The sequence below is a fragment of the Meleagris gallopavo genome, chromosome 30 (assembly GCF_905368555.1).
Source record: "Meleagris gallopavo chromosome 30, MGAL_WU_HG_1.1, whole genome shotgun sequence".
Lineage (NCBI taxonomy): Eukaryota > Metazoa > Chordata > Aves > Galliformes > Phasianidae > Meleagris > Meleagris gallopavo.
Genome location: NC_139433.1, coordinates 4,423,769 through 4,989,178, shown reverse-complemented (window position 1 = coordinate 4,989,178; position 565,410 = coordinate 4,423,769). Strand labels below are relative to the sequence as shown.

Genomic DNA, 565,410 nt, shown 5'->3' with positions numbered 1-565,410 from the left:
AGGGAATAGAAGTGTGGTGGGGTGGGCAGGAGCATGGTTGGGAAGTGGAGGAGTTCCCAGCTCAAGCCCTCCCTTCTGCACGCTTGCTCCACACTGCCCCATGCATTATTGAGGTGTGTTTACATTCCTGCATCAAATATTCATCCCGCTGCCATGAGAGCTGCTGTGGGGCTGCCAGGAGTGCAGCGGGGCCATGTGGTGAAGTGCTGTGGACACCTGGTGATTGGCAGTCGGATCGACACCAGTGTGGGGTGAGTGTGGGGTGTGAGACTGGGACTCCCCTGGCCCCAGTAATGGGGTTTTTGTTCCCTCTGTGGATGAGAATTTCATCCCCCAGACCAGAGGGTGTCCTCCTTCCTCCACCCCACTTCTGCACCTCCTGCTCCTATATCTGCAGGTCTCTTTCTGCTCCTGCAGCTGAGCAGCTTTCAGTGCTTAACCAAAGCCCTGAGCTGAAACAAGGATCTCGCATGTGCCCAGCCTGGCAGGAACCCATTGCCGTGCTTTGGGGTATGTTGGAGCATCACCTTCACAGCTCCCACAGGATGTCCGGGCATAGAACCCAGTGCAGATGTTGCAGCCTTCAGCTGAGCCCCATGGTGTGCCCCATGGTGCCATGCCTTCGAGTCCTGCTGGAGTCTGCAAAGCTCCCAGGACGCTCTGCTTTTCTCAGTTGGGTTCAGATTCCTGCAAAACAGGTGGAAAAAAGCCCAAAGATATGACAGTGGCTGTGTGCAAAGCCACTATTCATTGCCAGGGCCACGCTGCACTGTGCTCTTCCAGAGCAGGGCTCAGCGCACAGCATTGCTGCTCTTTCAGTAGAAAACCCTAGGTTTCAAGGGCGCTATCATTAAAAAGAAGAAGGAAAAAAACAAGCCCAGCACAGGGCTGCAGACTTGAGTGACAGGAAGGAAATCTGGTGGTTTATTTCAGTCTGCAGGCTGCTCGGTGGGGCAAAGCAGACTCTTCCGCACACTGATAGTGGCGACAGCCCCTCTGCCAACAATGGGACCAGGGGTCAGTGGGACCCTTCCCAGCAGGAAAAAGCCCATAAAATTTCCCGCTGGGAGCTGATTGAATTCTTTGGGTGTGGAAGCTTCCCCCCAGGACCAAGGCAGAAGCAAAGTCCATGACTCCAGTTGAGTGTTTTGGAGTAGTGGGCGCTTCCTATTTTTTCATGACTCCGTGGGTGGAGTTTGCTTTTGCTCATTGCCTGTGGTTGCCCAACAAAGAGCTCAGGTGTGGGAAATCTCTATTTATACAGGCACTGCTCCTACTCAGCATCCTGTAGCACTGGGAGCATTCAGAGCACAAAGCTCATTGCCAATGGGGGGTGCTCATGGCCTGGGATTGCGGCTGGGGCCATTTGTGAGCCCAGGATGTGGGCTCAGCTCCGGCAGTACCATGTATATGGGGCAGTTGGCGCTCAGTAAGTTCTGTGAAAGCAGCTTCTGCTTTGTTACTTCTGTCTCAGTTTGACGCCCGTGCTGGCAAAAATCAATGTTTTTGCATTGAAAGAAATACCTACAAAGCACCACATTTTTCCTATGGGCTGTACCTACCACTGTATGTGGCATCTGACTCCAGTACTGCTTGCTTGCTTCGTGTGCTTCCAGCCCTAGTTGTATGCAGGGGCAGAGAGGTGCCAGGAGCTGGGCTCAGCCCATGGGGTGATCACCACAAGCTTTGAGCAGAAACCATTCCTCTGCGTATCCACTTTATTCTCACTCTAGCAGTATCCTTTAGCTTTGATATTTCTTTCCCCTCCACGATGAAGAGGACCAATGGTGATGTATTTATAGAGCAATCCCTTCCCTGCTCTCTTTTTACCATTCTGACTGTGCTGCATGCAGATAATTGCATAAGCAACCTGCATCTCCCACCCACCCATCCTCGCACTGGAGCAGCTGTCACCACACAGGGCTGCGCGTGGCTAAATGGGTGACTCAGCTCCACCTGTCTCAACCTTCAGGAAATGAGTCAGGTTGTAAGGAAGCAGTGAACAGTGCAGCGGCAATCTTGGGAGGTAGAAGAGTGAAGACCTCATGGGGATTGTGCTGCAGTTTTATCCCAGCAACTAGGGGAAGAGAGTCAGGAACATCCCATAAGTCATCCCCAAACCAAAGCTGGGATGTGAGCTCCCCTCCTCTGGCACCCAGAGCCTCGTGAGGAAGAGCTGCTCCTAGTCTTACCTTTAGTGTGAGGTGTGCGGGGAGGAGGGGATGTAGGGGCAGTTCCAGGGTGTGGGCTGAACCATGTGTGCCTCTTTTTCCCTGCAGAGATGGACTCCTTCAGCACCAAGAGCTTGGCCCTGCAGGCCCAGAAGAAGCTCTTGAGTAAAATGGCTTCCAAGACCATGGCCAATGTCTTCATTGATGACACAAGCAGCGAGATCTTGGACGAGCTCTATCGAGCCACGAAGGAGTACACCCACAATCGCAAAGAGGCCCAGAAGATCATCAAAAACCTCATCAAGATTGTGATGAAGCTGGGCGTGCTGTACCGCAATGGGCAGTTCAGCCCTGAGGAGCTGTTGGTGATGGAGCGCTTCCGCAAGAAGGTGCACACCTTGGCCATGACAGCAGTCAGCTTCCACCAGATAGACTTCACCTTTGACCGCAGGGTCATGTCAAGTGTGCTGATGGAGTGCCGGGACCTCCTGCACCAGGCTGTCAGCAGCCACCTGACGGCCAAGTCACACTCTCGCATCAACCATGTCTTCAACCACTTTGCAGACTACGAGTTCCTCTCAGCCCTCTACGGGCCAGCCGAGCCCTACCGCACGCACCTGAAGAGAATCTGCGAAGGTGTCAACAAGATGCTGGAGGAGGACAACATATGAAGCTATTGGTGGCAACATGACTCAGCATCCCATTACCTATGAGCCTGAAGACAGGACACACGGCCATTTTGGTGATGACAGGGCTTTGTCTTCTTCTCTGTGATGCTAACTCTCTCCTCTTTATGTAAAAGACTGAACCTCCTGACTTTGTCCATCCCTTGCCCAGGATCTGCAAACCTTGCTCCTGGCTGAGTTCTTTGCAGGTGCTCCAGGGCTTCTGGCTCCCTGGGCTCCTGCTGTACGTTCTTGGTTTTCCTTTGCCCATAAAGTGCTCTTAGCTCCGAGTCCAAGGAACAGGCTACAACTGGATTCTCCGCTTTGAAGTTGACTGTAATCCTTCTATAGAAAACAAACGAAAGACTGGCAGTGTGCAACACCAATCCAAGCAGATGGGCAGCTGCTTGGTGAGCAGGTGTGATAGCATTATCATGGCTCTATTTTGGCAAGGTCCCAGTACCTCCATGACACAGTGGGAGCAAGCCATGCTCCAGGCTTACACTGCCCAACTTAGGAGAGTACTTCTGTGCCTTGCAGGCTGGAAGGGGTTTTGGTCTCCCAAGGACAAGTCCTGGTGACCAGAAAGATCCCCAACTGCATGGGTGAGCAGTGGTCCCTCAGGGCTGGAAGCATCCTGGTGGCCCTGTGTTCTTCATCCTGGGCTCAGCTGGGATCCCCCAACAGCCTCCTGTGGACGGTATCACTATGATCACTCAGGTGCCTTCCTTTGTTATTGTCCCAAGTATTTCACACATTTGACATGTCCTCGAGTGAGTTCTAATTGTTATTTTTTACAAAACTCTGTAGCCCTTATGAGTTATTTAAATAAACTCAACTGGTTTGGCTTGGTGCTCCGTGTGGTTCATACAAAGTTGGTGATGGTCACCAAACAAGTGCAATGGGCACTAGCTTGCTTGATTTGTCCTTTGCATGAAGATTGCTCGCTGTGCCTGAGGCTTCTGCTTTCCCTTTTCCTGGCATGACAACAAAGATCCTCCCCCTCAAACCGCTGCTCCCTGGCACAACTGTGTTGCATAGCCAACTCTTGAGGTGGTGGGAAAAAACATGGTGCAAAATCAGCACCAAAGGTATGGGGTCCTGTACATGCACCCACACGCTTCCCTGCATCAGTCCCTGTACTGCACAGCAGGAACAAAAAAAGCACTACCTCAGTGACAAAAGGGAAAGGGCAGCCCTACAGTGCGCTGTGTTCTCAGCATAGATGCACCAGCCTTGGCCCATTTCAAACACTGATCTTTGCTTTGAAAATATAAAATAGCTTTTTTAGGAGACAAGTCACTGCGCAATATCAGCTGGCCTTATCTTGGTGACTTTCTTGTTCCTTGTGCTCTGTGGGATGTCTCCAGTGCTCACAGGTACAACCCGGCCACTCGCATCCACTGCTCCCTTCCTGCTGCCAGCTCAAGGCAGTGGTAAGTTTCAGCCTTTAATATTAAAAGAAATAAAGCCTCTACCTCTGTCATTTCGTAAGCATGGCTCTAAATATCACAGCTAATTTAATTGTGCAAAGCAAGCTCAGGATGTGGAGTAAGGTGCATATACAGGCGCATGCACAGGAGAATGCAGCCAAAAGTCATAGAGCTTGGTGGAGTATCAATAGATGCAGAGAACCCAAAGTGGAATGGAGCTGATGGATGCTGCTGCACTGGCAGCCAAAAATGCTTCACTGTTCCGTTCTCGATGTGCACGTCAGCACCAGCTGCATCATGTTCCTTAACTGTATGAAGCATCTCTGCTCAGAGAAGTCCCTACTGAATCACAGCTGTTTTCTTTGTCCCCAGGGGTTCTTACTCCCCTGTGTGAGAGAGAGGACCAAGGTCAACTCACGAAGTGCCTGGCACCAGCTTTCCCTCACTTACAGATCTCTAATCTGAATGTTCTTCCCTGCTCCCCACAGCAAACACCTATCTCATCCTCAAACCCACTTTCCCATCCTGGTGAAACCATGGAGAACTCACCCTCTGCTAGCAGAGCCACCTCACAACCTAAATTTCTAGTCCCAACACTGGCCATCTGAGTCTGGGAAATAAGTCCCTTTGATTCTGTTTTGCTGACTCCCTCTAAGCAGCTGGTTTAACAGGGAAAGAGATCACTCCTGGGACCTGCAGGTTATCTGCAATTCCAGGAGCTACTCAATGGAGAAAGAAGCATCCAGGAACACTCTGGAAAACAAAGCCTGTAAAATTCCCAATGCAAAGTACTCTCAAAGACGAGGAAATTCCCACAGAACAGAAAAGGTAGCTACAATGACCACAGTTGACACCAGGTATCACCTCTGGGCAAAGCATCTATCATGACAGCACTGCGTTACAGGTTCTTGTGGGCTGCTGGATACCTCTTGGATGGGCAGAACCCCCATAAATCTTCTGCAGTCTCCAACCTCCTGCAGGACATCTCAGCAACTCCTGGCTAAGCAAGCACTGAACTGGATTGCTAGGTATCCAGTTGGAGGACAGGAATCATAGACCAAAGCAAACCCAGGTGAGAGCATGATGCTTTATTTGTGTATTTACGCAGAATAGGAATTCCACATTCCCTCGCTGTTAATATTTTAGATAAGAAAAAAAATGCTTCTGTACATAGAAAATAGTCCTGCACTGGTACTGAGACATGAAAGTGTTGCTTGGATTGATTCCTGGGTTGTGCCAGAATAAGAAACTCTGCCTTCCCCATGCCAAGTTATCCCAATCTGCAATCTGCACTAGGACAGGAACAGAACATCCTCTCCAATTAAGCCAGTGATGGTTTTCCATAGTGGCACTTAAGAAGTCAGGTGGCTTTGAACGACCCTATCCCTTCCTTCCCCCTCCTATCCAATTTGTTTCTTCTGTAATGCTTCCAGAGAAAGAAACCCTGTTACCACCTTCCAGAGACTCCAGGGTTTACAACTTTCATTTAGGAGATCTTGCTTAAATCTAGCTGCTGCATTGCTCCTCCTAGCAAGGAAGACAAAGTGCTGTTTGAGAGGGCAGCTTTACCATATTCAGCAGATCACTGAAGTAGAAAGCAGGCAGCAGAATGGCTGGCTCTAGATCAGGATTTTCAGAGGATGTTTCCAGCTGCAAAGCACACCGTTACTCTGACACAAGACAGAATGCATTTTTCTCAACACCTCAATGCCCCACTTGTCTTGGACCCTAGTGCACCTCAATACGGAAAACATGAAAGGTTTGGCCAACTGAAATAACTCCCAATAACAAGTACTCTCCACTGTCTGCCACAGACTCATGGCCGAAACACTGCCCAACAGCATCTTCAGAGTCACAGCTCATCATGGGGAGTTTTTGCTACAATCATGAGCTTCGACAGTTCAAAACGGAACTTGCCTTCCCTGTGAGACACTAGAAAGAGAGAAAACAAGTATAGGATAAACAAATGGTAAGGTATAAATAAAACAACCCTGCTTGTTCCCTTTCAGGATGATAAAAAGCCAGCAAGTTGGACACTGAAGTTCTTTACATGCACAGTACAAGCACACTGTGATAAACCCATTCTTCCCCTATGCCAATTAACACTTAAACTGGAAGGAGACCTGCAAAATCTTGCTGCCAACTACGGATCACAAACACTACACTGCCGACTCCATAATGTGCAGTGTCTGCCTCTATGCTGTCACCTATTGGCTTAACTGCTCATCTCCTGGTAGACAACCAGGCTTGTCTCCCATACCAGGCCCTTTTTCACGTAGTTTTCTCACTCACAGACCTGTCGTTTCAGTGATTTCGAATTCTTCCTGTTTTAATGGGATGTCACTCAGTGCACCTGCTGCAGCTTGAGACTGAAACAGGAAGGAAAAAAAGCTTATGCAATTGAGGTAATCCAAGAAGCTAGTGCATTTAAAGCAAATAAACAAAAGCACATTTTGAAAATGAACATTCCGTCTTTTAATAATGTGGAGTGAAAGAACTACATCTGCAAAGGAAATCTGAAGGAAAATTCCTGGCTAGGTTTCCATTTCCTTTTAAATCACAAACTTGCAACCTTCAGATGACTGAAAGGCAAAGAAGTGGAAGAATGAATTTGCTGAGACATATCAAGGTGCTCCTTGTCCTGTGCACCTTGGCAGGATAGTGTCTTTTGGAGCCAATGACATCTGCAAAGCCAGCAGCTAACACACAGCATACAAGGAGCAGAAATTAAATAGTGCAGGAGGGTGTTTCTGCAGACACTCGGTCCTGACTGCCACCACTCTCTAATTAAGGGCATGGTGGAGTACATTTTACTGGACAGATGTCTCATGAATGTTTACAATGTCCAACCCATGTTTTACAGCAGCTTCCCACATGCCTATATCCGAGTCATCAGTTTGGACTTACATAAGCCATGGCGTATTCTATCTTGGCTCCTTTCACTTCCGATTTAAACTGAGTGAAGAAGAGGTAAGACTTCCCTTGGGGCCTAAAATAAGAACACAGCCTTTGGCATCTAAAGCAGAGAAAGGTTATATGGGAGGTGAGATCATAGGGAAGGGTCAGGCACAGGGGCTAACTCTGGTTCTTGGCCCTCTAGGCCACAAGCATTAGAGACCATCCTGCTCTGACTTTCCAGTGAAGGGGCAAATCAGGCAGCTTCTTCTAATCCCTGCTGTTGGTAGAGAGGGTGGAGATGTAGAGGAGTGGCAGGATACACGGCTCCCTCCCTCCACAGCCACCTCTAGGTCTCTGGTAGCTTCAACTAGTATAGTGAGGAGATCGGGGAAGAAACACCAGCTGGCTTGAGAGACCTCCCAAAGTCACAGCGTCTCTTGGGAGAGGAAAGCCAGGAAGCACCATCTCTGCTGCACAGGGAAGAACCCTGGCCAAGCCCCCACCTGGCTTGTTGTTGCTTTTCAGGTTAAACCACACACCTCCAGACAGAGCAGGAGAAGAGCAGGTTGTCTTCACTGACTCCAATGTTCATCTGCCATTGCTGCAGAGGGGAAAGGCCTCAACAGTTAATCTTGGGAAACATCTCCCATTTTCCAACTCATTCCCACCTCCCAGCCACAGAAGCACCACTGTGAAATTGCAAAACATAATTACAGAACAGCTGTTGATGGCCCCTTCTATTTTGTTTGCACAAAGCAGGAGGCCTGGTCACCCTTTCTCTTTTCCCCACAGTTTCATCAATGCAGTTATAGGAAAGAGTACAAGTCTTTTACCCTTTTACAATAAAATAAAAGGACATGGTTCTATGCAGAATTTCCTAAAAACTAAGGAGTTACTCCTCTAAGGCCCTTCCTACCAACAGGGGCACAAAATGATAGCTTTGTCCTCCACTGAAAGCATTTGGCCCCAAGATTCATTAAAACTTACAAATGTCATGGCCTTGTGTGCTATAGCATTGCTGCAACACGCAGAGGACGCTTCCATTAAAGGAGCAAATCCAACAAAGCTATTTTTGCTAACACGTGGCGTTGGAAATGGTGCCACCACCCTCCCTCAGCTCCTGGGCCCTGGAATCAGCTGATCACAAAGGAAACCACTTCCTCCTTGTAGAAAAAGAAGTTTCTTGTCCTGGCCACGACTAAACCTAGGGGACAAAATAATGACTGACCGACCGAGGCAGCCTTTTATTTCTGAGGCACATCAGTCCTTCCCAGTTACTACTGCTGTCAGCACTGATAACAACAGAATCCTGTTCTGTGCAGCCAGACTGAGCGCAAAGTAAGCATCCAAATTGCCCAACTCACCTCGTTCGTTCCTCCCTGAGCAGAGTATGTGAAAGTGCAGGTGTAATCTCCCTGGAAAAAGAGAAGATCAGCGGCCTGGCCATGGAGTGACAAACTGTGTGAATCTACCTGCTCAACATCAGTAACTTCTCACCAACATGAGACATGGGAACACCTGAGAAGGCCATGGGGGCTGTGGGCACTGAGCATCCCCCACTGGTCTAACCCCAGGAAGAGCCCCAATATCAGTGGGGGCTGCAAGGCCCTCATCCAGGGGGTGCAGTGGGGGTCTCAACAGAACCCTGAGGATCTGGGCCAGGGAGTGGGCAGGAACCTGCAGCTCCCGTCCCACCAGGTCCCCTCAGCACACCTCTTTCCCCACAGACTCATCCTTCCCTGGGAGTCCCTCACTTTCCCTTGGAGCATCTCCTTCCACTGGACCCCCCCCTCTCGACCCGGCCTAGGGAGTTCTTGGCCACAGAGATCATCCCATCTTGGTGGCGACACATCTCCTTCAGCTGGGGGCCCTTCTTTGGCGCTCCCGACCCCCTTCTCTTTGGGAATCCGTACCCGGAAGAAAGGTTCCTTCTTTTCTGGAGATCTCATTCCTTTGTAGACCCCCCCCACACTTGGGGGCCCCTTTCCCTGGGCACCGCTCCCACGGCAACCGGCCCAGACCCCCACCCCGCCATCTACCACTCGTCCCGCCTTCCCTCGCTGTCAGCCAATCCCCGTGCCAGGAGCGAGGAACGACGTGCGTTCCCACCAGTCAGCGAGAGGCGCGTACACTCTCCTCTCCCCATCCCTCCTCTCCCCTCACCAGGCTCCGGGAGAAGGAGTGAACCTCTCCGCCGGGCCTCACATCGAACTCAGCCGTGCTTGCCTCCTCCGCGGCCCGAACCGCTAAGCACAGCACGGCAGCTGGCACCACCGCGGCCCACAGCCACCGACTGCTCCGACCGCAGGGCGCCGCCATCTTGGAAAGGAAGTCCGCGCTACGGCGGGCGGGAGGGGTCAGTGTGGGCGGTGGGCCGTTAGCGGGCGCCATGGCGGCCATCTTGAGTGCGGGCAGGGAGCCTGGGCAGGGAGGCGGCGGAATGAGGGCAGGGACCGCGGGGACTCTTCACCACTGGGACAAAGTGACAGCATCTACCTGGACAGCGCCCCTGGGGCCATCCCCAGTCCCTGAGGTGTCCATTTCAGTGCAGTGTTCCCCCTTATTAGGGCCTTGTGTTTGCCCTCATAGGGAGTGAATCCCCACAGTATTTGATGGACACAGAAATAAGCAGTGGGAGGTGAAGGAAGTTACGAGGTTTTTTTTCATCTTGTCATGCAGATTTGCTTTGATAAGTAGTTATTTTATAAAGAGCTGGGCTAGGAGGGATAATGTTTGGGTTAGAGAGCTGCAGTTGTGGCCAAAAATCTCAGAGCTCTAGCATTTGAGATTCAGCTGGAAGGAAAAGCACCTGATTGGGCTGTAGGCATCCCTGTTCATTGCAGAGCAGTAGAAGATGGCTTTTATAGGTCCCTCTCAACACAAACCATTCTGCGGTTCTATGAAAGGGGCAGAGAAAGCTCCTTTCACCAACCATTGTGGAGAGGAAGCTCTGCTGTGCCTGGCAAGGAAAAAAATGAACCTGCTACATTAGCCATGCCTTAGCCCCCCTTTGCAGGCACAGAGTGATTAGCTATGCCATTTTTAATTGTTTCTCATACACACAAAAGCCCCTTCCTGAAGGAAGCATTCTTATCCTCACAGCAAGGCAGGGGAACAATCCTAGTGAGTGCCGTCTTCCTTCCAGCGCAGGAGCTCACAGCAGAGGGAAGCTGGCTTGGTTGGCCACCCCACAGTGGTTGCTGGCTCCCTTCAGCAGGCGGATGTAGCCCTGCTCACCCCACACCTCCGACCAGCTGCAGGAAGAGATGGAGAATGAGCATACCTGCATTCCCAGAGCACAGGGAGACCCATTTCATGGGATGAGTATACTGCTGCTGCATCTTTGACCTCACAGAGGAGCAGTGGACAGGCTGAAAGTGATGGCAGATCTAGGGTCACCTCTACCTATTCTTTAAGATCCAGTAGCTCATGTTCTTCCTGCCCTCCTGGCTGGTGCCATAGCCCACAGCCAACATCCCATGGTTCACTGTCTGGCTGCAAAACATACTGCTGAAGATGCCTGGAAAGAACAGAACTGAGTTGTTCAGGCTCTGGCCCCAATCAATTCATCTCCTGGAAAAAGGAGAGTGGCTGATCCTATTCCCCTGGGCTGGATGCCCTGTGGGCTCTGCTAGGGCTTGGCTGCCCAGCCCCAGAGCAAGGCACCCGTCTCAGTCTACCTAACCGTGCCTCTCCAGGTGCAGGAGTTGATACCTGATTTGTAGAAGTGAAAGAAGAAGCTGCTGGCATCCACTGCCACAGACACAGGGCCCACAGTTGCCACTGCCTGCTCCAACGCTGCCTCACTGCCCTGGGCCACCAGCCAGACTGAGGAGCAGTTGGCCGCCCTGTCCCCAGGGTTGTATCGGCAGCTAGAGGTGTCCTGAGAGCAGGGAGAAAGCAGTGCCAGGGCTGGGACCCACGAGCACAGCTCTATCCCTGCTTGCCCACCTTCCTGCTGCCCCTTACTGTGGCCTGGTAGGGGTAGACGTGCTCGGAGTTCATGCCACCATTGTCATGCACATACTGGAAGGCACGGGTCATGTAGCCGCCTTGGCAACCGTTGTTGCCCAGCTTCCGGGAGCAGTCAATGAGGTTCTGCTCACTCAGCACTGCCAGCTTCCTCGTCCAATTGAAGACAAGTCCCTCCAGGGCCCCTGTGGCACTGAATGCCCAGCATGACCCACAGTGCCCCTGGGTGAGAGGGAAATGATGGGGGGATCACAACATCACTCCAAAACTTGATGGAGGGGGATGCTGTGACCCCATAGTGTTGCTTTCCAGCTCCTCATCTGGAAAACTACAAGAAACTGCAACAGACAAAACTATAGGAGCTGCTTCTCTGAGTTTCACAGAATTCTGGCACTTTGGAGGATGCAGTCTCTAGCTTCTGCTGCTGGCACCCATCCCACAGCCCTGGACAGAGCCCCCCGTGTGCCCACCTGGTTCTTCACAGGTGTCACGTAGCCTCTCACCCGCCAGTCCACTTCTGCTGGGGTCTTCTGAGCTGCCGATGCCTGGAAGGTCAGTGCTGGCTCCTCATGCTGCACTGGGGTGAAGCCATTCAGGAGTTGGTTGAATTCCTCGTCCATCTGTAGGTGCACATGTATGTGTGGAAGGCCACCTGCACTGCAGCTCCGCATGGGCAGGTTGCACCCCAGGGAGCACCATCACTCCAAGCAGAGTAGGCTGGGTGCACCCAGCCCTCAGACCAGACTTGGAGGAGGTGCACCAGCAAGTACCAGGTCCCCATAATGGTTCATGCCCAGACGGAACGTATGCTGCCCCTGCGACTCCTCCCAGTTGTGCTGCTCAATGCGCCGCAGGTTCTTCTCCCAGACCTCCCTGCGGATGACCTCAGCCTCCTGTCAAAGGGGCAGAGCAGCCCTAGGGTCAGGAACAGCCTCCAGGAGCATCAGAGTGGACTTGCCAGGTATGGACCCTTTTGAAGCTGACACCAGGCTGTCAGGCCCAAGGGGAGCTGAGCATGGCCAGTCCTTGCACAGCTGGTGCAGACCTACCCCGGGGTACTCCTTGGCATATAGGCTCTTCCACCCTTCCCAGGCCTCCTCCAGTCCAGGGTCCAGTGCCGTGATGTAGCCCAACAGGGCCAGCAGCAGCCCCACTGGCACAGTCATGGCTCTGAACTGAGGGGAAAAGAAAAAGGAGGGATGGTTACTCTACAGCCACTGGATTGGGCAGGATAAGTCCTTCCAAGTCTGGATTAAAGATGAGGGGAAGGCAGAAAAAGGCAAGAGGCACATTTGTTCCTTCAGCTGGATCAACTTTTGTATGGACATGCGGCTGTTTTGACAAAAGCTTTAGAAGGTCTTAGCTGTCTGTCCTTTTCGTGGTGTTTAACCATCCTTTTTAGGAGAGGAATGAATGGCTTCACAAGAAACTGGAGCCCCATCCTGTTCACTAAGTGGCAGAACAAAGCAAATGCAGACAAAAGGGCAAAGAGAGAAGCAGGTACAGCAGCACCCAGTGCTGCTCTGGGGCCAGGCTGGACACATCCCATCTGCCACCATGCAGCAAAAGCCCCTTCACCCACCTGCAAACCTGCCCCGACCACATTACAGCGTTTGTCCTCAGTTGTGCTTGGTAGCAGCTCAAGCGCCATGTCCCCCACCATGGGTCACCCAGGAGGCTCACAGGCTGCAGATGGTGGAAGCTGCTGGCTGCAGACGCATCATCCCCACTCCTGTCTGTTAGCTTGGGTGGCTCTGGGACACCTTAATTTGTCCGCCCTTCCTGCCTTTCTATGCTCCCTACAGTCTCTCCACAATTTTTATTTGCAAAATCCCTTACTCAGGGCTGCTGCATTTCTCTGCTGTCACACTGCCTCATGCTTCTCACCCCCTTCCTATAGCAGCAGCCACCTCATGCATTCCTGTTAACTGCACCGCTACCACTGAGACTACATGTTGGCATCTCCAGAGCAAGGTTTGCCTAGCGGCCTGAGAGCTGCAGCCAGCCCTGAGAGCAGCACCAGGATCAGGGATAAAGATATCCGCAATGCTTTCTGGAAAAAAAGGGGGGAAAATGCAGAGACCTTTCCCCAGGTTGTGCCTTCTGTTGGCTCTGCACAACCCTGGCTGAAGCACAGATGCACGAGGGAAGGTCAGAGGGGAAGAAAAAGGACTGGCATGAGGCTGGGGGCCAGGGGGGATGCCTATGGCTCAGCCTTGGCATCCCAGTTCAGAGCAGCTTTGGGACTTGAGGCAGAACACAGAGCCCAACACAGCAAGAGCCACAGGTGCTGGGCTGGGACAATGCTGTTCTCACTTGAAAGCCAAGGGGAAGCTACAACAGCTTCTGAGCAAGGAGCTTGAGATAAAACCAGAGAAAAGAAGTTTCTCTCGACACAAGGAGGAGGGCAGTGCTGCAGTGAGGATTCCATGGGCCTTCGAGCAAAGCATTGCATCTGTCCCAGCTCAGAGGCAGTGTGCTGGGAGCGGGTGTGTGCATGCTTCTCCAAAAGTCCTCGGTGAGGACACGCCAAGATCAGTTTACACTTTGCATTTTGCAGTCAGACACATGTAACCCTCCCCCAATCCCTCACCATTGCAGCCATTTGTCTTCCTCATATTGCTGCTGCACAACCCATGCCTCCTTTGATGGAATCTGAAGAAACTTATTTTGCAGCAAACTCAGCCATCCCACAGGCATTGTTCTGCAGAGCAGCAACAGTAAGAGAACAGCACCCAGGACTGTGCCCTGAGCAGAGCTTCCACTACTGCAGCTTTGAGATAGAGAGAGCCATCACCACACCTTTAATTCCCCATGCTTTAGGAATGGAGATGCTGGAAGTTTTCCACTTGACCATCTTTCAGAGTGACAGCAGCTTTCTGAGCTAGTTCTGTAGCTCAAGGAGCAGTTCAAAATGACTTATTTTTGAAACAAAACATCTGTTCTCCTCCACATCCTACATCTAAAAATAAAGCTTCACATATTGGAGCTTCATGGGAGAAGTGCCTCTCAACAAACTCAAGCTTAGTACTGAGGAAGAGCACCTTCTGCCCAGCCTCCCCAGCATCCATCACAATGCCCTCCACTTCCTGCAGCCGTTACCACTCACCCTCTCAGGAAGTTAACTCAGTGTTACACTGCAGCTGCAAATTCTCTATCCAAAAGAGCTACTTTGCTGCTTCATACTCCAATTCCCTGTCTCTCAGTACAGCTAGGTGGAAGCCTCCTACATCATTTGTATTTCAATCTTGTTACATATGGAAAAATCACCACAAACCCAAGCTTTTCTAAGTTAATGCCTCTCAGGATTTCAATACCCAACAGAAGAAAACTTTTTTTTTTTGGCACCAACTAATCCTACAGCTTCAGAAGCAAGCTTGGAGGATCAAAGCAGCTGGCAGATAAACTGTTCATCTAGAAGAGTTTAAGAGTGCATTGCAGACATTTTAAGAATACTTGTTCTTTTGGCACAGGAAGAAAACACGAGATTAAGACTTAAAATAAGCAAACCCCACAAAATAAAGCTTCTTACCATGTACCGGCACCCACCCAGCTGTGAAGGGAGTGACTTTTCTCTGGGTGAGGAAAAGCACATTCTTCTCTCAAGGAAGCTTCAGAAATGTGCAACTTCCTCCATTACCTCCCCTTCCGCTGCTCCTCAGACCTCAAAGCTACACCAGAAGGTACTCAGCAGGGTGCATGACAGAAGCTAAAGCATGACCAAGAGAGCCAGGCGAATTCCTGGGCAAGAAATATGCTCACAGCCATATTGAGAAAACAAAATCCTCCAGCTGTGAGATGCTTTGCATTTAAAATGAAAGTCTCTAGCTTACATCCTCAAGGCATTTAATAGCAGTTTAATTAATGCTCAACTCTAATACAGAAAGAAAAGCAGCAAAGCCAGGTACTGTAGGCTTTAAGTGCCACAAAAAGCAAACATGGGCGAGTATTGGGATACTTGCAAAAAGCAGCTCTATGCCTGGCACCCACGTGTCCTCCCTGCGTGGGATCAGAGTTGCCAGTGCTTGAAGACGAGCCGCCAGGCTGCTACCTGTGCCACAAAGCTACAAACCCAAGTCAGAGGGAGCTGGGATGCTGGGTGAGGTTCCTGTCTCCACGGCTGAGGCTATTCGCAAACACAGGGAGCCTCACTCCAGTGCCTGAATGGCAGAGTGAAGAACAATCCAGGATTCCCAGCTCTCTACCCTTCGGCATCTTCAATTGCTGGATTGTGCTTCCTTTGAGGAAGCATCAGGGCTTTAACATTCTCTCCACTGGCTGACATAGAAACCAAACAAAGCACTTTGCTTTTTACCACAGAAGCAGCTTTACCCATTGTGAGCCAGATGGTGCTTCCTCCCAAGCCCTCTCCCATACTCCAAAAAATACAAATGCCAACCTGTGTATCTCTTTCCAATATTTTAATGAGTTGCTACATCTTACACTCATAATTATAAAAGAATAAGAATCCATAAAAATATTTTCTTTTCATAATACGCACTTAAAATACTCCAGGGCAAGTCAATGTGGTTCATTTGGGTGTTGTTTTTTTCTTCTTCTCTTTTCATCCCTGGCAGAACCCTTGGCTTGAGGGGGGGGGTATGTGCTCCCCTGAGGTGCAATTACTCAATCCCCCCTCCCCAGAACTGCAGTTCCTGTTGACCAGGAAAATAAAAACCAAAAGAAAGCATACGCTGAGTAGATGGGTAAAGGGGAACAGTCACTGACCTGCAGAGAACTGAAGCACAGCCAATTTCAGTGCACATCTGAAAGCTCAAGGTTTCAGGGAAGGAGAAGGTGGGATCGGGAGGCAGCATAAAGAATGGAGGGAGGAAGGATTTGCATAAATATTATCCATCTTATGTAGCAAAAAAAAAAAAAAAAAAAAAAGCTGCTGTTATCTCCAGAGAGATGATGTCTAGTTGTAGCCAGCTGCTTCAGCTGCCATGCTACTTTTGGCACAACTCTCGTGAGCGGCCATTAGAGAAAGGCATGTGAGGGCATTGTTACCAACCCCAGCCACTTCCTCCATCTGCTCTGCAAAATAAAACTGAGAAATAGAAATGACTAGTGTTGCATGCTTCTGTAGAGCTCTTCACATCCCAGGGCTCCACGCTGCTGCAGCAGGGCCAGGACACAGCACCAGCAATCAGCTGCCCTGGGGCTTTAACAATACGTTCTTCTCTCTTCCCTCCCATTCCTGGCTTAAGGCAGCTTGCTTATTCAGCTCTTCTATTTCCAACACAGGCACCGAGTTCTTACAGGTAAGAGTACATGAACTGCAGATGTGCAGTGGAAGGGAAAAGGATGGGGAACAGAGAGAGATGGATGCAAACCTCAGTCTTAAGAGACAGACCACTGTCCATCAATCCCCAGGATAGAGGGAGTAGCAGCAAAAAAACAAAAACAAAAAAGAAAAAAAAACAACACATTAACAGCTGGGCTGGAAGAGAGAAATAGGATGAGCAGCTGAGCAGAGGCAGACTTCCAGCTTGGAAAATGAAAGAAGGTGGCACTGTCCAAAGGGAAAGTACCTTCCATCCTCCTCCCTTATTCAGGGCAAGACACCCCGACATGGGTACTCAGCCATTTGTGCTCTGGGTTAGATGGCTGTCAAGGGAGGTGGTAGTGGCTGGGCACAGGAAGGGCGAAGTGAGCTGTCAGCATCCAGTTTGCAGAGGCATGTGCTCTCAGAGGTATTCTTGTAGAAAGTGCAGCAGCGTGATTTCATAGTGCTCTCCTGACTCAGGGCACCGAATACTGTGTCTCTCGTTGGGGTAGATCTGTGCAGAAGCAGAGATGAGACAATTAATCAGGAGCTGCTCATTCAACAAGTCTCCCTCACCTTGTGCCCAGTTTCCATCAGGACAAAAGAGTGCCAGGAGATGTGTAGAGCACCCAGCCTGCCTCTCACTTCACTGGAGTGATGTGCACTGCCACTCTGCTCAGCAAAGCAGCCACCTCTACTGCCCACAGCCATGTGAGACAGCAACAGCTCCAGGGGAGAAGGAAAGTTCCAGACTTGAGGGCAGGAGCCCTATTTGCAAATGCTTTTAGACACAGGCCACATCAACTAGCAATGAAGCAGTCACAGTGCCACCTTCCGGTCACCCATTGAAGTCAAATAAGGCATTTACTATCAGCTGTATTGCAACAAGAGCAACACGTGGAAGCATCTGCATCTACCTTCTCCCATACTCAAGGCAGGAAGCAGAAAACTATCTTGCTACATTTAACTAACCTTCCCACTTCACTCTTGTTCGCCCTACCTGAAGCTGGTAAGGTTTTCCAGCCCGGATTAACTGTGATACCAGGAAGTTTGTGTGAAAAAAGTGCACGTTTTCATCCAAAAAGCCATGGAGGATCAGCAAACGATTTGGCCTGAAGATGAGAGAGAATATGAGAATCCAAACAAAAAGCTCTGTGAGTCTGAGCAAAGAGCTGCCATTCAGCAAACTAAAAACTGAACAATGACCAGGCAGCAGTCAAAATAATGCCAGAGACGTGATCTTCAACCCCTCCACCACTGGCAAAGGAGACTGGAGATACGATGCCCCAGACTGCTGCAAAAAGCAGCAACCAGCCTCATGAGTTAAAATAAAACCACCTCAGAATTCATCCATTCTTTTGGTATTCACCAGAAGTGCAGCTGATGGCACCACACAGCATCTGGGAGCAGGTTTTTAGCAGATTACAGCCCCACAGTACTCACTCATTGGGAAGCTTTTCTACATGTAATGCCACAGAGCCAGCCTCATAACCTTGCTGGTTGTTTTCTGGGATATCCATGTACCGCTCAGTATACCCGGTGTCATATGCCATCCAAACTGTGACAGGAGCACCTGCTATAGCAATCTGTCAAACAAATAGGTGGCAGGAGACAACTTCAATTATCAAGTGCTATAGAGCTCAAGTATTCTCTGCTTCCTTGGTGAGGGAGGGAAAAAAAAAGCTCTGGACAATTCTGTTACTCAGACCAGGATTCTTCCACAACAAAACCCACATAAAACCCAGATTCCAACTCATGCTGTTTCTCTTGTAACCAAAATCAGGCAGATTCTATCCTAACAGCACTAAAGGCTTTCCCTTTCAAGGAAAACAAGTGGAATAGATCCAGAAACCTGCGAAGACTTGGAAAGGGCATTAGGAATAGTGTATCAATCATCTCATTTGATAGTATGTCAAGTCTTCCACCAGTAGCCTCAGGGGTGTGACTCCATTCCAGAGAGTCCATCCTCTTTATGTCTCAGAAAGTACAACCTGCAAGCAGAATGCAGGGCTGTATGCTAGAGCTGCAGGCGGGCAGGACTGAGGGACATTTTCGCCTGGCTTTTTTGTTTGATGTTTCTGATGGACAGCTCCAGATACCAAGAGCTACAGAAGCTGAGAAAGCTATGAGTCCCAAGATAATGCTCCACCACGTCTGGACTTACCTTGAAGACATTGGGTTTACAGATGAGACCCATGAGGGAGAGAAAACCCCCATATGACCAACCATGTATGGCTACTCGACTCAAGTCAATAAACCCGTATTTTTCTGCTACATAATGTAAACCTTCCACTTGGTCCTCTATCTCCACCTGACCCTAAAGAGCAATTAAAAAAAAAAAAAGCTGAAGTTAGTGGCTTTATAAGCCTGAAAACTTAAGGAACCAATAAGGCATAAGTAATGCTCATGCAGGCATACGTTCAGCCATGTAGCCTTTGAAAAAGGAACAGATTAATCAAAAAAATACATTACCATTTGGTTTTTCAGGGCTCCTTCAAATCTGAGTCCTCGCTGGCATGAACCTCTTCCATCAATCACTACCACAGCATAACCTAGGGATGCTAGTGTGTTTAGCCGTAAGTATTTGATTCCTTTGAAGGAATTATTCACCAGCTGCACCTGCAGAAGGTAGAGAAGTTTCAGAACCAAGCAGCTGTCTTCCACTATCTTCCTCTGTTTGACTCGCTACCCAGGATGGTGAGCAAGACAGCAGCCACTAGATGAACTACTAGAGACAGACAAATCAGTCTAAATGCTTAAAAAAAAAAAAATCATTTCAGGTTTGAGGTAGAGGTCAGAACAGAGGTTCAGTTTAAGTCCTGACACATGACTGAGCTACACAGAACTTTGCTCTGGACAGCAATCCCATGGCCATTACCAGCAATCAACCATCTGAACTATTACCTGAGGGCCTCCATACACAAAGAGCACTGTGGGATGCTTCTTCCCAGGCTGGACATCATGAGGTTTGTAGACCATTCCGTAGAGCTCAACATCTGACTGAGTACGGAAGTGAAAGATCTCAGGTGGGATGTAATCTGGGGGACAACCTGCAGAAGCAAGTTCACACAATAGCAATGTAATAACTAAAGCAGACTCTGTCTCCTACCCAGTCTGAAAAACCTCATCCTCTTAGCCAGGGCTCTTTCAATACCCAAACCATAACAAGACTTATCACTGCCTTTCAGAGAAACCTCCCACTCAGAAACAACCAACCTCCACCTGCCTACATAGGTCAATAGGCCATATATACACAGAATGGATCATCCATGAACACACATTCAGCTGAGAATCTTCAAATAAGGGCATGTTGTGCTGTAACTGTAAGACTTGACAGGTTAAGAACAGACATGGGTCAAATAACCCAGCAGTGACACACTGTGCAGGACTTACTGGCTGCCTCCATCATGCTAGCCCAAAACTTGGGTTGCTTATGTAGCGGATCATCATCGGAGCCACTGAGCTTGTAGACATGCACGCAAGGTGGAGTGCTCACACTGCTGTAGTGGCTGATGAACATGTCAAAATTCTACAGGTGGAAGAGGAAGAGTTAGGGGAATCGAGGTCTTTCATTTCCCACAACCAGCCTCCTCCACACTGTTCTTAGATTAGAGCTCCCACATCTCAAGCAACCAATACAAAACCCCCTGGTAATCACTGCATGACTCACTACCATTCCCTGTCAGACAGGAGACAAGTGCATCTTGTGTCTAAACAGAATCACAGAATGGCCAGGGTTGGAAGGGACCTCAAGGATTATGAATCTCCAGCTCCCCCTGCCAAATGTAGGGCTACCAACCTCCCCATTTCATAGCAGACCAGGCTGACCAGGACCCCATCCAATCTGGCCTTGAACACCTCTAGGGACGAGACATCCACAACCTCTCTGGGCAGCACCTGTTCTAGCACCTCACCACTTTCTCCATGAAGAACTTCTTTGTATCTTCTGCAAAGAACTTTTTGTAAACAAGATACAAGAATAACAAACCTGGCTCATAGAACAGCTGTGGGAGAAGCCTGGTATGGTAAGTCGCACGATTTCTCCAGGACACTCATAGCTGACTACATAGAGATGGTGCTCCAACGGGGTATCCTTGGTGCCTTGGAAATACACCAGCTTCGTAGCCTCATTGACCCAGATCTATATGAAGAAGAGAGGGCTTGCTGACAGAAGGATGACATCAACTGCTTCTTTTTTCATTCAGTCTGTCCCAAGGCTTAAAAACACCAATAGACTATGACAGACTACTTACAGCACTAGGGACATACACAACATCCATTTATATGACAAGCTGGAATACACACACGTAGCACTTATGGAGAACCATATGTAATCCAATGAAGTAATAAAAAGAAACCAAAGTGGTAGTGTTCTGTTTTTCACTTTTTTTTTTTTTTTTGAGAAACTCGAAGCATTTGCTTATTAAGGAGCTTAAAAAAAACCCTGAGCTCTCTTTGATGTTTAAACTGAAAGATTCTGTGCTTAACTATGGTGTCCTCCCACATTATGAGTGGCATTTTAAGGGTATATATGTATTTTTCCCCGTCAATTGTGATAATGAATTCCCATCTGTGGAAGGAACAGTTCAGTGGCCTTAGCAATAGCAAACTTCAAGTCATGTTAACATAACTTCTTAACGTCCACATACATCAGTTTCTAAAATCCACCTGGGTCAGCCAGGAATAGAGGCAACAGCTTTTAAATACTGCATTGATCCAGCAACAGAAACTGAACTGTTTCTACCTTACAGTTCCCAAATGCTGAAGCCCAAGTGCTCTTTCTAGCTAACATAGTTTGAAGAGAACTGCAGACAGTACAGGGAAGCAATATCCAACCCAATTGACCAGGAAAACAGGTAGAGCCCTGTGGAGCAACAATTGCATCAAAATACTTGCTACTAACACAATTTTAGACACAGCACATGCAGGGAAGAGCTGTGACCAAAATCAACAGCATGTACAGTGAGAATCCACATGGGGAGATACAACAGGTTAATTGAAGATTGAAAGAAAAAAAACAGCAGAAACCAAATACACAAAGCTGTAGGCTTTTTTTTTTTTTTTTGTGAAAGTGTGAAGTGGAAATCTAGATTAATTGGGAATGAACAGACAAGGCCTTCATTTTGACAGAAATCACCTGGGAGCATTAAAGATCAGACTCAGAGTTAATTCTTGAAGCAAAATGGAACAAGGCTCTACAAGATAAAACAGATACAGAGTTCCTTCATATTCTAAATTGCTTTATATTCCCCAGCTGCCTTCTTCCTGAAAGGATCAGCTATAGACCAAGAGTTCATTCTAAGCACTAGGACATATTCCCAATTCACAAGTACTCATTGAGGTTAAAATGCTTCAGCAAAGACAGTAAGCCCAAGCTTCTCCACAGAAAGTTCTTTGTTAATGTTGAACATCAGACTCGTGTCCATTTCTATGGCTTGCCTCACTCATGGGACTGACCTAAAGAGCAATCTGGAGTCTGATTAAAAACACAATCAATTCAATGTGCACTGGACTACAGCACTTCTGGGGAAAGCACAGGCAGCAATAAGTTTTAAAAATAATAATAAAAACACAAAATCAAACTTAAGTAGTTCTACTTGGTTCTAAGTGTAACAGAGGGCATAAGCCAGGACTGTGGGCAGATAAAGCAGAACTGTAATACTGCAAGAGAAAATAACCACTACCTTTGATCCATGTCTTGCCAGCACCTCCCATTCTCCACCAGTCAGGGCAACCTCCTCTTTGATAGGACATTTGAAATCATCTAGAAGAAAAGACATGAAAATAAATAATCTTCCCCAAAAGATAAAACAAGCAAAGTGAGCCCACAAAGCTGATGCAATGTCAACACACAGATCTTACCCTCGCTGTGGACGTACGGCTGTACCCAGTCATAGCTGCCTTGCTTTAGGACCACTGTGACTCTGTACAGGTGACAGAAACCTGTCTTGCATTCATTGGCTCGGATAAAGCACAGTTCTTCCTCCTCTCCTTCCAGTTGGATGAAAGGATAGAAGATATCATGAACCTGTCACATGAGACAAGAGATCCCTGAGTGATTTCTATTGACAGAACAACGCATAGCCAGCCAAAAGATATACTGATAAATTACTGTGCTATCAAATGAAAAGAGCTGGGCAGGGACAAATATCTCAGACAAGCTGCTAGTGATAAAAAGCAATTCTATACTTCCCAATTACCACAAAATGTTTGTGCCTGTGCAGAAGAACGTGTTCTCTGAGCTCTTCATGACTATCAGTAAAGCAGCACCCACCAGTCATGCCTCTGAGCAAGACAAGCTAAGTGTGTCCCATATGGCAGTTGCTGTTCTGACACTGTGGGAATGCCACAGTTTGAACTTCAGGTCCCTTTGCCACTTCAGCACTAAGGTGCTAATGTTAAAAGCTCAAATTTATTTCCTGTCCTGTGTTCATCACTTATCTAAATATATTTAAATTCCACAGATTAGAGTTGCTTGTAACCCAAGAAGCCATTTAATCTTCTAATAAATCACCCCTAAGAGAACTGCAGTGTTACATACAAAAATATTGGTGTCCTAAGTGCCTGTCTTCACTGAGAATGCTAGCCAGGATTAGGTAGGATTCTCTTATGTTTCAATGCTGAGTGCATGGAAGTCCTTCTCAGAGCTTTATCAGACCTCCTGAACTAACACCAAACCTGGCAATACTAAGTAGCAAAGCAGTCTGCTGGAACGTGGACTAAGCTGGACACACAGCCAACACAAAAATAGTTAAGCGCAGGGGAGGAAGGGACAAGCCAGTGCCCTCCTCCCAGCCCTGAGCTGCTTACGTTTATCCACACATCAGTGATTTCTTCATAGATAACAAACGGTTGAACATTTTCTGGCACAATTTTGGCAAATTCAGCACGCTGCTCCTCACTTTCTGGGATTGGAATAAAGAGCGCTGGAGGCAAAAGGACAAGCTGCAGCCGCTGCTGAGGTCTGTCTAGAAACATAGCCCAAGCACTGGGGAAAGAAGTTGGAAGTAAAGGTCAGTACCACAAAATAGATGTCACTTTATAATACTCAGAACATGCAATCCTTTTTTTCCCACTGGCAGAAGGGATTTAAACATCTGAATGCAAAGCTTTTCTCACAATTGCTTCTTTCTAATCTCCTGGAAGCTTTGGCAACAAGTATGTTTTGCCAGACATCTCTGGTGTTTCATGGGGGTATCCTTCAGACCAGATGTCTGACACACTGGGCAGAGTGTCTATCCCAAGAGACCAGGTAACATGTCTCCAGAATGCAACATCTCCTTGGTCAACCCTTCCATCAAGAAGCACTGTTTATCTTCTAGTGAGCTTCTGAGATCAAGAGAAACTAAAGTGATTCATTTGTAGCTTCTCTATTGTACACTGCACTAGCAGGGAAAGGCACAGACCTAAGACAACTGCCAAGTGAAGGAGTCGCTTCAGTCTCAGCCTTGTTCCTCTCCGAGGAGAGTCATGTGAAGTGGTGCTGCACTGCAGGCCTCTCAACATGACAGATGTCAAGCCACTGCTGCACAGTGTAGCTACCCCAAGGCCTGGAAGTGCATCAAGGGAAGTTCCATCATTAACACAGACTTTCAAAAGAGCCAGTTACCCCCTGCACAGAGTCTGCAGATTTCATGAACTGATATATTCAGCACATTCTGACAAGCTCTAGTGCAGAATATAGGAGTCACTGATGTGATTACTTTCTGTAAAACTGTATGAATTCAGTTTCCAAAGCAAACAGTTATTAATTACAAATTACAGCGGTCACAGAGTAATTCTTCCCCACTGCACAACATGAAAACTGCCCATGTTCCCATTATATATTTGCACTGATCGCAAATAGGACCAATGGACAACAATAAAACTGCTTACAGTACATCCTCATTTTCAAGGATGAATGTAGTATGAGTACCGTACACCTTAAACCCAAAAGAATTCCCTAGGACTGTCTACTTGACTGTCATTTAACTTCGCAGTTGTAGCTCTGCGTTAAAACCCACAGCTTGTCATCTGAGTCTACATCTGATTATTTCCTACCAGTAGGATGTTAAAACAATGAAGAAGTCAAATAGTCTTGTGCCATCTGTGACACTCACAACTTTAAAAACTGATGAAGGCAACATTATAAACCTGGCTTCAATATAGCACAGTCTATTATATGGCTACAACACCACATAGTCTTGAAGGTCTGTGAGAGTTTAGCCTGGGAAGCCCTTGCCAGCATTAGTTTGGAGGAAAAAAGAAAAAGAAAAAAAACAACTTATGTACTATTTGCCATCTCGAGTCCATCCAGCACGGGCAATGTATTCCACAGTTGGGAATAATGCAGCAAATGGTTGCACCAGCTCCTTGTCTTGAGCACACACGATCTGCAACAAAAGGAAGGTCCAATACCAAATCAGTCTGTTACCAGGCCTTCTCCTATGGAAGCTCAGAGAAACGGGAGAATAAGGAAGTTGTAACTACTGACTGGCCTCATCAAGGGGAAGCAAACCATTCTTCAAAATTGCAAGAATAGAAAGGAAAAACAAGTTTCAAAGCACCATGATTTTGGCATCCAGCCACAGAAAGGATATAACTGTGGAATGAAGTCCACGATTAGATCCAGTTTTAACCCTGCAAGCTCTGCCATTGATGCTGTGGTATGTCAGGCTAGCCCTGCTTCTCACCTCCCTCCCCTCTCCCAGCTGTTTTTTGAGCAGCATAATACTTTTCAGCCTTTTAAAAGTTTTTCTTTTTCTAGCTACCCACATGCAAGAATTAGGTGCTACAAGAGGAAAGAAAAGAAAGAGAAAAGAAAACCTATCACGGATTCTTAAGTGGCCTCTTAACTCTAAGCAACTTCAGAAGCAGTCAACCCTTCAGAGCAATAATACACTCTGTGACTTACCTTACCCTTGCTGTCTGTTTTCAATTCTGCCAGTTTTAACGTAATCTTGGGGTTTTTGCTGCCTGCACAGGAGTGACAGAATACCAAGATGACAAGCCTGAACACCCCCAGGATTATAGTTGCTACAGCTTCTGGACAGGAACCAACTCTGGTCCTGCTAAAATGGCTGGAAGCCAATACACAAATAAGAAATTATGAATGCAAACAATACTGTGTTCAAACAAGGCATTTTGGGTATTGGAAAAGTTTGCTTTTGCCTTGCCTGGATAGATGCACACATTCACAGGAAGAAGTGATTAAAAATATATTCCAGAACATGCCATCAGATATATTTCATTTTCTCAGCAATCCTTTCATTTAAGGTGAACTTTAAATCCTGTTCCCTTTTGTAGAAAGGGAGTGGGCTCGGAGAGTCAATTAAGGCTTCAACATTTACAACCAGCTTCTACATCCTAGTAAGAACCTATATTAATCATGAGATGTTTATAGCACAAATTCCACTGCTTCAGTTAGCAGGAGCCAAAAGTTGCATTAGCAGCCCCATGATACTTCACTTACCTGTCCTGGGGTACCGATAGGAATCTGTTTTTCTCTCCTCCAGAGCAGGTGAAGGAACGTGAATTATCTCCACTTCTGACTCATCCACTTCCTCATACAAGATTCGCAGTGTTTTTAAATTCTCTGAACCTAGGAACAGATAGTAGGCATGCATGCTACAGTGTTTTCCAAGCGTTTTCAGCTTGCCTGGAGCACTACAGAAGTCCACTCTGGTGCAAAATGTCCTGTATAATTACATCTTCTAGTAACCATGCGTAAATACTCCTCTGAGCATAATTATATTCCCTCAACATTATGTTCCTTCTGGTGGCCTCCACAGGAAAAGATCAAACCCGGACCAAAATAAAACCATGCTCAAAATATCATTCACAGTAGAGGCCAGCAGTAGTAATAGTGTCAGAATTTGATATGCAGAACACTGACCTTCTGTGGAAGACGTGGGACACCACCAATAGCCTGTGAACCGATCAAATTCCTCCTGAATGACAAAAGTGGCTACACCAGCAGACTTAGGGTCATCAAGAACATTGGATAAGCCTGGAAAGGAGCAAAGAAAGAGGGCACATACATCTTCTTGAAAACAACTAATTCAGAAGAAAAGTGCATTTGTGAGAAATAAGCCATAAAGACAGTAGCCCTTTCATCCACAACTTTAATCAAAACTTTCTTTTAAATATGTTAAAAACCATCAGTTACCTTTATGGCAATATGTCATTCGCTTCTCCTCTCCTGTCTCTATATTTGCTACCCACAAATCATTGTTATTAATGAATGAAAAGAAGGCAGGGTCTGCAGGGCAAATCTTGGGATCCATTCGTGGCCCTGTACACTGAGTCTTGATCTCCAGAGGCTTCATTGGAGACACCTACAGCAACAGAAACACAAACACCTGTGTACCAAATCAACAACCAGCTTCACACTTAAAGACCTACAGCCCACAGAATGAGGGCACAGTCCTAAGAGGACACAAGAGAAGTGACCATAACCAAACACATGGACAAGTGCAGCTGCTACCAACCAAAAACACTTCAGATGTCATTCATAGCTCTGTTAGCAAACTCACCATGAAACCATTCTTGCCTCCATCTCGGCAATGAAAGAGGCTGTTGCTGGCCTGGAAGAGGAACAGGCCACTTTCACTGTGGAAATCATAAGATGTTATACCAAAGACACCAAGCCTCTTGCGCTCTCTTAAGAGTTCTTCTTCTCTAGAATACATCCCATGATGAGGGGTTGCCTAGCATTGAAATAAAAGAAAATCCAAGAAAATCTGCAATGAGAGAAACTTCCGCAGAGCAGAAATGCTTTTGAACCGGCAACAGGTAGTGCCAGTTGCTGAAAATACAATTCACCAGCCCCAAGCAGTCAGTAGTCTTACCATACAGGTTCTTCCACAACTACTGTATTTCAGGCTACAAGTGTGGCCCACAGGACTAATCTAACTGCAAGCCCCAAAGTTCTCTTTACGTAAGAGATGAAGTGCCAATCTACAGTTTCTGCAGTTGACTTCAGTATTAACTGAGGACAGATGCACTTGTGCTGCTTATGCAAATCAGATGTAACCAATTAACTTAACGACACTATCTACAGCCTTTCACAAACAGTTTCCATGTCAGATACTGCATACAAAACCTCTTCCAGGGATCTTGAATTACCCTGAAGGGGACTAGCAATCCAAATGGGGTCAAGACAGCTGAATTCTCTTCCAACAGGAAGCTTTCCAGAAAGGAAGATAGGCCAGTGCCCTGCACCCATTGCTCCTTAATACTTATTGACAAAAGACACAAAGATAGAGGAAAGGGAGACTTCACCCCCTTTTCCAGTTCTCTTGCAACAGAGCATAGGACAGAAGCAGCTGTTTAATAGTTTTCCCAGTTTCCTTAAAAGCAGAAAAGATAGTAGGTATTATAACAAGCCTGTTAACAAGCATCTGAAGAGCCCAGACAAGGCACAGAGGAAAGGTGCACTGTCCTGATAGCTTTTAGTTTGCAGTGGATCACATGCTAGTTTACAGACTTCTTTACTAGATCACCCCTTTGCTTGCCACATCACCTGCTGTTTCATACTCACTAGCAGGAGCACACATAGGCGCCTATCTCATATTATGAAATGAAGCTATCATCAACACAACATCCCTACCGCTACCATTCCATGCCGCACAGCATGGTAACACTCACCATACCAATACCCCATAACATCAACCAATTCTCCCAAGAATTATCAACTCAGGGTCTTCACACTTCTGCTTACCTGAAAGTGATCCAGCATCTGTTTCCATGACAAGAGTAATAAGGCCTCCTTCCGTACCTTTTTGGGAATCTCTGAGTAAAGAAGTGAATTTTCCCTGCTACCATATGGCATTCCTATTAAGAGGACAAAAGCATCATTCTGTTTAAGATTATTTACTGGACAAAGATGACTCAGCCTTTAGTAAGACAACTTTATTGCAGCCTCCCATTACCTAAAGGGGACCTACAGGAAAGAGCAGTTGGGACTCTTCATCAGAGACTGTAGTGATAGGACAAGGGGTAATAGATTAAAACTAAAAGACACTATGTTTATATTAGATAATAGGAAGAAATTCTTCACTTTGAGGGTGGTGACATACAGAAACATTTTCCAGAGAAACTGTTGATGCCTCATCCCTGGAAGTATTCAAGCTCAGGCTGATGGTTGCTTTGGGCAATCTGATCTAGCAAAGGTACTCCTGCTCATGGCTGAGAGGCTGGACTAGATCTTCCATTGAATAGTTTCAACTGGAAGGCACCATTACTCTGTAATAGAGAGCTTAGGTGTGTTCAGGGGCTTTATCAGCTCTCATTCCCAAGCAGCTCTCAGCTCAAATATACAATACTATCTAACTACATTAGCTGTAAACACATATTTCCCCAGGCAATATTTAACACTAACCAACCTTTTCAGAGTTCAGACTTTCCTCTCTCTGGACTGTTCAACCCACACCCTAAATCCACTCTAAAAGAGCCACGGCCTGATTGAGAGACTCAACGTTATTCTCCACATTTATCAGCCAAAAATTCATTGTAGGACCTAGTTCAGATCAGTGCATTAGCCTACAAGAGAGAAAGAAAAAACCTGGAAGCTCTAGAGAGTCCGTTCAAATGGAAAACATTATTTAGCCAAGACATCTTGTCATCTTACATAAGCTTTTGATTATGGCCAAATCGTATAAAGCTATTGGCTTTCATCCAATTTCCAAGCCAACCAAGAAAATGTAGAATATCCATGACAATGATTTTGGCAGTTTCAGCAGAATCAAAGACCATAAACTTGCCCTCTACATTTGCTTAAGTGATGCCCTGGGTCAGAATTTAACACAGAAAACATGCCCCAATACTGTTTACTCTGTAGGTGTTCAGGGAGAATAAAATTTCTGAGCTGTTAACCTAGCAGTACAGTTACTCAAAACTGAAATAGTACCAAGTGCCTAGGAAGCAAAGCAACATGTGTGAGCATATAGTCCTCAGAAATACAGAAACGCCAAAGAGCTGAGTATGTGGTGTTTAATATAAGCAGCATCTGCCATGGTTCAACACAGAAGTATATGGGGACAGCTCAGGAATGATTTGAGATGTCCAAACAGAACAAATTGCAGATAGGAACCACTGACTATACATAGATATTTGGCACTTATGTGACTGTGACCTGGTCTTCATTTCTGCTTATTACATTAGTACTTTATACAACAGCCTCAAGACTACAATCAATCAGCATTTACAAAGAAGATATTGCCTTCAACCCCAAATACATTATACTGTACTCTCAAGTGAAGAATAGCATTCAACCCCTACATTAAAACTCTTCAAAAGTCTTCATCCTACTCCTTGGCATACAGTCAGTAACAGTGTTCACATAAAATTTTGGAAATGCTACTCAGCATTGAGACAGTAATAGTAGGACGATGTTAAACATGAACCCATGAAATGGGTTCCATTTAACACACTGTACACAGCATGCAATTTAAAAGGTGCTTATTATGGCAATAAAAAGAATAATCATTTCCATTTCATAAGAAATGCATGAGAAGAGGTAACTCAGCATTACCCACTAGGTAACAATCTTATGTTATGAGTCAACCTGCAGTATGCCCAGCCCATTTTCAGGCAACACTGAAAAGACACTGATGTATCTTCATTACTAGTTCTGGCTCCTGTAATAATTACACCTGTGCAGAAAATCTACAGCAACTGGCTGCTCTCGTTGCCATATCATACAACGGAAGAAAATAAAAAATACTGCAAATTAGCCACACATAATGTTAATTCTTTAGTCATCTAACCTGTATCAAAGTCAATTTGGCTTTGAAAAGCATTTAGTTTTAAATTAAGTCTCACTATTCAAACTCAACAAGAAAAGTATGTTAACTCAGGAAACTGCCATTTATAATAGCACTTGTGTAATAAGAATGTACAAAGGACTGCAGCAAATCATCATGGACATACAGGAGCTGCTCAGTCAAATCCAGCATTCTACACTGACCCAGACTCAAGTCAAGAAAAAGAAGGAACAACAATAACAAAAATCAGAGTCACTTTAGGAAAGCAGCCAGCTATATCTAGTTGCACACTAGGAAATTTCTGTACTGGTCCAGTAAAGACCAGCTCACACCCCAGAGTGTAACAAACTCTTTACAGTCTATAAAGCTTCCCAAGTTACTAACCACACAATTATCCAGTTACTAAAATCCAGCCACTCTGCCACTAATTACATCATAGTTCCAACTATGAGTGCCCCAATCAGCACAGTATTCTGCTGTCCTTCAATCCTACTGTACAGAAGGAGATTTCTCTACAAATACCAACAATAGTTAAATTCCTCTCAAATCTTTTTCCATTCCCTATTCTCCAAAGCATCATACCTATGTGCTGCTTAATAAAGCAGGGAGAAAATAAGCTGCTGTTGTGTGCACCTCCAAAACATCTTGTAACTTGTAACATATAGTTAGTAATTACTAATGGTGACTTGGAAAGTCAGCCTAGTTAATCTATCAGGTAAATCCCACTTCTAAGCTCTGGAAGCACAGGACAATCCTGAGTTTGAAAAGCATCCCTTCTCTTAACCCATCCCCCGTACTGACCTGAGTTACCAAGCGAACACTGCAGTCATACTTCTGCCACTAGGTAGATCTGACTAGGTAGCACTTTTCTTTTTTTTTTTTTTTTTCTTTTGCTAAGTAGTCTGACTCTATGAAAGCCTGTGCTTGTCTGAGACTGGAGAGGTCTCTGCTCAGTTCCAGGCTTTGCTATAGATTTGAGTGTCTGTTCTTCTTGAGCAGCGTTACCTAATCTCAGTTCCCCTGTATCAAACAGAAATATTTTCCATCCTTTTCCTTGTCTGTTTAAATTGGAAGCTCTCCCATAACATTTTCACACCCAGTATCTGTCATGTCAGCTTACCCAGGTAATAAAGACGATGAGAGTGAGGGCTGGACTCTTCGGTTTTCCGGACAAACTGGAAATCATGGGGAGCTTTGTTCACTATCATGCCCGAATACTTCCTGCTGCTGTGAATAATGTCACGCAGCCCATCCCAAGAATGCTTTTGCACCTGGAATTCGGAAGGCACATCCTCCATCTCGACCACTTCAGAGCTGTCTGATAGCGTGTCCACTGCAGTCATTGTCTCTTCCTCAGAACTAGACAAAAAACTGAGGGAAGAGTTGAGGGGGAGAGTTAAGCCTTAAAATCGAGCAGCCCATCTCCCATTCCATATCGAGTCCTGTAAGCAAAGATATTAAGCCAAAATATTGATTACCAGGACTAGTTCTAGAAATAAGCTGTTAAACACAATCCATGTGGTAGATTCTGGCACAAAAAAAAGAAATCAGCATGACTCAAAGGAAAACAACCCCAGGAATTTGGACAAAAAGTCATCAAAGCTATGACCTATGGGCATATAAACTTATGACCTATGGGCATATAAACTTAAATCCTGGAACACTGCACAAGTGGAAGTCCCCTTCCTGCCCTGAAGGAAAGCTGGCACAACACTTTATGATCATCTAGGTTTAAACGCAACAGCTCACTTACCTGAATAGCTACTGCAGCCAGGAACGATGACAAAACAGGAAGAAACAGTGCAATTGACTTTGTTGACCAGAAAGAAGACAGCAGTAAGAGACCCTTGTCATATCCTGCAAAACGTGGTACACGCATTTCCAAGCTAGCAGTTATTGAATGAGAGTCTACAAAAAGCACCTCCATGAGCAACTACAGCAAACATTGATTTGAGGAGATGTGAACTAACCGACTTGCTCACAGTCAACGATGTAATCTACCACAAAGCAGGAATGAGCCTAGGACTAGGGAAACCAGTTTACATCACCTCATTAGAGAAGTTGGATTTCCCTGCACAAGGACATTTTAGTAATTTTGGGCTGACCAGCCTATATCAGGGTGCATCTGGAAGAATGTTACAGATAATTTCAAAATAACTTTGGTTTACCAGAAAAAAAAAAATACTAGGGCTAGAGGATTTTGCTCCATGGAGACAGAATTGCTACCTTTGATTTCGGCATCAAGATGGCAAACCAATGACTAAGGATTAAACCAGAAAAGGCCTTGTTCTCTGCAGCCCCAAGATGTACATTTTCAAATCAGGTTTTTCCTCAAATGCCACTTGTCACTGGGAATGGTCACCTGCATTCTGAACAGAGAATTGCTTCTGAGATGTAGCTGTCATGCCTATGTATTAAGCAGGAATTAAACAAACAATCTTGAAGGCCTCAGCCTCAAGAAGATGCACAGCGAGTTCTTTCCCAGTGAGTAGAACCAAGGGAAAGGAAATAATATCAGCACAAGAAAACATTAACTCCTGTCCATTTTCTACCATGAGTATTCTTCAAGAGAACCTTGGGCATTCCTAGAGAATTCTCCATCAGCTTAAATCACCACCAAGAAAAAGCTCCAAAAACACATCTGTAGGTTCTCCTACAAACAACCAACACCTAAATCCACAGCTTGAACACGAATAAAGAGTATTTTCCAATAAAAGCCAGGCATGAAGCCCAAAGCCACAAGAGAAAACGTGACGGGGTGTTCTAAGATTGCAAGAGTGTCTTATGGCCTCAAGTCTATCTATCAACTGTATTCAGGGCCTCCATTACAGCAATAAAAAAAAAAATAAAAAAAAAATCACATCTTAAGGGGAAAGCACTCCCTATCAAAAAAACATAACAGAGACACCATTCAGAACTGTTAGCTGAGTACAATTCTCTCAACCCAATTGTAGTGCAAGTCAAGTCGGTTGATCAAAACAATCTGGCTTTGGCTCAAGATACTTGACCCCTAGGCTACTTTCTCCTAGCCAGTAACACTTTCTCACTCACTTGACTACTCACAAGGGAAAGTTGCACTTTTAAGGGCTCAAAACAGTCCACTCACACCCACTACACAAATGTAATACCGATAACTGCCCCAACCTGAACAGGACTCCCTTCCAAACTACATTTCCATGAATTTAGGACTCACCAGGTAACTGAAAGGCACAACTTTTAGCTTGGTATTATTATAACCTTGGTGACTTTGACACTAGAACAGAGTAGAGTAGTGGGCTAAGAGAAGTATCCATCCTCACTCTTGATCTGTAGCCAAAATTACATGAAAGTGTTGGAAAGTAGCTAAAATGTTATGGAGCCTCATATAACTTAGGTTCTGACACAATACACAGTAAAAGGAAGATCCATTTGCTCTGTCTATCACTACAGTCAGAAAAAAACATAACTAGAACTTGGTAGTACCACACATGCAGTAGAACTAGTATAAGGAGTAACTTAACTAATTGAAGTCAGAAAGTGAATTTGGGGATGAAATTGTTCAAAGAGGATTCTGACCAATACATCAATTTTAACAACCTTATTCTTAAACACTCTCAAAGCTTCCTCATCAATAAATCTTGTATGTGCTATACAGCTCACTAGAGACAGACTCTCCTTCACAGTCCTTAGATGACTCCATTTCCCAAAGCACTTAACTGTCCCTTGAGTGTCTCCAAGCTCATTCAGTGTGCTTATTCTGCCTAGCCAGGTTAGACACATCAGACATATATCCACTAAGCTCTTTTTCAGAAGAAACACATTAGTCTGAAGACAGCAAGGAACATCAGTATGGGAAAAAATTGTTAAGCTTGGAATTGGAAGCCAGTGAAATAAATCAACCTCCTGAGTCACTTCCTGACCCACAGATCCTGACACAGAGCTCCCCAGGCAGAAAGACAGGCTCGGGATTTTTCAAAAACCTCATTCACTTGAAAAGGTGTTTATTGCTATGTTCCAGAGAGCATGGGGTGAATAAAGGCCCTGGGAGTACTTGGGAAACATACCTTCTCCAACTTCCTGCAGTCTCGTTTTCCAGACGAACCCTCTTTATCTTCTGCATTAACTACTCAGCAAGCTGGGCAGGACAGGAAACTAGGAAGATGAAAAAAGCAAATTTCATATAGCTGCAGTTTCCCTTGGCACCTGGGCACAGGTCACATATGCCACCCAGTGCAGAGGCACAACCAAAACTCTTGGTTTGTGCTTTGCAATCCAAATCTGTTCTACCCACATATGCTGGATACTAACAACCCAGACAAAACACAGAATTCTTTTTCTCAACAGTGGAAATGTATGGCCTATCTCCTCTTACAAAAATTCTTAAAATCTGAGAACCCTCAACAGAAGCTCTTTCTTTCTCTTTTCTTTCTTTCTCTCCCCTCTCTGAATCCCAAAATTCAGTATTAAGAAGAGAGAAACACAAGTCTGATCAACACACTCACAAGAGTCAAACAAAGGGCACTGTAAGGATCCAGACAGAGAGTCAGCAGCCCTGCTACTGACAACATCATGGCCCCACACAGGACATAAAAAAAAAACAAAACAGATTTGTTTTCCAAGCCAGTGCATTTGCCTCAGCATCAGCCTGATGCCACAGAACAAGCCTGACTCGCTGCACAAACCCATTTTCTAGGAGCATCCAAAGGCACAATGATCACTACCTCTCCACTCATGTACCTTAGAGCACAATGATCCTTGTCTCCTCTTCTGGCTCTGAATCACAAACACACCCCAGACCTGTCACTATCTGCTGCTGAGGCCCCAGTCTGCCCAGACAGCCATCTCTGCACCTCAACCACACTCACAGAGAATTCAGAGAAACAAAGTGTCACAGAGAAGCCCAGCGCAGGGAAGTTCCTCCTGCAGAGAACAAAGAGAGACTAAAGAGCAGCATCCAGTAACTTAAGGGCAATCTTCAATGCAAGCACAAAGGGCAACAGGAGCAATGCTCAGGAATGCTGAGTAACCTGGTCTGATCTCACAGCTGGCCTTGCTGCAAGCAGGGCTTTGACAGGGGACTTCCTAAGGTCCCTTTTAATCTCAACTATTCTGTGATTTTTATGATTCAGAGACATAGCTCATCCTCACCCCCTTCCTCAGGAACAATGACATCCTCCAATGCAAAACCCACAGAAAAGAGACAGAACCAAACAGACATGAGAGTTCAGAAAACTGAGGAGCCTGCAGGTGCCTTTGAGAAGACCCAAAGAACCACAGCCACTCCTCAAACACTATAAATGCGTCCCTGTCACAGATTAACGTAAGCTTGAGTAGCTTCTCCAAAAATAAGAGTGAGTGAGAGTGGAATAAAGTAGTGGGAACTTCCACGCAGAAGACTCAGCTTTGTTAAAGGCTGCAAGTGACCAGAGCCAGGCCCGGGCAGGCAGCCCCACTACACTGCTGCCCTTGCTGGGGGGGAAGGCTGCAGCATTCCCCAAAGCCTGGGAGATCCTTGCTCTCCCCAACTCGCGAGCCACCCCCAACCCTCCCGGGCACGGCACGCGCTCCAGGAGGAGACTTAACCGGATAACGCACCCCTCCTCCAGCTGCCCAGTCCTGGGGGGCTGCACCCCCCACCATCCCCCCAGAGAAACCTTCCCCACTTCGCTTGTGGGGGCGGGGGAAGGGGCGAGCCCCGTCCTCGGCGTGGTGGCCTCAGGAATCTGTGGGGGTGGACGAGTCACGGGAGACCGACAGAGGCCCGCCCGGCTCCCGGGCCCCTCCGCGCGCCCTGGACGCAGCCTCCCCGCCCCGGGGTCGCCCCTCACCCCGTCCCCCCCCGCTCTCCTCACTCACCGCAGGACACAGCGACCTCCCCCCTCAACGGGCGTTGAGCAGGGGGGACGGCGGCTCTTCTGCGGGGCGGGGAGGGGGGGGAAAGGAGGCAACTCCGTCACTCCCACTCCATGCCGCGGACACCAGGCAGCCCCGGAAGCGGGGTGGGGAACAGGGAGGAGGGAGACTGGACGGGGCAGCGGCCTGCCCTGCGCGGCCTTTCACCCGGCTCCGGAAGTGAGGCGCGCGCGCGTGCGAAGTGGGTTGGCGGGAGCGCGCGAGGGGCGGTACCAAGAGCGCAGTGCGGGTGGGGGATGGAGCCGTAGCGTGGGAGGGGGAAGTTACTAGAGAGGGTACGGAGGGAGTTGGGGGTAAAAACACACAAAACGATTATCTTTCTCTTCTTAACACCCGAGATAAATCCCGAATGCATCTTTAAACGCCCTCGTGGGGCAGCATTGCTACGTACTTCATCTCAGTTTTCAGCCCCTTCTAGGGAAAAATGGTTGGGTCCATGTGGTTGTGCTTAGTAGAGAAAGCGGGCTCATCTTCGTCGTAGTGCGTTGGTGGTATAGTGGTTAGCATAGCTGCCTTCCAAGCAGTTGACCCGGGTTCGATTCCCGGCCAACGCAGTGAGTTTTCCTATATTTTCTTTTTCTTTCTTTTCTGCTTGGCAGATTCCGAAACTCCTCCAAAACGCAGTTTTCTCCACCTGGGTGCTGGCGGTCACCAGTACTGCAGGTGGAATGTATACGCTTTGAGAGCGCAGTGCTGTCCTTTCGGCCCCAACTCTCACCGAGAGGAGGTGCGGAGCGTCGAAGAGTTGGGAGGAGGTAAATAAAACCGTATGAGAGATAAGGAAAAGAATAAAGAAAAGTTAAAAAGAAAGTGGGGGAAAAAAAAAAAAAAAAAAATGTTTCCGCCCGGGATCGAACCGGGGACCTTTCGCGTGTGAGGCGAACGTGATAACCGCTACACTACGGAAACACGACTTGCTTGGACTTTTCAGCAGTGTGTACTCTGCATAGCACGCACGTCACTGGTGTGGGGACATCCCTGTATGCTACTAAGAAACCCTACACCGAGTACCAGCAAACTTTGCGTGGAGTTCTAAGCAACTAGCCTTAATAATGAGTGCCGACTGTCTCTTCATTATTGTCTCTAGAGGCCTGCTGGCTGACGAAGAGGTGGGTGTCCCACACCACTGCGTGTGAGGGCATTCTGCTGGTGTTCCTTTCAGAAAGGTGAACAGCCCAGCAAGAAGCAGAAGGAGCATTCCTCACACATGGCACAATGCCCACAGCACAACGAGGCCTCGCGCCCAGCTCCTCATGGCACTGCTGGAGGCCTCAGGCCTGCTGCATGCCCTCTTGGCAGCGTGCACCCCTCAGCCCATGCCCACTCCTCAGCCCTGTGGCTCAGGCCGAAGCCAGGTGTGCAGGCTGTATGCAGGCCATGAGGACAAGATGTGGTGCTTTTAGGCCACATGTGAAGAAGTAGCAGCTCCTCTCCCTGAGGCAGCTGCCACCAGATGTCGGTATAACAGTGGCAGCAGGGAGTGGGGCTCCCTGCAGAGCTGCTCAGAGTGAATCTGGCCTCAGGACAGGAGCTGGTGGATGACTGGTCATGGGTATCTAAGATTTGGTGCTGCTTCTCCCTTCCTTCCCTGCAAGTAAACCTTCCTAATGCAAAATACGCTCACTGTGTCTCTCCAAGACAGTCTGTGCTGTATGATGACACCGGCAATTGCCATGTAGTGAGTCTCTCATCACTGAGATTTTGGGTAAAGTCCCTGGTCCCAGTTCTGTGTGGTTCTAGGAATACGCCATATCCTTATTATTATCTTAGTGCAGTGTTAGCAATGCACGTGCTCCTATAGCACTACTTTGTCTTCTTTTTTTTTTCATAAATCTTCAGCCCTTGGGATAAGGTGGTAATATGATAATTCATTTTTCTCATTTTATTTTGTTATTTGAAGTGTGTTTTATGCTCTGCTGGCTGCAGAGAAAAAGTTAGATGAGATAAATGAACCATAAACCTATAAGAAAGAAACCTATAAGAAAAAAACCTCATGGTTACATTTAATTTTATGTTCTAGTGGCTAATCTCTTGATTTGGAGCCAAAAGGAATAGAGAGAAGGTTGTCACATGCCTTTAAACTCTGACTTGCTCATGTTTTCTCTAATTTGACTGGCAGTGAGGTTTAGAATATCACATTAAAGTCTATAACAAATCTTGAGCCTTGGGACTTCTTTGCTTCACACCACTGTTTAATATGGTGGTGTTACACTCTTTTTGCCTGCAACTGGCGGAGCCTGCAGGAGGGGACTCTGGTAGCAACCTTTGCATTGTGTTATCACCTAAGTGTGATGGGGGAAAATCTTATCAATGTAAGGGTAAAGTCCTCTCCCTAGTGCAGAAGAAATTGAATATGCAATGAACCAAGATCATCAATGAAAAGACTCAAATGCTTGAGGTTTTTCTTCCACAGGTCTCTTTCAGTCAAGTGATCAGTGGCAAAAGGAGATGAACAGACCAAACAGCCCCAGGGAGGAAGTTCCTGGGAGGTACCTATGAGAGGCAGAAAGCAGAAAAAAAGATATTGTGTGTCTGGTATTAACTCCCAAACTTACTCAAAAAATACTGCAGTCATCCCTCAGTCAGTCAGTGGTGGACCCTGGGACACTGTGTAGATGGGTCCTGGGCCCTGCCACTTGCTGGAATAGCTCCCAGGGATGTTGCTTACTTTGCTTACAAAGGTTGGTTGGTGGTGACTGCTCGGAGTTTGCTCAGGAGGTGAAGAAACTGGCAACATTTCAGTCTCCCCTCCAGCCTCTGACCCATTCTCTGCGCCCAAGATTTACAAACCCTGTGGCGCAGCTCACATATGAAAGCTGCCTATGCCTCACCTCCCCTCCCCGAGGGCAATCTCTAGAGTTTGAAGAAAGACTGTCACATAAATACACAAGAAAAAGAAAGCAGGGGGGTGGTTTGGAGGTGGAGGATGGATATTCTCTACTATTATCACCAGCACCTGCCCTTTCTGAAGAAGGAAACCCTCCCCAAGCTAGCCTTTTCACCAGCGTGCTGAACGTGGCTGTGCCGTGCTTTGTTTGACATGCTGCAATGACTGCAGAGTTCCTTTCTCCCCTTTTTCTCCCTCTGCTCTCAAAACAGCCTGCATGGCTGCTAAAAGAGAGGGGAGCTTGGAGCACCATCAAACAGGAGAGCTGACAGTCAGGGCTTGGAGACAACACTGCCTGCACAATACTCCCCCAATTAGCCATTCATTTGTGCTACCTCCGAAAGGGAGCGCAGCCCTTGTGCTGGGAGATAAAACAAGGACAGCTTCAATAGGACTGATTTAAATTAGGTCAGGCTAGCTTTTGTGTGACAGGGACCACACAATAGCAGTCACACGACTGTGGAGGGGAGCAGCATAAAGGAAAAGAGGCCAAGTAAGTGGCACAGATGCTGGGAGTTGGTGGATACTGGGAGATGAGAGGTGGATGTACGTGAGTGATAGCGAAGGGGGAGACACTACAACCAGCGCATCATGCTAATATATAAAAGGATCACGTGGTCAGCAGGGAAGAGAGAGGTCAAATACTGGCTCTGCAAAAAGAAAATATTAGCTATTTCTGCCAGACCAAGGAGCGTGTGAGCACAATCATATGTGTCCTTTGAAAACCAGTCTTTCATTACAGCTAGTTATAGGGCACAGTGGTGACAATGATGTTCAACCACAGCATCCTCCCTAAGCACCAGTGCAAGTCCTGTCCATCAAACAGAGTGTAAGGGGGACACTGGTCTTCTCCAGGGCCTTTTTTTCTAAGAGGCATATTCTTATACCTCAGGCCCAGACATACTGCTCTTCCTCTGTCAAAAATGCAATGAGATGATAATTTTTCTGGAGCATGCAGCAAGTCAGAGGCATAGGTACAATGGAGCCTCAGAGTCCTGGGCTGCCATTTACAGCAATTTATTTCTCATGTAAGTTCATTGAAAGGCCACACAACTGGAACACTTGATGTGCTTTGAAATCCTACACTCAGTTTTTTAACTGTTGGTGGGTTTGGGGAAAAATCAGCAGCAATTGCTTCAAAATGATTTCTTAACCCAGGCTCTCAAAGACATCTGAGAGAGATCCTGAAGATGGTTGACCAGGAGAATGTGAGCACTGGGAACTAGACCTAGATCTCACTCCAGTATCATTAATATTAGCATTGCTGTTATTACAATAGCTATGCAGATGTTCACATTTATTTGGCAGTGGGAGAAGATGAGAGCAGCATGCATTCTGTAGTGATAACAGTGTCCTCAGAGCTATCAATAAGAGCCTGATCTTTTCAGGCCGGTCTGAGCAAGCTGTTGTCATGATCTAATGAGTTTAACCGTGTAGGTCCATATGCTAAAGAAGGTCAGCTAAGTTTTAGAGTAAGAGTAAGCTCTCAAGCCCTGTGAGTCTCCCACGACAGAAACTTCACTTGCTGATTTGTCTGTTGTGACCCAGGTTAGACTTACACAGGTAACACTTCACTATGCTTGGCCAAGGAAATGCTGATAGGAGAAAATACTTGTGTGGAAAAATTGAAAAGCATAATCAGCTGTTTAATGTGGCATTCTTTGGCCTTTTTGAATCAAAAGAAAGTATTTCTTAGCAGTTGGAAGAAAATGTTGTAAACAAAGACAAAATTTATGTAAGCAAAATGTATGTTGTATAACAAAGTCATAATTTTCTTGATAGAATTACAAGCATTTTAATTTCAACTGATAATGAAAAAGAGCCAAAGAACAGACTATGTCTGCCAGTCAGTGCAAAATAGGGAGCACTAGGTTAACTTTTGAATTAGCAGTTATTTCCATTGTTTATTCACCTATTAATGACTTATTTTTAAAAAACAGAGTTGTTGTGTGAGCCATCCTCTGACCCTTAATCTCTTATGCAGTTAACAGGTTGATTTAAGCATACAGCTCCCTGCATGCATACACAGACAGCCAAAGACTCCATATCCAGAAGCTGATACTGGAAAGATACAGACTGAAAACAAGCTGTCCTTTTTCAACTTTAAGTGTAATTAAACATTGAAATAGTGCCTGTTGTAGGGAGGTGGCTGTGGAGGCATCAAGCCAAAATGAGACATGTTGCTGAAAGGTACACTCACATTCAGCCAGATGGCCAGAGCTTGATGTGTGAAGCACCAAGTGAAATTATCTATCCAGTTTATGTGGGAAGCCAGCCTGGAGCAACTGTAATAGCCCTAATTTCTCGCAGTACATAAATATATGGGTGCTAGTTTTCAGTGCTTTGCTGTTATGCTGTTTGACGTATTTTTAGCCTTTTGGTTATGAGTACATATCAAAGTCCCACTTTGTTTTTCATTCTGTGTTACTTTAGAAATCCTATCCACACTGAGTGAAGGTGCCCAGATACCAAAAGCAGTTTAACTGGTAGCATGAAAATCTATTAGCTGACTAATTCAGCTATCTTACCTTGCCTATTTGCTTGCTACCTCTCCATGTGCATTGTGAAATACAGACACAGAAGAGTCTCAGCAAATTAACAGTTGTGATCCCTGTGGGTTTCAAACAAGAGTCCATAAAAATTCTATATACTCATTGTAACAGTACATACATCCCTATATATAAATAACTCAGATGTACACTTTTAGATACGTATAGCTAGAGACCATTATTCTCAAGCAATTGGCATGATCTATCGTGTTTGTGAGTTGTGATTTTATAACTCATGGCATTACTGAGATGGATTCTGTAACCTGAAATCCTCATTTGAGTCATTCAACTCTCCTGCAACCCAAAAGCCACTGCAGCAACAAATATGTTTTATCAAAGATTGGTTTATTCCCTGAGTATTTATTTGCTGTTTTGGGTTGGGGTGTTTTTTAAAAATGTGTTTTGTTTATTTCTTCTCCTTCTATCAGCTCCAGCTGAGACAGAAGAGGGGGGGAGGAGGGTTTTGTTCTTCTGGAGATAACAGGAGTCTGTGTCTGTGCAGCCATGGTGACGAGATCCAGGGTGCCTTCTGGCTTCCAAGCAATTTGCTCCCCATCCCTGGCTCCCAAGTAAAAGTGGGGCACAGAGAGAGAGGGGAGCTTTTGTTTCTCAAGTACTTCAGCTATTGCTACTAATTAAGCAAATAGCTCTTAGCATCTTTCACCTCCCAGGCTTAAGGAGGGTCTAGCTGGGGTGAGAGGAGAGTCAAGAGTTGCAGCAGCAGCAGCTGCTGCTGCTGCTGAGCACCCTGCTTTTGCTATATGGCTTTTTTTCATCTTTGTTCTGCCTTATTGGATGACCTTTGGCCAACTCTATGACTAACATTCCCTGGCTGTGGCAGGGAAGAGATGAGAGAGACCAAGCTCAGCACTAGGCCAGATGGAAACTACCATCCTGTTGTTCAAGGTGTTATTATCAGTTTAATGCAATATGTTCCCAGCTTCTCAGACATACCGACTAGCAGCAGATTGCTCTTTCCTTCTCCAGACTTTCCTGGATACTGTTCTCCTCTCTCTCTGAGATGCCAGCAGCTTCTCCAAGCTCTAACAGCATTACCAAAACCTTCCCAGTGTTCCTCTTCATAATGCCCTCCAGTGTTGCCAGGATGTACTGCAGGAACCAGATGAACAGTCAAAAATGAAGTATCAAGCAAATGGCCTTTGTATGGGGTAGTTGCACTTTTTTGGACAAGGAGAGCAGGATGTGTAAGGGCAGTTAGTGGCAGCTGTTAAAGCTGCAGGAAACTTACGCAGCCTCTGCCCAGTTCCACGACAAGGAACACATTGCATAAATGTGAGAAGGATTGCCGAAAAGAGGGTGGAGATGTGGAGAAAGAAGAAATTTTGGGGAATAGGAGATATCCAATGGCTCATAGAATTGAGGACCTAGCCATGACTTGTTTCTGCAAGATGCCCAGTCATCAAGGACTGAAGTAGGAATCAAGGTCATGGCTGCATTCTGGTGCCTCTTATCCCATTGAACTTACTTGGGTATCTTCAGCCCAGGATCTCTCAGGGAGGAATTAAAGCCCTTACTCAGGAACAGATGGTCTCCCTCTTGGGCCCCATCTGCCAGGCAACACTTGAGCAGTTGTTCTCTGCAATGCTGAGCAGAATCTTGTTTACTTTCCTCTTGAGACAGCAAGGTGAGATGTAGAAAAACTGAGCCCGGCTGGAACTTGCACTGGACTCTTCTATCAACTACTTTCAAAGACAAGGTAGGTAAGCAGAAGTTTGGAATGATGGACCATTTATCCACCCCAACCTAGGGCACAACAGGATTCATCCACCAAGGCTGTGGAGATGTGTCTCTAGACAGCATTAAGCATAACAAAAATAGCAAGCGAGACCAGCTCCCCCTTCAGCAGTACCAATCAAGATTGTTGCAGCATGGCTGGTGAAGGGACTTTGCTTATTCCCATACTGAAGCCCAGTATCAAGGACTGGTGAGAATGTTACGCATCTGTGCACTAGCGCATGTTTCCCAGAGACCTTGGTCCCTGAAGTCAGGCTGGTCAGGTCCTGCTCTCTTAGATAGTCAGCTTAGGCAGTCAGTACTCTAACAGTGGTTGATGAGCAGAGGGCATGGAGCATCACTTTATCCTTTCCTCTGAGGGTTCCCATCCATAGAGGCTCCAGCGCAGGATGCTGCCTTTGTCAGCTCTACAGTAATCAGCCCAGAGGCAGGAAGTGGAAACTTTTTGGTTGCAGCCACTTAATTTCATTAGAAGCATCAAAAAAGAAAACAGGCCTCGAGTGGGGCAATGAGAGGCAGAGATATGCAAAGAGTGGGTGAGGGAGAGATTTGCCCATCTGTTTTACGTGTCAGTTAGCAGGTAAACCTCAGCTAACATTTGGAGAAAAGAGGCAGGAAAGAGGGGCAGAGGCAGTCTCTGAATCTAGGAGTCGTTCACTAGTAGCGTTCCAAGTGCCATCAGGAGATCATTCAGTTCTATAAAACCTGATCTAAGTGTTTGGTTGTTTTTTTTTCACAAGAAAGAAATCAGGCTGAGCAGATATCCCATCCTGCTGCCCTAAGGCTCTCCTTCCCCGCCCTACATCTACTCTACTCTGGAAGAGATTTGTTTTAATTTCCTTTCCAAAACCTTGTACATTGGAAATGTTATCCTTTTCCTAGTGCTCTGTCCCAGTACTTGAGTATCTGTATCATAAAAAAGAATTTCCCTCAGACTAAGTCTCCCTTGTTTAACACAGACATGATGCTGTTCAGTGGTAGAATATTAAGGGCTGGAGTCACTACCATAATAATGTATTGATTTCAGTGAGGCAGTGCTCAGTGGAGAGGAGTTCATCCGGCCTTGCTCCATCCCCCGTGTGCCCCAATAGAACGTTTTGTGTTAGAATAAATGCCTCTGTAAGAACCTCCCACTGCTGCGCTCATTTTGAGCCATTCTGTGTAGACACATTGAAGCAGGCAGGGCGCAGGATCTGGCCTGGGGGAGTGCTTCGTGTGTGGGACAGCTGTGCACATCTGGTAGGCAGATTGTGGTTGCTCACTGACCAGAAGCAGCAACTAGGGTCTTGAATCAGAGAAGATCCATCATTTCATTACTTCCTCTTGCAGTTATTTCTGCCCTACAACATCTGCAGAGCGGAATCCTTCATCTTGCTCCCTTTCCTCTCTGGCTACCAGCATCTTTATCCTTCCTTCAGCTGGGAAAGGAATCTCTTTGACAAGAAGAGGAGTGTAGATGTTGACAAGATGCCATGGATCCTCAAGACCAATATTTGCATCACTAATTCTCACCAGCCAGACTATCTCACCTCTATATTTTCTTTTTTCCTATAGGAAACCAGAGAAGAGTAGCTTTTTTTTTCATAGACAAAGCAGTACAAAGTGAGCCAAGAGGTCTCAGAGGAACAGATCCCAGATTCCTGAATTCCATGCATGAAAAAATGTTACCTCTTGTTTCTGTCTGTGCCAGTTTTGTGGACACAGATATTCTTTCGTTTTCACATGGATTAGCAATTGTTTTTAAGTAAGCTCCTATCCACAAGCCTTGCATCTTCCTGTAAGCAGGAGGCTTTGTTTGCTAGTTTTAGAGATTTGGCAGAAATAATCATGTTTGGACCACACCTTCATCATTCTCCAGTGAGCTCTGCTCGAGGCTGAGAAGTTGGACAGGGAGCTCAGTCATCCAGGAGGTGGAGCAACTTGCCTCCTCAGCACGGTGCTGAGAAGGGAAAGAAAGCCTGTGCCGTTAGCAGAGTTCTTCTGTTTTATGAAGCAGTTGTAGATTTATTTACTTATTTATTTATTAATCCCATGACCACCGTGTTTCAGGTGTGGGTCTGGGAAACTTTTCTTTGAGGGCTCTCAAGAAACATCTCATTGTAGCTGGTCAGAGTAAATTCTGCCAGTCCCCTGTGCGATCACAGGCTGGAGTTCAGAGATGCCTTCCATTTCTTTTCTTCTGCCTGGGAAAATTGATGTTCTGGGACGGAACTGCAGCATTCCACAGAGCTCATATCACCACCTGGGAACTGATTCTGATGCAGGATCCTCCAGGAAACAGATACTCCAAGTCTCCCTGCAGCAGCTGCTGGCTGGCAGCTTTGCTTGTTACCCAACATACAGCCCTGTCCCCCTATTTTCCCCATTGTCAGAAAGTGCTGTTCTTTGTAGGGTTACCTTGGAGCTGCTGGCACAACAAATTTGTTTCGTTTTTAGCTGAGCACTCAGCATCTGTGCTCTGGTGTGGTCGATGCCTTTTATTTATTTATTTGTTTGTTTATTTTCAAGAATGAAAACAGTAGATTAATGAACTGCTTGTGGGTAATGTGGAGGGTTTCTCAGAACAAGTGCTATTAGAGCCCAGTGTCATGTAGGAGGTAAATGGCAGCACATGGTGAATAAAGCAGTGGTATAATAGATTTAAGTAGTCCATTTCCCTTTGGAGTGTTACTGATAACATGCCCAAATGCATACAAGATCATTACCTTAATGAATAAGACTGCTCTCTAGCAGAGCACATACTGCAGCTCATCACAAGAGGTTTATTTTCCATCATTTTCATCCAAAAAAAGCTTTTGGTGTTTGGATTGGAATGATGTGGAGGGACAGTAGAATAGAGACAGAAGAAGGAAAGAGCAGAAGAGAACAGATGTGGATGAGAGTAAAAGAGAAAGAAGTGAAGAAGGAACATGAATAATAAGTGCACAGCAAGCGTGTTATGATTTGGACCAATATGGTCTTCAGGAAGCACCAGAAGAGGAATCTGTACATGCATGCACAAAGGACAATGCTCAGACATTTGATTTTGCTTATTGGAAGGGACACATCTTTCTCTGGAAGCATTATTGTCCTCTGCAAGAAGTGAAATACTACAAAACATACAGACTTGATGGACCAGTACTCACTGTTCTGTCTTAGATATGCAGTGGCCAAGGATTGCCATTTGCCTCTGGTATTTGCAGTCAGCTCAAAATTAGTATCAATTTGTGATAATTCCACCTACGTCTGTGGGTTTCTTAGGACTTAGTCTCTGTAGGTCAGCACCATGAAATCCTAGTTCTCACTAATTGCCAGCAAATTCTGTGCTAGTTAAGAAGCTGTCAGATATTTGTAGATACTCCACACTGATTCCACAGCATATGAGAGCAGAATTTACCTCTACACCTTTCCTCACACGAGTTTACTTTTCTCCTGGAAAAAGCATGTAGAGCAGCCCTGCCTGAAAAAATCTATTGTAAGCACAATGACTACATTGTTTTCTGACTTTGCTTCCAGTTAATATAGTGGGATCTGAATTAAACTGCCTTGCTACACAGTAATATACACTTTTGAGCCAACTGAAGCCTAATTTTCTCTACCTTCTGGAATTTCTCTTCAAAAGAGACACCATGTTCAAATCTGGTATCAAATGATGCTGAATTAACTGTTTAGAATTCACCATACGAGGTGAGTTTCACAGAGGTGTAATAATAATAAACAAGAGGAGACTCCTGAAGGACCAGGCTTCTCAAATGATTTACTATTAAGATCCCTCTGAAAGCCTAAAACAACATCTCACAACAACGCTTAGGAATATAAACATGGGCTGACTGATACACAGCAGAGGTGGCCCTGTCCCAGAGAACTGGTTCTGGCAGTAACTGTAGGGAGATGCGTAGGACAGTCTGCAAAGAAAAGGCGTTTAAAGAACAAGGCTTCTCCAAGCTGTAGCTTTGTAGCTTCCAGCAATCTGTGAGGACTGCCTGGACGTTGCATCCAGATGATTAAGTTTAATCACCATTGATAGACCGAACCTCCATAAACTCGTCTAAAACCTTTTGGACGTATTTATACTTTCAGCCTACACAATATCCTGTGGCAAATGAGCTTCAAAATTTAATTACGTGCTGTGTGAAAAAGAACTTCTTTTTGTCTGTTTTAAACTCCCTGCCTGCTAATTTCTTTAGGGCACTAACTTCTCATATTGTGAAAAACAGCATCCAGAATATGTAAGGGACATAGGCTTGTGTGTAGGCAACAGTCCAGCAGTGTGCAGAGAGAGAGCCTGGGGAGGGAGGGGAGATGGGGTTGCAAGGGAGCTCTGCAGTGCAGGCAAGTCAGCTCCATGTGCAGCTTGCTAGGGGATGGGATCTCTGTCCAGAAAGAACTTTGTCATATAAGAGTTCTTAAACGCAACTTGGGAAAGGGGTGTTAGATGTGCTGCTGAATATCCCTCCGTTCAGGGCAGGTGCTCCCTGCTTGGGGTGCTCCTTGCACTTTGCTGCTCCCCAGTGCTGCTGGCTGGGTGTCGGGCCCTCTGGCTGCGGCTCTCCCAGAGCAGCTCTGGCAGGAAGAGGAGTGGTTCCCTTGGAAACCTCTGGATGCCCAGCAACAAGTCTCTGTGGCCGCCATGTGACCAGGTGCATTAATCAGATCAGTTGTACCAAGCAGGTCGGCTGGGGCCAAAGTCCAGATCGCTCCCCCTTCACTTCATTGCTAATTACCAAGCCCTGAGGGCTGCTCTGAGTAGGGGGTGGAAAACAACTCAAAATAATTAAATAAAATGGTGACCTTTCCCACTGTGGCTTCTAAGTTCATCCCAGACTTTCTCTACGAGAAAAATCTGTCCAACCCTCTCTCTTACTGAAATAAACATAGTGTGCAGATGGAGGAGTTGCAGAACCTCACAAGATGGAAAAGACCAGAGAGACTGAATCTCACAGACACAGTGAGCTACCAGGTCTCTTTTTGAAATAAAGCCAACATTTCAAGCACATTGTTTGAAAGAGAAGTATCTATCTTGGGCTGAAGATAGCTTGAGCCTGATTCAGTAGCACTCATGTTCAGATCTCAGATCTCTTTGAAAATCAAGTTTCTGAAATCACAGCTGGGTTGAAATTGCTGCCCAAAATTACAGTGGGGCAGCACAGCAAGGACTTCAGTCCTGTACTATATGTCTAAAGGAAGAGGCTGCTGCTCTCAGGAAAACAGGCAATGTCTGGACACTTCTTGGCCCCTGTGGAATCACCACAGCAGCAAAAAAGCTGCTGTTCACAGATGGGCACCTGGCAGGTTTGTTCTTCATCATTCCTGGTGGCCTATTTCTTTGCCCCATAGAGTCTTTCTCCATTTTACACAGGAACAGAAGGCTCAAAGGCAAAAGCTGGAGGAAAATGAAAGATGTTTTTACAGGTGCAGCTTGGGGCCAGGAGATGGCAGCAGTTGGCACACTAAGACTGAACAGAGAGACTTGATGAGTCCTGGTGAGCAAAGGAGGAATTGGGAAAAATAAGGGAAGATTTAAGAGAGACAGCAAGGGTAGTAACAGCCATAAGCACCAGTCTCAGGCCCTTACAATGGATTTCCTGCCCAGTAGGATCTTGTAGGGGAATAAAGTAGCTATGTCTTAGTATCCTTTTGATATATCTTTTGGAATGATTTAAGTACCCCTCAGCACTGTTCACAAAATGCCATTCCCAATTTCTGCTCCCATCCTTTTCACTTTTCACCAGAATTCTGCTTACTTTGCCTGTATAAAGCCAGAGCAGAGACTTTCAGATTTGGTTCTTGAATGATAGTCTCTCACAGATTCATGTTCAAGGCTGAGCACTGTAATGTTTTCTTTTGCCCATATGCCAGTGTACATTCTTCATTCTGTGACTAATGCATAGCAAGGTCATTGGGTACTGCTCAGTCTCCATCTCTTACTTCAAGGGGTCTGCGTTTCAGGCTGCCAGGTTATTTACTGATTCACTCCAAACAGAGGTATATTCTGCTCAAAGCCGTTTTTTACCTTAAGCAACAACAAAAATGTCACAGTGGCTGGTCAGGTCCTTGGCAGTGGGCCAGCCAAAGGAGTTAGCCCACAATTCACTAAAGGCTAGGAAAAAAGAAAAAAAAAGAAAAAGAAAAGAAAAAAGTTGGAAACTGTGAAGTTAACTACATTCTAGTCATACTGTAACTTGAATAGCAACAAATGCCATTTAAAAATGACTCCCTTTCTATCATCTGCTTTTACATCCAGAACTTAAGACTATAGTATTTGCCCACAGGAGATTTTTTCCATCACTTCATAGCAGGCAGCAATTTCTCAACATCAGATCTGAATGTGACTCTCAAGTGTTACACAGACCAAGCCTTTATACTTGGACCATTTTGATTTCTAGCTAATAAATGTTATAATCATTTTTTTTTTCCATTGTCATAATGTGATAATGTATCTTGTGCACAGGATATACCAGGAGGCAAAGCTTTACCTCAGTGTACTGACTATGACAATCCAGGGCAACCTTGAAGAATTAGTGCCTGCAACCTGTGTGTTTGCCATCTAAGAAGCACAACACGAATCCATGTCAGCTGACACTCTCCAGTCAGAGTCAGAAATGTGTGCTCCTGGTTTAAGGGCTAGGGAACAAATTTCTTCTCACTGCTGAGTGATTTGTCCTTTGGCACACTCAAGGGAATGACTGTCTGACTGCCTTGCAGTAGGAACACGAAAGAATCAAATGGATTCTAGATACTCAGATCTGAGTTTGCAGTTGAGCTCTGTGTCTCAGGGAAGAAGTAGAGGACTGGTTATTAGTGTAAGCTCTGAAAACAGGATAGTAAAGGCAGACAGGCTAAGGGTGAAACCTGGCTAGTCCAATGGGATGGAAAATCAGAGGGTACTTGCAACACAAGCTGAGGGACACTATGGTAAGATGGAAAGGACAGAGCTGTTTTGAGATTGGTCCTGGACAATACTGAGCAACTTACGTTCACAGCACAAAATGTATAGGTCAGACTGAAGCATGAGAGAACACTAATTGGCTCTCCTGGCAGGTTCTGCCTGTGCATATGCAAAGCATGTCTTGCATGGGGACAGCTTGTTAACACACCTCCCTGTCACTGCCCTATTTCCAAGGGACCAGGCATCTCTTCCCTACTGGGTAGACCTGTTGCTGTATGTCGTCTCTCCTCTGACCGCCCTTTACACGAGGAAGAGACTTTTACACTGAAGTGCAGGCAGCTCTCCATGATGTAATCTGTGCAATCCGTGCATTTGCAAGGAAAAGCAGCCTCCCGTTGGCCAAAGCGAAGAATCCCCGCCTGGGCGCTCCTCCCGCCGCCCAACCCCCCCCCTCTCCGGTGGCTCATAAAATCCCCGAGGCAGAGGCAGGGCAGCTTTCCCAGCCCCCGAGCTCGCAAAGGTGACCCAGGGACAGGTGAGCTCTGGCAAGGGCGCGGAGAGAGGCTGGGCCGAGGGCGAAGAGAGCTGAGCTAAACCGGGGATGCTACAGGCGCTGGGAGGAGGCGAGGGGCACTCCGGCCACCTGTGGAGTCGGACCAATCTCTGTCAGCGAGCCGGGCAGCTCCGCCAGAGGCCGGTTCGGCACAGGGATCTTGGCTAGTGATCTGGGGACTACAGAGGGATGGGTGCTCAGGAGAAGGGCAGTCGTGGAGTTGGGATCCCTCGGTCCTCGCCCTGGGGGCAGCTGGGGACGAGCGGCGGGAGGAGCAGGGCTGGGCTGCCCGGCGTGCCCTCCCTGGCGGAGCCGCGCATCAGCACCACGGACAGGGCCTGCGCTGAGGGCTGTGCGCCGCGGGCTCCGGGCGCAACGCGGCCCGGCCGGTCGGGGTGGAGAAACACCGGGGCCGGGGTGAGTGCAGTCCCGCAGGGGACGATAGAAAGGGGCTCGGGAGGGACAAGCGATGCAGGCTGAGGGCCTTTCGCCCCGCGATGCCCCAGGCTGGAGACCGTGCCCGTTCCCGGACTGGGTGCCATCCGGGCGGTACACACAAATGCTCGAAGCCCGCCCAAGTGCACCGAGAAGGGGCGTGTGGGATGCAAGCTACGGTCTTCAAAGTTGGGATTTGGCTGGGAACAGAGGGCTATATGAGAAGGGTGGGAAATTGGAAGGGACATGTAAGCAGCTTCAGGTTTGGGGTTGGGAAGGGGCTGAAATAATTCAGGAAGCTGAGAATGACCCTAAGGATATAAATGTAATCTCCACTTTACATTACAGCAGATGTTTTTCATAAAGTTTTTAACTTGCTCACCTCCCCATCAAAACAAAACAAAACAAAACAACTGGGATCGAATTTAGGGAAGTTTTTGTTTTTAAATTTTGACAGAATTTAGATTACCCTTTAAACTGCTAAAATATGTTACTCTGGCTTGGCACAGTAATTGGAACAAAGCTGAAATAAAGCATTTTTTCTTGATTAGTTTTACAAAATCACAGGTGTCATTTAGAAGGTAAAGAAGATACAAATGTTAGAAATAAGTGCTTGAGCACTTTGGAAACAAAAAATTGAATATTATTATGGTCAAATGAAGCATTTACTTTATCTCCATTTTTGGAAACAGAGACTATTCACTAAATGAATCCCTTCTCAAAATACTCACACTGCTCTCATAAAGAAATTTAAATATTTTGCTAAATGGTCTCAGTAAGACAAAATAATTCAGGCTCAGACTGTTCCTACTCTTTACACCTATATTTTTCATACGTTTCTGAGAGGAAAAGTAAACAAGCTGTTCTCCATTTATGGAAATGTCTATTTACCATTTCTGAAATAAATAGTTGGGAAAAAAAGGAAAAACAGATGAAAAGAAAGTTGATGATTCAGTTAGGGCCTTGAGTACACGCACAGCCTTCAGAGATATGCATTATATGTTTTGAACAAACCAATGGTGTAAAAGCCTATTAAATTAGAATGGAGAAATATTTTTCTGTTATGTCAACTTTTTAGCATCTTCTATCAGTCTTGTATCTGCAAAGTGACTCAATTTATGATCTTTCTTTGATGCAACATAATACTGAGGTTGGGTTTCATCATATCCTGTCTCTCTTATGGTGTCCATAGAACATCTTTTTCCTTTAAAGTTCAGCTGTAAAATAATGGCAAGAAATCATTTCCTTTATCTCCTGCCTCAATAGAGGCATGCAAAAAAACCTGAGTAGAAGCCAGAAAATTATATTGCATCAAACACAATTCTTGCTTTTTGTGTTTATCTCTGAAATTCTAGAAAATTGCCTAACTAGTTGTAATATTACGAAAATGTTAGGATAGATGGCATAATGTCCTCAAAGTTAACAAATTTTCACATCGTGCAGTGTTTTGCTTAATCAAAGTCTCAGTTCAGCTTGTTTAGGTTGTATTTTGTAACCTTTCTTTCCTAGTGATTTTCTGTAGATCTCAAAACAAATACATCTCAGATAAAAACCTATCTGTTTTGGGGGAGATCCTATCTCACAGCGGTCATTGAAGAACAAGAAATTCAGGGTGAAATCTGAACTTCATTTTAATTTGTTAAAATATTTAGCAAAATTTGGAATGCAGAAATCAATCCGGTATGACATTATACCACTGTCTGCTAGAAAGGAAACCCTTTAAGTTTTACTATAAATAAACACTGTACAGTTGCTTTCAGATTATTATACTTTTTAATTTAGTTTTGCTACAGGCAATGTCCTCCTTCCCCTTTCCTCCTTCCATCAAAAAAGACAGTGTGTTCCAGTCTCTGGGATCTGTATGCACTGCACAAATATTTGTCTGTGTATCGCCTGCCACTCCAGTAATGAGCTGCTTTTTCACTGCAGTCATAGCATCTGGTAGGGTTTCAAGCTGTGTGGAGCTTGGAGAATGGGAGGTGCTTGGGAATCTCAGCAGGAAAAATGCAGTGGGTTTCAGATGCAAGATTTGCAACAGCTTTTGTGCTTGGATAAACATTTCTAGGAGCGTCTCTCTTTGGTAGAGATTTGTTCAGCCGCAGACACTTGAACTTGGCATGCAGACCTGGGCACTGTGCCTGCTCCAGACGCCTGCACTTACGTGCAATTTTACATTCACTCTCTTTCAACCACCCGCATTCATGTGTACCAGGTGTCTGTGTGTCAGTGTGCATCATGGTCCACTACTGCACTGCAACACAAGCATGATTCTAACTAAGCTGGTGCTCTCCACTGAACAGTGTGAGACAAGAGTTTGGCTCGACCGAGCATTCAAGCACACGCTTCTCTTAAGCACCCACATCCACCCCAGTTCAGCAAACACTTCAGCAGGACTGAGGTACGCCACTGAGCCAAGACTGAATGAGAGCTTAAGGCAGAACTCCGAGCACAGAATTTTGCTTTTCTGCACATTGAAATCAACTGGGAGATTTATCTGTTAAAACATGAAATTCAGATCACCCCAAAGCAATCCATTACTAGGGAAGCAAATGAAATACACCACTTAAGGCACTACTCTAAGATCATAATAAGAACTCAAAGCACAAAAGAGATGATAAGCAGGTGATTGAATTGATGTATGTGTTTTTACAGGCAAGTCTTCCCTTGAATAGTGCTGTGATTGTTGTATGTCCTCTAAGTGTGCCATTGTTTAGCTCCTCTTTAAAACTGAATGTATTTACAGCTGACTGAGTCCCACTGGGATTTGTAAAATAAGTCTGGCAAAATCCTCACTTGAAAATAAGTAGGAGTGGGATTCCAAATTCACTGGGAAATTCTAAGAAGTTCATTTGTCTATAGATACTAAAATCTTTTACTAAATCTTGTCCTTCAGTAAAACAGATGCTGGGATTTTTGTTTATAAAATTACTTAAATTTAAGCATGGAGACAATATAAGAATGGGGAATAGTTAATATGATGTTCAATATTGATATTTGTGTTTGAATACTCTAAGGCTTCTCTGGATATCTGGAGCCTTCAGCATCCACTGAGACTAAAAGCAGTTGCCCTCTGAGAGGCTTTGAACCTCCTGGCCACAACTCAGTGCTGACAGATCAGGACTGAGCACACATTATCTTGGCTGCTGTATGATGAGAGAGCATCCAGCCCATGGATTAAAAGAAGCTCAGTTATAGGTTTGACCTTGCAAACAGAAAAAATTCCAAACAAAATTGAAAAAAAACCACTTTCTTTGACTCAGCAGAGCCTGAAGCACTGTGGTAGTTTGTTATACTACTTGCATGAATAGGGCCATTCACATTCTACAATCATCACACGCACACTGACTCCAGTAGCCCTTATTTGCAGAGGCCACATGGTTCCTGACTTTTGATTGTGAGATGTGGCCCCTTCCCGGTGTATGGTAAGTACAGAGATTTTAAGTTTACCCTGTTTATAAACAGCTATCCATAGCAGCAGTGAAATTAAGGGTCAATAATAGGATTTTAGCTCCAGCCACCTCTGAACTTGGAGGGGAAGCTCTAACAAGCTCTAACAAGCAAGGTTTGTTAAACTTGTTGCTGATTAACAAAGGGAGAGGCTGGGTGGGGTTTGTTTGTGTGATTGTTTGCATGGTTGCAGCCACGTGGAATTTTGCATTAATTCAAGCCTTACAGATACATCACCATAGTGAGCTGCATGGCTCCATGGGACTGTTATCTCTTTGGGATATGAACATTTTGTTCTATGCTTTTTCTGCACATAACATGGTCTTTAATTTTTGCTTTGTGTTGCTTACAAAGTGCAAAGAATGGTATTTTGTGGTACAGTCTGTGGCTCTGCATATGAACGTAAGAACAAGCAACGCTTTGTGTGTTCCATGCAGCGTCATGCTTCAGTATAGGGGGGAGAATTTTGCCTTTTGTTTTAATTTGGAGACGGATGCAGGAATTCTCATAAAATAAACCTACCGTAACTTATACAGTATTGGGACCCACTTCAGGAAAATACAAACGCACTTGCAGAAACTTCAGATATAACTCCTGCAGGAATCAAATAAATGCCTAAAGTTACGTGCCTGGCTGAGCGAAGTATCCAAAGATACTCCTGTTATGCATGTAGAGATCTTTTTATTCTGTGTTACTTAGGCCCATATAGCCTTCCCAAGTCATGTTCAGAAACAGAACACCACCTTACAATTTTCAAAAGCATTTAATGTTTTCAGGTGCCCAGCATGACATATCCTAATCAGTGTTGCTAAGCACCTGCCTCTCAGGCAATTGGTCCGCTTTCAAAGTGTCTCAAGCACAAATACAAGGTATTAAGGATTGAGAACTTCTTTTGAAAATCTAGAGCCATGATGAACAGCCCATCCAAACAATCCAGCCCAGATGGAAACTGCATGGATTTCATCCCCCCAGATCAGAAGCAACAGTCAGTAGCTGCTATGTAAGATGACAATATACTCCACATTTAAAGTAGACAGTTTCTCATAAGAAGAAGTAGAAAACTGAAGTTTCTAGGGAGAAAAATGGCAAATCTTTTCAGTAAAACACATGAAATTATTAATGTTGTAGTCTGCAATTCTGTCCTACCAAATCTGCTGTTGGTCTGTGTTGCTGGTACAATGTACCTGGAGAAATCAATGGCACAAAGTGATAGAAAACTTTACGTAGGTCCTTCCCACTCAGTTAAGACATTACTATCTGGAAAATAAAGTGTACCAAAAAAACCCTAATGCTCTCCAGGCTGCACTCAGAATCTAACAGAGGCAATGGGATTTTCTCCTGAGCAAGAAAAGAAAAGGACAGTTCAGACAAACCTCTGAATTCAGGGTGTGCTGTCAGCACGCTAAATGTCTAAAGAGCTTAAGAGTTGTTCATACAGGTTGTTCTGATTTGCTTGGAAATAAGATCTAATTCAATGAAAGAGAAGTTTGGCTTATTTTTGCAAAGTTAATTTTAAACTGATTTGTAAAGTAAAATACATTGCCTCCTTCATCTGTAAAAATGAACATTGTGATACTCATTTCACAGGTGTGCCTAAAGACCAAATTAAGAGACATCCATAAAGCTCTGGAGATCCAGGAGCAAATGGAACTAGAAAAAAAGGGAAAGATTATTATCTTGTCAGGCTTGGCCTGAGAGGAACATTATCCATATGTCTTGCCAGACTTACTTATTGTCTTATTTTCTCCTAGTTTATCTTTTATCATCTTTCCAATCTGCTCCATCAAATCCAGCCAACGTTTTATTTTAGCACAGCTCTCGCTACTGCTGATGAGGCTGTGTTTGGTAAGAGGGGTATCTGCAGCTTTTATGAAACCTGATAAAGCAGAACACAGGTAGATAGAACAGTAGGTAACAATTAATGAATACTTAAAAATATATATTTGCTTTTTTTTTTTTTTTAAACAAAATATGTGGTATTGGTATATTTATTCTTCTGCTTGTCTGGGAATGGGTTTGACAGAACTCCCTTTCCTGCATTTCGACAGAATGGACTCCATTCTGCATAAAATACCCTGATCTAAATAATACATGTGTGTTTAATTTACTGTGATGTGGATTTGAGAAAAAAAAAAAGTTATATGTAAGTGGATGTAATGCATGAAATAAGTTCCTATAATGGGAAGTACTGCATCATTTCAGTCATGAAGGATTCTATGATAAATTCTAGGTGGACTGTGTTTTTCAATTATTGCTTATGATTTGGCTATACTAACTCAGAGAAAACAATAGAGTTCAGGGGCTTCCAGTCCCTTACAGGGTTCAACAAGCAAAGCACAGCATGCTGGAAATGCTTCTGAATACCAAAGCCCTTTCATTTTCCCTTGTCATCAAACAGCACTTCTCCCCCCTTGTCGCTAGTGAATGCATTAGGGTATAAACTTTATAATCTCCAGAGCTGTTTCCTGGAACAGATGCGAATGGAGAACTTGGTTAGGGACAGCCAGAGGCTGGGAGAGATGATTACCTTCAGGCAGTCTCAGTAGAACTTCCCAGGGTTCCTATGGATGCAGCCTAATGCAGAACTTACAATGCTGAACAGATTTCCATTATGGGGGCTGGTGATGTTGATGTACATCTTCACACAGACAGCTCCTAGTTAAAATGCAAACCAGTGGCTCCAAAATACAGCAGCTCGGTTGGAGTTCATTAACAGCAAAATCATTCCAAAGGACATTGTCTCTGAGTGGAAATAATTTCATTTTTTTTCAGGATTGGTTTATAGTTGCATATAGCCTGGAGATTTTGCTAAGGATGGTGTTGATTCTGTGATTCTGTGATTCTGTGAAAGTGGAGGTAGAGATTGGACCTTGGTTGTACAGCCGTGTTGCAGGCTTCGGTAAGATTAACTCCAGATGTGCATGTGGCAATTACCATGGTGAGACTCGCGTTTAAACAGGGTGTGTTAAAATGAATTTATTTTAAAGAGATATCTTTAAAGCATGTGTGTGCTATGGGAATCCAGAGCTGGCTATATGTCATAGACTCTACCCTGCTAATGCAGGATCTCTACCCACAACGGTGATGGGGGAGAAGTGTGCTTTGTTCTGCTCTCAGCATCCCTTTTCAGCAGGCACATAAGCAAATGCTCCAGACCTGTATGGCTTTTAAGACAGCGAGGGGTTGCTGTGGTGGGAAATCTTAGTCCATTTTAATCAGCAGGTATTACATAAACAAAGGAATGACCATTAATAAATACAAAGGGATTGCCACACAGCTTGAGTTTCAACTTTCTCTTACTTGTTTGCCAGGGACCACGTACTGGAACACACGAGACAACAATTGATGATTTAGCAATTCACTGCAAATAAGCACCTAATTACCAGGTCTAAAAAGGGAAGGAATAAAAAGCAACTAGGGAGGTTATTGGTCATCTTAGCTTTGATTTCTTATATGGAGTCTTGCACGAAACATGCTGGTAACTCTCATCTTACATACATGTCACTGTTACTCAAGGATAAGTCTGGTGCCTGTTCATTGAAAGCTCAGCTTTATTTTTAAGATCTACTCACTCTGAAAGTGAAAAACAACAACAAAAACACAACAAAAAATTGTACAGCAAAAGGGACAAATTGCTCCTCAACAAAGGCTCCTATCAGCAGCCTGTAAATAATGTGCCAACGGCCAGAAACTGCTTTTCAAAGAGGCTCTGCAGCCTCAATGTGTACTTTGAGAGCAATTGAGGGACATGAGCAACATGATAATTATCTCATGGGTGACATTTTCATTGGCTCTTTGGGAAAAGGAGAGATGGGTTTGAGATGGCTGTGATCAATATTCATCCCAACATCACATAAGTGGCATGGTAACATGTGGGAAATAGTCCTAGAAAGCAAAATGAACAAGGAAAGAAGGTAGGGAGGGGAGAGATGGTGAAGACAGGGATTTTAAATCCTCGAAGCTGAAAGAGCAAGCTACAGTAGAAAGCAGAAGGACATAACTTGAGATAATCAGAGCAAACTGGGAATTGGAACAGGCATCAGAAAGTCTGGCAGAGCTCCACGAGCCAAGAAATGCAGGAATAAGAGTCAGAAGGACTGCAGGATTCCTGATGGAGAAGAAGGTAATGGATCCCCCCGGGTGAGAAAGAATTCTATACCAGATGGTGTTCACATGTACTTGCACAGGGAAAATTCCCCTGTAAGACCATCGCCATTAATTCCTCTTCCTTTTACCATCACCAACCAACTATCAGTTGGCAGCACTGTCCCAGACAGTCCATCGTGTCACAACTTTATTAGGTCATAGTTGCACTCAAAGCATAAGGAAGGAGGAACAAAACATTACCAGACAGAGAATAAACTGTTGACACGATGTGCAAACAATTTCAAGCAGATCTGACAGACATAAGTGTCTGCTCTGCATTCTCCAGTATAGTCTTTTGAAGGAGATCTCAATGGCAGAAATAATGTTTGTGGGTTTTTTTTTCCCTAGATAAATATTCATAATAATTCTCCATCATAGACAAACTGTGCTGAAGACAGAAATCAACGGGCATATTCAGTATGAAGGAATGTCCCAAGGTACCAGTAGAATGAATTAACAATGTATTTCTCCAACAAGAGGTGATGGGAAGAGCATGGAGCAAAAAGGTAAGGCAGTTAAAAACTTGTATTTTTAGATCCCAGGCTCCCGCAGAAACCTTTGGAGATGCTGAGCTCTGTACTTGTGAAAAATAGGCCTTTTATTTGCACAAAAACAATGTTTTAGAAGTCCAGCTTGAACTTCTGTTACTTAAAACTGTGCATAATATTTTTCTCCGGACCAATTTGCTGTCCTGATAATTAACGTGGCTAATGGCTGCTTTCTTTTCCCTTATCTGCAGGTTTGTTTGTTTGTTTGCTTTGGTTTGTGGTTTGTTTTGTTGTTGTTGTTGGTTTTTGTGTGTGGGTTTTTTTTTTTTTTTTTTTTTTGGTAACACAAGCAGAGAGAAGCAGAGAGATGAAGAAATAATCTCTCGAAGGATGCAGTAACACTACTATCTAACTAAAAAGAATTCAGACATACACATAATCCTCAGGAAAATCAACTCCGCCCTCCCAACAGACTGGTGAGAGCCCTTGAAGTGGTAATTAAAGTCTATTGAGTGGCAACTGCACCTGTTTAGAAAGGCTAGTATGGGTAAGAGGTGCACAAAGGGAGCAGCAGAGACGGAGTGTGAGAGGAGCAGCTGGAAGTGGAGAAGGGAAGTGGAAAGAGGAGAAAACGTATTTGTTGAAGTCAATCCAGTAAGATGTGCATTTCCCATTCTTCCATTTATTAGCTTTCTGCCTGCTCTCCTGCACCCCTTCACACATGCAGCTCTCACACCCACTGATGGAAACTCCAGGGGGCTTTCCCCAGTTAGCCTGAGTGCTCCACCAGCTGCTCATCTAGTGTAAATCAACAGAGTCCCACTGAAGTCCTTGTGGATTTACAATCAGCTCATTTACACCAGCTGAAGATCTGTTCCAGTGACACTCATTAACAGTCACTGGGCTCTACAGACTGGTGGCAGCTGGGACATGCTAGTTCTTGTCTGCTGGGTTGTCTTTTTCTCTAGAACAGAGCATGTCCCTTTGTGTCAGCTTTGTCACCCAAGTGTAAATCCTATAGCATCTGAGATGAATAAATCAGTAATGTTTCTAGATTCAGCAGATGTGTCTGAGAGCAAGAGTCTAGGCAGAAACTGACTGAAATAGAGGAAACCAGGGCAGTGCTTACAGGCAGGCCATTCTGTGCGTATTGGTAAGATTGCTATTTTTGCACATGTAGCTCCCAGATGTTCTGAACTGTTATCAAACTCAGATGGTCCTAGGTACTATCTGTGAAGCCATGCAAAATGAACTTACTCTTAAATACTGCTGGTAATAGTGGATTTTTTCGTGACCTTGCAGACTACCACTGGTCCAAGGACTACTGGTGTAGAACCACTGTTTTGTCCAGTGAATTTACACTTCATACCACACTTGAGGGCCAAAATCTGTGATGTGTAGTGATATAATGTGGAAGTTCTGCCAGTTTATTGAAAGTCAGCACAGAGCAGTGCTGACTCGTGTCACCAAATAACTGCATATTGGCTTGCTAATGGCACAAATCAGCAGGTCAGGTAATAATACAGTGGAGAAAAGATGAGCACAAAAGGTGGCAGAGAGAAATCCTCCAGTGTTTGAGTAGAAGAGTAAGGAAAAGAGGTCATTCTTTAGTACAGAAATCTGGACTGCCCTAGCAATCAAGGAACCAAAGATTAGAGCTGCATAGCGATATAGATGCATGGTCCAAGAGCTTTGCCATCCTGAAACCTGTGGATTGATAACAAATCCTAGTTCCTTTGCCATAATCTCAACTTCATATTTGATACCATTAAACAGGGTTTCATCCTGTTTCCCCTGCAGGGCATTTCAGATGAAGCTACAAAGACATAGCACATCTACTCTGTATAATTAATCAAAGGCTCTGACAGTAGAATTATTTCTCACACTCAACCTATGCACACGCACTATTGAAACCTCCTAATGTAATTCCCTTTATCTAAAGAAGTCTTTCTGTGTTATTATGCATTTGCAAGGGGCTACACTAATAAGAACTATCCCTTTTCACTGCAATTCTATATGTGCCCCAGCAATAAAATGCACTAAACTAGAATTTCTGGGGTGAAAGCAACCTGTTTTTGAGCTGAGAAAAATGATTCAGGCAGAATAATTTGACTGGTGCTTGCAAAATTTTCTCTCTTGCTGGACTTGATGGCAAATAGTTCCTTGTGAATAGAAACTTCATTCTGTTCAGGCTGGCTGGGATGATTGAAATAAGCCACAGAACTTTCTTCCTAATCCCCAATTGCCAGAGCACATACACATCAATGCTGGTGCAAAGTTGTTGCATCTGCTTTCTACAAATATTAGTGATGTCTCTGTAGCGTGTTGTCCTGGTGGGTGGACCAAGAACTGCATCCTTGTGAATGAAGACAGAAAGAAATGTGCACTCAGCAAAAGCCAATTCCTCTGTCTGTTAAGTATGAGATTTATAATTAATTGGAAATATGATCCAACCAACTCACTGAAGCTCAGCTACAGTTAACAGAGACTGACAGATATGCCTGAACAAGAAAGCAGCCTACCAAGCATTGTCTTAGGGTGAGATTAATTTTTGCACCGGTTGCAAAGGAAACCTACGTAACTCAACACTGGATGCCTAACTGCTAGTTGGTTACAGTTATGTGAGAAGAATCATACGCCAAATCCCTCTCCTAAATTCTAGTCTACAAAATCATCAGATAGGTGAATATCATGTGATATACTGCCTTATTTCCATACTTTTGCTCCTGAATACTCATCTCTCTTTTTTTTCTTCCTTACAGCCCTCCTGTTCCTCAGCCTTTTTCTTTTTCTGCCTTCCCTCTCATTGCTGAGTAGCCTTTTGACTTTTCCATCAATAAGTCTAAAGAGCATTTGAACGATTCTGTTCCCCCCTTCTCTACTCCCTCCAGTTGCAAGTCAGGCAAGCACATCGATCAGAAGAGCTCAGGAAATATCTGGTGTTTTGTTGTCAGGATGATAATAACATTGCAGTTGTGAATGGGCTGCTGCAGGTCTGATCATGGACACCTGCAGGGTTTGTTTAATTGCATTTAATGACAAATCCTATACAGAGGAGCATTGCCAGAGAGATTTATTATCCACCAAAGAGGCAAAGCACAACAGCTCAAAATATAATTTGCACTGAGCATTTTTCCCCTGCCTCTCTTTAAACCACTGTAATAAATAACAAATCGGCTAAAGTGGGAAACGCTAGTCTGAGAAAGAGGTGAGGGGCAGAGGACAGAGTCTGAAACCAAAGGAAATAACAGCAATAAGGCCATGCTGTTCTTTCTACCATCCCTGTGGTTGGGTATATAGAAAATACTGTTTGTTTAATTTACGGCCTGGAAGTGCAGCTGGGGATCTCTCTGTGATAAGCCAGCTCTTCTCAGATAGCTGGAGGCTAAGCTCTCGACTCCCTATTCTTTCTAATCAGGCTTTTTTTCACCATGTTTGGTAGCTAAGTTTAGACCTTATCTATATAAACAATTACAAAGAAACTACAGTGGCTTCTCAGCACTATGGCTTTTACCTGCTGCAATTACAAGGAGGCATAAGTTTCCATATTGTTGAAATCTCTGGGACAAACTACAAGTGGCAGGTCCCATTCTGAAAAAATATCACATTGAGAAATATGGCCCTACAGAGACAGCTCCTCTATCAGAAGTCTAGACAAAAGTCTCACACACCTCTGAGTCTGGACCGAATTTATGTGTTCTACTAAATACCGTGCTCCTAAGAGGGAACGCATACCTGTAAAATCAACAGAGGACCTCATTCCCTTGCTCAAGCCAATTACTTCTCTTGCTTATTATGTGATTGTCTAGTGAAAACTTGTGGCAAATCCCTTTGCCAACCTGGTATATCACTGCTAGGCAGAGCGCAGTTCCAGAGCAATTGTAAAGAGTTGTCACTTGAAATGGGGCAGTTGTACTAAATGACCTTTGAAGGTTCCTTCCAACCAAACTATTAAAGCCTAGCCTATTCTACTCTACTCTAATTGCAATCTAAGTTAGCACTTTCCAAACCATTTTCTCTCTCACAAGTTCATAAGTGATCTTCATGATTCTCACTCTCTCTTCTAATTACTCTTGGCAGAATATTGAATTGTCCTGGACAATTTATGTCTAAAAATTGTCTTGCCCCACTGAAGTGTTTTTTTCTGTTTGTTTGTTTTGTTTTGTTGTTGTTGCTGTTTGTTTTTTTTTGGTGGGGGTACGCTCTGTAGCATGGCAGAGAAGATATGCTGCCCTTTAGAGAAAATGCCTTAATTTAGGAAATTCAATCACAGGCCAAAAGAGGCAGGTAGCAGAGTAAAGTTGTATTCAGAATAAGCAAAGGGTGCATGCTCACTAATGTTCTACTTCATATTCAGATTAAATTTTTCACTTTAAATGATGTGCACCAGGAAGTTTGTGGATAATGGCAATCTTGTTCCAAAAAAATATCAGTGTCCCCAGGAGTGTCCCTTCTGCAGTGTTTAGTCTCTGTTTTAATAGAGGTAGAAATTGGCAGTTGGCAGTCATTACACAAACATGGTGTAGGGTAACACCTGGACTTCAGATTTATCTGATTTCCTGGACAATAGCAGTATCGCTAATACCCCCTGTTAAATAAGACCACCTGGACATCTCCCGGTATCAGCTCAACCTATTACAAACATGCTTACTACCTAGGCTAGCACAATGGATTGTTATCTCCTGAGCAGCACAAATCCCCAGATTGAAACAAGCCATCTGGAATCTGATTAAAGTGTCCATAGAAAGCACATATGTTTAAAATGGAGAGAGAGGGAGAGAGTGGAAAGGCTGGCCCTTGCTCAGTGGGGCACAGTTTCTGCCAGAATTCTTCGTTCACTGAAAATTCTTTCTCCTTCTATGAAAGAAGCCTTTCACCAAAGCGCTCTGCAGAGGTGAGACTGCTGGAGGATACTGTTCTTTGTTTTTCCTTTTTACAACTGCTGACAGAAGTATGTTCAAGAGTCTTGGTTTGACAACAGGAAGGATACCATCCCTTGTCTGATTCCACTGGCTGAGAGAAGTATGCCCCAATCAGACAATGGCGGTCAAAAGGAATAAAGCAAGATCCTTTCCTTGGGTGTGAGCCAGCATTGTCCTTTCATGCATTATTCATGAAATATGCAAGGTATTAACAGCAAAAGCTGGGGAGTGAGAGCAAAACTAAACCTGGGGTGAAATGAAGATCGCTCTTCAACAAAATCAGAAAAAAGGTAACAGAAAAAAAGATTTTATTTTTCTTGCTTAAGTCAGTCTCTCAGTAGGATTCCAGGAAACTCAGTGCTATCATTTTCTTATCTTTTTCTTTGCTGCTTGATTCATTTTCTCTAGCATTTCCAAGTATATATTAAATTTACTTATTTTAGTCAGACTAAACTACAACAGAGAGATAGGCAGACTGACAGAGCACTCCAGGAGAAGTTTATCACTGGGTATGGAAGAAAGAGATCCTGCTGAGTTCTGATATCCCTGAAAAAAAAAAAAAAAAAAAAAAACATGACCCAAATTTTTATAAGTATATACAGTCTCCTGGGTGAGAAAATGGAGCAAAAGGTCATAGATAGTCACCAAATTGGATAGAAGATTATAGTGAGATTTCACATGATCTCACAGAGAACACTATGGTTTTTTTTTGTTTGTTTGTTTTTGCACCATCTAATATGTCTGGCAGGCATCTCTGAAATGAGACGCAAGTGTTGAAGGAATGAGAACAAGTGAAGAAGGATAACAGAAGAAGAAACGAAGGAGGATATCCCTGACAAGGAGGTGCTGCTCTCAGTGGTCTGGCTCTGCATGGAAGACTAGTGATTTTGTTGTTCTGATTTATAAAGGTGACAACAAATCATAGCCTGCCATACAGCACAGATCTTCACCCTTGCTGGTAGGAAGAGATTGCTGACTGGACAGGCTTGGACTCTGCGTGAAGCTACAGGAGGACTGTCCATGAAGAACCAGGCTGTGGGGCTCATCCTGCAGCCTTGAGTATTTCTCACCAAGCACAGCAATCACCTGCTTTAACTTCAAAGCAATTTCACATCAAGATCAACTATCATTGTCTTCATACTGTGGATTGAGGAATCTTAAGTGTCTAACTTAATAGAATTCACAATATTTCTGTGGCAGAGTTGGGGTTTGAACCTCAGCTGCTGAAGGTCTGCTGAGCACTCAGAGCTCCTGCTTGTTTTGAAGTTCCAGCTTGTTGCTTCCAACAGGGTTTTAAAAACCAAAACAAGTAAACTTTCATTACCAGCCAGAGGCTCTATTCTCAGAGATGTTTAAGTGTGAAAATGGAATCCCAGAATCCTGCTGAGGCCAGAGGGGAAAGTAAGTACTGAAATGTCTCTAATAATTTGGGTTGGTGGAGCTGTATTTTCTTTGTCTGCTCAGCATTGCACACTTGTCGTTGTTATTATCTGAAGGGAGAGTGAGAGAGGACTGAGCCATGCCCTTTTCAGTGGTCCCAAGACAGAGGGGAAAAATGAAAGGCCGGAGGTTCTGTCTGAAAGCATCAGGAAGCATTTCTCTGCTTTGAGGGTGACCAAGCCCTAGAGCAGGCAGCTCAGAGAAGTTGAAGAGCCCTCCTCCATTCTTGAAGATACTAAAAAGCCATTGCTGATGAAGATAGCCACTGACCTCCAAAACAATCTGTTTTGTAGTTTACAAACATATTTTACAGTCCTTGTATCCAGATTCTTTGTGGGTCCTCATCCTCTGTGTTCAATTGATACTGAACAGCTCCTAGGTTCTGTTTCCTAAATATTTGTTGATCTGCTGCAACATCTTATTCCAGTCTCTTCCTTATTTGTTACCTTGTAAAAGGAAATAGCAATTCTCACCTCTTAGGAAGATGGCTAAGAGTTCTCTATCTGTCTAGAAGACTGCATGTTCCTCATGGCTTTTGTCCTACCAGGGAGCCACATGTTGCAAAGGAGAATGATAGCATGCGATTGAGGAGGGGATAATTTACTAAACCACTCCCAAGGAAACTGATTGTACAATAAAAGCAAGTTGAACCTAATTCTTAGGTGCAAATCTGATGCTTTGCTACCTTGCCATCTGCCTCAAAGCTAGTTTTTTCTCCTTTAAGTTTGGAAGAGAAAGGGTCCAAATCCCAAGATACTATTATAATCATCTCAGATAATCTGTGAAGTAGGAGCAGAGCAATTATTTTCTCAGGAAATTTACTGCTAAAGGAATTTAACAACTGTACAGATTGCTGCCTATTGATGATATATGAAAGAAAAGATCATGTTTCATAAGATGAATGACATACTTTCCCTTTCTTCTACCCTTCTACTGATATATTAAAGTTACAAAAAATCAGAGGGCAGTAGTGCAACCACTAATGCTGAAGTTGCTAGGCTGGTGCCTAATGTAAATGGAACTTTGATGATTTAGTGTTACTCAACATATCTTTCCTCCTTGTTCACTTCATGCAGTCTGATAAAAATCCTTCCTTCCAGGTAGCAATGGCCTCATGCCCTGTATAAGCACAGAAAATAATGTCATCACAAGCCTTAATGATGAAGGTAGTTACAGGACAAAGGCCCCTGCAGCAAGTTGGGTATTGGGTCATTGTTCCAGCTAATGTCATGGTGCCATTTCTCACTATTTTTAGAATTGTTCTCTTTGTACAGCAAATTTCTCATGTAGTTACTTAAAAATACAGCAGATCTTGTCTTCTCTGGACTTAGTAGCAAAAGATTATCTTCCTCTGACTTCTGCAAATTAGACAATCCCCTAAAAGCTGCAGAGATTGATAAAAACTTAAATTTAAAACCTAAATTTAAGCTTAGAAAAAATGAGGATCTCAACCCAAAGTGCTGTTAGCTCTCAGTGTAATGACAGACTAAGTACAAAGACCTTACAGAAAATTTTGCAGGAATCCAAGTCATCCATTCACAGTTCTAGAAGTAATTCAGGGATTCAGTAAGTCAGCACAAACCTAGTTCCTAAGTTGCTTATATGTTAGCACAGATCCAAATTTCTCAACATTTTGAGAAAAGAGATGTTAAACACTGGATGAGGAACATTCCATCCTTTCATGCTAAAACTGTGTTCCATGTCATATAGCCAAGCTCTTTTATTATTATCTACTTTGTATATTATGGTTGCCGCAGATACCTTATCAAGAATTGAAACTGATTTTGGTTGCCCTATAAGCACAGAAAATGCAACCTTTAAACTCAGAGTTTAAGGATTTAGAAAGCAAGACAGATAGAGAACAGTTCTCATTCCCATGTTACAAGCACGGAAATAGGACATAGGAAGATTAAATGACTAGCCCATGGTCAGAAAAAGAGCTTCTAGCAAAGGTAGGGTCTCAGCCTATATTTCCAAAGCCTCTGCCCAACACTTTGCTGATCCATTCACTTACTTTTTTTTTTTTTTTTTTTTTTTTTTTTTTTTTAAGTACTGTGTCATTATTTATGTGAAAAAAATTATGCAACTCTTTCAGCAGCCAGTACTATATAATTCATCTTGTCTGAAAGGGAATATGAAATGGTAGCTTCAAAAAAAAAAAAAAAAAAAAAAAAAAAAAATTAACCCTCCTGCCACACAATTCTGGCAGCCCTGTCAAAATATCTCATGTTTTATCTTCTTTTCCTCTGATGGGTATTTAAGTTCCCTCTATATTCTTAGAACACTGGCTGGAGCTTTATCTGCATTACTCTACAAAGTCAAAATCATGGAGCCTCCAGGGCCATGTGGAGGACATATTCTGTAGATGAGAGATGTGATACCTTCCAGTCCTTTACTTCAGTGCCAGGAAGCCTGTGAAGGTTTCCTGGCAGATGCTGTGACAAGGAGGAGTAGTGACTGTTCCTCATGAGGATGCAGGAACCACCCCATGCAACAGACCTGCTCACCCAGATGCACAACTGGATCACTGTGTTAGATGGGACATTATATGCAGATCTCTTCTATTCTTCAGTGTTGTATCAGTGGGAGCTGCACTTATGATGCCAGTCTGATTCAGGAGACAGTATCCATCTCTGGGTGATATCTCCAGGCATCCTGGGAAGGACCCTGATTTGAGATTGTTTTGGTGGTGACTTCTGTAAAAGAAGTCAAACGAAACAGGAAAACCAATGTGACAAGGGAAATTGATCAGAATGCCTCTGGTTTCTGCCTCTCTCCCAGCCCAATCCTGCCCCAGTGTAGCACATCAGTACAAGACAAGTTGATGTAACACAGCCACCAACATGTACTGTGACCTCTCAGACCAGATAATCCACTCACAGCTGGGTCAAGGGTGTACATGGCTCATCTATTTCATATCCGTGCTTCTGGTCTTTACTGAGCATTTTCTTTATTCATGGGGAAAAAACAAAAAACAAAAAACAAAAAAAAAAAAAAAAAAACCCACCAAAACCACAACACATTTTAATCAGCCGTACTTCTGTGTTGTGATGTTTCTGACAGCTCATCCAGGAACTGGAGGAAGGCTCAGATGTACATTTGGGAGCTAAAAAGCTTCTTATTGTTACAGTGAATTTCATATGCATTGTAAGGAGGGAAAATGAATAGGAAGCTTTAGTTAATAGATACCTCAGATAAAAGTGTGAGTGCATCTGATCACCATAGCAACACAAAGAGATTGCAGGGAGAGGAAGTGTCACACCGCCTGTGTCTGTGCCTTGACCTGCCACAAAAACAGCAGCTTTCACACACACATGCTCGCCAGCAGGGATACAGACCTGTGTACATGTCGCAGCCAAGCACGTACATGTTCTGTTCACATTTTCAGCTGTTCAGTTGCACATAGTGCAATTGAAGGGGAGGGAGTGTTGATCTGCTGGAGGGGAGAAAGGAACTACAGAGGGACCTGGATAGACTGGATCAATGGGCCAAGGTAAATTGTATGAGTTTCAATAGGGCCAACTGTCGGGTCCTGCAGTTTGGCCACAACAACCCCAGGCAACCCTACAGGCTTGGGAATGAGTGGCTGAAAGCTGCCTGGTGGAAAGGCACCTTGGTGTACTGATGGACAGTCAGCTGAATATGAGCCAGCAATGTGCTCATGTGGCCAAGAAGGCCAATGGCATCCTGACTTGTATCAGGAATGGCGTGGTGAGCAGGAGCATCCTGCCGCTGTACTCGGCACTGGTGAGACCTCACCTCGAGTAATGTGTTCAGTTTTGGGCACCTCAATCCAGAAATGACATTCAGGTGCTGGAGCAGGTCCAAAGAAGGGTACAAAGCCTGTGAAGGGGTTGAAGAATATGCCCTGGGGCTATTTAGTCTGGGGAAGAAGAGGCTGAGAGGAGATCTTATTGCTCTCTTCCAACACCTGAAAGGTAATTACAGCAAGAGCAAGGCTGGTTTCTTCTCACTAGCGACAGGTGACAAGACAAGGGGAAATGGCCTCAAATTGCACCAGGGAAGGTTTAGGTTGGATATCAGGAAAAACTTCTTTACAGAAAGGGTTGTTAAGCACTGGAATAGGCTTTCCAGGGAGGTGGTTGAGTCACCATCCCTGAACATGTTTAAAAACGTGGTGCTCAGGGACATGGTTTAGCAGAGGGTTGTTAGAGTTAGGGGAGTATGGTTAGGTTGCAGTTGGACTTGATGATCTTTAAGGTCTTTTCCAACTTGAGCAATTCTATGGTTCTACGATTCTATAGTCAGCTAGTGCATGCACACACACAAAGCCCCATTAAAATGGACCACCTGTGTCCAAACTCACTGCTGACAACTATTTACATAGGCAAACACAATTTTTAGCGTGTGAACACAGGTGTGGATTTGCAGAGGGAACATTAGGATAGTCACACAGCAGTACACACAGTGCACACAGCCACTTCTCCTGTCCTCACACAGCACTTGCACAGCATGCACATCCAAGGTGCTCAGAAAATTTGGCTTGTTTTCTTTTCAGCGTGAAGCTGCTCTGTCCCCAAGCACACTGCTCATGCAAAGGACACACACGCATGCAGCCCAACTTTGTGTGGGAATTCTGTCATAGACACTTTGGCTTTGGCTGTCAGGAGTGCTGAGCACCTGCTGCTCCAGAGACTTTAACAGCTGCTTAAGTGAAAATTAGGCCCACGCTGTCTGTTCTGCAAAAGCAGTTTCTAAGCAACAAAAATGATATTCTGTGTGCAGGCAACATGCGTTAGCAGGATAATACTAGGTAATTCCAGACAAGACCTAAGCGGGTGGAAGAATGGATGGACTGAACAATAACAATGATAGACCAAGTAATGGTAATAGAAATAATGAGGCTGATCTTATTTACCAGGAAAGGAGAGGAATGCTATAAATAAAACACAACAGTGACAATTCCCTATATAAAGATTTGAGCAACTTAAATTTGGCTTGCGCCCTAAAAATAGCCTCCGGTAACCCAAGCTTTACTAACTTCAACCAGGGTGTCTATGGCCTTAAATATTTGTGCTTCGCTTCGCGTCACCATTCGGGCACAGATAAAGCTGACGTTGTGTCCTGCGCTCTGTGAGCGCTGCTCTGACAGCGCCGTGCCGCGGGCAGATCCTGTCCATCCACAGCACTGCCAACCCCAAGCAGTTCACAACGCAGAGCCTGACGCCGTGCAGCTCTGGCCTTTTGGAGTTCAATCACTTCAAGTAACTAAGCAGAAATTAAACCTCCAATGAAATTTGTACATGTAAGGTTACAGAAGGGTTTTGGAAGCCAAGAGCCTATCGGCTCTACACAGAAGCTGAGGCCTCAGGCCGCGCTGGGGGCTCTCACTGCATCTCGGCACAGAGCGACCTTTTTTTTTTTTTTCCCCCCGCCTTTTGACCAACTCAGAGCCGGGCCCACCTCCCGCCAGCCGCTCTCCTCTCCCTGGGAGAGCTGCGGCCCTCACCGCAAGACCCCGCCTACTCCGCGCTGTGGAACGGAGACCACGGCGCTCACTGCAGCCGCCCCGTAGCCCCCGCCCCACACGCACCACCCCCAGCGCCGCTTCCCACCCTCCTCCTCCCCCAGAAGCCCCTGCGCTGCCGGAGCGCGGGGTGCGCTGGGTAACGCGGCCTCGGCACTCCCGGAATCCGCGGGGAGGGGTTGCGTTCTGTGCCTCGCTCGGACTGCATTTCACACGGTGTCCTGCACGTAGTCTCGGCGCAGGTTGTGGTGGCCCCTTTCCCCCTGCATGCCGGGAGACGGAGTCCCTACGAAGCAGCCCTCGCGTTGCCTTCCGGGCGCGAGACTACATTTCCCATCATCTCCCTCCAGCTCCGTCCCCGGAGCCGTCCGGGCGCCATTTTGTTTTGCGTTCCAACCTAAGATGGCGGCCGGGCGAAGAGAGTGAAGGTTGCCGCCGCCGGGTAAGGGCCGTCTCGCCGAATGCCTCCGCTCCCGTAGGGCTCCTCTCCGCCGGGGGCCGCCCTCGCCCGTCCCCCGTCCCGGGGCCGATTTGGGTCCGCGGAGGCGGAACCGGTCCATGGCCAGGAGGTGGCCGACGCGTTCGTCGCGGCCCCCGTCGCCATGGACCTGCGTACGGCCGTGTACAACGCGGCCCGCGATGGGAAGCTAAAGCTGCTACAGAAGCTGCTGGGCAGCCGCAGCCGAGAGGAGCTGGAAGCGCTGACAGCAGGGCCCGGTGGAGGTGACGGCCCCGGGGGTGGGAGCACTCCGCTGCTGATCGCTGCCCGCCACGGACACCTGGAGGTGGTGGAGTACCTCCTGGATCACTGTGGGGCCCGCGTGGAAGAGGGTGGATCTGTCAACTTCGATGGAGAAACCATTGAGGGGGCCCCGCCGTTGTGGGCCGCGTCCGCCGCTGGGCACCTGGGGGTGGTGCGCAGCCTCTTGGATCACGGTGCCTCAGTGAACCAGACCACGCTGACCAACTCCACACCACTGAGGGCTGCCTGCTTCGACGGGCACCTGGAGATTGTGCGCTACTTGGTTGGAGAGCGGGGGGCTGACTTGGAGGTAGCGAACCGGCATGGACACACTTGTTTGATGATTTCTTGCTACAAAGGGCACCGGGAGATTGCACGTTACTTGCTGGAAAAAGGGGCTGATGTCAACCGCCGGAGCGTGAAGGGGAACACGGCCCTGCATGACTGTGCAGAGTCAGGCAGCCTGGAGATCCTGCAGTTACTGCTCCGCTCCAAAGCCCGCATGGAGAAGGATGGCTATGGCATGACTCCTCTTCTGGCTGCCAGTGTCACCGGGCATACCAATATTGTAGAATATCTCATCCAAGGAGGGCTGCAGCAGGAGGAAGAGGATGTTGCAGGGAACCAAAATGAGACCTGTGCTTTGGGTGGGAGCCATCAGAGGTGCTGCAGTTCTGGTCGGAAAACTTCTGAGGGCTGTGACAAAGAGCAGCATGAGAGATGTTGTGCGTCAGCTTCCAGTCGGGATGACCAGCAGGTTCCTAATGTGTTCTGCACTCGAGAGGCTGCTGTGGAAGCACTGGAGTTGCTAGGTGCTACATTTGTGGATAAGAAACGTGACCTTTTGGGAGCCCACAAGTATTGGCGAAGGGCAATGGAGCTTCGATACGAGGGTGGGCAGTACCTGCCTAAACCTGAACCACGGCAGCTTGTGCTGGCATACGACTACTCACGAGAAGTAAGTTCGCTGGAGGAGCTAGAAGCCTTGATTACTGATCCAGATGAGATGCGCATGCAGGCACTACTCATTAGAGAGCGCATCTTGGGTCCTTCGCACCCAGACACTTCCTATTACATCCGCTATCGAGGGGCTGTCTATGCTGACTCGGGCAATTTTGAACGCTGTATTAACTTGTGGAAGTATGCTCTTGACATGCAGCAAGGCAATCTGGAGCCTCTCAGCCCTATGACTGCCAGTAGTTTCCTTTCCTTTGCTGAGCTTTTCTCTTATGTGCTTCAGGACCGCTCCAAAGGCACTTTAGCTACCCAGCTAGGTTTCTCTGATCTCATGGGAGTACTGAGCAAAGGTGTCCGGGAGGTAGAGAGAGCACTTATGCATGGCAAGGATCCTGTAGTTGACTCGGCACAGTTCACCAAGACACTGGCCATTATTCTCCACCTGGTCTTCCTGCTGGAAAAGGTAGAGTGCACCCCAGAGCAGGAGCACCAGAAGCGCCAAACTATCTACCGCCTGCTGAAGTGCAGCCCTCGAGCCAAGAATGGCTTCACCCCTTTGCATATGGCTGTGGACAAAGATACCACGACAGTGGGACGCTACCCAGTGGGCAAGTTCCCATCACTCCATGTTGTTAACTTGCTTTTGGAGTGTGGGGCTGACCCAGACAGCCGTGACTATGACAACAATACCCCGCTGCATGTTGCTGCTCGCAATAACTGCCCACTGATCATGAGTGCACTGATGGAGGCTGGAGCCCATATGGATGCCACCAATGCCTTCAAGCAGACTGCTTACGAGCTGCTGGATGAGAAGCTGCTCTCCAAGAGCATGATGCAGCCCTTCAATTACATCACCCTCCAGTGCCTTGCTGCTCGTGTCCTGGACAAGCACAAGATTCCCTACAAGGGCTTCATCCCTGAGGAGCTGGAAGCCTTCATTGAACTACACTAGAGTGCGAGAGCTGAACTCCCAAGCCTTTCCTGGCACTTACTTCGCCCCCAGGAAGTAGCACAGCCCAAAACTTAAGGCCATCTTTGTCTAGGTGTCAAAGGCCGTTGTTGTGTTGATGGGCTGCAAGCTTTGTCCTTACTTGTCACCATCAAGCTGGCGTGTGCAGGGGTAGGGGAGGAGAAGGGTCAAGATCTCATGGCTATCCTTCATTGCCACCTTCAGGTACTAGATATCTCTCTCCATAGAGCACTGTATCCAGAGAAGGCTGCAGCCCCTGCCCTTTTCCATACAAACCATCTTATCATGAGGAGGAAAGAAAATGAAGATCCCTGGGACCTGCTGCCTTTCCCATTAGTGCAGAATTAACACAGCATTAAGCTTTGGAGCAGCTACATGTCACATATGCGGTCTATCCCTTTTCATCCCAAATATTGAACAGTTAGGAATGCAAGAGGGGAATAAAGTATTTTCCAACTAGTTCTTTCCCTGCCCCCTCCTCAGACTAGATACAGTACTGGTCTGATGGCAAAGTGGCTTATTCTCTGTTGAGGTAGTTGCTTTGCATGACAGTCGGGCTGGGTATGCTGATTATTTTTTTTGTTTTCATTTTTCCTTGGTTGGCCATGTAGGAATTGATGTTGAAGATTTCAATGATTGTGCATAAATATGGGTTATTTTTTCTCTTTTAGAGCCAGGCCCTATCTATGCTGCAAGACTACTTCAATCCAAGTAAGATATAGTAAGGTCAGTTCTGGTTACAGTTTCATCGGTAGATATTGATAGGAATGGGGAAGAAAACCTGTGACCTCAGAAACAAAATGCTAATGTGGAATTCAAGCTTTTGCCTTGACCATTCTGCACACATTAATTCTCTTTCCCAAATGGGGTCCTTCAGCTCCAGAGCTCAGCAGGTGATCACACTGAGCTGTACAGAATGAATATAGCCAAGTTTCAGAGCTCAGCCTATGCACTTTTAACCATCTCTGAGGATGTATTCTGGCAAACCCTTTTACGAATGGGAAGTACTTAAAGTGTGAGTGTGGGTAGTGCTTAGGATTTTTGAATTGAGACAGTGAGTGTGGCATGTTTGTATGAAAGAAGAAAGAAGAAAGAGATGTAAGTTAAAAGCGCCTTCTGAGATTACTGATGTCAACCCAGGGGGCTCTGTTAGTATCCCATTTTGAAGACCTACATGAAGTGGATTGTTAATATCTGTTTTTGGCTTCTGATTCCATATATTTACTGAGGGTGGCGGTGCTACATCAGGAATAGAATTTGAAATCTCATTTGGCTACTGTTAGGCAAGCTCATTTCTCTAATTAGAATCTGCATGCAACCTTTTTTTTCTCTTTGAATTTGTAGTCTTGGGGTAGGTATTTGCCTCCATGAGCAGAACCCGTGTTGGTGTAAACATGGTGCTGTTCAAGCAGTTTATCTTCTCGCAGGAGGAGGGACTTTGGCGCCCTCTGGCTCCTTTTTTGGTCAGGGCAGAATGAAAAGCGCAGTTGAGGGTGAAGCAGCTGCCTCAGCTTTGAGAAATGTCAAGATTGGGAGTACAGAACCCTGGTAAATAGCCATGCACTATATGCTTCTGAAGCTTCTCTATGTGTATTTATAAGGCAGCATATTCATAAGCCTCAATAATCCAATACTCTCTGCCCCTTAAAGATACTAGAGATCTGCCATTACATTTTTGCAGTGTTAACTATAACTTCTATTTATAAAGTAAGGAGTTCTAACTTTTACTGAGATGTTCAGATGTAGTTTTGCTGCATTTTTTTCCCCCTCATTTTGGCTGACACTTGATCTAAAATGCAGGAATGGAATTTGTTAATTTGTGAGCTGCTGAGTGCTCTTAACTTTAAATAATAAAACAAAAAAATGGCTGCTAGAATGTAAGTGCCTTGGACTTCTTGCTGATAAGCCTCTATTTTCAACTCCTTGTTTCATAGCAATGATATGCTTGTGGATATGGTAATTCTGTTTCATTTCATCTGAATTTACTTGTGGGAAGAGTTAATCTACACTGCAGATGCAAACATTTCCCCTGGAAAAGGATAACACTGATACTTGAATGACATATCTTTATATACTTTGCTTTGTCTTTTGATGTAAATGAAGTAGGAAGGGATGATAATCTTTTGACTCAGATATTACCTGCCTTATACAGAGTCAGGACAGACAGGAAGAAGGGTGCAGTGTGGCTGTCATCAATTTGTTTTTAAGCCCCAGAGCTATCAGTGGGAGATGAAAAGCAAAACAAAAGAATTGAAGTTACTGGAGCTAGTTTCACAACAAGGATTCGGATTTCAAAAATAGCCTTCCCTGGGCAGGAAAGGAAAACATGGATAAAACATTTGAAAGTTTTTTCCTTCACTGATTGTTCCTCAAAAATAATTTGCAACATCTTGGTCATTGTTGAGCATTTCTCAGCTTCACAGGGAAACTGGGGAAAAATCAGAGGGTCACAAGCACATGCATGTTCTCTTGGTGAAAACAAAGAGTGACAGGCTTCCTTTCCATGATGAGCAAGAGCAAAGACAGCCCTGAAAATGTGGAGTGAGTGAACCTGGTGCTGCAGTTGAAATAGGGCTTTGCCTGTTGTGTGGCAGTCACTCCTTTTGAGTCACTTGGAAATCAGTGCACAATAAGCTTAAAAAAAACACCCTGCAGAGTGTTTTACTGCCTGCTGCTGTGTCTTTCTCTGTTTCTCCACTCCAAGCAAACTTGTTGTGACTGTTAAGGTTGTTTACAAACTAGAGCAGCTTTCAGCTGACCAGGTTTGCATAGTGTTTATTTATAGAAAGCATAATAAGTGGAGCAAGAATGATGTATATGCTTTCTCCAGACGGGAGGTGCTGCCCTGGTGGCTGCACAACTGCAATGTGACAGTGTTGCTGTAATACAGTGCCTATTCTAACAAAGGTGATGTGGAGAAGAGAAAATAGCATCATCTTTAGAAAGAATGCATGCAACCACCAGGAGAATTCCAGCAGGCTCTGTAAAGCATAAATGAGTTAATCCTTTATTATTGAGTCAGTGTGAGAAATAGAAGCCAAACTGTTTCAGAGCTGGAAGCCAGCAACTGATGGCAGCTCTTAAGCAGGACAGAAAGGGCTTTGGTTTGTGCAAGTCCCTTTGTCTTGCACTAGGTCTTAGCCAAGGAGGCCCAGGAGGAGCTAAGCCTCCCTTCAGGTCAAGGAAGGGAGACAGAGACATTCTATGAACAGACTCATGACTCTTCTGTCACCCTCTAGGCATACTGCTTGGATAGTACGTAATCGCCTGTAGTAGTCCTGCTTGTTGGCTTCCAGACAACGCTGGCTTCTCTTGATTTGAAACATACCAGGGCAAGTATTCGGAGTGACATGAGCACACAAATATCAGCAGAAATACCAGGAATGGGAGTCACCTGCTGTGTATCAATTGCACTGGCCCTGAAGGCTGTCTTTAATGAGCACTTGGTAGTTCTCTGGCTCTTCCAAGGGTGAGGAGTAGGTTGAGCTCTCCTACAGCTTGCACAGACCCTGAAGCAGTGCCAGTAGGCTCTGGAGTCTGCTGCTGTTACTTTGGGCCTTTTTGGCAGAGGAGTTTCTAGATGCCTGGTGGCCTTGGTCTGACCTCTGCTGACAGAACAAGCAAATGGCCATGGCAACATCCATCAGGCTGAGCAAGCAGGTTGGCGTTGTGCTTCAGATGCCATCCTTGCGCTAAAAGCCTAGTAGAGGTCTGTCTCATAGAGCCATTGCCCAGATCCTGCAGAATATCTCCCATGTCACTGGCCTTCCTCCACTCTCTGCTCAGCACTTCTGGTTTTGAGTCAAACTTTTCCCTCAAAGGTGGTAACATAAAAAGAAAGAATAATCTCAGTAGAGCATATTTCTATGTGTAACAGCCAGTCTGGCAGGGCCTAATCCCATCTCTGAACTTTTAAAAACAGTTAAAGGAGAACCCACAGCTTCTGCTTTCTCAGACTTTCTCCAAATTTTGCCCCTTTGCATTCTACCTTTGGTAGTTTTTTGTTGTTGTTGTTTTGTTTTGTTTTTTCCCCAAAGTACAGCTTTACTGTAACGTTCTTGTTCAGCCTCATACCTGGTGTATAATCTTGGTCCTTTGAGTTTAACAGAGTTTTCTTAAGAACAAAAATATTTTTCTTAAACCATGCCTCTAGGGGCATGTGGGAATTCTGTCTCACAAACACAAAGCTCGTCTCTTTGCAGTTGCAGGAGAGAACTGAGAATAGTGATCTCCTGATGCCTCAGGCTATAGGCCTACAGCCTCTCAGAAGTTTTTGAAGCAAGTTTCATGAAGTTTTCCAGGTCTGATGTGAGGCTGGGGGAAATGATGCTGCACAGCAGCAAGGGGAGCGTGCCATGCACACAAAGTAGGCACTTATATGAACAGGCCACATTGCAACCATGAGCAAAGAGGGCAGCCAAATGAAAACAGTGTGGCCTTGCAGTGCAGAGCACCTTCACAGGAGGCCACAGTGACTCCCCAAAGAATTCTCAGAAGATTTTCCCTCAAATGACTTGGTCAGCAGCGGATTATGAAACATATTCCAGATGTGCCATCTCCCAGTCCTGTCCGCTTAAGAGCTACAGACATACAGAGATATCCCCAGCTGTCCCTTTTCTGATTTTACAGGAAACAACTGGAGAAATGCAAATATAAATTAATTAAAATTTATTTATCAAACCTTTCAGTTAATCCTCAGAAAATCAAGAAAATTGTTTTCTTGGTTAAAGGAAAATAAGCAAATGGATAGTAGTCTTAGGAAATGACAACCTCTTTGTAAAAGAAGGCATTTTTCTCCTGTGCTCCAAGAAATCAGAATAGTCCCTTTTCCAGCAGAATCTCTCTAGTCTAGGGTTTGAAATGAAGAGTGGGTGGCTCTGGCTGATCTTCATCTCTGATTAAGCATTCTCCCTGGATTCTTCCCCACTGTCCTGTGGACCTGGTGCAGCAGTTTCCACATGCATTGTGTTGTGGTTCCCAATCTGAACCATTTGAGCATGTTGAACGATGATGGGATGGGCACCTCCTGGATGTGCAGTCCTGTAGTGCTGACCTGATGGGAGATCAAGTGGTTGGGAAGGAGAGGGACCCAGCTGAGCAGATGTGGGATAACCAGCCCGAAGAAGTGGGTGTGTGGCAGCAGAGACAGATGATGGGGGATGGCACTGTTGGGATAACTGGAGAGGCAGGAGCTGTTCCAGCAGCTGCTCTAGGCTTGACTGATTCAGCTGCACTGCTGATGGAGACATCTGGGGAAGGGAGCCACGGGTCCGAACACCTAAGTTTTGCAGTGTTTGGCAGTGATCCTGATATAGCTCTCGTTTCCTTTTCTGCTCTTGGACTTGCTGTATTTGGCACCACATGGCCTTCCTTTCATTGATTTTCTCGGGGGTAAAGGTGTTCTGCACTGTCCTGGCAAACACAGGAGAGTTCTCATCCAAAGCCACCAGCACACTGAGCATGCTGGGAATCTGACTCCGCTCCAATGGATTCTCCTTAGGTACAAAAGGAATGACAGAGTTGTGCTTGGAAGGTCGCTGGATGGACTGCATCAGAGCTGAGTTTGTTTGAAACATACACTGGTGGCACAGGAAGTTCTTGGTCAGCAGAAGGATAAGGAAAGCAGAGTTTTCCATAGCATCCTGAAAGCAAGTCAGCTGGTTGTGTCCTGCAACAAGGAAGTCCTCGCAGAATGTGGCACCATCGGGAACCCCCATGTTCTCCAGCAGGTCCTTGATGCGACAGGCAATATGCTCATCTTCCCAAGCATGTAGAACAACAAAAGTGAAGAACTTTTTCTTTTCACCTTTGGGCTCTGGTGCCAATGCTGCTTTCACAGTTTTTAAAGGAGGAGGGCCAGTTGGAGAGGGGGATGAGTGGAGGCGAGTGGGAAATGGTACGTTGTAAGGAATGCTCTGAAGAGGAGGGGGAATGGTTGAAGAAAAATAGGTTTGAGGAGGAAAGGAACAAACTGAAGTGGAAGCAGCTGCAGAGTTGGAAGTGCCTGCTGGAATGTAGGAGTCTTCTATGGGTATGCAAGCAGGACCAGTATTTATTGTCGTTCTTGAATAGGGAAGACTTGTAGATAATTTTTGCTTTTGGTCTCTGCTTTTTTTTGGTACCTGAGGTTCTGCTATCACTGTGCTGGAAATATCATTACTCTCAACAGGTTGGCCCACAGCACCCAGTGTGGGCAGCTGTGTTTCAACAATAGGGAGAAATGAACTGGAACTGATCTGCAGTGTCTTCCCCAGATGGGGGACTTGGGGATTTGTGTCCTGAGTGGAATGACTTCTGGGGCTGCCTGTTTCCTGCAGGCTGTGGCTCTGTCTCTCTCCATCAGGCTGTCCAGTATCACTGGTGCTCTCTTCACACAGCTGACTGGACTCACAGGAAGGAGTCGGCATGCAAAAAATAGCTGTTGGCGATTGACTGATCAGGAGATTGGTGAAGGAATTGGAGATCCCTGAGGATTGCAAGGTCTGTGGGCCTGAAGGGTCTGAGGTGTTTCTAATCTTCATTGGGGAACTTTTCACCATGCTGTTTGGGCTGGTCATATGGAGAAATCCTGTGCTCACATCAGATCTCAGTGTCCGAAACTCACTATCTGAATCCGCAGTGCTGATAGCTGAGCCACATCGTTCCTGATCTACAACCGGGATGTTATTGACTGTGTCCCCCTGAGCATCCCTGTTAATATTAAAAATGTCCTCAAAGCTTGGCTGGACCTCAGCACTATGTGCCATCTCATCAGCTGGTGGCCAAGATGATGGACTGGAGCAGCATGAATGGAAAAAGCATATTACAGCATTTGGGTTCAAGGTTTATTTCCCTGCAGTGCTCTGCAATGTCCTGGTTGTACTTCCTGTGCCGTGCAAGCAATAGCTTTTTGCAGCTCAGTGATTCGTCTCAGAAGTGAGATGTCACTGTCCTGAAGAGCAGAGCAAATGAACCTATGAGAAGAACATGGGACAACACACTGAGAAACAATGGGGCAGAGGGCTCCCAGGACTCAGAGCTCTGTTTGTTTTTTTTTCCCCATGTTTACTGCTTACAAATATGCCAGTGCACGTGACATGCTACACACATAATTCCAACTCTGTTATTAAGCAAAGAGTAAGTTCTTCACATTCATTTCACATTATAAACAACTGTTTTAAAGTCACTGCTAAATTGATCATGTATTTGGGTAAAAGCTAAGCATTCGTCTCCTCCAGGGCCCCTCCAGCTTCTTTTGCTCTTTGCAGTGGCAAGCTGGGAAATAAAGCCCTTTCAAACCCCAGGAAGGCCAAGAACACCCACACATCTGCTCTTGGGCTGTCTCACGTCACTGTGGACATTGGTGTGATCTCCTTCCATATCTAATCCCTGGGCTCTCCTAAACTGCAGCACTCACCGATGCTGGCTGAGCTGGGTTAGATTGAATAGCAGACCTGCAGCTCCACAAAGAGCCCGGTGGAACAGTTTTCTGCATATAAAGGAAACTGGAGTGTTTACAAATAGCTCTCAACTGGGGAAAGTCTAAAATTTAAATTTGTTTTTCTCATTCAGAAAAATTCTCGAATTGCCTAATGAATGAGCTCAAGCTGAACCTGAGGAAGTTAGTGGCTCTTTAAACGAAAACCGATTCAGTGAAACAGTCGGTGGGAGGAAGGAAGGAATAAAAGGCCAGGCATCGAAAGAGCAGAGCAGGACATTTGTAGCTCGTTGATACCCTTCCGCCTTGTGACTCAGCGAAACGCCCCAAACGGCTCGCGGCTCTCACTGCGCCCCTCCGGCCGCCGCTCTCCGCCCCGACGCGCAGCGCTCCCGCGGAGCCGCGCCACGAGCACCGCTTCCCCGTCACACCGCCGCCTGTGCGGCCCTACCTGCGTCACTCCCACTCCGGCCGCCCCGGAGCCCTCGGCCCTGCCCCCAGACCGCCACGAACCGCCTTCCCGCACGAGCAGCGCCCTCAGGTGCCCGGCCTGGGGTCGCGGATGAGGCCTGAAGCGGGACGCTCCACGCCGCCCCGGGCTCGCTGCTGCCCGGGCGGGGCCTCCCGGCACACGAGGAAGCGGAGGAACCCGGCACGGCGGGGCGGAGCGGGGCTCGGCCGCAGGGCTGGGGCGGAGCGGGCTCAGTGGAGCCAGGACAGGAACGGCGCTTGCGGACCCAGGGCAGGAAGCCCGGCCTCCCCCCCGACCCGCCCAGCGTCGGGCCGCCCGCTGCGCTCGCCCCGGCAGAGGTGAACCACAGCGCCCTGTGCTGTCACCCTCTGCAACAGCTGCTAGAGAATTTAACGCAAGGTGACACGAGCACATGCGCTGTAGGAATTACATTTTCTTAGAGCGAAAGGCTTTTGGCATCACTCCTCCGAGCGTCAGGGGCCAGAGGTACGATGGGGGAAGTGATGCGTGTGCAGCGTCCACTGAATGCATTTATTATGCAAGAAGTGATTGGCCCAACACAAACTTCCAACCTGCTCTGGCTAAAGGAAAGAACAAGTTTTATTTTCAAGTCTTTGCCATTACTCCAACCCTAGCAGTGGTGCCATGCCAGTACAAAATAAGTGACACCAGGAACAGCTTCCAAGCAAACACTGTTTTGTAGAAGTGAACAGTACCTATTTCCCTGTTTTGTTTACAGCACAGTCCTATGAACACAGCAGAGCAACTCCTGGCAAAAGCCACAAAATATTTCACTTGTAGAATTAATTTAAACACAAGCAGATAATCCCTGAAGTCCTTTTTACAGTCAGGAAAGACAGTCCCACTGCAGATTGACATGCTTACAAGAAAATCCCTCTACAGAAGAGCAAGTTCTCAGCTGATAAAAAGAAGTCACTTCCGAGAAGCAGCCTCTGGGCTGCTGCAGGGTTCAGCCTCTCAGGAAGCTGAAGTCAGAAAGGAAGTAGTGTCTGTAACAGAGTTTTAAAACTTCAGGAGGGAAACACGATCAAAGGTCAAGTGCATAATCCTTAAGATCTCTGCAGCTTGGATGAAGTTATTAACATAATTCAACATTAAAAGTAACTTGAGACTTCTCACCCACAGCTTGTCTCAGAAAGAACTGCCATTCACACATACAGCTGTGCTGACTTAATTAAAAAAGTCAAAGTACAGACCCTCTACCTTCCTTTTTTGGATTAATATGCTTGAAGAAAAAAAAAATACATCAAGATCTGGAACCACCCCACCTTGGTCATCAAGCCTCCTTGCAAACTACATCTTACTGTAAGCTCATCCTGGGACAGTGAGAGCAGGAGGAACACCCAGCATGACTGACAGTTGGGTATGTGATTAAAAGACTAAGGGACATTCTTAGGGGCCTCAGCCAGATGAGCTGAACTTCTCAGGGATCTTCCTTCAGCGCATTAGTTATTATCTCCTTTGCAGCCAACACCTCTTCTGCACCTATCTTCTCTTCTAGCTTCTCTAGCTCACATGCTTCCCCCAGATTTGTTTTCGCTCCTTTTGGTTCTTCAGGCCTCTTAGTCACCTTTGATGAAGCAGCCTTTTCTATGGCAAATGATTTTATATTACTTTTACCTTTTTTCCCCTTTCTGCTATCCCGTGACACTTTAGCTGTTGCCTTGAAGGGACCCACAAGCCAGTTTAGAGGGGTGTTCTGGGTTACATACTCAAACAGGACATCGAGAGACCTTTGGGCTTCAGCCACACGGTTCCGGCTGTTGGTCAGAGTTGTACTGGAGAGATCCTGAAAAGAATTAGCACAGGCAAAAGAAGCATGGAGCTTCTTGATATTTTGAGTTGCGTGATGCACAGCTTCTTGGATGTTCCAGGGGAGGCCATGGATGCCGACTTTCAGATTCTCATAAATAGGTTGTAGCTGCTGAGTGATGATATGCAGCATAGCTAGAGTCTGTGATTCTATCTGCTGGGAAAGAAATATAGCTCAGCTGCTGTAGCAGATGAGATGCACACCATTCACAAGAGGTCCGATTACATACACCCACATATACCTCCATTTGGGAAGCTGTTTTAACTTGGTGTCCCTTGGGTTGAGTCAGACACCAGCTCACCCACAGCTGATGGAGTTTCTCTTGCCCATCCAGAAGCTTCTGGCCAACCTCCTTTTTCACAGATTCAATCTGATAGGAAAAATGAGAGGCATAGTTGCATTGAATGTACATACAATTAGCTAAGCAAAAGCGGTTCTGTCAGCACTTCTGACAGGCAGGGACACAGCTGGGTGCAGGATGGAAAAGCACCTACAACTGATTCCTAAAGCAGAAAGGTTACAGATGGAAGGGGAAAAAAAACCAACATGTTTGTACCAGATTTATTGCCAGCTGTAGTTGTGAGAGTGTGTTCTGAGTGCTTTGTTTAACGTGCTGCAGCTTGTTCAGGGAGAGCTGATAGGCTCGGTGGCGGACTTTGCTAGAGAGGGAACCCAGTCGAACAAAGTAATTCTGCTGCTGTTTCTGCTCCTCCACAGAAGCCATACCAAATCCCTCAACAGCAGTGGCAAGTTCACCTGAAGGAAACAAGAACAGAGGTGTAGCTGTGCTCCATACCCCTAGCTGTAAGGAATGGCAGGGAGTAGTAAAATCCCACACTGGAAAAATAGAAGACTGAAGTTGCTGTATAAGCAGCAAAGGTTTGCAGATGCTCAGGTATTAAAGGTGGGCTAGTCCCCAAACAGAGTGTTCTCTTCAGATAAGCAGGCTTGACAGACAGGTTGAAGCAGGCACCCACATGTTTGTCTCGAGGCTGTAGGACAAGGAGTAGCTAGCAAATTCTTGAAGTCTGTCCCACAGCAAGCAGCAAGGCAGTGTTGACAGAAAGCCATCCTGGTGATACATTCAGAGCTACGTGTCTATTTAGATGACTCTTTCATCATCAGGTGCTCTCTAGCCATGTGAGAAAGGCTTTGCATTTACAACCGCCAGCTCAGCATTTTCTCACCTAGTTCCTCTTCAGTCATGGGGAGGTAATGATCCACCAGATCTTCTGATATACCCAGGACAGATTCAACACCACCTGCCACTGCTTGTCCCACTGCCTTGGCTTTGCTCGCACTGTTGGACACCACTGAGTTAGTTATCTCCACACCCTCTTGGATGGCTTCTCTGCTCTGCTCAAGGGCTGTATTTATTTTGCTAGCTATGGTGCTGTATGCAGCATCCAGAGCTGAACTGACTGTTGAAGCAACTGCTGATTTGGTCTTCTCCATACCATCCTGAACAGCCACTTTTGTTAGATCTACTGCCTCTATCACCTTGTTAGTCACAAGGTCCTTGGCACCCTGGGCAACCTCCACAGCACTGACAATAGTATTTGCTACTGCGGACTTGGTCAGTTCCACGCTGTCCTCCACAACATGCTTACTGAGGTCCACAGCTTCTGTCATCTTGTTACTCACAAGATCTTTGGTACCCTGGGCAGCTTCCACAGCACTGACAATAGTGGAAGTAACCGCAGACTTGGTCAGTCCCACGCTGTCCTCCACAATGTGTTTAGTGAGGTCTACTGCTTCAGACACCTTGTTAGTGACAAGGTCCCTGGCACCCTGAGCAGCCTCCACAGCACTGACAATAGTATTGGCAACTGCAGACTTGGTCATCCCAATACTGTCATCCACAATGTGCTTAGTGAGGTCTACTGCTTCAGTCACTTTATTAGTTACAAGGTCCTTTGCACCTTGAGCAGCCTCCACAGCGTTGTTAACACTGGAAGTGACCATTGATCTGGTCAGCTTAACACCATCCCCAACAGCATTTTTAGTGAGATCCATAGCTTCAGTCATTTTATCAGCCATCGCTTCTTTTGCCTCACAGGCAGCATCCATAGCAGATGTCACTTTGGTGGAAACCAACTGTTTGGTGTCTGAGAATACCTATGACAAGAAGGGGATAAAGATTATTTTTTTCCTGAAATAGGTTTTCCTTCCCCAAAGTAGTTCTTCCATGTGGATAACTGTTTGCACTCTGGCAGTAGAGCAGAGAAAGTACACCATCACTTTTGTTTCCACATGCTGAAGGCATATCTCCAACTTTCATCAGCTAGCTATGAGTCCTTTAGCCCATACCAGGGCCTGACCTGACAAAGCACTGTTGCCAAATTTTATTTCTCCAAGTTCCTCTGTGCCCATAACAGCTCCATCAAGAGATCAAGCCGTGACTCCCCCAGAAAAAGCTTTTACCTTTTCTGCCGGCTGTTGAAGAAAAGGCAAGTTCTCCTCCAGTTGATCCAATCTTTTACAGGCATATTCATTTACAAGTGCAACTAGAAAAAAAATTACAGTACCAGTTTAGTCTTCAGTTTGCAGAGGGGTTTTGACTCTACAGTGACCAACAAAGAGTACTCACAAAAGCAAACAAACAAAAATACTGTTTTGGGATGAGATGCATGTGGTGGGTGTAGCAGAAATGCTAAGTCATGGCTTGAAGCAGTGATTGAGCATCTGGTGGGAAGGCAGGGCCAACCCAGGGGAGATTAAGTGCTTGCAATGCCTCTGAATGACTGGAGGGAGTGAAGCCAGGATCCACCTTCTGCCTAGACCTCATTTAAGGGTTGACAGTAGAGGCAAGGGAATCTTGTTGGAGGTTTACTGTGTACCTAAGGCCTTCCAAAGGTAAGCCAGTTTTCTTCCTTCATTTCTGCATCCACAGCTACTGCATTTGGGCTTGTCCTCATTTACTGCAGCCAAAGACTTTACCACCCTGCTATTACTGCTATACTTTCCACCCCATTATAACATTATGGGGGAGTCAAGAGGCCAGACTTCACATACTCTAGTAACAATATCACACCCAGCAAATTCAGTGAAATTATTGAGCTGCTGAAAACAAACGAGCAGGGTACTGAGTGCTACCATTAACTAAAATGTACTCTTAAAAAAAAAAAAAAGATGTCACTGAATGAGTCCATGAAACTCCCCTCCTTTTCTACTCCTTCTGTATAGGAAGGGCCCCCTTGCTTACTTTGTGAATCCAGTTGGTTCAGTATGGGCTGTGCCCCACCAACCACACTGCCTACTGCAACTGCAGCCACAGTCTCAGCCACATTGCAGACACCACTGAGGCAAGGATGCATTTCCTTAGTAGAACTGTAGGCAGATGAGACCAGGTTGAATGCAGAATTAAGCAAAGGCAGGTTGGTTAACCGGTTGACAGCACTCTAAAATCAGAGAGAAATGTGTGAAGTCAGAGACCCAGCCTCAACCTGGTGTGTGAATACAAGCCATCAAAGATTCTAAGGCATTCAGTCTATTTCATCATCTTTTTTTAGGCTCAGAGTTGAAGAAACTTGCCCAAAAGACAAGTCTTTGTCAGTAGCAAGCCAGGAATAGAAGCTGGAGCTCCAGGCTTGTCACAACTGACTCACACTTTGTTTTAGCACCATCAGGCTCAAATGTAGAAGTAGGAACTATAACAGCTAATGTTTCAGAATTATTTGCATTCCTGAGCCAGCCATGGAATATTTCCTGGAGCAAACTGGCTTCTGTATGAATTTAGACTTAAGCACAACTTCATTTAGTGATTCTTTCTGCTACCCCCAGCCCGTTTCTGAGATGCTGGCAGAAGTTGCTAACCACTACATGTCAACAGGTAGTTTAATTGCCACATGATAGAGTACCTACCTCCTGCTGCTGTTCCTCAGCCTCCCAGTCTTTTTTTGGGATCTGCTTTGATGCCATAGTGAAGTCAACTGCAGCTGAAAGGTTAAAAAAGGACATAGATGTACAATTTAAGATTCTGCCAGTGAACCATAGTTATAGTAATACCTGGGAGAAGTAGAGGGCAACAAAGTTAGGATCCAGAGCAGCAGTCTAAAAACTTAGCAGAATCCTTCTCGTAGGAATGTGAAGGTATTTGAGAGGCTGCGTGACTTACGGTGTACAAGTATATGCACAGAACGAGATAGTGCTCCATCACCTCCCTCAATCCCCAAACAGCCAAATACTTTAAACAAAGCAACTCTCTTATTTTATTGCTGGTAGCATTTGACTAACTTCAAAGAAGGAAGTTAGAAATGGGTGAGAGCTACTTTTTAATCTCAGTTGTGCATTTTCTGTGAGATGTGCACTCCTGGTTCAGCTTCCCACTGCCCAAGGACTTGCATGAAGAAAAACTATGTCTGCAGAAATAGGGCTAGTGGTGTGAATTACAGGCAGGTGTTACTGCTGTACTAAGAAGCCCAGCTGAAATGTAACTACCCTAAGTTACATAATTGCTCAACAACCCTCAATTTAATATTATAGAGTAGTTCTACTATGCCCCTTTTTTGTGCGGAAAACTTTAGCATTGCTACCAACTTCAACAACACTGGAAGTGTCACAGCTTTGGGAAGAATATGAAGATGTTCCAGAGCTTACCTACAACAGCAGGCTGTTTTCCTGCTGTAGCATTCTGATTATCTACTTAAAGATTTGTTCTCATCCTACTGGAGAGAGAAATTCACCTCCTATGATACTAGGTCTCAGAAGCATTCTTACTTTGTAATGGGATTTAAGAAGTTCAAGTATAAAAGTGATACAGTAGCTTGAATGTGTATTGTCTCACTAGCCTAGATCAAGGTTGGCATCTGGACACACCAGAATAATGACAGATCTAAGATTGCATCTTGCCTCAGTCAGGCATAGCAGAGATTTCAGCATACTTGTTGTTCCCTGCAGTATCTATCCGCTTCCCTGTCTTGCCAGCTAGTCTCTCTTCTTAGAATTCATACAGCATTTTTCTAGTGGAAAACCCTCAAACCAGAATTCCTTACAAACAGGATTCCCAAGCCAAGAACTAGACTCCCTGGCAGACTATCCGAAATGCCTGCCATCTGATAAGCAGCAGAGACTGCTGTCTCTTTTTCTTGTCAACACTGACCTGTTTAATTCTTACATTTTACTGTGGAAACAGGAACAGAGAGTTGGGACAGAAACAGTGCAAAGTCATTTGTTTGCTCAGAACTGATGATGGACAGAGCTTGGAGAGACTTCTCAGTAATCAATGCCACAGTGTTTGACAGCCTGGCAAGTTATGTATGCAATTAATTGGCACTGTGGTGAGAACAAGGCAGTCAGAGATGCAGAGTACATGCCTATAGCAGGAGTTGTCACAAACTGGGACACTCTCCTTTCCCTCCCTCTGGAGGGCCAGCTGACATAACATCACATCAAAGATACAGTTTAAATTTCAGCAGCCTGGGAAAACTTCTAGAAAAATTGCTCCAAGTAAAAGCAAGGCTTGAATGCAAGTCTCAGGCCCAAAGTCCATATGGCTTGCACAGTCAGTAGTTACTCCTCTCTCAAACAAGTTTGTTTTTCGAAGCTCAGAAGCATAGCTATTTCAACACCATTACAAACAACTCCTTTGCTGAGTTGCTTCACTTCTCAACAAGTAAGAAACACTCATACTATAGTGTCTCACTGGCTGGTGTCAGGGTTAGCACACAGAACAAAGTACAGCCAGAAGTAGTGCTCTAGCTGCAAGCGTAAGTCAGGAGTAATTCCTGATTAAAAAAAAACAAAAACAAAAACAAATACAACCTCTGAAGTACTAAGAACTCTCCTAAGTTATGGAGGCAGCAGTTAGTGACTATCCTCACAGCACAGTCATGTTAGAACATAGTTTGCTGTCCTCCGGAGGAGGAATCAGGGTGTGTTGCAACTCCAGTGCTTGTAGCATGGATGTGTCTTTGTGAATCATGCAGAGAGTGTAGCTTTGTTTTCTCTTTCTATGCTCTCACCTCCAGGGGTGGGGAGCAGATTTTATGTGGTTCCAGATCACAGGGAAGCACTGTACTCAGCAGCTCCACATTAGTTGTTTCGTGCTCTGTTGGGAGACATGACTCTAAACTGGGGTAACTGCAAGTAGAAATCCCACAGTCCCCTCTACCAGCAGGCAGCCTCTCAAGGAGGACAGCGGAAGCAGCATCACTACTTGCTCTAGTTGCATTAAGCAAACCAATTCTCCCTTAGCAGGTCAGCTTTGTCTTGCAGATGACTTCGTATTACTACAGCAGAGATACGAGGTCACTGCTGGTAAACATTCTCAGAATAGTTTCAGAAAAAAATGAACATCTCTTAGTACATCTCTCTAGTGTGACACAGTCGCATAGCCACTGGTTATTGCCAAATTTGGCACAACTTGGAATTCAGCAAAACAAAGGGCTAAGGCACCAAAACTCCAGAGCTGCTGCCTGCCTGTTTTCTTTACCTCAGTCTAACACAGCTGTTGCAACAGGGTATCCTGGCACAAAAGTGCTTTCTTGCCGGGTGAGCAACTCCCCTCATTTCTGTCTCTCTGTCAATCAGCATACATACATTAAAAAAAAAACAACACTAATTTTAAGCTTGCACGGGGCTTTTCTTTTTCTCTGGAAACAAGTTCTGCCCCAGGAAGCTGATACATCATCCTGTGGATGGAGAGGTAGGATCTCAATGAGGAATCTTTTCTCCCCTCAGTGTTTTATCTATGGAACGCTGCTTGAGTCATAGCTAATATGCCTAGTTCAATAGCTTACCTGGCAGTTCTTTAATGAACATTAACAAATGAGGCTAAATTTAACAATTTAGATATGAGCAGGGAGGACTATCCAGGACAGAAGTATTAATCTTTGTCTGAAGCACTTATTTGCATTTTTTTTTTCAGATTTGTCATTGATACCCTAGTTACCATAAATGTAGTTGGGATAACGTGGTCAAGAGAATTTCTGCTACAGGGGGGAATGGTAGTGCCCACAACCAATCACGGTGTTTGCAAACATTCAGGGTAGAGCAAGATCTGGAAATGGGATTAGGGGATTTGGGCCTTGGAACAGCGGATACAGAGTTGCTGGCAGAAGTGCATACCTGCAGCCCTTCTAGAAAGGCTATCACTTTTAGGAAGCCTCAAAGGCTAAAACCACTCTGCAGTGGGAGTCAAGGATTGCTCCCTCCCAGAATCCCAAGGGAAAACAAGCACCACAGCTAGTGGCCATTACTAAGTACTTTCTTGGGGCAGTAAGTGTACAAGCTAGCTGAGCTCCTAGAATTTGGAGATAATTAAATCATTTCTTCTACTCTAAAGAGAAGCAGCTTCTGGACTTTCCAGTATTTTCTGTTCACTGATTATAACGCAAGCACAGAACTCCCAGAGCTCTGGACTGCACCTAGAACTTGCAGAGCAAGAAACATGCTTTGCTGACTACTGAACAGGAATTTTAATCTGTCAGTTTCAATAGAACCAACTTTGATTGGAAGTTTTTCACAGACACAGTTTCAGGTAGCCACAACCACATGCAGAATCCTGTCAGTCTTGAGAAACACCACACTGGTTTGCCAAGTGCTCCTTCAAGCAGCCAGGCAAGGCTATAAGTATAGCTGCAGCCTCTGTCTGCCCACGAACAAGAAGTTACCTTGTCACTAACCCCTTCGTTAACACTATTATCATGCCTTCACCAGGTGATCATTACAGGGAAATAGCTATAGGCAGTAGTGTCAACAGGAAGGGCATCCCCACCTGATCACAGGTCAGCAGCAGACACATCACGCACAGCCATGTCCTGCAGACCCCCTGTCCCACCTCTTCCCTCTAGCTAAGGAAGAACTCTTGGACCTGCAGCTGCCCAAACACAGCTCAGACCCACAGGGTTGCCAAGAACTTACTGGAGGCTTCTTCCTAGCCTCGAAATCTTTTTCCTGTGACATACCAGGTACAGCACTGCCACCAAGATGTCACTTGGTTTCTCTAGTAGCCCATCCCAAGGCATCTTTTGTGCCTAGAGATAGGGGAAAGTAGCAAACAACATTGGGACTGCAGCTGCTCCTACGGAAGCTGATAGGGGAGAAACACAACCCAAGTAGGAGAAGGATTTTAGCCTTAATGCTCCCCAGAAGCAAGAGCCAGCCTCTGCCCTCCATCTCTGGGAGGGCTGCAAAGCAAGAGCCAGCCTCAGGAGCCTCACTGTATGGGAACAAGCCAGATGCCCAACCCACAACATCCTCCCCACCAGCCCTGCCTCACTTACCTCGCCTGCGTCTTCGGCTCCAACAACAATAATAGGGATCCGGCTTCGCCTCGCTTAAATACCCCGCGGGCCTGATGAGCAGCCCAGATAGCCAATGGAGGCACGACACGCGCTGCCCAGGCCAATGGAAAGAAAGAGGCGGGAGGTGTGAGGAGACTCCTCTGAGGGGTCGGAGCTGAGCCGCCGGAATAGAGATAAAACTGCTGGGGGCCTCACAGGGGACCGCGTTGGAGGGAATCCGTTCCTGTTGTGCTCCCTGCCCGGCAGGGAGCACTGCAGTAGGACCGGGGGCTGGAGGTGCTGCCATGGGGCCTGTGTTTGGCCCTCGGCCTGCAGGTGCTGCTCCGTGCTGGAGATCACAGAATGTTAGGGATTGGAAGGCATCTTAAAACATCATCTAGTCCATTCCCCTGCTGGAGCAGGAGATCACAGAATCACGGAACTGTAGGGGCTGGAAGGGACCTCTAGAGATCATCAAGTCCAATGCCCTGCAAAGCTGCCCCCCTACAGCAGGGTACACAGGTAGAGATGGGTGATGAACTTGTGCCAAGCATGCTGTCCAGACAGAGATTGAGAGCTATTTCTGCAAACCTTCCAACAAAGAACTGCTGCAGAGCTGTCTGTGCTCTTGGGGATTCACGTCTGGGCCTTGCACACCACCCACAGTGCAGGATCACGAATCACAGCTCACATTCAGCTGCAGTTTGGGAACAGGAGCTCAGCCCATTTCTCAGGTCAGGACTTAGCCCCTGCCAGCAGGCAGCTCACACTTGGCTTTTGCCAAAGCTGTGTTAGCAGCCAGCAACATGGTTGGCAAGTGCTTGAGTTGGGCAGCTCAGCATGCTTCGCTGGCACTAGGCATTGCCCAGAAGTCTCAAAGGAGTAAGGCAGACGGTCAGTGGTTCAGCCATGGTGTTTGCTTTGCAGATCTCCCCTGCAGCATGAGTGCTGAAATTACCGAAGATGGCAGGCACTCTTGCCCCTAGCCCGCGCCTGGGAACAGCAAATACATGATGAGGAAAGGTGCTGCTTCTCCAGTTTGCTGTGATTTTCAAGGTAGAAGTTGTCTTTCATTTTTATACTCGCAGAGTGCCCAGCAAAACAGGACTCTGAGCCTGGCTAGAAGAGATATGGGCTCTTTAATAGATACAGTAAATAATGAATGTTTTAGTTAGTGTTTTGCTTTTCTTTTGTGTTGCTTCATGTTCAGTTCTCAAAAACTAGTTTGAAAGTATTAAGTAAGCTTCCTGTTGTCTGTTTTCCAGATCTGAGAGAGAGGAAACTGAGGCACAGGTAAGAATTATCTGAAGTCTTCAAAAGCTATTCAGCTGATTGAGTCACTTTGTTTTTGGCCCATGCATGCAGGATCTCATTTCTGTGTTGCCTATGGTAAGCCATGAAGGAGATGGGGAGCATCAGTGTGTTTTGAAAGCATGTTGTTAAGCTAACAAAAACATTGAAAATTATCACTTTGCAGCTTTGAGGTTAAAAGGAATCCCCCTCCTTACCTGAGTCAGACTTATCACCAACTTGTTGCCTGAAGAATTCTGGAGATCTCAATATGGTGGCTTTTGTATGTTGTGATGTGCACAGGGGAAAGGATGGATGTTCTTGTCTGTCCTTGGAGATCTGAGGAAACATTTTTCTTTCAGGAACCCAGGAATCAAGAAGTTAGTCCTGTGTTTTTGTAAATGTTTGGGGTATATATGGAGGTGGGCTTTGTATTCAAGTAAGCTGGTCCAGGGGTGTGAAGAGCCTGAGCAGACTAGGTCTGGTGATGATGGTGAAAGTCCCATAAGGCAGCCTAAATTGCATTGTTTAAATGGGTAAAACAGCACTTGCAATCTGCACGACACATCTTCATGTGACTTGTAGCACAGAGGAATGTGTGTAGAAGTGAGAATTCCCATGTTCTTTTGTAACTGGCAGGTGATTTGCATGAGTTAACACCAGAAATTATAATTAATGAGACAATGTTTGATATCTAAAGTGTAACTTCGGTGACCCAGGACAAAAATACTAATGCTTGGAGCTCCTGCTCAGTGATAGACCTGCCAGTACTGTCAGAACTTGGAAATTTTGGAGATTGGTTTGCGTGCTCATTTCTGTGATTCTTGTTACTGTATATACACCATATAACTAAAACAAAGATAAAATCAGTTCAGAAGTTTGGTGGGTGTGGGAAGGGTGTAGGAGGAAGCAGAGAAACATGCTTGGGGAAGAGAAAGAGAGTCATGTTGCCTGGAGCAAACAAACCCTGTGGCACTGGACAGAGTTATTCTGCAGCCTCTGTGCATGTGCTACAACATCAAGACATAGTGCAAGTGTGGAGGATTTGAAGGATCAGGCCATTACAATGCTTTCCCTGTGTTAGTCCCTGTTCCTCTCCCTTCTCTGTGGCGTGTCACAGCTCAGCATCATCTCTTCGGGGACCAGAGGACATGCATGACATCCCATCTGCCAGTGCACATCTGCTGCAGTGGAAACAGTCTTGTTCATCTTCACTAATGGCCTTTATTCCATTAGTAATGTGCCAAGATGCTGTGGTCACCTTCCCCATGATAGACTCAGGCACGAGAAGAGATGATTCATGGATGAGGCATGTGTTGCTTTGATTTCTGTTCCTTGTTTAAGACAAGCAAAGCCCTCAGGCTTCCATCAAACTCCTCGACAAGCTCTGCTCTGTTTAGCTCAGGTGTCTCTCTTTTCAGAGCTGCAGCACAGAGTTGTTTGGAGCCCACTGAAGGGACAAGTCAGCCTGTGGTCTTTGCTATTTGTTTCTTTGCAAGGTCCACAGGATGATGTGCTGATAGCCCCATGTACCTCCACTGCCTGGAACCTCTGCTCTCATATTCCTGTCTTCATATCCTCCACCACTTCCCTTTGATGGGAGTGGATCCTTTGGGTAGCAGTGCAAAAATAGTTTCAGCTGGTAATGTCAACTCAAAGCACTTAACCCTTCATCCTCCAGCTTCCTGTCTGCTGCAGCAGTAGTTGTTGCTCCTCACAACAGCCTTGTCCAAGACCACAGTGTGAACAAACATAGGATGTCCTTGTGCTAGTCCTGCAGTTCTGGCTGTCTGGATCTAGAGCAGAGTGATGGAGGCAGGACTGTGGCAAGAGACTCCTTGCTGGAACTTGTCTTATTCTACCCAGCTGTTAGTATTACTCATTGGTCTTTGCATGATGATCTCTTAAAGGCAACGGCCATCAAAGTGCCATGGCCTTTCGAAAACAATTTGCTAGTGAAGTACCAAAAGCTTTACCCTAACTTTTACCTCCCAAACCTGTTCTCCCTAAACCTTCAAAGCATTTTCCTTGTCCAAGGCATGCTGCAGCTCTCTACTGCCAGTTCTGTTTTGCAAGCTATGAAACATGCTGTTACCATGAAGCTTTTAAGCTCTTAGAGTGTTCAGATCTCTTGTTGTGAGTTTCTTTTAGTTTTCTAGGATGAGACGCCCTGCTATTTCTCCCCAAATTCCTTATGTCTTCAGATACTAAACAGAAAGTGCTGTAAAGGCATAGATTATGGATAATAACTATTATGGGTAGATTTCCTGCCCACACAAGGGCAAATCTTGGAGCTGGTATAACCAGCTATCAATTCTTCTTTATCCAACACTTTAAAAATCATGTTTATCAGTTGGTAATTCCTTATGTGCATGCCTGTTCAAATATATATTCCCTGTGCATCAAGTTAATGTGACACAGTATTCAAGGAAAGGGTCAGGTCTGGATCTTAAAGTGTCTTTTTTGAACTTCTTCCACTCTTATAGAGGTGTAAGGAATGCTGAAAAAACTCTGAAAGAGGGCATTAAATTGTATGTTGTTAAACTGTCTGGAAGTTGTGAGAGATGTGTGTTCTTCTAAAAATGGGATGTGGGTGACAACACATGGATCCAGGTACGCTACGACTTGAGACTTCAACCCAGAAGGCCCAAACATGAGGTACTTTAGATGTGTGAACTATCCTTATAAGGGTGAAAACTGTTCTCCTTTCTTCCTGCTCCCTGCCAGCTCTGAAATATCTGACAACCCCTTCAGATTGCGGAGTGTGCTGCTACAGTGGGTCAAGGTTAAGAGTCCAGTTCATTTCCAGGGGGGAAAATGACTTTCTTGCAAGGCAAAGCCTTCAGATCTGGGAGGAAATGAAGCCTGACTGCTGCAGGTCATAGGTCACATCCAAGGCTTTTATGCACTGATACATGCCTAACCTTTGGTACTAACCTAATCTAGGCCAATGCCTTTCAACTTGTGATCTGCGTCTTATCTCTGGGATCCCCAGCAGATCCTAAGGATGAGAGCAGGGGGGTAAGGGAGGGACGCATACTGCTCTTTTGCTGTATGCATTCACTACAGCAGTCTGCAAATCGGGGGTGTGTTGGGTGCTCCATCCCACGGATTTTGTGTTTTTTAACATGCACGTGAGAGATTGGCTCTGCGCCTGCAGGTGCAGGGGACATAGCAAGGGAAGTTCTGCTTTGCATTGAGCTCCAGAGCACCTCCTGCTCTCTTTGTCTGGAAGGACCAGATAGCACCTCTGCCAGGCTCAGGCAGATGGCGGAGCTGCTGAAGCTGCTTCTCTTGGAGCCACCCGCCTGCAGTGACCACACTCCCAGCCGAGCACCTCTTCCCCACCTTCTTTCCAAGCCGCCTCATTTTCTCAGAAACCTCTTGGTAATCCCCAGATTACAGTTTGCTCCACCTGACACCCAGACTCAGCAAACTTTATCCTTTTTTGTTTCCTTCCTTGTTGGAGGATGACTACCCAGAGCAGCCCCACTCACGGCACACAGGCCACGTTTCTGAGGGGCCCCATACTGCAGCACTGCTGCCCACCCCGGGGACTCTGCCGCTCAGAGCTGAGGGGCTTGGAGCTGCAGGTCCCTGGAAGCCTCTCCCCACCACGATGGTCCCTCAAGCTGCCCAGAAGCTTGTGCTACGTGGTGGGCACTGGGTGGTGATGGCGTGGCTTGGGGTTATGGCGGCTAGAGGGGAATGAAGAGGTGAGACTGGCTTTGTGGACCTGTCAGCGGGACAGTCGTGCTCCCAGTTTTACATTACGGGACAGTCAATGTTACCTGCGCCCTGGGATGCCGCGGGCCTGCCTGTTGTGCGGCTTAACGACTCGGCGCTCTCCGGCCCTTCGCCCCCCGGCAGTGCCGCTTTCCCGCCCGGACCCCCCTGCGGCTCCGCGCTCCCGGGAGGCAATGGCGGCTCCACCCCTCCCACTCGTTCCCGCCAGCGGCGACCAATGGGCGGGCGCCCGCCGCGCACGGGGCTTTTCCGCGCCAAACTCCAAAGCTCGGGGAGAGAGCGGGCGGCGGCCGCGGGGCGCAGCGCGGTAGTAGCCTTCTGCACCGCGGAGCTACGCCGGTGAGTCCCGCTGGCCCAGGCCTGCCAATAGGGCTGCGGCCGCACTGGGAGGGGGATGGCGGTGGCGGCGGGAATTCACCCTCGCGCTATGCCCGTTGCGAGCCGCGGCTCCACGTTGGTGACAGCTGCCGGGAACTCGCAGCGCCCGTCACCGCGGGGCACGGTGCTGGGGGGCGACTCTGGTCCGGGGCGACTCTGGTCCCGGGCGCCGTGCGTAGCGCGGAGCTCTGGGGCTGCGGCCCCTGCCCTCGGGACGGGGCTGTGCGGCGGGGGTAGCGGGGTGGGCGGAGGACCGGTGTCGGCTCTCAGGGCTGCCGGCAGCCGCGGGTTGGGGCGGTGGGGACCGCTGAGCGCTCCGTTATTTTTTTTTTCCGGGGGAGGATCGGCAGCGGCGCCCCCCGAGGGTGGTCGTGGGAAGAACGTTACCGCTGCTGTCCGCGGGGAGCGCCGCCGTCCCTGGCAGTAGGGCCGCGGCGGCCGCTTTAAGAACTTAGCCCCCCCGCACCCAAGCCCGTGCTCCACTCTCATTTGCATAGTCCCGCGATATTTGGGGGAGGCCTCCGCGAGAGCTGAGAGAGTGTTTCAATTGTGGCGCGAGATACAGTTGGCGCGCGGCGCCCGCCCGCAAGGCGTAGTGAGGCCCGGGCGCGAGCCGGGCCGTTAGGCGCGGCGGGGGAGGGGGCGGGCCTAAGGCACTGGCAGCCAATCCGAGCCGGAACCGGCCGGGCCGGCGGCCAATGGCGCGGGGGCAGCGGGAGGGCGGGCCGGCCGAGGCCGGGCTGGCGGCGGACTGAGCGCGGCCTCAGCGGTCGGGGGCTGCCGCGCCGGGCTCTGGCGCCGTCCTGTGACGCCGCGCTGCTCCCGTAAGGGCCGACGCCATGTGGATCCAGGTGCGCACCATGGACGGGAGGGAGACCCACCGCGTGGACTCGCTCTCCAAGCTCACCAAGGTGGAGGGGCTGCGCCTGCGGATCCATGAGGTGTTCGGCATCGAGCCCCACCGGCAGCGCCTCTTCTACCGCGGCAAACAGGTACGGGGCGCGGGGCGGCCGCGGGGCCCTGTTGGCGCGGGGGCGGTGGGGCTGTGCCGCCCTGAGGGCGGTGACACGGTGACACCGCGCGGCCCCGCGCAGCGTTCTCCGCCCCCGCGGTGCGGACGGGCGCGACGCCGGGAGCGCCGCGAGGTTGGGGAGGTGGAGCCGGGGCGGCCCCGGGCTTTGTGTGCTACCCCCCTCCCCCCAGTTCCCTCCAATCTGGGGTGTGAGGAACCAAGGGTGTCCGCGGTCGCGGGGGCGGGAGCCCCTGGCCGCGCCGGGGGGTTTCTGTGGGGTTGCGGGGCGCTGACAGCCGCGGTGCTGCTCGGCGATGCGCGCCGAAGCGGCACCAAGCGCTGGGAGCAGGCGCGGTCTGCCGCTTCACTAAGTTTGCTGGTGCGCTCTTGCACCCTCCGTTCTGCGCGCGCGTTTGGGCTTTTTGTCAGTTCGTTGCAGACAGAACCGTTTGCATTGTGCAGTCCAACCTCCTTCAATCTTCCTTCTCCGTTGCGCCCATCAGCGCTTTGTCTGCTTTGGAATCGTTAGAAATGGTGACGTTTGAAGAAGTCAGGAGAACGCTCGTTAATTTAAAAAAGTGCACCCGTTGCTGGAGGTGCACACACATCTGCTGCCACCTCCACCAGGAGTGCCTTGAATGCTGTGGTTTGGCACCCCGGTGCGGTTCTCTGCTCTCTGTGCCCTGCACCTGCTGCCACATGGCTGTGAGCACAGCGCCGCGCTGTTGCTCTTTAGAAGAAGCGGCGCGCTTTTGGTTCATTCTTGTGCATCGCAGTGAGTCTTTGTCTCTCAACGAGATCCAGCCCCCAGAGCACTTCCTGCATGCTCCGATTTCCAGGGATTGTCCTGTAACCATTCAGTGCCATAAATCAGAATCGAGTTATCATAGCGATTCCTGTAAAGTGTGAATTTTTGTGGCTTTGCTCTGTTTCCCGCTGATAGAGAACAAAGCTCTTGAATTGCAGCTTCTGGTGGTTTGGGCTGGAGGGGATGATCATTTCCTGTATAATTTTTTAGTCAGACCTTAACTATGCGGCAAAGCTTTTGTCTCAGCTTCTGACTGTGCCGTGGCCTCAAGTGCAGTGTTCTGATGGCAGTGAGAGCCCTACCTGCCCTCTGTGCCCCTCTTTTTCCAGGAGCGAGATATTTATTTGACTCCATATAATGCCACACTTGCAAAACAGTCCTTAAAATTGTGGAGGGTGTGAAACTAAGACATGCCCTGCTATGCTAAGAAGTGGATGGACAGTTCCAAGTTGAAGTGAATCCTTGACTGTGCTTCCAATGGAAAAGCAGCTTGTATGGAAGAAAGAACCTTCCTTGGTCTGTACTTGATGCTGCATTTCAGAGCGAGTTTCTAGCAATAATCTGGAGCACGCAGAATGTAAGGACCATTTTGTATTAATATTTGTATGATGGGATGTGTCTGAATTAAGGAACTTGCATCAGAGTTCCTAGGTAATGTGGAATAATCTTCAAGTTTTGATAGGAAGTAGTGAATCTGTGGTTCTTTTAAGTTCTTCTCAGAGTTGCATTTCTAAGGAGCGTAGCAGTAACTTTTCCAGATCTCATAGAAAACAGCAGTTTAATGTGGGTAAAAGTCCACTGCATGTGGAAACTTTGTTTTTTGGTCTGTGGAGCCTGTTGGAGAAAAAGGAATGTTTTAAAATAGAATAACAATATGTGACTATTGTGCAACTGAAGAACTGCCAGGTCCCCAGTTGTTAGTGGTCTTTGAGAAACGTGGTTGGTTTTGATGCATGGAGACAGTTGTAGCACGATGGATGGTTTTGAATTGGAAAATCTCCATTGAATTCAATAACCAGATGATTTTGATGCTTTCCCTGCAGATGGAGGATGGTCACTCCCTTTTTGATTACAGCGTTGGACTGAATGATATTGTTCAGCTCTTGGTTAGACAAAGCCCAGCAGTGCTTCCTGCTGTAAGTAAGGAGAAGGATTCAGAGCTCTCTGACACAGACTCTGGCTGTGGCTCAGGTCAAAGTGAATCTGACAAAAGCTCTCACAGTGGAGAAAGTGTCATGGACCTGGAGGGGCAGCCCAGCACGGCAGCACAGTCTGACTGGGCTGACCCAGGATTTGGCCTATATAAGGTGAGTTAGTGAAGAACGGGCGTTGCTTAGCGCTGTGCTTTGGGAGGGAAAGTGTTTTTCTGTAGTTGAGAACTTTGGAAAATCTTTCGTGATACAAGTATGGGTTTTTTTTTTGTTTGTTTGCTTGTTTGTTTGTTTTTAATTTTTTGAACTTTGCAACAGCAAACAAACAAACAAAAAAACAATCAACCCACAAACTAATTAAATGCGACATGTTCTGGGTTAAAATAATTATTTTTCATTTTCCCCTTTTAATTAGAATTACAATATGTGTTTAAAAAAAAGAAAAAGAAACATTACAAGTGCTTGCATTTGTCAAGGCTGAAGCTTCCCTGAATGAACAAAAAGAAATCCTCAACCAGCTGTTCAGAATCATTTTACTTCCGTTTCAGTGGTTTTTATTACAGATCTAGTGTTCTCTTTGTCAGATTGAGCAAGATGATTCTGAAAGCCTGTTGTAGGTTAATTAATGGTTTGTACTAGATAACAAGGCTATTTATACACATGCTGGTGTATAATGGATTTTTAGCCTGATGGGATCAATTGGAGGAGACCTGGGGGGATGCATGTTGGGAACAGGAAAGCAAAGGAGATCTTAAAGTTGATTGGTTAAATATCTTGACAGTAGTTAGCTAGAGATGGTTAAATTAAGTAGATTGGAAAATAAATGCTTACTTTGAAAATGCATTTTGGTGAGCTGTATACTTTGCTTTATGTAGATCAATGACTTGGTCGATGCTCGTGATATGAATATGGGAGCATGGTTTGAAGCCCAGGTTGTAAATGTAACCAGAAGAAAAGCTGCAAATGAGAGTTGTGCAGTTGCTGATCAGCGGACAACCATTCCTGAAGAAGATGTAATATATCATGTGAAATATGAAGAGTGAGTTTTGTTGACTTCTTGGCTAATAAATTCATTTGGATTGTGATGTCAGTGGGGAATTTGATTGTAGAGATCCCTGAGGTAAAACAGAACTGGGCTAACACAGTAATTGTATGACTTAACCATATTAACCATAAGACAAAACGCGTGGACTAGAATAATGTTTTTAGAGATATGAAATGCTATTACCCAAGTTTTGAATGGGTTGCAATATTAATTAAGTTAGGCTGCTGTTTTTAGCTGTGACTGTATGGGAGGAAATTTTATTCTTTCCAGTATGCTATGTGGTGTCAGTTCTTAAATCAACTTGTCTAAATAAAATATACTGTGAATAAATTGTGATAATGAATCTCACTTTTCTTCCCTGACCTTCTATGTCTACCTTCTGCCTCAAGTTATCCAGAGAATGGAGTTGTGGAACTGAGTTCAAATGATGTACGGTCTCGTGCACGGACTATCTTGAAATGGCATCAGCTAGAAGTAGGACAGGTGGTGATGGTCAACTACAATCCTGATGAACCAACAGAGAGAGGCTTTTGGTATGATGCTGAGATCCTGCAGAAAAGGGAAACAAAACTGATCAAGGAGATAAATGCGAAGATACTACTTGGGTAAGCAATTCAGAATAGAAATGTGGGATAAATGGAACTCTCCAGCTCTACTTAGCTTTCATGAGGTCTAAGTGACTGCAAAAAAAACCAATGCAAACACATCCTGGAAACAAACAAACAAACGAAAAAAACAGCAAACTGAAGTGCTGAGGAGAGATGGAAAACTGAACTGTCTTTTGGGGTGATTGAGTTAAACTGGAGGAATTGAGCACTGCAGGGAATCACAGGACATACTGATCTGTGGATTCTCATACTGCTGGGAGAAAAAGCCCCATATTTGCTAGGAGGTGAAGAATTTTCTGTTTACTGTATTAACTGTAGTGGTTTAACAAAAACTTCAGGGTAATGTTTTGTGTTACATATGAAAATTTAGCATAAGCCTTCACTTTGTAAGGATTGTAATCTTCCATTCCTTTCTAATGCGTACATATGAAGGACTCTCAGTTTATGTTTTATATGACAAAAGTAGATTTTCAGAGAGTTGCCAGAACATTCCTTCTTCCTCTCGCCATAGTTATTTTGACTTTATAAAGGAGTAGAGGATTTAGTCTGGTTGTTATCAACAAAAAATATTTCACTGATAATTTGAACTCTGTGAATACCTAAATTTTCAGCGAAGTAAAAGAAGCACACTTCAATTACATGGAAGGTATTCCATGGTGATGCTGTCGTACTACTGTCGTAGATCACATGATGCTACAACAGGTTTCTTGAGATACAGGACTAATGTCGGATCAGCGTACATTACCGATGTATGCGCAGCTGTGAATTCATGCTGTATGATACTTTCTGATCTTTGACTTTTATCAACTTCCTATAGGGAGGCTGGTGATTCTTTGAATGACTGCAGAATTATATTTGTGGATGACATTTATAAAATTGAAGAACCAGGCAGTGTTTGTCCAATTAGTGCTAGACCATTGAAACGTGAGTATTGCATTTTTCTTGCATGTACTGTTGTCTTATCTTGTGATGTTCTGCTAATAACATTTGAGCATCAGAATTCTAAAACACGTGCAGCTGTGATTCCTCTGACCATTCGTAATGTATCTTTGCACTTCCTGGAGTGTTGTTTCTTTTTGCTGACAGGACAAAGTGGACCCGTGTGTAAAGCTTGTAAGGACAACCCAAACAAAACCTGCAGGATCTGTGCTTGCCATATCTGTGGGGGTAAACAAGATCCTGATAAACAGCTCATGTGTGATGAGTGTGATATGGCTTTCCACATCTACTGCCTCAACCCTCCCCTTAGTAGTATACCAGATGACGAGGACTGGTAAGTTCTAATAATGCTGTGTGGTGTCATTGCTGCCACCTAGACCGAGCAGTGAGTAAGGGCCAGGGCTTCCTGTTAGTTGGCAAGCGACTGTGCGAGGTGAAGAGGGGTGCTACTGTTACGGGTGTTTTGAGTATGCTGGGCTTTTGATTTTGTTTTTGTTAGGAAACTTTATAGCTTCTCTTGAAAATCAGTTCAGTGAGAGTGTTTTGTGTGTGTTTTTTTTTTAATTTTTTTAAGGACAGTAAGCCAGTGGCTTTCAAACTTTTTTTTCCTAGCTTTGGGACATATGTTTCCTCAGAGAAAAATGGAAATAACTCATAAAGTAATGCTTCCTATTTATTTCCATGGAAATTGCAACAACTTCTAAAAGCACAGCAACACTACTTGATAGAGAAAGTTCTAGGCCACAAAAAACTGTTTCACAACCCAGTCACCACCATTTGCTGTGCATTTTTGTTCGTTCAGCACACACTGATGATTATCAATGGATGCAATATTTTCTGCACAGAGAAATTTAGTTCAAACCTTTTTCTTCATTTGCACTTCCATGTCAGACACCATTTTGTCACGCTGCTCCTCTGCTGCCATCTGTCGCGTGGCAACAAAATGTAATGTGATATTGGTGGGAAGGTTCCACCTCTACTGCCATCCTACTGACTTCTACCTCTTAAGTTGTGGGCCAACGTAAAGTAAGATAGGAGGAGTTACTTTGGAGCAGCCCTCATATGGGAAAATATATGGTTTTATTTCATGTACAAATGCTGAAACGGGACGCAATAATTTTTATGACACAGATGATTTCTTGACATGTGCAGTGGTTTAGAAAATGGTGCAAGGCCACTAGCTAACACAGATCCAATTTGTGTATGGGTAGTTGCTTCAGTGTCCTGTCTGTGTTCATATGCGGAAACTGTAACATTATAACTCTATTTTTGAGAATCTTCTCTTTTGAAATTTAAGCTTTGCTGCTTGTTAATTTTCTTTGTTTTATGACTTCAGGTATTGCCCTGAATGTCGAAATGATGCAAGTGAGGTGGTTCTGGCAGGAGAGAAATTAAAAGAAAGTAAAAAGAAACAAAAGATGGCATCTGCTAATTCATCATCACGGAGAGACTGGGGCAAGGTCAGGTTTTATTTTTGAAGAATAGTGTTGGTGTGTGTTTCCTTGTAATTCTTGGCTAACTGGTCTCCCTTTTGAAATAGGGTATGGCATGTGTTGGTCGCACAAAGGAATGTACCATTGTACCCTCTAACCACTATGGACCAATTCCTGGTATTCCAGTTGGCACCATGTGGAAGTTCAGAGTTCAGGTATGAAATGGAATCCTGGTCTCTTCCACTGTAGAGAAAAGTGGGAATGATCTAGCTCTTACATGTAAAACCTGAAATGGATATTATTAAAACTGTATGTTCCTGGATATGTAAATGCAGAAAGGAAAGAATTCTGGTTTTGTATCGAGTGTTCTACAGCTAATGTTGCATTGTCCAGGCCTTTCAGGTGTGGGTCTTTTTTGATGACTTAAAATCCAAACCAAATGTATGTACTTCCAGATTTTTGCCCTAGAGGTGTGTAGTATCTCCCCCTTCTTCTGATGTTAAGTTTCTCTTGAGAATCTGGATGTATTAAGCAGCTTTGTTGTCCTCTTATAAAGGGTAGAAAGAAAGCCATGAGCTACTCAGACTTTGTTTTTCAAGCAGGATGTGAATTCTGCCATTGCAAATCTTCAAAGACTATTACCCTCACGTTGTTGTAGTACCTACGTTACTGTAAAATTCCTGGAGTTTTCAATAAGCAATCTACGTTGGAAAAATCAACATTTCTAAATTCACATAATGAAATGTATCCTTGTGCTCAATTCACTGGAATACTCCACTGCTTCATTTTTGAAAACATTTTTCTTTTATCTGGACATTTTGGGAGGGTGGTGGTAAAGAGAGTTTCTCTCTGGAATATATGCAAAGCAAATGTGAAGTAATACTACTATTTTAGTTCCAAGACAAGTAAGTGATTGTGTTGTTTGTGGTTTGTTGATAGCAGTTGCCTATCAAACTTATGGATTGTGGGTTTTTTTTTTTTTTTAAACTTAATTTAACTTTCCTCCTCCAGGTGAGCGAATCTGGTGTTCACAGGCCGCATGTGGCTGGGATACATGGCAGAAGTAATGATGGTGCTTATTCCTTAGTTCTGGCAGGAGGCTATGAAGATGATATAGTAAGTGAATCTTTATTGTTTATGTCTGACAATCAAACTAACTTGCAGCTATGGCCATAATTACACCCTACGTTCTCTCTCAGATGTCTCTCCATCCTCATGATAGTTAGAATAAAATTGGTGAAGGAAGGCTCCAATCCAGGAAGATTGCCTGAATTAAGTTTAACATCCATATGTCAGCTTTTAATCCAAGAGTTCTTAGTTGCGTTTTCTGGGTCTAATCAGGCTCTCTGTATGTGCTGCAAGATCTAGAACAAAACCAAGGACAGAAGTGCTACTGCTGAATATGTCTGTTCAGCTAGCCAAATGTAATCCTTGTCAGGCTTTCCCAGCCTGTAATGCTCGTTCTTACTGTTCATCAGTATAGTACTACTCCCTGACTCCTTCCCCCCAATGCCCCTCTAAACCTCTCGCAAAACACCTATGAATGCAGAATGTATCTCATTTGCTCTTTTGAATCTTAATTCATGTAACAGTGTAGGTACCAATACCCAAGTTAAACAATCTTTTATCTAGAACATGCCATGCGCTTCCACACAGGTTCTATGCAAGTGGTGTGCTGCTCTCTTGGCAGAGGCCTCTTTGCACTTCTCAGGTGTGTGATGAGACAGGAGTTGCAACCCTGATTTTTAAGAGGGAACCACACTTATATGGAGGAATTATCTTCCCCCCCCCCCCCCCCTTTTTTTTTTTTTCTTTCCAGAATGCAATGTTATAGCTACTTGATTAAAAGACTTTTCCTTCTTTTATTGAATTACTCTTGTGAATATGTTGAAACAATCCATATGCGTTTCAGGATCACGGGAATTCCTTCACATATACAGGGAGTGGAGGTCGTGATCTTTCTGGAAACAAACGTACAGCAGAACAGTCTTGTGATCAAAAACTCACCAATATGAACAGGTTGGCAACACTTGCATTCAATTTGTAACCTAGAAGCTGGCAATCTGGCAACTTGAGTGTTTATACTATTTGTAATCAAAAGAAACTGGCTAAGTGCAAAAACTACTTTTGTAGGCTGCAGATCAGCTGTGCAGTGGAAATGTTTTTTATAGTATATTATATGGTTGGACTAGATGATCTTGCAGGTTGTTTCCAACCCTGCGATTCAATGATTCTATAAATGAAATACAATTAAAAATGATAGTTGTTTCGCATTCAATATTGGCTCAAACATAAGAACAGAGCAGTAAAATAGCATAAACGTTTTCTTGGTAAGCCAAGCTAAGGTTCAGAACAGTGGCAGTGCACTGCTACTGTTTGTAGTAATGGCACCTGACTCTATCAATGCAGTGTTGAGTAAAACAGTGTAGTTGAACTCTGTAGTAGTTAGATTACATGTAAGTTCTGCTTTGCTTTATCCTCCCTTTTTTATTCTGAAGAGTTATACCTGGTAAATACGCTAACTTGAATGGACTTTCTCTTACAGAGCTTTGGCTCTAAACTGCAGTGCTCCCATCAATGACAAAAATGGAGCTGAAGCTAAGGACTGGAGAGCTGGAAAGCCAGTCCGAGTGGTGAGGAATGTAAAAGGAGGCAAACACAGCAAATATGCTCCTGTAGAAGGGAACAGATATGATGGTATATATAAGGTAAGTAGGATTTGAATCTACTGTTTAAGAAAAGAGAATTTGCTTATGGCAAATAAGTTTTTATAATGTTTGGTGGACTTGAATGTGGCTTTTTTCTTTTTTTTTTAAGGTCGTGAAATACTGGCCTGAGACGGGAAAATCTGGATTTCTAGTGTGGCGTTACTTGCTTAGGAGAGATGATGAAGAACCTGCTCCTTGGACCAGAGAAGGAAAGGACAGGATGAAGAAGCTTGGCCTAACAATGCAGGTATGCTTCTGGAACATCACTGTTCTTCCCTTAGAGAATGAACTTGATGGATAGCAGGGCTTTTTCTATTATACATTGAGGATAATCTGCTTTGCATTGTGTAAGAATCTAAGAATCAAGACGGCCCACTTTAGACTGAGGGGATAGAAGTGCTTTCAGTCCTGTGGGTTGTTTTCCTTCTTACATCAGCAGGTTAAATGGACAAAACTAATCTTCTTTTACTGAATTTTTGCAGCCTAGCGCTTTGGAAGAACAGTGACCCATTATTATGAGGGTTGCTCCAGGAATTACCTTTCCAACCTGTAATAGTCTGTAAGTCTATGAATTGGCATATTTACATTGGATGCTTTTTGGTTTTGTTTTCCTACAGTATCCTGAGGGGTATTTGGAAGCTGTTGCAAACAAAGATAAAGAAAATAATGGAGATGATGAGTTTGATACTCCAGGGAAAGGAAAGAGGAAAAGAAAATCAGCAGGTTTGTGAAGTAGGCAAGTGGAAATAGAAAGCCTTGTAGATCTTTGTGCATTTTATTAATCTTTTTTGTTTGATTTTTGTTTGTTTTGTTTTTGTTTTGTTTAAAGTCATTCTGTTTTCTTTCAGGAGCGGAGGAAAAGGTCCTTAACTCTCCTTCAGGGACTCCAAAGAAAACAAAAGTTGAGCCATACAAATTGACATCTCAGCAAAAATCTCTTATAAGAAATGATGAAGCCAATGAAAAACTGTGGAATGAAGTACTAGATGCTCTCAAAGATGGACCGGTAAATCATGCTTGTCATTCCTGAAATAAAGTGATAATTAACTTATCCCTAGATATAAACTTCTTGGCTATGCAAGGAAGTAGCTTCAGATTGCTAGTATTTTTTTCATTGTGGGCATAACTTTAAAGGACTGGTTCTTACTGGTATTTAAGACCAGTAGAAAGGATAGGAACTTGCTAATTTTTTGTAGAAAAATTGTTTATGTTTAAAGTAATTCTCTGCGTTAATTTTTTTTTTTTTGCTTGTATCTTTCATAATATAATAAATAGTTCAAATGTTTTCTTTACAGAAATTTCTAAATAAAGTTGAAGAGGCTTTCTTGTGTATTTGCTGTCAAGAGGTTGTGTTTCGGCCAGTCACAACTGTATGCCAACATAATGTGTGCAAGGTGAGCAGTTGGTGCAACTCTCCTGTTAAGTAGTTGAGCCAACAAACCTTGAACTGATTCGTTTATGGTGAGATTTTGTTTTGACTCAATCTTTTAGCAGGATTCAGGTATATATGTGAAAACTTGATTTGATAATAGTTCTTTGGCACAGAAAAGTTGATGCTTTAAGGAAAACTCCACTACTGTATTGCTACTATCAGATTATTTTAAAAGAGGGTAATGAGAGCTTATCTGTGGATTGAGTAATACTGCTAAGTGACACTGGACTCAACAGTGCTACAAAGCATATGAGTTGTTAGTCTGTTTCTCCTTTGAGGAATGATGTGAACTGTTCTTATGGAAACAACAGTAGTCTTTAACATTTCTACCATGCGCTTAAACACTGTGTCCATGATGAATGCGCTCTGAAGAACATGGACTACTGGTTGCAATGAAGGAAGCTTTCTTTCCTATGACCTAGCAGCACTTTGGGCTTTCTCAGCTCTTGTCAGGTACCTAGGTGGACTAGGATATAGAAGGAATCTCAATTTCCAATAGGGGCTGTGTAGAACAAGCTGAACTGCAAGCCTTCTTAACCAATTTCTTTATTCATCCTTCACCAGGATTGTTTGGATAGATCCTTCAAAGCTGATGTGTACAGTTGTCCAGCCTGCCGCTATGACCTTGGCAAAACCTATACCATGCAAGTGAATGAAACACTGCAGACCATCCTAACTCAGCTCTTTCCTGGATATGGCAACGGACGGTGATTCCGTAAAGCACTTCTAATTTTCTTTTGTTCAAACTTATTAATGGATTTTACATGGGCTTAATTTAAGAAAAGAAAAAAAAGTAGTTGGTGTTCTCCCAGACCCTTAAAAACAAAAATCCCAACATATTTCTTAAAAAACAAACAAAAAACAAACAAACAAACAAACAAAAACAAAAAAAAACCCAAACAACCATATGTCCATGGTGTTTTTGTTCTAAATGCTGAACTTTGTACAAGTATTCGCCCCTCAAAACTGCCATCCATCAGCACAGTTTCTTATATATATATTTTTTTTTAATGGGGATTTACAAAGTGCTTCTGGTAAGGCTGCTGACAATTGTGGAAGTTTTTCTACTTTTTCTGTCCCTTCTCCCCACCTTTTTGTTTTTGTTTTATTAAAAAAAAAAATGGCTTGGTTGCTAGAACAATCTTCAACATTTGGGATTTGGGCATACAGGTAGATTTGTGCATCACTTTGGCAGCATTTTGGTGTGTAAGATGGTTCCAGGCTTATGACTTCTGTTTTTCTAACACAAGTGGGTATTTGTTATTGTTTCCATAACTGTTTTTATACATTTGACAAACTTATCAAAACCATTTCCTGCTAATCTTGTATGTCCAAACAAACAAACTGCTGGCTTATAGTCAAGTAGTTAGAGCAATATGAAGTACTACCTCAGTTGGACTTCTTATTAGGGAACTATTTGTTCAGCCAGGTGCTGTCTTCTGTCCTGAAATGCCATTATGAAATATACTAAAGCCATTCTTAAGTGCCTTTTTTTTTTTTTTTTAATACTGGGCCCAGAATCACCATATATATATATATATATTTTTTTTTTTCATAAGCACTGAATTGTTTAAACCTGCCAACCGGATTTTGTTCTTTGAGTAAAATATAACACTGTAGCTGTATATGATTAGCATGGATTTGCAAACTTTCAGGTTTCCTCCTAATGCTAGGTGTGTGATGGTAACGTGAATTTATATATATATATTATTTTTTTTCCCCACTGCATTTCTACCTAGAAATGGAGAATAATTAATTTAGACTTTTGGAAACATTTTGGTTATTGTATATGAACCAAGGAGACTTGCTTTCGTGAATGGATTGTCTTTTTCTAACATAACCAAAGTTTGCAGTTTAATACCTCAACGAGACAGAGATGTTTTTAATCACATTTGACTGCAGACAGACTGGAACAAACGTGCCTGGTTTTGTTTTTCTTAACTCTTACTCTTTTAAAATTATAATGTTAATATGTTAGGGAAAAATGTTTTATAGGCTTTTTGCTGAATTTGTTAATTTTTGTACAATGTGCAAGTTGAAGTTCTCAAAATAAATATCTTTTCAGATGAAAGTGTTGGCTGTTCTCCTTTTGGTCTCTGAAGCAGGTTTACAGACCTAATTGCTTGTGCAGGACTTCTGTATTCATCTTTCATTACTCTAAGCCTATTTTAATTTTAAAATTTTTAATACCTGCTATTTTTCACTATAGAGAAATAATGAAAAAATTACTTTGATATTCTTGTACTCAAAGTATTTCATAGTCGGCACTAGAAAAAAGTATATGGTATATTCAATTAAAATACAAAAAACAAGATTCTCAGCATCCCTTCAACTTTCAGGGGGTTAACTTTCATTAGATTTCCACACTACTAAAACCCTAATGTAAAAGACAGGTTTTTTTCCTACTCAAATGCAGCTAAAATAAATGGAAAAAAATATAGGTATTTAAGATGTTGCATAATTTCACAGCTTTGGTTTTCAAAAATGTTGTTTAGTTGCCCTCTTTAAGTTTATTTTAAGGTTAGTGTTAACACTTAAGCATTTCAGTTTCAGGTCCTTAGTTTCTACTGAAAACGAAACATAATTCTACTTTTTAGTCTATATTGTGTTGAGAAGAATTGATGGGTGGGAAAAATTCAGGAAATACGTATATTTAAGTGGAATCTGTTGCAATTGACTCCCTTAGTAGTATATTGTTTCTTATAATTTGGATTTTAAAAAACAGTTTGTTCTTCCATATAAGTTTCAATTGTACTGTTCTGAGTTTTTGTTTATTTAACATCGTTAGGATAATTCAATTGCAAATTAGATGCTTTGTAACTTAGGCTTGCAGATCTCAAAACAGAGCTCCACTAGCAAAATTACTGTGCTATAAGATGAGATGGTGTGTGGCTGTAGATGATATTTGCCTTGGTTGTGTGTGTTTTTTTTTTTTTGTTTTTTTTTTAAGTGTTAGTAGAACGGTGCTTCATTTCTTGTACAGATTTGTGTGTATTGGTGCTCTGAAATCCTAGAGTAAAAATCTAGTATGTGATTTGGTAAAGTAACTGTTTTACAGATAAAGAACCAGGATGCAAGAAAAGCGGTGTTGAAAGAACAGCATAAGGATCTTTTATTTTGTGAATTCGCATCCCTTCCCAGTAAGTGTACGAAGTCTGTAGTTTGCATGGCTTAATTGAGCATGAATTAAAAAATGGCTGATACTTCATCCTGGTAGAGGCCTGTGATGCTGTATCTGCTGCCAGTTGGGGAAGAGTTCTGTGTGATGGTGACTGCGGGAGGCGCTCATCCCAGCCTGTAGCATCTCAGATGGGCAAAAGTGCAGTTTGGATGGGCTCCTTCCAGTGGCTAAACTTCACTGTGTGGCACTGGTGGATGCGTGGGAAAGTGGAATTGTTGGTAAAGCACAAGGGTGTGAGGAATAAACTAACTGGGAAGAGGTACGGTGTGAGTAGTTATGGTTAAGTGCTTTCTGGAAGTCTAGCTTATGTGGGATGGGGAACCTAACGCCTGTGATGGGCTCCTGCTGGTCTCACTGCATCCTTTCCCTTCCCCAGGTTTGAGCCCTCTGGGGTTCTGCCTTTCAGCTTAGGTGAGAGGTGTGGAGCGTAGCCACGGCTGTTTTCAAGCACCTCCTTTGTGGCCCAACGGGCGTGCGCAGGTGAGTGCCCAGAGCCTTTTATGGCAAGGTGGCTACCTTGAAATGCAATGTATGCTATTTTTAACACCTCTACTACAGCGGTATTACTACTGACGATTTCTTCTGATGGGCACCACAGGGAGGAGCTTGAAAGGAGAGCGCACAAGGGCCTCAGCTGTACCTCACGGTGAGACCACCCCCGAGAGTACAGTGCCCGGGGCAGAGGACCCCTCACGGCCCGCTTCGGGCCTGAGGCAGCGCGGCCCGCCGGGGGGGGGGGGGGGGGGGAGGGGAGCGGGAGGGCGGCCCCTCCCCGTCCTCCATTGGCGCAGGTCGACCGCAGCGCCCCCCCTCTCCGCGCGCTGCTGTGCGGCTCCTCACGTACTCGCCGCCCCTCGCCCCCGCCGGAGCGCAGGCCAGCGACGTACTGACCGGCAGCCCGTTCCGCCTATTGACGGCTGCCGTAGCCCTCTTTCGCCCAATAGCAGCTGAGGGTCTTCCCGTTGCTGCTTCCTATTGGCGGGAAGCCGCTGAGTGACGGGAAAGCCACGGGCTGATCAGCCTGCTGGCGGGCGGGCCGTCCGTCGGAGCTGTCCTCCAATCGCTGCTCACGTTCCCCTTGTTGTTCGCTGTCCGGTAACTCCACGGGCCGTAGGCGCCGTCGTTCACCGGCGCCTCGCCCAATCGGGGTGAAGGTGGAGCCGGCTTCAGCCAATGCGCGTGGCGAGGAGGCGGGCGGCAGGTGCTGGCCCAGAGCAAAGCGCTCTTTTGCCGCCCCCCTTCCGCTCTGCCCGTCGCCGGGCCGCTCGGGCTCTGCGCTGACGGCAGCTGGGGGCCGCCGCCTTCGAGGGGACCGCCCGCGGCTCAGGTACCGCCGCCCGCCGCGCGGGGCCTTCTTCTGCCGCCGCCGCCGCCTACGGCTCCGCCCCCGGGCCCGCGGCGCTCGGAGCCCCCTGCGCCTCAGCGCTGCCCCTCGGGGCGCCGCGCTCCGGCCCTCTGCCCTTCTCCTCCGTTCCCGGTCCCTTCCCCGCGTGCAGCCCCTCCCCTGCTCGTCGCGGGCCCAGCTCTGCCTTTCGCTTCCGGGCGGCGGCGTGCCGCGCCTCCTCGTCGTCGTCGTCCTCCTCCTCCTCCTCCTCCTCCTCTCGGCCCGGCCCCGCGGGATGCGGCCCTGGGCCTGGCCCACGCCTCCCGGCCCGCTGCTTTGTCCCCGCGGGGCTCAGGCCGCAGCCCGGCCCGGCGCTGCCGATGGCTGCGCGCCGCGATGGTGGGGCGGTGCGTGCGGAGCCCGGCGGGCAGCGGAGAGCTGCGGCGCGACGCCGCGTGTTTTATTTTTATCTTTCCAATAATTCATTTAACTTCTAGAGACTGTCAAATTCTGGGGCCGAAAGCGGGCTTTCCTCCCCTCTCGGTGTAAATACGCCCGTGTTGATGCGCGGCCATCCCCGCCGGCATCGCTGCGCTCCGTTCCTCCTCCCTCTCGCGCAGCGGCACGAAGCAGCGCCATGGGCCGCTCTGCTGCTGTCACACTGCTGACCTCCCCCGGCCCTTGGCTGCATGGCTGCCGTATGTTTAATTTTCTCTTTAAGAAATAGATAGAACCTGGGTGAGGTGTGAGGTTCTGTTCTTTTGTGATGTATGCAGTGAAAGGTGAAACCGTTCAGGAAATTATCTGAAGGTGGCACTGAGGTTTTCCTTCTATACTGCCTTTGGTTCTGTAAGATGGGACTGATGGCTGTGTTGGAGCTGGATATATTGTAGCAAAACTCCTTTAAACTGATTTGTTTTGCAGGGTTAAATTCCAGCTCAGGTCTACTTTTATGTATGCTCTCTAACTTCCCTACCTCTTTAGGAAAGCTGAGGTAGGGAATGGGTGCTTCTCAGGGATACCAAGTGTTCTTGCATTCCTGAGACCAAAAATACTGGGTTTTGGTGTGTGACCAGGTTCTTTTTGGCTGGGCAACATAAGTAACCCATTGTGTTACAGCAAGTTAGACCTTTCTATAGTTACTTTCCTTTAACCAGAAGAAGTGAGTTTTCAGGAACTCTGTCCCTTGGAAACCTAACAATGATTTCTTTTTTTTCTCTCTTCACACATAGTAAATCACTTCTTTCTTAGGGACATCTCTGTTTTTGAGGTTTATGCTTATTTCCTTGTATTTCTACTGTTCTGTTAGAAGCACTGCAATCACTGGGGCTCTTAGGATTAGAGTTTAAAACTTACAGTTATCTTTCAGCAATTACATGAAACGACTGCTGGAGTACGTGTGGGTAATTGGTTCTGTGACAGTAAGATCCTAGTTCTCCACTTCCCCTGTAATAAATAGAGAAGGTTGAGACAGGGAGACAGGGCTCTTACAGAGCCGGAAGAGATCTGTTATTTTCATCTTAGAAGTGGTGGGAGTTGCTCCTGTGCGCAGTGTATGTAGGTGGTACCGCTTGCTTCTTTGCTGCAGGGCAACTGTTTGTGGATGATACACTGAAACTTCCATTGCCAGGAATGTCTTGTCCAGTCCTCAGTAATGAGTTGTTAATTCTTCTTTTTAGTTCCCTGAAAGGAGATAGTTCACATAACCAACCTAGTGAGAGCAGCATGGGCATGGTCTTGTATGCCAGAAATTAGTTGCAGCAGATTAGAACATGCGGGTGAAATAAAAGAGCTTTTGTGCAGATCTGCTGTTCCAAGTTTGACATATGTTTAAGTATTAACTGTATTAAGTAGCATATATTTATACTTAAAGACTTCACATGTGTAAGAAGTTTCATCAGCTTTTGGTGAGAAGTTGATAACAAAAGACTCTTTCAGGGAAAATAGCACTTATTTGCTGTAGACAGCGCTGATTGTTGGTCTCAGGCAGACAATTACCCCAAACTGCTCCTTGGTGTTTGGAACTTGGCTACTGTTAGAGCAAAACGTACTGACAACTACTTCCAGTGATACAATTGGCCTTGCCATTTATAAGATGAAGCAGAAGGATTTGCTTTACAGATCTGCAGACAGTGGACTTTGTAAATTCTCAAATGTGGGCAACTTGGAGTTGGTTTTATGTAACAGGAATCAAGAAATTTTATATGGGTTGGGAAAACCAGTTTGTCCGGCCCCACTGGGTGAGCATGTTGGCTGTATATTTCTTTGTATGCTTATCAAGTGATGTATTTTTGTTTTCTTTCGGAGTGCCCAGCTCTAATACAATAAACAGTCTGTTGTCATTCAATAAGTATAGTTAATGTTCAGAATTTACATCTTGTTTTGATGAGCAGGAAAGTTCGTGCTTAGAAATAACAGCACTGACTTGTTGCTTACCTAGATATCGCATAACACATCGTGAAAATCTCTTTGCAGTTAGGCAAATTAAAAACTTTTAATTTCTTCCAGGCAACATAGAGAAGTACATACTAGAGATTTCTCATTCCTTCTGACTCACTTTATGATATTTTGTGCTGTTGAAATGGATGTGCAGGGCCTGTGACTGGCCGTGCACTGTGCTGTATGCAGTGTTACTTGCCATACAGCATCTGTTAACTTCAAAGATGGATGATGGTAGAATATGTCACTGCCAGCAAGGGATCTGTGGATTTGGATGCCGTCAGCATACTCCGTGACTGTGCAAGGCGCTGCTTGAAATGATTGTTTGTCATCTGTGTAGGAATCAAAGGTTGGTTTGTCGCTGATGGCACGCTGAAACCTCTGGCTATTGGAGAATATTGGCAATAGTGTTGTCATTGTATGGAGGTATTGTTTGGCAATATGAACATTGTGATGGTATTATCTGTATGAAGTCATTGTGGCATGAGGGTTATTTTTTCCCTTTTCTATGTTTTTCAGTAAATAGATCACTACTTAGCAATATTTTTAGCTTTCTTTTGGACTGAGTATGTCCTTGTCATAGGTTATGGGTATAGTCACTAACTACCATGGCTTAATTATTAAAGTATTTCTGTTTCATTCAGCGAACTGTTTTCTTTCATACCTTAAGAGTTCCTCCATTACATTCTTACTGAATGGCTGCTGGCACAGGAGAATGGATTTGTGCTACTTGTGCATTACTTTCTGTTATTTTGTATAAGATCTTTAGTCTTTGTATGCCTCAACCAGGGCAGAAATGGCTTGCAGTCTTCATTTACTTTTTCATGCTTAGCTTCCTTTCTGTTTCAAAAGAATTTCTTGAAATGCATAAGATTGTTCGGTTGTTTCCTAAGCCATTTGGCAAAAATACTGTATTTGAAATCCAGCCTGAGAAGAGGACGTTGGAAGTTGGGGTGTTCAGGTGCTTTCCTGAGGAATTCTGATGTTCCTTTACAGTTTCTGATGAGTGTTCAGAGCAGTGGGGAAGGTTTTGGTGGACCTCTGTGGTTTGCTGTTGTGGATAAGCGGTTTATGTGATTGAAGTTTGCCACATTTGTTTCCAGTTCTGTGTTGGCAAAACGAGCAGTGCTGCTTTGGCTATGGTGTGAGTTAAGGTTTGGATTTGCAGCTTTGAGAGGGGAGAACTGAGCTTGAGCTAGGACAGATTGAATTGTCGAACACTGCCTTAAAGTACCTTTTTTTCTTCCCAGCTCTGCTCAAATTTAGGTTCTAAACTTTCACTCCTTTGAGTCACAATTTCAAAATAGATGTGAAGTGTGTGCTTGGAGTCTATTTCTTTTTTTCCCTTCTCTGTGTGAAAATGACCATGTAAAGTTACTTACAGTGCAGCTGAGGATGGGTGTTCTTGTTGAAGTGCTGCTGCTCAGCTGCTTTCCTACTCTGCCTTCTGCTCCATCTCTTCCTGGAGATCAGTTCCTGGTGGTGCAGCTGCTCCTAAGCTCAGAATCTGGGTCAGTGTGTCACACTCACTCCATGCTGAACCTATTAGCACCTTGTGCCAAAAAAAAAAAGCAACCAAGTTTTTGATTGTATGTTGGCAAAATAGAAACATATTAATTAGAGCAGTATTCTAAGCAGCTAATTTGTTGAAATTCTGCCTTACCCAGAGAAGACATTGAGCAAGCTGCTGAGATATATATATATGTGTGTGTGTGTGTGTTTTTTATTTTTTTCCCCCCTCAATATCTGGAACTTTTCCTGCCTTGTTTTGGAGTGTTTATCTTAGATGGTTTCCTACAAGGCTGCATAATTCCCTGCTCTTACATAGTGTACTGAGTTGTAGAACTTCTCAGCTGGTAACAGCAGATTTACTGGTACTACAAGTGTACCAAAGTTTGTTGTCTGCACTGATTAGGTTGAGAATCAGTAGGTTCAGCGTTCTGTAATAAAAGAGCAATTTGGCTGCAGAACTCCAGTCACCCTCAGTTTGTTTTGGGGCATGTACAAACTCCAGCTTATGCAGGTGATAACAGCTCTGCTGTTTGGGAATAGGGACTGTGTTCTAGGAGGGGAACTTGTTATAACTGTGCCTTCTGAAGAAGTTTTATCACTTAAGTTTTTTTTCTTAAGTGGTTCAGAGGATTGAAATGCTTTTTTTGTCTCCTGATGGGACTGTGGCTCAGTGAGGTGGCTTTGCCTTGCTGCCGTAGGAGTCCTACCCTTGTCACTGCGCTGCGTCAACTCCCCCTCATCGCGTTCTGTGGTACCACGGCATTTGGCAGAGGAGAAGAACAAATGGCCACTGATGGGGGCTTGGTGGCTATCCAGGTTGGTACTGCTGCGAAACTTCCTCTCTCTTCTAGCCATGCCCAGCCACCTTGTTTGTTCAGCTTAATTTTGATGGTTGTGGTTCTTTTTCCTGCGGCAGGGTGTGATGCTGCTGCCAGAGCATTGCCCGTTGCAGCACGTGTTTTGTGCTCTCTGTTGGCACTCAGTTCTTTATTTATTTATTTATTTCCCCCTTTTTTCTGTTCCTGACTGTGGGTAACACTGCAAATACTGAAAGGCATCCATGAAGCAGATGGCATTGGCGCAGGTTCTGCTCAGGAAGGAGCTTGGGTTTTTCTCTCTGGGCCAGACACACCGGCCCGGCTGCGCCAGTGCCTGTGGCACTTCTGCTCCTGCTTTAAAAATAGCAGAAGTGTTTTCAGTGCGACTGCATTTGAACACAGATTTGGGGATGGCATCTCTACATGTCCCACGTCTCCAGTGCTCACTTTTCTTCTGTATTTCCTTGTGGACAGTGCTTTCTTCAATAACGCACAATTAATTATGGCTGCCCTGAGCTGGGTGCCAGTTGACCAAGAGGCCTTCCATCAGGGATAGGAGGTGCTGGTTCCTATTTTTATGTTTCTGTAAAACACTTGTGTACTAAATTGCTTGTGCACAAATGCATTAGATGTTTCTTTTTCTAAAATATAGACCACAAAGTGTAGCAAAATCCTTTCTGTATGGCAGGATTGGGAATTTCTTCAGGCAGGGCTGCACTGAAGATGGAAGTGATTGGTAGAGCTTGCCCCTCTACTCTGTGCTGGTGAGGCCTCACCTGGAGTACTGCATCCAGATATGGAGTTCTCACTACAGGAAAGATGTGGAGCTGTTAGAGCGTGTCCAGAAGAGGGCCACAAAAATGATCCATGGAATGGAACACCTGTCCTTGAGGTCAGGCTGAGAGCTGGAGTTGTTCAGTCTGGAGAAGAGAAGGCTCTGAGGTGACCTGATAGTGGCTTTTCAGTATCTAAAGGGGAGCTACAGGAAAGAATAGGACTGACTCTTTAACAGGGTCTGTGGTGATAGAAGAAGGGGAAATAGCTTCAAGCTCAAGGAGTGTAGATTCAGCTTAGATATAAGGAAAAAAAGTCTTACACAGCGAGGGTGGTGAGGTGCTAGAATGGATTGCCTAGTGGTGTGGATGGTACCCCATCCCTGGAGGCTTTCAAGGTGAGGCTGGGTCAGGCCCTGGGCAACCTGATGGAGCTGTGGTGTTCCTGTTCATTGCAGGGGAGTTGGACTAGGTGGCCTTCAGAATTCCCTTCCAACTCTAAGGATTCTATGATTCAAGGGAACAGAGGACTGTGATTTCTGCTAGAAATGTGGTTGTTCCTGGCTCTTGAGGTGAGGAGTGAAGGGTTTTGCCTAGAAAGGTTTTGATTCCAACCCCTGCAGAACTGTAGTGGTCAGGAAGGGGACTCTGGAGCCCCTCAAAGCAGTTCCCTACAGCAGCTGCACAGAAGAGCACCCAGGGCGATCAGAACATCTCCAGGAAGGAGACCCCACCTCCCTGTGCCACCCTCACAGCACAGAAGTTCTTCCTCACGCCCACATGGAACTCCCCGGGCTCCAGTCTGTGCGCGGTGCCCCTCGTCCCGGCGCTGAGCAGCACAGAGCAGAGCCCGGCCCCATCCTCCTGACCCCCGCCCTTCACATATTGATCAGCACTGATCGGATCCCTCCCACCTTCCCTTCCCCGGGTGAACAGCCCCAGGGCTCTCAGCCCGTCCCCATCAGGAGGTGCTTCAGGCCCCCACCGTCTCTGCAGCCGTTCCCTGTCTGCCTGGATCTGGGCAGCCCAGCGCTGGGTCCGTGCTCCAGCTGCCCTTCCCCGGAGCAGAGGGGAGGAGAAGCTCCCTGCCTGCTGGCTCCCTCTGTGCAATGTGCTACAGGGAGCCATTGGCTGCCTTGGCCACAAGGCACGCTGCTGGCTCATGATCGCCCCATTGCCTACCAAGACAAATGGGTTCATTTGGCTCTGAAAGGAAAAGTGTTTTACCCCATTAGAATCGTAAAGGAAACCTTAGTGTCTCTGGAGAGCTGGGTGCTGTGTCTGTGCTGTTTTTGGTAATTGCGGGATGAGCTCTGGAGAAATAGATGTGTTCCCTGCTCACTGATTTAAAGCCACGATATGGCAGCCCGTCTCTCTTTTTGCTAACACAAAGAGTACTTTTAGTAGGATCTGGAATACTTTTTCATTAGGTCGAAGTCGATTTAAATTCAACCCCACTTGTGATGCTGGCAGTTGATTTTGAGTGTGGCTGCTCCTGGGGAAAGCCCCGCCGTGCCCCCCTGCTGCGCTGGATCCACTCCGACTGGAGCTGCTGCAACTGAACTGCCACTGAAACTTACTGTTTGCATTCTAAGTTTCTAGGATAGCCCTATGAAAACCTGTTTTCAGAATGGTGATTTCATCCTGAGTTGCTTCGGGTTCTTTTTTTCAATTTTGAAGTAATTGAACAATTTGGCTTTTCATATTGAAAGGCACTTTGAAGTTACACTTTTTTTTTTTTAATGAATTGCCTGGCACTTAATTTTCTTTGTGTAAATGCAAACAACGTGTAATGACATCACATTTTAAAAAAGATCCTGTTGTAATGTTTTATGTAGCCTAGCATGGGGAAAAAAAAACAACAGAGGAAATAGTGGATAATACATTTTCCAGAGCTTGTGAGTTATTTTTTTTATTTTTGTTGAATCTAAATATAGAAGTGTTCAGATGGGAAGCTTTGAGGGACAGCTAGTTCCATGCGTGCACTGACATATGCTGAAGGTAGGGAGGAGTTTGTTGTTCTTGTCTGCTGTTCTGGTGAGGCACAGTTTCAGATGATGAATGGAAGGGGTCAGCGTTAAGTCTATGAGATATATTTAGGCAGTAGTTGAACTCTCAAGTGATACTGGTGTTCCTGTCGTATTCCTAACGCAGTCATTTCCTCTGGTCTGCTCAAGTGTAGGTTTGGTTACACAATTATAAATACACTCACATTAGTGTGGCATTCTCCTGTATGGAAGTGAGAAGTCAGCACTGTGATGGCAGCTGTTTTAGAAATGAGTTCTGTCACATATTGCAGCTTTGAATGCCTAGACAGAAAACAGTAGTGAAATGCGAGAAAACCTTGTGAAGTTTGCTGATACTTCACTCTTCTTAGATCCCTGCAAACAAATAGACATATTGGGTTTTTGATCAGAAATCCTTCATATGCATGTTAGAGTTTTCTGCTTATAAATACTTACTTGGAGAGTGGGAGGAGAGAGAAATCCCAAATATTGCTACCTTTCTATGAAATTCATTAAAGCATGTAGAAAGAAAATAATGATTAATTATTCTTTTTTTTTCCTCCTGTTTTGTTTTCACTGCTTAGGTACTGCCATCCTCCTGAAAATATGGGGTCTGAAAACCCAAGTCCACAGAACCCTGGCTGTAAGATTATGACCTTTCGTCCCACTCTTGAGGAGTTTCGGGACTTTGGGAAATACGTTGCTTACATTGAATCACAAGGAGCTCACCGAGCAGGGCTTGCCAAGGTGAGTTCACCCAGTTCTGGGAGTTAAAAGCTTTCTGAAGAATGCCTTCCTGAGGCTCTTTTGCCAAGGCACCTGAGCAGTGGTGTCACTCAGACGTAGTGTTCTTTTGTGTAGTCAAGTTTTTTAAAGTTGTATTTCCAATCTCTGCATTTTGATTTATCAATAAAATAGAGGCAAAGATGTTATGGGCTTTTCACAAGAGTGGAATAAGTGTTTAGTTAAAGTATGTATATTTCTGACCCCCATTGGGGAAACAAAAACATTCTCAGAGATGGGTTAAGGGTACTGCTGTGTCCCAAGTCTATTGCTGAAAATACCGACGATGGTGGCCAAGGTCCTCAAGGAGCTGTGAGGTTTTTAGCTTCCTCAGATTGTTGGGTAAAAGATAGGTTTTTTTTGTTTTTTTGTTTTTTTTCAGGTCTGCTTAGGAGTGGATAGGGAAGGGGGTCTGAAGTCACATCTATATGTATAGGTGCAGACTTCTCACTATTAGCTTTTTTTATGCCCTAAGCAACTACCTTGTGCTAACTTGAATCTAGACCTGTAAATGTGTCACGTAGGTGTGTGTTCCCCAAAAGCGCCTGAAAACCTTGCAGCAAGCTCTGAAACCTCTTTCCAGCCTTCCTTCCTATCCATGTCTTTACATTGAAGCCGATGAAACGTTATGAGAACACTTCATGTGATACTTTAAAATCTCAGTACGTGACATATGAAGCATATGACATGCTGCTTGGGAAAGAAAAACAGCTAACTGTCTAGAAGGATTGTTTCTGTGGTAGTGTCATGTTGCTCCATAGCTGAGAGAGCATTTGTTCTGACAAAGTAGTTGTTAAACGTGGTATTTAGCAGAATGTAATAAAGCACAACAGAGAAGTAAAGCTTTTAGGTGTGAAATAATAGTGATTTCTTTTAAAAAAGGTCAATTACTGTTTTTATTTCAGTCATAAGTAGAGCAAAGTATTGATAAAAGGCTGTCTGTGAAATGTTTCCTTGTCCACTCAAGTGTACTGGCAATTATGTTTCGTGGATTGGCTGAGGTATTTTAATAAAAGTTGTTGGTGTTATAGAGAAATGACTTCCCGTAGGAGTAAATCTCAGCATTTCAAGTTAATTTCTGTGTTGAATTTATTGCAGCTACCAATTAGAGCCATGTTATAGCAGTAAAGCTCATCATATCCTAAAGGAGCCATGGCTTCAAAAATCACTGACTTCACATTCCCATAATGTTTTGGGTGGGTTTTTTGTGTTTTTGTTTTTGGTAAATTCTTCCACCAAATTAGACTGTAGATTTTATTTTTTATTTTAATATATATATATTTTCATGTCTATATAATATATAATATAATCTATATTATATATATTCATTTCACTTGCACACTGGATGTTCACAGATGTGTCTCTGTAATCCAGAAACACCCACAGGAATAATGGAACAGGATCTAGTAGAAGGTATCCCTGCACATGACATGCTTTGGGACTGGTGGTCTTTCAGGTTCCCTTCCAATCCAAACCTTGCCATGATTCTATGATATAATTTGTGATTGTGAGCCTTCCTAGTTTAAAAAACAAACAAAGCAAAAACAACATCCTCCCCCTTTAATGTTTCTGGTCTTCTAGATGGAGTAGTAATGTAGACTGATGTGGAAGAATTTGTTGGTTATTTGAGATGCTGCTGTTATCAGGTAACATATAGCAGCGGGATGAAATACCTTCTGTTTAAACTTGTTTAACTCAGTGGGAATTGTTTGCCTTTTTTGAAGATCTTGGTGTTTTTATTTCCAGGTGATTCCTCCCAAGGAGTGGAAGCCCCGAAAAACCTATGATGACATAGATGATATGGTTATCCCAGCTCCCATTCAGCAGGTGGTTACTGGCCAGTCAGGATTATTCACCCAGTACAATATACAGAAGAAACCCATGACTGTGGGAGAGTACCGGCGTCTGGCTAATAGTGAGAAGTATGTCAGTGTTAAGTGTGCTTACATTGTGAGAGGAAGAGTAGTGCAGTAAGTCTGTCCTTCTGACAATAAGCTGGAAAGAAAATACAACCAGCCATGTTAAATAGGAAGCATTTTGAAGGAAACAACGTTTTCTTGATAATTGACCTCCAGAATTTCAAACCAGTAGATAACTTCATGGCTTTTGGTGTGCATCTTTGATCCTTTTCTCAAAGTTGGTATAGAAAGATTCTTTGAAGTCAGCATCTGACTAAGGCTATGCCTGAAAACAATGGCTTAAGACTCCAAGGAGAGCTCCCAGTCTGTTAATTGTTATTCTGGAAAATATGTTTCAGTGCTCAGGTACAAACATGAGTGTCTGAATGTCTTCTGAAGAGCCTGGGAATGTTGCAAACCACTTCAGTTAACTGGGACAAGCTGACCGATACAAGCTGCGGTTGCATCATTCTTCTAGAGTCATTTTCCCAGAGTCTGGAATATTTCAAGTTTTAACTCAAGCGTTACTGACAACATGCAGTCAACTTTGAAATATTTGAAATATTGCTAACACAGCCTATAAGAGTGCTTTACCTGTGTTCAGCAAACTAATAACTTCATCTCATGCGTTGCTAGGATGAGGATTTGATGCTTCACATAAGTGCTCATCCTGTTTGTCAGTATGCACTAAGAGGTTTTGTAGAAAGATTTAAAAGGCAGTAAATGTGATGAATTTGAATGGAATTAAAAATGTAATACATCTTCAGCAACCTCTTGAGTGTGTCTGCTTTGAATGTTAACTTATCTTCATGGGCAATAGGAGATGAAGAGAGAAGAGGTTTAAAAGCATAGGTTGCAGGACTGGAAACAAAAACGCTTGTGTTTTGTGCTTTGCTGTACATGCATTGCAACATAATTTTAATCCGATTTATTTTTTTCTTTGCCTTTTTTTTCTTACTGAATTTTTTACACTTTCATACAATGTAAGTGTAAATCAGTAAATTAGATAATTTGCTGATTATTTGTACATTGCCTTGAGATAATGAAGTGGAAGATACGATAAAAGCATGTACAATTTTACTGATTGCTGTATATAATCTGCTGCCTAAACTATAGTTTCTTCTGATGCTGACTAGTAGGAGTGTTAGCAGGTGTCCACAGTGCTGAGAAATGCACTCTTCTTGTCAGCCATTTGTCTGTCTGCAGTGAGAGTGCTGTAGGGCTTCTTGCAGCCTTACCTCTTCTGTGTTCTTCTCAGATATTGTACACCACGCCATCAAGATTTTGAAGACTTGGAGCGCAAGTACTGGAAGAATCTCACTTTTGTCTCACCAATTTATGGGGCTGATATCAGTGGCTCTCTGTATGACACAGTAAGTGAGACTCCTCATTAATGCTTTTGCTGAACCTATTAGGGAACAGTGATTTAGAATTTGCTTCGAAGGCACTCTGCACTTCTTTTCATCTCCATTTACAGCTGCTACCTTTCTTCAGTTCTTTCTCTCCTGCCTGTTTTTTTTGTTTTGTTTGTTTTGTTTTGTTTTTAGTTTGATATAGAAAGTTTAAAGATCAAGCAGTTTGTTTCGCTTTCTAGCAGTTACTCCAGAAAGCAGCATGGAGCTGGGATTGCTTGCATACATATTAGCTACTTACCTGCATGTTAAGCACACCAGAGAAGGGATATGAAAGGAGGTGGTTTGCTTTTGGAGATAGTAATACTCTGTAGACAATTGCAAGGTTAAAGACTTTTATCAGTTTTTTTTCTATTCTTTATTGAAGTAGAGAAAGCCAATAGCCAGTTTTAGAACACTTCCTATTATTGCTTTTTTTTTTTTTCTTTCTGATAAATACTGGTAATTACTAAACCAGCTTCCCTATTCTTTATCTGAAGCACTGAGCTCATGTAGAGGCCTCTGCCCCATAGGCCACATTTCAGTCTAGTGGTTCTGATCTGCTTATACATACTCATCAGGTGAAGAACATCGGAATGGAATGTCACTGAGAGAAGCATATTTTACCCTTAGTTTATCTCATATTTATTAATAGATCAGTTAATGAATGGTAGAGTACCACAGAGTTAAAGTGCCTCTTCAGAGAACACAGTTAGTGAGAAGCTAGTAATCAACCCCTTTACCAAAAGTAATAGTAATGCATCCTTTTCGTGATTATTGATGAAAGTTAATGGTAAAGCTTCTGGAAAAAGGTAGAATTAAATTAATGCAAATAAATGGACCTTCAGAATAGCACTAGGATATCCACATGGTAAGGCACCAAAAGGAAGCTGTAGGCTGTTGCTGTGCTGTACCAAGTCCTGATGTGCTCTAGTACAAAACATTTACTTTGAATTATAGGATGTGGAAGAATGGAATATTGGCAATCTGAACACCCTGTTAGACATGGTGGAACATGAGTGTGGTATTATTATAGAAGGTGTAAACACTCCCTACCTCTATTTTGGGATGTGGAAGACAACGTTTGCTTGGCATACAGAAGACATGGATCTCTACAGTATCAACTACTTGCATTTTGGAGAGCCAAAATCCTGGTAAGTGATATCCTGATAGGCAGTAGCTGCATACCATTGCCTTGTTGTACTTAGAGACCATGTAAAGTCCTTTTTTTCACACCTAATTCCATCAGGCCTACCAAATCTCTCACTCATTTCCCCCCCCCCCCCCCCCCCCCCCCCCCTTCTCTACATTTGAAAACAATTTTACTTTCTTTCTGGCTGATTTGCTTGGCAACCTAACAGCAGAATTAGGAAGGCTTGTTGACATTATGATTAAAAACAGATTTTAACATTTGACACATTTTTGGAAGCTAATGCACAGGAGAGCAAATGATGATAGGAATATGTGGATGCTTTTGAAATAATTCAGTAGTGTTGTTCTTGCGTTGTTTTGTTGGTAGGGGATTTCAGTTACTTTAAAAGTTCCATTTTTTTTAAGTTTATAAATATACTTTCAGCACCAGAGACAAGGTAGGTCGAAGTATTTTGTGGTCAATTCTTAGAATGATGATAAGCATTTTTCAACACTGCTGATACATAAACTGGTTGGAAATAACTTTCCATAAAAGCAATTAATAGATAAGGATGAAATTAAGAAGCAAGCAGATCTGGAGCAAGTTAGCAAGAACCAGTTTTTTTTTTTTTTTTTTCTAAAGCCTCTTGTTTAAAAATATAACCAGAGAGACTTAGTTAACACAGAAGAGCTTTGCTGAAGATCTTGATGTGACTAATAAATATTGACATTTAAGCTCTAATTTGCACACAAATGTCAGTGTGAAACTGCTGTCATTATGCTCTGGCGCTGGCAGACAAGATTCTCACAGCTCTCTGTAATATGAGTCCCCAGTGTCACTGTGTATCTCCAGGTTGTTAGTGCCTGCAGGCATATAAAAGCTACCAACAATGAAGATCCTGTGATAAATGGATATAATGTTCTTCTACAGTCTTGAAAAAGGGTGGAAAAAGGGGCTGGACTTGAAGCATTCAGCTATAAATGTGCCCTTTAAAAATCTTTTCCAACATGTCAGAAAATTTGTTTTGCCAGCATTTGTGATTCTTAGTCTCCTTTGTTCAGGCAGTTAGATGTACAAGGATTTTGCAGAATCACTTATGTTACCTCTGTTAAGCAAGTTGGATGTCAAGAAACTTGGATTTTGAATGAAATGGAGCATGCTTTCATCTTAGATTTTCAATTTTTTAGTACATCTTTCAGAAGCAGTTAGATCAGAGTTTGATACTCATCTCCAGTAGGTGGTGCCACGAGCACACAAGAACCACTTTTCTTTGCCCAGGCACTGCAGTGACCATCAGCAAGGTGCACCACTTTGCAGTGTCTGTTTCAGCACTCAAGAGTTAACTGCTCTGAGAGTTGTACAAGCAGCTGGCCTGAGGTTTGCATGAGTATGGTGTGGTCATATCTGCCTCTAGCCACTCCTTCCATGCCTGTGTGTTATGAGATCTGCCTGGCCTGTCTTCTGCTCACTTTTTGTTCGATCCTGCAATAGAGGGTTCTCTCTTTCAAGAAGCAGAAATAAGAACAGGTTACTTTGAAAAGAAAAGCTCTCTCCAACATGAAACTAATGCCTTTACAGCTTAGTAAACAGCTTAGTAACAAATAAACGCTCACACTTTGAGCAAAATTTAGAAAACAGATACTCAGTGTATATTTCATTTAGCATTTGTGGCCTGAACTAAAACTGTATAAAACTTAGGAACTTCACGTCATAGAATTGAATTCCTCAGATTAGAAAAGACCTTAAAGATCATCAAGTCCAACTGCAACCTAACCATATTACCTTAACTCTCACAGCCCACTGCTAAATCATGTCCCTAAGCACCACATCCAAATGGTTTTTAAACACATTCAGGGATTATGACTCAACCACCTCCCTGGGCAGCCTATTCCAGTGCTTAACAACCCTTTCTGTGTTCTATGTCATTATTGTTGGTGTTTGTTTTGAGTAATGTGAACAACATTTGGGTGCCAACATATTGTGTCTATCATAAGGATGATAAACTTACTATATGAAGCTGTTCTAAACAGTGGCTTTTCCTTATGTTCTTATGTATGTTCATTTTCTTTCTTGTGGAAAATACAGATTGCATGACAGAAAAACAAAGAAACCCTTCAAAAAGGAAATCCCCAAACACCTGCGTGTAGCATGGTGTATATGAAGAGAGTAAGAATAAGAAAGAACTAAAAACTGTAGATGGAAAATTGTGTCTGACAAATACCAGATCTTAAAAGTTCTCAGTAGCTTTTATTTCTATCTAATCCTGTTAAGGAATTTGGGGACACGCTAGGGGAACACCTGATTGTTCCTCTAAGAAGATTTTCAGCTGTTGAAGAATTCAGCTGCAAATACTTACAAATGGAGAAGATAGATCGTACAGTCTACTTGAAAGGAGCTCAGGTCTTTCTGGTTAGAAGTCAAAGCAAGAATATGCTCTGAACCTGGTTTAGGAGAATAATAAAAAGGAAAAGATATTTTTACCATGCTTGAAAGGGAATGAGGGGGACCTAAGCAGTTGTTCTGTAGTTGTATAGGTCTTTTTCTGGTAACTTACTGTGTAAACCTTATGCAGTAGGGAAGAAATGAGGATTTTGAGGTTTGACCATGTTTCCTGTTCAAGTGAGCTTCTTATCTATGTAACTGCGTAATGCAAAAATAGATGTATTGTGGCAGGATGCCACTGCTGGTTTGGAAGGCCTTTATCTTGTTCCCTTAAGCGTGAGGCAAGAGTATGCCACTTGCCCAAGTCATTTCTTTCTTCTTCTTCACCCTGACTATTTCTGTTAATAAGTTCTTAAGCTTTTCTGTGAAGAAGTGTTGGTTTCTGAGGGGTAAATCTGAATACCTCTTTGAGCAGACATGTAACTTTGCATCCATGGAAGCAAATGCTGATTTTCTGGATATGATTGCAGTGATCCCAAAGGTCAGGTGGGGGAGCTCTTGGACTGCAGTGACTAAATGCCAGTGGTGCAGCCTGGCTTATCTCAGGGATGGTTGAAATGTTCGTGGGTTTTTTTTTTTTTTTTTTTTTTTTCCTGGCACTACTCGGTAGAAATCTTCCCAGCTTCCTTCATCTGTTTTATAGACTCTGATTCTGACAGTGATCATCTTAGAAACACCTCAGGGGATAGCAGAAGTGTGGAGAGTTATGGAGTCTACCCGTTTGGGGTTGAGCTCTATAATAAGAGACAGTTATTGTTTGGTTGTCAAAGATTTTTGCATATTGGTAGTATTTTACTCCCAAATTGCCTGTTGAAAGCATAACTCTTTCTTCATATCTCTTATAAATTATCTCAGGCTATTTTAATTCGAGCCGTGTAACCAAAACCCTACTTTGCCGAATAGTGAGCAGGAATGGTGAGAGGCCACCAGTGCTGTTTTGTTGTGTATTTCATTGTATAAGTGTAAGGTGAGAGAGGATTTGGGCCATTTGAAGGTGCTTCCCAGGCCTCATTCAAGTGAGCTTGGCAAGAATGATCACGTTTGTTTTCTATGGAAGAGGTCGAAGTGACTTATAGAGGCCTGGATACGGTCAGATCATGAGAAGCCACCACAGTGACAGAGAGAATCTGAAGGAGGAATCGCTCTATTTGTAGATCTGAGAAGATAGGTACTGAAGTGTTATTTTGCATGGATCTTTTATTTCTGTCTTTTGAATTCTAGATTATACCTCTTGCAAAACAGGAGCTTTTGGGACTGGAATCAGAATTAAGATAAATGTTTTTGTTTCAGCAACTGAAGATGGCTTCTTTGTACAACCCAAGAAGCAGCTGCATGGCCATACAATTCCTTGATTAATATGTTTCTTTCACTGCAGAGAAATCCTGCTGCCAGCACTTTCTTGCACTATTCCTGTGCCATAAACTGAGTGGAACAGACAGTAGCAAAATGAGCTCTCAGTGTTGTGTCACTAGGGATGCAGGTTAAAATAGTGTTCACCGCTAAGTGAAGCGCTTGAGTAATGAAGGGTCATCTAGTGATGGGGGAAAGCTGAGGGGGTAATGGAATAAAGCTTTTTTCCTTCTTCCAGTCTCATGAAATGATTCAGTTTGTAGATTGCATTGTATTTATTTCTTAAATTTTGCCTCCTAACAAGAGGAACAAGCTCTGTTGTCATTAACCAGTGTAACTGCTGCTGTGAAGTTGCCTATGCTGCCTCTTTTTGAAGTTGATCCTCTTCTTTGTTGCACTCCTTCGAGGGTATATGCATCTGGTCTACAGTGTAGTCACACTGCTGTTGATTTAACTAGAAAATAAGTCAGATTAGATTAAAGAGGTAATCTGGAAGTTGTGGGCACTGTCCATCAAATGTACCATAAATTTGTTGTGTAACTTCATTTTAAGTTTCTCAGGCAGGGAGCTGCCAGACTGAGTCTGTTGCTTGCATGTTCCTCAAAATATAAAGAAATGTTCCTCTCACATTAGTAGCTCAATTACAACCTTTTCATGGTCTGTTTTCTTCTGTTGTTTTTTTTTTTTCCCAAAAGTTTGAATGCATCTCATTTTGCAGCCCTGTATTAAACCTGTTGTGGTAGGAGTTTTTACTGTATCAATTATACATATTATATATAATTACCTTATACTTTCATATGCTGAGATCTAAAATTGAGCATATTGTCAAGAGATGCTAACAGAGGACTGATTTTTTTTTATAGTGACAGAAGCAACGAAACTGAATGCCAAGTCTTAATACTTCATGTTTATTACAGCATTTTACTGAGGAATGTATGCATCTCAGCCCTTGGAATTTCAAAAGCATATTTTTAAACACTGAAGTACTCTGCCATCATTTCATCTCTGTAAAATAGTGAGTGCACGTACATGCTCTCTCCTGGTATAAATTATGGTCTTGCATATCATTTATGTGGGTTCTCTTCCTGTGTTACATACAGGTTATTGTTTTACACTCCTGAATTGCTGTAGCAGTAATAATCACATTTGGAGGAACAAAATAATCTGATACTGCCAAACCAGCAGAGTCACTACTAACTCTACAGAGTGGTGAACAGTGCAGGTTCCATTGCTCAGATACTTTGTGACTAATTTTGCCATATAGCAGCAATGTTAGATATATTTTTGTAAGTATTAATGGAATGTTACTCTGTATTATTTCTTAGAAACTGCGGATGTTAAATCAGTGACACTGAGGATGGTAACTGATTCTTACAAAATGTCTCTCTTTCCTGATTGTGATGGCTGCTTAATTCTCCTTGAAAGAGGGAGCTGGGCTGAGCTTTGAGGTCGTATGGTCTTCTCTCCAAGCACTCCCCTATTGAAAACAGGTCATGCCTAATCTGCTTGCTATCAGATATCAGACTTTTGCCAGATCAACAGTTCATGAAGAATTAAGGACAAATTACCAAAGGAATTTTAAAATAATATGACAAGATAAAAGCAGTGGTCACGTACAATTACATTTTAAGGACCACTTTAAGAGTTCTGTCTTGTAGAAGTACCAACACCATTTGCTTGAAGATCTGTAGAATTACCTAAAAACTTGATTGATTAATTAATTGGTGCTTTCTTTCCTCTGGTTCTCTGGAGGGCTGCCTGTGCCGGGTAGGTCCTTCTGTTCATGGGAGGACTTGCTTATAACATCTACACTTTAGTAAATTTGGATTATGTTACTGATGCCACTGTCAGCAGGGAAACATCACATTTTCTGAGAGTGATATAATAGGGAGATGTAAAGCAAAACATGTTTGTTCCCCTGAGAGTGGATAGGAGAGGGACCTTTTTTTTCTTGGCTAACAGCATATCCTAAAGCAGCTGCAAACACGCAAGTGCTGAGGATCTTACTGCTGATTTTATTTTTCATTATTGTCTTAGGGAATGCTGCAGCTGTCTTAGTCAGAAATCTTGTCCTGTCTTTCCCCCCAGGATAAAAAAAAAAATGTTGATCCCTGGAAAACCGTCTTGGGGAAATAAAATGACCCAATACAGTCACAGAGCTTAACTCTTCAGGTTTTATCATTCCTTATTTTCAGTGCAGGATACTGGGTCCTTGTCCCCATTTTCCCTGTGTGGTATTCTGCACCATCTCTCTGCTTTAACAGACTCTCACATATGTTGCAGTTTGTTGTGAACTCAGTGTAATCTCATTTAGAGCAGCTGGATTGATACTGAGTTGTATAGCAGCAGGGGGGAAGGGCATTTGTCCCTTGCATCGTTTATTGCCTTCTCACTGTTACATTCCCCCAGGGAGCCATTGCACAAGGCAGCTGAATCACTGAATTGATAAGATGTGATTAGAAGTCTTGATTATTAGGATCTCAGTAACCCTTGCACCCTGGAGATCCTTGAGTTTCTTAAAGGTTGATTAGCAGGAATCACGTAGGGACTTTGCCCTTGAGGGAACTCAGGACTCTGAATTTGTTATGCTATGACTTTTCATTTTGCTCCATACAGAGGATAGATGCATCTCTCTCTCTGTATATAGATATCTGATTTTTATTTTTTTCAAATTCTGTGTACCATATTTTTGCAGCCTTCTTCCCCATCCGCTTGATCCCCAAGTTCTGCATCAGCTTTCCATGGGAAGTGTATGAGGCTGCCTTCTTCTGAAGCCCGTGCACATTTCCTATTTGTGTGTTCCACTCTTGACAGTAGAGATTAATAGGCTTGTTGGGGGGGGAGTAGAGGAGAAAGGAAAGGCAAGGGAAGGCCATTTGGCAGTGATGGGTTCCTTTCAGCTCACAAATTTCCTTCCAGCCTCTGCTATCCCATGTAATCTGTTTTACAGCTTTGCAGTTCTGGAGTGAAAAAGAGTAGAATTTATGGTGATGGTTGATTTATAGATTAACAACAACACCATTTACTCTCAGGCAGATTTGGCAATGTGAGTCCATTTTCTACTGAAAAAAAGGGATAGAGGAAAGAACAGTGATATTCGTTAAAAGAAATAAAATGAAAGTGAGATAAAGTATAACCAGGCAGAGCAGCTTTTCACTCTGCTATCTGTTCTACAATCATGAGGTAGAAGCTGCTTTGGAACTGGATTTCTAGAATGAGAATCTGTGTGCATGTTGATTTGCTCTGAGATTTGTGAAAGGAGTGATACGTTGAGGTGCAGAATTACATCCCCCTATGATTCACTGATAAATGAGAGCAATGCCGTGGCAAGTTATTAATACAGCCTTCCAAGCTTCATATACCGCAGTCATTAGTTAATCAATACGAGCCACACTCTGCTAGTGATTCTTAAACAAGGCTTCCTCCGGGCCTGAGAGGACTGTGTCCTGCAGGTGGTGCTCTGGCTGAAGGATGATGTAACTCATGAAAGCAGGAGTGGTGCACGTTGATAATCTACTATAAAATTTCAGGAGATTGGTGTATTGTAGGGATTGGATTGGCTTTAATGTAGTTAAGTCATCAAACCAAACTATATGAAGAATCACGAGCTCTGGCTTGTATTAAGGGGATTATCCTCCAAATCAGATGCTTGCAGTTGGAGTAGTGGAAATTTTTCTTTTTAATAGACTTGGATTTTTGTTGTGTTGTAGATTATTAAAAGGTGATTTTTCCTGATGCAAAGGAGACACACTATTCTGGGGTGGTTGGACTTGCATGTTGCCTGTCTTCACCCACTGTTATCTAACTTTGAGGAAAAAATGCCGTGAAGGTCAGGCCGGACTATTGGATCAATGGGATCAGCTGTGGAAATTGTCTGAAGAGGGACTGTTGCCCTGTAAGAATGAGTGCACTGACCTCAGCCTCGGGCTGTTTGTATGCATGGTACTTCTCCTTTCACTCAGCTCTGCAATGTTTGTTTTTTTTTTTTCCTTCTCCCTCCAACTGAAGTCCTTTGCTCTTTCCATTTGTCATCCTTATCCCTGCCTAAATCTGCTGCAGAAGACATGTTAGTATGTACACTGCCATTTTATTTTTCAATCTGTGCATTTTGTATCTGTTTCCGTTGTGTGTATTCAATTTGTTTCTTGAAATTAAACTCTTCGAGACTGGGGCAGTCCATCTGCCAGTGGTTGTAGTGAACGTAGCAAAGTGGAGATCCTTCTGATCTGTGGTTCGTCTTTATACCCTTCCATAATGATCTTGAAAGGTGACAGTGCAGATCTGTGATCTCATTCCTATCTTTGCAGCAGTGTCTTCAAGTGGGCTCCTGCTCCTCTGATGCGGCGTTCAATGTGTATGGCTGGTTTCGCCAGCACTAATAATTCATTGCAGCTCAGTAGACCCAGTCTGGATTGAGGGAAACATGCCTTTGATCCAAGAAGGCTTTTGCTGAAAGTCATTCTTGTGTTTTGAAAGAGTCTGCTCAAAGCTCAGGCCTGATTTGAAATGAAGATCACTGGAAGTCTGACTGGATCACAGATTGGTTTTAATAACTGAGCTGTTTGAGCAGTGTGCTCTGCTGCTGAGACTAGATGGGAGGGAGATGTGCTTCCATGCTTCATGTAACTCTGTCAGCCTGATCTGACTTGAGTCTTGTGGGAGACTGAGCTTGCAAATTCTGGCTTGGCATGGCCCTGAAAATGAGTTGGTTGGGTGAGGAGGAGCCAACCATGATGCTGCAGAGCTTTGTCTTTATTCACGTTCTGTTAACACATTGGCAGACATCACCAGGGATTTTTTTTCCTTTGCACAGCAGAGAAAACCGATGATGGGTGATGCCACGTACAGTACAGGTATAGTTTAAAAGAACGGAAGCCTATAGCAATGACAGCACTTAAATAGTACTCTGCATTTTTGAGGTGCTGTGTTGCTGGTAATTAGTTAATATTCGGAGTAATCTGTGCTGGGGTTCTGGACACTTCTTTTCAAAGAGGACAGTCAGTGTAACAGGGGGGATCTGGGAGAAGAAATAAAGGAAGCTTTATGAAGCATCACTGATTTTTATCAGACCTTAACTGTAGCACTTCCAATTTGATGCTGGCTAGTGCAGAGGCACTTGCTTCAGCGTGGATGTTGCTGGAGCCACAGTGTGGTTTGATGAATAGGGATCATTTTATCTTCTGAACATTTTTTCCCTCAGAAAGGAAAGCATGTATAGAGGCATTGCATCTCTGGCACAAGGGGTTTCCCCATCCAAAGATACCTGTTTCTAAAGAGCAGATTCTGTTTGGGCTGCTGTAGGAAGTTCCCCATCCTTTTCCAAAAGCAGTGAACAGCAGCAGGCAGTGCTCAGGAAGGAGGAGGCAGCTCGCACAGGCTGCTTGGTGCAAGATGAGAACATCTGTGATGTCTCTGGTTATCTTTTTTTTTTCTTTTTTTTTCTCCCTTGTTCCTTGAATTGTGTTGATATCTTTCTATAATGTAAAGTCTTTGAAGAGCATTTTTTGCTTTTCCTTTAGTATTGGATACTGTAGCAATATAAGGAACCAGTAATTAATAATGTGATTACCAGTTTTGGGAAAGAAATTTGATGTGAACAGGTTCTTCAAAACAAAGAATGGCAAGAGGATGCATATTGCAGTCATTCATTACCGTTAAGTTGTATACTAATTATCTTAACCAAAAGCAATATAAATAAGAGATTTTATCATGTTTTTTCCTAAACACTTTTTCTTAGTAAAACACTTCCCACTACCCATTCACCTCATAAGTAGCAAACTGTGGGTTTATTTTGTATGTGTGCCACTCCATTGTGATTTGTAAACGCGTGCTCTGCGCCTGCATTTGTTGCTGCGAAGCTCACTGGCCTGTTATATTGGTAGTCTTTCCAAGACCAGATGGTTGTTCATATGTAAACTTCTCTTTTGAAGTAGTATTTAAGAATTGCATTTTAGTTGTGGAAAAAAAACCTTACATTTATTGAAATCTAAGTGAGAAAAGTGATATTAGTTAATTGCCTAATGGAAAAAATTCTGTATCTCAAATGCCACTCCTAAAAATTTGTATGCATTAAAATCAGAATTTTAAAAATCTACTGCCCAGTGTGTGTTTCTTGAAAATCTGTCTCTAGCTCATGGTAGCCTGTATGATTGACACAATTTAGCTTTAACTGTTCCAACAGTTGATCCATAAGGGTTCAGTCTGAAGCACAGAATGACTATAAATATTCTGCCAAATGCTATTGGACAATAAATTTGAGAGTAATTACACGAATTTGAATTTCTTAAGGGAAGGAAGAGGTTTCCCATCTTGTGTACTGTTCTGTTAGGAGCAAACCTACTTGTCATTTTTCTGTATTGTGGTTGACAGCAGAGTTGATAATTAGACAGCAATACTGATGGAGAAGGGATCATATCATGGGAAATATGCTAGACAGACCATTTCTGAGCAGGTCTTGTCCTGATTTTCTTCCTGTGTAGGCTCCCAAAGGGTTGCATTTGAGCAGCTGTCTGCAGAGCTCATTTCTCTCTGAGCTTTAGAAGATGGGCTGATTTGGTGTGCTTGTAATCTTGTTCTGTCATTACCTACTTACTCCTTATTATGGCTTTTTGAGCAGATACTCAGAAGACTCTGTGTTTATCTTTCTTTCTATGTGTATTTCAATAAAAATGTCATTATTTGGAATCACTGACATTGCTGGTTAAAGATACTGAATTCTAGCATCTATTCTCCTGTAAAATGATCCATTAAAGATAAAACTGCAGACACTCAATAAAGGTTTTTTCCTAGGAACAAGAAGCTCTCTGATCAGTACGAGATCTTATCTCTACAGCACGTGTTTACATTCTTGATGCGAAGGAACCAGAAGAGAAGGGGATGGATGAGGGAGGCTGGAGATTTTTTTTTTCTTTCTGAATGGCGATTGCAAGAAGTGAAACTGCATGCTTAAAGCAAATTCACTGCTGGATAACCTCGCATACCAATGAGAAGAAGAAAGGGAGTTGATTGCTGTCTTTTAACAAACAGAGAGGGAGAAAGGGATGACCACAGAGGGTAGGGAGCTGACAGTGCTGTCCTCCGAAAAACAGAATCCTGAAGGTTGGAAAAGACATTCAAGATCATCCAGTCCAACCATCCAGCTCTCACCAATAGTACTCACTAAACTATTTCCTTCAACACAAACTCCGAACATTCCTTGGACACCTCCAGGGTTGGTGACTCCACCACCTCCCTGGGCAGACCATTCTGGTGCTTGACCACTCTTTCAGAAAAGTAGTGTTTCCTAACGTCCAGCCTACATCTCCCCTGGTGTAGCTTGAAACCATTCCCTCTAGTTCTACTACTAGGAGATGTCACATTGTAATTGTTGAATCGTTACGTCTTAGAACCAGGATATGGACTGCAGATGAGGGGCTCCCCAGCGTGTAGTAGTGGCTCTTAATGGCTTCTGTTGGGCGATAAGTGTACTTGACAGACTAAGAGATTTTTAATTTATTCATTGGCTTTGATAGCGCTGTTGCAGTCATGGGAACTAAAGATTTTGAGGACTAGAGCTCAGATTGTGCATTTATAGACAACTTTGTCTTACAGAGATTGGAATAATAGCTCTTTATTCTGCTCATCACCACTGGGAGTAGGTTGGCATTTGTATCTTCAAAGGGTCGATATTTTTGGCACAACTAAATCTGCTTTGAAGACAGGTAACTAACTCCCTGTATGACACATGTTCTTAGATATTTTAAATGTCCTGCTCAGTTTTTCTTTCTTTTCCTTATTTCACTAATTATAGCATGTTAAACTGTGTGAGCCCTGTTTGGCCAGACCTTGTGCAGACACTGTGAAATTAACTTTCATACCTTCTAATGTGAATCAGAGTGAAATGACATTTTTGAAGCCTTGCAGCTGAATCTCATGTCCGTGATGCCCAAGTTCTACTAGAAATTAGATGCATGAGGCTTAGTAATTTAGTAGTTGCTTAATTGTTCTGTTTTGGTGGAGGAGATGCTGGGTATGGCGTGCGAGGTGGGGACGCAAGGCATTGGAACTAACAAAATCCATGTGTGTTCACAACTGTAGCAGGTAAAGGTCTCAGAAGCTTTGAGAGACTTTTGACCTAAGGGATGGGATGCTCTGATGCTCTGCCAAAGCTAATGACAGCTCCAGGTGAGAACAGTGCTTCCTAAACCTGGGGCAGAAATGGTGGGGAGCATGTGAGTGGGTTGAGGATTGCCTGAGGCAGGAGTGCTTTGTTATAGATGAAATTTTTAATAGCTTTGAAGACAAAATTGAACATACCCTCCTGCTTTGATGAAGCAGCCTTGAGGTCAGAATCTGAGCTAGTCTGGAAGGTCCCTGAAGAAGATCTGATGCTGTAAACGGTGTCGTTGCAGTAGTGAATTCCTCACTGTGTCATCTTTTAATGGCTTCTAAACTTGCATCCTTGCGTCCTGGGATGGTCAGTGTACTCTCTTTATTTACTGACACATTCATTTAATTCTTAACTCGCAAGACATTTGCTTATTTATTTTCATTGTTCCTGATAATAATTCTAAGCCATTAGAGGGGAAAATTGTATTCAGAAATGCTGTTTCACACTTTATTTGCTTGATGATTTAGAGTGATAGAAAATAGCACATTTGCTGGCTTTTATAGTCTGATAATTATCGACATCCATCAAACCATTCCAGGGGAATAAACAAAACACCAAGAAAATTACACTATTAATGACATCCTTTATGGCAAATAGGAAAGATCCTTTGCATTAAGGGTGAAAAGGGGACTGCCCAGTTAAACTTGCTGCTTGTTAACAAAAGCAAACTACTGCTGTTTGTAAATCATAGAAACACAGAATGGTTTAGGTTGGAAGGAACCTTTAAGATCATCTATGATTATCTTACACATTTGTACTTTGGGGCATGCATCTTCTAGACCTGTGATCTCGATGTGTGGTAACTACAAGCAGAATGAGGTTTGAGGGATCTTCAAGAACACAGAATATTATGTGGAAGTGGAGGTCAGTTATGCTAGAACTTAAATTTTGTGAAACAAGTTTGGAACTTGAGAATTTTTCACGTAGAGCAGCAAAATTCCATTTTTGTAGCAGTGATATTTAATCTATTTCAGGGACCTGCTCTTGTTTTAGTAGAAAGTGTAGGAAAAGGTAATTTAGAAGAATCAGTATATTACTTCCAGATTGTTGACTTCAGGGAAGATGATATTTGAGTCATGCTGCTATAACAATTTATCGTGAGACTTTTTTCTGTTCTGTAAATCTTGTGTTCCCTGGCAAAGCAGCAAGACGTTATTCATGTTGTAATCCCACCGACTGCAGCATGGCAGTTTTCAGGTGGTTTGGCCCTTTCTTGGTTTGTTTGCAAGCTCAGTTTCTTGCAAGTTTGATATGACTTAAGACAATGGCTGCTCTAGCACTGCTTACATTGACACAGCTTTGCTGGGGGACCCTGCTGAACCAGAAGGGACAGACACTGCGTTTGAAGCATTGGCTCAAGGTCAGCATTTTTGGTACAGCTGTATATTTTGTTGGCAGTTGCAGATGTTCTCTCTGAAACAGAAGTAGTCTACAAAAAGAGAGTTATTAATAAAAGCTGTTTAAATATTTATGCTGCCACTATCAATTCCCTTTAATTTTATGAGTGTTTGGGATGACAGAAATTTCTTGCTTCATCTTTGCTGTGGTTATAAAGAAGTGTCTACTGTAGGCTGAAGAAAAGGTAGGTCTGCAGTATTCTACGTTCAGTTCCACCTGGGCAGATGGATGTCAGAAAACTGCTTCTGTCAACTGTGATGAAGCGTCGGGTAGTCGTCAGTCTGATATTCTCAAGTTGAGATTTTTACAGGACATTACAGCCTATTTTTGGCCGACTGATGCAGAAGTCTTAAGTGGCATTTTTCTTGTATTTATGTACTTTTCCTACTCTTTCCATGACTTTGTGGAGTGCCTTTATGCTACAGCCTTAATGGGACAGAGAAAGGAAGCAGTTTTACACGTGATTTTTCTTTTTCCTTCAAGTTTTTGATGGGGTGGCTTTTGGTTTTGGTGTTTATCCCGAGGAAACTTCTCTTAGTATGGGTCTGGGATACTGAAGGAAAAAGAACACTCCTATTTGCTGAAAAAATCTTGAAGTTTCCTGAATGATTCCTATAGAAGAGGAAGTCATTGGATATAGTGGAGCATAGTCTTCCCAGCTCTCTCTGGAATTAAAATGCTTTATTGATCTAAGCCCCAGCAGGAGGGTCAGTAACAAAAGGTACTGAATGTCATTGCTTCGTCAGTTCCTTCTGTGGAGGACTTTGTCCCTAATAAGTGTCTGGCCACATTTTGTAGTGAGAACACAGGATGCTGCCATGAGATCATACACAAGAGCCACCCCTTCATGTGTGCTTGCATGCTCAATTACAGTGCTCCTTTGATTGCAGCAATTTCTGATCTTTCCCTGTCACCTCCATTGTTATTCTACCTTGTAATCAATCACTTTATGTCTTGGTCGCATAAAGCTCGCTTGCTCGATCTGTGCAGAGCTTGCAGAAGGCTTCTGTTTCTATTCCTGGCTTTAAGTAGCAGCCCGAATTCTCTCTTTATTGCTTATCTTTATGTAAATCAATTGGATCCGTGAGTGTAACTTAAAATAGAATTTCACTTACTCCTAATTCACTTCTGCATTAACTTTGTGAATTCTTAAGAATAAATTTACAAGAAAGTGTAGACTCTGCTTCCTAAAAGACTTGGTCCAAACAAAAAAAAGTTAATTTATAAATGTGGAGTCAGCTATTCCCAAGAGGCTGTTCTGAGGTAGGGTATTCTGATCTGCATATTATTACATACACACCATTTTTAAAAGCTGGAAATTCCTCCTCTCTCACCGGTTCCTATCTAAGCAAGTCCTTTTTCTCTGATTCTCCATGGACTATTCTCCAAAGCTCAGCTTGGCTTTTTGCAGTCTGCAGTTGCAGATAACACAGTAACCATGTTCCAATATATTAGACTATTAACATCCTCAAGATTCAATTAATCTTATCTTTACAACTCCCAATTACAGACACTAATTAAGTGAAGGTTGCATTGTAGACTGGGGATATTACATTAATCATAGCAGCCTTGTAGCCATAAATTAGTTCTTTCCCAATCCTTCAGCGTTTTTCCCACAAGGACTGGAATGTCTCATTTCCCTGTTTTAAGGGACATTAATCCCACAAAGGAGCTTTGGATCAGGATTAGTTTTATCACGTTTATGTAAGTGATAAATTGTCTTTGTAAAATGAAAGCTCCTAGCTTTGTCCCAGACAAATGAAATTGAATTGTTTGATAATTATACAATTTAAGGCACTGTCAGACTTTGGTCAGAGTATGCTGGGAGCCTGTTGTTGTATTTATTATTTTACAAGATTAGGTACTACATAGTATTTTCCCTTAGATTTTTTTAAGCCATCAGTTTAAATCGGCTTAATGCCTAAATCTTAGGGCATCCTATGTAGGATTTCTTTCCATTGTTATCCTTTCTAACCTGCAGGGATCAGATAAGGTAAATTTTGGTAATGTGAAAAAGCAGTTTGGGATATGACTTCTATCTGTTTTTCCTTACATTGTAGATAAACTTTTGACTTGAAAATTGAGAAGCTGAACGAGAAGACTGGCAGAAAGTCCTCTAAACTCATTGTTTTTTCAGAGATCCTATCAGAAGAACAACAATACTCTTTTTGTGTTGTTGAGATCATGCAGTTACCTGCTCACAATGTCCCATTTTCAGCTTGTTGTAATGAGATGTGACAATTTTGACAATTTTATTGAAGATAACAAAAATAACTCGTTTTTTTATTATCCACATTGTACAAAAGTTACAGTTGGTAATAAATACATCTTTTTCAAAACTCTCTCTTGTTATGAAAAAAGGTATGACAGCCACATTTAATTTGATGCAATATGTAAACAACAATTTAAAAAATTCTATTCTATTATTTGTGCCATCTGTTTAAAGATGTTTGGGTATATCATGGTGTTCAGTCACATCATGACCTGAGTGAAATGTAAAATCTTAAACAGTTGATTTTTTCCTTCTGTGAATACCAAGGCAGTGTAGCTTCAAAGAAGTAACGTAACTAAGATCACCTGGGGGGAGATCACAGGAGAATATCTCAATTAGTACTGTGTGACTTTAGGCAGTTGATTGTTTTTCCTGAATTATATTCAGTACTTTGCACCAGCACAAAACAGACAAAGGAATCTCTTCTCAGTGACATTATTTTGTGCACTTTTTACTCCTGATCACAGAAAACTGTCTTTAAAAAATGTAGAAACAGTTCCCTGCATTCTTTAATGTGTTGTTCCTTTGAAGACCCCACTTCTTCCATTCACCTCTTCTAGAAAATCACCTAACAGTTTAATTCTGTTTGTTTCAAATCAGTCAACACAATCCTGCCAATACAAGGATCAGCTGCTTTGGCTGTTACGAAAAGTACTTACATTTTGAAGAAAACAAAAAAAAGATTTGCACGCTTGTCTTTGAAAAAAATCCCCACTCCCTGTAGATGTCAGTGCACACAGATCCTCCTTCACACCTTTTCAGCCCACCTGAAATTTCTTGTCTTCGTCTTTAGCACAGCCTTGTGAGTTTCTTTTGCACGCATCCTTCCTGCAGAAAACAAGACTGCTGTTCCCTATGCTGACTGATTTCCGTGGTACTGTCAGTTTGTCACTTCTGCTCTTCTTACACCTTATGAAGCTTGAAATGGTGTTGTTTAAAAAGTGGCAGGAAAGCCTCACGCATTGTGTAACGCATTTTGGGGCTTTTCTGAGATACTGAGTTTCCTCCTCCTTTTGTACTGACGTGTTACCGATGCCTTCCAGACTTTTTTGCTTACGTTTGGAGACATTATTGTAAGAGTGCTGTGCTGAAAGTTATTACTACCATTGTTTTTAGGTTTTTTTTCACTGCTTTTTCATTGTGGTGTGATTATTTTTTTCCTTCTCTGTTAACTTTGTCCTAGGTATGCCATACCTCCAGAACATGGCAAGAGATTGGAACGCTTGGCAAAAGGTGAGCTTGGCTTCTTCCTGTGTTAATGTTGTTTGGATAAATACATGGGTATGTACTTGGTGAAAAACAAAGCATTCCAGAAGAGAGTCCAACTCTTAATTTTAAAATGGATTTGTAAAGAATTTTAAGATTTATAAAGAATTGATTTTGAACTGACTGCTATAACTTACTCTTGAAAGAGCTGCTTGATAACCTACATTGGTATAATAACCTCAGAGTCAGAAACCTTGTCCTGTCAGAAGTGCTGTGAACAATTCTTCATAGTGCAACTGTTTTCTCAAAATCTGTGTTGTCGACACACCATGGCCCTAACCAAAACTAGTGGAAAAAGCTTGATTTTCAAAGCATTGAGACCATGCGTGGGAAATAGAGTTCATCTCATGCATCTCTGTAGGAGGTTTGTGGCAGTGTGGTGAGAACTCTGTTGCTCCAGTTTTGTGGTGTGCAGTCTGTGAAGTACTGGTGATGACTCCATCCCATACCCACACTGCTGGGAAAAGGTGTGCTAAAAACCATTATTTCTTCTTGTGTTATAAACGTTACTTATATAGTATTGGTAGATTACTTCAAATCTTATTTAAGTAAATTCAACAACAGCACTAATGGAGAACAGCTAGTGGAGTTCTTGCCTCCCTCTGTGACGATATACAGTGTTGTTGGCGGCATTCCTTTCCAGTGTCATCCTCCATCATCATTTCAATACAATAAAGTCCAACTCACAGAGCAGGACTAGCTTGGGCTGTTGTAATTTTTGACCTTACAAGTGCCAGCCTCAGCTGCCCAAAACCATATGTGCAGTTCTTGCCTAAGTACCTGCCAAGGTCATCCTGCAAGCATGGGCATCAGCATTCTGTCTTTGATGCTTCTGGTTTCCAATTGGTAATGGTGGCATGGTGGCAGCTTCAGGAAAGGTGATTGACTGTAGAAATAGATATGTCTTTATTTGTTGATGTTTTATTTGTGCTTTGTTGCTGTTTTTGTATATTTGCAAATGTTCTAAGTGCTGCCCAGCCAAAAAAAAAAAAAGTCAGTGTTCTGGGATAATTAAGTCAAAATCTACATATTCCATCCTCAGTGGGGTGTACTCTTAATGATTTAAATCTGTTGTTGAAGTTAATGCAACAAAAGCAGTGCTGTGGTATGAGAGGCAGGGAGATCTGGAAGGCTGTATTCTGATGCAAAGGAGTAATAATAAAAAAGTAGGTTTTCATAGGTTTGGCATTTCTTCTGACAGTCTGACATTCTGGTGACTGTTTCATACTTGTAGAAAAAAGAATAAAATTTTGAAGCACAGCAGTGGTTGACAATGTGCAAACCAGACACGTTATCCGTGATCTCATCTTTATTTTGAGCTGCTTGTTTTATTTTGCTTAGTACCTTTTGGAAGTTGGGATGAATAATGTCTAAAAACTATGATGAAGCAGCGTTACTACTTGGGCATCCTCCCTGTCCTATGCATCAGTGGACTGTACTATGAAGATGTTCTCTCTGGAAAGATGAGCATGCAATTAATATGGAAAATTAATAGCTGAGCTGTAAATGGGCTCTCTGAGAGAGTTGTGGAGTCCATGGAGAGAATGTTAATGTGTTGCCATGTTATTGGTGCTAATCACTTAAAATGTGCTTATTTATTAGTAGCTTTAATGAGAGCCACATAAACTGTGCATTAAAAAAAGGAACTGCAGAGAAGGACGACAAACTAGGCAGCAGACAGTCATCACTTTAATGTAAATGCTTTTAGTGCAAAAATATAGGAAAACCTGGAATCTGGCAATTCTTTTCACTTTCTGAAACCCATTATGTCCCATCGATTAGTTTTGTAACCTGAGCCTGCTTGCTTTTTAAATTTTCTTTCTTTCTCTAAATGACATTGATTCTTAATCCCATAAACACCATTTGTTAATTGAATCACCTGCTTGGAGTGGAACACATGGTCGTGAACACTGTGTTCTTACACTCTAGCTGATGCTTTTGGAAAGAAAGTGTTGACATCAAGAGGTTTGGTTTTACCCCAGTGTTAATATTTTTAATTATTTGTGGTTTGTTTTGACTCGGTGCGAATCTTGTAGCTATAGTCAGACTTGCACTTTGTACTGCTGAGATGCTGAATTAAATCACAGTGTCTCTGCCTCGGACCTCTGTGGCCAATGAATGAGTGTCCCTTCCGCTTCACTGTAGTGGTTATGTTTTGTTTTGTTTCTTTCTTTTTGACTCAATATTAACATCTGCATGCTTATTTCTTTCTTTTCTTTAGGCTGGTATGTAGGGCAGATCGTTCTGGAATCGTATGATAACAGTTGTGTTACTTTCCCAGGAATAATATAGCTGCCCATCAGAGAAGGTATAAAAAGGACATCTCAGTATGGAGTAGATGGTGCATGCTTGTCAATTTTTCCTTGTAATATTAAGAAAAAGATTTGTTCAGACTTTAGCCAAAACTGGAGACAGCCAGGTTCAGATTCTTAATTTGCTAGGGATTTACTGAGATTTTGGCCAAGTTGCATATGCTCAGATACGTAAGATTAGATGCTGACTCTCATTGTGAATGGAATAAACACTTATGTGCCTCAACATTCAAGTCTTTCTCACAAAATTTATGTGGCATTTGAAACAATGAGGCACGTGCTAATTACTGACATCTTTAGCAGTATGCCTGTTGCTTCGATCTACATAAAATATTTAGGCAGGTTTTCATTTTGTCATCTTGTTGCTGATTAAATAATGACTTGATATAATATTCCTGAAGTGATAGTCCTCTTTGTAATGTCTCTGCAGGATTTTTTCCTGGAAGCTCTCAGGGATGTGATGCTTTCCTCCGTCACAAGATGACCCTCATTTCACCCTCAATCTTGAAGAAGTACGGCATTCCTTTTGACCGGGTATGTACACAAGAGGCTTTGAGGAAGCTGGCAACTTGCTGTGATGCACAAACTCTGACACCCCTCTTGTAAGGCAGCAGCTGGTCAGGAGCAGTTTGATGCATGGCCTATGGCTTGTCAATAGGCAGCATACCTCTCAGGTAGCTCTTCAACACAGTCTTAAGTTTTTTTTTTTTTCTGGATCTCCTGTGAACCAAAAACTGGAGTTATACATGCAGATTCTCTGTTGTGAAAGCATTCTATCTCTACACAGAGCCAGTAAGGATCTGTCTGTTTCTTAAGTCCTTTTATTTGAAATGAGGGGCCATGTTTATTTGGTATGATCATTTTAATGTGCTTATCCTCAAAGGCTTTGGGCAAGAAGTAAATCTCCTCAGTCAAGCATGGATTTTGTGCAGATTCAATCAAGCGGTTACTGCTTCTGTATGTTGCCAGTTGTCCTGCCAGAATGGTTAAGGACAGTGTTTGTGGGCATGATACTGTCAGGGTGCAGGAAAAGGAATTGAGTTGGAGGCACTGCAGCTCTAACTCCAGTGGAAGTGTCAAAGAGTACTCGATTTAAACTGATTTAATCCTTCCTCACTTCTCTGGCATCATCAGCTCAAGATATTGTGGTCTTTTTTTTTTTTTTTTTTTTCCTAAGTAAGAACTCTTAAGCATGGTTTTGCTAGAGTTAGTCCACTGGTGATAAAGTATAGCACCTGTTTGATGGTCCTAGTGATTCTTTGAGATAGAGGTATAAGTTCTGCACTCTTTTATAGCATAAAAACTATGAATTCTTTCAATTTACTGCTCCAGAGACTGTTTCATTTTTCCTAGTGGAAGGCTGTGATGAATGAAATTTGAAGTGTGATTGTCTGGTTTGTCAGATGAGCTCACTGTGCAGCAGAGACTTGCAGAAAGCCATGTGTGGTGCTTATGGTTCAATATCAGTGGCTACATTTCGCCTAGTTTGCGCATGATAGTTGATATTAAATTGTTCTTAGGGATCAACAAACCATTTTTTCTTGTAATTCTATCTGTTAAACCTAAAGCCCAAATGTGAAAACATGATTATCTGCTACACATGGTTGAAAATAATCTGACTTTGGGATCTGATTTTTTTTTTTTTTTTTTTTTTTGGTAGGAATTTTAACTTTACAAATTTCAGGAAAGTTGATGAGTAGATTGGAGTATGGGTAGCATCTCAGTGTAATACATGGATGCCCCTATGAGAAAGGACTTGATAGAGGAGGCTGAGTAGAACCTGGGAAGGGATCACTGCTTGCTTACATATAGATCACTGCTTATCTAAAGATGCTGAAAATAATAATAAAAAATCCCAGTTGGTGCACACTAGATATTGTAAGTCAAGTTTGTTGTGCAGCCCGTTGTTGGTATCCCATCCTTCTATGAAATGGAAAAGAATAGGAAATAGAAATTAATTTCTGTCTCTTCACTGCCCAAACATGCTGCTTGAATGGCTGGGGGAAGTCAGAAGGTGAAGGAAATTCTTGTGAGACATCAAATGTTTGAATGCTGTAGGTGGGCATATTTTTCTCTGATGTGACGCTTTATGTTTGCTTTTCCATGTACCTGGAAAGTGGCGCTGATTAGTAATTATATATACTCAGTAATTTCTGATCAACAGCCAAGCAAGAGGAGCAAAAGAGTTTGTAATAGAGGAATGCTTTTCTATCGAGTTTATCCCAAGTCAGCTTTACTGAGCTGTTTGGTGATGGGCATGGGATATGAAGTACTCTGATAGGGAAGGAATTTCTAATTTGTTGCCTGGTAAAAAGTCTTTTCCCAGTTAGCTAGGCTTCCCACTGTGAATCTTGCGATTTGGGGAGGGAAGGTGTTGTGTAGGTTCATCTCTGGCGCCTCCTTCAAAGTGAGTATTAAAATGTGTGCTACCTTAATGATAAGAAACTTATTTTGTGTGCAGATTTTTGTTTGTTTCCTTTGTATGTGTTTGGCTTCTGTGTTTTTTGTTGTTTTTTTTTCGCCCCAAAAATAGAGGCCAATGCACGCAAAGAAAAACAATATTGCTGTCTAAACCAAACTTTTTTTTAAAGAAGGGGTATTGTTAACATCTCACTTAAAGAAATATAATTCCTAATCCTGTTTTATAGAATGTGGGGCACAAATGTGTTTTTTTTGTGTGTGTGTTTATATATTCTATATTTTCCATGGCACTCACTGGAAGGATGTTTTTAAATGTGAAGAGGGGGAGGAGATCTCTTCAGTCAGAGCAGTCCATATCTGAATAACTCCTATCCTGAAATAGTAGGTTTTGAAGGAGGATTGCTATTATTCAGGAACAGGGGATGTGTGCCACTTTTCTGTAGAAATAGAGATAGGATCCCTTCATCTACATTTCTGGCAGATTTCAATGAAGTGAATAAGCACGCATTTATAAATCTCTATAATGGTATTTACTTCTCGAAAGAAAAAAGGCAGATCAATACTGGAGCTTTTTAATAATTAAAAATGTGTATTTCTATAATCTCCTATTGATTTCTCCATTTATTCTGCAAGAGCTTGCATAAGTCAGTAAATTTAGGCCTTTCTCACGAATGGCAGTTTGTGCTGGCTTTTCTTCAATAGTTATTACTTTTCTGCATGGCCTATCCATCATCTCGAGTGCTTTCTAATTTATTGTAGGGATAATGTTGACAGCAGTGACATGGAGGACATATGCTGTGGGCTTGAAATGAAGACACCAGGATGTAGATGTTGTGACAGAAACATCTTCTTTCCGCTTTCTGAAGTTAGCAATCTACTGCTGTGCAGTGATGTATGGAGGGATGGGAGGGGATGTGCAGTGCGGCCGCAGGCTGTGCTGCAGCACCCCTCATCTGGAAGCTTTTGTGCTATCACATCTTGCATTTATTTTCTCGATTTGTACTCTGCTGAAGTTCACAGTGTGAACAAGTTTGGGTTCAGTCTAGTGGGGCAGGGGTTTAATTTCTGATAACATTTTCTGTTTGATTCTATTCCTGTGTTTATATGTGAAGGTTCTTTGAAGGCTCTATAGGCTCCAGACTGCTGTGTTGTGGTTTAGTGTCAGTGGGAAATAACCCAGATGTGTTACAAAAGCTTTGTCAGCACTTCTGGTTTAGAAAGACAGGGGAAGGTCAAATTTTGCCTTATTTCTGATCTGTTGCAGGGAGGAGATGCTACCCTATGCTTTGGGAAGCTAGCAGATGAGCTGGTTACGCTGCTACCAGTTGTTGTTGAGTTGCTTAACAAGTACATTCCTTCCCCAACGTTTTCTTTTTGTAGGTTTTTAAAAGGTGATTTTCTAGAGTACGGGAATCATTCAGCCTCTGATTAGAGCTGTAATCTGCAGTTTTCAATCCTTTTTACTTACTTTCATCTTAATTTTACTCAGGTGAACCAATAGCAGGCTAAGATTTTTTAGGTTGTTTGACTTACAAGTGAACAAATGAGAATGAGAGTGATAACCATATAAGTGGGGAAATAAATACAGGACACTGCAGCAGAGAGCACATGTGTAGGTGGGAAATGCAGTCTGGCCCCACTCGCATGGTGCGGGAGTGTAGGTACGAACTTAACAAGGGATGAAGTGACAGCAAGCAAAAGATTTGTGGATCTTTTGGAATGCTGCAGCTCGGGACCCTTTTAGTAACTGGGGCCTTTGTCTCAAGAGTTAAGATCTTATAGCAGGTTCTGTCCTTTGTACTGTCTGTTTTGACTAGTAGAACTACTTCAGTATTTCTACAGTCAAGAAGAAATTGCTATAGTATAGCCAAGAACTGGCAGTGACTGTTCTGCCTTCTTGCTGAGAGAGATTTAACAAGGAGGATATAACTCTGTCTTCAAAGTGCTGTTTCTGCTCATCTGATGTAGGTTGTCCTTTTATTTCTGTTTTTCAGATCACACAGGAAGCTGGAGAGTTTATGATTACATTTCCTTACGGTTACCATGCTGGCTTCAATCATGGCTTCAACTGTGCTGAGTCAACCAACTTTGCCACATTGCGTTGGATTGACTACGGAAAAATGGCAACCCAGGTAGGTATCTGTTTGGTTGAGGGGTTACTTAAAACCACGAGCTCGTAAACTAATGATTGGGTGGGGAACTTCTCTTTTTGAACAAACTGAAAATGTCCTTGTTTTGCAAATGTACTCTTTCATTGATCCATGTTATTGTTTTATTCCTGTTGATAATTCATGTCATTTTGAGGGCACACTAATGTCTTTCTTGAAAGGGGAATGTGCATACACCTTGTGGAGAGGTGGTTTTGAAGCTAGAAGGTTTGGGTTAGTTTTCTGAAGCATTTAAACTGCATTTCAGAGTGGATAAGGTGACTGATGTAACTGAATACAGTTCCTAGGGTATACACGTTGAAGGAGAAAGGATAAATTAGAGACATCTTAAACTTTCATAGGAGTATACTAATCACCTGGACATTTTTAAATTTCCCAGCAAATGCACAGTAGAAAAGGTCTCAGTCATGTCTGAAGAGGAGAATCATGGTAGAGTGACTCTGTGTGGCTATTTCATCAGGGCAAATTTCTTATTTGTTTGCATTACTTTTGACAGTTCTGAAGGCAGTGACAGTTTTCCATGACAGCGTACCTACTATGTTCTCTAGTTTTTTTTTTTTAAATCTGAAGAGCTAGCAGCTATGGGCCTTATATTTCAAACAGATTAATGTGGTTGGTTTTTTACTTTTATTTATTTATTTTTAAGTCTGCTTTAAATGGGTTTGTTTTGATGTATTGATGCTTTTGGTACATTAGACGTGGTTCAGTGAGGTATAACTGCTTCATGAGTTTTTAAATTGGGGATCAGTTTTGCAGAATCTTTGGGAAATTATAGCCATGGGGTAGGAGCTTAAAATCACCACAGATTCTCCTTTTCAGAAAGGCAGACTTAGTTTTCATTCTACAATAACATTTATATCATCTTCTGCACTTCTTTTTCTTCCATCAACTCAGCTTGACTTTACGACTTTTATAATACATCCTTATGCTTTGTTCCGGGCAAAGACAACTTTGCTGAAGATGCACTGCAAGTGCCTCTGAGCCTCAACCTGTGAAACAATGTAATGCTGCCCTGTTTTCCTTTACTAGGGTTTATATTCTAAAAAAGGTAGATGATTACTGAATGTTCTCTTTGCTTTGGGATCCTTCGGTTGTTGAGTGTGCTTTCTTGAAACCTCCATCTTCTTGCTGTAATGTCTTCAGCCATGTTTGACTAAGCTGAAACTATCTGTGCAGAATTACATTTAGAATGCTGCGTGTTAATCAGTGTGAGTGTTGCTTTCTGACTAATGCCATGCACCGCTTTCTGCTTTTAGAGGCTAGTGCTGTTTCTGGCACTGCAGACAGTAAGGAATCTGCTAGAATTGTGGGAGGAAAAAGCCCAATGCTGTTTCCTCCTAGTTTTCCTTTTTTGTAAGTAAGCATAATTAACCCAGCTAGGAAAGGAAGATGGTTGTTATGCCCATAGGAGCCTTTTTTTGAAGCTTTTCCCCTTTTTGTACTTATGTCCTGCCTCTGCAACTGCAGGCAGGCAGCCCTTGACTATAAAATGTCACAGCACTCAGTGTCTGAGAAGCTCATCACACAGAAAGTAACTTCAGCCCTTTTGGTTACTGAAAGGTGAAGTGTCTGTCTTTGCTCTTTTTAGTAATATTCAGCCCATGGTTTCATGGAGTCTGCTGTTAACAAAGAAATGTGGCTCCCTTCTTTTCTAAAATAAACACGTAGATTTTATTTCATTTCTGAAACTACGGTGGCTTAAAAGTGTCTTCTGTTACGCGTGCTATTGTTTGTGCTGTGAAGTATAAAATAATCACTGTGCCAGGCAGGTAAAACCTCTAAATTGCTAGCAATGGCAGCCAAAATGCTTCTCATAACAGAAAAATCCTCATTCTGAAAAGTCATGCTTTTGTCTTCTCTGTCCCTTACGTGTGTTCAAGTATGTGAATCCGTAGTTGGTGTTCATAATCTTTCCATCGAGGTGTTAGACCAGGCCATGTGGAGTAGCTGTAGGCTCTTAAGGCCATGTAGAGCGTGAAGAGGGAATCGTACATCTGAATTTGTTACGGAGCTACAGGGTTGGTAAGAAAAAACTAGACCTGTAAGAGGCCTCAAATCATTGTCAAGTGTCTTAGAAATGACTAGAAACACTCAGAAATGACTAAGCAAACCTGGTTTGGGGGGAAAAAAAAAAAAAGTTTGCTGTGGCCTTGTATACCAGGTTTGTCTGTAGCAAATGGTCATGGTTATACACCCTTGAAAATGGGGTTTATCATGGAAATTCTGACAGACCTTTAACTACAATAGTGCCAGCAGGCACCACTCTAATATCGAAAGCAATTTTGGGTTCAGCCATGTGTTTGCAAACAAGTGACATTTGGGAAGTGCGGTTTTAGATTGAGCCTCCATGCTTACATTGTTAAGCAGCGTAGCGTGAAATTACTGAACAAGCAGCATAGAGAGCTCTGAGCAAATCTAGAGAGAGAAAGTTGAAGTGTGGAAGGAGATGCCCAATTTATTTCCATTGCACTTGCTGACACTTGTCTATTCAAAGATTTCCATTTTGTATCACCTAAACCACACGCTGCAATGTGTTAATTAACCCTTTGATACCTTACTGTTGGGCTGCAGATGAGGTATGAATGCCTTTGCACTGAAAGGGCTAAAGGTTTATTTAAATCCCATTTTAACTTAAACAGAGACTTTAATGAAACATCAGCTGATTCTGTACACCTGATCTGCATGCACATTTAAGGAAAAAGAATTTGTGGAGAGGCATCCTGGAGTGTGTGATTTATTTATTTATTTATTTTTGTTTGTTTGTTTGTTTAACTATTGCAGGTTTCCTAAATTTTGAAAATGACTGTATTGATGTCTGTGCTGTCAGGCTCAATTAGATTACATTTGCCTACATCCAAACAGGTGTTTCTCATCTGCTTATTTTTAAAGTTCTTGGAAACTCTTGACTGGGCAGTACTTTATAGTCTGTAGCATTACTGCGCTGAAACCAGTTGGGTGTAAAATGATTCTTCTTTTTTCCTTGTCCTAGCAGAACTCGTGAGATTGGTGACAAGGTAAAGTTCAAAATTAGCCAATTGTAATGTTCTGCTGGACTTTATCCTTGGGATTAAATTTGAATTCTGTTGTTCTTAGAGTTGTGAGTAGAATGATATATATCAGTGGCATAGGGCAAAAGAAAACTCGTGTAGGAAAGCAGTGGCTTACCTTCGAGAAACATGGGCAGAACCATGCTGATTGCCTGCCAAATTGTTGAAATGTTCTGCTAACTACAGTGGAACCTGGCTTAGCTGTAAAAATATGTGAAAATTAGTGAAGTTTAAAGATCATATCCCATTTATTGCTAATGTAAATGTCTCCCATTAGTTCTTAAGGAGCCGTGTGTTGCAGCTTTCCAGTCGAGGTGACCTTAAGACCAAGTAGTTTACCTATTTTATTTAATCTGTGGCTGAATAGCACATCTGTCAGCTGCTTGTCTGTGGGGCGGGAGAGAGATCTTCAATTAATCTTGTGGTTCCTGTAGGTCATTCTGGAGTGTAGTCACTGGATCTTTCCAAGTATTTAATGGTAATTCATTTTAGCATTCTTTGCTATGTTAAATGGGAAGATCAAACTCCGGCAGGAAACACTATTTAGTGGCTCAATATCAGGAGTTGGCTCTAATTTGCACACTCTGTACTAGACCTTAACATTACTGATTAAATAATACAGTTGAATAGGGATGGTTTTGTATGCTGTATGTTAATATTTACCTGCATAAGCAGAGACTTAAAAAGTTACTGAGAAATGCTTTCCTTTGTACTCCATAGTTGGAGCTCTTCAGTCATTTGCCTTTCGTTGACTTTTGTCATGATTTTTCCTGTTTGATTGTTGAAAAAAACCTCATTAATGAAAGCATGTGAATAATAGTTTCTGTTTCCTGATGTCAGGTTATTTTATTTTTGTTTTACTATATAAGCCTGCAGTTGCTTTCTGCATTGCTGTTTTGGTTCACTTTGTTTCTCTTGGATGCAACCATCAATAGACCAAGAGAGTGGTCTTAGCTGTGTATTGACTGAAGAAGCCTTTCAGTGCTGAGTTGTTTAGTAAAGTGTCTTTCTTGAAGTTGAGGTGGCCTGTAAGTCATTGGTCTTGATATTCAAGAAGACCAATGTAAAATTTCAGGATTTTAGAAAAAATTTTAGAAGAAATTCAAGTGTACCTCGCAGGTCAACTTTTCTGTTTCTTTTGCAAACTGGACTAAAAGTAAGTGGATGAGAAGGGAACCATTTTTTGCGCTCTCCCTTATTTGAAGTTGTCTGGCATATAATTTCTGTTGTAAAATTGCAACTCACGTTTCCTTACTGTTCATATGCTCCTAGGTTTTCTGTTCAAAGATGTCCTTATTTCTCAAGAAAGAAAATTCCTGAGGTTTTTGGAGAAATTGCTTGGTCTATGAAGTAGGAGAAATAAGGGTGGTTTTTTTTTTTTTTTTTTTTTTTTTCCATAATTGTGTATGTAAATCTCCAGTGAGTCTAAGTGGACCTTATAAAATTAGAAGACTAAAAAACCCAAACATTTTAGTATGGAATGGGATTTCCATTGTTTATTCTTGTAAGACAGATTCAAAAGTTGCTCTTGTATTAAATATTTCTCTTTTTTTCTGGTGCTTTTTTTCTTGTGATGTTTGTATACGTTTGTAATACCTTACTCTCCACTGATTCTTTATAATGAAGAGGAATTTTTGCAGTTCTTTTTGTGCTGAGGTGGAAACATGACAATTTTCTGCGATTCTCTTGGACCTTCATTTCATCAGCTCTTTTCTGAGATCTTCTGAAGTATTGACTGGGAGGCTGATTGTCGTCATTTTTTGTTAATGTAGCAAGAATGGCATCAGAAAAAAAAACCCTTGCAGGTGGTCAGTATCCCAGTCCTCAGGAAGGATGTCTGCTCCACTTCCTGCCTCGTCTGGGTGCGCTGCCCATGGAAATGGTGCACTGAGCTGGGAGGGAATGATGGACTCTTCAGGACCTGATTCACAACAAAGGGAATATTTTATACCTCGGGCCAGTAGATGAGAGCAGAAAGGACTTCAGGCAGGTTGGCAGCTCTCTACTCAGCGTTTGTCCTCACCCTTATAGAGGTGCTGGCAGGGATTTGCTGTAAAAGACTAAGCCTGTTTGTGCTACTCAGCCTGATTTACACTTAGCTTAATTACTGTACAGTATAAAGCATGCCGCTCTTGACTTTTTGAATGCTGCTTGGCAATGACTTTTCTGGCTCGTGGTGACTCTCCAGGACCCTGTGGTGGAAGCTGCCCTGAACCCATGGGTACTGATGCTGCTGGGCTGACACAAGCTCCCATCCTCTCTGCCTCACTAACCCTGTGATTTATAGTGCAGAGGTGGTTGCGTGCTTTGTGGCTGCGAGTAAACAACTCTGTGAAGAATGTGCATCCTGCAGCTCATTTGCTCAGCTTCCCTGCTACATGGGAGGCCCTGGTAAAGTCTACAAGCCCCAGTCATTCATATGTCAGAGCTGGGCTTTTGGGGTCATCTGGCTTTAGGGATAGTAGTATTGCAAAGTCATCAGAAATCCCTTTTAAAAGCTGCCTTAGCATTGTGCTTTCCTGTGTGGCTTGTGTTACTCCACTGGAATTGCTTCAAGAGGGCCACAGAAGGGCTTATATAGGAACAGTCTTATGTTCCACCTAAAAATAAATAACAGGATAGCATATTCCATTTAAGAGTTGCAGATATTACAATTTTGGAAATCTGAAAGCAGTGTGAAAATGTGAAGTAGCTGTGAGTTCACATCACATGTACTCATCAGGTACCTCTTTGTTCTCCTCCTCAGTAATTTCTTTGCTGTACTGAAAGGCAGATGTGGCTAACGTTCTTGTCTCTTTGTTTTGTATAGGAAAAACATTTAAAAATGAAACCCCACTTCTTATTATCATGTGCTTAGAGCTGTGAATGTCTCTCTCTCTCTTTTTTTTAACTCCATTTTGCTCAATTATTTGTCTTTCCTGATAGCCGTGCTGCTCCTAATTTTCTTGCAGCTTGGTTTCCTGCTGACAGTCAGCAGGTTCTGCTGCTGGGTTGGCTCATAGCTGGGTGTGTTCTAATCTCAGTCATCAGGATTCAGATCTTGTATCTGTTCTCTAACTCATCACTCTCCAACTGCTTTGGAAACACTTACAGGTGGATCTGGATTATTACTGGAAAGAGATAAAAGTGTTTCATTTGGTGTGTGGTTTTCAGAGAGGTCTTGATTGCTGTTTCTTTTAGGATAGATAGACAGCCTCTCTCCTCCTTTATTTATGAACCAACCCTCCCTTGATTCTAATTTGTGTCATTTGAAGATGCAACAAATAAATTCCAGCCTCCTATCCTTTTGAAAAATGTTACAGAAGAAGACTTATCATTACAAGGGAAAATAATTTCAGTGTGCTGGAAGCAGATCATGGGTTGTCACATGAGATAACACTTCATATTCCACCAAGCAAAATTATTTATGTATTTGTAAACTGCTTGGAGATTTTCCTAGTCGAAGTGTACAAAATGGTGGATTTTACTGCTTCATCTGTTGGTTTGCTGCCATATCACAGCATTGGGCTTCCTTTATAAAGGAAGTGACTGGAAAACCAACGATCAGGCGGGAGGATGAAAGGATAACTGTACTCACTTGGCAAGGGTGACCTGGTACATCTGTCACTTCAGAACTGTAGAGCTTCGCTCAGCCGTGTCACTTCATGGTTGCTGCTTCCTGAATGCACGAATAGAGTGCTGAGCTGCTGAAATGTCACTGCTTTCTGCCAGGGAAGGCGGTCAGTTGTGGACTTCTTTCACCAACTGCAAGACTTACGATGTGGAAGAAATAATAGCTTGAGATAACCTCAAAATGATATTCACTGTAGACTTTCACCCAGTGGTTATGATTTAGTCTTATTTTATTCATCCCTTGTACTGAAATGAGTGTCAAAACAGAGGGGAGCTGGTATTTCACTGAATCGTTCTTTTTTAGCGTTACTGAGAGCACTGAACCTTTCAGCCTTATCCGTATGACACATCTATTTCTTAAGCTAGAATCCTGAGTATTTTAGTGGAGTGGGGTAAATCTAGCTCCCTGGCTAATGTCACTTGCCACTCACTCAGCTCTTCCACCCACAACATCTGCATGGAACATTCTGGCAGCGAATTAAGGAGGCAAACGAGGAAAAAGCATGCCTTGCAGCCAGGGACCAGGGGGAGTCCTTGGAAATCTTTGCCTAATTGTTTTGTTTATGAAACTCTGTGGAAGATTTCCAGTGGGTTTCCTAATGAACTGGTTTGTTGTTGAGACTTAAAGCTATGCTTGTAATTACAGTAGAAGCGGGGGGTCAGGGCTTGTCTTCCTTCCCACAAGCTCTCAACTTCCAACTATTAAGCACACAAACTGTGAATTTTAAGTTTTTCTACTTCTTCGCAATGTTTAACTCCTTACTGACTCATGGAATGCTGTCACCCATCTTTCAGTTCCTAACCTGCAATTCTGTGTTCCTTCATCACTTCTGAAAACAGGGGTATCCATGAGAGCATTGCTCTACAAGGTCTGAGTGGAAATGAGAGTTTGGATTGAATGGAAGGAAAGTAAACTGGAGCCCAGACCAGTTTTTGTGTTGTCCTGGGGGAGCATTAATTAGACATCAGGAAACACATCTGTAATTGGATAGTGAATTGGATAGCTGTTTTAGAGTATTATACTGGGAGGACTTTGTGTTCTTCCCAAAAGCTGTAGCTTTGTATCTTGTCCTGGCAATTTATAGAGAGAAGATCAGAAGTGTTCTCTATATGTATTTCCTAACTACCATTTGGATACAACCATCTTTTTTTTCTTTTTTTTTTCCCAGTAACTTGCTTTTAGACTTCATTGTTATGGAGAAACAGATACTAAAACTTAAATGCAAGACCAAAATATTTAACGATGGCATAATAGCTGAAGGAACTTCGAATGTGTTGGGTTTTCTTCTGCTTAAATTTCCATTTAGGCAAAGTGGGAGGCTAGTTGGATCTTAAACAACTGCACTTGCAACTAAATTAATTCAAATATGAGGTGTTTCTTTTTTCCCATGTGAACCAAATGTGCTGATTTAATTAGATTGTTTTTGTGACTTTCTGTGTAAGGAGAGAAGTGTTATTTTACATTAACTCTTTATATGTCATGGAACAGGTAGGGTTCAATTTAGTGTTAATAACTGGGAAGTGAGGGAAAGAATCCTTACAAAAATGCAGTTGAAGATTGAGGTTGAATGAAGTTATATTTTTCCATAGATCATTTCATTTTATTACTTTAAGGAGACAGTCTTTTTATTTGACTGTTACCTTATAGGGATTCATAAGTGTTTTTATTTAAAAACAAAACAAAACAAAAAACTAAAACCAGATAAGATCATGGTTATGCATTCCATAGTCACAAATTTCCTACCATCACTGTGAATTATGTTTGATGTCACAAAGTTCTTGGAGAGGTCGGATATATCACCAGTCTCCAACTTTGAGTAACAGATAATAAAATAATAAATAGGGGAAGAATGTTGTTTTTCTGCTTTTGAAAAGAGTTTCACATTTCCATTTCCTGAGAATATTTTTGTATGCTCTTTTTAGTTGCAAGTTGCCTTTGTATGTTCTTATCCCATATGGGCAGCAAAGTCATTAGCTTACAGGAAAAGAGAGCTGGGGCTAGCAAAAGTCTTCAGAAGATGGAACAAATAGGTTCCTGTAAGTGTGGGGAATACGGCAGCTCCTCTGGTCTTGTTGCTCTCTTGGGTCTTGGATACCCTGCAACTGAAGACAGAACTAAACATAAACCTGTGTTGGTGTGTAAGTGTACTCTGTTGTTTAGTCTGTCCCTCTGACAGCCATGGCAATCTGGCTGCCAGTGGAGAAAGGCAGAGGAGAAATGCAGAGATGTTTGATTAGATCTCTGAGTTCCTTAAATTTCTCACCTGACAGCTGGGCAGGACAAGCCTATCCTTCATGTTGCCATTTAGTCATGGCCTGTGCTTTGGGTGACCATATCACTCCTAAATCTTTCACAAGTCTAAAACTAGTTGTATTCTACTGACAAAGGAAGGAAGGAAAGCCTTGGTAGGAATTTCTGGAGTACCTGAATCAGGGCTTTGTGGCTCAGTTTTTGCTCACAATAAGAAAATGAGATTTCTTTTCTCTCCTTGGCAGTTATGTAAGCATGGTTATGTTCATTTTATGTTGTTGCTTCTACAAACATTAATAGTACTGGATATTAAGGTGCTAGAATTTGAGGGTGAAAAATGGAATAGGGAAGATACATTCCACAGAAAACCAGATAGGGAGAGAGTGTGGAGAGGAGTTGTGGGCATTATACGTCTTAGGAAACATGCATGGTTGTGTCCACAATTGCGTAATCAGAATATTTGAAAGAAATATGACTGCATATATAAGGAAAGAAGGACAGTATGTGGAAATGGCTGTCACTGACAGGGAAACACAAGCTTGCTCTTTTTGCCTTGTTCTGTTAGAATGGAGCAGGTAATTAATGGCAAAGCAATCTTCTTGCCCCTCTCTCCCCATAGTCTCCTTCTCTATCATCTCCCCCTCTCACCTCTAACATATGTGTGCACATTCCTTTTTGCAGTTTTATTGCAAGTGTCTGCTCTATTAGCAGGATCTTGTTGTGTCTGATGGAAGGGTATGAAAAAACACACTGACCATTCTGGGAATATGAATGTGGACAGAAGTGCAGCAGCTGAGGAAATGTAACTGCACGGCCCAAAAGAAGCCCCAGAAGAAAGAGGCTTTCTAAATTATACATGCTTGCTACTGTAAAAGCAATAAAATTAAATTAAAATTGAAATGTAAACATACATCATCTTAGACTTGTGTATGAAGAAAGGGATTTGGCTACGGCAGGCTCCTGGTGTTGCGGTGCACTGAAGATTGCTCCCACAGTGTCATTTCTCTGGGCAGCTCCATGAGTAGCATCCAAATAGTTCTATATGTGGTGCCTGGATAATCTGCATATACTTTACACTGTGCTGAGACTCTTAAGTAGTGGTTCTGTGGTGTTGGCAGCTGTTCTTGAGACCTTTAGATCTCCACTTGATTTGAAGGAGTTGACATCTGTGTGCTGCAGCATCTTGCTTCCAGGGTGGAACCAGAAAGTGGTCTGTTCCTCTTTTGAGCCATTTTTCATACTTAGTAAAGGCAGAAGAGGTCGATTGCTATACCTTACTGATGCTCTGTGCTGTGGGGTGACCTTCTGTATTCTTCTTTTTAGCAGTACAGAGGTGCTTTTTAAATGTCTTAAGGAAAAGTGATTGAAAATGCGCTCAATACAAATCTCTTAAGCCCAGATTGACGGAGGTGCTGGTGAGAAGCTTCTGCTGGGGCACGAATTTGGAACATGGGTACCATCTGTGCTCCTGCCACTCTTCGGCCAAATTGCATTTCCAGCCTTCTTCTCTTACGCTGTTTTTCATTAAATTAATTGAGTTTTCCTGAAAGTCTTTGCCCATAAATACTCCTTCCTACACAGTGCACTCAGGTTATTACTGCTATCCAAGTCGTAGCAGAGCAGAAGGGAACCAAAATGAAAAATAGGAGGTGGCAGGGGAGTGGGATAGTTGAGACTACAGAAGGAATTTTTCTTCTCTCTCAGTGGTTTCTCAGCTGCAGCCATAAGTCTCTTATTAATGGAAGTGTAAAGAGAAGGAAGAAGAGAGAGAAGTGAGTTTAATTTCATGCCTTTCTGCTAAGAAAAAGGACAGAATAGTTCTGAAAAGATATGGAGGAAAAGTGAAATAGCTTTAAGGAAAAAAAAAAAAACGTGCTACGAAGTCACTGTAGTTACCTCATCCTCAACTCAGAGTTGAAAGGCAGTTTAGTGCAAGTGCAATGCTTTGAACCTTAGTGCAGAACTAAAAAGGGATCTGATTCTTCCCATACAACAGCAAAGCAGTAGTTGTGGCACCCAAGCAGCCACTGATGTATTGCTGCGTCCTTGTTGATCCTGTGGCTTCTTTGCAGGTAGAAGTTCGTAAAGAGCAGATGCTCAGTCAGTCTGGTAGCGTGTACTGGATGAGAATCTCCTTGGATGAAGGACTCGGTTTGTTTATTCTGCACTTCTCCATAGGAAACAGATATCCAAGTAAAAATGTTCGTGTCTAGTCTCTGTGTAGACACGCAATAGTAAGAGCATAACTCTAGTGGCTGAATTTAATGAGCATGTGTATACTAGTTGAAATGGAAGTTGCACATTTTCTTTGGCTTAGGTGTATTCAGACTAAATGCAGAATGTTATTATTTTAGCCTTTTTTATTTCTTACTTACAAATCAACACAGTTTCTCTTACCATTTGTAAAAGTGTGCTCAGTGTGCAAGGAGCTTTCCTTAGTTGCAGTTAGAAAGGCAGTGATGGAGAGCAGCCAGGGTTCCACTGCAGTGTGGCTGTCTGCTTGCTTTCCATGCTGCACATCTGCATTTTTATTCTTCATTTTGTGTGGGTTCAGTTTCCCAACTGGCAATATTGCCAAGCAATTCTTGGCTGTTTCCTGCATCCAGTGACATCGATACATTTTTCTTCTGATTCCTTTCCCGATGTCCAGCACTCCTCTCTCCCCCCACTCCCTCTTTTTTTTTTTTTTTTTTTAACTGTAGTTTGCTAAGTAGCCAGCTAACTTTTAGTAGCTGGACACAAACAGCTGGCAGACCTTGTCCTTATGATCAAACAATCTTGCATTGTATGCAGCAAAAAGTTCTTAATTTTTGGTTTTGTAACTTACAGTCCTGTGAAGGATTTATGTGCCACGTCTTGATGTGCAGTCATGAAGTTTAACTGTCTTGGACATTAGGTTAAGCTTTTGCTCCTTAAAGGCTTTTACAGTGATGCAGTTGTACTACTAATCTCTTTTCAGCCTGAGAAACTCGAGGTGAGACTGGCAATGAGGAGAATGTAGGTCTGAGATCAAACAGACCTCTGGTCTGTATCAACCACAGTTATTACTTCCTTATAACTGTAACACCGTAGATGAGTAATATGCTGTGTATCAGGTACCAGAAAGTTCTAACTTGGTTGGTGGTCTTAGAGAAGAAAATTCTGGGGAACTGAAGCTTCAGCTACACTTGGGACAGTACAGCATCTTGTGCTTCCCTTTCTGCCAAGGGCAGGTGGACGCAATGTGTATCATTGAGTCAAAATACCCACTTATACCTTGATGCAATTCCCAGTTAACCTACTGTAGGCCTTGTGACAAAATCTGCTGTCAGTTGGCCTCTGGAAAAAGGCAAATTCAGCTGATTAGAAAAATTTCCTCTGGTCTCACATGGTGTTGATGTCTGGAAATCTCTTACAGTGTACGTGCCGCAAAGACATGGTGAAGATTTCCATGGATGTCTTTGTGAGGGTTCTGCAGCCAGAACGTTATGATTTATGGAAACAAGGAAAAGACATTGCTGTCCTGGACCATATGAAACCCACAGCTCTGACTAGCCCAGAACTAGATGCCTGGAATGAGACGAAGGCAGACTTGAAGGCCAAATTGCTTCGCAGGTAAAAACAAACACACAAAATCCCACACAACTAAAACAGCGACAAAAAAAGTTGTCTGGATACTGTATTGCTAAGCCATTAAACTCTGTAATTCTCAGCTTGGGACTGTTCAAACTCATCTTTTTATACTTGCTCCTGTAACTTTTCTTGGATGATGCAGTCCCTCATTGTTCTGTTTCTTCTGAATATTACGGAACCCCTTTATTTTTATTATTATTATTATTATTATTATTTGAAAGTAGGACACTGTGCCCTGTCACATCCCATCTTTTATCCTGGAAGACAAAAATATCTATAGTAAGCATGTATAGCTTCACTTATCAGAAAGCAAGAGGAAAAAAACTGTCAATTGCAAAAGGGATTTTATGCATGCCTTTTTCTGCTTCCTTTGATCTTTGTATTAATTTTCTGCAAGTTCATCATGTTTTTCATGTATTACAGCATGCTTGAATTGAAAATTTGGCATGCTAACCTTTTACTGTTGGAATCTTGCTTTATAGGATAGGAGATGAGGAAGAGGACAACAAACACCGGTATGTGACTTCCCTCGTCAACTTCAATGATTACAGTTTTCTTCCTATTGAGTTTCTTAAAACAGTAACTCCTAAAGTATTTTTCTGGTTCAATTAGTTGTTTCATGTCTGCTTCCTTGAGAGGGCACAGAAAATCTTGGGGTATCAAAATGACCTTCATCTTGTGCTTGTGTAGATTTCTGAGATCTTGATCTCTTTTGTCCTATTGGAGAACCTCAGCTGCCTATTCTTGCGTTCCATTCTTGAGTCCTGAAAGCAGCTGATGTCCTGAATAAACCAAAGAAAGCTAGTAATGTGATATTTTTACCAGATTAACTGATTATAGATAAAGCTGACTAGTCACCAAAGTAAGTAGGTATTAAAAAGTTGCTGCTGCCTTGGAAAGTGGAATTGGACTTGAGTGTGTTAGGAATGAGCTCCCAGTGGGAGAAATTCCTTGTCGTGCTTCTTTGGAGAGTGCTATTTTACAGGGAACTGAATTATCAGAGGGCTTTAATGTACTCAGATGTAAAGTGGGTTCTCCTCCATATGCTCCTTTACAGTTTTTTTTTTTTTTTTTTTTAAACACCATTCTGTCTGTTACCCAAAATACTTCCTCTGTACTTCTGCTCACATCTACTGTTTGTTGAATTTCTGATGTCAGAGTTGGAAATTTCTGGAAATTTAACTTCTTCATCTAAAAGTAATACTCTGCTCGTAATTTTCGTTCAGTTATAATTTCCTTGAAATCCAGAAATGAAAGCTTTAATTAGTTATTAGATTTTGGGGGCCATGTCTGATAGGCACTTTGAGTGACATTGAGTTTTAAAATTACAGACCTAATCAATTCAATTATACTGAATGCATTTGAGTTTCATGTTTAAAAAAAAAATAAAAAATACAGGAATAAGCGTGTTCCTCTTTCTCTAGCATTGGCCTTTGTTGTCCTCTGGTTTTGCTCTGTGTGGTGGTCTGTGCCTTGCCTTTTCTACATTAAAGGATTGGTCCCCTATTCTGTGAATGCTGAAAAGGAAAAGCATGTTGTCCTTTAAAGACATGCTCATAAAAATAAAGTAGATATTTTGGCAGATAACAGACCTCAGCAATAGTGCTTCACTTCAGAGGTTGTTTTCCTGAAATGTTTTCATTTCTTTTTTCTGTTGTGAATTTCAGGAAAAGCAGGGTGATCTGAGACTCAGCAGGTGTGATTTATGCTCTTTGGGCTATGACTCTCTGAACTGTGCCCCTTAGTCTTTTTCTTCCATGTCTGGAAATTTGGAGTCTATGGGAATACTTCCTATAGATTTATTTACTGTTTGCACACATAACACCAATGTTTATTTTCCCTGTTGAAAATTATTGCTTAGCAGAGAAGCTCCTCTATTTCAGCCTGAGCTACTGTAAAACATCCAGCCACTTTTTTTAATCTATTCATTGTCCCTAGATTTTTTTCAGTATTATCCTGGAGCAGGTTTCAAGCTGTTGAATCCTGCTTAGTAGAAGTTTCTCTCCTATGCTTATGTCTTGGAAGGACATCATTTGACTTGAAGGCTGACTTTTCTCAGAAGGATGGACTTTGCTGGAGGAATGGGATTCACCTTATCCCAAACATCTTCATAGTTGTACCTACTTAAAATAAGTCACTCTGTGGTCTGTACTTCAAAGAGTACATATGCTGCTTTTTTCTCTCTCTCCTGGAAACTTAAAGCTATTAAGCTCTACAAAGAGTTATGCTATTTTTATTCTAGGGTCATTCATACCTTGAAAATCTCTACTGTGTTTACTTTATGGCTTCAGCAAGAGAGTGCTTAAGTCTGGTCCACAAAAAGCCCATTTCTGGTATGCAAATTATTTCAGTTACGGAATATCTTCACTGGAAATGCACAGCTTCAGCTTGTTGTCCTGGAAGCAGTTTCTTTAAATGGATGCGTTCTTTCTTTCTTTGTTCATTTTTACACAACTTCAGAGCCAGAAGAGCACTTTAAAAACATCCTTTTTATCTACTGAGAATATAAAGGATTGTAACTCGAATTTTGCCTCGTGTTCCAACACAATGGCAATAAAACCATACGCATTTACTTAAAAGAGCATTTGACGCTGGATACTACTTCAATGCTTTTTTTTGTTTTACCAGCTATGGAAAGTTCCAGCTGTTGAGGTAAAGGCATAGAGGTCTGTCTTCTCCTCTTACCTTGACTTTCCTCCTCTGTAGAAGGTGCGCTGTACTTTGAATGTCGGTGAAGAGAAAAGTTGATCCTTCTGGGTTCAGTTGTCTGTTCTTGCTGATGAATGTCTTGCAGGTGCAAAGTTAACGTCTATACTTGGAGTGCTACCATATGGTTAGAGCCTAGCAATTATAAATTGCTGTACATATGGATCAACTTTCTTTTCTATTAATCATTCATTTCAGGTTGAATTTTTTCTTCTTTATGGTTGCCTGATTAAGGACTCTTAACTTCGCAGCACTCCAAATCTAATTAGCAGCTGAGTTTCTGGGGATGCGAAACTGAATTTCAGCTTTTCTAGATATTTAAGCTGATGGATAAGAATGAAGCATGAGAGTGTTTTAGTTTGTTACATGGTAATAGATGCAGAGGCCTAGGAACGAGGAAGCCATATGGAAGATCCAGTTTTAAGAAACAAAAAACAACTCTGCTAAGAACGCTGCAGAATTGTAGGTTTCTGAATTAGTCTCTTGGAAAAGAAAGCTTGGTAGGTTTGCGCTCAACTCTGAAGGAGCTATTTGGTAGATACTTTTAAAAGTGTGTACTGATTGATACGGAGTTAGCCCTCATGTGAGGCTGTGATCTTGGAACTGTAGCTAAAACTGTGCTGATAGCACTGATGTTTTGGTTGCTGCTGAGCAACATTAGCACAGTGTCTGGGCCTTTGTGCTCTGTATCTCTGCCAGTGAGCAGGCTGGAGTGGGCAAGAGGCTGACTGGGACAACGGCCTACACAGGCCAGAGGGATATTCCATGCCGCCTTGTGTCTGTGCGGGAGTAAAGGCTGGGGGGAGGAACAATGCGTGGGTTGGGTTTCTGAGGTGGTGTTATTCAGGGGCTGGCTGGGCACCAGTCTGCTAGTGGGAAGCAGTAAGTGATTTCCTTTTCTTTGCTTTCCTCTTCACCTTTTTTATTTTTTCATCTTTCTTTCATCCATTAAACTGACTTTGTCTGGACTTGCAAGTTTTCATGCTTTTGTTGTTCCTGTTTTGTCCCCTGTCCTGCTGAGGAAAGAGCAAGTGGCTCTGTAGGTACTTGGCTTCTGACATGGCTCCTAAGCAAAATATAGTATCCTGCCTTCTGACTTTGCATTTTTGTTTGCATTGTGACTATTGCAATCTTTTTGTTTCAGAGACACTGATTGTCACTGATTGTTACAATTAGTTTGTTAGTATTAATCTGATCACATTACTATCCTTTTGTTTTGTTTTAAGTTTAGTCTTCATAGAGCTTGAACCCTGAGAATTATACTACTGAAAAGTCTCAGTCTATTGATTATTCTATAAGAACTCATTAGATGTTGTTTTGAGAAAGTGTCAGTGGTGTGGTAGTGTTTCAGAGCTGGAAGATGCTCATGGACTTCCAGCAGTTTGCCAAAGGGAAGCAAGTACAGAATGAGAAGAGATGATAGAATGGAGACAGAAAGAAAGATTCATAACAAGTCCTCATCTATGTTTCGAAGTACAAGCAAAATAGATTTAAAATGGAAACCATTTTAACTACAGCTCACAAGCTTATATTATCAGTGGTGGAAAAAGATCTTTAAGAAACTAGAACCATTAATGGCTGGTGTGAATGGATCTTAAATGTGTTATGCGAAGTTCATCTGTTTCTTTTCAGATACCTGTTTTGCCCTGCAGCTATTGTTAGCTACCTTGTGTTTTCTTTCCAAAGAAGATCTTTTTGTTTTGTATTCAGTTTTTTTAGTTGGTGATCATTTTTTATATTGAAGGCTGTTCTTTTATGTCAAATTGCTCCTCTCTACTTCTAGGTCTCACAGAAAAAGAAGTCAACCAAGAAGACATAAAACAGAGGATCAGAAGTCTCTGGGGGATGTCATGGCTATTGAAACTGCCTTGGAAGATGTGAAAGTGAAAGAGGAACTGAAAAGAGGGCCAGACCTAGAGGAAGAAGACAGAAGCAAAGTGGTTGAGGGAGAAGGTAAGGACTCTGCTCAGCGATGGCAGATTGTCTCAGTGAAGAGCTGCTGGGGGCATGCTATTTCTCTAAAACATGTTTGTAAATTAGCTTGTTTACTGCTGTTTATTTTTGTTGAAATTTCAGTGAAAACTTACCCAGAATTAAGTCTACGCTCACTGAAACATGCTATCATTTACATCAGCAATTGATTTTTCCCTCTCTTTAAGGATTCAAACCAAATAGATTTCTTGGCAGGGCTTAGAAGTTCTGCCAAAACTATTACAGTTTTGTAAAAATATATTTTAGGGGTGGAATATTTTAAAGTATTTTATGAAGTAGCAAATAAATACATTTTGTGTCCCCCTCTGGAAAGTAAAAATTTGTTTATTCCCTTCTGCAATTAATCTTTTTTGCCATTTCCACCCTTTTCCCCACTTCTTACAGACTGAGTGTAAGGTCAGCCTTAGGTTGTATGGGATCCACAGCTGCTGCATGTTGCATCTTAGAGCCGTCCATGACATCTCCCAGTCCTTTTTGACTTCTTGCATGTAAAATCACAGGTTGCAAGCTGTTGGGGAGAAAGCAAAGAGAAATAGAAGCTGTTGCAGTGACAGGGCTGTTTTCCATGAATCCATGGCCACGTTTTTGTGCAACCTTTGGTAAGGCTGCATTAGTCTTTCCCTGCACATTCAAGTATCTGTAGAGTGTACGTATTTCATAATATTACAGTCCTCGTTAATGAAACAATGTCTCTACGATTCTTTGAGGCTATTTGTTAGAATGCACCATGACTTCTGTCACTTGGGGGAAAGTATGACTGACGGCCTGCTGCAAAGACAGAGAATTGTCTTGTGTGTAACATGTTCCTTCTGTGTGTTTAGTCCAAAAGTCTGTTCTTAGCTGGAGGTTCTTTTTGATATGTTCTTTTTTTTTTATTGCACGAGGGTAAGTGATAGGTATTTATATGTTGCACTCTCTTGTTGAGGTGCTTTCAAACATTTCATAAACATTAATGAATTCATTTTCATGTGTTGTACATCCATTGTTTATTTTGCATTTGAAGAAAACTGATGCCACGCTGCTTGTTGAATCTTGATAATTTTAAAGCATCTGTGGAAGCAGTGAGTAAAGAGTTGAGATGGTCTTTTAGTTCTGTGGTCTCTTAGCTAGACAGTGTACTTTTTTAGGAGGTAAGGAGTTTGAAAATCATTCTCGTGCACAGCAAAAGTAGCACAGTGTGAATTGTTAATCTGTGGTACTCCAGCTTGGAAGTGGCAGCAGTGTGTTAAATTGTATGCCCTTAGCTCTTATGCAGGTTTAATAGCTAATGCTTGTAATAAATGACCTGAAAATGCTGATATCCCTTGAGAGACGAGGTAAGTGACAAGGACAGATCTGAGATTCTTAGAGTAACAGAGAAACAATAAAAACTCTGTTCTAGTTGAGTAGCTTCTAAATCATTCACTTAAGCTACATGTTAAGATCTCCTTAACTATTAGCATAGGAGGGACAAATTTATTTTCATGACCATTGCAGAAAGCATTGCTGTAAGCAGACTTTGTAGCACAATTTCTGAGGAGCGTAGTGTTTGATGTTAGCAAATATACACATTTCTTAATGCAATACAGCAATTAAATACCACTGAATTCTCTAATTTTCTACATCCTACTGTCTGCATGATGTCTCACAGTTTTGTATTGAGAAGAGAATCTTTTTTGATGGCTCTATTCTTTGCAATTTAGCTTTCTGCTCTCTATCACTTCCTTTTTCTTATGCTCTGCCTTGAAATTGGTTTGATTTCCCACTTATATCAGAAGAGATGACCTTGAGAAGGAAGAAAAACGAGTTTTAGAAGTAGGTCTTAACACTTTATGTTTGTTATTTGGACTTGCTGAGTATTTATAAATTTCAAGATTTCTCACCCTGATACATTAACGTGTTTTCTTTTTGTCTTTATGACTCAGCTTTATATTCATAATTTATTACAGAGCTATTAGTGCATTTAGAATTCTTAGCAGGTTGTCTTGGGACTTGAAATTAAAAAGGAGAGTTTTTGAGCTCTGCTTATCTCTGGGTGTGCTAAGCAGTATAAATACAATCTGTGAGTCAACAGGTGTTATCAGCTGTGCTGTATGCATTAATAGTCCTGCAGATTTGGGCTACAAACTCATATATCTTAAGAGGACATCTTTCTTCCAAATTCACTTGAAAAGAAACAATGAGATGCTTCCTGTAATATAGCTGTGCGTTATTTCCTGGCGTGTTTCGTTAAATGACATTCCCATTTTAATGTTTGATAGTCTCATTGCACAAAGGTATGGTGTAACCTCCGGAGTAAGCAGTTTGATTTCCCCATCAACCACCCTTTCCCTCAAAGATATTGGATATCTGCAGCTTCAGTGAACTCATTGTCGTTATTTCAAGCTATCTACAGACAAGCAAGTTTTTCCACCATGAGAAAACCTCATCCTGCTCTTCTTTTCCACATGTATCAGCTCTGCTATTTGCATTTTTCTCCTTCAGTGGAAGACCAGCTGACAGGGACTATGCTCCTACTGATTCTCCATATTGATTTGTCTGAAGAGATCACTTTACTTTCTAGGAGTATTCATGGTAGCCAGAAAGTGCCTTTGAATTTTGTTTCACTTTGTTGTTCTGCTGATTTTATAGATTTACTTGCAAATTAGTTTGTTCATCTTAGTGCAAAAACTTTTAAACGAAGTTCTGCATGACAGCTGCTGTGCAATTACTCATTTAGAAGTCAATAAAGCTGGTGAGTGGCATTTGTTTTGCTGCTGGGTAGAGAGTTTGCTGAGTGTATAGGGAGTAAATATGATCTGGTTTTGTACAACTGGGGAAAAATCCAATTTGACTTTCATTCAATGTTGTTGTTTCTCTAAGGAAATTCAATATTCCTTTTATCTGTGATGGAACAAACCAGTTTATCTGAGAGACAGCCTGCACAAGTACTACAATAACTATTTGGACTGGACTTGTTTATCTTTTTTTTTTTTTTTTTTTTTCCAGTAGTAAAAATTAGTATAAAGTTGTCAGACCGGATTCTGGGAAATATCCAAATTCTGGTGTCCACTGGCAGATTTCAGCCAGGAATTTGGCACTTTGTCTTACTGGGGATTATTCACCTTCTACTTTCAAATCCTTCCTCTTGCAAATACCACATTACTGTGTTTGTGATGGCTCATCTGTTTACCAGGTTTGGTTGGTTGGCTTTGCTTATTCCCTAATGGAGGAGGCTGAGTAGGTTTGGATTGGTAAAGCTTTGTTATCAGGATGAATAGGCTTTCTCTGTCTTTTGTTGTCATCAGCCCTCATCCTATTAGTGGGGAAATGACCTTTTGCAGTAGAGTTGTCTAGTCATAACATCTGCAATCTCTTATGAAACAAATTTAGCACTTGCATCTGTCTGTGGAGCATCTATTTGCTCTCCTTTCAGTGAGCTGATAACATTTATTTGTTAAGGGAGGAAGGAGTTGGGTAAAGGGAACATACATCATTGTAAAGGGATGAAGGCAAGCTCTGAAGGCATCCCCAGTCCTAACCTAGAAGCACTCACTGAAGAGACACTAGGAATTTTAATTACTTCTGTAAAGTTAGGCTGTGTGGATCAGAATTAAACTGTAAAGCAAAACTGTTGAGACTTTTATATGTTGAAAAAGGGTATTTATTTTCACAGCCACGTGGGTTCTCATCCCTGGAGACCTTCAGAAGTCTCCTGGTCATGGGCTTGGGTATCCTGCTCTGGGCGGTCCTTGAACATCTTATACATCTATTGCTGCACAAATGTATATATTACAAACCATACATTAAAGTAGAAATGAAAAAAAAAAAAAAAAAGAGAAAAGAAAATAAGTACTATTTTAAATGTAGGTTTTATTTTATTTATGGTACCAAAAGTAATTTCTTCCTATACCCCAATGAAAGGTTTTGCATACCTCATTTTGGGATCACTGATACTGAAATACCAAAATAAAAAGGGCTAATATAATACACTGTATGTTTTTTAGCACTCTGTCCTGTTTCTAGGGGCCTAGATGCTTTCCCTTCAGGCAAGTCAAAATGACATGAATCTTTTATTTCTAAAGTGGGCTTCTCCAAATCAGCGATGTGGTAAGACTGAATGGACCCTCAGTCTGCCTGCTTGAAGGAAAGAACGATGTTGTAATGTAATATATTAGCCCAGCTTGAAAGGGGAAAAAAAATTAAATGCCCAGACATCTTGACATATGAAGCTAAATATTGCCTATTTCTTAAAACAGGTGACAGCAAAGTAAAGGCTCGTCCTCCAAAAGTAAAAGGTGAGAGGAAGAAGAAGCATCTTTTCCATCAGCACCAGCACCACCTGCAAACATCTCAGCCTCTGCAGCAGCAGCAGCAGCAACAGCTGCCACTGCCACCAGCAGTGCAGCAGCAGCAGGCAGAGGAGGAGGCAGCAGCAGCACCTGCAGCATCCACAGCAGACAAGAGCTTGCTGACCACCCCCCTCAACATTGTCCAGCCCTCAGAGGCACCAGTTGAGGAAGATGACTTTAAGCCTCGTCCTATCATTCCCATGCTTTATGTGGTTCCACGGACCAAAAAAGTGGTGTTTGACAAAGAGCACATGTCCTGCCAGCAGGCATTTGAGCAGTTTGCGACTCAGAAGAGTCCTGGTTGGCGGGAGCAGACAGTCTCTTTGGAAATCCCTGTAAAAGAGGAGGAGAGTGCAGAAGCAGAAAATACAGAGATTGCTACAGAGGTCAGTGATTTACAGGTATATGTGACCACGGAGGTGACTGGATTTGCTGGTTTTAAGCAATGAGATGAGAACCAGACTTGGAGTGACAAGAATCCTGAATAGTGTTGTGAAATACACAATTCATGACCTAAAATCTATTACAGGCATCTCTTTCCCCTGACAATTTCTTAGCTGGAAACAATTTTCAAAAGAGGAGAAAGGAAAATATTTGGGAATTAGCATCAGGACAGATAAATATTGGAAAGCTCTCCTTTCCTGCATGATGGCGCTGAGAGAGCCAAGGGAATGGCAAAGCACTATTAGAAATTGGGGGGAGAGGGGGGACAAGGGGAAGAAATATGCCTTTCTGATGTGACAACACACAATGAGAATTCCTTACATAATAGTGTTTCTAAGACATAATGGATGCAGACTAAAGAGGAAAAGCATTACTTAAGGTGCTGTACCTGTGATGGGCTGCCATACCTTCATCTCCATTCTCCCCAGTGTGGCATAAAATGTACGTGGATTTCATTTTTAATCCTTTAGCACTGCTGCTTGTCTTCATGTCTGTGAAAAAGGAAACAACCAAAAAACACGTGGCACTGTCTATTTCTAGTACAAAGTAGCTTACATGTGATGTTTGGTGCCTTTCACCAAAGAGGACTGTGGGCTGCTGTGATCAGTATACATGCAGTATTTACAATGTTTGATGGTGCATAGGACATTGGGTACAGTTCAATATAAATATATTTGTCATAAAATGCACTGTAATGTTTTAATAAAATGTTTCTGGTCATATATGCCCCGTGCATAGTTTCCATAATAGATTTTCCAGCTGCTTTTGGGAATGACCAGACTGCTCATGAGCCAATGGAACTGGCAAACTTGAAGCTGTTTTGAGCTGATTTTTAAGAAAATGCTGAAGTTTATCTTTACCTGACATCTTAAAATAACTTTGGCTTTACCTACTACAGTAATTGGCTTGGAAAGCTCTGTTGATTCCAGCCAAAAGAATGAAAAGTTGACTGTAAATTCAACAACTCTTTATGAAAATAATTCTGCCTTTCGTCCTAAACTCGCCTTTGCTTGCCAAGATATTTTGGGGCTCCCATCTAACTTGTTCTGGTTTGTTACAGACTGCTGCTTTCTCAAAAATGAAGATGGAGATAAAGAAAAGTCGTCGTCACCCATTAGGCAAACCGCCAACCCGCTCCCCATTGTCAGTGGTTAAACAGGAGACCTCGAGTGATGAGGGTGAGTGCAAAGGCATGGAGAATGCTTGTATGTCTTGTCTCATATGAAGAATTGCTGCAACCAGTAAACAAAGCTGGATGGCCTGAAAATTTTTGCGTTATACTGAACTGGTAGAAAATACAGCATGTTCCCGGTTTGATAACCCAGCTAGAGACAAAATACATCTTTGGGAGGTGTCCCTTCTCACCTCCCACCCTTTATTCTCTCAAGAAATATATTTTCCTGGATACAGAATGAAGTATCATTTTGGAAAAAAGGAAATAAGTGTTCACAGAAAATAACAACATAAAAGCTGCCTCTCTGCTACTGCATTACAGTGAGTTCTCTGCATCTCAGATGGAGATGGAGATTAGACCTGCTGTGTATAGGGAAGGTTAACTCTAACTTTTTGGTGGACTTTTTGAGTTATACGAATGTTAGGATCCAACATTTTGTACTCTTGCTTCTGTTGTAGCATGTAATTTGTCACTTCTGGATCTTGGCTACATTATAAAGTACTCAGAATATAGAAAACCCCATGGTAAACTTTTTCACACTGGACAGGTATGTGAAGGTGTAGTTGCCAGACCCAGCTTTCAAGGAAATTAAAACTTTACATTCAAAAGGAAATAACAGAATATATTTCCTGTTCACTTCTTGTTTTGGAGAGCATACCTGTTGATTTTAGAAGAGCTTTCTGTTTGGCAATGGCAGGGGTTGCACGTGCATCTATCCATGCCCTTTCTAGGTATGACGCATCTGATAGCCTGCATATGTGTAATGTCAAGTGAAATGAAAAAACATTTGAGGCTAGTTATCTTGTTTTGGTGTGAAGACCTTGCAACAAACTTTTGTGCTGAGGGATCCTCATTAGATGGATTCTTTTCACTGTTTTCACTTGTTGGATGGTGTATGGGGACTTTCCCGGCTGACTCAGGAGCAGCTTTCTTTGAAAGCTGGCATTTCTTGGAGACTGATTTACAGCACTACTGGGCAAAATATGATCAAACAGATTCTTCTCTTCCCTGACAGGGAGCAGCAGCAACTCTCTGCGCTCCTTGCTTTTTCTGGGCTAAGGTATAAGGGTGATCTGGAGGCTGCAGTGAGGGAAAGTGAGCATATAAATCAAAGGAACACAGTATTCTGTTCTGAGATTCATTTCAGACAAATTGTTAGCTTTTTCTCTCTGTGTGTAACTTGCTTTTGAGACACAGGAGGCATCCTGAATTCTGAGTCTCACCTAGACTCAATCCTGGGATGAGCAAAGGCAGTGATCACATGCAACAGTAATGACTGTTCTTTTTTCTCTTGCTCTGTCAGTATGGATTACGATGTTGGTTTCCAGTCAAATTTCATTGATTTAACTGGTACCATAAGTCTCCTTATGTGCTTTGATTAAAATTTGGAGAAACGTATGCTTTGGTTTTGGCTCGTGTCTCAAAAATTCCTTGAAGGTGCTTGATTTTTTTAAGAGGTGAGTGTTGAGTTGTGCTTTGAAAGTAAGGCATTGAGAGTATCAATCTGCATACCCAGGGCCACTGATCTTTTTAAGTCCATCTGCACCCTACACAAGATGTAGACTCCTAAGTGTGTTTAGCTGAAGTTACCACTGTATAGCACATCCTTGTTTATCTGTGAGGTCCAACACAGAAATAAAGTGTTTCAAGAAAGCGAGAATGTTTTAGAAAATGATCTTCACTTAAGTGTGACAAAGATGAAACTGTTCATAATCTCAGAAGAGAATTGATTGAGCACAATCCCACATTGTCTGACAAATAACTTTCAGGTTTGTTAGAGGGAGAATTCAAAATCTTGGCTGTGAACATGACTGTGTTTTCTTGAAAGTTCCTCTTTTCTAGTTGGGTAAAAGTTTGAAAATGTTATAAGGGATGTAGGAGTGGAGAGGTGAGCATTAACTGCCTCTTTCCAATAAATAATGGTGAAGCAGTAGAGAATGTGGTTTCAAGCACTGAGCTCTGAGGATAAAGCTCCACTGAGATGTTTTTGAGTCCTTCTGATCAAAGGTGTTCTTTGGGTGCTTTGCAGATTGATGATGTTTTGAGCAGTTTACATTTAGTCTTGCACTGAACGTTTCTTAAATGCTTATCGTGACTCAGAACTCCTCAGTAATGAGTGGTAAGAAACTTGGATCCTCAAACTGGCACAAATGGATTTTGTGGTGCTTTAATTGTAAAATACCAAGGGTTTTGTAAAAACAAAGAATTAGCAAACTAATTAGCACGAGCAGTGCCTATCAAAGCTCTGGCAGAAGAAAAGGTGGTGATGAATATAAATTGAAGGCTCAGTGATGTGCACTTGTTGGAATTAGCTGTCAAGCAGTTGCAGAGAAGTAAAATGAATATTTGAACTGTGTGCATCATTGGGAGCTAGCCTAACCAAGCACTGCATGCACAGCTGTCTGACACAGCTCCTCGATGTAGAAAGCAAAGGGAGATTTCCTTGCACTTGCATCATGTATTTTGAATTTGGCTTCATTAAAGGATGCTGTTGGTTTCCAGGGCTAGAACAGTGGGGAGAGTTCTGGAGGCAATAAATATTGATTGTTTCTTCTTCCTCATGGATGATTTTATGAGGTCATCAGTCTCTCTGCTCTATCTGTCCAACCATAAAGTAAAAATTATATCCATTTAAGGAAGAATTTAAGACATACCTGAAGAAGTGTGAAGAAGCATGTTCCCATTCAACTTCTTGTGTTGTTGAAATATCTACTCTAACTCTACTGTGCTATGTTTTGCCTCTACTAAAGACTGGAACTTTTTCTTTCTAGAAACATTTCCATTTTCTGGGGAGGAAGATATGAGTGACCCAGAGGCTTTGAAATCTTTACTTTCTCTCCAGTGGAAGAATAAAGCACCTAATTTCCCAGCTGAAAGAAAATTCAATGCAGCTGCTGCCCTGAGTGAGCCATACTGTGCTGTCTGTACCCTCTTTTACCCATATAACCAGGTAATTCCTGAAACTGCTCCGATGGATGGGTTGGTGCTGAGTGCTGAATGGTGATTGTGCAGGTTAGAGTGCAGATCTTCATAAGAAAGTGGCAAGTCTCATACAAGTGTTTGGATTTGGCTGAGGCAGTTAGTCAGGCCTTCCCCATTATCTCTTCTGGATTCTCTGGCTTTCTCAGCTTGCATTATTTAAATGGCACATACAGAGCTTTGCACTGCAAACACTATTTCATGCAGAGAAGCAGTGCCATATTGGGCCTGTGAGTGCTCTTGTTTAGATGCGTGCCTGGATTTTTGAATATATGCAAACAAGCAGCAAAATAAAGCTTTATTCAGTAAGCATATGGATCATTTTTTGAAACTACCAATATGCTTTGAGATGTATTATAGCAGAAAGGCAGAATTTGTCAGGTAAATTAGTTATTTGCCCAGTTGTGTATTGAGTTGTTCTTGTGTGCTATAGAGCCAAAAGGGAAGAGAGGGAGAGTGTGAGTGTGTGTGTGAGTGTGTGTTGGAGGCCTTTTTGGACAAAAGCAGAACCCTCCTCAGCCTGCAATTGAATATTGAGAATAAAGTATCTATTCAGAATTGCCGAATGTTGCTGTATAAAGATTGTAAGGAAAGCAGATATAGCTAGAATGTTTTAATTTGTTGTTTTTAATTCTGGTTTGCTACCAGAAAGCTTGAAATGTTCTCCTAGAGAAAATCTTGCAGAAAGAAAAGGGAAGAAGAATGCCAAAAGGATGGAGGGTATCATGGGGAGTGGCGGGGAGGCCTTGTTTTTACTAATTTTTGTTTTCTCCTTGGTGTGTCCAGCTGCAGTTTAGGACCTTAGATTTTTACTGAAGGAGATGGAAGGGTTCTCATTATTCTAATGTTTCCTTGATTTTTTAAACAAATTGCAAATCCCAGTTGAGGTCTAAGGAAGAGAGAGGAGTAAAAGGTGGGGGGTGGGAGCATGCATGAGAAGATACAGCTTTAGGTTCCTTATCAGTGCTGTGTGCTGTCAGGTGCTGGATGATGGGAGATGACCTTTTTGTAAGGGTATTGCTTTGACTTTAAGGTTAAAACTGTGACTAGAGAAGAGTGATGTGATTTTTCTCTTCAAGTCCTTACAGATGGATAAAGAAGCTGTCCCAGTCTCTGCAGGGGAGACCACCTCTTTTGTCCACCTTTCTAAGTGCGGACAGAAGACGAAGCCTCTGATCCCAGAGATGTGCTTTACCTCAAGTGGAGAAAACATAGAGCCTCTTCCTTCAAATTCATATATTGGAGAAGATGGAACCAGTTCCTTGATATCCTGTGCCAAATGCTGCCTGCAGGTTCATGCTAGTGAGTGTTTCCTTTGTTACCGAAGTGTTTTAGGTACTCTCAAATTTCTTTTTATGTTGTTTCTATTTGTAATCCTTGTAGGCATGCTTGCTGTTCCTGTCACTTCTACTTCTTCATTTTCTTGTACTAGTATTGGTGTATATTTGAGTCCTTCTTGGCAATAAATATTCATAAAATGTAAACAAATAGCTGATTCTTTTATGCTTCACATAAAAAAGCCTTCATTTTGTTACCTTTTATTTTTTTACAGTAAAGCCAAAATCACACAGCTCATTGTACTGTTTTTGTTTGTTCAAATAGCAGCCTAAGGTAAGGAAAGGTTGGATTGGTTCTGTTGATTTGGCTGCATTGCACAGAGGAGTTTCTGAGATATATTTTTATTACTGTCTTAGTTACTATTTGTAGGAATGGCACTTGATTACAAAAAGGAACATATGTCTGTTTGTTTCCCTGGGTTCTGTCTAAAAGAAAAACTGATTAATCCTCGTTGAGTGTACCTTTGCTGTAGATTGTATGACATCCAGTTAGCATTTGCACTTGTACTAGATGTGACAAATTACTGTTCAGCTGTTTGATCTTGACAGATGGGAAATCCTATTTGACTTGCATAGTTGGAATTACTTTTGTTGTTCCAGTTTAATAGTCCACAGGTCACCATGCAGCTCAGTCTGGCTGTCTTTTCTGGAGAACTAAAGCACAGCTTCTGTTTCCATACTGCAGCTGTGATTATGGTCACTCACTTGTGGTTAATAAGAGCAAATGATAGAGTGTGACCGTTTTTCTTTTTTTTTCCCCCCACAAACTGTGGTCTCTAGTGAGATGCTGGATCTTGTGCATCCGTATGTCTTCAATAGACTAGTCTATCAAAATGGTTTCAGTGGCCAAACTCTGATTTAGTTAGAGAGTTATGTGGTCAAAGTGATGTTAATCTGCAGTCTCAGACACTGTGTAGAGAAACTGAGCTTTCTGTTTTATCTGTGCCTTGCCCTTGGGAATAGGGCTTAACTTCTGTGCTCTAGTCTGATGTGGTTTCAAGTGTCTGCTTTGTTTCCTTGTCACTATTTGTACCACCAAACTGTGATATGCCTTTGACTTTGCTGCAGAGAATCCATTTGCTTCTATTACAGGATTGCAGTGTTCAGTTGCCGTTAGGTTTATCTGACAGCATGCTGTAAAACTAGTTGGCAGTTTGCTTGCTATTGAGAAGTGCCCTTACCCAACCCAAGCGAGAGGTTATGACAACAGCAAGGACACAGAGAAGAAAGCTTTTGCAGAGGTTTCTAGGCTTTTAAGGTGTTGGCAAATCCATGAGAAGAGCATATGTTCTTGTACCTTTGCCATCATTGTTAAAGGGAGAATCTGGGATTCAGTAGCCCTGACTATTTCTCCCCTCAGATCCTGTAGCCCAGCTCCCTGTGGATTTGAAGCAAGAAATCAGTGCTATTCTACACTCTGTTGAGCTCCAACAATATTTCAGTTAAGGGTGTCAGTTTTCTCTTGCAGCTCAGTTTCCAGGTTAGTTTTTTAAGATTCATCACCTCTGCCTGTTTTCGGGATTGAGTTGAATGTGCTTTCTTGGTTTGCCATGTGATAAAGAGAGACTTAACGTATGGGAGACAGCTGTGGATCTATATTATTGACTTTTTTGACAAACTGTTTGTCTGGTTAAGTGGATAATTTTTATAAATCCAGTTATGGTGGCAATCTCAGTGCTTTCTGAATAACTTCTTTTAGGTTTTATTCAGTAATTTGAGACTGTCCAGCTGATGTTTTATGTTCATTTCTGTTAGGAGAGCGTAAAGACCATGCGTTGAGCTTTGTGTTAGCTAGGATGCTGGCCAGCAATTTATAAATATGTTTAGTTTTCTGCTACAGAATAGCCTTTCTTTGCAAGCATGGTAGAATCACATAGATACACTTAAAAAAAAAAAAAAAAAAAAAAAAAAAAAAAGTGTCTGTGTCTTTTGCCATTATTCAGTAGCAAGCCTCAACACCTGTCACAGAGTTCTAAGGGCTTTAGTGTCTTCACTGTATCTATTGTAGTCATTATGGCACTTTCCTGTTTCGGTGCTGCTGAGAAGTACACTGGTGCTTACATAGTACAGTAATAGATGCCCTGTAAAATCAGTTGCTTCTAGTATTTTCTATAACCAGAAATTAGAAGCAGTTTAAATGCTGTTAAATGTGAAATGCATGTGTTTAATTTTGTTGTGGTATTACTGTTTCTTCTTGCTTAGAAAACCTTTAGCAGAAGTGATGTTGCTGAATTCAACAGTCTTAACTGTTTTGATGTGCAAGTGAAGTCCAGCAGTAGTAGTTTTACTGTAATTCCAGTCCTTGCTTAAAGGATCAAAGTACTCAGGGTTTTCTCCGTGTATTTTTTTAGGTTAATGTTTTGTTCTCAGACCTGTTGGTCCAAATTCTGTCCACTCCCTGAGAATGACTTTCCTTGTAGTTATTCAAATGCTGCCCCCAATTTCAAAGATGTTTGTGAACTGAACAGGCAAAAAATCAGTACTACAAAAATAGTAGCAGAACTCTGATGTGTGTAACTCCATTTCTTTCAGGCTGTTATGGAATACGTCCAGATTTGGTGAATGAAAGCTGGTCTTGCTCACGATGCTCAGCCAATGCATGGGCAGCGGTAAGCATCTACTCTTCTGGAGACAGAGTTGATGAGATGCTTCCACAGCGGTGGGTGGTGGGAGGGTATTTTCTGCCTTTACATCCCAGGCATAGTTGTTTGTTTTTTTTTCTGAAAGGTCTGGCAGACCTTTCCAGTCCTGCTCTGAAGTAGTTTTGTTACTACAGGAATGTTGCCTGTGTAATCTCAGGGGAGGAGCTCTTCAGATGACCACTGATGGGCGGTAAGTAATGTTTTTAAATGGTTTTGTTCTTCCTTATTGCATCTCATATTTGGTATTGTGAGTTTGGGTTTGATGCTCAGAGTATCAGCAATTTTGGGCACTGTGGAGGTAACTGCTCACTAAATTTGCAGGGTGAACTTTGGTAACTGCTGTCTTACAGGTGGGACCAGATTTTTCAGTTGCGGGGTTATGTGGCCCTGAACACCCTTAAATTTGGTTCCTTCTCAGTGAAAGGTTTTTTTTTTTTTTCTAGAAAACATTTAGTATCATTCAAGATCAAATGCCTAAGAAGATTGAGCCCTATTGTTCCAGAGACCTTTACCTTGGCAACAGTGATTAACAAATTAGTTAGTAATGTTGCCAAGGCTGCCAACCACCACCATAAACATTCCTTGATACTGTAGGTGAAGGAGTCAGAGAAATGTTAACTGCTCCCTGGAGTGTTTATTTCAAATAGTGGTATATTCTGTTTCCTCTTTACCTCTTTTTCCAGGTGGGTCCATATAATTTGTGCTATTGCTGTCCCTGAGGCCCGTTTTCTCAATGTCATAGAGCGTCATCCTGTGGATATCGCTGCTATTCCAGAGCAAAGATGGAAACTGGTAGGTGTCTTCTGCTGTCGGTGTTCTCACTCTTTTCCCTACAAGTCGTAGAATCACAGAATGGTTTGGGTTGGAAGAGGCCTTTAAGATCATCTAGTTCCAACGTTCCTGCTATGGGCAGGGACGCCTCCCTCTAGACCAGGTTGCTCTAAGTGCCACCCTACATGGTTTTGAATCCTTCCAGGGAAGGGGCATCCACAACCTCACTGAGAAGCCTGTTCCACTTTCTCACCACCCTCACAATAAAGAATTTCTTCCCAATATCTAGTCTAAATCTACCCTCTTCCTGTTTAAAGCTATTTCCCTTGTCACTACATGCCCTTATAAAAATGCACCAGGGAGCTGTATTATTTGGATATGTTCTTGAGCTGCTAAGTGTTTGATATATAAGCAACCATTGTGCCTTTAGTCTCTAGGAATGTGCTCTTTACCCTAGATGGAGCCTGGGATATTTCCCCACCTCACAGTGGGGGTCAAACAAAGTACTGCATGACAGGGAGTGGGCTGGGAGATGGTAACTGGAAAGAAGCTGATGTATGCTGACTAGTTCACCTTTAATTTGTTTTAACTTTCCTTAAAGTATTTCTCTTTGCTCATCAAGAAATGTACTGTAGAAATCAGTAAACATTTATTTGTGACCATGACTGTGAGACACCGCAAAGATCTTAATAAAAGTCCAGCTACAGTTTCTTATCTAGCTGCACGTAGTTTCATATGAGGGATTAGTAATGGATGATTCATTAGCTCTGAGCAATTAATCTTCATGTTAGTTAATGCTCCATCTCTATACTGTGTTATTGCAAAATAAATCATGCTTTTGCTGCTTATTTTGTACTGAATTCAGTTGGATAACAGTTGAGTGTGGTATGGGGGAAGGTGATGTTAGCAGTGATACATTGGTTAGCACTGATATATTTGTTCACTGTGCAGCTATTTAGTGCAGGCAGCCCAGACAGGCCTGGGTGAGAGATTAGGAGGAATCTGTCTGCTTCCAGAGTTATTTCTGTTGTGCAAATGGCTTCTGTACACAAATGTGAATGTAAAAAGCATTCATTATTAAAGTAGAGTGATGGAGCAGCGTGGTGTGAGAGTGATAAATCTTACAGCACTGGGTCTTTATGGATCATCTGACATTTCCAGCATGCATCCTCTTCATTACCGGCACTTGTAACGATGAACCAAAAATCCTTTTGCACAAGACTTAGTTGTACTGCTTAATGGAGCCTCACAAGAAAACATTGTCTTAATTCTTTAGTTCTTCTGTGGCTACCTTACAATCCTATAGAGCCTGGCTCCTATTAGCGAATGTAAAACTTCGCTGCTTCATTCTGCTCTGATGGCTGTTCCACCCAAAGCCTCACTGACCTCCTACATGTCTTTATGTCTGAGTTGAAGCTTTATAGTTCTGTTAATTTCTTCGGTGTTGTATTCCATTTATGCTGTAGCTGTTAGGAGGTAAGAAGGAGGCTTTTAACCTAATTACTGATTACAGAAATAATTCTGCTCTATTGGTCATACTTATGAATGCTGTTATGGAATGGAAGCATGCTCTGTCAATGTCTGTTGAAAATAGGTTGTTGGTGTTGCCACGTATTTAATGCAGCTTTCATAGTTGGATTGGAAGGGACCTCAAAGATCATCAAATTCCTCTGAGTGTCATTTGCTTTGGAAAAGAAAGCAAATTGTCTTGAGCTAAAACTTGAAATCAGTTTAGTGTTATGAACAAGGTAAAGATTAATAATAATTGAGATGTAAAGGCTTATCTAGGAAGCCATACTGAAGCTCACTGAAAGGCAGTGGTGTTAGATCTGGTTTTGTTGTTGATGTAGTGCTAGATAAAATTAGAGTTGACTTTTCTTGCTGAAGAAGTTTGAAGAATATAGAAGAAATAATGTGAAGATTAGTTGAAGTGAGTAGATAAAACTTCTATCTGTGATAATTATTGTTATTTATTGTTGTTTTAAATGCGTTAAGTTACTGTGAGAGGGCTGATGTGTCAAGGAGTTACAATGGCCTGTTTGAGGAGCATCTCCTGTTGTACAGACTAACACCAGGCCTCCCTTTTGCAGCACAGACCTACCAGTTCATTGGTGGGTATTGCATCATTTGAAGAATGCAGTTTGCTTGCTTCCTGATTAATGGTGTATTACAAGCCCGTGTGCATAAATTATTTCTGATGTGGAAATTTGGAATAATTAGCTGTCATTCCTCAGTGGAGTAAATGAATTGCAGTGTTCATCAAGCAGGAAACGGCCCATTCCTTACCTCCAGCTATGACCCAACTCTCTGATGTGCATTCATTCTGAAGATTTTTGTTCTGGGCTTTAGACCTTCTCACATCTTCTTTCCCTCAGAAAACATCTTTAATCTTGCACGTGCTGCTTCCCTGCAGTACTTAGCACTTGTGCTTTTGTACGTCCCATCTCCCACGCTTCCAGATGTTCATCGTTCTTACTCCCTCCACATCTCCTGCATTTCAGTCTCACTGTGGCTCTCATTTTCCTTTATCCTTTGATCGTATTTGCTCTCAATATTCCACTTGTGTATCTCTCTTCTCTGTCGTGAGAAATTTGTTTGCTGCTCGGGTGTCATTAAAAGCGTGCTAATCCTCTTGGAAGAGTCCTGTTTGCATCAATAAAGGGAGGTTCCTGATGCTTGAGGGTTAATACTCCCTGGAGAAGCAGTATTGAGCACACTGTATATCAGCAGTTGTCCCTGCTGGTGAGAGAATTAGGTATTGGCAGTTTAATAATGAGATCTCATTGCTATTGACTTGCTTTCAGTGCTGTGTTCCTGCTGTGCACTTTGCTGTAGTGCTTATCTGGCTTTTGAACATGGTTTACAGAATGATAAAGGCATAGCTTATTAAATAAAATAAAAAAAAGCAACCCACATTCTGGCAACAGAAAGGCCCTGACTTTGAATTTCCTGGCTTTTGTTAATGTAAGTAAAGAAGCCCGAATTAATCTTTGTTGTAAACATACTGACTTAATTTAACTCACAGGAAGTGAATTTGACTTACTTCAGATCCTCATGGGATGGGTCATGGCTGGCGAGTGGCTGGCTGGCAAGAAATAAGGAAGAAGGCATCTCCCCTTCTTTTGTGTGTTTTGCTTTGAAGGAAGAAAGAAATACTCTTTGGAAAAGGAATGGTTTTTATTTGCCTTGGCAAAGCTTTGTAGCTCTTACCTGGGTCCCGTGTACTATGAGAACACAAATATAACTCTGAAATTTGGCAATTCTTTGTTTGCATTTATTATGTAGTTTATAGTGCTTTATGACTGTTCATATTTTTGAGGATACGCTCTTTAGTTAGCTCAGATCTGGAAGCAGAGTGAATTTGTACTTCTGGGAGCTGTATAGACTGACTGTGTGAGCTCAGGCAGCTTATATTGCGTTGCTGATCCTATGGGATGCAGTCATTCATAGGGATCTTACAGCTCAGGTCATGAGTTCTGTGATGATGTGTGCTTTGAACAGTGCATTAACAGGACTGAAGTAAATGAGAGACCATGAAGATGTAACGAGGGAAAGAAAGACCACACTTAACATCAGACACTGCAGAGAGGGAAAGACTGTGATGCGTTGCATCATATGTGATTATGGGACATTTATATTCCAGTGGATGGATGGTTGAGGATGGAGGCAATCAGTCAGACAGTGGGGCAGTGGCTGAAACAAGCCCATGTAGTGTGCTTTGGAGATGGTCATCTAGAAATGGGCACCAAAAATTATTGCATTCTTCTGTTCCTCCTTGTATATGGGAATAGTTTCTCTAATAAATAAATTACTGGGATGTATAGTCAGATTCGCGGGTATATGATATCTCTCAGGATTTTATTTATTTGAAGTAGCACAAGTCATTCTAACAAGTAAAATGCATGTTCATCTCAGGCGTGATAATTTCCCTGATTTGCCTCATCTGAGAAGCCTCAGCCAAGGTAAAGAAGCTGTCATCAATCAGTGACAGACTCTCCAGGCTTAAGATCTTAAAAGCTTAAGAGTGGCATTTGCAAATAGTTGCATGGAAATATTACCAAGTGTCCAACGTAAAATCCCTTGGATTGGGACTACCAAAATCTCATCTGTATTTCTGAGGGGAACAATTTGGTGCTCCTAGGGAATGAATGAGGAGGTTCATCTTTTCCTATTGACACTTAGTACTGGCTTTCAGCAGTCATGTCTTAAATTGCTTGCCTGTTCCTCTTAGGTTCTGTCTCGTTAGATGAGCTTAATGAATAGATCTGCTTTGCAGAAGGTATTTTAAAATACTGGAAGATTTCATACTACTTTCTCCTGCAATTCTGATGTTTGGTACTATGTTTTTATTTTTTCTGTTGTCTGCCATATCTAATCTGACACAAATTCCAGTAAAGCATTTTTAGTTGATGTGTTTTTGTGTAAAAACAAAACAAAAAAAACCAATCCAGATAATATTTTGTTCCATTACAAGAAATGATATTCTGTTGGATCCAATAGATGTAACATTCCATTGAATAGAACAGAGAATTACATAGTTATCCCGTGTTCCATTCTTTCTGAAAATGAAAGCATTATTTTATTGCAGTGTAGCTCTGAAGATGCAGCTGCTGCTTGAAATTACTGCTATTGTGTATATTAAGGGAGATGAGTATTACATTGCAGCCATTCTTAGATAATACTGATGTGTGTTTGTCTGCCATATCCTCCTTTTCAGTCCTCCAGTGAACACAATCTCAAATTGGGTCTAAGTCTCCTCACTGTTAGTATGGTGCTGGAGGACTGAATTAGTGGTAGATGTCATCATTTTTGTGGGAATGACGTCGTCGGTTCCTGCTGTAGTTCCTTGGCTTATAAGTGCTTCTAGGCAAGTGGTTGTAGTTGGACGGGCAGTTCTGGTATCAGACTTGATCCCCCAGCATGAAACATCCCAAGTTTTGGTTGTGGCTTCTTTGCTGCATACACTGATGGTGTATACATTTGTACTATATACACAAATTCTGACCCTGTCGATCATCAGGGTGCCAGTACGTTGCCTTAAAGCTATGCTACTGCATGTTGCTGATTTGTTTTGCTTCTCAGAAATGTGTGTACTGTCGAAAGCGGATGAAGAAGGTGTCTGGTGCCTGCATCCAGTGCTCCTACGAGCACTGCTCCACTTCCTTCCACGTCACCTGCGCGCATGCTGCTGGCGTGCCCATGGAGCCCGATGACTGGCCCTACGTCGTGTCCATCACTTGCTTCAAACACAAAGCAGCCAACCAGAACGTGAGTTTGCTGGTTGGTTTTGTTTTTGTTTCCCTGCACCTGCACTTCTAGCACAGCTTTTCCAATTGCATATTTCTTCCTTTCCTCTGCCACGCAGATTCAATTTCGAAGGGAGGTGACCCTTGGGCAGACTGTGATCACAAAGAACCGGAATGGACTCTACTACAGATGTAAAGTGATCGGCATGACGACACAGACTTTCTATGAAGTAAACTTTGATGATGGGTCATACAGTGACAACGTTTACCCAGAAAGCATTATTGTAAGCAGCTGACTATGGAGGCTATTACAGTTTATAAATGAGTGTAACCTCATGCTGTTCTTCATCTCTGTCCTTCCTCTATGATTTATTTCATTTCATTATTTTGTTCCTTTACAAAGATGGTTTTTTTTTGTATGTGTAGGACTTAACAGAAAGCAGTGCTTGTTTTAAGTTGCATCCTGTTTGTTTTGTAGTTGAATAATCTCTAGTTTTTCAACTGACAACTGTGATTCATGGGGGAAGCAGATTGTCTGTAAGCACTTCTGGTTGAAAATAGGAAATACGCTTAATAGAAGGAATGTATAAAAAAGGCTGATTTGTCATCTCATGGTTTTTCTTCCTGATTGAGCCATTGATTCACCACATGAAACATAGCAAGTCAACCCTCATGTTTTTGTTGACATTGGTGATTTGATGATTAGGGATCTGTAATGAGAAATTTTCTAGAACTGAGTACTGTCACCAGAAGGTGCAAGTGTTTTATTTCTCTTTTTTCACAGTTTATTCGTTTGTTTGAGATTAGTTAATCACAAATCTAGTAGCTTTCTCATGCTTAATTGTAGTGTTATGTGGCAACTTCCCTGAGTAGTGACCTCTTCTACTAGTTGTTGAGCATTGTCTGTTCTGACTGTCTGACCTCTTTGTCTCTATGTCCTCAGAGCAGAGACTGCATCCAACTGGGACCCCCTCCAGAGGGTGAGATGGTTCAACTGCAGTGGACAGATGGAATCATCTATAAGGCCAAGTTTATTGCAGCCCAGATCAATCATATTTATCAGGTATGTACAGAAGAGTACCTACGTGCTTCATGTCAGTATGTCTGACTGTTGCCCTAATTGCTCCCTGGGTGCTTGGATGCTTACTCTGAAGAGAGATGTTTACTCACGAAGAGGGAATTTGCTTTATGGAGTTAATACTACTGGTAGTGTAGAGACATGTAGTGTCACAGTAAGATCAGAATAAAGGTTTTCTGTGACAGAATAGGGATGTATGAATAGATGTCTACACTGTGCTTTTAAAACATAAGCTTTTCTTACAGTGAGAAAAACACACAGCTTTTTGTTTAGAGTTGTGCACTTTCACTTGGATCTAAGGATAAAAAGAGAGTAGGTAAAACAAAAGGATTTGTTAAAGTCAATACAAGATTGTTTGGCATGAAGTAGCTTTCCTCTTGAAAGTAAATGTCTTTGCTCTTTACATGGACAAAGAGGCAACAGGTTGGTCTCCAGAAGGTGTTCCTATCCTGTGACCCATAGTAATTGTTTCCTGTCTGAGCTTTCACTATTATCAAGAAGCTTCTACACAGGAATGTGCCCACAACAGAGAGCCTGTGAAGGAAAAGCCATTCATCTCCATTGTGGGGAAAAGAGTTTAACAGCTGGTGGCTCAGCTTTGTTAGTGATAAAACAACTCAGGTCAAAGTGACCTGCTCTCAGTATTCTCTGATGGCTGTCCAATGGGTTGTGCTAATGTAGCTCATGACCTACAGTTTCCCATGAGTCAGTATTTAAATAAAACTTTCCTTGAGAATTCAAGAGAAAGTAAGAGAAATGATGGATCAGGAGACTATTTCTAGTCATGGGAAGGGACTTTGCAGAGGAGTAGCAGTGTGTAAGAATAATAGCCTTGTACACTCTCATTTTTAAGATAAGAATAGCAGGCAGTTTTTGGTCTTTGAGTCTGTTGCACAGACAGAATCTTTGTTTGTAGAAGGTTGTGATAGTGAATAAAAGAAGATTTAACCTGGTACCCAGTGTTAGTATTTCAGCAGAAGGTTTTATAAGATGCAGTATGTTCATATAACTAAATCTATTTTAAATGGTACCAAGAAGTTGAAAATAACAGTGATTCGTAAAGGAAGGTGTACTTTCTGAACATTCTTTTGAAAAATACATTCTGGAATTTGCAAAGAATTGTTATTTTAAAGAGGTTGGTGCCCCTAGACAATTGTAAAAGGCAAAGGAAGTCCCAAATCTTGCATTTGTTTGAAATTGGGTTCTGATTTCTATCCTTTCTGCACACAGAATATTTCATATCTGTGTGCCAGGAGCACAATAGCCCACCTTGTTAGTTAACAGTCTTTTTTGTGTGTGTAATGGAAGGCAGCTGCTTCAGAGAAGATGTGATCCAGGTGACCCACGTTATGAATAAGTACAATACGTTGTTCCATGAAGATCTATTTTTATGCATGCTTTCCAGTTTAATCACACTATAGGAAATTGTCACTGATTTCTTGAAAGTAAAATAATTTGAAATAGGCTATTCCACTTCGAGTGCCAGATGACAGAAAAATATGCATGAGGAGCCTGTGTTTTTCAAATCGCGCAGTTACCTATAAGTAAAGCTTCTCTCTACGGGGAAAACAGCCTGAATAGCTTTCTATATTGGCTTCCTATGCGCATATTTTTTTCAGCAGTTGCTGTGAGTCTCTATTGTCTGTTTTGGAATAGGATTGTATTTAATAACACAGTGAAACACGGTTCTGTCATGAAATTAGTGTGTTCAGATTAAGACAGAGTGGATTAGCTTTTGGATTTTAAACTTGTCCTGTTTTATTTTGCAGTGGCTTTCCAATTCGCATCTCTAAGTTTGCATTTTGTGTGCTAAGATTAGATCTGTATACTTAAATATATATATATATATATATATATATATATATATATATATGTCTGCTAGTTCAAACAATTTTTAATATACTCTAATGTGTATTCTTAAGAGGGTCTTGAGCCATATCAGTAGTTTGGAACTTTAATAAACAAAATGCAGCCATTGTGTGATAGCTGAAGATGTCATTGCCCTGTGCTGCCAATCCTCCCTTGCTGCTGAAGTTGAGCACATGCTGGAAATGGCAGTCAGGAGTCTGCCTGTAGCTGGGCTGTTAATTCTGTTCCCTAGTGATCTGTAAAACCTGAGCGTAAATGGGAGTGGTAGCATCTTAAACCAGCTCGGCAGAGCTCATCCTTCAAAGATTGTTCTCCTACCTGCTTAGTTATTACTGTTGGTGTGCATTGCTCAGCTAGGGCACCTCAGCAGCATCACAGATTTTGGGTAGCTGATGAATTATAAGACCTGGACAGCACAGGAGGAGCTCAGAGTGCAGGTGCTTGCTTCTTGCTGAACATGCCCAGTCTGAACCTGATGTCCCGCATTAACTGTTGTGTGTCTTTCTACATTATGCAGAAAAGTATAAGCCCTAAGCAAAGGAAGTGAGCATCTCTTAAAAACTTTTAATAATTTTAACAATTTTATATATGCATGTTTCCATGAATAAACGTTGCTGTAACAACTGATGCATAATTCATGACACAATCTGTGCTTAGTGCATAAGATTTAACATGAGGACTTACCACCATTTCTTGTACCTGACTGATTATTTCTGCGTAATGGAAATGTATTTTAGTAGCTGCAGTTGTTTCCTTATGACGTGTAAAAATGCTTTGTTTAAGATGAAAGAAATTCTTATTATCATATTGGTCTGAATACAGGGCTGCTTTTTATTATAAGTGAGAAGCTGTTCTTTTTTCAGGAATTCAATTAAAAAAAAAAATCAGTGGAAATTTCTAGTGCTCTGACTAGGAAGGGGATAGCAGGCGTGCTGTAGCACAACCGTTCTAATCTGCAGGAGCACTGAATGAAACTGCTTGGACCAGATAAAACGGATGCCTGAGCAGCACTGAAACCTGGCTCTTGCGTTCAGACTTCTTAGCAAAGCTCATTCTACAGCAAAGCTAGAGAGATGCAGAGCCAAGAACAGTGAATCATCCATGGAGCTGGCTTGCTGATGCTTCCCATGAAGGGACCATGCTTGGCATTATCTGGGAGTGAACTGATCATGTGTTGTAAATCTAGAAGCCAAACATTCTTATTTCATTTTCTTTGTACTGTGCAGGTTGAATTTGAAGATGGCTCCCAACTAATGGTAAAGCGTGGTGATATTTATACCTTGGAGGAGGAGCTTCCAAAGAGAGTGAAGTCTCGCTTGGTGGGTATTGAAGTAAAAGAAACACTGAAATGGCTGTGGCTAGAAGTACTCGTTCACATTTTCTTAACATATTGTTTAGACATTAGGTGAATGCATCCTTCATTTTCTGTGGCTGTAAAATTCGTGGTCACTCACAAAATATGTACAGTCATTGAAATCCTTGGTGTGTAAATGCTTGAGAAGCATTTAAATGTTTTTTTTCCTTTCTATGTTCAGACTTGATTCTTGGATTCTCTAGTTAAAAGATTATGTTGCTACCATTTTACATCATGAATTTAGTTATATGGACGGCCATTGTATCTCAGTACTGCCTTTCATCTTGAATTAGATGGATTGGTCTACAGCTAAATGCTTTCTGGAGAACTGACCTAGTGACGTTGGATCAAAGCCATTTCTTACCAAACAGGAGAGTTAAAACATGATCCTTATCTAAAAGATCACCCTGCCTTTAAATGCATGCAACTGAAATATTCAGCCTAGAAAATGAGGGATTTATTGCTGGATGTTTTCAAATCTCGTCCTTCGACCATTATTCAAACAAACACTGAGACCAGATTCTATGCCAGTGAAGAATATAGCTTTCCTTTTCATTCTAAAAGTCTGTCGTGCTAGCTACTGCATGGCAGGGACAGATCTACAGAGTTACTCTGTGATATGTTTGTGGCCGTCACTCTCTTAACAGACAAAATGATGGTCCAACCATTGCTTAAGAACACACGAACTGCTATACCAAGTTGAACCAGTGATTCTCTGAACCACTAGCAGAAGCGTGAAAGGCTCATTGTCCAAAAATACCTAGTGACAGTCATTTATGTGGAAAAAACTCACATTTTATCGCGTTTTCCTCAAGTTTGGAGGAAAACTTTGCTTACTCTCGAAGGGTTTTATCCAAGTAACTTTTGTAGAACGCTATCTGAAGCATTTGTATGGCTTCTCCATCTTCTTAGGGGCACTTCATCTCTATAAGGCCTCACGGCATAAATTTTACAGTTAAGTAATAATTTACTTTGTAACCCTCAGAAGATTTTTGGTGACAAAGAAGCATCCTGGAATTGTTTTTCAGGATACAGGATTTGGGAAACAGCATATTCTCTGCAGTGGAGACTATTGGGCTTTATATCAGTCCCAGGGAGAGGAATGTGTGCTCTAAAGTGAACAGAATGTGTCATCAAGCCTGGCTGAAAGCTCGGATTCTTCCCCTATACGTTCTGCTCCCAAAGATTTTAGATGATACTCCTCAGAAGTGATGCTCGTGGTGCATTTATAGAGACCAGCAGAACAGAGGAACAAAGCAATAGCAGAAACGCATCTCTTTTGAGAGTGTAAGAGAAGGATGAACAGAAGCAATCATTTGTACAGTCATCTTAGCTCCAAGTGCTTTCTTTGGGTCTTTCCTTTCTTTAACAGACATCAGGGAAGCCCCTGTTTCCTGTGTGCATTTTAGGAATGAACAATGTGAAGAGACAGAGGAGGGTAAGAGCAAACAGCAAACTGTCAAGGCAGGAATCGAAGTAAAAGATATTCTGATACAGAAGGAAAGCAACTCGAGGGCTTCTCCTGACAGTTTGGCTTCAGAGGCCCAGAAGTTTTTCTTTCAGCTGTGTGCTTTGCATGTTTCGGAATTTGGTTTTTCTTCAGAAATTCACTGTATCAAACTGCTTGCTGCCATGTTATGCCTGCTGCCTGGTTAAGCGGGCGCACTCAACAGTTTGTGCACGTCTACCTGTGTTTTCCTCCTGTGCTTCTAATTCTGTACTTTCATGTCTCCTGCAGTCCCTCAGCACTGGGGCCCCTCAGGAAGATGTATTTTCGGGAGATGAAATGAGAGCAGCCAAGCGTCCCCGGCTGGGGAATGCAAGGAATCCTGAAGAGTACGGACAAAACCCAGATTACTTGGCCTTTATGGAGAGCCTGTTGCAGACACAGTACCAACCTGGAACTCAGAGCAACATGTTTTAACCAGGATTAATTAAATATGAAGTTAACCCTTTTCAAGCCTGTAGAAAAATAACCGGGAAACTCCGGAATATAAGACCAGCGTTGTGCAATACCCTGCTGCGAACTCCTTTCATCATCTGGTTTGGACTGCAAGAAAATCCTGTCTGGCTGCACGCTACCTCTACTTTGCCAGACCAATAGAACTGGGAGCCTGAGAAACCTTCAGACAGCGTTTCACGTGGAGACTTTCCAGCATTTGTACTGATGGAGCTTTGTGATTAGCTCCTTTTTATAAGGCTTGGAAAGGGTTAAAATTTGACTAAGTGACTTTTTAAAATACGTCAAACTCTTTTGTCTTTAAAGGTGCTATTACATTGACTACTGAAGCAGCCTTTGGAATTGTGTTTTCTGTACATAGAAGTCACCTTTGTGAAGTTTTCTATAAATAAGCACTATTAAAAAAAAAAAAAAAGCAAAGGAAAATAGGAAAACAAAAGTTTCCACAAAACATTTTTCTAGATTATGGCTTTAAAACAGAAATAAAATCCTCCCCTCTCTCACCCCTCAATGAAATGTGACTAATATTACACTGGGGAGAGAGAAAGCAAGAACAGATGTCCTGGAAAGTTCTGGGTTCCTTTTTGTAAAGAAACACTATCTCATTTGTAATCTGGGGAAGATGGGGAAAGAAATGTTTCATAGCTGGGATGTTTCTTACTGTTAATTCTCTTAAAGAAGTGATAGATGTGTGCATTTCTGCCATGTCACCAGGAAGGGATGTAGTGAAGCAATGGCCAGGTTCTGGTCATTCTTGTCATCTTCCTTTCCCATCCTTGCCATCTAAGTTGCTTTCTAGTTAAAAAAAAAAAAAAAAAAAAAAAAAAAAAGACAAAAAAAAGGACAAAAAACCAACAAAGAGCATGGCTTTCAGTTATAATATGCCACTCGGTTTTGGCAAGTGTTCTGTTGCTGCTTCTTGTGTTAGTTCCTTTAAGAGCCATCCCCTTCCCCACTGCAGACTAGAGCATGAAGGGATTGTTCTAGCTCTCTGGTAGGCATGTCTCCCATAGGAACCTTTTTTCTTTTCTTTGACTCCATTTTTATTTTTCTGAGTTGTGCTCCTTACAGTTGTGAGAATCATTCCATGACAGAAGCCCGGGAGGTGTTTGTATGTTTTTCTTTTATCCTATTAAACAAGAAATTCCCCAAATGTCTTTGATTGTTGTGACATCCTTTACTTAAGTAAAGACTGAGCCTTTAAGATACTCCTGGGAAGAGGAATGCAAGCCCTTCATTTAATTGGACTCAGTTCACCGAGAATTGAATGAGCATTAAAGGCAAAAACAAATCCTCAGATATTGAGTAGGCAGCTCCCACTTGGACACTTGGAAATCACCTCCGATCGAAGAGCTGTTATGGAACAGTGTTTTATAAGAGCCTGAACCAAACCCTGCTGGAGTCACTGGAAAGTCCTCCGCTTTCTTTGGAGGACCTCTGTCAGAAGGAAGGATGAATGCAGCCCTGGTGCAGAGCTGGGAAGGGGATGTGGCTTCCAGAATGTCTGGGTGAGGGGGGCAGGGGTGCATCACTGCTCACCTGGATGTCCTGGCCTGGCAGAAGCTATCCTGAATGCTGCATGGCAGTCTTTTCCACTTAATTCTCTGAAATCACTGGGCAGAAAGAGACAATATTCCAATATTCTTTCTTTTTTTGTTCTTTTAAGCCCCTTTGCAAGGTGGTGGTTGTTCTGTGGAATGGTTTTTAAGCAGTGCTATAGTTGGATCTTTAAGGGAATAAGTGGGAAGGATTTGTGGACTAGCAGATGGTAGCTGAGCATCTTACAAGACTCGATAGGTATTAAACTGCCCTAGTGAAGAGTGGAGACAGTAATTTTTTTTTTAAATTTTCTTTTTGGTTTTTGTTCTCTCTTGAGAGAATTGCAGTTCCCTTTATTTCTTACTGCCTCTGCTGTGGGTTACTTTCTTTGTGTGCACACGTGCATGTTTGTAAGGAGTTTGAAATAGGGTTTTTTATTTCTGAGGTTTTGATGTTTTCAATGGAAGTCTCTGAGAATCAAACAAACTGAGACTAATAGAAGTTTTAAACATTGGCAAGGTTCTTAAAAGCCTCAGTTGTTCCTCCTACATAGCTGTCTCCTGTCAGTTAAAGCATCACTTAGTAGAAAGCTTGCTTGTATAAAAGAAAAGGAATGTTGCCAGGCCTCGGAGAAATATTTAAAGCAGCTGAGAGAATTTGAACAGCAGAGGAGTTTTTTTAGGAGGGGGAGAGGAAGGGTGGGATGAGATGAGATGAGTGGTTGTGAGTGACAGGGAATTTCCTCTGCATGTTAAGTCCTGACTGAAATAGCACCATTGCTGTGTTCATATGTAGTACTCTTTTAAATACTATTTATATTGTACAAAACAAATTGTGTTTCCTCACCCCATACACAGATGATGAGTTATGTTTAAACGTGAATCTGGATCTGTGGAATGCCCTTCCTTGTTGCAGGGGTTCTCCCTTTTTGTTCATTTTTAAATCTCTTTTTGATTTAGGAATGACTTGTGCAGATTATCTATAATGACTGTGTTGATGGCCTCTGTGCATCAAACTATTGAAAAGGAAATAGAAAACGCACAGTTCTACCCTCTCCTTCCTTCAGTGAAATATATTTGTAAGTGTCTAATGATGTGCTATAAAAATGCTGACTTTTTTTCCTAGATTAAGGATGTGATGTATTTTTTTTTTTTGCTTTTTTTTTTAAAAAAAAAACCTCTGCCTCTAGGTTCATAATGAATTAAAGGCTGTTGAGCACTTCAGAATTACAATTGTTGGGGGGTTGAAGTCTCTTCATTTCTAAGTTTAAAGTAGCTTGAGCTGCAGGAGAAGAAAGCTCTGCATCTGATTGGGTACCTGAGCCCAGACATGCTAAGACTGTTAAGCAGGAACATGGTTGCTTTTTTTTTTCTTTTTTTCCCACTTCTGCTCTGTTAATCATGCAGGAAAACAGGTTCGCACCTCTTCCTAAAATTAGGAACCAAGCTTGCAATATATTTTTGGTTCACGGTCCAGGGTTTGCTCTAGATTGATGTCTCATAAGGACAGTGGTTGCTAAATAGCCAAAGGTTATCCTAAAATCCTTTATCTTATATGGAAACACTTTGGGAGTGTTTCTCACAGCCTTCCAGTAGCCTTCCTTTTAGCCCTTAGAAGTCACACTGACATTGAACCACTTAAAATATGATCCTTCCTTTGAAGAAATTATTTCCCTTTCTGAGCCCTAATATTTTCTCCAAATTCCTCTCAAACTGTTGCAGATGCTGCAGATTACATGAAAGAAAAAGAATCTTCAGCGTTTAATCCTTCATGGGTTAATAGTTTTTCTTGAGAAAAATCAGAGCAGTCACAAGTGTGCAGAGGCTGCTGATACAAGTCCATTAGAATTTACATCTCTGCAAAGTTTACCTGTTGAGTTTAAGGTCTTCTATAGTGCTGTAATAAGAACAAATATAATTTTACAGATGTCTTCAGTACTTCCAAGTGACTGCCTGGATCAGACATCAGAAGACAATGTTCGGAACTTCTATCACAGCCTCACAGAGTAGAATAGTCACTTCTGTGCAAACATCCCTGAAGTCACTATAGGTTTCTGTTATTAGCTTACTACTGCACTAAACTATAGATGATGTGGGGTTTTAAGCAGCTGTGCTATGCTCAGAGAGTCTTCAGGAAGATGATGTGAGTGCTACAGCTGCAGTAGTGCAGAGCACTGCTTCTATGCTCTCCTCTGTCTACTATTAAATACTGTTTGGGGTTAGGTGGAAAGACTGTAAATGAGCACAACTCATTGGCCTTTTCTTCTAATCTCTGCAACTTTCCTATCCCTGGAGAAAGGGAGTTTGTATGTATCTTAAACAGCTGAGCTACCTCTCTTACCAAGGCAAGTCCCCCTTTTGCTTTTCCATCTGTGCCAACTCCATCCTTGGGAGGTGCTGCTGTCCTCTCATCCTGCCCTGCGCAGGATATTCTACATTACTGGGTGCTGCATAGTTCTCTCCTGCTTGCCTTTGATTCTGCCCTGCAGAACCATTTCCGAGGACTCAGCTGTTAGCAGACGTGGGTTGTCAAGATGGGACAAGATGCTGGTATGTGATGCTTTGTCGCACACAAAAGACTGCAATTTTTTCTTACTGCTTTGAGCAAGTCCAGCTTCTTTTGGGCTGCTTAACAGCAGAGTTTCCTCACAATAAACATGTTCTCAGATATGTAGCATAGGAGCTGATAAAACTCCAAGTCAGTATCACCAACTGTCACGTGCACAGTAAAGTAATTTTGTGATAATTGCTGGCAGCAATAAAAAGGCTGGGATCAACACACTACTGCTTCCTGCTCTGAGGCCAGCAGGGACTTTTGTCATATGGCTGGAGACTGGAAAAGTGGATGGAGAAGCCATTCATTTACTTCTTGTCTGGAGGAAGAAAGATCATTAGCTTGGTAAGAAAAAATGGAAAATATTTTTTTTCTCTTTCTTGGTAAAGGAGAAGATTAGAAGACTGTAGAAACAGCAATGTTGATTGTGCTGAGACTGTTATCTTCTGGCTGCTGCTGAGACTGAGGGGACAAACCTGACTTCCAAAACTGATGGATTCCATCCGTAACATGATGGAAAGCACAACAATGACAGCAGAGCAGCAAGATCCCAGGCTGCAGCAAATGAGGATTCACTCAAATGCAACAGCAGTGGGCACAGAAATAAGGGAAAGAAGCTGCTTACCTTCAGAAGGCCTCAGGTATGCAAGGATCCCCAGAGGGATCCCCTTGCCTCTACTGCCAACCCTTGATTGACGTTTAGGAAGGAGTGGATCCTGGCTCCATCCCTTCCAGTCACTCAGGGGCACTGCATGCACCTGAGCTCCCCTGGGTTGGCCCTGCCTTCCCACCAGGTGCTCCATCACTGTTTCAAGCCATGACTTAGCAGTTTCGCTACACCATCTCTACCACTTCGTCCTTTGCTTTCTCATTGCACTGTCTGTCTAGAATATTTCTTTTAGTACTGTTGAGGCAATTCTTGCAGACATATTGCTCCAAATCTCCAGTATGGCTTTCCCATTCCTGGCCTCACTGCTAGTCCATGTGTGGATACTGGGGCTTGCAGGTGCTCCCTCTTTGGTGTACTGGCTACTTTCCTTTCTGCTTGGCTTTTGTGACCGTTTATTTTAGGAAAAGAGCAGATGATGGAAAAACATTATCACATGCTACAGACATCTGTGCTTTGGCCAGTTCTGTGGAACTTCTATTTCTTAAGGTTAGTCTGCAGGGATTTTTCTCTGTTTCTCTTCCCTCGCTGTTCATATTAGTTCTTCATCAGTAGTTCTCCTTCAGCTTGAACAAATTGCACCAGTTTAATAAAACTGCTCATTAAACAGGTGCAATTTTCTTCTGGAAGAATGCCCTTATTTCCCTTGTTTTGGTCAGTGTGCTTTATTTGGGTAGTTTTAGTTTAAGGTAATCAGGAGCTTTGAATCTGGGAATGCTATTTTAGTTTAAAAGCAGTTTGAATTAAACTAACAGAACTTACGTGGTAGCAGGCATCTTCCATCTGAGGGCTGAAAGGAGGGAGACGACAGATCAGCACATTGCTAATATCTTTTCTCTGGCCTCAGGTTTTTTTTCAGAGCAAAAGTGAAGACTTTCTTGCAGGTCCTTTTGTTGTACTGCAGGAGGAAAATCCTTGTTACTTGTCTCATTTGGGCTTTTTTTCCTTACATCTTATCTAGCTAAGGTGCTCTAATGAGCTTCTAACGCTGTTTTTAAAATAATTTGAACAATTGTATTGTCAGAAGATCTCTTTCAGACCAAACTGCAGTCGGAGTGAGTTGGAAAGTGCAGGTTTGTAGCAGACGAAGTTTTCTTGGCACATGATTATGCTTTGATGGATTAAAGCGAGGAGAAACTGCATGGAACCTTGCAACTGCCATAGCAGTCCATCTCATGCTGTGGCAGCTGTGGTAGCACTATGTGCAGCCCTTCCTACACGTGCCTGCAGTCTGACTTATCTCTGTCACTTCCCAGGCAGCTTGCCTTTGTGTCTGTCTGTCTGTGGGACATGTGCAGGAGCTATGGGACCAGTACCACTTGGGATCCATTATGTCCTGTTCCATTGGCTTCATGTTTCCTGGGTTAGAAGGATAGTGTGTCCCTTGATCTTATCACAGATTAATGAAAAAAAACCCTGTACCTGAGTTTAACAGAAGTGGTGTTTCACTTCTGCTTCATAGTACCTAGTAGAGGTGATACCTGCTGGTGCTCCTTTGGGCATTAGTGCTATGTTGCCAACAAGAATTTTGTGTGAGAAAAGATTGAAAAGCTTCTTGAGATCCTAGCAGAAATGCTCAAAATATGTTCTTGTGGATACCCAATTTCTATTCCCGTGTTCAGGTAATCTCTCTGGATTCTCTTCCTACTGAAAACAGTGCTGGCATACACGGAAAAAAAAAAAAACCAACAACACAACAAACAACAAAACAAAACAAACAAGCTTTGGCAAAGGGCCAAGACTGAAATGAATTGGAGATGTTTAGCTGGAATTATTTGGCAGCTTTGACAGTAGAAAAAGATAACAACTTGGTTTATATGCACACCAATAGAAAATTACTGGGAGTTATTTATTCTGCAATAGAGGAGCAAAACAATTAAATGTTTTGTTTCCAAGAGGAGAAATGTAAAGGTCACTCTGCAAATACTGTTTGGAATTATTTAGTAACCACAGCTTAGCCACTTTTCCTGTGGTATAAATAAGAATTTGGCTGTGTTTCAGCACAGTTGACTTTGGCTTACCTCTATTTCCTAGTCTTGCCATTTCAGATGCCAGCTGCTAATATCCTCCAGCAAATGAGCTTGTAGCCAAACTGTCTCTGAAAGAGGAGTGATACCCTCCCCTGTGCCCCAGATCATGGTTTAAAAATAAATAAATGGACAGACCCACTGCTCATCTGCTTCATTTAACGGAGCCATCTCCTGAAAACACAGCACATTTTCTTTGATTAGGATTGAATGGTCAGTAACCCATGATGCAAGCCAAGATGCTGCTGCCATTTAGAAGAGCAGAGATTCATCTGCCTGACTAGAAAGATCAAATCTAACTTGATTGTAGGTACAGAAGGGTCAGTGGACAATTTTCTACATGGAGAAGCAATGGGGTGGAGGAAAAGGGCTGTTGTGCCAGTCTGATTTCCTTGTGTCTCCACTTAGAGTTTTTTTTCTTTTTGTTGTCTTAATAGCTTGGAGCCACAGGGGAATATGTGAGGAAGTGGTGCATCTGATTATTATGGGATTCTGCTATAATATGGAATTAGCGCTGCAATCCTATAGCTGTGTGCCCTGTGTTGGGTGATCAGTGCCAGGTTTTTGTCAGTGCGTAGTGAAAAATCTGCTCAAGAACAACTGTTTCTGAGATCCCCCTGCTCAGGGATGGTTCTGTTTTACAGAAACGATTCATCGCAAGATTTTTTTTGACTCCTTATGAGTATAGAAAATTGGCTGCTTATGAAATGCTGTTATTAATCTCATTTCTGTAACATTCTGAAAAATCAAGAACAGAGTCTGTTTTGTCCAAATCAATTTCTCTGCTATTTTCCTTAGTTATGAGAGAGATCCTCATTTTTTTTTTCCTGCCTGTTCATGCCCCAAGTGCCTCACAGCGCAAATGTACCCCCTGGCCCTTCCTATAAGTATCTCCAGATGACCTAACATGGTCCTCACAGATCTCTGCAACGAACAGTGTCACACTGACCTACTGCAGTGGCTAAATTTAAGCTCCGTTCTTTTTTTTTTCTTTTTTTTTAAATTGCCATATGTGTTCCCAATACTCGCGTGATGCTGGGAAGGGAACCCCAATGCCAATCTTCCCTTGCTCTTGGAGGAGCCTGTCTTGATTTTGGATGCCCTTTTTACACTTTTAAAAGATCTATTCTCTGAGCACAAAGACCAAACTTCACATCTGGTTATAGCACTGACAGAACCATGGCAATATTTCACTCTCAGCAGGCAGTTGACTGGAAAAAAAAACGCCTCTGACACACTGCTTTTATTCTTTTGCTGTTTCCATGCGTTCTGTCTGCTGCCTCTGGCCTTGGTCTGGGGAGCATTTTTAAGCCCTCTGCTCTTTGCACAAAGCTCATTGAGAAGGAACGTCCCCTTGGGTTCCTTTAGTTGAGACCACAGTATGCCTGGGCTCCTGCAGCCCCAATGCAGCACAACTGCAGCCTGTCACCATCCCCTCCCCCCTCAATGTGCTTCTATTTACTGCCATAATCAGCACCCCTGAAAGGCAAGGCTGAACAACTACTGTTAGATATAATTGTCGCTGTGACAGGTCCATTGTGGTGAGAAAATCTGTGCCTTTCAGAGCTGACTCTCTGCTAAGGAGCAGTGATAAAACCAGAGCTGAGCTCCTGGCCTGCATGGCGGTGGCTCTGAGGAGTGAAGGCCGCTCCCTTTATCCCGTGTGCATCGAGGAGTGTTCGGCGTTAACCCTTCTCTCCATTGCACAGGTGAGGACATGGAGGCCGATGGTTCTGCATCGCACAGAGCAGAGCCAGCAGGCAAAGGAGGAGCTCTGCCCTTTGCTCTGCCCAGCGCTGGGCTGCCCAGATCCAGGCAGACAGGGAACGGCTGCAGAGACGGTGGGGGCCTGGAGCACCTCCTGATGGGGACGGGCTGAGAGCCCTGGGGCTGTTCACCCGGGGAAGGGAAGGTGGGAGGGATCCGATCAGTGCTGATCAATATGTGAAGGGCGGGGGTCAGGAGGATGGGGCCGGGCTCTGCTCTGTGCTGCTCAGCGCCGGGACGAGGGGCACCGCGCACAGACTGGAGCCCGGGGAGTTCCATGTGGGCGTGAGGAAGAACTTCTGTGCTGTGAGGGTGGCACAGGGAGGTGGGGTCTCCTTCCTTGAGATGTTCTGATCGCCCTGGGTGCTCTTCTGTGCAGCTGCTGTAGGGAACTGCTATGGGGGAGAGGTGGTTGGACTGAGTCCAGAGGTCCAATCCTGACCCGTATGGATTTATGGTTCTGCGAACTTCCACAAAGCTCTGATCCTGCCTCAGATGGACGTCTTTGGTTGTGGCTGGTTTGTTTGCATTGAAGTATTCACTGAGAAACGGTGGGATGTGTCCTCCTCTGTGGACTTTGGCTGAGACTCTTCCCTCGAGCACAGGTACGTGGTCCCAAACAACAGTACCAAAGCTAAAGGCAAATTGTCAGTAGTGCTAATGCTGCCAGAGCACTAATTATAGCTGAGAAGACACTGTCCTTATAAGCCTCTCTTTTGAGCTCTTTATTGCTACTTCAGAAAAGTACTATGGAATTGTCTTGTGTGATCGTGGATACCAGGTTTATGTAGGAGAGAAACCTGGATGACATTCAATTTGTCTGCTGTTCTCCTCTCCCAGTTTTTGCCTGAATACAGTTGAGTATAAAAATCCCCTCAGCTGAGAAGGTTTTATAGTTGCACCAAGTTCTCTAAAGCCGTTTCTCCTAAAATATTCAGCCTTAGTCACCAGTGAGAGCGCACAGCATAGCTCTAAGGTTTGTGCAGCTACAAATGTGCAAAATGCCTACAGCACAGCACCTGGCACCTGAAGGCTGTCAGTGCGTGGAGCAACGAACGTGGAATGGGCTCCTTGGACGGATGGAGAGCTCTGTGGCAGCAGGGCTGCCTGCTGGGAGATGCCGTATCCTGCTGGAGTTTCCCAGCAGCGGTGGTGGTCCTGCTGCTGCCTCATGGCTCTTTGCTTGTCTGAGTTGGTTTCTAAATCTGTATGGTAGTGGTTATCATCCTTCCCTTCTACCATTCATTTTTTAATGTCAGTTCTCAGTAGGGAAAGTTTCTTCATTTTAACAGCTTTGCTTTCAATTTAACAACTCTCTGCTTTCCTATAGAAAATTGCAAATAGGTTCTCCCAGCTGCTTTCTTCCTACACTGGGTTAATTTCTTTCCTTGGGACTTGACTGCAGTATGTTGAGTGGGGAGAAGGATGCCTGCCATGAGCAGCTTTTGATGCTGGGAGGGACTTTGTTGGGTCTCCAAGCTCCTGGCGATTTCCCTTAGGGCTTCCTCTGAGCCAAAGCAAGGAAAAAAAATGTAAACCAAGGTGTTGGAATCCAACACAGTATTTTATCCAGTAGTGTTTTTGTGATTTATTAACTCCAGAGTAAATCAGGGAAATGTGTGGCATTACATTTATGTGTTACAGCAGCATCCTGCATGCGAGATCGGCTTAGAGGCTCTCTGGTATGGGAACAGTAAAACACAGCTACGAAAGGCATGTGCCTTGGGAGTAGTTCGCAGTCTCTGCCAGGGAGATGCTAGGACACAGTGGAAAAGGATGATGGGTGAAAATAATGTGAACATGTGCTTTCCTGTGTGTATGACAGAGTGCATAATTAGGAGCCTCCTGTATATTTTATTTTAGCGATGCAGAAGACAAAGAAATAATAAAGCATCCATGAAAACTTGAGGCAGTTTGCTAGCGTTAATGCGGTGGAGTTCTTAGAGAAGGACTTGAAGTTTCAGGATAAATTTGGGGCAGGAAAGAAAGGTATTACATGGTGTTTCTTCTACCCTTTGCAGCTGCCTCCTTGCAGAGATGTGCACTTGGCAGTGGAATGAGATTAAGAATGGGTAAAGTTATTTGGAATGCTTGCTTTATTTAACGTGATTATTTGCTTCCAAATCATATCTACTATGTTCTAAATGCGCGTGGTGCTTCCAGAGAGGTAGTTAAGCTCAGGTGAAGACAAAGCAAAACAGTGAATTTTTTTGGCATCTTAAATATTCTGTGAGTTGGATGCTGTCTCAGATGTTAGGCACTGAGGTGTGAAACCAGCTTTGGTGCAGATCCAGCATCTCCCCCAAGGAAACACAGATAGAAAAGCGTGCGAGTTACCATCACGGCTGCGTCCTGCTGCCACTGGGATTCTCTGAGAGAGAAATCATTTTAGAAGGGTTAAAAAAACCCAGACTAATAATGAAAGCTGTGAGCACCCACAGTCGTGCAGGATTCTCCTGAGGCTACGGGGGATGTGGGGAGCTGCTGCCTTCTCCTGTAAGAGAGGGAGTGGAGCAGACAAAAGCCGCCAAGATCTGATAATAAAATCTGTTTGGAACAGCTGTCCGCTGACAAGTATAATAAACTGTATTAATGGTGTCATTATTATTCCCTAATTAAAAGCTAATAACTAAGAGTTAATTGCCTTTAAAAGATGAAGCAGTGCTAAGGCAGGGATTTATCTCTGTTTTTCTTTGCTTGCCTGGCTGTGCTGATATTTTCAAGCTAATTAATTGAATGAAATCTTACTGAAAACTAATAATCTCTCTGTGTCGACTCAACCAATCGAATTAAAAGGTGTTTGCTGTGTGCTGGGCTTAAAAAAACACGTGTGTGCTCTTTCCAGCTCCTCACTGTGGGCGATGGCAGCCAGCAGTGCTGAGCGCAGCATGCGGTACTGCTTGATGGGAAATTCTTCCCCAGCCGTGGGGAAGGAAGAGGAGCATTGCAGGGCTGCTCCAGGACTCTGGGTTTTAGAGCCTTTTGCAGCTCCAAGAACACCCTGCCCTCTCCTCTCCTCATCCCAAAAGGTGCCACTTCAGCATCCCCTTCCCAACTCCTGGCAGTTACGTGATGCTAATTGAAAGGAACCAAATGTTCTCTTTGGAAGTTCACTACATCAGTGTTAATCTTCTGTGTGGAGTAATTTTATTAAAGTTCCCCAAAGAGCAAATTGTAAATTCATTAGAGCCTGTTTCAGTCTGCACTCTCCCTCATTTTGGGTGGGGAAAAGAAAAAAAAGGAAAAAGATTAGAAGTCATCTGGTCTTCGTGATAATTAAAAAGAAGATTCTCAAACATAGTTCTTAATTAAACTGTAATGAGATAAGAACTCCATAGACTGCTTTTAGTCTGTTGGAAAGATGCAGAGGTTCCCATTGTAATTATGTGATTTATGGTCTTCCACACAGAGATGTAATTAGGTTTTTTCCCTCTCTTTTAAAATTTAAACATTATTTAGATAAAAAATGATGCAGCATTTTAAATCTGCTTTTCCTGGTGGTATTGTAATTCATTTTGAAATCATTTTAGGATTCAACCTAAAAAAAGTCCTATTAACTGTCAGGCAGGCAAGAGGTGAGATCATAAAACACAGCCCTGGAGATTGTGGGATGCAATGGGGTGGCAGCAGGAGATGGATCAGACACCTGAGGTCAACACAAAAACATTTCCCACTGTATCCTGAGAAGTGATAGTGTTTGCAGGCAACACTATGGAGTGATACCGATCTGCGATGCTGTTGAGACCTACAGTTGGTTTGTTTCTGCCTGATCTTCTGAGGAAACAAAGCAAGTGCTCAGTGTGCTTCTGCACGAGAGGTTTCACCTGTGCAACAAACATCCAGGTGAGATTAATGAGACCTGTAGACCTTTGCTGCTCCCTAAGAGTAATGCTAAACTATCCTTATTAGCTGGAAAAAAAAAGATGAAAGTGTCAGACCTTGGGGCTGTAAGAAAGAAGGGAATGGACTCTGGTATGGGAACTGCTGAATCACGGCCTGAACCTCTGATTGACCACCTGAGGTGAGCAGTGACTCAGCCACGGGAGCACAGGTGAAGGCAATTCAGCTGTGATACTGGAAGGAGAGGAGCCTGGCTGTGCCCCTCCTGGACCCACGGAAGAGCTGACCACCGGTGGGAAAGGATCTCTTCTGGAGGTTGCTGCTCTGGAGTTTTGCAGTGAGCCCAGGATGCAGGTAAGCATTCTATTTACTCTCTTTTTGTTATTATAATCTGCTTTGCCAAACTCTCTTGTTTATTTCATAATTATAACATCTTTATATTCATTGATTATACAACTCTTCAGCAAGGTCTGTTGGGATAGGGCAAGGGGAAATGGTTTCAAACTAAAAGAGAGGAGATTTTAGGTTGGATATAAGGACTAAGGTTGATGAAACATTGGTACAGGTTGTCGAGAGATGTGGGTGTCCCATCCCTGGGTCAGGCTGGGCAGGACCCTGAGGACCTGATGGAGCTGTGGGTGTCCCTGTTCATTGCAGGGGAGTTGGACCAGATGGCCTTTAGGTCCCTTGCAACTGAGAAGATTCTGTGTTCAGACCCTGCTTTGCATGGCTGCTACAGAGACTTTGCTTGAGTGCCAGTGCGGGGATTGGGGCAGATGCTCTGCTTTCTGTGTGGAAACATGGAAGTTCTGCTAGAGGTCTTTCTCTGGTACAAGGAATTTCTCATCGATTGCCTAACCCCATGAATCACACCCCAGGCAGAGGCATGATGGTTGTACTTGATAATGTTAGAGGTCTTTGCCAGCTTTAATGATTCTCTGATGCAGAAGCACAGGGGTGTTCTGAGAACCTGGCTTTGTTGAGGCATGTTGGTGTAATTGTGCCATTGTAAATGGAGTTTGAAAATCATAGTCAAGTTTTATTCAGAAAGCTCCCTTTGTAGCTTGGCAGAAATGCCCCCTTCCCCCCCACTTTGGAAGTGGTGAACCCTGGAAATGTAGATCCTCAGCACGGAGCCAGCGGTTGTTCTGCTGGGGTGTCCTTGCTTTTTCCAGTCAGAAAGAGATGAGAGGAGGGTCTGGCAGAGATGGTATCTGAGTAATGTTCAGCAATTTCCTGAACAACACCTTACATGCAGCTCAGACAGAATGTTATGTGTTTGAAGACATTTTTCTAATCATTTGTGTACGTTTTTTTTAGAGGGTTTATTATCCTCAGTAAGCCTCGGATAAAATCCTTGTGTAACCTATTAATCTAGGATTGCCATCTGCAAGTACATGTGTGCTTGTGTGTATGCATCACTGTGTATGCACACAGATGGATGGAGGGCCCAGCTCTGTTAATCAGGAATCTGTCTCTTTAATGACTGGAAGGGAATCATACATGTCTGACTTTTAAGAGATAAAGGCGTGATGAGATAGCAAGGCTGGGGCTTGGTCTTTGTGCAAATTGCAAAGGGATTCAGAGTTACTGCTCCAGTGTATAGGTGGATGGGCAGATAATTAGACAGAATAGAAAAGTAGGCAGATTAAATGTGGACTGGGATGAATACATTAAATGGCTGTAGAAGGAGCACTGTTGTTAAATGGAAATGCTTCGCTATTGTTCAAACTTCAGTTACCTTCCTGGTTTTGAAACAACAATCTGCTCTTGCTGCAAGCAGTGTGAGAGTGCAAATACCAGACACAGCTGTGTGTTGGGGGAGGTTCAAAGCAATCACCTTGTTTCAAGTATGTGTGGCCAGCCTGGTGCACCTGGGTGTGCAGTCAGTCTGTTGAAGAAGGACCTGTTGCTACTGAGCACAGCCCGGTGCCATCTACTCTGCCCACCCTGGAGAACATTGAAGCCCCTTCTGCTCTGAGGGATCACAGAGTTGGGAAGGACCCATGAGGGTCACTGAGTCCAACCTCTGGCTCCGCACAGCACCACCCAAACCCTGTGTCTGAGAGCAGCGCCCAGTGCTGTGCTCAGTGCCCTGAGGAGCAGAACCTCCACCTCTCAGCGGCGGTCTTTGGAGTCCCCAGAGGTCAAGGTGCCAGGTGTGTGCTGTTGGCATGCTGGTGGCAGTAGGATGGCCGCAGGTCCCACGGTGGTGGATTTGCAGAGAGCTGCCTCTTCACTGGAGTGCAATGGACTCTGCAGGCCGAGGGGCTGCTCTGCTTTATGGGAGAGGCTCTGTGCAGCTGTGGAGGCGGGAGGGGAAGCGTGTTCGTTTGGATGCCGGCTGTGTCACTGTAATAAAAGTGATTGAATTTGGTCTGGTTTTCTTATCAGGAGATTTGGGAACAGTCTCCACATATCCCTTTCCCAGTGGATGAACTTGTTGAGATGATAAGACAATTTTCGCAGCACCTGCTTGGGTATTTACTTTTTCCATTTCAATTCTACATCTGCTCAGTTACCGACTTGGAATTTGCAACCATCTTATTTAGGAGAAGGAATTGATTTCTCATTCTGTTACTGCTTCTCTTGGCATAATTAAAGTGTATTGCAAAATGAAGAATTTCTCCTGGCCTGGGAACTGGTTTGCCTCTTGGGTAATTCTGTAAACCAAGAAAGGCTTTTCGTTTTCCTCTGGAATGTAAATTATGGTTACATCTATTTTAAAGTCTTTGTTGTGCTGCAGGGGACCAAGGGGGCTCTTGGTTTAGGGTTGTGCAGAGGCAGAGGGGCTTTTGCAAATCAGTCCCACAGTGATTTGCCAGTCCGGCCCCTGCAGATGAAGCTTGATGCGATGCACGAGGTGGTATTGCCCGGTGTGGTGCAAATGAGGACTTGGGAGGGATGGGAGGGGGGGAGAAGGAGAGAAGGATGCCCTTTGCAGCAGTAACAGTGCAGACCTAGAACCTTGCTGACAGTACTTTTCTGTAAAAATACAACCTGCAATGATTTATTTCTTCCAGCATGTACCAGCACAACTAATAAACGTGCTGTCAAAGCCACCTGTCAGCACTTATGTTAAAGAAAAAGAAGAGGGAGACTTTAAAAAAGGATCTATGAATCAATCAGAAACAAGGAACTGCCTGGCTGAAAATGGGCATTCGTGGGCTGTCACGTAGGCTTTAATTAAGCCAACTGACTGCGTGCCAGGTCTCAGACTGGCACTGCCTGAATGCAGAGCCCTGTGAGGACAAGAGGCCCCACTTCATGTGCTCCTCGCAGCATGGCTGGGCTCCGTGGAGCTGTACCGTGGCATCCTGCAACCTGTGATGATTTATGCTTAGTCACACACGAGTTTCTTCTGCTGCGTTTTGTTTTGCAAGGACTGATGTAATGGAAATCAGAAAGCAAAGACCTTAATGGAATTCTTTTCTTCTTCCTAGCAAAATAACGCTTGTGTCTTGATCTGCCAGAAGAGGAGCTGCTGAAGGACTGTGGGCTGTCAGCACTGCTGCAGTCAGCATTACTGGACTGCTGCAGCTTCTGTAAGCCTGACTCTTGTAAGTCTCATTCTGAGATTTTACTTTGGATTTGCTTCTCTATCTGCCCTCCCACTGTATTTTTTTTCATCTCAAGGGAGGGAGGAGATTTACTTACTTAGTTCTCAGCTGCTGTTCTGATTCTCTTTGTCACTCATTCCCTATGCTCCATGTGGCATTTAGTTCTGTTCAGTGAGGGGTTTGCAGCTCAACATAGGGGATAGTGGCACAGCTCAAAGAAAGGGCAGAACAAAACTGAAGAGACTGGAGAGTAGGGAACATTCAGTATCACAGAGATGAAAATGGCATTGCTGAGAGTGCAGGAGACGAGGTAGGCGCACGTCAGAGGTACGGAGGCTGATGAAAAGTGCTCAAAAGGAAAATCAGTTTTTCCTTTCTTTTTTTCAATGGTAGAACAAGAGGTATTCAAAGCCAACACACAGATTGAGGCAAGGCTTATGAAAGGTAACTGTGCTGTGTAGTATTGCAGATTTAAACGGAACTGTAGAGTTCAGTGCTTTAAATGATCCTTGAGTCCCAGGGATTGAATTTAAAAAATAAAATAAAAAAATCTTTACTATTCATGTAACCACCTGCAGATAGCCATGTACACAAGATGTGATTATAAACAGGGAGATAATTATTTTCCCTCTCCTTCTTCCTGTGCTATCACTTTGATGCTGTTTGAATCTTTACCAGTTTCATCATGTGGAGTAACAGCATTCTGAAGGTGATGTAATTCCCTGAATTCACAGCTCCCACAGTTCTGTTATTTATTTATTTATTTATTTATTTTCTTTTCCCTTTAAGTGGGTGCCAAAATGCTACTGCTGCTGCTCTGGTAGGGAGGACTGGTGCTGGCACAGCACATCTATAAAGGCAAGAGTGGGGAAACCTGATGCAGAAACACTCATCAGTCCACTGCTTCCATCTCTCAGCGGTGCTTTCCTGCTTAGCACCTGTCTGTCTGTCTTAACATGGAAGAAGTACAGTGCTCAGGCTGGACTGAGTGCACTGTGATGTCAGGGAGACCTGGGACAGGACCGTGGTTTGGTTCATAGCTGTGCATCTGGCTCAGATGGACTTAGAGTTTTGAGTGGCTCATGTTAAAATCGCACATGTATCTAAGCTCCGTGCTTCAGTGTTGCTGTGCCACTGTTGCAGGTAATGGAAGCGTGGTCACTGACCATGATGGTGGAGGAGCTGTGTCCTACTTCCTCTTCCTTGACTATTCCCCTCACTGCAGACATGGGAACCTCTGGCAGTAATGAGGGAAACCTCCATCTGCCTCATCCACATGCTTCCACTATGACCTTCAGCTTTGAGAAAGTAAGTGTGATTCTTCCCTGAAAAATACTGGCCTGGTCTGGTGGGAGGTGTCCCTGCCCATAGCAGGGGCTGGAAATGGGCTACCCTAAAGGTCCCTTCCACTCCAAACCATTCTATGATGATACCCAAACTGATGGTACGCGTATGCTGTGTCGCTGCAGCTATTTTGCTAAATGCTCTCCAAATGAGGTTGTTTCTTTCCAACTGCATATTTGGCTTGTAACAGTGGTCTGCTTTTAGAAAGAACTCACACACAGCAAAGGAAGAGCAACCTGGTACCTGTCTGTATATGCCAGCAAAAAAGGGTTTTGCAGGTGCTGCATTACACAGAGCAACTGCTTCATTCATTGCCTGCTCCTAACAACAAACAGCAGTCAGCATTTCAGACAATCTTCCTTTAATACAAAGTCAATATATCTACATACACTGTGGTATGAAAACCACTTAATGTTTCAGTTTGAAATAACAGTGTGAAAGCAACAGCACTTTGCTCTCATACAAAGAAAAAAAACCTTCCCCCACCCCACCCCAACTCTTCCAGTAAGATTTTGCTGCAATGTACTTAGAAATTTGGGCAACTTTCACACAAATAAGAAGTAAAATCTCGAAGAAGCCTTTTGTTCTTTCCTTTTCTTTTTTTTTTTTCAGTTAAAGGCGGGAAATGGATTGTTGTGGGGTTTTCTGGGTAGCACTGGATGGCAATAATTACCCCTTCTAGAAAAATAAAAAAGCCACAGGCAAGCAGCGTCCTGGGCAGTGCATCTTTTCCAACACATGCTGTCCTCTGTGCATGTCTGCAAGGAAATTCCTTGTCCTGTACCCCTGTTACACATACCATATCTTCACACCAGTGCATGGACAGAGTTAGGCTCTTAGCTCCATTACACTGCTGATGTTTAAAAGCTGTGTGCTTGCCCATGTGGGCTGTGGCTCTGAAGCTGCTTTATTTTTGTCTTCAGTCCTAAGACACTGGCATTTTTTTTTAATCTCCCAGTTCACCCCTGGCCCTGGTAGGATGGAGCAGCAGGGCCACAGCTGAAGGGGAGGAGGTTGGCACTGCCACCAGGTCTGGGCCTGCCTGCTGATCTCACACGCTTCTGAAGACGTGATATGTCTGAGATTTTAAACAAAACAAACAAAAAAATAATCCAGAAAGGACATTTTGTTCTTACATGAGCAAGTTAAACCTTTTAAATGGTAGAAAAGCAATATGTAGAAGTAGCAATTTGCACTGCATTTTTATATATCACAGCCATTACACGTAACATTTCTACAGTGAAAAAATAGACTGTCTTTGAACATAATATGAACAAATAAGCGATTTTTTTTTTTCTTTTAAATTCATTGACTGATATTCTTTGTCTTAAAAAAAAGGAAAAAATACACTATTTAAAAAAAAAGTAATGTCACTTGTTACAGTTACATCGATACTTTAAAGAAAGCCACTCACAGTATATGCCATTGAATGCATCTTACTTGATCTTTCCCAGTTATTTATACAGCTAGGGCTTGTTCGTAGCTGTGCCCATGGGCTTGGTGTGAAGTGGTACGGAGAAAGTCCTGAGGCAATCTCTGCATTGCTCCTGGAGAACCACTGCATCCAGAGGTGAAGGTTTGGCAGCAAGAAGCAGTTGGCTATAGGAAGTAAGTGTCCTAAGGGTGCTTCTCTGGCTCCTTTCAGAGAGATGCTTCTGGCCTTCTGTGGCAGGAACTGGTGGGGTGGCACAGCTGCTTGCAGCAGAAGTGGGATTGTGTGAATGTGCAAAGAGAATGGGAAAGGGGCTGCCTTTCTGTCGTGGGTGTCCCACCACTGCCTGCTCAGTGCCTCCCTGGAGCTGGATGTGCTGAAAAGGGAAGTGAACGCTGCCCAGCAGAGCTGCCACCTCCGCCTGTGTACCTGTGTCAAGGGGAGGGGGCTGTGCCACGGCCAGGTCTGGGTTTTCCTCTCTCTCTTTCTCTCTAATTTTAAATACCCTAAAAAATAAATTTTGGAATTAGAAGAAATGAGGAATGTTCTAAGTAAGTATTCAAAGCGTGAGCTATAAAACCTCTCGCATGGCAGGGGCACACAGTGAATGCTGTTTGCAAGGTGCCTGTAAGCCCAGAATTATCCCACTGTTGATACTGAGGTTATTAAGACTCCAGCTAAAAGAACTCCTGACCCTACATTTGCCTAAGTGTTGAGATTTAGTTCCTTAACGTTTACAGTACACCTTCAATTCTGCAAGTGACTTCCTTTAAAGACTGCCAACTATATTAGTAAATAAACTGAACTCTAATGATGTAACCAAAGTCGGTTTCCTTCCCTTCTCCAGCGGTAACATTTTGCAAGGTGTGTTTTAGCTTTTGGATCTCTTTGATGATGTCCATACATCCTCCACAGCGAACACCACTTGAGGTAACAAGAGCAGTTCACCACTTAAAGCAGTCCATCAGCAACCTCCTGAGCTGCCTCTTCACGGTCCAGGCTACAACATGGAGTTCCTGAAGGGGTGTTCCTTTCAATCCTTCCCCCTGCTCCCCAACGCATTGTCTGGATGAAAAGGTACTTCTTCTGATTCAGTTTTGTAAGTTCAAGCGCTCCTCCTGGGTCAAAAGAGGCCTTCCAGGACTTAAGTGGTTGACAGAGTCTGCACAACAGATGGCTTTTTATGTTGCATAGTGATCGAAACTTCCCAGATATTCCAAAGCTGCCTGGTAACAGAACTGGTATTCATCCTGCAAATGAAAAAGAGAAGCAGTGCTTCAGTTTCAGAGATTAAAAGAATTCAGGATACCTGCCCTGCTTAGCAGCTGGCATGTACCTGGTGAGCAACCACACGCAGACGTGTTTATTCTCGAAGAGTGGTGAACTTCAGGGAAGGGAAATCCCTTTATTGCTTGTGCATCTCATACATAGCAGCCATCCTGTCACCAACCCTCCTGTCCCTGCAGCCAAAGTGGGCTGTGATTAAGGGCAGGTAAATGCCCCTTACTTCAGAAGCAGGATGAGATGAGAATCAAAGCTGGCAGACTGGGATGAAATCTTCAGGAAATTTTATAAAATAAAGCCTATTGTTGACTATTTTTTTAAACTTAGTATATGTAAAGCCAGGAGTACAGCCTGGACTTGCTTACTCTTCAGTTAAATGTTTGCATGTGATTAGAAAAACAAAAAGCCTCCGCCCCTCAGCTGAGGAATTGTTCTGCAAAGGTCCATTAAGCTGAGACAGAGGAAGGGTTTGCCATTCCACCTTACCTCTGTTTGCACCATAGCAGGTCGTTGTGTTCGCAGCATCTTCACTGTCTGGAAAATATCTACAACACCCTCATAACGCATTCTTTCCAGGACGATACTCAGTGTGATAAACACTCCAGTCCTGCCCACCCCAGCACTGAGAGGAAAAAAACAAAATGATATGTTCAATCACGTTGTAACATATTTACATGTTCCTGTGTCATTGAATGGCTGGGGTTGGAAGGAACCCTAAAGACCACTTGGTTTCAAGCCCCTGTTGGGGGAGGATTGCAAATGCTGAGGTTATGGTAGGGTATCTAAGGGTGGTGAGGCTATGCCTTATGAACATAAACATATTAGAAGTGGAAAGCCTCAGTCAGTCCTCCAAGAGAACAGCATCAAAGTGTTTGAGAGACTGACAGAAATAAAACAGCAGCAGCAGCTTTGGGTAGCGGTAAACAGCATTCAGTATGAAAATTATTATTAGTATGTAACATTAGGCTTTTTGGATTAAATACTTTTCTTTTGCCCATGGGGAAGAAAGTGTAATTCTTGCTATCAGTAAACCAGACTAGCAGTGTTAGATACGGGCTAATACTGGAAATAAAATACCTAAATTTTTTCTGCAATGAAATATTGGTTAACACTGATTCCCCTGTCCTGCAGAGCATCAGCATTTCATCCCTCTCACCTGGTCAGAAAACCCTTGTGAGTGCTGCCCAGCTCTGAAGGGTTGGCCAAAGTAAAATCTTTGGCCACCCCAAAAATCTGCCTGCAAAGATGGAGGGGGAAAGGAGGGAGAAATCTGTAGCATTTTAGATCCTTCTGCTCTTTTGCATCCTCAGATTAATTATGTGTTTCTATTCATACATGCCTACCTGCAGTGCACAGAGATGGGGCCATCCTGGCCAAACTGTTCCTTGGTCTTATGTACCTGTCCAATGAAATCGATAAAACCTTCCCCTGATTTTGGCACTCCTTGTTCTGGCCAGTCAGTGAACTGGAACTGACGAACAGTTCTTGACTGACCGTCCTGGGGAAAAAAACAACAACAGGTAAAACATGCTGTATTTGTGTTATGAAATACGAAAGGCAACCTTCCCCCCATGCGCCTTACATGTTTTGCTGGTAGTTCATTAGGGGACACAAAAAGTCAAACCAACTTAGTGTTGGAATTAATATATAATGATGAAGCTGCTCATCTTGCACTTGACATTTTTGGAGTTGGCTTGTCAGTGCAGATCTATACTCCTGGCAGGTGTCCTAAATGCTCCGACCACTGCAAAGACTGCACAGATGGAGTCTTCAGCAAAGGAACATTCAAGGTGAGGTGATGGCCTCTCTATCAATCTTCAGGAAGAGTTGCCACAGTGTCAGAATTACAGCTGACAGGAAGATAAATCTTGTTCTACCACAACTGACAAAGCATCCTCCTTCTCAACCTTGCAAATAGAATTATCAGGTTCTACAATTCTGACAACCTCAATAGCAGAGGAAGCTGCTTTGAGAGCGAGGGTTACGTTTGCTAAACAAGTCTCAGAAGGCTCTGAAATGTTCCCTCGGAAGAGAAATATGACATTGAATATAAAATTGAGTGAATGTGCCCTTTGAATGTTGTAATGGTAGCTCCTCTTGAATCCAGGAGAGAAGCATACATTTTCTGTATGGCAAAGAATATCCTTTGCAAGCCCGTGTTGTTATTAGCTGTTTGAAGAGACAGTATTTTCTGCTTTTGTTTCAAATAAGCTGAAAGTGAAAACACAAACCTGGTGTATTTCTGACAGTGACTGACTACTGTGATTAGTGAGCAGTGGTTAGAAAACTACATTCAATTTTTTTAATTACAATTTATCTGTGGCTGGGTGTTGTGTCTCTCATTACAACTAATCTCTCCTCCACTGATGATAAGCCCAGAAGCATTTACACCTCAGTCTTATGGGGCCAAGCCAAACTGCTTTGCTTTCTGTAAGCCATACAGAATCACAGAATTGTTCAGGTTAGAAAAGATCTTCAAGATCATCAAGTCCAACTTCAACCTAACCATACTATCCCCAACTCCAGTCTCCTCCTGCACATGTTTGAACCACCCCAGCCTACCCCTTTCTTACTGTTACCCTTACAAGCGCAGACTGCACGTTGTGCAGCACTTACCCTGGCATCAGTGACCTTGAATTCTCGTAGGATGTACTGAGGCATGTTGTATTCAGCCATGGGATCTACTACAAAGTACTGGTACCGAGCAGAACGCTCTGCTGGCCAGTACTGATGGCACTTTTCCTGTCAGGGGAAAAGAAATATCTCTGTTAGCCCTAGTGCTGCATGCTTCTCCCTCTTACTTTCTCCTTTAGAGCACACCCACCCGCCCCATCTCGCGAAGCTTAGTCAACATCACAACAATAGTGGAGTTGTTCTCCCATAGCATCCGCCAGAAATCTTCAGTGGTCTCTGCCAGGGGCCCTTGAGTGGCAATGTATGCCTTCTGTTGTCTGAAATAGAGCACAAATCTGAGTCATGGATCAAGACTTGAACAAAACTTTTGCAGCACACATACAAAGGCTGAAAAACAGGAAAATAGAAGTGCTAGGGCAAGCTGCAGGCTACTTAAATAAGTGACAGAACAACAGAGGACCAGTGGTATGACCTAGTCCATCCCTTAGTCCTTCTGCATCCTCAGAACCACACAGAAAAATCAGTCTGCTAAGTTCACACCCTGACAGTGACGGGAGGCAGCAAGGTGCTGTTTACCTGTAGCCATCGATAAAGCTGGCATTGATGTAGTCTGACCCCTCCACTCCTCGGATGGGCTGAAGGCAGACCCGCGTTGTCTCATATGGCATGATGTTGACAAGACGATTCTTGAATTTGTTGCATGGGAGATTGGCACTGATGAACCTGGAGGTGTGGGCTTTGGAGTTGGCGAGGCGCTGAAGGCGAAAGCAGAGTCACAACCATTTACTCAATTCCTGACTGCCCCACGCTCGCCTGGGCCGCATGGCAGTCTGTCTACCTTGTCCTCCACATTCCATCATTCTGTTCCACCTTGCCAGCCCTCCATTTCTGGAGGATGGAACGTGACACCTTTCCCCCAACAAAACACTTAAAAACCCAGTCTAAGGAGGGAGTAAATTCAGTGTAGGTTCCAAATGACAAGCCTCCTGCAGCAACAGCTCATTCTCCCTGGGAATTGCAGTGGCAGAAGTCAAAAGCGTAATTACTTCTCTAACATGGAACCAAAGAGTTTCTGTCAACCTTGTAAAAGTTCCCTGCCTGCTGCATGAGTGCCAAGGGGACAAAAGCTCCCATGAGGGATGCAGAACTTTCCCCAGTCACTACTGCCCTCGTTCAAGCATCTGCCCTTACCTTAAACTCCAGCTCCATGCCTGTCACGTGCTCTCCAACTTCAATCTGTGCCAGCTTCTGGATGTACGTGTAGAGATTCCTAGCTGGGACTTCTGTGTTGCCGCACGCAACGGCCTCAAGCAAGGCATCGTGTATAAAGCTGTACTGGTCTTCTGTCTGTACCATGTAGTTCCGCTGTGACCGCATGAGGGTGACGTGCCCATAAATGTCCACTGTCTTCTCATGTTTTATCCTCTCCAGCATGGCATCAATCACAATGAAGCAGCCGGTCCGTCCAACCCCCGCACTGAAAGTAAAGGGGAGAAAACTGAGTGGTGGAGAATTCTCCCACTGAAGAGAGATTCCAAAAAGAGACCCATGAGTGAGGAGTCTTCCTCTGATACAAACCACAGTAATCATGGGGTAGAAATGGATACGAGGCAGACGGCGCACAGCACACACTCAGTGAATGGGAAGGAACTGAAGCCTTGTAAACACAGCTATTGAAGAACTGAGGCAAAGGAACTCTTACGGAACCAGAACATACCTAAATGTTTTGGTCCATCTGTTCTGTGGACTCTTGTGTTAAGGGAACCATCCTAATCAAACCGGCCGGCTGTGCTGGTTCTAACACACCCCAATTCATTGTTTTCAGTTAAAAAACAACAAAAACCAACAAACTCTGTTGTGAGGATTTGGGACAGTGCAGGCTAGTAATGATACTGAAGTTACACCTCCTCCAAGTCTGTGCAAATACAGTACTGAACAGGGGCTGTAAAGCTGCACCTCGTTACCTTTCCGTGCCAACCTGCCCTGCTTCTAATGCCTCTTCATCTGTAACATCTTCATGACAAGAGCTCTCCTGGCAGACATAACTATGACAGTGCTAGGGAGGGGGCTTGAATACAAAGGGCTAGCACAATCTAAGGGCTTAAAAAGCACATTTAAGCACTCAAATCTTTCAGCAGCTGAGAAACAACTGATGTTGTAATGGGTAACATGCGTCACCTCATTTCCTAAATGTTTTTGTGCACTGGGGTAACATCAAACTTGCATGTAATGGCATTTGTGAATCAGCAGGGCTCTGAGGGTCTATGCACTTCCACTGCTAATAAAGGGTTTTCTTTTACTGTTCGGTGCACTCCTTTTTTCCACAAAGCCCCCTTGATCTCCATTAATTAGACTGCCTAACACCTGAACCAAGCAGGTGACAGGAGCTTTGGCAAGAATTTAGCAGCCGATGTGGGAGCTGGTTCCTGCACACTGGGAGCTGACAGCTCTCTATTCATTTTCTGAGAGGTGCACTGTAATTGCCATCTGCAAGGTTAGTGATAAGTTGCCCACTTACAAGGACTGTTTAAATAGCGTTCTAGGAGAGGCAGGATTAGCTTCCCCAGCAGTATGCACAATTCAGATGCCTTTCCTCAGTGCTGAGTAACCTGCAGGCTTCTCTGCAACCTCCCAAGGAATGCAGGGATTTATTTAAGTTGAGACTGCAAGTGTTCCTCTTTGGCTTGTAAATTGAATTAGGGAATGCTACCTGCCCAGAGGGGCCATCAGTTTGTCATTATCAGAACGGCTGCAGCATTCGAGAAAAAAAAAAAAGAAAAAAAAAAAAGAAAAAAAGGTCTTTCAATCACTGTCAGCCATCCCTCTGACAGCTCAGACACCTCTCCCTCCCAATTGCCTGTTCAGCAAAGCAGAGCAGCTTCTGAGGTTGCACTTGAGCTTCCTCATTCCCTGCTGTAACAAGAAACAACCCCTACACACAAAACCAGATGCCAGTACAGCACAGGGTGCTCCTGTTGCTGACAAGATCTGAGAGATACAGTGAAAATTCTGCACTGCATGAAAGGCCAAGTACAGTTGTCACATGCTGGCTGGGAGCCCGCTTTACAGGACAGCTCTTACCTGCTGGGTACTGTACACGTCTCCCAGGCACAAATCAGCACCCTGAAATTTCACTTCCCTTTCAGAGAGCCCCATGCAAAGGTTACGTGTGGGAAATCAGTACCTGCAGTGCACCACAATTGGACCAGCATCAGGGGGGTTGCAGGTTTTCACTCGTCTCAGAAAAGCCAGGAACGGGGTGGGGTACTCAGGTACACCGTGGTCTGGCCATGCTGTGAACTGGAACTGGCGGACCTCCCGCTTCTCACTGGAGCCGTTCTGCAAAGATAAAGTCCACCAAAAGTCACGTGCAGTAGCAGCACAATGTTGTGTCTTGCCCATGCTGAGTAAGGAGGAGAATGTGCCCACCTCTTGGGAAAAAACAGGAGCAGGAGAAAGCTCACCTTATGAAGGGAGAATGTTCGAACGCAGAATGTGGCCAATTCAATGGTATCGAGTAACGTCACTTGAATCATCCCGTAGGTGTCTGTACCTCGACCTGGCCAGTATTGGTCACATTTTATCTGGAAGACAGAAGGTACTGCTGAATGCTGGAACACAGCAGCTCACTCCAGAGGTGCCTGATATTACAGGTGAAGCTGGCAAGGTCACAGACAGAGAGAAGGCTCAAGAAAAATCCCCTTCCAGAGTACCACAACAGGGAGACACGTGGCATGAAAAGCTCCTACTGACTAAGCAGAGCCTTCTGACACACCACATCAATCATGTGGACAATGGACTGGAATGATCCTGAAGATTGGAGTGAACTTACTGGGGCTCATTAAACAAGAGAAGTGAATTTGAAACGTGCCACAAGATTAACTCCAAGGCAGACCTACAAAGTGGTGGAACTGAGTTTCCCCTTCTCTTGCAGCTGAAAAGGCTGCAGCTTTCCAGGGTGAGTCCTTTTATTTTTAAGGAGAGAACCACTGAACTTCCAGTGTGCTGGCAAAGAAGGTAGAGATCCCCCACTAATATCAGTGTGGGCTGCAGATCAAAGAGACCTACCCTTCCCCAGCCCAACTGTCCAGCCCCCCAGGATTATGATAACCAGTCATCCCTCTCGTGCATCTTACCCGAGATTTCTCCTCCAGCTTAGTCATCATAACAATAGTAGCTGAACGCTGCTCCCACACCATCCTCCAAAAGTCCCCAAACGTCTCTGGCAGAGGTCCCTGGGTGGCAATGTAGGCATTCTGCTTTCGGTAGCCATCGATATAGTTGGCATTGATGTAATCACTACCCACGATTCCTGTATTAAATAATCAAAAGCAAGTCAGTGGGTTGTGCAGGACAAGACTGAAAGCACGAGGTGGTCTTCGCAGGTATAATGTCTAAGGGAATTCCCTTGCAAAAATACCAGAGCCTTCACGGCTGCCCTTTGCAAGTTCTTCCCATCTGGAGTTGGAGATCTGCATTACTTGAAGACAAAACTTCTAGCAGAAGTTGTTAAGGAGACCAAAGATCAAACTTCAAAACTATATTCTTCTTATTGGTGTTGCTAACAGGAGCAAAAGCACTGGCTTTCAGCTCTTGTTGCACTGGTCTCAAACAGGACAAAAAAGCCCATGTTCTAGAATGCCCAGAGTAGCGAATGCAGCTGGCTGATGCACTGTGCAGTCCATAGTCTATTTCCAGCTACAGCTGGACAAAGTAAGGAATAAAACCAGGCTGGATTCAGCCAGAAAGGCTTTGAAATTACAGGCTTTGACTTGCTTTAAATTGCCCGCTGTCATTTTTATTTTTTCTATTTGCATGAGTTACAGGCTATTGAGTTACAGCTGCCTGCTTGCGTCCTTGTTTGAGGGCTTTGCTATGAGTGGCAGAAGGCAGCGCCAGAGTGAAGAGGGTGATTGGGATGTGGCAGGAGAAAGCTGCTCTGAAGTTAAAATGGACACTGGCACACACTCAGGTTCAGCTATAGAGAGCCTCCAAGACTGGCACGGACAATTTGGACTGTTTGGAAAATTGGCCCATTCCTAATTACAGCCAAGCAGTTGGCCGGGCTGGCAGGTTTCTGCCAACCTAAGATTAACTCAGCATAGAATGCTTAACTCGTGTCCCGAGGGGGAGCTCAGGGTGGGGAGCTGTACCAATATGAAATTGGGTTGCTAGTCCTCATCCCTCTGTAGCAATAGCCGCTGCTTCTTCTATTGGCTAGGTATGATCCACGCTGAATTGCCTGCCAGTCCTCAAGGGTACTCAGTAATTTCAGCTGCTGGTGAAAATGGCTTTTGATTAAATTTCTGGAGGGTTCCCCTCCCCCATTACTTCCCAATCTGAAATTTCAGAGGGGAAGGCGGCTGTGCAGCGGCAGCAGGAACACGATCAAGGCTGAGCTTCTGGAATTAATCTCCTCTTCAGCCCCCTTGGGTCCACTCCATAATTTAAAATGGTGGCCATGAGCTTCTGCACTGTTTTGCTGCATGACAGGGTCCAGTTACAGAGGAGTCACTGAATTAAAGCCACTTCTTCCTGACCAAGCAGACAGTGACAATCTGCAGCCCTGACAAATCCAGATTTAAAACAAAGGGAAAGCAACAACTAACTCCTCCAACCCCTTTCACCTTCCAGTGCTCCGTATAAGACACAGCCAAGACAAGTCAGAACCTCTCGGGTATTCGGACATGAACACTCTGGACACACGCTGCTGTTGGTCCCCACGATGCCTGCAGCCATCCCTGCTCTCTGCTTTCCTGAGGGCAGAGCTCATCCCAGTGTCCTTCACTTCTACACTCGTGCTCTTCTCTTCAGTGACAAGGCAACTTTTTAAAAGACTTGGCTCGCCTTGGCTCATGCAATATTAATCTCAGAAGAAAAACAAGCTAGCAAAACACAGCCAGCTCCACAATGAGAAATGTTTAACATCTGTAATGGCAGACAAGAACAATCCAGACTGGTTCATTTCATGGCAAATCATGATCTTTTGTGACCTCAGAACCAGCTGCGTCTCCCAGAGATACTCTGGCAGAGGGAGATTATTCTAGCAATTCCCTTGCCAAGAGGGCTTCTGAATTAACCCCCCCCATTCACCACGGGGCTGTTTGCACATCCTCTCTGCACAGATGCTCAGCTCGTGGCAAAGCAGAGTGGCCGCACACAGCACACCCATCTGCACAGTCACACGTGCCCTGAGATGATGGAAGACAAATATTATCTCAGCAGCAGCAACCAAAGCAGATCCCCTGCGAAACCCCATCTCCTCTCCACCAAAATCTCCTCTTATCATAGTGTGCATTTGGTCAAGAGTGAAACTTAATGTAAATTTTCTAACTATACCATCACTCACAGAAGATACAGGAAACAACTGATGGCTGACCAGGCTCACACCACATCCTTACTTTCAGTCCTCTGAGGGAGAGCACTGCAGCAGGAGCTGTGCATCACGTAAGCTCTACATTTCTGCAACTCAGTAGCCGCATCTTTGCTGTGCTGCTGACACACACATCTGTGCAATCAGCCCCGTGCTCACTTCTCATTCATCTGCTGTACAGATGCATTCCGCATCCACCACCACCCACTGCCCTGTTCCTGCTCTCTGCAAAGCGCTACGTGGTCTGAGTTCTTCCTGTTGGTCAGAAGCATATCACAAGGATCTCTAAGTAAAGTGAAGGCAGTTTCTTGATAAAGCAGCCTTTAAAATGAGACACTGCAGCTACAGGGAATATGTCAGTATCAGAATGTAACAAACGTGTGGTTAACACATGCGCCTCTTGCTTGCTGAACTCCGGGGCAGATGCCCAGAGAGCGGAGCCATCAGCCGGGCGGTGCTGCGGAGGAGCAGAGGTCGCTCCCGTACCTTCGATCGGCAGCAGGATGACGCGCGAGTGGTCGTAGGCGATCACGTTGGCGTAGCGGTTTTTGGGTTTGTTCACTTCCAGGTTGGAGTGCTCCCAGGTGAACTGCTGGCCGGGGTCAATGGACTGCAGGAATTGGGAAGGAAAACACAGGAGTGAAAGGGGGGAAAGGGAACAAATCAAACTCCGAGTACCTTGGTCCATGTAGGACAGATCGTGGCTCTGCAGATCTAGCTGAGGAATGCAGCATTCGCCATTTTCTTCCGTCTAGAGCAGAGCCTTGCTGTGGAACAGCCCCAGCACAGCGCACTCCATCCCATGACCCTCTGCCCTGAGCACACGGAGCAGCACCAGAGGAAATTCCTACCCTGGCACAATGCAGCAGTGGCAAAAGCATCGGCACAATTTCAGGCTGCAGAACAGATGCCCTGAATCATACTTGTGTTCACAGAGTGGTGGCTGCGCTGCATTACTTACAGCCCTGAGCTACTGCTGCTGATAAACGGTGGGCAATTGGGAGAGAACAACAGGGACAATCACAGCAGGATGTATTTATGAAATGATGAAGAAGTTAAATCTGTGTGTGGTTAAACTAAACAGCCATTAAGGGGGCATAAATATACCACTGTCTTAATACCTGGGGAGGACGACATGCAAGCAAGGATGAGGTTTATAACCATGTATGCAAGTAGGATGTGAAGCACTGGGGAAAAGGCAGCAGGGAATAGCGGCTGCTCCGTGAGAGTGCTACTCCATGAGAGGCTCAGTGCGACGTCCCTCAGGTGCAAAGGGGCTGAAAGCACCAGGAGAGGGGCTGTGAGGGAGCATCGCCCCAGGCAGACAGGGGTAGGAGCTGGGCCTATAGGCCTGAACCAACATAATGTTTCCTAGAAGGGATAAAGGGGTAAACAATGAGACGTGCTGGAGAGAAAAATCCTTTGCCTGTCTGGGTGATTTATGCCAGGTTTTAAGGTTTTTTTTTTTTTTTTTTTTTTTTTTAAGGTCCAGCTGTCCCAGATATGGAAATTAGGTTAATTACGTTTACCTCTAAATCCTCAGCCAGAGAATTAAATAAAACAAGGGCTTAATTCCTTCATCATTTTGCAGAGCCCTAGGGGTTTGCCTCAACTGGAGGCTTGGCAGAAGCAGGCTGAGCTCTGCTCCCAGCTCTTCATTCCCCCTCTCCCTGCCTGCGCAGGCCCTGCACGCACCACCTGCACCATCCTGCTCCCAACCCTTTGTGCACAACGAGCTCGGCCTTCACTGTGCCACTGTCCCGAGCTCAGCTCCAGAAGCCACAGCAACGGCATGGTACAAAGCCACTCGAGGACAGCGTCCCTTCTCACACTGAGCATTTTCAACTAATGGTATTTATACTGGTGTAATGTGTCTGTTTGCCTTCTATCCCTCTAATCTCGCCTCACATTCATTTCATTAGTGATGTTTGTTTAGCTCTGGCTCTACCACTAGAGGAGGTTGTGCTGGAACAAAGCCAGGGCACTTGGGATATTGCAGGATGCAAATTAGTCTTTGAAATCTGGATGGAGCCCATTAACGAGCTGCTCCCCCTGCATGGGGTGAAAGACCCCAGCACAGCCCCTCCTGGGTGCAGAGCTGTGACTGTGGGGCTCCTTTGCCCCTACTGCTGTTTGCAAGGCAGACAGGGCAGAAACATCCCAGAGAAACATCCCAGGAACTTTGTTCAGAACATATTCCCTCACTTGCTGCCTGCAAACAGAACCAGGCAGTCTAAACTAGTTATTAGCCTAAAAATAGCAGGGCATTTTGTCTCTTAACAACAGGAACCAGTCACACGTTCGATCTACCATGAAAACAGCTTGCATAGCGCTCACCCAGAAGCACTGGACACTCCTATGGGGATTAAGCAGTGCTGATGCAGCCACAGCAGTGCCAGGAGATGGAAGCACAGAGCTCAGTCCACGCCCCTGGCGACCACTTGAGCTGCACCACGGCTCTGCTCAGCTGCAGGAGCCCATTCCAGTATCCAAACATTAGCAGCAAGGAGAAAAAAGAGCTCATTGGCTTTACTGGCCACTGACGATGTCAGCTGTGGAGGAGCCACTGCCTGTCTCCCTAGCTTCTAGAGCCAGGTATCTCATCCCTCTGCCTCAACCTCTGCACATCCAGCAACGTGACAAAGCCATTCTCAAGGACAGCACCCCATCCCACCTGTCTAAAACTTTGGGAAGCACAACGTGGCAAGATCTCCCCTCCATGCAAAGGAAAGTCTCGTGGATCAGAAGTCTTCTACCATCTGGAACTGAACCTAGAAAGTGCTTAATGTTAAATATATAAAAAGCTTTTTTATTTCAAGTGACCAGATCCTTAAAGTGAAGCTATATTTGTTTGAATGAAGGCCTCTCTGAATTGCCTGATTTCCTGGCTCTGCAAACCCATGCACAGCACTCACTCTTGCTCATACCTCATACTCTTGGGATAATTTCAGGTTATCATTAGCTTTGAGATGCTCTGTGTGTTCAGCCAGCTCGGAAACAGGGATTGGTGGGTGGCTGAGCATACCTAAAAGACAAGACAGCAGGAAAAGAATCTGATTTAATAATAACTAAAATTCACAACTGTCACACATTTTATAAGAAAGAAGAAACAAGAAAAGAAAATAAATTACAATGTAAGATCTGCAATGAAAGTAGGGAGGTTAGAAGAGAAGAATTCAGGGCTCGAAATTGTGTCCTTGGAAGTAAAAACAATAAAAAATAAAAGGAAATAATTAAAAAAACAACAGTAAAATGAGTGTTTTCACAATGGCCCCTTTTTCAAATGTGTAAATCAGAGCATAACAAAAAATAAAATCTGAAGAGCAGATGTGTGTTAGTGATTCCAATAGTGGACTTAAAATGAGCAAATGCTGCCAGAGGAACCTACGCAGCAAATGGTACAGCACCCGCCATGACTGTAAACAAACTCCAACACAAAAGAAGGGAAGGGGCACAGATCCAGCCAACTGTGACCATGTGGGGCAGGGAAGAGGATGCAGATGGGAGAAGCAAAGGAGGCTTTTCAGGAATTGTCCGTAGCACAACAGTGGCTCTGTGGGCTTCTCAGTGAGCTCATGGATGTGGTGGTCTTAACCTTCACTACTGCAAGAACGCAGCCAGCTACGGGAGTGCTGAGTGCTGGCTCCTCTTCCTTCTCATGCACTGCAGAGGACCTTCCAGAGGTCCATCTGAAGGGTCGGCTGTACAAGCCCCAGCAGCAAACTCTGCTGTGAGTTCATTACCTTCTGTGGCGGACAGGCAGAAGATCTTTGTGACCCTCCTTAATCCGGGGAATGGGAAACAATTCACCGGGGAGACCAATGCTTCACAACCCTAGTTCACCAGCTTCCCTGACAACAGCAGCTGTGCTCATACCGAGACAGAGCCAGAGAACAGAGCTCGTGTCCCTCAAGACCTCCTGGCACTAAGGGCCACACTGCAGCAGGCTGAAGGCACCCAGCCAGGAATGGGGCTGAGCAGCAAAGGCAGAGCTGTGCCTACAGTGTTCCCAGAAGGGCAGCTGGAGCTCTGGAAGGAGCAGGGACCCTTCTCATCTCATTATCTTGAATAACTATACTACAAATCATGGTGGAAAAGCTCTCCGTGCTTTGCTCATCTGCATTGGATCGTGTTTTTCCAAAGCCTTCCTGTGCTGCCTGCCGGCTGATCCTGATACAAATGCAGCCAGTGAGGGCAGCAGCACACGGAAAGGCCTTGGGCAGTGCCCCTGTGGGAAGGAGTGGAGAAGAGATGGAAGCCAGGGAGAATTTCGAGCCCCGTGGGTGTTGGGTGTGTGACAAAGCAGCGGCAGTGGCAGCAGCATGGTCAGATACTCCAAAATCTCAGCACAGAGATGGCAAAGCAAGCATGACATCCTCAGTTTTACAGTGAGCCCTGGAGGGAGGCTGCCTTCCCCAGACCTGGGGGCAGGACATGTCTGCCAGAGTGAGGTTCACAGCCACCACTCCAGCGCTCTTTTCTAAGCTATCTAGATGTCTCTTTTCAGCACAAGGAAGTTTACCAAAAATGGAAGGGCTGTGTGGGGAGAATAGACCAAAAAACCCACTAGAATAACTCCCAAGTCTACATTGGCTCCGTGCTGTTCCACGGGCTAGCAGGCAGAACACACCTCCCGCTAACAGAGGATGGGTTCCCAGCACCTCCTGCCCCTTTCACTCAAAGGATTCCCTCTTTGCTTCCCACTAGAGCTGCCACCTGCTCCACACCAGGTGCGACTGGGGCGTTCAGAGGAATCCTAGAATGGCTGGGTTGGAAAGGACTTGGAAGAACATCCAGTTCCAACCCCTATTCATTCTGCCCTGTCCCTGTCCTTCTGCATCTGAATGGAAGGGCTGAAGAGGACAGCAAACACACCCGGAGCTGCAGCATTACAGCAAAGCCGAGCCCTGCTCAGAACAACTCATGGCAACTCAGCTGGTGTCTCAGATCTCTAGCCCTGCCACCAGCACCCAATGCTGACAAACCCAGGGGCTTACTGAGGTGTGGTTAGAAACACAGTAGTGTTGATGAAATTTCAAAAAATGAACATTTAATATTAAAAGGGAAAAAAAAAAAAAAAGAGCAACCAGAAAGCCTGGTGGAAACAAGCAAGCAAGAAAAAAATCCATCAGATGCTCTTTGGCTCTGAAATCACAGAGCTGTAAGCATCATTCCCTCCAAGTATGGGGTCTGCCTGGGAAAGGCCCACTGCACCCATGTGCAGAGAGAAGCCATGTCCCCTCCGAAGGCACTGCACAAGTTTCCTTAAAAAACCTTCTTGAGATATGGTCTGTGTGCCCAGTGCCTGAAAATCAGCTCTGTCTCTTTGCCACCTCCCACCACTGCAACAGCTCTGGCTGAGAGCATGTGGGAGCTTATCTGGTTTTGCTGCTGTTAAGGACAGGAATCTCCTGGTAGGATTGATTTCTGGGGTTCTTAATAATAAAACAAAACTGGAAACCTTTGCAGTGATAAGCACTTCCCTGGCCAAAACACCAAGCACACTGGAGTTCCCATAAAGGCCGAGGTGGAGTTTGATATTAAATGAGCCAGGAGCAGCACTTTCCAGCAGTGCCAGCCGGTCTCAGCTGAAGCTCCTTTGCCTGCTTTAATTAATGACTCTCCTTAGTCAAGAAGGATGTGGCTCCCAGGTTTCCCCGCTCACTGATGCCTGGCTGTGGGGGGCAGCAAAGGGAGCCCTGGTGTGGGCTGAAAGAAGACACAAAGCCCTCGTGTTCCAATGAAGGGCTGAGTGGAGGTGGCAGGTGCACTGAGACAGTACTGGCAGGAGATTCAAAAGCAACGAGTGGTGTTTGGATTAAGCTATTCTGAGGACTGTCCCAGCTCTCACCTCCCAGACCACCAGCAGCATCCGCGATTCTTCACATTTGTCAGATAAAACCTCCCATCTATCCATCTATTTCCCTGCCCAGCACAAAAAGAAAAAAAAAAAAAAAAGCCTCTACCACTCAGCAAAGCCAGGATCTTTGCTTCTAATGGGGATGAAGTCTTTTAGAGCTGCTCTCATCTAACATTTCAATCACTTGAATCTCTCTAATCTTATCACAGAAGACTTGATTCTCTGTGCACCAGCCAACTCACCAGCAACGTCACCCTAACATCTGTTCCACGGGTCAGAGCTCGTCTCTTCCCGCACAGCGACTGAGGCTGGATGGCACTGCATGAACCCACGGGCTGTGGAGGGCCATGGAGAAGCCTCTGGTCTTTGTGCTGCTGGAACAAGTCGCTGCCAACAACAGGCACCTGCCACAGATGGGCAAAGGCCCCCTCCCCATCTGCACAGAAAGGTGCCCACATGGCTCTTCCCAAAGAGAGGAGATCGTTAGCTGCAGCTCATTTCCTCCTTCCCCATGTTATGAAGCAATGAACACAGAACCACAGGCACACACACGTACAGGGCTCACATGCTGGTGCACAAAATATCACTTTCTGTCCAGGAATAAGTACGGGGGACACGTAGCCAAGCTTCAGAAATGGAACATCATTGACAACGGGGAGAAAAGGGAGCCCTGAAACACACATTCTTATTCTCAGAGAGACACAGAAGGATGGACAGTGTCCCATACTGCTGCTGGGGGCTCTATCGTTTACGCTGCTGCTACTGCCCATGTTGTGCAAAAGGCCTGATATTTGGTACTGTAAAACTGGAAGCGCTGTTCAGACGAACAGATGGCACAGAAAAGGGATGAGATGGGCAGACACTGCAGGAATACAGAGAATTCAGCAAAAATAAAAAGTAACAGGAACGAAACAGAACTGGAAAGGAAAGCGACAGAAGAGGAAAAAATAATTATGGGGGAAAAATGAAACCAACAGGAACAAAAACACACAGGAACTAACTTTCAAAGTCAAACTCAGGGTCACTGAGAGGGCTGCTCAGACCAGAATCTGCAGAAAACAGTAAAAAAATAAAAATAAATAAAATATACACTTTCTGAAAAATTTCATGCTAAAGCAAAAAAAAACAAAACAAAACAGAACAACATAAATCTAAAGAGGAAAAGAAAGTTATTTTTTGTGCTGATAAGGCAAGGACAGGCTTTTTAAGATTTGTGCTGCTCTGCTGCCCCGTCCTCTGTCTGAGCTGTTGGTGCCGCTCCCATCCCCACGTCCCCCCTCTGCTACGCTGCTGGGGACAGGACAGAGACCCCTCAACCTGGAAACCCGCTGGAGAAGAGCCCACAGCCACCTAAAACCACAACAGACTTCATTCAGATGGCTCTAATTCCAACAGCCCTTACAGAGCCTTCCACCTGAAAACCGCACCACAATCTGCCCATCATCGCCAGCACACTGCGATCAGAATTTCTGTTTGTTCCCTTTTTGCCCAGTGGCTATCAGTGTGGGAGGCAGGTGATCACCTCTCCCAGATCCTTTCAAACATTCCATGGCCTTACAAACAGCAGCAGAGGAAATCAGCCAGCTAACTCGAGCTGGATAGCGTTACAAAGAAAAGTTGGCAGTATCCTTTCAAAGCTAGATAGGAGAAAACCTGGCAGCCTTTTTGAGATCTACGGACTTCTGCCTAGCTGAGTCCTAACAGCAGCTTGCATGTCTCTGCTGCCTTTTACAAGCCTCTCAGATCAAGAATTCAGAGGTAAGCATGAACTAACTAGTAACAGACCCATTCATCTGTTGAGCACATTAACTGAAGCTAGGAAGTGCCTCTTCCTCAGCTGACTGCAGTCCTACAAGGACAGGGAGAAATATTCAGTAAGGCAAACACAAAAAGCAGCACTCCCACTTGCCTCTGAGCATCCAGGTTAAGCTGGATCTTTTATCTTTGCACTTATCCTAGCACTAGTTTCAACCAGTGCAGCTCTTTCCTGAGTCTCCAATCACCACCTGGAGCGCTCACAGGCCAACCTCCTGTCTGCACCCAGCATAAACCACAGAGCCCAGACAAACGCAAACTGCTGCTGAGCTGCAGCTGGAGACTCTCATAAGAAGTGGCTTATACAAACTTACTGTTGTTTATGCAAAGGGCAGCTGGGACAGCAGGATTCTGAAGTTTTACAAGTTCTCCTGCTGCAGATCCCAAATACCTTCAGACTCTCCTGCAAGAGCACCACTGAGTAAGAGCTGATTTAGGGGTCCAGCTGCAGTTGAACTGCTCTTCATTCAGTCCCTGCATGCTGGATTAAACCTGCTTCCATCCTTTAGCTGAGACTCAATCTTTCCTAAACTCGGATAGATATCAACATGCTGCTCCTCACTTTTTAATACAAACGCCTCAGTTCAGCGCTGTCCTTGTGGCTCCCTGAGGACCCCTGCTTTCTGAACACCTATTGGCTTGTCAGCCTTGCCCTAAGCAAACTCAGACAATGCTAAGGACAGGACTGGGATGGGGAAACAAAAGCTGCAGAAACATTACTAACAAGCACAAAACAGCAAAACAATACAAACAAACTGAAAACAATAGCCAGCCCCCCCCAAAAGCACAACAATTTCCTTTCCAAATCCTCAAGCACCAGAAGCAGAGGTCCATACCAGTGCACAGGCACTGCTCAGCATTGCCGTGTGTGTGTTCGAGGATGTGCCCGTGCTGTGCTGTGTCAGTGGTGGACTGCAGAAGTGCCATGCAGGCAGCTTAGACATGCATGTACATGGGGATGTGGGTGCACTGGCCTCTCTGCTGGGACATAGCGTAGTTACATTCCAGCTTAGAGCTGTACACTGAGGAGATGTTGCCTCTCCTGCATGAAGCAACCAGCTGCCTTTCTCTGTCCTCACAACCCACGGGGAAGGCCTGGCTCCTAATGGACCTTCTTTGTGTGTATAGAGCAAGGACCAGTTACAGATTTGGCTAAAGCACGTGGCCCTGCCATGCTTCATCTCTCTCACCCCAGGGTTTCCCAGCGCAAGGCTGCATAGCAGTGCTGGTGGGCAGGCAAGCTTGGCATAGCTACACTTGCAGCTGTGTACTTCACCCAGAATGCTCCGATTTCTTTAGCCACAGATAGCCAGGAAAGCTCTCCTTCCTGCCTTGCGATTGCTAGGTAGAGTCTGCAAGGCCTTCATGGTTTCCCAGAAAAGGTTAATTTCATCAGTCTTGCTTAGCATAGGCAAGTTCTTGAGGCTCCCTGGCTGCATGCTAAGTTAGCACTAGGTCTCAAAGGCAGCACTGCTGCAGCATGGCAGGAAGGGGCTGGGGAAAGGGCTCTGCTTCTGCCTTCCCAGTGAGAGAAGTCAGTTTGCAGCTGGTTACCTGGAGTCTGGAAGTTGATGCGCCTCATTTCCACAGGGTCCTTGGGGTGGTGAGGGGTGATTTCAGCATTGTTCAGGAGGCATTTTGTCCGTGGCTCTGAATCTTTTCGTTTGCTTAAAAAAAAAAAATTAAAAAGACAAAGCAGCTTAGCTTAGAGGCCTCTTGGTCTTTTCAGCTTGCCCAGAAATCAGGGCCAGCTACAGCCATGCCCTGAACAAGGATATAAATTACACAAAATGTATCAGAAAAGGATTAATCACAGAATCACAGAATTGTAGGGGTTGGAAGGGACCTCTAGAGATCATCGAGACCAACCCCCCAAAGTTAAGTTTTGGAATGTTTTATTACTGTAACATTTGATTGGTTTTACAACAGCTCAGCAGCTTACATGCAAGTCTGGAAGTTCCCCCTTCACGCAGCAGAAGTACAAAGAGGCAACAAGGAGCAGCTGAGGTACTGCGAACCCATACCACAGCTCCCCTGCACAGACAAACCTCCACTCTACTCTGCAGAGCTCTGTAAATGGAAACGTTCCAATTCTGGCCAAGCCACTCTCAGCCTGAGAGAACCAGAGCCAACATAATCATTTGGAAAAGTACAGAATCTCCTGACCATGACCTTGGACATAAAGTACTGCTATTTCTCCGCTGGCTTGTTTAGGAGCTCTTATTGCCTTGCAGACAGAAAAGTCAGGGCAGTGGTTTTCAATCTTTTTTTGATCTACAGAACCCTAAAAATCTGGGTTCAGAACCAGCACAGACACATCCTCTCCCATCACAGCTGTGCCTGCTGAGATCTGTCTCACCTCCTTGCCAGAAGCTGAAGCCCGCTCTGACGTGCCAGCTGAGCTGCACATGAAAGTGGTTCAAAATCTATTCTGCTTAAAACGCGCTAGGTTAGCTGAGGCAGTTTAAAAGTCCTTGCTGACCTGGCTTATTCTCCTTGAAAAGAATTTGGAAGCAAAGCCCAGCGCTGATCTGAAGAGTTGATAACCTCTGGCAAGGGAACAGTGATACGCAGCTGGAAGCAGAACTTCTTGAATGAGCAGAGAACATGTACCCACGCCTCAGGGCTTGCAAATATTGTCCTAGCCCCTCTCACAAGATGGCTGTAAAGCTCCTCACCTCTCCTGCTCAGGTTGCACAGATGCCTCCCATAATATGCCCGCAGCAATAATGGTAACTGCTTAGGCAGAGAGGAGCTTGCTCAGTGCACTGTTAGCTGTCTCTTAACATCATTAATAGCTAGAAGAAGTGGCATGAGCCCTGCCAGCACTTAATGGGGCAGCATTTTGGAATTACACCATTTTGCAGTTTAAGAGTAGTTTATTTTTGCTGCAGTTCTGAAACTGCTGTAAAGTAGTTCATTGGCTAAACTCATCCCTTACTTCAATGAAAGCTCTCCCAGCCTTGAAAATGGTTTGAAATAGCCTCATTCTGCAGTTGTAAGCAAACTGTTAGAAGTCCCTGAATGATGGGACAAGAACTGCTTTTGCAACAGGGTGAGAACAGCTCAGCTGGTGAGATTCTGTTTCTAGTATGCCAGTGGCTCAGAGAAGCCTGTATGGACACTCAGACATAAAGAAAACCCACTGACTACCACACAAATGCATGTTTCCCTGCTCCAATAACCCATGGTTTTATGAAATGCTTACTGTCACTGCTGCTTAGCTTGAGAAAAGCCATTATATTTAGGACCAACAAGCAGAAGAAAGCTGGCATTTCTCTGCTTTTTCTGCCCCGATTCAAATGTGGTCTTTGGTGGGTGTCCTTTAGGAAAGATCTAGCAGTAGAAACACAGCCCCATCACCAGAGACAGTAAATACTGCCTAACACACAACCAGCCCACAGAGAAAGAACCTTAGTAAACAGCAAATCTGGTGCTCTTACCTGTCTGGTTTGCTGTCCACGAAAGCAGTGAGTGGAGAAAAGACAAGACAAGACAAATGTCCAGATTAGAAAGGAACTGTAGAAGAATTGGGAAACATTTGCTCAGCTCTACTCCTGGTAACACAGGTGGAGGGCAGGACCAGCACTCCCCAGTGCTAATGAACACTGATGAGGAACACCTGAGTCCCTGCTCCCTACAGTACTTTTGTGTCTAGCAGCTTCACACATTCTGGGACATAAAAGATACTCACATGTGCATAAGCAAATGCACCTCTGCACCTGAAAGGTGGAGCAGGGTAAATTGATTACTCCATAATGGGTAATGTCCCCATGGACACAGCTGTACTGGCTGGAGCTGTCATCCTGCCTCTTTTCTTGATTTATTTTGCTCAGCTTCTGCTTCCTTTCCTGTCCTCTTGCTGCACAGTGTGACCTGTCTGTTCTCAAGGGGCTTCTACTCCTGTCTATGCATCATGAACTACTCCAAAATCCAAGGAAAAGAGACTTCCAGAGGCTGTTCACTATTTCAGCATTTTTGCCTTAAAATCCTCTCTGGTGCTGGTGGGAGGATTTGCTCTCCAACTAACAACTTTAGGACCAAGCAGGAAACTGCCTTTAGGGGTTATTCTGGAGACATTCAGAATTGTCACAGATCTGGACAAGAAGCATAACTTACTTTTTGTAGAGCAGAATGGCAATGACAATGCAGATGATGAACACCACGGCCAGGACGGGCCCAATGACCCAGATCAGCCCTTCCTCTCCATCAATGATTGGCTGTGGGTCAGGGTTGTCCAGCTGGATAGGGTCAGAGAACGGACTAGCAGCAAAAGTCTGGAAGATATGAAAGATTGTGGAACAGAGTTCAGAGAGGGAACAGGGACTGAAAATGATGGGCAGACATGCAGTATTATAGAAGAGATAACAGAAAGAGAGGGAAGGAATTAAAACATGTCACCTCTGCTTCATCTGCATGGAACTGTGCTCCAGAGAAAATAAGAAGCATGTTCAAGCCCACCAGAGTCCTAGCTAAGGAGCACTGCCCACTACAACCTTCCCACCCCAGTAAAGACGTGCTCCCATCTTACACATATAACTATAAAAACCAAAGTGCATGGAGTTGAACTGGCAGGTCTTGGTTTCAGTGAAAAGTCTGGGATAGGACAAGAACAGGAGATTCGGGCTCTGGGTTTTCAAAAACTCTATCAGCTCTCAGCAAGACTACAATTTTGCGTCTATGAGGCAGCTGGCGTGATTGCAGGCTGTTGTGAGTGAGCGTGCAGTACCTCATTCTAAAGCAGAAACCACCACAAGCTGCAGTAATCCGATTGAGAAACGCATTCACAAGCGTGTCAGCCTAATCCTTTAATATCGAATACACAACTAAATATTTATTTTCAAAAATCCCTCTGAAAACCCTTAATTTCAAATAGCTCCCTGCTACAATTCCATAGGGAGATTTAAAAACAACAAAGTATTCAACTGCTTCCTATTGTGCATGAGGGAGGAGGGTAGGTAAATATTAAAACAGTTGTTTTCGTAAAGCCAAACACAACACCACTGAAATCGGCTGCGATGCTGAAGTGATGAAGAGAGCAGAGAGCAGATCTAGTTTTCCATTAAAAAAATGCTCCCCTCTCTGTTTGGTGGGGAGCTTAGCGATAACCAGGACATGTGGCATGCTGGTCTCAAAGCAGGACATCTGGGGTCACTGCTCTAAGGAATACAGGGGCAATCTTTAAAAGAAATTATGTTTTGCAAAGGGGTTTGACCCAGGGATCCCTGAACCGAAGTGTACTGCTGATAGTTCAGTACCCTCCACTCTGACCTCGTATCTGGAGCCGCAAGTGCAGCAAGTCCTGCCTAAGCAGACAGACAAAATGCAGATGCAGCACACAAGATGCTTGTGTCGTCAGCCTGTCTCCAAGGAACAGCACATTTGCTGGGTGCAGACACAAGCACAAACAGCTCCAATAGTCCACAGCTGGACTGGAAGGCTTTTGCTAAGAAAAAAACCCTAACGCTCTAACATCTGGTGGAAGCGAGTTACAGAGAATGCTAGGGGGGAGCTGGCAGCTCACAAGAGCTGCTGCTGTCTCTGGTTGGTAATGGGGACAGCAGGGCCACAAGCATCTAAAGAGGGCAAGGCAGCACTTACTGCCTCAGGTTCCTGGAGCACTGCCAGGATGAAGATGACGTATCTCTGCCCCGGCTCCAGGGCTCTGTTCTCAAAGTTGTCGTAGTGTTTCATATCGCCCAGGACAAAGTGGTTGGGGAGGGAACGAAAACGGGCAGCAATGTAGGGCTTGGGGAAGTCCAGCTGACGGGAGTGACGCAGACTTCGGCGTCGGAGCCTGGCAATGTCCTGAACAAGCTGCAGGAAGCAAAGAACGCTGTGAGTACTGATGCCTTCAGCACCTTCAGGAAAGAAACAGCAAGGGGGGAGAGCCAAACCATGGCACTCCAACTCATCTCATTTTAGCTACTGGGAACACAGGTCACACACCCCAAACCCACTCTTCCCAGGATCTCCAGTCACCATAACATCCATTACACTCTTTGCTCTTTCCCTTACAGCTGGCTGCAGTCTCTGCCACACTCACCTCCTCCAGGTCCATCTCTTCAGGGCTGCCCAAGGGGTTCAGGAACTGTCCTCCACGGGACTTCCTCAGAGGCACCACCACAATGTAGTAAGCTCTAAGAGTTGGGAATAATCAGAAAAAACAGGCCTGAATCTCATTCTGGGAGTGACAGGAGAGTGCACACACTGACAGAAGAAAGCTAGGTTTGCCCACCCACTCCTGGTGGCTCAACCCAGTAAACCCCACATCTTTAATTTATCAAACTTGTTATTGCTGTTTCTGGATTCAGTGACAGCCCCACACAACATGCCTCCCTTCGCATTCCTGTGGCAACAAGTTAGCCCCGGGAAGTGGCTCCACAAGACAAGACTAAGGCAGTGTTTGAACACACAGGGAACACACCCTCTGCTGCAGTCCTTGCGGGTTTGTGCTATGGACTCCCTGCAACATGAACTGAATACACCAAGTCTGCAGTTTACCAGAAACCTACTGGACAGCCACAGAGCTCTTCACATCAGGGAGAATCACCACCACGTTGCCATCAGCATCAGGCTTGTGGGTCACCTCTGGCTTCCTAGATAACATGTTAGCAGCGGTCCAGGCAGCCACATTCTGCTGCAGGCCACCCATGCTATTGCCACGGTTCATGAGAACAAAGTTGTAGAATGTATGGGGCTTCAAGTTGGTGATGAGTTTCTTGGTGGTGCGGCCATCCACATCAACATTCAGCCCATTGTACTGGATCTGTGCAGGGAGAAGAGGCAGCAAAGATGTACCATGAACAAGGCTGATACTGCCTAGACAATCAGACTCCTCTCCTTTGGTTTGCAGAGAACGTGGGCCACTTGACTGTGCCCTGCTCCAACCAGAGCTGGTGCAAACACAGGTACAGGAGCCATTGAGTGGGGAGCTGTCTGTCTCAAGGGCTGTAGTGTCCCCAGGCACAAGGCAGACAGAGGACAAGGCCTTATAACTTCTCTGTGAAGACAACTTTTTATCTGAAAATGGGAAGAGTGTGGTAACTTGCCTAGAGACAAAGGTTTTGTAATAGAGCTAAGAGTGCAACCCCACAGGCTGATTATCAGCACACCTGCTTGATCTAGAGATTAACCATTATTTGCTCATATCTGAGAACCAGATCCAGAATTTCTGTCTCTTATGATCTGTTCTTCAAATGAACAGACAAGACTCCAGGAAATTGACAAGGAACACAGTTCTGACTCTTGCTTTTTACTTGCCTTGTATGGAGTGGGAGAGTTGTAATTTTCAGGAAACTCCCAGCTCAAAAGGACAGATGTCTTTGTCACCATCTTCACCTTGAAGTTTTTGGGTAAAACTGCTGAGAGAAAAGCGAGGAAGAAGGGGAGAAAGAAGAAGAAAAGGCAGCAGAGGAAAGGAAGAGCAAGAAACAGAAGGAAGACAATGTCAGACACTGGCAAAAGGGTCTGCCAGTCAGGGCCTGGCTGCTGCAGCAGAAATGGAAGGGCTTGCTCCCTCCTTCACACTTTGCTTGAGTTTTGCCAAGGTTCACTACCTAATGTTCCCTGTCCCCATGCCTAATCCCGGAGAGGGTGAGGGAGGGTGCGTGGCTCTGCCCCTCACCCTGTCCGTGCTCAGTGCACACTATGGGACTAGGTGGCTGCTGCAGGAACAAGGTGCTGGCTTTCTGAGCATGCTCAGGTGAGGAAACCCATCCCAGGTAACATTTGAGGCTTTCTGATTTTTCTGTTTTCTTTCGGCTGCTTGCAAAAGCTGAAGAAAATGCTCTTCCCACCTGTATAGCGACTGGCCCCATACTTCAGGTGCCAGTGAAAGAAGGGTGTCCGGACTTAACTTAGAAGAAAGTGGTAAAAGAGACTTACCTGGCACAAGGCAGAGAGGAGCTGAGGGACAGAGCATGAAACCAGAGTGCTCTGCATTTACTCACGAGCCTGGCTGAGCCTAGCTTTACCTCTCCAGCTCTCTGCCTCCTGGCACCAGCCCCGGTTACAAGGAGAGAGAGGGAGGAGAAACCGGTAAGTCCTACCTTGATCCAGCTGGAATGTTCGATACTGGACGGTCGGGCTGTACGGCCCGGGGCCTTTACTGGTGTGAGCACGGATTTTAACATCATAGGCAGTGTTGGGTTTGAGGCCGTTGAGGGTGTACGAGTTCTCTGGGGAGGGGGGCAGGTCTTTTTCCAGTGGGTTGCCGGGAGAACCGGCTTCCCGGTAGGCCACGGTGTATTTGACGATGGCTCCATTCCTCTCGGCCAGCACGGGGGGGAGCCAGCCAAACTGGACCGACATGGAAGTGATGTTGCTCGCCTCGAGGATTTGGGGGTAACCCTTGGGGATATCTTCAGGGGTGGTGAGTTCCTGCACAGCTTCCTCCCCAAAGCCAGCCCGGCTTTTCACGGCCAGCTTGAAAACATATGTGGCGCCTTTGTGGATGCTGGGAGCGGTGTACTTATCCTCCAGGGCAGAGAACTCCAAAGTAGCCAGGGGGTCGACATCCTTGCGGCCAAACTGGAGCCGGTAGCCCATCACCTGGCCTTCTGCATCCAATGGAGGCTCCCATTTCACCAGAAGAGTATTCTCCTCTGTCTGGTGCACAGACAGGATGGGCTTGCCTGGGACTGGGAGAGAACAGAAACAGCTTCAGCCATGTGTGGGACAGGGTGGCTGGTGAGGTGATGCAGAGACCCTCCAGCTGTGGCACAGGCTCCTCAAATTGGTGGCAAGTTTTCACCTTGACCTGGTGTACCTCACAGGTAGGCTGCTGCTACCTACTCACTCTACAGATGAATGGCCTCTAGCAAGTTTAGGAGAGGAGATGCGCTGCTGCTGTGATGTTCTTACACGTCTGGATTTTTGTTCCTTGACTTTGGGAAGGAAAGCTGAGCCCTGCTGCCCTCTTCTCACTGGACCACTTTACCATAGCTGGGAAGAACAAACTCAGGAGTCCTCCTGTCCTCATCACCCGAGCAGACTGCATCACAGCACAGGGACAAACGAGTGCAGGAGTCCCCTAAACTCCTGTTCTCTCTCTCTCTCTCTATTAAACTACACAGCTCATGCAGAAAGAGACTGGAACAGATTGGCTCAGGCTGGGAATGCCAGAGCAGCTGCGGGTGAAGTAATGAAGGATGGGGAAGGAAAGTCTGGGCAGCCTGAGGTCCTGAGCAGCAGGCACGAGGCCAGCTGAAGAAAGTCTGGCAGGCATCTGATCACCCAGTTGGGTACAGAGAAGCACACAGAGAGTCGAAACATGAGCCCAAAATCTGTGCAAGGTGCAGGGCAGGAAGAGATGCTGCAATTTCTCTCCTCTAGGTGAAGGGAAAAGACATCTGAGTGTTGGTGTTTTTCAGCTAGCTCCCTCCTCACCCTGTCAGTTAGTTTCTCCACATTTGGGGAGTACTGCAGGAACTCAGCATTGCCTCTGACTAATGAGCCCTGGCTCAGCCCGACAGCAGAGCAAGCCCACCGCCACAGTTAAATGACATCCGTAGGCCCAGAGGTTTCTGAAGCTGGAGAAATCAGAGCATTAATTCCAGCAGCTCACACATCATTTACATTCACTCCACTATTAGAGATCTAATTTCCTCCTCTATGCCTTGGTGTTTCTTCTGATTGAGCAGGAAAGGGAGAGAGAATGGAGTATAGAGTGACCCCGGCCCACTCTGGCAGCACGTGTCTGACTGAGAGTTGGCAGGGTGGAAAGCTGTAGTGCAGCTAACAAAGCGAGCAGGAGGGAGCTGGCAGGGAAGGATGCTGCATGTGGCAGGGATCCTGGCAGTCATTCCAGAGAAACCACTCTGTTGAGTGTACCAACTGACATGTGAACAGAGGGATGAGGCACTGCCTCTGAAACAAATGCTTCATTCACTTTGAACTGCCATTGACTGCGCCGAGGGAGCAGCGTCGGGAGATCCCCTCTTGGAAATACCGAAGAAAAACATTACAGAGAAAACAATGCCATTACCTTTATGCTTCTGTTTTTATCACAAATGTTACTACAATCAGCTGAGCTTGAAAATATTACATTTGAACAACAAATATTGTTTTGGAGAAAGCTGAGAAGAAAGCAGGGGAAGTGTTTTATTTTGCAATTGGTTTGGACAGTAAAGGAGAAGATTGGATGTATTACTGTATTTAAATTCAGCTTCTAGCCCTGAATGATGAAAAAGATCTCTCTTCTCAGAAGGTATACTGACTCAACGCTGCAAAGAAGATAAGAATGTTACAGAATCATTTGGAAGATTTTTTTTTTTAATAGCTATTTCAAGTTGGGAGAAATTGAGTTTTGGGTAATAGCTGCTGTGCTGGAGAAAACATCCCTCTGCAACTGATCACCTGCACTACAAATCCTTATGGGGAGACATGGGAGAGGTTGACAAGAGTGACAAGAGAGGAAGGAAAGGAGGGAGAAAAAAGGCTCCAGAGAGAAAAATGAAGAAGGCAGAGGGCCCAGGGAGAGGAGAGAACCAGAGAGAGAGTGAGAAGACACATGGGCAAAACTGGAGGGGGAAGAAGACAAGTGAATGAAAAAGCTTCTGGCAGAACACTGATACTACAGAGCATGAGGACAAGAATCTGGATGCTGGCATCCAAACGTACCCTGCTATTTCCACCCATGTCCTGAAAATCAACTTTGTTCTCCATCTCTTAGCTATGCAGGAGAGGCAAGAGGGGAGAGAAAGGCTGAATTCTCATTTTGTCTGAAGAGCAATAGCATGGGATCAGCTTGGGACCAAAAAAAAGACAACAGCATAGAGGGCAGCTGCTGCTCCAGTTCTGCACATTTCAAGCTCCTGAGCCCCCTCTGTCCTGTGCACTCAGCTGAGGGTCTCTGCTGCTCCCAGAGCCTCAGCAGATGTCTCTGGGTTAACTATGCTGCACTAACCAAAGGCCTTTGACTACTGCAGAGGCAGAGAACAACAATCTTCCAGAAGCAAGAGATGATGTCAGTTGTGAAGCTGTTAGAAGCAGGGTGAAGATAACTGCCCCACAACTAAGAAGAAAATGAACAGGCAGCCAGGCATGAGACCAGACAATGAAAAGAAATGACAAGGGCAGAAAGCCAATACCTGACAGCCCGAGCAAGGGCAAGATGGGGTGACAGAAGGTAACCACAGTCCAACAACCAGGTGCAGGCGTAACAGTCTTACTCCATTACACAAAACCTTTCCCATACTGCATAGCAGAGCTCTGTCTGGAAGAGCACCAACCACAGGAAGGCAGATGCTGAGAGGACAGGTGGAACACACACCTCTCCCTTCTGCCTGCAGTACAACCGTGTGGAGGAACAAGGAGTACCCTGGTGACTTTTGTCACTCCTTTCAGGCCCTTCTGTCCTAGCTTGACACTGCATCCTCTGCGCTGAGGCTGACAGACTTTGCCATGAAGTATAGGGCAAAGGGAGGAATGAATCTGGGTGGTATGTGCAGAGCGAGCCCAGGTTGCAAAAATGTTTGCAAGAAAAGGTCAATACTGTCATTATTTTCCTCCCTACTGATCACTAGTCACAGGTAAAGAGGGCAGGTATGTTCAGGCACGATACTAAAAGAAGAGAAGGCTGGGCAGTATAAGCCTTCACAGTCTCTCTGCTCTTTTCAGCTCTCTGCAAGTAAGCACCATGGCAGCAGGCCTCTGGGTCTCCTGTTCCCCACGGTACATGTGTGTGCCCACCATCAAAGCTGCAGAGTCTCTCCAGTGTCACCGCACAGGTTCAGTTCAGGCAAAGATTCTCTTAATTCTGATGCACTGAAATTTACAGTGCACGAGATTACAAGCAAAGAATTTGTCCACTGTTGTATTTCTGGATGTGGGGACTTCCTGCAGCACTGAAGAGAAAATTCTTTCATTTACTGAGGACTACCTCTGAGGAACGAAGGATTTTCTTACTAGAAATAATTTTTTCTCCAGGGGCAGCGTGACATTTGTTGTGAGGAGAGTGAGATGAAAGAAATTTCTTTGCTCCAGGATGTTATGAAACTGGGGCACTGCAATGGATCAAAAAAAAAAAAAGTCTTACCTGCACCCTTAGTGGTGACCACTTTTGGTTTGCTGCGAGCACCATCTCCCTTCATGGTGTAGGCGGCTACGGTAATGGAATATGCAGTCTCAGGCTGGAGCCCAGCAATGACCATCTCCTGTTTGCAGGATTCCAAAGGAAAGTGGTGTAAATATTAATGTACATACACACAGGTAGATCTCTCCTCCTTGTGGGAATCTTGGGTCTTTTGTAACATGCAGAAACATTCCCTGAATCTGAAACCACCAGGCACTCAGGGTTAACCTAGGCAGACGTAGGAACTGCAGGAGGATGAGGGCCACGTTCCTCTGGTGAGCAGCATGCACATCCCAGCTGCAAACAGCCCCTCTGTAAACACTGCGTGTTTCTGCAGGCCATGATTCAATGTGTTCCCTTCCAGATCTACCTCTCACACGACCCATATCTCAACACAAACTGCTTCAGCCATCAAAACACTGTTGTGCTCTTCAAAGCATTCCTCTTCACTATGCTGTCTCAGAGGAGGTTTCAGTGGTTTCAAGGAGATTACGTGTTTTTATCCTTCATCCCCTCCCTTCTCTCCTCAGAGATATTTTTATAATGCCTTCATAATATTAAAAGGATTGTTTTAACACAAAGTGCAAGACGACGCTTTTTGCTTGCAGGTTAAGAACTCTACGAAATCCCCAATGCCCTCCTTCCTCCCTCCACTACCAGCCTCACCACACCTGATTCCCAAAAGCTTTTGTTGGAAGATGGGCCTCAAGAACAGCCCTTCCCCATAAAGCACTCAGCCCCTCCAAGGGCTGTGCTGTAACAGAATATCCATGCTAAACCAAACAGGATGGGGGCACTGCAGCAGGGTTTTCTCCAAGGCTCTGAGAAGAAAGGAGATGTGAATTCTATGCATGTTTCACAGCCTTCTTCTCTCTCACCCCTACTGTACCTCAGTGCTTTAAAAATGAAATTATAGGGCAGCACTCGGAAAATTTCTGGTGCTGAAAATATCTGTGTTGCCCTCACAGCTGAGCACGAGGTGGAAAAGCAGTACTTCAAAATAGCAGGATATCAATCACGTTTGGAAGCCATTAGCTAGGGAGACAGGTCTGCCTTCTGGGAGTCAAAAAACTTGTCCTGCTTTCACACACATCACTGAGTTCTTTTAACATTTTAGGCAAGCAACACAGCCTCTCCATGTGTAATGAGCCCCTTGCTTTTGTAGGGTGCTCGGCAATCTCTGGGAGATACACGTATATTCACTGCAGCAGTGTATTATCCTGGGACCCCACTCCTGCAAGGAAATGCTTTTTCCTGCTGCTTTGTAGCAGTAAGATCACTGAAACCATTTAGCATCTTAGCAGGAGCAGCAAATGCCAAACAGCCCAGATGACTTTATGGTCTACTTGAAAGGCGAAAGAGCCAACAGCAATTCAGGGCTTTGTGTAAACAAGTATTCTATGAATTTTGGCCTTTCCAGGGCACAAAGTGTTTGCTGATGACTTGGAAGTTATAGGGCTTTCAACATCCAATGCTTTTCAGTCTAACTTTGTTTTTCAGACACAAGGCTGGGTGGTGGCACAGCAGCCCATCGTCCTCCCAGCCTCAGTGTCCCACCTGCTTCCCTGTGGAGGAGCAGCAGACTCGTCTCTCCTTCAGAGCTGAAGGGAAAACCCTGCAGTACCACCGCGTGCCGACAAACTACACAATCACACAGGGTTGCAGAGCAGAGCAAACAGGGTGGGGACAATGCACAGGAACACCAACAACAGGTTTTAAGGCACACTGGCACTGCAAAAACAAACAAAAAAACCAACCAAACAAAAAAAGAAAACCACCACAACAGGAAGTGGGAGAAGGGGAGGGACAGAACCAGGATAGGAGGATCGTTTTGTTTTTACTTACGTATTCAGCAGTGTCATCTGTTTCCCACTGAGCAGAGAACAAGAGAGGTTTTGCATATGAGAATACAAGAGGGGAAAGAAGGGAAAGACAGAGACACGGTATGAGGAAGAAGTCCCTGAGCAAGCAGCCACACAAGGTCAGAAGTTACCAGGCCAGCGTGAAGGAAGAAGTAGAGTGGGAGAAATTAGTAGATTCCACTGTGGCCTTTGTCTATCTTAAAGGACTTTGCAGACACAGGAGGCTGGACGATATTTAGTTCAGTGCTGGGAGAGCAGCTCATGCTCTTCCACAATGGCTGTTTTCTGGGACCGCAAATGAATTGCAGGAAGATAACATCTACCTTTGTCACAGACACGTTTCTTCAGTAATACTTTGCTTGGAATGAGACAAGGTGGCTGGGGCACCCATCCCCTCAGATCTTCCACAAGAGAAAAAGAGGTTGGAGCAGGATGTGAGCCTTTACCTGGGCATCAGCCAGCATGATATCCTTGATCTGGGGCAGCCCCCGGGCCTCTCCATTCTCCATGCGCACATAGTGGACCTGGTAGCCGCGGATCTGGCCATGCTGGCGGTTCTGGACTGGAGAGCGCCAGAACACCTGGATTGCAGTTGAGTTCAGGACCTCCACCTCCACTTTCCGAGGCGGCGCGCTGGGCACTGCGAGGAAGGGACGGAAAGAACAAGAGTCACTTGGGGATTTCTGTCTGGAGCCCGTAACTCCATTATGGGGTATATGCGTGCTCCATCTACAGCCCCGAGAGAAGGGAGAGATCTAACGTCAACCTGGTTACCCCATTGCCTGCATCTGGCCTTTACTCAGTGAGATGGGGAAGCACTCTGGGGGATCTAATCTGCACCACTCAGAGATCTGCATTGGGTCCATCTCAGCCCAGCTATTCCTCCTTTTTCCTCAGTTTGCTCAGCCATATAGCTCCAGGTCAAATTCTGAGGGCAAAGCTAATAATCCAAGGAGCCAGAAAAATCTCTGGCCACGTGACAAGGGATGTTAGGGTGGAGAGGATGTGGAGGGAGACTTGCCCTGGGAGTTCCCAGTCCTCCTGGGCAAGGCAGGGCAGGCAGGTCGGTGGTGACAGAAGCTGCGTTGTCTCAGGTCAGGAAACAAAAGATGTCATAGATGGAACATGGGGTCAATTTTTGGAAAACATAGAACTAAAAAAGAACAGTGCCTGAGAGCTTGAAATGCAAGAAAACCACATTTTCTAAGTAACGCATCCATCCATTTGGATGTGGGCAGATGGTAAAGGAAACAGGACCAACGCTGGGGACAAACCTACTCGATCTTTTCCAGTCCTTTTTCTCTGGGATGGAGGAAGAAAACTTGAGGAGTTTAAATCTGACTACTGTGATTTACTGGATTTTATCATTGATGGGTTTACCTCACTGTCAGAGTTTTCTGCTCCCTTCACGCACATTCACATTTCTCCCGGTTTTATTTCACTGTATAAATAACAGGGAAGTTCAAATCTTGTCACCATTTGTATTTGTGCCAGAAGTCTCCAAAGTGGACCACTGAACTGGAATGTAAACTGTCCGTCATTAACAGTTTTCTGCAAATTTAATGAAGAGACTCTTCCTTTTTACCACTACCAGAAAGCCTGAGGAGCAAGTAGCAAGGAATGCGCGGGAAAAAGTCTCAATATTTTAAAGTAATTTCTGGCAGCAATCTCGTTCTTTTCTCTGGCTTCAGTTTCTTACTGCTCGCTTGGAGCATCTGGCAGGGAGGTGGGGGCCCAGGGCCCACAGCCCCGCTTCCCAGAGGGGCAAAGGTGGTCAGCACTCCGCACCTCCAGCCCTCGGGGGGGAGCAGCGCGGGGCCCACGCAGGCCCTGCTCTCGCATCAGCCACGAGAGGGGATTCAACACGTGGGAAACCCAGGACAGAACCAGAAAAGCGCAATTACCGTCTTCATCTGTCCGGACGATAACTGGCGAGCTCTCCGGGCCCGGCCCCACCTCCGTATGAGCCACGACAGTGATGCGATACTCTGTCCACTTCTCCAGGGACTCCAGCAGGATCTGACTGGTGGTTGGGGGGATATCATTCACCTCCTTAAGCTCCGTGTCCTCAGAGTCCAGCGCTCGATAGTAGACGCTGTAGCCGGCCAGGACGCCATTTTGGCTTTCGGCCGGAGGCGGCCGCCAACTTACCAGAATGGCGGTGGATCTGGTGCTGACACACTTTATGTCTTGAGGGGGGGCAGACGGTTCTACGAGGGGGGAAAATTCAGGAGGGAAAGGGAAGAAGGGGGAAAAAAACAAAAGATGGGAAAGATAAAAAAGAAAAAAAAAAAGAAAATGACAACAAAAAAATCTAAAATAAAACGTACAAAAATTTGGTTTAGGAAGACAAAATTAAAAAAGAAGAGAGCTTTTTCTTGTTGTCTTTTTTTTTTTAATGAAAAGAAAAAAAAAAGCCAACAGAAATGAAATGGGGCATCAAAACTGAAATGTGATAAAGCAAAGCACTGAAACAGGAGCGGGCTAGCCACGAGGGTCCTGCTGCTTTGGGGTCTGCCACCAAGTCTGCAGGACCTCACCCTACACAAGAGCCTTCCTTTCAGCTCCTGCCTTACAGCGGTCTGGCAAATCCTGTCCTGGCTGTCTAAGCCCTTGTTGCCAAAGTGCAGTCTCTGAGATCTCAAATTTCCTTGCAGGGATCTGTGAAAAGTAACTAAGAAAAGCAAATCTTTGGCCAGAAGGCGTACACTTAAGAGACTGTTCATCCAGATGTAAGTTATTAGTTGTGCACAGACTGAAGAAGGAGAAAAGGCAGAGTGGTGACGGTCAGGTGCCAAGCAAAGAATCTGCAGTGCTGGGTGAGGGCAAGTGCTCAGCTTAAAAAAAAGTCCTGCAAAGGACTCTGTCTGGGTATTTAGGTACCAGCGGGATTTTCAGAAGCAGCAGCATGCCTGGCTCTCATTTCACTCACTGACCAAATTACTGAAGGATATTTGGGAAGGTCTCAGGAGGACAGCTTTGGAGGGCAGAGTGCCTCACTGCAGCGTTTGCTGATCTGCCCTAACTGCTGGCAGCAGGAGCTGCTCAGCGCGCTGTGGGACGCTGCGTGCCCAGGCGGCCACAGCCATGCCCTCAGAGACCAAACTGCAAGCAGGACGGGTTTGTCCGGAGCTGCCATAGGCCTGGAGCCTGCTGAACAGAGAAACCCTGGTATTTCTGTACCCCGACGGTAACCTGGTCACTCTGGGCTATCTCAGACTAGACTTTTTTCCATCACTAATTGCAATCAATCAGCCCTGGTAAGCAGAATGATCTGTTCTGATGGTAAATCTGCAACTCTCACCTCGCTCAGACAATCTGCAATAAATAGGTTTTAGTACTCTGCAGATCCTGCCGGAAATGAAGGTGTCCTTATGAGCCCCAAAGCATCGCATGAGAGCAGCAAGGGAGTACACAAACGCTGTGTTCTTTTTCATTTCTCTTTTTCAATCAACAGAAAGCTCTTTCACTGAGAAAGTATTTTTTTTTCAAACATCTCTCTCCTGTCCCTGAGTCACCAGCAGATGTTTAGGCCCAGCCTGCTTTAAGGACTCGGCTAAACCAGGTCCCACTTTTCCCACTTTGTGCTGTGAAATCTGCATGCTTTTGCCTCCACTAAACAGAAATAAGAGCTTTGTAAAATGGTAGAGATAGTTCCTTCCACTGCAATGCTGAGCACCTTGGCTGGTAGGACATTTTGAGTGCTCTTCTCCTACTTTCATGCTTTATTACTATACTTCGGCAGCATTTATGTGGAGTGAATGAAGCTCTTATCTTTAGAAATCACAGTGGATTTTGGGTGGCAGACCCTGGTAATGGCTAGCCACGCAAAGTAACACACAACATGTGAAATAAACAAAACTCAAAGTAACAAACTTGAAAATAAAACAAATCAAGCCAATAATTTAAAACATACAAACAAACAAAAAAAACATCAGAAAGGAAATCATAATAATAAAATAATACTGGTACAAAAGTGACTCTTTCCAGAACATTCCCAGTCTGTTTACCTACCTTCCATGCTTCAACTGCTAACTTATAAGACTTTCTTACGAGAGAACAAGAGAAACTGAGCTACGAGGTCAGACCAAGCTCCTGGTGGGTTTCTGCACATGACTGGCTTTTAGATGCCGCCCGGTCCCAGTGCTGGCTGCCTGGCTGAGTTACACTCCCCCTGCCAGCAGAATCCCAGCGATCTGGGTCTCCAATCTATTCTCTTTTGGTAAGCTACCTGTACAGGGGGCAGAGAGCAGGGTGGCAGATTCCCACCGATGGTTCTCCTTCCTCATTTAGCTCTCTCTGCTCTCTGGTGGATGCGGCACCAACATCTCCAAAATGGAGGTGTACTTCTCTTTCCCACACCCCCGAAACAACTCTGGTCCTTTTAAGGGTATGGAGGAGAAAGACTCAATCCTCTTCTGGTGCTGTTCGCTCCTTTTTTATCCCTCACTGGGGGCTGGTGCTTTAAAAGCCACCTTTCCTACTCAGAAGTCAAGACAAAGCCACCACAACTGAGAAACCCACTGCAGAGAGGGTCTGACCTGACCTACCCTTTCCATCCTGAAACTCATTATGAAAGTCCCAGTAAGCAGAGCTGGAGCTCCAGCTGGTACTTGGGTTCACTGTTTGCACTGCAGCTGCTGCGCGTGGCCACGCTCGCTCACTCACCCTCTATGCTCCAGCATGGGGATCTACTGGGAGGCCCAGAAGAGAGGCCTCCTTTTGGGGTCGTTTGCTCTTTTTCAGGTCAAGAAGGCAGAGTGGTGGGTGAGTGATAGGGGAGAAGGCCCAGATCCCACCTGGACCTCCTTCCCATCACTCTCATTGACTACAGCACCTGGATGAGAACAGCCACCAAGTGCTGGCTGCCCATACTGGAGACGCATCAGGGGAGCTCATGGCACTGAATTCCTTCACAATCCAGACCAACCTGTGTGACCCTGGACATGTGCACGCATGCATGGGGACAGAATTAGTAAAGTGGGAGCAGTATGCAGGAGGGAAAGTACTGCAGCTCAGACTGGAGGCTGTGAGTCCCCCTCACAACAAATCCCTTCACTGGAAGGGAGCCGCAGCCCAGGCAGGTATCAGCTCTGTCTGTTGGTTCGTTTTTACCACACAGACAGCTCTTCGGGAACCCTTCCCTGCCCTCCCCAGGGCTCCAGGACAAGGGGCAGTGTGTGCAGATCCACACACGTGTGTGAGCCTGCGGTGACAGGGTGGACTGTATTTGTGAATCCGCTTGAGACCAGCCAGTACTCACCTGCACTGCATCTTTTACATGCTTTAAAGTTGACTGTCCAAGCCACAAGAATGACCCTTACTGACCTTACATAATACAATGTTTTTTAACCCTTTAGGTACCACAGACTTTGTATACTTTTCTTTTTTCACTTCATATACTCTGAGGAAGGGGGAAGGGAAGGAGAGCAGAGCTAATGGGTAGGGGAAACATCCTTTCTTAGGAAGGAACAGAGGGTAAGAAATCCTCCTTGTTCCTCTACACCTACACAAGCAGCGTCACAGCACCCACCCTGCCACCCGTCTGATGCCACGTGCTCTGCACACTGAAATTTATGAGTATGAGCCCTGGACAGTCATGGCTAGGTAGAAAGGGCAAAACTGCTTCCTCCAATCATGAGATTCTGTCATTTTTTTTACAATCTATGTCTCTGGTACTTGAAGAGTTAAAACCCAGCTACTTCAAGAAGAAAAATATACTTTACCTTTAGTTTAATGGATTTTACTTTGGTTATGATGCTCAGGAGGAGCCACCCTGACAGGGAGGTGGAGGGTGTTGTGCAGAAAGGTGTGCAATGCAGGGAGGGCTGCGGCATGCAGGCACATGCTTGCCAGCTGAGCTAGGAGGGGAAGAGCACTGAAAGCATCAGCAGGCTGCAGGAGAACGAGGGAGACTTTGCTGCTGCAGAGACAAGATGCCATTGTGGTGCGAAACCTCCCAGCAAGAGACAGACAGACAGAGAGCAGGGAGCTGGTTTCATTGGGCTGAGAGAGCATGCAGGCGGGCAGGCAGATAGCGGAAGAGAGAAGAGAGAGAAGAGCCATTGAGCAGGCCAAGGAGGAGCTGAACAGAAAAGGAGCTGCAGAGGGAAGACACAAAAGCCTGTCTTGAGCCAGACGGTCTGTGAGCCGAAGGATGTCGCCTGGACCAGGGAGAATTGACTCGTTCCTCCAACAGCCAGCCAGGAAAAAATGTTTCATCGTGTTACAGGTCACTGACAGCTCCCAGCTGATGTTCTTAAGAGCATTGAACTAATGAAACTATCCCTCTGAAAGCTGAGCTACAGAGAAATAAACCAGGCCTCACTCTGGGTAGGTGCCAGGTTAGAAAAAGACCCAAAGCCTTCCTCTTTCCCGGACTCCCTTCTCTTCACCCTTTAGGGAAAAATATTCAGTGTCACTAAGCCCTGCTGACATTGGCACCCCCAGCCCTCCTTCCAGCCAGAAAGCACAAATCCAAGACTCTCTTTTCTTCCCATCCCCATGGATCTCAAGGAGGGAAACCCCTTGCAAAACAGAAGCAGAGTGTGGGTAAGGTTGACAATTATTTTCCAGGTTCTTTCAGTTCATTTTCCCCCACCCCATAGCGATGGCCCATTTGGCAGTACCATTTTGAGAACAGAAACAGAGAATCTGCAGCCTGCAGCCAAGTCAGGAAAGGATTTTCTTTGGATATGTACAGAGAATATGAAAAAAAAAAAAAAAGAAAAGAAAAGAAAGAAAGAAAAAAGGGAAAAAAGGGGAAGAACATTTGAAGGAAACAAGAAAACAAAATATGTTTGAATGGACTGAGAGAACCCCGTAAGGAATTCTATCTATGCAGAAAGAGACTCCTCTTTCATCCCACTCCTGGGGGGAGAGAAGGAGAAGGAGAGAGATGGGAAAAAGAAAGAGAGAGAGACAGCAGGGAGTGACAACTGCAATGGGGAGACAGAGCAGGCGCCCACCAGCAGCCCACTGCTCCCCTTAAGGGTTGAGGGATGGGAGCAGACACTCTCTCCTCACACTGGTGACCAGAGTAATTTCTGAGTTAGTTCTGCTCCCGGCTACTCCAAACTGCAGCGGAGTGATTTAGTAGAGATGAGAGGAGACAGAAAACACAAAGAACAGCTGCCACAGCCACTCATGCAGTGAAAAAACACCTCATTTAAAAGCAAAGATCTGTGAAAAGCCCAGGTTGAAATATTGCCATCCAGGGTTATTGTCCCCAGGGCAACAGCGAAGGGAGACAATCCATTAAACTAAAACCAGCACATTTTGGTTGCATACGCTCTATCCTGATGTCATTAATATCCCCCACAGCCTCTGCACGACTCCTCTCTCCCCTCTGCTGGAGCTCAGCTAGGCCCATGCCCTGCTCCTTAGGACAGCAGGCCTTCCTCCCAGCAGCTACAAGGCCGCTCACAGAGAACAGCATGAAGACTGCCTGCCCAAAAGTTGGTACAAAAAAATGGGACTTTTGATTCATCACTTTCCTTCCTCCTCTTCCTCCTGAGTCCCCCACCATCTCCCTGCTCCATTGCTTGTGCCCACCTTCCTGACAGAGGCTGCTGGGTTGTTGCAGGCGGGCAGCCAAGCTGCTGCCCGACGGTGGGCTGCTGTCCTCCCTGAGCATGCTCAGCACCAGGGCCAGCTGAGCCCATCCACAAGATCATAGCTGCCCTCCGCCCATCCCATGGACGCTGCTAACTGACTTCACACTGCCTGCCATGCAGAGCATGCCCCGGCCCCGTGTTCTGACCACATCTCAGCCCTCTGTATCTACAGAGAGAAAGTATCGGGTCCCGGAGATGCCCACCGCCCGCCATGGGAACCCCGGGTGGGTGGAAAGCCGCTGCACTGCGAACATCCTCCCCACAGCTCCATACCCCTGTGCCCATCTCTGGCTCCCTGACTGTCTTCCCCTCAGAGAAGGGTGCGAAAAGGAGAGACACCTACTAGACTGCAGGGTGCGCTCTCTGACCTCCGGGGTGAAGGCCCCCAGGCCCAGAGCCGAGCGGGCAGCCAGTCGGAAGACATACTCAGTGTTGGGCTTCAGGCCTTCCACGGTGAAGGAGGTCGTTGGCTCGAAGTTCCTCGGCACCTGAGATGGGCGAGGGGGGAAGAAAAAATAAAAACAAACAAAAAAGAGCAGAGGCGAGCCCTGCCCAGACACCTGCCCTACTCCCCTTTCTCAGCCACCTCAAGGAACGGAGGGCCAGGATGCTCCTCAGGGCCCCAACCCGTAGTGCTGCTCCTCTCCGGACTCACCTCTCTGCCGTGGTCTCCTTCCTTAAAGAGGAGCTCATACTTCACTATGATCTCTTGTCGAGGTGGGCTCCATGACAACATGATGCTTGTTTCTGTCTTGGCTTCTGCTCGGAAGTTCATCGGCTGCCCAGGAACTGGCACAGAGAAGGGCAGCCCACAGGGTGGGAAGGGGCAGAGGAGGCAAAATGAGAGACAGGAGGAAGAATGTTAACTTGGCAAACTGGAAGAATCCTACCCTGTTTTCTTCAAAGCCTGGGTATGAAGAGCATGTCAACAGCAAAATGCCACCTCCGTTCAGATCTGAGAAGGCGGTTTCTGTGTGCTTTAAAGAACTCAGCTTCACTATTCCCTGGGCAGCAAGAGTTTTCACATGCATTAAAGACATTTATAAAGTGGAAACTTTAAGATATCTCACTCCAGAGAATGGATCAGCAAAAATGGATTCTCCCCTGCATAACTGCTAGCCCTTCCCAGTTAAGCAACAGCCTTTCCGAGCAAAGACAGAACAAAAATTACTGCCAGCCCCTTGGGCTACAGTTGCTGGACCAAACCTCCTCCTAGAAAGTTACTCCTATTTTAACCAAATTGAATTAGTAAATAAGAAGATGCTCTGGTGACACAGCAGTCACAGCTGGATACTGCTATGAGCCAACACCTCTCCCTCCTGCAGCCCAGTGCCTCCAAGGTCAGTGATGCAGGTACTCACCTCCCTGCTGCGTCTTAACCTGGATGGGGTCAGAAAGAGGCCCATCTCCCACGGAGGTGAAGGCCAGGACCCGAACTGTGTAGGTTTCATCCTCAAGGAGGCTGCCCACCGTGGTGAGGAGGCTGTCATCCACATTGTGCTTCTGCCAGTTGCTGACAGGTTGGTCAGGCTCCATAGTGTAATACACACGATAGCCACGGATCTGCCCGTTGGGCTCCACTGGTTCCTCCCACTGGATAATCATAGTGGTGCTGCTCAGCATTCGTCCCTGCACATTACGGGGGGCACTGGCAGGAGCTTGTTCCCCAGTGCGAGTGACCACCGACTCACTGGGAGGCCCCTGCCCAATGCTGTTGACTGCAGAGACCCAGATCTCATACTCAGAATTGGGGCTGAGCCCCCCAATGCTGTAGCGTGTAGTCGTGATGTCCTCTTTGATCTGATATGGTCCATCCTGGCTTTTAGACTTGTATTCAATGACATAGTAGGACACGGGGTCTGGATTTCCAGAGTCCCAGGTGATGGTAATACTCGTTGCTGTCGTCTCTGTCACCACTGGTGTCCCAGGAGCCTTGGGCAGTGCTGAGAATCAGGAAGAACAGACATTAAAAAAAAAACACAAAAAACATATGCTGAAATGGTGCCTAATTGGGCTAGCTGGGGCTGTAGGAGCCAGAGGCACAGCACCAATCACAGTGTGTCAGTTCAGCAAAGTGCTGCTGAAATATTATGAACCTAGTTATACACCCTATTATTCTTCTTAAACTGCTCCATCAAAAGGGAAGTGCTCAGCTAAACATCTGGAATCATGAGTGGAGACTTCAGCTGAACATCCTTCGGCTCACGGGGCAGTAAGGAAAAGCAGTTTTGCATGAGCTCCTTCAGAGCATGCAATCAGATCCTCTGAAGCAGCACTAGCTGCCCAGCTCTGGCACTGCTGAATTTCTCCACGTCTAGCATGCAGGTAGTGGGACAGTGAGGACTGCAATATCCAATTACTTAATCTCAATCCACAAATGTTTTAATTAGTGAGTGTCTGTCTACCCCGTCTCTCAAACAAAAAACTAATGTGCTGGAGACTGTATGCTAAATATGGGAAACCTCTACCAGCAAGTTTGATGTGTTTTCCTCGCTGCATGCTTTAGACCCCTTCCAATCATATCTTCTCTAAACTTGATGTTCTAAAGCTTTAATTTCTCAGTTCATCTTCTGACTGGCAAATACTGCAGATGCTTACACACAGGAATGTAAGGGGAACAATACCAAAATAGAACAACAAAGGGCAGAATGTACCAGCATGGCACAATTCCGTAGAGGACAGCTAGAAGCAGAAGCAAGGTATTGGCCTTTTACATTAACAGCATAAGAGGGAAGAAAGAGAAGGAAAATACTCAGGAGAATAAGGAGCACTTCAGTCCAGCCACAAGCATCCTTTAACACGTGAGCTCATAGCATGGGTGTCATGGCAAGACTCACTGGTCCCTACTCATTTCTATGGTGAGCCCTTCCTTAGCCAGATGCACTGACACAATCACGATGGTTTCTTGTTAGCCTTCCCGTTCTCCAAGTTACTCCTCTTCCTCTCCCCCTCCTCTCCAATTCCTTTCCCACCCCACCACCCCCAGATCCCTGTCAGGCAATGCCATCACTCAGAGCAGACACCGGCTCATACGAGAGCTCTACACTCACCCAACCACGGGGGCATCCCGCTTGGGTTTAAATACTCCCCTGCTGAGGACAGAATAGATTGAAGATTGCACTTGTGCTCCTCCTGGGAATTGCTAGCTGGAAGCTGGGGTTATGTCCCCTCTTGCTGAGGCAACAACAGCCACTAAGATGCTGGATCTGGGCTCGAGTCCAAGGGCATACATGTCAGAGAGCCTCTGGGCCTCGGCTGCATCTCTAACCTTGGAAAGGGATGGCATGCAGGCTTCAAGCCACCCAAGGCTCCTTGCAATCTGCCCTGCCAGCCCTATACCCAAGAAAGGAACAAGCATGCAGGGTTTTAAACCAATTATCTTCGTAATGACAGCCCAGTGGTTCCAAAGCAGGGAAAGATTTCAAGCCAGCAGCATCCCCTTCACTGGGAATTGGTGCGTGAGATCCCCAAAGATGCATGCACAGATCCCAGCTCATGGCACTCATGATGCACAAGTTTATCTTCCTGCTCATGCTCACGTACACATGTACACACAGGCCTGTACCAAAATGGACTTACATACATGCAGTCAGGCACCTGCATGCCCATACAGCCACTTTGCTCTGACTCACATGCACACACATTCATGCACAACCACCTTTTTTCATGCACGATCACCTCCCACATCCATCACAAGCAGATCAGTCACGGGCTCACCTCATGCAGGCACACAAAGACACGAGCAGGCACAGCTCCTCACACGTCCCAGCGCAGTGCCGTGGTGACACGCGCTCATGCTGTGGCGAAGGCTCGCAGGCACAACCACGGATCTACTAATGCTCGCATGCACAAACACGATGCATGCCCCCGCTGGCTTTGCACACGTGCTCAGACACTCCGGGGCGACCATGCACCCAACACGTGCCTTGCACATGGACACACCAGTGCAGCAGCTCACTCATTGTGTTCGCGCTCCTGCAGACATGCACGGTCGGGGGACCCACGCACTCGCTCACGCAGGCGTGCTCACACTCCCTTACATTTCACCGTGATCTGAGCAACGGCTTCTATGACTCCCAGACTGGACATGGCCACACACGTGTAGTTGGCGGAATCCTTGACATCCGTGAGCTCCAGGACATTGCGGCCCACGGGCATGTCATCTTCGGGCGTCAGGTCCTCCGCTCCCTGCATCCACTTGACGTAGGGCATGGGTGAGCCCACCGCCACACAGGTGATGTTGACGTTGCCCCCGGGCATGATTTCGTGGCTGACGGGGAGGATGGAGAAGCGAGGGGCCACGCGCCGAACTGCGGACGAGACGCACAGAGGTAACAAAAAAACAAAACGAAACGAAACCAAAACCAAAACAAAGAAAAAAAAAAAAAAAGAAGAAAGAAAGAAAAAAGAAGAAAAGGGAGAAAAAGAAAAAAGAGCAAAAGATAATTTAAATATAGACGGTGTTTGCCATTATTTATTTTCTTCCTTCATTTAAAAAAAAACAGAAATCAAATAAACTAAAAATCAAAAACCAAAAACCAATAAAATTAAACTTCAAATAAATGTTTACTTCACAAACAATATATAGAATATAGACATAAAAGCGGTATTTCATAGCAACAGGGTTCCATTGATCAAGATTAGACCCATCACAGCACAGATAAATACACAAAAATTTATTAGCAATTTCTCATCTTTACAGGCACAGAGCTGGCATGGCGAGACTCGGAAATCTCCTCCGCTGGGGACCCCAGCTCCCCGCTCCCCCCGCCGCGGGGGCGGCTCGGCCCCATTGCAGGAACCCACTCCTCCGCCACCACGGCCCGAGGACGTCCCCAACCCGCGGGGTGGTGGCGGAGAGGGCGGGCGCGGAGGTGGAAACTTCTCAAGATTTCGCCTCGTTCGAAAGGCCAAGTCTTGCAGAGAGCCATGGGATGTAACCAAGAGAGACGTGGCACAGCCCCAAATGGGTAAAACGTTTAGCCGGTGGTTGAGTGTGAGAGCCGTCCCACTGGGGAGAGAACGAGCGTGGAAAAGATGAGAAACTCTAATGAAATTTTTGTGGTTTTCGGGTATAGAAACCCTAACAAAGCCTCTTTAAGATCTGACACGGTTCCATTGATAGATGCAGCTCTCAGAGTCACAAACATCATGCAAAATAGGTAAAAAAGAGACAGAGAAAAATAGAGAGAAAGAGATAGAGAGAAAAAGAGGAAAATGCAGAGAAATCGAATTTATGGGCGCTAGCAAATGCCCACGTGGATACAGGATAGGAAGAGAGCGACAGAGGAAGAAGAAGACAAGGAGGAGAACAGGAGGGGAGGGAGAGAAGAGAAAAAGAGGGAGGGGAGGGGGAAACCCACTTTAATGCTGCATACTTTTCTAGCTGATGTGACCCAATGTGGTGGCTCACATTGTCACATCTCAGCCCTGGCGGAATAATAAATAGAATAGAATTAATAAGAAAAACAAGGTAATGAAAATTTAACGTTGAGAAAACAGTGACATGTTCTGTGCATCTCCTTAGCAGAGAAGTGGATGCAGCTTCCAGACCTGACACGGTAAGAACATGGACGCAGGGGACGGTATGGTTTCCTTGGCTCCATTTTCTGAACTAAGGGCAGCCGAGGTGGGTGCTGCTCCTTTGGGGGAAGCAGGAGAAGGGACTAAGTGGTGAAGGAGGTGGGTCAGAGGGGCCCTCGGAGAGAGCTGAGCACAGAGTCCCCATCCCACAAGCAGAGGGCGAAGGACCCAGACCCCGAGAAGCGGCAGCAGCCCAGGGAGAAAAGGAACAGGAACGCTTCCAGCTCGGGAGAGAGCCATGCAATGAACAGCCCTCGGGAAGGGGCAGCGAGGGGCAGGAGGAGTGCTGAGGCCTGCAAAATACCTGTTCGGAAGTTCTGCTCCTCTGAGCAACCTCTCTAAAGTTAGAAACAGCTGCATCCATGCAATAGCAATGCAGAGGACTCAAAGCTAAGCCTGCAATCTCTCTTCCCGAGTCCCAGTGCGTTCAGATGCCCCTGGCTTTTCTATTATCTACTTCTCAGTCCACTCCCCCGGATGCCGCTCAGCTCTGGAAGCCTTTCAGGCAGGAAGGGTGCTGCCAGGAGGGACAGCAGCTGTTTTCCATTTAGTGCAGTTTTGTTAAATGAAAGCCAAATACGGCTCCACATCCTCCCACAAAAAGACAAGGAGATGTCTTCATAGGAAGGTGTGCTCTCAGCATCCTGCTACTGGATTCTTTTCTGCAGTTACTGGTACCCAAGCACCAGAGAGGGGAGGAAGAGAAGACTTCCAGCTTTCAGGCATTAGGAGCCTGGATATGCCAGAGGGGAATTCCTGCATGCACGCATTTGCAAAGGGGATGGACAGCATGCCTTCACCTGCAGTGCGGCTGGGAAGGGATGCGAATGCAGAGAGAGGGACTGAAAACTCACCTGGCACTATCACCAGAAGATGTCTTTCTGCTTACAGAAAGGTGTAAGGAGAGCACCACGGCACTGCACAACCTCAGGCACCAGGACAAGAGCAGGCAACGTGCTTCTTACCCCTCCTGTCATACCTACGTGGAAGATTTGTTGCCCTTGACATGAGGGTACATCCCTGCTACCTACTCCATCCTTCCTTCCACTGCCTGCTACGGGAGGTATCACGTTTCAGAAAATGGAGCCATGTGAAGACCACACCGGTCACAGTCTGAGACAAGATGGAGAGAACTCAAAGAGAAACAAGTGGGGTCAACATGCAGACAGATCTAGGTGGGGATGGCTCTCCTGAGGAAGGGGCTGACATGTAACCTTCTGGAGAGGGGAGGCAGGTGGGGAGAGGTGAGGAGAAATGGGGAGACGTCCGCCGGACAAGATCCAGCCAGCAAACAGCATCAACAGCAACAAACAACGGCAGGTGGGATGCAAACACTGAGTTGTCATGGAAACAGAACAAGACAATTAATTCAAACCGAGGCTAATCACAAAGAAATAAAACCAAACTAAAAGAGGAAAGGGGAAAACAAACAAACAAACCAACCAAACCAAAAGAAAAAAGAACAAACCAGAATTTAATAACTGAAAATCATCATTTGATGTATGGCAGAGAGTTGAGAATCGGAGTCTGAAAGGGGGCACGCTGCTGTCTGTGTGTTTTTGGCAGGGAAAGGAAGAGCCACTCACAAAACACAAGCTCAGGAGCCCAGCCATGAGCCCAGCCATGAGCCCACCTCCTCTGCACGTCCATGTGGGAAGTGATTCTCACCGCCCTCGCAGCACCCAGGGCTTTAGGTCAGCTCTGTGGGCTCTGGGGCAGCCTTGCTGCTCGGCTGCTTCAACAGCATTTGTCACACTTAACTAATGGGAAGCAGCCAGGACACGTGGTGCCAGCTGAAGACACCGTGTGTTCCATGAAAAGGGAGAATTTGGATTCGGGTTATCGGCAGATGAATGCAAGAACAAAAGACGCAGCAGCATTCCCTGGTTCCAAAAAATCTACACACTTCTGTGTGTGCACAAATGTACAAACATCCACACATCAGCCTGGGATGTGAAAACAATTCCAACGCTAGCTGAGGGTGGAGATCTCAGCGAGTCCCTAGGTACATCCCTGCCAGGGCTCAGGGCTGTGACAACAGCATTTACTCTAACAGGAAATACTTGTAGGGCTTGTCTCTGGACACCAGGAACCATGTTACTGTTTGATTTAATTGCCATACCACTCTGATGTGACTGCTGACATGAGACTTCTCAAGCTGAGAATCTCTGGGTCAGCGTTTGGGTCAGGGCTTCGGAGGAGAGTGGTGATGGGAAGAAAGCTTGAAGTGCAGTGAGAGACTCAATCAAGAGCAATTTCGGCTCTGGCTCCAGCTGGGTTTCATGCATAGCAGCTGAAAAAGTGATTTCTTTTCCATCTAAAAATGCAGAAAAATGAATCTTCCTATTTTGTCATCCAACAAACTCAAAGGACTGGAAAGCTAAGGGGAAGAACTGCCCTCTATGGAATGGAAAAGTAGTGATGGGGCACTCAAGGCTCCACTTTATAGACCACTTTTCTCACACTCCAGCAATTTATCACACATCTCATCTCCTCTCCTTTCTAGGGCTGAGCTCCCTCTGTATGTCTCAGACAGGAACATCCCATTTCTGGAGCAGGGCAGCCCTTTGCTCTTCCAGAACTTCAGCCTGTTTTTCTACTAGTACTCATTTACTGCCTTACAGGGGCACAAAGCAGACTTCTAACCTGGAGGCAATAGCATTTCTGAAGGCAGTCTCTGCTATTGTGCAGAATTCACATTAAAAATATCCCAAGTGCCAACACAATGCAAAGATGGCAGAAGTCACCACCACCACGTGCTTTTCATCTCTCCCATCAGATGCTGAGGGTGCAGCCAGACCAAAGCCTACAGCTCCTGCTGCTCCCAAGAAGCCCCTCAGCCCAGACTCTCAGGGATGTTTGGTTTCCATGACAGCTTTGTCAAACCTATTTTACAAAGCCAACATGCAGACATCCGTGCATGCTCCGATGCATGTGCAGCATCTCCTGACAGACACACACAAGCAGGCACTTACAAACAGACATTTTCAACAGCCAAAAAACTCTCAGGTGCTTTTTTTAAACAAGGATACAGCTCACTGCTGATAGAACCAGACATCACAACTGGACCTGGACGCTTGTGATGCAATTCAAACAGCACAGAGAAGTGATTTATGAGGCACAGAAAGATCTCTTAAGTCCAGTTTGTTCTGAGTTTGTTTTATGCCGCTGGATATTTCACACAGGCAAACATGCCCCCCAAATCCTGGTTAGTTTTCAGTAGAAACTGAACGGATCCACTGCTTTTCACAGACTTTAAAGCCAATTGGTTTTGTTGCTGCTCATCGAAACAGAGAGGTTAACCCGGTTTGTGTTCTGTGAGTGGCATTTTTGGTGCATTACTCTTTCCCACAAAAAGGTACCAATCAACATCGTTCAGGTTCCCCCCCCATCATTCAATTAAAAATTGCTGGGGTCCCCAGGTGAGAGATGTTTTGGAAAGGACAGGTTTACAGACCTGGTCGGAAGAGACACTGGGAGATCCAGGGTTGACTTTTGCAACACCAGAAACCATCCTTACAATGCGTTCCCAGGACGCTGCTAGTGAGAGAAACCTGAGGGACACCCACTGGTTCCACTTGTTAAGCCCTTTCCAGATCAGCTCAAGGAGAAAAATGTTGGAGGAGGAGTGAGGTGGGCAAGGAGAACGTACCACACCAGATCCCACCGCTTCAAACCCCGATTCACGTTAAAAAAACAAAAGATAAACATACTTTATATCTTAAAGGAGAAATTAATTGAAAAAAGGAAAGAAAAGAAAGTGAAGTGAGTGGTCGAAAGCACCAAACAAAACCAAATGGTATTAAACATTTTGACACTCAGCAAGCTGCTGCTCCAAATGAGGTGAGAAGGCGGACATTATTGGCCATTTTGGTGAGACAGGAGTCATTCCGTCTTGCTCCAAAATGAGGAGGGGTAGGGGAAAGGGTGCCAAAATAATGTGCAGCCTCTACATTATTAGTGAAGCTTAGATTACACCTGTCCTCCCCTCCCAAAAGGTGGTGCATCCCTGCCCCAGGCTGTGCTGCAGCCGCCCTTCCTCTCCCTCTCCTGTTCCAATTCCAAAATCACCGCACGGTGAGACGCTGCGTGGGCTTGGATTTCTGACCTCCGTCCCTCCAGAGGAAGAGATACTTCCCCCGTGCGCCCACCTCCGTCCTGATTTCCTTCATGGTAAATAAAAATAAATAAGTAAATAGGTAGATAAATAAAGTATGAGACCAAGGCTTGGAATTGGTCTGGAGGAAATCCATTACCTTCCCAATCATTGTTACTTTTCCACTTAAAAACACACACGATTGAGTGACAGGCTGGCTGAGTACCTCTGGTCTTTTGCAATTCTTTTTTTTTCTTCCAGTTTGTTTTTACAGGATTGAATATAAAACAATCAGAACCCAATTGTTTTTCAAGCAGATCTGTAAAACTAAACAGAGGCTTTGCTATGTTATTTTTGTTAATTTGACAAGGTGTAATCTAATTTTTTCCCCTAAAACAAAGAGAACAGCGATGCAAAAGGTGTAAGAGACACAGGCAGGCAGAGATTTTGAGATCAGTACAGCACAGTGTTCCTGCAAAGTGCCCTCTATAGAGATATACATAGGTATACACATATATATACATATATATATAGATTTGATTTGGTTTTTTTGGGTGGTGGCTTTTTGTATCTGTTTCCTGATACCCTTGAGAAATCCTTCTGCAGAAACACAGCAGATTTGTTGGTTTGGTTTGGAACTACAGTTTCAGAGCTGAGGACACCCCAAACACAGACAGGGCGCTCCCCCACCCGTGGAAGTGCCAACGGGACCCAAATCGTCACCAAATGATCCCTCTCTGAACTCCAGAGCCTGGAAACCAGCACTGCAGGGGCGGCTGTCAGAACGGTGGTTCTGCCTCCCTCCTTTCCCTTTAAGGAAGTAACTAATGCAAAGCTAAGAAGGAATCCCAATTCCTGTGTTTTAAGGTATCAACGACTGTATTGACCTCGTGGACGTTTGTGAAATCTACAGTGCAACTGAAATTATTTCCTTCTAATCTCTAAAAGATACTGAGAGTTAAAGAGCTTAGCAGCTGTTCCACTTGTTTATGGAGGGATGGGCTGAGGAACTGGCAGCTCTGCTTTAATGGTCAAATTACATGAGCTGAACTTAACCCAGGAGAGGACTAAGGGCTACTTTACTCCTTAAATTAGTCACATTTTAATATATTTTGAAGCCGTATTTCCTTAGGTCCTATGCATGCTATTTCTGCATTTTCTATGGCTTTTATTTTAATTGAATTGAACTAGTTTTGCTCTGATGTGTTTACCCCTGGCCTGGTTTCATCTTCCGCCTCCAAATGAGTTGAGGTTTTCCAGAGGGCCCTGAAAAACACTGGAAATGTTCTCAGCAGGAACCCGGCTGCAAAACCACTTCTGGGTGCACGAGCACTGTGCTCGACTCCAGCAGCAGCAGAGGCACAGCCCAAGCATTGTGCTGCCTTAAATGCCTGTTGAGCCATTTAAAAACCTCCGTTCTTGAAAAGAACACAGTGACCAGAATCTCGAACAGAGGGGAAAAGGGATTATCCTTCCAGCACCACAACTGCTGCCTTTTGTAACTCCCGACGGGTCACTGCTGTGTGAAATAGGGCAACGTTTTGAATTCTGGTTTCAACCACGGCCATTTGCCCGGTACCAGCAGCAGCTCTGCAGAGGTTGCTGAAGCACAGCCCACAGTGCGGTGCTCTGTTCCTTCCTCCTTCCATCTGCAGTAAGGGAGAGCATGCAGGGACAGTCCTTGCACGCTGAGCCAAGCAGCTGGGTATTGAAATCAAAACAGCACAGACGTAAGAGCTTAAGGTCTCAGTTAGACAGGAGCTACAAACTGCTCCATTTCAAGGGAGCAAAACAGCTGTGGCCACAGACCTTAGACAAGCACTGTGGCACCTCTCTGGGGCACGGCCTGGCTGATTCACTGATGCCTGCAGAAAGGCACTGCTGGGTTCCAAGCCCGGTTCCCCCCATCAGAGAGCAGTGAGCATCTCAGCTCTTCTGGACAAGGCTCAAAGTCTGTTAAAGTGCCAAAAAGGCTTCCTTGTGCCCCAGCTGAAAGAAGGCCACCAAGCTCCGCCAGCCCTATGGCTGTGCAGGGAGAGGCAGCAGGCTCCAAACCCCACCAGCAAGAAAGATGCTCCTCGTTACACAGGACTTCCCATCAGTCCTTCCCTGCCAGGGGAGGCCCCTCACTAGGGGCCAAAGTCTGAGAGCATTTCTCTCGCTGGGCACACAGAGGAGCACCTCCGTCTGAAGGCCAGATGAGCTGTGCAGCTCCCATACAAACCAGCGTCCCATCTTTAGAAGTGCTGAGTTCCCATGGGAGCTGAGCCCTCCTTTTCACTGCCTGCAGGTGAAATCTGGGCATCTGGCTTACACAGAACCTTCCCATTGGGCCGAGCTGCTGGCACAACTCCTCTCTCCCACTTCTGATCTGCTTCTGCAGCTCTCCACGAAGATGCTTCTGCATTTTGAGCTTGGAAATTCCCTGCTAGCATACTCCGTTATTTTGGACTGTGACGCGATCTGATCCATAATGACACAGTGCAAACCACTGGCCAACACCTTCCAGACCATGCCCCTAACTCCCATCAGACCAGGTAACCGCCTGGAGTGGGTTTCAAGTCTCTGTTTCCTTGCCCAGTGCCATTCAAGCCTACAGTGACTGCATTCAATTTAGCTTTAGTTTATTGTTGTTGATGTTATTATTGTTTTTATTGGCTCTTAAGGAAGAATTTATCTAAAGACCTTCTCAGACCACAAGTGATTCTAGCAGCAGCAATGCAGTTAGGGCACGTTAGAGACATTTCATAAAAGATAAAATAAACAAATACAAAAATAAATGGTGTATAAATCCCTTTTTAATTGCATCTAAACCCTAAAACTCCAACTCCTATTCATGCAGGAAAATCCCGTGATTAGTGGTGACTAACACCTTTTAGTCCCAGGCAGGAGGGAGGTGGGATGGGAACACCTTACTTCAAATACTATTCCTTCTCTCTTGCTCTTTTTAAACAGAGCACATCTTTTTTTCTTTTTCTTTGAATAGAACGCTGGGGCTGGGAGATGTCTTTTGGTTGTTGTTGGCATTAGGCAAAGTCAGAAGAGCCACAGCTGGATGCTCTAAAAGACACGATCAACAGTGCAGCATTTCGGAGAGGTACCGTGGTACCTGTGGGGGAAAGGGAGAGACTTGAAGAGGGGGGGAATACCAGTACTGAGGGTCCAAGCACTGAAATCTCAGTATTTTAAGAAAAAGAGAAAGAAAGACAGAGAGAAAGAGAGAGACAGAGAAAGAGAGAGACAGATACTGTGTCAATACTGCACTGGATTTCTCAAAAATCACACAGCTTTAATACCTGTACACTAGGAAAGCCACTCCTTTGGTAGATTATTGAGTAGTGAGGACTGATGGGTGGAGGGAAATGCATAAACAGGGACAGAAGGGCATTCAATTCTGCACAGGGCAAAAGCACCAAGCACCAGAGGTACAACTAACACACTGCAAAAACCCACCTGTTTACCATCCCATGTGGCTCGCCCACTCAGGATGCACACATGGGAGGCAACAGAAGCTTAATGGGGATAAACAGGGAGATGAGAAGAGGGAAAAGAGGCATTTTCAGCTCGAATGTAACTTGTCAGATTTCTTATTGCTGTTTACAATATGGGATGCAGCTGCCAGATGTGCCCCTGCAGCATCTTTCGTGCCTACCGCTGCTGCATTTCTCTTTCCACGCTCCTCTCCAAAGGAGGCTCTGCCTTATCTGGCAGCGGCTCTTCGGAGCTCGCCGTGCCGGCTGCTTTTCGAGGCGCCCGCGGGCGGGCAGCAAGGGTCCAATGTCAGGGAACGAGGAGGGCCGGCGGGGAGAGGCAGAGCCGCGAGGTGCGGGCTGTGAGGGGCAGACGCCTGCGTGCGGAGCGGCGTGCAGTGGAGGGAGCTCCGTCCTCCCGCGGCAGAGCAGCTCCTGCGCGCGGTGCCTTGGCTCTGCACGGCGGGGCTGGGGCCGTGCCGCCTCCTCTGCGTGCAGGAACGGGGGCGCGGCCACCCCAGCCGAGGCACGCGGCCCAGGCCCTGCCCTCGCTCTGCCCTCCGACCATCTTTTCCACTTCCCAGGTCCCTCCCTCCCCTCACGACAAAGGCTCGTCCCCAACAGCAGTGCTTCCACGGACAGGCGTTAGAGCTGTGTGACCCCTTCCTGCTGAGGACTGGGGGTTCGGTTACCACTGGGGGGGCAGGAACACTGGCTTCTCACAATGCGTTTGGAATCAACTACGGCACAGCATAACCAACCAGAACTGAAACGGGAAACTGAGAGAAAGCAAAAAACCCAACGGAACGAACCACTTAGAAAGTAACTGTAAATCCACTTCAAATCAATCAGAATCGTAGAAAAGAAAAAAAAAAAAAAAAAAAGACAAACCAAACAAAAAAAAAACATACATACTTATATACAGAAAAAAATAATTTGCAATTAATTTAAAAAGTGGCATGCAAAGAAGATTGTTACATTCTCCTATCATGCATCAGGCCCAATGTCCAAACGGCAAGGTAACCATGACGACAGAAAGTGCAAGAACTCAGCAACATTACCAAAGGATGCATAGAGGCCCACAATGCAACTCAACTCATCTCCGCGAGACCCGGGAACAGCGGGTCTCGCTCATCTTAAAGATTTCTTGCTTTTTCTCTTTTTTTTTTTAAATTATTTTGTTTAATTTTCATTTTTTATTTTCTCTTAAGAATGTAAAAATGTGGGTAAAGAAAGTAAAAAAGAAAAAAACCACACCAACCTTCTCGTAGCTCTGAGGGATGTTAAGGGGGTTTGATGCGGAACACAATGACATGAGGAGAAGAGAAAAATAGGGGAAACACAGAGAGAGTAAAAAAAGGCCTTCTCAAGGCTGTCAGCTGCAAATTGATTGTTGTTTTTTTTTTTTTTTTTTTCTCTTAACCAAAACAAAAAGAAAGGAAAAAAAATGAAGATAGTAACGACCCTCCTTCCTCGCCTTCCTGCCTTCCCCCTCCCATCCAGCCAGGCCACGCAGGCGAGCTCTGCAGGGTCGGCCCGTGAGCCGTGCTGGCCCAGAACGTCCGGGCCGAGGGGTGCCGACCTGCGGAGCTGCCGGGGGGCGGCGGGGGCCGCAGTGGGGCCCTGCAGAGCGCTCAGCCCCGGCACGGCCCTGCTGCCCCGCGCTCCCCCCGCCCCAACCCAGCGCTGAGTAAGGAAAAGGAAATCATTAGAAGGAGAAAAGGAAACATTTCCTCGCAGTGTTCAAACTTACAACTCCTATCCCGGGTGCTCTACAGAGACAAGCGTGCTACGGGAGAACAAGGCAATTGGGAACGCGGGAGTGTTGGAGACTCTCTTAAAACAAAAAATGGGAAGAAAAAGGCGCGTGAATGTTCCCTCCCACCAACGCATAATCCACTGCAGAAACCTGTTACCTTTCCACGATAATAACAGACAAGAAACAAGGAATTAAACAGCATGCGAAGCACTCGCTGAGCCGCCTGCGCCCCGCAGGGACGGCCCTGGCTGCGGCCACGTCTGCGGGAGGGCTCCGAGTGGCCAGAAAGGTGGAGCAGATTTGGGAAGAAAAGAATAACGAAAAATCACCACCTTTTTTTTGTTGTTGTTATTGTTTGTTTGTTTTAGAAAAAGAACCCAGACGCCCTGGATGAGCATCAGATCCAGCCTGCCCCAGATTAGTATCAGGAATGGCCCTGAATGAGTATCAATCCGGATTTGCATCCCAAAAAGCAGCATTTCAGGGCCTGACTGACAGGGCAAATTTCAAAATGCAATTTTCCAGCTGGCCACAAAAGGCTATTTAAAAATGTAGCTTGGAAATGTTAAATTATTAAAAGCCTTCTCTCCATGTGCATGTGATTCAGTGAGCGTGAGACACGAGCGAGAGCGAGACAGAGAGAGAGAAAGGAGCGCCCGGAGCACAGCTCTGTGCGGGGCTGCAGAGGGAACGTGGGTGGGGGTGGGCGGTGCTTCCTCTGCCGATGGGATGGAAATGGGAACAGTTTGCTGGGATGGAATTTTGCTTTTTTTTTTTTTCCCTCTCAATGTTATTTTTCTTTTCTTTCTCTTTTTTTTTTTTTTTAAAGTGAGAAGGACCGGTCCTGCTCTCTCATTATCAAGAGTTTTGCTCTGGAAAGATATTAAACCAAAGCCACACACAAAATGTTACAGATGAGAGAGACTAAAACAGAACAAAGAAAGCAGAAAGGCAACAGCCCCCTGGGTGGGAGTACATCGAGGGGGCACTCAGCAGGAGCCGGTCCCGTCATCTGTTCCGTGTGATATGGGCAAAGGGATCTGTCACTGCTGGCAGAGATGTCTGCTGGCCACCTCCAACCTCTGTGCAGCTCTGCCTGCGGCAGCGCTCACACCCGAGGCATCAACGACAAAGTGTTGCTGGCAAAGGGAAAACCAGCTGGAACACAGGCAGGGACTTGGGGATGTCCCCTCCTGCTGCAACCCGGGAAGGTCCTGGGGTGAGAGGGTCTGGCACGGGGGGGCTGAGGAGGTCTTCCCCTCCTCTCACCCCATACCAGCAGAACCGAGACCTTCCCACTTCCAGCCAGCAGGGATTCTTAGCGAGGACAGGGGATTATGACCTCTGCAGCCAAAGCTGGGTGCTCCCCTCTGGGATGATGCTGGCAGATTCTTGGTCTGGTCTGGATTGCACTTGGCTTCACACGGGTGACACAGCCTTGTAGTGCTGCTCTGCAGCTCTGGGGTGCCGGCCAGAACCCCCAGCAGCAGGGAGGAACTCAGGGTACACCAGGATGCCCTGCGAGCTCAGGAGTGCACTGCAGGGATCCGAGCAGAAGCACCAGAGCTTTCCCCGTGCTCAGCACAGGAGCAAATCAGAGCGCTGGGGACAAAGGACGGCCACGGGGAGGGCGGTATCTGCCAGCGCTGTGGGCCGACGCGCTCCCTACCTCTCACGTAAAGGTTTGCAGGTGAGGAGTAGCGCACTCCCGCGCTGTTGCTGGCGACGCATTCGTACTTCCCCTGGTCCGTCTCCTCGCTGCTTTCGATCTGCAGGCCACCTGGCAGAGAGAGGGAGACCGCAGCACAGACAGTCATCACCACTTTGTTTTCAGAGGAAGCAGGGGTGTCAGTGTTGCTTTCTCCTCCCCTCGGGCAACCGCGCCGGAACGCTGCTAGGGGTCTTGGGATGGGAAAGGAAGAGCCCTGCCGGGATCCGCTCCTGCCTGTGCTCTGCGCTACAGCTGGACATGGCCAGCAGGAAGGGAAACCTCACACCCGCCTCTGGATGAAGTGTCAGTCTGTAGTGAACTGATCAGCAGAAATACCAACTGTTGTGACTTCTGCAATGCAGACATTCTGCACCAGAACTCATGAAATCAGCTTCAGTAATCCGTATTACTGCAATCCCCAGAAATCTGTCTGAAGACAGTCAGCTTCCCCCCGCTCCATCTGAAGCAGCGACCGCAGGGATGACGGGATTGTCACCCAACGTCCAGCGTCCCTGGAGCACTCTTACCAATGTTCTGTGCCTCAATTTGTGACTGAGGAATCTCACAGGAGATAAAGTGTGAAAATCACATTACTGCTAATGAAGGTTTTCAAATTGCGTGTTAGGCCTATGCTGACTGGACCAAAAGGATTACATTATTTTCTTAAACCTGTAAATTATTGGAGTTGACAAGAACATACCGGGAGCCCAAACTGAATACCCCCGTAAGCAGACATGCGTGTATATGCAGCATGTAACTACATGGAAGAAAACTGCCTCATTTACCTCAAAGGGCTTCACTCCTGCAAAACTTCAGTTAGAATACATACAACATAAATAATTCATCGGGCTATCAAATGTTTTATGTATTAGGAGTACATGATTATACTACAGAAATGGGCAGAGCTCACATGTGCTGAGACTCTTAACTGCCATCCCTGGAAAAAGCAATAATAGTAAAAACAATTCCAGATCTAATATTAATGATAACATCTTAAGTCGGGTGCAGATGCAGCCCCTTCAGAGCGATGTGTCTGCGTGGGGAGGGCATGGAGCTCGTGCTGTGTGTGTGCAGGGTGCAGCAGGATGCTGTGCAAGTGCTTCTGACAGCAACGGGGTGTGAAAGTGCAGCTCCCACCCAGACCCACTGCGTCTGGTAGATCCCAAAGGCAGGAGGAGAGAATGAAAAAAAACAACCCAACAACACAGAAAAACCCAAAGCGCTAAATCCAACTGAAGTCATTTCAAAAGAACCTGAGGGTATTTCAGTATGAGAGGAGTGAGAAACCAAACGCTGAAGCTTCACATTGAAACATCAGCTGAGCATTTTTCACACTGAACTGAGGCTCGAGCATCATCTGCCGTCAGAAACTTCCACAGAGGTGGAGAGCTGCTTGGGGAGCCTTCCCAGAAAATTCTGTTTGCCTGGACAAATCTGTGATAACTTCAGCTGGTTCCAGGCAAACCTGTGCGCCCACGAGTGCTGCTCGTCAGAGCGTGCGATGGGGTGAAAGCAGTGCAGAGCAGGAGCAGCACCGAACAGCAGCACACGGCTGTACTGCAGGGATGAGGACCCAATCCCTCATCCTGACCACCACAGCTTTGCTGGTGAATGCAATGTAGAAGTTACACTGCAGTCGGCTGCCAGGAGCCAACAGAGATGACGTGTGAAAAAATAATTATCTCACTCACAGCACCTGATGCTGCTTTTTACCAACAGAGAATTACGGACTTTTAAACTTGTCGGTGCTAAAGCAAGGTTCCAAAGGTGTGTGCACGCTCCGCCTGCTGACTTTCATTGACAGCCTGAGCTCTTTTGGGCTCCATTAATGACACAGCGCAGAAGCTACTTACCGTGGGTATCTCTTCCAGAAAAACCTAAGGGTGAGAGAGTGGAGAGGAGAGGGGAAGATGGCCCTGAAGCCAAGGAGATGGGAAGTGCTGAAGATCTGCCTGAGCAAAGGACTGGAAAACCTCCACCACAATCAGTGACTCAGGATCACTTTGCACCAATTAAGAGAGGCGCTAACTATTTGCCAAGCTTTGATAGCATTTATTGCCCAAGACAATCTTCTGTCCTTTGCAGTCCTGGAGAGATCAGCTGTTAAAACTCTGCCATAAATCTGAGGCAGTACAGCCTGAGACATTATTAGAATAACAGAACCGGTATTACCGAGTGCACCCAGCAAACAGAAACAGACATCATAACCATATATAAAATAAAGACAGGTATAAAAAAGAAATAAATATCCAGAGGTGAAGCAGGACAAGAGAACATAACACAACAACAAGAATCTGGATTGAGTACAGGTCAATGAAACAGGAACTGAGTGGAGAGAAGTGTTTGGAGAGTGGGTGAGTGAGTGGTGGGGGGTGTCTTACCTCGGATCGGTGTACCTTCTGCAAAGAAAACAAAGAAAAGAAGTGAAAAGACTGCAAAAGCCCCAACACCTGGATTGCCTGTGGGAAAAGGACCTGAGTCAAGGAAGACAGTTCCCAGTAGGAAACTTCCTGTGCTATCTCAAATTAGAGGGACAGACTGAAGAGGGTTCAAGGTGAGGATGCCTTTTATAAAGCGGTCCAATTCAGCTGGCTGTTTACAGAGCCTCCATGGCACTTATCTTGGAAGCTCTTTGAGACTGGCTCCATTTTGCTGGTAAGAATGGAAAGAAAGTCTTCAAGCTCTCAGCTAACATTACTGTTTGTTATTTGCAGAATGTGTGATGAACCTGCACATCTTCATCACCCTGGGGGAAAGGAGACAGCATTATGTTGGTGTCAGCCAAGTCACAGAAAGGACATCCAGGTACCCTGCATCACATTTAGAGTTGCAGGTCTGATCCCAGCTCTGCCAGCGAATTCCCAGTTCCAAACTTAAGCTTTTGGCACGGATGTGTGAGGAATTCAATGCATGTCCTTATCAGGACCTTCAGTTATCCTTCAGTGGCTCAGCACAGAGATTGAAGCCAGATGCTCCGCATTAAATAAAGTTGTGCTACTGCTCAAGTGCAGGGGGTACTCATGCCACTGTTGTGGAAGCAGCGCAAACACCAGTGTGGGAAAGGGTATTTTTGGAGAGAAGAGCCCTGCTCTGCTTGCCTGCTGACTGCATCCCTCGGGTTATTTTTCTCAAACCCCCTCCAGTTGTCTCCAGTGCCTGACATGAGCATTCTGCCTGGGCAGGTCTCACGGATGAGAGGAGGTGACTTCATGGCTGTGAACCACACCACAGCCCGGGCGGCAGCGAAATCACTGTGCCCCCGTCTGACCCCTGGAGCTTGAAACCATCTTCCTTTGAAAACATGGCAGGTCCTTTTGCTCACAGTAGCATTCAAACTCGTTACATGGCTTATTAAAAAAGGGAGGTTGATTGCTTTGCTTTTTTACCCCAATCCTGAGAACAGAGCAGATTCCGCGATTCCAAATATTGCCTCTTACTTGGGAAAAGCACAAGAGTTTCTCCGTAACGGTAACGCTGCTGCCATTCTGCAGCCAGGGCTCGTACTGCGCGCTGCTGGACAAACAGCAGCCTGCACACTCTCCTCTCCCCGGCGAGGATTACGTTCCCCTCTCTAAAGACGGGGAAACCGAGGCCGAGGTGAAGCAATGCGCCTGCGGTGACAGGGAGCTCTGCGGCAGAGGCAGGCAGAGGAGCCCAGGCCTCCCACAGGCCTCCCTGCAGCGCCCAGCCCTGCTCGTCCTCCTTGTGCTGCGGCTCAGTCCTCCATTTTCAGGATAGAAGGTAAAAATATACAGATACTGATTACAGTTCGTCTTTATTTTTCAAAGGAGATGAGGGGAGAGAGGTATTATAGTGTTAGGATATTAGATTCTAGGTGTACTCAGCTTCTAGTTAGAGGTTAGGTTATTTGCTAGAGAAAAGTTAGCGTCTAGTTAGGGTTAGGAACTAGCTAAGGTTAATAAAGCAGGCCGGTTAGCTATCAGGACAAAGGTTGGAGAGACAGCGCTTGAAAGAGGTGGGGGAGCAAGAATTTGGGCAGATCTCCACACGGGAGATGGCAGGAAGGTCTGGAAAAGCGAGAGACAAAGCAGCAAGGGGTTATAGATCAACTCAGTGGAAATAAAAACAGCCTCCAATCCTTCTGTCTCAAAACTGGAGTGAAAATCTGCCATCTGTGGCACAAATCTGGAAGAAGGCTAATGGGAAGCGGGTTGAGAGGGGAGGAGACCCCAGCAGCACCCACCGCTACAACGTTTGTTGGCCTTGCCAGGCTTGGCAACTTCCTGCAAAGGCACACTACGACGGGCAGGAGAAACGTGATGGAAGTTTGAGCTGTGTCATACAGAAGAGACAGTGGCAGAACCGCCCCGTGTTACCGTAGGCTGGTTATTCCCTGTTCCATCCAAGCATCAGTGCTGTTCCTGTAAACAGGCTGCTGGCAGCTCTTGGGGAGCCAAGCAATGCTGCTGCGATGCTTCCAATTCTGACTCTGGCATTTGGGACACAGAGGTGAGGAGCAAAACACAGTTATAAGACGGCCCACACCTGGGACAGAGGTGACAGAATTTGAACCAGAACGAGATGAGGTAACTCCCAAGGGAAGAACGGTAGTTTGAATGGTGGCAAGGACACAGATGGTAGATTTTCACTACTGGAGTTTCACATCTAACCAGCTTCGTATCAATTTAGGGGAGCAGGATGAGGCTAGAAGGGGACCGGGGCAGAATAATAGCACCAGCTTTGCAGGAAAACAAAAGGAGGAAGAGTTCCCATGGATGCAGACCTCCCAGGTGGAAAGTAGGTTATGCAAAATATTCATTTTGCTTTCTGCAGCCCCCTAGGAACAGAAAATCTGTTCGTTCAGGAAAAACACTGAGGCTGCACAAGCCCAGGCGGCCAGCATAGCATTAAGCAGCAGAGGCAAAAGGCACCCGGCCCTGGGACGAGATGGTGCCAGGCAGAACTCCATGCGCAGGCGTCTCCCTGGGCCAGAGAGGATGGGATCTGCTCTTCCACCATCCCTTTCTCTAACTCTTCCCACACAGCAAGCTGCCCACGACTCTCTAAGCCTTCAACACAGGGAGAGGAGGAAAGCCACCATTGCCATGGTAATGACAGAAAACACATCCCCACCTTCTGTCAGACCACGTGTGAGAACATGTGTGTGCTGCGCTCCTCTCCCGAGGGCTGGAGAGAGCTTTCTATTCTAAACAAGCAAGCAATCATCAAGGGTATTCTGCAATTTTAAAATGCCGGATCCTGGGTGACAGCTGCAATTGCTACATCTCTAACAACAAAAGGGGACGTGGCACAGGAGCTCTGCAGGGCTTCTCAGGGGACAGAGCTGACGTGGACGGGGTGCTTTTCCAACCGCCGGTGACGAACAGCCTCAATTTGGAAATGCTGCATCCTCACCTCTCCCTTCCAAAAAATCCAATAACTCTGTTAGATGTGAAACTCCAGGACCTCCTGCAGGTCTGAACACAATTATCACAGGTCCAGGGTACAAGCTATTGTGTATTTGGGGAATTCCAGGACAACTGTTGCTAAGTTACAAAAAAAATCTATCCAATGTTAGGAGGTTCGTATTTAGCTGTTATCTCTTTATACAGATTTATTAATTAGGATTATTATTATTCTTTTTGTAGCCTGCAATACCCCTGCAGAAATAAATTATTAAGAGGGCAGAAGATCCCTACTGAAAGAGTTAGTAGAAGATATGCATGGCATGCCTCTCAGAAAGCTGTTACAAAGGAATTAGTTTAAAGGTGAGGGTCACAAATCTGGACATTAGCAGGTTTGGGGATTTCATTTAGCTTTGTTTTTTTTGTTTTTGTTTTTGTTTTTTTTTTTTTTAATTGAACAAACTTACCAAAGGTCTCTGAATGTAAAAAATAGTGAAAAAAAGACAAAAAAGAAAAAAAATAAGTTTGTTAGAGCCACTTATTTAGAAAGCAGAAGACAACACACAAGACACAAAAGGTTTTAGGGTTCCTCTGATGTAAGAAGCCAAGTGCTGAACGCCTCCCGCTGTCCCCCATAGGTGGCACGGCTGAGCAGAGGACACTGCCTGCTGCTCAGAAGGTGCTGTGTGCACAGCAGACTCCATTTGTCCTCCAGCACCAAGACCACTTATACTCACAGACAGTCTGGGTTGGTAAGGTGGAGACGTCGGTGTAAGACTGAGGGAAACAGGTGGCCAGACAGAGCTCTTTCCCATTTCTCTTTGACTGACAATTCAGCTTTTCACTCTATCTAAACCATCAGATGTTAAAAGACTCCCACTTGCTTGGAAGGTGTCTGGAGATGGAGGGAGGACCGATGGCTGGAGGAAAGCTGCATGGCTAACAACATCATTACCTGTTTCTCAGTTATACTGAAGACTCTTAACACAAACGGCACCACGGGATGATGTGACCGTAACGGCTGTAGCCTCAGAGGACCATTTGCATTGCCAGTGAAGTACTTGGCTGTTTTAATATAAACGAGAACTAAATCTGGACACGGCTGCCCAATTTTGCAGAGCTCTGTGTGTGACATCTCATTTCTACCTTTTAATGAGCTAATTTGCATGTTTGCCACTAAATCCTGTACCAATACAAATTCAGGCCTTAACGCCCTCCCTAGTTCTTAACACCCTCTGTAGTAATGTGCCATGAATGCCGTCCTCTGCAAGGCAGAACCTTGGTGGCTGTCCTGTCCCGTCTTGTCCTGCTGCATGTCCCTGTGCCCATCTCCATCAGGGAGCCAAGTCTCCAGAGACAGCAGAGCTGCTGGCTTCTGCGCTAAGTCTGTTAGCACCCAGTGCAGAGACAAAGCTCCCATTTAATGCAGGGCTCACTCCTCCTCCCTGTGCTCCCTTTCACAGAGGGTTTGTCCAACACCCGTTAGTTGGCTGTAATTGTAATTTCCCAGAGGTTGGATTAGAGTGACACTGCTGACCTGTGCGTGGAAGACACTGAAGCCCATTAGCAGTGTCCTGAAGCATCCAGTGCCCTAATGTGTTACTGCTACACTCTGGGCAGCAAAGCTTGTTTTCTGCAAAGGTAAACGTATTACATTCAGTCCTGACATCAGCAGCACTCACATCATCAGCGCCCTGACAGGCAAGACCATGCACATCGCACACTGCTTACAAATGCACACTTGAAATCTCCTTTGCCTTGGTCTGGATGACCCCAATGTTAACGTTTTCCACTTTCACAGGCCTTTGCATTGCAGAACATTTAAGTTTTGGAAAGCCCTACAAGTAGATGAAATATGACAGTAAATCAGAACCTCGACTTTCAGTCCTCCCGTGTGAACAGCCACCTGCACTCCTTTCACAGAAGCAACAGGTTTCTGCCCCAGAGGACAGCAGGGATGCTTCATCAGCTTACTAATTCAAAGAAGCTGTAAATGAGATTAATTTTCAGCAGGCATCTTCAGATTTATCAGAAAGGTCAAGGGTTCCCTCAGAGGCAAACCAAATCATTGAAAAAAAAATGCAGCACTCAGGTGGCTTTAAGGAAAACATCAGATCAAAACCAGTTAAGGAGTATAAAGGCATTCTGGCAAGATGATAAATGTATTAAAAATAATCTGCCTGTGCATTACTCACACTTCAGCTCATGGTCACAGAGCATGATATAATTCTAGTTTACCTCTCATTATTTATGCTGAGTGATTTTTTTTATTTGCATTTGACTCAGCTGTTACAATAAAACAGAGAGGTCAATCTCATCTGGGTTTGTGGGATTCACCAATCCATTCTAATTCTAACAAAGCAGCTTAAATATCTGCTTGTTAGTTTGCTTCACTGAATAAGGAAGCATTGATGCAGGTGTACAAAAGCTACACCGAATTGGAACTACACTGAGCCAAACTGGTGGCTGCAGAATTACAGATCTTTGTACAGATTCCTGCTAGGTCCAACAACAGAGGCATGTCTTCTCCAGGTGGGGTGAGAGCCGTCGGTCCAAGCAGTACCTGAAGAGGACCACTTCTGGGGGTAGTTTTTGTCAAGAAGTAAAACCTCCACAGCTTGTTTCACAATCGCAGTTATCAGCAAGAAAGCAGGGAGGGTTCTGTGTGGATTTTCTTTTAAGTTGAGAAATTACTTTATCAGAAGCATTCATTAATAAATCCACCTGTGCCCTCCTTGCACGTGCACATACACACACTGTGAACCAGGATATTTAACAACTACACAAACAGCTCCTGAAACATGGGTATTAGGAGATGTCACGTTGACACACAAAAACAACAAACATAAACAAAAGAAGCAGATGGACAAGCAGATGGGGAAAGACGGAGAACTGACAAGAGCCACGGAGCTGGGGTACATCTGTTCACAGAGATCCACTCCACTGCACTGCCACTGAGCACCGAGGGGTCTCTCACTGCTCACAACTGCTCTCCAGCAATGACTGCAGGGATGTGATGCACAGAGATCCTGCAAGAGCTGCTCTTCATACCAGCTCTGACAGGCTCCATTTACACCAACAGGATCCTGCTTCCACACCTGCAGACCTTATAGCAGGTGTGTGTGGCCTAACGTGCTGTCTTGTCGCAGTGATTCTTTCCCCAACTCTTGGTCTGATGAGGAAACCCACAGCCCCTATCCAATTTCTCCCCACTGCAGTAACATCATTACTGAGGCAAGCAGACTAGTTACAGCATCTCCTGCAGGAGAACCAGCTCCCCTTTCTGCTTTCCTTTATAACAGGGACGGGCAGGAAGATGGGGTGCAGGGGAAAACGCCCCAATCATTTCCTGGGTAAGAATGTGAATCCCAAGAGTGAAGAAAAGCAAATGACCCAATCCACACCTGTGAGGCTGACGTTTAGAGGCCCCTCCTCTGTTTCAGAAACCTCTGGGCATTCCTTTAACAGCCGTATCTATATCTCGATTCTCTGATCTCACACAGAGACCTCACCTGATCTCAGCTGCTTTATTCTCCCGTTGCTCGTGCTTGGGTCGACAGGCAGGAAATCCTTAAACCAGGTGATCTCTGGGTCTGGGTTCCCACTGGCTGCACACAGCATTGTGGCCGTTCGTGTCCGCTCCACCACTTTCAGCTGGGGCCCCATGTCAATGTTTGGGAAGCCGGGAGGCAACTGGTCCTCTGGTGAGAAGAAAAAACACAGGTTACACACAAGCTGGGACCAGGGCAGCTGGAGGGGCTGTGCAATGGAACACGCCAACCTGACTGGTTCGCAGTCAGGCAGAACTGCTGCCCAGTCCTCTGAGCAGTGAGATTCAAGAAAAGGCTACTGCAGATCATCCAAAGACGGCCTGCGAAAACACGTCAAGCAGTAAAGTCTACCCTCCTGCACGTTATGTGAGACCATCCTAACGCCCCACAAGAAAAGTTTTACAGCTAAATACAAAATCTGAGTCTCAAAAGCTTTGGGGCATCTCAAAGTCTCTCCGGGTCTTGCAGTGCATCCCTCTCCCTGGTAAGTGACTCACACATACTTGCTCCTAGAGCAGAAGCTGTGCATACGTATGGCACAGATCCCTGTACTGCAGAGTACAGCACATACAGTCACGTCTGAAAGGAATAATTCTTTCTTCCCCCCCAAGCCCCACAATGCAAAACAAACTGCGCAAGAGGAGTAATGAAAGTGACTACGTGAAAAGGAATGTCAAAAACACAGCAAAAACGAGGAGGGAAAGGAGAGGAAAATACCATCCTGCTGTAGTTACCAGAGGGGACACACAGCAGCAGTAAGCCAAGTGCCGTCAGACAGGGTGTGATGTTCAGCTTTGTCGGAGTGCTGCTGCCATGCAAGAGGGATGCGGCACCAGCACCGCGCAGCCGGGCTCCGCAGAGCTCCCTGCCTCCACCTTCACTAAGGAGGGTGAGGAGGGCAATCCTAACCAGCGCTGACTAATTTGTGATAACTAATATAAAACACTACCGCTTCCCCATAATCTTTGTCGCCATCTCCTCGCGTGTTTAAAAATGGGCACTGTTTCCTTCTCTGATCATTACTGGAGCGTTATACGCCATCCACTGTGACTCAGTGGAGAGTGAAATATCTTCTCCTCACACACCAAAGGAACCTGACCACAAACAAAAACACCTTATAACTGCAAAAGTAATACAGGTTTCATAGCATGGACTAACTTTCAGCTGCATAAAGGAGAAGTTATTTCAGTGCATCTGAAATGCCTCAAAACCAGGTACTACCTTCAAAACAGAGACGCAAACACCCTTAGCCAGGGACTGAGCCAAACCTTTGAGGTCCACTTCACCAGGCTGTGCTCAGGCTTTGCAGCAGCCTCCAAACACAGCATTTGCTTTTGCAGATCATGTGTGCTGCAAAGGCCCAGCCCCTCCCAGGAGGGAGCTCAGGGCTGGAGAGCTCGGGGAATTGCTTTGCCTTCGCACAGCTTTCAGCCAGGCTTTTAACGTCTTCTCTCCCCTTCTCCCATTTAACCAGGCGGTGGTGTGTTGTTAAGGAGCTGCAGAGCTGCTGCCGCATTGGCTGCAGATGACATCATTATTGATTACTGCTTTCATCCTGCTCCCTGGCGATGCTACTCCACCTGGCTCCGACCCACGCCCGTTAATTTCATGAACCAATTAATACGTGTGCGCGTATGTGTGCGTGTGCACGTGTGCTGGGGGAGGCCTGGTACAACTACTACTGCCGAGTGTTTCTAATTAAACAAAATGTTAATCTTGCAGCACATTGTGCAGAATTCCTCTGAGTTTAATTAAAACAACCGCGACTAGAGGCGTGATCAGATTTGAGGATCAGATCGACAGAGGAAGCACCACCGAACATCACATACTGCACTGATCCGAGAGCTCAGATTTCCTTCCTGCCAGGAAAGTGAAACTGGCTTCATCCCCTAACAATTGGATTCCCTTTAATAATGCAATTACAGTCTCAACTCAATCCCCACAAGACACGCACATGCATGCCCTGCCACCTCCTCCTCAATCCCCAAACACCAGCCCAGACCTGTTACCAAGTAAATAAACAAGAGATGGTTTGGACTGTGAATTCTCTTTCTAAAAGCAGCCCAGACAACCGCAAGAACAAAAGAGGGAAGATGCAAGCTTGGAGGGCACACCTGGCCTGCTGCTGAATCCCAGCTAGCTCACGCAGGCGAGCGCTGTCACACGCTGCACTTGCCATATTAACAGAGCTCATCCTGCTCTTAGACTGAGAAGTGTAAAGGTTTCCCCTGAGAAAAACCTCAAGGCCACTGAACAAAGTAGGGTGAGAAGCAGCAGAGGAGGAAAAACTGAGGGAGGCAGGGAGAGGAGAGCACTTCAGCATTCATTTGTATTAAATCCTACTGGAGGCTGTGCTGTGCCGGGAGCCGTGCATGCACTGATGCACACACGGTCCTACAGACAGAGCAAAGGGCACCAACCGCAGCAAAAGGAGACACTCGCTGCCCCTCGTCCCTCTAGAAGGTGGCAGCTTTGTGTTTGGAAAATCAGTCGTGCAAGAAACGAGGATGATGAAGGAAGAGAAAGCGGGTTGCTGCTGCTCTTTTTCCCGCAGGGCGTGCAGTTATTTAATAATTTAGAAGAGGAGGAGGGTGTGAGCATGTACAGATGAGCTGCGTATTGAATGCAGAAAGCTACAATGAGGATGTTGTTGAAGAAAAGAGGAATTTTTTGCTTTTCTCTGGAGATACACAGCCCTGCTCACGGGTACTGGCTGGTCTCTCATCAGTCCACCATCCTCACTCCAAGGGCCAAGAGCCAAGAGCACAGAGATGAAGCAGCTCAAATGACACTAATTTTAAGCAGAACCAGGATCAGAATCCAGAACTTGTGAAGCTTAGTCCTGTCTTCTTCATCAACTTTATGAATATGTTACAAGTATCCCCGTCCCCAACATGCACCCCGCGTTATGCACCTGGTAAAATGGCACCAAGTTCCTTCCATCAGGATATACACAGCTGTGCCTTAGCTAAGCAGCACCACGCAGCCAAAGACAGTTTTAGTACATGCCAGGAGTCTCAGCAACATCTCTGCTTGTTGATTCCATGCATTCTGATCTGAGTTTTGCTATGAAGATAACTAAATGGGTTTACAGACACTCAAATACGTGAGCTGGCCCCACAGCAGTGCAGGTAATACACGGCCTTCCCTACCACCAGTGTGCTCCTATGCACTCCACTGAATTAAAATTGGCCTGACGTTTTTCATAAGCTACAGAACTAATCTGCTTTCTACTTGGCCCGATCTTCAGGTCGTTACAGGAACAGCCAAGCAAGACCAGTTGGAAGCACATCTGCCAAGACCTTCTCGAGTGGCCAGGTAACACCTCCGAGGCAGCTCTGCCTCAGCACGCGGCCCCGTGGGGCTCAATGCTTTCTGCTGAGCATCCAGAACTCATCTGTGTTCCGCTGACCTAAAGCCAACAATTACAAAATCCAGCCAAACAGCAGAAGTCTTGCTAGAACATTCTACATGCCCACACCAGATGTCCTCTTTGAGCAGGAAATGTGTGATGGAAATTTCAGGGCAGAACTGCTAGAGAAATGAACACTTCATAAAAAAACAACAGGGAATCTCTAAAAAAAGTCTGAATGTCCGAACCCAGCAGCCTGACCCACACTCTGGTAAGAACTGCCACAGACCTCGCGTGTCTAAAGCCAACCTCCTCAATTTTCCAGAGTGCAGAAATCCTCGGGAAAAGGCAGCATCAGCCAGCATGCAGCGAGCTGTCAGGGCGCAGCAGACCTTGCTCCATTACATTTAACTGGGCCGAGCACTGTTTTTTATGGAATCAATGTACAATTCATGTTGCATTTACTAACGACTCACAAAGGGGAGCCCCCATGGAACTCCATCAGCTTCAATAAAGCAAAGAACCAATCTCTGCCTGCCCCTGCTCCAAATGCAGCTCGCTGCCTCCGCACAGCAGAGGCAGTGCAGGCAGAAGGCTGCAGCCCCGTCACCTGCAGGTAGGGTGAGGCAGGGAGAGAAACTCCATGGCACAAAATCGCTGCCATGGGCTGCTACAGAAGTGCAGGGAAGATAAAACCTGTGTATAGGAAGCAGTAACAGTAATAATAAGAATTAAATTATGCACATCTTTCCTGGAGTGAGCAGCTTACAGAAACAATACGAACTGAGAGCTGGGGTGCCTGTGTCAACTAGCTTCCCTTCTGCCTAAGTTATTATGAAAAATGACAGCAGCTGGAGTCAACAATAACTGGAAAATGCTTCCCAAAACCACTTTCTTTCCTTTTGTTTGGGCTCTGCAGGAATCAGGTTTGCAGGCACTACTTCCAGCCTGCTGTGGAAAGAACAGCAAGTCTCCCCAGACCTACAGAAACTCAGATCCGAGAAAGCGAACAGGAAGGACAAATGAGGCAGCAGAGCTGCAGTGAAGATGTTCTGTGAGCTGAGCGGTGTTCAATACAAGCTTTGCTTCTCAGAGCTCCCAGAGGTTTCCTCTCCTGCAGCTTCCTGCTATTAAGTGAATGCATATGGACTTCTATCATGGTCCGATCCAAGAATAGTCATGTGGATAACCAAAGAAGGGTTTATTCCCCATTCATTCAGTAGCCACATCTAGGAGGGAAGAATGCTTTTTTCCTTTCTGTTTGTGAGATTGCCTGCTCTGGCACTAAGGAAATCCCATAACTGTTCATACACGTGTATTCCATGAAGTTACACAAATGTATTTCAGGCTGATTACAACAGCACAGCCAACAGGCTGCAGAATGAGTCCAAACCCCATCCTGCAGAGTTTGTAACAGCTGGGGCCCAGGTTTCCATACTCCACAGCATGCCAAGATAACAGCTTCTGCAAATGACAGCTCACATTCATCTCCAAGCTGTGGAGCTGCCCCCATCTTTCTGCCAAGCATTCGTTCTGAAAGTGAGAGAAGAGAGACAGAAAGGAGGAGGTGGCACTGCAAGGAAAGACAGAGAAAAGACAAACAGGAGAGTGGGTGAACGTAGAAGGAGATTGAGAAAAGAGAGGGATAGATGCCAGCATGCTGACTTTGTCATTGTGGAGATTAGTGGATTTGTGCTTGGTCCTTTTAACCTCCCCATCACTCACAAATGAAGACAAAGAGGAGACAATCTGTGCTACGTGAAAGGTAGGGAAAGATGAAGGATGGAGTAACTGCAGCAGTGCAGGGAAGGGGAGGGTGTGCTGCAAAAACCGCCTCCCCAGTGCTCTTCAGCAACCTGTTGGACAAGACCTGCAGGTCATTACTGTTCCCCCCAGTTTTCTGGACTGGTACCCTACCTGCTTTTGTAGTCAGTTACTAAGCTAATGAACAAAGTCCCATTAGGCCAGCAGAACAGCAGTTCTTGTGAAAGCACCACAGCACTGGAGCAAAGCACACAGTAATAATGTTCTGGTGGGATCAGCAAAGTGCATAATTAGTCAGGCAGGGAGATACAGCTCCTGTTCTGTCATCTGCCTCTCTAGCTGACATGTGTATGATGCTGATACCGGAAGGAAGAGCTGCAAAAAGACATGTACAAAGCAGTGCTGTCCCTAAGGGCCATCACTGAGCTCAAGGCATCATTTCCCATACATTGCAGCTTTTTTATGAGTGCCTGAAAAACGCAGTGAGAATTCAGAAGATTTGTGAGAGCAGGAGTTGGAGGACAACATTCTCTCTTGCCACTGATCACATTACATTCAAAGGGTAGAAATTTTGGTTATGATCACAGGGCACCTCTCCCAAACTGTCACAACTCCATATATGAGGGGAAGTGTGAAGAACAGAGCTTCCAGCTCCCAGCCAGACGCAGCTGAACACGCTCTGCCATAAAGCACTGCTGCAGCCTCCCCACCACGTATTGCCAGCAGAAGGTTAAATGCCACGCCAGGCAGAGGAGCAACACAAAGATTTCAGTGCACCTACACAAATCTGTCAGGCATGCCTGGACCACAGGCTTGCATCCTCAAAGGAAGCCAGCAGCTTGCCAACGCAGAGCCTGCCAGGTGAGCAGCAGAAGGGATATTCCTGCTACAAAAGGCTTTGCCATGTGCCCTTTATGTCTGATCTTTGTTTATTGCTCTGTGCTAGGAATCTGCACACAAATTTAGCTCCACACTGCCAGAGATGTGCTCACTCTCTGTTCAAACAAAAGGACATCAGATGCTGTTGAAAATACTGAACTTGCTGAAGAAAAGGCGTTATCTGGGCTACTCATAAACCTGGGGAGGGAATATTTATTGTAGGGAAGATCATGGAGACCAAGGATAATTCATATTGGAAGGACCCTCAACATATCTTCCTGACAGAACTCCTACGTGGTCTGACAGTAGCAAGCACTCTGCTTTTGTTTCTTACACAGCCATTTTATGTAATAAAAAATTAAGTAATAAAAGCAAACAGATCTGATAGGTCAAAACAAACCAAAAAAGGACTCTGCGTTCTGGCCATGCATTTTGTGACAGTCTTCCCACCCATGAGAAGGAAGAGAGAATCTGACGGGTACCTTCTCCCGTGACACTGACACATGGCAGGCAGAAATGTTCTTTACCTCGGAGGACAGTGAGCTTGGCATGGACAGTGACTTCCCCATGAGGGTTCTGAGCAACACACTCGTAAATGTTCTCATCCCGGGGAGTCCGGAGCGGCTGGATCCTCAAAACAGCACCTGCACTTTCATCAAATTCAATTGTCTGGGGAATAAAAGAAACACATACACATAGTAAGCATCCTTGGCTTGCAAGCAGAAGGTTAATTTCTGCTTCTAAAGGAGGCACCAAGACATATACAAACACATACACTAGGAAACACACATCAGCTGTCCCACTGTGCCCAGCATACAGCCAGCATGGCCAGCTTCTCTTGCTGACCTGACGGAGCCAGGGAACTCTCACACCAAACCCATCCCTGACTTCTGGCACACCAAAACTGCTATGTGTTCCTCAGATGCTCTCCCCTGATGAGTCATGGTGGTGGTGTGTGTGGGGTGGGTTCAGAATACAACTGTGATGAAGCAGGGGGAAATGGACTGAGAGAAAAGAAAAAGAAAAAAGAATCTTTGCCTCATTCTTCCATCTGCGTAGGCAACTAACCCCACAAAGCTCTTCTGAGCACACAGCTGCCTGGCAGGACAGGGTCCCACAGCAAATTCCACAGGATGACTCCAAGTTCTTGTTACTCCGGTCATTTCTATCCAAATTATTTCTATCCAAGCAGTGCCAGTAACTGTATTGTTTACTTCAGGCTGTTCCAGAGTTAAAATGAGTCATGGATGAATATGAAAGATGCATTTGTGGAGCCCAAGAAGTACCAGCTTATAGCTGGAGTTTCTCAGGACAGGAAGATAGCAGCTTCATGTTATACCTGAGGAGGGAAAAACTAAACAACCAACCAACAAAACAAAACAAAAAACACCAATAACATAAAAATAACATAAAAAACCCCACAAACTCTGTTGCTTTGGAACAATCTCAGTTGTTAACGTGGCCAAGAGCTTGTATTTCATTCTTACTGCTGTTAAAACTCCTCCTCTTCCAAATCTCCCTTTATTATCAGGCCCTGGAACGACCACAGAGGAGCACCAGCTGCTTTCTGTCAGTCCCTGCCTACATACACAACGACTGGAAGGACGTCTCTTACCTCAAACCTCTGGGAGTTCACTTTCTTCCCTTTCTTGTTCCAGGTGACTCGTGGCTTCGGGTCTCCAGTTGCTTGGCATACAAAAGATGCCACCCCTCCCGACACACCAATTTGGTCCACAGGTTTTTTAATGAACACAGGGGGACCTTTTAAAATAAATAAAAACAAGAAAAAAATCATAATTGGCACAAGGACAGACAAACTCCAATAAACAATGTCTGTAATTAATAGTAGCGCTATCGCCGCTGCTCTCGTATGATCCCAGATGAAATCCATCCTCTGGGCCCTCTGGGAAGCAGCAGTCCTTCCTTCCATTTCGCATATGAAGAACCTACATCACAAACTGATTAACGGCCGGATCCTACAACGAGATTTCAGTGGGATGAGTTGCAAAGCCTCTCTTACTTCTGAAGAGAGGACTTTTAAGCCATGTTGCACAAGTGAAGCTGATGTGTGAAGTCCATCTAAGGATCATCAGAAGAAGCTCAGCCGAAAACAGTTTCTAAAAACACCGAAAGCCAAAAGCTCCTCAACGACCCCTCATAACCAGCTGCCCAGAGGTGCAGCAAGGCCTGAGCCAACGCACTGCGTGCCTGGGGCTGCATTTTAGCCAGCCTGGGCCGAGAGAACACCGCTCGTGCTTGCAGCAGCTCTCCCTCACCCCCAGCCACACTGAGTCCCACCCACATCCAACAGACTGCAACAGCACTTCTGCAAGGATGGGGAAGGATGCTGGGACGGGCCTTCCGATCCAGGAATGTGTCTGGGACCTTCCGATGGGAAGAACACAAGGCCAGAAGTGTCTGTGCAGAGCCCGTATCGCCTCTGGCTATGGGAAATCTCCCATACTCTAACCTGTTTCCCGGCACAGCTTTCTCTCATCTAGTTAGTTTAAAATTTATTGAAATATTTCAATCACAAGGCCGCAGCTGTGTTCAAATAAAATCACTCAGATCATAAAGTTGCCGTCTGTTATTCTTGAGAAAAGTAGACCACGTGACTGTGAAATCTGTGTATTTATATGTACACACTCAGCGTCTGTAAAACAAGATGTAAACGGCCTACTGAAGAGCTCACAAAGAGGGCAGAGAGAGCGGTCCGCAGGGTCTTTCAGGGGTTGAAAGATAAAGGAAGCATTCCCCCTTCCTGCCTGGTGTGGCCAGGAGTATATAAATAAAAGCCACTGAGCGAGCTCATGTGATGCAATCAAGCATTTGTTTCCATGCTGGAGATAAATACAGTTTGCTGGAGCTGTTTATGTCCCATCGAATGCTGTGTACAAAGCATTGGATGTATAAATATCCAGATCTATATTTAGAGGTCAGAATATTCTTTGCAATGTTACTGATAAAGGTTATCAAGTGAGTCCCACCGGAGGCATCGGCACTTGGGAATTTGTCTTCCACCCAAGAATGGCAAAACCAAACTCTGCGTCAGGCTCCGTCTGCCTGAACCCAGCTTCCTCCCCCCGTTCTACATTCGGAATCTGATGAGTTTGCAGAGGTCAGATCTGAAGGTACAGCCAAAGTCATCCAGGGCTTAAGAGCACTTTATTGACATAAGCTCACTTCCTAAAACGAAAGCCCATAACAATCGTTAATGTTATGTATGTTAATTGTTAATGATATGGGTGCGAGCAGTATGATAAGAGCACAAATAAGGACAAATAAAGTTCTATTTTTATGCTGAAGAAAGTGGAAGTGCTCCAAATGGAGAACAAAGTCAGTCGTAGCTCAGCATTCCTTGTTAGGAGCTCTGTTGACTCCCGGGGTGCTAGCAGGTAAGCTGACCTGCTCTTCTGAGACCGCTGCGATGCTGCGCTGCCTACGATAAGCTTGCTCAGAGAGAGCGAGAAGCAAAGGGAAAGAAACCAAACACAAATCCCTACCAAACCATCCGTTCGATTTTGCTACTCACTTGGAAAATCAGTGAAAATCAAAGCTAAGTTATTGCTTTTAAAACTGCCCAAGTCTCTGAGCTCCAGACTTTGATTCTCGCCTCTCCCCCTGGCAGATCACCCACTGTGCTCTCCACCTATGCATCCTCGTCACTGCACCACTTGTCACTGCAGCCCACGCCAACCGCAGAACAGCCCTCTCCTCCCTGGAAAAGAGAAAGCCAGTGCTACCACAGGCAAGGTGGTGATGATATAAAGCTGGAACAGATTCCTACGTGCTGCGTAGGACTGCTACAGCTCTGCCATTCCAGGTCCGGCCTGCAGTGAAACATGCAGTTAGAATTCCTGCTTCTGCTCTGCAAGCAGCTCTGAGAGCCTCCAAAAGCAGGAAAGGGTGTCCCTGCATCCCTGAGCGCTGCCAGAGGCACTGCCATGCAGACAGCTGATGAGACCATCAGCTCACCCTTATGGCCACCCCTATGCAGATGACCTCCTGTTGGCTTTGCCTTCCAAAGCGCAGCCCTGCAGACACAGCAGGTCTCAGAAGGGACATGACGCACATTTGGGAATGGAATTTCGTGAATTCTCACGCGGAGTTTGAGGAGAAGCTATGAGATGATAAAGCTGGGGTCTCGTCCTCATCCCTGAGGAGCACACACAGAGGAATGTGGCAAAGCATCAAGCCATGTACCTCGCACACCAAGGCAGCTTTCCTCACAGGAGAGGAATCTGCTGCCTCACCTCTCCTTCCTTCATTCCTTCATTCCATCACTGCAGAAGGTGTTCTTCAAATGCAGTCATGCAAAAGGAAAACATCTCCTGCTAATGATACACAGATGCCAAAACAGTCTGAGGAACTCTACAGCAAGGAGGGGACACCTCACTCTTTAAACCTAAATGTCCCTCAGGAACTGCTGCCATGGTGAATTTCAGGTGGTGGATGAGGAGGGGGACAGTCCAGCCAACACGCGCACCTGAAACACCAAGATGGCAAAGGCAGAGAAAGGGAATGGGAACCTGGAGGTGCTCTGAGCACTGGGAGAGAGGCAGAAGCACAAAGAGGTTGAACATAACTGAGCCAACTACTGAAGGGGAGAAAAAACGGTGCAGTCTGAACCTGCTGACCCTTCTCCCTGCTGGCCTCCAGGCAGGCCTGGCTGCTCCTCCCGTTGCTGGGCTATGAGCGACCAGGAGGCTGGGGATGCCTTTAGCCCCAAGGACTACACCATGGGGTAAGAGCAGCTTTCTCCATGGTCCTCCAGAACACTCCAACTGGGAGACACTGCCTGGAGGGCTGAAGGGAGAACTCACACCAGCTTGGCTAATGAACAAAGCACTGGCAGCAGAGAGGGCTGTGTAAAACCAGCATGGCCACCACCAGCCCTGCAGGAAGGCCAGCCCTCAGTCAGCCCCAAAAGCAGGACAGCAGGAGACAGGGCACAGTGGGGAAACACTGACTTCCTTGGTTTTTTCTGTGACAAAATTGATTCTCAAAGCACTTCACGTCAGCTTTCCAGATCAATACTCAAACACCCTCCCAACCAGCCCGAGCTCAAATGGCCCTGGTGCTGGCTTAGGGAATCTGGGGCTGATGTGAGACAGCAAAACTCACCTCAGTGCTCATCACCCCACTGCCACAGCCCCCCACACTGCTTCTGGGAAAGCACCTCGACATCGGATGGCAAATAAAGACAAACCACTCATTCTTTTGTCTGGCCCCAGCACACAGAACAGCAGGAGCCTGGCTGAAAGGGTCCCTCGCCCACAGCAGCAGCAATCCATGGAGACAAAAGAAAGTCAGTTACGAAACACATATTTTAAAAGGTTTTGCTTCCATTTTCAGTGCCCCTGGTCCAGCACTGGTGGGCGCCCACACACCAGTCCCAATGACCCAAGGCTGTACCCAAGACTGCCAAGGAAAGAAGGCAAAAGCAAAAGCAAAGCCAGTAGGCGATTTTCTTTTTGCTAGCTGGCTTCCCACAGCCCTCCGCCATGCACAAGGCCGTGCCGTTCTGCCCACCATTCCCAGTCAATCTGCAACAAGGTGGTGCCGAGCTGCCCACTGTGAGAGCATGCCTGCACCAAAGGATCTGGGGCACATTAGGCAGTGTCATCCTTTACCCTAGCTCAGTAATACTCAACAGAACAGAAAACACCACTTCTTTGTGCACGTACATATACAACATTATACACACACACAAACACCTGTACTTCTGCCTTTTACAAGGGTAAAAGATGAGGCCATTAGGCCCCTTATAGTCAATGTCATTTAGCTGTTAGCGTTAGCACACCCCGACCTGCTCTCCCAGGCTCCAGATGATTCCCACAATCGGGATCCAGATCTCTTGCTCTGACACATTAATCTGACCTTGGGCTCCCACCCCTCTTCACCTCCATCTGCCACCCGCCGTGCAGTGACAGCCCTCATTCCTCACACCTGCCTGCCTGCGTCCGGACACTGTGAGCAATGTGGAGTGAAGGAGGGTCTCAGCACAGATCTGCTCAGCACTCAACACCATAGATGGGCTTGCACACAGCTATAGCCTCTATATACCATAACACAAACAAAATAGCCAGGAAAATTCACTTGCAACAGAACCTGGAGACCTTCTCCCACATGCATTTCTTGGTGGGATAAGATAAGAAGCAAAAGCCAGACAAAAGCTTTGCAATCTCCAAACAACCAGGTCACGTCAGCTGGCAGGAGGACATCTCATCCTTCTGACTTCCAGAGTAGCCAAACCAGCCTCTGGTTCTCAGAAGGAACTCCACGGGGCTCTCTGGCACGCAAAGAGTTAAGCCCTCTTCTCCCCCCACCTCTCCTCTGGTTTTGGGGCTGAAACTTTCTGCTGATCTAGTGAAACTCCATCTCCATTCCACAGAATTGCTGACAGGCTCACAATCCGAGGAGGAGGACAAGGAGCTGCCCCAACCGCAGCGCCGGACGGCACCGCTTTCATCTCCCCCTCTAACAACCTCTCGGGCCACATGCGATGTGGGCACAGCCCAGCACCGAGCGGCTGCTCGCCGCTTTAGGAAATGTTGACACACGCGAGCTGCTGCGGTCGGCCTGCATGCAGCAGATGCATGCCCTGCGCTCCAGGGATCGAGGCGGGAGCGCCGAGCAGCTGCGGACAGCCCGGGGGGGACTGAGGAGCAGAGGAACGGCTTTGTCACTATGATGGAGCAAACGAGGGGAGCAGGAGGGAGAACAGCAAAGCCACAGACACGTTTGTGGGGGAAAGGAGAGAAGAGATCAACGGGGAGAATGCAAAAGGAATGGCGCAATATGGAGAGAAGGGAGGTGCTCAAAGCAAGGAAGTGAGGATTAGACAGAGGAGACAAACCACGGAGCAGATGAAAACAGGAGAGAGCAGCCAAGTTTCAGACAGATGGAGAGTGGGGAGCAAGAATGCGATGTTTGGAATGGGTACACATTTCACAGCAACGGCATCAGAGCGCGGGGGAGCTTGTGAGAGGGGCAGGGAAGAGAAAGATGGCTCCAGGATTTGCATCTGTCATCACGAGAAGAGCGAGAGCTGCAAATGGGAGCAGGACAGGTGCAGGCCGTGGCGAGGGTCTCTATGGGGAGACTGAGGGAGACTGAATGCAGGTCCTGGAGAGGTCCTGCACAGACTCCAGAGACTCCGGTCCCCTTGAAGCCTGAGGTTTTTACTGATAGGTTCTGCTGCTTTTTTCTTTCTTCCCTCAGGGCCATTTCTCAGTGCCTCAGAAATAAAATTAAAATTAGGGTTTTCTGACAGAACAAACAAACAGGGAGTGAATTATATTCCATTTCCCCGTCAATAACTTCTCCCCAACCCAGTCGCCTTATCATCATAAAAAGTCCATTAAGCAGTAATTGGGAAGGCAGCAGAATGCGGGGCCGGTCCATGACACAGAAGCATGCTCGCTCCCCAACTGGCCTTTTCTGGGAAGGCAGACAGGATAATTATAGGCTTCAGACAGAGACTTCCTCTTACTGTCAGCAGCTCCTGGCTCCCTTCAGGGAGATGGGACTGGCAAGGTTGGGGAATGGAGGGTAAAAAAAGATAGAGGATGTTTTTTTAGAAGTGAAATACTTCCACCTTGCTGCTCCCCTGGTGCTGATCCATCAAAGTCCTTCCCTGACTCAGAAAGTCTGGGCTGCACGCAATGCAGCTTTCCCTATGCCAGAAAAGTGTGAACGTCACTTGAAAAGTTTCCCCTTCCCCTACCCTGTATGCCCACAGAGCAAGGAGGACAGCAGTGAAGGATGGAACTCTGGACGGGATTTAAGACAAGCAGAAAATAGGTGAAAAAAAGCAAGAACTCATTTCATACACAACTACATGGGCTGGCCAACACCCAGTGCCCTCCTCTCCACTCCTGCCCACGCTGCCAGCTCCCTCCTCTCCCTGCATCCAGGATGAGGCTGCAGACCCTCACAGCTCAACCATGCCGAGCTGCTCTTGCCAGAAGCCTTACCATTTTGGAGGATTGGTACATCCATACGGCCTCCAGGCTCCTATTTGCAATGCATTCAGATACAGACCTTTCAGAAGAGGAGGTACAAGCCTGCAGCAGAGGAGGCAGGATGAGTCGGAGGCTACCAAAATCTATTCCTAGTTCTGACACCCAAGGTGAGAAAAAACACATTATCCTGCTGGCTAGAGGGAAGGCAGAATCCTTCCTTCTGGTCTATTTAAAATGCTAGTTTTCAGGAACGGGACTGTGCCTTATCACCTAGGAACAGCAGCTAGTTCCAAGTCACCCCATTTCAGAAAGACTTCCTCACACTGCATCCACGTGCATGGAAAGGATTCTCTACCTGCTTCCTGCCTGCACTCAGCACAGAGCTGCTTCACTCTCCCTCCCTGGGAGGGCCAAAGGAGCAAGTGGGTGGCAGTGCAGATGGATCTTTGTAGCATCTCTATCCAAGACTCTTACTCACCCACTGGCACTACAATGCGATGCCAAGAAGAGGGAAGCTTCTTTCAATCAGCAAGAGCTGGAGCAGACATGCAGTGCTGTCATAGCGGATGGCAGCCCTGGGATCACTGCTGAGGGACCAGCAAGCACAGGGACACGTGCAGCCTCAGCAGCGTGGCAGGCCTGGGCCCTGGAGGTATGCGAGTGCTTTCAATCAACTGTAACAACATCACATCCCATATTTGTCCACAGGTCCTATAACAAGGCATAATAACCCAGAGCAGAACAAGAAACCCAAGAAGCTATCCTGGCAACTTAATGAGGGCCCCTTGTCCATCAACATCATGACAGCAATCCCAGACTGTCTGCAATCAGAAGCTCAAGGTGGAGAGCTCTCCCTTGGCCAGCAATGCTGCTAGGACAGCTTCTCCAGCTGTGTCACTGGCATCGGCATCTCGGAGAAGCTCGACTCACCCTCACCTCCAGGAGGCAGCCAGGAAGGCCTTGGCTGTCACACAACTTCCGCTGCTCCGCTTGAATTACCAGAAGAGCCGGAGACTATGGGGGATACCAGAACACGACAAACCACCTCCCATGGCACATGCCTGAAAGAAGAGAAAGCTAAATACACAAGGATCCCAAGTCCCTGGGGATTGTGCCAGCTTAATTTAGCCCAGCAGAGGTCCTGATCTGCTGAAAAGTGACAGCAAAATCAGCAGCAATGGGGAAAACACGCTGCTGCAAGCTGCTGCATCTCATGGCCTCTCAGGGGAAGTGCAGTGCCAGAAGCCCCAAGGATATGAGCAGAGAGGTCAATTCTGATCCCTGATTTAGTGATATGACAAAGACTTTTGCAAAACATAAACACAAGGAGAGGCCCCTGGCCTTGCACAGCTTGCCCAGAAGGGCTGAATAATGATGCCCACCATGATCTGCTGGCTAATACAAGCACCGGGGGATGAAGGCACACCAGATAAATACAACACTGTCTGATAAAACTCTTTTCCTTGTGTAAATAAAAGCTATCTGCTTCCATTTCCTTTCCATAAACAGTTTATAGTTCCAACATATTAGCTGTTGTTTTGGCAATATTTTGAAGCATGTACTTCCCAGAAATTTAAGCAGTGTTTCCTTCTTTCAGGCAAGAGGGAAAGTCTCCTCACCTGCAGGAAAAGGACAAGGCACAATTCCTAGAGCACAGGATTTGGGATGTTTTCAAAAGCTTGTTATCTCATTCCCATCCAGCCTAGCCTCTGGTAACAGACTTCAGCCCAAATTTTCTAAGAAACAAAAGGAAATTACGGGCACACCAGCTTGAAACACCTTATTCCACATCTTAACAGCACACTGTGAGCTTGAATTGCTTATCAGTATTGAGACTGGGATGTGAAGGGAGCTCAAGAATGGGAGATTCTGAAAACAAAACCCAATGAAGCCATGACTAATGGCTGAAACATGTAAGAATCACAAACTTTGGCTCCTACCATGAGTTATTACAATTTCTGTTTCAACCACAAAATTCACCCTTCAGATTTGTACACATCAACACACGGGAAGAAAAAAGGGAGACTCCAACAACAGTGCTGAGAACCAACAACAGCATGGAGCTTATGGATTCAGGAACAAGTCAGCCAGAAAAACAGGAAAGAGAGAGACGGAAACCTGGAAAGGCTGCAACAAGGAACCATCAAAGTCTTCTGTCAATGACAGTGATTGAGGAAGGGGAGCTTGTTTTCAGCAGGACACCCCTCTGTTCACATTTGATTCCTGCCAAGAGATGCAAGGAGTGGCACCAGGGCAGAAAATGCCTCTTCTGCCCAGGGGAAGGTCGTCCCTCACGTGGCAGTGATTGGAAATTACCCACGGTTAGCAGCTCACCCACAGAAAGAGGAGCATCACAGTCTTCATCACGAAGGAAGCACACAGAAAGCTCTCAAAACCAAGCAGGTTGCACCCCTGCAGGCAGGAAAAGCAGCGCGGAAGGATGGAGATGTGAGAGGGATCTCCAACAGCAGGATGGGAAAATCCCACACCGGGCCTTTTAGAAACTCACTGCACAAAACCAAAGCAGGGGTAAGGATTCCAAAGGATACCCCGCCTAATTTATGAATAAATCCACAAATTCTGTCAGAGGTGAGGGAGGAAGAGGACGCAGTCAAACTAATTTGACTTTATTAATTAAAAAAACCACCAAGTTTCATCACCCCGACACTCTTCAGAGGTTGTGCGTGTGGAGGGGAGTTATGCTCATTAATTATGCAGAAAATGCAAAACTACCATCCTCTGAATGAGTTTAAAATAAGGAGAAACCCTTTCAGGATGGGGAGAAATTACTCCCCAAGGCAGCTGAAATTTCCCTTGCAACTTCAAAGGCCAATAAATTATTCAAATTGCTCGCGCCACTCCACGCGCTCTCTCTCTCTCTCTCCTTCTCAATTTTATGCTCCTGACTCAATTAAGGCTTTGGAGGACTTCGGAGAAACTTTGTGGAATGCCGAACCAGTTGCAGCTCCTATTTATTTATTTCTTTTTTAAAGCATTACTTTTCCTCTCGGCCTCAAAAGGAAACAGAAATTATTTTATGCATTCCAGATGAAACAAGCGTGGCGTTGGTTTAAACCCAGCTTGTAAGAACGTGCAATGCTTTGTGTGAAGGGACATGCTGAAAATCCTCTGCACAACGGCTCTATGAAAACAAGGAGGTCAGTCCATATTCCTTCATGTCAACTGCTTAAATCACTGAGCTATCACCTTCCAGAGTCTTAGCAGTAGGTGTCCAGCATATATTGATAATGCTCTTTCCCAGCAACCTGCAGCCTGGGTTAGCAGAGATCTCCTCCCCAGCCGCTCCACTCTGCTGTGCCCTCGGATGGGGCAGGCGGTGGTTCTGCAACCATTCAGCACTGCTGAACCACAAACCAACCCCAAAGCTGAGGACACCGGACAAAACCACGGCAATGGAAGTCCCTGCTTAAGAATACGCAGACATGCAAAAAGAGGGAAGGAGGGTTGAGGAGGTGCAGCCACAGACAGGACGCTCCTGACCGCTTCAGCTCCTCCATGTGCAGCAGACGGCATAAAACCTCACTGCTTTCATGAACTTTAACATCCTCCAGAATTCAAGGCAGCTGCACTGCAGGAGCTCCGTAGCTGCCTATGGTGGGCACTGGGACCAATTATGCTGGAAGAGAACATCTTTGACTGGAGGGGGGGGAGTGGCATGAAATAAATAAAGCTGTTCTATGGAGACTGTCTTGCAGGCCAGTTTGAGCCCAGATTCCATCCCACGCACACCAAAGAATGACATTCCTCTCGTTGGGTGTCCTTGAAAAGCGCTCTGCTTTGCCTTCTAAGAATAATACTGAGCTTGCCAGGCCACAAAAAGCTGGGAATACCCTCACAGATTCCCTTCAGTGACCCAGAAGACTCGCATGTAGTTGGTCTTGAACAGACATGAGCACACAGACCTCTCCAAACAGCCGATGTGACCCAGTGAGACAGCAAAGCTGCCATCCTTCCTGGCAGCACGTGTGAGAACTGCCTGGGTGAAAAGCACCCCGAGGGCAAGGTCAGAGAGAAACAGGCACTACCTTCCTGGTGAGGTCTGGTGCAGATGAAAAGCCCTGGCTTTGGCACACTGGTATGGTGAAGACAGACATTTCCTCCATCACAAACACCATGCAGATGAGACTTTCACACAACAAACAGATGCTCTTTTCCCCTTCCTGAGCCATCCAATGAAGCTGAGCAGCAAGAACCTCTAGCAGGGAAAAATCCTTCACCAGGAGGCACCCATGGCTGCATCCCAAGCAGCGTTGGCTGCTGTGTTCCCAGGTGCACCTCGGCTGAGATTAATGTAATCAGTGTCTGCAGAGTGGGGCACAGCTGGGACCCAGGAGGTGACATCCCCCTGCCCCCAAGGAAGCTCTTTCAAAAGATGATTTATTTCCTCTCCTGGACTGTAGGAACGAAAACTTACCTAAAAAAAAAAAAAAAAAAGGAATAAAAATGACATCATTCGATCCAGGCAGGCAAGGTTTAATTTAATCAGGCACTTAAACAAGGTGACACAGAAGCTCAATTCAGTGTCCTTGAGTGGGATGACAACTAGTCCAGAACCCTGAGCAACCACAGGCTGGATCACAGCTGGCAGACGGAGAAGGCAGCAAAGTAAAGGACACAAGGAGTCCCCTCACCTACACAGGAACAGAAGCAGCAAGTGGGGCCAGGAGAGGGAAGTGGGGTCAGTGCACCCAGGAGGGCACAACTCAGAGCCCTCTTCTGCAGGAACAGTGCTCAGAGTCCCGCCTGCACCACTGAGGTGAAAGGGCCATTCTGCAACTGCCCAGCTCCACACTGGGGTGACACCATCACGAACGCAAACACTGCCACAAGTGCTTGTGGGGCCAGCTCAGCTTCAGCACATCGTGCCACCTTCCATCTCCACGGACAGCACTGCTGCTTCGTCATCAGGCTTACGCTCAGAGACGGAGCAGCTCTCACACAAAGCAGAGGAACATTATCTTCCTGCTGTCGTCATCTCAACATGTCCATCAAACCCTAAGACAGAACCTCCTCGATTTTTACAGCCATCTGACATCAACAGCTGCTGTCCTGGACAACAACAGACAAAGCCAAGACTTCCAGAACCCAGGAGAGACAACACAGAGGAAAGGAATCACTCCTGTGAGGAAGGGGAGCTGAACACTGAGCACAGCTCTGCACCTCTCCTTGTTGTTCCCAACACACAGCACAGCCCAAACTGCGCCGTGTGGGCTCCTCTCCATCCCTCTGCACGTGTTTTCTGTCCTCGTGTTCTCTGTCCTCGTGTTCTCTGTCCCCACTACAGCCCCACGTGCAGAGCAGCCCCTGCTGCCATCTGCTGCCAGCTGCACACTGCAGCCCCCACGCACGCGCCCGGCGTGAATTACTGTGCTCTCCAAATTAACGATGGAACAAGGGCAATTAAAAGGGAAGAAAGTCAGGGGAATGCACCATAAAAGAGGCTTTATTCTTTTATTTTGTCAATTGCAATTTAGCTTTAATTATTTATGGTAATACTAGCTTGGTAGTAAGTGTTCTATAACATGATTTATAAAAGGAAGGAAACCTAAGTAATAAGTAACATTTGCTGCCGCATCTGCTATTAAATCTTTGCTGGGGCGGAGAGCACACACACCAGCCCTGTGTATGCAAAGTACCAATTAGCAAAGCACTACTGTAAAACGCAAAGCTTTAATCAATGGGAAAAATCCACTTGAAAACAGCGAGCATGCTGATTTCAGTTATAAAAATTACCACGTTTCTATACAGTAAGTGGCTTTTTATCTGCCATGGAGGAGCACTTACAGGGAGCAATCGTTCCTGCGGGTGGCACGGGGGTACCTGACTGCCTCCCGGCCGAAGCAGGGGAGCAGCCTGTCCTGCTGCAGCCAGCGAGGCTGGGCTGGCTCTGCCTCCACACCAAGTGATGCTGTGCGGTGCTCACTGCTCACTGCAGAGATCTGAGGATCAGGCAGGGTGCGTGGCTGGGACAGAGACACTCTGGGTCTGTGTATGTCTGAGCCGGGAACTGCCCACAGTTCTGTGTGTGTCTGAGCCTGGACCCACAGCCTGAGCTCGGCTGTTTGGTTTTCTCTAAGCCCTCCAATGCACAGCCAGATGAACCTGTAACAAAATGGTGACATGCTCCGTCCAGGGAGGGCCCCCAGAGACGACAATTCCCAGCTCTACGGCTGCCCTTGGCTGGACGGGAGAAACAATGGAAGCTTCTCAAGTAAGAACAGCATGCAAAAAGCAGTGTGGTGCTTTGGTTTTTAATTTAAATAGCAGTTTCCTTTAAATAGAACGTTCCAGCCATAGAAAGGTTTCAATCACTGACTGAGATCAATTAGCCCAGGAAGCAAGGGAAATATTTTAATGGCCCTTTGATTGCAGAGGCCACAGCTTCTCCGACGCTGTGCTGAAGAGCAGGCAAGTTCAAGCCCTCAGCTTTGCAGCAGGGTGCTGAAGGGTGCTATAGGGAGCTATGGGGTGTTGTTGTAGAATGCTGTGGGGTGCTGCAGGAAGCTACAGAGAGTTATAGGGTGCTGTGGGGTGCTGCAAGCTACTGGGGACTTCCCACTTGCAATGGGAACTTTTACTGCAGTGGGAACACAGCCTGGCACCTCCTAGCACTGCCCCAGGGGCTGTGTGACCCCAGCAGCCCCTCAGGATGAACTGGAGCAGGAAATGGGGTCAGCATCGTGGTAAGCGCAACCGAATGGATGCTGGCCAAGGGATTAAGCAAGAGGCAGCGTGACAGAGCCCAGGGCCATCTGATGGGAGAGGCCATTGTCAGAACAGTGACAGCTCCTCATGCAGTCTCCGCAGTTGTGACAGACAAAGCTGTTTGCTGTTTATATCCCTCAGCAGGGTGCAGGGCAGACGAACTGGGATGCTGCTGCCCAGCATGGCACAGAACTCAACAGCCCCTCTAAACATCATTGCTCAGAATCCAATGACACTGCAGAACTACAGAGAGAAGCCTGGCTGCTAGCAGCAAGGTGTCAGAAAGCAGCAGGGCCACACAACTGGTGCTGGACCAGCATCAGCCCTTCCTGAGGGCTTTCCACCAAAGATGCCCACAGCAGCCATGTGGCATCAGCAAACCTCACCCTGCAGAGGATCGGGGCAGAAGATGTTCATTCCTCCCTGGGAAAACCCAGACTCTGAGGGCGCACAGCAATGGTTTGGAGAAGCCCTGACTCTGCAGAGTGCCCACTTCCAGCACTGGGAACACAGGGCTTGGAGCACATTTAGGAAGGAAATGCTCAGTTCTCACAGGGGTTTAGACAGCACAACAGATGAATCAGGGCTGTGCTCATATCAAGAGGCACTTGCACACACATGAACTCTCCATCTGCGCCCACATAGCTGCATTGCTTGCTTTGAAAACAAAGGACAAAGCCATTTGCCCAGGAATGTCACAGCAAACAGCAGTGGGACTGGGACCCCGCAGCCCTAACATGGAGTGTTCACAAAGGACCTGAACACAGCTGGGACAAATGCTGCCACTCTCAGCAGGATCCCCACTGCCCCACGTGCTGCTCCCGGTGCTGAGGGCAGGCAGCTCCAGATAAAGTCTTGTGGACAGATTAACAGCAGCAGTGCTGTCTCAGGTGCAGAACGACGCAAAGCTACACACCAGCAAAGTGGCCTCATATCAAACTTACCTGAGTCTGGCTCACCTCCCAGGCATATAAAACGATCAGAACAAAAGGAAATATTATCTTTTTGTACATGTACATTTCTCTCCAAACAAAATTCCTGACTAAAGTAATGGCAAGCACTAATCCCCGCTCGCCTACTGCAAGGAGGAGAGAAAGCACTGCTCACCAAAATTTTCCAGCGACAAAAGGTCGAGGATCCCACTCAATCCCCAGTGACCGTGCCGTCTTAATAAACCCTGATAACCAAGTGATTACGTTAAAAGCTGTCAAGGGCTCTGCTGACCAGAGCAGCCCTCTCACCAGCTTCAAGCAGCTTTGCTGGGGAAGAAAAAAAAGTCATAATTCAATCAGCTTGGAAGAGTCTATTCCCCACTGATCCTGAGCGATCAGCCTTCATGTCGACATTACATTCAAGTTGCTGAAGATTTTCTTTTTTTTTTCTTCCCCTTTTCATTTTATCAAGTAAGAATTGGAAGGCAGCAAAGCTAAAAACTGTGTTAGAAGGGAACTGGTTCACTCGGGAGGAGAAACGTAATGCTCTTTCTATGGATGCATTTTTGAATCCAGCCCTGGCAAGTAATGTGACAACGGTCACTGGTGTCCGAAGGATGCCTGGAAGGGAAGAGGCAGGGAGGACCATGGGGTGCACTGGGTGGGGATGGGGTTGGAGGAAGGCTCCAGACAGAGCTGCAGGCCGTTCCCTCCCCTTCTCCCTGGCTGTTGGGCAGTCCCAGGATCTGCCCCAGACTCAAAGCAGGTGCCAGGGCCTGGCTGCCCTAGGAGGTCTCAGGAACAACAAGGAAGCACCAGTGCAAAGCTAAAGACGCTGGAAAATTCGCAGAGATTGTCAAGTCCTAAGCAGTTCCACAATGCTGAAATGTTGGGGCGATGTTTGCTGGCTCCAAGCCCTACAACCAGCTCTGCTGCCATCCACCATGGGAGGTGAACCATGGGTGAAGGAAAGGGGTGAGGTCATGGCAGACCACTTACTTTCAGCTACGCAACCGATCAGCAGCACGGAGAGGAGGCTCACGAAGGAGAGCAGCGCAGGCATCCCAGGGCTGGGAAGGATCCTCATCCTCCGTGTCGGCCTTCAGCCCCCGCCCACAGCTCCGCTCACAGCACTCACAGCGCCCGCCCAGCGGCGTCAGCACCTGCAGGGGAAGAAGAGGAGAGCGCTCAGGGAGAGGAGCAGGGAGAGGAGCAGGGAGGAGCAGGGAGGAGCAGGGAGGAGCAGGGAGGAGCACAGGGAGGCTGAGGGGCCTGCAAGGAGGCCAGGCCTCGCGGGAAGCACCATCACCATCGCTGCGCAGGCATGGCCTGCTCTGGTCTACCCGCCTCAGAGACAACGGCCAATTTCATAGAATCATTCAGGTTGGAAAAGACCCCTCTGGTCCCCAACCCACTCCCCATGCCCCCCGACCACATCCCTCAGTGCCACATCTCCATGGGCAGCTGTGTAGTGCATTACACTCTTTGGGAGAAGAAATTCTTCCTAACACCCAACCTGGCCCCACAACCTCCTTTCAGGAGCTGTAGGGAGCGATGAGGTCTCCCCTGAGAAGGTTTTGTGCAGGCTGGGCGCGTGCCGGGGCTCTGTGGGGCTCCCAGCTGAGCCGCAGCCCCGCTCCGTGCCTCACTCCTCCAGCAGCACACAGAGCAGCGACACAGTCTGGAGCCGGGGGTCCCACTGATGCTGATGGGGGAAAAGGCACAGAAGCAAACGGTCTCTGAACACACACGGGAGATTTGGTGCTGCCCAATTCTGGACGGGATGCAGCCTGGCTGCGGCAGCTCTGGCACGGTGGCTCACACGGAAGGCTCACTGCCATGGAGACAGCTTCTACCTTATCCTGATCCCTTCACAAAGCTGGAATGGCATTAAGGATTCGGCCCTTAGTGATGCTCCCTGTCCGGTCTGCCAACCCTTCGTGCTTTGCCCCAGAAGGTCTGAAAATATGAGGTGAGAACCAACGAAAGCTGCAGCCACAGCCTCCCGGTGCTCTGCAGCCGCTCTGCAGCCACTGCAGAGCTCAGCGATGGGCCGCGCTCCCACATCTGTACCAAACCCTTCTGGCTCTCCATTACCCCAATTAAAAATCAAACCCAGGGTTTGTCACCTTTTGGAGGAAAGCCAGGTAGGAGAGATTGTACAGTGATAAAATGCCTTGAAAGGACTAAGGGGACAGCAAGGCTGCTGAAGCTTTTTGGTGCAGATGAAACCATCAAGACAGGCAGCATGAAGGGGCATTTTAATCTTTTTTGGTCCCTTTAACTCTCTAAGGCTGAAGTGTAAAGAACTAAAATAAAAGTGAGGATAAACAAGAAGTCCCCATATGTACCCAGCCCTAAAGAGCAGCTTTGCAGAGAGCAGCTTTGGGTTTGTTCTTTGAGGATTACAGAGCCTCTGCTGTGCACTCTGTGCTAGTCTGGAGCCATCGTGCTTCAGTGCTGCCTTGTGAAAACAGCAGAAACACTCATACTCTACAAAATAGAAAAAATCTGGATTAGACCATTGGGAACCTCTTCACATTTTTGTTTCAGAAGTGATCTGAGAAACAAGCAGAGGCTGCAGCCAGAATTAAAGGGGGTTCACAGGATCCCAGAGTGCAGAATGACGTGCTGGGGTTCCTTTTGTGGCTGTCAGAGGAAAGCACAGACCAGGGACATTACAAATAGGTGTGACAGCAACTGCTAATTAAATTGGGGATGCAGTATCAGTGCCAGCACAACAACCAGAGCAAACTGCTGTCTGCCTGTTGGCTCTCCCTGCTCCCTGCTCAGTCACACAGCTCCCAGCTCCCATCAGCGAGGCTGCAGAGGGCAGCAATGGGAGCGCACGCCTCCTCCCAGCCCTCAGAGTTCTCTCTATTTCAAAAAGAGGCCAGCCCAGTCAGCACTGCAGAAATTGTGGTTTTTACCAAGCCCAGCCCATCCGTCCCTGCCCACTGCATCCCAGCACATGCCACCAAACATCTCCCTGACCCTGTTGACTCTCTGCACATGACATCAGTGATGCTCACAGCTCGGAGCAGACGCAGTGCTGCACTGCCCCAAGCAGGGTGCCCCAAGCCCCCAGCGCCGGAGCTGAACGCCAGCACATCATGCAGACGTTCCTTGAGCCCAGCAGCTCCCCTTCCTGCATTCTGCATGGCTCTTCATGCCACATAATGGGCTCCGATAGAAAAGGTCTGGTTAAAGGGATATGGCAACAGCTCCAAGATTAGAGGAAGAGATGCCAGAGGGTGACACTTCCGCTCCGGTGCTAATGTGCTTTCCGAGCCCTTGATGGAGACAGAAAGTGCTGGCAGAGATATTAGGACACGTCAACCTCAATCCAGCAACTCATCCTTCAGAGCAGGTACAGCACCGGCTGTCCCCTCAGCCGCGGGATTTTCGGGACAGCGGGATGAGTGTCCACCCAGCTGCCCTGCAGCGATTCAGGGGCTGGAACGCTCCTGCTTTCTTTGCAGCACAAATAGGGACAACAGGGAGGATGAAAACAGACTCATCCACTGCACGATTCCCCTACCACACAGAACACGCAATGTTTGGAAACGCAGCCGCCATGCAACAGGCCTCTGCTGCCCTCCAGGCGGGGCTGAATTTGAGCAGGAATTACTTTGATGAATGCTCACATCACCACGGTTTCATGAACCATCCTCTCCCCTCCTCGGCCTGTGCTCAGCTCAGCTCATCTGCGCTGTCTGCAGGTCGGACTGCTGCCCCGGCCAGTCAGCGCTCCGCACAACGAAGCACAGCAGCATTCTCCTGCCCATTCCTGCCCATGAATTGCAGCCTTGCACAGAATTCTCTGGCACAGGACCTCCCACAACAGGAGCAAGTCACCTAACAGACCTCAATCCCTGCTAAAGAATGCAATTAAGTGAAGCCATGGCCTCCAGTGGGGTCAGATTCGTGTTAGATACGGTCACATTTCAGGAATAAGATTAATTCTTACAGTAAAGAGCTCCTGTAAGACATCCATTCTCACGCACTGCCTGAGCTCCAGCTTTAAGCATGCTAACGTGTGCACGCTGTGAGTGCTGTGCATGGGGCCTTGAAGAATACTGCTAAAATAACCAAATGGAGACGTGTTTGCAGGAAGCATCCTCCCTGGAGACTCCTCCAGCCGGTCCAAAGCAGGAGGTTCCCAAGGACCCAAGGGTGCTAGGCACAAAGGGGAAAATGCTCAGAAGCACCTATGGCTCTTAAGAGCTTAAGTTCCATTGAGAGTCAAAGGGACTTAACCTAAGCTGCTAAGATGCTTTTGAAGATTTTCCTCCCAGCAGCTCCCATTTCAGGGGTGCTGGACAGCGAGCATCCTTAAGCTCCTTGGGGGATCCAAGGGGATGGAGGAGGCTTTACTTCTGGAGCAGTGCTGCCTGGGACAGAGCCTGCGGGAAACACTGCTTCAGCTGTGGGCACGGCTTGCAGCTACGAAGCACTTCCCCACATTACTTCCCCTCAGCCCACATCGAAGCAGCGAGTGAAACGTTTGCTGTGCATCTGAAGACAGTCCAGCAGGGAGGGAGGGCTGTGCCCTCACTGCAGGCTCGTAGAATAAAGCGACTTGAAAACACAAGAATGCATTTGGGATTCTTTTGCTTCTGTTTCGCCTGCATGCAAAAAGGAGAAGGGCCATTTTAAATACATTCTCTGCAAAAACTTCCATGCGGATCCAGCAGATGATGAAACATCTTCATTTGCAGTGGCTGCTGCGGGAGAATTACTCCCATTAACCACATCAATCGAGCAAACACCTCGCAGGCAGAGGGCTGCGCTCAGGTCTCTGCCTTCCAGCAGCACCGCTTCATTTGTGCTGAGCATTAACACAGGTCAGTGGGTCACTGCATTTCCTCCTAGCAACCTCTTGAAAGAAAGAAGAAAGACAGAGGAACACCGAGCCCAGCCGCTGGCTGTCACCTCCCTCGAGGAGAGGTGAGAAACCCCGCTCCTCTCTTGCTCCCCAGGGGAGCCCAGCCCTGCAGGGACAGGGATGGTGGAGGCTGGAGCAGCTGGGACCGGCCTGGGACACGCTGTGCTCCGGGTGCCGGCAGCAAGGAGCTGCCACCGGGCACCGTGCCCCCCGGCCCCACAGTTCTGGCCAGTGCCAGCCTCGCCTCCTGGGGAAATAGAGCGTGAGGGCTTGGCTCCCTCACAGCGCTTCTGCCGCGCATCTCCCCTGCAGCCAGCAGCGCTGGCCGGCACAATCCAATCCTATCAAACAGAGAGACTGTGGCCCTCGTAGCTCCCCAGCAGCCGTGCGGGAGGGAGGTGCTGCAGCTCTGCACCTTGCTCAGCCCCGTCAGACACAGGGAAGCTGACCCAGGGACAGATCTCAATAGGGAAATCCTAATGCCCCGCAGCCCCAGCAGCCTGCCGAACCACGCTCCTCAGCCCCAAACCGGCTCTGCTCCCAGGGCTCCCTCTGTGTGCTCAGAACAAATCCTCAGCCCGCTTCAAAACAAAGGCCACAGCCTTGGCACATGCAATTAGAGCAGCCAGAGCAGAGCCTTCACGGCTAAGCATGACTGTTCATCATCATGGAGCTGCTTAGATCTTAAAAACAATATTTACAAGAAAGAAGCAGAGTATTATCTTCCATGGGGAAACAAACACAGATGGAGAAAAAAGAGCTTTGATCAGGACTGTCTCAGTCCTCTGCACTGCTTTTCATCCACAGATCTCCCAGTGCTTTAATATGACAGCATTATCCCTTTTTACGATATGGGAAACCAGAAGAAACTGCACACTAAGACAGCGCTGGGAGCGGGAAGCCGCGGTGCTTCTCAGTGCACGCACACACATACAGACACACACACGTGTGCACAAACACACACATACAGACACATACACACACGTGTGCACAAACACACACATACAGACACATACACACACGTGTGCACAAACACACACACACGTGTGCACAGACACACACACATGCACACACACACGTGTGCACACACATACAGATACACACACGTGTGCACACACACAGACACACACACACACGTGCATGCACACACACACATGTGCACACACACACATATACACACACGTATGCACACACACACAAAGACACACACATGTATGCACACACACACACATGTGCACACACATACAGATACACACATGTGCGCACACACACACGTGCACACACATACTGACACACGTGTGCACACACACACATACTGACACACACACACACGTGTGCACACACACACACACGCACTCCTCCTTCCTCCTGGCAGCATTCCTGCTCTGTCTGTGCATGCACACGCCCGGCGCCGTCCAAGCAATGGGCACGGGGTGCTCTGGGGTCAGCGGTGTGGGTGCTGCAGAGCTGCTGCTCCCTGCATGCAGGCACGGCGAGAGCGGAGCTGTGGGCATCGCAGGAGGAACAGGAAAACTGACAAGAACTCAACAAAGAGCCCAACAGCAGAACTGCAACAGCTGCTCTCGTGTCTGAGACCAAGTGGGCAAGAGGCACTTTTCCACCCCAGGCCAGGTGGGTTGAGGCTCCACCTCCCGGGACAGAGATAGAAAAGAGGTGAAAACACAAAAGGAAAGAAAAATAAAAGCAGATGAAGTAGGGACACGGGGTACATTATCAGTGCCGGCTGAGGGCTCCAGAGCGGTGCAGGCTGTCAGCAGCACTCCCACAAGAGCTCCATCTCCTCATCAGATCCATCGCCTCCATTTGTGCCACCGGGAGCCCGGCCCTGGGGACACTCGGGGGAAGTGTGAGGACCCACAGTGCTGCTCCCGGGGCTGCCCTCGCCAGCCCACCTCTCCAGCATTGCTCCTGCACCACCTCCACGCTCCAGCCCTGCACCAGCCTACACAGAGGCTCAACTCCATAAAGAGGATTTGCTTTTGAGCTTGGAAGACAGAGGATGAGCAAATCCCTTCCCCTGCTCGAATAGGAAACCTGCATCTCAGATCCACCAGCGAGGGGAGATTAAGGAAGGAGAGAAAGAAAAAAGCCATCCATCGCTCGCTGCCGTGATCTCACCTGAATTTAGGAGCTGAGCCCCGCAGCTCGGCCACAGCCTCAAGGTCAGCAGCGGAGCTCCCACACCCGTGCCTGATTTCCCCCGATGTAATTCTGCCTACTCTATCGAGGTGAGCCTCTGGCTCTGGTCACATCCCTGCAGAAGGCCCGGCTCCAGTAGGTGCCTGCGGGAGTCCCCTCAGTGCACCGCAGAGCACCGCTCGCCGCAATCCTCATCCTGCACGAGATGCAAAACTAAGAGGCTGCTAAACAAGCAGAAATTGAGAGCAGCAGCAGCAGCATCCTCGGCGTTCTCCAACTCCCACCTACCAGCCCGGTCTCACCCCGCTGGGTTACCTCTATTAAAAGGGATTTTCCTCCCTTTCCGCTCCGAGCAGCGCGCTGCCTTCCGCCCGCAGCCATCCCACCCGCGGCAGCTGCGTGTCATTGGCCAGGATAAAGCATCCCATCCGCAGCCCGTCTGCACCAGGGATGCATCAGAGGCTGCTTAAAACATTTATAAGCATTCACAGCCGGGCAGCATCCCTCCTGCAGCAAGCAGTGGGAGCAGAGCTCGCGAGAGGATGGTGGGAATCCCACTGCCACAGCTCAGAGCCTCCACCCGGCAGCACAGAGCTCCGCGTCTCCCTCTCAGCCACCGCAGAGTTTTGGAGGAGCTGTGAGATCTCCTCGGGCTCGCTGTTATCAGTCCATCGCCACAGAGATAGCACAAAGGGGATCTGGGGCTGCACATCCACACGGACAGCTTCGTAATGCTGAGCCCAGGAGAAGTGGGCATGAATTAAACATGCAATACTATTTACACACGGACAGATGGCCGACCTGCCCAGCAGGCTTTATAGCAGGCTGGGCACCATTCTGCCCCCAACGGCTTCCAAACGCACGGCTCCAAACCCCCCCACCTCCACTTTCTGTGGTCTCACAGCCCCCCTGCACGGCTCATTGATGCTGAGCAGATCTCCGCATCCGTTGGGCAGTGGGGCAGCGCTGTGCTACGAGCGCAGGGAGGAACACACAGGGCAGAGGGGCTGCAAGGAGCACCGCAGCATCTCCTGTGCTGTGAGAACTGCAGTGAGCTGAGCCCGGGGTGCCGCAGGGTTTGGTGTCCCCACCATGCGGGCACCAATTAAAGCTTTTAATGGCAGCCCTCGGACCCCATTAAGCCCCCTGTGCCTCTCCCTGCACTCTGCCTGCCAACACGGCCCGGCCACAGCTTCTGCTCAGCCTCCCCCACCCCTTCCCACTGCAGCCTCAGCTCGGGCTCTCTCGTTAATCTAATTGTTCTCCTAATGAAGATCTGCAATTCCTCAAACATTAATTACCAACGGCAGCGGCAGCAGCAGCAGCAGCTGTGGAACAAGAGCTCCCTGTTCCTAATAATACACCTCACACTTTTGCCTGCCACAGCTCAATTTAGCCGTGCGTGATTTGGCCGAGGGCAGACAAAGAAGGGCCCGGCAATGGGCTGCGTGCTGCCCGCTGAGCACGGGGCTGAGCACTGCCCCGCCGTGCTGCAAATGGGTGAAGGATCCGTGGGGAACCCAGCACGGAGCTCTGCCCCCCGTGCAGAAGGGGTTTGGGGCTGCAGGAAGCAGCCGCAGCCAACGCTCTGCACAGCCAAAAATACACACAGAGAACAAAACGGAGAGAAAAAAACCACCACCACCACGAGAGCTTTCAGTGACAAAAGCAAACAAATAGATTTTGTGAATAAATATTGATTTGACAGGAAGGCAGACAATCGCTCCCAAAGCTCACGCTGGCACTGGGCTCCTCCTGCCAGCAGCCTCCCGTCTGCGCGGCGCTGCGTGGGGCTGGGGGGGCTGCACCCCAACCCCCCCCAAATCGCTGCACATCGGGGACCCCGACGAGCTGCGGGTGTCCCCGTGCATCGCAGGGGCAGCTCCAACAGCCATGGAGTCATGGAATGGCTTGGGTCGGAGGGGACTCTGAAGGCCGTGTGCTCCAACCCCCCTGCAACAAGCGGGGCAAAGCACAGCTCTATCAGGAGCTCAGAGCCTGACCAGGGACGGGGCAGCCACCAACCCACTGCTTCACCACCTCTGCAGTAAAAAACTTCCCCCCTTTTTCCTTACGCCCAGTCCAAGGCTGCGTTGGGCCCCACGCTCCCGGGCGGCTCTCTGTGCGGTTCCCTCCCTGCCCACGCGCACTGGGAGGGCGGCCGACGCCGATCGCAGCTTTCCTGCTCATTTCTTTTTCAATGAGTGAATTAGCAGGCAGCCAGCCGACTTGAACATCCCCTTATCTCTGCACCAAGCTCGCTGCCGAGGATTTGCATAATTTTAATCTTTCCCACCAATGAGCATGAAAAAATTAGTTTTCCACTATTTTATCTTCTATTTGTGTTCAATAAACAGAGCGGCTTTGCTCCATGTATTTATACTGGGAGCTGGGAGGCAGAAGGGGAGAAAGAAATCCCACACGTCCAGCCCTCGGCTGGGCAGAGAGGGTTAAAGCCGGGGCACGAGCTGGGATGGCTCCAGGACTGCATGCAGGTTGGAGACTGAAGCCCGAATTTCCTCCTCTGCCCGCAGCTGCGCTCCCAGGAGTCCCTTCCCATCTCCCAGCACAATTAACCAGGCTTCTTCCCCTGATCCAGACCTCTCATTTTCCTCTCCCAGCAGAGTCTGCCAGACTCCCCACCCATGTAGGCTCTGTATCCCAAGGGCACTGGGAATGAGATGGGGCTGGCGGTGCAGGCAGTGAGGTCTCACCGGGACGAAGGTCGTCCTGCCCAGAGCCAGGGCACCCAGCGAAGGCTTTGGCTCTGGGCTGCTGCGGGGCTCCCAGCCCACAGCCCTCAGAGCATCCCAGCACACAGCCCTCAGAGCATCCCAGCACACAGCCCTCAGCCCCACTGCTCAGTTGCACCAAAGGCGAGGAGAGGGAACATGCAGAAAATCACCGCCGTCAATGTGGATCTTTGGGTGCTTTGTAATGGGACGCATCAAAATCTAACTTGTCCGTATTTAAAATAAAAAGCACTTAGAAGAGAAGTCTGCTGCTCCTGCCCTCTCTCCTGCAGAACCAGAGCCGCTCCTACAGCAGTGTGCAGCGATGGACGGTGGCACACGGAGCCCCAGCTGTGACCCGCTGGGTTACCCACCTGAAATCGGGGCTGCTCTGGAGAAAGGCAAAGCTGAGGAAATCTGAGGCTCTCGTGCCCCACGTACCCTCCTGAGCAGGGCGGGGGCACGGCCGCAAAGCCACGTTTTGCTTTTCCCTATGGAGCCAAACACAGCTCGGTCTCCAGGGGCGCACAAGGAAACCCAGCAATGCAATTACCTTCCCTCCTGTCCTCTACTTATGCTCTAGGAGCCATATAATTTTCCAGACCAGAAACATAATGAAAGAGCCGGAGCTGCCTGCAGCGAGGCCTTCTCTCCTGCCACCTCTCTTATCTTCTCTAAAAATACCCGGGAGCAGCAGCCCTGAGCCAAGGGCCGGGCCCTGCGGGGATGGAACGCACCCCGAGGTGTCGGCAACCCAGCTCAGTGCAGCTGGGGCTGCTGGTGCAAGGGAAGGTTAATTCAGATCTAACTTTTAATGCAGTTTATCTAAGCAATTTTTAAAGCCTTGGGCAAGCTGACTGACTGAGAATTAGAGGGACTTTGATGATCACCGCTCTTCCAGCAGAACCGTTGTGAGGCAGGATCCAGCTTATTCCAGAGTAAATCCAGCTTTCCAGGAGATGTAAAGACGCACAGAGGAGCATCACAGCCCCAAGCTGCTGCCTTTCCCCCAGACAAAAAAGAAAAAAAAAGGGATGCCAGGGTGCAAAGCTCAGCTCTCGGGGCAAAGGAAACCGGGAGCAGCAAAGGGACTGACGGCCCACATCCCTGCTGTCCATCGAAGGAAAGGTCTCTTCTCCAGCCCACGGAAGTGAGCAGCAGCACACGGGAGCCCCGACGTGGGCGCTGCCCTGCCCACAGCTGCTGCCCCCCGGCATTTGCTGGGAGCAGCGTGGGGAGAAAGGAGATGGAGCAGCAGCTCAGCAGCAGCCCCAGGGGCAGCGACCAGCCCCGACCGGCTGCAGTTACACCTCCCAGTACAAAGCTCCTGGCACGGCCCGCTCGCAGAACTGGCAGGAGGAAGGTGAAAAGCATTTTTTTTTTTAATATCCTGAAGGCTCAAAACAGCCTTTTAACTCATCAACTAACAAGTTCAAACAGGACGGCACGCACTGCTTTCCACAGCTTCCAGGGACAGACATTCAGAACAATCATCCCAACAGCCCGAAAAACAGAGGTAAAGGTGTTGGCACCGTGCCCCAAACCACAGCCAGCAGCAGCACGGCCAGGCGCTGCGCTCCAGCACGGCCCACACTGCAGGGCCCCGGGTGGGATTCACAGAATCACAGCACGGTTCAGTTGGAAGGGATCTCACGGCCCCCAAGCCCAGCCCTGCCGGGGGCTGCGTGCCCCACAGCTCAGGCTGCCCAGGGCCCCTCCGTGGGCACCTCCAGGGTTCGGGCACCCGCAGCTCTGGGCAGCAGTGCCAGAACGAGTGTGAGCGTGTCAGAGCACTGCCCGGAGCCACAGCACGCACAGCACTCCGAGGAGCTGCCGGGGGAACAAGAAGCCAAGGACCCCACAAGTTTTGCCTTCACTTGTTGACTGTATGAAAATTTATCTGCTTGGATACAGACTGCCCTGACTGGGAGACGGACTACACACAGCCAGGTAGTGAAAGGAGAATGGGGAATTTAGGCTTTAAACTCAAAGGGGAGACTCAGACCAGATGTGAGGTAGAAATTCTTCACTCAGACGGTGCAGAGGCCCCAGCACTGTGGGAACCCAGAGCTGCGGGTGCCCCATCCCTGAGGTGCCCACAGAGGGGCAGCCTGAGCTGCGGGGAATGCAGCCACAGCAGGGGTGAGGCTGGGGGCTGTAAGGTCCCTTCCAACACAACCATTCCATGATTCTACGACTTCATCATCACTCAGCCCAAGCACAGTCCCCTCGTAACCAGGAAGCCACACGGAGATCAACCACAGCATCCGGAGAGCCTTCAGCAACAACTTCACCAAACACGGCGCTCCTTCAGCTCGGTGAGACAGCTCTGCACATCCCCCCAGTGCTGTTACTGAAACCAGCAGCTGAAAAGCTTCTGGAAGCTCCTGCTGCTGTTCAACATGCAGGAGCAATGCTCACTGCAGAGATGCCCTGATGGTGGGAAGCTCCAGTGCAGGATGGAGGATGCTCCTCTTCCTTCCTCTTGGATGAGATGTCCTTTAAAGATCCCTTCCAACTCAAATGATTCTATGATTCAGCTTCAGGACTGCTTCAGATGGCCTTTGACACTCCCGCTCAGGATGGCTGGGTCCCCTCGAGGGCTCACACCTCATTCCAGCAGCGCAGAGCTGTGTAGGAGTCACCATCGGGGCTTCACTGCAGGTCTGGGTGATGGATGGCCCCTACAGGGCTGCCCCGGCACACAGCGCGGCGTGGGGACACAGCAGGGCTCATCCCAGCAATCCAAAGAGAGGAGGGCTCCGATTTCCGTGTTTGTGTTTTGGAGTTTGGCCTCAAACAACCGACGAAGGAAAAAAGGTGTCTGAAGAAGCAGCCTGAAAACGCGTGCGTTTTTGTAAATCCTCCCACTTCCAAGATTGTATCAACAAACCAAAGAGGGAGGAGGAATGAAAAACATGAATAGGAGTTTCACATCGACAAGGTCCCTTTGAACAGCTTTCAAAGAGCTCCGCTACCACTTCTCCTATTTGATTTTGCTGTTTTTTTAGAACATCTACAGCGTGTTGCTCCACGTGCCACGCGGCTCCGCCAGCTCAGCTCCCTCCTGAGCTCTGTAAGGCAGAGCCCTGGGCAGCACAGGGCTGGGGTCTGAGCCGGGTTTATTCCAGGGGGCTGCAGGGATACGGGGCTGTGGGCTGCATGAGGATGCAGGCACCCACAGCAGCTCCTGGCTGCTCCCCTTCAGGGCACAAGTTGTCTGCCACCAAGGAAACCCAGCACAGAAAGGAGCTGAGCCTTCATTCTGGGAGAGGTTGCTATAAAGCACAAAGAAAGTCTTGAGCGTACACCAAATTTCGGCAGCCCTTTGCTGGATGCCATTATGTCCTTCGATCCACATCTGCAGGTACTGACCTGCTCCACGCAGTGCTGCTACGTGTGGGTGAAGCGAGAGCCCCAAACCCCTGCAGACACAGCACTGCTCCTTGCAGTGTGCATCACCAAAGCTAGCGAATTCTTCATTTACCGACCCAAGACTAAAACCAAGAATTGAATACAACCCCTGCAGCACCGAGGAACCCTCCTGCGTGAGGAGGAGCCGAGCTCGGTGCAGTAACACACATCTTCCTCTCCATGCTCAGAACTAAAGCCAAGCTCCGTGGGAGGCAGCTGGGGACCCACACCCCACTGCTGGCAATGGTGACAGCAGCGCCCAAAGCACAGCCGAGTTTCGGATTATGATGGGGAAGAAGAACGGCTTATACATGCGCATAAACTGTAAATAAGGGGGAAATAAATCCCATGGAAATGGTGACAGCAGCCCCCAGACAGATCTTTACAAATTGCCTTTTACAAATAAATAACATTATATCGGGGTTTATGGGCTTCCCTGAGACGGGTGCGGGCAGAGCTGTAAACAGCGCGGCGGCGGCAGGCAGAACATCAAGGACTGCAGGGCAGCAGCACGAGGGGGAGGGCAGCACGGCCCCCCGGAGGCTGCGGGGCTGCGATGGGCTCACATCAGTCCTGCAGCCAAAGGTCGGGGCTGCCAGCGCCAGGAGTGTCTGATCCACTGGGAGATTTCTGAAGGAGAGACTATGGGAAAAGTATTAATTTAAATATCGAGGCAGAGAACAGAATGCCAGGCAGATTTTCCTCCGTTCTTTTATAATAGCTTAATAATGCTCAAAACAGTTCCACTGTTAATGCACTTGTTATTTTTATTAGGGCTTTTTAGACTGCAAAGGGAGGTGAATGCCCCACGCTTCCCTCACGCCAAAGCACTTCTCAGGAAGCATCACTGCTCCATCAGATCCCCCCGAGCTGCCCAGCAACACGTCCTGCTGGGACAGCATGGAGACAGCAGCCGGGTCTCATTAATCTCACCATGAAACTTCAGCGGCTCCCAAAGGCTGTGCAGCCCAAAGATGCTGTCAGTCCCCCTGCTCTGCAGCCTGCCCATGCCCACAGAGCATCCCTGAGGCACTGGAGGAGGAGGAGGAGGAGGAGGCGAAGGCTCCATGACACACTGCGATCTGATCCTCCTTCTGGGAGGCGTTTCAGCTGTTTGTGTTCACAGATGAGGGCGGTGGGATCTCCCATCGCTCAGCACAGATCTGCAGGACGCTGCACTGGGGATGCTGCACTTATAGGTAAATCCCTGCCTGGGATGAGAGGAGGAGATAAAAGAAGGAAACAGCTTCGCTGGGCACTAATGGGGAAAACTAAGAAAGATGTAAAACCAGCCCAAGTCACTGATGGAGGGGCTCCAAGGCACAGCCAGTTACCGAAGTTTTGCAACATAAATCTTCAATTATTTATTTTCTGAGGGGAGAGGAGCGATGCATCGCTTTCCCTACCAGCTCACAGCCACATGCCGTCCCCCTGCCTTGCCTCCTGCTCCATCGCCGGCAGATCCCACCCTGGGCACACATGGAACGCAGGGCCACGTTTCTAATTACGCCGTCTATTCTCAGGGAAATGGGTTATTTATCAGCTCCCTGATGTCATGGTTTCATGATTTTTCATTATCGGTATTCCACATCATAACATCATGCAATGCACTGGGGGTTTGACTGCTGATGCTCAAGTTCCGGGTGCCTGTCCAGAGGAGAAGAGCAGCTACGTTTCCCCAGGGGGCTTTGCGGTCAACGAGGAGATATAACTCCCGGCAAGGTCACCTGATGCTCTCTTCTTTGCCTGCGCTGCTTCGCTTGCGCTTCTCTGCCTGCGCTGCTTCGCTTGCGCTTCTCTGCCTGCGCTTCTCGCCTGCGCTTCTCTGCCTGCGCTTCTCGCCTGCGCTTCTCTGCCTGCGCTTCTCATCTCAGCGTTGTGGTAAGGCCGATCCACTATCAATTTCACATTCTCTCTCCTTATAAAATTCTGTTGATACCATATTTAGTAAATTACTTTGTTTTACCTCAGATTGTTGCCACTGTTTTCAATTATTTCGGGGTCCCTTATTTTCTTTTTTTTTCCGGGGGCGCGGATCCGCGGATCCCTCCGCCCTTCTAGTCACGGAACCGGGCCGAACCAGCCCGTAAACCGTTGACATTCTTGGTGGAGAATGCGGGCAACAGTTGCTTTTTAGCTTTTTGAACAAATCTCTCTCTCCGCTCTCAGACAGCTTCATTGGGAAAGTTTATCTGTTTCACCAGTACTGTCTGAAAGCGTGACCTTGAAAAGTCCAGGCGGACGGCCAATACTCTAGGATATTTGTAAACTTTGAGCCTTGCTATCTTGTTTCTGTAAAAGAAAAAAAAAGAGAAAAAATGCTTTCTCTACTGAAACTGCCTTTTAAGGGGCTGCATGCCACTGTCTCTTCTTTCTTAATGCTAAAAACATACTGGGCCTTAATTAAGTTCACCACTTTGCTCTATGGAGCAATAGGTATATATAGCCAATTGAAAACATGGATGGAAATAACTATGTGGCATCTGCATATTATGTGGCATACCATTCCAGAGGGAGCTGCTAATTTTACAGGGTTGGGGATTCTTAAGCAGGTTTCCAGCCTCTCCTTTGAATTCTTTATGCGGATTTTCAATGCTCACCTGATCACGTTATTAATCTCCGTGAATGTACTGCTCACCATTTCACTTATTATTAGTATTTATTATATTTTGAGGAAGTCTGCCCCAAAACCAGTAAATACTGAGTGGCAGGGAATGTGGAGAGGCCTGGGTGAGACTTTAGAGAGATGGAAATCTTCGGTGTCATGGAACTTTACTCCAGAACACCTGAAAGACCCTGAAAATTTAAACAGATATTTGAGACAGGAATGTCGTGGCTCAGGAAGATCTGAGGAGGCCCAAATTGTTTGGGGCCTGGCTAATGCTTACCGGGCCTTATTCAATACTATCCTGGAGAGGGAGAGAGTTTGTGAAATTGAAAAGGAGAGTCTCAGGGAAACAGTGCAAAATGAGCGAGAGAGTCTCCTGGTCGAGAGAAACAGCCTCCAATCTGAGAGAGATGCCCTCCGAATTGAGAGAGACTCCCTGCAATCCAAACTCAACAGTCTTCAATCTCAACAAGACACCCTCCAATCTGAGCTAGATACTCTCATAATCGAACGAGACAGGCTCCGAGCTGAACTGGAGGATGAGAGCATTGGAACTGACCAACCTGATCAACTACAGGAAGCACCACAATTGATGTCACTTGCCCCTGTAAGAGGACGGAAAATGAAACGAATCTCGACTCAGTTAGAAGAGAAGAAAGAAGAGGAGAGAGGTCCAGAGGAGTGGCTCCAAGATCCACAAGAAGCACCCCTAAGTCCAGGGGAGGGGCCCTCAGTAAGACCACGGTCACCGGCGCCAATGAGGGCAACAAGAAGTCCCGAAAGAGTAAGAGGTGAGCAAGATATTGTTACCATTGTTGATCGATCTCTGAAAATGAATGAAATTCGAAGTCTGAGAAAAGACTTTTCACGTCACCCAAATGAGCCTATTGCCACTTGGTTACTTCGATGTTGGGACAATGGGGCCAACAGTGTGTGGCTGGATAGTAGAGAAGCTCGCCAACTGGGTGGCGTTGCTAGGGACTCAGCCATTGACAGAGGTATTAGTACATGCCAGAACCAGGCCTTTACCCTCTGGAAGCGGATGTTGTTAGCTGTAAAAGAAAGATACCCCTTCAAAGATGATCTGATGCCTGAGAAAAAGAAATGGGCTGATATGGAAGAAGGCATCTGTTATTTAAGAGAATATGCTGTGGTGGAAATGCTACATAGCCCCGATTTCATTCCTGACGAGCCAGACCAAGAGCATGATCCCGAGAGAGTCAGGTGTACACCAAACATGTGGCGTACATTCACAAAGACCGCACCAGAAAGGTACGCCAGCACATTTGCAGCAATGTATGGCAGAGGGGAAAGAAGACCCCTTATAAGTGAATTGGTTAATAAACTTCAAGACTTTGAGTTACATTTAAGCCCTCTGCGAGCTTGTGTTTCAGCCATTACAAAGGTAGCTGAAAAGCTGGACAGAATGGAAAACAAACAAGAAGATATAATAGACAAACTATCAACCGTGCCTGAAGCTGATAAATCCATGGAGGTAACGGATACATCAAATGGGGACCAGAATCCCCAAAACAGCCTATTGGAGGGGCTGATCAACTTGATTTCCTCCCAGCCGGTGGCATCTAATGTCTCAGCTATCAAAAGAAGACGTTCTCCTGCTCGAGCAAGTGACAACAGTAAGACCACATCACGTTTTGCCTTGTGGCATTACCTACGTGACCATGGAGAAGATATGAAGGAGTGGCATAAACAACCTACTCCTGTACTTCAAGCACGGGTAAGAGAGTTACAAGACAAATCAACCACCAAGGTGAACTTCTCTAAAAAGGTGATTGCTCCAGTTGCTGCAGACAATGAAGGTAACAAATAGAGGGGCCCTGCCCCCAGCCAGGGGGGGAAAGGGATAATAGAGTTTATTGGACTGTGTGGATTAGATGGCCTGGCACATCAGAATCACGAAAATATAAGGCCCTGGTGGATACTGGTGCACAGTGCACTCTAATGCCCTCGAGTCACCAAGGGACAAAATCAGTTTATATTCATGGGGTGACTGGAGGTTCCCAAGAGCTGACTATGTTGGAGGCCGAAATCAGCCTCACTGGTAAAGACTGGCAAAAACACCCTATTGTGACTGGCCCAGGGGCTCCATGCATACTTGGTATTGATTACCTCAGAAGGGGATATTTTAAGGATCCCAAAGGGTATCGATGGGCCTTTGGAATAGCTGCTGTAGACACAGAAGGTGTTAAGCAGTTGTCTATTTTGCCTGGCCTGTCAGAAGATCCATCTGCCGTGGGGTTGCTACGAGTGAAAGAGCAACAAGTACCGATTGCTACAAAAACGGTGCACAGACGGCAGTACCGCACCAACAGGGATTCCTTGCTCCCCATTCAGAAGCTGATTCACCAACTAGAGAATCAGGGAGTGATTAGCAAGACTCACTCACCTTTTAACAGCCCCATATGGCCAGTGCGTAAAGCCAGTGGAGAATGGAGGCTGACGGTGGACTACCGTGGCCTGAATGAAGTCACACCCCCATTGAGTGCTGCTGTGCCAGATATGTTAGAACTCCAATATGAATTGGAGTCAAAGGCAGCCAAATGGTACGCCACCATTGATATTGCTAACGCCTTTTTCTCCATTCCTTTGACCAAAGAATCTAGGCCACAGTTTGCTTTCACCTGGAGGGGCATTCAGTATACCTGGAATCGTTTGCCCCAGGGGTGGAAACATAGCCCAACCATTTGCCATGGGTTGATCCAAGCTGCACTGGAACAGGGAGGTGCTCCTGAGCACTTACAGTATATTGATGACATCATCGTGTGGGGCAACACAGCAAAGGAAGTTTTTGAGAAAGGAGAGCAAATAATCCAGATCCTTCTGCGTGCTGGTTTCGCTATTAAGCGAAGCAAAGTGAAAGGGCCTGCCCAGGAAATTCAGTTCCTAGGTATAAAGTGGCAAGATGGCCGTCGTCACATCCCAACAGATGTGATCAACAAAATCAGTGCCATGTCTCCACCCACTAATAAGAAAGAGACACAATCGTTCCTGGGTGTAGTGGGTTTTTGGAGAATGCATGTTCCAAACTACAGCCTCATTGTAAGCCCCCTTTATCAGGTGACACGGAAGAAGAATGATTTTATGTGGGGTCCTGAGCAGCAGCAGGCTTTTGAGCAGATTAAACAAGAGATAGCCCGTGCCGTGGCCCTGGGGCCAGTACGGATGGAACAGGATGCGAAGAACATCCTCTACACTGCTGCTGGAGAGAAAGGTCCCACTTGGAGTTTGTGGCAAAGAGCCTCAGGAGAGACCCGAGGCCGACCCCTGGGATTCTGGAGTCGGGCGTACAGAGGGTCTGAAGAGTGCTACACTCCAACTGAGAAGGAGATCTTAGCCGCGTATGAGGGGGTTCGGGCTGCTTCCGAAGTAATCGGTACAGAAACACAGCTCCTTCTGGCACCTCGACTGCCAGTGCTGAACTGGATGTTCAAGGGAAAGGGTCCCTCCACCCATCATGCTACTGATGCCACTTGGAGTAAGTGGATTGCGCTGATTACGCAGCGAGCGCGGATGGGGAATCTCAACCGTCCAGGAATCCTAGAGGTGATCATGGACTGGCCTGAAGGCAAAAAGTTTGGAACACCGCCAGCAGAAGAGATATCACGTGCTAAAGAGGCCCCACCATATAATGAACTACCCGAAAATGAGAAGACATATGCCCTATTCACAGATGGATCGTGTTGTATTGTGGGGAAACACCGCAGATGGAAAGCCGCTGTGTGGAGCCCCACACGACAAGTTGCAGAGGCCACTGAAGGAAAAGGAGAATCGAGCCAATTTGCAGAGGTAAAGGCTGTCCAACTGGCCTTGGATGTTGCTGAACGGGAGAGGTGGCCAATGCTTTATGTTTACACTGACTCGTGGATGGTGGCAAATGCTCTATGGGGGTGGTTACAGCAGTGGGAGCAAAACAACTGGCAAAGAAAGGGTAAACCTATTTGGGCTGCTGACCTGTGGAAAGATATTGCTGCCCGAATAAAGAATATGGTTATAAAGGTGCGTCACGTAGATGCCCATGTGCCCAAGAATAGGGCTACTGAAGAGCAGCAAAATAACCATCAGGTAGACAGAGCTGCCAGAATTGAGGTGGCCCAAACAGATCTGGACTGGCAGAACAAGGGTGAATTATTTCTAGCCCGATGGGCCCATGAGACCTCAGGCCATCAAGGGAGAGATGCGACATATAAGTGGGCTAGAGACCGAGGGGTGGATTTAACTATGGATGCTATTGCGCAAATCATTCACGACTGTGACACGTGTGCCACAATTAAACAAGCCAAGAGAATGAAACCTCTCTGGGAGGAAGGGCGATGGCAAAAGTACAAATATGGGGAGGCATGGCAGGTTGATTATATCACCTTGCCACGATCTCGTAATGGTAAGCGTTATGTGCTCACCATGGTGGAGGCAACAACTGGGTGGCTTGAAACCTATGCAGTACCCCACGCTACCGCCCGAAATACCATACTAGGTCTTGAGACACAAGTCCTGTGGCGACATGGTACCCCAGAAAGAATTGAGTCAGATAATGGGACTCATTTTAAAAATTCTCTTGTAGGTACCTGGGCTAAAGGTCATGGTATTGAGTGGATTTACCATATTCCCTACCATGCACCGGCCTCAGGTAAGATTGAACGATACAATGGGTTGTTAAAAACTATGCTGAAAGCAATGGGAGGCGGTACATTTAAGCACTGGGAGAAGCATTTGGCAGAAGCCACCTGGTTAGTCAATACCAGAGGATCTATCAATCGTGGTGGTCCAACCCAGTCCAGCTCCCTACATACCGTAGAGGGAGATAAAGTCCCTGTTGTACATGTAAAGAATATGTTGGGAAAGGCAGTTTGGGTTATTCCAGCCTCTGAGAAGGACAAACCTCTTCGTGGAACTGTTTTTGCCCAGGGACCTGGGTCCACTTGGTGGGTGATGCAGGAAAACGGGGATGTTCAATGTGTACCGCAAGGGAACTTGATGTTGAGGGAGTGCAGTCAGTAATTCCTAGTGCGTGTGTTTATATTTTGTTTGTATATATTAAGCATGATGTAGTGATGTGGAATAAGGGGTGGAATGTCATGGTTTCATGATTTTTCATTATCGGTATTCCACATCATAACATCATGCAATGCACTGGGGGTTTGACTGCTGATGCTCAAGTTCCGGGTGCCTGTCCAGAGGAGAAGAGCAGCTACGTTTCCCCAGGGGGCTTTGCGGTCAACGAGGAGATATAACTCCCGGCAAGGTCACCTGATGCTCTCTTCTTTGCCTGCGCTGCTTCGCTTGCGCTTCTCTGCCTGCGCTGCTTCGCTTGCGCTTCTCTGCCTGCGCTTCTCGCCTGCGCTTCTCTGCCTGCGCTTCTCGCCTGCGCTTCTCTGCCTGCGCTTCTCATCTCAGCGTTGTGGTAAGGCCGATCCACTATCAATTTCACATTCTCTCTCCTTATAAAATTCTGTTGATACCATATTTAGTAAATTACTTTGTTTTACCTCAGATTGTTGCCACTGTTTTCAATTATTTCGGGGTCCCTTATTTTCTTTTTTTTTCCGGGGGCGCAGATCCGCGGATCCCTCCGCCCTTCTAGTCACGGAACCGGGCCGAACCAGCCCGTAAACCGTTGACACCTGAGCTTCCCTCTCATCCACTCTCCGCTCTGGTCCCAGCAGCCCGGGCTTCTCGACAACAGGAAATTTATGGGGCTTTCTCTGCACTCCCCCTCCCCATCTCCCACCGCCTCTCCCTCCTCTCCCGTCAGCATTACAGGCAATCTCATCACTTTTAATTCAATAACTCGCGGTATAATTACTCCGTAATAACACTATTATCTTAACATTTGCTCAGCAGCTGTGATCCCCTTCCAGCGAGGCGAGGAGGGAGAGGGGGATTCTCCAGGGAGCGACGGGAGCGGCCGCAGCGCAGGGGAGGGATCCCCACCACCCACCCCAAACGGAGCCCATCTGGAGCCGCGCCACTTCCTGCCTTCCTCAGCTCTGCCCCACAGGAGAGCAGGGGATGCCGCTGGCCGCTCTGAGGACCACTGCACAGGACCCCCTCCATTGGGGACACAAACAGAACAGAGGGTGGGGTGCGAGATCCACTGACATACGTTCCGATACAGCGAGCGGCAGCGCCGGCTGCAAGAGCCATCCATCACCAGCTGAGCACGAGCCAGACGATGCAGTGCCCATGCGTTACCCCAGCTGCTGCTCACTGCAAAGAGCGGTGTGAATCTTTAATCCACAAACAGAAAGAGGGCATCCACGATTCCCTACACTCGGTGATCGGGGAGGAAACTCCTCCAGCCCAGCACCGAAACAACTCCGCGTCACACGAGGCCGGAGCAGCGCAGCCCTGCGCCCAGCCCTGCGCCGTACCCAACAGCTGCAGCTACTTCCATGCTATCTCAGCCTGCTGCACACGCAGGCAGAAGGGCTCCCACACCGGCGCACGGCACCGAGTCCTGCAGCTCCAGGCTGATGCCTGCGAGGGCAGCTCGGGGCCAGCGGGCACTGCAGCACCATGGAGCCGGGATCCCCCACAGCCACCGAGGGGAATTTGTTGTGATCGATTCCCCACGGCCTAACACTGGAATTCCATCACAGCGACTCAGCAATTGTATAAATCACGAGAGGAACGTGAGGAAGGTTGGTCGTTAGGAGAGCAAAATGGAATTTCCTTCTATTGTATCGTTGCGTATTGGTGTGTTTTTTAGTACTGCAGGAGGAGATCATCCCCGTTCCAGACCTGCTGACGTGCCTCCCTGTGCCCCATCACCGCACCCCGCGACGGCAGATCGCTCCCACACCAGTGGGTTTTGTGCCACTCTATGGGAAACCTGCACAGAGGGACCGGCGGGCACCAGGACCAGGCCGCTGCCATCCCACCCCGAGCACCGCCGTCACCGACAGCGGCACACAAACCCCGGAGCTGAACAGATCTGCGTGGACAGCATTACGTGCGTGTGTTACCGTAATTACATCTACAGCTAAGAAAATAAGACAGTTTACGATGCGTTATCCAGCCTCTGTTAAAGCTTTTTACACCTGTTTTGTTGAAATTTAGCAGAAATGACAAACCCACACCTGCGATGCTCCCAGCAGAGGTGGCTGTGTCACCCAGCAGGCAGTGGCCATGGCTGGGATGTGGCACTGACTGCTGGCTGCTGTAAACCACCGCACACGAAGGAAGTTTGTTAAATGCCCCATAAACTTTAACGCATTACAGAAACACTTTGAACCGCGGATTTTATTTGGCAATCCACAAAACCACTTCTTGACAGGTAAGGAGCTGCAACTGGGCAGCTCTCTCTAGAAATAACGGGCATGCTCTAATTTCTATAGCCCAAAATGGTGAAATTAGTAAAGGTGGGGTAAAGAATTCCTCAAAGCAAGAGCACCCATGTCAAGATCCACAGTGGGAGAAGCCGAGACCCAGCAGTGATGGGGGCTTTGGGCTCCAGCCCCTGCTTTGCACCCTGGAGTGACTGAGCCTGGATATCACACTGCCTTCGCTCCCCGGTTTTGCTGATTTCCCTCCAAAGCAGGAGGGGAAAAATCACCTCCCCAGGGGACTGATATGAGATCCGAACCACCCACAGCCCCCATCTGCCCTCTGCCAGAGCTGCACTCCGGATCTGTGACTCTTTCCAAAGGAATCTTTTGTCCAACGAAACTTGCTGAGAAACCCAAAATCTACCAGCTGGCTTAAGCATCATTGGCTCTGCATAAAACCTAAAGCCACTCTTAGCATGTCACTCATCTTCCCTATTAAGCGTAATGGAAGCTGTGTGCTCTGTGCTCAGGGCCAGACAGGGCCTGATCGGCAAGCCCTGATCAGGGACAGGGGATGGGGACAGGGGATGGGACAGGAGATGGGACAGAGGATGGGGACAGGGGATGGGGACAGGGGACGGGGACAGGGGACGGGACAGGGGATGGGGACAGGGGATGGGACAGGGGATGGGACAGGGGATGGGACAGAGGATGGGGACAGGGGATGGGACAGGGGATGGGACAGGGGATGGGACAGAGGATGGGGACAGGGGATGGGGACAGGGGACGGGGACAGGGGACGGGGACAGGGGATGGGGACAGGGGACGGGACAGAGGATGGGGACAGGGGACGGGACAGAGGATTGGGACAGGGGATGGGACAGGGGATGGGGACAGCCCCACGCACTGCTGCAATCTCCTCCTGTTTTACAGCACACAGTTACTCCAGTGCTGGCGCAAGGGAGGAGAAGGGATAGAAATTCATTTTGAATCACAGCTCTACCTGGGGCTAAATCATTTGGATGGCGCGATTTACACATTCCCACCTCTCAGGGCAGTGCATAAAGCACAGCGCGGGCCCATCACTCATTGCAGGATATTGCTCTGCAACGTGCTGTCGAGCAGTTTGATGGCACACAAGCAAGGCTCGCTGTGAGGAACCGGCTGCACTCAGCAAGCAGCGCTCGCGCCTGTGTGACACCCACCTCCAGTAAGAGAAATGGGCTCCTGGAAACGGTCTGCAATCCCGGCCCTTCCAGGAAGGCAGCACTGCAGCCATCCTACATGGCAGCCATTCATCTCAGCAGCACCCCAACGCTGCTGCCCAGCTCTGAGCCCCCAGCACAGCTCACAGCGATGGCACCAAGCTGTCCTGCAGCACCCACAGCACCAAACCCACTGATGGAGAAACAGAACCTTCTGAAACCCAAACTGCAAAGGCGGATCCACAGCTTGGCACTACAGCTACAGGAACGCGGCAGGATAACGGATCTCTATAGGCAAACCTTTCCCCTTTCCAGCCCAAAAGGAGGGAATTTCCCCTTCTATGCTGAAATAAACTGCCCTTGGGAGGCCCTCAGAATCTGGGATTTTCCCTCCTGCTCTGGGAGCACGGGGGCAGACTTTGCGTCCCCAACTCCTGCAGCCCATCTGGCGATGGGGGAAGGACAGACAGATGGGGACACACAGCTTCTGCCACCGAGCGCAGGGAGAAGCCGCTGCTTCCTTAAGTAAAGGATAATGCTTTAATTTAAGCTGATCTCTGGGGAGAGGAGAAGGTCACTGGATCCATAGGAAGCAGCAGGGAGCAAACCCACTGACCCCAGCCAGGCAGAGAGGATTCCCGAGGGTCAGGGCGTCGGGCGCAGAAGATCAGAGCAGATTTGCTGTGGATTTTTCTCATCCCCTGCCCTAACCGCACGTCCCTGCGCTTCCTTACAGAGCAAACCAGGGACATTTCCGAGGGGAAAACGGAAAAACTGCTTTCTTCCAACCCCTCCCCCTCTCTCAACCTTCTCTTTGCACTCCCAGAAACACACCCCTAATCCCCCCAGCTCTCCCTCTACCTGCAGCAGGCGCTGAAATCCTACCCGCGCCCTCCCCCAGCCCTAATCCCCCCGCCCCCAGCCCACCCCAGCCATCCCGGCACCAGATGGCCGCCACAAAGGCAGCACCGGCCATCAAAAAGCCATCAGAAACCAAGGGCGTCCCCCCGGGCAAACGCGGGGACAAACCCTGAGCTGCACCCCGTCCTGCCGGAGGGCTCCAGACCCCCTCTAGGAGCAGGGACTTAAACCAGGGGTCACCGCGGAAAAAATGGAAGGGATTTTATTTTAAGCAAACAAATACATCAGAACCCGAGCAAGACGTCTGCGCTCCGTCCGCACCGCGGCTGAGCGGCATTAGCGGCGACGTCGTCTGAACACAACCGCCGCTAAGCGCTGCCCGGCGTCCCCGTGCGCCCGCGGCTCCGACCCTCCCGCCGCCCTGCCGGTCCGGCCCGCTGCACGAGCGGCGCGGCTGGACGCGAGCCGGCCGCCCTCAGGCAGCGCTCACCTGCGCGGCTGCGCTCATAGAAGGGGCAGCGCGGGGCCAGCCCCACCCCGACCCCCCAGCGCACCGATTCCCCCGTTCTCTTCTGTCCGGCGTTTGGGACCGGCCTGCCGCTGACACCACTGCCGTGTCGGGTCCCGCTGGGTGCTTTACAGTTTCAAGTTCCATCCTCCCATCGTAGAATCGCAAATCAAAATGCGCTTCTGAGCCTTTCCTGAGGGTGAGGGGCAGGCCCGGTGCCCAGCCGACAGGAGCCCCATCGACATCCCATCCACACGCTGTGCCCGCAGAGCCAGCGCCCTGCAGGAGCACAGCAGCAGCCTGCAGCATCTCCCTGGGGTTCTCCATCAGCTCCTGGCTCCAGGGGCTGAGCGCTGAGAGCCTGAGCTTGGAGCTCTGCCCCAGTCTGCTCCCCCCGCCCAGGGGGCTGAGGTTTGGGGGGTCCCACCCATGGCTGTCAGTGTAACACCCAGGCGTAGTGCTGCTGTTACTGCATCCCTTTATTTACAGATTTACTTCTGTCATCGTAACAGATCCTACATAAATTCCACATACTGATTCTGCAACAATATTGGCTGCTATTACAATAATGATCCCACCTGAATGGCACAGGTACCATTATCAGAAAATCTGTTTGTAACGGAGAATCAACTGCAAAAGGAGGCATTACGCCCAAATGAACTATTTAAGAATTACTGTAAACGGGGGGGGAGGGGCGGCCTCCATTCCCGGAGCTGCGAGGGGCTGATTGCTGCTCACTGCAAACAGAGCCAAATCTGAGGGTGCCGTCCTGCAGCCTGTGAGCTCGTGCTGAAGCCGTGCGCGGAGCCACCACCTCTGTGTGGGCCTCAGGATGGCTTCACAACACACGGACAGCAAAGGACATCGCTCAGTGCACGGGGAGAGCAAAGCACCGCATGAACCTGTGACCTAAGATGTGTGCAACAATGAAGGTGCTGCACGGTGCAGCTGGCAGATGTCTGTCCCGGCAGATGTCCGTCCCTGCTCACCCACAGCCGTGACACCCCCAGGTGCCTCTGACTGAGGCTTCGTACAGCTGACAGCTGATTGCTCCCAGGAACGGTACCGGAAGGGCCCTCCTCCTTCCAAGACAGCTTCCAGAAGATGTTCTCCCACTACCAGCATTTAAAGAAAGGATGCCCCACACTTTCCACAGTCCCTACTTTTGCCACTTCAGTCTTTGCACCATTAAAGCAGCACAAAATACATCACAAGCTGACACTTCATCGTGCCACGGGACACGCTGTGGTCTCTGCTGGCTCCAAAAGCAAAGCCTTGCTGAGAATCCAGCATAGCCGAGGTGCCCGGTCCCTGTAAGAGGGCAGAGCACAGCTGGGGCAGCACCAAGGGCTGCAGCACCGCCCACCTGCTTAAATCCAAGCCAGGTGAGCAGCACCACCAAGTCGTTACAGCTGCACAGAAGTCAGCACCAAACGAGTCGTGGCTTCACTGCAGCTGCTGGCAGAGCGATGGCAGGCAGCTCCCCGCGGCTCGGCCCTGCAGGACGCACGGCAGGGGTCTGCCCAGACCCCACTGCTGCCAACTCAGCCCTCCTCGGCCGAGAGCTCCGAGCCAGCGCCGCTTCAGCGCCTTTGGCTGCCCTGAGACACTTCACAGAAAGGAGTTACGCATGGCTATCCCCATTTTACAGACAAGGAAGCTCTCAGATTGCCGTTTCCCCAAGGCTGTTTTTCTGGCACGCTCCTTAGAGATTAAATCTAGTGAAATAGCTGCGCCGGGGAAGAATCTGTACCTACAGGCCAGACTCAGCAGTGAGGGTAAGGAGGGTGTTTGAAGGCTCTGTGATCAAGGCGACGAAACACAATAAAATGCCAGGCCCTGCTTCTGCAGCTCTCGGGGCAATGAGGGATCTCCTCACACCCTCACTGTGACGCTCGCTCTGCCGCCGCTCGGTGCCCCACGTTAAAGGGCCGCCCCACACTCCCTCACCTCGGCTCACTGCGGTGCCTCCGCCTCCCCAGGAGCGGGCAGCTCTCCCAAACCAAAGGCATCGTTGGGTCTCCTCTGCTTCCAACACTTCTGCACCAACACCGCCTGTTTGGCTGTGGGGCTCCGTGGGTTTTACTCTGAGAGCAGAAGCAAACGCAGGGCGGTGGTCCGGAGCCACCCCAGCTCCACTCCCCGATGTGAGGGGCCGCAGCTCCGCACCGGAGAGTGCAAACAAATCGTTGGAGCAGCACGCATTTCTCACCTCCTCCTTTCTGGGGTGGAAAAATAAACCAATCACCCAACCCGACAGCATCCGTCTGTCAGTAAATATCAGCGTCGTTCGGCACCGGGGCGCTGCGGCCCCAAATGCAGAGGACCCAAACACAGACCCACGCGCGCACCATCCGGGTGCTGGGGGGGCCCAGGAGCGCTCCACGAGGGCGGTTCGCTGCTGCCTCCTCCCAGCACAGCAGCCCTGAGCCGGGACCGCTCCGCCGAGCGCTGCTTCTGGGGGCGGGGAGGGAGGGAGCACAGAGACCAGGAATCACATTAACGTTTGAAACCGCTCCCCATACTGAGCAGCCATCGGCTTCACCTTCACATTTTTTTCCTTAACTGCGGGAGGGTTTTCTGCCAACGAATATAATACATTTCGATTTCATTTAAACGTTCCCTTTATCGGCTCTGAGTCAGCGCAGCTGCTGCGAACTCCGAGTCGGAGCCCCGACGTCAGCGTTACCTGCGACACAAAACCGTTCTGCCTTCCCCGCAGCGCGGGGTGAAACACGGCCATTTCTCACCGCGCTCCACCCGCACCGCTCCGGCACAAAATGGAGCAGATTTCCCCCGTCTCACGTTTCTGTGGTCGCATTTATGAGTCCGAAGCCGTAAGAAAGGGGCACTGCTCAGCGCCGGGCAGAGCCGCTGCTGCGTCACAGAATAACGGCGATCGCAGCGTGGGAAACAAATGCACACACAGACACACACACACACACAAAGATGGAGCGCACAGGAAGGGGTCCCTGCGGGCAGCTCAGGGCCGCGCACACCGCCACGCTTCGCCCCTCGTTTGGCAGAGCGGGGGAGCCGAGAACGGGGCCGCACCGCGCGCAGCCCGGAGGGACGGAGCGCCTTTCCAAAAAGGCACCGCAAACCAAAGAGTCCCTCCGGGCCCGAACGGGCGCACTTACCGGAGCGGCCGCCGTCCCTCGAAGCCTTCGGAGCCATCGGGCGCCGCGACCCCGCGAGCAGCGCGGGCGGAGGGGCGGGGAGGAGCCGGGGCGGGGCCGGGGAGCGGAGCGGAGCGGGGCGGGAGGCCCCGGGCGGGGGGACCGCGGGCAGGGGAGGCTTCGGGGGCGGAGGTGCCGGGCGAGCCTCGCGGTGCCCCGACCCGCACGGCGGTTCCGCCCCGCGGCCGTTCTGCGGAGCCCGCGGGGTTCGGGCGGTGCGCGGCTCTGACCTCCCGGCGCTTTGAAAGGAGCAAAAATTAAAACGGACCCGCCGCGAGCCGTGAGCACCCGCATTTGTTCTCGTTGGGCTCGGCCGTCTGCAGACAGAAGGGATTCCCGGCCCGGGACGCCGCGGTTCCCATCGGAGGTCGCACAGCAGCGCTCGGTCCGGTCCGGTCCGGCCGCGCCGCTCCCGTCGCACAGCGCCGTTCTGCGCGCACGGACAAAACGCTCTGTTTGTTTCTTTCTCCAGTCATCCCAAAAAGTTGGAACCGAACAAAACCCCCAAACACGAAACTCACAACAACAACAACAACAACATTCCTTTCCTCTCCTCCTTTTTTTTTCCTCCCCAATCCCCAAACGTTTTTTTTTTTCGTAACGCTGAGATATTTTGCTGTTTTTCGACCGCTCGGAGTTGGAAAGCAGCGGCCGTTGGGGAATTCTGAGCTGAGCTGCGGGTTGGGGCATCGCCTGGAGGAGGGGTCGGGGGCAAAGAAGGCCACGTGCATTTGTAGAAGAGGGGAAAAAAAAAAAAAAAAAAAAAAAAAAAGCCTCAGCGGGGCCCCAGCCGGGCGCACAGCGCGGGGAGGAGGAACGCGCAGTGCATGGAAGTGAGGATCCAGATTGAAAACAGATGGGATTTCTCTCGCCAACCCGACATCCGAGGCCGCGGGAGGAGGGGTGAAACTTCCCCTCCGGGGCCGGCAGCCAAACGATACGGCCGGGAGGGGCCGAAAAATCCCCGCTCGGTTCAGAATCCCTCCTCGCTGCGTCTGCCGGGGCTCCCTGCACGGCAGCGGGCAGCTCACAGAGCCGGGTTGTTTTCAATGCTCTGCGAGGTTTGATTTCACCGTTCTGCGTCTGATTCATCTGTTCCCGCTCGCTGGAGCCCAGCCCAGCCTGGCACTCATTCCTTGCCCCAGGAGACGCTTTAGGGGCATTCTGTGCCCACGCAGGTCCCTCCATATATGCACACGAGGGAAATCTGTGTACGTGCACATGCCCAGAACCAACCCCACACCAGCGCAGCGCCCGAAACTGCGCGAAGAACAGAAAAGAGGCACCAAAATTCTCCGCGCAGCTGCTGGGCGCCCCGAGCCGCCCGGCCTTGAAGGAGCTGCAAACAAGCGATGCAGCGGCCCCGCAGGGCTCGGCGGTGATTCACCCGCCTTCGTCTGTGGTCGGTCCGGGCAGCGTTCAGCCGCAGCCCCTCGAGCTGCCCTGCGAGCAGCGGAGCTGGCAGCGGTGACCCTGCTGACCCGGGGGCCGCGTCCACGAGCTCGTGGTGGGACAGAGGTTGCAGCGGGACGGCAAAAGCCTCGAGGTGCGTGCGGGCATTGGGCGCAGCCCGGCAGGGACGCGGGGTACGTTTACCCCCCCTCCCCCCCCCCCGGCAAATTTCACAGCTACTTTACAAACCAGAAACAAAAAGTTAATGGCACGGGCTTGACCGCATATTTTCCATCGGCTCTGGGAGACCAGCTCTCCGCAAGCCGGCTAACACACACTCTTTTCATTCAGAGCTTTAAATACCCAATTGTGTCTGTTTTCAGCACGCTCATTTTTAGCATTTTAATGATACGGTCTCCAGCTCTCGCCCTTCTTGGATTGGCCACAGACAGAGTTGGGTTTTTTTCATTTTTTCCTCCCCTCTTTTTAACATCTCGTGGAGCGAGAGGAGAAGTGGAAAGGGGTGAGCAAGAGGTCACACATTTCTCCTAACCCGAGCGTTTCTGCAGCAGGCAGGGGGTCCCGCTGGGGACGAAGCCCGAGCAGCCCACAGCTGCCCTCACTGCAGGCGCTGGGCGAGCTGCACAGCACCCACAGCACCCACAGCACCCACAGCACCCACAGCACCCACAGCACCCACAGCCAGCAGTGCCCGCAGCACAGCGAAGCCTCCCTCACCGCCTCGCCCGGGGACAAAGGGTTTGGGGTTTCCCATCGCTTTCTCCCTTTCCCTGTAATCAGAGCTTCCCCGGACACCCCCCATCCGTGCCCTTGGCTTGCTGCAGCAGTTCAGTTTTTTCCACTGGAAAGCTGCTAATGGGCTGCGACTGCGTCAGAAGCCCAAAGATTCCCTTGGGAACTGCAGGGAGCACCGAGACACAAAGGCACCGCGGGGCCCCAAAGCCCCACGCGTCACCACGAACCGCCCTCCATTGGGGCTCCAACCGCAGCAGCTCAGCAGATTTTTTGGTCTCCTTTCCACCGAGCAATATCGAAATGATATTTATTAAATTTGCTCCCTAAGTCCCTCAATCTGCTCCGTAATACAGTGAATCTGCGAGGTGGTTTCACTGATCCCGCCTCAATGAGACCAGATTAACGCAGATGATCCCGGCTTTGCGGCTCCTCGTCCCGGGGAGGGTCAGAGGTGCTGCAGGAAGGCAGAACCCGCCGGCAGCTGAGCCGAGGAAACCACGCGGGCTCCGACGGCGATTTCCGAGGTGAATTCCAGGTGGGAGGAGGCGGCACTCAGAGCAGCTCCCAAACCTGCAAAAACCCTTCCGGCCGTTCAGGTCCGCTTCTCTCGCTCCGCTCTCCCTCCTAAAAGCCCTGATTGCACCTTCCCCACCCCGCTCCCCAGCAAGGAGCCCATTAAATCTAAAGTTAGCTCCATAAAGGTTCATCAGATCCATTATCTCTGCATTCAGCCAGATTATGAAAATCATTAAGATAAGGAGGCACGGAGCCTATTAGCTTCCTGGAGAGGACGCTTTACAATTTTTTTCCTTCTGCTTTCACATTTAATTACCTTAAGTTTCACAGTATTTAATTCCATTTATGAAACCTTTAATATGGAAAAACAAAACAACAACAGAACGGGATCGGCTCGCCGTTATGCTGGGCACAGAGCAGGGAATGGAGCAGCCCCACCTCCCCCTGCACGGTGCTCATGGGATGCTCCGTGGGTACCAATGCAAGGTCAGTGTGGAGCATTAGCATCTATCCCTCTGCATTTGGCTTCCCTGAGATGCTATTAGCAATCTTGGCTCCTAACAGAGCAGCACCTGAACCTCCTTATCCTGCAATGGCAAAGAAGCAGAGCGCTCTCAGCGCCTGAATCCGGCCATCTATAAAAGAAGAGAGCAAAGAGCAGAGGCACAGAGCAGGAGGGCTCACTGTGTGCCACCCATGGAAGGGCTGGCGGTCCCAAACCTGCAGCGTGAGGGCTGCAGAGCTGCGTTCCCACACAGAGCAGCTCCAAACCTTCCTGCAGGAGGCTTTGAGGCTTTTGCACTTTGCAGACCTGGGCAAGCAGCATGCAGAACTTTTCCTGCAGCGCCCACAGGGCACAGCGTGTGGCTACTGCTGCCTTCCAAGTGTCACCGTGCATCCAAACGGGGCCCACGGCTCAACGTCCCACCGCCACCTTCCAGAGGAACGAGCCTCAGACTTGGCCTGCGTTTGGCATTTGGTTTTTAAATCAGGAGTTGCTCTGGAAAAGTAGCACCAGGAAGAAAAAAACAACTTGTGAAGAGCTCCGCAGCAGCCTATCCGCATCCTTTAATATAAAAAAGCTGCCGCTAATTTAAAAAACAAATGTTTAAGCATTTGAGCGTGTTTATTTAATTTGTCCTTTCTGTGCCAGAAAAGGCCCCGATCCGCCCGCGCTCCCCACCAGCACAGGACCAGCTTGGAGCTGCGGTGCAGCTTCTCCCACTCCCCAAAATGAGTGAAGGCCCTGGGTACAGCTCAGCCCTGAAGCTGACGCCTTAAGATGGACATCTGGAGCCAAAGACACAGCTTGGGATCCAACCTGCTGCTCGCCTGTGGCACAAACCAGCTCTCCCCGTTCCTCCATGAGCAGCGAGGTTCCAGCTCAGCAGATGCTCTTTCACAGCTCCGCTCACAAAGACGGTGCACGGGGACAGGGGAACCCCGGCCCCCCACAAACCCACCTGGAAGGGGCTGCTGCTGCCTCATCACACAGGATGCCCGTGGCCAACCTTCCACCCCACACAATTTAACACCAGTGGCTGTCGCTCAATTTAAACGCCCAAAATGACCATCAGTTCTTGATTTAAGTTTCTCAATATCGGCCCCACAGCCCCTCCCAGCCGCCTCCTGCCCGACCCCTCACACCCACCCAGCCCCACTCACACCGCCTGCGCTCCTCCACCAGCGCTGAGCTCTGGAGGGACTTTCCCCACGTTCCTCCCCAGGCCCTGCCAGCAGCGAGCTAAATGCAGATCTGCTTTCACACCCACCCACCAGCCGGGCACCCAGCAAAGGTTTGTCAGCAGGAGGAGCTGCGCTCCCCACGTGGGCACGCAAGCAGCCCCATGCACTGTATTTTGCTGGGGAGGAGAAAATTCACCATCACCAAAAAAAAACAACTACCCCAAAACGCAGCACAGCAGGTACCACCTCCGTCCTCCCTGATGCTGAACGGGCCCAAGGATGAAGCCAAACACCTCTTGGTTAACCTCCGGAGGGCAAACCCAGAGCGGCCGACAGCCCAGCAGCCCCAGGTGGCTGCTCTCACCCAGGGACAGCGTGCTCTCCTCAGGTCCTCTGACGCCTTCTGAGAAGCTCTTGGACTCAACGTGGGTTTAGTGCTGAGCTCCTAAGGAAGGATGGCTCTGTGTGTTCCCGTTTTACAGATGAGAAAAACCAAGACGCGATGGAAAACCATGACTGCTACGGCAGGCAGCCACGCAGGACCCCATCCTGCTCCCAAAGGCTCTTTCTCCAACCACCACGCAGGGCAGCTCCACCAGGAGCACTTCTGCAAAGCCCTGGAAAGCTTCCAAAGGAGCAGTGACACAGGACGGCAGTCCCACAGACAGTGCAGATTTTCGGTGGATCCCCAGACACCCAGAGGGCCCCAGCTCTTGGAGCACAGGGCGGTGCCACGGAGGCTGCAGGCACAGCCCAGCTCACTGCCTGCTTCCCCCAGGGCCGGCAGGAATGGCGATGCCTTGCAGCAGGAGCACAGGAGCGTGAGCAAACCCACACTCAATTCTGCCCATCGTTATCATTGGCTTTAACAAACTGCTTCTGGGGACGGCAGGTACTTTATTAATTTTTCCCCTGTGCAGCATGCAGGATGATTGAAGAAATCACCGGCCTGTTGATTTGTTTTCCTCCCCAGCCCAAAATAACTAGCTATTTATTTTTAAATAGCAGGATGCATCAAATCCTTAAATCAAGGTGACGGATCCAGGAGGACGTGCCACACACACACAGACCATGGCACCAGAGCCTGGGCAGAAGGCTCAGTCCTTTCCTCTGAGCTGGTGACAAGCCGTGCCCAAGGCTCCCACAGGCATTCAGACATAGGAAGCACAAAAGGCATTTCCCCCTTTGCCGTTGGGTCCCTTCTGGCAGCTGTGCTCCTGGTGGCCCTGCTGGGCTTGCTGTCGCTGTGCCCAAGCTCTGCTCTGCTTCCAGCCCAGGGAGGGACTCTGGTCTCAAAGAAAACATACAGCTTTGGGCTTTGCAGCACATCCTCAATGTCTGGGGCGCTGAGGATCCACTCCTGTCCACTCTGCCAGCCTGATATGCAGGAAGATTCGGGATCCCCATTTTGCCTTCCCACAGGGTTGTTCCAGCAGTGAAAAATCAGCTCAGAGCAGCAGATGCACAGGGACCCAGAGCTCATTGGCTGGAACACTGCTGGGGCTTTCTGCTGCTGTGAGGACAGTGCTGGCTGCATCCCCTGGGGATGGCTGGGGACATCCAGCCCAGTGACACACAGAATGTCCCCAGTGCAGCTCTGCTGAGCAACAACATCCTGGGGATTCAGGGAAAGAGCTGCTCAAGTCACACAACCCCAGAAGAAACCACACAAAGAGCTTTGGTGTCCTCATCCTGTAGGTCCCACACATGACCTTGTGCCCCAGGGCCCATCCACGGCCATGGGCAGATCCAGAGATGGGGCACCCACAGCTCTGGGCAGCACTGGGGCCTCACTGCCCTCCGAGTGCAGAATTCTGACCTCAGTCTGCCCCCAGCCCAGCATCACCCTCACAGAGACCCCAGGAAAGCAGGGAGCAGGCTCTCCCCATGCTTGCTCAGAGAGCCTCTTTGTTTGTTTTCCTCCTTTTCTCTTAATTTAGAAATAAAGGAAAAAGGCGGGGAAAGCAACTTTGCCATTCCCCAGGGCTCTCCATGCCAACCCCCACAGCAGGGTTAAACAGCATTAAGTCAAACCAGAGCCCTGCAGCAGAAGCACGAAAGCGGAGGAAATAATCTCCTCCTGCACACACAGTGCTTCCCGCTCCCCAGGGATGGCAGGAAGGAGCCGGGGGTGCACATCTCCTACCTGTCACGTGCGGTGTAGACACTGCTGGGCGATGCAGAAGCAGGTGCTGTGCAGCCCCACTCCCACCCACGTCCCCTCACCTTCCAGCCCCATCCATCAGCTGCCCGCACAGAAGGGTCCCCCGAGCTGAAAGCTGAAGCTCCAGGTTAACAAATCCAGTTTGTCGGACACAAAAGTCAATGTGTTTCATTTGTGTTGGCTTTATCTTTACGAAATTACTCAGACATTCAAGACTTGAAATGTCACCATGTCACTCAGTGGCAGCTGAGGGCATGGAGCTGGAAAGGTCAGGAGGAGCTCTGCAGGAGCCACCCCAGCTCTGCACAAAGGGACCCGCTGGGCAAAAGGAGGCAGTCAGCCCACGCCCCAGCAGCTGCAACCCAACTCCAAAGAAACCCTTTAGATCATCCCCACCTCTTTGCTTTTCCGTGCAGCCCACTGCTCCGTTCAGGCCAGCGCACCAGAGGGCCGAGCTGCCAGAGGGTGCTGCAGCCCACGGGAGGTGCCACGTCACCCACAGGTGTCACCTCCTACAGGAGGAGCTGCAGAGGGACACTCGTGGCCCCACACCGCCTGGCCACACCACGGCCCTGCGGGGTGCAGGAATCAGAATGGAACGCAGCCATCGTTGTGCTGCACCCAGCTCCGCTCCGTCCCACCTGGGAGCACAGCACCAGGGTCATCCTCAGCCGCTGAGGGAGCCAAGCTGTGCTTTGGCATCCTGGAAGAAATCAGCCGTCTCGTCAGCATCGCACAACAAACCCTTCAGCTGCAGGGAAGGAGGCAGCAGGAAACTCTGCTGCTGCTCAGCTGCCCTCAGCCCAGCCGTGTGCTGAGCTCCCACAAGGCGGGCAGGGCGCAGATGCCGGGTGCTGCGGATGAGCGGTGCCCCAACACCACGCAGATCCCAGCGGTCCAAAGTCATGGAGTCACTCCTCCCACTGACACGTTTTGCAGCAGGACAGAAACACACCGCACGTGTGGACAACAGAGAGCAACAGAGGTAACAGGAAATCCTGAAGCAGAGGATTCAGCTTGTCTGGATCAAATGCAGATGAGGAAGCGGAGGTGTAGGGAGAGGAAAAGCCCTTTTTTTGCAGAAAAAGCAGCACAAGGAGTAAAGTTTGTAGCGAGGGCCGCTGGGGACATGCAGGGTGCTGGTTCTGATGCTGCAGGTAAGGAAGGCAGAGCTGCCAGAACCGCTCCAAAGCCTCGGGGCTCCTTCCCAGCAGCGCTCAGAGGCCGACCAGCCAACGGCTCTCCCCGTGGAAGCGGAGCAGTGCATCCAGGACCACCACTGCTCAGATGAAAGAAATCCATCTCTGGCACTACAGGGTTCCCCTTGCTTCGGGGAGCAGGCGTGGGGATGGCAGTCATCGAGCTCCTCCACCGAACAGCAGCCCTTCCTCAGGCAGCAGGGAGGAAGGAGGCGAGCAGCACTTTGAACGACGCTCCACGGCGGCTGGAGACGCAGCGGCCATCGCGCAGTGAGAGCTGCTGGGAGGAGGAGAGGAGCCCCGGCCTCCCCTGGGCACCACACAGCGCTGTCGGGTCCGGCTCCTGCCTGCTGCCTCCTTCGCTCCGCACTCCATGGAAGGAGGGTACAAGGCTCCATCTGAGCAGCACGAGCCCCGCCGTGCGTGTGGACATCGCTGTGCCTTTTGCTGCAGATGGGACCAGGAGCAGCCCTGCGAGCGGAGGCAGCCCAGCAGGGCGCAGCCCCATCGATGCTGTGCCCAAATGCAGCACGAAGAGCTGTGTTGAGGGGCCCTCCAGAAATCCCACAGCAGAAAACTCTGCCATGTACCAACAGGGACACCAGGTTACAACCACCGCCGTGTCGGAGCCCTGCACAGAAACAGCTCCGTGCAACCACCTCTGACAGCCCTGGGAAAAGCACATTTGTTTCTTGCCTCATTTATCAGCCAGGCGAGCGACTCTCCATGCACAGACAGGGCAGGAGAGCAGGAACGCAGCCCCGAGACACCTTCTCGTAGCTCTAAAAATGCATTCGTTATCCTCAGGCGGCTTCTGGCAGGGCGGGGAGATCACTCTCCGATTAGAGATGTTTATCAGTTAGCTATAATGAAGGTGAGACACTGACACTGTGATGAATATTATATTTCAGTAAAATTTAAATGAAAAGATCCATCACTCCGAGCAGAAGATCAGCACTGAGCGGAGCAGCTCCACGACCGAAGCTGTACTGCAGATCTGCATCACCTTAATTTCTGCGCTGGAAGAGGAGCAGCGGATAAAGAGAAGCGCTTTGTACGTCCGATGCGTGCAGCAGAGCAGCACTGCTGTGCCGTTAGCGGAGCGGGGCTGGATGCTGACAGCTGGTGCTCAGCACCGAGTGCCCTCGGAAGCAGGATGCCGCTCGGGCTCTTGTGCACAACACCGCAGGATGTGGAGGGGAAGGGTTACGGAGCGGCTTTTCCCTTAAGTGAAATATTGCTGCTGGCTCAATGGAAGCAGGAGGTTCCTCTCTCCTGGGAGGAAGCTATCAGAAACCACTCTCCCTCCCAGAGCGGCAAGCCCGCCTTCTGCTACCTGTTGCACTTTGCAATCAGGTGAAAGAGCACAAGAAGACACTAAAAAGCGAGGGAGGATGCAGCAGCACACAGAACACCAGAAACACTGCGAGCTGCTGCAATCCAGGCACGAAGGCATTACACATTCCCCTGAATTTTAAATACAGAGCATTATGACTGGCATCCTCACAACTGCCACAGCAGCCTCAGCACTACAGCTTTTATGGTAATTCGCAGGGAGTTACCCACAAGGCACTGCAGAGATTTTCTTGGCAGCCATCCTAAACTAATTTTTATAGGTTAGTGTACGGTTATACATAAACGTTTAAGAAAAATAAAATGGCGACTCGCAGGGAAGGAGGCAACCGGGGGCTGCGGCACCAGGACGGCAGCGCGGACGCTGGGGGAACAGCGCTGTGCCAGCCCAGGAAGAGACCAGGGGACACAAACCCAAACCAAACGCGGCCGTACCACCGGGATGCCCAGCCCTCCGCATCGCCCCGTGCCTTCATCGGAGCGCTCCGTGCCAGCGCTGCCCTGCACGAGGCTCTCGGTGCGGGGTTGAGGCATCTGGTCCCCATCTTCCCCCGTTCCCAGGCTGACATCCCACTGAGATGCACGGAGGGGACAGGAGTCCTCCCAGGGGACGACAGTTTGTTATGGAACCCACAGCCCACCCAGCGGGCCGCCAGAAAACGCCTCTCTCGTGTGCTTCGCACCAAAGCTCCCCATTGCCGTCCCTGGGAAGAGCTCCCGCACCGCCGGCCCACAAATGGCCACCGCTCTGCCCATGCAGCCCCTGCCGTGGGGACAAAGGACGGCACGGCTCGGCCCACCCGTGTGCCCAGCGGGGAGTGACCGCCTCTCCTGCATGGTGCTCAGAACCACACGTGGCGGCTGCAACGCCCCGCTCGGCCCCACAACGCCCCGCTCGGCCCCACAACGCCCCGCTCGGCCCCCGCTGCTGTGCGGGTGGAGGCAGAGCCCAGCAGCTGCAAACAAAGGAAAGCAGCGGGAGGGACGCCGTGGTCAGGGCTGGGCAGAGGCAGCAGCCACCCGTGCTTCATGGAAACGGAGCAAACGCTCGATAATGTCGGAGCTGAAGAGCAGTTGGAAAAGAGCCGTTTCCTGTGGGTTTTGCCTTGATGCACACACGTGTTTGCAGGTAGACAGTCTCTGCTCTCTTCACAAAAGCAAAATGGAGGGAAGCACGATCTCCAGGGAGCTATAAATCAAGACTCTGGAGAAAAGAACCTTTTGGGCTTAGAGCATCTGTGGAATTATTAACAATGCTGATTTCAATATGGGGATGCCATGAAGACAAAAAACAATCGTCAGCTCAAAGGGAGAGATGCTAAGATACGACCAGAGCAGCACAAAGAGATGAGGAGCTGAATTTTACACAAGGCTGCTGTTTTTCCTGAGACAGATCATTGCGTTCTGCAAGGCATGCACACACCGGCACATTGTTCTCTGCCAGCTGTGTGCAATCCCCGATGGGTGCTTGCAGTGAGCGCAGCAGCACTGCAGACGGGAGCACTTTGCCTCCAGCTCTGTGCCTTCTGCCCCCAGCAGGGCTGCCCCACCTCACCGCAGCGCACCGGGCGCTCGCTGCCCGCAAACAGCACTGGAGCATCTCTGGAGTTGGGACCCAGCACATCTCAACTCATCGCTCAGTCAGGATGCGGAAAGCATCACCCTGCAGGAACAAGGCAGCAAGCATTTCAGGGAGTGGGTTATTCCCAGAGGATGAGCAGACCAGCTTGCCTGCTGTACTCTTAAACTGGCACACCGGATAAAAGTCGCAGCCCAGAAGCGGGGCACCAGCCATGTTCCTGCACCGGAGCCCAGAGGCTGCACCGTGGCTGTCCCAGCTGCGAAGCAGACGGACGGCAGCACCGCCAGCGCCAGGCTCTGTGCTCCACGCAGGCACCGATGGGCTCCGAGAGCCACACGGAGACCGGGCAGCAGAGCTCTGAGCCAGGCAGTGCAGTCAGAGCCTGCAGCCCACAGCCGCCGCGTCCCTCCTGCGCTCACACCCCCACCTTTGGCTCCGCTATCCCAGCTGCTCACACTGCAGCCCACCGCTCTGATGTAAGCCAGCGCCACGTAAAGCAAGAACCCAAAAAACAAGGCTGTAAACAAGTGATTCAGCTGCTGCTTCGCAGAACCAGCCCTGCCGGAGCCCCCAGGAGCTGGGCAGGAATGGCCACAGGCTTCCGAACCCAAACCATCCTGCCTGACCGCAGCCCGACCTCCTGTGATTTACGCAGCTGTTAAAGCAATTGAGGTGTTCACAGTATATCGGTCGCCTGGCCCGCTTTAATTTGATCGGTTTTTAAACCTGTTTAGACAAACAATCTGCTTTCTAATCTAGAGCAGCCCTTAATTGTGCAAGTGTTGCCAGGGAACCGGAGCGGGAACATGGACGCTTATTTCTGTGAAGATGTTCCAAGTGCCACAGCCAGAGGGGTAACGATGTTAGGAAGAAGGCAGTGCTGGAAACCACATCTCAGGGCAGGGGCTGCAGACGCTCACCATGCCCACACAGCTCCAAAACCTCACAATGCTGCACACAGCTCATCTCCAAAGCTGCCCCAATCCCAGTGCAGGAGCACAGCGAGTCCCAAACAGCCTAGGGCAGCAGCAGGGGGTCCACAGGGGAGATTGGAGCCAAGAGGTCTCCTGGATTAAAACGAGTTTAAAAGAAAACCGTTACATCAAGAGGGCAATGTTCCTCTTCCAGATGCTGGGGCTGTGCTGGACGTGGCCATCTGCAAAGAGCTCTGTGTGTAGGGCATGCAGCTCCACAAGGGTTTGTGCAGATGGGCAGCAAATAATCTGACAGTGCAGGCTGCAAGCGCAAAGCACCGAGTTCAATTAATTACAAAGCCAGGCCAATGGCAGCCAAGCTGGAAGAAAAGTTCAAGAGAATTATGCTAGAGCAGACCCAGAAGTCACGGGTTTATGAGGTAAAGGACAGGAGAAAAAAAAAAAAAAAAAAGAAAAAAGAAAAATACAATTTCCAGTTTGCTGGGCTGTGGTGTCAAAAGAAAAAAACAAACAAAAATCAGTCAAGTTACAAAGCAAACCGTCAGAAAGAGAGGACAAGAGCAGAAGGGGTCTAACGAAGACAGCCCTGAAGTGGTCCCAGCTCTGTGGGAAGGAGCTGGATGGAGCTCTGCCGCTGCAGGGCTCCCAGTTTTAACCCAGCAGCTGTGAGCAGTGCCGTCCCAGCAGCAGCGCAGCCCATCCGCACAGCCATCCCATGGAGGCTGCAGAGCCCTCAGCTGGGCATCACCTGCAGCACAGAGCTGGGAACATCTGCTCTGTTTGGGCAGTGATAGCCAACTTCAGACAGACTGCCCTTTTTTGGGGTGAGAGTCATGAATAATGTGCGTGTTCTTAACAACTGCATAAGAAGAATTTAAAGCTCAAAGTTCAGCAACTGTGGATTAAACTTCTTAGCAGCTTCTTAGCAGCACTCTGTAATGCAGCAGAGTATCCCCACTCATTACCATAAGCTCAGATCCGCCTGCAGTTCATCCCTGCGCCCCACACTCAGAACTTCGTCATCTCTGCAACACAGGAGGAAGAACTTCCACCTGGGAGCAGGGAAAGGAGCACTTTTGTTTGGGAGCACAGAGGGTTCCGATGAGTCCCAGCGGCACAGACGTGTGGAAAGGGGACAAACACTGCATGCCCACTGCCTCGGGCTGCAGCGGTGGTCATTAAGACTTCCTTCATCATCACCTGTTTAATTGGGAACGCCTCACAGGGCGGTGCTGTGCTGAACCCTGCAGCCCGGCGCCTTCAGCCCCACCACGGGCCCAGCACTGCAGCAGCACCGAGGGCCTCATGGCAAAGAAGCACATCTCCTTTGGGCAGCCGGCAGAGCCTTCCTGCAGGCAGGGTGTGAGGGAGGACAGCCACTGGGGACCCCCACCCACAGCACTCTGTGCAGCGGGGCGGGCACCACGGGGAAAGCGAGCACAGGGCCCAGGGACGGCGGACCCGTACACATCTCCTGGTGGCAACGCCAGCACCAGATGATGAGGCAGGGCAGGGAGGACTGCAGGCCACGCTGCCCTCAGCCACAGCCCATCCCCTCCCAGCATCCCCTCCCCACCCCGGGCACACAGAGCTCCCCGCTGCCCCCACCACGCAGCACCACTTCAGCTGGAAGCTTCTCCTTCTGCATTACTCAAAGTATTTATGACTTTTCCCATTTGAAATATGGGCCCTTACCACCACGCACAGGAAGGAGGAGGAGAGTGCCAGCAAACTCATTAATGGAGAAGTCAGTCTGGCAGGGAGCAATTAACGGCTTCCAATCGCCAGCTCTGCAGGAGGAGGATGTTTCACAGCTCAGCACACGGCTCCACGCACACAGGGATGAGTGGTGAGGAGGTGAACAGACCCCATCGCCCCAAAAAGCACCGGCCAGCCCCACTGCCACGGGGCATCGCCATCGGCAAGGCAACAACGGGAGCGTGTTTCACAGGGAGCAAATCCCAATGGCTGTGCTGCTGCGGACACGGCGCCCAGAGCGGGGCCAGACCCCTTCGTGCTGCCGGGCTGCCCCGCTGTGCTGCGCACGTTGTCCCGAGCGGAGCCGGGCAGCACGGCAGCGCGCACAGCAGGCACGGAGCGCGCCGAAGCCCCGCAAACGGAGCGGAAGTTTTCGTCTCGGAGGGACCACGGAGGCTCCCGTCGTGCTCCCCATCACCCCGCGGGGTTCTCCAGCTGGAAAAACCCCAACCGAAAAATGCTTTTCCTCTCGCTCTCAGCAAACGCTTCTGTAAACGCTGCCCGGGGGGCGGCCGAGTCCCCCCACCTCCCACACATCGCCCCTCCACCAGCACCGATCCCCGTTATCCCACGGTCGCTCCCTCAGCACCACAGCGAATCCTCCCCGCCAGGCGCCCCGCACCGGCCGTTCCCGGCGCGGATTTCAGCGCCACGCCGCCGGGCGGGTGGGAAACGACCCCGGGCACCGCGCCCGGACCCCCCCGAGCCACGTCCGCGAGGTCCGCCCGCAGAAATCGCACTTCGCGGAAGGGGAAAAACAGCGGATAACGGCAAGAACAACCAAACGCGACGGCACAGCCGCCCCCGCCGCAGGGGAAGGGACCCCCCGAGCCGCGGCATCGCCCCCCGGCACCGCCAGCCCCGAGCTGCGGGCGGTGGGACGCGGCACAGAGGGGAGGCGAGGACAATGGACACCACCGGGGGCGGCGGAGGGAGCGCAGCGAGGGGGCGGAGAAGCGGCACGGAGAGGAGCGGAGAGCGACGCGGAACGCAGCGCCGGGACCGGCGACGGAACCCCGCCGGGGAGCGGACGCGCCCAGGAGCCCCCCGCGGTGCCGTGACCGCTCCCCGCCGGCGGATCTCCCATCCCTACCCGCGGTCCCGGCGCCCCGGCGCGCCCCCTCCCATCCCCGTCCCCCGCCACAGCCCCCCCGCCGCTGGGCGCCACCGCCCCCGTCCCCACAACGAGCCCCCGGGGAGCCGCCCGCCCCTCGTCCCCCGTTACGGCACGGCACCGCACCGCCCTCCCCCCCCACGCCGCACCGCGCCCCGCACCGCACGGCGCTCCCCGTACCTGGCGGCGCGGCCGCCCGCTGCCATGCCGGCCGGCGGAGGGGCGCCGAGGGCCGCGGCCGCGCTCCTCCCGCTCGTTCGCCTCCGCCCTCCGCCCGGCGGCTGCGCTGGGGCCGCGGCGCGGGGACACTGCGGCGCGAGCTCCCGCCCGCCGCCGGCCACTCGCACAGGTGATGTCATTCCCCGAGCCGCCGCCTGACGTCACCGCGGGGCGGGGCCCCTCCGGGGGCGCGGGGGGCGACGTCACCGCGGGGGCGAGGCGCGCTGCCGGGGGCGGGGCCGCGCCTTTAAGGGGGCCGCGCGCGCGCCGAGCACGTGGCGGTGCGGCCGCGAGGATCGCGCGCGGCGGGGCGGGGAGCGGGCGGCCCCGCGCACGGGGCGGTGACGTCACGCGGCCGGGCGGGAAGCGGCGCGCGGCGTTTCTCCTCTGCTTCGCGCTTCCTTTATTCAACGAGGCCTCGGCGTTCGTTGTGTTTAACGCGTTCAGCGCGGTGCTGTTATTACGCGCCTCATTCGGTGCGTTTCTCCTATTGTATCCGAACGTATTCCCCACGTTAAATACGTTTTATTCAATATATTTCTCCTGTTTTATGTATTTGCCATATTTAATGCGTTTCCAATATTCAGTATTACGCATTCCTGACATTTTGTATTTTCAGTACATTCTCCCCTAGGATCCGATTCTCATATTTTGTTTCAGCTGTTTAATACTGCTCCTGTTCTGCACATTTCTCATTTTCGACTGCAAAAAAAAGATTACAAAAAAAAAGGGGGGGGATCAAAAATAGGGCGTGAGAGCAGCACAGGGCAGCGGGGGAGCACTGGGCCTGGTGGTGCTGGGGGAGGTGGAGAGGAGCTCTGAGGATGGGAAATGGGCATAAAGGGGGGGAACAAACAATTAAATGACGTCAAGAAAAGAAAAAAGGTGTGGGGGGATGATAAAGAAAAGGAAAAAGAGGGGAAGGGAAGGAAGCTCCTTTTCTCTCCCCCCAGCCCCTGTCTGCCCCATCTGTGCTCCTAATGGCTGTTACACATCTCACAGTAACTCCCCATTTGCCATGCCATCACGTCCTTTGATCAGGCGTGGGGAGGAACGTGAATATCAATTAGTAACCATCCCGCGGTGGGACGTTGTTAATTTTTATTTATTTAATTATTTTTTTAGGAAGGAATTGATTCATTTGCGATTCCACTCTCAAACATGCTTTTAATTAGGACGCTCGCATTTCTGGGTAGGCTGCGTGTTGGAAATGGGAGATATTTGATCACAATCGATGCCTCCATGCATATTTTATGAGTGAGAGAGAGCTGGGAGGGGATCCAAAGCCGAGAGCCATGTCGACCCACCGGGAGGCCGTGCTGCCATTCAGTGACACCTGGACAGGCTGAGGGCTGGGCAGAGAGGAACCTGATGAGGTTCCACGAGAGTGGGTGCAGAGCCCTGCGCCTGGGGAGGACCGGCGGCACACATCGGGACAGGCTGAGGGCTGATCCAAGGAAAGCAGCTCTGCAGAGAAGGACCTGGGATCCTGGTGGCCAACAGGGTGACCGTGAACCAGCAGTGTGCCCTGTGGGCACGAGGGCAAGCGGTTCCTTGCAGCACAGTGTGCAGTGGGGCCAGAGAGCCAGGAAGGTGCTGCTCCCTGGGAAGCACAGCTGGAGCACGGACCCAGCGCTGGGCTGCCCAGATCCAGGCTGACAGGGAACGGCTGCAGAGACGGTGGGGGCCTGGAGCACCTCCTGATGGGGACGGGCTGAGAGCCCTGGGGCTGTTCACCCGGGGAAGGGAAGGTGGGAGGGATCCGATCAGTGCTGATCAATATGTGAAGGGCGGGGGTCAGGAGGATGGGGCCGGGCTCTGCTCTGTGCTGCTCAGCGCCGGGACGAGGGCCTTTCCCCCTTGATGGTGTTTGAATTCAGTTCTTAAATTGACTCTGGGAAAACAAAACGTTAAAGAGCGGTGTGACTGTGGCCAGGAGAGGCAGCTGCCACACATTGCTGCCAACAAATGCCAACTGCTGGGGGGGGACTGAGCCTGCAGCCCTGTGGGGATGGGCAGAGATCAGCAGGGATAAACAGGGATGGGCAGGGATGTGCCAGGATAGAAGAGATGGGCAGGGATACACAAGGATGTGCAGGGATGTGACAGCCCTCCAGCAAAACCTCTCCTGCTCACGGGCACGTGGGGCTGCAGGCTGGGACCCCCCAGATGTCCTAGGGAAAGCTGCCAGGGCAGTGGGAGCACCCTGGGGGACAGGGGGGGTCGATGCCCCGCAGGTCGGACCCATCAGCCCCGGAGCCATGCAGGACAGCAGACATCGGCCCCTGAAGGGGAACTGATGGTACCTGCGGACCTGGGTTTGGGCAGGCGCTGAGCACACGAGACACGCTTCGCACCGCCTGCTCCTGCAGAACAAGACTTACCTTGTGTTAGTTCAGTTACAGATCAAATAATCTGAAAAATTCACAAGTGGCTGCGGATACAAATTAACTTAACAAAACATTCTGAAAACGTCGCGGTTCGGGGGAGAATACCAATGTGTGCACACTGGTGGGAGAGGAGAGCTCTGTGTCTGCACGGCGTCCTCGCATCAACATTTTCCCCTCGTCGGATAACACAGAAACAGAGAAAGCTGGATGAAATATAACGACAGTGCGGTCCAGGATGGAGCGATGCCATATGGAAGCCCAGGGAAGCTTTCACTGCTCTTTGCTCCTCTGATGTTTTTCAGCTGTGTCACTGGTACTTTGTTATCAAGAACATTACGGGCTGAATTCTGTCTTTGCAATGAAAAATTACGGGCTGGAACTGGCTTTCGATTGCACCAAAGTCATTGGTGTTGCAGGAAGGTAAAGGACAGAAGCATTTGGCTCGTGGTCGCCATTTCTGCAGAGCAGAAGCTATAAAATGTTGATGAATCCCGTTCACTTCCAAGCTTAAAAATGGCTCTGAGTGCCTCAGCCCGGCTCCAGCACACACTGTGTGTGAATGCGCCGCTTTGCTTGGGCAGTGCATCCTCCTGCCTGGTGCAGGAGCAACTGCGGCACACAGCATGCCAGGGGGGAGGCTGCAGCCCTCTTCCTCGCCTTGAGTCCAGGAGAGGTGTTTTTTTTTTCTTGCTCAGCTGCTCATCCGTGCTGGAGTTCACCCTCTGCTCTGTGGGGCCAAACCTGGGTGTTTGCTGTCCCCTGTGCTCCTCCTGGTGCAACGGAGCTCATCCCTGTGTTCTCCCACCCGCACTGGAGCTGGGGCCTCCTTATGGTAAAGTCCTTCCAAAGGAACTGAAAGCGATGGCAATTCTGCAACCCAAGATATGTGAACATTGCTGTGTGTCCCATAGGAACTGCCAAGGAAGTGAGCCCTGCAGCACTCAGTGTGTGACCAGGAGCCGCTGTGCTTGGGGCAGGGAGAGCAGCTTTTGTTTGGACTGCATTAAATCATCCAGACTATAAAGTGAGAAACAGTCTACTAAGGCTGAATGAAATGTGCCGTATGGGACTCCAGTGCTCTCAGTGCTGAACAAATGAGGTTTTAATGCTCTGCCTGCCCTCAAGGTGGGAGATCAAAATTCCTTCCCTTCCCTTCCCTTCCCTTCCCTTCCCTTCCCTTCCCTTCCCTTCCCTTCCCTTCCCTTCCCTTCCCTTCCCTTCCCTTCCCTTCCCTTCCCTTCCCTTCCCTTCCCTTCCCTTCCCTTCCCTTCCCTTCCCTTCCCTTCCCTTCCCTTCCCTCCCATTCCCTGCAGGGAAGCAGGAGCTTAGCTCCCAGACCCCACATCCCTGCAGGCACAGAAGAGGTGAGAGCCCCTTTGCCCTCATCTTCTTTCTTGTTGAATTTCTCACTCACAGCACCATGGATCCCCCCTAAGCTTCACTCCTGCATGGAGGAATGGTGTTTAAATGGGAATTTCTGTCTTTGCCTGCCAGAGTGGATGGGTGGGTGTGCGAGGCGATGGAAGGGTGTTTTCCTTTTGCTTTGCAGTCTCATTGGGCAGCTATATTTAGCCCACTTTCTAATTTTCTGAGCTTAATTAATGAGCTGAAATTTTCACTCCAGCAGCTCAGGAAGCTCAGCCTGGCTGCTGAGCAGGCAGAAGCGGGCGCTGACCTGCACACAACCCGCAGCAGAGGTGCATGGCACCCACATCCCCAGCGCCGCAGGGACTGCAGCCAGTGCGCGTCATCCCGGCTGACGTTGGCACCGACTGCGACGCGGTGCTGTTGGGGTGTGTGACATCAGAGCCCATATGCCCCCGTTCAGATTTCACTCTGCTTTCTCTCTCCCAAACCTTCTCCTGTTGCGTGTACCCTGTGCTGGGTACACGTAGTCCCCGCTCACCCAACACACCGCCCGCAGTCCTCTCTCTAATCACATAAAAAGGTTTCAGAGGCTGTAAATCCTTCAGGTTTTAAGCCCCTTTTCAGCCCCGGTTGCCACCTGGCCACTGGCCAAATGGCTTGGCTGATTTTCCTTTGGATGTGCCAGACGCGCTTGGAGCGGCTCAGAATGCACTCTGGCCACTCATCTGCAGCACACGGGTGACTCTTTAATGTCTAATGAGATGCTCCCCAACTGCAATTGCCCATTGCCCAAAATCCAATGCCCATGGCATGGCATGCTCAGCGTAAGTGCGGATCCCAGCTCGTCCCTGGGGTCGTCGGGTTGCACCGGGACTGGGGCTGGGACTGGGGCAGGGACATGGAGCAGCTGCTGCAGCTGAAGGCACAGCCCCCCCGCACCCCCCGATCGTGCCCTGGGATTCATTGCTTCTCTTCCAGCTGCGCTTTCCCGTGCCACCTCCAGTACCCACAGGGCTGGTGCTGTGCAGCCCAGACCTGCCTGATGAGCTCTGGCAGATGTGTGCCTGGCTGTCCAGATGTGTTAGTGCCAAGCGGGTGCACGTCTGCCAGATGTGTCCCCACACCCCCCAGCTCTGACACCACATTTTGAGCTTGGTCTCCTCCAGGCCCCGGCCGGGACTTCATTCCTCCCCAGTGCCTACATGTTCATTTACACCAGTGTAAAATAAGCACAGAGGGCTGCTGGGGGCTGAGGGTGGTTGGCACAGGACCTGGTGCTTTGGGCTGATGAGCAGCCCCACGGCTGCTGGAGGCAGATTGGCACAGGATGGGATTGGGATGGAGGTGGGAGAGGAGCAGTGGGGCTGCGCGGGGAGCAGCGGATAACGGCACAGACCTGCCCAGGTCTCTGCACCAGCTCTCTGCTCCTCTTACAGACTGCCACCATCTGACAACAGACCCAGCTTCAGATAACACCTCGCTTAAAGCCGGGCAGGTGTGTGGGTTGTCTTCAACACTAAAGAGGTTTTTGTTTCTGGTGAGAACCTGTTCAGCTCCAAACGAGGAGAGGGAGGAAAGGGCACCGGAGCACCAACACCGCGTTGCAGGGATGCTTCTGGCTCCCACCGCCCCATTTCCAACCTGTCTGGGAAGCGATGCCTGCACTGTGCTGGGATGGACGGCAGTGGGGGACCCCAAACCCCAGGGCTGGGCGGTCCCATGCCCCACACTGGGATTTGGGCAGCGGCTGAGGCTGCCCAGCTCTGCCATCACACGGGTTTGGTGGGCACTGAGGGCACTGCAGGTGCTATAGCAACGGCGATGGAGCTGGGAAGAGGGAGAATAAATAAAATAACAGCATCAGTGGAAAGCGGAGAGATGATATGAGAGGCTCCAGCACTGCTGGAGGATCCCAGGAGGATTTTGTGTGTGCGTGTCAAATTTTAAATCTAACTCCCAAAGGGCAGCGATGGGGGAAGCAGCGGCACTCAGCCCAGCGCTGTGCATCCCGGGGCCGTCGCCTCCCCTCCGCTCCGCGGCGCCGGGACTCGCAGGGCGCAGGTTTGGAGCCCTTCATCCCAACGTTTGATTTGGAAATGAAGCCGAGGTCGTTTCTCACCACTGCTGTGGGATTTGCGGCGCTGTGGGCACGAGGAGAGGGAATCCCTGCGGCATGCACAGAGGATGAGAATGGGGTCCCGAAGTGGAGCTGCGGTCCCGAGCCGTGGGATGGACCTTCGCCGGAGGGACGACCTTTGTGTTGGAGCTGCCCACGCGCAGCGTCTGATTCTCTGCCTCCTTCCCCGCTCCTCACTGCCACATTTTGGCAGGATTAATTTGAGATAAAGCTACCCTGAGTGACGGCCTTTGCTTTTGTGTTCTCCTTGTCTATTTTCCGCCTCGCTAAACCTAGAAAAACTCCAGAGAAATTCTCAGCTCGCGGCCCTGCTGGGGGCCCGGCTCAGCCGACACTCATCTGCCGCTCCGCGCTCGGCCGCGGGAGGAAAACCTTCTGACAAGGGTTATTTTTATTTCTAATGAAAAGCGAAGCCCGTTGCGTGCAGGTGGAGGGGGACGGATGGTGTCAGAATGATCGAGGGCTGCGGCTCCCAAAGGGAGGTTTGGTTTTTTTAAGGGGGGCCGAGACCCCCGAGCCCTGGGCAGGTGTTCAGCAGCTTTGCAGGTGATACAGAAGGCAGGAAACCAGAATGGATTGGGATGGATTGGGTGGGAAGGAGTGTCAGTGATCATCCGGTTCCAAAATTCTGTGTTTTGCTCCAATTCAGCCTTCGGGCTTTGTTGACCCCCCTGCAGTGGGCATAAACAGGGGAGAGAGGTGCAACACAGAGCCAGAGAGTGTCCTTAGAATCAAAGAATCTTAGGGTGGTCGGATAGAAAGGGGTCTCAAAGGTCACCTGGTTCACAGAATCTTAGAATCATTATAGCCACGGAATTATAGAATGGTTTGGGTTGGAAGGGTCCTCCAAGATCCTCCAGTTCCAACCCCTGTGCAGGCTGCTCTCAGGCTTCCAGGGCCCATCCACGGCCTTGAGCGCCTCCAGGGACGGAGCACCCACAGCTCCCTGGTGGCACGGAGCCGGGCAGCACAGCGTCACCCTGCCCTCCATCACCGTGTCAGTATCCGTAGAGATAAGAGCTCAGGTTGTTCACTGAGATCAGCGTGGGGTGGGGACTGCATCGAGGCGGTGCTCCAGGGAGCTCATCCCAGTGCCGGTGGGTTTTGCACCATGCTGGGAGCAGCACCGTGCAGCCAGCACTCCCGGCCCCCCCGCGCCGTGCAGCTCCAGCAGCGCCCTTTCCATCTTGCTCTGATCATTAGCCGAGAGCATTCCGCTCCAGAGCTCCGCTGTAATGAAAGGCACCGAACGCGGGGATCTCAATTAACTATAGCAAACGCTCTGGATCCTAGGAAAATACTTTGCTCAAATTATATTGCAATAATAATATGTACGTCCATTTACTCCTCCGGAGCGGAGCGGGCATGCGCCATGTATCTCAATTTTGCTCCTCTCTCATGTCATTAGCTTGATACGTACATCTCTTTCCTGCCCAATGCACAGAGTCATTCCTAATTCCTGGGCTCCTCGCAGAACAAAATTGAACCCTAATGCTGCATGGCACTCCGCTCTGTCTGATAAATAAATTACAGCTCTTAATGAATGATACCACGTCATCGTAATTAATAAACAGACACGGGCACCCAGTCCTTTGGCTGCTTACTCCAAATTGCAAAGCCATCACTCCCCAACCCCTCAGCCCGCAGCCCGGGGCTCACAGAAGCACCCGGCTCAGTTTTGCCCATTCCCAGCGCACGGCATGGGAGTGTGCCCACGTGGGATGCGTGCAGTTCCGTCCCCCAGCTGAGCACCGCTGCCTTCCCAATCTCCCTCAGCCTGCAGGAGCCTAATAAAACAAGTCCACACGTTACAAAATCAATTTCCTCTCTATTAATTTTGGTCTCTTAAGATTTATCATTGTCTTTCATCACCAGATCAAAAGCAATTGGCAAAGTCTCAAATAACCTTTTAATTCTGAGCCGGGAGCCAAGAGCCAGGATGGGGAGCGACGTCCTATGGGGCAGCGCTGGGGCAGGGTGGGGAAACCCGAGACCCCCCATCCCCTGCTGCCCGCCCCGCAGCCCCGCGCTCCGCACTGGAGTTAATTACACTTCTTCCTCTGCCTTCAATCGGAGCCCACACTTTGATATTTATGCTCCCAGTTGTGGGCTGCGGCCTTGATTCATTAAGATTTGCATAGTAATTGTTTTCTTCTAATGATCTGGGAGGATGGAACCGTGGGGAGGAGGTGTCCGCATGGTGAGAGGGAGCCCAGTGCTGAGCAACATCGCCGTGCTGCAGCATCACACGCAGCAGGGCTGAGGTGGGCTGAGATGGGCAGAAACGGAGCTGATGTGGGCAGCACTGAGACTGAAATCGGGCTGAAATGGGGCCAGAATGGAGCTGCGTTCCCATCTCCCTGCGCCGTGCCCCATCCAGGACAGGTGGGCAGGTCCATCCGTCCGTGTCTGCTGAGGGAGCTCAGAGCGGTGTCTTCCCTCTGCTTTTCCAGTTGTAGGTATTTCTCATGTTTAAGCTGAAATTTTCCATTGGACACACCTGGCTGCAACATATTTCCTGAATTGCACACAAAACTGAGCCTGAAATAATCAAAACTTCCTTTCTGGTGTTTAGCAAGCAAAGTTCCCTGGTTTCTGTGCCTCAAGTTGAGGAAGAAATGACTGTGCAAAGCAACATAAAAGACAGGAACCATTGCAATCTCACAGCAATGGCTGATAGACTGCAACCCTCACCCAGCACTACCCTTTCCCACCTCCTTGGCTGCACTGTGCCGACTCACCCTGCCCACAACCTCCTGCTCTTGGTCCCGTCCCCACTGCAGCACTAATTGGTTTTCCCCCATTAGGAAATTGCTGAGCACATCTCCATCACTGATGTGGGAGAGGGACCCTCATCTGCAAAGCAAGCTGGAAATATGGAGAAAAAGGAAACCCATCTTTATTATTACCACTGCCATCACCATCACTATGTCTCCTCTGCACCCCAGCCCTTCCACGTCCCCTCTGGCAGTCAGAGCACAAACCCTTCGAGCCGCTGCCATCCACACAATTACTTCCCTTCAATCGTAAAAGTGCACAAATAAACATCTGTCATCCCCACGTAACCTTTCGGGCTGTCAGCTGAAGCACTGCTGCTCTCCCTGCTCTGTTTTACGGCCCGGCCCAGCCCAGCCCCATCCCCACTATCTGCAGCTCTCGGGCTGTCACTCAACCTCAATTTCCCACTCCGGATCTGCGAGGAGACGCTGCACACTGTCAGGATATCATTAACCTTTGCTTTGGATTTCAGCGCTCTGTTCTTGTCAGCTGGGAGCTGTGCAGCCATTTGCTCCCAGGCTGCTCCAGGCTCAGTGCTCACACACCCCACAGACCCCACTGCCGGCCCCCCGCAGCCGTGGGAAGGTGGGTGCAGTCCCAGCCGGGGATGCTCCGCTTGCGGGCAGCACCAGGACCTCCCTTCAGTCACAGACGAGGTGTGATGGAGGCTGGATTCGGCATCAGGGATCCGCACCCGCTCAGTGGGCAGCAGCCCTTCCCATCCCCTTCCTGCTGTCCCTCCCCCTCAGCACAGCCTCACACCGTGCTTTGCAGCATCCGAAGCGATTCCCAGCCAGTGTCCTGAGGGACCGAGCAGGGCTGCCTCTGCTTTGAAGGACCCACACCAAAGCCCGTCTCCGAGCTCTGAACCTACCGTCATCACCCGGGATAACTGACGTTAAACATTTGCCTGGGGCAGCAGGGCAGAGCCCAGGGATCAGCAGAGCCCGTGGGCTGGGGCCGCTTTGGGATGGGTGCTCGGCGGGGTGCACTGCAGCAGGACACAGCCGGCATGGCGCCGGAGCCGCTGCTGGAGCCAGTGTGAGCTTTGCTTCGTGGGTGCAGGGATTGATGATCACAAATTGGTGCTTAACAACTTCAGTGCAAATGTAGAGGGAAAACAACACTACGGCTTTAAGCAAACAACTCTCCCTTGCTTTGTGCTCCTGGGGAGCAAAGGAGCACGTCATTTCTCCTCCTTCTGTGTCTTCAGAAAGAAAAGCAAACAGGCAGCAGAGCAATGGGAGTTGGTGCATGATTTAGAGACACAGTGGTCCCACCCCACAGGGAAGTAGCAGAGAGCTGGAGATGGGAAAGCAGAGGTGCAGGATGGACATTTATTGATGCAGGAATCCCGTCCCACAGCAGCATTTCCAAACTGCTCAGCTGAGAGACCAAAGAGATGCGGGATGGGCAGAACTGCCCGGGCCTCACCGGGCCCCCAGCTCCCCAGCAGGTCTGTGCCCAAAGGCTCGAGGTGAGGACACAGAAGGAGCTCAGAGCCCAGAGTGAGGGATGAGTGAACTCACCACGTGGTCAAAGCATCGCTCTGGTGGATAAAAGCACAGCCCCAAAGCTGCACTGAGTGCCTTCTGCCTGCCGTTGGGGCCGGGGGAAGAAATAAAAGAGCAACAGAAGCAGAGGAAGAAGAATTCAATATTTCTATTTGTTCTTATCCAAATAAATTGAGATGTATTTGTGGAAGTGTCAGAGAAGCCCGCAGGAATGAAACTATAAAATAACACAGCTGCTTCATGAGTCTATGACAGACAGCATAGATTAATGTACCGGCGTTTTTATGGTCTGTTAACAACTGATATGGGTTTTAAATATATTATCTCCCATTGTATTGTCTGTCATTTTAAAAACTGCTCATGTCTATTGTGTTTGCTTTTAAGAGGTGCTTATGGAACAATCAGGCAGCCGCTTCCCGCTCCCTCCTCTCTTTTCCTTCCCAGATACATCACTGTCTCTGCGTTCCTTTCTTTTCCCGAGATGGGTTTTCCCCAGCACTTTCACGGGCCATTTATCCCAAACCCACCGGAGCCCCCCCGCGTTCCTCCCTCCCCGGAGATCCCACAGCTCTGCCCCTTCGCGCCTGGGATGGGGGCACAGCACTGGGGCTGTGCTGGGGGGCAGGGAGGCTCTGAGGTTTGGTGGCAGCCCCACACGTGATGGCTGAACGACCTCTGGCTGAGGGAAGGCAGCAGCATCCCAGCAAGGGGATGTGGAGCTGAGCCGGGGGTGAGGGGTGGTAATGGCTGTGTGTTTGCGTACATAATTTTCTCGAAAGGCTCGAATTGCTATATTCAAAATCACGTTAGATTGCAAGAACAAAGATGCCCCTTTGATGCTCTGTAGCAGCACTGAAGATAATGAAAGGAGAGGAATCTCGATAAGGATGAAAGATCGCTTCCTCCAGCTTCCCCATGCTGGTGAGTGCTTAAAGATGAAGAGAACATGGAAAAAAACAGCACCACAAAAGTAAAACAAAGTAAACAAGGACCAGCAGTGCTCTAACAAGATAAAATGACACTGCAGTGAGGAAACCAACAGGACAAAAGGGGGAAGAACTCGGGGTAACGGGGAGAGGAGCAGCATAGGGATGAGGTGGGACCAGAGACGCTGGGAGCACGAGGACAGAAAACGTGGGGAAGGGGCACAGCCTGCAGCCTCCCAGCCCCTCCGATTCAAGGGGAACTCAGGAACAGAGCGGTGCTGGGATGACACCTTGGGCGATGCTCAGCCAGGCGGGAAGGGCAAGGTGCTTGTCATCTGCAGCTGCCCCCGTGATTGGGTTTAAATGTGGTGCAGCTGCTGCTGGGGACCAGGGGTAGCTGGGTTCTGTGGGTGCCTTGCTTGGGAGCTGCTGCAGCGCTGGTGTGTGCCCACTGCTGCCCTTCCAGCCCCACGTCTGTGGGCTGCAGCACTGCACAGGGGCTGGGTGTGCTCAGTATCACCTCTTTCCCCTGAACACCCTGAAGTCTGGGGCCTCGTGCTCGCTGCATGCTGAGCTCTGGGCCCCCTTTTTGGGCCCGGCTGCACTCAGCCCCCCCCAGCATGGAGCTCCCACGGCTCCGAAGGACGCTGCATGCAGTCCGCTCTGCAGCTGCCATGGCAACGGTGGGATGCAAAACCTCTGCTTAAAACCCAAAACAAGCAAACCCTCCCCTCCGCCAGACCCAGAGCACCCTTCTCAGCCTGCTTTCTCCATTTTTTTTCTTCTGGGGCCAGATGAAGACATATTGGGATTTATTTTCCATTCAGGGAGATGGTAGAGCCCAGAACAACTTGGGTTGCAAGGAGCCTCAAAGATCAGCCAGTTCTGACCCTGCAGAGCTGGGGCCTGGGGTGAAAGAGACAAAATTTCCCCCTGTTGGGCGATGGACCCCTGTTGGGAACCACCCGCGAGGGGTGGCAGAAACCCTAGGAGATGCTCATAGAGATTCATAGGGATGAAAAGCACGGAGTGTCCATAGAAATGACACAGTGGGGCACTTCAGCCCATTTCCTATAGGAAACGCATCGGCAGAAATGCCGGAGGATCTGTAAGATTTAATTAAGTGTATCTGAGTACCTTGAAACCTCAGTCAGTGAAGTGAATGCAGAGAGTTTGCATTTAATGGAAGCGAAAGTAACACAGCACCGAAGAAGCTCTGGGGCCACAGCACTGTGATGAGGGGCAGCTTCACCCATTAAGGATTGCTGCAAAGGACCATCCCAGGCATGGGATGGAATCACAGAATCATTGAGGCTGGAAAAGACCTCTGAGGTCACGAAGTCAAACCCACTCCCAAGAAACGACGCGGTCCAGACCCTGCAGCGATGCTCGAGACCGGTCTGCTCTGAAGCCCCCACGTGTTGCAGGGTACACAGAGCCTGGGAGGGAACCAACAGCAGAAAGTGCCTGAACAAGCCCAAACAGATTGGGAACTCAAATCTCGAAAACTGTATGCAGCTTCACGCTTCAAATCACCTTAAGTATTTGCAGCGCACACTCGGATCGCCTTTCTATCATAATTAAATATGTCTGTCCCCGAGCAAAGGGAGGAGAGCTTCGGGGAGTTGTCACCATCCTTAATCTCGGCTGCCATTCCTCAGCAGCGCTGTCAGAGCAGTGGCGAAATGGCTTTTTGGGGAAAAGCGGCGTAGTGCGCTGTGCTTCAAGCAAAGGGGATGGGAGGGGGGGGGGGAAGGGGCGTTTTGCGAGATGGGGTCCAATGGGCTGAGTGAAGCTCACGGGGCGTGAAGGAGGAGGGGAGGGGGCAGGGATGGGGGAAGGAAGGAGCGGCTCTCGGCCCGATCGCGGGGCCGCACGGCGCTGCCCGGGGCAGAGTCCTGCGTTCCATTGATAAAAGCGGGGCCGGCGTTGCGCCGCGTTCCACAATGGGAAATCGATGGGAGCCCGACGTTAATTAACAGCGCCTGCAGCGGAGCCCCGCAGCGCACGGCCGGGACGGGGGACCTCCGGCCCTTTCCCCCCCCGCCCCCCCGCCGCTCCCGGTCCCCCCGCCCCGCACTGCGGCTCCGCCCCGCGCTGCTGAAGGTCAGAGCGGCTGCTGCCTTCCGACGGGGCGGCCTCCGGAGAGTAAACAATAATTAACCTTAAATTAAAACTGGTTGTAATCTTTGATTACCCGCCTGGCTGTGCGATGTGCCAAAGCCCATTTTGTTTCTGGTTTCCTTGGAGATACCTCCTGGGCTCCCCACCCCCTCCCAGCTCCGGCTTTTTTAAAGCAGGTTTAAAAACAGCTATTAGGAGACTTTGTTAATCACCATACCGGGCTGCTAATAGCACTCCGGCCAGCGTTAATCACGGAGAGCTGCGGAGATGCTGCAAATGCTTTCAGTGGATGTCATTCCCCGCTCCATCCCCCTCTCCTTTTTAGCAGCAGCTCTTTTTCCACCCGAGGTGGGAGATCCGGGCCTGCGGTGCTGCTTTGCTCTTTGCTTTCCGGGTGTCCTTCTGGTGGTGACACCTCCACGAGGACAGGGATGGGGACGGGCAGCACTGCCGCGGTGTCCCACGTTGGGTTGAGGGCATCGGAGACCCGGGATGAGGCGTCCCCGGGGCTGTTGGCAACAGGTGATGGCTGCAGCATCCCATCTCAGTGCTCTGCATATCCAGGGGTGCTGCCAGCTGCACGCACAGCAGCCTTCTCCCCAAGAAAGTAAGCAGATGGAGGTGAGGATGGGAATAATGCATTCCAGGGCCGGCTTCATCCCTGGGGCATCCTCCTCCTCCCTGGAGCTCCTCCAGCTCTGTGCTGCTGCAGGCGGGGGCAGGTTTGGCCTCCAAGGCTCCGGGCTGTAAATCAGCTCAGCATCTCCCAGTGAAGCCAATGCTCGAGCGCTTGGCTGCGCAGGGCTGGAGGTCGAGATGCTGCCATAGTGCAGAGCTCTGTGGGTCGGGGGTTGCGAGCCAGCAGTGGGGTGGGGGCTTCAGCCCCAGAGCCTCCAGCGCTGCCCTGTGCCGACCCTATTGAGTGGCACTGGCAGAGGGTGGCTGTGTGCTGATCCTGCTGAAATGACACACAGGGGACAATTCCACTGGTTGGCAATAATTGTTGTCCTAATTACAGCAATGACATTTACTGGAAAGCCACTGCAATCCCATTACCTTCTTATGCTAAATTTTGCGACTTTAAAACTGCCTTCCCTGCCTCCCTCCCCTGGCAGGAGCCCTCTGGATACAGCCTTCTCTGCATCCGTGACCGCACAGCACAGCAGATCACCCTGCGGTGCCCTGCGAGAGCTCCTCCATTGGCCATGGGGTTTTTCTGGGGGTGTCCCGCTGGGTTTTGCAGTTCTCATCCCCTCGCCCAACTGGTGATGCTGGTGCTGGGGCAACAACCTACACCCTGCGGGACCCTCCAGCCACATTCCTCTTCTTGCACTGCAAGGAGCCCATTTGGGCACACGCGTCCTCATCCTCCCCCCACAAACAAGGCTCCCGTGAATAATAAATTTTTAAGACCCTTAATATTTTATAAATCGTTGTAATGAGGTGACGTTCTGTCTTGCTTCGCTCTGCGTATGTTGTTAAAGTCAGGAGGCCGTGAACAAGATACTTTAATTTAATACGTTGTCCTCTGAAATCTCTTTTAATAAATAAAGCACTGTAATTCCTCCCTGGAGAGCCCTTAGCAAAGATACTGGGATCGGTGCAGCCCCATTGCCCTCCGCCTGTGTGCAGTTCCATCATCCCCATGCTCCCATCCGGCGCCCGCTGAGGGCTGAGATTCCATCAGGAAATCACTGCAGCGCAGTCCGTCCCTCCCTGCCGTGTGGAGAAGTCGAAGATGTTGGCCAACCTCCAAGGGCGAGGAGCAGAAGTGCCGCCTTGAGTTATAGTTCTCCCTTAAAAAAAAAGCCAAAAAAATCATCTTTCTCTCTCCAGGACAACTGCTGGGAGGTGATCATTTTTCTTTGAGAAACTGAGGCTCCCTTGTAAAACTCACAGAGAAATAAGGTCGTTTGTCAGTTCAGATCATCCTCTTCCATACATAAAAACATGGCGAGTGCAGCTTTTGTGAAATCTAAATGGAAAGTAAATAGCAAGCAGGAAGTTCTTGGTGATAAAACCTCCCATTCTGTAGATTTCTGGTACAATATTTATTTTATCCTCCTTATAACTACAAGGGCTGTCTCTGTGTGTTATTAAAGTAATGCATTTGCTTAACCTGCACTTAAATTCCCTCCCAGCCTTCCCTGATTGTACATCTCACTGCTACATGTTCCCAGCCTGCTGGTCTCAGCTGGACAATTATATTAACTGCTTCTATTTGCAATTACTATGAATCATAAAGCAAGTCTGAATGGATTGTTTTTCCTTATTGGAAATGTTTAAGCTTAATGCATCGCAAATGTCACGGCCGTGGGGCGGCTGCCCCGCGCCTTCCATGGTGGCAACGCAGCGATGCCATGGAGGTGGGCCCTTCCTCCCCTCTGCCCATCTCCTCCCCTTCAAGAGGAAACGGAGTTAAAGAAGGGAGATTTGGCTCAGATTCTTCAGAGGGCGCCGAGGTCCCCGCAGCTGTGGGTGCCCCATCCCTGGAGATGCCCACGGCCATGGATGGGATCCGGGCAGCCTGAGCTCAGGGGAGCCAGCCCACAGTGGGGCTTGGAACCGGGTGATCTTTGTGTGCCTTCCAACCCAGCCGGGGTGGGATTCTGTGGTGCTTTCCCCAGGTTTCCCCGTGCTGGTAGGGCACAGCCTTGGAGGTCTCTGAAGTTTTGGCTGCCTTCGCCCTCTCTTGGCGCAGAGGAGCGCACTGAGGGGATGATGGATTCTGCTCAGCAGGAGTTGGATTATGTCCCACAAAGCACTCTCATTCCCGCAACTCATCTTGCAGCCTTCAGCTGTACTTCTTTTTTTTCAGCCCTGCCAGGACAAAGTCTCCTTGCGCTGTGGCTCTGGTTTGGCCGATGCTCCTGCGTTGCTCTGCTCTGACTGACACCAAACCACCTGAAACCACGGGAAGCTGGGAGGAAAAGGGCATTTCTGGTTATGTGGGCAGCCTTGATGAGGTGTGCCATTGCCCGTGAGGGACAAGGACTGTGCTGGGATAAGAGGCTCAATTAGAGGAGTGCATTTTGACTTGTTAATCGGCGGGTTTAAAATGCTGGGGTGGTTTGTGCCATTCAGCTGAGAGAGCCGACGGAAGGCGTGCGGCTGGGGTCAGCGAAGGACTGGGTTTGGCTTTGCCACGGTCACAGCGTTTGACTCGCGGAGCCCAGCGCACGAGGCTGACGACCCATCCGTGGCAAAGCACCGAGCTGGACTGAGGGCTGCGCTGGGACTCGGGGTGGGACGCGGCCTCAGGTGCTCCCATCTCTCGGAGCAGCACATGGGGAGCCCTGGGTTTGGTGCGGATCTTTGCAAACCCTCTGCAGCCCGGGGGCCGCTCCAAGGTTTGCTTTTCTGCACCGAGGATCTGCATTCGTGACACTGAGAGCCCGAGGTGGAGCCACGCCAGCACTGAGCGCTGGTGGGCAGAGCGCGGGCTGACCTCACTCTTATGCCACAAACTGGGAGGAACTCCAAGGACGTGGGAGAGGTTGGGCAGTGGCTCAGGATGAAGCGGGGCTGAATGAAAGCCAAAGCAAATCCAATTTGCCTTCCAGCCCTGAGACAGAAACTTGCAGAGTGGAGTTCAGATCCGGCTCTGTGCTGGGGCTCAGCTCACACTGCTCCGTCCTGCTGGTCGTGGCATCACAAAGTCTCCTTAATAAGATTTGTATCTCTGACACATTCGTTTTCAACATTTGGATGTTGATGCATCCAAAATGGCAACGTTCTACATCCCATAATAGTTGCATTTTTGAAGAATTATATGGTGTTTTTTGTTGTTTTTAAATGACTTTTCAGGTTCAGGCAGAAGCAGATAACAGTATAGAGGGAATCAATAGCACGCAGAACTGATAGAAAATTACCCAGGCTTAATAAACTTCACGCATGGCTTCCTATTGCAGCTGTATATCAAAAAGAAAAACAAATAGAGATGCTGTTTCTGAGAGACAGTGAGGAGAAGTCAGTGCTGTTTGAAATAAGGTGGTTATTAAAAGGGTTACAGATGACACAGCTTTTATCTTTCCCGGGTGATTTTGTTTTCCTCACACGCTCTCATGACACTCCCAATGGTTGCATTTTGGATCTCCATCTCTTCTTTCCCCAGAAAGCCCCAAAAGGAGAGAGAACCGTGCCCACACGGCCGGGCTGCGGCCCTCAGCCCTTCCCCGGGGATCTGCGGAGGCATCAACGCAGCGCAGTAATTAACAACTAATAATCACAGACCACTGGCAAAGGCAGAGGCATAAAAAGTGGGACTAATTTTATGACAAGAAACGAGGCTGTAAAACAGGAGCAATTAGACCACAAAGGCAATTAGAGCGTTTTTGAAAGGCTCCGTGAAATTTATTTACTTCTTTTTTTTTTTTTTTTTCCGTGGGAGCTTTTGGGGAAAGGGGTTTTCCCTCGGGCAGACGTTGGTCGTTCTCTTCCTTGCAGGAATTGCAGCAGTGCTGTCACGGAGAAACGGGTCTGCGTGGGGGAAACCCCACGGCATCAGGTCATCACGTGGTCTGATTTTCGGGTGCTCCTGTGTGCAGTTGGACCCGATGATCCCAACTCGGGATGTTCTCTGATCCAAAAGCCCTTTGGTGCTGCCTGGGGAGCAGCCCGGCTGTGGCGCAGAGATGGCAACAAAAGGCTGAGCCCAATGCAGGAGCTGCAGTGCTGATGTGACAGCAGCCGAGGGCCGCAGGGCTCACGTGCAGCAGTGCTGAGCTGCACTCCTCTCCCACCACATACGAGTCTCTATATATCTCCATATTCGCTTAAAGGATGAAGTTGAAGCCAGCTGACGTGAATATTTATGGCTGACTACATGTGCTGTGTGCTCACAGAGCCCCGGGGTGCAGCACTGTGGTGTCACAGCCCTTTGGGGGCCACGAGCCCCTCACCTGGCCTTGGCTGACCGGGGAGGGTTCAGCCCTTTGGTTTGGCCCCGCTTTCCCTCTTCAGCTGCAGCCCAATGCTGTGCCTCATCCAGCAGCTGCCCGTCCTGCCCGCAGCATTCAGGATGGATGGACTCTGAGCTCCCTCCCAGCCCAACCCGCTCGTGTGAGGAGGGCTCTCCTATTCCGCATCCCTCGCTGGAAAATACCAAAAATACAGAAAAGAGCTGAGCAGCCCTTCTGGCAGCCATTGAGGAAACTGCTCCCCTCAGTGCCTGAAACAAATGGGTCTGAATCTGTCCTGATTTCCTGGTTCATAACCAGAAGGAGACGAGGTTCTGAAGAGCCCATAGCCGGGCATTTATCCTGTTCCCATTCCCTTTGAATTAGGAGCCATCAATACTCAGTGTGTCGCTGGGTATCGAAATTACAACGCGCCATTTCAGCTCCTAATTCGATGAATGAAGTGTAGAGAAAATGAATGAATGGTGAAGAGCTTTTTTTGTCCTTTTTTCCTTCCCGGAGGTGGGCACTGGGCAGCGGGTTCCCCCTCCCTGTTCCCAACTGAAGGCTCTGGGGTCCCACACTGGGCTCTGCTGCTCAGCTGCTCACTTTGGGCTTTTGCCGTGTGTAAGGGGATATACTGAGTGTAAACACTGTGTTATCACACAGATGAAGTGAGACACTGAGTACCTGAAGTGATACGTGGAAATATCTGCTACAACTTATGTATTTATATATGCTTATATTTGAGGTATCCAAGGTGATGTATGAAAATATATGTTATTACCTCTGTTTATATCTCTCTCTATGAAGTAATATACCAAGTCTGCAAAGTAAAATCACAGGACATAAATCCTGATCTGCTTATTTACAAAGAAGGAGCGGCAGTGGGGTCGGCTCCATGCTGAGGAGTTCCCTCCTGCTCTGGGCAGCACGCGAGGCTCAGCCCTGCGGCACAGCCCGGCTCCCTTTGGGCACCTCTTCCCCTCCGTCTGTTTTCCCCTCTCTCCCTTTCTCCAGAAGAAGGGAGAGATGGAAGGAGGGGTCGGGAGAGGGGAGCAGAGGGCTGTGGGTGGATGCGACCCATTCCTGTGCTCACCGAGGGTAAGGCAGCGCTGGGTGCCTGATTTCCTCCTGGATTTAAGGAGAGCTGAGCAGGACCCAGATAGCTGACCTGCTTTCCGGCCCCGCGCGGATCTTAACACGAAAAGAGGAGTCCCTCTGGATTTGTGAAACTTCGGCTGAAGTTTTGCCACTTGCAGCAAATGTGAGCCTCACCAGGTAGCTTCATTTGGTTCCCTTAATGAAGGCTGCGCAGCGGGGTTAATTCTGCTTTCTGTGTAAAAAGATTAAGTAGTAGTTGGGTAAAACACTTCATCACTGGAGTGATTTTCAGGATGTACTCACTCCGAAGGCACAGATGTAATACCTGCTTTTAAATTCAATTAGCTCTGACTCAGTTGTGTTGCCTGAATACATTACCACAGCTTGAGACAGTCGCTGTTATTCTTTAAAGCCAGGAAAAAAAAAAAAAAAGAAAAAAGAAAAAACCACAATTTGGAGGTTTCCCTCAATGTGCCTTCATGCCCTCAATGTGCCTTCATGCCCTCAATGTGCCTTCATGCCCTCAATGTGCCACGCGCCGAACGCAGCCGGGGTTTCCCTGCAGCCATCGGGAGCAGCGCCCACATTTTATCGCCCTTCTCCTCTTTTTGGTCCTCTCTTTCTTTGACACCTCAACTTTCCAGGGTTTCCCTCCACTTCATCCACCTCTTCATTGAATTTTTATACGACATCAGAGGGAAAGGCTATTTGAAAACTAAATTAATTAACACTTGTAAAACACTTGGAGATCCGACGATGAAAGGCACAATAGAAATGCAATTTATGTTGTAATTATCAAAACAGCCCTGCAAGACAACAAGGCTCCGTCCGGTGCAGGACAGTTTGTTTCAATTAAACCTGGGGGTATGGCTGCACATTTCCAGGCTGCTCCGTCGGGGACCTCCTGGAAGTGATACGATGGGGCTCCTCCCAGCGCCAGCACTGGGGCTTGGGCTGCTGGACTGGGAGAACTGGGCTACGGACACCCAGAGGTTTGCGCTGGAGGTTTCAGCCCCTTTTCTCCGCCAGACAAGGTGGGGACAGCACTGAACCCTCCTCCTCTTCTTGGCGTGGGAATGGGCAGAGCCATCACAACCTCCCACTTTGCAAGGAGTGGAGAAAGAGATCAATTCAGAGCAGCTTATGAACTGGGGAGGGAAAAAAAGAGCACATTTTGAGTCAGGATTTGTCAGGATTCCGACAATCCTGAATGCCTTTTGTCGGCTGCTTCTCGCTGCATCCATTCGCTGTTTGCCCGCTCCTCTCAGCTGCAGACATCTGCTCGAGTTTTGATGCCCCACGGAGTGATGCTGATGGAAGTGCTGTGGTTGCAGCAACGGCTCAGCCAGGGCAGAAGGGAAGAGAACAGAGATCATACTTGATTGCTGGAAATGTGGAGCACGGAGAAATGACGTGAGCAACCCAAGATCATAGAGAAAACCTTTAGCAGAGGCAGGAGCTGCCGTCAGATCTCCCCTCTTCATCTCACTCCCACAGGCTGGTTTGCTCCTCCTGGGCCCAAACCCCATGAAAAGCTCCGGGTTGGTCCCCGTGGAGCGGAGATGCTGCCACACTTTTTGAAATCAATTCCATCACCGCGCGATCCCCGCGCACTGCTTTCTGCCCAAGGCAGTGGGGTCTCTGTCTGTTGAGCCTTGGCTTGAGGAATTCTGATTAAAACTATTTTAATAGCGTGTTATTTTTGAAAGCTGTATGGGCTCTGCATGCTGCATAACAGATCAGAGCAGGGCAGGGCTCCCCACGGTGAGACAGGGGGCTGCGGGAGGTGAGTAAATCCAGCCAGAAGTGCTGCAGCTCCTAATGAGTCTCCCCGGGTTCTCTGGCTCTGAGAATCCTCCCGCACTAATGACAGAGCGAGAGGCCCTGGTTGCCTTGCTTATCTTAGCAGCAGGCACATTGGCTCATTGATTTAATGCAGCTTTGCTCCATAGACTCTTTATTTGTAGCCGGGAAGGGTCAACTGGGGCTGCAAAGCCGCCCCTGTGGGAGTGGGGCACAGCCACGTGCGGGGCTGCGGGGTGCGAGGGGCTGCAGGGAGCGGGAGGAGCGGTGGGGGGTCTGCTCACAACCCCCCATGTCCTTTCCTGGGGCACAGCTTTGGCTCAGGGTTTGATCCCCATCATCTCTGCTGTTCCATGCTCTCCTTTCCCCCCATCACTGCCCCCACCGTTGCGTTTCCCGGGGCTGAGTGCTCACAGATCACCTCCCCGGCGTAACCCCAACATGGATTTGGGGACGTGAGGCCAAACTCCTCCGCGGTCACCCAGGGACAGCCGCATCCCCTGTGTGGCTGGGGGGAGCGCGCGGGCTCGCCGCCTGCTGCTGGGGGCATGTGCTGGGAAGCAGCAGCTTTCTCCGCTGTGGAGAATCCAATTAAGCTCTTATTAAATTCATTTGTGTTTTTCTTCCTATCCCTAACGTGCTTTTAGAGCCTTAGGCTGAAATTTTCCTACAGGAGCCTCTAATGGGGTCACTTTGGACCTGGCAGGATGCCCCTTGAAGCAGTCTTTGGGACAGGAGATGTGTCCCTATGGGGATCTGTGTCCCTATGGGTGTCCACGTGTGAGTGCCAAAGCTGGGGGTCTGTGAGCCCCTCAACACACAGACCTCTCCATCCCCAACTCACCCCACTGGGGGCTGCACTGAGCCCCCCCCCGTCCTCCTGCAGCTTGGGGGGGTTTGGGTGCAGCCCAGCCCCAGGGACAGGGTGTCCAAAGCATCACTATGGCAGCGTTCGACGCATGGCTGGAGTTTTGTGGGGAGAAATGTTTGATTCATGGTAGGAATCAATTATGCATAAAAGGTCTGTGCTGGTGGGGCCAAGGTTGTTCCCATAATGGCTTTGTTGCCCGGGGGGCAGACAGGGATGGGTCTGTTGACCTGCACGGACTGTGTGGGGATGGTTCAGTGCTCATGGGAAGGTCTAGGAGAGAGATTCTGTTTACACGTATATATAGAATACATTTATATGTACAGATAAAATACATCGTTTGCAGTGACAGTGCAGAACCACAGCTCTGTGACAGCAGCACAAGCCTTGGATTTTCCCACTCATCCTCCACACGGACGTCCATGCCCCATCAGTGCCGACATGCAGTGTGGGAGCCCAGGCCATGTACCAGCGGGTGCCATTTAATCTCCATTTTAAAAATGTAATGATTTTGCATCAGTCTCGTGATTCCTGAGTCCTGCGTAATGATTTTTTTTTCTGCTGGGAATCGGCAGCGCCGCACCGGACCTGTCAGCTCTTCTGTTGTATAAAGATTTCTTCCTTAAATGACAGGGAACGCATTTCCCTCAATATTTATATTAATTCCATGCCACTATTTCTTTATTTCTGGGCTCCAGAAGCACGAAGATTTGTGTTTTGCAATCCATGCAGGAAGACTGAGTTGATATACTGGGTGCAAATGAAGAGAAGCACGTGTGGCTTTTCACTGGGAGGTTTAATTTTACCCATCTGGCCCCATCGTGGCAGCGGATTAAGAAAAAAATTTCAGTGGAGTTGCACTGACATAATTTGACTTTTTGTCCATTTCTTTATTTTTTTCCCATAATTATTGATATTCTCCCAGGTGTGGGGAGGCCTTTCATTCTGTATTTTTGTGCCTTTTCTATTTTCTGCAGGCCTGTGGGCCCAGCTGGGCACCGTTGGCAGCTGAACTCGATTTGCTTAAAACCAAACCCTGCACCAAAATCAAGCTTCGAACCCAAACCCTGAGATCTGCACACCTGGGATTCACTCCAGCACCGTCCCATGGGAGAAGCAGCTCCTGCACCCAGCACCAGGGCTCAGGCACAGCCCTGCACCAGTTTATTTCCTTGCTGGGGGTGGCGGGAGGTTTGTTTTTTTAATTCCACCTCCCTTTCCTCCCTCTTTTTTTTTTTCTTTTTTTCTTTTTTTCCTGAAAGCACAAAAGCTCACCATGATTTACCTCTGGTGCATCAGAGCAACGCCTGCAGGCAGCTGCACATCAGCAGTGGGATGAAGGACTGCCTGGAGTGGGGGCTGCAGTGGGGCTGCAGTGGGGCTGGGAGTGAGGAGATGGTGGGGTGATGGGATGGCAGGGCGGTGGGGTGACGGGGTGACAATGTGATGAGGTGGAGGGGCAGCGGGGGATGCAGCGATGGTACGATGGGCTGCTGGGGTTGGGGTCACTCAGCTCTGCGTTCCTCCCCAGCTCCAGCACCCAGCCAGCACACTTCTAACCAGGTGAAATCCTTCCCTTGGAGAAAGTGGGAGGCATTTCCACACGTCAGGAGCCCCAGGTGGGACCAGATCTGCAACTGCCAGCATCTAATTAACCTTATAATTAACCTTAGAGAGCAGCGATGGAGTTGTTAACGTCCATCCACCCCCTGGGAGGTGAATCAGAGCTGCAGAAGGGGCAGAGCTGGGCCTGCTGTTACCTCCTCAGCTCAGGCCGAGGCCCATGGCCTTCCTGCACTCATAGAATCGCGGCGTGGTTGGGTTGGATCATTTTGGGGTCGTTTTGGTGCTCAGGGCCACGTTTTGCTCCCCTCGCCCCGCTGTGTGATCAGCCCAGTGCTGGGAGCCTGCCTCCAGCCTGCCATTTAATGTGCATTACGAAATGTTTGTTATAATTAATTACGATAACTCTGAAAACTCTTCACATAAATAGACAGGCCCTTTTCTTCCTAATCTCATTCAATTTAGCTGTCGTTCCATAAATTTCACAGTCATTTTTGCAGAATGCTGCAGAGTTTCCAGTAGGCTTTTCATTTTTGTTATTTATTTATTAATCACAGAATTTTCGTTTTTTTCTCTTTAAAAGCGAAACAGTGAACTGAATGGATTCTCAGAACAAAAAGGAATCCTTCTGAGTGACGCTGTGGCACTTGGGGACGTGGTCAGGGTGCACGGCTGGGGATGGGCTGCTGCTTCGTGACTCTGCGATGACAAAACCCAGCTGAAGTCACACAGCCGACCCCAGGCACATCCCTGAGCTCTGCCCTCTCAACAGCACTGCTGCTCGGCGCTGAGTGCTGCCCTGCTTCCGAGCAGCCCGAGCCGGAACGGAGACATTTTTCCTCTTTAAGAACCAAGGCATAAAATAAATACAACCCACCGTCCTCTGCTTTTTCACCCATTAAGTGCTGCCCTCCTTCACAGGGCCGTATGAAGCAGCCCTGGGCCGGGTGGAGCGCTGATGCTCCTCATTCCTCGCCCCGCTGTCCTCGTGCCTCACTGCTCGCCATAAATCACCCGCAGCGCAGGAAAGTGGGGGTTAACAAGGCATGACTCTGCCCTCCATCTCCCTGTCCCAGGGCCCAGGAAGTGAGGGATGGCTGCGATTTGGCTGCAGAAGGAAGAAAAAGGGGGAAAAAAAGGGATGTGGGCAGCTGGGAGGTCGTGGGATCTCAAAGTGGGGCTGCTGCATCTCAGTGCAAGCAGCGGGAAGGGCTGAGGGATGTGGCCATGGATGGGTACCCGGGCAGGAGGCTGAGCCACGGCAGGGCAGTTATGGCAGGAAATGGGGCATGGTCTTCTTTTCAGTCACTTAGAAAAGCCCTCCTGGCCTGATACACAAATCTTGTTCTTCTTTTTCAAGCCGCCTATAGACACAGAGATCAGATATATGTTCCTACTGCTTTTATTATCAAACGAGCCAGAATTAGTTCAGATTTTACTTGGAATTCAAAGAAGAAAATGTTTCCTTCCCGACAATTTTATATATTTATCCCTTTGGCTAAAGCCTTTGATTCTGAAAAGTGCAATTAGCAGTGGCGGCTGTGCAGTTTGACTTCTAACCAGAGAAACTCCCCGTGCAAATGAAAAGCAGAGCTGCAATGAAACGCAACGTTTCCTTTTGCTGTCTGTAATTTATTCCGACCGGCCGACACCTGAGCCAGCATGCAGGCAACACGCTCAGGAGAATATCACAGTAATGGTGTCCTTGTCATCGCAGCCCTCCGAGCACCAACAGAAAGCAAGAGCAAGTAGTGCATAGTGGGGACTCCTGCAATTGCAGCCCTGTTTAAGGAGAGGCTTCTTGCACCCCAGAGCTGCGGGTGGGCAGGCTGCTACCTGCTCTGTGTTGCTCCATTTACCCGAGTCCCCATCCTGCCCGCTGCTGGAGTGAATGCATGGAGAGGGGAGCGTGCGTGCACTGGGGAAGCGATGGGAAAGGTCAGCCAGCATGATTGAACGCTCCCTCCTGGCCTTACCTCCAGGAATTTATTGAACAACTTCAGAGCCTGCAGCTGTGGTGGGATCTCCCTGCAGGCAGTGTCCTCAGGTTGTTCTCTGTCAGCGCTGTCAGCTTTATTTGCAATCTCTACAAATAGGCTGGGGCCGCATCGCAGCCCCTCGTGGCGCTCAGTGAGCGCCGACCCCTCACACCTGAGCTGGGGCAACGTGTGCAGCGCTCCTCCCACCGAGCTCCCCGTGCTGTCAGCAGCCCCCAGCAGCAGATGTGGGCGGTGACCCAGCACGGCTGGAGGGGGAAACGTGCACCAACCTGCCGTCGGCGCCCGCTGTGCCCGCAGCCCATCCTTGCCCACCTCCCCTCCGCCGCTAACCCAACTCCGACGTTCGCCAGGCGCTGCGCACCCATAGGCACGTACACATGTGCACGCGTGCTCTCACACATGCACACACTTGAGCACATGCACAGCTCCAGGTGCTGCTGCGTCCTACTGCTCCTCCAGCCCTGCAGCCTGCAGGCAAAGCTGTGCTCCCAGGGGCTGCCTGAGCACGGAACCCGGATCCTGCTGCATGAATGGAACAGCGTAACAGCAGCACGAGGAGGAGACAGAGATAAAAGGAAGGTGGCAAGGAAGGAAACCTGTTGTTCCTTAATTGCACAGGAGGAGGTGGGGGAAGGCAGCTGACACTGCCTGCAGTGCGGTGCACTGATGCTGGGACTGATCTCTGCCTCCCTCTGCTCCAGCAGTGTCTGGGAGCTGTGCCTGGTTGGCTTCCAGGCAGTGTCCTTTGGCAGGGGGAAGGAGCAGAAAAATCAAAATCAGAGCCCTGCATGCATGCGTGGTGCTCCCTTGTGCATGTTGGAGAAAAGGCCTGTAGGCAGAGAAGTCCCTTTAAAAGCTGTGTATCCCTTTAGGCTGATAAAAGAGCTAAGGTTGGGTCTGCTGCTTGGGCTGTCGCCAGGCTGAGAAACAGAAAACAGACAAACATTTTGGGTCGAGTTCACATCAACACCCATCCTCAGCCTTGTCATTCCTACTCAGTAAATACGCAGATCGACCCCCGTCAGTGTGCACTGGGAACCCCAGGTACTGTTGAACTATGGATATTTTGTGCTGCTTTGAAAAAAAAAAAGCACTCATAAAGTATAAACTAGCAGTGCTGGTGTTGCTTTGTATGATGCTGCTGTAGGTTAGGTGGGAATAAAGGAGCTGAATTGTTTGCCTTCAGGATGGGAGAGCAGAGCTTGCAGCAGCAGTGGCTCAGAAAAGGATTTAGGGGTCACGGGTGTATAACTCCCTCATCATGAGCTCCCAGCACAGAGCAATGGGGAAAAGAGAAGTTGATGTGATTCTTGATTGAGCTCAGAAAAAAAGGGAAAAAAGGAAAGAGAAGCTGAGAAGTGCTCTTGAGGCTGCACGGGGCACAGCAGTATAACATCACACCAACCCATACCCACTCCCATGGCAGCCTGAGGGACAGGAGTTGCTCTGATGGTGGGAGGGGAGCAGAGGGTGCAGGCTTGGAGAGCTCGAGGAGAGGATGGGGAGGTTGGTGTGGGGGAGCCCAGCTGGAAACAGAGCCTCTCCAGCCACCAGGCAGAGCACTGGGAAGATACTTGCTGGGAGCTGAAGGCAACCTTGGAGGAGGACGCGCTGCAGGGCAGCAGAGAATGAGAGACCAGGGATTTACTGGTGCTCAGAGTCTCCAAAATGAGATTTGGTATTGCTACAAACCCAGGGCTCTAATTCAGCTGCTGGAGGAGAAAAATAGCCTCAGAATGAGCATTTGGGAGGAGCAGGGAGAGAGCTGCAGCAGCCCTCGCTGACCTTAACCCATAAATCCCCGCTCCTGCCCACAGGGAGAGGGCTGTCCTGCTCTGCCCTCGAGATGCCCGTAGCCCTCGGAGCACTGCAGCAAGGCCATGGCTGTAACTTAGCCTCAGCCTCATCCCTTCATCCGCAGTCAAGGAGAAGTGTGTGCGCAGAGCACATCTGGCCAGCTGTGCTCAGGGGGCTGTGGGGCGGCGGTGGGGGCTGAGCCTCCTTCCCCAGCCCTGCTCACTGCCAACCCTCCCGCAAACACTTGATCTCATCAGCAGATTTGGGACCAGGAAGGAATTTTCCATATGTCAGTCTGGCAGGAACCACAGAGATTTTTGCTTTCCTCTGTATCATGGAGTGGAAAACATCTGGGCATATCAATTACCCATGACTGCATGAGGCGTGAGCACTGGGAGTGCCTCAGGCTGCCTGGGAGCTCATGGGGATGTGCAGCCCCACGTGGCTCAGGAGCTCTCACCTGATCCCAGACTGGGATGCATGAAGCACAACTTGGACAGGGCTGCAGGTGGCTCTCAAGGCCAGAAAGTGGGGAAATGAACCTGAGGACTGGTGGCATTAAGGCCACCTGGGGCTGCTGAGCTCTTCCTTAAAACTGTAGCTGACTTCATGTGTCCCACCTGCACTAACTACCTCTGAATACCCTCACCTTGGGCCACCACACAGCCAGCAGTGCTATTCAAAGCCCAGGATGGGCTGTGCTCCCCTCCAGCATTATTTCTTTTTTGTCTATAGCCCATCCAGAGCCCAGAGTTTCTTCTGGAGATGCTGTCACCATGCTCAGGTGAGCCAGGCTGAATCTTGTGTGCAAACAGGGATGTGTTTGAAAATCTCTGCCAGTCCCTGTTGCTATATCTGATGATAAGACATTTGCTGTTTCCCCAATTTGACTCTAAGCCAATGCTTCTGCTGAATTAGTCGTACTGATCGCCATCCCTCAGCCCGGGGGCCCTTCTCCTCCTGCTCAAACTGCTCTGCATTGGTCCCAGCGCCGCTCAGTGGGACCAACAAATACACAAAACAAGAAATGAACTAAAATTTCCAAGTCATCTCTCTGAATCAAATGCAACTGGTTGGAAAATATCAACATGGCTGTTTTGACAGACTGCTTTCTTCTAAGCAGAAGACTTGTCAAAACCAGCCAAATCCCTGCAAACACGTCTTGTTTTCCACTTTTCCAGCAGCTCCTCGTCCAGCTTTCTCACCATCCTGCCAAGGTCTTAATGCATCTGCTTGAGTGTCATGCTCAAACTTTTCTCCTTCCGTCATCCAAAACGATCCGAAACTTCAGCCTTACACTTGGACTCATTGGGAGGAACCTCAAAGGGGATCAAAGCCCAGCAGAGCCCCAGGGTCCCCAGCTGAGGATGGGGATCCCAGCTGCTCCTGGCCGTCGCCTTTCATCCTGTGGCTGTGCCCTCCCTTCTGCCTGCCCCTTCCATGCATCCTCCTGCTTTTAATTACGTTGTAGAGAAGTCTCACAACTCAGCGATTCAAGGTGGCATTTGAGAGAAATGATTCCCTTTAGCATAGCTGACAGCTAATTTGTGTAAAGTTTAATTACAGCTAGCATTAATTAACTGGCAGTGTGTTGCGATACTAAAGCACGACCATCTGTTCTTTAAAACGCCTCCCCCGAATTTCAGCCCTAATGGTTTCAGTGCCAGCCAGGTTGCTCCCTTGGACCCGGTGTGACCGCAGCCCTGGCAGGAGGGCTGGAAGAAGGGCTGCAAGCCGCTGTTTGCTGCAGCATGGTGTGGGCACACGCAGTGACGTTCTGTGCCAGCACAGCCAAAGATGCACCACTGTCCTCCCTTTTGTAAGAGCAAAGCTGGGGACTTTTCTACGAAGGTGTCAGCAAACAAGTGCCCACGGTTGTATCCCATCAGGTGGGTTTGCAGCTGCCCCTGGTTTCAGTCTGTTCCTCCCCTGTGCAGAGATGTGAATGCCAAAGGGGCAGCCTCAGCACGTAGCCAACAAAAGCCTCTCTGAGTGCACTCGGGGCAGTCCTGAGAGCTTGTTTTGGTGCACTCTGCCAGAGGCTGCTGTCTGGAGGCACATTTAGAGCCAAAGCTGAGGGTTGCAGAGCTCTGGGCATGCACAGGTTGCAGTGAGCTCCACTGGATGCTCCTGGCTCCAGCAGCGCAAAGCCCCTCGGTGAGGTGGGGATGGGGTAAAATGGTGCAGCCAAATGCCCCTGGGTAAATCCTGCGCAAGCCCTGTGCAGCTGCTTTGATCTCCTCATGTAAATCCAGATGAAAACAAATACAGACCCAGTGAGAGGCAAGCTCATCTTCCAGGCTTTCAGCCAAGCCTACGGCGTGAGGGCTTTGAACAGAGCTCGGCAGCTGCTGGTGGGAGGAATTCCTTCGGTCATGCTGCAGCTCCCAGCTTGCCTCAGCTGTTGGCTTCAGGGCTGGATGGAGCCTTCCCTGCCAGTGCCCCACAGTGGGAGGTAGCTCAGTCCTTGATCTCAGCACCATGGCTGGGGTCTGGCCTTCCTTGGACCCGCAGATCTGTGGGTGCCCCATCCCTGGAGACACTTTAACCATGGCTGGGGCCCTGGACAGCCTGAGTTAGTGGGGGCACACAGCCTGTGGCAGGGTTGGGGCTTGTGGGGCCTAGAGGTCCCTTATGACCCAACCATGCTGTGGTTCTGCTTTGATGCAGGCTCATGGAGCCTCTCTGTTGCCCCCCACAGCATGGCTCAGAGCTGAGGAGCTGCAGGAGGGAGGTGGGCTTGGGATTTGGGTGGTGGGCTCTCACCGTGTTCTGACGCACATTGCCTGTCTGAGCCTGCTTGAAAGGAACCCATCGGGATACTGAGGCCAAGGTTGTGCTGCCAACCTCAGTGCAATCCTGGTTTCTTTTCTTCTGCTGCTCCTACCCGGTTCCTTGCACAGTTTGCTGTCGATGACAGCAGCCATGCGGCACGCTGCACTGACAGACGTGGCCAGACGCAGCTGCCACCCACGTCACAGGCAGACATGAGGAGGGATGAGCCAACCCTGGTACTGTGCAAAGCCCTGATTGCTACAGGTGGGAATCCTCTACAGGCTCCCAAGCGGGAGTGGGAGTGAGATCCCAGCTCCCAGGAGCTGCCTGCAGCTTCCAATGCTCCACAGCACCTTCCTGCACCAGGAGCCCAAATCTCAGTCACCAGGGTTGCCTGCATGCTTCCTGCCCACTGGGGGAGCAGAGTGACATATTGCCTTCACCTCCCACAGCAGTCACTGCACTCGTCCATCTCACTGTGCGATAGCACTGTTGACTCCTGCAGCTGGTGAGAGGCAGCTCAGAGTTCTGCTTTCCCCAAAACATCCCTTTCCCAGTTCTACAGCCAAGGCCCAGACCTCGCTTTGCATTTCACATTGGTGCTGGTCGCAGGTGTCCCCTTGGGTGCTTCTCACTTGCAGGGCAGTTGCACCAGCTTATGCTACTGGGGCTCAGCAGGCACCAGAGGCATCTCCCGGGGGCTGCCCTGCTTGGATCGAGGCGCTGGGTTGAAGTGGGGAATGTCTTCCTCCTCTTCCTGCAAAGCGATGAAGGTTGTGGGCAGACCTCTGGCAAACAAGGGTGTTAATTAAACAAATGTTTGCTAGTGCATAAGGTGTCTTTATGCAAAACAGCCTGGCAGAAGGTTCGAACATGGAGTGCAGCTCGTTATTGCTGTAATGTGTTGCAGGTGGGCAGGCAGCGGCTGGCAGGGCCAGGCCAGGGCCTTGGCAGCTATGGGTTCTGCACCACAGTGAGGGGCAGCTGGGAGCACCCAGAGCTCGAGCACGTCGGGTTTGTGGTCCTGAGTGTGCCGCCATCTCCAGTGAGGCCTTGAGCTGCTGTGTGTCCTGGTGAAGCATGGAGGCGATGCACCCGGCCGGGTGGGCAGCAGTCCTCACCTTGGCCTCTCACAATTAGTTTAATGAAGCAATTTGTGTGATATTGTTGCCCTCTATTGGACCCAGCCTGAACGTCTCAGTGGGTGCTACTAGGCCCAGGATGCAAGGGGAAGGGCTGGAGGTTTCCCTGGGTAATCACACCAGGGCTGCTTGGGGACGGAGCTCCTGCTCAGAGCTAACGTGAGCAAAGAGCCAGAGCTAATGCCAGACAGAGGTAATGAGCCTCACCATGGGCTTCAGTGGAATTTGGATCAGACCATTTGCGTTCTCTGGGGATAAGTCAGCTCTGAGCCGTCGCGGCAGTGGGCTGGAAATACACCTGGGTTATTTGCAGAGAGGTTTTGCAGTGCAGGGAGCTTTGTCTTAACCCCCTGCTGCTACTGCTGCCCTCCCCAGAACAGGATGGTGCTGGGAACCAAGGGCTGTGGTGGAAGGGGCTGGGCACAGCAGCTGCTGGGTGCTGGGGGGTCCCTGGGCTGGTCAAGGTTCGGATGCAGGGATTTTCTGAAGCCTGAAGCAGCCTATTGCAGCGAGGTGCCGGGGGTTGGCCCTGTGGGAATGCCAGCCCAATAGAGGTAAAAGCCCTTTTAGCAGATTGATTTGATATTGTTTTTGAACTCTTTCCCAGTGCGGGGAAGCGATGGCTCACCGCTCGATGACAGAGCACAGCAGGGACAGGCGAGAGGAGGCAGAGCTGGGGCCCAGAGCAGCCCCTCGTCCCCATCTCTCCCTTCTCTGTCTGCACTGTGCTGCGGGGACACGGCGCTGCCAGGGGACACCGAGGGCTGCAGCACAGCCAAAGGAAAACCCTGCAGAGCTGCGAGAGCTGTGCGCGCCCGAGAGCAAAGGCACCAAAATAAACAGCATCTCCTCGAACACTAAAGATACAGAGCTAGAAATGGCTTGCTTTTCTTTCTTTCTTTTAACTGAGAACAAGCAGGGAGAGCTGGAATAGCTGGGAGTGTTATAAATGATGACACGCCTTTGAACTAGCAGCTGGGTGAATGTCTCATCCCACGCTATGTTCATGCTCCCCTGTCATCTGCTTGCGAGGGCTAATAGAGATAAAACAATCCGAGGATGGATTTCCAGGCGGAACAGTTCTGCCAGGTGGCTCCTGGAGCTGCAGCAGGGACTTAGAGAAGGAAAAGAGAGCAGCCTTCGTGCCAAAAGCTGCCTGGTGAAGTCAAGGGAGCGAACTGAGGCCTTGGGAAGGAGGAAATGGTTGGCTCGAGCTTGTGGCTGCAAAGCCGTGGGATCCCATCCCAGGGAGGCATGGAAAACCCAAACAAGGACTCGGACAGATTGCTCTGTGGGGCTGTGGTCTGCCAGGGCTGGGCCATGGCTGCTGAGATGCCGTTTGCTTTGTCTGTCACAAAGGGCTTTTTAAAGCCTTGAATAAATGTTTGCACAGTGATGTTCCTTGGGCACCATGCACCTGCTCTAATTAGACATAATTTATTTTGTGGAGCTCTTATTCCTGCAGTGGAAATCCCAACTACGGTGTGAACTTCGGACCCCTCCCAGGGAGTCTGGGCTTGGAGAAAATTATGGAAATGGAGTCCCAGGTGCCCTACATCACCCTTTGGGCCGTGCAAGGAAGGCCTTGGGGGGCTCGGCGAGAAGCTTTGGCTGTAAACCTCTGACCTGCAGAGTCAGGGCTGAATGAAGAGCTTGCTCCTGTTATCTCCCCAGCTGAAGAATTACCAGGACAGTGGGGCGGTGGGTCTGGGGCCACATCCTGGCATCCTGCTCACCAGAGCTGAGGTTTTACCACGTGTTTAAGCTGCTGCTCACCCAAGCTTTGCTGCAGTGACAGTTACAGCAGCTCTGTGCTGCTCAGGGTGGTCTGGATTGATGCACCGCTCCCCTGCTTATCTTGGTAAATGCTGTGCTGATGAATGAGGCCAAAGCTACTTATCAAAATCAATCAGGACTCTGGTTAATTAGGGCAGTCAGGGCCAGGTCAGTGTTCTCCCTCTTTCCTCCAGCCTTGTGGCAGAGGGGCACGAGGGTCAGGAGAAAAAAATCTTGGCTGAGATCCCAATCCTTAGACTGCTACAGTGGTTTACACTTAGTCAATAAGCAGGAGTAATAAGGAGATGCTTTGTGGAATGGGTAAACAGGAGTTCTGGATGTGCCAAGCACTTCATTTCCCTGCCTAGAAAATGAGGGTTTCTTACACATCCTGTCCACTTTGCACTTTTTCTCTCAGATTTCTGAGTTCAATTCACACACAACTAGGCTGTACCACCCACACTTTTCCAAGTCCCTGCTCCTTTCCTTCTGCTGGGTGTGCTCAGTACGACAGCAGGACAGCCTCTCCTGTGGATGGGGCGTGGGGAGCAGATATGCAGAAGGGCCTTCCAGGAGCTGTTGCTGCTGCTTCTCCTCTGTGGAGCTGCTTCAAGGTCTTCAGCCTCTCTGGCAGTTTCTCAGTTCCTCCCTTCAGACTCTCAGCCTTCTCTACAGAGCCATTCCCACCCCCTGATTTCTGGGAGACAAAAAGGCATTTGCCTGAGTCAGCGCAGGCAACTTTTTTCTTCCCTTTAGGATCACTGTAACATTCTGCTTTTGGCACTTCCGTGGGAGATGTCTCTGTGGAGGATGCTTTCCAGCACCTCAGTGCCGGGCCCACGTGCCCTGTCCTTCCCAGCACTGCTGTGCCTGCTGGGCTCTGGCACTGTGGGGTCTTCTTACCCCATTGATCTATCATTGCTCAAATTTCTGGAGTAGTGTCCCTGCTGATTTACAGCGAGGGAAGAGATTTGTGGAGAAATAATGTTTTTTGGGTCAGGGAAGGAGCCTTGTGCGAGATCACGCCTCATCTCTTTACGGGAGGTGTGGAATCAATCTTTGTGATTAAGCAGGAGCACAGGTAGCTTGAAGCCTCGGAGACTTTACAGTCTGCTCAGGTCTTGGTGCAGATGCAATGGGAAGTGCTGGATCTCTATTTTCCAAGTATGTTTGAAAGCGAAAAAGTACCAAAAAAGCAGAATTGTTCTACTGCAAAATCAGACATGGACTAAAGGTATGATCCCTGCCAGGAACAAGAAAGGAATGGAAGCAACGCAGCAGAGCTGCATCTTCTCCTTGTTTGTGCAGCTCGGGGCTGGCACGTGTTTCCCTCGGGATAAGGAGTGCTCCCTGCATGGGTTTGACCTCTGCCCATCCAGGCCCAGCAATGTCAGCTGTGAGCATCCATGCTGCAGCATTGCTGTGTGCAAACAGTGATGCGTGAGCTCAGAGCTGCTATAGCAGAAGCGGATTTAGTGAGTCAAGCTACTTTTTTCCCCAAGTGCTGATCCCATTTCCTTGTATTCTTAAGTAGCTTCAATCCATCTTACTGCATCACAGAAACTGTGTTGATTGTTCTACTGTAGTGACTAATAACCAGCCGTACTCTGCAGATTACTCCCAAGAGCTGGATTCCTGGCTTAGCTGTACCAGGCTGCTGTGTGCAAAGGCACCTCGGGGTAACCTCATTTGGTACGGCACGTATGAAACCTTCTGCTAGCAGGAGAGGGGAACACCATGGGGTGTGAGAGAGGGAGAAGGGGATATGATAAGCACAAGAGGAAAGCAGTGGGGTTGGTGAAAGGGAGAAGTGGGCTTTAGAACCTGGGGGTGGGAAAACTTCACTTGGAAAAGCAAGAGGAGGAGAACTGGAGATTGGAGAGAAAAGGAAGAACTGAGAGTGTCATAGCTCTTAGGTTCTAAGAGCTACAAAGAGCCAGCAGCACATCCCTGTATGCTCAGGATATTTGGGGAAGGGCAACAGAGGAACCTTGTGGGCCTTTAGAGCAGGATGGAGCACGGCTGCAGGATGCTGGTGTGCTGGTGGGGCTGTGAGATAGCCCTGTGGTGAAAATGTGGTACATGAACATTGTGCTGACATCACAGGAAATGGGTTCTGCAATGCCATGGTGTGGGAAGTACGGCCCTAGGAGGGAAGGAGGGCTTCATGCTGCAGCCTTTGGGTAGCAGAGGCTCCTGGCCCATAGGCAAACACGTTCTGTCCTTCATGTCCTCCTCAGCTGGATTATGGAGATCAAAGGTAAGGCTCTCTGATGCTGCAACACTATCGATGTCAACTGGGTTGTGCTGTGGGGAAGTTGGTGCTCTCTTTTTAATTACAGTAGGTATTAAACTTGAGTGCTCAAGGTTGAAATTCCTACCTTTGGCCTGCACAGGAGCTACGGATCACTCAAATCTCACTTAAACCCTCAAAGTAGTTCTTTAAATGCTATCAAGGCTTAGTGCTGGCTCTCAGCATGAGGAAAATGTCTGCACTGGATGGCTGCACATGGGGGAGTCAGCCCCCCTAATTGCTCCTGGTAATCTATAGCATCGACGTTCTGGTGGTTAAGTCAATAGTTCCCAGCGCCGGGTCGTCAGCTGCTTCCCTCTGGGTCACAGTCTGGTGACTCTCCCAGCAATATACTGAACCATGTTTGTGCACGAAAAAGGCCGGCAATAAAACGTGAGAGAAACTGCAAAGACCCCCCTGATAAATGAGATCAGTAAGTCATTCTTTGCGGCCGTGCCGGAACCTGGTTATTGCTTAATAGAGTCTGTGCAGCGGAGCTCGGTTTATGGGGCCAGGAGCTCGCTGAGAGTAGGAGGGCTCCTGGCAGCTGCTTTAAGCACGGTGTTTGGGTGCTCTCACATGGGTCTCCCATAGGTGCTTTTGCAGAGCAGATATCAGCTCCTCTCCTCCTAGGGCTCCCTGAGGGTCCATCATGTCTTTGGCTGCTGCCAAGCTGCTCCTACCTGGTCCAGGAGGCTGCATTCCTCTTCCCCCTCAGTCCTCCTCTTTCTGGACTAGATTTGTCGAAACTCCACGAGAATCCTCCTGTAGGCCTGCCTCCCAGCATGGCCATCTTCAGAGCTCATCCCCCCACGTTTCCCCTCTCCTAACTCACAGCCTACGGGGATGCACAGCCCCATCCACATCCGCACGGCCAACTGCTCAGCCCCAGCAGGACCCAGAGCCCTCCTTCTCCTTTTCCCTCTGGTGCTCTCTGTTCTACTTTATTTTAAACACAGGGATAGTGCTACCCCTGGAGAAGTTAATAATCCTCATTGAGGCTCCAAGGTCTGCGTGTCCCACCCCGGCAATGAGCTAACCTCGCTGTGTTAGCAGTGCCATTAATGCTGATGGAGGGCACTGGATCTGACAGCTGTAGGGCTGGAGGTCACGTTTACTATGGCACATACTTCAGATTTTCAGTGTGATAGGCTTTGATAACATTAAATGGAGTGAACCACTGCTCTCTTACCCAGATCCTGTTCCTTTTTTTCTCTCCTTTTTAAATGAAGGCAGTGCAGCATTGCATTGTGAGAAGGATCTATTTTTCTACTGACCCATTTCAGTAAAATTCAACCCATCTAGAGCATGTGCCACTTTGAAGATGGAAAAAAATTCATAGATATTAAGGGCACTACAATCATCTCATCTCTGCTCATGAATAATCCATCCCAGAGAATTCCCCCTCGAGATTCTCTGCAGCCCAGCACACTGCAGCTGGATGGCACCGTGGCTTTGTGAGATCATCCAGAACCACCTGGCTCAGGGCTGTCATTCTACCTCTCCTCCCTCAACCCTGGGATGGGTGCTGAGGGACACAGCAGCCTGGTTCGGCTCTTTTGTGGCCCCAGACAGCTGCAATAGAGGCTCTTCAGCCTGCTCCCTGCCTTTTGTAGCATCCGTGCTTCTTCAGACTCAGCTGAGGGAGAACGAGGGCAGTGAGCGTGCTGAGATGGGAGCGCTGCTGACATCTTCGCTTTTACTCCTTCCCTTTGTGGACATGGGGTCACTGATCTCAGCAGGGTCTATAGGCCCAGGAGAGCATTTGGGTCAGCTTCAGGTGCTCAGCAGTGGATGAAGGCATTTGTGCAGACCAGCAAAGTCATTTCCATCTCTTTAAGAGCTGCTGACAGGAGAGTTACTTCCAGAAGGCAACTCATAGCACTTAAATGAACTTCCTGTGCTAATCACCCTCTGAAGGAGCATCTCCTTCCTGGATGGACACAGCTGCCTTTGCTTTCCCAGGCACCTCTGGGGCCTCGTTCAGCACTGGCAGTGATGTGGGGCTCCCAGGCAGCTGCACACTTTGCACCAGAGGGGACTTTTCTTATGAACTGACTTAAAAATCATTTTTCCCCATTTGTTCCACAAATGAAATGAAGCAGCTCAGTTGGAAGACTTGTTTCCATCGAGTCCTTGGAGAGGCTGTCAAGTTTCATTCCAGGAGAAATTGATTTGAAACTTCTCCATTGCGAAAGGAATTCTGAAAGTGTGGTTTCCTCTCCGCTCCCACCTGAAGCTGTCCTGGTTTCCCCAGGCAGGAGCGGCAGATCCAGCTCCAGCTTATCTGTGGAAGTCACCTTTATTCATGGATTTTCCCCAGCCCATACACTGTGTGTATAACTTAAAGGAACTCAAGTAATCCAGGGGCTGTTATTTTCCAAAATCACCATGATTTCCATGCAGACATTGTGCTGCTCGGTTCCACAGCATGATTCTTTCCCAACGGTCTTTTAAAAATCTTTTGAGTCTCACTGTGGCCACTGAAAAGGAAAATACTTCAAGGCTGCGGTGTTATTTGCTGGCCACAGTGGTCGTCTTGGTCATGGTCCTAATAGAGTGATCTGATAACAGACCGCTTCCTGGGCACTGCCATGGCTGTTTTATAGCTGGAGGAGAGGCTTTGATTTGGGTGTTTGGTATTTACACAGCTGTGAAGGTTTGATGCCTCGGTCACAGTATCTTAGAGCTGTTCACTTCCTTAATTTTAGGCATTTCTTTGAGAGGTTTATTGCTTTCTCTTACATGAGATTAAATGCTAGCAGTGGTTGTGTGAGCGTTCCCAGCTCTGCACCCCCCGTGCAGTCTGTGCCTGTCTGTGTGCCCACCTGCAGTGGGTCTCAGAGCCACCCAGTGTCCCAGGAGCGACACGGAAAGCGGAGCTGGAAACTCAGAGCCCATCCAAAAAGTACTGCTGTGCCTGGTGTATCTCCAGAGGAAATGATCTCTTTGCATCATGTTCCTACTTAAATCCAGCAGCCCTTAAGACACCGGGGAACATTTGGATGATGTCTTGGAACAACCTGGGTAGGTTACCTGTACTGCCACGTCAGCCTCTGTGCCAGCAGGCGCAAGCGGCCAATTGCACTCAGAAGCATTGCACCCTCTTCCCACCTGCTGTTTACAGCTCATCCTGCCATAAACACCTCAGCCTCCCATTGCCATCAACCCCTGTCTGAGGAGATGGTGCTCCAGGTGCCCTCAGTATTTCCCGTGTGGTTTCTCTGCTGTTGCAGCTCAAGGCTGTGCTACCCTTTGCAGGGCTGTGCTGAGCCACCCAGAGTGTGGGGACAGCGTGTGTGTGTGCTGGGTGATGGGAGGTGCTGGGCTTTGTGTGTGCTGGGTGATGGGTGCTGGGCTTTGTGTGTGCTGGGTGATGGGTGCTGGGCTTTGTGTGTGCTGGGTGATGGATGCTGGGCTTTGTGTGTGCTGGGTGATGGGAGGTGCTGGGCTTTGTGTGTGCTGGGTGATGGGTGCTGGGCTTTGTGTGTGCTGGGTGATGGGTGCTGGGCTTTGTGTGTGCTGGGTGATGGGTGCTGGGCTTTGTGTGTGCTGGGTGATGGGAGGTGCTGGGCTTTGTGTGTGCTGGGTGATGGGTGCTGGGTTTTGTGTGTGGTGGGTGATGGGAGGTGCTGGGCTTTGTGTGTGCTGGGTGATGGGTGCTGGGCTTTGGGAGGGGAAGTTGCTTCATCTTTATATTTTAGCATGCCGCATTATTATTTCCTCTCTGTACTGTGGTTTGTCAGGCTGGGAAATGGTTCCTGCTGGCTGCAAAACACAAGGGACAGATCTCACCCAGGGTGTTTGGGCAGCACTCGGGGATTCGGTGTGTGGTTGTGTATCCATGCACAGATATTTTGGGAAGGAATTGAGGAAATTTCCTAGAAGATGTTAACAAGCCCCCATACCAAAGGTACTTAAATCCCAGCTTCTTTACTGTTGCCCTGGCTTAAGGAGGTTCTGATATTTCCAGCTGTGAATTCATACCTTTTTTGTTGTGGGGACCAGAGGAGGGGAATCAAAACTGCAGTGTTAATTGCTTCCCAATAGAAGCCTGGAGCAAGAGCTTAGGGAAAGCACAGGAAAAGCTTTGCTTGGTTTAATGATAACTTATCCCACTCACAGCTCAGGTGGTGATGTCATACAGGGAATCAAAACCTTCTCATTCCATTTATGCTTTCATTATCTCCCTCCTCTTCTACACACTCATCTTCATAATAATCTCTGAATGTGTCATCATCATGACCCTGCTCCTCCTCAATCTCCTCTTCAGCCCCATCCTCACTCCTCTGCCGCAGCAGGTCTGCTTGCCTGCAGAGGTTCACCTGCTGCTTGCAGAAGGGACAGGTCTTCTTCCTGCTCTGGGTGTCAAACCAGGTGTCAATGCAGAGGTGGTGGTAGGTGTGGGAACAGGGCAGGATCTTCAGGAGATCCCCTTCCTTGTACTCAGACATGCAGATCACGCAGATCTCATATTTGTCACCCTGCCTGTATGTGTAGAGCTTGATCTTGTGAGCATTCCTCCACCAATTTATGCCAACCATAGCTGAGATCATGGCAATAATGATGTAGAGCATGTCTCTAAACTTCGACAAGATGCGAGCGCTCTGCAGCATTTTCTCACCGCTTTGGTGCAGACATAGATTGTATTTGGGCGGTATAAGTCTGACGTACACCGCTTTCTCACATTGCAAAGTCTTTTGCAAGTGAAGGGAGACAGATTCTCCAGTGAAGAGTGATGGTATTTCAATCTGCTGCTGGATTTCTTTGTCATCGGACATCATGGATATCAGCTCCTCTGAATCCATGTTGTACACCACTGCAGCCTGGTACCCGGCCTGCTGGGCACGAAGGACCTTCTCAGCATAAGGGCAATCACACCCCTGGATGAGCACAATGTATTTCTCAGAGACCTTCCTTGGTGCTGGGGGATTCAGCTTCGTATGGCAGGCGTTGGGTGGTACTGCCCTTACCAAATGTCCCACCAGCCCTTCTGCTGGCAGCTGCGGCCCAAAGCACGCGGGCAGGGCTTTATACACAACGCATTCGGAGCTGTCGTTGTAAGCCACGAGCCCAAAGGCTTCTGCAATGGCAACCTCGTAGATGAAGGTGGCAGCCACAAGGCAAAGAAGCTGGAGATGAAGACTCATGCTGAATGTAGCCGAGTAGCTCTGAAAGCAGATTTCCAGGCTGGTACCAAAGAAGGAATGTAAGGGACAGTCACAGAGGAATTATCCCACTGGGTGTTACCACTGTGCCATGACTCAGAGCCACAGTAGGATGGAGATCAGTTTCTGCCCTGGAGGCTTCTGTTGGTTTTCCTTAGGTTTGGAGGTTCCCAGGACACAACTTGCCCCTGTTCTGTTGTCTGCAGCTGCTAAGCAACACCCTTCCATCATCCCTGCAGGTCTGTGACATCACCTGGTGGCTGTTTGCTATGGCAGGGTCACGTAACGTTCCTGTCACCCCCCTGAAACCAATGTTCCCCTTCTTTTTTTGGTCTTCTTCAATCACGTGGCTCCTTCATCTCCCTCTGGGTACTGATATGGTGCTGGTTTCTCTTTTTGTTGACGAATGGGACTTCCCAGCAGCAACGTGCCCACTGCAGACAGAAAGGAGTGCTTCGTGCTGGTGGCCAAAGCAGTTCTTGGGAAACCCATCAGACAGGGAAGTGAGCTGTTAGGCTTGGCCCCATCAGCGCCTGCAGTGCACATGGCAGCCCAGATTGGTCTGGGCTGGAATGAAATGGATGGAGCTCCTAGCCATAAACACATTTAAAATTCTGGTTATGGTGAAAAAGCAGAAAAAGGAATGGAAAGCATGAGGAACGAGTGTTGTTCCTCCTGCAAAGCTCTCATCTTTCAGGCAATTCCCAGCTCAAACAGCGACTGCACAGTACCCAGAGGAGCACCAGGCAATAGCTCTCCTGGTTGTCGAAGAAAACTAGGTCTGAATATGCAGTGAACCCAGGTCAGTTCTGAATCACAAGTCCCTAAAAACCTCTACCTTTTAACAAACAACCCTTTTTGTTTAACGATCCACTTGGGAGTAGCCCTGTGGTTCCCGGTGCAGTTGTGTTGGACCTGTAGTTAAAAAATCACTCCAGTACCAGGCAACTGATTTGTTACTTGCCCCCTTGGGCTCTGCTTGAGACAGATTTCACTGGGAAAAGAGCTACAGAAAATGTCAGCAGACAGTGTGTGTGTGTGCCAGAGACTCCCAGCAGCTGTGATTTTAAATCGATTTTATTTTCCCCTCATCCAAAGAGTTTTACATTCACAGGAAGACATTTTGTTGCATTTAAAAACAAAGGTTTGGGGAGGAGGGTGAAGCCAAGTGCTTCCCAGCACAGTGAGATGAAGAAGAAAATGGAGGTACACTAGGAAATCTTTTGAGGGTCCATTTTTGGCTTTGTCTTTTGCTGGGGCCGGAAAAGGAGGCATGTGCTGGTGCTCGTGCTCTGACACATGTGGGACCAGGGAAGGACCCCCTTTGCATTCTGTGCAGACGATACACTGTACTTTCTCCAGCTCTGGCTGTGTGCTGTGATCTTCTGGAGGCTCCACCACCATCTCTAGATGCTGCATCTCCTGCAGCCGGCAAGGCGTGAGCTGTGTCCGTCAGCAGACCCCTGAAAAACAAGTGTTGGTTTGTCAGTAGTTCAAAGCAGCACCCCAAAGGGACGTGTGGGTAAAAGGACGGATCCTCCTGCAGAGGCTTGAGAGTGAGGAAAAGGAGAATGAGCAATGAAAGGAAACAAGAATGGCTGGGGAGCAGGATGCCCGTATTCCTCCCACAGAATAAGATAAGAAACAACATCCCAAAGTGCTTTTGCAGAAGGAAGGAGAGGAGGGCCATAGAAGAGCTGCTGTCAAGGTGGCCTTCAGTTAAGGGGCTGAGGTGGTGGATGCCTTGTCCTCCCTGGCTCCCTCCGTGCTGCTCATTCACACTGATGCTGCCTGCCTCCATTATCAGGGCCCTGAAGGCTTTGGCTTTTGCTGGCTGAGCTGCGCTTCCCACCCCTGCGTGGGGCTGTGCCAGGCTGTCCTGAAGGCCTCTCCAATCGCATTTGTTACAGCCAGCACTGAACTCTCCATATCCTGCGCTACCCCTATTATATTCATCGGTTAAATACATTGCAGATGCTCCTGGACATATTCTTGACCCATTTTCTCTGGAGTTCCAGCAATCTACTTTGTCGGAATAATTGCAATTTATTTAAATGTCAACAAGCCACACATGGGAGACAGCAGTTGTGTGCAAGAGCAGAGCAATTACAGGGAACAGGGTCCCATTTTACCAATTGAACAAAGATCCAAGCTAGAAGAAAGGAAAAGCTCATTTACCTCTATTAACTCATCGTTCACCCCACCACTCCCAGAGTCCCTTTAGATTCCTTCTTTGGGGCTTTCACTTTGTGCGGGGACAGAGATAATAAACCCAGCTCCTTCCACAGAAAAAAAAGCCTTCTGACTGCAGAGGACTTTGGTGTTGATTTAGACCCCACATAACTGCTGGCAGGATCTACTTCTGTTCCTGCCCAAATATTTTGTACTGAGCAGAGATGCCAAAGAGGACGACTGATGTGGATGGACATAATTACAACTCCTAACAAAACATGTAGAACAGGCACCTGGACTGGCACTGGTTTAACTTGGGGAATAAGTCTAAATGATTTTTATCCTCTGAGGTTTTTGCAGCATGAAAAGAGCAGCCTGGCAGTGTTATGATGTGAATTTGTACATAATCAGACTTCTTGTCCTTTTTCTGTATTAGGTTGGCGTCTGAGGTCCACAGGCAGTGGCATTATACCAACAAACAGCAGCAGGCTCCCTGCCCTGACCAGCCAAAGGCCAGGAGCAGAAAAAGCTGTGGTGGGCTTTAAAGCTTTGCTCAAGATATCTTGGCAAGTATCTCTGGTTCTAGCTCAGTGCCCTTCTTATCAGGGCATGCTGCTTTTTTGGGGTCACGCTAAAGGATTAGAGAGGACCAGGCTCCCGAAGTAAAATACCAGTGATTTGCTGTGAAGGAAGATCTGGGGCCATCTAGTGACCTTCCAGTGAAAACCTTTGTGCTACCAGTGCTCCCAGTTGTTCCTGTCAGAAGGAAATGTGGGACACGCTGCCTCCCTCCTGCTGACTGAGCAAGTCCCCAGCTCTGCAGTGAGCTGGCTGGAAGGCAGACCTGCGTCTCGCTGCAAAGGATTTTTTTTCTTTTGCTAGGAGCTGATTTAGAAACTGGTGCATGTAACCACCTCCTTTCATCTAGGATCAAAGGAAAGAATGACCCACGTCTTTACAGAACAGGTAGCTGAAGCTGCCAGAGTAACCACCCGAACTGTTGTTAGGTAGATGAGAAAAGGAGTAGTGTGTGTGCAGAGGTTTTGTGCCCTGCTCTGTGGGGAATGAGATGGGAGAGGAATGGAGAGCAGGTGTGTGGAGCCCTGCAGGCCTCACTGGTGTGCAGCGTTCCCTGCACGTGTCTGGCCACCATGTGGACCCGTGCTCTACCAGGTGTCTCTCCTGGATTTCCCAGGGGTCTGGGCAATCTCTCCTGTGTTATTACCTAGTACAAGCATGATAATCTGGGCCCTAATGCGAACAGAAGATTATAAAGCAGTGATTTGTGGACCTGCTACAAGAGTACCCATAATCGGCTAATGCACACAATTAAAAAAGGCAGCTGAGCAAATCTAGGCCATTGCAACTTGTACCCATGTCTGGAAATGGATTCCAGTTCCAGCTGTTTGCTTTGCAATGGAGGGAGACATCTCTATTAGATACTGGTGCTGGCAGTAATGTCTTACCTTCCCTACTTTTGGCAAAATGCCCTGAAAATCTTGGACATAAAGCAAAAACATCCTCTGCATTTAGCAGCTTTTTGTTCTTTTTGAACTATATGCAAACCAGAAAAAAAAAAAAAAAAAAGAATAAAAAAAGAGGGGGAATGTAGAGAAGAATGCTTATTTCATCAACCTATACTTTTTGCTTAAAGTTACCTGATAACTGCAGTAATTGGACCCTATGTTGGAATAAATCTGTCTGTGCAAGCTTTGGATGGAGAGCTTGAGAAGCAGAGGGGAAACAGGAACCTCAAGTGGAGCAGTGCGGGGCTCTGGCATGTGCTGCTGCGGCTGTTCTGCGGCTGTGGACCGACCTCACAAATCTTCTAGATCCAAAGTGGGCAGAGCCAAGGATATGTACTCAATATTTCACTAGTCCTCTCAGTCTCTATTGCCTTACTCCTCCATTTCCAAATGTTTTTGATCCAGTGCTGCGCTCGTGTTTCCTGAGAGGCATTGGCTGGAGCCTGAGCTGTGGGGAGGGTGGTAAATGGATCTGATAGGAAGGTGCACGGGGGGCTCGGTGCTCCAGGAGGGAGGCTGGGCAAGCCTTCTTGGGCTAATTCTGCTCACTGTTGTGTGCGTGGAGGGGGATCAGTGCTACAGCAGTCACTCTGCGCCGGCAGAGCGGGCAGGTCTTACTGCTGGGCTGGGTGCAGTGCCACAGGTCAATGCACCTGCTGTGGTATGCGTGGGAGCAGGAGAGCAACTTCAGTGCCTGGTGGGGCTTGTAGGCCTGCAGGCAGATGGCACAGGGGGGGTGCTGGGCAGCCCCCCAGACCCAGCCGAGGGGAGGCACAGGCTGCCCTTCCTTGCTCTGCTCTTTGCTCCGCATCCAGCTCCGGTACCGCTCCATGCATCCTGCCAGCAGCTGGGTGCCTGCTAAGATGGTGACCAGGAAGCTGGCGGCCTTGCAGGCGGGCAGGATCAGGCTGTGGTACAGGAGCTCTAGAGAGCAGGCGAGGCACCCGCAGGTACAGCAGCCAGGGCTGCCCGCAGTGCAGCTCCAGAAGCAGCGCTCAGCCTGCAGCACGGCGGCCCTTTGCTCAGTCTGCCCATCCTGCCTCCAAAACCCGGCACCCGCCTCCACAACGAAGGGCAGCTCAGGCCATCCCTCATCACCTCGTGCCACGTCCCTGCAGCCCTGTGAGTCTGTGCTGGCCGTGCGCCCGCACTGCCTGGCGTGATGAGAGGCCCCAGCCCTGCGGCTCTGAGGGCTGTGTGCTGAGGACGCCGCCCGGGCACGGCCGGCACTGGGGCTGTCCGCCATGTTGGCCTCGGCCAGGGGCGGCCCAGGGCACGTGGTGGGAGCCGGTCCTCCGGGTTCGGAGCTGTTGGCACAGCCATCACCAGCCTGCTGGAGGCACAGGAACACAGCAGCCACACAGAGAGGGGGCAGGAATGGGTGCCGCATGCTGCGGGAGGCACCTGAATGGCGCAGAGCCCACGCTGAGTTCTGGAAGGTTCTCCTCCTGCCCGGGCTGCCCCTGCCGTCCCTCACGGCTCTCCCATTGCGTCGCCCTCTCTCTGTGCTGCACTGACGCGGCCAGCTCACAGCAGCTCTCTCCATCCTGCTCTCCTTGCAAAGCTACACGATATTGGTGAGGATGCACGCTCTTCCAGCTACTCCTAATCTCTCCTTTCTCTTTTGTCCCAGTTTTCTTCACTCACCCCCTCAAAACCTTTTCCCACGCCACATTGGGACCCACAGTGCCCACAGAACCTCGAACTCCCCGCGTCCATCTGCCACATTTTTTTTGCTCCTCCACGTCTTCCCGGCCAGCTCGCCGACCCCTGCTCGCATTTCTGTGCGTTCCTTCCTGTAGCCCCGTCCCTCCTTCTCTCTCGGGGTGCTGCAGGCAGCTGTGTGCCCTCCCCATGGAGCCGGCGGCGCGGTGGAGCCGGGAGCTCCCCGGGGTAATCTGCAAAGTACAAGTTGTTATTACTCACTACAGCAGAACAATCAGCGCGGGCTCTGTAATGCAGTAAGATGGATTGGAGCTGCTTAAGACCGGAGGAAAATGGAATCGCTGTCTTACAAAAAGAAGTTTAGCTCCCGCAATCCACCGCTGATGAGTGATGAGACCTGAGCAAAAGCCCAGATTTGAAAATGGCTGGATTTGGGGAGTGAGGCAGAATTGTGCAGCAGGAGCCAGAATCAGCCCTGGATCACAGCATGCCGCAGCCACAAGCCAGATCCATCTTGTAAAGGTAACTCTCTCCAAGTACAGCTCTTTTCTTTGTAGCTGTGGTACTGTGCTGCACATGGAGACCTTCACCACCTCTATAGCTGTGTGCCAGATTGCAGCCAGCACATCCCCGTGTCAGGATTTAGCAGCTGAGTTACACAGAGCTCCTTTTGCAAGATCTGTGTGGGTCAGTGCTGCTCAAGTTGCTTTGCTCATCCTTGCTGGTTTGCTATGGAAGAGGAATTGGAAAACTACATCAGTTGTAAAAGCAGTAAAACAGCTCATTCAGGCTCCAAGAGCCAGCAGAAATGCTGTAGGTATCACAGCTTTTTGTATCACAAAATGGGCTGGGATTTCCTCTCCTGCTGAGATGAGAATGGCCTAAAGAGATCTCTTACTGCAGCAGAGAACTAACTGCTTCAGAAAAGAGATGGGATTTGAAATGAGAAGGTTGGAAAGGAGGAAACAGAGCTGGGGTACAAAGAAAGAGGGTGCTAAGAGAGGGGAGGAGCACGGCTGTGCTTGGCAGCAGTACTCAGGGAGGGATTTGCACTGATTTTCCCTCCTAGAAGCAGTCAGCAAGGAAGAATTTCCCCACATCCCTCTTGGCACTGCCAGTGCTGGTGTCAGTGTGCTCTGCCGACACGGGGAATTGCGAATCCATTGGGAACAACACAGGTGCTCAGCTGAAGGGGCTCTTCTGTCACTTTTGATTCAATGTTTGCTGAGCCTGGTGTGTTGACAGAGATAAGTTGCTCAGAAATAGAGAACTGTAGCTTTCCTTGTTACTGGGGGAACAGGACGATTAGACCTCTGTTGCCTTTATTTCAAATGTAAGAGCTGATCCTACACGTGGACTTCTTCATGTTTCAGTTCCCAATGTGGGCCCTTCCAGATAGAGAGGGAGATTGTGAGGTGGAAAACGCCATGAAATTCCACCAGTTTTATGGTCATGAAGACCCTGATTTCTTCTCATGTGCTTCTAGGGAATTTCAGCTGTGCAATAATAAGATCGAGGTTATTACATGTTTCTTATTTCTTCCAATCTCAGTGCAACTCTAGCTTTCCCTCTGCTTTGCCTGAGATGAATAGCAGATCCTCTACTGTTACATTAAGGTGACTTTAAAAATGTAATACACAAGGAATACAAACCTTTGTAGTCTAAGGCATAAAACAGGCTCTAACTGCTCGGGATTAAGGAGACAGTTGACTTAAATCAGCCAGTTACTTTAAATACTTTTCTCTGTTAGCTGTCAGGACTGTATGCTTAGGAACATCTGGCAGGGAGGGAGCGAGGCATCTTGGGGCAGTGATCTCTTCCACTGGCACATCTGTATGTGGAAGGAAACATCTGTTTGACCTGGAGGTGTGATGATAAGCCATGACAGTTCTGTCTATTGGCATGCACCTGTCAAAGGAAACTTCTCCCCTATCCATTCAGCCTGACCTCATGAGCAAGGGTGCACACCATCATGAAGCAGCTTATACCTCTCAGCCTTTGACTAGGTGCAAGTTTTTTTCACCCATTTTAAATTTGAGCAGCTCCTCATTTCTTCTCAGGCTTGCATAGCATTGCGTATGATGGGTGCTCTTCCCTAGCTGGGTTGCTTGCAGGGTGCTTGGGACCTGCACCAAGCTGTGAGCATGTGAAAACTGTGACCCCTCACAAGTCACATTGTCCTCATTTTGGTTTTGGATCTGTGAGCAGCTGTTGCATCCTCTTGCAGTAAAGTAGCTCTGACCCAGCGATAGCACATGTGATTTCAGATACCCTGACTGCCTGTTACCACACCAGGGGATTTGTGTTAGGCTTCAGCTCCCTGTCTGCGGCTGGAGGTGAGGAGGAACTGCAGCCTGAGAGGCTGTGTGGTATCTCAGAGGGTTTCTAGGTTTGCTAAGAGAACATATGCTGCCTGCTTTGCTCTTCAGGGTGAGAGGAAAACAAGATTTAGCAAGCTTAGATAGGAGCAAACAGCCAGGTGTGTTTATGAGGGTGTTGTTTTTTTAATTTTTTTAAGACTTTCTTCAATGCTAAATTATCAAACTTTGCAGCAAGTTTTGCTATGGTTTAATTTTGCTGGTCACAAGCTCCCAGCAGGACACACTGTGAGCAACTGCACTCCAGATGGGCCCGTAGGGTCGAGGCAGAGGTTTTTAGGAGGGAAGGCTACCCAGCTCTGCAGAGATGTTGCCAAGGTGAGGCTGGAGGGGGATCTGCCTGCAGCTGGGAAGCAAAGGGGAAGGCTTCTGCTATTTTAGTTTCCCACGTCGTCACTCTCTCATTTAAAGATCCAAGGTGAAGCAAGAGGCAGGCAGGCTTAAGCTGATGCCAAAGCATCTGCACAGAGGTGTGCAGAGATTTAACTGTCTTGGTATTCAACTGATTTAGCTGCTGCAGCTTCAGACCATTAATGAGCCCCTGGGGAGGGAGACAGGGAGGCCTGGAGAGGCCATGGTCTCAGCCCTAAAGCGGCCACGATGGCTGAGCTCTCACCCACTGTAACAGGCAGGGGCAAAGCTGAGCCCGTGCCCCACTCGGCTCCCTGCTTCTCTTTCTGCTTGTGCTTAAAGTGACACCTTTATGCTGGGAAGAGCAGGGCTTCCTAGGAGCTGGCGTGGTTGCAGGCACTGCGTGCTCCTCCTGTCTCTGGTGCTGACCCTGCCGTTCCCTCCTCGCGTGCTGCGAGCCAGCATTTGCAATCTGAAAGCATCGCCTTCATTAGCAGAGGTCCATCTCCTCCCCTTTACCATTTCACCCGCTGCTGTTGATTAAGTTTCTCTTTGCAGCTCTTCCAGGAAGCCAGGGGCCTGTTGTTTTGGAGATAGCCTTAATTTGTTTACTTGTGCATATGTTCCATCTTGTACAATGATGCTTCGCAGCTGGTCTCCAGCAGCCTACGGCACTGGAGAAGCAGCAGGTTAAGTTTAAACCAAAGGAAGTCTCTGAATACCGGCCTGACATGTTAATCCAAGTGCAGGCATCCTGAGATTGATGTGGTAAAGCATGTTGCCGTATTGCTTTAGATAGCATCTTTACTTTTATTGCTGGTTTCCAGCACAATATGGGCACAATAACAGTTGGCTTACGCAGAATATCAGTTAAACACAAAGATTTAAAGATTAAAAAATCCCTGCCCTTGGTTTTACTATGCAAATGCTCTCAGGCAGTGAGTCAGGTGTTAGGCTAGAGAAGTTCCTGCTGGATGGGTTTTTCAGTTGTGCTCTCCAGAGCCAGACACCTGCAAAAATGCCTTGTTTCTAACATGCTGTCTGTCCGAGGTACTCAGGAGCTCACAATCCCATGAAGCTTGCATCCTCTGAAAGCATCCCTGGGGTACCTCTTCTCCGTAAGACTCCTGTCCTGTGCCTGTTAGAATCACAGATGTGTTCCTGACTCAACAGGGAGACATCAGAATAATGATACAATAAAGGATTCAGCCCCTACTTTGGGTTTTGGGAGATGGAGAATGGCAGATCCTTCTTGGCCTACAATGTGCAGAATGTGGCCCTATCAGAGGAAAAAAGTCATTTGGATATTTTACTGCTACTGTAAAGCTGTTGCTTCTTTCCCCTACCCGCCTTCTAGAAAAAAATATGGAAACCGTGTTTAATTTGCCAGCTTGAAAATGGCTCCCGAATAACACAGTTGTCTTTGGCTCAGTCGATCAGAGGGCTCTGCCCATGAGAACGACACTTTGCATCTTCAGATTAGTTTTGTTTTGGAAGTATTGGACGTGTTTTTGTTGGTTTTAAATGATTCTCTTTCCAGATTGAGGCTGAGCCAGACAAGTGAATGCATGCAATCAATATTTTGCAGAACTGATAGAAAATTAGCCAGGTTTAATAAACGTCATGCATGGCTTCCTATTGTAGCCGTATATCAAAGGAAAATAAATATATTGACTGGATCTGCTTACAATAGCATCTATAAGTCACTGTGTGCAATAAGCCAATTGCTCAAGTGCTTATGTGAGGCCATGTTGATTAGGATAGAAGGGGATCATGTTCAGGACACATGGATCCTGTTCTTGCTAATTTGCTACATGACCTTGAAACTGGGGCCAAATTTCCAGGTGTGCCACTGTAGTCCTTTTGCCTCCTGTCTTCTGCAGCTTTATTTGAAATGCTGAGGGTTAATTCCTTAACAGCTCCGTGTTCTGCTCAGCTCCCCTCATACCAGGTGAAGCTGATGGGACTGTTGGTACTCCATTCCACTGAAACAGCTCCTAGTGGTATTCTTAGGTTTATTGATTCACGGTGGCTTTATTTCTTGGTGGGTTCCTTTGCAGTCTGGGGATGCTGCTGCTCATCTCCCAACTAGGGCTGCTAGAGATTATGGCTGATAAGTGCTCTGAGACCCAGTGCAGCAATGCAAGAGAGAGGTAGGAGTATCGAGATTCAAATCCCAGGTGAACTGTTTTCATCTGGAGCTGACCATTATTTTCTGGGATTCAGGTAGAAATTGCAACTGTTTGTCCCTTGCAAATTTTCTCTTGTGATATTTCCTGTAGTTTGTGCCTCCCTGCAGTAAATGAACTGAAGGCATATGGAGCATCCACACTCACTTTCATCCATCTTCATTTGGCTGTAATGGAGGGTGGCCACACAACCGTCCTTTGGAAATTACTAATGCGAGACCGTGACTGCTGCTCCCTTGCTGCTCCACCTATTGGCAGAGGAGAAACAGTGGTACGGAACGGTACGCAGTTTGAAGACGTTGCACTTGGTCCTGCATGCGGCTGCCTGTAGGAGCATCTGGCACACCGGGGCTGGCGGACAGCACACCAGGCAGTGCTGCTGGCACAGCCAGACGGCACTGCGGCACTGAGGGGCGCAGCAGCCCGCACGGACACTGCTCTGTAACAGCTCATCCCTGCAGCTCTGCCAGTGTCCCTTTGGATCTGTGCCTTTTGCCTGAAAACAGTACAGATTTTCCTAATGGTTTGCATAGTGCGTTGCTGAGAGCAGATCCGTGGCTGGTGCGAGTCAGCGCAGCTTCAAAGCTCTGGTAGAGCAAAAAGAGATGGTGCTGGTGGAGCATCTCGCTGCTGCTCTTTCACGTATTGAGCTGTAGCAGCTTCTGCAGCTTGTTGGATGGAAATGGCCCTTCCTTCCTGGTAATGAGGTGGAAGCTGGAACAGTTTTCTAGCCATGCATCTGCAAAGGGAAAATAAATGGGGAGGATGAGCAAGTCGTGAGTGGGTGTTACTGATGGGGATGTTAAGCGTATAACATAATTTATTGCTTAAGTAACCTTGAAACAGCATTCGTGGCAATGGAGCTGCTGCTACACTGGCACTGCGGTGGGCAGAGAAGGAAAGGAGCTCTGCTAGTGGGATGCGGCTAAGCATGCACCTGCCATCATTCATCATCCAGTTAACCCTGCAGCCAGACTTCACTTCAAAATCCGTATTTCCTTCCCCCTTCCCTCCCTCTCCACACCTGCGTGCCACCACCAGCCATCAGCGTCCCTGCTGTGCAGGGAAGGAGCTGCTGAGTGCCTGCGATGTTCTCGTGAGCGGCTGCCGCTGATGTGTGCACAGAGGTGGTCAGGCAGGTGAGTGCATGGAGCAGAAAGGTTCCCGTGCCGACAGACACGAGGGGAGAGCACTGTAGCTGGTGTCAGAAATACGTGAACCACAGATGTGTACATATGTGTGAGCAATGACAGGGAGAGCGTGATCCAGAGCCGACGGGTGCGTGGGTACATATGTGTGCAGCAGGGACAGTGCACCCATCCAAATGTGTGTGCTGAGACTTGGGCAGAGCCAACAGGGAGGGTAGTGCCTGGATGAGTAGAGCCTGCCTGCAGGTACAGCTTTGAAGAAGTGGGAGGGTGGGTGCATCAGACCCCTGGGAGCCATGGGCAGGTGAGCAGTAAGGAGCTGCTTGCAGATCCGTGTCTTACTCTGCAGGAATGAATGTGGGTTTTGGTTTTTCTTTTTCCTTTTCCTTTTTTTTTTTTTTTTTTCATTTCTTTTCTGACTCTGCAATTCCCAGCTGCAGGAATGCTGACGGGCAGATGAAAGGTTTGCTGCTGGGGATTCTCCAGCTCAGCTTCACAGACCCAACGCGTGTCTGAGCTGCTGTGCTCTGTCTGCAAAACCCATCCCCTGTCTTGTCTTGCTAGATGTTTTCTCTAGTTGCTGCTGTAGTATTCAAGATCATAACAGAGCCTCTGATACATTGGAATTTCCCTTCTCTCTTTAATAAAGATCAAGGGGAAAGTTATGTCCCTGCATGTAGGATAATAAGCATCAAAAATTTACTCTATGTCTGAACAGGGTGTGAAAGTCAGCCATTGTCTTTGTTTTTCTACAAGAAACGTGCAAACCAACTGTGCCGAGAGAAGAGCATTTAAAAGGGAGGAAAAAGGGGTGATGCAGTCTGCAGGAGCTCTGCTTGGCAGTTCCTCATTTGGGCTCCAGCAGAAAATGCCAGATTTAACTCTATTGATAAGACAGAGTTTTCTTATTGTTTTCTGCAGTTTTCCATTGAAATCCTTTTCATTTGGGGGAATAGTTTGTTGCCACCTGGACATAGAGAGTCTCCTCTTTGGTCTGGCATTGTGTTTTATTTTAGCTAGTTAGATAGCAAACCCTTTTGTTTTACACATTACAAAACATTAAGATCTGTTTCAACACCACTGGTTCTTTTATTACTTTTTGAAATCCTCATGGAAGAGGAAAAAACGGTTCCATCCAGCTCTGCTGCGTCGCTTAACGTGTGAGCAGTCACAGTGTGCCACGTTCGCCAGGAAGCACGCACAAATTGAATCTCTACGTGTGGTTGTCAGGAAACAAAACATGCTCAATATCTTTTCAGACACAATTCTGACTTTTAGCAAAGCTTTGCAGAAACTTAGCAGCAAGGAAATAAAAACGACTCCCTGTTGCAATTTAGCAACAGGTAAGCAAAATGTATAAAGCCCATGGAAATGCCCTTTAGGCATCTCGAGGGACCACGGAACCACGGAGGTTGGAGGGACCTGTGGAGATCCTCCAGTCCAACTGCCACTAAAGCAGATCCCCAGGTTTCACAGGAAAGCGTCCAGGCAGATTTCTCTGATGCAAGTTCATCTCTAGTGAAGGGAGGAACGGGACCCGATCCCACAGTCTGAGATCTCAAGCGCTGCTGATGTCATCTGCAGGCAGATCAGTGTGGGGCTCAGCGTGGTGTCTGACTGCTGTGGGCACAGCCGGAGCTGCAGGCAGCAGCTCAAGCCAGCAGCTTTCATCTCCTGGGTGGTCCTCGCCCAGAGCCCTCCGCTCCTCCTTTTCACCTTTTCTCAAACTCCTCTTTTGCTGATGCCATTGTTTAATCCGGCCGGGGATCTGCTCCATTTTCCATGCTCCAAGGTAATTTTGGCAAGGCTGCTCTGTTCTCGCATGCCAGTTAAAAACACTTGCAGGCAGGTTTTTTCCATGGGGCATTTGCAATCCTCTGAGGTTTGTGTGCAGTAAATCTCCACGCCTGTCTGTTGTTTTTTTTTTTCTGGATGAGACCAGCGGTGTGAAATCTCTGCCCTTCCTCCGTGTGGAAGCAGCTGACAAACAGCTCCAGTGCTAATTCCCTCCAGATGGGACCAGGCAGCTCTTTCCTCGTGCAGAACTCTGCAATTGCAGTGGGCCCATCTTTGGCTCTCTGGCCCTAGCAGAGATCCTATCACTGGGATATTTCTGGCTGCACAGAAGCTCCAAGCCTCAGCAGCCCACAGCACGTGCTGCTGCCATGAAGGTGCGTCCACATGACATCACTGCGCTGCAGCAAGGCAATCCTGGACGTGTCCAGAGCAACAAACCTTACATCTTCTCATGGTCTCCATTTCTCCTCTCACTTGGTAGAGCCCATCATCAGAGTCACATCTCCCCGCCTTGCCCCTCGCTGACTCTGCATTTGGCCAGAGGCAGAAATTGCCATGGGCAGAGCGCAGCTCCCCGTGCTGGGGTGAGACGCATCCCCAGGCCAGCCCTGTCCTCTGCAGCAGTGAAGGAGAGCGTGTGCAGTGCAGAGGAGCTGACAGTGGGATGCTGTAATGGGAACGTCACACCAGCTTAGGACAGAATTAATACCCTGCCTTGTGGCTGTGACAGAACTGGCATGTAAGGCAGGACATGGCTGTGCTAATGTATAGAAAAGAGAATTATTTACTGAGGCTTCAGGACACAAACAGATGCTGCTGTTTGATGATGCGGGACAGAAGGGACTGAGTCCCCGAACACAGCCCCTGCAGTCATGAGGTTTCGGCCTTACAATCCTCTTTCAAAACCGTGTACAGCACTTAGGCTTTTGGTCCCATCTATTGTCATGGGGATCCTGCTGCAGACCTTTAAGCACTCAGACTGCTCTCTGAGGCAGGAATGTGCCCTATGTTTATTCCTGTCCAGCAGCTTTCACCACCCTCAGCACCTCCACTGATAAAAGTGAACAGGAGTAGCTGCGCTGAACCCAACCTTCACATCCCTGGGCTCGTGAGCTTTTCAGGACATGCTTTTCAGGATCCCTCAGCATCCTGAGCTGGGGCTGTTCAGCCTGGGGAAGAGAAGGCTCCAGGAAGACCATGATTCTGTGACCCTGCATCCAAAAATCCCTGCCCTGCATCACAGGTGCCCAAAGCAACAAGTGCCACCTGGCCTCAGAGCCTTTCAGGCTGTCCCTGAGCATCTGGTCTCCTTGCTCTCACTTCTGTGCCATGGAAAACCTCTTCTTCAAAGAGAGGAGAACAAGGATGCAGCCAGCAGCTGGCAAACCCCCAAAATATGCTGGTACATTAAACCTGCCCAGCTGCGCACATTCCCCAGCTGTTTTGTTTGCCCGAAGACATCACAGTGCAGGGTCGAGTCGCCTGCTGTGGGTGGACTGGAAGGAGGATCCAGCAGGCAGAGAAAAACAGTGTCGAAATCAGAGCCTGAAGAATTCTTTTTTTCTCCCCCACCTCCTGGGCACCGCGGGCTGCTGCCCCTCATCTCTGCCAGCTGAATTCAGCTGCCGTGGGACCGGCACCACGAGTTGGGTCTCTGCTTGTGTGGGTCTTTTCAGGTGGTGAGAAAAGCAGGTCAGCATGTGAGCCTTTCAGGCAAGCTGTTCTGCGCAGCTCTCCAGCAAAGAGATTTCCCTTTATTAGAGGAAGTTACTAGAGTGTCCAGAGCTACCAAGCGTGGATTTAAAAGCATCTGTGAGTTTTGGAATTGAGATTAAGTCCTCCAGCTTTAGGGCACAAGCTAAACTCTAAAGGATAGGACAAGATAGAAATTTTACTTTGAGTGGATTAGACTGTAACTTCCAGAAAGGCTTTTGATTTGATAGGTGGGTCTTTGCATCTTTGCCTGCAGCAGCAGTTACTGCGGACTAAATGAGATGGACTGACCAGGGATGTCTGCAATATCCACTTTCTGCTGCTCACATGAGAAGTGTGTTGGGAGGAAAGGGCTTGTATTGGTTTGTTTATCAGTGACGCTGTGTAGGATCCAGTTATGGATGCAGTACACAGTGGGGATCCTTTTGAGGTCCGTTTTCATGAGCTGTGGACCCCCACTCCCTCCTACTACCGCATCTCTCCTGCTCCTTGGCTGCAGGTACCCAGCACAGCTCCAGGGCAGATCTCAGAGCAGCCTCTGCCAGCGTGATGGAGAAAACCTGGTGCTGCATTGCCACAGCACGAGGTGCCTGGGCATCAGAGAGAACCAGTCTTCAGTTCTGTAGTCAGTGTGGGAGACTCTCCCTGCTCCGAGTTCGGCTGTTCCTGCAGCACTGTGCTACAGAAGGACAGAACATGGCATAATCTCAAGGCACTTCAGTAATTCTCATTATCCTGGTGCGAGGCCCATGGGCCGGCTTTCAGCAGCATTTGGCTCACTTTCAGGCCAAAAATTCAGTCTTCTGTTGATGCTTTCTTTCAGCTGAAGGAAGAAGGAGGTTGAGTTTTGCTTGGTTTGTCCCTGGCAAAAAGAGAAAGCACCCACGCGCTCCATGTGCTTTGCAGGCTGATCCAAAGCCCAGCGGATACATTCCCTTTGACTTCAATGCAGCTTGAATTTCAGCCTACAGCCTACTAAATGATATCACCATTAAACCAGATAGTTTGTGCTGCCACCGGTTCAGAATTGCCTCGACCTCATGGTACTGGTAGTTTCTGTGATCCAGCCGCTTCCGTCCCCAGAAGATGGTGTGTTTGGTGAGCTGTGCCTACTGCCCAGACATGGAAAGGGGCATGCACAGACACAGCCTTCGGGGTCCTCCTGGGCTGCTGAAATGCATCCTGGATGCGGAGCAACACAGAGGCACCCGCACAAACTTGCCCTTTGCACTAAGCAGTTGTCCTCAGGCAGTGCGGAAGGTGAATTTTTCTCTACCAACAATTGTTGGAGATGTTTCCTCCTCCCTTCAAACCTGAGTTGCAAGTTGGTCACACCAGTGAATGACAAAACGAAGCAGATCAGCTGTGGGCAAGGAACCCACTTCTTGCAGCGATGCTCCAGACGAGCCGATGGCGTTAGGTAACGTAGGAAGGATTTTCTGAAGGGCAGCAGGAAGGACAGCAGCTGCCTTGGTGTCCTTGGCTTTGCAGCTCGGTTTTCTGCAGGTTTGTTGTTGCAGTTTGTCCCAGCAGTTCCCCAGGGGCGCTGAATTCCTGCAGGCTGCATCCTCCTGCACGAAGCAATGTTATTTCGGCAGCGCCATTTCCTGGGAGCCGAGCTGGAGCTGGCAGAGGTTGATGAGTGCCACCCTGCAGCGCCCAGCGGTGCCGAGCTGGAGTCACAGGGGCTCCGTGCTGCTTTCCGTTCATGGCACCGGGCTGATCCCTGCCTCCAGCCAGTCTGTGTGCTCTGTCAGCAGAGACGTTCTGGGTCTGTGCTGCTCATACCTGACGTGCTCGCGTGGCACGCCTGCCTGCATGGGCTGCAAAGACTTTAACGAGCTTTCTTTAACGAGGGTTTCCTGGCTCGTGCTGTCCCATAACTGTCCAAGTGGCTGTAATGCCTCATCAGTCTCCTCCTGCCTCAGTTTCCCCTCCCTTGGGCTAATTAGATAAAAGCTACTCAAATAAAGCCCTCCTATTGACTTTGCCAGGGTGCTTTGAGAATTAATTAACAGTCAGTGGAATGTACTGAGATCATCGGATGAAAGCGGCTATAGATATGCAAAGCAGCGTCATTATGCGAAGATAAAATTTAGAACCTTTGCAAAAATAAGTGTTAAAATGAATGTATGGTGGTGTGTGCCTGGCTCTGCTCAGCTGCCAGGCCCGAGCATTCCTTCACCTGATGATCCCCAGAGAAAGGGAGAAAATGAGATTTATGGGAGAAGTGTGAAAACACAGAGGAGAGGTCTTAAAATCAGATCAAGAATGAAAAAAAAATAAAGAGAAGCTCTGAAAGCAAGAACTTTTCCCTCTTATCTCTTGGAGGTCTATAAAGTCCTGTGTGCACACTGAGCTGCAATGCAAGGAGAAGCCAGAATCCAGTTCCATATACTATTTATTTATTTGCTTCATTGCAGGAAAAAAAGAATCACGAAAAAAAAGTTTATTCCAGGTATAATTTAAAAAAGAAAAATGTCTGAGAAGGGACACACTCCATCAACTAATTAAAGATGTAACAGACGTGCAATATTCCCAATTAACTACAAAAGTGTGCTTCCACTTCTAATTGCTGACAGTTTCTTTTGGTGCCTCTGTGCAGATTAATTGTCTTCAATGGGTAGCTGGTTAGCTTGATAATGTAATGTCTGAAGTGGAGGTGGTAATTACTTTGATTATGGTTTTTTTTCTCCAAATGGCAGCTGGAGGTTAGGCCTGGGGTTTGCAGAATCAAGGGCAGCTGAAAAAGAAAGCGAGAGAGGAAAGAAGTGAACTTTCTTTCAGGTTTGCAACCTAACGTGTCAGAGCCCTGCGGTGAGGTCCCTCGGGCATCACTGCTGGGGGCCGCAGCAGCCCCGGGAGGAAGCGGGGAGCCGCCAGCGGGGCACAGGCTGGGAACAGCGGGGGCTCAGAAGGTTTGGACGCCGACCCCAGACCCCCCACAGCAGCACGTGGCACTGCACCGGCCCAGCAGCGCTCTGTGTGCTGAGGAGCAATGGGAAGCGCGGGCAGCCTGGGGTGGCTGCGGGACCAGCCCAGAGCAGAAGGGGATGTCCTGGGACCAAAGGGAGGACCGTGCTGGGGAGGGCGGCCGGCTGCCAGGCAGAGCTGCAGGAGCTGTGCTCACCGTGCTGCCACGCAGCCCCGTGTGATGGATGGCGCAGCTCGGCGGCTGCAGATGTTCCCCCTTCCTCCTCCTGGAGCCCCGCAGGCCGCTGGCAGCCGGTGAGCAGTGGGGCAGTGGGGCCGTCGCAGCCGTTTCCCTCCCAGCGTCGGTCCTGTCGGCTGTGCCACTCTTCAGATTTTTTCACTGGCGTGGGAAAGACCCAGGGCAGGAGGCTGAGCCTGCAATTCAAACCCCAGCTTCCATCTCCTTCTCTGTTCTTGGCAGCTGAGAGCTCTGCTCAGTGGAGCTGAGGGATTCCCAAGCTTTTATCCTCTGCTATCTGTCAGCTCTTTGGAATGAGATGAAGTCACCTCCTTCCTCCTCCTGCCCGGTGCTGCCACTCACAACAACCCACTGCAGCCACCCTCCCTGGGCTCATCCTGCCAGAGAGCGTTCCCTGACCTTCCCTCCCTGCTGTTCTCTGCCCCCTCCTCTTTGCTTTCTCTTTTCTTCCCAGCACTGTATGTGAGGAGCTGAGCCGTTTCCAGGAGTAGCATGTGTAGGAACTGGATAAGGAACAGGATCCACTGGCTCGCAACAGAGCTTGGCTGAAGCCTGTGCCAAGGCTGTCCTGGTTAGAGAGATGCTCGGGGGGGCAGTGGGGCAGAACTTGGGCTGGTCCTCAAGGCACCGTGGAGCTGCCAGCCCTCCCGCTCCATCCCCACGCGCTCCCTCATTCCTGCTCTACCTCTGCTTCCCCTCTGCCTCTCCTGTCCCTGCTCCCTGCTTCACCCTTGGCCAGACCTACAGGCCTGCCAAGGTGCCATCCCTGGCAGGTTGGAGGACAACGAGAACATGAAGGTCTCCCAACATAAGGGTGGGTGGAGGCAGAGATGGGGAGGTTCATTTGCTGCAGAAAAATATGGGCAGCAGCGGTGAGGGGGTTGGCTTATCCTGAGGTCTGGAAGCTTGGGAGCAATGGCAGCAGGGCCAGCAGTGATGGAGGCACTGCAGTGCTGAGCCCCTCTGGAAGAGACCTGCAGAGGTTTACACCTCCTGGCAGAGCACTGCTGTCTGCTGCATTTTAGGTAAAGCAATTGGGGAAACTGAGATAAAGCTCTTCTTGTGCAGCATTTGGTTTCTCTACGGCATATTTTCCTCTGATTTTCCCTTCTTCCCCTGTTCTGAGTGTTGGGCAGGAAGAGATCCCATCAGGGACTTGCAGGGATGCTTCTCCCCCGTGTGCTCGGTGCCACATCCCCGCCCCCCCCCGGGCCACCCTCATCTCATTGTGCTCCCGAATGCTCCCAGGTTTGGGCTATGGCTTCTGCAGCACTTCGCACCAAGGTCCCAGTGTGAGCACACCCTAATAAGGAGGAGAATGTTTTATGAAGCAAACACTAATGAAATCCTCTATTTCAGCTATGCATCATCACACGGCTCTTTTAATGTCACACTTAGGGGAGATGATTAGATTCTGTGTTTGTTGGTGGTGCTCCCGTATTTTTCGACTCCCTCTGCCTGTGAAGTGAGTTTCCGTGGTTACCGTGTCTGGGTCTCCGAGCGGTAGAAAAATTAGAATCATTAAAAAAGAAAAAAGAAGAAAAAGCCTATTCAAAATGATCTGAAATAACTCATTTTGTGAATCAGGCGCTCACAACTTTAGGGCCCAGGTCTTCAGAGAACGTCTTGCCGAGGTGATATCCCTGCTCACCTCGGGGTTATTTTGCCCAGCACCAAAGCTGTGATGATGCTGCCAGCTCGGGGCGAGCGTTTGTGATGCAGGGGCCCTGAACAAAGGTGCTTTTCAATCTCTTTTTTCTTCTTCCTTTTTGTTTAATTGATCTACTTCTTAAGGGAAAGCTATTTCAGAGGAAATTTTGCAAAACTGAAACAAAAATGCAGGAAAACGTGTTTGGAGCACTTCCAGCCTGTCCAGCTGAGCGGGGAAGGCACAGCTCTGCTTCCCTGGCACTGTGGGTTCATCCAGCCCGCTCGCTCCCAGCTGCTTCCCTTCCTGCTGCCTCCTGCTGCTTTAACCCTTCCAAACTCAGCTGTTCCTGTGTGGAGCGCTGCGCAAAGCCCCCAGGCGCTGGGGTGAGGTTTGGACCCCGCAGAATTGGCTGAGGCCATCACTGGGATGAGAAGGGGCTGGGTGCAGGGGAAGCTGCCGGCCTGTTTGCTTCCAGATATCATCCCCTCCCCGGGCAGCCCTGGAAGGAGCCGGGAGCAGCTGTGGGCAGCGGGTGCCCCTAACCTGGCCCTGCTCAGCAAGCGGAGGGATGGGGTGGGATGGGGTGGGATGGGGTGGGATGCGGTGGGATGCGGTGGGATGCGGTGGGATGGGGTGGGATGGGGTGGGATGGGGTGGGATGCGGTGGGATGCGGTGGGATGCGGTGGGATGGGGTGGGATGGGGTGGGATGGGGTGGGATTCAGTGGGATGCAGTGGGATGCGGTGGGATGCGGTGGGATGCGGTGGGATGCGGTGGGATGGGGTGGGATGGGGTGGGACGCAGCCCTGGCAGCACAGAGCGGAGGAACAGGAGCTCCTCCCTGCAGGAGCCCCTCGGGGTGTTTTCCCCCCATTCTGTTATGTAGCAGAAAATTTTTATAAAGGCTTTTCTTAAATTATTTTCCACGACATCTGCAGTCGTGAATTGGGCCTATAAAACATTGTGTAGGAGACTGTTCCTCCTTCACTTGATCTCCTTTCATTCCCAAGAACATTTTTCTCATCAAAGCTTGCAGATTTCAGACACGCCATAAGATATTTTTAATCATCTTCTGTCACGAAGTTTCCATGTTAAAGGAGCCTGTGCCATGCAGAGAAAAATCTATTTATTCTCCCTTGTTTAAAATACCCTGGCAGTCATTTTAATTACAATACCTTTTCCCTACCCCTCCTGGGATGTGCAAATGTATTTACACAATTTACAGTAGAAGTGGTTTCCTTCCCCCGTTCCCTCACGCCTTCCCCGTCACCTCCCTCCTTCCCAATCTGCGTAGCGTGCACAATTTCAAATATCACAACTTGGCAAATAAATATTACAAGATTCAATAAGGCAGAGCTGCATTTACAAGTCTGAGGCTAATTTAATAAATGATGGCAGGAGCTTTAAAACATGTCTCCTATTTAAAGAGCACAACACCGATCTCTGGAAGGAACTGCAAAGTGGGCTAAATCTTTTAAAGGCTTTAAATGAATCCTTTTCGTCTAAAGCTCAGAAAATTAAAATCCTCCGGAGCTCATTTTTGTTCGGCTTCGTCAGAGCCGACGTAAGCCAGGCCTGTGTGCACCGCCAGCTCCGGGCAGCGTGGGACCGTGGGCAGCCGCCTCCTCTGCAGGAGACGAGGAAGGGGAAAAGGAAGGAAAATCGGGGTGGCAGAAAACGTAAAGCCCGTTTATTCTTGGAGCAGGAGAGAGGCTGAAGGTCGCCTTGCTGCTCGTGTGGAGCCTGGTTTGGAGATGCTGCCCTATGGCTGTGCTCCGGCCACCTGGCTTTGGTCCCAGTTTGTGCTGTGAGCTGAGCCCAGTCTGAGGGAAGCAGAGTGACGTGGGGTCGGTCTGCATCTTCCTTCTCCTCACTGGCATTTCCAAACCCCACAGATCTCCATTCCCACCACCCTTACCTTACCTTCCATCCCTGCAAACTCCTCTGCATCCCTCACAGCCCAGAGGACTTGCAGTCCCCCCCCTTCCACCCCGCCGTGCAGAAACACAGCTTGAGAAGATTATACCGGGCCTTCCTGGCTTTAAACTCCATTAAATCTAGGCGTCTGGGAGATGGCTTTAGCAGATTGGATTGGATTGGATTACGTCTCTTTGGATCCTTTGCCTGCGGGATATTTCAAAGATCACCTTTAACCACAGCTTGCTTCTCTAGAAGTCTGAATGGTCTGGTTAGGGTCTCAATTTTGGTTGAACCAGAGGCAGCTAGCTGTCAGCAGCAGAGAAATAGGTACAGACATCTAACAGAGTCTGTGTTTTCCCATTTCTATTTGCTTTACAGTGACAACTTGTACTGCAGATGGGGAAATGGAGGCACAGAGTGGCATGACAACCTGGGAGGAGTCCCTTGGGGTTGGTGGCAGAGCAAGGAGGGCAGCGCGGGGTCTGCCAGCGCATGGTGTGGGTGCATCTCGTGCTCGAGATGCAGCCATGGGAGCTGCTTCTGCTGGGTGTCACCAGATGCTGCAGCGCGGGGCTGGGGGAGATCAAGCCGTCCCTGCAGATTTCCCTGCTGGGGAGCCGCTGGCTGCAGGCTGGAGGCGGTTTGTCTGATTATTGCCAACTGCTGGGCAGTCAGGACCTTCCCTGGCAGCCTTACGCCAGAGAATGTCATCTTACTGAGCAGATTCATGCAGAGGAGGAGGCAGGAGAAAGGACAGCACCGCCACCAGCTCAGCTCTGACGATGAATCCTTCTGTGCCTGTGGGAGGGATTAGCTGTGTGCCTCAGTTCCCCCATCTCAGTTCCACGTGGCCACGAGGCTGTGGAAAACATGGAATGGTTTGGCTGCATGCCTCCAGCCCTACCGTGCCTCTGGTGGGAGCTGAGGCACAGCGAGGCCTCATCCCATCGATGGACCGAGTGACCTGAACTGCCACACGGGAAGCTTTAGCTGGGTTGGGTTTCTCAGGCACACGCATTAGGAGGAAGTGGAGGACTTCAAATATTCAGCCCGAAGCCCAGTGCCCATTTGGGTGATTCTTCAAAAAGTCTAGTGGGTTTCTACAGCTCTTGACCATGCTAGCGTGCCCAAGGAGCACTGACAGCCACAGCTCTGCCCTCTCTTCCTCGTGCAAAGTTGGATTGTCTCCCCTTACTGCCAGCAGAGCCCCAAACCACGTCCCTCCGTGCCTGATTTCTAAACCAGCCTTTTTTCTCAGCAGGCTGTAATTAAGTCAGAGCTCCAGTTTGAGAGGTTGGAGCTTGGAGGAGGTAGTGGGGTGAAGAAGGACAGAAAATACACATAAATCCTTCCTCTGTGTGCTCTTATCCACAGTGACAGCTACAAAAAAGCCCTTTATGGCTTCAGTCACATCACATCTCAGCATGATGTGTGCCACCACGGGGAGACCCACCAGGCAATTGCTGCAAACAGCAGCTCCTAGGAAATCTGCAGGGTGAGGAGCAAAAAGGAAAGGTGGAAAAGGCCCAAAAGACTGCGTGTGGGGCAGATGTGATTCCCTCGAAGAGAGAGGGGAGCAGAGAGACTGCAGCAGCCGCTCCTGGGTGCTGTTTAGGACACTGCGGAGATCGGGAACAATCCCACTGCTCTGTGCCATCACCATGATCCGAATTTCAGACCTGGAGGGAAATCCCCACCAAAACCCCCCAGCTTCCCCCGCAGGGCACGCGCTGGGAGACCCCGCAGTGAGACGGCCCTGCAGTAGCACAGAGCCCGGTTATGGGGCACCTGAGTTCCTGCTGCTGACCAACAGCTGCTGCTCTGTGGCTGCACCTTCTGCAGCAGTTGGGGGAAGTTTGCAGATGCAGGAGAGTGGGTGTTTGCTGGGACAGCCCCCGGCCAGAGGCGAGGAACGAGGCATTCGTTTACTCCCCGCTACATCCAGCCCATGCTGTTACCACATTCTCACTCTGGCCTCACTCTGGTCTGTGGCTTCCTCCGCCTGCTGTCCCTGCTGCTGCGGCTCTCTTGCATCTCTAATCTGATTTAGATAAGAGCCCCGCTCAGTGAAATCGGCGCGGGCCGCCGCTGTGCCTCGTGAGCTGCTTCACCTGCAGATCCGCTCAGCGATACAGGCGGAGCACATGGAAGGGCCGGATTCTCCTCTCTCGTGTGCAGGGAGGCAGGTGAGGGAGGCGGGAGCGAGCAGCCCCTGCCAGCATTGGAGCAGAGTGCTGGTCCTGGGGACCCCGAGCGGAGAGATTAAAGCCCAATCAGCCCCTTCTCATCTCCTCCCCGATAGCCACAGTGACCCAGCTGGGCAGCACCGCTTCTCCTGACCCTCTCCTCTCCACTTCTCCCATGCTCTGCGTGGGCTGTTGATATCAATTTATTGATCTCACGTATGTAAAGCTCATCCCTGCCATTCACTCCTGAGTAATAACCAGGGCTATTTGTTCCCCTGCACAACAGACAGTGCCTCGGTAGCCCCAGGGAGCTGGGGAGATGCTTTAAAAGGTTAATGTCTCTGTTAGATTACAAATCGCTCCAATGCGGTCTGCTGTCACACATGGGAGGTCTGAAATAATCACCTGGATCCTCTAACTATTAACTGATCCTGAACAAGGCACTCTTCCAGCAGTGGGAGACGCCGTGGCTGTGCTGCTACCTCTGGCAGGGAACCAGCGTCCTCCTCACCCGAGCATCTCGGCTGCCCGTTTCCCAGTGCCCAGTTAACAGTGCCCATTTCCCAGTGCTCTTCCCTTTGTTTTCAGGCTGGGCATTGAGATTGAGGGGATGTGAGGGCTCTGCCCACGTGCTGCCATCACACAGGGATGGGAAGCCAGGCATGCCCACCTCCGTGCTGTGCTGTGCTGTGCCTGCATCCCCAGTGCTGCTGCGTGCCCTGGCCATGACTGTAGGTGGGGAAGTGGGGAAGGGGCTTCTCCCCTGTCTGCCCACTGGCCTGTCCAGGGAGCAGGGTGCAGGCTGGGGAACGAAGGCCAAATGAGAGAGGAGGAGATGGAGATCCCAGCTACAAACCTGAAAAAATATCACTGGAAGAATTTGAAAGAAAAGAAGCTCTAGCTGGATGCAGCTTGTGATTTTGGCTCGTTTTGGGGGAGCGGCCGGTCTGTACCTCCATGCAGGGGCAGATGCCCTGCTTTGCCACCCCACAGCTCTCCCTGGGCCCCCAGTCTGCAGTCATGGAGTGATGGGAGTGGGCTCGTTAATGCTCTGTGCGGTCACATCTTGTGCATTGTGCTCTTGGAGAGCTGAATCCTAATTCGGCTGTCTTCGGGGGACGGCAGACAGCTGCTTTAATGAGTTAACAGTAGGGCTTAAAATAATCAGCATCTGTTCTTTGTGCGAGCAGGGGCTCTCCCACCACAGCCCTGCCTTCCAAAAACAGCCCTGCAGGGAGGTGCAGCTCAGGGCCGCACGGCGCTGCCTCTGCTCCAGTGCTGCCTCAGCCCTCGTGGGTTGGCTGCTGGGATGGATGGGTTTCCTTTGGCAGCTCCTTCCACAGCATTACCTGGAGAAATCCCAAGCCGGGGCAGAGCACCGCTGTGGTGAGGGCTCTTGCAAGGAGTGGGAATTGTCCTGCAGCCGTGCAGCTTTGATCCCCCTGAGAGCACCTTGCTGGAGATGCTCGCTGTGGTTTGTTTTCCACTCACGTTTCTGACCATGTGGGCCTCCAAAAACCCAAAGGAGACCTCTTCTATTTTCTCCAGGCCTGCTCTGCATGTCGTCCTGTTTGAGGGCACAGTGCAGAGCCGCAGTGATTGTCAGAGTGGATTTCCCCCTGCACCACAACCACCTCCGCTGTGCGTGGATCCCAGCTCTGTATGAGTCCCATGGCCACACTGCATCCCAGGGACCTTCTTGTGAGCCCAGCGCTGCCCAGCAGCTGCTTGTACCCAGCTCCTGCTGTCCAACCACTGGTCTTCAGAGCAGTTTTCTCAGCTGGCAGCAGCATCCCATGCCCTGGGAGTGGATCGCATAACAACACGACATCCTGAGGTGAGAGGAATCCATGGAGATCACCGAGTCCGATTCCTGGCTGCATACAGGAATGCTCAAACCCTCTCTCTGAGAATGATGTCTAAATGCTTCTTGGGGCCATGACCGCTGCCCTGGGAATCCTGTGCCAGGGCCCACCTCCCTCTGGAGAAGAACTTTGTCCTCACACCCAGCCGGAATGCCAGGAGCAGCCTGGAGGTGACCACCACGTGCACCTGGGATCCATTCACTTGGAGCTGAAAGCAAACAAGAGCCAGAGCTAACGGAGCTGGGTCTGGTGCTGCAGGGTGTGGGCTGAGTCCTGGGATGGGGTGTCTGGATGCTGATCCTCACAGCCCGCTGCCTGCCTGCCTCTCTCTCCCTTATTTATGGGGTGTGGGAGGCGGTGGGGTTTTTTTCCCAGATGCACCCAGCACAGCGGTCTCTGCACGACACCAAATTAATTAATGTTGGGCAGGCGGAATGCAATTAGCTACCCTGGAACACAGCCAAGGTGTGCGTGTGGGGGAAGCATTTCTCACTCTTGTGAGAATCAAACCGGCAGCTTTTCTGGGCAGGAGCTCCCTGTCCCTGCGCAGCTTTGGGGCGGGGGGCTCTGACTTGGGCAGTCCCCACAAAACACGTCCTCCAGCCGCTTCTGCTGCTCGGTGCTGTCGGCGTCCCATCCCCACACGTGCCCCCACTGCTCTGCTTCCTGCATCCCCACACCGGGAGGAGCGGGCGGGGGGAGGCAGCGCTGGCAGGAGATTGCGCCGCGGTTGGCAAAATCCTGGGCAGAAGTAATCAAGCGAGAGGCCGCGGGAGCATTTCAAGGACCAACTGGCTGCATTTTATTTATTGCTGCCACTCACTGAGAAAATGGACTCGGGAGGAGATTCCTGGGCCGCGGCTGCTGCGCGAGACGGGCAGCTTCTGTTAAATAGAGCATCGCCTGACAGAGCCGTGATTTAGCAGCGGCTATTTAAAGGGGTTTGGAGGCAGCCAACACAGAGCATCTGCAGCCGAAATGGGCGGCTTTGGCAGATCGGCTCCTCTGAAAGTCAACTAGAGGAAGGGAAAAAGCCAACACAAAGGCTCATGCAGAAGTGTGTGGGAGCTGGGGAGGTGCTGGGGGGGAACTGCTGGGACAACAGCTGGGGGTCCAACACGGGCTGAATTGCACAGAACCCACGCAGAAATCCGTCCCGTCCCGCTGGTTCTGGCCGTGTCACGCACTGCTGGCGCCGCTCCACCTGGGCAGAACCTGCACCCTCCTGCTCCCTTCAGGGGAAGCTCAAAGCCCCAACGGCTTTGAATGACGAACAGGAACGTAAATCCGCACAGAGCTGCAGCTCAGCCCTCGTGTTCCCATCGCAGCAGAGAGGGACCCCCAGAGCACCAAGGCCCCCAGGGCACGGCCGCATCGTGGCTTTACCCGGGGAGCTGAGCTCGGCCTGCCGCCAGAGTGCTTCTTTATGAGCTGTTCTCTCCCTAACACGACACAAGATTAATTACAGCCATAAAAACATTAGGAGCTTTCTAAATATTTTATGTGAATAAGCACACACAATATGCGGATTTTACTTGTTACATTTTTTGCAAAGGACATTTTGTTTGTAATAACTGGGAAACCTGACGGGTGGATTTATTTTTAGTGCTCCTGTCCGCTCCGAAGGACTCGGAACACAAGGAGGAGACAAGGGCACGAGAACTGCATGGAGAACCAGGAGCGGATGGAGCACCGGCGGGGAGGAGATGCGGAGACATCCACCGATGTCGGTGCCCTGCGCTGATCCCCATCCACTGGAGGCCCCGTGCAGAGCAGAGCTGAGCGCTGCTCCGTGCCCCACACGCCGTGCAGCGCAGCACTCGCTGTGTGACCTGCGGACAGTGCAGGCTGTGCCAGAGGGCGGGCGCTGGGTCAGTGCTCATCTCGTACGAGTTCAGCAGAGGGTCAGTGCTTTTATTTATTGTAGCGCCCAGACACTGCTGGGAACCGGAATCAGAGAATCAGCAAATGGTGAGAGTTGGAAGGGACCTCTAAAGCCATCAGTGCCCGCTCCCTGCACTGAACCAGGGCACCCACAGCTCCATCAGTCTCAGAGCCCGTCCTCTCAGCTCAGCTGTCTGCAGGGATGGGCACCACCACCCCTCTGGGCACTCTGTGCAGTGCCATAAAAATCTCCTTCCTTACACCCGCTCTATATCTCCCGTCTTTTAGACTGAAGCCATTTCCCCTTGTCCTATCGCATGGAACCTCCTGAAGTCCATCCGCTTCTTTCTTACAGCCTCTTCAGGCCGTGGGAGGCCGCTCTCAGCTCACCTGGAGCCTTTTCTCCTCCATGCTGCACAGCTCCAGCTCTCATACAGAGGTGTTCCATCCCTCAGATCCCATCTGCTCACTGTTACCCTCAGAGATAAGAGTGTTAGTGCTTATTTGCTACCTGCATCTTTCTCTGTGCCCATTCCTGGCTGCAATTTGGGCATCCAGCAATCACAGCAGGCAGTGCTGCTTCTCTCACCCTTCCTCACTCTCTGCAGCGATCACAGCAAGCCATCCAATTTCCTCGTCTTCCTGTGGCAGTGCAAGGCTAGAAGCCATTAGCGATTGGGTCTCGATGTACCTCATTCTCGGTTTAAATATTGAAAAGGCTTCAAAACACCTTTTCGTCCTCGTGGTTGACCTGAAATGGTATCTGTTGCGCCACGCTGCTGTTATTTTTTGGTGAGCTGTCATGGTTTCTGATTGCGGAGCGTGGAGATGCAGCCCTCCCAAGCCCTGACACACAGCAGGACTCAGAGTTCGTGCTGAATATTTCATGCAGACACATGCAGACAGAGGCACCAGTCTGTATTCAGTTCTGATTTTCTCTGCTCCTCTAGGTGCATAAATGATGCATCTTGTTTAAGCTTCCCAGTTTTGGAGCGGTAAAGAGCGCAGCCGGTCGCGTGAGGTTTGTGTGAAGCAGAGCACATGTCTGCAGCTCTGTGAGCAGAGCGTGGGGGCTGAGGATGGCAGCGGGCACCCAGTGCACACAGCAGACAGCAGGCAGACAGCACAGCACACAGGATACGCACGCAGCACAGACACAGCACAGCACCCAGCACACACGCACACAGCACACAGCACACAGCACACAGCACACAGCACAGCACACAGCACAGCACACAGCACAGCACACAGCCGCAGCACACAGCACAACACAGCACACAGCACACAGCACAGCACGCACACAGAACACAGCACACAGCACACAGCACACAGCACAGCACAGCACAGCACACAGCACACAGCACAGCACACAGCACACAGCACAGCACAGCACAGCACACAGCACACAGCACAGCACACAGCACAGCAAAAGCACACAGCACAGCACACAGCACAGCACGACAGCACACAGCACACAGCACACAGCACAGCACCACAGCACAGCACACAGCACACAGCACAGCACACAGCACACAGCACACAGCACACAGCACAGCACACAGCACAGCACACAGCACAGCACACAGCACACGCACAGCACACAGCACAGCACACAGCACAGCACCCAGCACAGCACACAGCACACAGCACACAGACACACAGCACACAGCACAGCACAGCACACAGCACAGCACACAGCACAGCAGCACACAGCACAGCACACAGCACAGCACAGCACAGCACACAGCACACAGCACACAGCACAGCACACAGCACAGCACACAGCACAGCACACAGCACACAGCACAGCACACAGCACAGCACACAGCACAGCACACAGCACACAGCACACAGCACACAGCACACAGCACAGCACACAGCACACAGCACACAGCACAGCACAGCACACAGCACACAGCACACAGCACACAGCACAGCACACAGCACACCAAGCACACAGCACACAGCACACAGCACACAGCACACAGCACACAGCACAGCACACAGCACACAGCACACGCACAGCACACAGCACACAGCACAGCACACAGCACACAGCACAGCACACAGCACACAGCACACAGCACACAGCACACAGCACACAGCACACAGCACAGCACAGCAACACACAGCACACAGACCGCACAGCACACAACACAGCACACCACCGCCACACACACACAGCACACGCGCACAGCAAAGCACACAGCACAGAAGACAGCAAAGACGCCGACAGCACGCGAACACGCACCACACAACCAACCCACACACAGCAGACAGCACAGCAACACACACACAGCACCAAAACACACACAGCACAAAGCAAAAACAACAGCACGCAGCCACAAAACACAGCACACAGCACACACCACACAGCACACAGCACAACAGCACACAGCACACAACACCACACACAACACACCAGCACACCACACACCACCCAGCACCACCACACAGCACACAGCACAGCACACACACAGCACCCAGCACAACACACAGCACACACACAGCACACAGCAAACAGCAAAAGACACAGCACACAACCCAAACCACACAAACACACGCGCACCAGCACACACCAACACAACAGCACACAGCACACAGCACAGCACACAGCAGCACAGCACACAGCACACAGCACACACACACAGCACACACACAGCACACAGCACACAGCACACAGCACACACACAGCACACACAGCACACAGCACACAGCACACAGCACACAGCACAGCACACAGCACACAGCACACAGCAACAGCACACAGCACACCAGCACAAGCACACAGCACAGCACACAGCACACAGCACAGCACAGCACACAGCACACAGCACACAGCACAGCACACAGCACAGCACAGCACACAGCACACACAGCACACACACAACACAACAGCACACAGCACACACACAGCACACAGCACACCACAACCACAAGCACACAGCACACAGCAACAGCACACAGCACAGCAACAACAAAACCAGCACACAGCACACAGCACACAGCACACAGCACACAGCACAGCACACACACACACACACACAGCACACAGCACACAGCACAGCACACAGCACACACACAGCACACAGCACACAGCACACACAACACAGCACACAGCAACAGCACACACCCACAGCACACACACAAGCACACAGCACACAGCACAGCACACAGCACACACACACACACCACAGCACAACACACACACACACGCACAGCACACAGCACACCACACACACACACACAGCACACACACACACAGCCACACACACACAACACAACACAGCACACAGCACACCAGCACACAGCACACACACAACACACAGCACAGCACACACACAGCACAGCACACACACACACAGCACACACACAGCACACAGCACACACACAGCACACAGCACACAGCACAGCACACACAACAAGCACACAGCACACAGCCACAGCACACAGCACACAGCACACAGCAACAGCACAGCACACACACAGCACACAGCACAGCACACAGCACACAGCACACACAGCACAGCACACAGCACACACACAACACACACAGCACAGCACACAGCACACACACAGCACACACACACACACACAACAGCACACAGCACACACACACACACAGCACACAGCACAGCACACAGCACACACACAGCACACAGCACACAGCACACACACACACACACACACACAACACCAAGCACACAGCACACACAACAACACAGCACACAGCACAGCACACAGCACACACAGCACACAGACACAGCAACACAGCACACAGCACAGCACACACACAGCACACAGCACACACACAGCACACACAGCACAGCACACAGCACAGCAGCACAAGCACAACACACAGCACACAGCACACAGCACAGCACACAGCACACAGCACAGCAGCACAGCACACAAGCACACAGCACACAGCACAGCACACAGCAAGCACAGCACACAGCACAACACAAGCACACAGCACACAGCACACAGCACACAGCACACAGCACAGCACAGCACCACAGCACACAGCACAGCACACAGCACACAGCACACAGCACACAGCACACAGCACACAGCACAGCACACAGCACACAGCACAGCACACAGCACACAGCACACAGCACAGCACACAGCACACAGCACACAGCACAGCACACAGCACAGCACACAGCACACAGCACAGCACACAGCACACAGCACACAGCACACAGCACAGCACACAGCACACAGCACAGCACACAGCACACAGCACACAGCACACAGCACAGCACACAGCACACAGCACAGCACACAGCACACAGCACAACACACAGCACACAGCACAGCACACAGCACACACCACACAGCACACAGCACACAGCACACAGCACAGCACACAGCACAGCACACAGCACACAGCACAGCACACAGCACACAGCACACAGCACAGCACAGCACACAACACAGCACACAGCACACCACAGCACACAGCACAGCACACAGCACACAGCACACAGCACAGCACACAGCACACAGCACAGCACAGCACACAGCACAGCACACAGCACAGCACAGCACACAGCACAGCACACAGCACACAGCACACAGCACAGCACACAGCACACAGCACACAGCACACAGCACACAGCACAGCACACAGCACACAGCACAGCACACAGCTGTGGGGTTTGCTCTGCTCATGCAGGCTCTGACAAGCATCTGTGACCTCCCAGTAATGAGGTGCCTGTTGCAGCCTCTCAAAGGCTTTATCAGATCGAAGCCAGTGCTGTTTTCATGGTGATTAATCCTCACCGAGCATCTCTGAGGGGAACTCCAATCTCTGCTGCTGAGCGGGGATGCAGTGGCCGGTGCTCAGCACGCTGCTGTTTGTGGTGCAGCACCCAGAGAGCCCTGCAGCACTGAGCTGCCCTGGGCAGAGGCAGAAATGGGGCTGTGGGGCTCCTCGTCCCGACATGACCCTGAACAGCTGAGCACCACAGTGAGAGAGGCTGTGAATGGGGGATGGACCTGGAACCTTTTTCTTTTCAATAATTTCAGTGCTAAAAGCCTTCATTAAGCTTTAATTCCCAACACCAAATCTCCACGTATGGCGACCACTGGACCTGAGTAACCCTGGGCCAGGCTTTGAACTGCCATCACGAGTGATTTCCAGATGAAATGTGTGTTCTCAGATGGGGAACGTTCGGTATTGGAAGCGCCGAGGAAGGATTTTGACTCATGAAATAACTCTTTAAATATTAAAATTACTTTGTAAGCAGCCTTGACCCTGGTTCACAACTGTAGGATGTGTGCTTTTGAGTCAATTGAATCAAAGAGAAATTCGGGCAGGGATGGTTAGAGAATAAACAACAGGTGAGGTGAGGAGGGGAAGGGAAAATAACTGGCTGGCTTTATCCAAAATCCCGAGCAATCGATGCGGCGTCTCCACGGGCTGCAGGCCATGGCCTGGTGAGATGGAGGAGATAAATTGGACAGAGGATCAATCGTGGGCAAAAGGAAGGAGGACAGACGTCACAAATCCAATATTTTTTTTTAAAGAACAATGCAGAGTTAAAAGCCTTGGCTTGATTCATTTGGCATTACAATATCAAAGCTTTTGTCAGCGCTGGGAAATATTTCACCTCGAGTTGATGCTCTCTGGCAGAAATAGGGGGGAAAAAAAAAAAAAGAAAAAGAAAAAATGAGCATCCCCCCCCTTTTTTTGCAAAGGGAAGAAAGCCTCCTCGGGAGACTGCTTCCATCACAAGGCCGGGCAGCACACGGCCCGGTCCTGGGGGAGCACAGCCCGGCCGGAGAGCTGAGCAGAGCGGCAGATAAACGCACAGCGTCGATGGAAGCGGGCGTGAGCGAAGGCCGGGCGTGGAACGGGGGAGGAGCGCTGGATGGCGTCGGGCTGCAGAGTAAGAAGGGGCAGAACCTCGAGTGCTCCGTGCTTATCAGCCCGCAGCTGTGCGCGATGCTGCGCTGCTGCCGTGGGGCTGCGGGAGCTCCCGGCTCTCCGCGCTGTTTTCGGTCCCGCTGCCTGCACGGATTTCCCTCTCGCTGCGAGCGGAGCGGCGCCGGGTTCTGCCGCGTGAGGGGCTGCGCTGAGCTGCGCTGAGCTGCGCTGCCTTCGTTCTCAGCTCCGTGTGGCGGAGCGGGGCGACGGCTCAGCCCTGCTTCGGGCGGTCAGGCGCTGCTCCTCCCTGCGTGTAAACAGCGCACGGCAGCCGGGATCGCTTTTAAACGGGGCGGGGAGAAGCGGATTCTCTTTTGAGAACGCATTTGCCAGCGCCTGTCATCCCCTGTCAGTGTGCAGCGGGATGGGGATGGGGATGGGGATGGGGATGGGGATGGGGATGGGACCCCCAGCCCCGGCCATCGCTCCTATAAGATGACGGGGTGACCGCAGGAGGACGCAGCGCTGGGGTCCGCCGTGCCTTTTTGCCGGCGTGGCGGCGGCTGCGGATCCTCCGAGCCCGCGGGAAGCGCTCCAACCTCCCGGCTTACGGCAGCTTCCCAGAATGCCTTTAAAAGCACAAAAAGTCAAACGCGGTGTTAGCAGCTCGGCTGCTTCAAATAGCACAGAAGGAGATAGGGGAAGAAAATAAACAGACCAGATTTTAACAAATGTCTTCTGCTCGAGCCCATCCTGCGTCTGTTAGCAAGGTGAGGACACTTAACGAAAAGGCTTTTAATTGGATGGGTGGTAAATTCCAGCCCTGCTCTGACACCAAATGTGGGAATGGGGCGATAATCCCCCCATCCTGCTCCGTGTGAGCCCCATCGTGAGCCCAGAACCAGACATTAAAATTACAGTATAGCTCTTGACTTTTGGTAATTAAAAGCATTTTGCGATGACTCGCTTGATTAAAACGAGATCATCCATTTAAAATGAGAATTCAGAATGAAAATTGCTTTTGTTGCACCGATTATTCTATTTTAAAACTCCTCGCTGTTATCACCCTAATAAAAAGCTGTCACTTCTTCTGTCAAGTAATTCACAACATGAGGCATTTGCATTTCTCCCCGACTGGTGTTTATTTTGGTAATTGCAAATGGATTCTTCTCTCACCCCCCCTCCCTGTCCCCCTCGGCCCACACAGGGAAGGGCTTTGGAGGGGCAGCGAGTGCTGCCTGCGGCTTCCATGGGCCACGGGACGCTGCACTGCTCTGCTCTGCACTGCTCTGCACTGCTCTGCACTGCTCTGCACTGCTCTGCACTGCCCTGCACTGCTCTGCTCTGCACTGCTCTGCTCTGCACTGCTCTGCACTGCCCTGCACTGCTCTGCACTGCTCTGCACTGCACTGCTCTGCACTGCTCTGCACTGCCCTGCACTGCACTGCTCTGCACTGCCCTGCCCTGCTCTGCTCTGCACTGCCCTGCACTGCACTGCTCTGCAGTGCCCTGCCCTGCCCTGCCCTGCACTGCTCTGCACTGCCCTGCACTGCTCTGCACTGCCCTGCCCTGCACTGCCCTGCACTGCTCTGCACTGCCCTGCACTGCTCTGCTCTGCCCTGCCCTGCACTGCCCTGCACTGCTCTGCTGCAGTGCCACTCTTTGGGTTCAGAGCAGCTCTGAACAGAACAGTGGTTCTCTGCCATTCACTGAAGTGCTGACTGTATGGATTCACGTGTGACAATAAAAGTCGCTTTTGCTGTGAGATGGTGGGCACAGATGTGAGTGCACTGGGCACGAGGTGATGAGGGCACGAGGAAGGTGGGATGTAGTTGGATTTCTGCTGTTGGCCTTCGGCTGCTGGAATCAGTTCTCAAAGCAGAGCTGGAGCTGGAGCTGAGTCCTTCCCTTCCCTTCCCTTCCCTTCCCTTCCCTTCCCTTCCCTTCCCTTCCCTTCCCTTCCCTTCCCTTCCCTTCCCTTCCCTTCCCTTCCCTTCCCTTCCCTTCCCTTCCCTTCCCTTCCCTTCCCTTCCCTTCCCTTCCCTTCCCTTCCCTTCCCTATCCCCTCAGACCACTGCTCCCATTGCCCCCACCCTCTGCTGAGGGCTGTAAGAGGACTCAGGTACTGTGGCTCTCTAAATGGGAAAGGAGGGAAGCAGAGGTAATTGAACAGGAGGATTAATTAGGTGCCAATTAATGGGGGTCAGCATGGCCCAACCTCACCTGGCGTGGTGGAGCACTGCTCAGCAGGGGCAGGAAGCAGAGCCGTGGCACTGTGTGTCTCTGTGTGCGTACACCCTTGTCGCTGCATTTACTACGCGCAGAGCAGTACGTGTGGGTGCATCATATATAAATAAATACATATGCTGCGCAGCTTTGTGTTTCCCCATTTGAAGGCTGTCTCCTGCTCACAGCTCAGGACGGAGCAGCAGCCCCATCTCTGCTGTTTATCTCTTTCTCCATAGGCAGCTGCTCCCTCTCCAAGCTGACAGCGCCGCTGCACCAGGCTGCATTCCAGGGCTGAGGGCTTTCAATTATCTGCACAAAGCACTTCTGCTCCATCTGGGAGCACACGGCTGTGAGCAGGCAAACTCACTGCTCTCCCTGCTCTGCTTTTGTGGTGCTTTGTGTTGTTTTTTGTTTTTTTTTCCCCTTCTTCCTTTTGGGTAAACTGAAGCCAAGATCTTCAAGAAATAGAAAAACTGCATTGTTTTGAAGGGCAGTGTGCTGTCGTCATTCGTTCCCTCTTTTTGGGGGGTTGGGAATATTACAGCATAACCTTATTCCTTCTGCTCACCTTTCCCTGTGTCAGAAGCATCCTGCAAAGCTCTTCTCTGGGAAAAGGCCAACATAACGCAGAGCACGAGGCAGCCATCTGCAGCTCCTGAAAGGAGGTTGGGTGAGGGGAGATCGGCCTCTGCTCCAGGTTACGGCGGTTGGACTGGAGGTGGTGGCCTCGAGTTGTACCAGGGGATGGCAAAGAGGAGCACACGTCACCTGATGTGCTTTCTTTCAGAGAACAAAATCAAGACCTAAGCAGCCAGCGATGGAGATGAAGGGGCACTTAGCAGGCTATGATTAATCTGCAACCTGCTTAATCTGCCCCAGGATAACTGAGAGTTGTCTCTGGATAATTGAGATCAATGGAGTTTCATTAGGGACTGCTTTAAAGAGCACCGGGCTTCAAACGCTGAGCGAAGCAGGGGAGGAACCGGGAGGTGAGGGCAGAGCCGGGAGCAGAAGAAGGATGCTGAGCACCCACTTTGGTCCGTGCCCATCAGGGTTTGGGTCCCCTTTATCTAACCCGTGTGAAAAGAGAAAACGCTTCTGGGTTTTGTCCCTCCGTGCCAATGAGGTCAGGGAAAGAAGGCTGTTAATTCCAGAGTTTATAGGAAGAAGCTTTTAGCTGTTGGTTTCTGTCCAAGGCCTGGCACCAGAACCAAATACCCAGAATAAGAGACCCCAGAAAGAGAAAAAAGTGTCATTTCACATCGGGGAAAAGCCGGGCACTGCTGGGACCAACAAAGGCCATTTGGCAGCCAAGCAGATTCGCTCTTTCTTCTTGTCCCCAGCAGCCATGGGAACGCCGCAGTCTGCCTCCTGGATGGGCAGCACCTCACAGCACCGCCAGCCCAGCCCCCTGTAGTGCTGACCCAAAGGTTCAGATCTGAGTGCAGGGTCACTCATCTTTGCTAAGCCCTGAGGCCCTTTGCAAGCTGGTTTTCCCAATCTCATCAAGCAAGAACTTTTTAAATGAAAATTCCTTCACTCCAGAAGCTCTGGATTGAAAAAGGAATAACAGATGCTGGAGGACATGAGCTGCCAGGCTCAGCGATGGGTGTGGGAAGTCCAAGGTTCACAGACTCAATACCAGAGATGCTGTCGTGGCTGCAGGGCGGCCGTGGAGGAGCGCAGGGCTGGGCCGCAGGAATTGCTGCCATCAGCAAAGCGGGGAGCAGCCCTGGTCCTGCCCTGTGCCTCGCAGGGCACCTGCAGAAGCCCTTGCTGCAAAGGAAGTCGTTTTTTAGATCTTTGGAGCGGTTTACAAAGGTTAATGAATAAGGAATCAATTAATGGTTTCCTAGCCTTGCACTTTCTCTTTTCATTTAAAGGGTTCCCTTTTTGAAGATTAGTTTAATGTTAAGAATAATCTGGTTTAGCTGAGAGCTAATTAAATGTAGCACCCTTTCTCCTTGCCCTGCTCTTGCTCCTTCCATCAACCCGTGCTCGCAGCAGGAGCCGTGCAGGCACTTGCCACGGCTGGGATGGGGGCTGATCCAGCAGACGCGGCTCAGCTGGCAGTGATCGCACCACAAACTGCGTCCCACCGCCCCTGCAGGTAGGCGCTGCTCTCCCAGGGCCTCCCGCATTCCAAGGACGCTGTGCTCCCGTGTCTCCACGCGCTGCTGTGTCCCTCTGGTCAGACCCTGCTGGGTGCCCAGGCCGACCCCACTGAGCTCGCTGTGCCTGGGATGGGTATTTCCACCAACCCGCAGCACCAACCTCGACATCAGACACAGCCCTCGTCAGCACTGTGAGCAGCACCGGCCCCGAAAACTCAGAGTTCGACCCGGTGGTAGCATTTAATTGAGGAAATGCTTTTCTCTCCCTCGCCGCACTGGGAGCCCACAGCACCTGGTCAGTGCGTGCTCCTCATCTGAGATTCCTTTGATTTATTAAAGCAGCTTCCCCTCGTACCACAGCCCTGGAACTGAAACACCCATCAGAGGTTTAAGAGCCTAAATGGGTGTTAATTAGCCCAGCAGGGAAAGCAGAGCTTCAATGAGGTTTATCTTTAAACTACTATTAACTTTGACAATGTAAAGAGATAAATTTGGTACTTAATTCAAGCCTCGCCTAATCAAATAGATTATGGTTGTTACCCGTATCTAACATGTAAATAATCTGTAACTTCGGGGGGGTTGGAACTGCACTGCACTGATCGTGGGGACACAGCCCTGCTGCTGAGAAGGGGATCAGGAGGGGTGGGAGTGGGGAAGGCAGCGCCCAGCAGTGGGGGGCTGTGGGAGATCCCAGCCAGCGCTGTGTGAGGCTTTCGCCAAGCCTTGTGTTGATCCTAAGGCTGAAAACATGGGGACTCAGCTCTGACAGAGCTTCCAGACAGGAGGGAAGGTATCGTTAGCGGGGCCCGGCCTTATGGGGCAGCAGGCTGGGAATTTTTAAGGGGAAAAAAAACATTTTAAAGTTCCATAGAAAAGAAAAAGAGAAGGAAAAGCGGTTGTCAGACAAACCTTTTCAAAGCCTCCCTTTCTATCCCAAAAATCTGCATAAAGGCCACATCCTTGTCTTGCCAGCAAGAAAATTCTCAGCTTGAGCACTGCAAGGGAGGACAAGCCACATTGCTGAAGCTTATTTCTCTTCTTTTCTTTTTTCTCCTCTTTCCCCACTTGTGTTAATCTAATCGCTTTGCCCAGGAAAGGAGAAAAACAGGCAGATGGGATTTTACATGCAGCAGGATTTTTTTTCTGGGACTTTCAGATATTTACAATACCTCATGGAATAATGCAAAACCATATAGATTATGGACTTAGAAAGCAGTCTGAGCGTGCTGTGTGCGCATGGGCACCGAGATACAGCCACTCACACTGAAAAATAGTGCACAACAAATTTATCTTTACAACTCTTAAATTATCTTTCAGTTGACACTTATTAACCTCCTGCCAAACTCATTATCTACACGAATAAAAGCCGAGCTATCAAACAGCAATGGCTCAGAGGGCTGCTGCCCATGCTCAGGGAAATGGGACTGCAGATGGGCAAGCTGAAACAGGGCTTTTTTTATCATTATTTTATCCCCCTCTAGGAAGCCAAATCCGGGGCTTTTCTGAAAGGAGTTCTCAGTACGGCGCACGCAGGATACGACCGGCCAGATTCCCATACAGAGAGCTGTGCAGTGCAGGCAGAGGGATTGTGCTCTGCTGTGCTTCAGGGTTTGTGCTGGGATGAGCGGTGCTTCTCCCCCTTCCTGGCTGCTTTGTTTGCTGCATCTCCCAGGGCTGCTGCGCGACATCCAGAGATCAGAGCAGAGGGGAGTTTGCTTGCTACCAAGTGGGACGCTTTGGGGCCGGGATTTGCAGCTTTGGGGATGAGGGAATATCTGTTACTTTCTAATACCCGTGCATTTATCAGTGGCAGTGAGCACTTCCTGCGGCCAAATCGCAGAGCCTCGAGGACTTAACTCCGGGTCTGCACCAGCGCTTTCCATCCCGTTCTGACACCTTCCAGTGACTTTGGGGAAAAAACATCGCAGCTGTTTCAATTCAGTCCCCACTGCGGGCACAGCGAGCATTAATGCCTCTAAAGCCAGAGAGCTGGAGCTGTCTGAAGGCAGAAGGGGGTCCGCACACCTCATCCTCTGCAGAGGAAGCATCCCCTGCCCAGCAGCTGCTTGTTGAGCGCTGGCATTTGATGGCTCCAAATTAATCGAATAAACAAGGCACCTCCGTGTGAGGAGCAATTAGAGGCACCGAGCCCTGCTCCTTCCCAGCTGTCTGTGACAGGTTAAAAACCCTTCCCAGCACCAGCGCGTCCCCGGCAGCTTTTGGAGGCTGCTCAGCTCGGCTCGGGGCTGACAGCCGGGCCGAGATTTCCCCCCGGTAAGGCAGCGGCCAATTAACCTGATGAAAAGGAGGGAGACAGCTGACAGGGCTCCTGCAGGAGCAGGCAGGGCTCCTCGGTGAGGGAGAGGAACGGGCAGAGAGAAGTGGAGAATCTGAAGATCCTGAAAGCCCTGCTTTGTCTCGACGTGTCTGCAGGCTCCTTCTCCCCCGATATCCCCATGCAGAGCAGCAAGCAGCACTGCTGCCCTCGGGCTTCTTATCCTCAGTACCCACACAGCGTGCATCCGAGCTGTGAATTCCAGCCCAGCGATCCCATGGTTGTTTGGTCCACGGGAAAGCATCCCGTGGATGTGGGGTCTGATTTGCACCAGCGCTGTGCTCACATTTCACCACGATGGATGTGCCTTCACCGGTGCTGCGGGTGGCACAGCGCAGAGCGGGCTCCGGCTGCCTGCAGGCAGCAGTGGGAGGAGAGTGGCTGGAATGGGAGCGTGGGCCAAGGATGGAGGAATGTGCTCTGCTGCCTGCAGGGCTGGGAGCTGGGAGCTCCCTGCAGCCCCTCCATGTGCGGGCTGCATTCGGAGCCAACACGCAGGACTGCCTGTGTCCCCACGTGCCATCTGGCGTGTGCACGTGTGAGCCATGCAGCAAATGTGGTTTTAGCTGCAAACTGCAATGTTGTGCATTTCGCGTGAGGTCATTTGTTGAGGCGATGTTAGAGGTGGAAGGAAAGAGCCATCCTGCTGCCTAATCCCTACCTTTTTTCCTTTGTGAGCTAGGAAAACTTGCTGGGAACATCTGCAAAGCCAGAGGAAAATCAAACCCCTCCTGAAGCAGCTCTCAGCTGAGCAGGGCTTTGTAGATTTCCCCTCATTAGGCTCTAAATCACTTCCTTCCTTTTCTCTATTGCTCCTGGATTTGTCTCAAGCCGTGGGGCTGCAGGCGGGCACAGGGCAAATCCTTCAGAGCTCTGCTGGGTTTCGGAGTCCCGTCCCAGGCTCTGGTGCTGGGCTGGCTGAGGAACCACCATCCATCGCAGCCACTGGATGCAGCTCATCACCTGCCGCCACCTCCGGGAGGGGCTTCATCCCTCCTCGGTGCCAACCGGGAGCTGGGAAGTGCCGGCCCCATCAGCACTGCTCCGGGAGCCCAGCGCTGCTGGGAGGGTGGCTCAGGAGGGGACTCTTTAGGAACCTCTTCTGGTCAAGCTGCTGCTCCCTGCTCCGCCTTCCCGGGGAAGTGCCCCTGCACTCAAGCAAGCGGAGGAGCGACCTGCCCTGAGCTGAACTCCCTGCTGGAGACAGATGAGAGATTGCCGCGTGTTTAATTCATGGCCTCAGGATTCTATTTCTGGTAGCTCCCAGCCTCGCTGTACCAGGGGTGCACCTCTCAGGCACTGTTTCCCTTCTCCTTTGCGTGCATCTCTGCCTGCAGCGTGTGCCAAGCCGGGGCTGCAGGGCGGCCCCAGGGGGATGCGTGGGGCGGCAGAGGGGCTGCTGGGCCCCCCAGAGACCTGCCGGAGTGCTGAGCACCTCTGCGTGTTCACCTCACTGCTGATCACTGCAGGGCTCTGATTCTCATCCTAAAAGCAGGGAGCTGAGACACAGAGGCGTGGAGGTCACGCAGGACCTACATTTAGCTCGGTTCCCCTGAATGTGAGATAAGGCTGGGGGTGAGCTTTGGGTTAGGTCCAATCCTGTTTTCAGCCTGAGCCTGAACTCACGTGGGGCTCAATGTCCCCGAGAAGAAGACGCAGCCATCACTGCAACCATTCTGTCCCCATCCGTCCCTCCCCTGTTCTGTACCCACCAGTTCATTCTCTGGACAGAGCAACCTGCACGTGGGCAGACGAACCGCAGCTCCAGGTGGGCTTTTGCATCACCCACCTCTGACACCACAATCTCTCCTGCCTTTTGGTTTCCAAAGGGATTTCCTGGGCCAAGGCAAACTGTAAGATATATATTTATATACTTTTTATTTTTTCCTCTCTCTCTCCTGCAAGCTGCTTGAGAGCAAAGTCATTGGCATAGCATAAATAGGGAGCACGCTGGGTGTCTGCCGGCTAAGCTGAATCCCCCTCCACCCCCCGCTGTTTCCAATTTGTAGCCCATATTTTAATTCCCTGTCCCACTGTTCCCTTCCTGCTCTCGTAAAACAGACCGTCCTGCCCGAGCAGTGGCTGGCAAAGCAGCTGCCATTTGCAGCTAGATAATGATGAAGATACTTCGGTTCTCATTGGGGTTCCAACCACAGGAGCCCGGTGCTGCTGGCACCAAAGGACAAAGTTGCTTCTCCTGCTTTTATCCTTTTTTTTTTTTTTTCTTTTCCCCTCTCCTTTAACTGCAGGATTGTTTTTGTTTCTTTATTTTTGTGTGAACATCAAATGCTGACCTCTTGGGGATGCAAGAAGGGAAGGACTTGCAAAGAAGTGGTACCAGAGTGGCTCCTAAAGCATCCCTGCCACACGATACAGGATTTGCGGCCAGCGGTGATCCTCATCTCTCTCAGTTCCCCAGTACTCAGTGCATTGGTTTTTATGGACAGAAAGAAACGAAAAGCAAAGGGATCTGGCCAGATGGTTGAACACGCAGCAGCAGACAACAGATGAAGACTTTCATAAAATCATAGGATGGCTCGGCTTGGAAGGGACCTTAAAAGGTCACTTTAACTCCAACCCCACTGCCATGGGCAGGGCTGCCAGCCTCCAGCTCACGATCCCATCCCACCTGGCCTCGAGTGCCTCCAGGGACGGGGCGCCCACAGCTCTCTGGGCAGCACTGCCAGCGCCTCATCATCCTCTGACTAAACAATTTCTTCCTAACATCCAAGTAAATCTCCCTTCTTTTAGCTGAAAGGCATTCCCCCTCATCCTATCGCTATCAGACTGCCTAAACACTCTGCCTCCATCCTGTATGTAACTCCACCTTCTGCAAGGCTGCAGTGAGGTCTCTCTGGATCCTTCTCCATGCTGTGCACCCTCAGCTCCCTCCACCTTTCCTCACAGCAGAGGTGCTTCGGCCCTTTGATCATCTTTGTGGCTCTTCTCTGGAGCCACTCCAAGTGCTCCACCCCCTCCTGTATGGACCCCAGGCTCAGACACAGGACACACCATTTTCCTGGTTCCATGCCAGCTCCCCAAGGCTGTCCTTTCCACGGACAGACGGACAGGCAGCCATGGATACTCCCTCGCTCTCTTTCTTCATTTGTTGGCTCATGAGTTCAAATTCAATAAAACAGTGGGAGATTTGTTAGGATTAAGGTCAAATAAAAAGCGAAAAGGTGATTGGATTTGTGCTATGATTGATTGTAGAAAGTGCAGATATTTATAAACAGCCAACAGGATAACTGTCAAAATGATTCTATATCAACAAAAAAAGGAGAAGATGAGTCAAATGTTTCCAGCGTTGTGGGAATAAGATTAAACCAAATACAATTGATGCAGCAAATAAAGATGCCAATGTTAACAACTGCTATATAATTTCAAGTGGTCAATCTCATCTGAATTTATTTATATATATAAAAAATGTACATGTATACTTTTTTTTTTAAGGATTCTCTGTCAATTGTAAGTGATGTCAGGGCCGTGGATGAGGCATGGAGTCATCTTGTCTGCCTGTGCAGATCTGATACATGGCACAGAGCTGGAGCAACGAGGAGGATGCCATGGGGACCAGGGAGACCTCCTGCCCTGGGGGCTGCCATGTTGCACTGACCCCAGGGATTGCCTGCCCCTTGAGCCAGTTCTATCAAAATGTCTTTGCTTTTAAAGCGGTACGTGAAAGTTGCTGGGTAAAACAGCACTGGGAAAGCCCAGGAAGTACTGAGTCATGCTGCCTCCCGCACCAACAAGGGGCTGACCCCAGCCACTGCCACCCTGCAGCAATTCTTCCTCTGCCAGCCTCAGAAAATCCCACCCGTGGTGGCAGAGGAGTGGCTGCACAGCATGTGAGCTTGCTGCTCCCAGGACCACCCTGCCTTCCCCCTCCTGGCAGCTCTGATTCTCCTCTATCCATCTGCAGGTGGCTTTCTGTTAGTACAGAGCCATTAAAATTCAAGGTCAGATTCTTTATTGATCATTGCCAGGCAAATTAAAGACATCTTTCTTCTCTTCTTGTGTTACAGTGCCAAGAGGCATCCCACTGTTTGCTTTTACGGGCAGCTGCTGCTGCTGCCCCAGAGTCTCCTTGGATGGGAGCTGCTCCAGCCACAGAGGTTTCATGTTTCCTGTTACAGAGAGACGCTCCAGGTTTTAAAAATCAGAGGTGACTGCAGCTTGGAAGGCTGTTGGTTAAGAGAAGGTCTGAGGCATAGCTGAAGTCCGGACTTACTGCATGCATCCCTACCAGAAAGGGTCGGGGCTGGGTCCAGCACACTACAGCTCTGTCTGGAAAGAGGGTTTTCTTTCCCAAAGCATCAGGCTTCAGCTGAAGACCTCAGCTCTGAGAGTTCTGCGTCCTCTCTGCATGCCCTCACTGCTTGTCACTGCATCACAGACTCCTGATGCCAAAGTGAGATCAGAAGATAAAGTCTCTGACAAGTCCTTTTCTAAAGCGTCAGGACAGCATCTTCCAAATTGTTTCTGTTTATACTTTGCCAGTGACTCATATGTTGATATTCTGTCCTGTAGGTTACTTTAAAAACAGGAATAATTGCACAGCTAATTATCATTTGAATTATTCATTTTGTCCTCCTCTTCCTTTCTCCTGGAAGAGGGAGATGCATTGTCAGTGGTGGCTGTCTTTGTGCGACGTGATTAGATGCTCTGTGCACAGTGATGGGAGAGACCTCATCAAAATCTGCTTCCAAAAACAGAAGCAAGACGAAGAATCTCACAGGTTTCAACAACTTAAAAACCTCTCCCCTTCAGACACATAAATGTGCACCTACATATGCACATGAATGCACACAGCTGGATGCTCACACACGCACACAAACACCTTCACCGAGCACAACGCCATCCATCCCCGCCATAAAAATAAACCCTTTTTCCCAGACAAAGAAGAAAGCAGCCTCTAATGAGATTGTGAGCATGTGGCACATGTGTTTGTGTGTGTTTTCCTAATTATCTCTTTTCAAATAAGATTAAATATCCTTCAAAGCCGGACATCTTTCCAATAGGTGAATGTTTGAACTCCAGGGCTGATGGTAATATGAAAAATTCTCCCTGTCACAGGCAGACAAACAAATTGCAGTGCTGTTGCTGTCCTTTTCTTGGGAAAAACATTGCAGTGAACATCACCTGATGTTGCCAGAAACCTGGGTGAGGGGAGCCCAGCTCTCCTCTCACTCAAGTGCAGGCAAATTCATGAAAAAGATGCGCATGGCATGAAGGAGAAGTGAAGGAGATCGTTTGAGGTGACTTTGGTGTGCGATTCTCCTTGGCTCAGTCTGAAGGTCAGGGCTCTGGGTGGGATGCTCTGCAGAACGCACGGCTCCAGAGACTGCTCTGACCTCCTCTGCTCTTATCCTGGAGAAGGCAGCGCTGCTGTGAACCACGATGTGTTTGTGCAGGGAACAAAGATCCCTCATTCACTTCACACCTCCTTTCAGAACGTCACCTGATGATATCCATTAACGCGAACAGGCTTGTTCCTTTATCAAGGATTCCTTAAAAAGATCTCAGCTGCCTGGAAAGCTGTGTGTGCACTTCAGACAAAATGTCTGCACTTCACAGTTTTATTTGTTTAACAGGTCTGATAACAGCTCTGCCTATTGCACCAAGAGCCGCCCCACTCAGGCAACAGTTTGTTCCTTTATCGTGCATCAATCTAAACTGATTCCACTCCAGAGACTCAAGAAGGAAGGTGCATAGTCAGGTTATTCTTTTAACCACTTTATGTTGATATCACATTGTCGTTTCACTGTATTTAAATCACAAAAAAAAAAAAAAAAAAAGACAATCTCTATACCATTATCCTTTGCTGAGGCAAAGTCATGAATATGTCAGGGAAAGCATTTATCAAAGCCAACAATCCCACAGTTTTATTTCCTTCTTGTCAGAAGGAAACTGGGCCCTTATTCAGCTCTCTTACAGGAACCCTGGATGTGCCAGCCTGGCTGTCGGCTTCCACTGCAGCACACAGCAGCACTGCTGTACGGCCGGGCCGGGCCCCCGCCCACCCCCGGGGGGACACCAGGAGGTTCCTGCAGGCCGACCCCCCTCAGCCTCCCTGCATTCGGAGCTCCTGCGGCCTCGGAGCTCTCACGGCCGCCTCACAGCCCTGCTGCGGACGGGGCCTCGCGCGGCAGAGCAGAGCGGGCCGCCCCGCCCCGAGCCCCCGCCGCGCTGCCCAGGTCCCCGCCGGCCTCCCAGACCCGAGCGCCGTCCGGCCGCCGCACGCAGCTCCTCTGTGGGCGCGGAGGGGTGCGGGAGGTGCCGGGCCCGGCCCGGCCCGGCCCGGCAGCGGGGATGGGAGCTGCGACTGGGGACGGCTCCGTGCGGGGCGGCTGTGAGGGAAAAGGGCGCGGGGGCAGCGGGGCGGTGCGAGCGGCGAGCGAATGGCTGAGAGGAGATGGCCGGGGAGCGGGCAGATGGAGGACAGAGGAACGGGATGGGCGCGTCAGGAATTCACCGCGCTTGTTCGTGTTTAAACAAGAATTTCCTATGGCCTCCATTTGCGTTTTGGCATTATTCGCTCGACAGAATCTTAGCGGGCTCTGGCCTCTGGCGGGAGCAGCGCAGACGCTACAGAGCAGCACCAACTCCACGGGCCGCAGAGCTGGGACTGACCGAACCACGCCGCGGCTGCGAAGGACTGAGGCGCGAAGCCAAAGCAGCCTCAGCACCGCTCAGCCAATCAGCTGCCGCCACCTGTTCACACCCACCAATCCCGTCCCACCCTAGCTCACGGCGGGGTTATAAATCCCAGCGGTGTGAGGCGGTGCCGCTCTGTGGCGGTTTGGGCACGGAATCGGTGAGTGGCGGGGGTTGGAAGGGAACTCAAGGATCGCGAAGGTCTAACCCCCCCCCACGCCACAGGCAGGGCCACCAACATCCATATCTAATGCTAGACCAAGCTGCCCAGGGCTCCATCTAACCCAGCCTAGAACACCTCCAGGGATGGGGCATCTGGGCAGCTGTTCCAGCCCTCACCGCTCTCTCTGTAAAGGACTTCTCCCTGACATCCAACCTAAATCTTCCCTCCCTCAACTTCAAACCATTTCCCCTTGTCCTGCAGTTATCTACACTTTCAAAGAGTCGATTCCCCTCCTGTTTGTAGGCTCCCTTTAGGTACTGTAAGGCTGCAATGAGGTTTGGGCTGAGCGCTCTGTTTTTGAAAGTGGACCAATGGCCCTTTCCATCTCCTGTCACCTTCCATCTCCTTTCACGCTGCCTCACCACCTGCGCTCCCTGCTGTGCCAGCCAAAGCTGGGGCTGCCGCCCCCCAGGGCTCAGCATTGCTGTCCATGTGGAGATGGGAGCGGCGCTGAGCAGAACTTCCATCCTGCGGCCCAGCACTGCGCGCCTACCAGCCCTGCTTTGTCCCACAGCGCGGGGCTCTCGCTTTCAGATACACGTTCCAGCTTCTTCAGAGTCTTGCACAATGTGTAACGTCTGGTGACTTTGACATATCTTTAGCTGCTGGTGCCTTGGACTGGTTCTATGAGGAATAATAAGAGTAATCATTTATGTTTGTCAGGTCTAACCCAGCCTCACGTCCTGTGGGATCTCGGAGCTGTGAGCAGGGCTAATTCTCCTCATCACCACCACCTGCGTCCCTCTCCTGGAGGCAGGAGTTTAAATGTGCCATGTAAGCCTGCGGATCTTTGGGTAAAAATAGTAAGAAACCTTGAGCTCCTGTGGTGTTTTCCACGGCAAGTGGGAAACTGCTGTCCTAAATAGGTGGCTTGCCTCTAGGCACATCAGTGGTAAAATGCAGGGTTACGGGTTTCATTCTGCATCCTGTAAAGCATAGAATCATAGAATGGTTGGAGGGGACCCCCAAGATCATCTACTTCCAACCCCCCTGCAATAGGCAGGGACACTCCCTCTGCACCAGGGTGCTCAAGTCCCACCAGCCTGGCTTTGTGCCCATCAAGAAAGACAAACCATGTCTGCCTCCTGAAACTACGTAACAGCCACTCAAAGGAAGACACAGCACCTCTAATCATTTCATTACTTTGTAGACAACGTTTAAAAGCAGAACGCTCACTGCAGGGGTGCAGTTGTGGTTGTGCAGCGCTGTGCTGGGCAGGCAGAGGAGGAAGCAGTGCTGTGGGGAGGGAGGGTGGGCATCCCAAAGTGAAACTGATGCTCTACTTCTGTGTGCTGGTTGGTTTCTCTTTGCCTAGCAGAAAGTCAAAACGACCTTATTTAAAAACATATTTTGAAGTAATTATTTCATTTCTGGGTGACTGAAAGACTCTCTAGTTCTCTCTTGCCCTGATTTTTATCGTAATTATGAAACTGTCCCATTATCGTATTGTGATGCAGAGCCTTTCAAGTAATGAGGAATTCAAGTGAAGTCTTGATTACCTCCCCTGAGAAGAAAATGTGATGGGGAGGACAGAGGAAGCAGAGGGGGTTAGATACTGACAAGTTTTATAATAATAAAATAGAGAAAAAAATTAATCGTGGATCCATTAGTGTTAATACAAATGCTTTATGACTCACCTCAATCACTTTACATTATTTAATAATAGAAAGTCATTATTTCCCAGGAAAATTAGGATAAAGCCCATTGAGGAGTTTTGTGTGGTTTTTGTTTTTTAAAATGAAAAGGTAACTCGTGAGCTGTGTGGGAGATGTTTTAACCCCTATCAGTCCGAGTGTTGTGCTCTACAGGTGCCTGGGAGGGATGAACCTGCAGGGCTGTGGAGGTGGTTGCCTGCTTCAGGTGATGGAAGGCAGGGAGCGGTGGTACTGTGGGAGAGCATCTGGAAATGCACCCTGGTCGTCTCACAGCAGCTACACCCTGCAGTTGGCTTTGGGTGTCCCTTGGGTGGGGAGAAGGAGGAGGAGGCCCCGTTGCTGTTACATGCCCTGTTGTGGCTGCTAGATGGTCAGTGTGAGCAGAGGGAGAGCTGGGGGCAAGGAGGGGCAGAGGCTGGCTCTGCAGTCCAGACACCCAGGCACCTCTGCCAGACGTGGGCTTCTGCCTCTGAAATTACTTTGCTGTCTCTGAGCTGACCTCACATCTGTCTCCTGTACTTCAGTCTTTCTTGCCTTCTCTGTTTCCTGAGAGTGCTATACTCAATAATGTTATTCCTTCAGAAGTGGCTTTTAAATCTTGCAGTCTGCTTCCAGGCCAGCCTTAGGAAAGGACTGTCTTGTCCTGGAAAGGTGTCCCCAGGAGAAAGCAGGATGCCTTATTCCTGACCAGGCAAACCACTTACAGCTGTACTACTAAAGGAGTACAAGGGGGCCTTCATCTGGCCAGGGGATCCTCTGTTAATTTCACTGGCACAGTGTAAGCCAGCATCATTGCTCTGGGAAAACAGAAGGAAACATGCAGGAGCCATAAGCAGGGTGTTACTTGCACCCAGGCCGCTTTCCCTCAGCCTGCAGCCCATCTGTACCTCCTGGCTGTGTGGTGACACAGTGCAGCTGTGACCACGGCTGAGCCCTGCGCGCCTGTTGGTTTCTCCACGGGGGGTGAGTCAGCTCCTGCAAGTGGTCTGCAGAATGTAAAGCCTGTGTGAGTTACAGAGGGACTGGAGGTGTCTCCTGACATGAGAAGCAGAGCAGAACAAGGATGCTCTCTACTGATGGAGCTTTCCAGGCTGTGGGAGTTTGTCTGCTCTTAAACTGCTGACTGATGGCAGTGTGTTTGTGCTTGCTGGAAGGCAGATTTTAAAGCAGGTTACATGCTACCTGCATATGACCCCGTGCATTGCAAGGTAAAGGGATTACACGCAGCTTAATTTGAAAGTCTCTGTGAGCAATTAAAAACCAGTGATTCAACAGCTATGAAAGTTCATGCTGAAAGCGTTATGTTCCTGCTCATGTTACAGTTCTGCCTTTTGTCAATGAAAAGGAATGTGAGTGCAGCAGAAGCCAGCCTCAGTGGCTTTGTGCTGCTTGGGAAAATACGCAAGTCATCTTCTGCAGAGCTCCTGCTGAAGGGAGCTGGGAGGGGTCCCTGGGAGAAGGACTGCTCCAGGGTTCTTGGATAACCGCCTCCTTAGTCTTGGAGGGGGAATTCAGCTGGGTGACGTGCAGGGGTAGGTGCTGAGCTGGTGCAGTTGGCAGATGTGATCCAGCACTCCACTCCTCTGTGCCTCAGTTGTGAGACAAATGTCCTCTTATGTAGTATGCCATAGGATCCGATTGAAAAGCACTGCTTCTTGTAAACAAATCCCTGTATTTATTTAAACCTGCTTTTCAAATACATTTTATTAAAAAAAAAAAAAAAGCCCAAACAGTATTTGTCTCATATGGAATTATGCGAATGGTGACTTAACAATCCAAACTGACCTTGAATCTGAAGCATTTGTGATGAGTGTCTCTCTGTCCCCTCAGGTGCTGCAGTCATGAGGTCCTTCTCAGGACAAAACCCAGAATTTTCCTTGAAATGCTTCTGACAGCAGGTGAGGGAGGAGCTGCTATTTGCACCTCCCTGTGAGGAGCTGAAGGACAGAGGTGGAGGTGGTTGCTGGGGTAGCCCAATTCTGTGCCAGGGCCGGGGAAAGTGCTGACTTCTGTTGTGACTCAATCCAGTATTTTGAAGGGGGAAAAAAAAAATCCTTTCTATCTAGGAAGAGACCAGCTGCTTAATCCAGCCCTGGGAAACATTGTGTAACTGTATCGGCAAGGCTGGGGAAGTGGGGAAAGCTCCTGCCAGACAGAGGGCATCCCGAGGATGCCTTTGCTACTGTCTGTTTACCTGCTTGCTGTAATTGCTCAAGCTATTTGCTACATGAGGAGTGGAGAAAGTGTCAGAGGCAAACAGGACACCCAATTTTCTGCAGAAAGTTAACTTTTCCAATTGCAATTGAAAGCTTGGCTCTTTTGACCTAATTTCCCATTCCAAGGGTTAACTGCTCTCTGCGGTATGGCGGGCCCTCCAGTGAGTGCAGCCAGACAATGCCATTTAAGTGAATGTTCCTAGCCTACAGAAGTCCTGGAGATAGCTCCATCTTTCTCACAGTAGGTGTTACATTAGCTGCTCAAACCATATTCCAGTAAATTAGAGCTGGGCTGATTTAGACAATCACTGGGTCATTCTTTCCTTCAATTCCCAGTCTCACACAGAGATAACAGCAGCTAGGGGAAAGCAGGGAGGTGGACGAATAGCAGTTTGCTTGCTTATTAGGGGTTAGATGCAGTCTTGAGTCTGTGATTTGCAGAACACAACTGATACCAGCAACAAAAGCCTCAAAGTTAAATGATGCAGTATTTGTTTCAGGTCTAATAAAGACACTTAAACAAACGCCAGGCACTTTCTTCCTCAGAGGCAAGTCGCTGCATTAAAATGCCTTTATAAACCAGTATGAAAGCTGTGGTGAGTAGGAATTTGGAGGTGAAAGCTGGTCACCACACAGCTGGTCTGTAATACACGTGGGAAAGTGTGGCTAGAGCCCCGGGCAGGGTGTCAGGCCACCTAAGCCGTGATGTGTGCTGGATGCCTCGAGACGTTTGTGTGTGTGTTTGTATCCTTTATCATAAACCTTTTGGAGCATGTTTGTACATCACCTAATGCGAGAGGAATTTTCGATTAGCCTGTGAATACAGCAGTGAAATACCCTTATTGCAGTAAGCGGCCCGACCTGCTTGCTGTGAGTGAGCCCTTCTGAGTCCTGTTATGTGGTTTGGTGTTCTCTTCAGTCAGAAGCACGTACTGCTTGTTCTGTTTTGTTCAGGAACTGGGTAAATGGATCTCAGATGTTGTAGCAAGGAGTTCTGCAAGTGTTTGGAGTTCTTTTTTGGCCCAGTTCAGGCAACCGGTCCAGCAAAATGTTAAGCAAGTGCATAAATAAAATAATCTGCCCCCGTGTCTTTGAGCCAATTGCTTGGAGCTGAGGTGCTGCAGCGCAGAATATGGAAAGGGGTGGTGCTGCTCCCAGGGGCAGCCAGGCTGTGACCTCTTTTTTCCCTCGCATTATACCATCCTTGGCAATATAGAATGCAGCACAAATGCTCTGAAAAGCAGTGACTGCAGATGTGTAACATCTTCAAGGGATTAAGGAGCAGGAGGAAGCGGCAGAAGACAGGAGCCAAGGTGATGTGCGAGTGTCTGTAATTTAAAGGGGAGAAGAGTTTGTTTAGCTCCAGAGGATCCGTTGCTGCTTACCTTGATGTTTTCAGCTCCGGTGAGAAATACTGTATTTCTGGAGGTGTGTCCAAGGCGAGGAGCTGTTCTAAGCTTCAGCATACAAATAGAAAGGGCACTGCACAGGAAGAACTGTTTATCTATCTATTCCCATTGCTCTCTTTTAAAATGCACTATAATGATGTTGCTATGACCCGGGCCTCTAATATCATGTGCTCCAGGTAAGGCAGATTGATATATAAATACCTGAGTTTATTACAGTTGAAAGACCTTTTGAAAACTCAGGGGGAGGGAGAAATTGTGGGATCTAATCTACTGTCCCTGGGGGAGAAAATTAGCCCATGGGGAGTGCTAAATGATACAGTGGCATTTGGATACAGGAGGAAGAGTGCATCATTTATGAACTGGGTCAGCTCCGTCGTGCGGAGGACTGAGGCTGAGTGGGATTGGGCACTGAAGCCCCAGTTCTCCGCATGCCACCCTCTCAGGATGGTAGAGAATCTCCTTAAATCCTGGTTGTATTCATGTGGTCCTGGGCTGCAGCACGCAGTCCTCTTTGCTCTGATGTCAAATGCTGTGTGAGGTTAGACTGACCCGAGCACAAGTCTTTGGGACCAGGTAGGGGAAGAGCAATAGGGAGTGTGTATCAGCAGCCACAGAATCAGATTAGGGATTTGCTGGGAATTATGTGAAAACCCCTCACCTCCCCACCAGCCTGCTCCCTGCATGTTTTCAGAGCTTCAGGGTAGAGATTGAAGACTTCTCTCACTCTGTTACACCAAAAGCATTTGATAGAATGACTGAGACCCTTCTCCTCTGCTGCCTGTTCTGGCAGTTAGGAACAGGTGAATCTAACACGGTTAGCATGCTGCATTTCGTAATTACAGAGGTGAAGTTTTGCTACAACGTAGTTGTGAAGTTAGGAAGGAATCACTTCTCGAGTGGTGTTTCAAACTGACCAAGGTGGCTGTGTGATTTGCTTTTGTGCACCAGCACGTACCCTAGGGCCCAGGCACCAGCTGGGTCATCGTGCCTCCTTTCCCTTTTCTGTCCTCCTTGCATGGCAGCTCACATGCCTGTGAGCTCCTGCTGTTTGAGCTGGTAGCTGTTCCAGTCCAGGGCATCAATGATGAACTCTGCTTGCATTGCTCCTATGAAATCTAGACCTCCAGCGTGAGTCTGGCCACTGCAGCTACAGCATTTACCCTGTGGGCAGCATTTCCATGCAGTGGCGCTGAGCTCTGCAGCCCCAGGGAAGCACTCTGCTAAAGGAGGCAGGGACTTCCAGGGGCTGGTGTGGCCACCTGGGGATTCTTGGTGCACAGCTGCTTTGATCAGGGACCTTTTAACAAAAGTTGGAAGCACAGGTGTAGCCCGAACTGCATAAACTGATAAAAAGAGAAGTGCTTCTTAAAATACGGTGTAATTACTGTGAAACTGATTGCCGCAGGAAGCCACTGACGACAGGCACTTAATAAAAGTCACCAAAGGAGTGGACACTTCTACAAATGGCAAAAATATGTAAAAATGTGTTAGCTAATGATGACAAAATTTGCTGCAGGCTTATTAAGCCATGCCTTTAAGCCAGTCTTTTTCTGGTACAGTCCGTAATGGTGCTTAATTTCAGGGGGAGTGCAGCAGGCAGACACTGGGATGGTGCAGTTGGCAGCCACTCCAAGGGCAGCGTTTGAGGAGCTGGTCTTTGTGCCATTAGCTGCCCTGTGTACAGCTCTGTCACTGAGCCTCCCCTTCTCTAGCACAGAAATCTGTGTAGTTTTAAAGGTGGGTGCACAGAGGTGAAACCACAGTTTTCTTTCCCCTTAAGAGGAATACATTTCCCAGATCATTACATTTTTGGTTCATGCACTGAGGGTTTCTCTCCCTGGGAAGTTTTTACAGTAGATTGAATCTGATCATTGAAAAACTCATCTGGAAAACAGGTTAGATGTGAGTCTGAAATGCTTTCCTCCCTCCCTCCCTGCTTCCCCTTCTTTCTTCTCTGTACCCCTAGGATGCTGAGGCTGATGATAGATTTAGCAGGTTTTAATTATCATTTACTGGCTAGATGTAGTCTCAAGCCTCTCTTTCTGGATTAATCTCCTAAAGGTCTAAATCAGGATCTCGGGGAGTGAGGAGGCAGCAGGTAGCTGAAGAGGAGATGGTGGCAGGCTGAAATCCTGCTGCGGCCTTGTCAGTGGAATTTAGGGCCAGCAGCACTATGGACATCAGCGTGCGCTCTGCAGACAGTCCTGGCAGGAGGAGAGCTCTCTTTGCTTGGATTGAGCACGCTGAGCAATGTTCCTAGCAGCCCGTTGTGCACCTCTGCAGGGGTCTGTGCTGAGTTCTGTGCAGGCATGGAGGAGACCATCCTTGCCTAAAGGATGCAGTGGAACAAAGGTGAGGCTTTCATGGCCGGAGCTGGGGACAAAGTGAAGTCTGGCACAGCAGCAGGCTGCTGAAAGCTGCTTGCACACAAAGGCATGCCCAGCCTGTACCAGAATGCTGAAAGCTCTGGAGGTTAGTTAGAGTTAACAAGTGAAAGCTGCCCTGTCAGTGCCTGCTTTTATTCCCTGCACAGCAAACACTTGTTCTGGTTATAAATGGATCCGTGAAGAATTTATTTCTTCTGCTGTTTCTGGGTTCTGTATTCCCCTGTTTACATTTTTGAGCACAGAGGGGTATCATTCTTGCTTTGTGTTTTGCTGTCCATCTCCTTTCTGTGCTCTTTTTCTTTCCCTCCTACAGCAGAGCCATTTAGGCATCCATAAAACTCCAATAAAATTTTCTCTCCCACATACTTTCACAAGAGCAGAAGAATGTCTGCTTCGCTTCACAGGCATCTTGGTGTGGGGGGATGGACTTTATATTCCAAAAAAAGGGAACAGCAAGTAAAATAAGCATAGGGAGAAAGGGCAGCTTTTGTGGAGTTGATGCACTCCCACCAGCTCACCTTCAGAGCAATTATGCCATGTAAATCTCCTTTTTGCAGAACGATCCAAAGAGAGCCAGAAAAGAACTGGGCGTTTTGTCCCATGTCCCGAATAGGGAAACAGCCTGGCTGCAGACCAGATGCTCGAGCATGGAAACATATTTAAACCACTGAATAAGCAGGGTATAAACAAGGATTTTCAAACTTTGGTGCTTTTAGCAACTCCAGGCAATGAGAATTAGAGTCTACAGTTATTAGGTTCCCATCTGGTGGCTTCTTTATGAAGGAATGATATTTGCATGCTTCCAGCAGAGAAAAGCTGTTTTTAGCTCAGATAAAATGGAACATTTTGTGATGGTATGGGAAATAACAGATGATGCTGATTTTAGCAACTGGGGTTGTAGGTTTCACCAGCTGCCCTTTAAAAAAAAATTAGTTATCTTTAAGTAACAGGAACCAATGTTTTTCCTGGTACTCTTAACACCATTGGCTTGGAAGACTTCAGTCAGAGGAAACGAAGGTGTCTCATGGGCTAAGAAAATAATCCACAGGCAGATTGTCAAGTCCTCTTTTTTGGACATGTTGCACTTTTTTTTCCTTCTAATTTCAGTAAGATGCGGAGCTGGTGTAGCCATAGGTAACCAACGTGCAGAAGGGCCTCATAATTTTCTTTCTTGTAAGAGCAGTTAGCAGGAAGGATTCGCAGCCACTGCATTGCTGCTGCAGCGTTGTTAATATTCCAAAACACACAAGGCAGGAGCAGTGTGGATTAACCTAGGAGGAAGCCAGTGCCTGGCTGTTTTGAAACATAATTTCCCAACACTGCAAACTGAATGTGATTCGGGAACCAGACACAGCTTTTTCAACCACCCTCTTCTGCCGCTGCCAGCTTAGAGCCTTAAAAACCATAAACACAGCCTGGGCAACAACTGAACCACACCGCTGCTCAGGCACAAATGCTCTCCCACCCAAACAGCTGCTCTGCTGTCGCAGCCAGAGGAAGAGGAAAGCAACGCCCAGCAGAGCTGCAGCAGGAGGCAATGCCCGGGCTCAGAACAGCTCTCACATCACGCTTCTCACAACCAACTCGGCTCAGCAACTACAGTGTAATTAAGAATGGAAGGTGTGGTGTTTTGCTAACAGGCAATGAGGAGTATAGCTGTGTTTTAATCTCAGCAACAGACACATCTATCTGAAAGTGTGTGCAGACATCCCATCTGAAGCCCAGCAGCCTAGGCATAACAGCTTTGGTATTGCACTGCACAACTCTGTAAGGGTGGCATTTTTTATAGAAACACGAGCTATTTGCTGACTTCTGATAGCTGAGTGCTTTAGAAAAAGGTACATCTGTTATTCCCAGAAGTGATAACTGGTCTGCCTCTGAGTCTCATCAGATAAGATCACTGGGGTGTTGCTAGGTTTGAATAGGGATGCTGTAATGGCATTCGGGGGAAGGTTTGCCTTTGTCCTACTCCTCTGTGAGAAAGGAATGCACAGCTCATGGCAGGGTTGAGACTTCTGCTGGTGGCTGTGTTGCCCAAGTGAGCCCGTGACTGGGAGCTCCCATAGTAGAGCTTTTTTTCTTGCTCGTGTCCTTGCGGTAGAACAGCTTTTGCAGCAGCTAAGTCCAACTCCTTGCTTGTACCTAACTAGGACTATGCCTTAGGCTGCCAAGATGAGACAGCCCTGACCCTCTTCTCTGCAGCACCTCTGACTTGTTGGCCAAGGCTGCTAAGGGAGAGCTGGCTCTTTGCTATAGAAGCTGCCTTCTTTCAGGACCCTCCTGGGCAGTGAAGTGCTGTTAGCTTTGCTGGTGGTACCTTGATGGTTGGACTGAGTGATCTTGTAGGTCTTTTCCAACCTTGGTGATTCTGTGATTCCGTGGTACTGGAAACAAAGCGAGGCTGCAGCACAAGGCTGTGAAAACCCAACTGCAGTCTGGTAGGGCAGAGTCAGTTCTCTGCAGCGTAATATTGAGGGCGGTTTGCTTAAACTTCTTTTTCTTGCCTCCTTTAGGATTTCCTGTTTGTGGATAAACACGAGAAGCGACAAGGCTGTTGTTCTGAATGGCCTAGGAATTGCTCTTCCCAGAGATAGGAAAACCTTGACAGCGTTCAAGAGCTCAGACAGGTGTGTGTGATCCGGACCCTCGGGTTGCCTCCTTCCAATTCTTGTCAGTGGAGAGTCCTGAGACACTGAACTTATTTCATTTCTATCCACGGCCCAGCAGATCCCACACTTTGCTTGGGGCTGGCTGGGCTGCTCTGCAGATGATCTTGCGATGTTATGACAGTACAGAGAGCGGTTATTCCAAGTGCTTGCCAATCACCAGACTGCTGCCAGTCTGTGTCAAATGAAGCATCCCAGGCCCTGTCACATTAAATCCAGCAGCTCTTTCATTTGGAGCAGAACAGTGTGTTTATTTGTGTTCCCTCCTCTCCTTTTGGGATGCCACACTCAATCATCTCAGGGGTTTGGTCTGCCTGTAAGCACAGCAAATCTCAGCACCCCTTAAAGGGCCCCTCATCTTGTGGCAAGCAATGCTGTTGAGTTCTTCGCTTGGTGTTATTTTGGAAAGAGTTGGGTATAAATGAGGTGGAAAGCATGAAATATTGTTATTATAGAGAGCGTAGTTTCAGATGAGTCCAGTGACCGCTGCTGACATTCACGCCAGTTCAAGGGCAAGATGTCTCAGACTGATGAATCACACAGCTGCTGTGCCCTGTTCTAAATAGATGCAGGGTAGTGGCACTTCTGCTTGCACCACTCAAGGCTGCGTAGCACCTCCATTTCCGTGCCTTCAAAATGGGAGGGACGAGGGGAAGGGCAGTCTCTGCGAAAGGAAGATGAAGCCAGGTGTCCTGCTGGGACCATATGGAGGGATGGAAATGAGAGTGCTGGGTCGTGTGGCTTCAGATGACGACACAGAGTCTGCTTGCTTTGTCCACAAGCATGAGGGTACCGAGCTGAAATTTTCTGAGGCAGTATTGTCTGCTCCCACTGTTTCTCTGAAGCAATCAATGCTCCTGTTTCCTGCAACACCTATGCAACACCACCGACCAGGAGAGTGTGGCAGCAGTCACCTGGAAAGGCTGTGATTGTCTGGATCATGGCCTTTCTGGCTGTGTTCATACCTGGGCAGTGATGACCTCACGGGTCCAATTGTCCAAATCATACAGAGGCTGCAGGTGAAAGGTGCAGAGAAAGGTTTGGCAAGAATGGGGAAAAGAAGTGAAAAAGATGATGACCTGCCTGGAAACATGAGTGCAGTAAGGAACTGAGATTCTTCTTTCATCAGTTCAGATTCCCCTCTCTCCGCAGGAGAGCTGCATGAATCAAATCCCTGTGTGTAGAGGTTGTGAAGACTGGTCAGCTTCTGTTGCCTTCATAGCTTGGGAGAAAAGAGTGTTTATTCATTTATAACACAGCTACATAAGAGGTGATTCATTTTTTGTCATTACTTGGTGTTTAATTTGCCTTCTGTAGGATATGAATTCAGATGTTATGATGGTTTTGCTCCTTTACAAGAATTAAAAGCTCTTCCAATCATTTGACAGAATGAAGTCTGCGAGCCAAATTAACTGAGTTTCCTCATTGCTGTTGTCACTTCGCATGCTGGCTGAGAGCTCTTGAATTCAGCCCCGTTCCTTTACAAAAAACATATTCCTTACCTTTCTTGCAAGGAGCCCCAAGGCTGATTAAAAGTGAGCGAGGTTTTCGCTGTGATCTTTCTTCCACTTGAAGAGTGGCTTTTATCTGCGGCTGTTTCGCGAGATAGTTTCTGGTTATTTCATGGTTGTTCTGCAAATTCTAGGGGAGAGTTTTCCAATGGACGAGTGGACGTTTCTTTAAGGAAGATGTATGCCTACTGTTTTTAAGGACAGCCTTTCAACAAAACCTTACGCCAATCCCCATCAGAGACATCACTCCCATACCAGTGTCTCTTTGAGAAATTCTAGTGATAAATCTAGCTTCATTATCCAACATAACTAACAGTCAGCCCAGTGACTTCCTTTGCTTTCATTATATGGAAAAGAGATTGACTCATTGGGTGACTCTGCTTTTAGTTGAAACCACACACAGTAACTGGAAACCCAGGGAGACTCTGCAGTCTCCATGGAGACAGCACACTTACAACTTAATGTGATCAACAGATGCTGCAATAATCTTGAAAGATGGAGAAAATGTTTCAAACCGAGTGTTGTTTATGGTGGTACAGTGGATGTTCAAATTTGCTCTGTTATGACTGGGCTCTGTATAAACGCACAGCCTTTTGAAAACACACAGCTGTGTATTGAGGGAGAAATCTCCCATGGGGATAAAGCAGCCAGTAACCGGGCCACTGCTTTGCTGTTCCCAGCACCTGCCCCTGTGGGAAGCCACCTTCACTTCTGTTCCAGCTTATCTGGAAACTGGGGCAGTGCTAGTCATCCAGTTAATAGCCACAGTATCTTTCATGCCCTGGGGTGGATGGCTGTAATGAGATGAAACTAGTAGGATTCTGATGAATTAGCCTATAATCTCAGTGAATGGAACAGGAATCTCCCTCTGTGCTACACGACCTAATGTGGTAGCTGACGTCAGTATGTCCACAGCTGATTTATATTTGTTTAATTCTCCTACAAAACTTCAGATGAGTGATCATTTCCCACTGGATTTTATAAGCTGTTGTAAAGGAACGGCCTGTTTTCCACCTGCCCCTCTCTGAGATATTGGTGCAGCTCCTGTCAGTGTCACACCTGGATCCCTTGCAGCTCCTCCATGGCAGGAGGAAAGGCACACAGGCTGGTCCCGCATCAGAGAAACACTTGAAGCGTAGCTGTCAGAAAGGACGGTCTGTTCAATTCACCCATGCAGCCCAAGTCAATGGATTCTCCATCCAGCAGTTGGTTTCCAGGTCACTGTACACATACATGCAAAGAATCAAAACTGCACAGCACAGCTGTAAGCATCAGCAAGGATTTATTGATCAGGGTCCGTCCCCAAATAATGACAGAAATGTACCTTCCTTCAGAAAGGGCAGGATATCTAATTCAATGAAAGGAATTCCTCGACGAAGCCTCACGTGGGCCTGGGAGATCAGCCTGATTATTTTTTGAAGCCTCGGTTACTCTGAGTAAGACTGAAAATTGAATTAACTCGGAGAGAGGCAGCCCTGGCCAATCACTCAGGGAAGCTGAAGGACGGCTTATTGATTTTCATGTTTCAAAAAAAAAATTAAATGATATCCCTTTTTGTTGTTTAAAATGCTGCTTAAGCAATTTAGTAATGTGATGTTGGAGGCCCGGTTCCAGGCTCCGAATCGGAAGAAGGAGGGGGAGGTATTTCCCTTGACAAGAGAGGTAGGAGGAAGGAAGATTTAGTGTAATTGCCTTCCCTTCCAAATAATTGATGATGCCAGAAGAATGGCTATATTTTGCCAGCTTCCTCTCCTGCATACCATTTATTAAAGATATAATAATTAATTATGTAAATAGCTAATTTATAATCAACAACACTGGTAGCTAATTGATTTTTTTGATGTGTGAATTTATGATGGAAAAATATCCGTGAGGTGATCACGCTGTCCTGCAAGGCTGCAGCAGCCCTGAGCAGAGGGAGAAGTCTGGGCAGTCTCAGCAGCTGGGTTTTTGGTCATTTCATTGGGAAATTTAGCCATTCTCCAACCCTGGAGTGAAACCAACGTCTGAGGGATCCCATCTTTCCAGAACAATGGCTCCTGACCTCAGGGGGTGCGTGAAAAGAAAGCATCTTCTGGGCGCTGCTGTGTCTTCTGGTTGGAAACGAGCTCTGCTCAGCTACTGCAGCAGGGGCTGGGGGTGCAGGCAGATCCCAGCCCTCTGCAGCGCTCCGTGCATTGAACTGTGCTGCACGATTCCTGTCCCTCGCTGCTCCACCCTTCCCTTCGCGTTGTTTCAGGCAAATCTTTCAGAAACGGCTCTTAATCAAACGAATGTGCAGTTATAAATAAAACACCTCCTCCTCCCCCTTCTCCCCTCCGACTTCAAATCTTGAACCTTTGCCCAAACAGGAGAATGGGAAATGCTGTAATGCAAATGGTGGGTGGTTCGAGTTGTGCCCTCATTTCCCAGGACTCCACCCCATATGGGAAATGTTTTAAGGGCATCTGGGTGATCTTAGCCCTCCATCACGGAGAGAGGTTTGGTGCCGTCTCCTTAAGCTTGTCTAAATGCCCCCGCGGCTCTTTTCACCTTCAGTCCTGCCGGTGTCTGCTTCTGCTTGTGGAGGGTAAAACTGCCCTTCCATCGCACTGTGGTGTGGGGAAAGAGCGCTTTGTCCCTGCAGCACTGGTGGGCTTTAGGTTTGGGATCAGTCACACTGAGTTCTCCCGAAGCCACCATCCCCCTTGCTGGGCAGGAGGCTCACGCACCGGGCACAGCTTCTCTCCTGTGTGCTGCAGGTGATTTGGGAACTTCAGTGGTGTAAATCTGTCCCGCGCTGCCTGAATTTCCCTGACCTTCAACTAAGACCTGATCTGCCTCTTCTCTGTGATGAGTCGACGCTATTAATTGGAAATCCAATTTTGGAGGGTTGCCAGCCTAATGCTGAGCCAGCATTGCTTGGCTCTGCAGGCAGGATATAGGACATGCCTCGGTCTATCTATAGCTGGGGAAAGTCAGCTTATTCCATCTCACTGCAGGGGAAGAGTGGGGTAAATGTGTCGCAGTTTTACCTTATCTGTTGTGTACCTCACTCAGTTTTACTTTTTCCTATTACTAGTTTTTTGCAAGATGAACCACGTAACTAAACTGCCAAGCAAATACCATTTTTCACCCAATCCCTGTCAGTACATGGGGCATAGTGGCATCAGTCCTGTTCAAGCAAAGCATCTCATCAAGGTCTCTCCAGAGGTAATGGAGAGCAACCAGTGAGTGGCCTTCCACCCTAAACATTGTTCTCAGAGCAAGTCTGTTTGCCCCCAGAGGGCAGATCCCGATGGCTGGTCCTGGGCTGAGGCGGTGCAGCTGATCAGCACTGAGATGTGAGAGTGGCTGATAGGGCTGTGCTAAACCAGAGCTGAGCAACTCCAATATGATTAATACTAACTGTTTATGAACTGTGTCAGACCCAAACGTGTATCCAATATTAATTAATCCTCTAAGCTGCCCTGGGAAGTAGGGAGGAAAGGAAATATTGTGTCTACTCCTAAAGAAAGGAAGCTGTTGGGAGTAATTAGGCGGTGCTCGGAGCTTGTAGGTTATTTCTGTTTCTCTGTTTGTCTTGGATGTCTGTAGGGAGCTTTGGCGGGCAGAACACAGCTTCCAAGGCTGTGCAGTGCTCAAACCTAGGGAGAGGGCTGCAGGCTTGGGCTGAGCTCTGAGAAGTGACTTGGTTCACAGAGAGACCCTGTTGAATTGTTAAGGAATTCCCTGCTGCTGGGTCTGCCCTCAGAGTGGGGAGATGTCCCTGGTGGGAAGTTAGCTGACCCCAGCAGGTGCCTTGTGCCAGCCAGCAGCTACAGCAGGACACTGGGTGCATTCAGGGCCACGCAGAAGCAAGAAGGCTGCTGGTATAGGACCAAGCTCTCTGCAAGGCCTGGGACCTAAGGACAAGAGCTGGGGCTATAGCTTCAGACACTGAAGGCAAGCACAACAGCTGAATGACGGGGGAATCCAGCTCACTCTGCTCTGTGCCCTGGGGAGCCCGACGTGCTACCAGCACAGCCCCAACAGACCCTCTGCCTCTAAATGTGTTGCCTTGTGTGCAGCCTCTCTGCTTCATTCCAGGTATTGTATTCTCTCCCATTTGCATCGCATCACTGGAAAAGCAGATGAAATTGCAAAATCTGAGCCTTCGTTTTAATTTTAATTAGGCTTTTGATTGCTGCAGTAAAGCCAGTGGAAACCTCTGGTGCAGACATAGCTCTGCACCCCGCATGCAGGAAGGACATCACATTGTGCACCCTGCCAGCTTCAAGAGTTCCTGGCAAAGACCTTCTGGTCCTTGCAGCTGGGAGCAATAAACTTTTGAGCTGCTTTGGCTAAATATGAACAAGTTCCAGGGCCCCCATTTGTCACCATGTGTAGCCACAGTACATTGATGTGGATGGAAATTGATGTCAAAACAGCAGCACCTTAAGCAGCCCAGCTGAATCCGCAGGAATCCCTCCAGGGTCTGGCCCACACTCTGGGCTTTGGGCAGACCCTGTGCTGACTGCAGCAGCGCTGTGAATAAACAGAGTGCTTTCCTCTCCATGCCTGGAAACTCAGGGCATTTCACAAGCACTAAATTTGCATAAAACACTTAAAACTTACATAAATAAGCCTAGGCAGCCAGATCTTGCAGCAGCCGAATGAAATCATAAAGCTCTGGTTTTAATTAGTCTCTCACCCTTGCTATATCAAACGATCATCGTTGCTCATGTCAAACCAGCACTTATTATGGGATATTTAAAAAAAAAGTCTGACTATCCTGACAGGGCTGAGAAATGCACTGTAGAATCACAGCAGGGCTGGGCTGTAAGGCTGTTGCAGCCCCTCCCAAGCCCTGCCGTGGGCTGGGTGTCCCCATCAGCTCAGGCTGCCCAGGACCCCATCCATGGCCTCGGGCCCCTGCAGGATGGGGCAGCAGGGAGTGGTGCCAGGGCCTCACTGCCCTCACTTAAAGGTGGAGGGGGGAGATGTGGAGCCTTATGGGCCCGAATGGTTCCTGTGCCGTGCTTCCCCTGGCACAGAGTTTGCCTGGGGCTTTCCAGCACAGCTGGACTGGCACCTCTAATCCTGGACATGAGCTGTGCTGCAGGTCCCAAGCTGTGCCCAGCCGAGGGGAGCACGAGGAGCTGCCATGTCCCCCCAGCTGCTGGCAGCCACGCAGCATCCAGAGAAGGAAGCCTTGGGTTTGTTTCCCTTCGTGCTGCCAGCCGTGCAAGCACAGCTGCTAGATGCAGAGCTGTTGCTAAGGGTTATTAAAGATAAAATTGTTTTGGTTTTGGTTTTGTTTTTTTTTTTTTTTGCTCTCCCTTTGATTGATGCCTTAATAGATCCCTCCAGATGTGATACGGTCAAATTTAAATTTAATCAGTTTTTTCTCATCATTGTTTTTTAATTCCTGGGTGATGCATAACACACCGGCGCTGGGCAGGTGCAGGTGGTTGCCTGCGATAAGTTTTGCTCTCTGCTTCTGCCCAAATCATTTAAATGATGGGCTGCTGTGGGGTTCTACAGTTTTCTGGATGAAATTTTGGACATGCAAACTTTTTAGATTAAGAAACACCTATAAATCAGTAGAAAATTCATAGAAGGTGCTGGAAAATTTCATCTGGGGAAATCCTCTTGAGCTGGTAGGCCCAGGAATCCCTAGAAAGCACCAGAAAATTCATACAAGTCTTTCATAGCACAACATCAGAACTTGCTCTAAAACAGGTCTGAAAAATATCACCAGGCTTTGTGCACCCTGCTGTCAGCTCTGCAGCTGCACTGTGCTGTTCTCTGCTGCGAGGCAAACGGAGCTGTGCCAAGCAGGACCTTCCAGGAATGCAGGTGCCTGGTGTCGGTGACCCCTTTTAAAAGGATTAGCCCTGATTTCTGCTTGCCTCAGTTCTTCTGCTGGATAAAGAGAAGGATGATGGGTTTCTCTTTTTGAGCGATTTCCAGGGGCGTATCGATAATTTAAACAAACATGAAATTGTTAAAACACTTGTTCCCTGTGCCTGAATGCAAACAGCACCACGAGAGAACAGCTCTGCTTGTGGCAGGGACGTGGCACTGGTTGGCTGCCATGTGTCACCCTGCTGGAGCTGCAGTGGCTCCGGAGCTCTGGGGACGTGGGGAACCTGTGGCACAGTGGGCTGGGCAGTGCCTGGCTGTTGCATTGTTAGCACGCTCCTGGCCTCATTTCACTCATCCTAATAGAACTTTCAGAGGTGGCACATGAGTGGCATACAGGGACTCATCCCAGCGGGGCTCTGGCTGGGCTGAGGGCTTCTTGGGAGGAAGAGGGTGAGCTCTGCTATGTGGGAACTCGCCACGCTGTGCCGCTTTCCCTCTCGGAACGTTCTTCAGCCTGTTTCGTTTAAATTGCTGTATGAATAGGTGCAGTGGGGAACAGCTGCCAGGCAGAGGCCAACCCTGGGTGGTGGGCTGCCGCGATTCAAGGCCGATGCACTGCGGTGAACTTGACTGCTTCTCGCCTCCCCGCAGCCCAGCGGTGGTGCTGAGGCCGTATGAGCAGAGCAGGACTGGATTTGAGTACAGACTTGGCTCCTACTTGGCTGTCAGTGTAGACACATCCTTAGAGCTTAGGGGAAACAAACCCTTCGGTGTGTGCTCGTCTTCGCGGATCCAGCTGTCTCTGCTTTCTCCCCGCTCGCGAGCAGATGGCGGAGTGAGAGAGGAGATGCCTCAGGTGAGTCGGGCTGGGAGACAAAGTGTGAAGAGACACATCGTTGCGTTGTCAAAATATTGGGATGTCTAGTTAAGCCAGAACAGAAGGGATCACAAAAGCCACCAGCTCCCCTGGTAACAGCACACAGGGCCGTGCGTGGGCCGAGAGCTGGGGAGTTTGTGAAGGAGGGGTTGGTGAGAGCTGCGGGGATTCTGCACGCCCCAAAGGCACCCAGCCCTGCACCACCACCAACAGCAGGAGGACTGAACGCCAGAAAGTTCATTTCTCGGGGAGATGGTTTGTTCTGAAAGTGGTTGTTGTGTGTGGTTCCTTTGATGGGTCGCAGCAGATAGCACCAATTATACAATTATTAACGAATGAATGTGCTCCAATTAAATGATAAGAGCCAAAGCAAAGGGGCAGATTTTTATCAGTATCAGATCACAGGCCCACATTGTGCTGGTAATAAAGTACGCACTTCCTAATACCTCCACTATGACTCCTCATATTGGTTGGCTATAGAAGAAACAGGGAGACTTACAAAAGCAATAGCAGTGCTGGAAGTGTCTTTATCACAGGCCGTTCCAGGGAGTGTAACAAAGGGGCACAGAGTGAGTCGGGCTGATGACAGTGAGGATAATAAGACCATCAGCAGCAGGGAGGTGCTCCAGCAGCAGAGCGCTGGGCCAGAACATCTCGAGTCTGTTAAAGAGATAAAGCCTTAAGAAGGAGTTTGCTTCCTACAATCAGAGAGGCGGGGTTCTGCAGCCTCTGAAAAGGTGAAAAGAGCCAGGAGAAGAGAAAACAGGGAATAGTGAAAGCTCTCTTGGGGGTGAGAGGCGTGTTTCCATCCTGTTCTTTTCCCCCTTCAACAAAATTTGAGCTGTGTGACAAACACGTGGTTCCTTTTTCATGGGCTAAAATCTGATGTTTCAGAGGTGATCACATGCAATTAGGTGGCACAGTACTAATTGAGCTGTCGTGTGATACGCTGAAGGAGGATAACAGCAACTGCATGGGCGGGGAGACAGAACAAGTTTCCTCATCCTGACCCTGAAGCAGTCGTATCGCGGTCAGTTTGGAAGGGACCTTACAGCCCCAGCCTCACCCCTGCTGTGGGCTGCATTCCCCGCAGCTCAGGCTGCCCCTCTGTGGGCACCTCAGGGATGGGGCACCCGCAGCTCTGGGTTCCCACAGTGCTGGGGCCTCTGCACCCTCTGAGTGAAGAATTTCCACCTCACATCTAATCTAAAGCCCCCTTCTTTCAGTTAAAACCGTTCCTCCTTTTCCTAGAAGCCTGAGAGCTGATTTTATTTTCTTCTCTGCAGGGGAGAGACAGCAGTTGAAGGAAAGGAGTCCTACTCTGTGTTTGCCTCTGTGCCTTGCTATGCGTTAGGTTGTTAGGTTGGTAAAATACGTAGAGGATGTGGTTCCCTTCCTGTACCAGCATAAATCAGAAGTCACTCTAGCTGTGTTGATTTACACAAGCTGAAGGTTTGGCTTAACAAAATTATAACAGCATAAAGCTGGTGAGGAGAAAAGGTCAAGCCCACCATATCTGTCTCAAAGCATGGTGATATCAGCCATGAAATTGTGATCATGACTGATCAGGGAACCTTGTCATTAAGTGATTAATTATTATTTATTACTGTAGCACCAGGGAGCCCTTGTCACGTTTATGTTAAGCTCTCTTGAACCTGGATCCACTCCAAATTTTCTGAAGTCCCTGAGTTGCAAAGCAGAGCAGCTGATTTCTTGGGAGCGGCTCCCAGGACCGACAGCTCTCAGAGGAAAAGCTGTGATGTGTGCAGGGCTCAGAGTGGGTCCTGAGAGGAGTCCAGCAAAGCAAAGCTGGGAAATAATAATGCTGTGAAAATGGTGAGCTGAACTTAGACTTCTGCTGAACTCAGGGATTGTTCTGCGAGTGTATGTGTGGCTGCAGGCTTAAGTGCTTCTAATTACCCATCCCTAGTGATCAGATCAAATTATCTCGGAGGGCTAATTTCAATGAATTTTGCTCTCGTTTTCACTGATGTAAATCATAACTCCTCTCCCGTCGGTGGAGCTGAGCTGGATTTACACCCAGCATAACGGGCTGGAGAGCATCTGCACTGAATTGCTGCCAGTTCTTCTCCAAGTCTGCCTGCGGAGACTCCAGAACCGAGTGACATTGGCTTTCCTAGGCATCAAAGGGCCACTCGAAAGGCTAATTAATGTTATCTCTGTGCCAGATCGGGAAGTAAACGACTGTTGCCTTGTCCTGATGCAGCACCAACATGTGCAGTTTTTACAGCCCCAGCCTGTTGGCTGCTGATTCGGCTTTCATTCGCTGTTATTTACAACCCTGCACACAGAAAGGTCTATTTTATTTATTTGTATGTTTTGCTTCCCAGGAAGATCTTCAGCTGAGAGCTGAGTCAGCAGGATGTCTAGTCAAACAGTGAGCCTCTTTCCCTGTGAGATAGTGAAACCCCAAGATGTTCAGCCTGACGGGAGAGAACTTTGCTTTCAATGTGCCACATCGCTCTGCTTCACCTCCCATCTTTCCCTGCAAGCAGGAAGCAGCCCTCTTGAATGTAATTTCTATTGAAAGCAAATGGTGTCTATGTCTGATTAGTTCTGGCTTGAGGCTGTATCAACAAGCACACTGTTGGTCCTGCATTTGCAGCCTGGAATATTTTAGGGCACTTGAGTCTGACAGATTCATGTTTATTACATTAAACCATTTTATCATTGACTCGCCAAGGTGTGACTCTCCCAGCTGGAAAGAGGCAGTAAAAAAAAAAAGGCATCTCCACCACTGTCCGAAGCGCTGCTGAAAAGGCCAAATCCTGCAACTTACACCTAGAGCCTCAGAAGAGCTAATTTTTCTCTTGGTCAGAGTCTCATTCTGCCTCTGCTGTAGTGACAAAGCTGTGGCAGGAGAAAGGCCAGGCTGTTGTGCTCTGAGATCAGCGGAATTAGATTGAGATATGACACTGGATAACTGCAGACCAAACCAGCTGGGCCAGAGGTTCTGCACAGGGCCTCACCCCCCAGCTTGTCCTGCAGCTTGTAATGCAGACCAGACCCCTTCTCTCCCTCTGGGAGCTACAGCCATTTCACAGCGCTATCAGCAAAGCCCCTGTCAGCAAATAAGACTCACAAGACAAAGAGAGAGCTGGGAGGCAAAGAGCTTTCGCTGTTATTTTTTTCTTTTGCTGAGCCATTTCTCTAACTGCAACTGTACAAACACAGTAAGTCACCTCTTTCCCCCCCAGAAGTCCGAGGCCTCGAGGATTCTGTTCTCATTTCCTCTCCGGGGACAGGGTTTCCATTACACCCAGGCCTCTCCACTTCACTCTGGCAGCCCACAAAGGTCTTGAAAGGACTGGAAAGCGTCCCCTGCCAGCTCCCCTGGCTCAGGTTGCCGAGGCCCTGGGGAGTCCCGAGGGCTGAGCTGTGGTCTCTTTCAAAACAAGGTATACATTTCAAAACGTCCTGTGGAAAGGAAAGCACCATCAGCAACCAGAAAAAGGATCTGAAGCAATCAGACCGTTCCATTTAAAACCACCCAGAGTCTGGCGGCCTCCTCTGCTATTTTTTATTTGTTTTTGCTTAGCACCTGAAAGTCTCCGAGGAATTTCCTGATACATTTGCTCTGCTTCACTGCAAGTCTCTGCAGAGTGACTCTGTGACATGCAGTGTATGGCCTGACTTTGTTATCCTGCCCATCCTGTCACTCTCACAGAATAATCGGGATAATTCTTCACGTTTCCCAGAAGCAGCTTCTGCCTGGGACTCCTGCAGTGTTTCACCAGCTTAAGTGGCAGCTGTGCACCATCCCAGCAGGGCGCGGGGTGGAGGAAGGGCAGGCGCTGAAGGTGATCAGAAGTGAGCTTCTGTCCAGGCTTTCCTTGTCAGCAAAGGTGAGAGAAACAAAGTCCCAGAGCAGAGATGTGTCGTGGGGGTGAACGGTGGAGTTGGGTAAGGTAAACACTGATGCTTCTTACTCAGAGCAGCTCAGTACGGGGGTCCCTGGGGGCTGGGAGGGGGGGCTGTCCTCACGTCACAGCTGGAGAGGTGCAGCCAGCAGGCTGGGGAGCACAGCCTCCCAGGCCGGTTCCTTGCACGGCCCTCCTTACTGCCTGCAGATTGACTTTCAGTCCAAGGCTCTGCTCACAGTCCAAGTCATTTGCAGATTTAAAGAAGACACAATAAAACAGATGAAAGCCAACCAGGAGCAAATCACCGACCATTAAGATCGCTCTCAGTAATCCTTCATTTAGCTAACCTGCTCTTTGGAGAAACTGGCTGCACATCCAAAATGTGTTCACTCTGTGAACAGATAACTCTGAAAGTAGAACCTGGTCTCTACGTGCCACATAGGACTTTAATCTTTAAATGTTACACAGATGACTGAGGAAAGAGGCCGTTTCTTATAGGAGGGTGAAAAGAGAGGAAGGGACTTTTTTTAGCTGTGCTGTGAGGAGAGCCAGTTCCCATCTGTGGGTTTGTTGCATTGTTTCATAAGTAAAGATTTGGTTTTGCACAGGAGCAGCTCTCAGAAACCGTAACGTTTAATGCAGAATGAAATGTGTTCTAGGAGAAAGGTTTTCTTTGCAATTTTTGCGGTCAGTGAAGCAGGACACATCTCAGAAAGACTTTCTCTCTAATGCCCTCTGATTCTCCAGCAAAGGCACGGTCTGCTTTGTGGTCCCTGCGCTGAATTTAGGTCTCTGCACTGTAGACCATTTCTGGGATATTTTTGTCTTCAAAACCTTTGCTGTTGTAATGTAAGCCAGAAAACATAAATTACACTGTTCTGGGCAAGAGATGTTATTTTCGTTCTTTCTTCTTTGGCATATCTTCTTTTGAAAACAAAACTAATTTTTGCTAATGGAACGTGCTGGTTGTGCACTGTAGGTAGTATAGACTGGAAGTGTTGTTGGGATCCTCTATTTATGCTGAGAAGTGCAACAAGTTCTGAGCAGAGCAGCTTCCCGAGGCAGCAAAGTTTGGGAGCTCCCTGGGTGGGCACTTCTGCCACCAGGAGTCCAGAAAGCACTTTGCTCTCATTGATGCTCTGAGCTCTGCCTCCAGCCATCGTGTCAGGTATTGTGGGCTCCTCTTGCTGGGAGAAAAGCTGATGCTGAAGTCAAGAAAGCTCAAGGCAGTTCTCTTTATGTGGCTGTACAAAAAGCCTGGCTTGTAGAGCAGAGGAGAAGCCCAGCAGCCTGAAACGGCAGCTCTGAAGCTTTTGTATTTAAGCACAGATGTGAAGCTTGTTCCCTGTCTTGAACCATGTGTGTGTTCAACTGTCCTTCTCACTCCCTCTCTAAGTTAAAGAGTGAATTCCCTTCTCCCTTTCCCTTCTTAAAGCATTCACGTTCAGGTCCTTTGCATTTCCTTTCTGTTTTCAGTAGATGCATGTGCTTAACTGCAGCTGTTTTATTGGGGGGCAGGAGCTGAAAACTTTCAGTGTGGTTTTTCCCAACCTCAGGTAAGAGCCTGACCTTCCCGTTAGAGATGGCTCTGCTTTGCATGCAAGAAATATTGCCACAACGCTGCTCTTACCCTGTGGCACGCTTGCCTCTCTGCAGGCATTATCAAAGTACTGCTCTAGCACAGCTCCTCCTAATGATATTTTTCCCTATTAAAACAACTTCAACAACCATGACTAAGTACCTCGCGGGTCAGCTGGGAATAATCAGGTTTCTGCCTGCATCTTTCCAGCAGAGCGAGGCATTTTTGGGTCTCTGCATCACGTACCCAGGCTTCGGGAGAATCGCCACGAATGGCTGTGGACGTGTCTTGGCTTTTCTCTTAATCTCTTATCGCAAGATTACCTAATGTCTGCAAAGCCCAGGAGGATTGGGTAATGATAAGGGATCATCAGACGAGATGAGGAGATCAGCATTGTTCTCTCAGAAACCCAGCGGGTTGCTTCCAAGGAGATAACGATCTCGCTCTCTGCATGCGCTCTGCTCACACGGCGCATCCCAGCGGCCCTCCTGCTGCCACTGGCTGGGGTTTCAGCGGAGCACTGGGTGCCCCTCGAGCCCTGCAGGGAGCTGTGAAGCCCAGGCTCAGTGTGCAGGTGGCAGCTGATGCTGCTCGGGGCTCCGCAGCCCCACAGCTCTGGCTCCAGGATCCCAAGCACTGCATGGGCTTGGAGAACACCCACCGTGTACGAAGGATATTTGGCATCGTCAGCCCCCTGGTAAAAAGGGAGATGGAAAAGCCACCTCTATTTTCCTCTGCTCTACAAGGTGCTGGGAGACGTTCTGCTGGCTCCTGCAGGGTCGCCTCAGGCCGTGGGCTTCTTTGAGGCTCCCTCCCATGGGCTGCTGGCAGCCCTTCTCACTGAGTTGCAGCCACCCACGTGGATGTGCACGTTCCCAGCTGTTCCCTCTAATCCGCCTCTCCTCCCAGCTGAGTCTCAGGGCTCCCTGTGGCAAATATGTCTTTAGAGTTGATGTTATGGTGTACAATGGAAGCTGTGGAGGCCCCATCGCTGAGGCCCTGGCAGCCTGATCTGGTGGGTGGCAACCAACCCACGGCAGGGGTTGGGACTGGATGGTCCAACCCTGCCAGCCCAAGCAATTCTATGATTCTATGATGTCCAATCTCTGGTAGAGCAGGAGCACCCATCATAAAACTGATTGGTATCTCTGGAATTGCAAATGGGTTCAAATTTCCTCTGCTTTTTGGTATCACAGCACAAGGGAGGTTTTGGAGAGGTGCTGGCTGCCACTGCTGGGGTGGGCTCTTCTTCTTGGAGCGGGGATTTACATCTTGTGAGGCACTGTCTGTGCTACTGACTTTCCATTTCATTATCTGCTTGTAATTGTTTTGTCTTCCCTGATCTTTTGTTCACCTGTGATGAGTGTACAATCAGTTTTGCTCTCCTCTGACATGAGTTACATGCCTTTTGAGCCCTGAATGATTAAACTCTCTTTCTTCTTCAAGTAAATTGGTTCCCATAGAGCTGTCCACCAGTGTGACTCCATTCAGTGTCTGAATTACATTTTCCCAGCTGACAGACGGATTGCTCAAGGCTGTTGTGGTCATTGTGCTGCCCTCAGAAGTTTGTGGATGACTGTAAGCCCAACCTAGTCAGCTAGATTTTCTTGTTTTCCGGGACTTCTCTTTTTCTGCTGTAAATATCAGTGACTGATGCCTGGTCTGACTGTTCTCTCACCGCTGTAAGGGAATACGGCTGCCTTGTCTTAGAGTTGTGAGCGGCACATTTGGGCCCCTTCCAGCTGACACTGCTTAGGGCCACCATCTACCTCGCTGCGCTGCCGTCCTCCCAAACAGGAGGTGAAACCGGTTGGACCTTGTTGCACTGCGTGGTAATTCTGTACATAAATGTACACAGATTGGTGCAAAACTGAGCCATTGAAGGATGGTGTTTGAGAGATGCTGCTGAGAGGAAGAAGACAATGTCTGTAGATGAGGACAATGCAGTCTCTATCCCAAGTCCCGTGCAGCCCGGCTTTCCCTGTCTTGTAGGCTGACCTCTGCTTCATTGCCCTTTCCTGGCTAGTGAAAACGTTTTGAAAGTTGCCGGTAAATATATTAATTGGCTGCTGTGATAGTTATTGGATGAGAAATCAATAGAAATAACTATTGGTTTGAAATTGAATAATGAAGCAGTGGTAGAAGTAGTGACCCATTTTTAGCAGAAAGAAATATTTTTTTCATTACTTAAAACAAGCTTAAATTAACAACTGCAGATAATGATTCCCTAGAGCTAGATTAGGGTTAAGGATCGTTGCTCTCTGCGATGACAGGCTACTCACTAAATTTGGTGAGTTATGTTTCCAGGCTGAGGTTTATGGCTCAGAAATATTGTCCCCAAGAAAGAGAAACTTGGTTGACTGGCAAAGCAAATGCCTCCAAGCGGACCTGAGGAGTGGCATCCCCACTGCAGCTCTGCTGTGTAAGTGATGCTTGGAAACTTGTGTTACCAGCTGTAAGATCCATCTTGTTTGAAGGAGAAGTGGAAAAGACAAGTGTAAGCTGGAGCTAAAGAATCCCGTGACCTCAGATTGTGGCACAGGAGCCGAGCTGCTGGTGCCAATTAATGGCTTCTGCCCCTGGTTGCAGCTTTGGGAAGCGATGGGGCCACGCACCTGTGGGTCAGCACAGCCGGGGGTGGCACGAGGACACAAGGCTGGCTGTGGTGCAGAATTGCCCCAGAAAATTTCATATAGTGAAACCTCAGCTCAGCTCTTGCATTGCCTTGAGCCCGATGGAACGTGCCTCAGATCAGAGCTCTGCTGCCCGCTGGTTTTCAGTAGGTTTGCTGTTAATGGATTAGACATACACTCAGATTAGAAGTTGGGTTTTGATGGCGTTCTGCCTCACCAGCAGCTTTGCAAGGCCAGATGAGAGTCCGTCTGTGACAAAAACGTAAAAATATCAAACAGCTCCGGCAAGGCAACAGCAGCCTGCTGTCACAAACGAAGTCGAGCCCTTCAAGGAGACTCTGATTGCAGGAGCGAGAGCCGGGCGCTGCCCCGGCCGGGTGCCGGAGTCTGGTGCAGGGCAGCCGAAAATCAGCCACGTTCTCATCCAGGTGTCACTGAGGGGAAATCTCTTTCATGTTTCTGCCATATCTAATGGCGTCTGAGCTTAAAATAAACCTACTAACAGCGCAGCTTCACCTTGGATTGCAGCTCCTCTGTAATCATTTACGCTGCTGAAAGTGGTGTAATTCACATTTCACTTATGCCTATGACACGGTGCACGCAGCAGCAGGGGAACGTGGCTTCTTTTCGCTGGAACCTTTAAGGTTTCCGAATCCAAGTGTAATTGGACACTATTACAGTGTTTTATGAACCTGATTTGCCTGCGCTCAGAACAAAAAGTAGTTCTTAAGAGTATTGAAAACAAAGCAATTTGGGTCATAACTTAAACTCGCAGCACTAATTGGAGCACTGAGTGTGCGGGACACAGGCCGGCTGGCTCCCACCATGGGATTGCTGTGTTACAGTTTGCTTTGCTTGGATGTTCCTGATCCCTGCTAATATTTATTGGGGTCTGTCTAACTGTAAACATATCCACACAGAAGCTGTTAGATATAAACCAAGTCAGGTAAATCCAGTGCAGAGGAGGATATACTGGAGAAACATAAGACTAAAGCCTGTCAGATTTATTTTTATTCATGTCTATTTCTACAAACATAAAGCTGTTCTGCCAGACTTTGAAGGAGTCAGAGAAGATTCATGCTGTATTCCCCATACCCTCAGGAGCTGCACGCAAAGCTACACACTGGGTTTTGACAGCAAGGATTGAGCCCACGGCCTCAGGTTAAAGCTAAATTATTTGAGCAAGAGAAACAATCCACAGACTGCGGAAAACAGCTTAAAGCCACCCATATCTGAAATATATAAAGCTGGGGCCAGGGCGTACTGAGGCCGGTGGCGTGCCTGCCTGCTGCGGCTGCCAGGAGGCGACCAGCTCCGTTCCGAGCTGGGATCCGTGAAGAGGAGCTGATCTGGTGCAAGTGTGCTGGAGCGGAGCTCTGCCTTACATCTCGAGGAAACAGGCTGTGCTCGTCCTCCCTGCTTCAGTACACGAACGAGATGTGAATGTTCCAGCAACACTCGTTTCCACTCTTCCACACTCTTCACGTGCACAGGCAGTTCTGTTTTGATGGAAGACTGCTGAAGTTGTCCTCTGTCTGTCTGTCAGTCTGACGGTGTGGATTTGTTGGTGAGATATGGAACAACTTCTGTCTTACCAGCACGAAGCAAAACAACCAGGAGGGGCATCTCCTGACAGCCTGGCTCCTCTCTGTACCTGTGGGACCTGTCTGCAGGCGGTGCTGCTCTGGTTGCAAACATTTGACATGCTGGAGCAGGAATAACAGATCCGCATCAAAGGTCATCCTGCATTACCTGCATCCCTCTGTCTCCAGGTGCCCCCCTCAGTCCCTATTCCTTCTCCCTGTCAGCTGTTGGTAGGGACAGCCCCGAGATGGCTGCAGCAGAGGAGGCACACGCGGTGCTGCGCTGCTCCCCGGCCCCTTTGTCACCTCCCCCTCGGATCTTTGGCTAATGCTTTCTTAATTTGCTCATCTGTAAAGTACTTAACATCCATCCACCGAATTATGGTTTAATTGCACGAGCTTTCCTGATAATGCTGTTCACTGACATGAGGCTTAGTATAAAATGTTGATGTCTTGGTTGCTGGTAATTGCGGTGCTGCTCTGCAGCGGCAGGAGTTGGCGGTGCTGCTGGGCAGGAGGGTTGCAGCAGGGAGCAGCTGGTGTCTGAAATCTGAGCAACCCAGCAGGGTGTGGTGCTGCTTTGGAGATGGAGAGACTGAGGCAGGGCACAGCTAAAGCCAGTGGTTATAGGTACTGGGGACACTGACTGTTTGGGATGAGGGCTCAATCCCTCGGCCCCAAATTCAGGTGTTCTGTCTCCCACATTCCTGACGCTGAGGGGAGGCATCGCTCCGTGGGGAAAGTGCCACTAAGAAAAGCCTGGGGTAGAGATCTGTAGCAAAAACTCGTAATTCAGAGCATTTGTCTGCCCCTCTTCCAGGTCAGGCATCTGCAGACAGCTCAGGAAACCTGTGTCTGTGTCTGTGAGTCCGAACTGGCATTGTCATGTCTGACACTAATGGAGAGGACGTGTTTCTCCGTTAGAAGTTTACTGATAGTGATTTCTGCTCTGCTGGTGGCTCCAGCTCCCCCGTGGCTGAGGGAGCTCTCGGAGGTTGAGGGCTGTCAGGCCTGGATCAAGGTCAGCAAACCTGCATTTGATTCTAAAGATTTTAATTAACTTTGTACCATGTAGAACCTGGGCACGCTTGAAAAGAAATATAGATAAATTTTGCATTTAAATGTTTGAATAGTGTCTATATCTTATGGCGGCTGAAAAAAGCTCTGTTCGAGTGGGCTGTAGGAAGAGGGGAGATTTGCATAGCAGAATAATTGGTTTTGCAAATAAATCTGGTTCTTGAAATTTGTAGATTAGCAATAATATGTCTCCAGATGAGAAGGAAAGGTCATGGATGAATAAAGCAACAATTAAACTTTCAGGAGATTATTAAACTAAACACAAACCTGGCTAAATGCATATGAGAGAATGTCAATAAAGGACAGGAGTGGCCTGTCAGGACTCGTGAGCCTCCAGGATATTAATGCTACTTCGAGATCTTTTCTTCCAATGCAGCTGCTCTTCTTGAAGTAACAGCCTTTGCAGATTCCTGCCTAATCTGGACAACCCATTAAATAACCCAGTTAATTTAAGCCATTTAAATCCAATAAGGCTGGTATGTAATGCTATAAAACTCCAAACAAAATCCTTGCAGCATTACCACGTTAACTGTTGCATCGCAGCCCCCTCCCCCCCACACCTGGTGCTTCCTCAGCACAGCCCACACTGAGGAGAGGAGGCAGGGAGGGTTTGGAAATGGGGCTTTGTTTTGAATCTGAGGGCAGAAAAAGAAATAGTGCTTTCCAAATGGGCCATGAAATAGATCTTTTATGACAGGGAGAATGAGGGCTGGGGGAAATTCGCAGTTCACAGTATTGAAAAGTTGGGTCCAGAGCATTCAACTTTTTGGGGGCTTTCAAAAAGATCCTAAAATCAAATGTTCCTGAAATGAAAAACTTCTCCTTCTGTAGTGCTTTTTGCAAAAGTGCTTTTGGAAAATAAAAGAAAAAAATCGACTTTTTCGGAAAATCAATGTGAAAGTCCCAGCCGGGTTTTGAGGAAGAAGTCGTGTCCCCCCATCCTGCACTGCACCACAGCGCGGGTCCCCATCCCAGCTCCGCAGCGGCGCTGGCTCTGCAGGACGCGCTGCACAGCAGCCAGGCAGCTCCTGCTGCTCCTTCGGCAGCTCTGGTGTGCCCGCTTTGTCACCAGGAGGACCCGCCTGCGCTCTCAGGTGAAGCCTTCAGTGGCAGCTGGTTTCCCATCTCGTCCCACCCGCCCTTGTTTTGCACGGACCGAGGGCAGCGCTGCCGCCCCACCGCCCTCGGGACAGGCAGGGCCTGGGGCTGGCTGACATCTCCCATTGCCAAGGAAGGTGTTAAAACGTAAGATGGAAATAAGAGTCCAGGGGGATTTCAGGGGAAGGAAGCCCAGCCCTAACCCAGCTTTCCCTAGCCGAGCACCTCTGGGGCCAGTGAAGCTGCCTCTTCCAGGCCCGTTTTGCCTTTAAATGCCAGCTCTGAATGCCCCCCGAAATGGCTGCCTGTCGCCTGGTTTCCAAGCAGCTCACCACCCTCACTTCTCTTGCATAGGTGCAGAGCGCTGTAGCTGGCTAAAAAAAGCAGTGCAGGGAGACCTGGGTCCAGAAGCAGAGCCCAGACACGAAACAACTCTGCCAAAACACAACACGCTGCCACGTATCTGATTTTCCCTTTGAGGATCATAGAGGAGCCACACGTGACAGACGTAAGTCAGAGCGCTCTGTGCAGGTCTGGAAGATGCTGAGAGTTACCTTGAGGAGGGCAGGGGAAGGAACCAGGTGGAGCAATAACGCTGCGGCGCAGTGCTGCTCTTTGCTGCCTCTGAAGGCGTTTTACAGAGGAAGGCAGCCATCGGTATTCTCGTTTTAAAAGGGGCTCTGAGAGGAGGCAGCAGTTCTCTAGGGCCGCGCTGCCTGGCTGTGTCCTCACCGCCTGACCCACGGCTGCAGAAGGCCACAGGCTCAGCCTGCCAGAAGAGCGATTCCTCTCCTTTAATCAGACGCTGCCCATCAGCAGGGAATACCTGCTGCTGCTCCTTAGGACAGGAGTATGGCCACGTACGGGCTTGTTCAGGGCTTTTCATTCCTTGAAATGATTCATTTGTATGTAAAATCATATTAGCTTTTATTGGTTCTCTCCACAGACCCTCCCAGCACAGACAGATCTAAACCCTGAAGTGCCATTAATCTTTGGTGCGCTCTGCCAGTTCTTTCACACGGTACTTTGTGGCTGGTGACCTTCAAGCAGAGGATTTTTGTTGTACTCTTTCCCCAGGAGCCCTGGCAACACCTGCAGCAGCTGGTGCGAGTCTTCCTGGAGTGGGAAGGAAGCGGGGGGGTCAGGGCTCTTACACGTGTATTGACAGCTGAACACCACGCCGCTTTCCCATTGCAGGAGACAACTGCTGAGGAAAGGCCACGTCCTGGCTCAGTCAGGGGAGTCAGGGAAATTCCTGCCGAGGCTGTGGTCCGAGCTGATGGAGAGCAAGTTGGGGCAGCCCGCTAAGGCTGTGCCTGTACGGCGCCCAGCACGGGGGGCTGCCTCTGCTGCGACTCAGAGGCACTGCAGAGGGATGAAGAGGTGATGAGAAGCTGAGGCTGAGGCCTGGCATGGGAGGAGCAGCTGGAAACTCAGCCCCACCTGTACTGTAGAGCTCTCAGATATCAAGTCCTGCCAAATTCAGGTACGTCATTAATTGCCATGTTTGTCTCATGTGCCACCAGCTCTACCATGGCACGTACCCAGGTCAGGAACACCACTTATGAGGCCAGTAAGGACTTAATGGATTGCCAGCAAGCTCAAAATTACAGGCGAAAGGAAAAAGGGAAGGGATATAGGGGCACATGTGAGTGTGCGCACGCACCGATCATGTAAACCTGGTTAAGTAGGAGCCTGAGCTAAAAATAAATATATCGGGCAATTTGATGGCTGAACTGAAATAGGCGATGAGTTGGAAAGTTGCTTTTGGAAGGAGGAAAGTTTTATTCCTGCTGCTCGTGTCAAATCACATCACATCCGTCCCTCCTCGTGTTGACACAGAGAGCAACACTGGGCCTGTGCTGTGTGCCAGCCATGTCCTGCCTCCCAATTCCTGCCCCCACTGATTGTGTCTTTGTGGGCTTGACTCAAGTTTACTGCGTCACATTGAACCTTTGCAGATGCCAGAGCCCTGGCACTGTTTGCAGAGAGGAGCATGCTGTCCACTTGAATTAAATTCAAGCTATTGCAGCTCTCCACTTTACTCAGGCAGGATTGATCTTTTGTAGGGGGTACCATGGGAAGCAGAAATAGATGCTTCAGTCTCTTATCATTTGCACCTGAGGAAAGCACAAGTCACACTCAGAAACTGATGATGCTACCCAGGCTTATATTACCATTGCCAGGAACTGTAGCTGGCCTCTATATTAAAGACACTTAAGGATTCTCTGCGGTCCTCCAGAGAGGTGAAGTTGCACGGAATTATTCAGCACAAGGGGAAACTGTTCCCTTAATAATTCACTTCCTGAGCTCTTGCAGTGGGATGCAGAGGCAGAAACCTCCATCCTATGTGAAGAGCTCCTTCCAGGAGCCACCCTGGCAATCAAAGCTGTCCATTTTTATTCCTCCTTTTTAAACTGCAATGAATCTGGAGCTCTTCATTTTTTATATGACCTACTGCTGTCTGTCAGGCTTCAGAAGCTAAAGAGAGAAGGGGATTTTTTTCCCTCAGCCCCTGGGTGAGAGCCTCCAGAAGGTGAACGAGGCAGTGCTGGTGGCACAGCCTGCTTGGGGGAAGCAGCACTCAGATGGGGAGCAGGCAGGGTGCTCACAGAGGTGTTTGTCCCCTGACCCCAAAGCCCACGTGGGGTTATTCAAAAGAGGCCCTCACACAGGCCCAGACATCAGAGTCTGCTTTGGGAAATGTTGTGTGTGTGAATGGCTACGCTTGCATCAGCTGGGAAGCCATAAGGAGGTTTTCATAACCATCGTTAGGAATTTGCTTTAGGAAAAATATATTGAGAGTTACTGTGCCTTGTTAGATAGCCAGACTGTGAGACAGCTGGGCTGAGGGCAGCGCTGAAATTGCTCTTCTGGCTAAGGACTGAAGCTGAGTGAATTTGTTTCATGGCTTTAACTGGAGGAAACTGGGGAGCAGAGTATTTGAGGGAAGGCCACCTGAAACTAAATTCTTCTATTATTCTTTGCTGAAGCAGAAGGTTAAATAATTGCTCTCAAAGAGTTATATTTGTTCTTCTTTCAACTTTCTGTTGCTTTCTTGTATGCATTTATTCAGCGTATAATCAATGAATATACAGATGTTATAATTAAGAAACACCCAGGAAAGTTAGGCTAAGTAAGTTTATTGGAACAAGAGAATAATAAATGGAACATGTTTGCCAATGTTGTAGGCTTGCAATATTCTCCACAAGGAGCAGCCTCCAGAAGAGACCCTTCCCCACTGGCAGTCAGCTCTTCCATGGGTCCAGGAGGGGTGCAGCCAGGCTCCACCCTTCCTGCAGCACAGCTGAATTGCCCTCACCTGTGCTCCCGTGGCTGAGTCACTGCTCGCCCCAGGTGGTCAATCAGAGGTCCAGGCCGTGATTCAGCAGTTCCCATACATTCTGTTATTGGAGTTCTAAACAAAATGCCTTTTTTTTTTTTCCCCCCCCCCCAAAATGAAGCATTGAGAAGATTTTGTTCTGGCTTCCCCAAAAGAGGATTTTTCCCACACACCAGTTTGACCCAAACTGTATTTTGCAGCAAAATGTAGGAAAAAAAGAATACCCAATCTGTAAGGGATTAAAAGCTTGGCCAGGACAGAGCAGTTGTTCTATTGCAGCGCTGAGTGAGAGATGCTGTTAAAGGTCTTCCCGTTCTTTCTTTGGATTGTCTTTCCTTGCCTTGTATTCTGTTTTCTCTGTTCCACCTGCTATGAAAGCAGTGCTGAAGCAGTATCAGGGCGTTTCTTGCAGAGGGCACAGACCAACCATGTCCCTTCTGCCTCTCCCTGCTCTGTGTATGACTTTCCCTGGAAGCCCCTGGGGCTCCCAAAAACCCTGCGAGCTCAGACAGCTTTTTCCAAAGCTGCAGGGCAGGTGCTGCAACTGGGGAGATGCTCCTGGGTGGTTTCAGCCAATTGGCTGAGCTCTGGAGCAACATCTCCTTTCCATGGCTAATGGGAATCCGCCACTGCTCATCACTGCACTCCTCCTTACTTTTCTGCTTTTTTGCTTTTGCAAAACCGCAGCAGAAGCCCAGAGTTGTGACCTGGCGCGTTCTGCCTGATGTCGGTGACGGCAGGTTTGACAGCAGAAGGGCTGGAGGAGCACACACTGCTTCTGCTTGAACTAGCAGAGTGGGAGCGGGTGACGCTGCCTTGAAGAGCACAGCAGCCTGCCAGGGAAATGGGTGCTGGGGGTCCGCGTCGCCGCCGCTCACAGCCGCTTCACTCTTCACTGCACACCACAGGGACGGGTGATGTGTGGCCAAGCCCAGGAGCCCAGCGTGCTGCACTGCAAGGAGAGCTCCGAGTCAGGGATCGTCATCTAATTAGCCCATGCAACGCTTAGCAAGGTTATTTTTATCTCTTTCGGAACATACATAATCGTTCCACCTTAATTCTTTCAAAACTTGGTCTCTATGGAAACTCTGATATAAACGACTGCTCCTTTCATTTCTGTACATCCGAGCTGTGCTGCAGGCTCCCTCTGTGCTGTGCCCATTCATACACGTGTGTACACACACAGAGTGCCACCAGCCTGATCTGTATTCTCTGCTGCTGATCTTTTTCTCTGCCTTTCAGATCATAGCACTTGGGTTTTATTTCTTCCAAGCTCTGTGTGTTGAGCTCTGCAAGCCTCCAAGGAGTCTTTGTCTGAACTGGAGGGGGTTGGGCTGGAGGGGAGCCAGAGTCCTCTGCAGTGCTGATATGGATGTGCAGTCCGTGCCCACAGGGGTTGGGGCGAGTGCCTGCAGGGTGCTGCTTGGCTCTCCGAGCCTTGCCAATGGAGTTTAGGGTATGGAAAAGCCACTTCTCTAATAACCCTCTTGTATTCAAGAGCATTTGTTACTGGTTTCTCCGGGTTTTGTTTATGAACACAAGAGGGCCACGTGTGGTGGAAAAACGGGCAGAAAGTGGCTCTGCAAATGGAAGTGGGGACATGGGTGGCTGCCATCAGGTTGAGTTGTGTGCAGCCCCAAGCCTGGCAGGCTGTGGGGATGCAGTGCCCTGCTGGCCATTAGCTGCTCCTCAGACACAGAATCACGTAGGGATTGGAAGGGACTTCTGGACATCCTCCAGTCCAGCTGCCCCCAGAGCAATTCTCTATGGCAGGTTCACAGAAACACATCAAGGTGGGTTTGAATATCTCCAGGGAAGGAGACCCCACCTCCCTGTGCCACCCTCACAGCACAGAAGTTCTTCCTCACGCCCACATGGAACTCCCCGGGCTCCAGTCTGTGCGCGGTGCCCCTCGTCCCGGCGCTGAGCAGCACAGAGCAGAGCCCGGCCCCATCCTCCTGACCCCCACCCTTCACATATTGATCAGCACTGATCGGATCCCTCCCAGCCTTTCTTCTCCATCACATCAGCATTAGTTCCTGCTTCCCTTCTGCTATTCTACCTATTAGCCCCGTTGTTCCGTCGTTGTGGGTTTAACATACTTATCCTCCCAGCACTAAGGGCTGTCATTTCCTTTCTCTGCAGTGGGAAACCGAAGCACAGGCAGGTTGTGGATTTGATCCTTTATAGGATATAGTGCTTCAAAGTTAGCCTGAGCACTTCACAGTAGGAATGAAGTGCCTCAGCTCTCAGGTTCAAGCCATGGCAGGATTTTAGTGTCTGTTCCAGGAATATCCCTGCTTCTTGTAGTACCTGCCTGGTCCCTGAAATTGGAACACCGAAGACACTGTGGTTGTGGCTGACTCATACTGGGGGCATTCATCTTCTGCAGGTTGCCATGCACCTCCTCACCATGCAACGAGGCACCTGCAGTGCTGGGGAGAACAAAGTGCTGGGAGATCAGCCACCCTCTCTGCTCTGTTAGTGTCTGCCTGCTGCTGCCAGTGAGCTGCTGTGTTTCTTCATCTGCTCTCCTGTGCTTTCTGGAGCACTCCTTACTTCCTGTATGTGCTAACATGAAGGGAATGTCACAGGGGAGCAGAGCTTCACCATACACCACTCGCCTGTTAACACTTGTGTCAGCATGAGACGTGTCACAGTGCTGGGAAGCCAGTGGGGCTGGGCATGGAAGAAAGCCCGCAGAGAATAAAGCAGATCCAAATGCCTTTGAGCAGCAGTGAGGGTTGTTGTCCTCCAAGGATTGCTGTCTTTCTTCTAGGCTTTCCTTTTCTAAGCACTTAGCTAACTCCCTGCTTCTCCCCTGCCTTTCCACCTGTGTTGAAGGACCTGCTGCCTCGCCGTGACCCTCCTTATTGCAGAATTCACTTTGAAAAGGATTCAGAGTTACTCCAGCAGTTTCAGCTCGGCCCTCATTTCAGTCCCATTTGCTGTCAAGTCCATAAGGACCCGGCTGCCACCACCCCCAGAAGGATGATGGTGAGGATGGCCCACGCCTGCAGTCGGAGGAGGCTCATTCGCACGCTCAGTATAAAAGGCAGTTTCATTAGTTTGCAGCCCTGGCTGGGATCCAGAGCTGGCACCAGAGATTGTTTTTATGAATAACACCCTGGCAGAATAGAACTGGTAGCAGCTTGGGTGGGATTTATATTTAATTCGTCCCCTTTCATTCTCAGATTGGCAGGCTGGCAGGCTGCGGACTGGCTGTGTCTCTCACAGCACTCGGGGCACCCAGCACCTGTCCAGGGCTGCAGCACTGTGCACCACCGCAGGTGACGTGGGGACAGGCTCAGCCTTTCACACCACGTTGTCGTGGGCTCCTGGCACACCAGGCACTGCTGACCAGGAGTGTGATAGGTAGCAAAGGAGGGACTGTCAGGAAACTGCGCTGGGTGAGCTGCAGGTTGCCTTTCCTTTGTCCACTGGGCTGTAATGGGTTGGTTCTTCCTGCAGAGTCCTGCAGAGCTCATCGCTTTTTGTGGACAGACAGAATTTGATCATCTACTTAGCCTACAGCTAACGAGAAACTGGAATAATAATGCCTAATGCTCTGAGGAGAGTCAGAATCTCAGCGTAAATTGTCGGGCTGTGCTAGGAACTCTTGTTTTGCACCTGGTGCATCACTGTCTCGAGGGTATCTGAGCAACATCCAGACATCGCTGCTTGTAACTCATTTTCTGCTGTGAGCACTCACTGCTCTCTGCTGTACAGAAGCATGGCAGAGGTTAAACTTCCTTGGTTGAGCGAACAGCCTGTTCCTCAGCTTCTGTTGCTACTGCAGGTGCCATTTCTCAGGCAGAATCAACTTTTCAAAGCTGCCAAAGTGACTTAGGAGCTCACAGGCTGCAAAAGAGTGCAAAAGGTTGTGTATTATCTCCTTTGTGCAGTAAGACAAGGTAAGTTCGCTGAGGCTCAAAGTTACCCAGGCAGACCTCCAGAGCTGCTGAACTGGGGCAAAGGCTCATCAGTGGCCTACAAAGGGAAGGGAAGAACACAAAGAAAGGGAGACCCAGCGTGACTTTGGTCTGGCTACATAAATGTGCTCTAATTCCACAAAAGTCCCATCAGCCACAGCAGGATTTGTCACACTGCTCTGCGGTGAAATGGGGCTCTCACTGAATCTGACTGCAAGGTTTTCCTTTCAAGAATCTTATTCTGGGTAAAAATATGCTGTGCACTGTTCTCTGTGGTGGTAAAGACAAGATTTCCTAATTTAAGCTTAACTAAGAAGAGGAGAAATTAAGGCATGCAATGGGGAGAGCATCCTGCAAATGAGAAGATGAGTGCACTGGCCAGGTTCAGCAGTGGGGTTGGACGCAGCTCAGCCCTGGTTCCTGGGAGTCTGTTCCCTCCCAGGCTTTATGGAGTGGGACTTTTCCCTGGAAGACTTTGCAAGGTGACTTTATCACCTTGACCTGGAGACAACTTTCCTCGCTGCTCCACTGGAGAAGCACATAAAGACCAGTGGCCCTTCCCTCAACCGCTGAGATGCTATCGCTCGCTGGAAACAGCATCCAATTTCCTGATCCTTTGTTTGAACAACAAACAAATAAGATACGAGCACTGCAGCTACAGGCACATCTTCTTCATAAATATCAAGAGGCACGAGGCTCTGGCTCTAAACACCAAACTCTAAATAACGCCTCGAGCCAGAGTTGTTACCGCTGTCTTGAATACAGCCCCACTCCATCAGCAGGTTAGAATAATAACAAATAAAACACGGAATTATAGCTGTGCAATACTTGAAAATGAGCCTGTCACTTTGTGTCTGGGTTGGAAATCCATCACCAAGTCTTCGAATCAGGTTCTGCTATTAAGGGCTGGAAGTGGGAAAGATTAAAGACATGTCCATGAAAGTCTCTTTCTGCAGGTATGCTGATCTTCTGGAATTTTAAATGGATCTTTTTTCCTTCCTTAGCTGTGGCTTCTGTCGTTGTCTTCCAAATTGGTGTCCTTTGTGGCAATTATTAACTACTGCTTATTAGAAGGATCTGCCTCACAGCTGGGCAGGGAGGAGGAGGAGATTGTTTCAGCTATGTGTAGATGGTGAGGCCTTTGTGGCAGCAAGCTGGAGGAGCTGACAACAAAACTCAAGGTTTGTAGCATCCTTACTATGGAGTGCAGCTCTGTTATCTGCATCCTTGCGATTGTCCTCTCTTGGGCTCAGAGCTGGGTCTACCAAAGATTTTCCCAGAGAGCTGGAAGCACAGCCAGAGTCAGGGTACAGCAGTGCTGCTGCCCGTGTTCCACAGCATCTTTTGTGCATTCCCTGGAAAAGATTCCGTGGCACAGGAAACAAGTCCCATGGGAAAGGGCGAAATACCACAGGCACATGCACTGCACTCACAGGATCCGGACCTCATTGGCAGCAGTTCATCACGGTCCTGTTTGCACCATCTCTTCTTTCTTCTTCTGTCTGCAGTGGCTCTGCCTCCATTCTGCAGCAGCTGTGGCAGAAGAACTCTGGGGCACTTTGGAGCAGTGGAGCAGCTGAGCAAAGGGCCCCAGCCCTGAATGCTGGTAACTCTGCTCGCTGCACGGGGAAACTGAGGCAGGGCTGTGCATGCCTCCCTGGATTTCTCCCTTTAAATGTCTTTTATGCTGTGAGAGTAGAGTGCTTCCTGCCTTACCTATTCCCCCCACTCCTTTTCCCCATCTGGGCGCTTTCAAAGAGTTTTGTTTTAGCTAAAGAGCATTTTACATTTCATGCAGAACCATCATGTCTCGCGCGTTTGTTTTCCCTCCGCCGTGACAGGCTCTGACATTATTTTGATGAGAAGATTTCTCAGCATTTTGAAACGATGCTCACTCTTTCCTTGCTTGGGGTTACTTTTTAACCCTCGGCGGTTTGCAGCTGCCTGGGGAATCTGCCAAAATCTGGGGAGCTTCCAGGGGAAAATCCCCTTTTCCTCTTCACTTATAGCCCCCCAAACTGCCGGTGAGATTTTGCCCACGTGGTTACATTGGATGGTTTATTCTGCTGCAGATATGCTGGATTAGCAGCCTGTGGAGTTGAATTTAGTTTGGAATAAGAGTAAATCTCTGCCATACAGGCAAATCCTCCCAGAGACACAGCGCCTGTCTGCAGAAGATAGGAGGACAACTCCTTTGACAAATAAAAGCAAAATGTTTACTCTCTTGGCAAAAGGATCCAATATAAATTGCTTCTTCATGGCAGGGGCAGAGGTGCGTGAGGGGCAGCCGGGCCTCTGGGCTGTGCATGCTGGAGGAGCAGCGCGTGCTCTGATTAATGGAAAGATGCCAGCAACATCAGCTTGAGAGTGTCAGTGCAGGGACTGGGTTTGGAGCAGGTTTGCAGCCTAATTTCACACCCAGATGCCTTCTCCCTTAACATTCCCTCTGCAGCAGTGTTCCCCAGTGGCTGAAGTTGCCTGGCAGACCTGGGGGCATGGAGGATGGTTCCTGGCACAGAACCGATGCCCAGGTCTTGGTGCTTCTGCCCCTTCCTGCTTACACCAAACTTGTGCCACTCCACAGTCCGGTAGGTCCTGATTTGCACAAGGATGCTGTTTGGGTCTTGAAATCGATTCAAATCCCAGTCATGGGTTTTTCAGCTCCACTGGACTATCCTCTGTCCCACAGCCCTGCTTGGGGTGTCCTGCTGCCTGCTGCCCTGCCATGAGCTGCTGGTGGGCAGCATCCTCCCAGCACATCCTGCTGCTGGAAACCCAGCCCCCAGGCCTTGACTGAGCTCAGTAATTTAATTGTCCTCCTTTGGGGTGGGAAAGAAGTAGGGGAGGAAGACGAGGAAGGTGCTTAGAGATCAGTAGCAGTGTTTTATGCTGGAAATTGGAAGCTTTTCAAAACCTTCCAAAGGAGCTTAGAGGAGTCCGCAGGTAGGATGTGCTTTTAAATTTCCTGGCATCACTTAATCATTAGCTGCATCCAGAGGGAATTAAATAACGTCAATCAACATAAATTATTCTTCATGGGAGCATCAGCAGTGTGGGCAGTTTTTATTGTAACTTAAGCAGGAAATTGAAATATCAGCAACGGAGTGTGAAATACGCCATTGCAGTGAACTGTTCTTCATAAAGCAAGAGGAGAAATGTAAAGAAGATTACACACTATTAGTCCCACTAGAATTTTGCTCTTAATCTGCCTCAAATTGAAAAATTGTTTGGAAGTCTTCATAGTTTTCGCATGCTACAAAACGGGGTGTGAGAGGCACTGGGACTCAAAGGGACCTCAGAACCTGGCGGACATCAGCACGGCGCAGGGCTGTGCTCTGGTGTGTGCAGGGCAGCCCAGCCCCACGCTGCCCCAGCAGAGCAGGGAGCAGCTCCTCACTGAGTCAGCGGGGCACTGCCTTGCACAGCCATCCACACACAGCAGGAGGGCAATCCTTGAGTCCCACCCGCACCAACCACCGATGGGTTCAGCTGGAGACACTTGAATGCTCAACTGAATTCCTAATGCGCTCGAGGTCGGGAGGGGCCTTCCTGACAGAGCAAGGGAATGACATTTGATAAATACCCAGGGAAGGAAAACTTCAGCAAAACATCCTGCTGGCCCTGGGGGATTGCTTTGTTCCGATTGCACATAATCATTTCACCCCATAATGTTAAAGGATTTCATTTGGGGTTTTGATTGTATTAAAATATTAAACACGGAGTATAAAATTATAATAAAACGTTAGCATTAATATTTTAACACAATCCAAAGGTTGAAACAAAACACTGAAACTGCAGGGGAAACGTAGGGTGGAGAAGACAGCTTATAGACAGGGGGATTTGTGCTCATCGTCAGCGTCTGCCTCCTCTGCATTGCAATGACTGCGCCGTCACCAGGCGTGCTGCCCGTTTGCTCCTGTTCTGAGAAGATCCCCATTTCTTTACACATCGAAAGAGGCTCCAGCAAGAAGGAGGAAACGTGTCCTCACAGTTTTTGTAAATGAATGGCTCTTGATCTTTAAGTTCACACCAAAGCGACAGATACACACAGAGGCCGTGCGCTCCAGGGCACCGCGAAGAATGTCACTGAGCTTGGAACTCACGGAAGAAGAAATCTCCTTGTAGGGAGAAAGTTTATGTCGACTGTATGTCAAGAGGAAAACGAAAGAGAAGGAAAAGACTCTGGGGGGTAATTTTTATAACGTGCGTTGAGAGAGGAGACAAACCCTGAAAGCTCCCATCACCTGATGATCTGTTATTGCCGCACAATTCCCGTTACCTTTCTGCTTGGCAGAATATGGATGGTTTCAGAGCAAATGCAGGCATTATGTTATTTACCAGGCTCGGCATTATTAGGGACATTCGTTCTCTTGCTCATAACTGCCCTTTTATTTTGAGGGGAGCCGTGTATGTGTGAGGAGAGGTGCTGTGCTGCAGGTGTTGTCAGCGGCCCCGCAGGCGCTGCAGCTCTGCTTTGGGAGCAGCAGTGGTGGTCCCACACCAGGACAGGTGTGTGTGGTGCTGTGGGTGCTGGGGTCAGATCCCATGGAGCCACCAGCAGGTCTCATTTCATAGGAGTCGGGACTGTGGGAGACAGGATTGTGCAGGGGGTGGAAAAGGAGCTTTTTGTTTTAGGTGTGTCCTTTAACCATTAATAACTGCCTTTGTGATGGGCATTAATGAAATACCACTGAAGCTCAAGATTGCTTGGACTGCTGGTGAGCCTCCAGCCTTCCCTTTGTGTGCCCAGTGCTAGCAGCACTAAGTCTGACATCACCGGGTAGATTAGTAGCCTGTTACACACATGGCAGTTACCCTTAGCAAATCCTGGGATGGGATCACACAGCCTTTGTGACTTGGAGACCTCTGTCAGGGCTGCATCTCATGGTGCTTCTGGTAGCAGCACTACGTCCCCACCTGACTCATCACATGTGCACTGAGTCGGTCTGTGCAGCAGTAATGCAGCACCTTTGTCTCTGTGCAGTGTCTCAGGACCTCAGGAGGATCAGATCAGCTGCAGATAACTGGGATCTCCAGCCTTTTTGTGCCCCAATGCCAGAAATCTGCCAGCTTATAATTAGCTGCCATGAATTATTCATCAGCAGTGCTGCGTCCGTCAGATCTGACAGCTGTAATCGTTCTGCCAGCAAAATATGGGGTTTGTCTTATTTGTGAAAGTGATTCAGGCAGCATTTTTTTAAACAGAAAAGGGAGGGCTCTGTGTCTATGCCTGCATATAAATATATAGATTCTATATACAAATCTATAAAAACATACGTAACCCCCCCTCACATACAGATCTGCTTTGCGTGCTCTCTCTGTAATAAAAGCTATGTTTGTACTGCGTGCATCAAGCCTATCAGTGATGTAACTGATTAAACCAATTGGATTACAGCAGGAATGAAGACATATTTATATCTGCTCTCTTTTACAGTCTAAAAATACCCCGTAATTCTGAATGGATGTGTTTTTAGGCAGCTGCTTTCAGAAATACCTCCAGATCCCCATTTTGTTACTGGGTTGGGGAAGGAGGCAAGGAGGTCAGAGCCCAGGGCTCCTCCAGGAGCTCTCCTGTCTCTTTAAGGCTCCGTCACGCTCCCCTTCTGCTTTCATTCTTAAATATGGGATGTGTCCAGGCTCTATTAATTTATAACAAAAGCCGATGGTGCTGGGGGATGAATGGGGCTGTGAAGTATCTGACATGGCAATTAGGGCTGCTATCGCAGCAAGGCCTGGTTTTTGCTGGAAGGGAAGTTGCAGTAAACTAAAGCTAATTAATTGCTTTTCAGAAAAAAAGAAAACTACGACACACAGTGATCTGTGCCACAATTCGTGGTCAGGCAGGTCCTCTGACTTTTGCACGGTCACTTTGTGAAGGCCAGGGCTGCAGCAGGTGTGCGGGGCGGGCAGGGCTGTGTGCTGCACCCGGCAGGCCTCAGAAGTCAGCCTCTGCCTCTCATCATTGTGTCTGCACAGGCGCTGTGTGCAGGAGGTGCTGAGGGCCGCACACAGCACGGAGAGGCAGCAGCTGAGCTCCACGGACCCATCATAAAGCGCTGAGCCTTGGGCCCTGCTTGCTTGTCCCCTCTTAGCCAGCACTTAAATGCCAACACTGTAACAAACGCAGCGTGTTATTTAAAAGCCACTGTGCTTGACCCCACAAGGAGCTTTTCAATAGCTTGAATGTCAAGGAGGAAGATGCTGCTGTTTGGCTGATGGCTTAACCTCCTCATTTACAGCGTGACCGAGCTGGAGACAGGGAGCTGCTGAGGTGAGCACACAAGGTTACGGGTATGAAACCAGCATGGTCACCCACATGGAGCAGCCACAGGGCTGCTGCTCTGGGCTGAGAACACCCAGAAGGGAACACAAACAGGTCCCGCATTGTGGTCACAACAGTCCTGTGCAACGCTATGGGCTTGGGGCAGAGCGGCTGAGAGCTGCACAGCAGAAAAGGGTCTGGGAGTGTTTGTGACACTCAACTGACCAGGAGCCAGCAGTGTGCCCGGGTGGCCAAGAAGGCCAACAGCATCCTGGCTGTGTCAGCAGCAGTGCAGCCAGCAGGAGGTGGTCATCCTTTGTTCTCAGCACTGCTGAGGCCGCACCTCGAGTGCTGCCTTCAGTTTTGGGGCCCTCGCTGCCAGACAGACATCGTGGCACTGCAGTGCCACTGAACTCGTGTTCAGAGAGCGGCAGCGGAGCTCTGAGGGCTCCGGGTGCTGTCCTGTGGGCTGGGGGAGCGGGGTGGGTCGGTCTGGAGAAGAGGAGGCTCAGGGGAGACTTCATTGCTCTCTGCAGCTCCTGAAAAGAGGTGGTGGTGAGGGGGGGTCGGCCTCTGCTCCAGGTAACAGCGGGATGACGAGAGGTGATGGCCTCATGTTGCACGAGGGAGGGTCAGGTTGGTTCTTCGGAGTCCTGTGCTGGGGCCGGGCCTGGCTCAGCCATGGGCTTATGGCTGCTTTTCTACCAAGCTGCAAACCCTTCTTGCTCACTTGCTTTCAGTGACGTGAATGTTTCCAACCTGCTGTCCTGTTGTCTGGCTTCAGAAGAGACTTCTTCTTTCCAAAGGACTTTCAGAGAAAACGCTTGCAAAGCTGTAGTCATTAGCTGTGGGTCACTATTGGAACGGGGTTGTGGGCAGCAGCAAAAGTCAGAAGCCAGAATCTCTCTGTAAGAGAAAATCCTCAGTCGCTTTATAAACAACCAGAGGTGTATGTCTATATCCAGCAAATGTTGTTTTGGAAATGAGAAAAGGTCACCAGTTGCAGTGGTGGCATCTCACCTCTCATGACCTCATTAGAGGTTTTTCCCAAGCAAGTCACTAGTTTTATTTATTTAACCATGAGGAGGGCTTTTCTTCCTCTGTCTGCACAAGGAGCCAAAGCGTCCTTTGCAGGGTGAGACGCGCCATGTTAAGCAGTGACGCTCAGCGTTCAGATGTGTTCTGCATTCAAACACCTGGAAGGTGGTATGGAGGAAAGGTGGGAACAAAGCTGGTGGGAGATGTAAGAGCGTGTTGTGGGCAGGGCTGTGGCTCCAGCTGCTGTGAGGCTGCTGGGTTCTGCTCATGGACCAACTGGAAATACTGCAGGCAGCCCAATATTTTTTGGTACCTGCAAAGACAGACATATTTCACAGAATCACAGAATTGTTGGGATTGGAGGGGACTCCTGGAGATGCCCAACTCCCCCCAAAAGCTGTTCCCTACAGCAGCTGCACAGAAGAGCACCCAGGGGGATCAGAACATCTCCAGGGAAGGAGATGTGTTGTTGTGGAAGGACCATCCACAACACAGATTCCAGGCCATGCTGCGGGATTAGAGGTGGGTGCAGAGCTGCCCAAGGCCAGCTGGAGCGTGCTCCATCCCTGGGTGCTGCAGGTTGTGTTTCCCAGGCCCTTTAGGAGTAGCTGTCATGTTTTCTGCTCAGATCTAGGCACTTAACTCACACAGACTGAAATTTATGGCATGGCTTAGTCTCCTCACAAAAGCTTTTTAAAACTTGTTCTTGGAATCCAGTGTGGATTATAAATCATTACAACAGATGAGATGGGGTCCAGAATGGATGAGACACCAATAAAATAGATTAGTTAGAATAAGGAACAGATCTAAAGCGTGAGCAGCTAGGGAGATTATTGGTTCAAGAAGATGAGATTAGATAGAGCAGCTCTTCTTCTGCCACCCTGGCTGTCCTGTTCATGCTCCCAGCCAAAACCTAGCAATGCCAAGAGCCACAACACACCTCCTCAGGGCTTCAGTATCAGTCAGCATTTGAATGTGTTCAGAACTCTGCCTCGATCCCCTTGCCTATATGAGATGCACAAAGAAAGGAGAGGAACAAAAGGTGAGTGCAGGCAGTGAGCAAGGACTGTGGCCCAACGCCTTTCCTGGTGCTGTGCTGCAGTGGGCACAACGTGCTGCAATTGGCAACTGCCCCCAGACCCCTCAGCTTCAGTTCTCTGGAGCTGAGAAGGAGGGGAAGAGCCTATGTGGACAAAGTCCCTCAGAGTGTGGTTTTATTTATTGCTCTGTTCCACACCAGCACTGAGTGGGGTTGACCCCTTCAGGTATACTACTTACTGTTGTTGGAGGTTTTGAACGTGCATTTTTCTGGAAGCAATAATTCCAGTGGATGGAAATGCAGTTAAAACTCCTTAAAGCAATTAACTCATTTGCTTTGGTCCACACTGCTGGATATTATTATTGTTAATGGGAAAACATTGTCTGTTTGTTTATATTTAAGAGGAGAAGCGAAAGATTTGTGAAGTGGAGGTTGTGATGAGATTGGTTGGTCACAACGGGCCGTAAACTGTTCATCTAAGAGGAATGAGTGGAGCGCGTGCAGACTCCATATGTAAACCCTGTAATCCCCTTGTTAACACACTTTCCAGCAGTAACTTCCCTTCCTCCTGCCTGCTCAGGAATATTCATGTGCTCATGCATCATTTTAATGAACTTATCAACGCATACATAAGCTATTAATTAAACATTTATTAGTAATTATGCTTTGGGATCACCTCATGTGTAACTCTTGATGTTATAAACACAACATCTCATGCCAGCGTTGCAGCAGCCCAGTGCTCAGGGTGAGAGGGAACGGCTCGGGCTCACCCTGCCCAGCTGAACCGTGTGCTGTGGCAGATCCTTGCTGCAAATGTTACAGGGATTTCCAGATGACAATTAATGGACTTTCCTTGGCTAGCGTCGAAGAAGACGTTCTACGCGTGGTTGTTTATTATTTCTGTTACAGTCACTGTGCTTGCTTATTGCTTCCATCTGTTGGCATCACACTACTGGCTCTGGTCTCATTGCTGGGACAGGAACCCTGGGCAGCAGGGAGCGTGGTTTGGTGAGAGGCAGAGCAGCAGTGCCTGAGCAATGTGGGTGCTTGCAGGCTGCGATGCCTCGCAGCCCGTTTCAGAGAGGAACTCCAGCACTTCATTCCCAGAGGTTGAATTCAGGAAGAAATATGTTTGATGGCCTGAAGTATTAAAGGTTATCCTTTAAGTTTTGCAAAGCCATTTGCTCCAGACCTTCCTATCTCCAGTTGTTGCCTCAGGAGATCACTGGCTTTGTTGTACGGGGCTCTCAAGAAGCCGGTCAACTCAGACTTTTAAGTATTAAAGAATACTTAAATCCTTATGCGGGCATAAGTTGCTCTACTTACTCTTCCTTGCTTCCTCCCCTCTTCACAGCTGCCAGATCAGATCAGACAGGATCAAGCAGGCCAGCTGGGACATTGTGAACCATCATTACAGCAAAGCCACTCCACCCCTGTTCCCCAGGCCACGGCCGGATCCACTCTCGCTGTCAGGCAGAGCAATTTGGGATGGATGGAGCCATGGGAGTGCTGGTGGCCAACAGCTCCACAAACAAAGCTGCCCAGTGCCACCGGGGACCTGCGCCGTAATGCCATGCAGGTGGCCCCAGCTGCACTCTGTGCGCGGTGATTCGGATGGATTGGCAGGAGCGGGAGATGCTGCACTGGGTCGTGTGCTGTTTTATAAATTTTAATCCTCGCTTTAAATTTTCCAGCAGAATGAGTTTGCTCTACCTCTGGGCTGGAGGAAACTTCTTTTCGTTACCCTGGAAACATGGAGATGGCAGATCCGTCGTTCATTGGCAAGTGGGAGAGGATGAGAGAAAAGCAGATGACAGAGGAGCATGTGGAAACAAGAGAGTACAAGTGGTACCCTGGGGTGCCTTCTGCAGGTGAGGGAGGTGCTCCTCCGCTCTGCTGTGCCCTGGGGAGGCACAGCTGGAGCACAGACCCAGCACTGGGCTGCCCAGATCCAGGCTGACAGGGAACGGCTGCAGAGACGGTGGGGGCCTGGAGCACCTCCTGATGGGGACGGGCTGAGAGCCCTGGGGCTGTTCACCCGGGGAAGGGAAGGTGGGAGGGATCCGATCAGTGCTGATCAATATGTGAAGGGCGGGGGTCAGGAGGATGGGGCCGGGCTCTGCTCTGTGCTGCTCAGCGCCGGGACGAGGGGCACCGCGCACAGACTGGAGCCCGGGGAGTTCCATGTGGGCGTGAGGAAGAACTTCTGTGCTGTGAGGGTGGCACAGGGAGGTGGGGTCTCCTTCCTGGAGATGTTCTGATCGCCCTGGGTGCTCTTCTGTGCAGCTGCTGTAGGGAACTGCTGTGGGGGACATTGGTTGAACTCTAGAGGTCCCTTCTGACCCCTGTGTTCTTGGTTCTGTGAAAAGGGCCCATCCAGGAGAAGTCTCCACCTGCTGCAGCAGGGCCGGGCATGGGAAGCACTTCTTTGGCTCCCACATAGCATCAGACTTACTGGAGTCCTCTTACCTTTGGATCTAAAGCCAGGTGCCTGATGTCACTTTGCATCCTGGAAAGCGCAGGAATACAGATTGTCAATGATTCCCATTTTTTCCCTGTGGACAGAGCTCTGGAGAAGACCAACCACACTGCAGTGTCCTGCTGAGCTTCAGTTAAGGGGAAAAGAACACAGATGTCTGCCTATTCACTAAATTTGCTGTAGTTAGACTTGGGATTTTTTATTTTTTTCTGCTGGAAACGTGAGCGAGGAGCAGGTGAGAGAAGATGACGCAACGTAACACACAGCTGCTTCAAATCAGGGGGATCCGTAGTTCCCTGCAGTCACCTCCTGTTCCCATGCCTTGATGATTTAAGTCCCTCTCCTGCACTTCATCTCCCTGCTGCCCTCCCAGGCAGCAGCTCATATTAATCCTCTCTCTGCTTGCTGAGTTGCAAAGTTCTTAAAGGCCAGGGTTCCATTTTCCTGCCCTTATTAAGTCCCCTGTGCACTCCTGCCCCCATGCAAATAAATACACGGACAGAAGCAGCAGCCTCGCACCTGCAGCACCCCGAGGGCGCTGGGAGTCCAATGGGAGCCCAGGGACGAGGCTGCGGGGCTGGACGTGTGCAGCCCTGCGCCCCTTCCTGGTGCCTCCCTGCACCTCTCGGTGCTGCAGCGCTGTTCGTGGCCTCGGCCCGCCTCCAGAGCAAGTCTGGGGAGGGAGGGAAGGCAGAAAGGTAAGATTTCCCTCCCAGCAAGATAACCAGCCGAGGCCTGGTAGAAGTTGTTGGCTTTGTCAGTCCTGGAGGAGCTCGACCTGCTGAGACGTGCGGCTGCCATCCGAGGCGGGGAGCGGAGCTGGCTGCATTTTAACTTGCCACTGCCATCTGCGGGCTGCTGCTGCTCGCGGTGAAGCCGGGCGGTCTCAGGACACTGAGCTGTGCGCCGTTTTCTCCTCTTCCCCGAGGAAACTTGCGGTCCCTTTCCTCTCCCTCGCTGCTGCTGCAGCAGTGTCAGCAGAGCTGCCTGTTAACGAGAGGCGAGCATAGCAAACGCTATTTGACAGCGTGTTTTGAATGCATTTCAGGTGAAAACACACAAACCAAAAAAAACCCACCAAGCACGTTTGATCCTAGCTGTATCTGACTTCCATATTCATGTTTGTGTGCCTCCATGTCATTATGGGATCAAAGCATCATTAAGCATACAACGAAAGCCTTTGATAACCCTCTGCCCTATGTGCCTTCTTGCCTTTGTTTTTTGCATTTCTCCAATCCCACCCTTTCTTTTCCCTTTTCTCCTTTTTTTTTTTTTTTTTTTAATTTAATCCAGACTTCTATGCCCGTTCTCTCCCTGATGGCTTCAAAGATGCTCTGGAATAATAATGCACAAACGTACAACATGATTGTAAGGACTGTTCTGACTGTATTCTGACCCTCCTTTACACCCATGTGCATCAGCGCAGCATCAGGCAGCCCCGGCCACGTCCTTGGTGTTGGTCTTGCTTGAACCTGGGAGCAGCTTCAGGTTTACTCCAAGGTAAGCAGTGATTGGTATCAGGTGTTCAACAGCCACTTTGCGACCTCGTTACTGAGAGCTGCGGAGCTTCAAGCCACAGCTGTAGAATGCTGGTAGTATTTTTAATAAGGGTGCTGAGACCAATCTACTCCTGTATGGCAAACGTGACAGCAATTTAGATTGAAAGCCTCTGTTTTCCAGACAGACACTCACCCAATTAGTGCAAACAAAAAGGCACTTGTAACTCCAGTCCTTTAATCTTCCTCTTTGCTTCATGATAGATAAGGCGTCTTGACATCAAATTGCATTAATGTGGTCCTCTGCAGATTAGTGCTGTGGACAATGCGTGCCGCCTGGCGCTCCCCGATATGTTTTCTGAGAGGAGCGAGGTCTGGTGGTCAAAGCAGGAATGCTGGAATGGAAAACGGGCTGCTCTCCTGCAATCCCTGCTGCTGCCTTCCTGCCTGCTGGTGGCTGACCTTGCCTCTTGGTTTTTGCAGTTGTAAAATGGGCATAATAGATACTAATTGCCTTGAGGGGAGCTCGTTGGGGGATGGCTAATGATTATTGGCCTGAAAATTACAGAGGAGAGAGGGGAAGAAACAGAAGGAAGGTTTTGCAATGTGTGTGAGAAGCAGAAGGTGCTTCTCCAGAGAACTCAAAGCCTTTTCCTACAGATGGTCTCATTCCTTTCGTTTAACAAAGGGGCAGAAAAGGCAAGGGCAAGTGATTTGCCCAAGGTTATAGGAGAGGTCTGGGAACGCTGCAGTGCTGCATGCGGTGCTGCCTGCTCACAGCCATCCTGAGAGGCTGCCAAACCCTACAGGGCGGATCACCAGCAGCCTCTCACCAAAGCGTTTGAAGGAGGTGATGCCAGGCAACAACCCAACAGGTGCTGCAAGCCCCTCTCCTCCCGGTTGTACGACAGAGTTTGTTCTACAGGTATCTGCAACTGAAGGCAGTCATGGAATCACAGAATGGTTTGGGTTGGAAGGGATCACCTAGTTTCAACCCCCTGCTATGGGCAGGGACTTCTCCCTCTGGATCTGGATGATCTGAAGCTGGGAGGATTAGCCGCCCCATCAGAAGGTCATGCTACCATTCAGAGACCTGGATGGGCTGAGAGCTGGGTGGAGTGGAACCTGGTGAGGTTCAACAAGTGCAAGCGTAGAGTTCTACGTGTGAAGAGGAATAACCACGTGCATCAGCACAGGCTGGGGGCTGAGCTGCAGGAAAGGAGCTCTGCAGAGAAGGACCTGGGGGTTCTGGTGGCCAACAGGGTGGCAACGAGCCAGCAGTGTGCCCTGTGGCACCCTGGGGTGCATTGCAGAGAGCGGGCCCAGCAGGGTGAGGGAGGTGCTCCTCCTCTCTGCCCTGGGGCGGGCACATCTGGAACACGGGGTCCAGGCTGCTCTGCTGCCGAGATGAGAAGTGTCAGAGCTGAGTCAGCCCAGCAGCAAGATCAGACTGCAGAAGGCTGGATAAAACAGTCAGGGGAAAAGAAAAAAGGAGGAAGGTGCCTTGAGTCAATTACACCGAGAAAAACTCTGTGTGAGGTGAAGGAACTTCACGGCTGAGCCAAAGCAAAACAAGCAGCTGAAGTCGGAAGCAGGTGGGAGCCATGTGGGCAGGAACAGCAGCAGCTCTGCGTGAGCAGCCGCACGCTGAGGGCTGTAGGGCAGCGTGGGGCCGGGCCCTATTCCTGCTGCTGCCCCATTGCTGCACCCATGGCACACAGATCCAGGATACGGCACCGAAGGGTTCCTGCGCTAGGAAGAGCCTTTTGTTGGTCGTGGTTCAAAGGCTTTGAGCTTATGTTTCATTCTTCCATGTTCTGACATGACAAAGGACTATTTTAATAGCTGGGTATTAAATCTATTCAGGGCAGAAAATGAAGGACTGCATTAGCCTGCAGCACTCAGGAGCTGCGTGTTATCAGCAGCCCGTTCTACCAGCGTGCAGCAGGAGCCTCAGCCTCATCGGGGTCAGCGTGCAGCATTCCCCTCCCCAGCAGCGCTCCCTGCGTGCCCTGCTCAGCCCCACAGAGGGCTGTGAGCAATGCCCTCCTGCCTCCATCACTCCCTGCTGCTGCGCCCAGGACCTCCTGGAGACCCACAGCTTAGGACACTTCCACCTTTTATTCTGAGGCCAACTTAAGTGCGGCTGTCCAGCTCCTGGCAAGTGGGCACCTCATGGCAGGCTGTGAGGAACGGGCTGACGACCCCGAGCAGAGTTGCATTTCTGCAGCACTTCCCCTGCCTGCAGCACAGCTCTGTGCCCCACTGCCCGAGGCAGCAGTGCAGGGCACAGGGAGCGACCTGAAAGCTGACGGCTCAGAGTCGAGGTTTGGCCACAGAGAGGAATGAGGCTCATCAGATTGAGCCTGGGAAGGCTTCCAAAACCTTGTCTTCACAAGGCAGAAGTGCGCAGGCTTGCATAAATATCTATGAAATTCATAAAACAGCCCAAACAAAATACACTAAGGAAGGAACTTCTGCTGCATTTAAATCCACGCAGTCGCTCCCCTGTCTTTGAAATCCAGCGATGCCCGCCCCTCCAGCAGCCTGGGAGCAAGGTACCTTCCAGATGGTTCCCCCTTCCTAAAAAACTGTGCTGCACAGCCGATTAAATCCTGCTTGTTGTAATTAAGCCCGACACAATTAGCTGTCAAGCAGGGCACTCATCTGTTTTATGTTGCAATCTCTTCAACAGGCAAGGCTGCTAGACAAGATTGTCACTTTTCGAAAAGATTTTCATTAGTTACCCTGGGCTCTGTGTCAGACTATGAAATATAAAAATGTGCTCTGTAGCCAAGTCAGGGAAATTCTCATTTAATGTTCCACACAGTATTATGAAAGTAATGTACTCTGAAAATGAATGCATTTTGGAACATTTCGGAAGAAATGTAATTTGTCTGCTAAGTAATAACTGCATGTTCATGAATTTACTGATTTTTTTTTCTTTCTATATGCCTTTTGTAAAGTTGGGAAGACTTTTTCTGACCTAAAACGAAAGGAAGAGGAACTGTTGGTTTTAATGCTACTTCTTCCTTCTCTGCCTCCTTTCTTTCATTCTTTCTTTTCCATCACTTCTGTGCGCTCTGTCAAAACCAGGCACTGTCCCACGGAAGCCGAAGTTTGGCAGAAAAGGAGCGTGCAGCTCAAGATGGGAAAACCAGAAAGTAACTGAGGTCAGAGAGGAACAAAGGAGCTCCGTCTTTCTGTGCCTTTAAGAACAGAGCACACAAAATCCCCTGTTGCTCCTCAGAGTTCAACAACCAGCATCTGTCAGTGGAGATGCAATTATGATTTCCCTGTTTTGGTGGGACTGTGAATTTTCTGCACTGCTAATGTCACAGGCTAAGTGGGGTCAAACATAGCGAGCAGTGGTGCTTTCTCACCACCAAAAGTCAGATTCACAGAGCAAATAACAAAGGATTCAGGCTGGCAGAGCCCTCCTTCTCCCTTATGTGGGGGCAGGACTGCAGATGGAGAGGAGCCATGCCCACAGCCCCAGCACCAGCTCTGGGCTCAGACCTCGCTGGGAGCCATCGATGTGCCCAGGGAAGGACGGGGCAGAGTGGGGCACCCCAAGGTGCTGCAGCCTGAGAGCAGAGCTGTGGGCTGGGCTGGGCGGGGGGTTGGTTGGGGGCTGCGGGGAAAACGAGAGATGGGACAAAAGGTGGTAGTGGTGGGAGGAGGACGGTTGGACTGAATGATCGTAGAGGTCTTTTCCAACCTTAATGATGCCATGAGTCTGTCCTCGCGTGCTGTGCAAACTTGGGTTGTCAGTTGATGTGTGGAAATACAGTTTTCAGATCACGAGAAGTTAAGTGCTGAAGTTTGAACCCTGCTGTGATGAGCCGTACCTGGCTTTGTTTGCCACCTGTTTCTGCCCATTAACACCCCAGCAAACTCTCTTAGTCAGAACTCAAGTGGCTGTAATCAGGCTTCGTTTACCCTCCTTGGGAAAGAATAAAGTTCATTCAAATTAAGACCACTTTCTCTCCAAATAGAAGCACCCCCCACCTGAGGTTCGGTGCACTTTAAAGATTTATCTTTACCTTTTCCTCACTCAGTTTTGCTTTGCTGAGTCCTTTTCTCAGGAAAGAAAGCTCCCCTTTTCCCAGGAGCAGGTCTGCAAGTCGTCTCGTTCGTGCCCTGGGTGCTGCCTGGCACCGGGAGCTCAGTGCTGGAGCAGAGCCCGATCCATGAGCATTCAGCTGCAGAAGAAAGGGGGGGAAACTCCACAGCAGCATGAGACAGAGCACATAAAAGCAGAGCGGGTGAACAGGAAAACACTGTCTCTTAATTGAGCTGGTGGGGAAGGAGGAGTAGCGGTGATTACAAGGCCTGCAGATCTTTGTTTACAAGGGCTGCCTTCCTGCGGTCTGTCTCCATCGGACAGGAGCATCCAAGCCGGCCATGAGAGCCGAAGCAGAGCGGCTGTCGCAGAGCACGCGGGGGCACGGCTGCGTGTGCATCGCTCCCTGCCATCCCAGCTGCTGCAAGCTCCCCTGCTCCAGCCAGGGGTGGAATCGCCGTGAAGTAGCACAGAGCAAGGCAGGCCTTGCCGGCGCGTCAGCCAGCAGCAGGAGGTGCTGCCTGTGCCCACTGCTCATGGGCCGCCCGCTCCGGGGGCTGCGGGGCTGGGTGCTGCAGGTGGCCGACACGCTGTGGGGATGCGCCAGCAGGGCCTGTGGCTTTATTGCAAATGGCTTTGGCCGCTGCTGCTGTGATAACGATAAAAACCAAACCCCCCAAATCCCTTCCTGCTCTATCCTTTGGCTGGACCTGCTGCTGGAGCAGGCTTTGCCAGCGCCAGGTGCGAGGGGCTGCTCAGGGGATGCAATGAAACCCAGCTCTGATTTTTTTTGTGTGTCTGTTTAACCCCTTCCTCCTTCTGTTATTATTTGCTCCAATGGAACTCCCTCCCTTTCCAGGTTATCCGACTGAGTGTTTTTTTCCCCATTGCGAGTGTTTTAATGTTGGAACATGAGTCAGGAAGGCAGCACTAAAAGTAAAAGACCTCCAGGTGCTGAAAAGAACTCCAACTGCTTCCCCACTCCCACACCATTGCTGCTAGCAGTGGGATGGGCTACACGGCAACCCCACTGAGCTCCTCGTTTGGCTTCGGTTTGGGACGTCACCTAAGCAGAGGCCTCCGCATTTGCCCTGTCCTTGAACTGACACCCAAGCTTCAGGAGAGACACAGCCCCTTGGCTGCCTCCTCAGCATCGCCCTGACGATGGTCAGACCCTCCTGGTTATTGGGTTTGGACCACCATCCTCCGCCCAGCACGTCTCAGCGCTGCTCACCGCTTCCTCGTTCCTTCCCACAGATTTCACCAAAGCCCCATCGCCAGCGAAGGTCTGACTGCAGTGACCTCCTGCACAGCTCACACCACCAAGTCTCAGTCCTCCGAGAAGAACCCAAAGGCAGGTGAGACATTCATTCAGCTCTCTGCTGTCTTTCAGGTAAGCAAATTTAAACATGTCTGGCAGTTCCAATTATTATTCTTTTAACTGCACAACAAGAGAGGAAGGAAAAAAAAAAAGGAGATTTATCACAAAAGATTATTTTGGGGGAAGGGGAGGAGGACGGGGGAACTCTAGAATGTTTTATTTATGGGAATACTGCAAATTACCTTAATAAATTCCTTTGCTAAGCTGTGTCAGCTACTAAAACATTGTTCTTTGTGGGTGAATAACTTTTAATTTGAGCGTTCTAGTATTCAGCAGAGTGAGGTAATGGATTAGCAATTGCCTGTATTGTAAATGTCATCTTGGCATAATTAGGGTGATTATTGTTAACCAGTGGAGTTCAGTATTTATCTGTCACTGGGTGAGAGGATATAACAAAGCCCCAATTAGTTATAAATGGTATATAAATTAGTTATAAATGGTGGTGGGTGGTGGGAATGGAACGCAGCCCCTGAAATGCTGCTTTTGTTTTAAATTTGTTTCGGTGTTTATTTGGTTTTAACGTCCGCATTACCGTGATCTCCCTGACGAGAGGGACCACGTGCACACACACCGTGTGCCGGGTGCCAGGCCTGGTTGCAGCGCTGGATCCCTGCACAGCACCTGGGCTCCTGCACATGTGGGGAAACCGTCCTCCACTCTGCCGGATGGAAATACGCACAGCCCCCGACTCTGCCCAGTACTGCAGGCCCACAGAAGCAGAATTTCACAGTCTAGATTGGTTGGATTGGAGGGACCCCAAAGACTTCCAGCCGCATCCCTGCTGTGGGCTGCATGCCCTACAGCTCGGGCTGCCCGGGGCCCCTTCCTGATCCACTCTCCCACTTAGGCTCCTTATTGCCCATTCATTTCTAACAGCGCCGTTTCTAACGGTCAGATGGAAACTGTAAGAGGAAGTGGTCTGAGTTCAGCTCTGCAAAGGAAGAGATAGAAAACCATATAATGGGCAGTGCACAGCAGTGTCCCCTTTGGGAATGTCATATCCTTTTTCCCCGGGGCAGCAAGCATCTAGCTCAAGGCACCAGGGTTAATGTCCTTCACAAATACTTATCCGGCCTAATAGATCTGGGGATATTGCTATCACTCACAGATATTTCAAAATCTCTCCTCTTAATCCTGACAAGCTCTTGCCCTTAATAACTTCAGTGGGACTCTTGCCAGAGCAAAGACTGTCAAGTCAGATTCTCAAATGAAACAAAAAGAAAAGCAGGAAGGGAAGTTCAAGGTGAGAGGTTTTTTTTGCTTGGTGCTTTTTATGGATGTTCGTAGATGGAAACTGTTGGGATTTTTTCCTTCTGATTACTTAAATGATGGATGAGTCAAATGTCCTGAGAAAGCCTTCCAGACCCAGCCACAAATGGCATAGAATGGAGAGAGCAAAGCCATCAGGGGCTGAGGACAGACAGAGAGAAAAGAATGGGAGAGTAGCATGGTAGGGAAATAGCTTCAGTGGGAAGAAAGAGATCTCAGAGGGAAGCGGGGATCATGTAATTTGTGGAGAAATAGTTTATACATTTTTGGTTAGTGAATATTTAAGTACGTTGTAATAATCAGTTGTTGTGAGTTATCCCAGACACCTGGTTGCTCGTGTGTTCAGAGGTACCTCCTTTACTCTTTGGAAGCCTTTTGCAGTGCTCAGCCTCCTGTGACACAGCTTATCTCAACTTTCATTAAAAATGAGGGGAACGTTTCTATTCTCTCTCTGTCGCAGAAAACCTAGAAAACATGAAGCTGAGAGCCACAAAGCAAATAAAGCCCCAGATCCCATTTTGAGACATCCTGTGATTGCTGGAGACGTTCTCAGTCCGGGGATGAGGAGGGCAGATCGATGCTTTGCTGCGCTGAAGGCAGGCGCTGCTGATAAGCGGTGAGCTCCCGTCGTGATACGAGCACAGGAGGCAACGAGCAGCAAGAACAGAAGGTGGGAGCTGCTCTTAGAAAGAATTGAGCTTTTCCTGCAGCCCTTTCAGAGCAGCACAAGGTGCCCCAGGATCCCTGCAGGCACCAGCTCAGAAGCAGGACAGCTTTCTTTGCTCAGCTCCGCATCGTCCTCGTGAGGCTTGGCTGATCCCCCCTGCACAGCAGGTATCCCCACAGCCCCAACCAAACCCCACACCATTTGTTTCCTCCCTCTGCAGATTCACCTTTTCACCCAAGGCAGGAACTGATGTCACCACCTGGAGATCTGCAACATCTCTGGGAGGATCCGCGAGCCTGTGGCCACAGCAGCAGCTGAGGGCTTCCCAGGAAGAAGAGGATTTTGGGATGGCTGGGACCTGGATTTACTTTCCACAGAAATGCACAGGTTCTGCTTCATTCTAACCTTAAAGCTAGGAAATGCTCGGAAAAGCTAACTTAGATTCTGTTTGTTGATCTGAAACAAGCCATAAATCCTTTGGAGTTTGGGGGGGATTTTTTTCTCTCTCTTTTTTTTTTTTTTTTTTTTTGCACATCCTGCCAAAATTCTGCTATCACTTATTGAGATGCATTTGTAAGCTTAGAAATTTGCAACGATTTTCAGCACAAATATTTTTCAAAGAAGTGTTTCCCCTCTTCCCTGTAAATATTCTGCCTCTGGCCTTTGTGGGGAAAAAAAAGATGCTTTGGCCAAAGTAGGAAAAAATAAAAATCTATAAACATTTCATAGTACTCATCAAATACAATTTTGGTTTACTTTTACAGAGAAGCAGAACTTTCTTTTTTCCTTCAGCATCTATGGGGTGTCAGTATTACTTCTACGGAGCGCTCAGCAGCAGGGATTTTACACAGATATGTTCACTTTCCATGGAAAGTCAATAGATACACTCAGAGCAATTCCTGAACAGAATAGGAGGTTAAAAGGGGACTTTTGAAAGGTCGAACTCACTTGTATGAACGAAAGCAGTGTTTCATTCCTTGAAGGCTTGATCCAGCTCCCACTGCGAGATACGAAATTGCTTCAACAGAAACAGGACCTGACCTTAACCGAGAGACAAGCCAGGACCTGGAGCAGCCCCAGCCGCGTGACACAGGCACAGACATGCCAGCAGCCACCTCCTCACCCTGCCCTGCTTTGTGTTGCAGTCAGTCCCTGGGAGAAAATAGAAATCCATCACAATGAGCAGAGCAGAGGCTTGGCTCGGTAGCGTCATTTAATGCCTGATAATCCCTCATCCCAATTTGCTTGAATTTATTAGATGTCCCTGGAAACAGGTGTGATGGAAATACCATGGAAACGTGAGACAAGTGGAGCCATCAGTTCACAGCCTCTCCAGCAGCAGTTTCATAGGGAGAGCAGAGCTGACATCGCGTGGGCGCCTCCCTCTCCTCTCTCCATCTTCACGTCAAGAGCCCAAAGAGCCCCACGCTGCAGCCTAAGGGGCACTTTTCATCAGGACTGGAGTGGGAATTGTGTCACAGCTGTCAGCACCAACAGTCCTCCCAAAGCAATCCCAACATGGGCAGAAAGGGGCAGATTAAACTGCCTGAGCTAAGCTGCTTGCATCTGGAGACACCCAGTGGGTGCTGCTTCCCTCTCCCCAGCCCTTACGCTTCAGCAGTGCCACTTGGCTCAGATAATTTACTTTTAATAGTCTGGTTACAAATGAGATTGCAAAGGAAGCACGTGATTCCGAACTGGGATTTCTGAGTCACGTTCTCATTTCCCCCTCGTGCCTCCTAGGCCTCTAATAAACTACAAAGAGACATTAAGAAAACAATAAGAACTCTTTATCTACTGAGACTGGGGAACAGGAACAGTGAGCCAGCAGTAATGGATTCTGCATATCTGCAGAACGTCCCTGCAGCAGCAGCCGAACGAGGGGACGGGAAGTTGGGTGCTCAGGACATGCAGAGCCCGGAGCAGCCGGCAGCAGTGGGTAGAAAGCAGGTGAGCAGTGCCTGAGGCCGGCTGAACAACCCTGCCAGGCATTTGGCCAGCAGGCGTTTGGCCACGTCCACGCTGCGTTCCATTGCAAACTCAGGGGGAATCAGGCAGCTGTCGTGTGTGCTGTGAGACATCTCCCACCTCACCCCCGTGTGCACTGCATCGCCTGGGCCAGGATAAACCGCAGGTGTTTGCAGCAGCACGTAAATGGGAAAAGAAAAGGGGTCACATCCTACCCCGGCCTGCAGCATCTCTGATGGTGACGGTGGTTCTGCAGACAACTGCAGGTAATGGGAAATCAGGCCCAGGGACTCAGCAGACAAAGGTGTCCCCCAAGGCAAGGAAATCAATGCAAAATAAAGTGGAGGTTAAAAACACATACGCAGAACTAATTACAGAAAGAGAACTGAGCCTGGGGTAGATGAGAGCCCTTGATAAAAGAAATGGCTCCACCTGGTAAATGGAGCAGTTGGCCTCAATGGCTTGGGTTATTTATTTTATTTTTTCTCTTTCTTCATGTAGGTCAGATGCCTTCCCAAGGGGGATTCTCTTAAACTCCTGCTTAGGATCTCAATTACAAACTCAACACAAATTAACAACAACAGATAATAGAACAGTTAGAGCAAAAGAAACCTCAGAGAAGCACACAGTACACAGAACAGATAGCAAAGGGTTCATGGAAAAGGAAAATCAGTGTGACAGATATTTATTACTATCTTTATGAGGGGAGATGGGACTCAACCAGAGCCCATTTTGAGTTCTGTTATGCTGGGGTTTTGCCATAAATGAAAGTGATGAGTCCAGCCCTATCCTTACACTTTTGCGCCCAGCACATTTTAATTAGGGTTAAGAAAACAGAAGGGAGGAAATAAAAACAAGGAAAAATAAAGAGAGAAAAGAGGTAAGAAAAATCTCAGCTGATTCATAATTTAGTGTCTGTTCTGCTCAGGCTTCTGTTGGATCTTCCAAAAGCAACGTCCCTTTCATTCAGATTGGGTAGCTCCTGTTCAAACGTCCTTTTGATGCCACACATGAAGAGAAAACAAACAACCATGAGCAGAGAGAGGAAGAGAAAAAAGAAGGCAAACAATGCAATATGTATAGAACCTAACACAACACAGCATCCCACACTGGGAGGCAGAGCCCAGCACTGGTGACTGTAATTCAGCACGAGTGGAAACACACCAGAAAAAGAAAGGACAGCGTTATGAGTAACCACATCCTTGCTTTCACAGCCTGCCTCCCAGCACACACACTGAGCAAGGTGTGCACAGACACGTTCAGAGCCGTGCAGCAGGAGCACAGGAATGCCCGTTTGCAGACAGCTGTGGGAACGTCACCACCATCTCCATGGGGCGCAGGAGCCATGCTGGCAGGTGGGAAGCAGCTTCTCGCTCCCTCTGCCCAGTGCTGGCTTGAATCGAAGCAGAGGCCCCAGTGCCTGTGTGTGTTTGTGTGCAGGTTTCTGCAGCGACCCACGAAATGTGTTCCCCCTGCTTGACCCATCCCTCCGCGTTTCTGACTGCGCTTGGACGTGGTGGAGGTTGGTAGCATTGAGCCCAGATTCCAGTCAAGAAATTTGAAATTGGATTTGAGGTGAGTCCTGCTCCAAGGATAGCTCAGAATCAAATTATTTTAGTTATAGCAGGGAGGGGGAAGAGAAACAGAGTAGGTGAAATAATAGCAACTGTCTAGCTAAGATAAGCCAGACAAGACAAAATATTAATTCTGATTATGTTAGCACACCAAACAGAGAGAACTGCAATTCCATCCACCTGCCGAAATCAGGGAAAATTACTGTCACCAACGGTGCATAATTTAGGAGTGTTAGATCATTAAAACTGGGTAGAAATGGTAACATCCCATTATTTGATGCCATTGATACTAAACCTGTGTGTGAAAGGGAGACCCGCCGAGTCGGAGGCTCACGTTCCCTTGCAAATGGAGGCACTGCAAGCTCTCTGAAGGTTCATGAGCCTCACTGATAATGGAGAATACTTCCAACCCGAGCTGCTCACGGCTGTTCCCACTTGCTCTGAAGGGTGGTTGGGGTGGCTGCAGACCTGGAGCAGGCAAAGTTGTGCCATGCTGTGCTCTGTTTGCCCCCAGCTCTGCCAGTGGTTTTCTGTGTCATTTTGAGCAATCGCTATGAGTAGACACGTCCCTTCCCGTATCAGACAGCTCATACAGGTGTCCTCATTAACCTCATTAACTAATGAGCCAAACAGATCACACAGTTCTGCTGATGAGACTCACTGAGCTCATCTCGGAGCACGAGTTTCTCCCATTAGCCCATGGTAATCAGTCCAATGTGATCAAAGGCCTCTTTCCAGTATTTGCCAGCATAGCGGAATACAAGGAAATATTGAACTGGAAACAGAGGTGGTGCAGGTGAAACACAAAGAGATGAAATGAGGATTGTGAGATTATTCCCTGCTCTTTGAAATCAGTGCATTTCTGAAAGGGGGCACAGCCAGTTTATTTATGGAGCATCCTTGGTTTGTCATTTTCCCCACTGCTCCGATCACTTTGGGCTGCCATGCAGGAGTGGGGCTGCCATCATCAAAAGGCACAAAACAAACACAGGAAAAAAATGCCCTGGTTTAGGGAAGCAGGGAAACCTGTGGCTCAGGCTCTCTCTCTCTGCAGGATCTGGGGAAAGCTACAGTTTTCTGCAGCCACCTGGAGCTTAATTGCCACTTAAAGGAATTATCTTCAGCCTTTTTCCCTAAGAAAAACAACTTTGTACAGAGCAGAGAGACAGATAGGAAAACAGGTTGGAAATTGCCTTGTAGATCACTTTTCCATCCTTTCCATGTTCACAGGGAAAGAAAATAAAAACAAAATGCAATCAACAGGGACAGGGAAGAAAAGAGTTGCTGAATAGTCTGAGCCTCCGGAAGCTGGAATAGGAAAGAATGGAACCATTCAAGCATCCCCTGGTGTGGTGGTCCTTCCTCAGGTCCCTGCAGTTGGTCGGATCCTGCATCTCACTAAGCACACCCTTGTGCCAACTCTCAGGGTAGGTTCTTCTGCTTTTGGTGTTATCATAATTAATGTTTTCAGGGAGTTCTCCCAGCATTTGATACTCTTGACTAGGATTCTGCCAGGAAGACAATTTCTTCTCTCCTTTAAAGAAAAAAGGAAGCTCTTTTCTCTTTCATATATACCAGAATAACTCCTGGCTGAAATGAGCTACTTGCTGTTGGAGAAAGGCTCTGCACTGACAGGCTTGAAAACCGACAACTTACTATTAAGCTACAAAAAAAGTCACCTCCCCACTGATGGTGGAGGCTTAGCAGCAGGAGACTCTTCTCTTACAGAATCCTCTTGCTGCACTAAAAGCTTCAGAGGAAGTTGTCAGAAACCAGGAATGGGCAGGCCTAGCCTAGTGTACCCAGAGCTTAAAGTAGCCCTAGCTCAAACCCCAAGTTGTTTTTATACTCTCTTCATTGTCCTACAGTCACACTAAATAGCACCATATTCAGACTCCCTTCTGAACATCTCCCTGCGCGGTACAGAGGGATCCAGGCCTCCTTCCAATGGACCACACTGTAGTGCTATGGAAGGATGCCCTTCAGTAAGAGTGGTTTTCAGTGCTTAGGGCTGTAAAACAAGGCTCCAGTTCCTCCTCCTTTCTATTTTTCTCCATTTATTCCTAATGCTGGTACCTCGTCAGTCTATGAGTGGCACTCCTATGTTCCTGTTCCTCCCTCTGTGCCCAACAGTCTCTGTACACGTTGATCCATGCACATTATCAGTTCAGTTCTCAGCATATGGTTTTCAAGCACTTGCTTTCAGAAGACTAAAATCACATAAAATATTCCAGACTGTTCCATGTAAGCACTCTTCGATTCACAATCAAGAGCTGTCACCAAAGGCTTTGTATTTAAGAAACGCTTTGTGACTTCTTTCACAATGAAATATTTTAACTCAAACCGTTCTCTGAAAATGACCTTGGAAGTACACAGACAGTAGGAAAGTCCTCAAACTATCGGCATGAAAAGGGGTTGTTTCAAGAATGGCACAGGCTATTGAGACGTGCTTTCTAGGCGTTCATCTCCCAAATGGGGGAGATTGCCATTTTGGAAGTGTCCACTTTTTGGGAAATAACGCATTCTGTGCAGGAACCACTCCAGGTCCAGAGGCTTTGCACCTCACACTGCCTTGCTTTCGTTTTCCTGGCCTTCATCCTTAGCTCATGTGTACTGGTATCTCTTAACAGAAGTCAGCTGAGATTCTTCTGTGTGTGTGTGAGTTGAAGACTGGATCCGAGGCTCAGTCTGTATTAGAAACGAGTTTCAGAGAGATTCTTGGCAAATGAAACAGGAAAATAAAAGTCTTTTTATACTCCCTAAATTTCCCAGGAATAAAACAAATGCGCAGCCAAAACTATTCAAATGACTTTTCAGGAGATCATTCATCTATTAATGCACTTCTTTGTAAACAGAGTTTGCAAATTTACTTTGGGCTTATAGGCTAACCTGTTCCATTGCCATATGGCCAAACCTGATTTCTGACAGCTCTGTGTTCACAATGAGTCTCACGTCCATGCTGAAATAGATAGGTTTCTGCTCAACAAAGATAGGCTTTAATTAGAAGAATAACTTAATAAGAATCTTATCGAGGTTGTAGTGGCTCTTGAGGTCAGGTCACATGCATATTCACGTAAGTCAGGTATACTCACCAAAAATCACTTGATTTTTCAGAATGAGAGATCCGAGTCAAACACAGGGTCTCAAATCCACGCTCACATGAAGCAGTGCTGTACCTTGGGCAAAGCTGGTTTGAAATCAGTGTGACTACTCTGCAAAGCTCTGTGCAGCAGCGCAGTGCAGTCCACAGTACTTTCAGCTAAAAGCTGTAATTACAGTCTTGAGCCCGATTCCCCTCTGCACAATGTGAGCAGTAAATTTCAATTATCCCCACTTTCAAAGTTCTTGCCTAAAAAGTTTTATCCCCGTAGGAGTAAATAATCCCCCCCCACCCTCATCTCTGGTATTGCTGGAGCAGAAGATGCCTCTGCTTCTGTGATTCTCTCTTGACTCCACTTTTCCTGGTCCTATCACAGCCATCTCCATGTAGGCTTTATTCCCATGTGCACTAGGATCATTTACAGTCAATGAGAAAAAAGCAGTGACGCTGCTGAGCCTCTCCAGGGAGCCTGGCAGACTGGCTTTAACTGGGTCCCTAGGATTGCATTACACTTTGCAGACCAGCGCTACCATGACTGCATGCGGTTCTTGCGGAGACCTGGGGTTGGGCTGAGGCCCATTTACTTCTCACTTCTGCTTTCTCTCTGCTTCCAAGCAGACATGGATAAAATAAGACTTTGGTACACAGCAGAGATATAGGGACTGTGAGCAGCAAGTAAACTGGAGCTTTTTTGTGTGTATCAACAACTGTCAGGGCTTTTATTCCAGGTGATTCTGTGAAGAACAGAAATGAGATAGCAAGACTTTACATGCCACAGAAAATCTGCAGTGCCAGCAGTGGGAAAGCTCTTATCAATTAAGTATAGCTGACCTGCAGGAATAAGCCTAAGGAAGAATGAGCCATAATAATCACAGCTCCTTTAAAGCCTCTGTTTCGTTAGAGAGTCTTGTATAGCTTTATAAAATCAGGCAAGTATTTATTATAACAACTTACAGTCAGGAACATAAAGGCCCTAAGAGGTAGTAGCTGGCACTTTCAGATGCTGGTTGAGATCCATGTGTGCTTTGTTGCTAATGACCTAGAAAAGCGTGATTGCTGATGTCTCATGTGGAACACCTACACAGGAAAGCAGTCGTACACAGGGGCCGTTTGTGAAAACCTTGCCCAATTAACTTCCTCGGTATCCCACAGAAAAACAGTAGGAGAGAAACAGAAACAAGCCTTGTTGACAGCACTGCTGCCCAACCTCTGCTGCCCACGAGATGCACTGCAGATGAGCAGCAGAGCCCTTGAAAGAAGGAAGTCCAAGCAAATGGTTACCTAACTTTCACTGAACTCTTCACCTTTGAAACATTCTCCATAACTCTTATTACTATTTGGGGTGGTTACCAGCAGGATTTCTATTTGAATAATGGCTTTGTCCCTCCCTGAGTCACACCAAATTAGGGCTTCAGTTTGTTTGTGTGTCTTCTTGTCTTAATTAAGGTACACTTTTCTAATTGCCCAAAGGGAAACACAACACATATTAAAACGTGAATTATGTAAGGCGCTGGGGTAGCTAATATTCTAGGGAAGGGGCTGCCGTGGCTGTGTGTCACTCAGACACTGTCCTTTTCCAGTGACTTTCATCCAGAAAGCCTAGTTTGCAGCTCAGACATTAATTAGTGCTCTTGTTTTCCCCATGAGCAACAGGCTCCCATTGCCAGCTGCACAGAAGCACAGAGAGGAGCAGAAATTTGTGGGGACAGAGGGAGGCACGATTTCCTGTTCAGATCCATTTGGAAGAGTTACAGCTCTGTTCTGACCTTCTGAATGCAGCAAGAGCAGAAGTGTGGCCGTACTTTGCTTATCTGCAAAAAGCTCCCGTGTGTCCATGGAAAGAGCTGGCTCTGACCACTGCTGGTGGGAAGACAAATTTAGGGTACGCTAAGGGAATTGGAATAGCAATGGTCTTCTTTTACCTGAGCTCAATCTACTGCACTGTTTTGTGAACACAGAGGAACAGGAGCAAGTTTAAGTGACTCCAAAACCAAGCATGATACTTGAGACTCATCATTTATATTCTGAAAGTGCTAGCAAGAGCAGGGCTTATTTGTTGATGTTTGTTTGCAGAGGTTTATTTGTTTGAAAAGGCTAATCAGCTATCAGGATGCAGAGGCAATTGCTTAAATGTAAAGGAAAAGGAAGAAATTGTTCAAAGCTATTCAGATGAGGTAGCATGGTTTGCGTTTTGATGTCGGTGTGCAACCAACTGACAAATGCTGAGCCACAGTCTGGTGTAAATCCAGATGAATTCCATTAGATTCAACAGACTCGCTTCCAATTTATTCTGATGTAAGAGAGAGCATGATATTTCCATTTAGATTTACATTAGATTTGTTTCCTGTTTTCCATAATTCAGTCAGTTTCCATTGTGTACAAAAACAGCCTGCGCCAGATTTTGATCTCATTTGCATTGGATGAAAACAGTTGTTTCAAATGGAACTACACTGGATTTATAATTGCATAAATGAGAGCAGAATCCGATCTATTCTCAGTGAGAATTTCCCAGGGCGTTGCCATGTAGAACACCCCTGCTGCGGTGGAGTGATCAGGTGCTTTGTCATCAATTTCCATGGAGAATTTTCATCTAAATCCTGGACTGGAGCCCTGAGTGTGACATGACAGCTGCTGTGCTGCAGACCGAGGTACAGAAGCCCCTCTCCTTCGGAAGATGAGCTCGCAAGCCAGCACCGCCCCCATCCCATCACCTAGGGATGAATTCTGCGCGTTGGCTTAGAAGATAAAAACAGAAAGAGCTCAGTCTTGCCTGGCACAGCTCTTCTTCAAACGATGTATTGGCTCTGATATATTTCGTTTGTCACACACGTTATTTTTAAGCCAAGTTCTCCATGTTGCCTTTTGCTTCCTCCCCTGAGGCTTTCCGACTCTCCTTGTTCAGCTGCAATTAGAAACGTTAGGAGCAGCACAATGATTCTCTGGCAGATAAGGCTATCTCTGTTCTGATGGCTACACTGCTAGCAATAGATTGGGTTATTACTAATAACTAATAAGATGGTTATTCCCAGCAACGTGGGCCATCAGATGGATTTACTTCTCCCACTGAAGCTGCTTATTTCACTGCTACTGGGAAAATAAGGCCATTTAGAGTCATTAATGGCAGTTGCAAAGGCTTTTCTGAGTAGATACACGAGCTGTGTTGCCACAGCTTCTCAGAACACTTTGATCCCAGCTCGTCCATCTGGCTTCAGGGCCTCACTCTTATTCCTTGCTCTCTTCTAGGAGTCACTGTTTCAATGGGACAAGAAGGGTCATTACTGTCACTCTGGATCTTACAGGTACAGGACATGCTTAGCTGACCCTTAATTTGCCTTCTGTCTATCAGCCATCAATGTGTGAAGCACGGACAGCCCCCCTTCAGGTGCTGAGAGATGAGTCTTGCTATGAAAACATGCACCTCAACTCTTTGTTACCCAGGGCCTGGGGAAGTGCAAAGCTGATGTGCAGTAAAAGCAGCTACACCAGCAGCATACCACTTTATATCAATAAGGCTTGGCATTTTAAATGAAGTCATACCTCTTCCATGTGCATTTGCAGGACTCCTGTGCGATTAATTCCAAAGAAACTATAGTTTCCTTTATAAATGTAAATATTTCTCTTAATTTATAATGCTTCGCACCAGACATAGGAAAGACAACAATGACAAGAACTGCAGCAGCACCACCAGTGTCAACAACACACTTACAAGGACATCAGTATTAGGAGCACATTATGTGGCAGATTGAAATTTCAGCATCTCCACACTTCTCTCACCACGTCATCTCAGCCCTGTGCAGAGAGACTGGAAATTACCCCATGGGTTTGGCCTGCAGTATAGAAAACAGAGCTGTGGAAAAAACAAGGCAATCATCAAATTTCCAGTGTAGGCGGCAATCTGTCTGTTAGGTTTGCACACACTCACATTATCGGGGCCCGCGAGTGCCTACAGGCAGTCTTACACAGAGCAGCTCGTGCCCATAAAACACAAAGGCACACCGGGTTCTCTTCTGCCTAATGCTTCGCAGAGAGCAGAGACTGAGCAGGACCCATCATGCAGTAACAAAGGCTGACATAAATACTTATTTGTGATTTTGTTCCCCATGGTTTTTATTCCACTGTGCAATTTGCATTACAACTGGATCCTAATTGTCCATTTTAGCAAGCGAAGAGCAATCTGATACAGATTATAATACATGAGGTGAAGCAGACACGTCACAAAATAAGTGCTGCCAGCCAAGGGCAGCCTTCTTCTCTCCCAGTTGGAGACACTGGCTGATTAAGCAACTGGGCAGTGCTGCCTGGAATTAACATGAGCCCAAGGGAAAAAAAAAAGAAACAGGACAGTGGGAGCCTGCTCACAAAGCAGAAATGCCCGGCCCCTTTCTTCAGTGTTTCCCCCAAAAATCTGAGACAAACTTGAGGTGATGTAATGCTGCTGTCCTGGTGAAGGACCACCAGTGGCCCCGTGGAGGAGCTGCAGCCACCACGTGTGTGCGGTGCTTCTGGGGCACAGAAAGCCTCAAAGGAGACGGGACACAGCCTGCTGGAGACCCTGAGATCCACCACACTGAGGTCTCCTGTATGTGAGAAAACCTCTGTATTCCCAGGGCTGCCAGTGCAGACTCATTGATTAGAAGGCAGGGCAGGAAATTAAATGAGGCAGGTGAATTAAAGCCAGACTTCACAGGCTGCATCTGTTCCTCCATTCCCTCTGGGTACAACACTGATGTAACTTCAAAAAGTAAATTTAGTGTTGAGGAAAGCTGCCAGACTGATGGCCCTGTAAACAGAAGCGCTCGATGCATCCACGACGGGCAGAGGAGAGAAGCAGAACTGCAGCGTGCCTCAGCCCGGCTGCCCTGCTGGAGCTCAGCAGCTGCTGCAGATGGCCCTGCCTGGGCTTGTCTTCTGCTCCTGCAGCTCAGGAAAAGCAGCTGGTTGGGAAGGCCTGGCTGCAGCTGTGAGTAGAGGTGAATGCGGCAGCAAAGAGCAAACGATAATCCTCTCGGTGATGCCCCAGCAATAGGAGGATCCTGAAGATAAACACTCCTGACAAGAAGAAAGCCCATCCGTGCTGCTGCGCATGAAGCTGCAGGTGTCTCCACCTTACAGTACGCCCAGGCTGGCACGCAGGTGGGAGCTTGCACACCTTTCAGCTTCAGTCCTCAGTCTTGTCCACACCTGTGTTCACAGAGAAAAAGGGGAGAAAAAGGGAGACATCTATTTCAGAGCAGTTCTTACTATCAGCATCTTTCCTGGTATTTGCAGACACAACAGCAGCCCTGTCCTCTGCAGCCTGAAGAGCCTGGCTGTATTTTTTATGGACCTAGATGAGCAAAGAGAGTCAGGACATCTCACCTGAGACATATTTCACCACCTGAGTGGTGCTCAGAAGATTTGAAGCATGCCTTTGGCCCTTTGGAGACCCAACCTGCTTCTTGACCAGACTCAGGTAAACCCCGAAGGTCTAAATTACATTGTAAAATGTGTAAAAAGAGCTCGTCTCTTCTGTGAGCTGCTGAATGGTGTGATCACAGCACTCAGCAATCACTGGGGATGCCTGAAATTGAGGAGTATGAGGCAAAGTGGGGGGGATGGGCAGTAAAAGAAGCAGAGGGGACAAGTGAGTAAGAAACAGGACTGCCTTCCTGGTCCTCCCTGGTCCTCCCATCCCTGGGAGGTGGCACAGTCCTATCTGCAAAGCATTAAAAATCTCCTGAAGGAAAGAACAATAGTCAAAGAAAAAGAACAGTCAGCTCTTGTTCCTCAGAGCACAGCCTCTTTTCTTTTATATTTTGCACTGGATTATTCCATAGAGGGAAAAAACAGAAACACCTCAAATAGATCCAGTTAGTTTTACCTCTTTTCATGCTATACCTGTGGCTGTTTGCAGGTGGTTTGCTTTTTTTCTTCCTTTTCCCATGTGATAAGATCCATCATTTGAAGGACAGCAACCAAACCAGCTTTTCTTGCTCTGAAGAAAGGCAGCAACTGCACTTAGAATAAAAGATTGTCAGGCAGATCTGAAGTGTCAATCAAAGCCTATCTCTGCAAAAAACATTATTCCAAGCAGCTCCATACACCACCACAGTTAATTTATTCTTTCCAGATATTCTCCTGAGCTGCAGAAAGACTTCCAGCGCTGACCAAAGCTGCCAGCTGCAGGCACGAGATGTCAGAGCAGAGACTGGGCACAATTCTGCTCAGGCCTTCTGCAGAGCACAAAGCTGTGATCATCAGGACCAACAGTGGTATCCCAGACTTTGGGAGACAAACTGTACATTTTACCAGAAGACAGGCATTGGTTTGGATTCTGAGTGTTGCTGAATGTGTCCCATCTTCAGTGGCTTGCCTCCACTTTAATATTATTGTTAAATTTAAATTACTACTTATGGCTGCACCTGGGCTGCACTTTTCAGGCTCTCAGAAAAGCACTGGCTGTGCTCCAGAAGTCTCATTATGGCAGGACAGACAGACAGGAGAGGCGCCGCTGGTGAAGTGGCAGCAATGCTGTCCCACCCGCAGCAGCACTGCGTGCTGGGTGACCTTGGGGAGGCACATCCCTCCCTCTGTCCATCTCTGCTGCTTGGGCTGAAAGCTCCTCAGCCGTGGCTGTGCTCACCTCTCTTTGTTTATCCCAGAATCATTTTCTGTGCAAAGTCCAAGGAAGTGTGTGGGGAAATACTGTTGTGTGTAGGAAAAAGGGGGAAAGAAAGTCCTGGAAAATGAGACGCTCCATTTTCTGTGGTGTTTCTTCAAATCAAACATTTTCTTGTCACCAAAAAAATCTGGAAGGGCATGTTCTTCAGTTGAGCAACAGAAAATGCAGGTTTAGGGGTTCAGTGCACAGTTGTTAATCACTAAAACGTTCTGGGGAATGTACTGTAGTGCTTAAAGAAACATTCATTCTGTCCTGAAAATAAGTTGGAACCTAAATGTGAGTTGTTCTGTCAGCAGGGGGCTGGTGAAACCCATTCATCTGATTTATGTATTACATCTACTTTTTTTTTACTCCCCTTCCTGGTGCTCCCAGTATCCCCAGGGCACCCTCATCCCCTCCCCAGCAACGCCTGCAGCCTCCCAGCAGCCTCCTGCCCTGCAGGCATGGCGCTGTGCAGAGAAGCACTGATGGAGCAGCCACTCTCTAAATGCCAGCTGACCCGGCTGCTGCACCTCAAACCAGATAGGAGCAGAGATGCAATTACCTCTCCTGCAATAGGATATTAACTTAAATATCTGCCTTCCATCCAGCTGCTGCTTCTTCACAAAAATTGCAGGAATCTTGGATCTGTGAGACCTTTCTGTCAAACTGGGTACAGTCAGGTCAGCTGGTTCAGGAGTTGGGGCACTGGCACAGAGATGGGAGAACGACACAAGGAGGTTTGCTGCTCTATAAGCCCCATCCCAAATAGGGTCGTTTTGTGTAAGTGTGGCCTTAACGTCAGGCAAGGCAGCCCCCATAACAGCGACATGCCAGCCTCTGTCCTTGGGATATTTAAAGGCTGTCAAGCACCAGGACTGTTCTGAGTGCACTTAACACTTGTTTCCTGGACAGGGCTTTCAGCCTGGAATTCAGGGCCACGCAGGAATTGCTCAGAAGCACAAACAGTCCCTACCCTGAGCCACTTACAGTTCGGTGGACGGAGAGTGGGAGAAAAGGAACAACAAATTATGTCAGACTTGCACATAGGAAAACAAAGGCCAACTTACTGAGGAGTCCTGTGAGGAGGTTGGAAGGAGGCTCGGATGTCAGCCATTCCCATCAGAGGCCCTCAGCAAAGCTCACCTCAGCTCCTTCTTGCTTCACCACCCCGGCAGGATTTACCCTTTCACGGGCATTTCACTCTGATTCATTGCCCTCAGGAGCTGAGTCAGCCTAACCCACGCTTCTCCTTGGGCAGCTCAGACCACAAGGCTCGCTGATGAGGAAATGTTACTTGTAGTTGTTTGGGGGTTAATTATTCATAGGCACTGTGCTTAAAACTCGCAGAGCTGCTTGAGAACAGTCCTGGAGCTGGCGTGCAGGGAAGGACTTACCAGCGCCCGTGGCCACGCGGCCGTTCCGTGGCCAGGCTCCCTTCCATCTGCTTCCTTTCAGCCCTTGTCACGCTCCCCGTCTCCCATGGCTTTTGCTGTGCTCTTTGGCATTACCTGCATAAGAAAGATGCAAATACTTGGAGCACTGTAGACATGCAATCAAAAATGGCATTTGCCCAAGGAGGCACTGACCCAGGCAGGGATAGAACATAAATCTGATCCTCTGATGAGTTTGTTTTTCCAATCAATCTGAGCCACTTCCAGGGTTTCACACCTGCTTTTCCTTCTGCAGAAGTTGCCCTCACCCCTGCTTGTGACCATCTGCAGCTGCCTGGGAGCTTTTTTCCCCAGAAGCAAAGCTCCTGGAAATCCATTTTTCATCTCAGAATGGAGCAGCCCACAGCTTTAGGAGCACTTCAAGGATGTTTACAGTGAGACAGCTTGAGTTTCTCAAGGCACACTCAGCAGTGCACATTAGCACTAACCAGTGGTTTTCAGCCTTTCTGGGTTACGGTTCCATAAACATTTTCTGACAGGGGTACAGACCCCGCATGGAATACGTAAGCTTAGCAAAAGTAGGATTACTTCCTAAGTTACTCTTCTGAGGATCTTTAGGAATCATCTAGGACAACCCCCTGGCGTCTCCAGAACACAGGCTGAAGCTCTTGAAAATTTCCAGGGGTACCCTTCAGGACCAGCATTTGCTTAGAGAGCTCATTATCCTGGCTTGGAATGCAACCAAAATACCTGGGGCCCATAGGCAGCAGCTCTGCCAGGCACCAACCTGCCCTGCTGAGCCAGTAAGTGCAGGGCTGAGTCTCCTGATCCCTGTGAATTGTTCTTTCCAATTATGCAGGTAAGAAACTGAGTTTGTGCTGCAAACACTTGATGAGAACTTCGAGGAGCTCAAAGTTTATGAGGGGGCTTTCGTTGGGTCCCGGCACAGGACACTGCGGGACGGCCTCGGCCGATAATAACTGCTGTCTGGGTTTTCTGCAAAAGCACCAGAACAACATTCGTATTGCAGCACTTGGTTATTCAGTTGACATTTCAGTGGACTGTGGGGCAGAGGAGAGAGCATTTATCCCAACTGGGTGAAATCCCCTGCTGATACAAATCAGCACAGCTCTAAAGAAGTCCTGGAGGCTGTGCCATATTACACCAGGAAAGAACCTGGTTTAGAACATGCTTTCAAATCATTTTTTTTGCCTAGAGCCAAGACAGACACCTCTTTGCTCAGGGGACACTTATTAGCTCAGTTTCATCTACTAAAATCCGATGCAACTGCACAGGAAAGGAATTCAGACTCTGGACTATGTTCTCTGTGATGCAGCCTCTGCTTTCATTAAATGAACTTCATGGGCTCACCAGTAGGCAACTCAGCTGAACACTGGTGCTGTTTTCTGGCCTGCGCTGCGCTGGAGGTCAGCAGAGAAACTGCAGTGCTCCTTTCAGAACTTAAAAATCTTTCAACTGATTTCAGGAGTTTACACCAGCAGAGAGCTTGGCCATGAGTAATACACATAAATATTACTTTTAGCCACAGAGATGCAGAAGTCAGTCTCCCACCTGGCTGTTGCCTCAGTAACGTATCTCTAGGAGGATGTTTTTTAAGCCAGTGTTATTTATCCAGTAGATGGAAGCAGATCTGCTAAGGCCATACCAGGTCAACATATGTTTAAGCATGTGCTGAGGAACTTAATTAGTTCTCCCTGAGAAGAGAGACTCCCAGTGCTATTTAAAGGATCGTTATCCTGATGTGAGATGCCTTGGAGCCTGCTGCTAAGTCTCAGCTTAAGACAGCAGGTCTGCAGTTGTACGGGAGTGGGACATCTCCCCTCCATGCAGAGGAGCAAGAGCTGAGCAACCCCAGGTGCTGCAAGGTCAGTGCAAGGAGCAGGCATCACAGAATCACTCTGAAATCCATGCTAAGGGATTTAATTCACGCCTGGGCTGTAATGCTGGTTTTCTGAATGAGGTCAGACTGCGTAGACCCCATTATTTTTCTGATTTCCCTTTGGAGACCAGCAGTATCTGCAGCAGCCTGTGATTCCAATGAGTGTGAGCAGAGGTGACAGGACAGTCGAGAGCTGCAAGCCTGGAGTGAGCTACTGCTGAGTGTCTGTGCACAACATTGATCTTATGCCATTGTGGGAGTCACATGTAGGCAGCAGTTTCTTAGCATCAGCTAAACTGGACATTATGCAGGTGGCTCGGTCATTGCTTTCATGCCAAGTTATAATTTATGAGGCCAAAAATCACAAACTGTAAACTGAATGGCAATATGGGAATTAGCTGGGTTCCCCACAGATGGATGGTTCTGCTGCTTTGCCAGGAGGTGACTGCTGTGGACCTTTGGAAAGCTGGCTGAGCAGCGTCTGAGAGCTAAAGCAGAGTCCCAAGCAAATGAAGGCTCATAAGCAGTGCTGCTCACCAGGGACAACGGGGCTGCATTGCAGAAGAGGGGGAATCCTGGATATGCTTATCTTGACCTAAGAGTGGCTTACACAGCCCGTGGCACCTCGCTGTGCTCTGGGAACTCTCAGGAGCCATTCCTAGATGAGTTGTTATGGTAACTGAGCTAATGCCCCGAGATGGATGTTTTCAGGTGGCTTCGGGCCAGAAATTCAACACCAAGAGATTCCAGATAATAGACTTCTGCTAAATTCAGTGATGGCATCTACTTTATTTAACCTATTCACCAATGACTTACTGAACTCCATTCTCCGGGCAAACCACGAATGATGAAAATAGCTGCTTGGCCTCAATGAACTTTGTCTTTCAAAAGACTAAGAGGTTCTTATGTGCTGCAGCTGAGTCTGTGCCAGTAAAATAAGTGTGCCTGGGACTGAATGGCTACTGTTTTCATAGCAAATTCCTACCCTCCAAACCTGTGTGGTCACGTCCAGACAGAACACATGCAGTGGGCCAAAATACTCCAGCAGCGTAACAGAGAGCAGTCCTGGCACTGGCTGATTCCTCCGCACGGAGCTTGACTGAAAGCAGTCACACGCAAGAAGGAAGCAAAGTGCGAAGGCGCCGGCAGTGTGCTTGTGCCTGTCCCACGTCCACAGCCTGCTGGAGCCGTGCATCCCCAGGGACAGTCAGCAACAGGAGCTCGGCACCTCTGGGATTCGCTTGCATCGCCCATTGCTGTCCTCCATTAGAAACAACTCCAGAGGTCACGAAGCTAAAAGCTTCCATGGCTAACACGGTGAATTTGGGGCAGTACCCCTCACCTCACATCTAACATCCAAATGCAATCCATGAGCTCACCAACAAGGGGCAGGCAGTGCCTTACAGCCGCTCCCAGCCCAGGGAGCCCTGCTGGGTTGGTGCACGGAGCAGCAGGGCGGCTCTCTGCACAGCTCAGGAGGAGCCGCCAGTTTCAGGAACTCCCACATCCCCACGGACCCGCCGAGCAGCTGCCTGGCGCTGGGGCCTCGCGCCGCTTCCGCAGCGAGACAAACTGGTTCTGCCCTGGCGTGGTCCACAGTGCCAGCACTGATCGTGCCTCGGGCAGCTGGGACAGCCTGCAGCCTGCCCTCGTGATGCTGCAGCGTTTGTGCTGCATGGCTGCTCTTTGCATGATGAGGCTCCCAGGTGGTCGCCCCACAGGGACACCGATGGCTCCAACACCGCAAGGCCACCGAGCTGGAGGGATTTTACCTCTGCAAAGTTCATTCACATTTCAGGTCTTGCCTTGCTTGTTTTGCCCACTCGGAAGCTGTGTTACTCTAACATGTAGCTCTCTAGGGCGGAAGCTGTTTTTCCGCATGTTCTTTGCTAGGCTTCTACTGCAACAGGACTGCAGTCTCAATCAGTGCAGCAGTAATGTGATTAACAAGCTTCTGCACAAGTGGGAATTGCATCCCTAGTGGATGTGATTTGCCCAGTTCTGGCCTGTCCGTGTGTTTTCTTGGGCTGAGACGTCGTGTTGACTGAACTCCAGAACAGTTCACTCAGACTTTTGAGCACTAAGATCCAAATGAATTTCCAGCATGAGCTGCTATGCTGATCCCTTTCCTGCCAAGCTGAAGCCTTAAGTGAATTTTTATGGCTAAGATATAAACCCTAGAAAACATGAGCAAGAAGTAGAAATGCTGAGTTGGCCTTTGCTAAATGCCAATTATCTACAAAGGCATTAAGGGTGGAGGGATGAAAAATAGGGTCATTTTCATGTTTTCTCAAGTTTAAGTAAACTGTCTCATGAGCCCCTTATAGGAACACACAGCAAACAGAGTGACCATTCGTATGTATAGGCAGAACACTGAGCTGCAGACCTTGGCAATCAGAGCAACTCCACTTTGGAGATGAATACAGCTGTGCTTGGCTGGCCTCTCAGTGCAAAACATAAGGTAAGGACACCAAGATTTTCAGAGAGAACTTAAGAACGGATGCTGACCTTTGATGGAGGGGATCCACATTTCACTGAGTTGGTGAAACACTAAAACCAGCTCATAAATCACTGGGTTGCTGGGTTCTCTGCTCTTGTGGCCCTTATTCCCTACAGTTTCCTACCATTGATTAAGAGTAGTACATCCCACAGACAGTACTGGAGTGACACTGAATGGGATCACGGAACATTTTGGGTTAGAAGGGACCTTACAGACCATCCAGCCCCCACCCCCTGCCACGGCAGTGACAGCTCCCTGTAGACCAGGCTGCCCAAAGACAAATGCAGCTGGGATGGGCACCTCCAGAGATGAGGCACCTCCAGCTCTTCTGGGCAGCCTGTGCCAGGGCCTCACCACTCTCCAGGTGAAGAATTTCTTCCTTATATGTAATCCAAATCTCCTCTTTTAGTTTAAATCCATTCCCCCTTGTCCTATCACTACAAGCCTTAGTAAAAAGTCTCCCCCCATCTTTTTCACAAGCCCCCTTTAAGTATCGAAAGGCTGCACTAAGGACTCCCTGGAGCCTTCCCTTCTGGAGGCTAAACAGCCAACATGGCTTTAAAAGATCTGGTCCAATAATCTTAAGGCTTGAAATGGTGCTGTAATCTCAGCTGCAATGCAGCACCTGCCTTCTCCCACCCTGTATTTCCTAATGCCCAGCTTAATTGATAGAGAGCACCCTCAGAACCAGCCCTGTGTGCTGAGGATCCAGCAGGGTGCTGAGTCACGGAGGCTGCTCTCAGCCCAGGGCCAGGCACCAAGCAGGGTGCGGACTGCTGCCAAACCACACAGCACATCCCAGAGACAGCAAGTGGAGGTCGTGCTCCGTGAGTATCTCAGGCACTCCCTGAGCCCTGAAGAAAGGTAGCCCCGGCACCTGGGCACTCGGCAGTGCCACACAAAATAATCTGGAAGTGGCCGAGGTTGTGGTGGCCCCATAATCCTTCATGTGCAATAACATGAGGAAAGATGTGAGTTAAGGGAGAGGCTGTCTGCCCACCACAGTGCTCCCAGCCCTGGGAAAAGGAATAAGAGAATACACAGAGGTGCTTGTTTAAGAGCTGGGAACGTTTTTATGAAATTAAAGACCAAAAAAAAAAAAAGCAACAACCACAGCTCCTTCCTTCTCATACTCACAAAAATTGAGCCCAAATGCTGAGCAAGAGGCTTTAAATTTTCAAAACTGAGCAAACTTTCAGAGATACCCTGAACTCAGCACACTGGGGTCGGGACCTCCTGGTGAGTTTTGCAATGCTGCATTTAACCACTGTTTTTTTGAAGAATGTGGAAAGGTCCACAGCACATTATGGAGCATAAGCATGTGTGGTCCATCAGCTGAGTCCCTCTGAATCCTATCCTACAACAACAAATATATGTGCTCCTGCCATTAAAAACAAGGTGAAAAGGAGGAGCTGTGCAAAGTTAATCAGAGAGTTGAAATGAGATGTTGTAGAAAGGGGCTGTGGGTGACGTGGGGTTTGCAGTCAGCTGAGGGTTGTGAAATCTCTTGTATCTGCCTGAGCTCTGAAAGGAAATGCTTTATTAAATCTTCTTTGTGTGAGATTTCAAGCTGTCTCTGGACTGGAAAATAGGACCATTCCGTGTGGCATCTAATCAGAACTGAAGTCTTTAGTGCAGGCTTTTCTGCAGAGCAGACTGATCAGCATAGACAACTCAGAGGTCTCAGCATTCAAAAAGCTGAATTAGACACAGTACACCTGTGCTCTGCCACACACCTCTCCTCCACACAGTGTCCCCCAAAACAAGGAACCGTGCAACAAGCCAGGCATTGGGAAGGCAGCACAACTGGACAGAAATGCACCCCACTGAATCCTAACCAGCCAACAAGTCTCAGCTCCATTGTCTCCATTTGCATTCCCACTGACACGTAAGAGTTGCCGTGACTGAAAAGACTCACTGAGTTTCCTTTTCACTGCCTGTCCTGGAAACCATTGATGTCTCTGCTCTGTGCTGAGATTTCACTGTGTTTTGGGAAGCTGCAGCCTCTGACCGTCTGTGTCCAGCACCCACTGTAAGCACTGTAAGCAGATGGGCAGCTCACGGCTCTGCAGGACAGCAGCACCACAAACACTTGCAGAAAGTAAACACTAAAAAGAAATGGCAAGAGCCAGGCACCACAGTCAGAGTTGAGACAAGGGAGAGGCTCCCGGAGCACACCCTGAGTCACACAAGCTCCCTTTTGCACGTCTTCTCCCTCACTCTGTGCTTGGCCATGTTTTCAGGAAGTGAGACCTGATCAGAGACAGGAGAGGAAATATCAACCGGACTGCCTGCTCCTCAACCTCCCTTACTTCACACTTCAGCCTATCTGGAGCTGAGGAGGCTTAAATCTCACTCTGCCTGCTGGAAATCTCGGGGTTTCAGCTCCCGATCTGCCTTCTGCAGACTCCAATGGGAAAGCGTCCCATGGGCTGAGATGCACAGAGCATTTCCCTTCCCTTGCACCGCCCCCGCTGCAGATGAGCTCCGTGCCTACCTTTTGTTGCTGACAAGAAGCAGGACTGAGCCATTCTGGATATTGGCTTCTTTCAAAGTCTCATGCTCTTCAAGCTGCCTGGAGTTGTAATAAAATGTCTTCTTCCAGGAAGTGACGCCCTCCCGTACAAGGTAAGCCCGTAGGTCCATCACTGTGTCTCTGGGTTTGACGGTCAGCGGCATCATCAGGTCCTCATCAGCCAAGTGCACCTTAATGTGGTACCTCTTCCAGCGGGAAAGGCTCCTTCGCAGCGTGTCCATCCTCTCCGGCTCTCCAGGGACGGTGCGGCAGAGAGGAGCATCCAGCTGGGAGGCAGGCAGAGCAGGGATGTGGCTCTGAAGAGGCTGTCTGCCTGCACAGCTTAAAATGTCCTGCCAAACCTGTTCCTCCCAGTTGCTGCACTGCATGCTTCACATTCCAGGGAAGAGCTCACCTGGCTCCAAGAGTACTGGCTGGGAAATGCCTCCGTGAATCATTTCCACGCACCTCTAAATCCCATCATAATTAGTGCGTCCTCACAAAGTGCCCTTCATTCCAATGGGTCTCAGAGGACTTTAAAGATGGACCTCTAGCCATTAGAAATGTGGGTGCGTTTGAGAAATGAATGGGTTTAGTAACCTCATGTCTGCTGTTCTCAAAAGCTGCCAACTGTGGCATAGCTCAGTTCAAAAAGTAGACATTGAGGAACCTCTCAGCTACTTAACATAATCATTTTAATTGAGAAAAATACTCTGCATAGTGAAAACTTCCTCACGGGGGAGAGCCACAGTGTATGGAAGGACATTCAGAGCCTGGCTGGTGTGAACTGCAGCGCTGTTTTGCCCTAGGAGATCTGTGTTGTAGGAGAATGGGCTGGGACCCTCCAGAAGGGGTAGGATTCATTGCTCCTCATAGCATCACATGTCCAGTGCTCACTCACACATGCTCCTTGGTGGTTCATCGGCTTGATTTCCTGTCCCTCACAGATCTCTGCCTAATTGAAGTGTTGGTTGTATCCTGCTCTAACACGTGAGCAGAGATAGCATCACGGGCTGCAGGCTCACCACGCAGAAAGGCGACAGCAGAGGCCTCGGGAGCAAGCACTGCTGTGGCAGATGCAGTGATACCTCCAAAGGGAAGGAAGCTGCAGGAGCTGGCTGTAATTGAACGATCCCGCAAGGCAGACTCAGGCAGTCACAAGATGATACTTCAGAGCAAACATCATCAAGATAAGGAAGTCTTTTTTTTTTCTTTTTCTCAAAAAGATCAAGTCACTCTTATCTTGTAGGTAATTTCCTGCAGCCCATATTACAGGAATTAATTCCCTTGTCCATTCTTCTCAACACAGACTGGTATTTTCAGACCAAAGTACTGCAAGATAGTTGTCCTAAGACACTGTTCTTCACTAAAAAGGGCATTTTCTTGCCTATTAGATAATGAAACAAATTGACAGATTTTCAGATATGGCAGCAGTCAGCTCCCAGTGAGAACGAGAGATGCATCCCCTTTCCACTGAGAAGCAAGAAGATTTCTGCCCAGTTTTCTCACCTCCTTTCTCTTTCCTCTCCCCAGTGCATTGTATCTTCACCAAGAACAGCAGCAAATGTCTGCAGCTATTCTACAGGCAATGGCGATTTCCCTGTGCATTTGATCGGAAATGAAGCTTCTGCTAGCAAGCGTTCCTTTCCAGATTCGGTCATTGTAAAGGTATGATTGTTTTGGTGGAGACTGGCATTCTTGGGTCCTCACTCTGCCACTGAGTTGCTGCAAAGGCTGGAGATGACTCGTGTCATGCCTTCATGTTCATCGTGTCACTGCTGCGCGGTGTTAACATGTGTCCTTTAAGCACCTTGTGGGAAATTGGAACAGCTTTTAGCACAGTCATGCCCTCCCACGTGGCAGCATTTATGAACAGAACGGATCTACAGAAATATCAATAATTTTCTTGAAGACAGGACACCAGCACCATTATTAGAGAGGAGAATCTGAGGCATAGAGCAGTACAAAGCTGTTAAAAAAAAAAAGTCAAGTTGGGCTCCTGTCCCCATGTCTAGGAATCTCAGAGAAAAGCTGCATTTTCAGGGAACTACAGAAGCCTGCAAATCTGGAGATGTTGCATCTTTCTCCATTGGGGTGACATTCACTCGAGGAGCCAGAATTTATCTCTGTTGTAACGCCAGAGTCTCGGGGGTAAAGAGAAGGTCCGATCCAATTCCCATTGCCATCCAAGGGCAGACTCTCATTGACGGCAGTCGGACCTGGATCACGCCCCAGACACGCTGAGGTCTAATGGCTCCAGCCAACAGAATTTGCCCAGCGAGTGCCAAGGGAAGCATAAGGCATTCTTATTTCGGCAGAGCCCGTCTGGTGTCAGCGAGTCCATCAGCTCCATCCTTCTCGCATACATGACAGCCTGACAGCTGCCAGATACCTCCCTCAGACACCTTTCAGACGGCTCCTGTTTATTTTTAGGCCAGCTCTTTCCAGATAAGGCTCAGATGTGTATAATTACAAAGAAAGCGGAGGTGGTCACAAAAAGAAAAACACAATGGCGATTAGTTTTTTTATTTCTTTGCCTACGGTGTGATTGCAAACTTTCTCACGTACCCCTACCCCGTGTTGGGACCTCTCCTTTCAAAAAAAGAGGTGATGTTTCAGCCTGTGAAAGCCAGGAGGAGGCGAGGCGTAGCAGTGAAGTCAGCTTATGAAATATTGAAGCAGTGAAACCCTCACTGGAACACGTGAATGGCTAATGCCAGTTCCAATTAATTTTGAATTTTTCATTAAACCATTATTAAAAGCAAGAGGACAGACGAAATAAGGGAAATTGACTTGGGCAGTATATTAAGTACCTTAGTTTTGCTGGAGGATGTTTTATTATCTGTCCAAAGCAATTATTTCACAAGCTCCTGATGGTTTGTGGGCTAAACAGAAGTGCAGGATGAAGTTCTAGATGGTCTTTTCTGAAAGTTATTTTAATCCTCATCCTCTGCCCTGCCCTAATTGGGGGATATCTCTGGCATATCATATCTGGAGGATAAGACATGGAGTCAGAGTTCTGAGAATCTGCAATAATGTGTCGCCCTGGCATTATTTATAAATCAAATAAAAACCTATTGACTTAAGCATTTCCTCATATTGAGGGCAAACAGAAAATGTGCAAACACTTGAGAAACATTCATTAGGAAAACCTCAAAAGCCATTTAAAACCTAGGTGGGCTATGATTTTTTTTAAGAACTAAAGCAACAGCATTTAATAAAACATCTCCTCCTCTGCTCTCTCCTCCCCTATACTCCATTGACTACAGCAAAAGAGAAACACCTGCTTAAATTAGGTGCTTCATTAACATGTCTCTTGTCGGTTGAGGTAATCCTAGGCCTTATAATATCTTCTTAAACTACCAGAATAGACACATATTTCTTAGCCTTTTTTTTAGCAATGACTGTGTTTTGCTACCTGCTGTGCTGCTGTCCTTGCAGAGGAGGAGAGAAAAGTGGGATGTTTCTCAACGAGAATAGAAAAGTTTCTCCATTTCTTGGTAGCAGTCGTATGGAAATTGCAGCATCTGGGAAAAAATACAGCCCTGTAAGTCTTTGGGGAAAGCAGCCTGTCAGCCCTGCCCTTTTAGATAAGGGAGATCCTTTGCTGATTCTTGACGCCGTCTGATCCCAGCACTCAGTAAAGCTGAAAACTTCACTCTTTTTCCTCTGTTTGCTTAAGATGAGTTGTGGTTAGAAAGGCAGAAAACAAGGGATGAGGCATTAGAGATGAGTGGTAGGTTTACCACGTTGTGCCTGCAGCGGTGTGTCACTGGGTACCAAAGAAGAGTTTTGTGTTAGGTTTCCCTATGTCCATGATCCCGTGGGAGGGCACAGACTCTATGCTATGACTGGAGCTCTCCTGCTCCGTTATCAGCAGTGCAGAGGGAGGTGCACTGGTGTGAGTCTGGGGCCACGCTGGCTGCTGGGGAGCACGGGGCTGGAAGGGTTCACTCGCTGGCAGTGAATCCCAAGGTTTGACAGTGATAACCTACAGCTAGAAATCTCCAGTCCAAAATGCAGCCTGCCACTTAATTCATCCAGTGCTCCTGATATCTTAGGCAATGGGGCAGCTTAAGGTGCTGATATTTATATTCCTGAAATACCCAGAGGCCCCAACTAGAGCTGTACCACCATGTGCCAAGTGCTTTGCAGATAAGAAGGATGAGTAAGGCCTTTCCTATCACCCAGCGCTTGGTTATAAAATGACTGGGCTCACTTTAGATGTCAAGATACATCTACAGCAAATGAACAAAGAGCTAATAAATGATTAATAAATGCTTTGAAAAATGGCTAATTAAATGCAACAGCATTTTAGAGTGCAATGGAAAAGCACAAAACATGTAAACTCAAGCGATAACGCTTCTTCTGATATGACTTATCTACAGCATGCTGCTCACATCTGCAAGAGTGCTTAGAAATATTATTAACATCTTGTGTACCAGGAATAAAGAGAGCCTTCCTGTGAAGGAAGAGTAATTCTTTCCTTGGGATAAGGGCAAATTCCTCATTGTTTAGGCCATCTGAAATCCAGAAAAACTAGAAGGCACTTATAGTAACACATACTGGGAGATGTGAGTGATGAGAGCAAGCTGACAGTGTTTGCATTCACCCTGCCCTGTTATCTGCCTGTCACGTCATAGGGTCCTGTGCTCCCAGGCCAGACACCCTCTCTGTTCCACTGGATTCTCATCCACCATCTCCCATTCTTGGCTGGCAAGGGGAAAATGCCTTTTCATCCTGCCCTGCTCCAGACAACAGTCAGGCTCTCTCCATCTGCTTCAGCAGCATAACAGATTTTTTTTTTAAATGTCACAAAAGGGGGGGGGGTTGATCCTGGTTGCATCCTCATTGGTACAAACAAGGATTTCCACCACTAACATTGCTAAAGCTACCAAACCACAGATCCTGCTGCGGTGTCTGTATTTGACTCCAAAAGGCCCCACAACTTCCCTTGATTGCTGCCCTGCATCAATACTGCATTGGTGGGGGCTGCTGTACTCTGGGATGGCAGTTAAAATAGGTATCAGAAAAAGCTGTGTATCTTCACCTTTGAAGGAACAAACTTGCCTGGGTTTGGAACTTAGAGTTTTCTGAGTGTAAGTTGGATGTGAGCTGGTAACATTTTATGGTGGAAAAGGGAAATGTGAAGGAAAAGAATAAAAAACAGTAACGCACGTGTTAAATGAACCAGTCAACTGCGAACAATGGAAAGCTGAAAAATGGATATGGGGGAAAGCATTTTGCGGTGTAGTTATTTCTTGCTGCAGTTCTTTATAACGTCCCAGATGGGAGATTCATGACCCTAGGAAGCAGTCTGTACGCTCCAGGGTTTGGCCTGCGGCAGCCCATGACTCACTCGCCTGCCACGTTTGGCAGTAAGCTGAGAAACAAGCAAGATAGCAAAATGTCTTGTGGAAACAGCAAAACAAGAGATGAATTAACTGCTGGAAGAGTGAAAAAACAAACCTCTGTGCACAAAGGGGGGCCCTCAATGCAGAGAGCAAGCACTCATGCCACTGGGGACTCCAGAGGAGCTGGCCTCCCAGGCAGCCAGCTCCATTTGTTTGTAGGCAAAACAAATCCAGGATGCTTCAGTCTTATATGGTGAAGTAGGCGGAAACAGAAGATTTGAGGTTCTACCCACCAGCAGCAAGATGGTTTTTCAGGGGCTCAAGGAAGGAGGATTTGTGGATCTACATTGCCATCTAATGGCAAGGAACAGCTTACAGCTTTCAGTGCTGCACAGAAACTGGCTGTAATAGCAGTAACCGAGGATGGCATGGTCTACAGTGATTATTATCCTTTGGCCCAAAGGCAAATCCTTCTCTGCAACAGAATGTGGTCTCCTGTGAAGGCAATACAGCTAGCCCAGGTAAGGGAAGGGTACCAAAGCCTTGGGATTGAGGCTGCTGATTCTTCCTCTTCTGGCATCCACTCCAGTGTCTTTGCCAGGAACACGAACATGGGGTAGGATTTCTTTCCTCTGGTGTACCACATACTGCACATGGGCAAACTTCCCAAGCAGGTGCACATTTTGGGTTCTGAGTGAATCCTGCCATCCTATTCAAAGCACTTCACTCAGCATTTCAGGTGTTCAGGACCCTGTTGAAAAATACAGATAACCAGGGTTAGATAAGAAAAGAGGTATATTCTTGGAGATAGGCTCAGGAAGGATGGATCTGTCCTTTTGGTCGCACCTAGCCCAGCATCTTGTCTGCATCAGTGCCGAGTAATGGACATGTAACGAGAAAATATCAGAAATACAATAGTACAGATTGATACCACCCTGCCTTATCCTTCATGCTGAGAGACAGCCCTGCAGGGAAATCCTACAAAGAAAATTCAGTGAGATGTGAGATTTTATGGATTTTGTCATTTCTAACTGAACATTTAAACGGAGATGACAGGAAGAGACAAGTTTGATGTTCATTCTAGTGCCATCTTCATTACAGTGTTCTGCTAATGATGCACCACATTATATAGTTCCTAGAACAGAAACTTTACGAGAGAGAGTTGTCTATTAGGAGATAATTACATTAAGAAACCAAAGGAAACTTGAGAAGGGATTGTCAGCAGCCTCTTCCTTCGACTTTGACACATTTCTAATCTTGACACATGTACATATGAAGAGGAGTTGGAACTTATTGCAAGAGAGGAAGGTGATATTCAATATCCAGGAGTTTCAAATGGAGCAGGAGCTTGGGGAGAGACTGAGGATATAAAGTGTCTGCTTCTTCCACATGGGCAAATGGGTCATAGTGTTCATTCCAACTAAATTTTGGAAAAAAAAATAAATCAGAGTAGAGATTGAGAGTACTGAAAAAAATGACTTCAGTCCACAGGACCAAAAGAACCACCCCTGTCTGTTACAATGCCTGCTGCAACATGCTTCCCACACAGCGTGCTGCCAAAGAAATGAGCACACTGTCGAAGCATCCAGCTTCATTTCCTCCTGGTACCCTCTCCTATTTACACATGGTCTTGCCAAGCCTTGCTAGGCCCAAACAATCCAGCTGAAAGAAGAGGGATAAGCAAGGGATCTCAACCTTTTGAACACGCTCCCACCTGTTCAATAAATGCATGGTTTGGAGGGCTTTTCCCTTTCTTTGTTGCTCGTTACTTCACAAGTTAAAGAAAGCCAAAGGCTGAGGGACCAGATAAGATTTTTCAGGATTTCTCTCCAGTTTGTGAAGCAGAGAGGGAAAGAAGGGGATGAACCCAGTTGATGGACTGCACAGGATGATTTGTTCCTAGATGTTCCTCTCTAAAATGGCTCTGAGTCATGCTACAGAGCTGATCAGAAAAACATTCTTCCTGTAATAGGAACACAACAGCAAAAAAGCCTTGTTGAGTGTTCAGTTCTGAGTGCTCAGCCCTGACTCTGAGCCTGCAGCAGGAGAAGGGGAGGAGGGCTGGCTGGAAAGCCTCCTCCGCTCCCTCAGCAGTTGGAAACCACGCAGAGGCTGCAAGAGCCGTCGCAGAAGCAGGCTGAAGCCTGCCGAAGGCTACATGCAGCTGCAGACCCGGGGAAAGGCACGCGTGGTCTTGCAGCTGCCTCCATGGTATGCGTTCCCACAGGTCAGGTGGGGTGAGCACCGTCCTCCCGCTTTCTCCTCCACTCGTTTCCAAAGCTGTGCCCCAAAACCTGCCTCTTCAGAAAGGAACTACAAACAAAGCCTGCAGCACACCCACCCCGTGTGGAGCCTGAAGGAGGCACAGAGCATGGCCGACCTCCCTGAACGCAGAGCCTGTGAGCTGCAGCAGTGGAAAAAAAGCTACTGAAGATACACATTGCTCCAAAGAGAGTTAGCAGAGATTGCTGCGGCCATTGGCCAAAGAACAGGGACACTGCAATGTGGCTGCCTGGGCTCTGCAAGTCCTCAGCACTGCAGCACAGGCATGGGGCTGCACAGCCTGCTGCCCTCCTGGCTGTCCACGCATAACAGCACCTCTCTTACTGCGAGAGGCTGAGGGAGTCGGGCTTGTCCAGCTCGGAGAGGGACCTCGGTGTGGCCTTCAGTGCTGTAAGGGAGCTTGTGAGCTGGAAGTGGAGAGACCGCACACGGTCTGACAGCTATAGGACGTGGGGAAATGAAATCTCGCACTCAGAGAGCGGCGAGGCGCTGACACTGCCCAGAGTGGCCATGAACGGACCCCGGGCAGCGTCAGCTGGGCGGGCAGCCGGCCCACGGCATGTGTTGGACCTAAATCTCTCAGTTCCCTGCTGACATAAACCATCCTATGACTCTGCGGGGAGCAGCGCCGTCGCGGGCTCCCGACACCGATCCCGCAGGCTCAACACACCGGCCGACGGGCAGCGCCGCCCCACTGCGCGGCGGAGAGGCGCGCACGGCGCTCCGGGAGCTGTAGTTCCACCGCCCCCATCCGCCATCTTGGCGCCGCCAGAACTCCGCCCCGCGGCGCTGCTCGGCCGCCATCTTGGGTCGGGGCGAAGCCGCCCTCGTGAGGCGGTGGCGGGGATCGGCGGGTTTGCTTCTTGTAGCAGTGAAAGCGTTGCTTTTATTTAGAATCGGGAAAGCTGAGAATCCCTCACAAAAAGCAAGCTGAGCGGCGTGGTGGTGCCTGTGAGGTGCTGGATTCTCCTGTGGGCATTGTGAGGCATTTGCCTCGCGTCTGTTCTGTATCGAGCTTAGATTAATAAAAGCCTTTGGTCGTTGTTAGGCCCCCCGCCCCCTGAGGTGTCTCCTGAAGGCTTTGTTTTGTAACGCGTGGATTTATTTTGCAGGAGTCCAAAGAGATCCTTTTATACCCTGCCTGTTGTGCTGGGCAGCCAGGCCGTGCCCACAGCGCAGGGCTGCTCTGCTGCCTGCAAGCCGCTGCGCTGAGCAGCTTTCTTTCAAGCATACACTCATATGTCAACACTTCTGCTTTGTCAGAAGCTTAAAAATGGAAACAGTGCTCTCTTTAAGAAAGCGGGGCCCAAATAAGGAGATGATGGAGTGGCGAGGATTCCTCCAGTGAGTGTTCCAGCTCATTCCTTACAAAGGCTGCGTGTGAAAGATAGAGGCCCACGGATCTGGGTTTTGTCCAGGGGTCTCCAGGTTTAAAGCTCCCTGCAGCCGCTTCAGCTCAGTTTCCCTGTGACTTGGCTGGGCACGACTTCTTTCTCTGCCCCAAAAACATAAGGCTTTACCCTTCAGAACTCTTGGTTGTGTGACAAACTCAGCCTGTCCTTTAGCAGAAATGGAAGCGATCAAGAAAAAGATGCAGATGTTGAAGCTGGACAAGGAGAATGCAATTGATAGAGCAGAGCAGGCTGAAACGGATAAGAAGGCAGCTGAGGACAAATGCAAGCAGGCAAGTAGAAATAAAATCACAGATTGTGCACGTGCTGTGGAAATCAGTGTAACAAAGTGCTGTGCTGCACTCTGATTCCGAGAACAAAATTTGAACTTGAGTTTCCCATTAATCTGTTTTCAATCTTTTGCCTTTTTATTATGTTAAACTCGTACAGCCACTGCTAGGTATTAATGATAGTTTCTTCTGTCTTTGCAAAGCTAGCACTAGCTAGAGATTTTTAAGACTATTTTGTCTCAGTTTTCTTAAATCATACATAATTGCTTTAATTTTCTTTTGCTCGTGATTCCATTGAAAAGACATGAAAAACTTCAAGTCAAAGCTGTAGATTGAACACCTGTAGGAACAGAGTTAATGCTGCCTGAAGTCAGCCGATGTTAATTGAGCCTCTCCTTGAAGTGAATTAATGAAGTTCTGCTGACTTGTCTGTGGTCCCGCAGTGCCCTCGGAGGTGCCTGCTGCGACTCGCCAGTAGGTGTGCTGTGTTATGATTTGTCAGCAATGATCAGAAATATCTTAATTTGAAAGCCCTGATTTTAATTGAATTATACTGATAGCATTTGCATATTCTATTGCTTTTTGTTGTTCTTTATTCTGGGTGCCTACCTCAACTCTGAGCTGTAATACTTTCAGAATAATCTTTAAATGTTTTGCTCACCATGTTCCAATTTGTTACTGAGCTTATATAAAGAAATGCTCATATCTTGTTATATTCTCTAAACGTGTTTCTTTCTGCTACTTCTTCCAGATTGCCATGTGCATTATTATTTGGCCAAGTGTTTCTTCTGTCCAATCTGGGATCTTTGGGTGATGTAATTACATTTTTAATTGGCCATCCATGTTGCTAAAGCACCGCAAAAAAAAAAAAAAAAGTTTCCAAAAGGCTGAACTGCTGCCGCCTTCCTGCTCCACCCCAGCTCACAGAAAGCCCTTCATCTCTTTGTTGCGCTCAGAGCTGCTCCAGGCTCCACGCAGCACCGCGTGAACGCGGTCGCTGTTTCTTCCATAGCCTGAGAGGTGCAGCTCAGATGTGGTTCTGCCGGGCCACACCGGCCCCCTTCCTGCGCTCAGGGGCATAGCAGCCCCAGCAGATGGGAATTCAGAGCTGTTAGAGGTGACGGGATGCTTAGCCCCTCTTTGCATGTAGTTAGCAAAGGTGACTTCCGACAGACTGAACGGCGTCTCTTTGGGAACTCTTAAGTATGAGGGTAATCTGCAATAAAAAGTGAAATAGGGGAAATAAGGCTTTGATCTTCCTTCTCTTCTCTGAACTGTCCCCAGTTTTCCACCTCTTTTATTACTTTTTTTTTAACACAGGCACACGCACCGTGGTAGGGATTTTAATGTCATACATGAAGGAAGCATCACTTCCTCCTGCTTGCTGTTCCCTGCTGAAGCACCCAGGGGAGCCTGTTCAGTTCTCTCACGCTGCGGTTACTCTAAACAAAAGTACAGCAGCGTAGCAGTGTTGAAGAACAGCTCGCTGCCAGGAATGCTGGTAAAGCTGTCCTTGATGCTAGAATGAAGAAGATACACGTACTGAAACATGAACTGTTTTGAGTGAACTGTTCTGACAGTCTAAATTTAGGTGAAATCAGAGTCAAATGGTTAAATCAGTTTTCTCTACGGACTGAACTGTTTTGTATTGCAAATGGCAGGCGGGAGCAGATGGGCTGCAGGCACACCCTTATCAGCAGCAGCTCCTGATAATGCAAATTCCTCGGGAGCGTGAGCAGTTTGTCACTAACCGTTCTCCCTGCAGGGTATAAATAGTTCTGTGCAGTGCACAGTATGGATTTATATGGTGCGGGATGGAGAGCACCTCGATGGCCGGGTTGGACCTGCGATGGTGGAGGTTGGGGCTGTTTGGGGCCCTCTGACCCACCCCACACAGCAGCGGCACTGCAGCTCGTCGTTCTGATGTGCAGAGCTGCAGCAGGGAACAGCCGCCCTGTTCTTAGAACTGTACCACAATCAAAGAGTTTCCTAACAGGTCGTGAGTTATTCTGTCACAATATTCTGCACATGGACATAATTTTAAAACACTGTAAAATACGCTGTAGAACTGCAGGATGTTGTGGAGTCCAAAACAGAAATGAGGTGTAAAGGAGACGATGCCAAGTTCTGTACTGAGCCACATCCTGTGCTGCTGGAGGACAGCGTGCTTTAATCATCTTCCCTGGGATCTGCTGCCAGGCAGACACTGCCGGCCCTGGGTCTTCTGGGACTCCATGATATGAAAACTAAGGGAGAGGTTTTAGCCACGTCTCTGTGGTAATCCGTCCAAATTCCTTTCTTTTCTCTTGAAAGGTCGAGGATGAGCTGGTAGCTCTGCAGAAAAAATTGAAAGGAACCGAAGATGAGCTGGATAAATACTCCGAGGCTCTGAAAGATGCCCAGGAAAAGCTGGAGCAGGCTGAAAAGAAGGCCACGGACGTACGTACCCACAGCCGGCTGCGCCCGGCTTTGCTGTGTGTGTGGGACGGGGCCGGTGCGAATCACCGGGCGTTGTTTGTTGCAGTACCTCGGTCAGGGGACGGGAAAGCGGCGCTACGTTTCAGGTACGTCCGGCTGCCGCCCGCTGCGCTGCCCGCTCCGCACCCTGCGCTGCCGCAGCGGCACACGGCACTGCACGGGGCGCCGGTTGGGAGGGACGGAGGCGCTCGGCAGCCGGGAGGCGTCCTGTATAAGCGAGCCATGTTGCCGGGGCCCCGCTTGGCGCTCGGCTCCGCTCGGCGCAGGGCTGCACCGCACGGCCCCGCCCCGCCCCGCCCCGCCCCGCTCCGCTCCGCACCGCACCGCACCGCACCGCCCGAAGCTGCCGGGCCCGGTTCCGCTCCTCCCGCGCCAGCGCGGGCCCAGACGTGGCGCGGCGCGGCGGGCGTCGCTTTGGCGTCCTCGGGGCGCGGCCGTGCCGGAGCTCCCGCGCGCCGCTCCTCTGCTGACGTCACCACCCCACCTCCCGCCGCGTGACGTCATCGGCCCATTGAAAGGCGCGGGGCCGCGCGCCGCCACGTGCAGCACCGCGCGCCCTGCCCGCCGCGCCCATGGCCGCGCCGAGCTCCTTGGAAGCGGTGAAGAGGAAGATCCAATGCCTGCAGCAGCAGGCGGACGAGGCGGAGGATCGCGCCCAGGTCCTGCAGCGGGAGCTGGACCTGGAACGGGACCTGCGGGAGAAAGTGAGACCGCCGGCTGCCCGCTCGCCTCTCTCGGTCGCTCTCTCCGGGCTGCCCCGCTCCTTCCTTCCTGTCTCTGGCTCTCTCTCTGGCTGCGCCCGGTGCGCCCCGCACCTCCCCGCGCTCCGCTCTCCACCGCGGGCACCGCGCCGGGCTCGGGCTGCGGGCTGCGGGCGGGGCGGCCGCTCGCTGGGAAAAAGCGCTGCATGACAACGGGCGGGGAGGTCCCGCCCCGGCGCCGCGCCGCCGGCTCAGGCACAGCTGGGAAATGTCCGAACTGCTGGAAAATAACTTTTCCCTCCCGGTTTTCCCTGAGAAATGGGAGCTCTCCAGCAGCGTGCCGCTCTCCCGGGGCCGGACAGCTGGTTTCACTTAGGTCTGTGTGCGATCGGCCCGCCCGGCATCTTCCTGCTGTTTTATCGCATGTCAGCGAGTTAGTTTTACCGTATAAGGAGCGCGGGCTGCGGCAGAGGTGGGGCCGGGCGGCTCCCGAGGGTCCGCGCCGCGGCTCCGGGATCGCGGTCAGTGGGAGCGGCCCGGCCGGAGCGAGAAGCGGCGGTGCTCGGACCGGATGCCGGAGTGCTGCGTGAGCGATGTGGGAACCCAGTAAGTTAAACACGGAGCGAACCGGAGGCCGGGCGGCTCGGGACCGGAGTCGGGCGTCGGCTGCCGGCTGGGTCGGCCGCTGAGCTCCTCCCAACGTCCTTACGAGGGGAAACCGCGTCCTCGGGCTGAGGAGCGGCTGGAAGCAGCGGGGAGCTGCTCCGCCACGGCAGTCCGCGCAGCCCCAGCGAGGAGTGCTCTGCCCGCAGCCCCCAGCGCTGCTCTCCGGGAAGGGTGGCAGGCAGGGTTAGGGTCAGTGCGCACTGATTAGCTGAGCGATCCTGGCCTTACTAAAGCGTGGCTTTTCTCTTCAAATATGAAGCGATTAAAGGAGCCGTGTCTTAATAAACACGATGTATTTATGGACGCTCATCTGTTTGCATCGTGCATAGGCAGGCATCTCTCCATTTGTTGTGTAGCGATTTTGGAATGAGCAGTTAACTACTGCTTGGCTTTCTGAATAACACGGACCTCATTCCGGACTGTTTGCTGCACAGTTCCTTAAGTACCACAGGAAGTGATGGAAAAGGAAAGGATTTATTTTCAGAACGTATTTAATTTTGCCCTATTTCTGTTACAAAGCAGAGCACCTCGCGCTGCAGCCGGCCCTGCCCCGCTGAGCAGAAGGGCTGCGTTCCCTGCTCACGGTGCAGGGCTGGTAGCATCACAGTCTGTGATGGAACCAAGAGTTTACAACCAGACACGAAGGTTTTGGAACAAGCCATTACGTTTAAGTTTGAATTCTACAGGTAGATCTGTTTTTATCAGTGCTCAGTCCTTTGTTGTGCGCCAGGAATGAGGAGTACCAGCAAGAAAAGGAAGGGGGAAGCAGCGCTGTGTACCTTGGCATTCCTGAGATGCCATTGCTTAAACAAACAAAAAGCGGGGAGAGAGGAAAAGGGTTTCAGAGCCGCTGTGCTGCAGTGGGGGGAGCCGCGGGGCGGCGCGGGGCTCAGCTCCCTGCTGTGTCTGCAGGCGGAAGGCGAGGTGGCGGCGCTCAACAGACGCATCCAGCTGGTGGAAGAGGAGCTGGACCGGGCCCAGGAGCGCCTGGCCACAGCCCTGCAGAAACTGGAGGAGGCCGAAAAGGCGGCGGATGAGAGTGAGAGGTAACCTCCCCCTTGGGCTTCCCTTGCTTTCTCTCTTTCCTTCTTTCGTTCTTTCATTTGTGTAAAGAATAAAATCAAATTACACAGAACATTCCAGCATCTGCGTGTGCTAACGTGCATCGCAGAGACTGAACTTGAGGTGCCTTTTTTTTCTCTTTTAAAACTACTTTAAGTGAGTAATTCTATCAGCTTGGAAGAACCTGAGGGTTGGTTGCAATGGGGCCCTTTTGGTTACAAATATTGAATTCCACTTTGGGGCTTTTGATACAAAATTGCTAAAATGTTTCTACGGTCAGCATAATTGCTTTGGCTTCTGCAGAGGAATGAAAGTTATTGAGAACAGAGCAATGAAAGATGAAGAAAAAATGGAAATTCAGGAAATGCAGCTGAAGGAGGCCAAGCATATTGCTGAGGAAGCCGACCGCAAATACGAAGAGGTGAGGAATGTGTAAATAAGGGAGCTGATAGAATTATGGGAAACCAAGAACAACTTTTGTTGTTCTTCGCTTCGATCATTTTTTGTATGTTTTTCACACTGTGATGGTACAACTTTAGAATACTCCCAAAAAGGAGTAATTTAAATTGTGACTTTTGCAGCATTGTAGGTATTTGATTCTATAAAAACTGCAAAGTCTGATTTTGGGGAAAAAGTGTCACATCTGTGCACAAACGTTCTGCTGCACTGTTATTGCTCAGAAGGAAAGCAGGCAGGGCTGCAGATCAGCGCCGTGTGAACGCTGTGCTCTCTCCTCAGGTTGCCCGCAAGCTGGTGATTCTGGAGGGGGAGTTGGAAAGAGCTGAAGAGCGCGCAGAGGTGTCCGAAGTGTGAGTAGCTTTACACACCTGGAGGTTTAGAACGGAGGTTAAAACATCTCAAGGGAAAAATCTACTCGTGGGGGAGCACATAGTGTGCTTGGAAATGGCTTTGTGCCCCATGTGCCCAACTTCCTGCTTTCAAACTTAACGATTTTTTTTTTTTACCATATATTTTTAGACTTCTTCTAAATAAAATCAAACCACAACACAGTGGTGACCTCTGCTTTTTTTTTTTTTTTTTTTTTTTTTTTTTTTGCCTGTAGTAAATGTAGTGACCTTGAAGAGGAGTTGAAGAATGTCACAAACAATCTGAAGTCTTTGGAAGCTCAATCTGAAAAGGTTGGTACTTTCAACCTATGGGATGGGGACAAAGTCAAAACCTGTAACTAAAATGCACAGAAATACTCCAGAAATACTCAGAAATTAAGAGGGGTTACCTGCCTTCCTGTGCCAACAGGCCATCAATAATGCTGCACCATTCCTCTTTGCACATTCAGCTGTTTTGTGCTGCACAAGAAAATAAAGTCTAAATTGCATGAAGTGATTTGGACATCATCGGGTTCACAGTGATGGTACAGAAATCAGAGTCTGAGATGTCTCAGAAGTGTGCGAAGTGCATGCAGCTGTTGTGAAAAGGAAAGCAGCTGTAAATAGATCATGTTTCCATAAACATCTATTGCTGCTGCAACTGCTCTTCAGGAGTGTGTATTGTTTCCACAGTACTCTGAAAAGGAAGATAAGTATGAAGAGGAAATCAAGATTCTCTCTGACAAGCTTAAAGAGGTGAGTCCAGCCCCCCCCAGGCTGCCTTGGCGGCGTTTTTTAGCAGCGCTCAGTTATTCTATTTAATATTCCTAGGCTGAAACTCGTGCTGAGTTTGCTGAGAGAACAGTTGCCAAACTGGAAAAGTCCATTGATGATCTGGAAGGTATGAAATTAAACATTTTAAAATGGGTGTTGTATCTTGCTGAGAAGCATCCGCCTGCTGTCCCGGTGGGCTGCGCAGGGCTGTGCTGCCTCATGGCTCTGGAAGAGATTCTCTTTCACAACCTTGTGAACAATAAACTTTTTGGCCAACTCACACACATAGAATCTTAAGAACCATTTCAATTAGTAACAAAATCATAACGTTAGCCCAATGACTGAAAAATAACTATGAGATTTATTAAAAAAAAAGAAGCGCAGATGAAATGCCTGACCTGGCAGCTGCACGTATTTCTACTTTCGCACTGCTGCTCAATCACAGATCTGTTTTCTTCTTTTGTTTTCCCTTCCACCTGCTTTGCTTGCTGCCTTCTCCTGTCCTCGTGCCCTCTGCTGTCCGCCTTTCCCTCCGGGCTGCTCTCCGCACGCTGCCCGGCAGACGAGCTGTACGCTCAGAAGCTGAAGTACAAAGCAATCAGCGAGGAGCTGGACCACGCGCTCAATGACATGACCTCGCTGTAGTTTGTGCTGCTGCATCTCTTATGCTCTTCTTGCCTGTAATTCCTGCCATTCTGTGCAGTCCTAAAAGCGATCCTTCGGTCTGATCCTTCTCTGTAAAACTCAATAAAAATCAGATCCCTCTACCTTCCAGCTTTGGGGCTTTCTTTCCTTATAACCCGCTGAAAATACAGCAGTGATGACTGTAAGTAATGCAGCTCGGTGCTCCGCGGGCAGCACCTCATTGTGAGAGCAGCCGCAAAAAGAAAAGCCGCGTCGTTTCCCGTGAATCTCGGGGTACGTTTGTAATTCGAGGAGTAAAGCCGTATCGTCCGTCTTACGTCCATTTTTCTCCCTTCTCACCAGACAAACTCGCGCAAGCAAAGGAGGAGAACCTGGGGCTGCACCAGACGCTGGACCAGACGCTAAACGAACTGAACTGTATATGACCCGAGCGGGACCCCGCGGCCCGAACGCGGCATCCGCCCTCAGCGCGTCCCCGCCGCCCTCAGGGCCCCGACAGACGGAGCTCGGCGCGGTTCTGCGCTCCGCGGGGCGCCGCGCGCATTAAACGCTTTTCTCGCAGCCCCGCCGCTCCGCTCCTTGCGCCGCGCCGCCCGTCGAGTGACGTCACGAGCCGGCGCGCCACGTGACGCTGCCCGCGCGCCCCGGCCCCTCCCTCCGGCTTCGACTCGCGCGGCCGCGAGCGCCTTCCGCCCGGGGCGGGAAGTGACGTCGCGCCGGGCGCGCGCAGCGGGGAGCGCGGCCAATCGCGCGGCCGCTTACGCCGCGAGCGGAGTCCAATGGAGGGGCGGCTCGGGGCTCCGCCCCCCGGGTTCGGCGGCGACGCGACGCTCCGCTCGACCAATCGGCGCGCTGCGGGCGGTGATGGGCGGCGGGTGCGGCCCGTGAGGCGGCGCGGGGGGCGGGCGGTGGCGCAGGGGCGGCGCCCGGGAACATGGCGAAGACGTACGACTATCTGTTCAAGCTGCTGCTCATCGGCGACTCGGGCGTGGGGAAGACGTGCGCGCTCTTCCGCTTCTCCGAGGATGCCTTCAACGCCACCTTCATCTCCACCATCGGTGCGCGGGGCCGAGCGGTGCCGCGGCCCCCGCGGGCTGCGCTGCCGGGCTGTGCGGTGCTGCCGCCTCGCTCCCTGCGGCGCTGAGCCGCGGCCCGAAGCCCGGCCGTGCGGGCGGCCTCCGCTCGCTTTCCTCGTGGGAAGGCGGCGAAGCCGGACCGGGGGAACCAGAGGGAAAACCTCGTTTGGTTCTCTGTAGAAATTAAAAGTAATTCGGTTGTTTCTCGTTCCAGGCATTGATTTTAAGATCAGAACGATAGAGCTGGATGGCAAGAGAATCAAGCTGCAGATATGGTAAGGCCGGTTTGAGTTCCACGCCTTGACAGCCGGCGCTGCGGCGTAGCGCCGTTACTTTTGTCGCGGTTTTGCTCTGGCGGTGTCGTCAAAACAAAAGCAGTTTTAGCGCACGGCGCCGCGCGATGTGAGCACCGAGCTGGGAGGTGAGCGAGCCCCGTTCCGTGTGTTTGCAGGGACACCGCCGGGCAGGAGCGATTCCGCACCATCACAACGGCGTACTACAGAGGAGCCATGGTAGGAGCGCGGCGCGGGCGGTTCGGCTCCAGCGGAGCGGCGTGGCCTGCGGGCGGAACCGCCCTGCAGTTCAGCTGGCCGGGTGCCGGCGCTGTGCCGGGCGCTGGGCGCTGTGACTCAGTGCGAACTCGCGCCCCGTCGCCGCCTCGCAGAACGCGCGCTGACGTTCCGGGTTGTGCTGAAACAGCTCTTCTTTATCTGTCCTTTCTGATACGACGGGTCTTTAACTGTTGCTTATACTGATGACGCTGAAAGAAGTGTCTGTCTCCTTGTTCCTTAGGGCATTATGTTAGTCTATGACATCACCAATGAAAAGTCTTTTGAAAATATTCGGAACTGGGTCAGGAACATCGAAGAGGTAATTTCTCTGTTTATGTGATGTTAAAGGTGCTGTTTCTCCTTCCGAAAGGAGAAATTAAATACTTCAGAAATGTCTCTTTCAAACTCAAAGTAGAAAATAAATGAAACAAAAATCAGGAATAACTGCACTGGCTAACAGTCATTTGCTGTGAGGGCGTACAGAGCGTGCTTTTGATTTTGTTTCCCTGGCACAAGTGGGCTCAGAGCTGACGGACGCTCACGGAGCAGTCGGTGCCTGCAGTGCAGTGCTGGGATCAGATGCTGTGCAGTTCAGAAACCTGAGAGTGCTTAGCACCAGCATGTCCATTTTATGTTCTTGATGGACACCTCATCTTTTGGCAGTACTTGTAAGACATAAGCAGAAGTCCTTTCTTTCATCTGTTTCTATCTCAGCATGCCTCTCCAGACGTCGAAAAAATGATCCTTGGGAACAAATGTGATGCAAATGACAAAAGACAAGTTTCTAGAGAGCAAGGGGAGAAGGTAAGTGTCACAGGCTGCACCTGGATTGCTGAGGGTGAAGGCGGCGTGTAAAGTTGGTCCTCCTGGGGTGTCTGTAAAGCCTGCCGAGTTCCTTCCTGCCAGCACTGGTGCAGTTGCTGCCTGAGCAGAAGCAGTCTGTGCTGCAGCCTCAGGAAAACCTGATCTGAAGTGAATGCAGTGCTTCTAAGAGAACTGAGGCATGGTGATGCTCCCTCTTGGATTCAGTCTTTATGCATTTTCCTGAGCTGAGCAATGAAGTTCCCTTTATGAATATTAAAATACCTTTTATTCATTAATTTTCCACTTTTGAAGCAGTCATTACTGTCATTTCCTGGTTTGTGTATAAGGTTTGATGCAGTAAGTGCACCTCCTGCCCCGCAGTGTCCCCACTTTAACCGAGAGCTGTTATTTGTTACTGTGTGTGTGCTTCCTCGGTGGCTCAGTGCTACTTCTGAGTGGAGCTACTGAACGTTTCCCAAGCTGTAGCTGCAAAATATTTTCCCAGTCCAACAAAAAGATGAGTCTGTTTAGATTGCTGATGGATTATCTGCTTGAGATGCGTTAGATGCAAAGGAACTGGCTGAATTCTCAGCCAAAGAAAGAAAATCATTAGGAATGGCCCTTTTTGTGAAAGAAAGGTAGACAGGATTGTTTTTTCTGGCACTGGATGTTAGTCAGAGTAGAGAAAGTACTTCTACGTACCGCAGACGTTACAAAACTGGCAAGGTGTCTGTTAAAAATATATGTATGTATTGAAAGACAAAGGAGCAGATGAAAATGTGCACAAAGTATGAAACAGAGGAACAAAGCCCAGTAAGAACAGATGCCAGTAGCAATGCAGTTCAGCTCCTGATTTGCAGAGGAGATCCCGCGCTGCTCGTTACATTTGTGGCTATTCCTGCAGCCACCCAACTAACACCAAACCTGCTTTTGTTCAGCTTGCAGCGAGTTTTGGAATTAAATTCATGGAGACCAGCGCAAAAGCAAATATAAACATAGAGAATGTAAGTACTGCAACCTTTCTCTTGTATTTATTGTCTTATAAAGCGTGCAGATCAGCAGTGAGAGCAGTTGCCCATCCTGACTGGGTGCGAAACTCAACTGCAGATACTTCACATGGGCTATTAAAGTCAGGAGGGCAGATGATTAATAAACAAAACTGCTAAGAGTGTGTTTTATTAACTGTATTCCTTCAACTGTTTTCCTTATGCAGGCATTTTTCACTCTTGCCAGAGATATCAAAGCAAAAATGGACAAGAAGTTGGTAAGTGAATTCTACTTAGGCTAAGCTGTGTTTAAATGGAGAGGAAAAAACGTGAGAATTAACAGCAAGAACTGCAGCACAGCAAATGGCCTCTCGTGGCCTCTGACCGGAATGCACTGAAGGTCAGAGAGGTTTGTTTTTAGTTTCAGTGAGCTGTGCTCTGCCCATGGCTTATAAACCATTGTGTCTGCATTTCAGGAATCAGCTGCAGTGGTTGATGTTCTCTGAACAGAATTTTTCTATGTGTTTTTTAGAAAGCCATGTGAGTGGTAGAGGAGAGCTGCTTAACGGTATTTCTTGCTCCTGCAGTCAGGAAAAGTGAATTGTATCAGTTTAGAGCATGGAAGGTCTGCTTCACGCTTTGTTGGCTTCATTTCATAAAGAAAATCCAATCACTTCTACTTGTACTGACACCCTGAAGTACTGAGCACAAACCAAACATATCCTGTAATTTTTCTGGTCTCTGCTGTCTTTGGTTTGATGGAAAGAAGAGCAGGCTCTGTATTTGTTGGTCAAAGCCAAAAGTAGGATGAGCAGCTCTCTGAGTTTTCACAGAGGCTGATGCAACTGAAGGGTCAAATAAATGAGTGAAAGCTCCTGCTGAATTTTAGTAATATTTTTTGTATAATTACAGATTTGATTCATCAAAACGTATAGATGAAGTATAGGCAGTAGAAGCTGTTAAGTATAAATAAGTAACTGAAATTCTTTGCATCTTCAGGAAGGCAATAGCCCACAGGGCAGCAACCAGGGAGTCAAAATCACACCAGACCAGCAAAAGAAAAGCAGCTTTTTCCGATGTGTTCTTCTGTGAGGGACACAGCCTTAATCTGAGCGCCTGCTCAGCCCAACTGGACTGTGCCTGTTCTGAGTGAGACTTCTCTGTCTGTGGACTCTAGCGTTTCCAGCAAACCTTGTCACTCTGTGACCACCTGAATAAGAAATTGTTTATTTTAGTAATTGTCTGCTCTTCAATTTTGGAGATGAAACAAGTTTATTTTTGTCAGATTGCCACTGGGCAGGCATTGCAGAGCAGGGGGAGCACAGATCGAATGTGACCTGCGAGAGCACCTCTGCTGACAGGCTTCAACCTCACTGTTTGTATCTCTAACGTATCCAAATTAGAAAGATTAAGTCATAATCAAAATCAGAAACTGAAATGCCAATATGAATAAAGTACAGGTGCATGTATTTGATACATCTGCAGATCTGTGTCTGGATGCATACAAAGCAGTTGCATCAAAACAACCAATAAATGCACTTAGGAAGGCAGTCCGGGCTGCGCCTTCCCAGAAGGTAAAGGAAGCTTTCTGCAAAACTCCTTCTTGCTACTAGAGACAGTTCTTCGATCTGCTGTTCTTACTCAGCTGTGTTGTAGACAATCCATGAGTGCAGCTGGAGTTTAAAAAAATTCCAAGGCATCTCTATTTTTTTAGAAAAAGCAGAGTGTGCTGTAGGTGTGCTGGTTCCTTATGCCAGGAGTTCCTTTAGCCGGGTTACAGGTGGCCACACCTAATTAAACGGTCTGCACGTCCAGCAGGAGAGCTGCAGATGTTCTGCACTCAGTTTTTAGAGAAACAGCCCCCAGGGCCACGTATCCCACACTGAACATCCCAGGGAACAGCTCTTCCTTCTCTAGTTGGAAATGGCCCCCGATCTGTCGTGATGTAGTAGCTGGTTACAAATTGTGACAAGAAAATGTATTGCACTGCTTCCAGTTGTGTGTTCTTATGCACACGTGCTCACATATGCAAATAAATGTTGCACATATGGACACTTTCTGAAAACAAACTTTGAAAGCTGAGATTTGCCTTGCTGCCATGTATTGATCATTGCAGATTTCAAGCAGCAGCAAACCTGTTAATAGCATGCATCAATGCAAATGATGTTTAGTCCTCAGTGGAAATATTTATTCTTATAAACACAGTCTATTACATTCCATTGTATAAAATGTAACAGCCTAGTAAAGCACCTAGGTAACTAATTGCTCTCATTTGAGAGGCTGTAAGCCTGACTAATTAGATTAATAAAAGGAGCCAGTAAGAGCAATCTGCTTAGAAGTCTGCTGTCAGTAATTGGAGTTATGGTATATTTAACCCAAGTGAACATATCAGCTGTGTCCTGCAACTCACTGGAATTGTTCATGTGCTGCTTTGTTTACATTGAAAACTGCACTTAAGGATAAAATTAAAGCTCACTTTAAAGTTAATGATTTAATAATGATTACTTACCAGCTTTGTTTTCTTCAGTTTTCTGGTAATCTGTCTTGGCCTTAGAGGAGCACTCCTAAGTGTTACTGGAGTTAATTATAAGTCTGATAGATTTTTAAACTTATCCGCAGCATGCAACTGAGCTCAACAGGAATTACTGCCTGCTTTTCTAAAAGAAAAAAGGAAATTGTACTGTGCAAGTTACTAGCTTAAAAAATGGATTTTAAATGCCACCAACTTTTTTTTTTTTAATAGCTAGCAGATCAAAATGAGCTCTGTTCATTATTACACTGATATGTGAAACCTTCCTCTAAGCAGCACCTTGTAACGTTTGTTTTGTTTGCTTGTGGCTTTTTAGTGTGAGGACCTGGTGACAGTGCAGCAGTCAATGGCACACAGATGTACTGTAGGATAAAATCACATAAAGGCACTGCAGAACCTTCTGGTGCTTCAGAGGACAGCTCCTGCAGAGGGATAGGCTGGACAAGCAGTGCTGCTACCCTGAGATAAGAACAGTTTGGGGTTTTTTTTAAGAAAAAAAGACTGCTTGGAGGACTTAGTGGTGCCGAGTTGAGGTGCTTAAATCAGATCTGCTTGGTGTTTTGTTTCTGGCTTAGTGGTACACGTGGATTGTCTCACATGGAGCCACCTCTTCTAATGTAGCCAGAAGTTGCAGCCAGAGTCACTTCAGGAAGTGACTGGGAAAATGAGTGCTAAGTCTGCCCTGCTGTCACCGTGACACTGGGTCTCGCCCATCGACAGCATCTCAGTTGTTTGTCTTGAGATAGGAAAGAAATACCACATTAACTTACAAACCACATCGTTTGTCAGCCTCCATTTGCTAGATCTTGTGTTACCTTTTTGCATTAAAAGCTCTTTGTCTGTGAACACCTTTGTTCAAACTTACGCTGGCTGTTGCCCGTGTCAATATAATATAACTTACAGCATGATTTCCTTTTCTGAACTGATGGGTTTTGCTCAGTGAACAGCTGTGTTATTGCTCAGTCTCAGGAAGTTTTGTGCAGTTACTGTGACCTGCAGTCATCGCTGTGCTCCTACGGCATGCAGACTCTATGCAGAAATTGGATCAGTGTAAACAACATGAAACTAGAATGCAAATATAGGACAGGGAAAGCTTAAAGATATTGCAGTGGCATTTCTGCTTGGCTACGTGTTGCCAAATACTGACATCAAATCTGGCATAAATACAACATGTAGTTGATATTTCCAACATGTCATTTAATTATTGTGTTTTTTTAAGCACGGATATTACAAAAACACAATGTTCAAAAAAGGTACTGTGCCACTGAATACAGGAATGCATTTATAGGTAAGCTTTCATTAACTAAGGACAAATCTGAAATTCGATGCAGAATCTACAAAAGAGGAATTTAAGTAGATCTGAAAAGCTGAGAATGTGCTTGCCACACGTTTTCTATGTCTAAATATCACTAAAATGCCAGGTAATCAGTTAACACTTGGTTTGTAGAGAAACAAACCCATTTTTGAGCATGTTCTCAAATTCCTTTACTTTGATGAGGATCACAGAATTCTGTGGTTGACCTTACTTTTGAGGCTGCTGCAGTATGCTGGATAGATTTCACCCTTTCGGGTGCAGACCTGTCAGCTGATGTGCCAGTGTGTGCTGGAGCTGCTGCTTCGTGCTGACGTTGCCTGTCCAGTTCCTGTGCTGATAGGCACATCTCGTGTTCCACGACATCAGAGCCTCGTGCTACCATCAGACTTTCAGCCTCAGATTTATAAATCCTATGGATTATTGTAAGTCTCATTACTGCTGCTGGGAATTATTTGGTCTCCTTTCGTGTGGGGTAGGAATCATCTTACTGACAACTGTAAGGGGTTTTATTGCTGTGGTGGTGGTTTGGCTGATGCTCATGCTGAAAAGCTGCCGGGATTTCTTGTTTTCTTGGACATGAAATGGATGGGGGTTATGCTGGAGAGGAAATGGACAAATGACTGCTGAAAGAATGGTCTCCATTTCTGCTAGAAGTTCACAGGGGTTGGGAAAGAACGATGACTAACGTGTGTCTTCATTTATAGATGAAATAAAGATCTGTTCAATTGAACATTAATGGTAATGTGCAGTCTGATTATTTCAGGCTGCCTTATTCTTTGACCCATTTCTTTCACTGATGCTTGGAGTTTTTGTCTTCTGAAGCTGATCAAAGTGCAGCAGGCTGCTCTCCAGCCTCTGCAGGAATTGTGCTCTAAGCTGAGCGTGAGCTGGGACTCATGTCTTCGTTCTGAGGGGAACTTAACATATCCCAGTGTTTTCATAAGCAACTGTAAACTATGTTTAGAAGGACCACTCTTGGCTGCCACCTTTCCCACGTTACCACTGCTTTCTTAAACACTTCTCATTGATTTTGTTGTTTGTATAAAAGACAGAACTGTTGTTTATTACAGTATGTATGTTTTTACTCTGTACAGGACCCTGAGCACTGCATAAATAAACTTCTTATGAAAAGAGAACTTAAAAAATTTAGTTTGTCAATCCGGTTCATCATTAAAACATACAGATCCTGTTGTGGAAAACTATTGCCAAAAACGGGGAAGAGTGCCAAGAACATGGGATAGGATCTGGTTTTGTTGTTTTTTTTTTGTTGTTTAAGCTGTAAATTGTAAATTCTGAATAAATCTTCCCTTTATCCATCTTAGAACCTGTATCAGGCTTCAGTGACACACCAGGAGAATACTTGGGCCAGTTGATTGATTGAATCATTTGTTAAGGCTGTTCGAGGACATCGGAGGAGTTGGTTACACAATTTAGATTAACCATCGTGTTTTTGAATCTATTTTTGAAGTAGGCGGCATTCTCTGAACCTCAGAACTTGAGCTGAGCACATTCTCAGTGTGCGTTTTCTAAGGAAAACCAAGTTCTGGAGGCAGCAGCATGTTTCCCTAAACCTAGAGCTGGCTTTGTCTCAGGGGAAAAGGAGTAGTTCCGCAGTACAGAGATTCCTGCATGCAGCATGAGTCTGTAACAGCGTGGGGTCTTTAATGGATATTGGGGTATTTCCACAGGGTCTTTGTTTGTTTGAGGAGCTGTAATTTCATACAGCCCCCTACCTGGTGGTCCCCAAACTTAAAAAATATATTTTTTTTCCACATCACTGCTTTGGTGAGGGAAGGAGGTGGGAATAGGCAATTCTGTAGAAACACACCTTCTGTGGAATAACAGGGAAAATTCAGTAAAGATGAACTTTTCCTTTTAAAGAGGTGAATAAGAGAGTCCTGTGACTGGTTCCATTTCCAAACTGTTCAAGAAGAAGTGCTTTCATCTTTATGTTTGCTAGGTTCAGATTCGAATGTGAAATGTGCTGTTAAAAAAGGAAGCAAAGATCACTTACAAATCACTTTCCTCCATTCAAAGGGATTCATTATCATTACTCCTAAAACTGTAGTTTAAGTTGGAAATTATTTTTCAAATCACTTGCAAAGAATTGTTACATTAAGTAAATGCAAAATTTGGAATGCTGTTTTATGTAAATCAGAAAGCATGCTTGGACCACATTGTACGTTGAATGAGCTAATCTCAGGTATTTATCAGTGGAGCCTGCATGCTAATATTAACTTTTTCAGTTACTGGGAGTTTTTATCATGTAAAAAGGACACAGGAGGTTCGAAAAGCAATAGTGAATACAAATGCAAGCCTTCATGCTTTCTCATGCGTTTTCCCAGTCTTTGTGGTGGGCAACTCTACCAAAACTGCTGGGGAAGAGCAGAGATCTGTAACCACTGAGCAGCCAAAGTGTGTTTCACAGCTTCCAGTAGAGCAATTGGGTGTTATGAACTGAAATCCAGTATTACCTGAGGAAATCTGGAGCTCGAATTATCATATGCTGAAAGTCTTCCAAAGAAAGCTTTCCGTCGTTGTCCAGATCAGCTTCATAAATCACCTTCTCACATGCAAGGCTAACTTCTTCTGGGGTGAGTTCATTGCGGGTTAATTTGTTCACAGTTTTCTCCAAGTCTGATTTACATATGTAATCATCATTGTTAAAATCTGTCAGAAGAAACAAAAAGAATTCAAAGTGAGAAAAAACAGCATTTCACATAGCTGACTGCTAAGACCCAATAGGAAGGGTTTGGTTTCCAGGCTAGTAGCATATTTGTTTTAGAACGTTCAAATGAGAAAGGAAGTGATGTGTGTTTGTATAAAAATGTAACAACAAAATAAAAATCTTACATCTCCCTGTCGTACCAAAGGTAACAATCCTAAATAGTGTAGTAGTTAATTATAGCCAAACCATAATTAAATCATTGTAGCAAATGAGCACTACTGAACTAGAGGACGAAAAAGGAGAAGTTAAGGGAAGATAACGGGCTGCCCAGTTTTGGTGGGGGTTCACTTAAAGACTGTGCTCAATCATGTACTATTTAATTAAAAAAAAAAAAAAGTTGTTTGGTGGGTTTTTGTTCTGTTTCAATTGGTTGTGGGTTTGTTTTTTTTTTTTGTCTGTTACGTTGTTTGGCTTTGGCTGATCCTGGGGAAAGTAACAAAAAATTGCACTGTGAAAAAAAAATGAGCTTGCCCTTAGAGAAAACTGCTGGAGGAGTAATCTCCCCCACACAGCCAAACCCAGCCCAAACCCCACCGCTTCGTGGGCAGCCAAATCCCTTCCCTTTCACTTTTCAAAGCAGCTTCTCAGACAGAACTGAACATTTCTTAAATGTTTTATCAGTTCTTGAAAGCTGCAGACACTTTCAGGTTGCAAATTTTTTAGTAAATCCTAATCCCAAATAAGAGACAATAGGATAATAGGGTCCAGAAGTTTCTAGGAGAAAGAGTGGGCATTCAGATGTAAGCAGAGAGAAATGCTGTATTAAAACATACCTAACTAGAAACCATTACAGAAAATGGATCATTTTGCATTCCTGTGTGCAGCTACAGCTTTTCCTCAACCTTCACTTTTTTTGTTTTTGGTTTTGCTTGCCTGTGTCACTCACCATAAATTTTAAAAGCGTAATAAGCTTTTAGGTCTCTGGGAGCCATCTCACTCAGCACAGAAAACATGTCCAAAAAATCATCCAAAGTCATATTGCCATCTCCGCTCTCTGAGAAAACCTCTGCTATCCGCTGGCGGAACGGATTGTCCTGGGAAACAGAACACAGCACTGAGGGAAGGTCGTCCTTATGAGCATTTATTTCAGTGCAGATAAGAAAACTGGTGCCCAATAATTTTTGTTGTAACCCATTTTTGTCGGTCAAATGCTCCTTTTTTCTGCTATTATGTTTTTGTCTAATCTGTTAGGCACAGCTGCTGCCTTCTTTAACCTTTGTGCACTTTCAGGGTGTTTTCAGGAAATCATTAGAAGCTTCCAGAAAGGCTTGACTTCATAAGAAAAACTTATTTGTATTTCACCCCCTTAGTAATTAGTACTGGATGAATTATTAAAAATGGTAGATTAAACTGAATTGTGTCACTTGATTCTAGTTGTGCTCCTTGCTCTGTACCTTCAGCTCTGGCATGCTGCCAATGAGCTCATAGGGAAGTGCCACGTCGGGTCTGCTGGTGTAGTCGAGTGGGACGAGCTGCGGGGCCAGATCTCGGTATCTGTAGAACAGTCTGAAAGAGAAAGAAAGGCTCGCCGAGGGAACAAGTTGTTTAGACCTCTGAAAACAACGTGTTTGCCTTCCCTATTCTTCACACTCTGCATCCCTTCCCAGGATGGTATCAGTCCCTAAATAACACTCATTATACTCGTAGTAGGCCTTAGTGGAAGAGGCAACATTAAAAAAGCAGCATAGTGAAACTGGTGACAAACACAAAGCCCTCGGGCTTTCAGAACAACTTAACAGATTTTTATTCACCACAGGTATCTCTATTTTTTCCATAGCAGTTGGGTTCAGGAGACGGAATGTATGCACAGTCATCTGAATGTATTAGTACTTTGTCAGCTTGCTATTTTCCTCATCCCTTTGTGTGTGTGAAGATCCCATTCATAGCTGTTATCAGCAAAACAATAGGTTAGAATTTTAAAAGGGATTCTTATCAATAATAAATGTCTTATTCGTGGCACACTTATGGCTCTGGCATCTACTTACTACAAGGAAAGGCAGATTTAAATTTCAGTTATTACAGAATCTTTTATATTTTATTCAATATTTAATTCACACATGGATATCAAAGTTCTAAAGGGGGATATTCTGTACAGAATTGTCATTCATACTCCATGCTTCAGAGAAATTAGCAAGCAATTCCTGATGACCATTTGAGAGGTGCAGAAACCAAAGAGTTATTTTCAGTGAAAAGTCCTATAGGAACAGAACACCAAACCTGCTTGGCAGATCCTTTGGCCAGAGAGTATTTGATGAAGTTCACAAAGGCTTTGAGAAGAAAGCACCTCAGAGTAACTGCTGCTGATTTTTTACATGAAGGAAATGTGAATAAAATTTGATACGATCATTAATGATTTTTTAAAACAGGCAACATGTCCCAAGGTACAACAGGACGCTTGTCCTAAAACAAAGTGAGGGGAACATGGATGTCAGCAGCAAAATATACACTAAAATATAGCTTGTTACATTTATAGAGATGTTACCTTCGCAGAAAATTTAAAAGTTAATTTATGATAGACTGCATAGGTAGTTTCTGTACATTAAAAGAAAAAAAAAGAAAAAAGCTCAGATTGTCCAGTGTATGACTTTAATTTTGTATAAATGCATTAAAAATATTTTTAAATGTACTTCATCTTTTATATAATCTATTTTGTAGCAATCTCTGTATATTACACACAGAACATACACACAAGACTCACCTCAGAATTTCTTTCCTTGTAAAGAATGTGCAGTCCTATGAAATAAGACATCACATGTAATGACAGTTTTTAGCACTCATTGGCCCTGACTCTTCCACTACAGTGACTCAAACAGAATGATAATGTGGCTGACCATTAATACTCTTTCTTTTTGTACATAATTAGGAATACTTTATAACCTTTCTTGATGTAAGAATCTTACTAAAGTATCTTGCTAAAATCTTCACTGTAATTCAATGCTCTTAGTTACTAATTTTTAAAGAGGTTGTTTGAAAAAAAACAACGGCAACACCATTATTCAGTGTTCTGTCTAAAGACTCATTTAGTTTGTTTTGTACCTGATATGCATCCAGTTGCTCTGGAGTGAAAATGGTTTGCTTGTTGCCCATTTCCAGCTCTGAACGCTGATTCTTGTCCCACCATTCTTTCCTCCAAGTCACCTTTAAAGGAGGCCTGGATATTCAGATATTAAAAGCCGCAACAATGAGGTTCGGGTAAAGCAGAGGATCAAGTAACCAGCTCCCCTGTTCACGGGCTGCAAACAGCCATCATAGGAGCACTTCATCAAATCTCCAGTCTGGCTACTCACGGCTCTTATCCAGCATCACTCACCTGTCTGTGTGCACACAGAGCCTCGTGTTACAGCACTGAGCCACACGGCTGATACTCCTGGTGGGCAGGCTTCACAGACAGCACGTCTTCATGCCTTCGTACAGCAGACTGCCTGAGGAGTGCTGTAATGCCTTTCCTCGTTCAGAGCTGGCACCCAGCGCTCGGGGTTGGTCGCAGCGTTGATCACCCCTGCCTCTCCTGTCTCATTTTTCTCCCCATCACACACTGTGCACTGCTCACTGGTGTCAGTGTTAGCTTTACTTAGGGCAATATCTGTACAGTCCTCTTGGCCCCCTATTCCTCCATTAACACACATTATCTCTAGTAATTGGCCGTTAGTGTGACGAGCTTACATGTATACAGGCACATAAATGGCTTTTGCACTGAAAATACAAGAGAATGTTTATACGTAAGAAAAGAACTGTGAATTAAATGTGAAACACGAGGGTAGAACTGACAGCAGCACTACAGCTCACCCCGGCGCCTTAAAACAAGCGGCAGCGATTGGCTTTCGGTCGGTTCGGAGCGGAACGGGGCGGGTTGGGGCCGGGCAGCTCGGGGCCCGCGCTCGGGCTGTAGCGGTTTTTACCTCAGCGCCACGGCAACGTCGTTCTCGCGCGCTGCTCGCTCTGACGCCAGGGGGCGCTGCGCCGCGCGGGCGCCGAGGCATGGCGGAATACGAGGCGGTGCAGCGCGGGCCGCTGCGGCTGAAGGGCGGCGGCGCGGGACTGGGGGTCGGGAAGCGGTGAGCGGCGGGGGGGGGGATTAGGGCTAGGGGAACCGGGAGCTGGGCCGGGGCCCGGGGCTGGGCGCTGAGCGGCGTCTGTCCGTAGGAAAAAGAAGAAAGCGAAGGACAAGGCCCAGATCCTGGAGCAGATCGTGAGCGGCAAGAAGCAGGAAGAGGAGAAGAAGCGCGGCCTGGACAAGCGGACCCCGGCACAAGTGGCCTACGAGAAGATGCAGGAGAAGCGGGTAAGGCGGCCGGCCGGCCCTGACCCCCACGGGACGCGGGGCGGGCTCGGAACCCCGCGCCGATAACGGTGCTGTTGTGTCTCCGAACAGCAAATGGAGAGGATCCTGAAGAAGGCCTCGAAAACCCACAAGCAGAGAGTTGAGGTGAGCGGAGCCAGCCGGGGTTCAGCGGGCGGAGCCGCGGGGGGAGCGCGGCGCTGTGAGGAGGGCTGAGCGTTGGTGAATGCTCCGATCCTGAGTGCTTTGTGCCTCTTCTGTCCCGCAGGACTTCAACAGGCACTTGGACACCCTGACCGAGCACTACGACATTCCCAAAGTCAGCTGGACCAAGTGAACCAGTGGCGTTTGGATGGGGAGTTCTGTGTACGTCAAACTGGGCTGCCATGTAAACCTCTGTGTTCTTGGTACTGAATATTCAATGTATCTTCGGAACATTTGTCACCTTGTACTGTCGTATTTCAGCTTCAGAATACTCAACAAAGTCTCTTCTTGGCTGCTGACTTATGGAGGTGCAGAGGGGTGTTTTTCAGTGCTCAAAGCCACGCTAAGGCCAAACCCAACTGCTGTGAGACAACAGGAAATGTTCCTCTATTTGTCCTCTGCCAGCAGGTCTCGTTAGGAGCAGGATTGTCTGTGGCAGCATTACATTGTGTCAGCTGCTCTCATAAATTGCAGAACTGTGTAATTTCTATCCAAAATCACTCAGAGTTGGGGGGTGGTGTCTTCTGTACTCTAAAACCCTTGTATCTTTGATGTAACTTATTAAAGCACTGCTTTCATCCATTATTTTGGTGTTCCTTTGCCCGCACAGCAGGGGCAGTGCTCTGCATGCAGTCCGTGTGTGCTGACACAGCCCCTCAGAGGTGATGTGAATCACATCACAAACCCTCACGCACTTCTTCAACCCAAGCGTTTTCCCTCCGCTCCCCCCGCGGCTCCTCAGCCTTCCTAACTCTCCTCTGCGGACAGCAGCCGGCCGCGCACTACTTAACAGCAGCGCACGGCCGATAAAGCGCACGGCCAATGGCGGCGGATCACCGCGCGTATCCCTCCGCGCCGCCGGGCCTCGCGCAGCCGCTTCTCGCCGGAAGTGCTGGCCGGAAGCGGAAGTCGCCGTGGCTGTGATCGGGCGCGGCGGCCCCGGGCGGCGCGATGTCGGCCAGCGCCGTTTACGTGCTGGACCTGAAGGGGAAGGTGAGGCCGCGCTGCGGCTCCGGGGCTGCGGGCTGCACGAGAGCCGAGCTGCTGAGAGCGTCGGGCGCGCGCTGGGCTCCCAGGGCCCGGCACGGAGGGGCTCCCCGGCCTCGCTGCCCTGCGGCCGCCGCTTCCCCTTCCCGCCCGCTGTTTGCTGCCGGCGCTGCGCGCCGGTCCCGCCGTGTCCGCTCCTCGCGGGTCCGGGTGCTGAAGGAGGAGTCGGGGAGCGGCCCTGCCTGCGGGGCTCCCGAGCATCCCGCCTGGGGTAATCAATCTCCGCCCTGATGGGAGGCGGTTTGTCCCAGGAGAGCGACGCGTTTTTCCATCTTAAACGGGGAGTCTGCAGCTGTACGTGAGGGGTAACGCTAGGAGATACGACTGCAAACGTGGGGCTTTGCATTCAAATCATAACGTGTGTTGCTACTTTGTTTTGTATTTGTAGTATGCATAGACCTGACTGAAGCTTGGTGTTGGGGTTTTTCAGTTAAAGAGGCACTTTAAATATCTCGTGTGCTGGTCTTGCATGGTAACATCATATCTCGAAGGAGAAGTGTAAGGAATTGTTCTTCCCATAGGTTCTCATCTGTCGGAATTACCGTGGGGATGTGGACATGTCGGAGGTGGAGCATTTTATGCCAATCCTTATGGAAAAGGAAGAAGAGGGAACGCTTTCTCCTATTCTGGCACATGGAGGAGTTCGTTTCATGTGGATTAAACATAACAACCTCTATCGTATCCTTTGTGCTGCAGACAGATCATTGAATGAATCACAGAACAGCTTGGGTCAAAGGGACCTCAAAGATCATTCAGTCCCAACCCTGCTGCCTCAGCCACTAAATCAGGCAGCAGATCAGGCAGCCCCTTCTACAATGCTTTTAAAAACACACTCAGTAAATTTTTTTCATCCCACGGTGACTTTGAATGCGTGTTCCTGAACATCCTTTATTAGTTGTTGCAACTTCAAAGAAGAATGCTTGTGTATCACTGGTGTTTTCATTTTTATATAAAGTAGTTCAGGTGAGTAGGAAATTGCAGATGTAACTCCCATCTGTTTGTTAGTGTGATCTAATAAAATTGTATAGAGCTTTCACTTTTTTAAAAAGAATCTGTAGTAATAGTATTTTTCCTTTATATTTGATTATTTTATAGAAATGTCTTCCTAACTACTAATAATGGAATTGTTATTTTATAACTGAGTAGGCAAGGGATGTGACAAAGTGCTGTGAGAAGTTGCACAAGACCTGAGAATGGGGAGTAAAACGCTGATGCACGAGTAGTGCCATCCGTAGATTCTGTTTGATTAATTTGGACTTGGCATCACAACTGTTTTCCCCAGTGTTAATCTGTTTTGTAATCGTCAGAGTTATTTCGAGGGCTCTGTAACTCTCTCCTAATTGAGGTGGGTTTCCTGCTGCTTATCTGAACAGAATGCTTTTTAGGAGTTATAGGTTTCGTTTTGGTGGGTTTTCTTTTTTTTTTTTTTTCTTTTTCCTCCAAACTCTTCTTAGTTATAGGAATGCATTCAGAATGTGCTGTAGTTCCTCAGCTGATGTCCTTTTTTTTCCTCCCTCTTTGTTTTTGGTGTTTCAGGTTTTTTCTGAATATTTCAAGGAGTTGGAAGAAGAGAGCATTAGAGATAATTTTGTTATTATTTATGAGTTGTTAGATGAGCTTATGGATTTTGGTTACCCACAAACCACTGATAGCAAAATCTTACAAGAGTAAGTATCTGTCTGTATTGCTTACATTTGTAAGGTCCTTGGGAAAGTCTTACGTATTCTATATGCAAACAAATGTTTTGGCTTTCTTCTCTAGTTATCAAAGTATTTAATACTTGATAAAGTGTAGCCTTGTCAATCCAAACTGATTTATTGATGATGTGAATCTGATACAAAAGATGCTGCAAACTTTTTTTTTTGTTGTTCTAATTATGTGTTTATAAAGGTACATCACTCAGGAGGGTCACAAACTTGAAACTGGAGCTCCACGTCCACCTGCCACTGTTACAAATGCTGTTTCATGGAGATCAGAAGGGATAAAATACAGGAAGAATGAAGTGTTCCTGGATGTTATAGAGTCTGTTAACCTTTTGGTGGGTACCTTTTACTTGGAGTTTTAATGAGAATTATTAGTAGAAGTCTTGAGAAGAACTTACTGTCTGAAAACCTACAGGAATATAATAAAAAATCAGCCTAACCATGATCAGTGCACTGGGATGCTGTCTGTCATTAGGACTGAAAACCTATAATGACATCCATAGATGAATAAATAATCCTTTACTGGAATTTGTGCTCTGTGCTCAGCAGTCCCAAAGCTGGTTTCTGACCTGTCCTCCCTGCCTCTTTCAGTCTCATCCTACCTTGTCCTTGGTCTAATTGCATGTACTGGATTGGTTGCTCGAGAGAAAGGCATCCATGGAGAGCTGGGGGCTGAGGATGGGGTGGGATTGCTGTTTGATCTCACGTCATATCGTGTCACAGCAACCTTTATCTTTTTTTTTTCATTGCCCTTCAGGTCAGTGCCAATGGAAATGTACTACGGAGTGAAATAGTCGGGTCCATTAAGATGAGAGTCTTTCTCTCAGGAATGCCAGAGCTTCGCCTTGGTTTAAATGACAAAGTTCTCTTTGATAACACAGGCCGTGAGTATTTCAGCAACGTCTTCAAAATTGTGATGGGTGTTCTCTGCCACCTTGGGTGTTCTCTGCCACCTTGGGTGAGGCTCAAGTGAAAGGATTGATTCTGTGATGAAAATACTTGTTTCCTCTATGTAGAAAACCATGCTAGGTCTTATGTGCCAATACCAAGAGAAGATGGAATACCAAGTGAGCGTGGTAACCGTCTGGGCTTCACTGCCTCATCTGCTGGGACTTCTGGAGTCATAGAAAAACTACTGGGCTAAACCAAGGAGGATATCAGCAGGCATCTGCTTTGCTACATAACGCTGCGATGTGACTTCAGATGTAATGGGAGTAGTGATTTGAAGTCTCGATATGTCTGTTTTCTGATAGGTGGCAAAAGTAAATCAGTAGAACTGGAAGATGTGAAGTTCCATCAGTGCGTTCGTCTCTCTCGCTTTGAAAACGACAGGACGATTTCTTTCATTCCACCTGATGGAGAGTTTGAACTCATGTCCTATCGTCTCAATACCCACGTAAGTCTGGGTGTTTGGCTCTGAACTGCAGCAGATTTTTATGAGAATCATTTAGTCTGTAGGTAGATTTGCTAATGGCTTTCCCTTAATGTGTTTTGTTTTTTCTTTAAGTATGGGCAGCATAGTAGTTGTGAAGTCAACCATTAATAGCAAAGCTTTGTGCTCGCTCTTTATGGAGGAAGTAAGAATGAGTTTAGAAATAACTTGGCAGTACGTCTTTATCTTTTCAACTACTACTGAAACTGTTTTCAAAACACTAATCAGTTCATTTTTAAGCTAATCACCCAATACAATTAGTGTGGCAATTTGTTGTGCTTGACAACATTAATTTGTCCTCTGAATATTTCTTGGAATCTGTTAGCACACTGTATTGTGGTTCCTCAAGGTAACAGCTACTGTGTACGTTAACATTTCTTTAGAAAAGGAAATACTTAGTATAGAGGAAATCTATAATTGTCAGCCATGACAGGAGGCCAGCAGCAGTTAAAGAAAACAAACCAGAAAAGCCTGCACATAATGTGGAGAAATGTTTGACAGCTGAAGATGTTAGGAACTAATCTGAGAAATGCTTTAATTTTTTTCCCCTAATGCCTGCCAATTTTTGCTACTTTTTGCTTGTGCTTACTTATGGAATTCATGTATTCAGTGTAGTTTTATGAGGAAATGACAGTTTTGCGACCATGCCGAAGTGAAGTCTACAGCTGTAAAATATCTTTCCTATCAGGTAAAGCCACTGATCTGGATTGAGTCCGTGATTGAAAAACATTCCCACAGCCGCATCGAGTACATGATCAAGGTCAGAAGTTCTAAAATAGTTATGGCTGGTTTGTCTTCTCTTTTGTTTGTTTTCAGTGCTTCACCAGCAGCACGTACCTTCTTACACAAACACCTCCTGTTTCCCTGGGACTTGTCTCTTTAGAAAAGTTGATTTGTAAGTTTATGTTCTGTGTTGTGCTGTTTCCCAGTAGATTGTGGTAGAGAGAAATTGCCTGGCAGCTCTCTGAACCTACATGCATAGTGTACATGCTTAGAGTTGTGATTTTTCTCACTTTTCTTTAGGCAAAAAGTCAGTTTAAGCGTAGATCAACTGCCAACAATGTGGAGATTCACATTCCAGTTCCAAATGATGCAGACTCACCAAAGTTTAAAACCACTGTTGGAAGTGTCAAATGGGTTCCAGAGAACAGTGAAATTGTCTGGTCCATTAAATCTTTTCCAGTAAGTGCTGTTTTTAGTCTTCTCACCCAACATTACAATAATTACTTAGAGGTAATGGTTTATGACTCAGCCTAAAGCAAATTCTGACAGCATCAAATGTTCCATGGCGATAGTACAGCTACTGTGCTATGTGACAAAAATGGTCAGAAAGAAAACCAAGCTTCTAATATTCTCCTTGAGGATAAGACTAGAAGAAGACGAATTATGCATCAAACAGGTCTCAAGTTGATCTGCATTTAAAAAACAAAAAAAGCCCCAAAACAAACAAAGAACAAACACCACTACTTTTAAATTAAAATAAGCTTTTCCTCTTAAGCCCTAGAAAAGATTTGAAATGATTAATGTAATTCAGCAATTTGATGTTCTGCATAGAAAATCACTTGTATTGTTGGAAGCTTTTCTTTTCTTGTTTCAAGAATTTTTTTTTTTTTTTTTTTTTTTTGTAAGGGTGGAAAAGAATATCTGATGAGAGCTCACTTCGGGCTCCCAAGTGTTGAAGCTGAAGACAAGGAAGGGAAACCTCCCATCAGTGTCAAATTTGAGATTCCATATTTCACCACTTCAGGAATCCAGGTTGGTAGCTGAAAACAGAAATACAGAAGGAGGCTGTGTGCCAGGCTCCTGACACACCAACTGATGCAGCCCAGCTTTGTAGCTTTGTCTGCCTTGCCCTTGCCTCCTTTGTCCCATGGTTTGGTGTCTTTTTGCTTTTGTTTCTGTCCTGCTTGTCCTGGCTGTCACTGTCTCGTTCGCATACATCTGCCTGCCCCTCACTTTGAAGTACCACAAGTGTTGGTTTATCACTGAGCCAAGTCTGATTTTTCCTGCTTTAAGGGAATCTTGTAAAGAGAATGATAGGACTGGCTGCATGATTTCAGATGGAAAGCAGGCTGTTAATGCAAGTGGCAAGGATTTATATTTACACCTGAAAGTTTTGCACATCTAGATCATTCCTGTTATTGTTATCCATAGAATACGCTTCTGATCCCCGCTACCCACCCACCAACCCTGGTTTTATTTTTTTGCTAAACAATGCTTGGTTGCCATGGGAGACTCATGTATAACATTTCTTTCTTCCCAGGTTCGATACTTAAAGATAATTGAGAAGAGTGGCTATCAAGCTCTCCCGTGGGTTCGTTACATTACCCAGAATGGAGGTAAATTGAAAGCAATGAACTGTAAACATCATCTCTGTCTTAATGTATTTTATTTCTCCGGCATACACTAACTGAAGATATATTTACTGCAGAGTTTAATACTGAAACACAAGAACAGTTTGCTCATATGTGACATTAATGCTTGCTGCTTTTCCTAGTCCTTTTTTTACTGAACTATCTTATTGAATCATCCATGTAGACAGCAGAGTTGTTCACTGAATCTGGTGTTCATTATGGAATACTTAAATCTGGGAGGAATATGAACTAAAAAAGAACTGATTCATACATATCATTTTGCTAGCTTTGGGCTGGCTAAGAGCTACCAGATCTGTTAAAGGAAAAAAAAAAACACTTGCTGGTTTTCATTGTTACTCGTTTTGCTATTCGGAGAGGTTTTGCTGTTTCTGGCTTGGAAGCTTGTAATTATCTCAATTGCTTTAAAGCCTGTGTTCTTGGTTATTCTACATGAAGATCTGATCATCTCTGATTTACATTACTTCATCCCAGTTTGCTGATCTGTTTTACTGTGGTTAGTGAAAGGCAGTGTACTAAAACTGGTTTTGTTTTTGTTATTCTTCTACAGACTACCAGCTTCGAACACAGTAGGACACCTTGAAGGCACCACAGATGACAAATGCTTCAGGCCTAGGATTTGTTTGCAGAAGCTTCTGTGGTACTGAGAGCTGTGAATGTTGTTGCCAAGGGTCTTGTCTCTGCAAACTCGGATTGGGCGAGAAAGATGGGAAATTTACCATTTTCAATGATGTGTTTGAACCATTAGTATTGATTGTGTGAATATTTATTTCATTCTTAGAACATGCTGATCTTGCTGCTAAATGCTAATTACATTAGTAGTAGCCGTTACCTTGAGGAGCCAGGAATACAGAATGAACCTTGAGAATGTCTTGTCAATGCCTTGTCCATGTATTCACAAAGTTTTTAGTGTTCATATTTTAGGATCTTTGAAGATGTTGGTAGCGTTACCTGACAAAACAGGGAGACAACTGTGCAATTACATGACAGCTTAACAGTGAGTTGTATTTAGCCCCAGGTATTTATTACTTTTGTTCTGGGCATATGGGTGCCTTAACTCATTCTCTGTTAACTTATGAAATTCTACAAAATCAGAGCTAAAATTATCGGGTCCAAAAACACTCTTTGTTCTTCTTTGCACGGTGTCAAACCAACTCATCTGACAGAACAAGCTGTGGGCTTATGTATAAATAAGTGTTGGAGGCCAGGATGTCTGAGAACAAGAGATTTTGGAAGTGTCTGCAGGAACATCCCTGTGGAAGCGTGATGATGATGGCTAGTTCCCACCAGCTGAGGTGCACACTGAAGAGTTGCAACCCTGTTATACCCCTTGGGTGTGAAAACCCTACGCCAATTATCTAGCACTTGCTTTTTCTTTATTTCTAGTTGTAATACAAATATAAAACTATAAAGTGTAAGTCTTCAATTAAAAAAAAAAAAAAGACTGACTTTGGCAGCCATAAAATCTGGTGGGAAGACTTTATAATTCTCATTATTATTATTCCCCTTCCTAGATAAGTGATATAATCCTGCCTGTTCTTGACAGTTGATTGTTGTTTACAGAGAATCTGATGGAAATACCATTACTGTTCTTCAGGCTTGCCTTCTTGTTCATCTAAGGCAAATCTCCTTTTTTTGCTGTAACTTGCTAGCATTGCTTAACCTTATTTGCCCTGAAGAGGTTGCTGTCGTAGTCTCCTCCATTTGTAAGCAATTATTTTTAGAACTTTCTGGCAGAATGGACAGCAGGTGAGGATGTTATACATAAAGGTATTATTTTTTTTTATGTGCTGTTTCATTTTTCTGAGAAGCTGAGGTTCATTTGGGTGTACATACTTTGATTTCAGAAAAAGAAGTTAACAGCTATCAGTATTTTCTTTAAACAGTTTTTGGAATGGTTTGGTTTTAATTTAGTACTTGAGACAGATGCTAAATTTAAGCCATTCAGAGCTAAAGAAGTGATGCATATCCTGTGTGCAAGGTTCTCCACACTACTTTCTTGACGGTTCTTGACTCTCCCAAAGGTTGAAAAGATATTGTCCCCACTAAAACCTTGTAGACTATGTATCCACCTTTGTATACAGTATGTATGATTAGTAAAATAAATGAATCATCCGAGTTCCCCTGAAATGCAGCTGCTGTAATGTGACAGAAGGATCAGTTGCAGAAGTGACTGACAGCTGGAGGCTCTGTGCAGCAGCAAGGCACTGAGCTGCTGGGCCTTGTTGGCGTGGACGTGTATTTTCTGGGGTAAGATGGCTGTGTTTGCCACCCCAACAGGCTTGATGTCAAAACAAATTGTCTTGTTCAAGGTTTTGGTTCCACTGCTCATTTTCATTTCAACCATTGAGCTCATGACTGGACTAAACATTTTATATTAAAACTGTAACTGGTTGACCAATCACTTTACCTGGTGGCTCCATTCTTCACAATGTTTATTTTCATTATTTGCCTGTAAAATGTGACTCTCAAAAGCTCCATTTGTTTTCCTGTTGAAGGATGTATCTTGCAGACCAGTGTTTTTCTTATATTCTGCAGCAGTTTGAGTTGGCTTTGATGGTGAGCTATCAGCCCTTCTTGTCCAGGAAGTAATAAAGGACAAAAAAGCTCTTTGAGTCAATTGCTCATCACTCCCTCTTTCTTTTCCACTTTGATCTACAGTAATGTGCAACCTCTAATCCTGGTGTGCCTTCATTTAGTCTAACACGAGGCTTGGATGAGTGGAACTGAGCTTCATGGAAGTTCCTGATTTGTTTACTAAAATCAAAAAAACAGAAATCTTCTGTGCTTTCGTTCTCTGCAGAATTGTGAACCATAAAAGCAGTGCTCATGAGCAGCAAATATTGCAGGGGGGGGGGAGGGGAAGAAAGAGAACAACGCAAAGTAAAAACCAACTTCGTTATTAAGATGTGGGGTCCCAGCATGCAGAGAAAGGCAGAAATAGAGGCGTGATGTTACTGATGTGAATTGTTGTTCAAGGAGTGAATTCTATTCCGTAAATAAGTTTCGTTCTTAGAGCAGCTGCTAACTTTGTTATCGTGGTGGCTTCTGCTCTCTACCTGATGTGGGGAAAATGTAAATTTGCTGGTCTGCCAACGTTACACACAACTGCCTGATATAGAATACTTTCTGACGGCGATTTGCATAGTTCAGCCGAAGCACTGAGCCATCGCCTCCTATCCGCAGCTCGGGCTGATTCTGTCGCTGCCTTACCTGGAAGGCTGAGCTTCTTCAGCGGCCCTGAAAACACATCTGTTCGTAGTACACAGCCAGCAGTGCTGAGATGTTCTCTGCAGTCTTGGTTTTGCACTTGGAGGTTATTTCTTCTCAGTAAGATGAAACGTTTTCTATCCGTAGCACAGGACAACTCGCAGCGCTTCAGGAGTGCGAAGCCTTTTCCCCTGCAACTTCGTCTGTCCGTTATTTAATCGATAAACAATTATTAGCAGTGCGTCGAGGTACGTCAGCAGCACTTCCCCACTTCCCTCGATAGGTGTTTTACTTCTGTGGCAGCGTGTTTGTGTTTCGAATTCTCAGAGGACAGCAGCTGCGCTCCGCTGGTTTGTTTTTAAACGCCGGTGCTGCCAATAGGTGGCATTTCGTGCTGCGAGTTCCGAGCTGCCGTTTTCCAGTAATGATCAGAAACGGACACAGTGAAGCAATGCGTGCTCGGACGGACGTTTGGGGTTGCAGAGTAGAGCTATTTATTAAGACAAAACCACTTATCGCAGTATGGTGGAGTTGCTCGGGGTGGTTGTTTTTTTGGGGGGGAGGGGTTTCTATTATTTTTTTGTTTTCTGAAGTTCAGTAACTTCAGTTTGACCGTTTCCTCTTAACGCTGTCGCTTCTTTCTGCTGCTCCTCGCGCCCAAAGCCACCGCCCGGCGCTGGCGCAGCTGCAGAGGAGCCGCTGGGCGCTGCGTGCCGCTGTCGCACCGCAGCAGAGCAGCTCAGCCCGCGAGGTGCCGCCTCCTGCGCTCGCAGCTTCAGGACTCAGCAGCCGCCCCGAGAGCCCCTCTGTGATGTGCGAAGCAGCGCCTCCTATTCGCTTGATTACCCCCAGAGAAAACTGAGTTCTGTTGGAGTGAAAGAAGCCGCAACCTTCCTCCCTGACAAACAGATTAGCACTGCTGGCAAAGCTTCGTTCCCCCTCAGTATCTTACGTGGGGTTCTGTCACTGGTTTTATCTTGCATGTCTCCCCTCCTTCCGTGCTGCCATCCCTTTTTGCCTCTCTGCTGTTCCCTCTACGTGCTTTCTGCCCCTAATCCGAGCTGGCTTTGTTAGTAAAGCCTGACACGTAAAGACGCAGCGGGGCTATATCCACGGTGGCTTTGCTCAGGCTAAGGGATTGCACCTGCTTATTTCTGACTTCAGAGTCTGCGATGAGGGATGGGCTAAACCTTGGCACCCGTTTCTCCCATGTGCCAAACACAGTGTGTTGCAATCCGTTTGCTGTTGTTTTCTCTGTGGTTGACACCCACTGCTGTTTGTCACTGCAGCAGCTGTGCCATGACGAGGGGTGATGGCCTCAGTGCTGAGGGACAGCAAGGGTGATTTTAATTGCAGCGGTAATTAATTACACAGCAGCTTTGTTTATGCTACAGGATGGATGGCTGTAACACTTTTTCCAACGAATTTTGTGTAATGCGGAGCGTTACGCAGGTCAGGCACAGATAAACCCGTTTCTCCTGTGGCTGGGGTGTGTTGCCATGACTCGGGGGTTGTGGAAGCACAGTTTGCGTCAGCCACACTCCTACTTGCACCTGGGAGGCTCCCTGCTGCAGTCACCTCACTGTCATCAGTCCGAAGGGTAAAGTCTTTGTGCACCAATGTGTTTCTGCTCTCCCTGCGTCTGCGTGTGGCTGTGGGCCTTTCCCCAAGGGCAACCTTGGGGCCGCAGCATCCTGCACTCCCTGCACCCGGCTCCTAAACACAGCAACGGGCTGATGGTTCTTAAGGACAGGCCTTGTAACTGAGCGTGCCTTCCCCACGCCAGCTCTGTGGCTGCTGGCAGGATGACTGGACCCGAAGCCTTTGGTGATGTGTTCAGTGCCTCCAGGCCCTTTGCTTTCCCTGGCAGTTGGTGATATTGCACTGATGCACTTCACTGTCCAAAATTTCATGGACGGGGTGGTGGAAGTCTGCACAGCCCACTGCAGCTCAAACAGCTGAGCAGCAGCGCAAGGAGCACAGCTCCCAGAGCAGAGTGCTGGGCTGCAGCCTGTTCTGCAGAACGTTGTGCAAGCTTACTTCACATCTTGGCTGTGGATTTGTACCTTGGATCAAAGTTTTCTTGCAGGCCCTTCTCCAATATAAAGCAAGGAAACATAAAACAACAAATATCTGGTGAAATCCAAACACAATCTGCTCTATGTTATGCTACAAAAATGAATGAACTCTGCCTCCCACCCTCTCCCACTGTGACTTGCTGTGAATAAGCGCTGCTCAAAGGAAACCATGGTGGGGGTTCTGCCTCCTTCCAGCAGAAACAGCTGAGAGAAGCCCAGCAATGCTCCTCCAGGTGGGACTGCGGGTTACTGGGAGCACTGGCAGCACAGAGCTAAGCCCAGATACTCAATTATAAGGTTTTTAAAGTAATTGGCTGTAAGACTTTTTTTTTTAATTCTATCTTTTGTAAGGACACGCTGCCCTTTGTAAAGCCAGAAGGTCTGTTCTATGCTCCTCATGTGTATTCAGCTCTCCTTCATATGAGACTTTCTCCGGTTGGCTCCAGCAGGGTGGGTGTTGCACCATGGATTGCAAAGGGCAGACAAATATTTGGGCAAATCAGACCAGGCTAAATTCGGCAATTAGGGATAATGAATCTTCAAGCCATTGAGCTGCAAATCAATGTGTCCATCAGAGCTGCTTACACTGGAACTGCTTTTTAATCTTCAAACATTAAAATAAAGAGTCTAAAATGGAAGGGGAGTACGTTTAGAACTGATAGAAAAGAGAAATCAGTGTACAATTGCTCCTTCTCGCGGCGTTGCTTTAGGAAGGGGCGCAGCGAAGCGCTGCCTGGGGCAGCAGTTTGCCCTTTGACAGAGCTGCACCTTCCAGCCCCCAGCCAAGCCGACCACCAGCAAGTGCCCGGCCACAAGACCCGTGTTTATTTTCCTTCTTGCTTATTTATTAAAATAAAAGCACAAGACAGAGAGCTTCTATGTGTTGTGTGCTCTACAATTGTTAAAGTTTCCGAGAGGTCACAGGGGTCCCAGATAACATTAGCAGCTCGGCGCAATGTTGTCCTTTTGCGTTATCAACAGGAAACATCTTTACCAGCACAGGAACTACAGCTTTGTAATTGGCCTGGTGCGAGAACATGACAGCGTTTTCTCATCCTATCAGGACTCGGATATTTTGGGAGCTGGTATATAAGGCACACGGCACACAGTGTCTCTTGGACATTAGGAACAGGTTCATGTAAGAGATCAGTGTGCTTTGCTATTTTAGTAGTTGCTATAGTTGCAGCATGAATGATTTTTTTCTGGCCCGGCACGGCTCAGAGCGGCGTTTCCTTACGGTTCAGATGTATATTTTTATTATTTGAGCGCAGATGGACGTGCTTAAAGTAATTAACATGGTGATACAAGTCTTGTAAAGAAGCCTTTAGCAAATAAACAGCAAAGCCCTAAATCATACAAATGGGGGCCTTGGTGAGCTTTCGTTAAACACTCACAGACTTCTATGGTGCGGGACTGAGCTCCATCCAAGCCTATTTCAGATTTCTCCAGATGATTAAGTGCTCTGTTTGGTCTCTGAAATAAGAAGCGCTCATTGCACTGAACGATCTGTGTTGAAAGGAATGGCCCTCATGGCAGAGCCCAATAACTCCCCAACGAGTGTGAGATCCGAGTCAGCAGCACTTAATGGAGCTGCGAAGAGCTGAGCGGGAAGGTGGCCAATAGTGCAATTAATATTCTGTACAGAATTACACCACTCTGATGAAAGCAAACCTCATTTGGACCACATGACAAAGCTGCAGTGTTTTTTCCATAGCTGCCATCACTGTTTGGATCCAAAGTAACCGTAACCACTGAAAAAGAGGAACGACAGCAAACCCAACACCAGCAACCGCAGCCCGAAGTGCGTCCTGGGAAGCATATAATGGAAGGTTCTGATAACAGGAGGTTCTTTTTAATTCTCCACAGTGACCAGTTTCAACTTCACTTGAGGTGAAGCAGGTCAGATTTTTGAACACTTGGCAGAAATTTCCTTCGATATCTCTCGAGTTCAGAAATAGTGTTATTTCTATACAGCAAACGCTTTGGTAGGGATGGGTGAAGGAATCACTTTGTTCTTGAAAAGACTGATGGAGTGTGAGGAAAGTAAGTTGGTGTTTTGCTTTCATTCTTCAGCACAAAACCCTCTGCTGCTTTCAGCTCTGCAGCTCTCAGTCGCACCGCCTCCATGGGCACCAGCAGTGCCCCGTGCTGTCCTCCTCCCATCATGGGGAGCTGCTGTGCTCCGATGGCTCAAAACTTCTATCCCCAAACTTATCTCCTTGTGTGATGTCAGAACCCAGAAATATCAAGGGCTGATGACAACAGGAGTTATTTCAGCGGGACTGACACACTGTGGGGACAGACGGTGCAAGAGCTCTGTTTTCCTGTCTTGCTCACTTTTGCAACACGCTGGCAGAGATGAATGGGAATATTTTTGTCCTTTCTGAAGTAACTGAGCTCTGCTGTGATGAAGCAGCTCTCTTTTTTTCCAAGCACTGCTTTGTGACATTATGGCCAGAGTGCTCGAGATTAATAAAGTGAATTTTCCTTGCATCAAACATCTTTTTTCTTTTTTTGGATGGAGGGAAGGAACACGAATGTAGCAGAAAAAAGCAGCAGCTGCAATGGTTGGAAGATAGAGCCAGCCAAAATCAAGTTAGAAAAGAAGAGTTTGTTTCCAGCACAGTGTGTGTGTCCACATGCATGCGCTGCTGCCGACAGAGCTGATGTGGAGGAGCTCAGAGCTCCCTGCATGTAGCTGGGGCATCTCCAGGAGATGCAGCCTGGAGCTCTGCCGCAGCACAAAGGCAGTTCCGAGCAGTGAGTTGTGAGCAGCGTTTCACTACAAACACCCATAGCAGTCCCCGCGCCTCCTAAACTTCAGAGTAATCCTTCCTAGAAGGTTTTTCCCTCGCTGAGCTCATCAAAGCTCTGCCCTCGCAAGAACCGCACACCTCCACGCTCAGCGGGGCTTCCTGCAGCACCCTGGGACGTCCCCAGGCTGCCAACGTGGGCAGGAGCAACCCGGGGAACTCTCACCCGTGTTTCCTGTGCTGATCCTGGTGAGAGTGGCAGCCGTATGAGGACGTGGAGGCTCAGGAGATGCCCCATCCCACCCCGCTGGGCAGCTGGTACCAGAAATGTGCTGCTTCCTCCTGCTCAATCCACAGAAATACATCACTGTTGGGAATTCCAGCTCTGTTTTGAGCTGAGTATCAGCTATCTTCCCCTTTTTCCCTCCAGAACAGTGGCTACCTGCCCTTGGCCATATGGGACAGAAGCTGTTGGCTTTGTGTTGCATGGGGCATGCTGGTCTCCTGGCTCCTGAGCATTTTTTCTCCCCATTCCTGCAGTGTGACAGAGACTGCCAGTATTTCAGTTTCTCTTCCCTGCGTCCATCGTGCATTTCTATATGGTCCAACATCTCATCACCACATGGTGACAGCCTCCAGTCTAGAGCCATTAAAAGCTACCTCAGCAGAAGAAAAGTTCTGAGCCCAATGTTGTGGCTCTGGGGCCCACTCAGGAATCAGCAAGTGTCAGGAATCACAACAGACATCCACCATGACATGGAGGACAGCGCGGTGATGTGAGCTTATTTGCAGAGCTGGTTTCTGCACCACACACAGCCCTACAAAGCAGAGCCTGAAGGGCTCAGGACAAACCCCGCAGAGCCTGAGGAATGGGGCACGGCCAAGCAGAGGGCAGCTTTTGGTGGAACACGGCAAACCTGGCTGCAGTAACGCAGGGACCGGTTGGTGTCAGTGCTTCCTACAAAGGCAGCACACAGACCATGGCTGTGCTGTGCTCACGGGGAGGGCGAGGTGTCCTATTTAGGGTGAGCAAAGCAAGCCTTCTGCAGGGCTCTGGGAGGCTGCAGAGCGCCGTGTATGAAGCACCTCAGTGCAGGGAGGAGGCTGGGGCTGCGATTCTTCACCTCTTTTTCTTGGAGGGGCACAGCTCCATCATTGCTTTTACATTGGCCTACAGCACAGGAAGACCACTTGTAGCTAATTCTCAGGGACCTGCAGAGCATCAGAGCAATACACTGGAAAAGTCCAAAGAGAAATGATGACCATTTGTGTAGTTGAAAGCGAAAAGGATGAAGAAGCTTTTGGCGCACACTGGGAGGGAACCATCTTGTTTTTCTGATACTCTTGAAAAGAAACAAGCAGCTGCTCTTGATTTTCTCCATCAGCCAGCACCAGGGCCTCAGCAGGGCTCGGCCATTGGGCTGCATGAAGCTGGACAGCCCCGTGTCCCTGTGCCATCAGTGGCACCACACAGACACAGCAGTGGGACAAAAACCCCCATGAGCAGAGAGAGCAGCTGGGTCACAGTGATGGGGAAATGTCCTGAGTATTAATTAGCAACGATGATAATACAAAACCTGCCCATTTTAAAGCTGGATTACCTTATTAGCTATCTTTAGATCAACAGCAACCGGGTGTCTATTAATTCCTAGGGCATTTATCCTCCATGTGCACTGGGCCAAGGCTGAGCACGGCACTAAGGACAAATCGACCTCTTCTATTATTCTGTAGAAATCTGCAGCCTTACAGTCCTCGTAGAAATACCTTTGGGCGAACCAGATTATTTTGACTTTGGACAACATCATTCATGAAACTCTGCACCACAAGCTTGGTCTGAAGGAAACCACACACGATTTGACTCCTTTATCTTGTATCAGTGGCGGAGAGCTCAGTGCGGTTACAGTTCTCCTCATTTCTGAGAAGAGAGGATCATATTTAATCATTGTGTCAGTTGGCACAAACACCGTGTTTGTAGTGAAATGCTAAAAAACAGCACATTTATCTTTCCCTTGATCAAGATTCGTACGATAGGAGCTCTTAACGTTTAAACTCATCAGTCATGAAACTCTGTAGGGCTCAGCTATCCCTCTTGTTTACTGTAACTTATTCTAAAGAATGAGCTGACCTCTCTTGCCTAATATAACAAATACAATATCAGTAATATCCACCCAAGGGTATTAGGTCCCTGGCAGACTCCTGCTTTGGCTCTAAGATATTATTCCTGGACCTTTTTTTTTTTTTTTTCTTTTTTTCTTTTTTTGCAGTAGGACGTCAGCTATTTTGCTTCATGAGCAGCACATTTCAAAACACGAAGTGCCTGCAGGGGTTGCCTCATAGCATGTCCTTATCAGCTACAGAAATGGAGGAGCCAAGAGAAACATGGAGACAGAGAGATGCTGAACTCAAGGAGTGCTGAGGTTCCTCCTCAGACCCACATGAGGAGCCTGAAGGATTTCAGCCACTGCTTCCTGCAGCGATCCCATTGCGTCTGCTTGCAGCATGGAAATCTCAGAGAGCTGCTGTTTCTTACAGCACCCACCTCTCGAACAGCCCTCATACTGACCTGCTCTGATCCATGTTATTTTATTGGCACTGCTTGTGCTGTGGTATCCAGAAGTCCCAAACCTCCCCCATGCATCAAAGTGAATGAACACCACAGAGAAAAGGCAGCCCTTGCCCTAAAGAGCTCACTTCTCACTCACCTCTAAACCTATCTGGGCTTTAATCTCCTCTTTCACCAGTTTCTGTACAACACCCACCATGCTCAGACGTGGCAGTGGCAGCAAGGGCTCAAGGAGGCAATAGATAACAGCCACCGGTGAGATGAGGCGCGCTCTGTGCCTTCTCAGACAGCAGTTTCAAATGTGATGATGTCTGAGAATGGCACTGCTACAGAAAAGGTTCCTTGTGTTCTCAGGGACCACCAGGAGGAGATGGCAGCACCGAATCCCTCTGCCTGACCCAGCATCGAAAATGAGCACTGCCACAACCCCTCAGTTGGTGCTGTGTCAGCTCAGACCCCGCACTGGGTGCCGTATGGCAGCTCACGGCTCGTGGGAGCGTTGCTTTCGTGGAGGTTGGAGTTTCAGTGGTTTCTAACGACTGTTCGGTTGATAGCGAAGTGTGGAGGAGTTGAAAAGTCAGCTGTGATCTTGGCAAACCCCAACCAAACAGGCCGAGGAAGCGCCGGTACACAGAGCAGAGCACAGCCCATACCGTGCCGCTAGAATGACTCTTCACACCCCTGTTGCTAAGTTAGGGTCTGGGAGTGTATTTTTTTTCCTCGTTAAAGTCATAGAATCACAGAATGGTTGGGTTGGAGAGGACCTTACAGACCATCCTGTTCCAACCTCCTGCCATGGGCAGGGACGCCTCCCTTTAGACCAAGCTGCCCAAAGCCCCATCCATGGCCTTGAGCACCTCCAGGAATGGGGCACCCACAGCTCTCTGGGAAGCCAGTGCAATGAGATAATGAAAATACAATAAAATGTTTAATTCCAAGAGATGTCTGTGCACAGACATCTCCATCTATAGAGTCAAGAGTCCTACTGAAGCTTTCCATCAATGCCTCTCTCAAATAAAACCCTCATTTTTATCTATACATTTCTCTGTCTCCAGAGGCTGCCCTCTCTCCCATCCTTTTTTACCTAAGAAGTGAATTGAACGTCCAGTTAGAATAAATGGAGAACTAATGCTCATCCACTTGATTTAATATTTTGGTACTACCCTGATTGGATCCAGCTACAAACTCTAAAGTCATCATGAAGCATCAGCAGTGCTTTATTTCATCTGTTACCCCATACTGAAGTATTCTGAGCATCTCAGGAAGGCATCTTTGGACATGATATGATGGACAAATGAGCATTTACAAAGGTCTGGGATACATCTGCTCCATGAAATGCCATTTCTATGCCATGGTCCCCAGGCTGGGAACCCAGAAAAAGGGCAGATTGAGGATATGTCAATGGAAAAGAAAGAAAAGAAGAAACAAAGAAACAAAGAAAACAAAACCAAGAGTTGGGGTGAGAGAGGTGGGGATCTTCATCTCTTGAAGATTTTTCTGCAGGTGGCTTCAGTTTCAAAATCACTGATGTCCTTTACTACCAAGAATGTGGCTGTCCACAGCCCCTTGAGGTTTAGTGATGAGCTGTTAAGCTGCTGAAGCTAAAAGCAGCACTTTGTAGAGATGTATCACCTGCAGAGCAGCCTAGGGGACTCAGTTATGGCTTTGAAATGAGCAAACAGAGCAACAACAAAGAACAGGAGCTCCAGTCTCTGAAACGCTGCTCAGAGCACGAAGGCAGTGAAAAATAATGCTTTGCTAACTTCTTGTTTAGGAAAAAAGCAGAACACTTCCTCTAATGACACATTCACTGACAGTGGTGCTTTGATGACTCCTTCACACTGGTGAATCATGGATGGAAGTGCAGGGACAAACTGTTCCTGTCCAAAAGGCCGCCAGCCCAGTGGTTCCCTGTTACCCAACAGAAGGTGCTGCTCTTCCTCCTGCCTCCTAACAACCATCGCCATCAGAAATTCAGCTGGGCCAACATTTGCAGCTCTGATCAGCCCAGGGTCACCACAACGCTGAGCTGTCCCAGGAGCTCGCCAGGCTTCCTTCCACAGCGCTCTCCTAACGCAGCTCATACAGCTGGACATTTCCCTTTGTGGTTCTTTCCAAATTCCTTACATTTTAGATTGTATATCCTTGATTTTGATCTTTTGCTTTAAAAATGCTTTCATTTGAAGCTTAATAGCGAAGGCTCAGTGCATCTGCCAGAGTTCCTGGCACAGCAAGTGTCCTGCAGGAGCCATTACTTTCCAGTGAGTCTCTAGAATTGCTTATTTACTTTCATTCGTATGCCAAAAATACTTTAAAATCAGGACAGTATTTTCCAGTTACACAATCACCAGAAATATCTTGAATCCATACGCTTCCACTGTGGTTCAATAGTTAATCTGAAAGCAGTCAAAACAATTTATGAAGTATGCAAAAAGTGCTCCGTCCTGGGATGAAGGCTTCAGAAGCAGAGCTCCATGTGCTCACGTCAACGAAGGCCACAAAGCCACATCAGTTCCCACCCCTTTAGAGCAACATGGGGAAAAGCGACGGCAAAGCACCTTCCTGAGCAGCGCCATCGCAGCCACTCACTTCCACAGAGCCCTTCTTGTCTTGACTTTATTTACTGTTCTTGACAAAACAATGCAACACTTGACTTCTGACAAGCCGTGAGATTTAGGATACTGTTCCATGGGAGCTTTTCAATAAATTATAGTTAATTAAGAACATCAGTGAGCAACAATGGCTGCTCCTACGCCTTTTGATTCACCAAAAGCACCAACAAAACACAGTTTTTGGCTCTCCTGGTTTAAAAATCAGAGCCTCTCCCCTCCCCGTCCCGGGGGCACAGGTGAGGAAGTGCACAACACCCACAACACCATCTTCTGAAGCATCTCCTCAAAGAACTTTTTGCAAATTGAGGCGCCATTTGTTCTCCTTACTCATGCATATTTTAAATTCCCTTTTAAGTTTCAACGGTTTGCATGGGTGTAATTCAGAGCAGACTGGGGCCTTACATATTTTGCATACCAACTAGTTATGTGAGTCCAATTTCTGAAAAAGAGATTATATGAGTATTATGATGCAGTTGAGGAGTAACCCACTGGGAAAAAAAAAAAATACAAGAGAGCCAGAAGGATTTGCTTTTTAATTTTAGGCGCATGTTCACAAATGAAAGTGAGAATTGTGCCCATCAACAATGGCCGGAACAGAATCAGCCCTTCTCCAAACCTACTGAGGAACCACCGTCTTAATGTGTAGGTTTAAGTTACCAGCACTTTCTGCTTTCTGTATATATATGGCATCTAGGCTTTAAACGATATTGCAAAAGTAGAAATAGCATGATAAACCTTCAAAGCTGAAATAAAAAAGAACCTGTGTTTTAACTTAGCGCTGAGTATTTATACAGCCGGCACCGTTTAGTCCGGCATGTTTGAGCGAGTGCAAGTCTGTGGTTGCAGCTCTGTGTAAAAATATTGCAGCCTGCTCCTGCTTTAGGAACTAAACTTCAGTTCCCAATAGCTCCCTCTGTAATTCTCTTTCCAAATAAAAGGAAGAACTATTCCTGGCTCGTAACGGTGTATTTCTGTGGCTTCTTGAACTATAATGAAGGCAGTCTGGAATGTTAAAAATTACATGCTCAATGCCAATTCTTAACCCAGGGTAATTTAGGCTTTAAATGTTTTGAAGTTTACATTTTGAGTCTGTTATTGTACAACTTCTTAATTAAAATGTTGCTATAGTCCAGATCACTAATGCTTCTTGCTCGAAGATCCATTAACATCCATCTCAAAACCACTGCTTGGGGAGTTCGATAATTTTGGTATCGAGGACTAAGGCCATCTGCTTGGAAAGTTATTTGGTTTTTATTTGGCTGCTTCTAATTGTAGACATTCAAAGACATCTTTGATATCCACTGGATTCCAACAGCAGAAACATCAGTTCTCTGTCAGTAACTTGTCTCTGCTGCAAACTAAACCTCGGTGCAGTTCAGGAAATAATGTGCTGAGCTCGTCCCTGGTGAATCAGGTTTGGACAATCCCCTGTGCATCACAGGGAAACACGGACCTCTGATGCTCATTACCATCTCTGTGTTTTTCCATTGAAATGTTACTAAATGAGAAAAATGTGACAGTTTCACTGGGGCTTCCAGATATCATCATAACTAACATCATAATGAATAACAGCAATTCTTGGGACTGATATCAGCCTGGATCTTCCTGTTGTGACCTGCAGCAGTCTGTAGGCTATGCCTTGAAATACACCTTCACATTTACACATGTAGATACAAAGGAGTGAGGCTGCAACCTGACATTTGCCCTCAGCTTAAGCTAAAAATCCTCTCATTCTGCGTGTAAACAGAGGGAACTTAGAGCAGAATCAGTGAGAGATCCCAAACCTGAACATCAACATCATAAGGATCATTTTTTGCTTCTTTTAGTGGGGGAGGGTCAGAGCTGGTCCAGGTTTTGAAAGAGATTCCCTCAAGGATCCCTCAGCAAAACCCCTGAAACATCCACTGGCTGTAGGAACAGCCCAGCAGGATTCAAAGGCTTGGTGATCATTCTGCATACTGAGGGGAAGTCAGAGCTTTCCAGCTGCAAGGATTCATGCGCTCTCATGTGCCAACAACATGGCAGTTATTTAATTACCTTCAGCCCAGGTTTAGGTTCCTTTTTGGCCCAAGGCACTTAAACATATATTGTGTGCACAAATATTCACGTCTTTCTCCAAGACACAGCTTCAGTCCCAAGGCTTTAGCCATGAGCACTGGGCAGTCTCTTGCATCCTTACCCTGAAGCAGGTCAGACGCCTCCTTAAAACCTACAGGACCCCACAGCACAAAGACCCTTACATGGGAGATAACACAGACACTGCAGTCTGGGAAAGCAGCTTTCTAACAGCTGAAAACACTCTGTCCACCCTAAGCCTGTATAAAGTACCACTGCACATTATCCAATCTCCTTGTACTAATTATTGTACCATAATAACAATTTCCGGGGAGCATCTTCCGTGTGCTGTGAACAGCCACTAAGAGCTCAGACAAGCACAAATCTCCTATCTGAGATCCAAACCCGTCAGACGAAGGGTACCCTGAAAAATCCAGATGGCCCCTATCTATCCTGTTTACACAGAGGTTTCAGCCTGACTTATCACCCTGACCTCAATATGATGTACTGAGGAGATGCAAAGCCCTGTGACACAGCAGACTGAATGCACTCCCTTCCCACCAGCCACATGCTCTTATCATGCCAGCACAACACTACAGCTCCATACCTTATTTTCAGCTATGAATTTCGTTTGATTTTCAGGTCTAAGTAAAATTAAATGTTATTATTTCCACATAATAAAGGCAAAAATGGTTTCACTTTCTTTGAAGCTTTTTTATCTCCCTACAACTGGATTTGAATCTCTGACTTCATCACCACAACCCCAGAGCCATAACCACAAGGCCACATGGTCCCAGAGCTGTTTTTGGAGGTGGTAGAGATGTGAGTTATTTTTGAAGCTGCTAGCTATAAATTTCAGTTATATTTGAAGGAGAGTAGGTTAGCTTTGAAAGCCCTCGGTGAGTCCATCCTTCAGCGACTACCAGGCAATTACTGAGGCCGCTGGCATGGGCTGCAATGGAAGGCTGTGCTGCAGTTTCTACCATAAACCATCCAGTACAAACAAACAGCAATTGTGAACGACAGTTAAACTAATTGTCCTTGTTGGTATTACTATCCCAAGACAGGCTGTGACGCAGAAAGTCAATCTGCACAAAGTCAGTTTTTCATTACACTGAGCTCCAAATAGCATCAAAACAAGTCAATTTTAGACCGCTTGACTGCGCCTGATAAATGCAACCCAACCACCTCAATTCTTTTTTAAAAAGCCTTCACCCTGACCCTCCAGTTCATGATGCATTTTTGCACTTTTGGTTTCCTGCAAGGAAATAAATGTGAATCTGCTATTGCATACCACTTTTTCCATAAACTACACCAACAGGTAAAGAGGCAAATGCTAAGAACTGTGATTAGAACTACAAAGATTGCATTTGCAAAGTAAAGATTGCTTGCCAAAATGATTCTTTGAATTTAAAAGACTTTCTTGCCAAGACCCATCCAAAGGGGGGTGCCCTGGCATACCCAGAGCCCAGTTGTTGGGTGTGGCTTGAGATAAAAGCCCCAAACAAGCAGTGAATGAACAACAGAACACATTGCTAAAACTGCAAATCGTGGAATTCATCTCTTTCACTTCTAGAAACTGTTTACATTTTTCTCGTCTCACAGCAGTAACTTTCAACTGCAAAAGTTAACCACATCTGTGTGAAATGTAGATAACTTTGGGAATGAAATGATTTCAATCAGAATAAGGGTCATCTGAGAGATGGTGGTAGTTACTCATTCAAGATCGTTCTTGATACAACAGTTCAGTATTTCATTGTCTGATGAAACACTGATGTAGCAAACCACAGCTGCTCAAGCAGTGTTATCAATACCAGTAAAACAGGTGCTAATTTTACTCTCTTCCACATGCTGTACATGGTATTTGCCACTGGAGATGCCTTCACACAACAGCCAGGGCCTACACGCAATAGCAAAAACTCTGCTGCCATACAAAAATGACAGAGATGGTCAACCCAAATCAGAATTTTTTTATTTTTATAAGGCATAATCTAACGTAATGATTCAGGGCATGACTGAGGATAATGAAGAGAGTCCTTTAAGAAAGAAAGTGAAAATAGGAGGGAATTCCACAAATCAATAGAGCTGGTATTAAATGTAATTGTCCTGGCTCAGAACTGGCCATACCATCTCAGAATGGGATGAACTGTCCACCACATCCTCCTTTAAATGCAAACAGAGCCCTGACCAAGCTGCGAGTGCTTAAATCTGCGGGAGAATAAACATCACTTCCCAGCGAGGAAATAAAAGGGCAAGGAAATCAGCGCACCGCAGTGAACCTGCAGCGGCCATGTCCGTGTCTCCCAGCTCTGGGATGAGGCACAGCAGGTTCTTGTTCATGTCTCGGGTGCATGGATAACCTCAGGCTGGTGATGGCCCAGGTAATGATGGAAATGCTCCTCAAAAATTAGCAAATCACTGAGCTCCACTGTTCTGGAGTTAGCATCTCTGATTCCAGGTCATCGCTACCGCCGGACATGGGAAGATGCTGGTGGTGAGGTTAACATAGCGTACGTACTGCACGGTATGTAAACACACTGAAAAATGTCAGCTCAGGAGAAAGCAGCATCCTCCGTTTTGAAGGTCACATCTCTTCTGACACTGGGAAGCATTTCTGGAAGGATGATTCGCCATGGAATCGCAGAGAGGAGTCAGAGGAGAAAAATCCACAGAGGACCAACGCTGTGCATGGAACGCAGAGGTGAAGGCACTGATGGAGTGCAGCAGACCTGTCCTGCAGCCCCCGAGGAAATGAGCGGCCAGAGGGGTGTTTGGCCCTCCAGGAATGGCTGCAGAACGGCAGCGGTTGGAGAGCAGCTCACAACGCCGTGCTGTGCATTTCCAGGAAGGAAAGGTCGCTCCTGGAGCTTAAGAAAACCGTCACAAAAATCTCGAAGGAAAAAGGAAAAAAAAACAACCAACCCCACACACACAACCCACCAAACAAACAGGGAAAACATTTCACGAGAACCCATCTTTGGAAAAATACGAAAATATTTTTCCATCCAGAGAAATAACTATAAATAATGTTCGAACTATTAAAAGGGTGAGCGTAGAGAAAAAGGGCTTATTTACATAGGAGCGTTTTGTGCTGTTTCAGTCTAATTTGTCACCGATGTAGGAGCCTCATACGTTCGCTGGAGGAAATCCAGAGCTTTCAAAGGTTTTCTGTCAGGCCTTGACAAGCTGCCAGCTTTTTTAATGGAGCCGAGCAGTCTCAAGCCTGTTGTTCTCAGAGATTTTGCGAGCCAGGGCCGCATGTTAGCAGGAAACAGAGCCAAGTGGGCTTCCTGAGCGTCTGAGAGAGGAAACACTGTAATAAGCATGGAGGCTGTGGTTAAAAATAACCCCGGTATATAAGGGCCGGCAGGATCCCCTCTCGCTCACTCACACACGCCGCTGCCTCTTGGCCGGCTGCTGCGCGCCGATTCCATGCGAATGAGACATCGCCATGCCGGCAGAGCAGGTGGCTCTGAGCAAAGGGAGGCGCAGAACCGCCTGGGAGACGCAGGGTGCACGGCTGCCCTCCTTTGTGCCTTTCTGCCTCCTGGCTTCGGGGCAGAGCGCGGCCGGGCCGCAGCGTTTCGGTAACTAACTTTAGGCCGAAGTAAAAGTTGTGCTGAAAAAATAACTCTGTTCTCTGCGATGTGAAACTCAGAAAAAGGGAAGAGGGTGAATCACACCGCTCTTGAGCAACAGGAGAAAGGGCCCCCGAATTGTCACCACCGCCGGGCCCAGCACGGGCCAAGCAGAGACAAATGCAGCAACCGCAGGGCAGCACCAATCTGCGCCCCGCAGTGCCGGCGCTTTGTTCGTGCTGAGCCGCGGCCGCCCGCCGCCCTCACCGTGCTCAGCGTGCAGAGCCCCAGCCCTTCTGTCCCAAAGGCAATCATTGCCTTTGCAAACGTGGGGTGAAATTCCGACAGTTGTGGGGCGAATTCGTGTCCCGTTTTCCCCGCTGAAACCGAACGCTGAAATCCACACTGAATGCCACTCTGAACCCTTCTTTGTAGCTCGCGTTATGCTGTAATTGTCAAAACACGTTCTTCCCAGGCTTGTACTTTTATTGCAAACATTTATTTGGCACTTTCTGTGGCAAATGAAAAGAAAATTTCACAACTCGTTCTACAAAGTTGCATTGTATGAGGCCGTCCCTCAAAAAGAATCGTATTGCTCAAGAATAGCTGTAACCGTTCAAGGGATTTCAACAGCATTCTGCTCTTGAGCTATAATTGCTGTATATATATATCTGCTATAGCACCAAATATCAGTGATTTTGTCTGTTGTCAAACCTGAAGTTTGGCACTTAATCGCACCATGGAGCTTATTGTCAGCACTGTGACATTCCTTGAGGGCGTACCAGCTGAGCTATGGAGTGTGCAGATAAATGAGCAGAACTTCTGTTTCTGGAGAGAAGGCATTTCTACGCAGTACAAAGCACAGTTCTTCAGATCAGAGGCATCCAGGAATTTTAATGTATAAATATCCAAAAACGTTGGCTTTAATAGCTCAAAAAAAAGAAAAAAAAAAAAGCTGCAACAACAGACGTAATCCCGCAGGAAACAGCATGGCCCAAAATATCTAACTGAAATTTCAAAGCTTAATCATAATGATACAACAAATTGCGATGATGGGAAATATAAATATATGTACCATTCTGAATTCTGCAGTGATGTAAGTCTGAGAAGGACTTCACAGCCCAGGAAGACACATGAGATCAGCTGCTCTACCCATACAGCCTACCATGCAGAGATGCCCGTCTTCCTCTCCCTGGCCAATTCACTACACTCTGATTCATACTTCCATGTATTCAAACAGGGAAAGTAATTCCATGCGGCAGCAATACCAATTAACAGTGTCACAGTTAACGAAATGCTTGCTCCAGTATTTCCCATTACACAACTGCAGGACATATGACTAATAAATAATACAGGTGCAGTACAAAGAAGGCATTTTATAAATGAGAACTAAACCCCACACGCTCATCATGTTAAACAAGGCTTTCCACCCTACACCCTATATGAACTCCTACTTTGAGTATTTGGTGACTTATCCTCTACTTATCAGATATAACCACCACCTACAAAAATGCTCTGCATGTCAATGACGGGAGATAAAAAAAAAAGCTTTCTGAGTAATGCTCTGCTCTCATCTGACTTTCAGCTTTGTCCAGTTGTCCCTCCCCATCCCCCAGTTAAAAACTGTGAACTTCAAAGTGACAAAAACTGTGCTAAGAAAGCCATCTGCATCTGCCATGCTGACTCAGACTGCAACAGATCTTACAAATTAAAAAGAAAAGCACATCTGATTGGTTCTTTGAAGTTCCCTCAAACAGAATTTTTTCCTGCATTAATTAAACCCCAAACACAGTTCTTACTCCTAATCCCAGTTAACTTGCATGTCTTACAACATTAGTAATGATCCCAAATGGACATGAGATAATACATCATTATACTTTTTCTCCTGCCTTCTCCAGTAAACGGTGTCAGTTCTTTCCTAAAACAAAGACCAGGAAAGACGCGACAAGTCTGAAATCTCACAATGCCATTCTTACCCTGTTCCAGGACAAAGTGGGATCTTTCCTTCCATCACGCTCTGTCTCAAAGCTCCCAAAGAAACACAAATGCTCCCTATGGGCTGCATTAATGCTGCTATGCTGATACAGCT

General features: G+C 47.7%; 17 protein-coding genes, 4 long non-coding RNA genes and 2 other non-coding genes across 53 annotated transcripts in view; 11 read left to right on the top strand and 12 right to left on the bottom strand.

The window, feature by feature from the left end:
• The window catches only part of TIPE1 (TNF alpha induced protein 8 like 1), a 6,441-nt gene extending 2,752 nt beyond the window's left edge, over positions 1-3,689 (top strand). The window contains exon 2 of the mRNA XM_003213315.5: positions 2,280-3,689. Coding sequence (XP_003213363.1) covers positions 2,282-2,842 — 561 coding nt within the window. The 5' untranslated portion in view covers positions 2,280-2,281 and the 3' untranslated portion in view covers positions 2,843-3,689. The remainder of the gene's footprint in view (positions 1-2,279) is intronic.
• Positions 3,690-5,342: 1,653 nt separating this feature from the next.
• MYDGF (myeloid derived growth factor) lies at positions 5,343-9,539 on the bottom strand. Its single transcript, XM_003213314.3, has 6 exons — positions 9,331-9,539; positions 8,532-8,582; positions 7,707-7,768; positions 7,177-7,258; positions 6,566-6,638; positions 5,343-6,201 (listed from the first exon to the last, which is right to left on the bottom strand). Exons 1-6 carry the CDS (start codon positions 9,484-9,486, stop codon positions 6,122-6,124), a joined length of 504 nt encoding a protein of 167 aa, XP_003213362.3. The 5' UTR covers positions 9,487-9,539; the 3' UTR covers positions 5,343-6,121.
• A 151-nt stretch (positions 9,540-9,690) lies between these two features.
• Positions 9,691-16,006, bottom strand: LOC100551338 (procathepsin L-like). Of its 6 annotated transcripts, XR_004162126.2 has the most exons (9): positions 14,672-14,825; positions 12,189-12,314; positions 11,910-12,032; positions 11,610-11,759; positions 11,137-11,361; positions 10,882-11,050; positions 10,573-10,687; positions 10,268-10,421; positions 9,691-10,126 (listed from the first exon to the last, which is right to left on the bottom strand). XR_004162126.2 is itself a non-coding variant. In XM_085211976.1 (8 exons), exons 2-8 carry the CDS (start codon positions 12,303-12,305, stop codon positions 10,322-10,324), a joined length of 999 nt encoding a protein of 332 aa, XP_085068102.1. In that variant the 5' UTR covers positions 12,306-12,314; positions 15,868-16,006; the 3' UTR covers positions 10,195-10,321. The 6 variants fall into 6 exon arrangements, 4 of the variants coding, with proteins under 4 accessions (XP_085068102.1, XP_010723392.1, XP_085068101.1 ...); XR_014880198.1 differs by lacking the exon at positions 10,573-10,687; XM_085211976.1 differs by lacking the exons at positions 9,691-10,126; positions 14,672-14,825 and adding an exon at positions 15,868-16,006 and having other exon boundaries at positions 10,195-10,421.
• DPP9 (dipeptidyl peptidase 9) lies at positions 15,544-36,220 on the bottom strand. Of its 5 annotated transcripts, XM_085211973.1 has the most exons (22): positions 35,989-36,219; positions 34,197-34,284; positions 31,425-31,524; positions 31,274-31,328; positions 28,110-28,222; positions 26,923-27,096; positions 26,556-26,724; positions 26,283-26,396; positions 25,860-25,988; positions 25,302-25,363; positions 24,680-24,780; positions 23,219-23,396; positions 22,271-22,436; positions 22,093-22,172; positions 20,397-20,549; positions 19,802-19,937; positions 19,313-19,458; positions 18,881-19,027; positions 18,573-18,725; positions 17,852-17,994; positions 17,409-17,520; positions 15,544-16,922 (listed from the first exon to the last, which is right to left on the bottom strand). In XM_085211973.1, exons 2-22 carry the CDS (start codon positions 34,250-34,252, stop codon positions 16,830-16,832), a joined length of 2,580 nt encoding a protein of 859 aa, XP_085068099.1. In that variant the 5' UTR covers positions 34,253-34,284; positions 35,989-36,219; the 3' UTR covers positions 15,544-16,829. The 5 variants fall into 5 exon arrangements, 4 of the variants coding, with proteins under 4 accessions (XP_085068099.1, XP_085068098.1, XP_010723391.1 ...); XM_085211972.1 differs by having other exon boundaries at positions 31,274-31,524; positions 35,989-36,218; XR_014880197.1 differs by lacking the exon at positions 17,852-17,994 and having other exon boundaries at positions 31,274-31,524; positions 35,989-36,220.
• A 307-nt stretch (positions 36,221-36,527) lies between these two features.
• TRNAG-UCC (transfer RNA glycine (anticodon UCC)) lies at positions 36,528-36,599 on the top strand. The gene has a single exon. It is a non-coding gene; the product is annotated as a tRNA-Gly (tRNA).
• A 282-nt stretch (positions 36,600-36,881) lies between these two features.
• On the bottom strand, positions 36,882-36,954 carry TRNAV-CAC (transfer RNA valine (anticodon CAC)). Its single transcript has one exon. It is a non-coding gene; the product is annotated as a tRNA-Val (tRNA).
• Positions 36,955-71,171: 34,217 nt separating this feature from the next.
• On the top strand, positions 71,172-75,568 carry FEM1A (fem-1 homolog A). Its single transcript, XM_003213312.5, has one exon. The coding sequence runs from the start codon at positions 71,626-71,628 to the stop codon at positions 73,672-73,674; it is 2,049 nt and encodes a 682-aa protein (XP_003213360.1). The 5' UTR covers positions 71,172-71,625; the 3' UTR covers positions 73,675-75,568.
• Positions 75,569-78,345: 2,777 nt separating this feature from the next.
• On the bottom strand, positions 78,346-81,897 carry TICAM1 (TIR domain containing adaptor molecule 1). Of its 2 annotated transcripts, none has more exons than XM_085211596.1 (2): positions 81,561-81,897; positions 78,346-80,645 (listed from the first exon to the last, which is right to left on the bottom strand). In XM_085211596.1, the coding sequence occupies exon 2, from the start codon at positions 80,436-80,438 to the stop codon at positions 78,591-78,593; it is 1,848 nt and encodes a 615-aa protein (XP_085067722.1). In that variant the 5' UTR covers positions 80,439-80,645; positions 81,561-81,897; the 3' UTR covers positions 78,346-78,590. The 2 variants fall into 2 exon arrangements, with proteins under 2 accessions (XP_085067722.1, XP_085067723.1); XM_085211597.1 differs by lacking the exon at positions 81,561-81,897 and adding an exon at positions 81,407-81,547.
• A 267-nt stretch (positions 81,898-82,164) lies between these two features.
• Positions 82,165-92,459, bottom strand: LOC100541429 (uncharacterized). Of its 2 annotated transcripts, none has more exons than XM_085211594.1 (8): positions 91,641-92,459; positions 87,280-87,353; positions 86,621-86,816; positions 85,840-85,922; positions 84,603-85,533; positions 83,972-84,171; positions 83,657-83,785; positions 82,165-83,571 (listed from the first exon to the last, which is right to left on the bottom strand). In XM_085211594.1, exons 1-8 carry the CDS (start codon positions 91,945-91,947, stop codon positions 83,026-83,028), a joined length of 2,466 nt encoding a protein of 821 aa, XP_085067720.1. In that variant the 5' UTR covers positions 91,948-92,459; the 3' UTR covers positions 82,165-83,025. The 2 variants fall into 2 exon arrangements, with proteins under 2 accessions (XP_085067720.1, XP_085067721.1); XM_085211595.1 differs by having other exon boundaries at positions 82,165-83,568.
• A 4,427-nt stretch (positions 92,460-96,886) lies between these two features.
• Positions 96,887-110,262, top strand: UHRF1 (ubiquitin like with PHD and ring finger domains 1). 2 transcript variants are annotated; one of them, XM_085211592.1, is made up of 17 exons: positions 96,887-97,016; positions 97,885-98,047; positions 99,919-100,182; positions 100,902-101,065; positions 101,461-101,676; positions 102,497-102,603; positions 102,766-102,952; positions 103,955-104,078; positions 104,159-104,266; positions 105,063-105,167; positions 105,964-106,070; positions 106,597-106,759; positions 106,869-107,006; positions 107,377-107,482; positions 107,608-107,765; positions 108,055-108,153; positions 108,756-110,262. In XM_085211592.1, exons 1-17 carry the CDS (start codon positions 96,895-96,897, stop codon positions 108,900-108,902), a joined length of 2,478 nt encoding a protein of 825 aa, XP_085067718.1. In that variant the 5' UTR covers positions 96,887-96,894; the 3' UTR covers positions 108,903-110,262. The 2 variants fall into 2 exon arrangements, with proteins under 2 accessions (XP_085067718.1, XP_010723389.1); XM_010725087.4 differs by lacking the exons at positions 96,887-97,016; positions 97,885-98,047 and adding an exon at positions 99,224-99,452.
• Positions 110,263-117,346: 7,084 nt separating this feature from the next.
• Positions 117,347-192,763, top strand: KDM4B (lysine demethylase 4B). Of its 4 annotated transcripts, XM_031557158.2 has the most exons (24): positions 117,348-117,463; positions 120,829-120,991; positions 122,774-122,949; positions 124,184-124,298; positions 125,277-125,470; positions 142,243-142,292; positions 145,068-145,171; positions 149,053-149,190; positions 161,534-161,730; positions 162,231-162,263; positions 166,238-166,407; positions 170,664-171,142; positions 172,261-172,378; positions 175,146-175,324; positions 176,433-176,655; positions 179,223-179,299; positions 179,467-179,522; positions 179,776-179,922; positions 180,016-180,124; positions 185,186-185,371; positions 185,469-185,633; positions 186,293-186,412; positions 189,523-189,615; positions 191,389-192,763. In XM_031557158.2, exons 1-24 carry the CDS (start codon positions 117,441-117,443, stop codon positions 191,572-191,574), a joined length of 3,501 nt encoding a protein of 1,166 aa, XP_031413018.2. In that variant the 5' UTR covers positions 117,348-117,440; the 3' UTR covers positions 191,575-192,763. The 4 variants fall into 4 exon arrangements, with proteins under 4 accessions (XP_031413019.2, XP_031413018.2, XP_031413015.2 ...); XM_031557155.2 differs by lacking the exon at positions 179,776-179,922 and having other exon boundaries at positions 170,664-171,157; XM_085211591.1 differs by lacking the exon at positions 179,776-179,922 and having other exon boundaries at positions 117,349-117,463.
• Positions 192,764-204,363: 11,600 nt separating this feature from the next.
• Positions 204,364-216,557, top strand: LOC109363745 (uncharacterized). The gene is made up of 3 exons (XR_002109573.3): positions 204,364-206,483; positions 207,447-207,563; positions 208,707-216,557. It is a non-coding gene; the product is annotated as an uncharacterized LOC109363745 (long non-coding RNA).
• Positions 209,252-340,632, bottom strand: PTPRS (protein tyrosine phosphatase receptor type S). Of its 11 annotated transcripts, none has more exons than XM_085211579.1 (35): positions 340,492-340,632; positions 298,015-298,178; positions 283,006-283,151; positions 281,918-282,059; positions 275,357-275,545; positions 266,437-266,547; positions 253,900-254,169; positions 251,221-251,802; positions 250,515-250,648; positions 250,203-250,347; positions 244,148-244,453; positions 242,690-242,883; positions 242,227-242,253; positions 240,346-240,463; positions 236,357-236,947; positions 235,569-235,666; positions 234,821-235,074; positions 234,352-234,445; positions 233,907-234,122; positions 232,425-232,582; positions 231,749-231,760; positions 229,860-229,972; positions 227,492-227,539; positions 223,558-223,655; positions 221,117-221,240; positions 218,394-218,569; positions 217,722-217,841; positions 217,442-217,596; positions 215,449-215,734; positions 214,834-215,012; positions 214,448-214,574; positions 214,240-214,365; positions 212,967-213,121; positions 212,110-212,245; positions 209,252-211,589 (listed from the first exon to the last, which is right to left on the bottom strand). In XM_085211579.1, the coding sequence occupies exons 2-35, from the start codon at positions 298,100-298,102 to the stop codon at positions 211,521-211,523; spliced, it is 5,787 nt and encodes a 1,928-aa protein (XP_085067705.1). In that variant the 5' UTR covers positions 298,103-298,178; positions 340,492-340,632; the 3' UTR covers positions 209,252-211,520. The 11 variants fall into 11 exon arrangements, with proteins under 11 accessions (XP_085067705.1, XP_085067706.1, XP_085067711.1 ...); XM_085211580.1 differs by lacking the exon at positions 340,492-340,632 and adding an exon at positions 325,818-325,963; XM_085211585.1 differs by lacking the exon at positions 227,492-227,539.
• Positions 340,633-379,937: 39,305 nt separating this feature from the next.
• Positions 379,938-380,936, bottom strand: LOC100540970 (E3 ubiquitin-protein ligase RNF13-like). The gene has a single exon (XM_003213329.4). It carries the CDS (start codon positions 380,934-380,936, stop codon positions 379,938-379,940), a length of 999 nt encoding a protein of 332 aa, XP_003213377.2.
• Positions 380,937-485,236: 104,300 nt separating this feature from the next.
• On the top strand, positions 485,237-498,270 carry LOC104914716 (uncharacterized). Its single transcript, XR_014880194.1, has 8 exons — positions 485,237-485,770; positions 486,148-487,333; positions 487,853-488,706; positions 488,792-488,926; positions 490,156-490,352; positions 495,269-495,324; positions 497,294-497,477; positions 498,135-498,270. It is a non-coding gene; the product is annotated as an uncharacterized LOC104914716 (long non-coding RNA).
• On the bottom strand, positions 496,105-500,178 carry LOC146542510 (uncharacterized). The gene is made up of 2 exons (XR_014880193.1): positions 500,063-500,178; positions 496,105-499,944 (listed from the first exon to the last, which is right to left on the bottom strand). It is a non-coding gene; the product is annotated as an uncharacterized LOC146542510 (long non-coding RNA).
• A 6,774-nt stretch (positions 500,179-506,952) lies between these two features.
• Positions 506,953-507,360, bottom strand: TINCR (TINCR ubiquitin domain containing). Its single transcript, XM_085211922.1, has one exon. The coding sequence runs from the start codon at positions 507,214-507,216 to the stop codon at positions 506,953-506,955; it is 264 nt and encodes an 87-aa protein (XP_085068048.1). The 5' UTR covers positions 507,217-507,360.
• Positions 507,361-516,000: 8,640 nt separating this feature from the next.
• On the top strand, positions 516,001-524,006 carry TPM4 (tropomyosin 4). 6 transcript variants are annotated; one of them, XM_010725080.4, is made up of 10 exons: positions 516,001-516,295; positions 518,606-518,731; positions 518,817-518,856; positions 521,050-521,183; positions 521,503-521,620; positions 521,938-522,008; positions 522,263-522,338; positions 522,720-522,782; positions 522,858-522,927; positions 523,363-523,567. In XM_010725080.4, the coding sequence occupies exons 2-10, from the start codon at positions 518,688-518,690 to the stop codon at positions 523,443-523,445; spliced, it is 699 nt and encodes a 232-aa protein (XP_010723382.1). In that variant the 5' UTR covers positions 516,001-516,295; positions 518,606-518,687; the 3' UTR covers positions 523,446-523,567. The 6 variants fall into 6 exon arrangements, with proteins under 6 accessions (XP_010723382.1, XP_010723381.1, XP_010723380.1 ...); XM_010725081.4 differs by lacking the exon at positions 516,001-516,295 and adding an exon at positions 518,269-518,288; XM_010725079.4 differs by lacking the exons at positions 518,817-518,856; positions 523,363-523,567 and adding an exon at positions 523,788-524,006 and having other exon boundaries at positions 516,007-516,295.
• On the bottom strand, positions 516,536-518,131 carry LOC146542508 (uncharacterized). The gene is made up of 2 exons (XR_014880195.1): positions 517,623-518,131; positions 516,536-517,508 (listed from the first exon to the last, which is right to left on the bottom strand). It is a non-coding gene; the product is annotated as an uncharacterized LOC146542508 (long non-coding RNA).
• A 142-nt stretch (positions 524,007-524,148) lies between the features above and the next one.
• Positions 524,149-529,349, top strand: RAB8A (RAB8A, member RAS oncogene family). Its single transcript, XM_085211919.1, has 8 exons — positions 524,149-524,503; positions 524,736-524,796; positions 524,973-525,033; positions 525,314-525,391; positions 525,787-525,876; positions 526,815-526,880; positions 527,090-527,140; positions 527,862-529,349. The coding sequence occupies exons 1-8, from the start codon at positions 524,380-524,382 to the stop codon at positions 527,952-527,954; spliced, it is 624 nt and encodes a 207-aa protein (XP_085068045.1). The 5' UTR covers positions 524,149-524,379; the 3' UTR covers positions 527,955-529,349.
• Positions 529,350-531,153: 1,804 nt separating this feature from the next.
• CIB3 (calcium and integrin binding family member 3) lies at positions 531,154-537,280 on the bottom strand. Its single transcript, XM_085211920.1, has 7 exons — positions 536,746-537,280; positions 536,472-536,586; positions 536,134-536,168; positions 534,830-534,941; positions 534,322-534,469; positions 533,182-533,377; positions 531,154-532,691 (listed from the first exon to the last, which is right to left on the bottom strand). Exons 2-7 carry the CDS (start codon positions 536,520-536,522, stop codon positions 532,670-532,672), a joined length of 564 nt encoding a protein of 187 aa, XP_085068046.1. The 5' UTR covers positions 536,523-536,586; positions 536,746-537,280; the 3' UTR covers positions 531,154-532,669.
• A 54-nt stretch (positions 537,281-537,334) lies between these two features.
• On the top strand, positions 537,335-538,500 carry FAM32A (family with sequence similarity 32 member A). The gene is made up of 4 exons (XM_085211921.1): positions 537,335-537,490; positions 537,579-537,717; positions 537,808-537,861; positions 537,983-538,500. The coding sequence occupies exons 1-4, from the start codon at positions 537,414-537,416 to the stop codon at positions 538,049-538,051; spliced, it is 339 nt and encodes a 112-aa protein (XP_085068047.1). The 5' UTR covers positions 537,335-537,413; the 3' UTR covers positions 538,052-538,500.
• A 269-nt stretch (positions 538,501-538,769) lies between these two features.
• On the top strand, positions 538,770-546,876 carry AP1M1 (adaptor related protein complex 1 subunit mu 1). Its single transcript, XM_085211915.1, has 12 exons — positions 538,770-538,911; positions 539,487-539,643; positions 539,861-539,928; positions 540,502-540,632; positions 540,856-541,003; positions 541,426-541,552; positions 541,922-542,064; positions 542,789-542,860; positions 543,124-543,282; positions 543,730-543,855; positions 544,364-544,439; positions 545,023-546,876. Exons 1-12 carry the CDS (start codon positions 538,870-538,872, stop codon positions 545,043-545,045), a joined length of 1,272 nt encoding a protein of 423 aa, XP_085068041.1. The 5' UTR covers positions 538,770-538,869; the 3' UTR covers positions 545,046-546,876.
• The last annotated feature ends 18,534 nt before the right edge of the window (positions 546,877-565,410 follow it).

What these genes read in the sequence shown, in the direction of transcription:
- RAB8A (XM_085211919.1), top strand. Translation starts at nt 524,380, where the DNA reads ATGGCGAAGACGTACGACTATCTGTTCAAGCTGCTGCTCATCGGCGAC. An exon ending in CGTACTACAGAGGAGCCATG is followed by an intron (nt 525,034 to 525,313) that starts GTAGGAGCGCGG and finishes CTTGTTCCTTAG; the next exon opens with GGCATTATGTTAGTCTATGA. An exon ending in CTAGAGAGCAAGGGGAGAAG is followed by an intron (nt 525,877 to 526,814) that starts GTAAGTGTCACA and finishes GCTTTTGTTCAG; the next exon opens with CTTGCAGCGAGTTTTGGAAT.
- AP1M1 (XM_085211915.1), top strand. Translation starts at nt 538,870, where the DNA reads ATGTCGGCCAGCGCCGTTTACGTGCTGGACCTGAAGGGGAAG. An exon ending in GATAGCAAAATCTTACAAGA is followed by an intron (nt 540,633 to 540,855) that starts GTAAGTATCTGT and finishes GTGTTTATAAAG; the next exon opens with GTACATCACTCAGGAGGGTC. An exon ending in GCATCGAGTACATGATCAAG is followed by an intron (nt 542,861 to 543,123) that starts GTCAGAAGTTCT and finishes ACTTTTCTTTAG; the next exon opens with GCAAAAAGTCAGTTTAAGCG.
- PTPRS (XM_085211579.1), bottom strand. Translation starts at nt 298,102, where the DNA reads ATGAGGATCCTTCCCAGCCCTGGGATGCCTGCGCTGCTCTCCTTCGTG. An exon ending in CATCCTGCTGCCGATCGAAG is followed by an intron (nt 218,570 to 221,116) that starts GTACGGGAGCGA and finishes TATTTAATACAG; the next exon opens with GAATCGTGGGTAGTGATTAC. An exon ending in AGCTGGAGGAGAAATCTCGG is followed by an intron (nt 217,842 to 218,393) that starts GTAAGATGCACG and finishes TCTGTCTTCCAG; the next exon opens with ATAAAATGTGACCAATACTG.
- KDM4B (XM_031557158.2), top strand. Translation starts at nt 117,441, where the DNA reads ATGGGGGCTTGGTGGCTATCCAG. An exon ending in ACCGAGCAGGGCTTGCCAAG is followed by an intron (nt 120,992 to 122,773) that starts GTGAGTTCACCC and finishes TTTTATTTCCAG; the next exon opens with GTGATTCCTCCCAAGGAGTG. An exon ending in TTTACCCAGAAAGCATTATT is followed by an intron (nt 185,634 to 186,292) that starts GTAAGCAGCTGA and finishes CTATGTCCTCAG; the next exon opens with AGCAGAGACTGCATCCAACT.
- LOC100551338 (XM_010725090.4), bottom strand. Translation starts at nt 14,734, where the DNA reads ATGTGCTTTTCCTCACCCAGAGAAAAGTCACTCCCTTCACAGCTGGGT. An exon ending in TGGGTGGGTGCCGGTACATG is followed by an intron (nt 12,315 to 14,671) that starts GTAAGAAGCTTT and finishes TTTTCCCCTCAG; the next exon opens with TTCAGAGCCATGACTGTGCC. An exon ending in TGACACCTGTGAAGAACCAG is followed by an intron (nt 11,362 to 11,609) that starts GTGGGCACACGG and finishes CCTCTCACCCAG; the next exon opens with GGGCACTGTGGGTCATGCTG.
- TICAM1 (XM_085211596.1), bottom strand. Translation starts at nt 80,438, where the DNA reads ATGGCACATAGTGCTGAGGTCCAGCCAAGCTTTGAGGACATTTTTAAT.
- TPM4 (XM_010725079.4), top strand. Translation starts at nt 516,182, where the DNA reads ATGGAAGCGATCAAGAAAAAGATGCAGATGTTGAAGCTGGACAAGGAG. An exon ending in GCGGCGGATGAGAGTGAGAG is followed by an intron (nt 521,184 to 521,502) that starts GTAACCTCCCCC and finishes TGGCTTCTGCAG; the next exon opens with AGGAATGAAAGTTATTGAGA. An exon ending in TGGAAGCTCAATCTGAAAAG is followed by an intron (nt 522,339 to 522,719) that starts GTTGGTACTTTC and finishes TTGTTTCCACAG; the next exon opens with TACTCTGAAAAGGAAGATAA.
- TINCR (XM_085211922.1), bottom strand. Translation starts at nt 507,216, where the DNA reads ATGGACACGCTGCGAAGGAGCCTTTCCCGCTGGAAGAGGTACCACATT.
- LOC100541429 (XM_085211594.1), bottom strand. Translation starts at nt 91,947, where the DNA reads ATGGCAGCACCTCCAGCCCCCGGTCCTACTGCAGTGCTCCCTGCCGGG. An exon ending in TTCAACAGCCGGCAGAAAAG is followed by an intron (nt 85,534 to 85,839) that starts GTAAAAGCTTTT and finishes TTCTTGTCATAG; the next exon opens with GTATTCTCAGACACCAAACA. An exon ending in CATGACTGAAGAGGAACTAG is followed by an intron (nt 84,172 to 84,602) that starts GTGAGAAAATGC and finishes TGTTTCCTTCAG; the next exon opens with GTGAACTTGCCACTGCTGTT.
- LOC100540970 (XM_003213329.4), bottom strand. Translation starts at nt 380,936, where the DNA reads ATGAGTCTTCATCTCCAGCTTCTTTGCCTTGTGGCTGCCACCTTCATC.
- MYDGF (XM_003213314.3), bottom strand. Translation starts at nt 9,486, where the DNA reads ATGGCGGCGCCCTGCGGTCGGAGCAGTCGGTGGCTGTGGGCCGCGGTG. An exon ending in TTCTCCTGCTCTGTCTGGAG is followed by an intron (nt 7,259 to 7,706) that starts GTGTGTGGTTTA and finishes TTCTTATTTTAG; the next exon opens with GCCCCAAGGGAAGTCTTACC. An exon ending in TAGAATACGCCATGGCTTAT is followed by an intron (nt 6,639 to 7,176) that starts GTAAGTCCAAAC and finishes TTCCTGTTTCAG; the next exon opens with TCTCAAGCTGCAGCAGGTGC.
- FAM32A (XM_085211921.1), top strand. Translation starts at nt 537,414, where the DNA reads ATGGCGGAATACGAGGCGGTGCAGCGCGGGCCGCTGCGGCTGAAGGGC. An exon ending in AGAAGATGCAGGAGAAGCGG is followed by an intron (nt 537,718 to 537,807) that starts GTAAGGCGGCCG and finishes GTCTCCGAACAG; the next exon opens with CAAATGGAGAGGATCCTGAA. An exon ending in CCCACAAGCAGAGAGTTGAG is followed by an intron (nt 537,862 to 537,982) that starts GTGAGCGGAGCC and finishes TCTGTCCCGCAG; the next exon opens with GACTTCAACAGGCACTTGGA.
- UHRF1 (XM_085211592.1), top strand. Translation starts at nt 96,895, where the DNA reads ATGGGCGGGCGCCCGCCGCGCACGGGGCTTTTCCGCGCCAAACTCCAA. An exon ending in TATCATGTGAAATATGAAGA is followed by an intron (nt 101,066 to 101,460) that starts GTGAGTTTTGTT and finishes TTCTGCCTCAAG; the next exon opens with TTATCCAGAGAATGGAGTTG. An exon ending in TAGTGCTAGACCATTGAAAC is followed by an intron (nt 102,604 to 102,765) that starts GTGAGTATTGCA and finishes TTTTGCTGACAG; the next exon opens with GACAAAGTGGACCCGTGTGT.
- FEM1A (XM_003213312.5), top strand. Translation starts at nt 71,626, where the DNA reads ATGGACCTGCGTACGGCCGTGTACAACGCGGCCCGCGATGGGAAGCTA.
- DPP9 (XM_085211972.1), bottom strand. Translation starts at nt 34,252, where the DNA reads ATGCAGAAGATAAAGAGGGTTCGTCTGGAAAACGAGACTGCAGGAAGT. An exon ending in TGGACTCGAGATGGCAAATA is followed by an intron (nt 23,397 to 24,679) that starts GTACATAAGTTG and finishes TTCTTTCCCCAG; the next exon opens with TGCTTGGGCTATGTTTCTAG. An exon ending in GAAAACCTTACCAGCTTCAG is followed by an intron (nt 16,923 to 17,408) that starts GTAGGGCGAACA and finishes GCTTCTGCACAG; the next exon opens with ATCTACCCCAACGAGAGACA.
- CIB3 (XM_085211920.1), bottom strand. Translation starts at nt 536,522, where the DNA reads ATGGGCAACAAGCAAACCATTTTCACTCCAGAGCAACTGGATGCATAT. An exon ending in AGCAACTGGATGCATATCAG is followed by an intron (nt 536,169 to 536,471) that starts GTACAAAACAAA and finishes CTTATTTCATAG; the next exon opens with GACTGCACATTCTTTACAAG. An exon ending in CGAGCTCCAGATTTCCTCAG is followed by an intron (nt 532,692 to 533,181) that starts GTAATACTGGAT and finishes CTTTTTTAACAG; the next exon opens with CACATTTCACATTCGAATCT.